At 42.5% G+C, this 576,716-nt stretch overlaps 6 protein-coding genes and 2 long non-coding RNA genes across 15 annotated transcripts; 3 read left to right on the forward strand and 5 right to left on the reverse strand.

Moving 5' to 3' along the window:
- Positions 1-9,299: 9,299 nt before the first annotated feature.
- SHOC2 (SHOC2 leucine rich repeat scaffold protein) lies at positions 9,300-113,535 on the reverse strand. 4 transcript variants are annotated; one of them, XM_054033970.1, is made up of 10 exons: positions 112,210-112,530; positions 111,417-111,493; positions 69,576-70,521; positions 45,750-45,887; positions 30,962-31,092; positions 28,146-28,334; positions 25,860-25,982; positions 21,235-21,372; positions 16,592-16,709; positions 9,300-14,369 (listed from the first exon to the last, which is right to left on the reverse strand). In XM_054033970.1, exons 3-10 carry the CDS (start codon positions 70,276-70,278, stop codon positions 14,161-14,163), a joined length of 1,749 nt encoding a protein of 582 aa, XP_053889945.1. In that variant the 5' UTR covers positions 70,279-70,521; positions 111,417-111,493; positions 112,210-112,530; the 3' UTR covers positions 9,300-14,160. The 4 variants fall into 4 exon arrangements, with proteins under 4 accessions (XP_053889945.1, XP_053889943.1, XP_053889944.1 ...); XM_054033971.1 differs by lacking the exons at positions 111,417-111,493; positions 112,210-112,530 and adding exons at positions 15,403-15,424; positions 113,486-113,535 and having other exon boundaries at positions 14,298-14,369; XM_054033968.1 differs by lacking the exons at positions 111,417-111,493; positions 112,210-112,530 and adding an exon at positions 113,486-113,535.
- A 26,243-nt stretch (positions 113,536-139,778) lies between these two features.
- BBIP1 (BBSome interacting protein 1) lies at positions 139,779-141,853 on the forward strand. The gene is made up of 2 exons (XM_054035079.1): positions 139,779-139,848; positions 141,511-141,853. Exons 1-2 carry the CDS (start codon positions 139,803-139,805, stop codon positions 141,678-141,680), a joined length of 216 nt encoding a protein of 71 aa, XP_053891054.1. The 5' UTR covers positions 139,779-139,802; the 3' UTR covers positions 141,681-141,853.
- A 5,395-nt stretch (positions 141,854-147,248) lies between these two features.
- On the reverse strand, positions 147,249-180,514 carry PDCD4 (programmed cell death 4). 3 transcript variants are annotated; one of them, XM_054034318.1, is made up of 14 exons: positions 180,211-180,514; positions 169,045-169,193; positions 168,651-168,762; positions 167,535-167,635; positions 162,598-162,897; positions 161,893-161,987; positions 159,387-159,500; positions 158,926-159,147; positions 155,541-155,638; positions 153,198-153,312; positions 152,224-152,331; positions 151,023-151,133; positions 149,856-149,995; positions 147,249-147,928 (listed from the first exon to the last, which is right to left on the reverse strand). In XM_054034318.1, the coding sequence occupies exons 4-14, from the start codon at positions 167,575-167,577 to the stop codon at positions 147,868-147,870; spliced, it is 1,407 nt and encodes a 468-aa protein (XP_053890293.1). In that variant the 5' UTR covers positions 167,578-167,635; positions 168,651-168,762; positions 169,045-169,193; positions 180,211-180,514; the 3' UTR covers positions 147,249-147,867. The 3 variants fall into 3 exon arrangements, with proteins under 3 accessions (XP_053890293.1, XP_053890292.1, XP_053890294.1); XM_054034317.1 differs by lacking the exon at positions 180,211-180,514 and adding an exon at positions 176,684-176,786; XM_054034319.1 differs by lacking the exons at positions 168,651-168,762; positions 180,211-180,514 and adding an exon at positions 176,684-176,786.
- Positions 180,515-199,988: 19,474 nt separating this feature from the next.
- On the reverse strand, positions 199,989-368,741 carry RBM20 (RNA binding motif protein 20). 3 transcript variants are annotated; one of them, XM_054036167.1, is made up of 14 exons: positions 368,445-368,741; positions 231,019-232,222; positions 230,075-230,136; positions 229,822-229,913; positions 229,372-229,469; positions 221,681-221,824; positions 220,243-220,374; positions 217,753-217,832; positions 216,019-216,709; positions 212,044-212,142; positions 208,074-208,728; positions 206,672-206,791; positions 205,553-205,674; positions 199,989-201,160 (listed from the first exon to the last, which is right to left on the reverse strand). In XM_054036167.1, exons 1-14 carry the CDS (start codon positions 368,588-368,590, stop codon positions 201,050-201,052), a joined length of 3,756 nt encoding a protein of 1,251 aa, XP_053892142.1. In that variant the 5' UTR covers positions 368,591-368,741; the 3' UTR covers positions 199,989-201,049. The 3 variants fall into 3 exon arrangements, with proteins under 3 accessions (XP_053892142.1, XP_053892143.1, XP_053892144.1); XM_054036168.1 differs by lacking the exon at positions 368,445-368,741 and adding an exon at positions 334,125-334,209; XM_054036169.1 differs by lacking the exon at positions 221,681-221,824.
- LOC128841277 (uncharacterized) lies at positions 336,997-338,068 on the forward strand. Its single transcript, XR_008445792.1, has 3 exons — positions 336,997-337,291; positions 337,477-337,613; positions 337,939-338,068. It is a non-coding gene; the product is annotated as an uncharacterized LOC128841277 (long non-coding RNA).
- Positions 368,742-402,991: 34,250 nt separating the features above from the next.
- Positions 402,992-453,943, reverse strand: SMC3 (structural maintenance of chromosomes 3). Its single transcript, XM_054033765.1, has 29 exons — positions 453,732-453,943; positions 445,159-445,234; positions 442,767-442,805; positions 441,824-441,891; positions 439,821-439,892; positions 439,559-439,638; positions 436,975-437,053; positions 435,182-435,299; positions 432,728-432,903; positions 432,427-432,507; positions 430,602-430,766; positions 429,859-429,980; positions 428,959-429,172; positions 422,306-422,409; positions 421,950-422,049; positions 421,110-421,270; positions 419,418-419,559; positions 417,754-417,904; positions 415,804-415,956; positions 412,199-412,350; positions 411,560-411,718; positions 410,700-410,807; positions 410,101-410,209; positions 406,333-406,580; positions 405,990-406,202; positions 405,068-405,259; positions 404,712-404,889; positions 404,007-404,113; positions 402,992-403,459 (listed from the first exon to the last, which is right to left on the reverse strand). Exons 1-29 carry the CDS (start codon positions 453,744-453,746, stop codon positions 403,388-403,390), a joined length of 3,654 nt encoding a protein of 1,217 aa, XP_053889740.1. The 5' UTR covers positions 453,747-453,943; the 3' UTR covers positions 402,992-403,387.
- Positions 453,944-480,563: 26,620 nt separating this feature from the next.
- Positions 480,564-512,785, reverse strand: DUSP5 (dual specificity phosphatase 5). Its single transcript, XM_054035035.1, has 7 exons — positions 512,657-512,785; positions 500,100-500,193; positions 496,328-496,518; positions 495,283-495,966; positions 490,274-490,416; positions 486,162-486,381; positions 480,564-482,116 (listed from the first exon to the last, which is right to left on the reverse strand). The coding sequence occupies exons 4-7, from the start codon at positions 495,674-495,676 to the stop codon at positions 481,716-481,718; spliced, it is 1,158 nt and encodes a 385-aa protein (XP_053891010.1). The 5' UTR covers positions 495,677-495,966; positions 496,328-496,518; positions 500,100-500,193; positions 512,657-512,785; the 3' UTR covers positions 480,564-481,715.
- LOC128840699 (uncharacterized) lies at positions 500,200-504,774 on the forward strand. Its single transcript, XR_008445690.1, has 2 exons — positions 500,200-500,258; positions 502,866-504,774. It is a non-coding gene; the product is annotated as an uncharacterized LOC128840699 (long non-coding RNA).
- Positions 512,786-576,716: the final 63,931 nt, after the last annotated feature.

The following is a 576,716-nucleotide window of genomic DNA, read 5'->3' on the forward strand; positions in this document are numbered from 1 at the left end:
TTTCCCACCCCTTAAAAAAAAAACTTTAGTGCAAAAAAACTCACCCGCACCAGTGTGTACATCCAGCACATACCAGTCTCTGCTGCTTGGATTAAGTCTCTTTCCTTATTCCTGGGGTGTGCGTTTCTATCCCACCACAGAAGAACTATGCAAAATCCTCCTGCTCCACTTCAGCCTTTGAACATGAGTGAACACCACCTTGAGTGGCTATCCCCATCCATGAATTTTTCACTGTCAACATCGCAAATCATGTTGCTTGTTCTCCCCAAGTCATTCTGGGAGCAATGCCATTTAGGGCTGAAGAGACATATTATTCCTTCACTTATTATTCTGTTATTTACTGTATGTCAGTGTGACTTAAATCTAATGGCAGGAGGATTAAAAGGGAAAATAAACTTCAGGAGAAATGCTTACAACCTCCTACAGCTGGCTACAGCTGAACTTTTCCTGAACTCAGCTTTCCATTTATTGAGCCTGAATGATTTGCTGGGTTACCACTTCATTACTGTTGTAATTGCCATATGGTGTCCAAGTATTACTGAAAACCAAGGGAAAGTAGTAAATGCAACTGAATGCACTGAGAAAAAGAACACCCTAAATCAGGCACAGTGACCTAACAGATCGAAAGCTCACCACCATCCAGAATGTCAGTTCTGGTCAGATTTCAATTTGTTTTAATTTATTCAAAACAAGTCTGTTTTAATTAGGCATTACTTACTGTACTACAAAGCAACCTGCCACCAGACCAGGAGTGGACAATAACGACAAACAGACACAGGGAACAACCCACCCAAGTATGTAACCCTATCCTAAGCAGACATTAAACCATCCTGACAGATACCCTAGGCTAGGGCTCCTACCACTAGTCCAGCTTGTTGGGCAAATAAAATCTGATTGAATTCAATTCACTGCTGAAAATTGTAGTAAATCCCTCACCAATCTATTCTGGGTTTTCAGTCGGGTCGGTGGGAGACGACAGCAAGAAGTAAATGTGGCAAATTTAACAACATCCTACTGTAGAAAAAGCCACGTCTTTCAATGAAGGTCCTCAGGGCTTGGGAGGCGAGAATGAAATGTATGCGTGAATTGACTAGGTTATAGGCTTTGTTAATATTTTTCTAATAAATTACAATTCTTTAGTCGGATTATGGGGAACGTCCTTCAATAAAAGTGATTATAATGATCGAACTATTTGAGAGCTCCGTAAGGAATGGAAAATGTTCTGTATCATTTAAGGTACTAAACCAGCGGTGGCTCCAGGCACCAAGCGCATGCCTGGGGCAGCAAGCCGCGGGGGGCGCCCTGCCAGTCCCTGAGAGGGCGGCAGTCAGGCAGCCTTCGGCGACTTGCCTGCGGGTGGTCCGCCGGTCCCGCGGATTTGGCGGCTTGCCTGCGGGAGGTCCACCGGTCCCGCGGATTCGGCGGCAGGTATGCCGAAGCTGCGGGACCGGCGTACCTCCTGCAGGCATGCCACCGAAGGCAGCCTGCCTGCCGTGGGGCGGCAAAAAAGCTAGAGCCGCCCCTGACTAAAACTAATGTTTGTTCTGATTACTAAGTGGTAGCGGGCAAAGACTGACCATAGAAATAACTAAATAAATAGCTAAAACTCCTCCTTATCCAAATCTTGGCCCCGGTCTACATTACAGTTAGGTCAACATAAGGCAGTTTATGTCAATCTAACTATGTCAGTGTACACACTACAGCCTTGCTCCCACTGATGTAAGTGCCCCACTACACGACATAACTCCACCTCCACAAGAGATATGGGGCTTATGTCGGTGTAGTTAGGGTGACGCTTACTGACAGTGGCTGTTGTTACAGCGGAGCAGTGAAACTGACAAGAAAGCCCGGCTCCTGGTTCCTCAGCTGGGCTGCTGCCGGGTCTCCGCTCCAAGCCGGATTGCCGCCTGGACTCCCTAATGGGAGCCCTGCTGCCCCCCAGGGTCCCCACCGGGAGCATTGCAGTCGACCAAACTCCAGGTGCAGATCTCCCCACCGGAGGTGCGATGCCCCGGGGGTCAGCTGGGTTCCCAGCAGGGGGTGTGCGGAGCGGAGGGCTCTCAGCCCGCCGACACTGCCCCTCTTCATTCTCTGGAAGCGCTCCTGGTGATGATGTGCACCGCCAACAGAAGTGTGGACATCAGCCACCTCAGTAATGAGTAGGTTGACTTAAGATTGTAATGTAGACATGCCCTTAGCTATCTACCCACACTGAATCACTTATTCAGAAAGCCCCAATAATCCAACCCCTCCTGTTTAGCTAAATGTCTATGACATCCCTCACAGTCCAGATCAGCATGGTTGTATGCTATTTTTAAAGGTATTATGATAATCAAGTATCCAATGAAATAACAGCAAAGGTATGAAATCATATGCAAATCCTCTATGCGCCTAACCAGCAAGGTTTTTGCCATGATGCCCATCACTGGCCACCCATCATATAGGTGTGCTAGAGGCAACTCGGAGCTTGTTTCTCAACTATTTTGAGAGTAGGCAGATGGACACCAGGCAGTTTGTTAGGACTGCTGGCTCTAAAGAATAGGCTGGATCATGGCATGTGATTAACAGGAAGCCATGGGAAAAGCTCATAAAATGTCTGCCCCCTTCTTAGCTGTTATGTACTACAGTGCATTTAAAAAGCATCGTGGTTTTGGAATAGATGTTAAATGGGTATAGAATGCATGCATCTATACATCACATTTCGTTAGGTATGTCCTGACTACTGGAAACATTGATTAACAGCTCAAAGAACAAAGAGGACCAGGCCCGCCGTCCTGCCTGCCTCCACTTACCTCCAGCTTCTGGCTGGGGCAGCAAGCCACACCCAGCTGGATTTCATAGCTTTCGTACTGGCTGGCAGGTACGATTAGATCATCTAGTCTGATCTTCTGTATTGCACAGGCCATTACATTTCACCCAGATACCCCTATATTGACTCCATATTAAACTAAAGCATCTGGAGAGTCCTCAGGAGAGTAAATTGTTATTTGTCACAGGCAGAGAACACGAGAGACCAAGGTGCTACCAGTGTCTGAGGCCCCTGACGTGGCAAGGAATTGTGTAGGTCAGATATGCCCAGATGATCCCAGCAGGCAATCTGCATTCCGTAGGAAGGTAAAAAAAATACCAAGGTCCCTGGCAGTCTCACCAGGGGGAAAATGCATTCCTGATGCCAAATCTGGTGACCAGTTTGACCCTGAGCATGTGAGCAAAGCATATCAGCCAGATGTCTAGAAAAAGAATTCTCTGTACCACCTCAGAGCACCAGACCAGTGTCCTGTCTCCACCTATGGCCAATCTCCGATTCTTCAGAGAAAGGGGGGGAAAAAAACAAAAACCCACATCAGATTACATCTTGCCAATTGTGCGTCGGTGGAAAGAATTCCTTCCTGACTCCTACAGATGACTGGCTGAAGCCCTGAAGCATGAGATTTGCTTATAGTCAGAGCTTAACTTAACACAGAGCTGCAAGAGTTATGAGCATATTGAGGGTAAGGCAAGCAAGCTTGTTCTCCCCATGGCCCGTGAAGGAAGTGAATGAAAATGGGGGGGAGGGGTCATAGATTCACAGATTCCAAGAGAAGGAACCACACTAATCATCCAGTCAAACCCCTCACACACACAGGCCATAGAATTTTTCCCAGAAGCTGGACTAAACCATATTCTTTAGAAAGATATCTAACATTGTTTTCAAGACTCCACATAAGGATAAGTCCTCCACCTCCCCTAATGAACTGTTTCAATGTTCAATTACCCCCACAGCTAGGAAACTGTCTTATTTCAAAGTTGAACTTCCAGCCATTGGATCTTGTGATGCCTTTGTCAACAATACTGAAAAGCCCCCCATGATCAGAGCTCTTTTCTGTGTGTAAGAATCTAGACACAGCGATCAACAAACCTCTCAACCTTCTCTTTGATAAGCTGAATAAATTGAGCACATCATGAGGCTTGTTTTCCAGCCCCAGGATAATTTTTTGTGGCCCTGCTTTCAACTTTCTCTGGCATTTCCAACTCCTTCTTAAAGTGTGGACACCAGAACTGGCCACCGTATTCTAATAGCAGTCTTACCAATGCTGTTAACAGAAAGACCGTTTCTCTACTTCTGCTTGATATTATATTCCTCTGTTTAGACAGCCAAGAGTCACATTTGCCCTTTCTGCCCCAGCATCCCACTGAGCACTCCTGTTGACGCAATTATACATGACCACGCCCAAATCCTTCTCTGAGTCATTGATTTCCGGGACAGTATCCATCCACTAGGTGTAACCTGCATTCTTGATTCCCATCTGTCTTACTTGGCATTTGGCTGTATTAAAATGCATTTTGTTGGCTTGTGACCATTTAACCAGGAAGTTCAGATCACTCAGTGGCAGTAACCCTGCCTTTCTCATTATTTACTACCCCACTGATCTGTGGGTCATCTGCAAACGTTACCAGCAAAGATTTTATATGGTCATCCAGATCGCTGATAAAAATATTATATAGAATTGACCAAAAACAGGCCCCTGGGAGAGTCCTCTAGAAACAGCCCCAGTCATTGGTATCTCCCCATTAATACTACATTTGGAGATCAGTGAGCCACTTTTTAATCCTGACCTGTCAATGCCATATAATGCAGGTTTGTAATCAAAATGTTGCATGGTGCTAACTCAAATGCCTTGGAGAAATCCAAGTCTATTATATTAACATAGTGGCAGCAGAGCTGCCTCTAAGACAGAGTTCCACCCTCTCCTGGGAAACAAAGGGCATGTGGGGACCAGGTACTGTCTGCCTCATGCCTCTCCATCTTCAACATGCCTCATTTTCAGTAGCATAGGGCAGCACTCCAGCTGCCCTATACTCTCACTGACCTCCTCAATTTCCAGCTTTATCCCCACTTTCCTTCTCCCTCATCTCATTTCCCCTCCTTCATGTTCCTTGCTTCTGCACCTCTCCAAAGTCCATGTCAAACTCCTGCCCATCCCCCCCGCCCCATTACCTCCTGTCGCTCTCTCCTGTCCTCCTCACTCGACTGCTCTGCTCACACCTTCCCTCTCATTTAGCCCCTACCTTCAGGCACACTAACTTTGGCTTCCATGTTGATGGCTCATCCCACCTTCACTGGGTTTCCTTAACTTCCTTATTGAATCTCCAGTTCTGAACCATTTCTTTTACTCAAGGCCTTGACTTGCACTCATCAAGTCTTGTTCTCTCTCTCGCCCGCAAAACTTTCCAGTTCCTTCCTGCTGCTGTCTTTAATATTGCTCATTGCCATGTCCTTCATTCAGCCTTGCACTGACTTCCAAATCATCAATATCCATGATTTCTCTACAACTCTGTCCCTTAATTCCCTCCATTGATTCCAGGGTGCTTGGACCTTCCCCTCTGTCACCTCTCCATCCATTCCAACACACAAATCTCATTCCTCAGCTCACATTTCCTTCCTCCACTGATATGACTGGAGAAAATCCAAGGAGTTTACAATCTGAAGAGGCAAAAAAGTAAGAGAGGGATGGGACATGTGGAGTCAGGTCACACACTGTTGGTTCAATATTTCTGGCTCTCTCTCCCAGTCCATGTAATTATCACTGCATGGAGAGAAAGGGGATGGGAAAACAGGCCTTGGAGAAGTGTGATCTGAAGCAGGAGAAAATGGAGGCAAAGAACAGGACCAGAAACCATATGGGAAGAGCTTTCAACTAGAGCTGTGCAGAGAAGGTAAATCCATGTTGTGGAAGATTTTGATATGTTGATGTTTGGTTCCATTCCAATTTGGAATGAAACCCCAACATTTCAGAATTCTCCATGAAAGGGAACAGAGCCTCAACCCACCTGACAGACTACCCCAGGGCCACAGACCCAGAAAACCATGGGGTCTTTGTCTCCAATGCAGTCCACTTGGAGGGCTGCCCCACAGCTCCAGACGCAGGAAGCCCAGGAAGTCTCAGAGCTTGAGAGCTAGAGCTTGAGAGCTACAGCTTCCAGGGGAGCTTTTATATTAATTTTGATGGATTACATGGGCCCAAAGAGTCAAAGGCATTAACATGACCCTGAAACTGTTGAATAAACACTTTTAAAGAAGGTTCAGGGTTTAGCATACAAAGACCTCAGACTGTTTAGTACCATAGCAAATCTGTTAAACATCTTTAGTGTTTTATTAAAGGCAGAGAAAAAAGGGGGAAAGGGTTAAAGCATCTGAAACGTAAAGCTTTCATTTTATCATCATCCCTTGTTCCCTTTCCCTGGAGAGGGTTTTTAGATGGAACCCTCCCCTTACCACCTCTTGGATGCTATTAACGATGGCAATAGCTGCTCTTTTGCAAAAAAAAAAGAAGTTGGTTGAGGTGGGCTGGTGGTGTCAGTGTTTCTGTGATTGTTAAAGTACGATTCCCTTTCCTAGAAGACAAAACAAAACAATTACACACAAAAGGTGAAAGCAAAGACAGAAACTGCATTTTCTAGCTCTGGTGTTGACTCTCACTGGCAACCTCACTGCTGAAAAACCAAAAGGCACAGCACTCAGTCTTAGCCACTTTGAGACTTGCCAAACTTGTACCAGCGTCAGGCTGTTTAGGGAGGGTGGGTAATGCTTTTAACTGCCTCTTTCTGGTCACAGCAATGTTGTAAAATATAAAAGAGTAAAAGAGTCTGGCAAACTGAGCCAGACTCTTATTAAACAGAAGACAAAAGGAGGATAGGATAGAGAAGAAAATAGGCGGGGAAAGAAAAAGGACACACAAAGTATGTGAGGACAAAAAGTGTCAGATCTCAGCTGATCGTGAGAATTTAGCTGGAGCTGGTGGAGGTGGCAGTGATCTTCAATCTGTCACTTTCTTGCATCTCTTTCCCTCAGCATTTGTTGTTATAGGTTATTGTGACATTTTATTAACTTTCACTCACTTTTCACAGTTGAGCTCACAATTAGGGTACATTTGTAGGCCCAATTATCACAGACACCCAGGCTTTGTGGCAGCCTGCCAGGTGAGCGGAAGAGACACTTAGGAGGATAATTAACATCACGGTGCAGGGTGCCGGGCTGGTCTCACAAACTGTTGTTATACTCTTATTCCAAACCATCATCACTGTACACTGCCAATCTAATTACCTCCTCCTCTCAAGATTTTCTCTTCCTGCAGAAGTTGACTAAGATGACTGGTTTAGCTTTGGTGCCATCTGATTTGCTTGACCCATGGGTATAAGTCCAGCTATGGTTAGGAGACTCTTTTTTCCCCCTTGATGCTCTCTACTCCTGGTGACAGACAGTGGTCAGCTGTCCATGGTTTTATTTCTAGGTCTGCAATCTTTGATACAGGTGATCATGTCCTGCCCGACTATGGTGCAGCGGAAGAGACTCCTTATTCAGTGGTTCTGCTCTTTCCTACTTGATGTGTTCGAAAGAGTAGCAGTGGTGTATTTCTCATGCTCACCAAGCTCTCTCTCGGGTGTTGCTGTGCAATTTTCCATTCTGTTGCCCCTTTTATTTTATTGTCTACGCACCAACAACATGCCTTGTCTTGTACAATTTTTTTTAAAATCCCATTAGGCACCTATTGACATTTTTAGTTGCCAAAATACATTTAAATATCTGGCTCAGGGTTACTTAAGACCTCGATTGGGTAATGAACCGTGTATGAGTACTGGGTCCTAGATAATCCTCTCACCCCACATTCCTTCCTAGCATTTGGGATCACCAAAAGGAACTCATTTAAGAGATCCAAACTTCAGACTTGCAGGCCAATGATATAGTGTTTATGATGGAGGATGCCAGAAACTGGAACTTTATTCATTTTTCACACCAGGCAATTTCTTGAAATTCAGGACCTGGCACAATGCCCATCAGTTCACTTTACCCAAAAATTATTTGAAGCAGCAGCAGATCACAATTGGTTGGGGATACTGCTTCTGAGTTTCATTAAGTCTCCGTGGTTACTGAGGATAGTCTAGCAGATGCCAATTATCATCAGTTTGTTACTAATTCCAGTGGGGCATGTCTTAAATACAAAATTTTTCTGAGAGGGATCCAGTAACTAAGGAAAATGTAAAACTAAAGTGATGTCCTGTGAGAAACCACCCCCACAGAAAAGGAAAGCAAGAGCATTTCAAGAAAAAGAACACAACAAAAGTGGAGATTTGTAAATGGTTTCAGAAAATTCTGAACATCAAAAGCATAAGAAAGGCCAATTAAAATATTAATAGCTCTCCCGTCAAGCAATGTTAAAGCCATATCTTCCAGCACCGTGGATTTCTCCAATAGCATGAAAAAGTGCTTCTACTACTAGTATAGATATTTCCTCTCATTGTGTTTAATCAATGAACTCTTTTAATAAGCTGAAGTTGTTTAAAATGAGGGCAATTTCTATTTGTCTCCAAATTAACTGCAGGAGATAGTGTGATTCTTGCTATTATGGCTAATTCAATAAAGCATAGCAACTGCTGCAGTAGTTTCTATATAACAGATTTAACCCAAAATGGATCATTTTGTAATGGGATCATTTTCCATGAATATAATACTTGACGTTTATCTTCAGAGCCCATTACGTGCTTTAACTAATTCATTTTCACGAAATTCCTGTATGATCCCTATTTTACAGGTGGGGAAGTTGACACACTAAGAGGTGAAGTGACCTGCCAAAGGCCACCATGGATGGGAAAGAAGATCAGAGCTGGGATTAGAACACAGGAGTCCCTGGCTCAGGTTGCTAAATCACTCATAGTATAAAGACTGACATACAAGTGAAAGATGTAATACGATAATTATCAGACACTTTGGCCAGGTCCTCAGCTGGTGTAAACTGGCATAGCTCCATTGACTTCAGTGCAGCAGGGCTCAAATACTACAGTGACGAGTGGCAGAGATACCTTTATGCTAGTTGAGAATCTGGCTCACTATTTTAAAAAGATTCAACTATGATAAGCATTTTGATGAGGAGAGCGGCAGGGGTTGCATCAAAGTTGAACCCTTAAGATGTTCTCATTTCAAACAAGTATTAAGCACTCTCTTTTTGGTTTGCAGAACATGATGTAAATATTTACTACTTGAAACACCGAACATGGATCATATGAGCTATGCATACTTGCAAGATAACTTTCAAAGCTACATAAAATCACTTTGAAAATGTTTTCTTTTATTAAATCAAATATTAAATCCAGGTGATTTCTTGTCTCTTAAGAACTATAGTTCCACATCTGTTTTCATGTATGTGGTTATTTGGAACTCATTTTGCACTAAAATCCATAGTCACGGTTTCTTTTTCCCTCTAAAGAGAACGATCCTATATTGTTTTCTTTGCGCCTTACTATACAATAATATAACATGAAAGTAAAAGGTTTTACCAACATTTGCTTTATAAAGGTGTGCAATTTACATTTTTATGTTTAGAGCAGTTACTGTCATGCAGTTTTTGAAGTATAAGTTTCCTGAAATCAGTATACATTAAACTTCATATTTTACTTGGAAAAACATCTTCAAAAGAGTGAAGAGGTATATAATGAAAATGCAGTTCTCAATCATTTTTGTGACACTGCGAAAGTATGATTTACATCCAGGTTAAGTTAGATTTTAACACTAGAAAACTTTCAAAAGACTCAGTGGCAGCTCATTTACAAATATACTATTTATAATGAATGCATTGATACAGAATGACACTTATAAAAAAGCAAGGCAATCTTTTATATTATAGACATAACAATCAACATTACAATAATTCAGATTAAAAGTACATTTTTTGTAGACCGTTTACACTTTTGTTTAGCTTTTGACCACAAATTAACGTGGGCAGGTATTTTTCCACAGCAAAAATCCTGTGCGGACCTGTTTAAGACCTAAACATCAGAATAATAAACATAGTCTTCTGATCGCTAGAATAAAAACAAAAACCGTTAGATACTGTTTGTAGATACTATCATTTGTTTGTAATTGTCCTAACTGTGCCTTTTAAGTTCGTGTGTTGTGCAAATTACTGCCAACAGTACGTCTAATTAAAAGCAAGTTCTGGCATGCCGATTAAAGATACAATTGAGGTGCAATATTGACTATACAAAAATACTCTGCTGCATTCAGATTCCTTAATAATACAAAAGACATGTCCCTCCCTTGATATGTTATGATTTTGTATTGATCCTTAAGAGAGAAACAAGGAAAGGAAGAAACGTCTGATAAAAGGTTTTCCATTAAAAAAGGTATTCTGCACACTTTCAGGATTACAGATGGTGTTTGAAGTTTTTGCTTTTTAGGCTCTGCAATTACTAACCAGCTGGACAATGTTTCTAAGTCCTGTTTTTTAAAACCATTTAAGTGAACAAACTTTATTGTTCTTTCAAGAAGCTTGAGCACATGATTTCTTACACAACGTTAAACAAAACTGCACAAAAAACCTAAAACCAAAAGAGGCACTGAAGCATCAAATATTCTACAATACTAAGTTGTTTTAAAATAAAGTAAGATGGATTTAAGAGTTTCCAATAGCATCGGGCAAGTTAAAAGAGGCTAGGTGTGCAACCATATGACCAAACTGCACGGGGTGTGTTCAGCTAGATGTTTTTGTTTAGGAAATTAAATGTGAGGTGGCCAGAGAGGGAACATTATTATTTTTATAGTGTTTATGAAAACCAAGCATTTTCAAAGCCAAGAGTTAGCAGCCAAATTTCTATTTAGTCAATTTAAACACAATATAATTTGTTTCAAAACTAAAAGTCGTATTGCCAGTTATTCTTCCTTTACATTTAATCAGTGTTTTAAAAAAGACAACCCTTATGATCAGTTTTATACTTATCAGAGTACCATAATACTATACTCTGTAGCATGGTATTTTGCTTGTGTTAATCAAGGCATAGTTCATGATAGTGTCCTATAAATACAAGGGCTGATATTTCCACAGGCAGGCAATAGAGGTCATGATTTGATTTGCACCCAGATTTCTAAAGATTGTCACACTTTTTATAATCTCTTCTTATTTATTTCAGAGATAGCACTACCCAGAACAGTATCGCAAGGGACAAAAGTTTTAACAGAAATCTGGCTCACCCCCCTTTGACCATCCTAGTCTTAAAAAGTACCCACAGAACTTTTTTACTCCATCTTGCTCATGCTTCAATACCATATATTTGTCTGGACTGAGTTCTTTCTTCTCATTTTTAATTTAATCCGCATGATCCAAAAGTTCTTAAACATATATACAAACGAACACAAATCCCACTGAATGGCATTGGGCATTAGAGACAACCTAAAAACTGTACTTAGTTAACAGATGCAAAATGCAACATCCTGGAAAATTAAAAAAAGTTGTCAGGTTATAGAATTGTTTTAAATGATCAAGGTGTTAGATAAATAGCTGAGGGACTAATAACATTTATACATTAAAGCTTATTCCAAACAATGATACTCACCCATTTAACACCAAAATTAAATAACTCATTTCATAAGGAAACGTCTTTGAATTCTTTGCACCAGAACTTAATATCTCACGTTGTTTTACTCACACTCCCTCTAGACATTGCAAGAAGGATTCACTTCAAAAAGTACAAAATTAAATTCCCAAACAAGACTCAGGAGTATTTGGCATTGAAGTTACTATTTTAGCACAAGGATACATTGAAAAATATCCTGTTGTGAACACAGCTATGTTTTAATTCATTACTTTACTCTTACAAGTGTAATGGAGACTTTTTTTTTTTTTTAAAGAGTGTAAAAAGTATTTTTGGTAAGCCAACTTCTCATCCAACCAAGTTTTTGGAAGAGGGGGTCAGCTCCAATTGTACATGTACCTCAACAAGATGAATAAACCAGATTAAAATATTTACATACTAAACAATCTTAATTCCATAAATGCAGCCCAACAGCACCTATACCTGACTGTCTAACAGTGGCAATGGAAACACTTCAGGAGGAGGCAGCCTGCTATTAGATGCCCTATTATTTGAAACTTTTAAGAAGCATCTAAAATGACTCCTCTTGGGCTAGTTTCCTACTGTAATACACACCTAAAATCTTGCTCTATTGTAACAGATTGAGACATGAGTTGTCTTATAAATTAAAGGGCAAATTCTCTCATCAAAAATGGGATTGGGGTGCAAATGGGGAACACAACTGATATGCTTTGAGACACAGGGGCAGCCACCTTTGTTTTAAGGAATCGTATTAATCAAAAACTGTTTTCCCAAGTGAACTGAGGGAGCAAGAAGTAGGTTTCAGCAGTAAATTCAGAAGTTAGATTACAGTCTTCAAAGCTACACATTTCAGCATTCATATTTTAACACTTTACTGATGAAAAAGATTATCTCCAGGCAGAGCTGTAATAACTAGTTTCTTTTATAAACTAAAATCTAAACTGAAAAGCTACAGTAGATGTAAAAAATAAGGGAGGGGAATGGACATTACTTGGTAAAATCCAGTGACATCTACAATAGTTTTACAGCACGTTTGAGCCCTCTACGGTTTTATATCTCCACCTGCCTTCCATTTAAAAGTTGTTCCTTGTTAATGAAAAAACATCAGACAAAACAGAATGCAAGTTACTGTTAATGCTGGAAAAACTAGACCAAAGGCAGTACATAAAATTAAGCTTGTCTAAAAGCCAAAAATTATACTCCCCCAAACTTCTGCATGTGAAATAGATTTTTTCTGACATCAATTGATTTAATTTTGTTAAAAGATACAGTCATCTCTAAAGCACAATAATCCAGCAGCAATTCCATTATAATGAGTATAAATTGGACAGTTTAGCCAACATCTGAAATGTAACTGCCTTTAGAGTTTCCATCTTCTTAAAGAAAAGGTCATCTTAAACTGGCAATGCAAGTGGAGTGACAGTATCTCTTTCACTGCAGCATCTTTAGCTTTCTAAGCAGCCAAGCAAATTCAAATAAAATCGCATGTGAACCACTTACAGTATTTCTACTGAGCTATCAACATCTGTGCACAAATGAAAAGGTGCCTCTTCTTAACAGAACGTTCTTTAATACTGAAATTGACAGGATGAGATTAAAAAAAAAATAGATGTGGCACTGAACTGAATATTTTGAAGCAAGTGCCCCAGCTGTGGGGAAAAGTGCATTTAGTTCAGCAGCAAAACAGCACAGTGTGAAGCAATTGTGCTTGGACAGAGAAGTTCCATAATGGAAGGAGGTACAAGGCAAGTCAAGATATAAAACCATAGTACGTTGTTAACCAACCTTAAAACTTACATATATTGCAGTGTTTAAAAGTAAGACATTCATTTATTGTACAAGGACTATGAGGAATCCTTAAAATTGCCTGTTGTCGTTTATGACCCAACACTATAACAAAAAAAAGATAATATATATTATTTCCTTGCCATTCAACTATACTGTTAGACCTTATGAATCTGTAACTTCACAAAACAAAAACTGCTCTTCACTGAGACTATTCAATATTTTTACCAATCTGAAAAGGTTACTTGTGCTAGAAAAGACCAACAACAAAAGGCTCAGTTCAGATATGTTATGCCCACAACTGATAACTCAGGGAAGCAAGACTTACAAGAATTCAAGCTTTTTTGACTGCATCTTTTCCACCTACCAGTTGTTTTGATGAGTAAGTATTTTTAGTATACAAACCAGCTGATAAAAATTCTTCAACAGAAGCATATAAATTCTAGATTGATTAAAACAGAGCAAATCAAAACAAAACAAAATCCAGTGATTTACTCTGACTGTAAACAATATAAAAACACCGCTTGTTTCAAATCTCAAAATAAATTAAAGAAAATCCCACCAACTTCAGGATGTGTGACCCTACCAGGTTTTGACACACAGGAGAGGGAGGAAAACAGAAAAGAAAAGTTCACCATAAAAGATTGCGCATTTTTTGCTAACTGAAAGTAGATCTAAGTAAAAACTACTCTTGTCCCTTAAATTTAACAACTTTTGAATTCGCTGGCAATTGCTTTAAGTGAACTGGCATTTCCAGATTACTCAGACAAACATCCACCAAATTCAGCAAAGAAAACTTACACAAGCATTTTTACAGAATAAAAAAAATCTAAATGGCTATGATTCCTCTATTAGCAGAAACACATAATGCAGTCTTAAATTTGCCTTTTTATATTATTTATATATTTTTATATATAATATAATATATGTATATATTATATTATATTATATATAATGACAACATTAATGCAGTTTGTATTTTGTACAGTGTATGGGACAATCCAATTTACATCAGACCATGGCACGATATGGTCCCTGCATTTTTAGGAACTGAATGATGAACGAGGGTCCCCCAGCAACGATCTGAGGTGGAAGGTGGCTGAGTGGGCAGTTCTCAATACTCATTATTGACAGTTTGCTGCAGAGCGCCAGCTCAAAGGGAAGGCTGTGCAGATTGGGGTTGTCATTCAAATACAGTTCTTCCAGATTCTCCAGTGTACCTGGTTAAAATAAAACATTCATAAATATAAAAGTAAATATCCCTTTTGTTTCACATGGCTTATAACATGTGAGTAGAAGCTTTCAAACTCACAAGGGAAATTCAATTGCAAATTCTCTACCAGGGAAACAACCCATGTCCACTTCTATTTTTAAGCATACCAATCCCCTTGCCCACAGGTGTCTAAGTAAGAGTCATTCAGCTCAATTCTCTGTAGTGATGGTCACTGCAAGGTTTCCACTCAAAGTGTGATTGCTACATAAATCAACCAATATGATATGTAGAGAGCAGAGTAACATTCTCTTTCTTGCCAATGCTTACCTATCTTGAACGCCAAACAGCCAAACTAGATAACTGTATATCCCTATATATAGATTGTATTCCCTACAGATCATGTATCAAAGGGGTAGCTGTGTTAGTCTGGATCTGTAAAAGCAGCAAAGAGTCCTGTGGCACCTTACAGACTAACAGACGTATAGGAGCATGAGCTTTCATGGGTGAATACCCACTTCTTCGGATGCAGAAGTGGGTATTCACCCACGAAAGTGCATGCTCCTATACCTCTGTTAGTCTATAAGGTGCCACAGGACTGTCTGCTGCTCCTATAGATCAGGTATACCATAAGCACTGCTCCTGTTCTGAGGGCCAGCTCCACTTTAGATTAATGAAAATGGTTAAAAAAAAAGTTCATTATGGCAGGATAGTATTGCACTATCGGTTTGTCAAAGCTTCCAAGTGATGTTGAATTGGGGACATTGGCGGGAGCATTAACTAAGCAAAGACAGGTTTACACAGAGTAATTCTTTAAGGTGACGTGTGGAAAATGAGGTACTTGGACACATACCGCAAAATACTGGTAAGAGTTTCAATGCTAATTGGAAGTAGGTATTGTTAGAATTCTTTTACTATTATTTGTATTACTGTAGTTATGATTAGCAGAATTTTTTCTATCATGTAACAGTTCACAGTCGCAGAGTCAGTAATGAGAATATGTAAATCTCTATTGAATACTCCTGTTGCCTTACAACACTCACCTCTTGGTGAAACATCAACGACCTAGAGGAGAAGCAGAGAGGGTAACAGGAGTATTAGAGGGTTAAAGAGCGTGTTGAGGAAGGAAAGGTTTCAGGACCACTGGTGGACTGGGAGAGTATGCGAAAGGTTCAGAGTACAAGCGGGGAACCACATGTAGAATCTGAGGAAGATTGGGGAGCCAGGGTGAGAGACTGCAAAGCAGAAAGGGCAGAGTTGGGCAGAACTTGAGCACTATCTGATGATTCTACATGAGGCAATCAAATTTGAAAACTTTAATAACCAGTCTCTACACTTCACTAGAGTGCTTTAAACATAGTAATTTATTTTAACTCTATAGATTAGAGCATAAGGCACCTGAGCGCGACTAATTTATGATCTAGAATGCATAGGGCCAGGTTTAGCTGAGATTTGGCCCTTCTGACTCCAACACATGTGCAAGATTTGCACTGGCTGTGATGGTGTTTCACTGGAGGTGCTGACACAGCTGAAGCATCTCTGTTTCCCTCTTCTCTAGCTGTGTGGCACTGTATTTCTCACATGTTTTCATGGTGTTTAGGTCTCTGTTTTTTTATTCTCTTTCTTCTCCTTTCCCTGTATTTCCTTCTCCCCTTCTCTTGTCTCAGCAAGGCAAGCAGCAGTGTGATGATATGCAAATAGCAAGATCTGTAGAAGGAAAGTGCCTCTCCTAGATTCCTTCTGCAGCCCCTTCCCTCACACAAAATTTTACTTCTGCAGCATGGCCAGAAAGAAAAGTCATAGGATTAGTCTGATTCCTTTCCTACTGAGTCTTTTTACAAGGAAATGGTTGGAAAGGAAAGTTGACTAACACTGACTGGCATTGCACAATCCTATAAATTTCTCTTTAGTACAGTCAGTGAAGAGTTTGATAGAGAAGGAAACTACTTAATCCAAGTCAGTTTCCCTCTACAAGTTCTTCACACACAAGGTAATTAATCAGAAAAAGCTAAGGCATTTCTCTCACGAAAACAGAGAAAGCATGTAATATTGTAGTGCTGGCAGAAATTTCAAGCAGGGTTGCATACCTCCTCACAATAAAAGTTTCTCCTTGAATTTTGTGGCCTGTTTCTGAATACAATAAATTCCTATCATTTTGTGTATCCCAGAGGTATTTGGAGGTTATTGTTTAACCATACCGTATATTTATATTTATCAGAAATAGCACCTTACCAATTTCTTCAGGAAGGTGTGTGAGAAGATTCTCTCCTAGCCCAAGATGTGTTAGATTGATGAGGTGACCAATTCCTCTTGGAAGGGTGGTCAACTGATTATTAGTCAAGACCAATTTCTGGTGGAGAAATGAATTCTTAAAATTACTAACAGTGCCTTCAAACAGTTGAGTAACATCAGAAAATGTAGCTATTGAATTGACAGATTGTATTTCTAGCATAAGGAGGGAAATCTCTAGTTCTCTATGGCATTCAAATTCTCTCTTAAATATTATTAAACTTAATAAACAACATGCACTTTTAACCAAGGATATAAAAGGCACTTCATAAGCTTTACTGAAACCTCAGGACAATTCTGCGAAGTCTATTATTTTATTCATTTTATACATGGTCAAATTGGGGCAGAGAAGAGAAGTTACTAACTGTAACTGGAGGTTCTTTGAGATGTGTGGTCCCTATCTGTATTCCACACATAGGCACACATGTACCTGAGTCTGGAAGTTTTTCCAAGCAGTGTCTGTTGATCTGCACACACACAATATCTCCACTCGTGCTCCTGACCTAGGGTATGAAGGGTCAATGCCACTCTATTTCCTCTTGTTACTGCAATGTAATCAAGTCCAAAGCAGAGGAGATGGAGGGTGGGTAGTGGAATACAGATAGGGACCACACATCTTGAAGAACCTCCAGTTACAGTAAGTAACCTCGTCTTTTTCCTGTGCAGCTCCCCATATGTATTCCACACGTGAGTGACTTGCAAGCAGTGATCAACATGGAGGTGGGTGCAAGGAGGCTGGCAGCAGAGCTGTTTGTAAGATGGTCCTTCCTACTGCCAAATCCATGGCTGTCTCGAGTTAGGGAATAGTGTGCCGTAAATGTGCGGCCAGATTGCCAAGTCACAGCTTTGTAAGTGTCCCACAATGGGATGCCAGATAAGAATGCCATGGAGGCTGCTTGCAGTCATGTGGAGCGAGCTGTAACACTCCCGAGAGGGGGAAGTTTTGCTATCTTATAGCATTTTAGCATGCATCCCCACTTAGAAATTCTCTGTGAGGATATGGCTTGCCCCTTAATATTTCTACTACGGTGACAAAGAGTCGATTTTCTAGTGGGCTTGGTTCTTTGCAGGTAGAACGCCAGGGCACGTCTGATATCAAGGGAGTATAGTTTCTTGTCCTCAGGAGATGAGGTTTTGGAAAAATATAGGTAAGTGAATTGATTGGCTGATATGGAATTGGGACACAATTTTGGGGAGGAATTTGGGGTGTAGCCAGAGGGAGACCACCTTCTTGTGGAATATTGTGTAGGGAGGGTCTGCCATCATGGCCCCTAGCTTACTGATCCTTCCGGCCAAAGTGATGGCTACCAAGAATGCCACTTCCATGCAGAGGTGGGTCATGGCACAGGCTGCCATAGGTTCGAAGAGCAGCCCTGTGAGAGCTGACCTTAACCTCATCCTGTCATGATCAAACCTGGGGTGTGGGTTTGATGACTGGTGAGAAGGTTCTGATCAAGCCTTTCATAAACCGCACTGTCGTCAGGTGCGTGAAGATATAGCATCCCTCTACTGGGGAAGGAAAGCGCTAATCGCTGCTAGGTGTGCACGCAGTGAGCTAAGGGCTAAACCTGATGTCTGCAGGGCGAGGAGATAGTTGAGGATAACCTGAATGCCCAAGCTGAGAAGTGGCGCCATTTAACCCAGTAGCACATTCTGGTTGATTCTTTCCTGCTTCGGTTAAGGATCTCCTGGACCGAGGCAGAGCATGAGTGTTCCATGTCTGATGCCCATCCAAACACTGGGCCGTGAAGTGGAGTGAGCGTGGATTGGGGGTGCCTGAGCCTGTTCTGCTAATGAGCAGATCCTGATGGGTGGGTGTATGGACGGCTTTAGGAGATCCGTGAACCAGAACTGTTTGGGTCAACAGGGTGCTAGAAGGATAACGGTGGTTGCGTCTCAGTGAATCTTCTGAAGAACTTGCGGTATGAGGAGAATAGGGGGAAAAATTTATTGGAGGTCGCCCCTGGGAGCAGCAGAATGTCACTCAGAGTCACTGCTGATGGGCCCCTCTGGAACTGTACATGAGATGCTTTCTGTTAATCTGGGATGCAAAGAGGTCCCATAGGAGATTACCCAACTGTGCAAAGATGATGGTCAAAACTGTGTGGTGTATTTCCCATTCATGGTCTACATGGGGGGAAGGGATGGCTCAATGGTTTGCTCAAAGGGATAGCTAAACTCAGGGTTGTGAGTTCAATCCTTGAGGGGGCCATTTAGGGATCTGGGGCAAAAATCTGTCTGGGGATTGGTCCTGCTTTGAGCAGGGGGTTGGAGTAGATGACCTCCTGAGGTCCCTTCCAACCCTGATATTCAATGATTCTGCTTAGTCTGTCCGTTACAGAGTTCTGAGCGCCTGGGAGATATACGGCCTGTAAGGAAACCTGATTTCTGATATACCAGATCCACAGTCTGACTGCCTCCAGGCAGAGGAGACAAGATCTCACTCCTCACTGTTTGTTAATTAGATAGATAAGATATTGTCCAACAGGATTTGCACGTGGAGGAAGCATGTGAGGGGAAAGAAGGCCTTGCAGGCTCTGCAGACTGCTCTCAGTTCCAGCAAGTTTCTAGGCAGCCTGGCTTCCCATGGCGACCATATACCCTGGGCTGCATGGTAGGCCAGGTGAGCACCCCATCCTGTAAGGGAGGCATCCATCACAATGGTGGCCCTCAGTATGGGAGGATTGCAGGGGGTCTCCACCATGGTCTGGGTCGGGTTGGACCACCAAGCAAGAGAGGCGAGAACTCCTGAGGGAACAATAGCTCTGGAGTTGATGTGGTCCTTGGTCAGCAGGTAGGTCGAGTGGAGCTGGGCAAAAGGTGTCACATAGTTGCATGCAGCCATTTGGCCCATGAAGCAGAGGCACCAACACAGCACAGTGCGGGATTTGGGGGTGATGTGCATGATCAGGCCGCTCATCGTGTAAAATCTGTCCACTGGAAGGAAAGCTCATGCCGAGACAGAGTCCAGCCTTGCTCCTATTAAATGTATTGTCTGTGTAGGTAACAAAATGGACCTGTCTTCATTTATTCAGACACCTAGGGAGGCAAGGAGACATTGAAGGCAATCGATTGTGAAGACAACTTCTTGTCGGGAATGTCCCATCAGAAGCTAACGGTCAACAGTGGTGGTGTGCGAGTCTTGATCTGGATATCAAAAGTAGCCTTTGGCTTGCAGTTGGGAGTACATGGACGATGTGGTAGTGGTTGGAGCCAGGAAACAGCCTCTCCGGGATCTCAGTCACTTGCAAGGGGGTTCAGGTGGATGATGGTAGTAAGAGAGATAGGAAGAAGGTGGCCAGGGTCTGAAGGGCTGTTTCTGATGTATTCTCGTGGGGACTGGAGCACAGATCCCAATGATCTCGAGTCACTGAGGGAATGCAAGTCTGCCTTTTCACTGAGAAGATTGGCTTCAGCAAAAGGTAGGTCTTGAATAGTATTTTGGACGTCCCCTGGGAAGCCTGGTGATTGGAGCCCAGAGTTTCTATGCATGACCAGCCCTGTAGCATCCACCGTGACCTGGAAAGCCACCTTTGCCACCAGTCTCCCCTCATCCATCAAGAAATGCAACTGGGCCTGATCTTCCCCAGGGGGTTTGTCTTTGAACTCCGCCAGCGTGGTGTAGGTATTAAAGTTATATTTAGCCAACAATGCCTGGTAATTGGCTATATGAAACTGAAGGCCTGTGGAAGAGAAGGCCTTGCTGCCCACGAGATCCAGCCTCTTTGACACTTTCTATGGCAGGGTGGATGTCTGAGGGTGCTGCTGAGCCCCTTCCACAGTCACTTGCACAACTAGTGAATTAGGGGAAGGGTGTGTAAAAAGGAAATCAGCCCCTTTGGGAAGCACAAAATAGCATCTCTTTGCTTGCTTCCGGGTGGGGGTGCACAATGCAGGTATGTGCCAAACCGTTCTGGCCAGTTGTAGTATGCCTCGTTTATGTAAAGGGCCACCCTGGATGGCCCCTAGGGCTGTAAGATGTCCAGGAGATGGTGCTGGGGGTCCTGGACCTCCTCCAATGGGATTTACAAGTCAGTAGGCACCCTTTGGAGAAGATCTTCATATTGCCAATGGTCACCTGGCAGAGAGGGTGGCAAAAGGGATGAACATGTCATCCAATGATGAGGAAGCTCCGGTCGGAACCAGCAGTACTGGCTCAGTGTCTTCCTCCTCGTACACTGACGGAACCAGCTGATGAGAAGGTGACAAGTGGCAGGACTCCTGCAACAGTGCCAATGTCTGCTATAAGGGTGCTCAGTATGGCCAGAAGGAGGGATCTATTAGTCATGGTGGGCCCATGGATCAATGGATGCTGCTTGGAAAACTGCTGGACTCAGGGGCATGGCACACGTGTATACCCACCTGTGGAACACAAATAAGGACCAGCACACTTGAAGAAGAATCAAATTGTTTTCTCAAGGTCAACCAGGGAATCAATGGCAGAACCCGGAATAAAACTCAAGAATCCTGATTCTTTATACTCTTCGCTAATAATAAATGCCTTCCGTTAACTTTCCTTAAAGATACAAATTAGCCTGTTGAAAGTAAAAGCTTGGTATGTTTATCTCTTCTCATCATTGTTTTACCTGCAGATCCTTAAGGTAAGCGATTTCATTTGGCAAGGATTCCAGTTTGTTCTCCTCTAAATCCAACTCTCTTATTTTCCGTAGGTTTCCAATGCCATGGGGAAGTTTCTTCAGAAGATTATTTGACAAGATAAGAACCTGAAGAAAAAACAGAGAAAATTTTAAGTAATGCAGCAAGTGCCAACTAAAATAGAATCCCTTTAGACTTCAGAATTAACTAGCATTCCATAGAATGCAAAATACTGTTTTACAAGTTTTGTAAAACTCCTGTGAAACTGAACTAAAGGATAAAGTTAAACTTAACTCAGTAATCAAAACTAACACCACGTTACAAAATGGAGCTTAACAGAAGTGAAGTTTAAATTCAGAACAACAGATTTCAGATTAATAGGACTATTTAAAAAATGTATACATTTTTAAAATGAACAGTGGAGAAACAAAGAGCTAAGAGCCCATTTTAACCCAATGACTCAAGAAAAACAGACAGACAACTTCCTACTACATAACTTCCCTATCATTTGTATTCTTTCACATGCCCGCCTCAGTGCCATCTGCCTTGCTGTCCCTTATGTTGACAATCCATCTCTGACCCAATCTGCCAAACTTCCCCACTTCCTCTTACTTTTTATACCACCTTCAAGAAGTTGGTTTTGGGAAGGGACTAATATAACAAAATACTTGGCTACTCTACACACATGCATTGGTCTCCTATAATGACCTCCCTCACCAGTCCCCTTTTTTAATCTTCTGCTGCTCTCAGTTACATTTTAAATTAGGGCTTGCTTACAGGGGGACATGCAGGGAAATTAATCCAAATTAACTGAAGGTGTGAATTTAAAGAGGATTAGTTAAACTGCATTAAATCCCTGTGTGGGCATTCTTATTGAGAATTCAAGTGTCATTAATTCAATTTAGATTAATTCACTTCCAAAGTACATCAAATTAAGCCCACTTTAATTCTGAATAAGTGTATCCACACAGGCATTTTCTCCACTTTAACTAATCCACTTAAAAATTATTTTGATTAACTTTCTTGAGTGTCTCCATGTAGACAAGACCTCAGATTATAAACTCTTCCAAGTAGAAAATCTGTCTTTTCTCTGCTGTAAAGTACCATGCTTATGTTCTTATGCTCATCTATGAAGCCAAGTAATTCATTCAAGAATAGTTTGCAGTAATATAGCACCTTTCTCCAGAGCAACTCAAAGTTGCTTACAAGCAACTCTCAACATCTCAGTGAGGTAGGTAATGGGCAAGATGAGGCACAAATGTGAAGGGCTGCATTTTTAGTGGTGTTGAGTACCCACAAATCCCTGTTAAATCAACAGGGCTGCAGGTGCTTAGATCCTGATAATCCATGCTCTAAAGCAAGGGTGGGCAAACTACGGTCCATGGGCTGCATCCGGCCTGCCAGCTGTTTTAATCCGACCCTTGAGCTCCCACTGGGGAGCAGGGTCTGGGGCTTGCCTCGTTCCGGTACTCCAGCTGGGGAGCAGAGTCGGGGGTCACTCCGGGCAGCTCCCACAAGCAGCGGCATGTGCCCCCTCCAGCTCCTACGCATAGGGGCAGCCACAGGGCTCTGCTCCACACAATGCCCCTGCCCCAAATGCCGCCCCTGCATCTCCCATTGGCCAGGAACCACGGCCAATGGGAGCTGCAGGAGCAGCCCCTGAGGATGGGACAGCACGCAGAGCTGCCTGGCGATGCCTCTGCGTAGGAGCCGGAGGGGGGACATGTTGCTACTTCTAGAAGTTCCTTGAGGTAAGCGCCAGCTGGAGCCTGCACCCCTGAGCCACCCCCCCTCCAACCATCTGCCCCAGCCCTGATCCCCCTCCCGCCCTCCAAACCCCTCAGTCCCAGTCCAGAGCACCCTCCTACACCCCAAACCCCTCATCCCCAGCCCCGCCCCAGAGCCCACACCCCCTCCCACAATTCCATGAGCATTCATGGCCCGCCATACAATTTCTATACCCAGATGTGGCCCTCAGGCCAAAAGGTTTGCTCACCCCTCCTCTAAAGGCTATGTCTACATTGCAGCTGGCAGCGAGCCTCCCAGCCCAGGCAGACAGACTGACAGATTTGTGCTAATGGGGCTCCAGCTAGTGCACAGTAAAAAGAGCAATGTGGATGCTGCAGCTCCCGTGGAGACTCGGGCAAGTGACCCAATCTCAGACCTGGGGGACTGGGCAGGCTCGAGAGCCCAAGCTGACATCCAAGCCACAACTTCCACACTGCTACTTTTAACGTGCTACCTCAAGACCCGCTAGCACAAGTCTGCCCAACTAGACTGGGAGGCAGGCGCGCGCCCTGCTGCAGTGTAGACATACCCTTAGTGACATCACTAAGCTCTGGAGGGGTGTCCGGCTGGCTTTGGATAGTTAAGATCTTCCAGCTAACCCCAATAGGGTCTGGGAATTGATCCTAGCACTGTGCTAGAATTGCTAGATATTTCTCCTTTCCAATCCTACCATGTTATTGTTTTGCGATATTAAAACATACACACAAAAGTGAGTAGTTCAACAGTTAATGCAAAATTCTACAACAATGCATCGTTAGGGTTGTATGCAGAATTGCTGGAGCTGTGTCGGTCCTGGATATTAGAGAGACAAGGTGAGGGAGGTAATGTCTTTTATTGGACCAAGTTCTGTTGGTGAGAGAGACAAGCTTTCAAGCTTACACAGAGCTCTTCTTCAGGTCTGAGAAACTTAACCAGGTTAGGGTTGCACAGTTAAAGTCAGGAAATGCCAAAGTTAAGGTTAGCATGTCAATAATAATGTGGTTTTGTTGCATATCCTGTGTATTTTAAGGCACATACTAAACAATATGAATAGTAACTTATTAAACTACATATCTAAAAGAAAAACCGAACAGAAAATATTACTGTGACACAGGGCCAGAAAGGGTTACACAATTAGCCGGCTAACTGACCCAGATTCAACCTTTAGAGACATATTAAAGGATATGGTAAATGGTAATTAGGGCCATTTCATGTTAAATAGACTAGAGTTTGAAATGCAAACCTGTACGGTTAGAGAATTAGAGGTAATGCTAAGTACTCCTGTTATAATTGTAAGTGTTTGCTTATATCTTGTTAGGTGTTAGCCATGTAACCAAACAGTTCCTGTGTATTGCTGAATTCTGTTAATTCAGAGATCAAAAGAAAATGTTAACATTTAAATGAACTGTGAATGTACTGATATCACTGTCAATTTCTCTTTGAAGTATGTAGCAAATTACCTGTAAATAAAGGGAGATAGGCATTGCCTTACGTTAATCCAGGTAGCTAATTATCGTTGATGGTTAGGACATAGGTGGTTTACTTCAAAGATAGGATAATTGCCAACTGTTCACCCAAGTACTGCATGGTGTCAAGAGGCTGCCTGGGAACTGTTTAAAGGGCTCTTGGAACCTGATCCTTTCATCTCAGATGTGCTTAAGCTTCATCAGGGGGAAGAAGTTTGAGTCACAAAACTGAGGTCTCCAATCCCATCTGGATCACCCTGATATTGGACATTGGACTAAAACTATGGACTAATTCTGAAAGAACTCTTTGCAACTCTAAAGTTCACCATATCTACTATGAAACTGATCTAAAAACTCTTAGTCTGTCTGTATGTATAATGATCTTTTAACCAATACACTCTTCTTTTTTAATAAGCTTTAGATTATTTAATAAGAATTGGCTGTAAGCATGTATTTCGGTAAGATCTGAAATATTCAGTGACCTGGAGGGTAATGTGTCTGATCCTTTGGGATTGGTAGAACTTTTTATATGAACAACAAGATTTTCAGTAATCCTCTTCATATCTGACTTGCCAGTCTGGGAAGAAGTCCAAAGCTGGGTTGCTTTATGGGATCTGTGTTTTTGGCTTCTGGGTAACCAGTAAGGTATTGTGGAAGCTGTTTTGTTTCTGGCTTGGTGAATCTAAGTATTAGAATAACCACCAGTTTTGGGGATTGTCTGCTCCATTCTTCGCAGTTTGCCCTAATTGAGCAATCTCAGCGTGGTACCCCCGTGACCAGTCCACAATTACCTATGTGCAATGTGGCTGAGTTAAAATTGCTGTAAGAACTTCCACTTTTGCATGAACATTGCATAAGCAGTTCTTTCTGTTTAATTCCCTAGTGTTTTACTTAGTTGTAAAATTACCTAATTTTACAACATAAATATGCCCTTTCCTATTGGCACTCTCTCTAACAATAAAATCTGTTTAATGGGCCAACTTGGTTCCTGGAGTCCATCTATAGAACCTTCTCTTTAATCACTTGGTGGCTGGTTTCGAGGCCCAGTTCAATGCTTTCTAACTGAACTCAGTCCACTTTGTCATTCTTTTGTTGGAATATTTTGGCCCACTTTGTATGCTGGTCCCTCTGGGTGTTCTGCCCAGTTTTAATTCATTTTATTTTCTGCACTGTACATTTTGTGATGTGGGGTTGTCTATAGGTTAATAAATGAAATAGACACACAGGCTTAAGGAACGAAACATTTAAAAAGCTATTAATGAAAGTCATAAACTTATAAAACACTCATATGTTCGGTTAGCACACTTATTATGGGGACATACTTTTTTTTAAGTTCATTTCTGAGGATTTGCTTAGTCAGACGTTCACTGTATTTCTCTCACCTCAAGGGAAACTAGCCCAGACACATCCTCAGGAATTTTTGTGAGCTGATTAGTGGCTAAATTCAGTTCCACCATGCTGGTCCAAGTCCCAAAGTCCAAGGGGAGCGAGGTTAGCTGATTGTCCTGCAATTTAACAAAGAAAATATGTAGGCTTTGGCATGAAAAAACAGCAAGGTAGCTTGGAGATTAAATAAGATGAAACATTTAGATAAATCAAAAATTTGATTGGTTCTCATATAAACCAATAGAAAAATCTTTGCTAAATGGTTGAATCTTTAAAATGCATTCCCAAAATGTAATGAACACTACCCAATCTAGACATGTGGAGCTGGATTTGTATTACCAATGTGATGGACTGAAATGGAAACAACATATTACAAAGGCAATAACTCATGAAATTTCCAAGGTCTCAATAGTTAATTTTGACTTCTTACGCTTTTCAACATTGCGTACTGTTGGATAGGATGTGAACACTTAAGACATGAATAAAAAAAAAAACACAACAAACACCACATCATGTAAAGAACCTAGCAACAATTCTGCTATCCTAAAAATATGGAGGGTGTAAAGTAAACAAAAAAACCCTAATAAAAGGTCAAGTACCATGACAAAACAACTTAAGTGTCAGACATTATTTCAGGATCTGGCCTATGACAGGCAGTTGGAACAGATATCAGCCAGCAGTGCCCACAGGCTCTATGTTTGCTGACATTGGGGTAATTTTTAAAATAGCAAATACATCCAAATTGCTTATGTAGTAAAAAAACTGGAATGAAGTCAGACACACTCACTATTTAGAGTGCTAGTAATATAATTTGGTCTAGAGTGGACACAGTAAATTCTAAGAAATCAGGCTGTTCAAACTACTAGTTCATGTGTGACATTAAAGAGTGATTGGTACCTTTAGAGAATTTTTTTTCTAATTTAAGGACCCATCTAGATTACAAAAAGGAAGATGTTGCCTCTTTTGTCTGATTTTTCCACATTGCCCTTACACCTGAAAAACTCTTTCCAAATAATGTACCAGACACTATCCTCTCACCATTCAAATCCTTCCCCGGACTAATTTCTGTTGTGAGGTCAACAAAAATTCAGTCATCTAATAATAGATGTATTGGAGGACAGTTAAACATAAGTTTTTACAATAAAATAAAAATTTTAACCCCCTTAAAATGACTAAAACATGCACCAGCCACTTTACTTTTATGTTGCGCCCTCTTCATCTGGTTCAGACTGGAAATAAAGCATAAATTTTTAACAGTGTAAGTAATTAACCATTAAAATAATTTACCAAGGGTTTTAGTGGATTCTCCATCAGTGACCATTTTTAAAACAAGATTGAGTGTTTTTCTAAAAGATCTGCTCTATAAATTATTTTGGGAAAATTCTATTGACCTTTGTTAAACATGAGCTCAGACTAGATAATCACAATGGTCCCTTCTGGCCTCGGTATCTATGAATCTATTTTTGTATTTCAGAATGCAAGCTCTTCAGGGAAGAGACTATCTTACATAGCTTGAAAGTGCCTTGTACATCGTAGGTGCTGTCACAATTAGTAATAAATAATAATTGTTATCATTTATTGATAAATACATTTTCTATAATGTAATTATATCAAGACACGGGAGGGGCTATTTGTCGAGTTTCAAGAGAGATTGAAAATCTCTGAATATGTATTCTGTTACATATTAAACTAAACCCACTGTTACACTATTATCCCTCATGGCTATTTTCTCCACCTGTAATCTGTCATCATATGCTTATATTGTGATCTTTAGGGGATGTAAAGCGTCTCTTTAAAAATATACAATATCTAACACAATGGGACATGAGTTCTTACTGTGGTCTCTGGGCTACCTCAATGCAAAAGTAATAGTAATAACAAGGTCTCAATTTTAGATTTTGCAAAAATAAACTTTAAAAAGGCGATAGATATTTCTTTCCATGATTCTGTTTTTAATTGAAATAAACTTGTTTTAAAACAAAATTTTCCCCTCCAATGTTTGCAATTCAACCATTCAGATTCCTGAACATGCAAAGCACAAACAGCTTCACTGAATTTCACTGTCCAAATGTGAAGGCAATGTGAAAGAGCTAACAGAATAAATAGTGAAAAATGAAATGGATCAGTAACACAGGTAAAGGATGTGTGTCTGTGATATCTGAGTAAGGTGACAAAGTATCCCTTTCATATGCTACAAGTTTATTCTTTGTATCATTAAATTTGTTACAGTTCACAGAATCTGCTGTGGATGTTACAAACAGTGGCGCGTTCCTGTGGCTCACCTTCATGTTCAGCTTACTTAACACTTTAGCTCTAGAGAAAATTCCAAACGGGATTTTGCTGATGCGGTTGTGTTCCATGTTGAGAGAGTAGATTGTGGAGAACTGTGATGGACCACCCACTGGATATGACTGGAAGCAGTTCCTGGCCAATGTTAAACTAGTCAGGTTCACAAGACTCGATAAAAGACCCTAGAAAGGGAGAGAGGGGGGGAGAGAACCTTGAGCTGTGCATTTAAATTTATTTGAACATATATTCTTTCACTGTATTGGGTCTCAATAAAAACTAGCTTCCCCCCAGGGCATCCAACAAGATAAGTTAAGAGTTGCAATATATAAACGAGTCTTAACTTCAGAAAAAGCTCTCTCATCCATACATTCTCATCCACAATCACTAGGAGAGAACTGTATTCCTCTCTTCCCACACATACATGGTGCCAGTATATAAAAAGTACCAACATTTAAAATTTAGACTATAAGGTCCTTTAGGCAGGAATCTCAGGTTTGTACCTGTCAATAAAGCACCCAGACACACTATTGGCACCATAGAAATAAATAATGAGTGCCAAATTAATGCTGAAATTTCATCTTTCGCTCATTACAATGCCAACCTTAATTCAGCCCTATTTGTTTAGGTACTGCAGGGATTAAAGATTTATGCACGATGTTACATACCAGAAATATTAAAGTACCTACAATCACAGACTGAATAGCAGCAAGCTCTCAAAACTTTCAATCAACTTCAAATATCTTTACTTTTCCCGAGGTACAGTTTTAATATTACAATTACAATAAAATTTTTATAGTGTTGTTTCAGGAATGAAAGTTTTTTTTTTTTTTTTTTTTAAATTAAGGGCCACTTCACATTCATTATATAATAAACCATCAAATTGCAACTTGCTCTGCTTCATGTCATGGCTCAACAAATTTGCAGGTATTTGAACACAAGAAAAAAAAAGTTTTATCTCAGAAAAATCAGTGCAGCCATTTTTTTTTCCTAACTGTAAACAATCAAACTAAGTTGCAGAGATATTCGTCGTATTAAAATCTCATTGTTATTTAGCACAATCTTTTAAGAGGAAATCCTGCCTTTAGTGATTTTATTATTTAGCTGCAATTTTTGGTTCTGCACTTCGCAATAGTACTTTGGGGGTGCCTAACACCTTATTGTTTCAAACTGACCTTGGAATTTGCAGAGGCTGGTTTTTAAGTCTGGGACTATACATAAATGTTGATAATAATGTGTGTATTAGCTGGTGCATATAATTTTTCTAACAGCTCACAAGTAACTAACAATTAAAATGCTTTGGAGGGGAAGATGCAGAGTTTAGTTACACACAGTCTAAAGAAAAACAATGCACTCAATATTTATGAAAGCTGTGGGATTGCTGCCTTTCCCAACCGATCCTTTTAAGATACAATATTTATTAGGCATTGCATCATGAGCTCTGGGCTCATTTTGCATTTCAGCAATTTCTTTGCAAATGAATTTTCTTTCTATTGCAGCCAAGAATGCTTAATTTTAAATGGATTACACTACTACATTAACATCTAGCTACTTCTTTGTCGCAACATAACTTATTGTTAGACTAACACATTTAGGTAAGGTCGCACTATTTGGTAAGGGCGTTTTTGATTAGGAGTCAACTTATTTTAGGATAAGCAATCAGTTCTCCAGTCAATTGCTTTTCTATGTGTAATCACATTGTAGTTACTTTCATTACATGCCTGGGTGGGGTGATTCGGCTTTGTTCTTAAAAGCAGCTGAGCAACTTTCTCTGTACAGCATTTTTTTAAAGCACAAGCCTACCTCAATATTTAATCATCTTTTGTTTCCAGTCAGTTGTTGCTGAATTTAATAATTCAGACAATTATTAATTATTTATACAATTACTGTACTTGGGTGCTTTCAATGGTCCTCTAATTTATGTTCACATCTTTTTCCTTTTTTCCCCTGCATACATGTTCTCGCTTTTCTCATTAGGTAGATTTTAATTATATGATATTTGCAATATAATTTTAGATGTAGTTCTTCGGAGAACAGGTTAGGTAGACTGAACAAAATAGTAGTAATGTTTGGATCACTCACTGAAACAAAGCAGAATAAACTCTGTGCATTTTATCATGAAGCCTAAAACTCTCACAAGTTCTACAGGGTTGAGGAGGGTGGAGTATCCTGTGACTTGGCTGAGGCAGGAGGGAACAGCATAGGACTAGCAAATGCAATAGCAGAGGCAGGAAGCAAGACAGCTGGCCCCTGCACTGTCCTAACTACCACAGGATTCTGCAGATTTTTTTACCTTTTGTAGCTAGTGGGTGATGTGCTACCCAACTGAGGGATGCACTGGTAGCGAAACATTGTTGTAAATTGCAAACTCCTACATTACATTATTATGGCAATGTTAACGTTAAGCAGCTATGACAAACATAGTGGCTTTTTGTCCACCTGTTTATCAAAACAGAACAGTCCTGTTTCAATTGGAAGCGGACAGAGAGATCCCTCTTAGTTTTCTGTCTCCTTTCCCCCTTAGCATCTGCAACAGGAACCTCATGTCCAGCTAAAATGATGGGCTCCTGGCTTCGTCGTTTAATTGTGTCATAAGAACATTTAGAAAATGGATAAAATGAGTTAGTGTCTTGTTGCCTGATGATTCGTCAATTGAATTACTGTCTAACTGGTTAGATATACATGTCAATGTGGCAGGCTCGTTCCTTAAAGCTTTTCATGTAAAAATCAATCTGCAATATTTTGATGTGCTCACAAAACTAAAAAAAAATCTATTACTTTTCCCCCCAAGTGAACACCTTGTGCCTCTCACCTCTGGTAAAGTAGAAATGTTGTTGTTCTCCAAATTCAGTTCATCAAGTTCACTACATTTTGCTAAAGACTTCGGGATTGCCGACAGTCTATTGTACCTTAGGCCAAGACGACTTAGACTGGACAAATTTCCTACAAAAGCAAAACAAAGTGTTATTAATATATGTCATTTAGGGGTTAGGGCACAGGACTGATAATACGGAATCTTGTTCTATTTCTGATTCTTCCACTGTGTGCGCTTAGTCAAGAAACAACCTCTCTGAGGCTCAAGTTTCCCATCTGTAAAATGGAATGACCACACCCTTCACCAGGACACTGAAAGTATTAGCTGATGTTCACAAAGTACTGTATTTTCAGATCCTTAGATGAAATACGCAATAGAAGCATAATATGCATATGTTTTTCTATAAGTTTCACAACAGAGACACACACTGAGCAATCAACAAATCAATTTTTTAGATGTTCCTCCATTCTGGTGGTCTTTTCACCAGGAAGTCCAGCTTTTACCCGAAGTTTTCCAGTTTTTCCCAAAATAACTTATCAAAAATTACAGTATTTTTACTATACGCAGTGTTGTAGTCATTATACTACATTATTATTACAAACTATTACAGTGGTACACAAAACATGATTAAATGTAAAGAGATGAAGTTAAGTCAAAGGAAAGGGAGGCTGAACATCAGGGAAAGTATAACCAACAGTGAGATCTGTTAGCTGGGGAATAGTTTCCCCATGGAACATGGTGAAAGCCCCATTGCCTTGAACTTTTGAAACCAGACTGGACAAAGTGTATTATAAGGACCCCTCCCTGTATCATTAAGGGGATAGACTGAATGATCTAATAGGTCTTTCCCATCTGTAATCTCTGATTCAGCATAGTTTCTATAGAGACTTTCTGATGAGTGTCTTAATAAGGCAGGAAACACTCAGTGCAGTAGAAATATCTGCCCTGCAGATATTGAGCTTAAGTCCCAAAGAACCAGAGGGCACGTCTGCAATGGATATCTCTGGCATTTTGCCCAAGAGCATGGGAAAGTGTTTAATTTATTGCCGATGAAGACAAAGCAAAAATTAGGGAAATGAAAGCAACAGTGGCTGAGCTGGTGGCACATGTTTATAATTATTACTATTATAACTAAAATTGTTAACTACATGCAAAGTTAGTATGTCCTAACTTCATTTATAACATAAAATATAGGAAACATCTCATTTCATTGTGCCCATATTCACAAAGATCTTCAGGGTGAAACATTCTAGGGATGAGTCAAAACATTCTAACAGCACTTCTCAGAAATGAAATAGCATTTAACAATCTAGTCTATAAATGAACAACAGGCAAACATCACACAAAACGTAAAAATCCATCACTTGTTCTTTGCTCTCCGACATGCTTCTTGAATCCTGAGTTATGTCATCAGGCACTATGCAATATGAAGTAGCAGAGTAAAGGATATACATTGCCAACTGTTGTTTAGCAATACAAATGTAGGCTATGTCAATGACAAGATTGTAAACAAAGTGTACTATGTCTAATCACACCAGCAATTTGGGAAAAAATGGAACCTCAATGCAGCTGCTGTCAGAGGGTCAGAATTATATACACCTCTATCCCGATATAACGTGACCCGATATAACATGAATTCGGAAATAACGCGGTAAAGCAGTGCTCCGGGAGGGTGTGGGGGAGACTGCACACTCCGGCAGATCAAAGCAAGTTCGATATAACGCGGTTTCACTTGTAACGCGGTAAGATTTTTTGGCTCCCGAGGACAGCATTATATCAGGGTAGAGATGTAGTATTTTCCAGAAAATAAAGGTACATTGGAAAATAATTTTTAAATTATCAAAAGTATAAATACCACCTCTCAAACCATCTCCACATCTCATCTTTGTTTCTACCCCTTTCCATTAATCTCTCTCCTCCTAATGAAAGAGGCTTACTAGTGGCTGCAATACATCATACACTAGTACTGAGCCTGCGGTGCACAATATGCCTACTGCATCAGCAGTAAGTGTCAAACCATAAGTGGTTCTTCTAGCATTTGCACCAGTCTGCTAAAGCTTTTTTCAATCCAAGCAGGTTGATAACAGACCTTAAACATCACATTTTTATTACCTATCTCCCCCCCCCCCTTTCATTTCCATTCCAAAATTTAATTCAGCAGCAGATCGCATGAATGGCTGGAGTTATAGGGCTTGACTTTCAGAGATGTTGAGCATGCAGAGCTCCCATCAACTAAAACTGCAGTTGTGGGTGCTCAGAACCTCTGAAAATAAGGTCCTAATGCTTTGCACTCCTATTTTAGCATTTTTACCATGCTCATTGAGACAGTCTCTAAACTCATACTAGAATTGAAGTGGGATTGGGGAGCAACTTGTCCACAAGAGAAATTTCTTCCCAACTCCTCTCAATTAGTGTCTGACTTGTGTTGGGAGTATGAGGGTTTATATCCCTTCTAAAGACAAAAATGGGGGAGACTGCAGACAGGCTAACATCTGACGTGATCACTAACAATAGGCAAACCAAAAACAGCATGTGTCCACTTGATTTATTTGGCATGAGTATGTAAAACGGACAGCAACTATAGAACGATTAGGTTCACATTCAGTTGTATTTTTGCCATTAGAACTATACCTCAACAATTCTTCTAGGCATGACCCTGCCGACGTGCAGGCAGAATGTCTCAAAGGAGAGCAGCATTAGATACTTATGAGCATGTCAGTTTCGCATCAAACTGAAGAGAAGTATTAGATAGGAAAAGCAGCAAGCTAGCAATAAACAAGTAAAGATACCTCCAACTCCTCTCCACAGCAAATGTCTTTTAATGATATTTATACTCCCAATTTTGTGATTCTTTGATACAACTTTTGCTAAGCATGATTTGCAAGCCATGTTAAGCCTCAGCTTATTTTTCTTCTAACGGAAGATGCTGACCCTAACAAAACCCCTGCAAAATTATTTTTCTTAACTTTCTTCATGCAAGATTCAGATTGCCTTGGGGGAAATCAGATTTTAGACATCCACCTTTGTACCAGTTATTTCAGTTCTGTTTTACTAAATGCGAATTTGGTCAATATTAGAGCACTACATTCTTCTTAGCAGGCTCCACTCCTTTTCAGGAGATGTACCTTTCATGGGGTCCTAGTTTTGCAGCAGCTGAAGCACAGAATTCCCAACCACTTCATTAGGGTGGCTAGAAAACCAGGTACTACATGCTTCACAAAGATAATTTATACAAAACTGAATTTAAAAACTGCTTGGGAGAACACAGAAAAAATTCCACAAATTATTTCAATTCAATGCATGTTACTATAAACAGAAATCTAAATAGAATATTATAAAATAAATTCTCTGTTAAGGACATTTTCAGATGCTTAGAGGGGAAAAAAGATTGATTGCTGCTGTCCGCCAATTGCTCTGAGGGAAGGACCAAAAAGAAAGAAGAAATGCACACATGCAGAAATATTACTGATCTGCAGAAAGACCATTTAAGGGTGGTTTTTCCATTTCTCCCATATTATCAGTTTCTCTTTGAGAGAGGAGAAAATACCTCTTCTACTCAGAATATTTCAAAATCTGAAGAGATATGGTCTAGCAGTCTCAACACAGAACTAGGAACTCCTGAATTTACTTCCAGCTCTACTACTGACTCTAAGGGACTGAGTAAGGTCCCTCTTTACGGCAGCTTCACCATACTCCCCTCTCCCCTACCTTCAGTTATTTTAAGCCCTTTGAGACTCTTCAGCGAAGAGTACTACGGAAGTGTAAAGCATTACAACAAAATGGGTAATGATTACTCTGCACTATGTAATTTAATGCATTATAGGTTAGCTTGCGATCCAGCTGGAATTTTTTTTTAATGTTATGGAAGCACTCAGACCAAAATAAAATAAAATAAGTTCACCGGAACAAGTGGCTTTCGTATAATTATATTAAAATACAAAGCTTTTTACATTTATAAAACTTGTGCATTAAAAAGTCTTTCCATTATAGTTCTCTCCCCTTTTATGATTTATTTGTTATCAGAGGATTTAAAGTCTTCAGCAGTTTGTAATAGATAATTGCAACAATACATCACAGAGAACATTGAAGTCTATTAAACAAAATTGTTAAAGGGGCACATTACAAATTCTACATTTTTTATAGACATTTTGCACCAAATGTTGATATCACACTCTAAGTAGTCTTGTGTTAGAATGTGTATTTGCATTATTATGCATTGTTACCTTGTCCTAGTTCACTCATAGATCATTTTCTACTGAGTGTTTATTGCTATCACATGTATGAAAGGGCAACTGATGCCATCTTTAACATAATAGGGAATTGTGGGCACAGATTAAATCAAACTGCATGGCATTTTTCAGATGTAGTATGAAAAAACTACAAAAAAAATGTAGTATGCTTAATATGACATCTGGACTTAATTCAGTGAACAAAATGTGAGGTTGCAGCATGGAAGAAAAGGAACCCAGGTTCAGTCAGTATAAGATGCTACAATTGAATACAAAACCTAAAGCAGACAAGACCTAAGTGTTTCTAAAAAGTTGAGAAATGGTGTTTAGCACCTTCTAGCAGAGGTTGGGTAGTCTTAGGCCTAGTCTTCACTTACCGGCTGGTCCGGAGGCACGCCATCGATGTTCTGGGATCGATTTATCGCGTCTGGTTAAGACGCGATAAATCGATCCCGGATCGATCCCGGAAGTGCTCACAATCGGCGCCGGTACTCCAGCTCGCCGAGAGGAGTACGCGGCGTCGACGGGGGGAGACTTCCGGCCGCGTCTGGACCGCGGTAAGTCCGGAGTAAGGTACTTCGAATTCAGCTACGTTATTAACGTAGCTGAATTCGCGTACCTTAGTCCGAAGTCCGGACTAAGTGTGGACCAGCCCTTATAGGTAACCGTCAATCCACTTGATCATGGTGAAGTGTAAAGGGTCTAGTCAGGTTTCTGATGAATAAAAAGGTAGCCTAACGCATACATAGGCTACAGTACTTTGTTTAAAAATGGTTAAGATGTTCCTAGTCAAGGTTAGGCACACTGTGTAGTATAGAAGCTGCCTAAAGCTTACTTACTCTGTAGATATCAGACTTTAGTCTTTGCAGATGTCAATCAGGCACAATCCACAATCACTAAATGTTACTTCAAGGAATACAGCAAAAGGCTACTCTTCCCCATATTTTTAAGCCAATGACATAGACCAAATAATCTTAATTTTGAAATAAGGAAGGAAGAGAGCAAACCCATGAACTGATCACCAGTTTATAACTTTCATTAATGACTGCTACCGTCAAAGTGTGTGCACATGCAGTGGATATCAGCAAGCTGCTCACAAATAATTAAGCACCCCAAAATTGGACTGAATGGCATGCAGCTGATCGTAGAAGTGACATGTCTGGGGCTCTGACCAGGAGCAACTGTATGCCGCCTTCATCTTTTGGTAGGCTTGCCTGAGTGCCTTTTCACGCGGCACTGCTGTGCATCCCTGGTGTAGCCTCTCTCCACCAGACCCTGTGCGATTTTGACATATATATTAGCATTTCTTCTGCTGGATCTGAGTTCTGCCTGCACAGATTCTTCTCCCATACAGCAATTGGATCCAGGGTCTCCCATTCACTCCATGCTGGAGCTCATTTGTGATTCTGCTGAACTCGCCACGCTGACCAAACAGGAAATAGAAGAACAGGAGTACTTGTGGCACCTTAGAGACTAACAAATTTATTAGAGCATAAGCTTTCGTGGACTACAGCCCACTTCTTCGGATGCATATAGAATGGAACATATAATGAGGAGATATATATACACACATACAGAGAGCATAAACAGGTGGGAGTTGTCTTACCAACTCTGAGAGGCCAATTAATTAAGAGGAAAAGAAAAAACTTTTGAAGTGATAATCAAGCTAGTCGAGTACAGACAGTGTGATAAGAAGTGTGAGAGTACTTACAAGGGGAGATAGAGTCAACGTTTGTAATGGCTCAGCCATTCCCAGTCCTTATTCAAACCGGAGTTGATTGTGTCTAGTTTGCATATCAATTCTAGCTCTGTAGTCTCTCTTTGGAGTCTGTTTTTGAAGTTTTTCTGTTGTAATATAGCCACCCGCAGGTCTGTCACTGAATGACCAGACAGGTTAAAGTGTTCTCCCACTGGTTTTTGAGTATTTTGATTCCTGATGTCAGATTTGTGTCCATTAATTCTTTTGCGTAGAGACTGTCCGGTTTGGCCAATGTACATGGCAGAGGGGCATTGCTGGCACATGATGGCATATATCACATTGGTAGATGTGCAGGTGAACGAGCCCCTGATGGTATGGCTGATGTGATTAGGTCCTATGATGATGTCACTTGAATAGATATGTGGACAGAGTTGGCATCGGGGTTTGTTACAAGGATAGGTTCCTGGGTTAGTGGTTTTGTTCAGTGATGTGTGGTTGCTGGTGAGTATTTGCTTTAGGTTGGGGGGTTGTCTGTAAGCGAGGACAGGTCTGTCTCCCAAGATCTGTGAGAGTAAAGGATCATCTTTCAGGATGGGTTGTAGATCTCTGATGATGCGGTGGAGAGGTTTTAGTTGGGGGCTGAAGGTGACAGCTAGTGGTGTTCTGTTATTTTCTTTGTTGGGCCTGTCTTGTAGGAGGTGACTTCTGGGTACTCGTCTGGCTCTGTCAATCTGTTTTTTCACTTCAGCAGGTGGGTATTGTAGTTTTAAGAATGCTTGATAGAGATCTTGTAGGTGCTTGTCTCTATCCGAGGGATTGGAGCAAATGCGGTTATATCTTAGAGCTTGGCTGTAGACAATGGATCGTGTGGTGTGTCCTGGATGGAAGCTGGAGGCATGTAGGTAAGTGTAGCGGTCAGTAGGTTTCCGGTATAGGGTGGTATTGATGTGACCATCGCTTATTAGCACAGTAGTGTCCAGGAAATGGACCGCTTGTGTGGATTGATCTAGGCTGAGGTTGATGGTGGGATGGAAATTATTGAAATCATGGTGAAATTCCTCAAGGGCTTCTTTTCCATGGGTCCAGATGATGAAGATGTCATCAATGTAGCGCAAGTAGAGTAGGGGCGTTAGGGGACGAGAGCTAAGGAAGCGTTGTTCTAAGTCAGCCATAAAAATGTTGGCATATTGTGGGGCCATGCGGGTACCCATAGCAGTGCCGCTACAGGAAATGAAATTCAGAAGTTCCCAGTGCTTTTCCTGTGTACCTGGCTAGTGCATCAGAGTTGAAACTCACATTGGAGCACTCTGGGATAGCTCCCAGAGGCCAATACCATTGAATTGCACAACGCTGCGTCTACACTACCCCAAATTCGACCCAGGAAGGTCGATTTTAGCACTACTCCCCTCGTCAGGGAGGAGTATAGCAGTCGATTTTAAGGGCCCTTTAGGCCGGCGGAACAGGGTTGGTTGTGCAGAGCATTCATTATAAATGACTAACGCGGCTAAATTTGACTTAATCTCGTAGTGCAGATCAGGCCTGAGTGACCAACATGAATACTATGGGAAATAAAGAATGTTAAAAACATATACACACAAAGCAAATGAAATCCAGAGTTAGTATACCACAGTTAAGACACCAGAAGTCAATCTGATATATACAAAAGATCAGTATGCAAGTATTCACTCTATTTAATTTGTTTGCATTGGGAGATTCCTTTTAGATAAAATATGGAAAGTTTAATTTTTCCATTTCAAAGTTGTGGGTGATGGATGCAATAACAAAATGCTTTAGAATATACATGATGGTGTTCTGCAGCAAATTGTAAAACACAAGCCAGGACTTCTTCCTCTTAGCATTTCAAATGAATTAATAATTATTAAAATTTAGTAAAACCTATTTCATACCCCACAGTGAAGTAATTCAATTTTGTTTCTCTGTATTTTTACTTGGTATTCACTCATCCCTCTTATTTAATCAAGGTGCAACAGGGAGTGTTAGAGGTAAAATCTGAGGTTAAAACTTTAACAGCCTGAAGTAACTTCCAGCAGAATTTCAACGATCTCCCATGCTGATGCCTCTTCCTGAAATATTTGGTTTCATGTGAGTTGCCATTTTAGCACTGGGCTCAAATACAATGGAGTAGGGCATGGAGTCTAATTTCAGAACCTCTCTCTTTTTATTCCTGGACCAGCGTTCAGAAATCACACCAGTATCAGAAAACGGAAAATGTGTTCAGCAATGTCTCTTTTGATGCTATTAATTAAAGAATCATTTTGGAGCTACTGCTACTACGCTTACAACTCACTATCCTTTTCCTATTAAAAAGGCTGTTGCTCTAAATATTCATAAATATAAGACATATCTGACTATGATCAAACTAAACACATTTTAGAAGAACATGTACAAAACTGTAGAATGACGACAGTAGGTGAGAAAGCTTGTAGATATAGAAAAATAATTTAAAATGATTTCTTACCTGAATTCTAATGTTACCTGTTGAATTTCTCCCTCAGATAACTTTTTTACCTTTTTTAAAAATAAGAAAACTATTAAATTTACATTAGGGGATGAAACTATTTAAGTTTGCTGAAGAGAAATTATAATTGTAATGTGGTATTTAGTGAACAATTTAAAAAAAATCTTTTAATCCGATGGCCAATTTAAACACTTTACTTCTCTCGGTCTCAAATGTCTACTAAATTGTTCTTTACCTCATTTTATGTCTCTTTTGGATGCTTCCCCCAAGTTAACATTAGCTGTACTGCAAGTTGGCATAAGGCATTTAATAACTAAAAGTAGATAAACTGTATATTTCCCAAATATTTCTTCAGAACAAAACATTGGCTCATATTAAAAAAAAAAATCACATTGTATCATAACTATTTTAATTTTGACTCTAGACTCTCTCTCTTTTTTGCTTTATGGTACTTGGAAAATGCTAGGCTATTACACAAAGCACATTTTTCTTACAGGAAGTGATCTACATGTAAAGTAATTTACTATTTTCAATCAACAGAAAATACTGATATGACTGCATTAAGCCAATATCTGTAGAACAAGACATTAAGTCATTTCCTGATAACTAATATCTAAATTGCCGTTTGTTATAGTACAAAAGTGCACTTAGAAGAAAGCGTTACTTGAAACAAAACTATACACTTATACACAGTGACTAAATTGGCTTTGCTGTCCTTTTAATCTTGGATGTTGCATAGTTCCTTCCCTACCATGCCTCTCACTCTCCATTACAATTATGCCCTTTCGCTAGCAACTCCTCAACATTCCAGTACAGTCCTATTAATCTGTGAGGAAACATTCCTTTAAAGTTTTCTGTTTTTATTAGAAATCTTACAGCACACCCAGAAAGCTGTCTGAGGTAAGACAAGGCTCAGCTAACTAATCAAGCAGTAAATGCTTCTTACCCAAGAAACACCCAGCAAGGAAACACAAAACTTGACAAACATTCCCTCTTATAAACAAAATCGGATTTCATTAAAAGAGGTTTCCTGGGGGGAGGAGGGGGGGGAGAAGAGAGAGAGAGAGAGAGACAGGCCTAGCAAACTGGAAAGGCAAAATAAATTGTTACAAGAACAGATTGATTCTAAATTAGTTATTTGTGATTAACAGATGTCTTCGGTTAGGTTTTTTGCACTGACTAAATCAGTGAAATTTCAACTGTGCTTAGACATCAAACATGCTGGAACCTGGCAATGTGTAGATGTTGCAAGAAACACTCATCACACCCAACCACAGGTAAGTGTCACAGTGGGGGGGGGGGGAAGGGGGGGATAACTAAGAAAAAGAGGAGAGATCAAAAAGTTGGAAAGAAAATTCTCCAGCCTAGGGAAAAAAAAAAACATCTGAAACAAAGCAAGCCAGACTTTGGATTCCATAGACGCATCTCCATCTCCGTGCTAAAACTCTCTCACTGAACTATTCTAACCACAAAACAAGCTATAATCTAAAAATCAAGCCACAACTTGCTTTAATGTTGTACCAAAACCGTCATGACTAAGAAATAAAGCCACTGTTGCTGAACTGGCTAAGACTGCCTCTTTTGTACTATGCATAAATGTAGGTCGATCATTATCAATCAATGGAGTTTCGTTCCCCCCACCACTACCCCCAGGACTTATGGACTTATTCTGAACTTTATTTTATATAGCAACAAATAATGCATTCTGAAAGACAGATTCATCCTCGATCAGTAATACTTTTTTTGGTGCAAAAATATAATCAGACTAAAATCAACGACAGTTAGCACAGTGCAATGTTATCTTCCACCAGTCAGCATCTGACTTGGCAGATTGTAGAGCTGCAAAGCATTGATGTTCTGTAGAGATAAGCACCATGCAGGTACAGCTATATGTTTAGAGAAAGAACATAAGTAACTTTAAAAGGCTACAAAAATGTCTTTAAAAGCGAAAAGTATGCCATTGCAAAACAATCAAGAAAATGTACAGAAAAACCATCTTTGGCAGATGAGGAGTTGATTCACTGACAGCAACATACTAAAGATTACTACAGTATCACTTTTTCAGTAAATCGCATGCCTACAAGAGGCCCAAGCTATTTCAACTGCATTGCCAGTAATTTCCCACTTCTATTAACTTATAAACTGATTATCTAAAAGTTGTGTGATTCTTTCATATCCTCTTAAGACAATCTTCTGTAAGCATGGTCTTTCCACGTAGTCTATTCTAAAGTAAGTTTTACACACTGCTTTGAGAAATTTAATGATTGCCTTTCAACAGATCTCTCAATATAGTGTATCAATATTTTGCACAGAAATTAACACAAATGGCCTAGAACAGCTACCTGGCAAGGGAAGGTGTTCACCTATAACACATAGGTATTAGCCCATTTAATTGGAGACATTTCTTTCCATAGTTCTCTAGGTGGTAAGCTGCTAATAACCCTTACAAATAGTTTCCGTCAGGCTGCTAAGGCAGAAAAAAATTTATCTTAAATAGAACTCCACTCAGCAACCTTTCTAACACACTCTTTATATTTACGAAATCAAAGGCTAAAAAAAGAATGAATACATTATTTTATTTTAATTCTTTCTAAAGAATGAACCACATACTTAAGGCTAGAGAATCACAAATACATTAGAAGTACTAAATGACAAGTTTCTATTAGGGTGATGTGAAGAAAGGAACTTTAAGATATCCAAGCTCGTTTTCTGGAATTTATGTGTCAGTTAAAATTTCTAAGATCTGTGTAGAAATCTTTGAGACATATTTGATGTTAATTAGAAGAGCATTTATTGGTAGAAAGTGCAAAAATAATACAACAAGATAAAGGTAGTCTATTGGGCACACATACATAAAAATGTTAAATCAAACAGCAACATCTGTTTACTGGCCACATACTTAAGGGACAGAGGTGTAGTTACAAAGAAGAGCAACGGAAAGGGGGGGAAAACAAAAACTTTTTCCTGAAACATTCATATATTTTTTAAAAAGAAATGGACAGAGCCCTCTCCCACAAAAAAGTCCACCAAACAGGAAAATTATAAATATAATAGCTTTGAGAAACACCAGAAAACCTTGTTAGTAAAAAGAGAATTTCTGTAGTAGTGCAGAAATAATACTTATATTTACAGAACATGTTTCATTATCTTGAAGTGTTTTACATAGGCAAATATTTTTTATTCCTTTTACAAAGGAGGAAAGTTAGACACAGAGCACTTATGTGACTTTCCCAAGGTCACATCCAGTCAGTAGCAGAAGCAGGAACAGAATCCAGGTTTCCTGACTCCTATGTGTTTCCACTACAAAAGAGCAGGTCTATGGGAAAAATGCTAAAAATTCAAAGAAACCGTAAATTAGAGAGCATATTAAGTGCTTATCTACACAAGAAAGTTGAACCAGTTTAACTTAAGGTGTGATTTTAAAGCAATTTAGTTAAACTACTTCAAAAGGCTTTATTTACACTTATTTTGGTTTATCTTAAATCAATTAAAAATCAATTTAATAAACTGAAATAAACTCTTATTCTGAAACAAGTGTTTATACAGGGATTTGCACTGTTTTAAAAAACAATTTACGTTAAACGAGTGCACCTTTCTCATGTAGACAAGGCCTAGGTCATCTCAATCATCCTCTGTTAATGCAGAATAGTTTCATATAGTACATTTTCTAGTGCTCTGTCTAGCCCTAGCTTCACATGTCCTAGGATATGAGGTTTCCACCCTCTCGCTTGGGAGATTATGCCTATAATTCTCATTGTCAGGAATTTTTCCTAATATTCATCCTAATTTTCCTGTCTGAGGCTCTGATCCTGAAAAGCATTAAGTTTAAGTACCAATTTAAATGGGATTACTGATGTGTTTAAATTTAAATACCTGCCTATGTGTTTGGTGGATTGAGGCCTTAATTTAATCTGATGCTCTTACTTTAGCTGAGACTGCAAGTCCATATACTCAGTTTAATGGCATTTCTCTGTTTGTAACTCTTTAACTTTTAAACTTTTAACTTAAACTTAAACCTTAAACTTTTAACTAACTTTTTAACTCTATTTGTAACTTTTTAATACTGCATCTGATCAATTCCAAAATCAATTACCAGAACCCTACTGATTTTGGGAAAAGTCGGAAAACTAAAAAAGGAAAAATGGAGACACATGGCGCCCTGGCCATCTGTTTAATACTGCCACAGCCTCAAGCATCTCTGCAATGGCCTACAGATCAAACAATTGGTGGACAGCACCCATGAATGCCTTCCAGCATAACAATACTCTTATCTTAGCTCAGACCAGATTCCCAACAGAGTTTAACATAGTGATTCTCAACCTTTTTTTTTTTTTTTTTTTTTTACTAGTGACCCCTTTCATATAGCAAGCATCTGAGTGCAACCCACGCCCCCATCAATTAAAAATGCTTTTTTATATATTTAACACTATAAATGCTGGCAGCAAAGCAGGGTTTGGGGTGGAGGCTGGCACCTTGTGATTCCCCATGTAAGAACCTTGTGACCCCGAAGCGTCCCGACCCCCAGTTTGAGAACCCCTGATTTAACATGTTGACAGCCTAAGACTGTCTACACTGCACTTTTGTTGTTAAAACTTTTGTCTTGGTGTTTATAACCTTCAGATATTTGTAAACGTGTGTACCCTCTTAGTTTCTTTAGTTAACCAAGCTACTTGTATTGGCTATTTTTAATCTTTGACATAAATCAATCCTGGCAGCCTGAAACATTTTTTTGTTTTTCTCTAAATTTCCTCCTGTTCTAAATCACTTTGGCAGCACTTTTTTTCTACTCTAGCCCTTAACAATTTTGAAGACTCGAAGCCTGACCTTTCCAAAATCCTAATTACCTCCCTCATGTAAATTGACAATTTACAAAATCTGATTGACATGAGCAAAGGGCACTATACCTGCAGACTAAAGTTAAGACAATTTTGTTTTGGTAGTGACATTGCCAATCTTGATAAAAAAGAGTTAAAGTTAGAGCTATGCTTACAAATTGTGCATTCGGATGCAAATTCCAGCTGGAAAGATGTCTCCTAGTTTTTAAATATAAAATTAACTGGACATGATGAAATTCAGCAACAGTGGGTATTTCATCCATGTAAGCTCAATTCAGGTAGAGCTCTCTGGGTAAAAAGGCCCAATATCTTCCTGGTCAACAATTTGCTACTAAAAATAGTTGGTGTCTTTCTAAATGGTTCTTCACTCTTCTGCCCCTCATCCCCCCATTTATTTCCCCATTATATTTATTTATATATATATAAATAATACTGAAATGCTCTATTAATTAATATTAGATGTTGCCCAAGTGGTTCAGTTTTGTCTTTTATTTGCCCACTCAACAAGGCTGAAAGCTTACAACCATGATGGGCTGTGTTTTTTTAAACAATATGTTTTATTCCACCATTTGTTCAACAGAGATTTAATTAAATAAGTAAAGTCCTCACCTGTGCAGTCCTATATGAGCTTCTGAAGCCAACTAGGGAAGAATCAGTTTATTTCAGTACTCTCACTCCCAATCCCAACATCAAAACCTGTATTTTACCGACTGAGATAGTACGTTTGGGAACTTGGAAGTGGATTTTCAAATTATATTATTAAAAAGTAGAAAATACAAAGAATAAATTAGTACTTGAAATTGATTCTGTAAGTCTTCTCTATTTTTCCTCTACTCAAAGCAAATACTGAAATACAACTCAGAACGTTATCCTTAAACTAATAATTTTTAGCACTTATGTAGCACCATTCATCTATAAATAGATTTTTCACTATGTGGTGGATAAGCAAACAGTATTCCTATTTTATAAATGGGAAATCTAAGACAGAGGTTAAGTGACTTGCCCCCAAGTCACAGAAAACAGTGGTGTCAGAGCCAGGTTTAGAACCCAGGAATTTCTTGTTCTCAGCCTAATGTTTAGACCACTCTTCTCAGGGTATGTTCCCACTTGCAATGCTATAGTAACTCAGCTGTAGTGTTGACACTACTTACACCAATGGGAGAACCTCAAGAGGTGCTAGCTAGATCAGTGGAAGAATTCTTTTGTTGACCTAGCGATGTCAAGAAGGGGACTTAGGTTGGCATAAGTCCATCACTCGTGGGTTTTTTCACATCCCTGAGCGACATAGCTGGGTACCTAATTTTCAAGTGTAGACCACCCCTTATAGTAGTTAGAATGAACAGTGTTTGGGTTTGAGAGAGATTACATTTTTAGAAAGTGTATATCCCTTTGAGATCTTGATAGTGAAAATGCCAACAACAAAATTCCTATCCCTTCTATAGTTACAGTCTATGTTTTATTCTTAGATTTTCTATTCTTAGTGTTCAGTGACTTGAACATTTGGAAAGCAGTGATTTCTCTCCCCAACCCCACCTTCACATACCTATGGTTTCTGGTAGGTCCAAAAGCTCATTGTGCTGCAAGTCAAGGTTGGTGATTTGTGTGCAATTTCCAATCTCCTTTGGAAGATGTTCAAGCTGATTGTGCGCTACATCCAGAGTTATGAGGTTACACAACTCACCTGTGAACACACCAAAAAACACTTTTTTTTAAATGTCTAGTTTAAAAAATAAAACCACAACATGGAAGTAAAAATAAATGGTCAGATATACACAGCTATGGTTTTAAAACAAAGTATTGTGTGTACCTTAAAATTATGGCTGCAAAATATTTCTGACTTACCAGGATCACAATCTAGTACAGTCAGATTCAAAACCGCATCGGCATCCTTCGAAAGCATAAAGTATAGATTCCAGCTATCTGAATGAGTCTCAGCATATTAAAAAAGACCGCGCCAGCTATCCTTGTTTTTGATTTGGTACTGTGAGAAGTATAAGAGCTTGGTTATTCTCATTATTCATCCCTTTCAGCTTAATTGAAGCTAGGAACATCATGGAGGTAAGCAGTTTGTACTGAATTTTGAAAAATTCATTACAGTAAGTTACATATAGAGAAACCACTTCCTAGAATTACTTTCAGGAAAGAACAAATAGCTTGTGAAACATCAAAACAGAACCAATTATTTTGCTGACAAGCTGGAAAACCAAGAAAACTACTGCTGATTGAGACTTAAAAATGGCACGTTTGTTAAGTTAAACAGGAAACCTATTCCTACAGAATAATGTATTTTAAATACTCAATAATAGCTAAAAATGTAAGGAAGGTTGAAATAAAATTTTATTTGTTAAGTCTTAAAGAAAAAGGGCCTGGATTCTCTTCTGATTTATATCTATCTGTTTTACACCAGCAAAACTTCACACCTGATTTACCCTGATGTATGGGAGGTAAGAATCGAGCACAAATCTCTGCAAGGATAAAGTTTAATTGACTTCAGTGACAGCAACAAAAGATCCAAAATATTTTTAATGCTTTTTTTTGTATGTTTTGATTTCAATGGAGCTGAAATTAACACTGCAGATTTTAATAGCTTCAACTTCTATTTACTGGATAAGTGACAATTTTTGGAACAGTAGTGAATAGATATTGCAGAAATAAAGCCTATTTTAGTAACGTACCCTCTAGTGCTGTTTTATTCACCTCTATCCTTCTAGGGCCTCCTTGCGGATCTCGAGGACTAGCTTGGGGTAAACTCTGATGCCATGAATTATGCTACACAGACTAGAAGGCCATGGATTACATTGTAAGAATGAATGGTAAATTTCATTACAAATTCTAAATACTTATGAATTTTGTTTACTTAACCTCTTCAGATGATAGTATGGTACTTTTTTGAGGTAAAAAAAAAAATTCACACCCATTTACCAAAAGGCTTGCAAAGTTAAACGCATGTTGTCTATTCAGTTTTTTTATTCTGATTTTCTCAGCTTGTATCACTCTTATGGGCTGCAAAGATCTACACAGCTCAGAGGTACATAGTACAAATAGTATTTTGTCACCAAATCCCACACTATACTGTCTATGTTCATTGCACTTCCCTAAAATACTCTCACATCAAGTGTGAAAGTATTGCTTATGGTCAGGGGTGGCCAACATGTGGCTCCGGAGCCACATGCGGCTCTTCAGAAGTTAATATGCGGATCCTTGTACAGGCACTGACTCCGGGGCTGGAGCTACAGGCACCAACTTTCCAATGTGCTGGAGGTGCTCACTGCTCAACCCCTGGCTCTGCCCCAGGCCCTGCCCCCACTCCACCTCTTCCCGCCCCCTCCCCTGAGCCTGCCATGCTCTTGCTCCTCCCCCTCCCCCCTCCAGTGCCTCCTGCACACCATGAAACAACTGATCGGGAGGTGTGGGGACGGAGGGAGGGGGAGGCACGGATCATCGGAGCTGCCAGTGGGCAGGAAGTGCTGGGAACAGGGGTCGGGGGGGAAAAGCTTATGGGGAGCTGCTGACATATTACTGTGGCTCTTTGGCAATGTACATTAGTAAATTCTGGCTCCTTCTCAGTCTCAGGTTGGCCACCCTGGCTTATGGTGCTCCTACATGACTGAATATGCATTCAATTTATACATGTATTATAAGCAATGAGCATTGCAATGGAAACAATCAAGAGAGGAGTGAACCCAGCAATACATGAGCAATGAGCAGCAATCCCACAATACACAGAAGAGAATGAAAGAGCAAGAGGGTAGGCAACAATAACGTCCTACAGTGCCCCAACATTTTGGGAGTCTGTGCCCCTACTAGACTATTGGGACATACAGTTCTTTTTATGACAAAATATAAAGGGGAGGAAGGGAACACTAACCCGTTTTTATACCATATTGCATGTGTTATTAAAGGTAATCTGAGAATTTGGGCAGCATTTTAGGGCACTAGTTCTTAATTTCTGATCAGCAAAGCTTAGGTTTGGAATAAGATTCAAGTTCTGCGGCTATAACTGTACTGTTCTGTCTCAATGACAAAGTCAAGTTCATGCTATGGCACAATTCCATTTCATCATATTTAATTCTCATCCTCCATGGCCAGTTGTGGGAGGGAAGGGTCAGGTATATCTGCTGAAGTTGGAGAAACACTGACTTGGGGAGCAACATTCTCTCCACTCCATTCCTTGCACCTACAGAGAATTGTGGCAACAGACACAGACATGGTTGCAACAACACATACAGACAGTTCATTTTGTTTGGACATGGTTGCCTTGGATGTTAGGAATATTTGAATCTTGAGTCTTGGGAGAAAACTAAGTATCAGTGCCTACCTAGCATTCTAACTCAATTCCAGATAGTTATAGATGAAGATCATGCTGCTTTTGCTTGTGTGGGTTAAATACAGGTTTTATTTTAGACAAACTGTTGGTACAAAAAAATGACACGTGCAACAGATCGTTATTTCAAGGAAGTAAACTGAATCCTAAAACGGAGTGAAGGCTATTGCCCTATATAAATCAGATTTTAAAATAGGACGTGGATGACATCATGATGTTGTTTAGTGACTTGAGGAAAGGAATTTCAAGAGACACAGTATAATGACCAGTGTTAGGCCTTCGGTTTCACATAGCATATCGAGCATGTGGTGAGAAGCTGTCAAACCATGTGATGGTCCAAAATAAAGTGCAACATCATTTTATAGCCTTTTTGGGGGGGAAGGGGTTGCTGAGATGTGAAATTTTTTAATCTTTGTTACATTCTTACTCTTGTCAGTCCATACTGATATACAACTCAGCAGAAAGAGCCTGATGAAGCATCAAAACTAAGGCCTGGTCTACACTGAGAATAGCATAGCTGAAGTAGACGTATCTTAGATCGACTTAGAATCATTTATTTCGCATCCTCGCGGCGCGGGATCAACAGCCGCCACTCCCCCGTTGACTCTGCTTCCGCCTCTCGCCGTGGTGGAGTTCTGGAGTCGACGGCAGAGCGATCAGGGATCGATTTATCGGGTCTACACTAGACGCGATAAATCAATCCCCGATAGATCAATTGCTACCTGCCAATCTGTACATATATCAGTATGTACATATGTATTATATACATACACATCTACAGATTAATATTAAATTAGAGGGAGCAGTCATGTCAATATCAAACAGGCTTCTGTATCTCCTGCCAAAATTCACTGGGGAAAATAACCTTGGGCTGTATACACAATTTGCAATATAGCTCCTTTTCCACTGTATTAAATCTTGTGACTGTCCATTCTCTCTCTCCCCATATTTAAGCAGATTGAAATTCTGAAATCCTTTACTACATGATAAATCCTGGACCAGATGACATAGCAACAGAATAAAGAGCTCTTGTTGGACAGTACAAAGAAGAGGACAGTGCTAATATTAGTGATATCTTTTCATTTTAGCATCAATTAATGTCTTGAAAGCAATACAACTTAATACACTTAAGATTATTTTTTTAAAATGAATCTACATTCACTAGCGCCAGCGACAGATTACAAATATTTTCCATAGCTGTGGTATTTATTAATCCCTCACTAGGTTCACTGACTGTAGAATAAAGCAAAATCATCTAGTCTACCCAGAAAGCTATACGAGATACATTAAAGATAAAAAATGTCCTGACCCTAGAAAGTATTACAAAGTAATTGTATAACTTCAGCACAACATACCCCCCCCCCACCACCACTATTGGATTTGAGTGCATCATTATAGTGGATAGAATGAGCCTTTTACCATTTATTTCTGACCGCCCTAAGGAACAGATAAAAAGTACAAGCTAATGGTTTTGATTAATAAATGTAATTTATGTGGAAAACATACTGAGTAGAAAGAATTTAGCCTTTTAAGGTGAATGGTCACAGTTATAATTGTTTTATCATTTTTCTGCACAATGGTTATAGCATTTGTATAAATGGATTTCATGCATATTTTAAGAGAACTTGAATAATATTTTCTTTGAGTTTAATTTACGATCTTCCTAACTTATAACATGAATTAATTACAGCACTCAACAAGGAGGAAGGACGATACACTAAAACCCCAAAATTGTTTCCCCACCTGAAACCTGAGGTGAAAGGAGCTTGTAGGAGTGCGTCGTGTAACAAAAGAAATCGATTACTTTCAAGTGAAGGTTGAAAAATTCAGGGAAGTTAGGAAATTCTCGGTTAATGTCATCAAACCAATTTCCCAAGGAACATCACACCTTGGTTGCAGTCAGGATTCCTGGAATGGGGTTCCTGTACAGACTTAATACAAACTAAATAAATTCCTCTGTATTGTCAGATCCTCTGAAAGGGGGAAATGAAATGGAAGATAGTACTGGGCAGCCTTTGAACTGAAGTGTCATTGAGTAGTGGGACACAGTATTGAGATGGAGCTGGGAGGATGATTGACTACACCAGTGCAGCTGCTACACCCACTGTCTACACTGGTGGAGACTGAACAGGTGCACGCAGAAATTGCGTGTAAACTAAACACAAAGTGGTGTAAAAACCATAGGATGGTCCCAACATCTTGGTGAATTTTGTGTATGAACAGAAGAGGTATTCCAGGTCTAGAGTAAGCAGTCCCTATGATTCCCAGAACTGCAATCCAAAAATATTTCCCTTGCAGCATAGGCCAGACCAGCTTCAGCCTAGCATAAAGATTGCATTCACAGAGAAAACAATATTTGGTCCCCTTAAGGCGAGAAGCCAGGTAACAGCAATTTCAATTGTGTTGAAAATTTACTATTGATCTGTGTGCTGAACCAAATAGTAGACATTTTATAAAATGCACCATTTTATCTCTGTAAAGATTAATATCAACATTTTTATGCAAGACAGTTCTATACCAGCAACATGGAAAAATGTAATAAAAATGAGATCAAAGGAATGCACAAGGTTAGACTAAGTAACAGACTTGCAAACTGAAATACTTTCTTGACTTCACCACCCCAAGACTTTTCCTCTGGTTCTTCATACTTCTCATGCACACAATCTGACTATCACTTTTGCATTTTTCGATTCCAATATTCATCACAGTGACCTCAATGGAATGGAGATTGCTAGATATGGAGACTAAGCTGGAGTCCCACCTTGGAGGCAGATTTCCACAGTTGTCGATAGAAAGTTTACAGAGCTCAGCATTAGCTATTGGCAGGAATATTTTTTCAGTTGGTCTCTTTCCCAAGGGGGAGGGAACTAATGATTCAACAGCTAGGTGAAAAGAAAAAAAAAAAGCTCTCTTTGGTGTCATCCTCCACGGCAATTTTACTGACCTTCATTTCTTTGGTTTCTGAGGCTAGAGCAGAATATAACTAAAAGCAAGATTTCAAGATTTTCACTAAACCAGGGTAAACCCAGCTGCACCATGAATCTTTAATTGCAATGTAGACCTACCCCCGTATCCTACAAAAAAATGGAAATACAACCCTAGTGAGGGATACAGAAAGGAATATAAATTATAGCAAGTAAAATGTAAGGTGGAAATTTGAAGTTAAGAGTAAATTTGAAGAGCAAGTATCCAAAAGCCTCCTAATTTTATGTCCTTCATAAAAATAAACAAAGCAATCTTTAAGCCTATTTAGTAGACACTGCTGAGTCTGCTGGAGTATAGGAAGCAATTAAGAAAGGACAGTTACCTGTTCCGTAACTGGCGTTCTTCGAGATGTGTTGCTCCTGTCTATTCCACAGTAGGTGTGCGTGCTCTACACGTGCACCGGTGCCGGAAGTTTTTTCCTTAGCAGCATCCGTAGTGGGGGAGCACCGCTGCGACCCCTGGAGTGGAGCTGACAGATCGCGCTATAAAGGGGGCTGCGTGCTCTCCCCACCCTCAGTTCCTTCTTGCCAGACAACTCCGACAGAGGGGAAGGAGGGTGGGATGTGGAATAGACAGGAGCAACACATCTCGAAGAACGCCAGTTATGGAACAGGTAACTGTCCTTTCTTCTTCGAGTGATTGCTCCTGTGTATTCCACAGTAGGTAACTCCAAGCTATACCTCACGGAGGTGGGTAGGAGTTCTAAATGATAAAGGTTAAGGGTTACCAGTGCAGAGCACCGCCCGACCAAACCCGGCGTTGTCCCTTGCTTGGGAGACTATTGCATAGTGCGATGCAAAAGTATGGACAGAGGACCATGTAGCAGCCCTGCAGATGTCCTGAATAGGGACATGAGCCACACAGGCCGCAGACGAGGCCTGGGCTCTCATCGAATGCGCCTTAACAATAGGAGGTGGGGGAACCCCAGCCAGGTCATAACATGTGCGAATGCACGAGGTGATCCAGCGGGAAATCCGCTGGGTGGAAACCGGTTGCTCTCTCGTGCACTCGGCCGTAGCAATGCAAAGCTGAGGGGATGTCGGGAATGGCCTTGTTTGATCTAAGTAAAAGGCCAGCACCCTACGCACATCTAGCATGTGTAGGCGTTGTTCCTCATTGGAGGAATGGGGCTTAGGACACAGGACAGGCAGAAATATGTCCTGGTCCATGTGAAACGCCGAGACCACCTTCGGTAGGAAGGCCGGATGCGGGTGAAGCTGGACCTTCCCCTTATGAAAGACAGTGTACGGGGGTTCCGAGGTCAGCACCCTAAGCTCCGAAACCCTGCGGGCTGAGGTGATAGCCACCAAAAACGCCACTTTCTCAGATAGGTGGGACCAGTAACAAGTGGCCAATGGCTCAAAGGGAGGTCCCATGAGGCGTGACAGTACCAGCTTCAGGTCCGAAGGGGGAACCGTGGGCCTAGCATAAGGGAATGCTTTGTCCAAACCCTTTAAAAACCTGGAAGTCATGTGGTGGGAGAACACTGACTGTCCCGCAACCGGAGGGTGGAAGGCCAAAATGGCCGCCAGGTGCACCCTCCATCGAGGAGGGAGCTAGCCCTTGGGTCCTAAGAGACAGGAGGTAGTCCAGGACCAGCTGGAGCGGAGCGGACGCGGGGGAGGAACCTCTCTCCCTCGCCCATGAGGAGAACCGATACCACTTAGCCAGGTAGGCCCTCTGTGTGGACAGCTTCCTGCTTTCAAGCACGTCTAACAGCCTTGGTACACCTCCCCTCCTCTGCATCTAGCCACGGATCAGCCACGCCGTCAGGTGGAGCGGGGCCAGGTTGGGATGGAGGAGACGACCTCCCTCCTGAGAGAGGAGGTCCAGGTGGAGCTGCAGCCTGCGAGGGTGGGCCGCCAAGAGTTGCAGTAAGGTCCCGTACCAATGTTGACGGGCCCAATCCGGGGCTATCAGGATAATGACTTCACCTTCTGTAGGACCCTGCCTATGAGGGGGAAGGGCGGGAAGGCGTACATCAGGGGCTCCGACCAATCGAGCAGGAAGGCATCCGTCATGGCCCCATCGCCTTCTATCATCCTGGAGCAGAACCTGGGACAGAGGCGGTTCTGAGCGGTGGCGAATAGGTCCACCTGGGGAGTGCTCCACTGAAAGAAAATCCATTCTGCCACCTCCCTGTGCAGGTACCACTCGTGCTGACGTGAACACCCTGCTCAGGCGATCTGCGAGCGTGTTGCTCTCGCCGGGTAGGTGGAATGCTTGGAGGAGAATGTTGTGGGCTATACAGAACTCCCACAGGAACTGGGCTTCCTGGCATAAAGCCCTGAAGCGCATGCCCCCTTGCCTGTTGATGTAATACATTGCGGTGGTGTTGTCCGTGAGGATTCTGACCACGTTCCCTTGTAAGTGCTGGCGAAAGGCCAGGCACGCCAGTCGCACAGCCCTGAGTTCCCTGACATTTATGTGCAGCGTCAGTTCCTCGGGTGACCACATACCCTGGTTCCTGATGTCCCTCACATGGGCTCCCCAGCCCAGGTCTGAGGCATCTGACACTAGATCTAGTGAGGGAGAGGGGTCTCGGAAGGGGATACCCCGGAGCATGCTGCTCGGGAGGGACCACCATTGGAGGTCTGCAACCACCGTTGGCGGCACCGTGACAACCTTGTCCAGGCCGTCCCTGGCCTGGGGATAGCGGGAGGCCAACCAGAGTTGGAGGGGCCTCATCCGGAGCCTGGCGTGTCACACCACTGTAGTCCATGCTGCCATGTGGCCGAGGATTTGAAGGCATATCCGAGCCGTGGTTACGGGGAAGGTTGTGACCGAGGCGACGAGGCCTTTGAGCGCCTCGAACCTGTTCCTGGGAAGGGAGGCCGTGGTCACCTGGGAATCCAGCAGTGCTCCTATGAATTCTATGCGCTGGACAGGAATTAACGTGGATTTCTCCTCGTTTACCACTAGACCCAGAGCGGAGCAGGTGCGGAGCAAGAGGGATATTTGCTGCTGCACCTGGGACCGGGACTTGCCTTTGAGCAGCCAATCGTCCAGGTAGGGAAAGACCTGCAGCCCTCTCCTCCTGAGGTGGGCCGCTACCACTGCCATACATTTGGTGAAGACCCTGGGGTCTGTCGAGAGGCCAAAGGGGAGGACCGTAAACTGGTAGTGGTCCTGATCCACCAGGAAACGGAGGTAGCGCCTGTGACCCTCAAAAATGTGGATGTGGAAGTAGGCATCCTGAAGGTCCAGCGCTGCAAACCAATCCCCCGGGTCTAGAGAGGGAATAATAGAGGCTAGGGACACCATGCGGAATTTGTAGCGAACCAAGAACTGGTTGAGCTTCCGCAGATCGAGGATGGGCCGAAGCCCGCCCTTCGCCTTCGGGATGAGTAAATACCTGGAATAGAATCCCTTGCCCCAGAATTCCCAAGGTACCCTCTCCACGGCTCCCAGGCAGAGGAGGCGCTATACCTCCTGACCTAGGAGGAGCGCATGTTCCGGGTCCTCCGCCAACTCCCTGGCCAGAGGGCAACTGGGAGGGGGCGAAACAAGCTGCAACCTGTACCCTGTGTGAGGCCTGGGCTTGTCCTTGGCCGGTGGGACGTACAGGTCCAGCATCTGCAGGGTAGTACGGGAGTCTTTCATCCCATGCAGACGCATGTCTGTTTGATCTGCCAACAGGGCCCGACCATCGAACGGCAGGTCCTACATGATTGACTGGGACTCAGCCGATAGGCCAGAGAGTGAAAGCCAGGACGCCCTTCTCATGGAAATCGCCACGGCCATCGAACGAGCGGCCGTGTCCACCACATCAGAGGCCGCCTGGAGCGCCGCTTTAGCCGACGCCACCCCCTCATCAACAAGAGCCCGGAATTCCTTCCTGTCCTTCTCGTGGAGGGAGGGCTCAAACTTGGGAAGGGACCCCCACAGGTTAAAATCATATCTGCTCAAGAGTGCCTGGTGGTTGGCCACTCTGAGCTGAAAGCTCGCAGACAAATAAACCTTTCTCCCAAAGGAATCCAGCCTGTGAGCGTCTTTGTCCTTAGGGGTAGGAGCGGGTTGGCCATGTCTCTCTCGGTGGTTCACCGATTCCACCACTAGAGAGTTCGGAGTTGGGCGGGAGTATAAGTACTCGTGCCCCTTTGTGGGCACAAAGTATCTCCATTCTGCCTTTTTGGAGATCGGACAGAGAGATGCTGGGGTTTGCCAAAGGCCAGTAGTAATATTGACCACCCCCTGATGGAGCGCGAGGGCCAAACGCCTTGGTGTCGAAGAGGTCAGGACATTAAACAATGTGTCTGATGGTTCCTCCATCTCCCCAGCCTGGAGCTGGAGGTTTGATGCCACCCTCCTGAGTAGCTTCTGGTGGGCCTTGAAATCCTCCTGAGAGACCGGAGGTGGTGGCGCCACGGAGTCATCTAGAGCTGAGGAGGTCAGTGCCGCAGTGTCGTCTGCACCCGGCTGTACCGAAATCTCAACGTCCTGACCCGGGGCCCGAGTCGGTGCCGCAGGGTTGGTGCCCACTGCCTCATCGTGGTGCCGAGGCGGCGACGTTGGCTGGGCCTGGGACGCTCCCACCACGGAGCGGGGTACCGGCGGTACCGGTGCCTGGGGCCACGGTGACCACTGGCACCACTGTCCCTGCCAGGGAATGGCCTGGCCCTGGGACGCGAGGTGGCCCGGAAGGGCCGGCTGGTCTTGCGGCACCAAGCGGCTCGACGAGGGGCGGCTTCATGCCGAAGTCCGGGATGAGCGGACGGTGCCATACAAACTGCTGGAGTGGTCCTGTACATGTCGTCTCTGGCCACTGGAGGGGGACAGGTAGGAGTCAGGAGTGCTGTCCCCGTAGTGCCTCCGGCGCCCAAGACTATGACGCCTCGGTGCCCGGGACTCCCGTGATGAGCTCCAGGCGTGGCGCCTTCCACGGCGGGTGCCGGAGCGGGAACGGCTGTGCCGACAACAACAAGACCTGTCCCTGCGGTCAAGGCTCGAAGAGGAGCGGCGCCGTCTCTTAGTGCCTCCTCTACAGTCTGTCGGAGTGAAGGTGGAAAGCTCGCTCGCGGCGTGGAGGCGCGCCGAGGTCCACGGCCCTTCAACTCGGGACGGTACCTCGACCTCGGAGACGTCCAGGGAGTGTCGATGGGCACTGAGCAATGGCTTCCCACGGGATTGGGGTCCCGACTGAAGCGGCGCTCCCGGTACCGGAAGCGTCATGATGTCACACGCGGCCTGAGCTGCCTCCGGCATCGAAGGCATTCTCGCCTCTGGCGAGGCGCGTGTGGACAGCACTGGACTACTCCGCTCCACCCAAGTCGGAGGTCTCGGTCCCGATGGGGATCGTGGGCTGCCCAGTGCGAGTCTAGCCTCACCCTGTTCTTTCCCCTGGCGCTGCTGAGTCTTCCCTTGCTTCTTGGGAGGGGAGCGCTGCTGGCTCATTGACGGGGCCTCGCTGCGCACCGACGCCGCGGTACCGGGCGCGGAATCAGGACGGCGCGCCTGGGGCGCTTTGATGCACGCCGGGGGCGAGGTGCCCAGCGCGGGGTTGGCTCGACGCGTCAGTGCCAGGGTCAACGCCGACTCCATTAGGAGAGCTCGGAGTCGGATCTCACGCTCCTTCTTCGTTCGCGACTTGAAGGAGCGGCAGATCTTACACTTCTCACTAATGTGAGCCTCGCCCAGACAGCGAAGACACAGAGTGCGGATTGCTTCTGGGCATAGAATTGTGACAAGAGTCGCACGACTTGAAGCCTGGGCCACGGGGCATGCCCTGAGCCCAGCACTAACAGAGAAAGTTCAACAAGTAACTTCAGGGAAAGCTGTATACCACTAAGGCTAGAAATGCTGCAGCAAAGCTGGAGCACAAGTTCCGACTTCCTTCACCGGCGGCAAGAAGGAACTGAGGGTGGGGGGAGCACGCAGCCCCCTTTATAGCGCGATATGTTGGCCCCACTCCAGGGATCACAGCGGTGCTCCCCCACTACGGATGCTGCTAAAGGAAAAACTTCCGGCACCGGTGCACGTGGCAAGCGCGCACACCTACTGTGGAATACACAGGAGCAATCACTCGAAGAAGACAGACAAGGATATTGCAGAGAAACTAAGTTATTTCTTTACATCAGTCCTCAAATACAAGATGTTGGGGAAATATCTATTCAGAATCTACTTTTTCAGGTAATAAAGAAAAAGTACTGCCAGAAACTAAAGAGTTAAGAGGAGATGGTTTGGAACAAGTTTGAAAGGCAACAGGTCACCAGGACCAGGTGGTATACACCCAATACTTCTGAATGAACTACAGGGTAGCAAAACTAAGGCCTGGTCTACACTAGGCGTTTATGTCGAAGTTAGCGCCGTTACATCGAATTAACCCTGCACCCGTCCACACCGCAAAGGTATTTAGTTCGACATAGAGGTCTCTTTAATTCAACTTCTGTACTCCTCCCCGACGAGGGGAGTAGCGCTAAATTCGACATGGCCATGTCGAATTACGCTAGGTGTGGATGGAAATCGACGCTAATAGCTCCGGGAGCTATCCCACAGTGCACCACTCTGTTGACGCTCTGGACAGCAGTACGAGCTCGGATGCTCTGAACTGCCACACAGGAAAAGCCCCGGGAAAATTTGAATTTGAATTCCTTTTCCTGTCTGGCCAGTTTGAATCTCATTTCCTGTCTGGACATCGTGGCGAGCTCAGCAGCACTGGCAACGATGCAGAGCTCTCCAGCAGTGATGGCCGTGCAATCTCAGAATAGAAAGAGGGCCCCAGCATGGACTGATCGGGAAGTCTTGGATCTCATCGCTGTGTGGGGCGATGAGTCCGTGCTTTCCGAGCTGCGATCCAAAAGACGGAATGCAAAGATCTACGAGAAGATCTCTAAAGACATGGCAGAGAGAGGATACAGCCGGGATGTAACGCAGTGCCGCGTGAAAATCAAGGAGCTGAGACAAGGCTACCAGAAGACCAAAGAGGCAAACGGACGCTCCGGATCCCATCCCCAGACATCCCGTTTCTACGAGGCACTGCATTCCATCCTCGGTGCGGCCGCCACCACTACCCCACCAGTGACCGTGGACTCTGAGGATGGGATAGTGTCCACGGCTGGATCCTCGGACATGTTAGCGGACGGGGAAGATGAGGAAGGAGATGAGGAGGACGAGGCAGTCGACAGCGCTCACAACGCTGATTTCCCCGACAGCCAGGATCTCTTCATCACCCTTACAGAGATCCCCTACCAACCCTCCCCAGCCGTTACCCCGGACACAGAATCTGGGGAAGGATCAGCCAGTAAGTGTTGTAAAAATCTAAACATTTATTTGTAACAGAACAGGAATATTAACAATTTAAAAAATGGGTTTCTCATGATTAGTTTGATTAGCTTAACGGTTCAGTCATGGGCAGTGCAACTATTGAAAAAAAATCTAGCAATGTCCGGTTTTGCATGATTGTCCTGCCCAAGCCGCTCTACTGGTTAGTCACTGCTACAGCAGCTACAGTAAAATGCGGTCTATATGTCCGGGGATGGAGCAGAAATCCTCCTGTGACATCTCGAGGAAGCTCTCCTGGAGGTAATTGGAAATCCGTTGCATTAGGTTCTTGGGGAGAGCGGCCTTATTGGGTCCTCCGTAGTAGGACACGTTGCCACGCCACGAGACTATCAAGTACTCTGGAATCATTGCTCTGCACAGCATGGCGGCATACGGCCCTGGTCTTTGCAGGCTTTCCCGGAGCATTCTCTCTTTCTCGCTGTCAGAGATCCTCATGAGGGTGATGTCGCTCATGATGACCTGCTTTGAATGAGGTAGGGGAATGTTAGTGTTGGGACTGCTTTGCCGTTCCTTTACAGAACTGTAACCGCTGGTTTGCAGCCACGCGGTGGAGGCGGGAGAGGGGCAGCCGAAAGGGATCGTTCCCGGGGACAGCCGCGAGGGTGTGGGACAGGAGCAGACTTCCTGCTTGCCGAATTGCTGGCAGCAGGGACTGACATTGATTTCAATGTGAAATGAGGCCATTGCTAATATTAAAGTTTTAAGCTGCCACAAGTCTACGGCTTACCATGTCTGCCTGCAACAGAAATTCCGTTGTCCTGACACGGTTCTCAAATGTGCTGTGCAAGACCCCAGGCACTGAATGCGAAGGCCGAGAATTCGACCTTGTGCTGAGTGCGCATGTGAGAGGTGCTGTGCATGGTCTTGTTAACAGAGAAAGACTATGTTCTTTGTTCACAACTACATTTATCTTTCTGAGGAATTCACTCCCTTTTTCCCATTCCCACAGCCCCATCTGCGACTGTCTCACAACCTAGCCTGTCATCACACTCCCAGAGGCTAGCGCGGATTAGGCATAAGAAGAAGAGGACACGGGAGGACATGTTCTCGGAGCTTATAGCCTGCTCCAGAGCCCAGGCAGCACAGCAGACCCAGTGGCGGGAGAACTTGACCCGAATGCACCAAGCCAACATGGATCGGGAGGAGAGGTGGCGTCAGGAAGACCAGCAGGCGACTCAAACCCTGCTTGGACTAATGAGGGAGCAAACGGACACGCTCCGGCGCCTTGTGGATGTTCTGCAGGAACGGAGGCAGGAGGACAGAGCCCCGCTGCAGTCCATCTCTAACCGCCCTCCCCCGCCACCAAGTCCCATACTCCCCTCACCCAAAGTGCACAGAAGGAGAGGCGGCAGAGTCCCTGCTAACTCTCACTCCACCCCTGCAGAGAGCTCGAGCAGCAGAAGGCTCTCATTCCCCAAAATTTGACAAGTTCTTTCCTTCCCGCCTGACACAAGCCCCCGTCCAAGTTTCACTTTCCCAGTTCCATGTTTGGTTGATAATAAAAAATACGTTTCTGTTAACTACTGTTTCCATCATGTTCTTTTGCAGGAGGGGGGGATAGGGGGTTGGTAATTCGACAGGACAGTCACCTTTGGCAGGGTATATAGTCGGGGGCAGGCACAGCAGCAGGGCACATACATAGTGCAGTGATGCAGTGACTAGTTACCCTGGTTAGTCTGGGAGGTTGTTTTCATGTTATGTGGTGGGGGGTGGGTTGCTCTGTGACTTTGTGGCAGGGGAGGGCAGTTACAGATCTTAAGCGGCGGTCCTTAGGCAGGATCACAGAGCCACACAGCAGGGGATCTGTAACCGTCCTCCCCCTGCCACAAAGTCACATAGACCCCCCCATACACACAGTCCCTATCAGGAGGGGTGACAGGCTCCGTTGAAACAACCATCCCACCGCAGCGGAGCCTGTCAATCCTTGAGTTTAGAAGCTGCATTCGCGCCACTACAGTACACCCGCTCCGCACCACAGTCTGCGTCCCAGTTTTAAAAAATTCCCGCGAATACAGTATTAAAGAAAACGGTGTGCTTTAACAAAGTAGAACTATTTTTATTTTGAAATGTGTGTTGGAAGTGGGGTGAAGGGGGTATGTAACTGGATAGGATAGTCAACATTAACTGGGCAAAGAAATGGGGGCAGGTTTAGCTTCTCAATACACAAACTTTAAAGTCACAGGTTACCCTGCTCACTCAGGAACTTTGCTTTCAAAGCCTCCCGGATGCACAGCGCTTCCCGCTGGTCTCTTCTAATCGCCCGGCTGTCTGGCTGTGAGTAATCAGCAGCCAGGCTATTTTCCTCAACCTCCCACCCCGCCATAAAGGTCTCCCCCTTGCTCTCACAGAGATTGTGGAGCACACAGCAAGCTGCAACAACAATGGGGATATTGGTTTCGCTGAGATCACAGCGAGTCAGTAAGCTTCTCCATCTCCCCTTGAGACGGCCAAAAGCACACTCCACCACCATTCTGCACTTGCTCAGCCGGTAGTTGAAGAGTTCTTTTTCAGTGTCCAGGGCGCCAGTATAGGGCTTCATGAGCCAGGGCACTAGCGGGTAGGCTGGGTCCCCGAGGATGACTATAGGCATCTCCACATCCCCAAGAGTTATTTTGTGGTCCGGGAAGTAAATACCTTGCTGCAGCCGTCTAAACAGACCAGAGTTCCTGAAAACACGAGCGTCATGAACCTTGCCCGGCCATCCCACGTAGATGTTGGTAAAACGTCCCCTGTGGTCCACCAGTGCTTGCAGCACCATGGAAAAGTAGCCCTTTCTGTTAATGTACTGGCTGGCCTGGTGTTCCGGTGCCAGGATAGGGATGTGAGTTCCATCTATGGCCCCACCGCAGTTTGGGAATCCCATCGCTGCGAAGCCATCTATGATCGCCTCCACGTTTCCCAGGGTCACTACCTTTGGCAGCAGTACATCAACGATTGCCTTGGCTACTTGCATCACAACAACCCCCACGGTAGATTTGCCCACCCCAAACTGGTTCGCGACTGACCGGTAGCTGTCTGGCGTTGCAAGCTTCCACAGGGCTATGGCCACTCGCTTCTGGACAGTCAGGGCTGCTCGCATCCGGGTGTCATTGCGCTTCAGGGCAGGGGACAGCAACTCACAAAGTTCCAGGAAAGTTCCCTTCCGCATGCGAAAGTTTCGCAGCCACTGGGATTCATCCCAGACCTGCAGCACTATGCGGTCCCACCACTCAGTGCTTGTTTCCCGTGCCCAGAATCTCCTTTCCACGGCATCAACATGACCCATTGCCACCGTGATGTTCTCGGCGCTGGGTCCCCTGCTTTCTGAGAGGTCTGTGCTACTCTCAGACTTCAGGCCATCACCGCGTTGACGTAGCCTCCTCGCCTGACTTTTCTGCATCTGCCTCAGGGAAAGGTGTATGATAAGTTGCGAGGCGTTGAGAGCGGCCACAACTGCAGTGATGGTTGCAGCAGGCTCCATGCTCGCAGTGCTGTGGCGTCCGCGCTGTCACTGACTAGAAAAGTGCGCGAACTGATTTCCCGCCGGCGCTTTCAGGGAGGGAGGGCGGGAGTGATGGACGGATGACGACAGTTACCCAAAAGCACCCTGGACACCTTTTTTTTACCCAGAAGGCATTTGCGGCTCCACCCAGAATTCCAATGGGCAGCGGGGACTCCGGGAACTGTGGGATAGCTGACCACAGTGCACCACTTCCAATGTCGACGCTTTCCCCGTTAGTGTGGACTCACAAAGTCGAATTACTGTCCTTAGTGTGGACACACACGTTCGACTTTGCAATATCGATTCCAAAAATTCGATTTAAGTAAAATCGAACTACTCTCGTAGTGTAGACAAGGCCTAAGTTTTTAAAAGGTATTAGATGATCCTGGGAAGTACAGAGCAGCAAAACATTAATACAGCAATAAAGTAACTGAAATGGCCATTACAATAGAACTATTAAACTGCTTACATACAGTAGAGCCTCAGAGTTACAAACACCTTGGGAATGGAGGTTGTTCCTAACGCTGAACAAAACGTTATGGTTGTTCTTTCAAAAGTTTACAACTGAAGACTGACTTAACAGCTTTGTACCTTTACTATGCAAAAGAAAAATGCTGCTTTTCCTGTTTTTGTTTTTGTTTTTTAGTAGTCTACCTTTAACACAGTACTATACTGTATTTGCCTTTGGGGTGGGGGGGGAGATCTGCTGGTGCTGCCCGATTGCATACTTTTGGTTCCAAATGAGGTGTCTGGTTGACTGGTCAGTTCATAACTCTGGTGTTTGTAATTCTGAGGTTTTACTGTATATGTGATACGACAGTGACAAATCAGCATTGTTTCTGTTAAAGAAAATCTTGTCTCTAATCTACTACAATTCTTTGAGTATGTCAAACCGATTGACGTGATTTATTTGTATGCAGTGTGTGTAGCTGTAGCCACGTCGTGATTTATTTAAGACTTTTAAAAAGCCTTCGACAAATACCCTAACAAGACTCCAAGGAAGGGTCACAAGAACTGGTTTGGGGAACATCCTTTTGCGGTAAGAAATTGTGCATTTGCATTTAGGATGGGATTGTGGGGAGGATTTGGGAGAGGGAGAGAGTTGTAGACAGGTGATAATTTTTCACTGGAGAAATTCTCTCACCCTACAGGGAACATAACAAAAGAACTGCTTCAGAGTATGGGGAGAACGGCACTACCAGAACACAAATGAACCACCACCATTATCAGGGAAGAAGAGAGATGAGGGTGGAGTAAAAAATGAGAGAAGTAGTTAGTGATGAGTACACAAGTGAAAATGTAAATAATGCATTTTTGATGTGGTACTGTAGGCAGGCCAGCAAGGACCTGTCTCATTCTGTCTATGGGGCACCTGGCATACTTTTGTGTTCTGTGTAAATACGAATTCAACTATATTTACAAAGACCTTTTGCCTCTGAACATGTGATTTGAAAATATTCCAGGAATGATATTTCTTTGGTACTATGAACATTTTATGGTATTGTAAAGGTAAAAAGTGGAGGGAAGTGGGGAAGGGAACAATGATAACAAACGAAAGAGATGATCAAATTATGAGACATAGCACCTGACTCTGAAAGTGCTCCTGGTTTTGACAATTCATAGCACTGTAAATAGCTAGATACTTGATTTGAGGGTTCAAACAGGTAGTTAGACATTATGTGCTATGAAGTACACCCACAAAAATCACAATTTGCACTGAAACCTATATATAATTAAAACACAGTGCTTTTAGAGAACACAAAGCAGGAAAACCCATTTTAGCATCCTTTGGTACACATTCCAATAAATCCAATAAAACTGTCAAGTGTTGCTGTTACTTTATAGAGAGGACTTCGAAGTGGGATGGCAGTCAAATGCAGCTCAGTAAAACTGGCACATACCAATTCAACATTTCTGCACACTCGGTTTGAATCAGTTTGGCTTACTTTACTTACAAAATCTTCACTTCTATGGGTACAGAGCCTATAAAGCTCTGGAAGAGCAAGAGAGTTTCTGTTCTACCTTGTACACAGAACTAAATAATCACTTAGGTACTGAGGGAAGAACCTTTGTTACTGGTGATAATTTAAAAGGGGAATGGGAAAGAGTTTGATTTTCAGATTGAGTTTGCAGACCTAGCAATTGGAACAAAAATCGATTTCTAATGTGGACACATTTGAAGTACATTTTGATAAATATGCAATCTTAATGTTTTTACACAGTTTATTTTCTGACTAAGTATTCGGATGTTGTAATATGACTACTGTTTAGTATTTTTTCTACAAAGAGGTCAGAGTTCATGTTGTCCTGTCTTATTTTCCCTTTTCTAAATTTATATTATTCTTAAAACAAATCTCACCAATTCAGCTAAAATCTTTGCTCTCTAAGTTTAATTCTAAGTAGTACCCCTCTTTCAGAAGGCTTAGATTTCAAGATAATGCACACTGGCAGATCAACACAATTTTAAGAAGGCTTTCAATAACACAATCCTATCACCCATGCAGTTTTGCACACAACACTTTTTTCAAAGCTATATTTACTTTTAATTAGGTGTTTTGTTTTATTAGAAACCTCTTTTACAGACCAACAGTCTCCTGAAGTCTTCTTCATCATGAAGCCATCACAGTTAAGTACTTCAAGGACATCCTCTACTTGACTGAAGAGAAGGCTATCACAATCCCTAGTGCCCCATGACAGTAGACAATGAAATGTCAGTTTCATGACATAATTCTACCCAGCCACCTTTGGTTTTTTAATATCGCCTCTCACTGTAGCATAGTAGCAATATTCCCACTTTTTATGCAGGAGATTAGGATTCTATTCCCTGTCCAGGCCAACACTCCGAAAAACACACTCATTACCACAGGGACGGAAATCACCACCTTCAGCACAGGATTCTACCAATTTAGCTAAATAAATAACTACACCTCTACCCCGATATAACGCGACCCGATATAACATGAACTCGGATATAACAAGGTAAAGTAATGCTCTGGAGGGGGGGCGGGGCTGCGCACTCCGGTGGATCAAAGCAAGTTCGATATAACGCGGTTTCACCTATAACGCAGTAAGATTTTTTGGCTCCCGAGGACAGCGTTATATCGGGGTAGAGGTGTACTTTAGCTGACAGCTGCAATAGGGTCTTATCCTCCATGGATCAGCCACTAGCACAACATACTTAACCAGCATGTTATGTAAATCTGCTTGCTAATACTTTTACCACCAGATATTAGAGTCTTGAACCTTAGAACAATGTAATACTTAAAATGAGAAGAAACTGAATCTGATTTGCTCCATGTGATACTGTTTCATAAAAAGATAATGGCTCATTCTGCCTCCTGCTCGGGAACATAAATCTTGGACTATTTACAAACTGATGTTATACTGCATTTATTATACATGTACTAAACCTCTATATGTGAAAGGAAAAACTTAAAAGACTGTAAAGGGACTTATGTAAAATTTGGCCAAAAATACAGATTTTGGAAAAAATAAGTTCATTTGTAAAAGCTTAAAACCAGTAAGAAATGCTTCAATGACATTTCTGAAAACTATCCAGCGGAAACGAACAAATACATTTTCTGCAATTCAAAGATATGCACACTACAGGTTTGTGCTAGACTATCTCAGTGAAATTGACTAGAAACTGATTACAAAAGTGAAACTGATTAGTCTTCTCATTGTTTAGGCTGAGAGAAACTGAACATAAGTGAAAATAAGACTTTTTTTCAGTGCCAGGTTCTCAAATTTAGGTGCATACGTCTAATTTATACACACAATCCTATTATTTATTGACTGTAACCTGTTATATATGCATTCTCAGACAGCTGATTTGCATACATCAGGTGAGCAAAAATTTGTAAGAGCCTAACTCTAAAAGCTGAAAATAATTTTTCAACTCTAATTCTTCAAGTTATAAGTAAACTACATAAATATCTTTAGCTTAAATGTTTAAATGCTGTTAAGCCCGAAAGTGTTCTTTTAAAAAGAAACTTAAAATGGTAAATTCTTTGTGGGCAGGAACTGTCTTTTTGTTTATACAGCGCTTAGCACAATGGGATCCAGGTCCATAACTGAGTTTTCTAAGCGCTAGAACAATACAAATAATCAAGATACAAACAACATCTGGATGTGTGGACAAAAAACATGGTGCTCGGGCCAGCATTTGTCCTGTTTGGTAAAATACCAAATACATTCTCAACAAAAATAGTAAATAATAATTACATAAAAAGTCAGAAAAGGCTGTAATAATAAGAACTCTGAAGCAATTCAAAGTATATGCCTATTATACACAGATAGATACAGTATGTAAAATGGCTTCATGGAGAAACTTTCAAGATTCTTGAGACCAAGTGTATAAATGAGGGAGGGGGAGAGAAACCAAACATTTTAATGCAACATTGACCTTGAGATTTAAAAAAAATACAAGAGTCAGGAAACAAAGTTTAAGCTTACATAACAGTCATTCAAGACGACCTTTGTGTAGGTAGTGTTAAAACTATCTACACAAAGTTTTTAAGAAGCTATGCCAAAAGTAAACTGGAAAGCAGCATCTCACTGCATTTTATTTCATATGTTAGTATCTGTGAGCTGAGGGGCGAAAACATTAGCATACGTTTATATGGAACACTCTCCAGCTGCATTTTACAGCTATGTCTTTACTGAACTACTGAATTTTTGTAAGTAACAAACAGAGGGAGAGCACCAGTTTAACTACCAACACTGCAGTGTGTCCACACTAGCTATGCTGTTTCAATTGCAGTTTTGCCCCATATCTATATTTGTGTTGTATGTTACTGTTACAGATGCTTACCCCCTGGTTCCAGACACACTCCTTGAAGCAATGGCTTGTGGAAGATTTCAAAAAACTTTTTGGGAGCCCAACAAAATTGTAGGGGAGGAGGTCAAATTCCTACAATTCCATGGGAAATTCCAATAATTCTGCCTGGAGAAAACTCCCAGAAGGGCCCAGGAGCTAGTGCCATCACCAAGTAATTTGCTCAAAATAGAGGCCAAGCTGAATTCTTAGCTCTTGCTTGGCAAGAAATGTTTCTGCTGCAGCTTTAGAAAAGTTTCAGCGAAGCACTGAGGCAGCTGCAGCAAGGGGGTAGAGCAGGGGCGGGCAAACTTTTTGGCCTGAGGGCCGCATAGGGTTTTGTAAATTGTATGGAGGGCCGGTTAGGGGAGGGGGTCGTGGCCCAGCTCCCACCTCCGATTTGCCCCCCCCCCCCCCCCACCAGGACTCCTGCCCCATCCAACCCCCCCTTTTCCCTGATGGTCCCCCCGGGACCCCTGCCCCATCCACACACACCCCCGCTCCTTGTCCCCTGACCGCCCCTGGACCCCCGCCACTCCATCCAACCCCTCCTCTCATTCCTGACGCACCCCCCCCCCCCCCCCGGGACCCCTGCCCCATCCAACCACCCCTTCTCCCTCTCCCCTGACTGCCCCCGGAACCTCTGTCCCTGACTCCCCCAGCCACCCCATCCAACCCGTGTTCCCCCCTCTATCCACACCCCCACCCCCAACTACCCCTCGAATTCTATCCAAACCCCCCTGCTCCATGCCCCCTTACCGTGCTGCCTGGAGCACTGGTGGCTGGCGGCACTACAGCCGCACCGCCCGTCTGGAGCCGGGCCATGAGGCTGGCAGCACTAGAGCCAGGCCACGCAGACATCACACAGCACAGAGACAGGGTCAGGCTGGGCTCTGCAGCTGCGCTGCCCCAGGAGCTCACAGCCCCACCGCCTAGAGCATTGCGCTGGCGGCAAAGCGAGCGAGCTGAGGCTGTGGGGGAGGAGGGACAGCAGGGGAGGGGCCAGGGGCAAGCCTCCCGGGCCAGGAGCTCGGGGGCCAGACAGGACGGTCCCACGGGCCGGATGTGGCCCGCAGGCCGTATTTTGCCCACCTCTGGGATAGAGGATGTTTCAGAAGCACCAGCACAGAGCCAGAGACTGAAATCAGCAGCTGACAGTTCTGAAATACTTGTGCAATGTCCAAATTATCCTGAGGAAGCGGTCTACACCAGATATTAATGGTCAGCTGACCAGCAGTTTGTGGTTTGGAAGTTCACAGTGGGTGCTGCTGTTATGAAGATGTGCAATTCAATACACTACGTTGCAGGAGCGAGTGTGGGGCTAACTTGACAGAGATCATTGAGGGATTTAAACAATTGTATTTCCAGAATTGTACAGAAACCTATGGACCAGTTCTATGGCCCTAATCCAATCAGCCAAGGAGTTTATTAACAGGGAAGAGTTCTAAGTGCCTAAATCACTTCTGAAAATGAAACTTACTCCTGTCAGTGTTGCAAGGCCTAACACCTTTAAAAATCTGGGCCTAAAAAACTGGGACTAAATTAGAAGAAAGATAAAACTTATTTTAAATCTCTTGTGAATGTTTCATGTTTTTAAAATTGCATTTAGTACTTATATTTTTAGAACTGGAGATACACACACATAAAATCTTGTGATAAACTCACATGCCCACACACTTCAATCGTGTGTGTAAGTACTATAAGGTATCGCTTAAAATGGTTTTCTAAATAGAGATGCTTTCCTGAATCAAGGCCTGTTAAAAAGTGGTTCAGGAATTCCTGACTATCACTACATCAATCACTGCTTGAAATGACTAAACTACATTAACTGATACCCCATGTACTTTAAAGTTTGAAAGATAAGACTGTATAATAGATTTAGAATAGTTATTTATGAGTTATATACTTTTTTATTCGTTCAAAAAATATGTATACATTAGCAATGATGCATGCACTACCTGGTCACAGCACTAAAAGATTCCATTTATAAATAAATTCGTTAACCATTTATAAGCAGCTGATGTTTCATACATGGTTGTCCAATTGTTATAGATTGTTACAGTGTCCAACATGTTTCTTATAACTATAGTTTATAACGATCCATAATGCATTTTACTGACGTGCTTGTAACCATCTATAACACTTCATATTTATGCCTGTATTGTGCTTATAACATCTATCAATAATTTATTACCCTTTATAAATGGAACCTAAATATCAAATGTGACCCAACATTTTTTAATTAACAGATATACACACAATATATTGATTATACCCCAGCATAATCTAACATCATGGTAATGTGGCTGAGATCCAAAGAAACTAATCTAAGATTCTTCTTGATGATGATGATGATAATAAAAGGAGGGCAGTATCTATAAAAAAAATTCATAAAGCAGTGATCTGTGTGTACCTACCTGCATCACAAAGTGAACTAAAACAAGATTTACCATAAACTTTAAATCACAGTGTAAATGCTTACCAATTTCAGCAGGTAGTTGCTTGATTTTGTTCTCTCGTATGCTAAGCATGGTGAGTTTTGACAAGCTTTTGATATCCTTTTCCACAGTAGTTATACGATTAAAGCGTAGATAAAGAGTGGCAAGAGAATTTAGCCTGTACACCACTGACGGAATTTCTCTAAGTTTGTTATGCCGTAGATCAAGCATGCGCAATTTCTTCAAGTTATCAAGAGAGTCAGGCAAACTGGTAAGCGAGTTCTCACTTAAAGCCAGTGTCATCAGATTCACAAGACAGCCCACCTCTGCAGGTAGAGACTGCAATTTGTTACTGTATAAATAAAGTTCCGTTAACTGTGTCAACTCTTTGATAGATGATGGAAGCATGTGTATAGACCTCTTGGACAAGTCCAAGCGCATTGAATTCTCTTCTCGGCATTTATTTAGCTCTTTGATCACCTCAGCATTGCTGGATTTTTTGCGAGCAGCTGGGGCTGGATTAGGTCGTTTTATTGTGTTGTCTACTGAAAAAGCTACCCCAGGCTGTGCACTACTGGAGTCCTTCTTTCCATCTTTGGCATCTTTCCCTTTGGTCTTAGGCTCCTTTTCTTTGCTTTCTTTCCCAAATCCTCCAGAGGCCTTAGACTCCTTCTCCCGTTCCTTTGCCAATGGGACTTTTGGATCCTTCTCTTTACAGTCTTTTTCTTTTCCTAGATTACTACTCATGGTGATTCAATGTTTAGCAAGCACCACATGAAATCCACTTTTTTCAGTTAACAAAAAAACAATTAATTCACTGCTGAAAGTACAAGGATGCTTAAAACACAAATATGTTGGCTTGAGGGACCAACTTCAGTTGAGTGATACCCATTTGCTACATATTGATTCTGAAGACACTTGTTCCTAATCCTGGTATCGAAAGGTTCAACTTTAAGAGATCAGATGGTCAAATGCTCCTTATTAGAATTTCTGCAACACAAGAGAAAAAAATAAAACAATGTTAATGTAAATATAACTTTCTTTTAGGTTAAATATGGAGTATTTTGATAGCAAGCATGTGGATACTTAATCAGGTCTATAACTTCCCCATATATTTCATATGAAGAACCCAATCCTAACATTCAAATCCCAAGAACGCTGCTTAGGAATGATTGGTATGTAACCTATCACTTAAATCAGCCACTGTACCGGATGGTTGGACGATAGCTAATGTAATGCTGATTTTTTAAAAAAGGCTCTAGAGAAAATTGGTTGAAACTATAGTAAAGAACAGAATTATCAGACACACAGATAAACACAATATGTTGGGGAGGAGACAACAGCTTTTGTAAAGGGAAATCATGCCTCACCAATATATTAGAATCAACAACCATCTCTTAAAGTCAACAAGCATGTGGACATGGGTGATCCAATAGATATAATGTACTTGGACTTGAGAAAAACCTTTGACAAAGTCCCTCATCAAAGGCTCTTAAGCAAAACAAGCAGTCAGGGTATCAGAAAGAAGGTCCTCTCATGGATCAATAACTGATTAAAAAAATGGGGTGGAAAAAAGGTAGGAATAAATGGTTAGTTTTCACAGTGTAGAGAGGTAAACAGTGGGGTCCCTCAAGGATCGGTACTGGGACCAGTGCTATTCAACATATTAATAAATGATCTGGAAAAAGTGGTAAACAGGTGACAAAGTTTGCAGATGATACACAATTACTCAAGATAGCTAATGCCAAAACGGACTGCAAAGAGTTACAAAGACATTTCACAAAACTGGATGACTGGTCAACAAAATGGCAGATGAAATTCAGTGTTGATAAATGCAAAGTAATGCACGTTGGAAAATATAATGCCAACTATACATACAAAATGATGGTCTAAATTAGCTGTTCCCACACAAGGAAGCTCTTGAAGGATCGGGGATAGGTCTCTGAAAACATCTGCTCAATGCACAGCGGCAATCAAAAAAGTTAACAGAATGTTAGGAACCATTAGGAAAGGGATAGGAAATAGCATAATGCCACTCTATAAATCCATGGTATGCCCGCACCTTGAAAACTGAGTGCACTTCTGGTTGACCCATCTCAAAAAAGATAGATTAGAAATGGAAAAAATACGGAGAAGGGCAACAAATATGATTAGGTGTATGACCAGCTTCCATATGAGGAGAGATTAAAAAGACTAGGACTGTTCAGCTTAGAAAAGAGATGACTAAGGCGAGATATGATAGAGGTCTATAAAATCATGAATGGTGTGGAGAAAGCGAATAAGGAAGTGTTATTTACCCATTTACATAACACAACCACCAAGGGCCACCCAATTAAATTAACAGGCAGCAGGTTTAAAACAAACATAAGGAAATACTTCTTCACACAATGCAGTCAACCTGTGGAACTCATTGCCAGGGATGTTGTGCAGGCCAAAAAGTATTACTGGGGCTCAAAAAAGTATTAGATAAGTTTACAGAAGATAGCCATTGATGGACCTATCAGCCAAGATGGTCAAGGACACAACCCCATGCTCTGAGTGTTCCTAAACCTCTGACGGGCAGAAGCTGGGACTGGATGACAGGGGATGGATGACTCAATAACTGCCCTGTTCTGTTCATTCCCTATGAAGCATCTAGCATCAGCCCCTGTCAGAAGACAGGATACTGGGCTAGACGAATTGTTGGGATTTGACCCAGTATGGACATTCTTATGTAATACTACTTTACTGTGGAAGAACTATTAAAAATAAGATGAAAAAGAGTAAGCTTCCATTTTTAAATGTAATATTGCCTTCATTAAAGCGTATGAGTCACCTGCTCCTGTTGCTAGAAGCTAATGCACAACTTTAGTATATTCCGCTGATTGGCGTGTGTGGCACATCTCCCTCTGTACCTGATCCACTGAGGATAAGGATCCATGTTACAACTTTAATCTGAAGAGCCCTGTTCTTTTGTTCAAGCTATAGAGACCCTTGTTTTCAACTATGGAGGCCCCGAGTCCAAGCTCTGGTGTTAGCCAAGCTGAAGTCATCAAGTTAACGTTTCGTATCAAGAAATCTCTTCTAACCTATTCTGAATCACAATCCTCTCTATTTCTGCAATACATTAAACAAAACCTTGTCACCTATCAACAGGTTTGTGGATTTCAAGATGCAAACAAGCAGTTGAAATTAGATATGAAGTTCCATTTCAAACAATCTTACCAAAATAAATAAACAAATACACAAATCAACCAAAAAAGTTTTGAAGGGATATAAACCCTGATCTTGCAAGACAAGCAAACCTGCAATTAAGGTGGCAAGGAAGAAATCTCTCCTACAGGCAGTTTATTCCATTACAGCTCGTTTCAGGATATTTTGCATCTTCCTCTAAAGCATCTGGTATTGGCTACAAGATTTGAATTACCTCTGGTCTGAATCCTGTCCAGCAATTTCTATGTTCCTAAATAAACAGAATTATTAATAGTTCTAATTTGATTAAATCCTGTGACAATTATCAATCCCATGAACCATCTGGTCATTTCAAAACTCACCACCAACACATTTTGAAGCTGCCTCTCAAATACATGTCTGTAAAAGACAATAAAAAGGTCAATTTTATCCTTTGATGCTAACCTGCCCTTTTGCCTACAAAGGCAACATTCCTTAGGAACATAAGAACTGCCATACTGGGTCAGACCCAAGGTCCATCTAGCCCAATATCCTGTCTTTCGACAGTGACCAATGCCAGGTGCCCCAGAGGGAATGAACAGAACAGGTAATCATCAAGTGATCCATCCAGTTGCCCATTCCCAGCTTCGGGCAAACAGAGGCTAGAGACACAATCCCTGCCCATCCTGGCTAATAGCCATTGATGGACCCATCCTCCATGAATTATATAGGTTTTTTTTTAACCCTGTTATAGTCTTGACCTTCACAACATCCTCTGGCAAGGAGTTCCACAGGTTGTGCGTTGTGTGAAAAACTGTGCGTAGTGTGTGTTCTGCAGTATTTGTTGATGAGGAGTTACTTAGCATTCTACAAAAGGGTCTTGTTTGCCTCAACCACAAAAGCTATTTTCATTCTTATCAACACCACGTTAGGAACTGCACTCCCTTTCTGCCACTTATCTTCTGTACTAGTTCATATGGCCCACAGTTACAGTCATAGCAAAATTAAATTTTATACCCTTAAGTAAATCATCAGTAAGAACTGAAGACACTGAAATCTTACAGCTAAACGCAAACTTCTATTAATGTTTAAAATACTCATTCACTTACTTATTATGAATAGGCATACTTGCACGCTCACACAGTTTGTTTCCAGGAAGCCTCTGATATGAAAGTATGATCAGTCACTATCCACCATTTTCAGTCACATCGAAGAGTACCAAAGATGAAAAACAAATCTAAAATGATATATTTGAGGGTGGAAGTTGGAGGAGAGAAGGCTACCATAGTTTTCCCCTTATAATCTGCAGATAATGCTTCCTAATGGCAGAGATGGGAACAGAAGCTTTAACTTCCAGTCCTCTGCTCTGACTTGTTACTTCTATAGCATCATGCTGTCAAGTAATCTCTATGCCTTAGTTTACAATGCTTTTGAGAACTTGCCTGAAACGTGCTAATACTACTACTTTGTACTCTGTAAATTGGATTAAATTTACAGTAGCCTACATGATACCACATTAGTCCCACTTTAATGTACTCAATTGATCCTGTTTTCTTTTAAACCCTTTTGGGGTTTTTTTTGTTTTGCCTTTTTTAAAAAAAGAAAGAATAATCCAGTTTGAACACTCTTATAATAGAAAGCGTCTCTGATGTGGATTCCTCTGAACATGGGCCAAATGGGGTCAATTAACATCAGACACGTTTTCAATTATTAAGACTCCTATGTGACTTTTAAAGTATCCAATAACTTATATGGAGATATACCTATCTCCTAGAACTGGAAGGGACCTTGGAAGGTCATTGAGTCCAGTCCCCTGCCTTCACTAGCCGGATCAAGTACTGATTTTGCCCCAGTTCCCTAAATGGCCCCCTCAAGGATTGAACTCACAACCTTGGGTTAGAAAGCCAATGCTCAAACCACTGAGCTATCCTTCCTCCAACTTGCATTTTGTTCTAGCATAGCAACCCCACTATGTTACATTTTAAACCATTTTTCAGCACTGTATAATTTGTATGCTTTTATGTGGATAGTACAGGAAAGACATTGGCAGAATCCTCAATATACACAAATCCAGGTGGAGCTCAGTTGCCTCACTATCAGCTAACTAAAGAGTAAAGTCTCAAATGGTAGTTAGCTTGTTTTCAGTACAACTAGAATAGAATACAAACGTTTTGAGGCATAAGTCACAATACTGTCAAATACTATTTGAAAGTTTTGATAAATATGGAAAACGATATCAATTTTTTGTTAATACTGCAGGTCACTCAGGATCCAGGTCCCACTGTGCAAGATGCAGTAAAAGCCACACAGTCCCTGCTCCCCAAAATAGCTTTCAATCTAGTCAAATTTAAGACATGGCAAGTGTGTTTTGCCTAATACGTTATAGGCAGCGCAAAAGACGTGGCTCTCAAAGGTATCTGAAAGAGGAGATAGTTCAGGGAGACATTCCATATGTAAGGGATGGCCTGACCTGAAGGGTCCAAATTATTATTTTTTTTTTATATACATTTCAATCACCTATGAGCAATTATTCACAAGTGTACCATAAAATCAGCTTTTGTACTTGCTCAGTAACAGCTTAAGGTTTTCGTTACAAATATAAAACTATAATGAACACACACACACTTTCACCATTACAAAGGCTCCCCACCCCCATTTTTACCTATTTAACCTCTTTCACGTCAGACACTTAAAAAAAAGTATTCCTTTCTATGGTCAGAACAAGACAAAGGGTTACTACCAGATAATTCAATCTTTCATAGCTTTCTTGAAAGCTGATGCTGTCTGCAGGCAGTCAGCTCTGCAACCAAGTGACATGCCGAAATTTAAGACTAACGGCCAGATTCGCAGCACAAAACATACATTCAAAACAGTAAATCAAAAGCAAGGAATGGGAAAAAACTAAATGTTAAATATACTGCACACTTATCTGAAGGATTTTATTTTATTTTGTTTTATTTAAGTTTGAGAATTAAGGCTGTACTGGAAATATACTGCGTCTTTTCAGACCCCCGTCTCTTCAAATTAAATGTTTCTCCTACTCCGAGAAAGATTTGCAACTAGCACTTTCTATCTAGACAAACTTAAAATTAACAGAGAGGAAGCAGTTAGTGAGAAGTTCTTTGGACAAAACACGCCTCTGAAACCAGACTAGGGAACACAGAAATACTGTTAAGTCTGGAAACAAGGTTCTGTAGAAGATAAGAATAAGGAATTGAAGCTGACTACACAGCCACTTTTGCCAAGTCTGATTACACTCGCATCTTGCAATGTAACGGGGCCTTGAATCCTGATGAGTCCTCTGGGGTCTAGTACTATAATTGTAGGTGGAGCTGGTAGCATCCCCTATTGTTAAGGTTGCTTGACACTTCCCCTTATCAGACCCAATGTTTAGTTGGTTATAACTAGGGTCCTACCAAATTCATTGTCCATTTTGGTCAATTTCACAGACATGGGATTTAAAAAATCATCAATTTCACGGTTTCAGATATTTATATCAGAAATTTCAGGGTGTTATAACCATGGGGGTCCCGGCCCCAAAGAGGGTTGCGGGAGGGATCACAAGGCTATTGTAGAGGAGTTGCAGTATTGCCACCCTTACTTCTGCGCTGCTGCGGACGGAGGTGCTCCCTTCAGAGCTAGACAGGCAGAGAGCAGTGGGCAGCATGGTATGGGGAGGTCATCACTTTTGGGGGGAGGTGCAGGGCCGGCCTTCTAGGTGGGTGATCACCCAGGGCCCTACAGTCAGGGGCGCTGTGGTCCCTCCGCCACACACACACAGCCAGCCCAAGTCCCCTTTAACCCCCCAAGCTCTGGGCCCAAAACCAGACAGGGGCAGGACTGGAGGCAAGGGTGCCAGAACCACCAGCTCCAGAATAGGAGAGGCCAGGGGGCTACATCCTCCAATTTTTAACATGGGTGTAGTTTGGGGGGCAGGGATCACCATTCCCCCACCCCGAAACTGCAAGCCTCGGGCAGGCACAGAGCAGTGCCGGCAGAGACTGCACTTCATGGCAGGGGAGCTGATAACAGTGATATCAATGCTCACGTGACTCCAGTGATATGGTAGTCCCAAACTGACCAAGGGAAGGGGGGTGACTCACTTGAGAGTCCAACAGATCCTTTGTTCCGGTGAGGCTGGGCTGGGTTTGTCCCATACATGCCCTGATGAGGTGTGAACTGCCCTTCTGCTCTTGGAGAATTTTTGCCTGGGTTTGTTTTAAGCCATGAGGACACATTTTCAGCCTCGTAACTATATACATGAAATTATAACCTAGAACATTACTATAACAACAATGCTCAGTGCATCATGAGGCTTCCGAAGACACCCGACATGACAAACTTTGCATTGGATACCACACCATCATTTTACAAGGATGAACATGGAGGATGTACGGGGTTCCCCCGAGGCACAGTGTGTCACAATGTGATCATAATTAAAAACTGAATCAAAATGCACCCCACCAGGGAGCCAAATTAAGGTTAACAACCTAATTTAATTCTGGAATTTCTTAACTTTTGAATGCTTAAGTTTGCTACCTTAACAATGTTCTTTAAAATAGTTTGTGTGTGTAGTAATACAAATAGCTGACAACCTATATTTAAGGTTGCAACAAAATTTGCATTTAGCAGGATTTTAGTCCTGCTATCTCACAATTTAAGGACTGAATTTATCCATGAAAATTAATACAGTAACTTGTTTGGTTTTTGTTGTTGTTGTTGTTAAGTTGGTCCCAATCTTCCAAACACTTATGCAAGTGAAGTGCTTTACATTCATGAGTAGTTCTACAGAATCTTGACTTCAATGGAGCATCATTCAAGTCAAAGAGAATACTCATGCATAAATTTAGGCATTTATCTAAGTGCTTGTAGAATGGGGGACAGAATTACTAATTTTACAGAGGCAACAAATGTATTCATGTCTCATTCACATTTTTCAGATCCCTCTAGCTAAAGAACCAGAGTCACCACCAATTCTAAGCTGCACACAAACATTCATATAACATATAACATTTCAAGGAGAGGATTTTTTTCAACTTTTAAAACTTGAGCTATTTTTAGCAAAACAAAGTTGAACAGAACTGGCCAGTTCTGCCAGATACTTCTAGTTTTCAATGCTGTTCAGACTGTGTTCCTGATATACTGAGAAAAAGTAGGTTAGGTAATATCTTTCATTGGACCAACTTCTGCTGGTGAATGAGACAAGCTTTCAATCTTACACAGGAGTTCTTCTTCAGGTACTGATATACTGACAGAGAATATTTTTTAAAACTATTAGGTGATGAAGGGCTTAAGGGGAAACAAGAGGTTACTCTGGCATGGTTGGGGATACCAAGCAAAAGAAGAGTTTCAAGATAATTAAACAAAAATCTCTCTCATAGTATGTTCTGGATATTACTAAAGAAAAACAGATTTTGTGAGATACTGAATATTGTTTTATATGACCAAACTACATTTCCCAGAATTATTTTTAATCCAATTTAACTATGGAAGTCCAGAAGGACACACAATTAAACTCTTTTAAACTAAGTCATCTTTCTTTAGTTGTCTAAAAAAGGACCACCACTATTTAGTTCCTGTATAAAATTTTTCATCTACAGATCTCAATGCACTTTACAAATGGAGGTCAGTTTCATTATCCCCATTTAACAGATGCGGAAACTACCTATCATAACCTGTGGAACTACCTATCATACAGATTATTTGCTGAAAACTTGGGTGACAAAAAGGAGAATAAACCTGAAGAAGTTCTGTTGAATCAAGAGAGCAAAACACTATATAAAAATCTTGGGGAAATTGTATGAAATGGTGGTTATATTTCTATTGTTCAATACAATCCTGAAATGTTTATGTAAAATAACTGCTTTACAGAAAGACAAACTTTTTTCCTGGGTCTCATGCATGGAAACTAGGAATAGTTACTATTGCAATTCCAAGAACAACATGAAATTAATCATCTGCAGCTCATAAATATAAGTACTACTGCTTCCTGGTCAGCAATCAAATGAAACATGGTCCTTCACACAAAGGAAATCCAGCTAACTGGTAACCTGGAAGAGTTGGGGACTCCCCTTAGACTTAGTATCTAAAAGTAGGAAGACATTACAAAGTTTAACAACACAATGGGTTAACAAAAAATTACACTTGCAATATTAGTTATCCTAATATTAGTATTAAGATGTTTTACTTGATGTTGTTTCTAAGTAATATGGACACAGGCTAGCATCATTTCCTGGTAGAGACAAAGAACCAAGAAATAGTAAAAAAAATAACATTAACTACAGAAAAAAAAACTAACACATCTTTTACAGTTGCTTGGACTTACCAATAGCAGTCCTAACAAAGAAGGATTGCTAACAGCCATCTCTTTAAGAATGGTCATTTTCAGTTCCACTTATACATTCAGAGTTAATGGCTCATGTCAGTGTGTATTTGAGTAGGGAAAGTAGATATCTTAAAATAAATCAATCTCGGATCCAGCATATTCCAAAATTAAATGCACTGCCACTAAATTATAATGCACTGAGATGTAAAATATGACTAATTTTAATACACCAAGAAGTTTACCTATATAAAAGAGGACTGCTATTGCATCACATGTAATTCTGAAAGGATGACCATTTTCCCCACTCAAACACAGCTCACAAAAAGAAACATTTCACTTACTCTTTTATGAATATTACGTGTACCAAAGGAGTCAGGTATAGCATTACCAGAAAACAGATCGTAACTACAGTCAGAATTGGTGAGCAGCAATTCAAATCCATAACAAAAGGAGAAAAACACTTTGAGGATCCAACTCTGACCTAGGAAACTCAGTTTAGTCAGATTTAAGGAGGGGTTTTCTTTTTGAGGGGGGAGGAGTGAAGTTCAAAATGCTATTTTAGTAATTTTAGCACCCCCACACAAATAAGCAGACAACCAAAATCCTTAAAAATATACCTTCCTGAAAGTACTGAAATTTTACTGAGGAACAGTATGGGATGTATCAGAAAAATATTCCATTATACCATAACTTAGCACATATGGGAAAGCAAAGAATAGGTTTTTTTAAATTAGCTGAACCAACTGCAAAGGATTTCCCTCTTCTGCACCCCCAACCACACTACTTTCATTTGAAAACCCAAATAACCCGAGCCAATCAGCCTGCTGCAAAAGAAGCAAATTCTCTCCCACAATTTACAGGCTTCAGACATCTGACCTATAGCTTTTTCATCTACAAAAGGGGTATACAGACTTATGCTACTGCAACCACCTCCAGAGCAGTTGGGATGAACTGCTCAGTCAGTCACCAGATGGCTGCATTACTGCTACAAAAACAAAGCCTGACTTTAGAAAGCATATAGACACCATGACAATCATTGACCATCATATGTATGACTGGCCTGCATCAACTGTTTTTATAAGTGTGGGCATCAGGCAGAATACCAGCAAAATGAAAAGACGGTATTGTAACACCCCCATACAAGAGTAAAGGACATAGGCGCTGACTTATTTTTCCCACCTCCACCCTGAGGCCCCACCCCAACTCAGCCTCTTCCTGACCCCACTCCACCCCCTCCTGATGCTCCACCTTTTCCTGCCTCCACTTCACCCACTCCTGAGGCTCCGCCCTCTCTCTGCCTCTTCCCCACTACGCTCCAACCCCTCCCTTAAGACTCCTGCCCACCAGCCGCTTGCTGCTCTCTGCCCTCCCCAAGTGCCTCGCCCAGCTGCCAAACAGCTGTGGCTGGTGGGTGGTGAGCACCCAGTATTTTCTTCTCTGGGTGCTTGAGCCCCGTAGCACCCACAGAGTCAGCGCCTATGGGAAAGGATCTCACACTGAGTGTGGCAACAACAAACTAATTTAATTATTTTCAGTCCCTGGAAAGGTCTTCTCTCACGTGCTTGGTAGGACGCAGCCGCTTAACAGACATCATCTACAGCAACAACCAGGTTTCACTCCTAGGCAGTCAACAATCAACTCTATCCTTACTCTCCAGCTTCTGCCTGACTTGCATTGAGAATTTAACCACCTGCTTTACATGGCATTTATCGATATCAAAGTGGCTTTTGATTCAGTTGACAGGTCAGCACTTTGGCTCCCACTGAAAGGTGCTGGCGTCCCAGCTGTTCTGCTAAATCTTGTGCATTATCTTCACACTTGTACCTGTGTGAGAAGGCACACTGCTTCATGGCTTTCACCACATTTCTCCACAACCTCGTGCATGCAACAGGGATGAATTCTCACTTTGGTACTACTCGGTTGAGCTATCAACTGGACATTAGGACTTGCCGCTCCACTCACCAGAATCAAGGTTGGTCAAGAATTATTCACCAGTCAAGACTACTATGGGGTTGAACGTCTCAAGGCAGAATCTCAGAGCTGGGCCTAGTGCAGGTAGGGTCGAACACTGTGGAGAGCACTGACGAGTTCATCTACCACGGTCACTCTGGCTGCAGGACGGTCCTCAGTAGACTATGCACATTTGATATGTATAAAAGCTAAATAAAAAAATGTTAATTGGCTTGAAGTTAGCAAATTTAGTGCTCATGAAAGGTGCCAGACAGTTATCCTGGGACAGCATTTCACAGTTCAGGAGTGGTGTAAACAAGCATTCCAGCTGGCACTCAGTTTATGTGGTATAGTTCACTGAGACCACTAAACTCATTTCACTCAAGCCAATGAACAGTGAGATGGTAACTTTCAGACTATAACAACCTGGTCTGAATTCAGTATGTAAACCTATGAGCTCCATGGTGCACACAAGCAGCAGCTTATGTCAGCACACATCCAGCTCTGTGGGCTCATGGCATGGGACAATGGGTTGGCTGAATGGATTGGCTAGGAAAACCAGTTCAACCAAATTTCTCTGCAGGGTACTCAAAGTGGGGAGTGGAAAATTCTCAGCAGCAGAACAAAGGAATCAAGTGTTGCTGGTGGGACATATTAATTTGAGAAACTCACTAACTCAGAAACAGGAAGCTTTAGGTAGGACAGAAGAAGCGACAGGCATGCTTTCATGGGAAGGGAGAGGGTATGGTTGAAGTGCAGGAGTGGCCACGGTCAGAGAAAGCTGGCTGACCTAGAAAGGCTCCTTGATTCTGAGGAGAAATCCTGAGCTATTGGAGAAGGATCCCAGACACACCAAACCCAAGAATTCTCTAGAGCCGTGAGGAAACTGAGGCAGGGAAAAATCTGTATAGGTGTGTATTATTTTGTCTCAGTATGCGTATTTCCCACACTGCTAGGTAAAGATTAAGTCGTGTTTTAGAATCCTGTGCAACGTGTGTCTGTTAGCATTCACTGTTATGGCTCTGAAAAGTTAAATTGTAAACTCAGAGTACCCACATGGCTGGAGATGTGGGGAAACTGTGTTTAAACTGTGGGGAAGCCTGATGGGTCAGCTCTAGTTCCAGGGGATAGGCAGATGGAAAGTGGGGTCCTAGCTCTCAGGAGGAGGTGCTATACAGAGGAGCAGTACCCAGAGTATGCCTAGAGATGCCAAGCCAGGGACAGTGCTTGGACTCTGTTCACACTCCTGAGACAAAGCCCAAGAGGCCCAACGGGCTGGGAGTGTCCAACCAGAGGAGGAGCTCTACTGTGTGTGCACACGCGCATGTGTGTGGGTATCAGAAAGTATATTACAATGCCTCAAATTTCAAAACACTTCAACCCACTACAGGATCCTTTATATATCAATTGCATATTAAAAGCCTAACAAGCAACGTCCAATACTGCCAAAATGAAGAAAGTGTTGTAATGAAAACAATACTAGTAGAAAGGCACCAGTGTATTAACATATACTATACATTCACATCTTCTACTAACTACTTGTTTCCATATTTTCACTTCTGTCCTTTCTGGAATATTATCTTGCATGGCTAACATACAATATTCCAGTCTTAAAATACCATTTTGTATTGGTTTGCAAAAAATACCAGAACTCGGCATGTATTTAGCATCTAACTCCTGAAAGCAGGTGATATTAACACACAGACAGGTAGCTTCTGCACATGTGGTTCCTCAACATGTACATTTTGAGTGTGCTCACTGTTGCCATGGTAATTTGTAGTGCCACCAGGCAGTGTAATCTTGCATAAATTATGAAATCTGAAAACTACAAATTGTCATGTGAAGTGAGTTTGGAGCCCCGCTGGGCAGAGCCTGCATAAAAATATACACGGCCCCAATGGTGGTACTGACAGTCTCAGCAGAGACCAAGAACTAGGAGTTATGTCTGTTCAGGCTGCAGTTGAGGCACATTTAGGAGCATGGAGAACAAAACAATATACTGACAAGTTTCAGAGTAACAGCCGTGTTAGTCTGTATCCGCAAAAAGAAGAACAGGAGTACTTGTGGCACCTTAGAGACTAACAAATTTATTAGAGCATAAGCTTTCGTGGACTACAGCCCACTTCTTCGGATGCATATAGCATATAGCTATATGCATCCGAAGAAGTGGGCTGTAGTCCACGAAAGCTTATGCTCTAATAAATTTGTTAGTCTCTAAGGTGCCACAAGTACTCCTGTTCTTCTTAAAACAATATACTGTCACTGCGTGTACTGTACCTGTTTTGTGAATACAAGACTTAAGCTTTCAAAGCTGTATGTCACCTTTCGCCATTGCAAAAGGTACAAACTCACATCTTTCAAGAAGACCTCTATTAATTTCTCTGTCAAAGAAGGCTACATTGCTGTAGTGAAGCTTTCTTCCTTCCCTCTGTGGGGAAAAAACAAACTTCACTACCACCACGTGATCATTCCCCTCTATTCGGCATTGGTGAGGCCTCACCTGGAGTACTGTGTCCAGTTTTGGGCCCCACACTACAAGAAGGATGTGGAAAAACTGGAAAGAGTCCAACGGAGGGCAACAAAAATGATTAGGGGGCTGGAGCATATGACTTATGAGGAGAGGCTGAGGAAACTGGGATTGTTTAGTCTGCAGAAGAGGAGAATGAGGGGGGATTTGATAGCTGCTTTCAACTACCTGAAAGGGGGTTTCAAAGAGGATGGATCTAGACTGTTCTCAGTGGTAGCAGATGACAGAACAAGGAGTAATGGTCTTAAGTTGCACTGGGGGAGGTTTAGATTGGATATTAGGAAAAACTTTTTCACTAGGAGGGTGGTGAAGCACCGGAATGGGTTACCTAGGGAGGTGGTGGAATCTCCTTCCTTAGAGGTTTTTAAGGTCAGGCTTGACGAAGCCCTGGCTGGGATGATTTAGTTTGGGATTGGTCCTGCTTTGAGCAGGGGGTTGGACTAGATGACCTCCTGAGGTCCCTTCCAACCTTGATATTCTATGATTCTATGATCACTAGAAGTTGCCCTGTTACCAGATTCTGCAATAATTACTCTAAAAAAGGCACTTACTATTTTGCTACTATTGAATATGAATTTCTCAAGAGGGAGCTATTCACATGTATTTCATTAATCTCCTTAGAGGGAGGATGTGGACACAGAGGGAACTTTGTTTAGCATGGAAGAGAACACCCATGCTAAAGCAAGCAGCAGATCCTTTCCTTTTGCTCATTCATTTCCCCTCAGCAACATAGCAATATACCAGAGGGTGAGGAAAGAAGAGAAAGCGAAGAGGTGATAACTGTGTAATATATTCTCTATTATACACTTAATTTATTTGAAAACTGCCTTGCTACCTTGACAACATAGGGGGGCCGGACTGGGCCGCGCCTCCTCGCATCCCCCCCCATGCTGTCACCACCGCCCCCGCTTACCTGCTGCCTCCCTGTTTCAGGCTTCCCGCGAACATTTGATTTGCGGGAAGCAGGGGATGGGGAGGAGAACGGGGGCGGAGCATTCTGGGAGGGGGCGGAGTTGGGCTGGGGACTTTGGGGAAGGGGCAGAGGCGGGGCGGGGCTGGGGGTGTTGTTGGGGCGGGGCCGGGGCCCCATGGCGTGTCCTCTTTTTTTTTTTTTATTAAAATATGGTAACCCTACAATTGCATATTGTATTATTTGCTTCCTGTGCTGTGTTACTGTGCTCTGTTAAACAGTTGCCACATTTCAACCAAAAGATAGTTGTATTGCAGTGGTGCTTGAAGTGATTCTTACATATGAGTTGCAAATCCATAGACAAATTTATAAAGAGCTTTGGAAACTCTGTGGATAAAAAGGTACTATATATACATAGGTTTGTTATGCACTGTGACAAGAAGGTGCAGAATAAAATTATACTCAAGTTTTTTCGGAATCTCCAAATGTTTGCCACTAACAGCAAAGCAGATTTAAAAATACCAAGAAGCAGTGAAACCCAGTTTAAGGAGTATTCAACCTGGCACATGCATATTATAGGCAGAAGTAGCAATATCCTTAAAGTTGTCCAACATTTCTCATTATAAGACCCTCTTTTCAGTTGCTTATAACTTTGCCATACTTAAACTGTATGGGCTGAAATTTTCCAAGTCTGGTGTTTGCCTAAGACTGAATTGGGGTGGGGGGTGTGTGATTTCAGCTAAAATGATTCAACCATTTCCGATAATGAGACCTGAGAAAAATACATTTTGTCCATGTTAAAAAAAATTCTTATAACTGTTTCATTGAGAAGCTCTAGTGCCCTTCCAGCTTTGAAGCAGGCACCTGAAATTTGGCTTGGGATGGGGGAAGGGTCTTCTGGTGTCAAGGATGTGCGCCTTTTCCCATCCATCTGAAAATTCACCAAAATCGGGCAAAGTTATAAAACTCTTAGAGACTTGTTGCAAGTCTGGCAACTAAAATCTCTGAAAATTTCATCTGCACTGAGCATGAACCATCCCCTCACAGCTTCTACAGGGCAACCACACTGCACATGGGCCATCCCCCATACAGCAACTGAGTATGCTCCATCCTGCACCTGCAGGGGCTGAGCAAAACTCTCTCTCCAATTGCTCCTCCAATTTGCTGGGGGCTGCAGTTGATTGGGCCCTACCAGTGGGGCCCTACCAAATTCACAGTCCATTTTGGTAAATTTCACGGTCATAGTATTTTAAAAATATTGAATTTCATAGTTTCAGATATTTAAATCTTAAATTTCATGGTGTTGTAAAAAGGCATGAATACGTATTTAAAAAGAAACATATAAAGCCCTTAAGTCAGCATTTCTCAAACTGAGGGTCCTGACCCAAAAGGGGGTTGGCAAGGCTATTGTAGGCAGTATTGCCACCCTTACTTCTATGCTGCCTTCAGAGCTGGACAGTTGGAGAGCGGCGGCTGCTGACTGGGCGCACAGCTCTAAAGGCAGTGCCACCAGCAGCAGTGCAGAAGTAAAGGTGGCAATACCATACATGCCACCTTTACTTCTGCGCTGCTGCTGGCAGCAGCACTGCCTTCAGAGCTGGGCACCTGACCAGCAGCTGCCATTGTCCAGCCGCCCAGCTCTGAAGTTAGTGCAGAAATAAGGGTGGCAATACTGCGACCCCCCCATATAATAACCTTGCAACCCCCTTTAGACCTAGACCCTCAGTTTGAATATAGGGTAAAAGTACACAAAAGTACAGATTTCATGGTCCATGACGTGTTTTTCACGGCCGGGAATTTGGTAGGGCCTTAGGCATCGCCATACAGCAGGGAGTCAAGGAGACTGACCCTCTTGGGCTCTCAACACTTCCCTGATACCAACCAGGAAGTGCATGGAAAAGGAGAAAACAGCCTGACTGGAATGCAGAAGGTTGAGCAACAAGGGGCAAGGAAGAGAGGCAGGGCAGAAGGGCAAGGGAAAAGAGCATGGTCTGGTAACCATGACAGCACATTCCCATATGGAACATGGACTTGAACCCAGGATTCCTAAGTCTCAGCATTCTTTCTCTGTGAAGCTACTAGCTGTGAAACCCACTGGCAAAGCATGTGACTCCATCCCCCTGTAGTGGTAGGTCTACATAAAAGATAACTGCCTTCGACTGCTGTTATTTACTTCACTAGTTCAAGTGGTACAGAAATTTTCTGTGAGTCTAACCTAAATCTGCTGATGAACCCACATGGGAGGGTTAACATGGTTCCACTTGATGGAATGTTTTCAATTATTAAACATTTCAAAACCTTAGGAAATTACATCCAAACAACAAAATTAAAAAAATAAGGTTGCAAAGTCAAGCACTAAAAGGTTAGGAATGCCAGTGAAACCTTGATTGGGCCCCTTAATCCCAAATGTGGGTGCGCATGTGCATCATGCGCCAGAGCTGCAAGTTTTTCAGCAGGAGTGTCCGTTGACCCGGCCGCCTTACATTGCCACGTGCTCCATGTGAGGTTATAAGAGACCATGCAGGGTGATGTGTCCTCAGTCTCCCACTTACCACAGCATAGAGTGTTCACAGCAGAAGGGAAGGTGGGCAGGTATTGGAATACAAATAGGGACCACACATCTCGAAGAACCTCCAATTACAGGTAAGTAACCGCCTCCCCTTCTTCGAGTGGTGGTCCCTATATGTATTCTAAAGGTGGGTGAATACAGAGCAGCGATCAGCTCAGAGGTGGATGCGAGAACGCGATGGGTAAAGCCTGTTGCAGGATGACATGGCCTACAGTGGTGTCTGCAGCTGCCCACAGGTCAATGGCGTAATGCGCTGTGAAGGTGTGGACAGAGCGCCATATTGCCACATAGAGGATCTCATGCCAGGGGATGTCTGCCAGGGAGGCAGAGGTGACCGTGTGCGCTCATGTGGAGTGTGCCGTGATCCTGCCGGGCAATGTCACATTGGAGCGCGCATAGCATTCTGTAATGCACTTAGAGATCCAACTTGATATGCAGTGCGAGGAAAGGGCCTGCCCTCTCGACCGTTCCACGACGGCTACAAAGAAGTGTGATGAGGCGCGAAAGGCGCAAGTCCTGTCCAAGTACAAGGCCAGTGTCCTGCGACTATCCAGGGAGTGCAGTGTCCTATCCATGGGAGTGGCATGGGGTTTAGGATGGAAGACAGGAAGACGGATGGACTGGTTCAGATGAAACTCTGAGACAACCTTCCGGAGGAAGTTGGGGTGACAGCGCAGGGAGACCTTGTCTCTATGGAAAACTGTATACAGGAGGTCAAGTCATCATAGCCACCAGTTCCCGGACCCGCCAGGCAGAGGTGATGGCCACCAGGAAGAGGAACTTCCTGGATAAGTGGGCTAGGGAGCATGTGGCAGGTGGACACGGATCAAGTTGAGCACAGGGCCCAAGTTCTTGATCTCCAGGACGTAGTCTAAGACAACCGGCATAGAGATAGCGTGGAGGGGAAGGTGTCAGCGTTTTGACCAGGAGGAAGAAGGAGGGTGTCACCCTTGGAGTCCTGTCCCCCCGCCCCTCCAAAGCAGTAAAACTTGCAGTTTGTATGGGTTGCAGCGCAGGGTCTTCATGAGGGCCAAGAGGGTAGCGAAGCTGTCTGCGGAGAGGAAGGCTTGCGTTATGATTGAGCCTAGGTGCACTCTGATGAAGTGGATCGTCTGTGTTGGGAGGAGCACAGACTTCTCCAGGTTGACAAAGATGCCCAACAAGGCAAGAAGACACTGGAGGGCCATGACTGCTGACACCACCTCAGCAAGGGATGGAGCAATCAACAGCCAGTCATCCAGGTAGGAGAATACAAAGTGCTTCCCTTGGTGGAGGTGGGTCATTATGACCCCGCAAAGACTTTGGTGAAAACCATGGCAATGCTGAATGGAAGGACCCATAATGGATAGCAGTTGTCGCCCACACAGAAGTGAAGAAACTCGCGGTGGGCCAGGTGGATATTGATATGGAAATGTGTCTTTCATGTTGAGGACTGCAAACCACGCCCCCTGGGGGAGGAGGGAATGATGGAAATGAGCATCACCATCTAGAACTTGGTCTTTCTGATGAAAGTATTGAGTAAGCAGAGATCAAGGATAGAGTGGAGGCCCCCGTCCTTCTTCGGGATGAGAAAAGTACGAGGAATAGAAGGCACTGATAATGAAGGGGACAGGCATGTGTTTGATAGCACCCTTTAAGGAGGGCGTCTGCCTCAACATTGAAGGAGGATGTTATGGGCGGAGCTCCCCAGACAGAGCCCAGGAGCATGCCCTGGTGAGGTGGGAAGGTGAGAAATTGTAAGGTGCCACAAGTACTCCTGTTCTTTTTGAGGATACAGACTAACACGGCTGCTACCCTGAAACCTGTTGTGTAGCCGTATCACACGATCTCCAAAACTCATCGATCTGTGATGATCTTGACCCAATGGTGGGCGAATACAGCAAGATGGCCCCCAAAGATGGCACAGGGGGCCACAGGCAGTGATGTGGGGGTTTCGCAGTTCTTGACCATCACATCAAAACTGGGCCTTCTGCTGGTGGCAAGGCATGGCGGCGGCGACAGTAGCCGAGGACTCTAGGAGTAGGGGCACCAGTGGGCCCGCTCTTGGTACTTAGTGTAGGTAGGTTGGCCAGCATGGGAGCTTCTAGAACTGTGGCTTAGATCAGGGGTTCTCACAACAAATGTTTTGGTGGCCTCAGAGTGCGGCCACCAACTCTTGCTGGTGACAGCACTGATACTTTTTCCTAAAATTATTTATTTTTCCTAAAGTTAATGAAGTAATATGCACATATATACATCCAAATAATTGTAATTTATTTATGTAAGGCTTTGGGTTTTTTTTTGCAGACTCAATAATAAAAATAATGCACAGTTATCTATTCTTTACTGGACCTAAGAACAGAAACACAAATAAGGTGCTTTGCATGTTCTTGTCTTTTTTATTATTGTTTCTTTTGCTTTTTTGGTAAAAGTGGTTGTCTGTACAACGGTTCTGAAGTAAATTTTAAAATGCTTTGACATCACAGAAGGCCAAATAATAATGAAAAACATATCTGGGTGGCTTGGGTCTGGGGAGGGAAGGTATAGCTACGGCCGACCCGGAGCTCCTTTGGCTGGGGGGGGAGGGGTGTGTCGGGGCTTCGGCCAGCCCAGGGCTCCTCCAGTTGAGTTGGGGCTTCTGTGGGCAGGGGGCTTGTGACTCCAGCCATGGGGCGGGGCAGGGGATCACAGGGCTCTGGCTGCGGGTGGAAAAGGTGGAGTCAGGGGCTAGCCTCCCCAAAGGGGGGCTCCACCCACTGCCCATACGCCCACCACTCGCCTCCTCACCCCCACCCCCGCCACTCACCTCCTGCATCCTTTCTCAGTCCCCCACCCACCACTTGCCTCCTCACTCCCCTGCCACAGACACCCCCCTGCCAGCTGCAGGTCAGGTGGTCAGTAATATATCCCTACTGCTATATTCTTATTATTAGAGCATGGAATTACTATCCATAGAGATTCTATGGTACAGTTTGATTCATTTAAGATTTTTACTTAATTTGATTCTATGCTTTTTCTCACATATAGTGCCACTGCCCCCACCAGCACAACCTGTTCTGTCCTTCTGATATATTTTGTATCCTGGTATTACTGTGTCCCATTGATTATCCTCATTCCACCAAGTTTCTGTGATATCTATTGTATCAATATCCCCATTTAACTGATTTTGTTATATTTAATCTGTAGCATGTTGAGTATGCTAACTTTAGGAACAGGCATTTCCTCTTGCACACCCATTAGCTATGACAACCCCTGGGGGAGCCAGAAGCCACTGAAATTATAAACAGGTCTGCATGGAATATTCCACCCGGTGCATAAAGTTTTCCACATGTATCATTGGGAGCCTTGTACCATTATCAACTTTGTGAGAACAGCACTTACAGTTTCAATTTGCAGGAAAAACTTTACTATAAGATGAGAATCCTTTTTCAATTTCAGCAACTTCCCTGTCTCTAGAACCACCCTCTCTCAAGAACCCCCTGCTCCTGGCCCCCAAAACCACTCCTAGCTCTTTTCCTGCCCCTAATAAAGCCTGCCGAGATCATTCTCCCATACAGACCTGCAGAAGCCCTCTCTCAAGCTCTTTACAAAGAGCATGTGCACCTTCCGTTCACTCTTCACTATGCAGGTGAGTTAGCTATACACACTGTACCCTTTCTTAGCTGCACATCTTATGAGCTCAGCATGCAAACCCTGAGTTAAAAATGTAATGCTTATGAACAAAATCGTTTCATAAGGTCACATCTCTGAAATCAAAACCAAATTCACCAGAATACTCAAGACACTCTTGATGATTATTAGCATGTGTCTAGGCCGTAGACCTCATTACAAATGGAGTGTTTTTTAATAAATACAAAATTGGGAAGGCTTTTCCACCCATTCCCTCCTGCTTTCCAAGAGATGAACTCTGTTTTCTTAAACTTTAAACTAAACTAAGCTTAACAAATAAATAAATTATTTTTTGATAAAACCCAACCCAAGCCTGGAAAATTTCAGCCAAATTGAGTTTCCATAAAATATATCTATATCTATCTAGATAGATATAGATAATAATACAGGTGTTTACAATGGAAACCATCAACCCCAAATATGATGGCCTCTACAGCTTCTGATATAATTTCATACTGACCCTCTGCTCATCTTCAGAGCTTGCTTTCAAAAATTTCTCAGGTCCTTTGCATGTGAGAAATAGGACTCTCTTTTTAGGAACAAGAAGCAGGAACTAGCTCTTCATTCTGGATTCTTTATCTCCTGAACAAATTCCATAATACTTAACAGAAGACCTTGCCTTTAGTATGGACAATCCAGCTTTATGAAGGATCTTCCTAAACTTGTTTACTGCCATCTCTTGGATCACCTTTCTTTAGGGTCACTGCAGGCAATTCCTCTAATGACTTCAACTCTAAAATCCTGGTCCCAATGCATCTGCATTTAAGTTCTCATACAACTTGCACCTACGCTTCTTTTGTATTCTTATTTCTCCTTTGTTTTATATTATTAGGTTGTTTAATGCTTGTTTTAATTTTATAATTAAATTGTATAATGTACAGTTTAAATAAAAAGTTAATTAAAAACGAAGCATCAGTAATAGGAACCCAATTCCCAATCTAGCTGATTCTCTTCATTACATCTAAGGCTATATTAGATACACGCATTCTATCAGGAGAATCCTTTTTCTTCCAGAAATTGCATGTGTAACTACATATGGCAAAAATATGGTATATCAATTTATGGCATAGAGTTGAGCTTTTACTTGCTTAGCTAATAATTCTTAATAGCCAGCCATGCCAACAGGTCCATGAAAAAACTGTACTAGTGGTGTCAGTTATAAAATTGTTAGTGGAGACAGAACATTTTTATAGGATCCAGTAATGCTGCTGCAGTTGACTTTTTGGGGGGAAGGAAACAAGATAGTACAGGTTAATTTCTTGGCAATGAAATGCTGGTTTAGAAATATGCATGCAGCACTACCTACTAGGGGCCAACACAACAGCACTATCCCCACCAAATCTGGAACAGAGGAAAGCAGCAGAAAATCCACACCAGAAACCTAAACAACATCGGAAGGAAGAGTCAGATTGGCAGTGCCTTCCTAAAAGCCTCTCTGTGGAATGACACAAGAATACAGCCAAGTGGAGGGTGGCAGGGGACAGCCAGCCTATGTGGCATCATTTCATAGCAAACTAAGAATTTTCATCATGAAAGTTAATGTTGACCGCAAAGAGAAGTCATCACCACAAAGAGGCAGTCAGTCCCTGTGAAGATTTCTTCACAGACCTGGACATTCACACAGCTGAGGACAAGAGTTCCTACCTTCTCTCACAGGAACATTAATTGGGGACTCAGTTTTGTGCTTCCATGAACGTTCCCAAAATAGGGCATAATTTGATTCTAGACATTTAGAATATGGAGTATGTTGCTCGTCAAATACTAAGAGCTCATTGCAGGACTGGGACCTAAGACAGGTGAGATACTTGGCCCCATCTACTAAGGTGTTCCTTTGTGTGGAAATGAACAGAAAACGTTGTTGTGTAGAGCCATTTTAGCACTCAGGATTGGATAAGAAATCTAGTACATCACCACACAAAAAATGTTTAAACATAATGCATCTTTTTTTTTTTTTTTTTTTTTTTTTTTTTGAAGTTTAGCAACACAAGTCAAACTACTCTGAAGTCAAAAATTACTGTAGATTAACGAAGTAGTGAACACTGTTGTTTTCTGAACTATGAGCCTGATAAGATTAGTTTGTGCATGCTTACAATTTTGAAAAATGCTGTCACAATAAATTGAGTAACTTCACAGGAACAAGGATTGAACTCACAACCCTGGGTTTAGCAGGCCAATAAAGATGCCTTCCTTCATAAGAAAAAATATGGTCCTTTCTAAGCAGATTCTTCAAAGTCTGCTAGGATGAGACTTTTTTTTTAAAACATAAAACAAATGTCTTCAATGACATTTCTACTGTTAACAGAGAAGAAAAACATGATTTCTTCTTGCCATGAACCAGTTGGACACTAAAAACTCTTTAAAATGTTTTAATCATTTTTGTACTGTTTAAAAAAAAGTGCAACAGGAGCAACTCGTGTATCTTAAAGTTTCCTGTAACCTAACAAAGAAAAAAAAAAAATCAGAAGTGAACAAAACTACATAAAACAGTTTGGATCAAACGATTCAAGCTCCAGGGCAGCTCATCACTACATGAGAGTTCATACTATTGGTATTGCTGACATACAAAAAACAAAAGGAAAATTCTACTGCATACTGATTTTTAATGAATTCACTTATTTTTACCTCTTTTTGTCCTTCATGTTAGACGAAAGCAAGTGTGTTGTTTATAAATGTTCTAAGTAATTCGGCAAGAAGTCATCATCCTTTCATGTTTATATAATCTATTTGTGAACATTTAAACTGCTCACATAATGTCCACACTAAAAGTACAGTGAAGCCTTAAACAGTTCTGATTCAGACAGGTCAAAGCAAGTCCAATCCAAAACAGTACGTAACATGAGTACAAACCATTGACATCACTTGTGTGTGGATTTACAAGCCTGACAGAGTCCTAACAATTAATTCTTACTATGATAACTTTTGCTATAGTAGACAAGGCCTTAGATGTCTACAGGTGGTAGCACTTCCAGAATAAGACACTAGAATTGGAGCCAATATTTAATTCTACAAGAATACTCTGCTGTGCAGGGAATAGCTAAGGAGCAAAATAACTGGAGAAGAAAAAAAAAAGAGCTCTGAGACCAGAAGAGGAGGAGAAAACACAGGAGATAAAACTGAACCTCAAACAAAAGTAAGAAAATGTTCTAGAGATTGATGTTCACATTTTATTTGTTAAGCACAAAACACTTCCTATCAAATTGGTCCTCGTCTACATCACTCAAATTCCTAGCCAAAAAATGCTAATATAATTCTCAAATGAGTACTGCTTAATGTTCTGCACTGAGCATCCTTGTAATTGGTTATTGTTTAGTATATTTAAAAGCATTGAATGCTGTAAACTTACGGTTACTGGAAGAGAGGAAAATTTTAAGATGTGCAAAATGAGATCAACTTACAGAGTGGTATATTCTGTGGGGACCAAGTTCAGCCCTGGGATAAAAAGGACAATTTCCACTGAAATTAACTGGGGTCCTACTTATGCCAGGGCTGAATTTGGTTTTATGACAGTTGGGGATGATGTAGACTGAAATGTGTGTGGGAGAAATGAGGGCCTTTATCATATACTCCTTTGTGAGTTGCTTTTCTTGTACTCCTCCTTTTAGCTCCATGCATGTAATTTACATTTGTTTTGCATACCAAATCCGTGCAAGTTAAAACAGGTATAATTGTAAACTAGCGTATGACCAATTTACACAACCATTTGCCCTATCACTAAATTAAGCCCAGAGGACAACAGTAGTTGAAGACATTTACTCCAGGCTGCATTTAGCTAAGCCTCACATGTTTTCGAATTTTTGTTTCCCTATCTTGATAACATTTTAGATTTGTAAAATTTAAAGTTAGTTTTTGAACCAGGAGCTCTCAAATTTCTTCTTTGAAAGGGATCACCACCTCTCAGAAATGCACTTCCCTCTCCCATTCACAATCACGTAACATCCTTGCGGCAATTTCATCAATTGCCTACATGGAACAAGTAATAGCAGGAAGGTATTTAATGAGTTTTTAGATGTCTTAACTAAATACAAGCACCATACAACAAGCCAGCTCTCTACAAACCACTAAGCAAGCACTGTTTGTGAATCTGTTTTAAACAATTATTTTTCACTTTTTATGTTGATCTACTTCTTACATTACTTTAAGTTTGGGCAAAAAAAAAATCAGCCAGTCAGTTTCTTTCAAGTGCTCAAACATTGCACCATTCTGCTAGTATGCGTGGCAAATACTGCAGGGGAAGTTTATCTAAAAACTTTGTTTGACCTGCTCTACCTTACAAAGTGTGGTTGACATAAGCCACTTTTGCACTGACCTAGCTGTGCACGTGTCTACACTTAAATTTGTCTCCCACCGATGTAAGTGCCCCATCACAGGGACACAGTAAAACCACCTCCCCAACCAGCATTGAGCCATGGTCAATGTATAGACATGGGATGGAAACAGTTGCAGGCTGGGAAGTTGACCCCCTGCTCCCAATCACACCTGCATGACTCGTTTCTGCCCCATCATGCATTACCAAAACTTCCCAAAAGACAGTGTGCTGTATGGTGGCAGGTTGCACATTGGGATACCTATCTACAGTGCACTGCACTATGAATCAACACAAGCACTCCTGGTGAGTACGCACAGCGCTGAAGCAAAAAGCCAAGTACACATGCACTGTACTAACTGTGGCAGCTTTATGCCGACATAACTTGTGTTGACCAAAGTTTGTAGTGTAGACACTCCCTTAGAGGATTTGGGGGGGAGGCTGTGGGGGGGTTAAATCATGGAAATATTTCTATTTGTCTTTTGTTTGGTTAAAGTTGTTTTAAAAAAAAACCTATGTTTTGGGCCAAATTTAACCCAAGAACTTTTTAAGAATTACAGATCTAATTGGAATGTAGTAATTCAACTGGAATTTGAGTGGCTAACTATGAAAATTGTATCTTTATAGATATAAGTCAGGTGTCCTTCCTCAAAGAAAAATATTGCTCCAAGTACATAACTCAGTGTTTCACTGGCTATACATCCTCCCAGAACATTTTACTCACTGCTCCACCTGGTTTCCTTTCATTGGAATACTGTTTACCACTTAAATTACATAGGATACTGTGCAACATTCGGAACCATATAAACACACAAATTATGTAACCACTGGATTTCAAAAATTTTGCCTGACTACAAATGTTCAGGGATAAATATTAGCGATAACATTTGGAAAAACCATGTTAAATGTTTTAAGAGCATACACTACTTTATTTTTAGATTAGGAAAATGCTACATGTCATGTTTGCTTCCTGAGTTCTATATAATGGTGGAATCTCTTACTGGAATGTCTGAAAAATGTTTTACATTCCTTTAAAAGTTAATTGTTTATTGCTCCACAACTCTCTGCAAGCATGGTCTGATGCAATACACAAAGATATCCCACATTCTAAATTCAGCACTTCTGTTCCCGCAAAAGATTGCCAAACTCAATCTCTTGAATTTAACTTAATATCACAACAGTGCTACATATTATGCGTTTAATGGTAGTTTACGTGCAGTAAGTGCTACTTTTTTTTAAAGTGTTATTGAACTCGATAATTATAAGTTCCAAAAACAGTGCGAGTTTTTAAGACATCTTGCAATCAAATGGAAAAATTCTCTAACACCTGAGGCCAAACAGAAGGCTGCAGCTACAAAAATTAATGTTTTTTTAAAAGGATCGCTACTCTTCCATTATGAAGACAGAGCTAATCAGAAAAATCTTATTCTTTTTTTTGAGTTTGCCACTTTCCTTTTTTTTTTAAAAGGCTTTCTAATGTAAAATTATAGAATTATCTATCCTCCTATTCTAGATCATCAGTACAAGTGTTTATTGCGTCTTATTTTTAAACAAATCCCCAAAACACAAGAACTCTGTGCAGGTGTGAGAACAGAATAGTATTGAGCAGATTTTTGCTATGTGAATTTAAGAGAAGACTTTTATTCCAAGTTTCTAAGCTTGTGGAATAGATATTCTCTAAGGGTTTGCCTAGTCAAAGTGAACAAAACATAGGACTGCAACACAGCAGTCCCACATTCTATTCCTATCTCTGCCATTAGTTTTCCATTTTCTGAGCATGGGCAAGCATCAAAAGGGAAAGAGGCACAGAGTAATGGTGTGCCTTGCCCCAAGGTCATCTAGCAGATCAGTGACAAAACCAGAAACAGACTCCCAGTCCCGTGCCCTAGCTACTGGACCATGTTATACATGTACATATATACAGCCCTTAGGTTTCTGAAACTCTGTGGGAAGCAAAGACTTGAGCATTAAATGAAACGACACATAAATACCATAAAATTAAGCAAACCTTATTAAGGTTACCATACCTTTGCTGACATTTTCAAAAGTGAATGTGGGTGAGTGGGAGAAACAGAAGAGATCCATAGGCAAATTAAACAGAAATGAGACTGAAAAATTATCAGTTCTAAAATCAAGCTTAAAAGACGACTTTCTATCCCCACTTTCAGAAATCTGACAATCTGGAGGACCCTCATTCTGAGCTGGATGCTTAAAGATATTGTCATGATGTAATACTTTGGCTGGGAGAGAGTGAAAAAGTAAGAGGGAAATCTGCATTTCAGTTTCATTTTCTCCCATACATCAGTATAGCAGAAAAAGATGACTATAGAACATAGAAAAGGAGAGGAAAGCACTGATTAATTAGGCGCATACTTTTGTCTACACTTGAAATTCAGCAATCAATAGCCAGTTACCAGTAGGGCTGCACTAGTGCAAACTCCAAGGGCAATCAAGGAAAACCACAGTTTTTACCCATTGAGTTTTCTCCACTTGAACCAGGAGTAAACTCAACCATTGCAAATTCAGTGTTCCTTATATATGCTCCAGATATGTAATGGTGTATATACATCTGCTGCTGGCCACTGTTTACTGAATCTGGGGGAGGCTAATCCTAAATACAGACAAGACATCAATGGAACAGATTTACTATTAACTAAACTGTTTGGCCACTGTGAATTTAGTGCAGCACTAATATAAACATTTAAAATGAAACTTCATTTCACTATTCCCTAGAGTGACACTTGGCATTATTAACACTTTCATGAGAGGATTTCAAAAAGGCTTCACAAATGCTCACTAAACCTCACTAAATGAGGCAGATACAGTAGGTAGGGGACACTCCACTCACCATTGCTACACAACCTGTACAGGGAGAAATACAGTAGCTGTCTAGCACACTTATCAGAGAAGAAAGTAGAACAATAAGTGAAGAATACTGTATGCAAATGAAGCTACACAGGGATTTTTTGGTACACATTTTAATGGCCTAAATTGGAATTTAACTATTAAAGACACGATGAATATGCTATTAAGGATATTGTCTCAAGATCGTCAATGACCAAAAACAGCCAGAACTTTGAGTCCCCATTACCAATACTTCAGCACTATCTGCATTTTCCATTTAAGACTTCCTTCTACATACTGAACCAGTCCATCCTTGCTTCGTTTAGGAGATTTAACAAGCCCATAGCACAAGGTGTCTGACTTCAGGCAACAGATCTTAGATGTTTCAAGAGATGAGAAATTACCCCAGTGAGTCAGAGACTTTGAAATGTATGTGTTTTTTTTAAAAATGCTATTAAGACCACAAAAAAATTGATAAAGAACCAGCAAATCTGTGATGCTGATGTGGGTTGAAAAATACCATCTGTTGCAATTAAAGTTTCTTCCTCCCCAATTTTGCAAAGAGCTCTCAATTTGTTAATTATGATTTTTCTATATTGTATCAAATGCTAATGGATTTGTTTGAGTATAATGTACATATTTCGCCAAGAACTACTGAATGGTAATCAGAAATATCAAAAGGAAGCTGAAAACAATTCAAAATACAGTCTTTTGCAAGTCTAGTTTAACTTAAGCTATTTAAAAAGACTACATTTAATCACTGAATGATATTTACATGAATACCGGTATACTACACAAACATTTCCAGCACCAGATAGCCAAGAGTGGACCTTTCAGTAAATTAAGCAGCTTGATTCATAAGAAGAAGCTGTATCACCCCATTGGACCATTGTCTGTTCTCTGGAAAACAATCAGGTTTTTCCTGCCTTGAGATAAAACACTCATTCCTGAATGTCAACATTTAAATTTGGCTATTTTATACTACTAACTTCATATTAGGCCACAGGTGTAATGCAGATGCAAGACCTACAGCAGTCAAAAGCAGCCAGGTCTTTAACATTTAAGGGGGTTGAGGATACTGTCTGTGGAGGGGATGGGCTTATGCACCCAAATCCCCTGGACATTCAGATTATTGTCCAATGGTTGCTAGTTAGAGATTTGTACACTGAAGAGCAGTTAAATAATGTATTGCCTTTAAAAAAATAAACTTGTTTAAACAATTTCGTTAATACACACACACACAATAGCTTATATATACACAGTGCATAATTTAAAGAAAAATCTTAATAAAACAGACAGCCAAGGCAAAACTGTGTCAAACCTGGCACTTTCCCTTGTAACTTGCAGTCTCTCATTAAAAATATTCCCCTAATATCAAAAGGAAAATCCTCAAAACAATACCATTTGAAAAGGCAAACTAGAGATGGGGAGGAAAACTAAATCTGGGTTGGAATATACATAGTTGTGAGACTGCATGTTATATATTATATCTAAATGCCTTAACATGAACATTGTTTGCAGCATTGTCTGTGTTTTAACATGAATAGTGAGAGAAAGAATTATTTGAATTTCAGTTTGCTTTCATGACCCACATATCATACACACAAGACTCCGCCTCTTTGGCTCATTATCCCTTGATCATCATTTCTAAATATGGGGAAAGTCATGGTTTTGTGACTGCAAAAAATGAATAAAATACACAAGAGCAAAAAGAATCCAATTAATTTTCTATTAAAAATGTTAAATCGGTGTCATCAATAGTTTCAAAGACACTGTTCAACATGGAAAAAAAAAAAAATCACACCTGCCTGAAAACTTTATTTTTACCTTTGCTGCAAGACCCAAGATATACATGAAGATTATAGAAGTATTTATTTTTTCAAGGGTGAGGATTCCTAATATTTGACAGCCCTGCAATCTCAGGCCTGGTCTACACTACGGGGTTAGGTCGAATTTAGCCGCGTTAGGTCGATTTAAAAATGAATGCGTCCACACAACCAACCCCGTTCCGTCGACTTAAAGGGCTCTTAAAATAGACTTCTGTACTCCTCCCCGGCGAGGGGAGTAGTGCTAAAATCAACTTTGCTGGGTCAAATTTGGAGTAGTGCAGACGCAAATCTACGGTATTGGCCTCCGGGAGCTATCCCAGAAGTGCTCCATTGTGACCGCTCTGGAAAGCATTTTGAACTCCAATGCACTAGCCAGGTACACAGGAAAGGCCCCGGGAACTTTTGAATTTCATTTCCTGTTTGGTCAGCGTGACCGTGCAGTCCCCCCAGAATCGTAGAGCGTAGACTGTTTTTACGCTCCCCCTATCATCTCCGTCCCTGAGGTTATCGCAGATTAGAAGGCAAAAAAACCACACTGGCGATGACATGTTTTCCCAGCTCATGCAGTCCTCCCGCACTGATAGGGCACAGTTTAATGCATGGAGGCATTCAGTGGCAGAGGCCAGGAAAGAATTAAGTGAACGCGAAGAGTGGAGGCAGGACGCGAAGCTGAGGTTAATGGGGGAGCAAATGGACATGATGAAGCGTCTGATGGAGCTGCAAGCAAGCCAACAAGAGCACAGACACCCCCCCCCACCACCACTGCATCCACTGTATAACCGCCTCCCCCCTCCCCATGTTCCATAGCCTCCTCACCCAGATGCCCAAGAACGCGGGTGAGGGGAGGCTCCGGGCACCCAGCCACTCCACTCCAGAGGATGGCCCAAGCAACACAAGGCTGCCATTCAAACAGTTTGAGTTTTAGCGTGGCTACAATAAGCAATATGGCCTTGTCTTTCCCTCCTTCCCCACCCCACCCGGGCTACCTTGTCCACAGTGCACCGTTCCGTAAGTCGATGCTAGCCACAATAGTGAGGACGCATTCCGCCGACTTAATGCACTTAGTGTGGACATATGCAGTCGACTGTATAAAATTGATTTCTAAAAATCGACTTCTATAAAATCGACCTAATTTCGTAGTGTAGACATACCCTCAGTTACTATGTGAAAGAGACACACTGAAACAATGGAGACAAAATATAAGACTGTAAAGTTACAAAAACTTGATGGGAGACTGGGCAGATTTAGCTCCTGAAATAATTTTTAAACTCATTTTCTTAAACTGTCTAGATTACAAGTGAACATTTATCTTCAAAAGCATAATAAACTACTTCATAAAGAATCAATTCTGTACAAATTCTTGAGAGAATCAGGTAGACTGGAGTGAAAGACAATTTTTAGTAAAAGTACTAGAAGTCACATCTTTCAGCACAGAAGTCATGGTTGTGAAAAACACAGCCGTACTCATTACACAAACCAACATGACGCCTGTGCCATCCAAAGAAAAAAAGTGTTGTATGTAAATTGTGTATGTAGACTATTAATTCTGACTTTGAGATCACTGCTGCCCTCCATTATTTTTATTATTTCACGGGGCCAATAATTGCTCTAATGTTCAATAGATATATGCAAGCAAAGGTGATTTTTTTTTAAAATCATGGATATTTGAGGCCTATGAACATTGACAGATCACATCTTACTGGTGCAAAACAGAGGGGTAAAAACTGCAAAATACATTTTTCCTAAAGTTTGAAAACTAGAAATTTTCTGTGATATCTCCCCACCTCAGGATAGTCCCAGGAAATTTTCTGATTTATGGCTTCCTATGTATTTAACATGCTTATGTTTACATGCAGAAATTAAGAAATAATGCCACTTAAAGCTTTCAGAGAGAGAGAGAGAGAGCGCAGTTTTATATCTGCTGCTTTGCTATGCTTTTACTTGCTTGAAAAGGGGACCTGTCTAGTGGTCAGAACACACAATTAGAAGTCAGGTGTTCTACGTGATAATCCAGCTCCGCTACTTACTCATTGTGACCTTAGGCCCAGTCACATTGAGGCAGATTTTCAAAGGTACAGATAGGAATTTGACATTCACCTCCCATTGACACACAATCAAATGGAGCCAAACACCTAACTTCTATTTTTTGTTTTGAAAATCTCCCCTGTAGTCTACCTGACCCAGCTTTTCCATCAGTAACACAAGAGGAAATAGTGCCTAACTGACAAAAGTGTTGGAAGGCTAACATCTATCAATTCTCTAAAGTGCTTTGAGATCTTTGGATGACAGGAGCTATAAATGCAAATTGTAGTATTTGTTATATTACATCAGTTCAAAAATTTCACAAATTATTTTTTAAAGCTGCTTTTGAAGCAGCACACTCAACCAAGAGCGGTGCTATATGTTGGGAGGGGCAAATGCTGAATGGGAGAAATAGTTTCTTTGCTTTCATCCTTTTCCTTCTCAATTTTACACAATTTGATGTCTGAGAAAAACGTTTTGTTTTCCACTACCACAGGAGGGCAGCAGTATGTAAAGCTGCTACTGATCTGTATGAAAAGAGTAGAGGAAACTGTGGGGGCTGAAACAAAGAGGAAAGTTAGAGATCCAGAGAGGAACAGAAAGTCAGTCACACCAGTGAAGCTAACTGCTTGTTAAAGGAGGAGCGTGCATCCCATCTGTCTGTTGCAGAAAGGTTGGAACAGTTTCAATAACATTTCAGAATACATATGCAACTGAATATATGGTCCAATCATGTAATCCTTCCTCTTAAAAATAGACCCACTGATTTCAATGGGATTACACACACAAATCAGGATTGCAGGATTTGAACCCACATCCTTGTTACACATTAACTGTCACTGTTCTCTGAGAATGAAGATCTTCCTGTTGCCAGTACTGCAATTTGTTGATATATATAAATTCTGCATTTCCACTCAACAGCTAATTGGTTCAATAAATAAAATCCTGCTTTAGAACACCATCACCACAGATAAGTTTGTAACTGAAGTCTAATCAATGATTGTTTGTGTATAATTGAAGTCTTCTAGAATGATGAGGTTTGCATAAAGCCATTTTAGAATCATTATTCTGTAAGTCTTATATGAGAGAAATACCAGTCAACCAACATTTCTCTGCACACACACAGCCCTAACCAGGAAAAAAAAGTGAGTGTGGTCGCTAAATGATTGCACAAGACAAGGAAAATAAAATTATGGGCAAAGCAATGAAAAAAATCCAGTTTGATCTACTCAGGGCAGCACTAATTAAAGTTTTACTTCCCCCACCAGACCTGCCACTTCCAAGTAGAAACCACACAACACATTACATGTCACCAAGCAAGCTACTAATCAGTTTTCCCAGTACACCAGCCAGCAAATACATAACCAGCAGTAAAACACAAATATAACAGGCTACAATCTGCCCTAATTTGCACCTTGTACAATACACTTGTACCATGCACTTCAAAGGAATTACACAAGGTGCAAGTCAGCACAAAATTTGCCCCTCTTCAGTACAAGTTCCTACTGTTGTAATTCAAAAAATTTGCTGACACAAATCTCTCTTCTCTTATGACTAAGCAGAAGTTTAGATTAACAAAACCCTGATAAACTCGAGATAAAAATAATCATACAAAATTAAATTCAATACAGTTGGAACACTCTGCCAGTAGTATAAAATTCTGTTTGGCTTGAAAGTAACTTCTTAGTTATTTTTCAATTTTGATATATGTTGTATATTACTAAGCTCAGTAATACACACACAAACTGATAAAAAATATTTCCACTGATGGTAATTGAAGTTTACTGATAGGCAAAGTAAGAAAAATGCAGCTTGAGAACTAGAGTTTGATTTAATAATATTTATTTAGTATAATTTGACATGTGATGTTAACAATTTGTGTTTTAAGTTATAAAGCTTTAACTTTTTGAATCTCAACATCTTGTCATTAAATAATTGTCTGCATAATCTCCTGCAACTGTGAAAATTGAAAATAGATAAGAATTTTTTTAATTATTAACCAAACATTATCCACTGAAATTATTTAAAAAAATCAAATTCTGCCAATCCTGTATGTTACACACAGACAGCTACTAAATTTTAGACTATATTATAAAAAAATTGTTACAGGCTTAACAGCAGTTCAAGCCATTTTTTGTGTGTATCATTTGGTTTCACCCTTCCCCATAAATAAATAAATTGTGGGAAGCAGCTACTTTTATATATTTTCTACAAGATGTTTTGTTTTTTAATACCTTTGATTACATATTCATCTATCAACAATATACAGATGTAAACAAATACTCTGCTATCAGAGGCGATACCAGACTCTGTCGGTTTTCAAGGCAAATACCTCATATTCTTCTCTGATCAGCATTTTATACAACACACATACTACTACATACAGAGCTCCTCTGGTAGCCCTTCACTTCCTTGTTTAGAAGGTAATTTTTTGCACTGTTTATTTTTATGAAGATCTATTTTAGGCTGCTATGGGCTTTTGTTTACATATTAAACCACCTGATGCCTCCAGCTTTTACAGGAGCCATATAGTTTGCTAGTGATGTCATGTTCTCTCTCATACATTCAGTGAGCTCCCTGTAACAAAAGGCTTCTAAAAAGAACTTAACATTTATGGAAATATAAAGGGAAAGGCCTCTGCCTACTCATTCTTTAGGATTAAATAAACATTCTTAATGCCTGGTTCTACTTTTCAGATGCAGCTGATTGAAGCCATAGGAAAAATACTAAGCAATTGTCTTGGCAGCACAAAATCCACAAAGTTACAACTTCACAGATACTAGAATTCATACAATAAAAATTGTAAGTGTCAAGCAACTATTATTTTTATCTTGGCCAATCAAGCAAGTTTTCCTTTTGATTACAGGCTTGTTAAAGGGAAAGGAAGTAGATATCAATATTTTACTTGACTGCATGTAACACAGGAGAAAGAAACAGATCTGTTGCTTGGTTAAGGATTTGAATTAATCTTGCATATTCTACATGCTACACTATCTACATTTGCTTTGTACAGGGAGCATTAGATAATTATTCAGAAAATATTCTATTAATTTAGACTTACTGTATTGTCATACAAAGCTTTAAATTACAGTGACACTGAATTGGTTTCTCTTGTTAAAAAAATAGACTATCCTGTGTGCAAGCTCTTTTTTCCCCAGGAAGTTAAAATAATCAAAAACATTTGGAGATAATATAAATGTTTCTACTTCCATACTGGTATTAGTAAACACTGTTAATTTCATGAGTTATAGCACAAAGCAATATAATTTAGAGACTATAAAGAGGTAGTGAAAATCTTAAATACAAGAGACTGGTAGCCCAGATAACACTGTTCTAGTAGGCATTTACTGGCAATACGAGCAGAGAAGCCATAGCCTGACTAAAACATGGAGACTGAACTCCCCTTTTATCAAGATTAGGGTGATTTGGGAGTGTGGAGGAGAGAAGTTTGCAACATCATGATCCACTGCAAACACAGCTTGAGGATAAACAGTGGGCTTCAGTCGCCCTGGCTGCCAATCAGGTAGTTTTCCAAAGGCACAAAATTCATGTTAAAAACATCTTAATCTATGTCAACTGTAGGGGGGGGGGGTGTTCTTCTAAGAATTCAAGCTTTCATTTAAAGAGACGGTTCAATTTCTAGCAGTGACAATTAACATTCCGTTTAGATTTTGAGTAGTCTATATCTAATGATTTGAAAATCCCACGGCAGAACTGGTAACCAGTTGTGCTATGTTCTTCAAGATACCACAGCAAGCTTACGTGTTACAATCTAGAAATAATTAAAAGCCAAATGCACATGAAAATTCAGAAGTATCAGCTAAAGTTTCTCAGTCTCTTGGTTGCAAGATTATTTTTATTCCTTCACTGAATACAGTACTCTTTAATCTTATACTTCATGGAAATGATTGTTGTCACCATAGTTACCTCATCTAAACTCCTGGTATTCACACTGCAAGTTTTCACTATCATGAATACTGTTAAAAATGAAATGTTCAAGTAATATATATTACACTTTTTTGGCAGCACTTTGTAGGACACTATTAAGAAGTTCATGACTGCAGGAGAGCTGAGAGAAATTTTATGGTTTTGCAATATTTGTCACTTGCTAGTTGAGGCCCTCCCAGATTTTCATAATTAGACATCTTTAATTCCAACAGCAGGACCAATCCTTATTTCATGAAATTTCTTAGCTATCTCCTTGTCATATTATTCAAGGAGCTTTTAAAATTGAAACATGACAATTTACTTACATTAGACATTTAGAAATAGGAAAAGCTCATCAGATCAAACTTGCTATCATTTTTTAGTGTTGTTTACATCAGTTTACAAAGACAGTGTAAAAGAGTAAACCCTAAAATTATAGTTGATAAAGCAAAACAATATAGATAACTACTTGCTATGTTATTCTGTCTCCCCATATATATATTGTTGCCATATCACAAGATAAGGCAGTATCTAAGGAAAATGAATTTTTAATTAACTGCATTTTGTCCCTACATGGCTAGCAATCATGAGAGCACCCAAAACTTCAGTGGTGCAATAAGATTGCCATTGACAGACAAACTAAATATTCAGCCAGACTACTGTAAGAACCTAACCAGAGATCAAACCAGGCGGTGCTTGAACTGCAAGGAGACCATCCCTCTTTGGGATTTGCCATGATGATGACGATGACAACTAAATTCAAACTTTGGCAAAAATTGGTATTTTATGGTAGTAAAACAACACAGAACATCTGCTCACCAATACAGTCAGGTTAATGGCACGCTTAACAGCTTTGAAAAGGAACCGCATAACAGACAAAGCATCTGTCCCTTTCAGTTCTCACAAATTGTGCCTGGGTTCAGTCATATCAGTGTGTAGATACTGTCAACAAAAATTAAGAATGCCTTTAGTAATGTTAATCATAAGTCATGTAGACTTTATTAACGTGCTACCTAAACAACAAGGGAGCCCGATTCTGCATTCTTTGCACACCCACCATTCCCAGTGAAATCTACAGGAGTTTGGAGTACGCAAGGAATGCAGGGGCATGTTCCAAGTAAACAACAGTTCTGCAACCTCAGATATAAAATAGCTTTGGAAATAGTTGGTGAAAAGAATCACTTATGCTTAAAAAAAAAGTTGTTTCATCTCCAAGTGCCTATATCAACATGTGGGCAGAAAGGGTGGAAGACTGGAACATGGACAAATGAAAATTGTACCTCATCACAAACAGGCTTCACCACTTAATGACGTGCTTCAGAACCCCCTTAAAAAAACACTGCAAGCCATGAACAAGATCTATGTTCAAATAAAGAGTATTTTAAAACACCAACAGGCTAGGCAGTAAGAGAGTGAACCAAGATGTGCTGCAATATTTAGGGAGCCATTATAATGTAAATGTGTAAGGTATTAAAAAGTCTATATAAGGTGCACAGCTTCTGTGGTCTATAGAATACCAAAAGAACGAACAATCAGAATCCATACATAATGATAAGCCTCTGAGTATTGGGGTTCACAGGTCCATTGAACCAGACCATGTCTGTGTAATCATTATGATTCCATACTGTCTTATGGATCACATCATATACCCTGCCCACACTTTGGATGTGTGCCACTTTAAGAAGCAGACATAGGCACACAAAGAACTGGTGTGAGAAAGGTAAGAGTAAACTACATCCAATTTGCTCTGAACATCACATTTACCATGATGAACATTTAGGCTCCCATATAGCTTGTGACACAAATAATATCCCTTTTAGCAGGATGATTGCAACTTGCAGCCAAGTGTCACGTTTTAAATATAAACTCTTTTCAAAATATATTGACATGATTTTCATATGATGAAGTGTACTCTTCAGCACAAGAATGTTCACAACAAAAGGGATATGTATTTCATGCAACTTAAAATTCAATAATTATTTAGAAAACAAAGATGCACTTTAACATCACCAGCACACAGACTACAAGCTATTCTTTGGCACACATGCGAAGGGAACTCAGAAGGAAAAGTTAAAACTGTTCAAGCTTTTCCTATTTCTTACTTTTCAAAGGACTGTGATGTGTCTAAATAATTAACAGTAAACCAACAAAATGCTAAAAGAACTAAGGATACAGGCACGCCAAAATCATTAAGAGAGCTCTTCGAGCATCCACAGTGGGACCAATTTACACTACTTCAGGGTATTCTAGCATGTTTTAGCTCTAAGCAGCATGTATCACTTTACGAGATCATGTACTGTAATATTTTCCTTACAATATACCACAGATTCTTCTTACTCTGTACTGATCTTTACAGGGCTGAAATTAACTCTCTGATGTGAAGTCTGAGGCTTTTAAAAAGAATTACAAACACAGAACAATCTATTTATTTTTAAAGAGAAACACATTACCTAGAAAAAAGAAGAACAGGAGTACTTGTGGCACCTTAGAGACTAACAAATTTATTAGAGCATAAGCTTTCGTGGACTACAGCCCACTTCTTCGGATGCATCCGAAGAAGTGGGCTGTAGTCCACGAAAGCTTATGCTCTAATAAATTTGTTAGTCTCTAAGGTGCCACAAGTACTCCTGTTCTTCTTTTTGCGGATACAGACTAACACGGCTGTTACTCTGAAACATTACCTAGAGGTTAACGACAGTACAACTCCTTTGTAATCAGAGCCATCTCTTTATAAAGAAATACTATGCTGAACAGAGTTTGATTCCAGAATATGCCCCTATTTAAAGAGAGGTTTAGTACTATGTTACCTAAATAACATTGGACCTCGGTAGTGCAGGCACAGTGAGCATAAAAATTAAAATGTTAGTACCTCAAATATTACTTTATCACCACATGCTACAAGTTGTATCTCAATACATTTTGAAACATACCAAACTGTATTTCAGACACAAAGAAAATATGCAGTATTGTCAGACAGGGCAATTGTAATGTAAACAAGGCTTATTTTAGTCTTTACAAGCTTGATGGGGAGGCTGCTAAATCTTCCATAGCATCAGTTCCTTTCCTCCCCCACCAAAAAAATCTCCATAAAGAAATGCAGTCATCTCCTCCAAGATAAAGCACAATGCAATGTGTAATCAAAATTAAATATATGGCTATAAAAAAGAGAAAGGGAAAAATACAAGGATTTGTTCAATCCAAAAAGCATCCACAACCAACCACCCCAGGAAACAACTACACATAATAAACTTCGATAATTTCAGAAAACCTGCTGATCCATCGTCAGGACTTGTTAACAGTACTTCCCAACAGTGGGTTAAATTAACGTTTGGGCTAGTGCAACATATCAACATTTACCTAACACCCCCCCGCCAAGGATGTAGCCAGAAGCCTCACACTGCTGCCACACTACCAAGGTAACCTGTTCCAGACACAGCAAGCATCAAGCTCCTCTGAAAGACACTAAAAGCCAACACCTAACTGAGGATAGGAAAAGAGAAAGCCATAAGAATCTGATGGGAGACGGAAATAATTGAGGGAACCATCCCAGCTGTAGCTAGGTGGAGAGAAGAGAGAATCCCCAGCACAAACAATGAGGAGTCCTTGTGGCACCTTAGAGACTAACAAATTTATTTGGGCATAAGCTTTCGTGGGCTAGAACCCATCAGATGCATGAAATGGAAAATACAGGAGCAGGTATAAATACATGAAAGGATGGGAGTTGCCTTACCAAGTGTGAGGTGAGTCTAACGAGAGAATTCACTTAACAGCAGGATACCAAGGGAGGACCAAGCGCAATTAGTGTGGAGGGCAATTCTTCATCATTCCTCAGAAGTTTGGAAAAGCCAATAGCAAGGGAGAATTCTCGGTATTTAATTATCATTCAAATTTAAATGATAAAGGCTGATATTTTAGCCACATCTGAAATGTTCAAATACTCTCCCAGTGAGAATTTTATTCCCTTATTGTAAAATGCAATCTTTCCAAAAGATACTATTCTTGGACCCTGAGCACATCTTCCCCACCAATCTTTAGATATCTATTAGACAAGGCTGATACCAATGTAAAATTTGATCTCTGTCTAGTTTTACATTCTTAATCCAGTTAAGATATGGACATGTACATACCTAACGTTCTTTACTAAACAGCCATAGACATGGTGTACATATATTTCACACACGCGCTAGTGAACAGTTCCTTCATGATGACAATACTGAAAAAAGGACCATCATACATTCTTTCAGCAGAAATGCTCATTTCATAGAAAGCCATGATCATGTAACAACAAATCCAAGGATTTCCTAATGGGAGCACACACAATGAAAATGTTAAAAGAAAACCACATGCAGAAAGCTACAAAAAATATTCATTGGTCAGATGGAAGCCTTTCAATAATCTAGTGTTCTTAAAGTAGAGTACTTCCATTAGTGTGATTTAATTGTCAAGATAACAAAGGAATGCCCCTCCCCATATCCCTTGCCTTACAGATATGTCATGTTGGGAAGATACAACTATACCAGGATCAGCAGCTAGTCACAACCAGTACTATTTACCAACCCTACCTCTGCTGTTATGTGATGTAGAGGATTCTACTTTACATTTCTATAAAAAGTAGAATAGGGAATATTATGTTGCTCTGATTCTGACAAACCATGGAAAAAGCATTCCCTTTTCAAATGAGGAATCCAAGATACATCAACGATGTTTTTTGTTCAAAATCATCTTGCTTTATTATCAGATTATACGTAGGTGATTGTTGCCTGATCATTTCACTTGTTACATCTACAGAAATCCAGCCCCTCAGCAAAACAAGTATATATATAAAATGTTTAACATGAACTGAAAGGATCCAGCTGCAACCTCCTAAATCTTTCATTTTACTTGCTCAGAGCTCAAGATTAACCAAACAGGAAATCAAAATATTCAAGCTCAAATCTTTTTAACAAGAATTGACAATATTAGGTTTTTTAAAAAAAAATTGGAATGTATCTACAATACAGTATTAAACTTTCAAGATGCAGAAATCCTTTTAAGAAATCAGCGTGGGGTTATATTGAGATCATTATGCAAGCTATGCTTAAAATATGGCTGTACATGTTGTATTACTTAATATGACCACCACCTTCTTCAGGCCCTTAATTTTATAAATAGATGCATCCAATAATACCTAAAGATAGATAGATCTATAGTTCCATGAAAAGTGTGTGATTTTTTCCTATTAGAAGCTATATATATATATATATATATATATATATATATACACATACACACACACACACACACACACACACACACACACACACAAAGTAATTTGTCAAAAAATCATTGGCTAATTTTTGTTTCAGCAATTTTTGGTTCCAAAATGCTGAGACTGTCTCACTACTGCAGCAATTACAATACATGCAATTAAAACTCAATCATTAATATTCTGCCGTGAAAAGGTCTTTGTGCACACGCATGCATAATTACATAAAATGCATGCTTTCACAGTCCATATCAATTTCAAAGACATTAACTAAAAATTACAATTAGCATAATCTTTTACTACTTTTTAATTTAATATATGACTTTTAAAATTTCCATATCTACTCTTATAAATCCCTGTGCAGTCTGAAGGCAATATTTCTCCATTAAACTTCAGTCATGCTGAACTGCTACGTAGCTGCTACATACAAACACAACTGTAGTCAAGTATATGTAACAATCCAATACAATTATGATTACTATAGCTCTCTAGTGACTTAAAGATATATTTGTGTAATTTACATAGACAATGAACACACTTTTTACAACCGCATGTGTATTAGAAGCTGTCACTAAATGTTCTTCAGAACACAACTATAGTTCAGATACAAAAATTATTTGATTGCAGAATACATACTTTTAAAGAGAAGCTTTTTGTATGGCTCCAACAGAATTGCCACAAAATAAATGCAGTGAAACAGGAAAATGTCACACCTATATGAAAAGATGGGGGGAGAGGTATAGCTAGTAAAGCCACATAGTAGATGTAATGATTACCCTGAATGTCAGGTAAACATTACTCTGTATGTTAGTTACTACTAAACACATACATAAAGCATCTTTAATTTCTCTTCAGCCTGCTCACAATATTTTGGTCGGAGGGAAGATAGGGTTGAAAAACTGTGCTTCCTTATTTTTTTAATATCACCATTTCACTATATGAAGAAGACAATGTATCATAAAGTAGTATCCCAAGCTGCAGGGAGGCAGGACACCACTGATTAAGTGCTAACTATACACTAAAGAAATTCATACTCGGGCACACAATATGCAGTAATTTGAGTTCATCCCACCTGCTCATAAACCTAGAGGCTATACAGCTGATCCGTACCATAGCTGGCAAACAAATGCCAGGCAAAGGTTTATTAACATTGTTCCCTGCAAACCAGGGGGCAACACACAATATATTTTTAAATGATGACTGCTATGGTTTGTCTCCTGCAAGTGTTTGAACCTGCCCATAACCAGTTTCTGGAAAGGGTTTCCCCTAATAATTATAAAGCTGACAACACCCCTCACTTTGTTTATAGCGGGGGTGGGGAGGGAGTACATAGAAGATATATTTTTAAAGCATGACACCATGGCATTTTATTTCAAAACCAATAGCCACCATATCCAGGCCCACCCTTCTCCCAGTAAGCTTGTTTTACCTGCTCATAAAGGGGCCTTAGTGCCTTTGTGTTTGGGGCTTCCTGCTTCTGCTCTCTACCATCTCGGCTGTTCCTGCTTCTTCTGTCTTGCTGCCTTTTAGGCCCAGCCCCTGCCTGCTGTCAGCAACGGCAGCCTCAGCCCAGGCTGGAGCCCAGACTCCTCCACCTACAGGCTCTCCCTGGCAGCAGCAAGTGATGTGAGAGTGTCTGTAGCTAGTGCTACAGAACATACTCAACAACCTTTTCACCACCACAGTCCCTTCTCTCTCCACCCTGCCCTCTGCCTTAAGCCACTGCCACTGGCTTCGCCTCCACACGCAGCCTCAGCTGTCTCCCACACACCCCCACTAGCTCACCCCTACCCCACCCCTATTCCCCCAACCCGACTCCCTCCACCCCCTATTCCCCCATCTCCCACTCCTCGTGTTTGAGCCCCTCCATTCCCCAATCCCCTCCATTCACTAGCCTCCTAACCCCCCAATTCCCTCCACCCACCAGCCCCTAGTCCCTAACCCCCAGCCCCAACTCCTTGTACTCCCCAGCCCCCATTCCCTAACCCCCAACTCCCTCCACCCCAGCTCCCTATTCCGACCCCCACCCCCAACTGCCTCCACCCCCTATTCCCTATCCCCCAGCCTCAACTCCCTCTACCCCCTAACTCCTCTACCCCAGCCCCCTATTCCCAAACCCCAACTCCCTCTTCCCTAACCCCCACCCCAACTGCCTCCACCCCCACCCCCCTATTCCCAAACCCCAACTCCCTCTTCCCTAGCTCCCACCCCCAACTGCCTCCACCCCCAGCCCCCTATTCCCAACCCCCCCAGCCCCAAATCCCTCTACCTCCCAGCCCCCTATGCCCTAACCCCAACTCCCTCTTCCTTAACCCCCACCCCAACTGCCTCCACCCCCAACCCTATTCCCGAACCCCTCCACCCCCAGCCCTATTCCCTACCCTAACCCCCCAACTCCCTCCACTCCCAACCCCTTATTCCCTAACCCCCCAGCCCCAACCCCTCCCCCCCGGCCCCCTATTCCCGAACCCTCAACTCCCTCCACCCCCAGCCCCCTATTCCCTAACCCCCACCCTCCAACTGCCTCCAAACCTAGCCCCCTATTCCCCGCCCCCTGGTGCAGCCCCACCGAGCTCATCCCCACCCCCCTAGCCCCCCTCTCACACCCAAGCTTGCTTCGCCGTGCCAACCGCCCAGCCCCCCGCCTCTCCACACAACCCTCCCTCGGTGACCCCTGCCCCCCGCGACTGCCCAGCCCCACTCACCGTGAGGGATCCGCCATCCTCCTCAGCCACTCTCAGGCCCGGCCCCGCCGCCCCCCCTGCCGGCCGCCGTCACCGCGCACCGACCCGTCACGGGACTCCCCACCCACCGGCCTCCCCCACACCATAGAGAGCGGCAGGTAGAGCGCCGCGTGGCGCCGCCATCTTGGATTAGGGCGGAAGTGCCCTTGTTGCCATGGGCAACGGCTGGGCACTGACAGTGGGTTTTTTTTAAAAAAGGGGGTTAAAATAAAGGAAACTGGTAAATGCTACAAGGCAGCGAGTAAAAAATAATGGGGAAAAAAAGACAAAAAATAAAGAGCCATGTTCCCACTCCCCCACCATGAGGGGGTCCCACTACGGACACTCACGTGCCCTAGCCTGGCCTAACGAGGGGCCTCAGGATGTAACACCCCGTCCCCTTCCCAACACCATCAGAAACCCCCCAGGCCAACACCCACCACTCTCTGCCATGAGCAGCCCCTTCTTTTACTAGTGTTCCGACAGTACTCGGTCTATCACCTTAGCGAGCTCGGGACAATCTAGTGCAGCGTCCCTGACCCTGCTCTGGGCGTTAGCGGGGGTCTCTACTACACGGATTCAGAGCTTTCTCCCCCTCCCTAAGCATGCAGGGGGCAGGTGTCAGTCCCACAAAACCATCCCTCCATGCAAGCACTCCCTCGTTAAATAGACGTTAATGAACGCCAACTCTTGCCACTCTATCCCACGGCTCACAGTGTTGGCTTTGTCTGAAAGCCCCAGCTGCTGGAATCAGGAGACTGAGTGAAAATCTGAGCTTTCATTTAAAAAAAATAGCAAGTGGTTGCTTAGAAAAGCTGGAAAACGTGACTCATGTGCCCCCTCAAGGCTCAGAAACTGGAAAGCCCTTAAAAAGAACCCAAATTTTGTTATTTTTAATAACATAAGAACAGCCATACTGGGTCAGACCAATAGTCCATCTAGCCCAGTATCCTGTCTTCCGCCAGTGATCAGTGCCAGCTGCCTCAGATAGAATGAGCAGAACAGGGCAATTATCCATCCCATTGTCCAGTCCGAGCTTCTAGCAGTCAGAGGTTTAGGGACACCCAGAGCATGGTGTTGCATCCCTAAGTCATAGTGGCTAATAGCCATTGATGGACCTATTCTCCATTAACTCATCTAATGCCTTTTTTGAACCCAGTTATACTTTTGGCCTTCCCAACATCCTCTGCAGCAGTGGATTAATGCACAGGTCCATGGAACCCCCAGCTCTGGCTGCGGGCCCCAGACTCCAGCCGTGAGGCTTCAGGCTCGGACCCTGGGATCCCGACCGCAGGCTTTGGGATCCGGCCACATAGTGGCAAGCTCTGGCCCTGAGCTTAAATCTCCCCCTCCTTCCCCCTCCACCGCCCCTGGCCCCCACTGCCTCCTCCAGCACCAGGCTTACGCCGCATGTTCCGTCCCCCACTGCAGGACTTTGGGCTTGGGCCCCATGATCTGGCCGTGGGGCTTCATGCTTTCTGGCTCCGGCCCCGAGCTCTGGCCCCCGGCCATGCAGCGGTGGGTGCTGGCCCTGGGCTCACACCCCCAATCAACCCTGGCCCCCACGGCCGCCCCATCTCCTCCCCCTCCTCCCCATGGCTTCTGGCCCCTATCCATTCCCCGCATCACCCCTGGCTCCTGCTGCCTCCCTGCCCACCTCCCCCTCCAGGGCTTAATTTGTCTCCGGGGTTGCTCAGGCTGAGTAAGTCTGCTGTGAAAAGTGATATTTGTATGTTTGTTAATGTCACTTTTCACAACCGACTTAGTAGCTAGCTGGGAGGCTGTGAAGAGTGATATTAACATACAAGTATCACTTTTCACAGCAGCTGACTTACCAGGTAGGAAGTCTTCAAAAAAAAACAACCACCACCAAAAAAGCAAAAGAAATAACAACAAAAAAGACAAGAACGTCCAAAGCACCTTAATTGTGTTTCTATTCTGTTTAGGTACAGTAAAGAATAGAGACAACTGTACATTTTTATTACTGAGTCTGCAAAAAGAAAAACCCTAAATAAATAAATTACAATGATTTGGACATGGATATGTGTATATTTATTTTTCCTAAAGTTAATTAAGTATTTTAGGGACAAGTGTCAGAGCGGCCACCAGCAAGAGTCACAGCCGCTGGTGAGGGTCTCTCCCTGCATAATGGTCAGGTTTAAGAAAATTGTGGGATATGCAAGAACCACTTGTTGACCTCTGAACGACTGATTCTTGTAATACCAGTGTTGTTCAGATTAGCAGTGAACATCTTTGTGTTATGGTATGGATAATATCTAGCCATATTAATTGTCTATGTGGAAACACTGAGCAGTTAATTTAGGTATAATGAACTGGGATATGATTTGCTTCATTATTGCAGGGTGTAAACAGTGAATGGAGTCTTTGTATTAATGCGTTCTGATATATTCATATTTTAATAGGGGCCCAAATGTTCTTTTTGTCCAGGGCCCCAATAAATTTTAATCTGTCTCTGATCCGTGGACAACGAGTTCCACAGGTAAAATATCTCACGATTTTTAAGCCAATCTCATGATTTCTTTGGGGCCTGACTCTTGATTCTTGAACTAGCACAGTTTTAAACAGTCTGACTCAAATCCCCTCCTTCTTCAGTTGCTGAGACTTCAGTCTCTTAGTTACAATGTCACAATTTCTAGACCTGTTCAGAAAATGGCTGTCAAAATAATGTTAATGTTGCCTCTCAAAGCAGTAACAGGTCTATGTGAAACAATTTCCTGTTTGGAGCAGGAATTGGTGACATTGCAGTAAGCAAATACATCCTTCTATTTGTTTATTTTCAAGATATACACAGGTCCGGTTTTTTGAAACAGGAGTGGTAACAAATTCCATTCAGGAACAGACACCACTACTCTGTCCCAAAGAAGCAGCTTTCTTCCTCTGCCTCGCTCCACAGACCCATAAAAACTCATAGCCAAAACCGACTGCAGTTGAACACACAGGCTTTCTGCTTTCTGATAGCTCAACATATAGTTTAAAACCCATATGATTTCAACACATGGCCCTTGCTCTAGCCCCACCTCTAAGACTACAAAGTCTGAAAGCCATGCATCTGGGTATCAATCTTCCTTTTGCTTAGCTGCTTTCCAACACAAAAACAATGTAACTAAGGTTTCCCTGCATGATTAGGAGAATCCATAATTAGTCTCTAAATCCAATAATCCATCAATGATGGCCGATGACAATCTATTACCCTTTTATGAAAAATGGGAACATTTCTCCCATTTTCTCCCCAGCTGTAATAATGTATCTACTACTCCAGTCCCCATCCTGTCCTTCAGGGTACACATGACCTGAAATAATAATGTAATTAACAAAACAAAACCTTTCAGTCATTATACGCATCATAATAATATTAAAAGATTCAAATCAAATTTTCCCCATTGCAGGTCATGGTTAACTACTGTTCTGACATCGCAGGGACAGAGTGGAAAAATTTAAAATATTTTGCTACAGAATGGAAACTGTCCCTGGCTGGCATTCATTATGACCTTACAGCAAGGTATTTTGCATTATGTTTACATCAGCTCTTACAAGCTATGTAGGGTCAGGCTACCACTGAAAGGAACATGTGGGTACTGCAGGAAGTGATTTTGGCTGTGCAGCAGGATGACAATCTTCCTTCTGAGTCAATAATGAATGCATATTCTGCAGCCTGGTGATGAGCCCTCTCTGCTGCTGGAGCTATCTTCTTTCGTATGGCATGGAAAAGCAAGTCCCAGTGATCATTATTACACACCCCGTGACATGTTGGCCAAGAGCAGGGCTTTAGCCTCAGTGTAGGGCATGATGTTAAACTGCATCCTCCACTGCCTTGTGGATACTTCCTGGTTGAAGAAAGGCTAAGGGGTCTCACCCCAACAGAAAAGGCACTCACGCTAAAGTGAAAGGCAGATGGCTGCTCTGTCTAGGTTGCTCTCTGGCAAAAGCTACAACTTTTGTGTCACTGAACGTCCAGCCTCACTCTGGCCTTTGGATTCTGGCTCGGTGGTCATGGGCGGCGGATAGCATAGGCAGGGGAAGGCTGTGCCTCCTCAAACAGTCCCACGCTCCGCCCCAAGGCCCCCTCCTGCTTGTCGCTAGTTGGCCCCAGCCCAGGCAGGCTGCTCCTCTTCTGGGAAGCCTGCTGAGGCAGGGGCTGGAGCTGGGCTAGGGCGGCTGGGATTTGGGTGGCTGGGGGGGCCACGTGCTGCCCACCCAGTGCTCCAGGGCTGGGAAGGGGGGCACGCACCGCCCACTCGGTGCTCTGGGGCTGGTGGGGCCACACGCCACCCACTGGGCGCTCTGGGGCTGGAGGTGCTTGGGTGGCCTGGGGCTGGGCAGGGCTGGCGGCCATGGGGGGCGCTCTAGGCTTCCCTGAGGGAAGGGGGGCAGGGCCTGAGGTGGAAGGGGTGTGCCAGGCCAGGAGCTAACCTCCCCGATACTGTGGTTCACCCACCACCATGTCATTGGGCTAAAGGGGGGATGACAAGTCTTTGGCAGCCTCCAGTCCTCCATAACTTTGCCTAGGCATATGCGCTGAAGGTCTTGGCAAGATGGTCACAGGAATCTGAGAGAGAGGCATGGGGGTCCTGGGGCAGCTTCCAAGAATTCCATGCAGCCCTGTTTCTGGATGGCCTGCTTGCCTCATGTGAGAGTGAGCCTAGAAAAGGTGGGTCAAAGAAGTCCTGCCTCATTGTTTACATCCTGGCTCAACTGTATTTATAAACAGAATTGCTTGCTGGAATATTCGAACTTTAACCCCTACATACGACTTTGACCTGAATTCGGATTGGAAGAAAATGGCAATGTTGAGTAACAAACCTGCATCTTTCAAAACTAATAGTGCAGCTCTTTTGGAAACTCGCTTCTCAGATACAGGCTTCATAAGGGAGAAGGACTACACCATTTACTGGCATGGGAAACCTGAGGGAGTAAGGAGAGAGTATGGTGTAGATTTTGCTATCAGAAAAGAAAGTATGTCATCGTGTGATGTTTCAATTGCAGTGTCCTTACATATCATGACACTTCGAGTTAGTTTAGAGAAGGGATTCATCAACCTCGTCAGTGTCTATGCTCCAACTCTGCAGGCTAGTGATGAGGAGAAGGATAGTTTTTACCAACAGCTAGAAGAATTGATCAGCAGGATTCCATGGAAGGAACCCATCTTAGGACTTGGAGACTTCAATGCAAGAGTTGGGTCCAGTGCGGACATCTGGCCTGGGATTCTGGGTAGGCCTGGCATTGGATGTAGGAATGACAATGGTCAGAGAGTTCTCGAGCTCTGTGCCAATCAAGGCTTATCAGTGACCACCTTCTTTGCTGGTAACATCAGAAGAACATCATTGTGGAGACACTTGAGGTTCAAGCACTGGCACCAGCTGGACTTGGTACTGACGAAATGTACATATTTAAAAGATATCTTACATACACGATCCTTCCAAAGCACAGACTGTGACACAGTCCACTCTCTTGTCTGCTGCAAAGTGAAATTTCAAGCTAAGAAGATCCACCATAATAAAACTGTCATACAACCTCGTATTGACTTGTGCCGAATCAATTATCCTCTCAAGAAATAGCTTTTTAATGACGAAGTAGCAAAGACAGCCAGAATGAATGAAACTGCTTCAGCTGCAGGGACATCCTGAAGACAAGTATGTACAGTGCGGCAATCAAGAGTTTTGGAAAGAATACCAAGAAAAATGTTGAATGGTTCATAGACCATTTGGAGATACTGCTGCCACGCACTGAGAGGAAAAGCTCTGCCTTGATCACCTACAAATCTACTCCTACAACTGATTCACTCAACAACCTAAGAGAATCTCATAAGGTTGTTCAAATAACTTCCAGGAGGTGTGCTCAAGAATTTTGGCTGGATCTCTGCAACAGCATCCAATGGGCGGCTGATGCAGGTGCCCTCATACAACCGTCTACTGTCATTAGAAAGGCCATTGGGCCAATAAAGAACAAGACATCTCCATTGAAAGATGTGGATGACAATTTTATAACTTGTAAAGGGAAGCAAATGGAGAGGTGGATTGAGCACTATAGAATGATATACCCAAGGGAGTCTGTAGTAGACCAGTGTGTGTTAGATGAATTGCCTGGGTTTGAAGTTATACTTTGCTGGATGCCAAACCTACACTAGAGGAACCTGAACAAAGCATCAAAAAGATTCTTCCGGACAACAACAAAGCTTCAGGCTCTGACTATCTACCTGCTGAAAGCTACAAATGTGCAAAGACTTGCTGCAAAGATTGCACGAGGTATTGCTACTCTGTTGGAAGGAAGAAACTGTTCTGCAAGATTTTAAGGATTTTCCTTCCATCCAACTTTATAAAAACCAAGGAGACAGAAGTGTTTTTAATAAATACAGAGGTATATCTCTTCTTAACATTGTGGGGAAAATCTTAAGCTGTATTCTTTTACCTAGACTTCAAACTTTAGCTGAGAGAATCAATCCTGAGAGCCAGTGTGGCTTCCACTCAGGAAAGTCCACCATAGACATGGTCTTCTCTGTAAGACAACTGCAGGAAATGTGCAGAGATATGTGTATTCCATTGCACCTGGCTTTTATAGATTTAACAAAAGCCTTTGACAGGCCTAGTCAGTCAGGGCTTTATATTGTTCTGAAGAAGCTTGGTTGTCCACCTATATTGCTAAACCTTGTGAAATCCTTACATAATGGCATGAAGGCAATTGTAATGTATGAAAACTGAGAGTCTGACTCATTTAATATCAACAGTGAAGTGAATTAGGGTTGCGTACTGGCTTCTACATTTTAAAATATTTACTTCTCATTACTGCTTCAACATATGTTCCATGATGTTCGAGAGGATGTCTATCTTAGCACTAGACATGATGGAGGTTTGTTTAACATTACGAGGTTCAGAGCTAAGATGAAGGTGATTGAGATCATCATAAAGGACCTATTGTATGCAGCCTTTGCGGCTCATAGTGTTGATGTCCTACAACATCTTATTACCAAATTTTCTGATTCACACAAAATCTTTGGGCTAGAAATAAACTTGAAGAAGACTTATCATGCACCAAGGCTCTTGAGAACCAGTTCCACATATCACCATAGATCAGTGGTGAGCAACCTGTGGCCCGTCAGGACAAGCTGCTGGTGGGCCACCAGATCATTTGTTGACATTTCCATGGCCACTTCCCGCAACTCCCATTGGCCGAGAACGGCGAATCACGGCCACTGGGAGCTGAGGGCGGCCGTTCACATGTAAATAAATGGTCTGGCGGCCCCCCAGTGGCTGGACCTGACGGGCCACGGGTTGCCCACGACTGCTTAGATGGTATTCATCTAGATGTTGTTGACCAATTTTGTTACGTTGGCTCTACTGTTACCAGCAATGTAGATCTTGATGCTGAGTTTACTAGTAGCAAAGCAGCCAGGAACTATGGTCTTTTGCAAGACAGAGCCGGGAACAATAACAAATTCTCAACTAAAGTGAAAATCCATATTTATGAGATGTGCTTTATCCACTCTTCTAAATGGCTGAGAAACATGGATGATGACTTACACCAAACATACCAAACGACTAAACAGTTTTCGTATCATTGGCTTGCAGGATCTCAAAGAGTGTGCTGTACTCTGAAGCTCAGAAAGAGAGGCATACCGCTACACAGATTTCAGGAAGTTTGTGAAGATGATTTAGTATCCTTTTGAATTCTGAGGATGATTGGGAAAGTGCAGAATGCCACCCTGGTTGACAGAATCAGTCTGTAGATGGAGTGAGGCATTGCCAGGCAGACTGGATCAAGCTTTGGGATGATTGGAGTCAGAGGAGGAAAGAATCTGCTGCTCAGATTCAGAGCACTGCTAGTGCATGGGTGTGCCCTACCTTTTTGATGGGACTGTCGCTTGCACATCGGACTCAGCAGCCATCAAAGAACTCATCGGCGTATACACCATGCTCTGTAAAGACCAACAGTGCCATTGACAGCCACATTATAACATGGGCAGTTACAACTAGATTCCCCCTTCAAGTTCAACTGAATTCTTTACTTCTAGACCAACTGCTATGTTAAACTGTACTCTGTGCTGGCTCTTAAATTGTCCAAAGTGGGGAAAGATCCCAGAATGTCATTTTAACCTATAAACATGTTATGTAAAACTGTTGTTAAAAAGCACAGAATGGGGGTCAAAGAAATGGTGTAAACCATGGACCTGGTATGCATTTACTTACCTTTACGCCCAAGGTACCTCATCCAAAGCCCATTGGAGTCTTTTAATTTACTTCTGGGCTTTCATCAGGCCCATGACAGCCCTATTGAATTCAGTGGGACTACTCAAGTGTGTAAAATTAAGTCCCTGCAGAAATTTTTGCAGGAACAAAGCCATGAACTACTCATGTGTGTAAAGTTAAGCACATGTGTTAGTGTATCCTGAATCAGGCCACAAATTTGTTTTGACAAAGTAATTGCTAATTAGGATTTTTCAGGGCTCCTGTTAAGGTATCACAGATATAGCAGTAAACCAAATAAAAGTAGTGCTCATACAGCGACTACTGGAAATTTGGTTTCAAGGGGCAATTTTAATGGAATGAGATTGCCACCCCGTTTGAACATTTCTGCTCAGTGGAGAATTGGGCAACTTAGTGTGTCAGAAAGGATGGCAGAGGGCTTTGAGCAGCAGTATTATTTCTATGTCCCCTTTATTCTTACAACCATCTTCTCTTGAGTGCGAAGGATTTACCATCATGCTCTTTGCCCTTCTTTTTCCTGCTCTTGGAAAACAGTCCATTGGACAAAAGGAGGAGCGAATCAGATGACAACATTGCTATAGCAGTATCCTGAGCCACCTAAGGCTTCTGCTGTCCTCCCTTTCTGTGTGAGTTTCCTCCCTGATACTAATCTTTAACCTCTTTCCTCTCTCCCATTTTTACCTTCTGTCTAACAACCATCTGGCTTAACCAGCCAGAACAAATCTAACCTTGCAACACTTTGCAACTAGTTTGGCAAGATACAAGCAATTCTTGCTTGCCAGGAGTGGCTAATTGGGTCACATGTTGTGCCGTACGGTCTTCCAGGAATAGATCCTCAGCTGATGTAAACTGAAGTCAATGGAGCTGTGACAATCTACCTATCCAGTATCTAAATGGCAAGCATCAGCCACAGAAGCTACATTTTCCTCACTTTTGCCATTCTTTTCTTTCGCCCTGTTGGTGTGCATTTGTCTTCTCTCTTAATGGGGTAAAACAGGGGTAGGCAACCTATGGCACGCGTGCCAAAGGCGGCATGCGAGCTGATTTTCAGTGGCACTCACACTGCCCGGGTCCTGGCCACCAGTCCAGGAGGCTCTGCATTTTAATTTAATTTTCAATGAAGCTTCTTAAACATTTTAAAAACCTTACTTACTTTACATACAATAGTTTAGTTATATAGTATAGACTTATAGAAAGAGACCTTCTAAAAACTTTAAAATGTATGACTGGCACGCGAAACCTTAAATTAGCGTGAATAAATGAAGACTCGGCACACCACTTCTGAAAGGTTGCCGACCCCTGGGGTAAAATATAAAGTTTTAAGAACAAGGTCTACAAATAACTTTTCCTATCCCTCCCCCCACAAAACAAAAACAACCCCGCCTCCAAGAATACAGTATTTTTTAAATTTTCTTCCCACTCCCCAAGCACCCTTCTGCCCCATCTCCTCCAACCTATCCCTGCCATGTCTCGCCCCTCTCCCCAAACACCTTGTGCCAGTTCCATTCTCCTTGCCTACCCAGCCCTAGTCTCCACTCCTTGGGCTTCTCATCCCAATTCCAATCTCCTCTTCTAGGCTCCCCCATCCTATCCCCATCTCCCTCCACTCCCAGTATCTTTGCTCAGCCAGCTCCAGTTCCCCCCCCCCCACACACACACACAGAGTTCACCACCTCTTTGTCCCGTCTCCTTGCCCAGCCATTACTTTTTTTTATCCTCCCAGCTCCTTCTCCAATCCGTCTCTCCTCTCCCCACCAGCCTCCAATTATATCCCCTGCCTGTTTCCCCATCACCACTGGCTCCCAGTCCTAGCTTCCTTCTTCAGGCGCCTCAGCAATCTCAGTCTCTCCTCCCACACTCTCCCTTTGGCTTTTTGTCCCAGTGTTTTTGTCCAGCCAGTCCCAGTACTCCCACCCAACACTGCAGCTCCTTTTCTGATCCACCTCCTCTCCTTCCCCTCCCCCATTTCCTCCTGGCTGTTCCCAATCCTAGTTTTCTTGTCTAGCCTCACTCCCTAGCTCCTTGTCCCATCTCAGTGTCTTCCCCCTTTTCCCACACCGACCCCCAGTCCCAGTCTCCTGGCACAACCAGTCCCAGGCTCCACTCCTCCCCCAGCTCCCAGTTTCCACACCCAAAGAGTCCCAGTCTCCCCTCAATTGCTATTCCCAGTTTCTTTCTCCGGTCTCAGTCTCAGACTCCTTCTTGTCCCAATGTAACCTTCCCCCGCCCCTCCGCAGTCTGGCTCTTGTCCCCTGGCTCATCTTGTCCTCCCCCATGCTGCCTGCAGGGTGCCAGCAAGGGTGGTTATTGAAACCACAGGAAAGATAGGATCCTTGCTTTCAGTTCCAGGGCCTGGCCCCACCCTGGTGCAGAGCAGTAGGTACAAGGAAAGTTCAGCTTCACCTTTGTAGCCCTGACCGTGCTCAATAATGCCATTGGGAAGGCACATGCAGAGTTTGGTCAGCACTAGGTGGTGTGAAGAGTGGAGTGTGCTCAATTTCGATGGAATCTTCAGAGACTGTAGTGGCTAAACTCTAAAAAGTCTTCACCAAGCATGTGCAAACAGAGATTTTTCAAAGACATAACTTGTAGAATTTGAGTAGATTTCACTAGAACAGCAAAAAGCACATTCCTGACAAAAACACCACCCCCTGCTAACTTTCAAGCTCCCAATCCACGATATAGAGGTGCTAGAACTTCTTCAAAAAAAAAAAAAAAAAAGATCATCAGCATTTTTTAACATAGGCAAATATATATATCCCTCACCTGATTCTCAAAAATGGCCAAATTCTTTCCAAACAAATTCAGCCTGAAACAGACACCTGATACGAAAAATTTCAGCCCCAGTGGTTAAAGTTTGGCAAAGTGAGAAGCGACTGAAAACAGGACCTTATAATGGAAAGTGTCAGGCAACCTTAAAAATAGGCATCGCTACGAGTCCTGCTTGTAATATATAATAATTCATTTCCTAAACAGTTAATAGAAATATTTCAATATCTTCTCACATGTGTGAAAGGTGCTAGTGTCGCTCGGTGTTGGCTACCATTTTACTCATGCTTCCAATCAGTCTAGTCTGATGATGTGTGGTCTGAGACACAAGCAGGGCTGATCAGTATTTGAATGTAGGAGGAGACCTTACCACCTTGAAATCACTGCTTTTTTTTAAATTATTTTTTATTAAGGTAAAATGTTTAATATTACAAAGGTGCTAAAGTTACTATTACATTAACCAAAATAAAATTCTAATCAAAAATAGTTGAACGTCCCTTACAATTTTCAGGATGACATTTCTAAATGGTCTGGGCCACTGAGCTGAACTTCTGGGAAAACGGAATCCAAGTGCTGTTTGCATCTGCTGATCATTTTCTCAGGAAGGTGAAAGGGGAATGCAGGCACAAAAAGTAATGCCTATTGAAAGGGGCATATAGGGAAAGGGCATGACCAGGAAAATGCACCTACCATGGAATTTCCAGGGTATTGCAACTGGGTGAAGGATCTACTGGGTGAAAATATTTTGTACCACAAACTGTAATTTCAAGTGCCTGCTACAAGGAAGAGCCCCACATCAGCTGCCCTCCATGGAGTCCCGGCATTTATTATTATTGTTTATATTATGGTAGCACATAGGAGCCCTGATTGACAATCAGGGCCCCATTATGCCAGGCAACGTAGAGCTCAAGAAACCCAAAAAATCAGCCCCTGCACCAAAGAGCTCACTATCTACCTGTCAGCCAGGCTGCAATGGGATGAGGCATACTGGAAGGATGAGATAACCATAAAACTAATAGAGTTTAGCAGACACCTCAGTGCCCCCCTTGCAACTTCCAGACAGAAGTGGAGCATCATGGCAGAGGCAGGTTTAGAGGCATTTTACACAGAGCAGCCATTAGAAAACAGAATCTCACTTTGGAGCGGGTTTGCTCAGCAGTGCGCACACTTAGGCCACTATCAGGCACAAAGGGCAAGGAACAGGAGGGGAGAAAAAGCAGGTAGCTCGAAGGCTCTGTTGACATCTCACAGTCTGGCCATACCTCCAGAACTGGATTTACAGGCCAATGTTAGCCTCCTTGATTTTCCTCAGGCACAAATGTTTCAGAGACACAAGTGCTTCAGGTCACAACTGTGGACGCTGTTATGAATCCAACTAGAAATATAAAACAAAAAACTATGTCAGTAAATAACCATATTCAAAAGAATCGAAGCTATGGTGCAGCCACGGTAGGCCTCAAATATGTTAAAAAACAACAACACAGGCACAGTGAACAAAAATAATCTTCTGTTCTCCCTCTCCCAACACTTGCTGGTGGCACTGAAAATACCTCAGCTACAGCTCTCTGCAGCTGGCCACTGTGATATTGATGTAGAGCAGCAAACTGAGAGTCACTAGCTTCAGCATCTCCCTCTTAAGTCTATAGTGATGTTCCCCCCACTGCATCCTCTTCAGGCCAAACTGAGGCACTGGTTGACTTAAGGTGTATGTGGGAGGATGGGGAATGGGGATAAGTGCTTCCTCAGACATGACCCATTAGCCCAGGATCCTGTCTTCCAAACATGGCCACAGCCAGTTGCTTCAGAAGGAATGAACAGAATAGGTCCATTACTAAGTGATCCATCCTATCGTCCTGTCCCAACTTCTGGCAGTCAGAGGTTTAGGGACACCCAGAGCATGGGGTTGCATCCCTGACCATCTTGGCTAATAGCCATAGATGGACCTACCCTCCAAGAACTTATCACATTATTTTTTGAATCCAGTTATGGTTTTGCTTTCACAACATCCTCTGGCAAGGAATTCCACAGGTTGACTGTCCATTGTTTGAAGAAGTACTTCCTTTGTTTTAAACCTGCTACCTATTAATTTCATTGGGTGGTTCTTGTGTTATGTGAAGGGGTAAATAGCACTTCCTTTTTCACTTTCTCCACATTTTATAGACTTCTATCATATTCCCCTTAGTTGGCTCTTTTCCAAGCTGAACAGTCTCAGTCTTTTTAATCTCTCCTCATATGGAAGCAGTTCCATACCCCGAATCATTTTTATTACTTATTACTTTACTTTTTTTGCTCTTTTCTGTATTTTTTCCAATTCTTTTTTGAGATGGGGTAACCGGAACGGTACATAGCATTTAAGGTATTGGCTACCATGGATTCATATTGTAACAATGATATTTCCTGTCTCATTATCTATTCTTTTCCTAATGGTTCTTACCATTCTGTTAGCTTTTTTGACTGCTGTTGCCCATTGAGTGGATTTTTTTCAGAGAACTATCCACGACTCCAAGATACCTTTATTGAGTAGTAACAGCTAATTTAGACTCCATCATTTTGTATGTATAGCTGGGATTATGTTTTCCATTGTGCATTACTTTGCATTCATCAACATTGAATTTCATTTTCTATTTTGTTGCTCCATCACCCAGTTTTGTTCGATTCTTTTGTAACTCTTTGCAGTCTGCGTTGGACTTAACTATCTTGAGTAATTTAGTATTGTCCGCAAACATTGCCACCTCATTATTTACCCCTGTTGCCAGATCATTTATGAATATGTTGAATAGGACTGGTCCCAGTACAGATCCTTGGGGGACCTCACTATTTACCTCTCGCTCCTGCGAAAAATGGCCATTGATTCCTACCCTTTGCTTCCTGTCTTTTAACCAGTTACTGATCCATGGGAGGACCTTCCTTCTTATCCCATGACTGCTTACTTTGCTTAAGAATTTTTGGTGAAAGAGCAAGTCAAAGGCTTTCAGAAAGTCCAAATACACTATATCCACTGGATCACCCTTGTCCACATGTTGGTTGACATCTTCAAAGCATTCTAATAGATTGGTGATGCACAATTTCCCTACACAAGCCCTGTTGACTTTTCCCCAACAAATCATGTTCATCTACATGTTTGATAGTTCTGTTCTTTACTATATTTTCAACCAATTTGCTAGTACTGAAATTAGGCTTACTGTAATTGCCAGGATCGCCTCGGGACTCTTAAAAAAAAAAAATCGGCATTATATTAGCTATCCTCCAGTCCTCAATACAGAGGTTGATTTAGCAATAGGTTACATACCAGAGGATATGTATGATCTGTAATTTCATATTTGAGTTCCTTCAGAACTCTTGGTTGAATACTATCTGGTCCTGGTAACATATTACTCTTTAATTTAGTGATTTGTTCCAAAACCTCCTCTACTGACACCTCAATCTGGGACAGTTCCTCAGATTTGTCACCTAAAATGAAAGGTTCAAGTATGTGAATCTCCCTCACATTCTCTGCAGTGAAGACTGAGGCAAATAATTCATTTAGCTTCTCCGCAATGGCCTTGTCTTCCTTGAGTGCTCTTTTAGCACGTTGATTGTCCAGTGGTCCCACTGATTCTTTGGCAGTCTTCCTGCTTCTGATGTCCTTAAAAAAATGCTGTTACTTTTTGTGTCTTTTGCTAGCTGCTCTTCGAATTGTGTTTTGGCCTGTCTAATTATACTTTTAAACTTGACCTACCAGAGTTTATATTCCTTTATGAGTCTATTTTCCTCAATAACATATAAACCTGTCTAAAGTATGTTCAGCAAAAGATGTATTGTCGGTGAGGCGAAGTAATCGCTTGCTCATTTACATTATTTGTAAGGTTGACTTGGAAATATAAACTGTTTGAACTGGTTGACTCTCAATTTGCGTGATAGAAGTTTAACTTGCTTGATAGCCTATTGGATTTGCAATTTTCCTTTCCTCTAAATCAGTGGTTCCCAAACTTTAACAACCTGTGAACCCCTTTCACTAAAATGTCAAGTCTCGCAAACCGCCTCCTAAAAATGAATATTTCCAGGGATTTTCTCCTTTACCTGAGTATAAATTATAAAAGCAGTGATCTTGGAAATATAAAATTTGTTTTTATGACATGCTTATTACACACTATTATTAATTATTATTTATAATTACATTATTTTTATTACATTATGAAAATGGCAACACTCTTCCAAGATCTCACTTCCGTAGCTTGTATCACTTTGAATAAGCCTGTTATAAGACAAGGCTCCTATGTTTCATCAAGGAGTATCAGATTTGAAATAGCATGAAGGTATTTAAGAAGCCAACTCAAAGAGTTCCTCCTACATATGCATTCAGGTCTTGAGCAGTCCAGGCAAACAACACACGTTACAACAAAGCTTAAACTTGTTCTTCATAATAATTTTAAAAACAATACTACCTGCCTATTTAATTTTAAAAATAGCAAAAAATATCCACCTCCCTTTCCATTTCTTATAAGGAGTCTTGAAGTTTAAATCTCCTCAGTGTGATAGATATGCTTGCTTTGATCTGCTTAGCTCTTGGAAGTCCAGGGGCTCCAGGCTGCTGGCCCCGTGCTGTCCGGGGTCCCTAGGGACAGCTCTGTCCGCCATTAGGGATTTTTTTCCCGAGAACCCCCTGTAACATTTCGTGAACCCCCAGGGGTTCACGAACCCCAGTTTGGGAACCACTGCTCTAAATCAAAAGTGGACTGAGAGTGTATTATGGAGCCACAAAAACTTAGTAGGACACAGATGCTGATTTGATCTTTTACAAGACTTTAGAGTTCTAGGTGCCTGAAACAAGACTAGATAATTATGCTTGATGTAGGATTAGAAACGGAGAATTTGCTTCAAGCTGTTCAAAGCTAGACCCAATCTTTCAGTTTAGTTGCGTCTTGAAACCAGATTAATTGTATGAATAAGAGTGCCAATTACTGTACATATTATTGCCCTATACATCTAATTTGTTTAGACCAATGCATGAAATGCTCAGTACAGTTAGTGCATTATTTACAAAAGAAAGATGTTATTCCCTGAAAGGGAGACTGCACCATAAGATATAATCTAATCACTACTCTTGTTACAAAGAAGAGTAAATCACTCTAAAAACACCTTTATATTTTAGACATATCTATTATAATATATAGAAAATAATTAATTAAAAGAACAAACTGCCATCTTGAATCTGGATGACACTGGAAAATGATGCGAGAGACACAGGAAATTCTGCTCACCATCTGAATGAACGGGAGAGAAACAGGCAAATTTCTGGGCTAAATGTTCCCAAGTGCCAGACTGTACGTGCCTGCAAGGTGCAGCGAAGGCAAGGAATGCAGGGACACAGAGAAGGGCTATCCCCTGTCAGAAGAAAAACTGTAGGAGCAAAAGTGTTGAAAATCAGAAGTTGTGGGAGCCAGAATGTGTGATGTACGTGCTGGGGTGGGTGTGAAAGGAATGGTGCAGCTGCTTCTGTCCTGTGCAACTGCTGGCATCAGTCCACTTTCACTATACAAATTAGGTATTGATGTCCATTTCTATTGTCTTAAGAGCATCTTGTTTGTTCAATGTGCCTCCATCTCTCTCAGATGCAAAACACAGTATCGCACATATGTCAAAGATTATGTGATTCCTCTGCTAAATTCTACGGCAAGTCATGCTTAATGATGGTTGGGTTCCCAAAGGAAGTGGACTGGACTGCAATTACTGGTATGTGCCAAGTTGCATTATGTCAACACTCTCGCTTTACAGTAATCAAGCTCTTTCATTTCTACACTACAATGCAACGTGCCACAACCAAACAACAGGTCAACTATGTTTCATACCCCGTGCTTATTACATTTCACACATTACTGCCACCCTCTCCAACATTGCGTGTGCATTTTCTAGTTTGCTTTTTTCATGCACAAGGTCAACTGTTACTACGGTGCCCATTTTGCTCATCCCTAACGTCTGACAGGGCTAAAACTAAGGACTCATTACCGAATTCTTCTGATGTGGCTCAGATTTGCTTCTGCTAGGTGGTGTTTTTTGTCTTTGAAGATTTATTAGCCCCACGCACGCTGCTATAGCGTGACACATGGCAGTGCTGGCATAAAAGTAGCATGTTTCTCTTCATAAACCAGGTTAATAAAGGACTAAATTCTGCCCCCTGCCATTTACAGGAGTAAGTGGGGGTGGCCCTCATACTCCCACAAAGCAGGACATCGTACTGACCTTACTGATCCTCCAATCTTCAAGCAGACACAGGAGGGGTTCAGAGCAACTTCTCTGCAGTCAGAATGGAGCAAGTTAAAATTACTGAAGGACACAGATGGATATAGTGTCAGTCCCAGGACTAGAAATCATCACTTTCGGAAGCTCCACCATCTGAACTGTGGTATACATACAGACAGGAACTAAGCGTGTTTGGCAGTGTCAACATTTCAGGGTAGCTGCACCTCCATGGTCCGCTCCAGGAATGCCCAGTCAGGACTCAGGTCTTTAGCCATCACCTGTCTCAGCAGGGATCATTCTTCCACTCCTTTCTGACTCAGGGTTTTAAGGCTTCACAGCTCCCAGCCTTACACTGCGATATCCCCCTGTGATAGGACGTGCTCCCAACCAGTCCTGAGAGAATTGAATTAGGCCAGGTGAGCCCAATCAGCCAATTAAGCTGTAGGCAGGGGAGACTTAGGCTGTGTGGAGGGCATTAAAAAGAAGGAAGCTCACTTGTGAGAGAACATAAAGTCTGGAGGTTGGCAACAGTATAGGGGAGGCTACAGGGAGGAAGCTACCAGTCTGGCTCCCTGAGTTAAGGAAAAAGTAAGGAAGTGGGGGAAATTACCCCCTGAGAAAGAGTTTACCAAGCAGGCCTAAGAGAGAGGGGTCTGATTATGAAGACTTGAGCAAGAGTCGGCAACCTATGGTACACATGCCAAAGGTGGCACATGAGCCGATTTTTAGCCGGGGTCCCGGCCACTTAGCCAGCTGCCGGTGTAGGTTTCTGGCCGCCAGCCCCTTGCCAGCCAGGTAAAGAAACAGATCTTAAAATGGTTTTTAAAAAAAACTTAGTTTGATAGCATCCTGTCTGGCAAGAAATCACTTATCAATGGTTGTGGCTGTGAAACCCTCCTTTCTGTATTGTTTTATCTTTATGCCCCCCACTTTTCTATTGTTAATCTGTCAGGTTCCCTACTTGTTTCTGTCTGCGGTATAATTAATTTTGCTAGGTGTAAGTTAATTAGGGGAGTGGGACATAATTGGTTAGAGAATTATGTTACAATATGCTAAGATTGGTTAGCTAAATTTCAGTAAAATGATTGGTTAAGGTATAGCTGAGAATTTTACTATATAAATTGGGGTCAAGCAAGAAGTAGGGGCGGGAATTGGGATCATTCTTGCTAAGGGGGGAATGGGAACAGGGACACAGGCAAGGCTCTGTGGCGTCAGAGCTGGGAAGGGAGACACGGGGTAAATGCTCTGCAGCGTCAGAGCTGGGAACGGAACACTGGGAAACAGACTCTATTGGCATATAGAGATAAGCCCGACTGGTGTGAAGGGCTTTGAATATGCTTGCTTAGAAACTAATCCCAATAAACATTGCGTTGTTTGCACTTCGGACTTCTGAGTCTTCTGCTTTCTGTGTACATGACAAGAACCAGGGGAGAGGGTGAAGGGAAAGCCTTCTAACAACCCAGAGTCAATTTAAATACAGCTTTTTATGCAAAAGCCCTTTCTTTGTCTGTTGGTCTCTGGAAAACCCAGTTTAAACCAGACCATTCATACACTTGACATAATATGGTCCCCAGAGATATTACATGAGGTTGCTATATCTGTCACAGGAAGAATGGGAGAATCTAACGGGAAAAACACTTGCACGTATAACCCCCAAACAGACCTCACTTAAGTTTCTTTTCAGAGAGAACATGACAATAGTAATTTACCCTCAAAATAGACTTTGGGGAGCAGAGGTACTTGGGAGGGGAATAATAAAAAAGGGATGTTTAGGCTGGGAAAGTGGCCTGAAAAGTGAGATCTAGCAACCTGTGCAATAGAAGGGACGTGTTCAAACTCCCATCGCCAGGAAATGTTAAAACCAGACTAGACTGAGCACTAGACAAAATCCCATAGGAATGATCCATCACCATCAGGGACCGGATAATTTGATAGGTCTCTTCCACCTCTCCAGCTTCTTTGGAGGTATATTTCAAAGGATAATACAACTTTCTTGGTTGACTGCATTGGGAGTTTTATGATCTGTATGTTAAACTGTTAATTTAATTTCTAGTACATTTTTAGGTATTGACATTACTCTGTTATGTCAATGATTGACTTATGTCTATGAAAGTTGTACTTCTGTATAGGGTCCATTGACTCATCTCTTAATTTTTACCCAGTAAGTAAAGGATGAGTCTCAGACTTTTCCCAACCAATTAAAGAAATATTCCAAAAAACACTCTAAGCAGCTGGGGGAGAGGTGGAATAATAAACAATAAAGTGATGGTGCATTTATGGGCAATTCTAGCACTCTTTTCTAGCTCTGTAAGGCCCCAGGCCAAAGCTTAAGTGATTTTAACCACACAAATGATGCACTAATCTCATAGAAACTCCTTTTTGGAGCATCTGCCGTGACCGCACCGAACGGAATTTCTATATAACAATAAGGCAGGCAGTGAGATCTCAGCATTTGCTGGACAATAGTGACTGAGACAGAATAGAAAGTGCAGCCAGTCAGAAAGCTACTTCTGTGTCCCCTGTGCCATATGTTTTCAGACGTTCACACTGAACAAAGCCGGAAGGAAGAGTTTCTCTCGCTGTGGCACGGATCAGCTCATTCAGCAACAAAAGACAAGCCCTTCTACCAAGCATGGGGTTTTCCTCCAGGCTTTTATTCTGGCCTCAATGTGCACAGGTTGCAACCATCAAAAAAATCTCAGATATAATGATCAAATCAATCAGAAATAAACCCAGGCCCTACCACCTCATTCACAGAGGCAGCCGCCGCACTCCGTGTCTGACCACCTTCCAGTTTTTATAGCACCTTGTATTCTTTCTGAGAGTCAAACTGGACTTTCTGCCCCCAAAGTTACCTTGTGGTCTCACCCTGTACACCTGTATGAGTAAATCTCTTGCTTTGTTCCTGGGTGAGGATGGTCTGTACCCTAGAGTGCCTGTGCAAGTTTCAAGGAAATAAAGGACAAATAAATGTATGAAAAACACAGGACCAAAGCTTACTTGTAGGGATGACACACACAATGTTTTATAAATGGCACAGAGTCATGCATCGTCACATGGTAATCATCAGTGCTTATATAAAAAACAAAGATAGAGAGTTGAGAAACAGACATATTTTAATCTGACCAGACTGTATTAGTGGCTCCTTACTGAATATGGGATGGACACTATCAATCAAGCAAAAGATATCCCTTAAAACCCAAGATAGATGGTCACCCGGAACATTGCCAATACACGTGATATTGGCTGTTTTTAAATTTTCTTAAAACTCCAGGTTATGTGATCAAGCAAGAATCTCAGCTTTCATTTTAAAATACAGTGACGTTTCTAGCCCTTCTGGTTGCAGGAAAAAGCTGGAAAGCATGAACTCTAATGGCTCAGAAAACAGAAGAGAAACAGAAAAAACTCAACAACTATTACATGATTTTGCGGGCCTGGCCCATGAGTTTTGAACACTTGGAATTGGCAACATTGCTACTCCTGAGCCCATCCTTCACCCATGGGACACGTGACCTATCCTTGGCAAAGATAGATATTTTCCATTCAAGACTTAAAATAAACGTTCGTTTTGTATTTGCAGTATTGTGGGGCTTTCAGCAAATGGCTGCAATGTTATGAAACTCACTGGATTCCAGCAATGCATGTCTATATGCTGTCTGCTGTTCTGAGACTATCTCTGGGAAGAGGAGGAAAACAAGGTTATCATTTATAACGCTGTTGCTGGTTTTGTGGTTGTGAGGCTTTCTGCGAAGTACAAGAATAATTCATTTGTGACATAACGAGTTTGAGGATGGCATCCAGAATATATTATCCTCATGCTTGAATACTTTAAGGAACAATACTAGGTTTTATGTTAAGGTCTGTCTCATGTCCTTTGAGAAACATGTGGTTAGAGCACAGGACTTGGCGTCAGGATACTGGAGTTCTGTTCCTGCATCTGCCACAAACCTGGGGTCAGATCCTGGCCTCCATTCCAGCTACAGGACTTTGTGCCAATTTAACCAGCCAGCTGGGAACTACACTTTCATGAGGGTAATCCCAAGGTGGAATAGAGACAGCATAGTGGCTCTGCTTATCCTATTCCCAGCACAAGGGGCATTCGCAGGGAACAGAAGATATGGGCAAAGTATCTCTGCTCTCCAGCTATTTCTGGCAGCTCGATTGGCCACTTGCGCAATTGGGCATAAGTCAGAGCAGCCTTCAGCCAACCCCAGAAGCAGGGATCATAAAGCCACTTTTTCTTAGCAGAACCAAAGAATCAGGTCCTTGACGTATAATTTGACAAGTCACAACTTCTGTCATTTAATCACTGCTTTCAGAACGAGCAGGAGTAGGTCCTCCAAGCCTCATTTTCCTCGTCTCTGAAACGTGGTAAATAATACTTGCAGAGCTCAAGACTAAATCTCCTAACATTTGTTAAGCACTTTGAAATCTTCAGACAGAAGGTGCAAACTAGCAATATATTAGTTCATACCTGTACCTCTTGCTCACTTTCTAGCCTTCCAATTCCTAATGGTTTAATATAATCTTCCTCCAAGTGTCACAAGGTGTTTTAAAATTAATTCTACTGGCAACTTCTGGAACCAATCACCAGTAACCACCCATACATCACCACAACTCTAAGGCTCAGCATTTTTAGAAGAGTGCCAAGTTGGCATTTGGCTAGCTGAGAAAATGGATTTAGCACATTGCCAGATCCCAGATCTCAATCAGTAAAATACTCTCAAGTAACAAATCAAGGTGACCATTGTTTCATATCATCGAGGAAAAATACTGACAAGAAAAACATTTTGGAAAGTAACTCCCTACATGACTGAGACGAGGTTTAGTTGCTGTAAATGCCAATACTTACATAATGCTAGACTACAAACAGCCATCTGCGATGAACAAGCAGCTAGAAAGACCTAGCCCAGGAATTCAAGTTAATGCTGCCTTGTATTTAATTAAACTTCCTGTCACTTTAAAGCTCTTTTTCACTAGCACAGGAATATGCACTGCTCCAGCGCTGCAGAATTTTCATTCATAATTGGCATCTTGCAAAAACTGAGCTGTACTTTACAATTTAATATTTACATAGTATTAGGGTTACCATATTTTGTGCCTCCCAAAGGAGAACACTCCACGGGCCCCCGCCCCAACTCCGCCCCCTCCCCAAAGTCTCCGCCCCCTCCCCTGCTTCCCGCAAACATTTGAGTCGCGGGAAGCCTAAAGCAGGTAAGGGGGAGTGTGGGGGGAGGAGGTGCGGCCCAGGCTGGCCCCGGCCCTGGGGTGCCGGCCCCGGGCCCGGCCCCCGGCCGACCACCCCCGGCCCGCCCAGCACTGCGGTGCCCGGCCCGGCCCCCGGCACCGCACCGCCGGTCCCCAGCCCGGCCCCCGATCCCCAGCCCGGCCCCCGGCCCCGCCGGCCCATCCCCCGAGCCCCCGGCCCGGCCTGACACTGCCGGAGCCCCCGAGCCCCTGGCCGAACCCCCGAGCCCCCGGCCCTGCCGGAGCCCCCGAGCCCCCGGCCCGGCCCCGCCGGAGCCCCCGCCGGAGTTCCCGAGCCCCGGGCCCGGCCCTGCCGGAGTCCCTGAGCCCCCGGCCCCACCAGAGTCCCCGAGTCCCTGGCCCGGCCCTGCAGCCCCCGGCCAGGCACCGCACCGCCGGCCGGCCCCAGAGCCCCCGGCCCGGTCTGGCCCTGCTCCGCCGGCCCGGCCCGGCCCCCAAGCCCCCGGCCCGGCCCCCGGCCCGGCCCCCCCGATTTTCCCGGACATGTCCGGCTTTTTGGGCTTTCCCCCCGGACGGGGATTTGGAGCCCAAAAAGCCGGACATGTCCGGGAAAATCCAGACGTATGGTAACCCTACATAGTATAAGAATCTGATTATAAAGATTTTCTAGTTCATTTCTAACAACTGGGCCATTTACCAACTTAAAAAATTAGTGCCAGTTAGACTTTCAGATTGCAAATTCATAAATTACACAAATCGTGTTAAATTTCCTCTTCTAAAATAGACCCCAAACAAGGTAAATAAGGCCCCAATCCTGTTTTCCTCAAAATCATGGGAAAACTCCAGTGGGTGCAATTCTAGGGCATCAGACAAAACCTTTCACATTAAAGGCAATGGGAAAACTCCCACAGACTTCAAAGGATGAAGAGGCAGGCCCTGAAGTGAATGTGACAATTTTATAGCTTCATCAATATCAAGATTATGACTTGGGGATTTTGAAATTGGAAGAAGTGGATCACAATAGAAAATGGATCCACTTTTCCTTTCCCCTGGAACAAGGCAGAAAGCATTACAGTACCTTTGGCCAGCTCCACAACAAGCAGAAAGTAAAAGGCTTGTTCTTGCCCTCTGCAAGTTGCAATACTGGCATCAAATGTGACAGACAAAAACTTCAAGTAAAGTGAAAGCTGTCTTAACTGACTACCTGAGGGACCATCTGATTCCTAGTATAAGTTGCCTTAAAGGAAAAAGAAAATTGTCCTTAATCAATGCTTGCAGGTGCTTTAAATAGCTATTGAAGAGATGGTGGTGCTTACTGGAAGTGGGATTCTTAGTACATGTTTCACTGTAACCCCACAAATGCATTAGAAATAGCAGCGAAGGATCATCCAATGTGCCAACAGCACAGCATCCAAGTCAGCAGAGGGAAACATGACCAAGTGAAATCAAAACCAGAAAGAAAACTTATTATGGAAAAAATTATTTTCCTCATTCTCTTTTGATCACTGAACAGTGCCATTGTTCATAATTTCCACAAATCTTTGTCCATAGCTAATATACATCACTATGAAAAATGTTACCAGAATCTGCTGTTTCTTACTACTTCTATAGGGGTCACTAATACTAGCTGCAGGTTGACAAATGTTAACTGTTCCTACATGTGAGCTTTTCCCTCTACAAATTACTGAAGTAAAGGACAGGGTGTACAGGCCATATAAACAATATCATTAGCAAAATCTAAAAATACAGTTCAGCTTGGAATTGAATTAGTACTTGATTACCATCCACATGCAGAGCCAGGAAGCTGAAACTGCATCTACTGACTGTTGTGTTAGCACATTTACTTCCAACTGCTCTTCAACGAAAGTTGCTACTAAATGATAAAGAATCCTCCAAAACACAGACAGGCCCTGCATGTATCTGAGTGATGAGAGGAATGCTGGCAAATCTGGTTTTGCTGGATTTGTGCTTTTAGCATTTAGAAATACCCCAGCCTTTGATTACATTTTAAATTAAATTTTACATTAAACAGTGGCGCCACTCATACTACAAGTTCTAGGACATCAGATTAAAACTTTGATCAGAATTTGAAATCCTGGAAAAACCACTAATGGGTAATATCTTGTTGATATTTTCAAACAAGTGTAGAGTGAACTTGATGTCAGTGAAAGGTAGGGTGACCAGACGTCCCGATAAAATCGGGACTGTCCCGATATTTAGGCGTTTGTCCCGCATCCCGACCGACGTTTGGTCAGGACGCAATTTGTCCCGCTATTTCGTTGCACTCCGCTTTTTTTTTTTCCTCCGCCAGCGACCCCTCCCACCCCCACCATGTGTCCCGATATTTTCTTCCTCTCATCTGGTCACCCTACTGAAAGCGGCTGGTTTGATGGCCCTGGAGAAGGAAATCCTGCGCTTGCAAGGTACCGAATACCCTCACCTCATGTTGATGTCAGTCGGAGTTGCAGAAGCTCAGCACTTCTCAGGATTGGACAGTGGTAATATAGACTTCTCCACATTGCCCTACCAAAGACCATCAGTGCTGACAGGCAGAAACCAACTGAGGGCTGTCAAGTTCAAGTTCCCTGGCTCATTCAGTTTTCTCAGGCTGGCAACGAGGGGACACCTCGGGATAAGTATGGTGGGCAACTTCTGTACTGCAGAGCCCTGTCCCTTAGGAACTGGGCAGAGGCTCACCACCTCCTTTCATGTAGATGTCATTAAGCAAGCTGCCAAGTGATAACTTCTTAGAGCCTCCAACCTAGGCTGGGCTTCAACTAGAGATCTAAAGGCAAAGGGCTTTCTATCCCCCTTAGTGTTTTTCCAGAACATTCTAGAACCATGTCAAATAGGAAAGGTTGCCATCTGGCCAGTTTTTAACCTGTTTGGGCAGATTTTGTGGTGCCTGGCTGGTTCCTGATGAAAAGATTTAATATGCTAGGTTTGGTTTTCACTTGCGACCAACATTCCTCGTAAAAAGCAAACACACGCGGCTGTGCATCAAAATCTTTAACTGCCATATGCATCGCATGGCAGGGGGCAGGGCCAATACCCGGTCCCACTCTACATGCTGGGCCTTCAGCCTGCCGAAACGACAACAGACCCCAGGGTTATGAGGGGCGGATGGGCGGCTCCTGGGTGGGATCCCTCAAGGTGGATGGGTGGTTTTTCTGTTCTCAAAAGAGAAAAAGCCTTGCAGAGTCCGGAGTAGCTGGAAGCCAGGTAGGGAGACTGAAAACCAACGCAGGTCAGATTGCACAGCTATGGGCGTGCTCCCTCCGAACCAGGCTGCTAAACACTCCCCAGTGAGGGCCACATGCCAGCAGCCTGGGGGCAAGGCTTCATTTGCAATAAAGCTGGGCAGACTGAGGCGGTGTTAATTATGGAGGTGTGGCGTGCTGGGCTTGCCTCTCACCTCCACCAGCAACCCCACAGACTGTGCCCCCGGCATACACCAGGCCCAGGGCAGCACCAGGCTTCCCCCCACGTGCTGTAGAACCACCAACGCACCACAAGTCCCAGCATGCAGTGGGACTACAATTCCCAGCATGCAGTGCCCCCCACAAGAGACCAGGCTTCTCAACGACGCCAGGGCCGCCTGGAACAAGACAGCGCAGGGCATGGCGGGAGCGCTAGTTATTGTGGGGCCACTGCGCATGCGTTCAGACCTCCCGCACAAGGAGGGTCGATGGGCAGCGCGCATGCGTTTGCGCGCTGCTGGGGTGGGGAGGCGGCGGAGGGACCGTGAATGACGATGTGACGACAGGACGCTGCGCGCGCGGTACGCGTGCCGTGCTGACGCAGGGATACGGGCAGGTTGAAGGTTCCCTGCGGCCTGCCCGGGCCCTAGCAACGGGGGCCGGGAGCAGCCGTTCGACGCCGCCATGCCTGAGGGCAAGTCCCTCTTCCGGGAGGTGCTGCCCAAGCAAGGTAAGGGCCGTGCTCCCTGCGCCCGGCCCGCAGCCCCGCACCGCCTCGTCTCCCCCCCCGGGGCGCTGGGGTCACACCGCCGGCCAGCGAGGGGTCAGGGGGGCACGTACCCCGACTTCTCGGCGGGCTGCTCCTGGGGCGCTTAGCCCCGTGCTGCCCGCGCTAGCTCGATTCAGTTAGCACGGGTGTGCCAGGCCTTCCTCTCTGGGGTGGATGGACACACACACACCCCCCACCCCCGTGGTAAGATCTTAGGAGTAGGGACCTGGCCTTGGTTTTCTCTTAAGCACCATGCACCGAGATTTATCAATCAGTGGGTAGTCACAGCAGGGGTTCTCCAACTGGGGATCAGGGTTATTAATGGGGGGTTGCGAATTCTCAGCCTCCCCCCCCCCCAAAAAAAATCCCTGCTTTGCCGCCAGCATTTATAATAGTGTTAAATGTTTTTTAAAAAGGGGGTTTTAATTTACAAGGCGGGGTTGCTCTCAGAGGCTTGCTGTGTAAAAAGGGGTCACCCCTACAAAAGTTTGAGAACCACTGCCTCTTACAGCAACTAGACCCTCTAGCAAACCAAAAGCCAGCTACTCCCCGCACCTTCCTGATGAAGGCTATGGCTACACTGGCGCTTTACGGCGCTGCAACTTTCTCGCTCAGGGGGGTGAAAAAACACCCCCCTGAGCGCAGCAAGTTACAGCGCTGTAAAGCACCAGTGTAAACAGTCCTAGCGCTGTAAACTAATCTCCTCGCGGAGGTGGAGTACCTGCAGCGCTGGGAGAGCTCTCAAAGCCACAGCCCTAGACAAGACCAATGAAGTGTGTGGACGCATATTCTCAATTAAAGCAGGAATCCTGTTTTTACTTTGATCACTCTTCCCCTAACCAGTCAGGGCATTTGAAAGCACATACATTCGTGTTTACAAACTATTGTAAGCCCTGACAGAAAACAGTAGAAAGGAAGCTCACATTATGATTACCGTTTTACTTACCTTCCCCATATCCCACCCCCATCTTAATCATAAAATGGTTTTCACAGCTTCATTCTAATTGTTAGTTCTACCAATATAGTTTGAACGTTGGGATTGCAGGGCTGCTTTCAGACAGTAAAGCACTGAATTCTAGTAGCTGTGCTGGTAAAATGTAGGCACTGAAAGGCAGGAAAGCTGTCAAATGAGGAAATAAGGCATTATATTACATAAGCAATCTGCTTGGCTACCATTGGAAAGCTGAGACTCCTAGTCATTAACTTGATTTTTTAGGAGATAAATAGAAGGAGCAATGATAGTCTAGATGTCTGTATTTTTTGCACAGATCTGAATATATAAAAGTCCCAACCCTCAGCCATGTGACTTTCCAGTTCCTGAACAAATATTTTTTTTCCTGTGGTTCAAAATCAGACTATAGGTCCACTTCTGAAAAACAAGCTGGTTTCTTTATCAGTTGAGGATAATGACTTATGCTTTTGCAAACCTTTTCCCCAAAAGAACAGTATATTCTTTCTGAAAACGAATGCTATCTTGTCCAAAATTAAGTATTATCTTGTATATACACACTAGGTTTTCCAATGACACTTGGTGCTCTTATTTGAGATGTATTTATAGTTGGTTGTAAAATTATGCCAATTATATGAAATTTACATATTCTTATTTTTCCTTCTACACTTCAGGGCAGTTGTCAGTGGAGGATGTGGCTACCATGGTGTTATGTAAGCCAAAACTGTTGCCTTTAAAATCTGTTACCCTAGAAAAGCTAGAGAAAATGCAGCGAGCCGCACAGGAGACAATTCGCCAGCAAGAAGTGGCACAGAGGGAGCAGCAGCAACAAAGCCAACAATAGGGTGCATGATGGTTCACCCCCTCTAAGAAATATTTCACCTAAATATTGTACCTTAGTTTGTGTATATTAATCTAGTGATGTTTGCTGTACAGGAATGGTAAAAGTCCATACTAAACTTTCTTAGCTCATGTCTTCTTATATTCTACATATAAATGTCTGTAGATTTTGCTTAAGATGAGTCTTTTGTTAGTATGCTTACTACTATCTTCTGTGTAGTTGCGGCTTTCAGCTTATCTCAGCTTGATTTCTTTTTTAAAAAGCTCCATAATTATGCTGGCTTGAAAGAAAGAAAAAGCCCCATGAAGTCTCAACGTATTTAATTTTTTTTTTTTTTTGTAACCTATTCACTTTAGAGTAACTCCTCACTTAATGTTGTAGTTACGTTCCTGAAAAATGCAACTTTAAGTGAAACGATGTTAAACAAATCCAATTTTCCCATAAGATTTAATGTAAATGCAGGGGGTTAGGAAATTTTTGGAGGGCAGACAAAAGGCATTATATACTGTACAGTACGGTGCTGTGGTTGGGAAGTGCCCCTGGCTTACCCCACACAGGCACAGCCCATTGCAGGCAAGGGGGCTAGGAAGCACCTTCGTAGCAGCAGCTTCCCTGGAGAAGAACAGGTGCTGACTTTGCCGGGGGATGCTCCAGGCCCACCTCTTCCCACCCCCACTGCACCTCCTCTCTGGAGCAGCTGCATCCCTGCTCCTCCCTCCCTTCCCCCCTCCCCAAGTCCTAAGTGCTGCCAAACAGCTGTTTTGTGGTGGGGGAAGCACTGGGAGGGAGGGGGAGGAGATGGAGAAGAGGAACTTGTGCAATGCTCCCTTATAAAGTTGCTGCTCTTCCACAGAATCTTACAAGCAGTGGACAGAGCAGGCAGCCAAACGACGTTAGAAGGGAGCATCGCACAACTTTAAATGAGTATGTTCCCTAATTGAGCAGCGACGTAACTTTGCAACAACATTAAGTGGGAGGACGTTAAGTGAGGAGTTACTGTACTTTATTCATTACTGGAGGCTGCAGATGTATAGTTAACACTTCTGAAATGTTACTAATCTTGCCTGGCCATTCTGGTCTACTATTATGTTAGAGCACAGCTCTGCTAGAGGTTAAGCAGTGTTTACTGTTTAAAGCACTACATAAGTGCTCTACAATCCACATGTTTACTGGAATAGTCTTGAAATTTATTGTGCCTGATGAGTATTGGATAAGGTTGATGGTCCAGAGTGGGGGATCATGTGAGATGATGGGGGATCAAACCCTCCAACTGCTCTTATCCTTTCAGGATTTATTTTAGCTAATTCATTGCCCCCTTTTAGTGGGTAAAATTTGCTCCTACACCATGGGTTGATACAAATCTATGACCAAAGAGTGAAATGTGCATGGGCAGTAAGTCTGCTGCAAACGAAAGTTTGTAGGCAGTCTGCCACGGTAAGTGGGTGGCACGAGCTGACATGTTGCAACTGTTGAACTGAGTTCAAGCTCTAGCCACAGCAGTTTTCTGAGAATGTGTTGTGCAGATGTTGCTTTGCCCTCATTGGGCAGGAGCAACCTTTCACAACTTTTGCCCTAAAACCACAATTTTTAATTCTACTTTAGATTTACTTCTAATTGGTCAAAGATCTTAGTCTGTCATCTTCCCCCTATTAAATGAATACTAACAAACAACTAGGGTAATGTAATCATGCTTCATACTCAAACCTCTTTCTGAACAAGGGGACGAAGGTGCTGGGTCATTTGGTCAAATGGCTAACTGACGCATAGGCCCCTATGAAGTTCAGGGGCCAATATTGTCAATTTCACAGCCATAGGATTTGAAAATTGACAAATTTCACATTTTCAGATGTTTAAATCTGAAATTTCACGGTGGTGTAACTGTGGGGTTCCTGACCCAAAAGGGGATTTTTCAGGGGGAGGGAGGTTTGCAAACTTGTTGTAGTAGGGGCATGGGATTGCCACTCTCATTTCTGTGCTGCCTTCAGTGCTTTACAGTGTGGGGAAGAGGGGTGCAGAGCTATCTGCAGCAGTGAGAGATTCCCTGCGGGCTGCTTTGGGGTAAGAGCAAGTCTTGGCCTGCCCCAGCCCTGCCCAGCAGCTAGGAGCCCCCTTTGCTGGGGCACTCCCAGCAGCACAGGGAAGATTGGTGCCAACTCCACAAGCCTCCTCTAGCTACAGGAACCCCTGGGGCTGCTGCCCACTCCCAGAGGCTCCTGCAGCAGGGAGAGGCACCTAGAGGTGGGTCTCATCTCCTCCCACCCCCTAGATCAGCCTTAGGGCTGTGCTCTCATACAGCTACTGCATGCAGGGCCAGCCACCTCCCTCAACAATCTTTACTAGTGTTAAGGCTCATCCAAGCACTAGTGTTTTTAAAGCCCAGTTTGATGACTATGGTTTTGAAGAGGGTTTCCATAAAAAGTTTTTTTATAATCCCTCAACAACAAATCAGAGATGCTCAAAAGAAATTTGCTCTCAGGTAGTTCAATCACTGAAAGCAGAAGCAAGGAGAATTAGGCACCTTCCTCTTCTCAGATGCACTTGAAGAGGAAGGGAACTGGAGACATCTCTGTATACCCCAACCCCATACAAACATTCTATCTTGCCCAACAATTCCTCAGCCCACAGGGTCTCTTTTCCCTCTGCTGCTTCTGGATCTGGGGAAGGAACCCAGTACTCCCCCTCCAGATTGACCTGTTCACTTAGTACTGTTCCTGGAGAAAAAAGGGGATCACAGCAGCACAAGAGTGTGGGGATGACAGGAATGGGTCAAGAGCAGTGCAGAGGGGGATAGAGGGCACTTCAGATCTCACCCCCAAATATCCAACATCTATGCCACTTATTTGTACCCCCCTCTTTAAACCATGTCCCCCACTGACTCTGTCAGCTCCCTGCATCCTCTCCCTAGCTCAAGCAGTGTAGTCCTTGCTTGTGCCCATCCCCATTCAAATAGAAAGATGAGACTAGAACAGTTGATACAAGGCCAGGGAATAGACCAACAAGCAGCCAAGGCGTTCTGAGTGGCAAAAGAGCCAGGAGTAGAACTTGTTAGTGGAACATGAGGATGCTGAAAAGTTATTTAAAAAAAAAAAAAAAAAAGGGAAATTAACTACCCTTACAGATACTATAAAACACACACTGTAGGACAAAGTAACACCTTCACTTCTCAGAAGCAATATTTGGCTTTAGGTCAAATGTAGCAAAGAGAAGCCACTGCAGATTTGCAGAATGTTACCATCCCTTCAGCTTTGTCTCACAAGTATTCTTTTTTGAGACGTTGCCTTTGCTTACCCCTCACTAAGCCCTCAAGACCAGTCATGTATAGCACCAGGCTGCTGCCAGTCCTTATGCAGTGCTACTGGCAGCCTACAGAACTCACTGTTGCAATGAGGCATACTACATACTATACATGTACCTCTCCTCATATCACAGTGACCGCTTTTGCCAGCCTGCTCCACTTAATCCTGCCATCATTCAATTCAGCTGCACTTAAACAGAGTGAATGCAGATAAACACTGCAATTCAAGTCAGTGGAATGTAACACAAACCATGGCCTAGTCTCTTATTCATTCTTCATGTCAATTTATTGTGGCACCATCCTTCCTGTCCTATTCCAGGGGCTACTAGCTCCAGGGGGCAGAGTTAAGGTTGTGTTGTAAGGGAGGTGTGCACCTTTACACTGTTTCCTGATTGCCAGAGTTCTAAATATAGCTGAAATCAACATGCTGGAAGTATATAAGGCACCACTGGGCAACCATATTCTAGATTAACAGATTTGGTGGTGGGGGAGCCATGTTGGTCCCAGAGTATTAGCAAGGCAAGGTGGGTGAGGCAATATAGTTTATTAAACTAACTTCTGTTGGTCAGAGAGAAGCTTTCGAGCTACACAGAGCTCTTCCTCAGGTCTGGAAAGGTACTCAGGGTATCATAGCTAAATACAAGGTGGAACTGATAGAATATGCGCCAACTGCTTATGCTAAACTAAGGGACCATTCCAGGTGAAGTGGCCTGTTAACATCCCTGTAATCATAGGACAAAAAGTGGAGTTAGTAGGTTGGAGATTGTTGTAATAAGCCATAAATCCAGGGTCTTTGTTAAAACCAGGATTTTTAGTGTTTATCAAAATTATGAATTTAGGCTCTCAGGCTCGTCTTTTGAAAGTGTTGACATTCTGGCACCATGGGTTGATTCTCTGCACTAAATAAAAATAAAAATGCCCCCAAACTTTTAAATTTATTTATTAAAGAAAATTAACCTTCTCAGCATCCCCATGTTCCACCTTTCAAGATCCCTGGGTCCTACACATGCCTATCACAACATGTGGTGTACCTCATCCAGTGCACTAAATGCCCAATAATCACTAGGTGGGTGAAACCAGACAATTACTGTAATCTTGAATGCTTACTTCACCCACCCAGTCTCTAACAGGTTTGGAGTAGTTAATACCAATACAGCTACTCGTTCCATTACTCTTATAAAGGAACAGGTGTATACATCAATACAGGGGCCCTGGATAATGTTTACTAGAACTGCAGGCTGCTGCTTTACTTATTACAAAATGGCATACAATATCAGTTCTAGGATGAAACTGGGACAGTGTGTGCTTCATATTGAAGAGTACCGTCTGATTTGGAACACTTGCCCATTAATGGTCACACACACACCAGAATTTGTAATTATTATATTTGTTATATTTAGGATCAAGCGCTGTATATGGGCAGCCACCTTTGTTTTCTATATGTAGACAATAGCATATACTGTTAATACCATCTAAACGTTTGAGCTTCCATTATACCCCTGTGAATCCATATTAGTATCTAATGCCAAGGGTTGGTTTGTTTGTTTGTTGGGCTTTTGTTTTTTTAAGATAAACCTTTTCTAAAACAATTTTAAAAGAAGCGGTGAAAGAGTAAATATAAATCTGGAGAGGCTACTAGCTTCAAAAGCCTGAATAAATAGGCTGGCAGGAGCTTAAACAAGTTAATTTTGGAAACGCAAACATTATAACTAAGGTAATTACTTTCATGGTAGCAGGGCCAGCTCCAGGCACCCAAGCACATGCTTGGGGCGGCACCTGGTAAGGGGCGGCGGGGGGAGCGCGGCGCGGCATTCCGCAGGGGCGCTCTGGCGGCGCGGGGCTCGGCGCTCGGGGGGTGGGGGGTCCGGCGGTGCTCGGCGGGGGGCGGGCTCCGGCAGCGCGGCGCTGGGGGGGGGGGGGGGGGGACACGCGGCGCGGGGCGCTTTTTTTTGCTGCTTGGGGCAGCAAAAAAGTTAGAGTCGGCCCTGCATGGTAGCAAGTATGTACTGAAATTTTGTGGTTTAAAAAAAAAAAAAACCCACACAATTGCACAGTTAACACTGAAGAAAAGATATGATTGCATAAATTGTACCCATTTTCAGGGAAGTCTTTGGTAAAATGTCCCTTTCAGTTTAGGTATTCATTAATCCTCTGCAAAATGCTATGCAAAAGGGTACTTTTTAGATATGTATTTTATTGGCACCTGGTTCAAAGATTATCTGCAGAGGACACAAAGAGCTTTCCAAAACTGCTTATATAAAAACAAAGAAAGAGGATAGCTTTACAAAAATTTATTTTGTAATACATTCTACAGAACTGTTCATTTTTTCCAGTTTTGTAGAGAAATAGATGTTCCAGACACCTTTTACTGCACTGGTCTTTAAGACCAATCAGTGCGTTCCCCTGGAAAAGATGAATACGTCTTATGACCAAATCCATTTTTTAGATTCTTTAAAGAAATAACCATTTTTCCTCCCAAAGCACAGCATTTCAACAGCAGCAGCCCAAATGAGGTTACAGCAGTTTAACTTGACCCCTCTATAATAAAGCTTTGTATAAACCAGTGATTTTACTACAAAAACACTGTCCTTGAAGGAAAGGAGTGACAGTCAGACATCAATGCAGAACATGGAATGATTAGGTCATAAACATATGGCACTTACAAAAGGGTAGCTTATTTGAAGGCACCACCACTGAAATGTGGTTACTTGTTCTGTTCTACTATATGCCCTTCCTGAATATAAATTTACAAAACTATTTCAGAAATGATTTGTACCCAAAACAAGTGCTTTAAAAAATTATATATGAACTGTGCTAAGCAACTCTTACAATTTAGATAAAGAATATATTTTTTTCCCTTTAAACATCTAAGGCTGCAAGAGTTGGTTTCTGTACTCAGTAGCTCTCTAGTTTAAGACGACCTCCATCTCCTTCACTTACAAAGCGCTTCCTTCCCCTGTAAGGAAAAACAAAATACAAGATTATAAATTTCACATTCGTGTCAATAGTCTTTCTTTATTTACTATAGCTTAGAGTGATCCCCTGCACCACTTCACAGGTCCTGGGAGTAACATGGTGATCAGCACTATTACCTGTCAAATTCTTGATCATCTGAAAAGGCCACATAATCTGAATATTCTACACAGAACCCTGTATTTATACTAGGCTTTTCAAAACTTGACTCTCAAGTTTCTTAACAGGCATACTACTTCTTTCTCCCTTTCTTAGGGCTCCTTGTAGTGTTAGAACCTGAGAAAGGTGCTAGCTTGACAGCCAAGATAGTGCGGCTCTATTTAGCCAAAGAGCAGGAATAGTACAAAGTCATGCAAAGCATCCTTCCCTATGCTGCCTTGTCCTTGGGCCTCAAACCCAAGTGGGAGGAATAATCTCTAGGACAGAAAGTTATAATCCTTTGCACATTTTATAGGGCCTTCCAATTACAAAGCTCAAAAGTGCTTTGCAAACATTAATCTGGGGAGATGAGAGGTTTAATTAAAGGTTACAAAAACTTAATTTTGATAGTGCTTCTACATACAGTCACTAAAACTGAAGTATAATGGAACTTTAATTTTAAATGATGTAAAAAAAAAAAACTATACCAGGGAATGTGTCAGTATAAAACTGAATGGATTTGATTCCTCAAAGAACAGAACAAGGGACAATTTTAAGTCCCTAGTTTATGGATGTTGGCTCTCTCTGGGATACGAATAAACTCATTAAAATTTTACAAACTGACTTTATTGCCATCAGGAAGATAATTTCTATATGAGAAACCTAATTTTCAGCAGATCAAATAAAAAAGGACCTTTAAAAAATACAGTATATAACCTAACCCATAGTAACAATGCCTTGTGAATAGGCAGAATAAATTTGCAAAACTCACTTTTTTTAAAAAGTGAAAGAGGAGTACAGTGTTAAGAGCTCAATGCCCCAGAGCTCAAGAAATAAGGCATGGGGCCACCTACTGAACAATGAGGATAAAACAAAAGATCGAATAGCTGCTCATTACATGAGCATTATCTATTTTATGTCTTAACTGAGGCAGGTCTCCTTGCCCAGCCAGTTCCAGTTCCTCCAACTCCCAGCTTCTCATCTGATCAGTCTCTCCCTACAACCCTGGCCTCCAGTTGCTGCCCCTCCTTCATATTACTCATCCCTGACCTCCCTCCCCAGTTCATAACTGAATCTCAGTGTCATCATTCCCCGCCCCACCCCCAATTCCTTGTCCAAATCTCTTCACACAGCTATTTCCAGTTCTCCCTGCTATCCCATCTGTATTCAAAAATCAGGCAACTTCATCCTCCATGCTACCCAAAGGGGGTCTCCTTGAGAACACAGTTGAGACTGTCTCCCTGCTCTCAGTTCAGGCATGGCCTGCAGCAGGCTGGAGCTGCAATTACAGGGAAAGTCCTGGAGTGGCGGATGCCAAGTGCAGATGGAATCTTTGGGGAATGTAGCTGTTAAAATCTAAGACATATAAGAGCATGAGATTTCAAAGGCTTATAAATTGACCAAATTTGGGCAGATTTTCATAGGGATAGCGAAAGACACATCCCTGACACAGCAGCCACCTCCTGCCAAATTTCAAATTCCTGGTCCAAAGCATGGGCGCTCTAGAGCTTTCCAAAGAAAAAGTTGGCATGATTTTTTAACATTGACCAAACAATGTATTATTTCCTAGGTTCATTCTCAGCAACTGCTCTACCCTTTTGGCTGATATTTTCCAAAAGAAGTCAGCCTCAGGCAGACACCCAGCATGGAAAGTTTCAGTCTAAATGCTTAAAGTTTGGCAAAGTTCTAAGCCACTGAAGACAGGGTCTTATAATGGGAAATGTCAGGCAAACTTAGTATACCAGCTCTGTTTATAATTATATGAAAAGTACCTTGAAGGACAGAGGTCTCTCAGTGGTTTGGAAATGATTCCAGCTTGAAAGCATTCCTCTACAAACCGCTCAAGCATAGAGTATGAATGTGGCACATCCAGGTTAATATCTGGGATTTCACGGTAAACTCGTTCATAACCCTGCAATATCAGAATTAGGGTAATGAAGTCACATTTTGCTACAAGAAAGGGTTACCCTTTTATACTCTCTGAGGGGATTATAATAATCCAAGTAATTTATTAATTTTTAAAAAGTATTAAAAATAATTTCAAGGAATCTACACCACCTCAGCGGCAAGTTAGCACCACGCTATAGAACACAGTATTACCTAGGTAGATGAACTAAATTTTAAGATTCCCCAAAATCAGAGGACCTGTCTGTGACCAGGCTAACCTGCCTGTACAGCATAGTCTCATGGGTAGTAACATCAGAGAGGGAGCCGTTTCTGGAGTTTTACCATTCCTCCAATCATTAAGCATCTCCCTAACACACCAGCTCAGACAGCTGAATAGTCTGTGCCCAACACAAAATCACTTCCCCCCCAGAGCAAGGGAAGCGGAGTAGACGGAAACTAGATTGTGAATGTGTCACAGAGTGGTTCCCAGTGTGTGGGACAACACAACTATATGCGGTCACTTGTTCAGGGCTTATGGCAGAACCACAATTTAGTTCAGATATAGCTAAATGATTTTGTTTTTATACTCCAAGTAATTTTTTTTTTAAATCAAGTAAATCTAAATAAGGCTACTTCAGTAAGAATGGCTGGTCAAGATCCATAGAAACATCCCTATTTTATATTGCAACATTATGAAAGATTTAAATTTTTAGTAATTAAACCACATAATTCAGTAAGACACCTCAACGTTTCCTTGTTATTAGAACATATTTTAAATTATTCTCAACTCTGCAGCTCCACAAGACAACACTGTTGAAGTTCGTTTGTACCCCCTTGATACACAACATTTATTGCTCTATCTTGGAAACATCAGCTATCGCCTATTTGTACAAGTCACTGGAGGGCCAACAGAACCACAGCAGTACCATTGATAACAATGGATCACCATCTATAGTTTAAGAGAAGGTGTAAAACAGGAATGACGTTTGAAAACACACAACAATTTTTTTGTGAATTACTATTCCAATTATATTTTGGAAAAATACACTTACTCTTTTCATTTGGTCCAGAGTAATGACAGTAGACGTCCAGAGGGATTTCAACAAATCAAGCATCATTTTAAAGGTTGTTTCTCCAGTCGATTCTAAAACCATCACAATTGCCTAAAATAAAGCAAGAGGAAGTGTTTAACTAAAAGTAGATTTTACAAGAAATGAAAAGTGAATGCCGCAAACAGAGTTGTAAAATTTCCACATGGAGAAATGTGTATTTATCACATGCGCCTTCAATGCTAGTATACTACAATATAACAACAAAGCATGTGGTGGAAAAATTATTTGGGTAAGGATACGAAGCATGAAAACAAGGAAGAGGTTACCATAGGTATACAGACCACCAGGCAAGAGGAGAGATAGAACAAAAGCTTTCTGGACTATTTCTAGAGGTACTCTAAATCACATGACCCTGTACTCAGGCATCAGTTAGCAGCAGTGTGGATGGCTCTACTTTCTGATGTCATGTATTTGCATCAGACAGACACCACAATGGAGAATTAAAATTTACACACATTTGAAGGGTGTAAAACACCAAGACAAAAGGAGCTTCTTGAGAATGAAGGAGCAACTTTATAAAAAGGGAAACATTTGGTTCAATATCAGCAAAAATGTACTGACAGAAGGCAGTATTAGACTGTGGAATAGTCTCTCCTCCCTCTCTCAGGGCATTTAAAAATAGATTAGACAAAATATTAGGAAGTATACTACAGGGAGCAATCCTCCACTAGTGAAGGATTGACTGTATAATATAACAGAAGTGGTAAAGACCTATTAAAAGAGCAATCTATCTGCTTGAAACCTGCTGTAATAAATAGCTCACAGCACTACCAACAAGAAAATCTAGGTTTAACAAAACTACAAAACTGGAGCATGGGATTTTTCTTGCCATTATTCCACATCAGACAACTGTGAAATGGCTCTTTCAGTACAAAATATCCTGTAACTGCCCCATTCATGTAATAAATACAGTTTAATTCTACATCTTCCTGAAGACACCAACAGTTTACCCAAGCACAAGTAGCATGCACTGTACTTAGAGAATTTAGACATCTGATACCATTAATATTTAGGAGCTGAACTTCAGAGTTCAGTTACATTACTTGCATGTCCACACTGAAATAAAACCTAGAATCTGCTCATATTTATCCACAATTTAAAAAAAGTTACAAAAATAAAAGGAGTCTGATTTCTGTCTTACTTCATATACAAGTTCATGGTGAAAGTGAGGCACTTCTAGTTCCTGAAGGCAACGCTCAGCTTCTGATACATCTCCAGAAAGTAGGTACTCCTTCAGCAACATATCAATCTATTGGATTTGTTTAAAAAAAAAAAAAAAAAAAAAAAAAAATACTAGGTATAGTTTAAAATCTTACAATTAATCTGATAAATCCCCTACTCAGCCGCGCAACAAACTAGTGACATGCATTTTAAAACAAATTATTAAAATACTAGTTGCAGTTTGGGATATAAACACACATCTTAAATTGAGAAGTTATGTCTAACTATACAGATAGTATGAAACTGAACACTTATCCAGACACCATTTCAAAACATGCAGTGTCTGCACACATATATGTTTAACGTGCAGCCCAGAATTAGAAATAATGTTTGATAAAATGCCCATGGGCCACTCAAGCTTAATATGACAAAGATCAAACTAATTTTCTTTTCTTTTCTCCAAATCTTCTCCCATTTTTGGTTACTTTGGCACTATCATTCTCCAACTAAGCCAGGTTTGCAACCTCAAAGTCAGACTCCTTCCTTGAAATTTTCTACTAATATCTGGAACATCTCTCAAACTTGCTGCTGTTTCTTCCCCATCCTAATTGGAGTGTCTGAAAAAGCTACCCTCCAACCATGAGGCCAAAAGGGAGACATCCCCACCCTCTGGATTTCTCAGCCTATCTTTTTAAGATAATAAACTCTTAATTGCAGGTATTATCGTTAGGGTGTTCACTGTACAAAGCCAAGTACTAAACAAGCCAACAGAGGACAAACATCCTTTTCAGTCAATGTAATGGTCAACATCTTTAATTCATAATAAATACACATTTCAAAACAGCAGAATACGATTTAGGTGCAGGGTTAATGCATCTCTTTCCTCCCTCCCAGTCAATCTGCATGAGCTTTCACACACACACACACACGACAGGTTTTTTACAAATTAGCTACCTCTTTAACAAGATGTTTTACAGATTGCTGTCCGCCACCTGATCCCCATACGCTGTCTATACGCTTTCCACCTTTTTTCATACTCAACAGCACAGTAGCTCGGTCCAATGCAGCTCTATAAAGCAAAGGTTGTGTTAGAAAATTATTTACATAAATTCACTACAGAGGAGGGAAGAAAGAACAAGGAGTTTCTCTTATGTCAAGACTTGGTTCTGTGGGCCAGGCTATGTTCCAAATTTCTTCTTCTTCATCATCAAGTATCCTTCCCTCATTTGACACAGGAGGACAGAACGTCTAGTTTCTTTTACTCAGCTAGTAATAGCTTCCCACAATAAGTGACTAGGGAGATCCAACTCCAAGAAAATTTACCCCTTATTTCAAGGCAACCCAACAAATATACATAATCACAAATGCCATCCTCCTCAGATGATGTGCTCACACTTCATCACAGGTAGTTCAGAAGACACTGTCTGTTCAGCAATGCAAGGTCCATATTGACAACCTAGAACTGACAGCCATCAGGTGAGCTTCCTGAAGTTCTCTTCCCCACCAACTTCTCCCTTCAGCTACATTCTGATAGGAACAGACCACACAGTAGTGGCGGCCTACCTGAATTATCAAGGCAGGACCTCAGACATTCCTCTACCCAGTGGAAAAGTGTGTTGGATTCCCTTTATGGTAAAATCTGGGATCTCTCAAGGCCCTGCATTTGCTTAGTAATCTAAGTCTCCAAACATGTGGCTAAACCTAAAGTGCCTTTACCTTGGAGAATGCTTACTCCCTTTGGGTTCAAAGAGTTCTGGGACTCCTGAGGTCTGGAGACAAAATGGTGCTTCAGCAGAGGAACAACAAACAGAGTTTCTAAAAAGACAGGGGAACTAGGGAAGCTTGCCACCTCACTGGGAAGAGGAACTGGATGTGAAAAATCCTAGATCCAGATTGGCTACCATATAGCTGAACAAGGAGGAGTACTCAGTCATTTATTCAGGCGGATCGTAGTCACATTCAGGGCCACCCAGAGGATTCAGGGGGCCTGGGGCAAAGCAATTTCCGGGGCCCCTTCCATAAAAAAAAGGGGGCAATACTATATTCTCGTGGGGGCCCCTGCGAGGCCCGGGGAAAATTGCCCCCCCGGTCACATTATGGAAAACTGTACTCACTATTTGGAGTGGCTAGGTGAGGTGAGAAGTAATCTGTCCCAGAAGTGGAGGTGGCCATGCTAAATGTATGGATATACTTAATTATTGGAACCAAAAATCCTTCAACCACAGTAAAAGGATTTGCATAACTGAATGACAAAGTTTTCACACTTGGGTGCCTAAAGTTAAGTAACCTAAACAGTATCAGAGGGGTAGCCGTGTTAGTCTGGATCTGTAAAAAGCAACAGAGAGTCCTGTGGCACTTTTGAGACGAACAGATGTATTGGAGCATAAGCTTTCGTGGGTGAGTGCCCACTTCGTCATGCATTCGACGAAGTGGGCACTCACCCACGAAAGCTTATGCTCCAATACATCTGTTAGTCTTAAAGGTGCCACAGGACTCTGTTGCTCTAAACAGTAGCCTAATTTTCAGAGGTACTAAGTACCAACACCACTAACTGATGTCAATGGAAGCTATGGGTGCTCAATACCTCCGAAAACCAAGCCTGAAAGGTCAACACTGTACACAAAAAATGATGTATCCAAAATCTGAGGGTAATTTTTCAAACTCTCTTTTCCCTCCCACCCCTTGCACATAGGCTGCTCCTTCAAACAGTTTTGACTCTGAAACTGAGTCCTCATATCCACATAGGACGAGATAAAGTCTGAGAATGTGAAGGATTGACACTCTCTGTGCAGCACTAAGCATGAAGCAAAGAGTTTAATTGTTTGTTTATTTCACAAAATCCTTACGTTGCTTCTCCTGACGCTGTATTAACCTACTGGTCATATACAGTCTTTTTCTAAAGCAAAATACTCCCTAATAGTTTCTGATTTGATCAGAATTTTTCTTAAATGTAAGTTAGTAAGCTCTTTTCAAGTGGCTGAGGAAAGGTTAAACTGTAAGAATTCAGTTTGCAAAAATGCTAGTCAAATTTAGTTTACTGCCCAAGTTAAACAGATTCAACTAGATACTAAAGATTGAGTTTGCCAGAAGCGTTTACTATTTCTTGGTTTAAAAGTCTGGGACGTTTTTTTTGTGACAGACTTCCTTTGAGGGTTTTTGTTGTTGTTGACTTGTTTTTATACTAGAAGAGAGTGGCCACACCTACTTTATTTTAAAATACCAAATTACTGGTTTGCTTGCTCAGGATTTAAAAAAAAACTGACCTATACACACTAACTACAAAGAGCAATCACTTACCGAGCCTGGACACAATCCACGGTGCCTTTGTAGCTGTCTATGTAAGTACTACATAAAATCCCATCTCCAACTGCTCTAGCAATAAATTGGCCAACTAACTGCAACAGAAGAGAAATATTTTTGAGACACTGAATTCAACATGATTTCTGAATAGACATTTTAACTTACATAGTTATTTGGGTTTTGTTTTTAAAATGTGGAGATTATTCACCCTGGGTAGTAGCTGGAATTATTCACCTATGGGTGCTCCACTTTGGGTGCACACAGACCCCATGTGCCTATGATCAGAGATTTTAGCTGGCAGTGCCCATTTGACCTAGTCATGAGCATGTCATCCTCATGCCCCATACCAAGGATATACACAGCTGTGCAGGCAAGCCACCCTCAGCTCCTTCTCTACCATGAAGTCACGCAAGAGAATACTTTGAAAGCAAAGGGGAAGGAAGGCAGGTAGTGGAGTACCCATAGGGATATACATCTGGAAGAATTCCAATTACTGCACAAGATGGGCAACTTCTTTCTTTGAATATTGGCCTATGGGGGCTTCACTTCAGGGGACTCCTGAGTGGTATCCCTTGAAGAAAGAGGGGGCTCTGGAGCTGGATCCAATACTGAAGCAAGGACTTATAGCAACCACCAATCTAAAGGCATGTATCAGGATGCCCTGCACAGAGAAAGTGTGCACTGCTTAGCAAATTGAAGCCATTGGTACATTTAACAAGATGGAGATGTTCTGAACCCTCAACCACACCACCAAAGTTGAGGTTTCAATGAGGACACAAGGCTGGGCGATATTAGTGGGGGGGCGTCTTCTTTTGAGATCTTGGTCTCTTAGGCAGTTTGCCTGGTCTATGAAAGCTGAAGAATTGGACCAGATGGGATTTCTGTGTCATTTGGGCTCTGCTAAATTTTCTTTTATCTGCAGTTGTATATAAACACCAAAACCTGTGTGTGGCCCTTGAATCCAGTAAAGGTGTGCAAGGATTAGTCGGTGGACTCACTCAAGCGTCAGTCCATCAAAGGGAAGGTCTTCTACAGTAATCTGAACCTCCTTAGGCAATCCCGACAGCTGCAGCCAAGATGCTCGACATGACAACAGCAGTCGAGATGGAACAAGCTGCAGTGTCAACTGCATGTAGGGAAGTTTGCAAGACAGTCCTCACTGAGAGATGACCCTCAGTTATGGTAGCCTAGAACTGTTCCCGTGTTCTGAAGGAAAGATGATCATTTTAAAAAAAAAAAAAAAGCATTGAATTTGCTATATTTGGTGTGATCATAGTTTGCCAGCAGAGACTGATAATTCTCTTTTCTAAACTGGAGAGTTGCAGAGGAGTAGCTTTTACACCCAAAGAGGTTGAGGCGCTTCTGGTCTTTACTGAACAGTGTAGACTTAGTAGGATGTTGTCTGCCATGCTAAACAATAACCCACACAACTCTTTTTAGTGGTGAGGAGGGTATGAGAATAAAAAAAAAAAAAGTTCAAAATGGTCAATCTTGATGGTGACTGAAGCTCTTTTGACAGCGGGGGTGATATCTAGGCCTGGATCCAAGGCTGGTCAGAGGCAGTATTCCATCACGAGGAGCCAAAGTTTAATCTATTTTTTTCCTAGTTCTACTTTTAGAAACTGAGGTCTTGCACTTGGCTGAGATGTGGGTATCTCCCACACAAGATATGGGATACACTTGAAACCTAGGGATACTGGATACCTGGTCGACAATGACCCCTTAGGCAAGCCCCTCAGAATTGGGGGGGGGGGGAAGGTATTAAATGCAAACCCCCCAAATAAACTTAAGAGGTACGTGTGATGGGTCTCTGGGTACCCAGGATTGAGAGTCATCTTTTTACCCACCTGCCTCCAACATAATGAAGTCTTGCTTGTGGTAACTGGGTATTTGCTTGAATGGTGGTGTTAGGGAGCTCTTTCCTCTGGGCTGTCCCTTGCAGGTTAACAACAGGTGCACCCCAGAGTCCCTTTGAATCATTTCCCTGTGATATCCAGCCCCTGTCACTGGCTAATCAAAGAAATCCCAGATCCTCTGCCCCCAAAGGAGCAGTGTACCCCAGTTCACTAGTTTTACCTCAAACTACTGTTCCTGTAAAAACAATTTTTTTTAAAAAAAATACACACACATATGTGAGCACTTACAATAAAACAAAAGTAGGTTTACTTAAAAAAGAATTCAGAGTTAACTAGGAACCGGAGAGTGGTGGAAACAAATGAATACAAAACAAAATCCTAAAACCTACAAACCTGGGTCTATGCTTATTAACAGTTACCTTGTCTATTTAATAAAGTAGGTTTTCCCTGCCAAGTTCAGTCTGTTGAAGAGCTGTCTGGCTTCACAGGAACCAGGATCCAATTTTTCACAAGAACATCCCTGCTCCCCAAGATGTCTCCTCACTGAAAGGAGGAAGAGCGTCTTTCTCCTCTCTCTCCTATATTGAATCAGTCTTTGGTCTTTATTCATAGACAGGTTGAGCCTTTGTAAGGTTTTGTCTGTTGTAATGTTCCTTTTTTACCCCCATTGACAGTTTTAGGATGGAGCAAGGCTAAACAACGGAGTCTTGCCTTACATCACAACTAACTAGGGTGGCATAACAACTCCCTCCTGCTTGAATGGGACACCACAGAGACGTATTGTCCCTTAGTGACTAACTTTTACTTCAAGTCTATAAAACATACTTTCTATATAAATATATTATTCCTTAAATATTACATGTACATACAGCTTGCAACAATTCTGAAACTTGACAAGGGCTTTCTGTAGATACTTTACCATGCTACTCTTTATGAATAATAAATACCCTCCAAGACATGTATTTGTCAGGTTGAGATAAGAGTTGTTTGCAAAGAACAGGAGACCCTCTGCATTACAGTATGATTATCAAAAGAACGAAAACTGAACTAAAGACTCGAGGCCAAGCTAGAGCAAAGCTGAAGGGTGCACACTAGAAGCTCCGTCTCAGGCCATCAAGCAGCTGAGAAGGAACGGAGGGCAGTTTGCCTGCACAGCTTTATGCATCCTTGGAATGGGGCACAAGAATATTTGGAGAGCCTGCAAGGGCTAAACGGGCACTACTACAAACAAAAAGTCTGATCAGAGGTAAACGGAGCACATGCACACCTGAAGTGGGGCACCTATAGGAACACTATTTGAATAAGTGTTAGTTTTGCTACACAAATTAAAAAAAAGGGAAACTTCTCAAATTAAAACACTGATCTGGGAGTTAGGAAGGGGAGTGGTGAGACAGAAGGGAGCTACAGCATACAAGTGATAATGCCACGAAAATACATTACACCTTATTTCATGAAGCAGTTTAACTGAACGACATTAACCATGGAGGTTAAAGTCAAAGATCTGGTGCAAAGGGCTGTAGGCATACCTGTGGTGCTCTGGGAGAATCCAACATCAATTCAGGTAGTTCTTTCAGTAGTCTATCAAATGATTTTTCCACATCACTTGTGCTCACTACTGTCCCACAAAGGTCAGAGAGGAGCTTAGATGTCATTTCTCTGTGACTAGCCTTCCCCTCTAATGACAATGATACGGCCAACACTGGCACACTGTATTTCATTTCACCAAGATTTAAATCCCTCAGCATCTCCTAAATAAGATTTGAAGAAAATATATTAACATTTTAATAAAAAATGTTAACAATTAATAAAAAAAAGAGTTAAAGGACTTAATAAAAAATTTCAAATAATCACTACAAGGGCAGAAGGAAGGTTGTTTGGGTGCCTTAACTGTGCATTTCCATATCAGCACCTCTATAATCTCGTTTGTAACTGACTGTGACTTCCCCTGTCAAGTGATATTTTTAAAAATACAAGTTGTCAGACATACCGCAACTTCATTAGTATCTCCATGTTCAAAGTATTCCTGTAACATTGGTGTTAAAGTTTTATCAAATGCTCTTTCATCCAAAGGTGGAACTACAGTTTCATAGACACAATTCTCCTGTTTAAAAAAACAAAAGAAATCAGATGCTGCTGCTGTTCAGATGCAGTATCTCTCTTGCTCTCTTTATTGCACAGCTTAAATGCTTTTTAAATCATTAACTCTTTGGTACTTGCAGCCTAGATTTCTATCAGCAATGACTGCATCATGCCTTTATAATCAGTTTGTGGAAACTCATCAGTTCTAGAACAAAGATAACATTTCCCAAAAATATAAAAGCTGATAAGTAACATTATAACTTCCAACATCATAAGCACCTAGGATTCTTCTGGCACCATACTGTTAGAAACAAAATTTTCGTGTACCATACACGGAAGGGAAGGAGAAAAACTCATATCCAGCTCTGCAGAAAGGCAAAAGCTTAACCAGACTCCTTCCATCTTTCCCCACAAGATACTCTCCCCTCCCCAATAAAGAAGCAGCCTGTTTTTCAAAACAGCTACATGGCCAGACCGCCAATAACATGTAAAAAGTGTTAAGGAGGAAAAGGACTTGGCATTTAATTTTCAGGGTGTTTGGTAAAGTCAGTTAGAAGCACTCACAAAAGGGGGAAGAGATCATGCAGCAATTGGCCATGGGGCAGCCTGACCTTGTAGGGCAATATAAGCTTAAGAACCAGAACCCCAGCACAGCCAATCTTCCTCCATATCCCTCAGTTCCCCACTCCTCCTGGACTGACATGCTAATATTCAGACGTACGTAAGTAGATAGGTAGGGGTGTGAGAGTGTGGAAGGAATGGGATGGAAGGACAGTGCTGTAACAGGTTATGTCTGGGTGGGGGCGTGAGAGGAATAGATATATTAGTGTCCTGGACCACCATGACAGAGTCTGTGCTGCACACTGCATATGATATTCATTTGTAGTTCAGAGGGGTACTGCAGCCTCCATGTACAAGAGAACCATCACAGCTTGGACAAAAAGTGTAACATGGTGCTGCCTAATGGGGAAGCTAAAGAGGAAACCAGTACTTAACACAGTCTGAAAAACGCATCCCGCGGTGTCTTTCATAAACTAAGAGCAGCAGCTTTGGTAAGCCAGTACTTAAAGTGTCCAACTCAGCAGTTTGGCTTGATTTTTAAATGTTTGGAGTATTTTTTTTTTTTTTTAAACTGGGTCTACAACTCCCTATGACCCATTCAACTGTAAGCACTGGAAGGGAAAGCCACACTTGAGAGTGGACATTTACACACTTATCCTAGGCCAGTGATCCCCAAACTTTTCACGGTCATGCCCCCTGTCTACACCCACCCCCCAGGAACTGTGGCCCCACTCCCGGCCCCTGTGGGTGGGCACAGACAGGAGTAAGGGAGCAAGACTGGGGCCACAGCTGGGAGCAGGGCTGGGGCCGGGAACAGAGCCACAGTTGGAGGCTGAGGTTGGGGCTGAAGCAGAGCGGGGCTAGGTGGTGCTCCCGTCCACTGTGGGGGCTGGCCCGAGCCCCGCCATGCCCCCTCGAACATTCCTCTGCACCTCAGAGTTTGGGGACCTCTGTTCTAGGCTCTTTAAATATTGTCTGTAGCCTTAGACGCAGATTATCTATTCTCAACCCTCAACAAGCTACTATGCGCTATTTGAGAGAGCCAAGATACAACAGTGACTACTTTATGCATTTCTTTTCAGCTGTCAAGATATGCCCCCTTAAGCTTTGACACACAGAGTGGGCAGTGGTGTCAACATCTGTTAAAGAATCCTTTGACTTCAGCCATTAGATCTATATTTTACCTTCAAAGCAGTGCATCAAGCCGATTTCCTAGATTTGATGTGCACCGCTGTATTAAAAAGCCAGAGTGTTCCACTTTGAAATTGATTTTATCTTGGTTCATACCCAAATACTGAAGATAGGACCATATGACCAGTTTTTCCCCCTACCAACTGCACAGAGTCTGTACAATGAGCAACTGCAGAAAGAGTTAAAAACTGAAAGGTGTACTGGCTTTGAACTCCTTCAGAGACCTGCAGCATTTAGTGTTCATGTCTAATAATTTAAAACAAAGAAGAGAAAAAAAGCTACCACACATACTTAGCAGTTGTACCTCTGTGTCTTTACTATAAAGTATATGTCAAGAACCTGATTTATCTACTATTCTTTTTATCCATATGCAATAGGCACCTTAAAAATCAGTACCAACACTAGCAGTATCTAAATACTGAAAATGGAATTTGTTTTCACTTCTGTTGATACCAACTTAACACTTCAAAATATTACTGTTGTAAGAGACCCTGATGATTTGTGAACACTAGTTTTGTAGTAAAACCAATACAAGAATGTAGGCATTTTTATAAAAAGATTAAAGAAAAAACTACCAAAATATACATTTTAATTACAATTTAAAGGACTGAGAAAAACATTTTTTCTTGAAAGTCACTGTATAAAACAAAACATTTGCTCACCTGGTCATCGTCATAGTTGGGATCTTTAATATCCACTTCCTCCACGTCATACACTTGCCCTGGGGTACCCCAAACACCTTTGCCACCTGCACCACCTAGCAAAACATGCAAAAGTGAAAAAAAAAAAAAAAAAAAAAAAAAAAAAGGATAGCCAGCTTATGGTAAATGCTAGGTTGATCTCAAAATATCTCCATACTATCATGCCTCATTCGGACATGTGTGTGTAAGCCTCAGATTTTCTGGGATATGCAGAAGTATTTACATAATATCTTTCAACTCCCAGCCATTTGGGCTTTGCACCACTTGAGTCAGGAAACTGTGAGCAACGTGAGGCAGCATGAAGAGTGCTGAAGGTTGAAATAATTGTGCTCTAAGTTATTAAAGGGAGTATCCCAGATATAAATTCCATCATAAACCTCAAGATCTGTAGATTGTACTGTACATTATGATATATCAACAATGTAGTATCCTAAAGAAATAAGTTGATTGTGCTTGGTATAATGAATAACGCATGTGTGTACACCATAATCCATTATTGAAGATCGCTATCTGCTGTGGCCATCCCCATCCAACCATTATAAAAAGAACTACTGAATGGCAGGATAGACGGAAAAGGTTGTTTAGGGAGAAGATAATCCAAATGGAAAAACATGCCTTTAGACAAAAGCCCATAAGCAGAGACCCTTCTTAGTAGGCTACACCAACCTTTCTTTGGTAGTCCCCTTCCTTTTCCAGACCGGGATCGTCTGTCCAGAAATTTTCCCTTTGGACTAGTTGGTGCAGTAACTCCACTTTTCAGTGCCTCTCCATTATCACTAACAGAGTCTCCTCTCCCAGAATCACGAGAAGAATTTTTCCTTAACCGCCTCTTTGCTCTAGCATTAATTTTAGCTTCATTAATGGAAGATGCAGCTATCCAATTTCCATTGATTTCAGTCTTTATTTCCTCACTTCCAGCATTTTCTTCCTCACCAGAAAATGGAGTGTCACTTAGATGATCAAGTTCTCAAAAGAGAAAAGACACAAAGAAAAATCTAGTTACTGCTTTAAGCAGTTATCGTAAAAGTTATACAAAATATTCATCATGATTTTTAAAAATTACATGTTTAAAATGGAAACCTGTAATATAAAAGAAATATTAGATGTAAGGTTGCTGAACCAAAGTACCTGACCACATTCCAGTTACTTTTATTTAAGGCAAAGTTGTTGCTTTTCCATTGCCGGTGCAGTGGCATAATGGGAAATAAAGCTCTCCTAAGCTACATGCCAAAGAACATGTATGTGGGTAGGTGAAGAGCAACTGAATGAACATTTTACAAATAGATAAACCAAGTAAAGAGGTTCTGTAAACAAGCATGGAGCTACTTGGGTTTATAATGTCTCTCGAACTCAGTAAAACATATCCATTTTCCGTAAGTAAAATTCATAGAGTACCACTGGCTGCAATAGAAATAAGAGATAATAAACTGCAAGAGCACACACTTGGAAATTTCTCAGCATACCACCAATGAAGAACTGACTTTCCGGTTGATAAGCAGTAACACAACTTTTTTTAAAAATTGGAATCTTTACCAAGATGCAACGGCATAAAATAGGAAGTGTTTCACTATACCTTATTGGGCTGGTTCTGCAAACACTCCCGGACGCAATGCTTACACCTACATATAGTCTCATTGCAGTAAATGGGACTACACTCTTAAGTAAGAGCTACACCCAATAATAAGGCTTGTAGGCTCAGACTTTAGTTTTTAAAATAGAATTCCATCTATGTGTACATGCTGAAGGTTTGCAGAGTGGGGCCCTTAGCATTTTTTCTATTTTTAGAACAGACACTTGAAAACATGTCTGCTTATACTTAACCTGTTCTATGGATGAACAGAAAATTTTAAACTTCCCAGCTATCAATCTAGCACTTCCACATGCACTAAATTCATGTACAATTTTTTTGAAGTGACATTACTTCATTATGGTAAATACTACCTGGCAATTTCCATTTGGCTACGTTTCTCAGAACTGAAATATTTTCAAAACTAATGACAGGTTTCAGAGTAGCAGCCGTGTTAGTCTGTATCCGCAAAAAGAAGAACAGGAGTACTTGTGGCACCTTAGAGACTAACAAATTTATTAGAGCATAAGCTTTCGTGGACTACAGCCCACTTCTTCGGATGCATATATGCTCTAATAAATTTGTTAGTCTCTGAGGTGCCACAAGTACTCCTGTTCTTTTTTCAAAACGAAGCAGTTTTATGGAAGGTAATTGAGAACAAAATGCCGTAATGAAGCAATTCCAACTTCAAAGTATCTGCCCGGGGGGGTAGGGGTGGGGATGTCTGGCTCCTTGGAGTTGGAAGAACCTAATATATGTGATTTCTGGTTCTAATGGTCATTTAACACAGAAGTCTGGTTGTCTGGATGGTGCATGAGGGGCTAGAGTGCCTGAAGGGGTCTGTCTCTGGCTTCATAATAACTAGTATAGTATTTTGAAAGCACATATTTGTTATTGGCTTGGTGATAGAATATACCACGTGCCTGGAGTACATGCCCTGTATTTTGGCAATATGACCTGAGATTGGCACTCTTAGCTGTATACCAGGCAGCGTGACAAGAGTGACGTTAAGGTCAATTCTGGTCTCGGTCTCTAGATCAGTAATATGGAAATCTTCCCAGAAGTACTTCTAAACCTCGAAGGGCCAGCACATTGTTGCAATGCTGAAACATTACATACTTACTATCAACGCTAAAGTGACCATTTAAAAATAAAATAAATTTGAACAAAGGCTATTGAGAACATACTTTTCCCCGTTTGTGCACAAACAGCTTACCTTTATAATTCTGTAAGCAACTAGACCGCAGTGAGAATTAGTCACCTCATTAGACTAAGACTATGTTAAACAATTAAGCATTAGTTTTGGCACTGGCCTATACACAATTACCAGCATGTTTTAAGTTCTATCGTTTTGCCCTCCACTACAGAGCAGGGTAAATGCATTAAGTGCAGTTTGAGAAGAGTAACTAGAAGTTTATATCTCTAAAAAGTGTTTAAAATTTAAATAAATAGTTTAAGTACAAATAAAAAAAAAAGATGTTTTTGAATAGTTTCACTGCAATGAAAAGTATTCTAGATCAGTAAGCCTTTACCCATAATAAAGAAGTGAACCAGTTTAGCGAAATTGATCTAGTTAAACTGATACAACCACTAATGTAGAAACACTTGAAACCTTTAACCTTGGCTTCTATAAATTTATTTTAAAACTAATAATCTAAAGCAATTTAAGCAAAAATGAACGTGCTTAAAGTGCACCTACATTGGGTTTAATGTCATTAATTTAGTTGTCACTCCAGTTTTCTAGTATAAAGGAGAGCCTGAGACTCATAGTACTTACTGAGCAAGTACAACCAGTTCATCTTCTATTAAATTTATGATCAAGATGAGTTTAGCAATACAGAGGCTTTTGTAAAAGGAAATCATGCCTCTCCAGTCTATTAGAATTCTTTGAGAGGGTCAACAAGCATGTGGAGGACAAGGATGATCCAGTGGATATAGTGTACTTGGACTTTCAGAAAGCCTTTGACAAGGTCCCTCACCAATGGCTCTTAAGCAAAGTAAACAGTCATGGGATAAGAGGGGAAGGTCCTCTTGTGGATCAGTAACTGTTTAAAAGATAGGAAACAAAGGGTAGGAATAAATGGTCATTTTTCACAGTGGAAAGGGGTAAATAGTGAGGTCTCCTGAGGATTTGTACTGGGATCAGTGCTATTCAGTGTATTCATAAGTTATGAGGAAAACAGGGAGAACAGTTAGGTGGAAAAGTTTGCAGACGGTACAAAGTTACTCAAGATCGCAGTCAACTTTGGACTTAGCTAAGAGTTACCAAGGAATCTCACAAAACTAGGTAACCAGGCAACAAAATGGCAGATGAAATTCAATGTTGATAAATGCAAAGTGCTGCACATTGGAAAACATACTCCCAACTATACATACAAAGTGATGGGGTCTAAATCTGCTGTTACCACTCAAAGATCTTGGAGTGATCGCGTATAATTCTCCAAAAACATCTGCTCAGTGGCAATCAAGCTAACAGAATGTTAGGAACTATTAGGGAAGGGATAGATAATAAGACAAAAAAATATTGTTGTCACAATATAAATCCATGATACGCCCACACCTTGAATACTGCGAATAGTTCTGGTAGCCCTGTCTCAAATAAAGATATATTAGAAATGGAAAAGGTACAGAAAATGGCAATAAAAACAAGTATGGGTAAGGAATTGCTTCCATATGATACTCCTGGAGGAATTCTGCACCGCTGCACACATGCAGAATTCATGTCCCCTGCAGATTCCCTCCCACCCCTGCAGAAAATACATTTTGCCAGAGAATCACTGCAATTACACATTTCACCCACCAGGAGCTGCTGTGGCACCACAAGAGAGGGAAGCCGGCTCACAAGCCGGAGCAGTTAGCCACAGAGAGGGAGGCGGCAGAGGTCAGGTGAAGAGGCACAAAACACGGGGCTGGATAACCGTACTCAAGAGAGTTGTTATGAATTGCTCCCAATCCTGCTGGAAAGGCATAACAAGCGGGGTTCTGCAGGGGTCTGTTTTGGGACCAGCTCTGTTCAATATCTTCATTAACGACTTTGATATTGGCACAGAAAGTACGCTTATTAAGTTTGCAGAGGATACCAAACTGGGAGGGATTGCAACTGCTTTGGAGGACAGGGTCATAATTCAAAATGATCTGGACAAATTGGAGAAATGGTCTGAGGTAAACAGGTTGAAGTTTAACAAAGACAAATGCAAAGTGCTCCACTTAGGAAGGAACAATCAGTTTCACACATACAGAATGGGAAGAGACTGTCTAGGAAGGAGTACGGCAGAAAGGGATCTAGGGGTTATAGTGGACCACAAGCTAAATATGAGTCAACAGTGTGATGCTGTTGCAAAAAAAGCAAACGTGATTCTGTGATGTATTAACAGGTGTGTTGTGAGCAAGACACGAGAAGTCATTCTTCCGCTCTACTCTGCGCTGGTTAGGCCTCAACTGGAGTATTGTGGCCAGTTCTGGGCACCGCATTTCAAGAAAGATGTGGAGAAATTAGAGAAGGTCCAGAGAAAAGCAACAAGAATGATTAAAGGTCTTGAGAACATGACCTATGAAGGAGGGCTGAAAGAATTGGGTTTGATTAGTTTGGAAAAGAGAAGACTGAGAGGGGACATGATAGCAGTTTTCAGGTATCTAAAAGGGTGTCATAAGGAGGAGGGAGAAAACTTGTTCACCTTAGCCGCTAAGGATAGAACAAGAAGCAATGGGCTTAAACTGCAGCAAGGGAGGTTTAGGTTGGACATTAGGAAAAAGTTCCTGTCAGGGTGGTTAAACACTGGAATAAACTGCTTAGGGAAGTTGTGGAATCTCCATCTCTGGAGATATTTAAGAGTAGGTTAGATAAATGTCTATCAGGGATGGTCTAGACAGTATTTGGTCCTGCCATGAGGGCAAGGGACTGGACTCGATGACCTCTCGAGGTCCCTTCCAGTCCTAGAATCTATGAAAAAGCCACCACAATACAATTTACAAATAAAAGAAATTCCAGTGTCAATTAAACAATAGTTTAAATACAAAAACTAAAGACGTTACATACCTGTTGGGTTAACATTGTATATCGGCTCATTTTCTACTTCCATAGTTGTTTAATTGCACTTCAACTGAACTGACTGTAAACGGAAATCTTTCCTTTCAGGCCTAAAAAGAAAAGAAAAGAAAAGAAAAGAAAAGAAAAGAAAAGAAAAGAAAAGAAAAGAAAAAGGCAGTAAATGCAATTACATTGAATACAGAAATACATTTGATTTTTCAGTGGACTAAAGTCTGACTGAATTAGAATATTAGGAGTCTTTTACCTAGTCAACATTCATTTTCACCCAAATTCAAGTATTAAGACTGGTATTTTTTTTTTAAATTAGCATTAACTTACTGGTGCTAGTGAAAATATTCATGGGATGGTGAAAATGTAACAGAGAGCACCATTTATAAAACAGCACTGGTAACAGTGTACAACTGTAACACCAAGAAGAAGGTCAAATCTACACTTCAAGTTTTACTAGTATACTTTTTTTTTTTTTTTAAACCAAACACCGCACCCCTAATTGACCTATGTAGTTGTTATACTGGTAAAAACCCTAGTGCAGGCACAATTACACCGATGTAAAGATGACTCATACCAGTATAGTTATTCCCCTTCCCATATAGGACTATCTATGGGGGTTTAAAGCATCTTTATGACACCATACATGCATCCACACTAGGAGAGTTGTACTAATTCAACTATACCACTATAGTTAAAGCATTAGTACCTTCTAGTCTGGACAAGCCCTTACCATGCATCCTAATTCACTGGCTCCCCTACACTCAAACACAGATCTATAGGCCATATACATTTATTCTACAGAAGTACACACACCTGAGAAGCTCTCACCTCTGTATTCTCTCATGAATACTCTGCTCTCTCCTTTTTCTGTGTATTCTGCTAGCTAGGGGTCAAGGTGAACAAGTTCTCTCTTTCTAGAGAGATTACTGTTATTTTCCTCTCCTCCCTTCCCATTCATCTCTATAAACAGCTAAATAATGAGATTTTGAAAGAGATGGCATCTCCCCTTATCTTAAAAAAAAGATTTCAGCCAGTAAGACTACAATATGCAAGTGAATCAGGTGGGCAGTACACAAAGACATATTGGCTACATCATTTATCAAACACTATTACCTTCAAAGTTTTCATGAATCACTTTGTAGTCTTGTGAATGTTATTGGTAGGTGTAGTTCTCCCATGAGATTTCAATGGCTTTTCTCCTCTTCTCTTTCCACCTGTTGCAGTCCTACAAACACTTTATTGTTGAGTGGCCAGTTTGTGACATTAGGTGACATCAACCCTCCCCATTTTTCTCCTCTAGTTCACTTGCCTAGTACAGACTTATTCACTACAGTGATGAATAACCAGTGGTTGAAGGTACAACACTTGTCTTTTTATAGTGATTTCTGTGTATAATCCAATTTTCTCAGGTCACACCCCAATTTCAAACAATTAACCTTGAGTAAGGCAATGTCCTCTCCCCCATGCCATCCAATACCTCATTTAAATGTCTTTCTTTCAGCATTACCTCAATCATTCAGTTCTGAAGCACTCTTATTATGCTAAGAGTCTTCTCTTGTACTGCTCACTCAGTCAGACGATCTTGATTCCCCTTCCTATCTTAGGAGGTTAATTTTCTTCTTCCTAGTAGAATGTTCCATTACAAATGTGTTTCTCCTTTAAAACAAAAGGAAATACAATTATATAGTAATAAAGAGACTGCATAGAACACTAGAACTAGGAAAAGTAATTTTAACATTTATTATAACTACCACCAGTGAGGAGGATTTTTTCCCCCCATACAGGACCTCCCACAAACCTATTTGAGACCACCTTCCATTTCAAAAATTTGAAAGGACATCTGTCTGTAATATTCCTTGGGGGGTCATGACCCTCAGGTTCAGAACCCCATCTTAGACTATAAACATGACATGGATGCCAGCACACCTCAGCTTTACAGCTCACACAGTCACACTAATCAGGAGACTGCACTGTCAGTCAGGGCTGCCCGTAACTATTCTAGGGCCTACGCAGCCCCCCTGTGGGGGAGGGGGAGCAGGGCTGGCTTGGGGGGCAGGGAGATACCGCCCCTCCAACACTCACCAGCGGCACTGGGGCAGAGCAGGGGCGGGAAGAGGCAGACCGTGGGCTTTGGGGAAGGGGTGGAGTGGGGGCGGGGCTGGGGAGGAGCAGGATGGGAAGAGGCGGGGTGTGGGCTTTGGGAAGGGGTGGAGTGGGGGCTGGGCTGGAGCAGGGTGGGAAGAGGCGGGGCGGGGGCTGGAGCAGCACGCAGATTTCCTGGTGCCCTACGCAGCTGCGTACTTTGTGTATGGGTAGGGACGGCCCTGCTGTCCATCTAGAGATGGATAACATTTACACCTCCAGACTAAATATTAACTTTAATTCTTAGGCTCCAAGGGCCAGAAGGGACCATTGTGACCATCTAATCTGACTTCCTGTAAAACACAGGCAATAGAACTTCTCCAAAACATTCCTAGAACAGTATGTTTTAGTAAAACCTGCAGTCTTCATTTAAAAATTACCAGTGATGGAGAATTCACCAGGACCCTTGGTAAACTACTCCAGTGGTTAATTACCCTCACTATTGAATATTTACATCTTATTTCCAGTCTGAGGACTTGTCTTCACTTACAGCACTACAGAATCGAAGTCAGCATAGTTAATCCACCTCCCCGAGAGGCTATAGCTATGTTGACAGGAGAAGCCCTCCCATCGACATAGCTCTGTCTACATGAGGGATTAGGTTGATATAATTACATTGCTCAGCGTATGGATTTTTCACACCCGTGAGCAACACCGTTATACTGATATAGGTCTGTAGTATAGTCCTGGCCTGAATTTCTTAATATAAATTTCCAACCTTTGGATTGTGTTATACCTTTTTCAGTTAGACTGAAGAATGCATTATCAAATATTTGTTCCCCACAGGTACTTACAGACTAATCAAGTCACCCATTAATTTCCTCTTCATTAAATTAAACAGATTGAGCTCCTTCCATCTATCACTATAAGGCATGTTTTCTAATCCTTTATTCGTTCTTTTGGTTTTTCTCTGCAGTCTCTCCAGTTTATCAACATCCCTCTTAATTGTGGGCACCATCCCTGGCTAGTAACAGTCGCATCAGTGTCAAGTATAGAGGTAAAATAACCTCTCAAGTCCCCTGTTTATGCATCCCAGGATCACATTAGCTCTTTTTGCCACAGAGTCACATTGGGAGCTTACTTTCAGCTAATTATCCACCACATCTTTTTTTAAAATCACTGCTTCCCAGGATAGAGTCCACCATCCTGTAAGTATGGCCTATATTCTTTGTTCCAAGATGTATATGTTATGTATTAAAATTGCATATTGTTTGCTTGCACCAAGTTTAGCAAGAAATCCAGATCACTCAGAATCAGTGACCTGTCTTCTTCATAATTTAATTCTCCCCAAATTTTGCAGTCAGCTGCAAACTTTATCTGTGATGACTTTGTTTTCTTCCAGGTCACTGACACGTTAAATATCGTAGGGCCAAAAAAAATGATCCCTGCAGGGCCCCACTGGAAACCCACCTGCTCGATGATGATCCCCCATTTGCAATTACATTGAGACCTATCAGCCATTTCTTAATCCAGTTAAGGTGTGCCATGTTAATTTTATATCATTCTAGTTTTTTAATCAAAATGTCACCTTATAGAAATCTAAATATGTCAACACTATTATCTTTAATCAACCAAACTAGTAATCTCATTAAAAAGATGGGATCCAGTTAAATCCTGTCAAACTATCTTCCATAAACCCATGTTGGTTTCCATTACCCTCCTTCAATTCTTGATTAATTGATATAAACTGCTCTGTATCTTGCCCAAGATTGATATCAGGCTGACAGACTGATAAATTGCCAGGGTCATCCTGTTTACCATTTTTAAAAACTAGCACAACATTAGCTTTCTTACAGTCTTCTGGAACTCCCGTGTTCCAAGACATATTGAAAATCTACATTAAATGGTCCAGTGAGCTCCTCAGACAGCTCTTAAAACTCTGGGATGCAAATTATTTGGACCTGCTGATTTTAAAATGTGTAACTTTAGTAGCTTCTGCTTAATATTATCCAGAGAAACTAGCATAGTAAAAAGAGTTATCATCAACATATGATGAGACTGCATCATCTGTTTTCTCCCCAAATACAGAATTCATATTTACTGAACACTTCTACCTTTTCTGCATTATTATTGCTAATTATAGCATTTCCACCTAGTAATGGACCAATACAATTGTCAGGATTCTTTTTGTTCCTAATAAAATCTAAATATATAATTATTGTGCATAACACTGCTCGCCATAGATTTTTCCTTGTGTCCCTTTGCATCTCTTACGAATTTTCTACAATTCCAATCCAATTACTATCAACTTCCACCTTTCTTCCATTTGTTATATATTTTTATTTTTAATAGCTACCTTCACTACCCCTCTATAGCAGGTTGTTTTTTTAAATCAGTATGGTTAAATGGGCTTGCTTAAACTTGGTAATGCTAGTATTCAACATCAGTCTTAGGACTACTTCACATTTTCTAACTAAAAACCATTATTATTCATCTACTACAGTATAAGATCTGAAAATCTGTACAAAGCGCATATTGGTAGCATCGTGTCATAAATACAGGCCAGTCTAGACACACGATGATGTGCTCCTACTTTGCTCAAACTAATTTTCTAAAGCTTCATATAGTGAAAAATAATTTGTCATGTATTAAAAAGTTTTCAAAGTTACACACACATATTCATAAGAAGATCAGAGCTTTTGTGCCTCACAGCAAATCCAGAGCATAAGTATATATATACTGTAGATATATACACTCAAACTTGGTGTTAATTTTTTTAAAGCAAATCTCAAAGGGCTTTGCAAAGGAGATCAGTATCATTACCTTCATTTTACAAAGGAAGTGACAGAGGCACAGAGATGAAGTGACTTGACCAAAGTCACCCAGCAGGCCACTGGCAGAACCCATCTCCCCTGAATCCCAGTCCAGAGTTCTACCAACTATACCAGTGGATCTCAACCTGTTCTCTGCGTAACCCTGGGGGGCCGCAGACTATGCCTAAGATTTCCAAAAAGGTCTGCACCTCCATTTGAATTTTTTTAGGGGCCTGCAAATGAAAAAAGGTCGAGAACCACTGAACTAGACCACACTGCCTCAGCTGAATATACAAGACAAACAGGGCCGGCTCCAGGCACCAGCCCACCAAGCATGTGCTTGGGGCGGCGCCTGGAGGGGGGCGGCGCGGTGGGGCGCTCCGGCCCGAGAGACGGGCTGCGACTGGGCTCTCCGCCCTCCCCACGGCACTCCGGCCGCCAGGGAGAGCGGAGCCGCAGCGGGCTCTCCGCCCTGCTCCCAGCGCTCTGGCCGCCGGGGAGAGCAGAGAGCCCCGGCCGAGCTCTCCGCCCTGCTCCCGGCGCTCTGGCCGGTCGGGGATTGCAGGCCCGCGGCCGGGCTCGGCACCCTCCCCTGCCGCGCTGGGGGGGGAGAGGGGCGCGCGGCGGGTGGCTTTTTTGCCTAGGGTGGCAAAAAAGCCAGAGCCTGCCCTGAAGACAAACACATGGTAAAAGTAAGCATTATTTTCTCTATTTTATAGATGGGGAATTGAGGCAGAGGGAGATTAAATTACTTGCCAAGGAAATCTGTGGCAGAGCTGGAAATTCAATCCACATCTTTCATATCTTAGTCCAATTACTTAATTGAAATACCCCCCCTTAGCTGACTCTGTATTTGCACTTTTACATGCAAGTTGTACTATCATGCTTTGAAATGTTACCAGCCCCCACTGATCAATGATAAAAATACTTACTTGTATTACCACTTCCTTCTACCATGCAAGCAGATACTTACTTTCTTTTTTAGTAAGTTTATAGCCACAAAATTGATTTTTTGGGGGGGTGACAGAAGGGAGAGAGGGGTACCACATGGATCATACATCTGGGTAAGCCACCGTAATTGAGGAAGAATGTGTACCTTCATTGACTGTTAACATGTTTAACAAAAAGTTACATATTTTTAGTATTATTGGCATTCAAACTCAGATACTTAAAGCTTGTTTTTTCCCCTCCTTTGTGTAATCCCCAATAACAAAAAATATTCTGGGATAAAAATAAGTAATATTATAGATGTGAAATAAAATCCAGGTCCCATTTCCACAGCTCTCTGTTCCATAGCAATAATACTTGGTTTTGACCAGTAGACTAAGCAGATATGACTATTAAAACAAAGATAGCCTCTTGCTGTTGGCTCTATTTTTCCAGTGTCACTTTAATTACTGTAAACACACTTAAGAAAACAAAACAGGTTGAACATTAAATTGTTAACACTCACTGACACGCCATAGGTTCATGGAGCCTTTAGAGACAAGATCCGTAGTGCAGAGTTGTTAATATGAACAAAGTAATGCATAGCAACATTATGTAAGTACTAAGTTAATGACCTATTACTTAAAACTACTATGTGGTTCAAGAGGGTTACTTCTGCGTATTCATACTCCTGAGACTATGCCACCTTAGCCCTGCAGAGTGAACCCTAAAATTCCAACATATTAATTTATATTTGAGGCAGCCCCAAAACATTCTCAAAATGGAGACTTGCTCGAGGCTTAGGAGACTGCTGAAGACAGCCCTACAGCCTCTTACTGTGGTAGTGACTTCCTTGGAGCTAACTATGAGTCCTGAGAAATTACCTACATTGGCTTGTTCCGGCAGAACAGAGGAGTATCCAATACCAACACATCAGCGGATACCTACTCGTTACCTTGTTTCTTGTTATATGGGTAACTTCCAATATCAACAGAGATAAGTTCCTTAAAAGCCCAAATCATCCTCAGCAACAGTAACACTCCAACAATGGAAGAGATGAGGCCTCAGCACCCAGAGAAGATTTAGGTACTAGAGTCATGGACCCTGGATCCAAATGGCACAAATTTTCACACTTCCAGGGTCATTCCTGATTTATGTATCTGAAATCAAACTGGCTTACTCTCTGTGCCCCTTCCTCAGGCCAGATAGCCAATATGTTAGTGGACCTAAGGACTGGGCTTGTAAAACCTCCACGGAAAGGCAACTGACACAATTGTCTAGTTCGGTTTTTTACTATTATTTATATTATGGTAGCACCAATGAACTTCAATCAAGGACCAAGTATTCATTGTGCTTGACTCTATGGGGGGGGGGGGGGGGAGAAAAAAAAAAACAATCTCTACAGCTAGACAAGACAACAGGGGGTCTTAAGTTTGAGCTTTTTTTTTTTTAATTTGCAGAACATTGTAGAGTGCTGTAAAGACTCTAAAAACCATAGGATCCTGGGAGACTTTGTTTTGGAGGGAGGTGGTGTCTTGGTTTTTTCTCAAGTCCACTATTTTCTTTGGTCTCTAGTAGACAAGGAGCTTTTCTGGATCATTCAGTTGTGAATATTTCAATGAGACACTTCTATTTATGTAGGTATTTAAACCGCACTCATCAGCCAGGTACACATCTCATGATCACCAGCATCCAAGCCGTCCAACTAGTTAACATAAGCAAACAAACCCCAATGTGTCCCTGGCCAAGAATTTGCAGTGATGTTAGATAAGGAATAAGGCTTCAGAAAACTCTAAAAATCTCTAGATTTAAAATCTTCTTTGAATATGCTTGATATGGCAATCACTTCTAAAACTGTATTTCTCCCTTCCCCAACTTCAATCATTAATGCCATACCATGTTTTTAAACTGCAGCAAAATGGCTGAAGTCACATTTAAAACAACCAAAGAAATGTTACTTAAACTTCACAGCATTTTTTCCTCCCTTTGAGCAGAGACCAAGCATGAAAACCTCCAGCCTGAAATGTGAACATTTCAAGGTTGAAAACATAGTGTTACAGCATAATTTTTTTGTGGCCATGTGCTCACTGTAGTACCGTAAAAAGATCCATTTCCATCTAAGGTTTACACATACATACACTTTTATAGCACAGAATGCTCTATATAAATACTAGGTGTATAAATAGCCTAAAATATTACTTATTCAAAAAAGACCTCAAGTGTTACAGTTAAACATACACCAATCCACCTTCAACCCAAGTCTTAAAGCGCACACTTTAAAGTATCAGAAACAACAACGGAAGTGGTTTTCAGACAGATGTGGCTAGTCTGTTTTGTTTTTAAAGGTGCCGCAGCCAGCTCAGCCTTTACAAGAAAAGAAAGTGACTTTACAGCCTGGCGTGGCAGGGTAACCAACAGCTCTCCTGTAAAGGGAGAAACCAGGCTCCCTCCTCCCCAGTAACCAATTCAATCCTAGTGCTCTTTGGGGGCAGCATGCCTGTCACCGCATCCTCACCCAGCCAGACTGGGCCGGGGAGCAGAGGGGTTGGGGATCACTCCTTCCCCACAGATGCCAGCGACTGTATCTTTTGGACAAAGCCCTGGCTGGGATGATTTAGTTGGGCTTGGTCCTGCTTTGAGCAGGGGGTTGGACTAGACATCCTGAGGTCCCTTCCAACCCTGATCTTCTATGATGAAGACCACTGGCTCCATTAAGGGCACTGCTTCTTAGGAGGTGTCTTTAACGGGGAGTCAGAAGGGGGGGGGTAAGACCCTGAAATAAACAGGGTAGCAGAGGGGAAGCCCCCACCTAGGATGACCAGATGTCCCAATTTTATAGGGACAGTCCCCATTTTGGGGTCCTTTTCTTATATAGGCTCCTATTACCCCCCACCCCCTGTCCCGATTTTTCACACTTGCTGTCTGGTCACCCCCCCATTATCCCCCCTGCTGGGGGACAGAGCAGGGAGCGGGCATGGAGACCCCACACCACCCCCTCCCTCCTGGGGGAGCAAGGACCCCACACCACCCCCACTATCCCTCTCGGGGGGGGGCGCCCTGAGCCGAAGGGGGGGAGTGTGAACAAGCCTGAGGAGAGCTGGGAAGGACCCCACACGCCCACCCAGCCAGGAGGGGCGTGGAGCCCAGAACGCCCCTCGCCTCAGAGACTTCCGGGGAAGGATCCCGCACTTCCCCTGAGGAGGCTGCTGGAGAGGGGCGAGGACCCCGCAATCCCCGCCCCCATCCGTGGGGGCTTCCCAATAGGAAAAGACCCCGCGTCGTCCCCCCCCGGAGCCGCGAGCGGGAGGGCGGGGTTCCCATTACCGTAGGCAGCGGTCCCCGGGGCTGCCCCGTCCCCGCGGCTCCGCTCCCCACAGCCGCCGCCTGCCTCGCTCTGCCCCCGTCGCTGCCCTGTTTGTTTTTGTTTTGTTCTGCCCAGCGACACGGCCACGAGCGGCCGCCGCGGATTGGTCGCCTGGCTCTACCCGCCGCAGCCAATCAGAGGGCCAGGGGTCGGGCAGGGGGCGGAAGAGAAGGAGCGTACTCAACCGGCAAAGAGGGAGGGCGACACCATCCGCTCGTAACGGGCGGGTGTGGGTGTGTCCTGCAGGGAAGGAATAGGAAGGAACCATTGTGTGTTGGGGAGGGGAGGGGAAGGCAGGGGTGGTCTAGCCTACTGGGGAGGGAGGGGCACACATCATCCTATTGGCCCCAGGACATTGTCTGGGGAGGGGGAGGAGTGAGCAGACTCCCCAGGCCTGTTAAGAGGAGACATATACAAGGCGGAGGGTATCAGAGGGGTAGCCGTGTTAGTCTGAATCTGTAAAAAGCAACAGAGGGTCCTGGGGCACCTGTTAGTCTTAAAAGTGCCCCAGGACCCTCTGTTGCTTTTTACAAGGCAGAGGGGGGTCTTTGCTGCCCCATAGGGCCCTATGAAGTGGTGGGGTGGGGTCCCAAGGGGCTGGAATGGGGAGGTATTGGGACTCAAATGGCCTCCGCAGGTTCTATCACCCGGCACCTTGTATGGGTCTGGTCTAAATGAGCATTGGGTGGCAGGAATTTATGTTGCCAGTGGCCAAAAGCCCACCCATTCTGCCACCCTCCCATCCCTTTGGGAGGGCATTTATCACCCCATCAGCTGGTTTATTCACCCATCCACTGCAAAACTCCTGGGGGCCAGTGTACTCACTGGGGGCAGGGATCAGGGCAGTTGCCTTCCCAAAGAGCCTTATTAATAGCAGTTGAATACTGGGATCTAAAGCAGAGGAATAATTGTTATTTTTCAGTCCCATAAATGTTTATGGCCCATGGCACAGAGGCCATGCCATCTAATACACATAATGATGCCACCTCCAAGGTACAAAAAACAGGACATTTGAGATGATGCTGAGGCCAAAAAACTGGACAGCAGGCAGTGTGTATTGAGCACCCATTCAGATTTCACAGGACAGCTACCTCAAAAAAGGGACAATCATGGGAAAACCTGGTTAGGTAACAACCCTAAATGCATGCAAGAAAAAATACAAGCCAAGAGGGTGCAGAGAAGGTGTTGGGGTCAATGGAGGTCATCAAATGCACGATTTCTCAGTATAAACGAGAGACAATTTAATGTAACACTTAGTGAAGAAGGCTTAAGAGCCCTGCAGTTAAGAAGGGAGCCAAAAAAAAACAACAACTCAGCATGGCACTATGCATTTATATCACAATTAGATAATGCATCATCAGCTTTTTTCCCTCAACCTCAGTTTAGCCCTGCAGGGCACCAGACCGATCTGCTTAACATAGGACGTTATTGCTCCATAGCTAGAGTAAAGGTGGCTTTAAGGAAGCCTCGGTGATCTATGCAGCTGCATAGTGCACTGTATTTCCAGGGGCTCTGTGTCACATATGTATATGTAATGCCGACAGACCCCAGTCGTCGGCGGGCAGGATTGAACCAGGGACCTCTGGAGCTTAGTGCTGCCTCTACCGCATGAGCTAAAAGCCAACTGGCTGTTAACTAATGCTGTAGAGCAGACTCATTTAACTCTCTTGGTGCCACTAGATGCGACAGAACACTACACCCAGAAGGTGTGTGGGTTACACATACTCAACCCAGGCATAGCATGGGTCCCATGTGGGTTAAATCACTGATTCCCCATCCATCATCCATTGAGGGCTGCATGGCAGATACTCAGTTCACTTGCTGCCCTCATCCACTTGTAATGTTGTGCTTGCATCCGAAGAAGTGGGCTTTTACCCACTAAAGCTTATGTTCTAATAAATCTGTTAGTCTTTAAGGTGCCACCGGACTCCTCATTTGGGGGATACAGACTAACACGGCTACCCCTTTGATTCTTTAGCATTATCTCCTGATTTCCCAGCAGCCCATTTAAGATGATTATTAGAGCCAACCTGATACTATAGAGAGAGGCACATAGACCTCAAACAAACAGACCAATTTAGATTAGGTTTGCTGAGTCCAAAGTGTGAGACAGTGTGAACACACCTTGAGCAGACAGGCAGGAAGTGGCTGGGTGAGGGAGAATGGTATATGTAAACAGGGTGTATAGGGAACCTGGAAGTGCGGAGGGAGATGAATTGGTCCCATGCCAGTTAAATCATAAGACCTACCAAGTAAGGCTAGCCTTGCAGTAGCAGTACATTCCTGCTGTATTTGCCTACAGTGAGGAAATTGAAAAGCTTGAGATTTACCACTCAACACCCAACCCCAACATTTTCTCTTTGGCAAATGACCAAAAATAAATAGAAATAAATGAAATACTTTTGGGGTTTTTTAAATCAGGAAAATAATATATTCCTTTAAGTGATGCCAGACTAGACTAGGGCAAGAACTGTCCTTTTTGCCGTCTGCCTTTGCAGGCTACATCTTCTTCCTCCTCCTTTACTATAGTCAGTGTTTTCTCCAGAGTTGCAGCACTGAACATTTTGAGATTCTGGCACCAGGTCTGAGATATCACACCAAAGCCTCAGGCGAGGTAGATATAACTCTTCTACTTGAGGGGAAGGAGGGACGCCGTAGAGTGGAAGATGACCCAGCAGACAGATCCCTTCTAGTCTTGAAATTATGAATCTAATACATACAACCCATATTCGGGGTAGACAGAGAAAATGAAACCACTATGTGCATTGGAATGCTATGAGACATCTCTAGCCAATTCAGTTTTGTTTTTATTGATCTCTCTTGTGTTAGACATCTGCTGCAAAGTGGATTTATTTAGTTACTGGCAGTTGTGTGCTCCTCAGTTAATACCATACAACTTTATTTTGTATAGCATTCCCACTGGAGTTAATGGGAGTTTGGATGAAGTTAGGTGAGGAGGGTTGGACTCTAATAATAAGGAACTGCAGAGGAGAAGGCTTTTGCCAAAGACACCCCAGTAAACCTTTGCACCAATTCCCATTGCACCCTTTGAAGTGCTCTGTGTAAAATTGCAGAAGGGATTCTGGGAGGCTATTTAGGACTGGAGCACTTGTGAGTCACTAAAGGTAGGGTCACTAGTCACAAGAGGATGAGAACCCCAATATTGTCCTGGGTATTTCCATGAGATAAAAAGCATTTTTTCTTGTTGAATATCCCTGCTCAGAGCATTGATATCAACCATCATAAATCTCAACTTAACTGGAGCACATACACTTACAGACATATAGATGCTGCAAATATAGCCAAGATTTAGTAAACAGTGAATGCCCACACAAATACTTAGCTTGCAACCAATTTGATACGTTTCTTCCCCTCTCTGTGACTACCAGGACTAATATTGCACAGCAAATATTCTAACAAACCACAGATAAAATAAACAGAATTTTCCTTTTTCCCCAGTTTTATAATTCAGATGGAATTAAGTTACCCAAAGTCACTTGGAAATAATCCTTTCTCAATGGTTTCTGCTGGATCCTTCTTTCAGGTGCAAAGTGTCTGAGTTGAGTTGTCCTGTCCTGGATTCTTTAAACCCTGGATGTTGATTGCTGCCTGCTTTATTAACCTGGATTCTTGATAATGATGATGTCTCCTAGCATGGAACTGCCAGTTGGTACTCAAAGCAATTACTAGTCCCCACCCTTGCTTCTGCCCAGAATCTTGTTGATAATTCTGAAGTCAGAGGCAGTTCATAGATTCCCTTTGGAGCTTAAGCTCTGGCAAACAAGTCCCTTTTAGTCTTTGCTTTTCACTAGATTCTCATTCTCTCTCTCTCTGGTTGTTTTCAAAGAATCCACTACTTTTCTGGCATGTTCAACTTACTTGCTGGGCCCGCCCATAAACAGAGGAAAGAAAGCTATTGGCCAGAATTCCCCCAAACAATTAGACTAGCCCTTCCTCCAGCACAGGGAATGCCCTGTTATTCTGCCAGTGGGGGATCTATAAGCAATTTGTATAGATACAGTCCGGTTTTAGAACTTATCTACAAATGCCAGTTTGAGGTTACCACGATACAAGTGTGTTTCATCAAGGTGTCTTTTGAATGTTCTTGAATCCTATGTTTCAGAGTGGTAGCCATGTTAGTCTGTATCAGCAAAAACAATGAGGAGTCCTTGTGGCACCTTAGAGACTAACAAATTTATTTAGCCCACGAAACCTCATGCCCAAATAAATTTGTTAGTCTCTAAGGTGCCACAAGGACTCCTCGTTTTTGCTTGAATCCTATGTGAATCAAAGCTGTTGTGATTCACCCACTTACAGCAAATATCTAACACAAGAGAAATCAATAAAAACTAATTTGAATTGGCTAGAGATGCCCTATAACATTCCAATGCACACAGTGGTTTCATTTTCTCAACAATTTTTTTTTAGTCATTAAACCATTTCAAAAAGCAGCATGTGTGATCCAGACACCTGAATGGTTCTGTTTGACCATAATACAGCCTGTGGAGACTGGAGTCTAGGTTAGACTATCAATCAATTGAGACAGCAAAAAACAACAGGATCTGCCAAACACAATCCCATTTATCTCGTGGTTTTATTTTCTTATGTACATATTTATTCTGCATCCTTTGTGTTGGCATTTGGGTGCCATAATAAAATTAGATGCAAACATAGCAATGCTACTTGGGTAACAAACAATCTAATCCCACTTTGGCCAGTGATGGCTACAGGCTGAAAGGTTTAGTTGAGGTGCTATTTGTCTGGGCTAATTAATTATGGTCATTTTTGAAATTTCCCCAGGGTCCTTTGCAATGGCTGCCAAACAGGAAACGCTGTTGCTGCCTGTTTGGAGTTTTACTAGAATGTGCACATTAGTAGAGTGCACGTGAGCTAGATTGTAAATTAGGTTCAGATGGTCATGCGCTATGGGTATTATTCGCAGCTCTGTCACTGACTATCTATGTGACTTTGGAGGAATGACTTAACCTTTTCATGCCTCAGTTTCCCCACCTATAAAATGGCTTCTCTGTTTTCTCATCTACCTACTCCTTATGGCTTAGAACAGCCTTCCATGTCCCATATTCTAGATTACACCCCCATGGCATACTACACTCTTAAAACTGATGTCTTGTAATTGTTGTTTGTTTGTTTTTTTGTTTATTTTCCCAGAATTTTCCTACATTGATTTACTCTAAAAGAATTGCAACACTGTGTCTTGTATCTGAACAAATGAAGAGTCTGACTCAAAACCACAGATGCAGGACAAATTTGAGATCTTTGAAATACAGACCCAGATAGAAGTTTTTCATTCCAGGCCCACCTCTAATTAGAGCTTTATTCCTATGTACTGTGTTTGTTTAAATTAGCTTGTAAGCTCTTTGCAGCAAAGACCCAGCCTATGTGTTTTGTACAGTATTATGTACAAATAACATATAGGGCTACATAAATACAATAATAATTCTACATCCAATGTTCAGCCAGCGGGATTTGTAGGTTGGTGGCACCACATTTCAGAAAAAAATATCTGGTGAAATGGAAACACATATATTGTTCCACTTCTGGTGGAGGGGAGTTTATTTAAGGTATAAGTAAATTTTTTAATTGAAAAGAAATCTTAGAAAAAGCTCTGGGCATGCTTTGTAATACAGTAATAACCATTCCAGACATGTCTCTTTTGTATTATAGTTGTCACCTTATCTGTTTATTCTTGCCCTAACAACAGCAGCACTCATCTGAAAAGGCCTTCTTTGTAGAGGGCTCCACATATTATAGGCTATATAGGAAAAATCAAGTGAGCCGATTAGACTATAAAGAATTCCAAACAGTGAATTCAGTCAAAAGCCAATACCAATGACCCAAAACATTGTCTTTGTCATGTGATAATTGTTCTTTTCCACTAGATTATTGTAGGAGAAGATCTCCGGGCGTCATTTATAATTACTAGTTGAGTTTTTTCCTTTTTGTTTTTTGCATTACTTCAGAAATTTGTTTAAACTGGAAGATTCTGTGGTGAACTAGTGAAATCATTACATAACCCGCTGATGAGTGTCAGTTACATGCCCCACTTTGTGCCTGATCCACAAAGGAAATGGGTCTATTACAGTTCTCAACTTGAGAGCTTGGCTCTTTAGCTCAATTGTTTTCATATTTGAATTGATGCTTTCAGGTCTGGAGGTCGCCAGTTCATTTCCCAAGATGGCCGCCATCACAATGACAGGAGACCGCATTTTAAAAAAGATGTGGAGAAATTGGAAAGGGTCCAGAGAAGAGCAATAAGAATGATTAAAGATCTTGAGAACATGACCTATGAAGGAAGGCTGAAAGAATTGGGTTTGTTTAGTTTGGAAAAGAGAAGACTGAGAGGGGACATGATAGCAATTTTCAGGTATTTAAAAGGGTGTCATAAGGAGGAGGGAGAAAACTTGTTCACCTTAGCCTCTAAGGATAGAGCAAGAAGCAATGGGTTTAAACTGCAGCAAGGGAGGTCTAGGTTGGACATTTGGAAAAAGTTCCTAACTGTCAGGGTGGTTAAACACTGGAATAAATTGCCTAGGGGGGTTGTGGAATCTCCATCTCTGGAGATATTTAAGAGTAGGTTAGATAAATGTCTATCAAGGATGGTCTAGACAGTATTTGGTCCTGCCGTGCGGGCAGGGGACTGGACTCGATGACCTCTCGAGGTCCCTTCCAGTCCTAGAATCTATGAATCTATGAGACGGGAGCCTGGAAGTTGAACAACTGAGATGGAGAGGGATTTTGGAGACAAAATGTGGGTGTGTTTGGTTTTAACAGGTATCTCACCCCAATATCTAATGAACATATGGGAGAAAGAAGGCCTGTTGTAAAATTTAGCACACACATACACAACTTAATTTAAGCTGAAAGAAAACTCCCATTATACAGCTGAGACCTCCTGAGTCTGCCTGAAAAACTAGACAGGCCAAAACTTGACATTCCTGTTATATCTAAAGCAAAACCAAACAGACAAACACAGCTTTAATGTGGGGAAAATAAATTTCTGTCCTTTTTAGAATACATCATTATATTTCCAAACTATCTTTGCAGGTCACCTTTAAAGTTGCTTCATAGTTCACTCATAAGGGCATTTTATACCAGCATGGCCAATTGACATTCTGAGACCTGTAGATGGTAGAAGAGCCTGGTCTATCTTATTGCTATTTGCATGTCTTCCTGTCTCTCTTTTTTCCCCCTCTCTATCTTTTGCTCGCCCCGATCTCTTCCTCTTCAATCTCTCCTTACCTCTCTCCTCCTTCCCCCGACCTTGCCGTTCTCTGTTCAGCATCCCAGACTTGTACTGACAATTTGTAGGTGAGACAATGTAATGAAAGGCACTGAATGTATCAGCTTATGCGTGGTTGAATTCTCACACTTAGTGTTGCAACCACATAGGTTTTGGCAGCTAACGCAGCCCCCTACAGCCCAGCTGGCGAAGACAGCAAACTCATTTAACATTTAGAATTGCATTTCTAAGCTCCTGGCAGGCCCAGACTAGTGTGCCTTTTACCCTGGCTATACCAATTCTATAAAAGCAGCACTTTGAAGTGTACTGTAAGGGTATGGAAGAGACAGAGAAGGAGGAGTGGGAAATGAGCAAAATAGGATTTTTTGTCTACAAAAGCTACTTTCGAGGTTGTTCTTCCAACTAGGCCAACATCATTCCATCCGTTTTAAAGCAGAAATCCCCACTGAAATCCAGTAGTTCTGCCAAGATACATCTTTAGCACTCTGCTACAACATTTCTGTGGACACATTGGTCAGGGTGACCAGACAGCAAATGTGAAAAATCAGGACAGGGATTCGGGGTCATAGGAGTCTATAGAAGATAAAGACCCAAAAATTGCAATTGTGCCTATAAAATCGGGACATCTGGTTACCCTAACATTGGGCCAGATTCTGGCACCAGCTGTGGCCCCTTTACACCACTCCTATGGCATAGGGAGGTTGTAAAGTGACTGCCTGGCTCTCTGGAGAATTCCCCAGCCTAGAACCCCTGTCCCACCCCCCCAGCAGCCTCTGGATTAGGAGTATAGCCAAGGTTTGGAGGGGGACATGTTAGCACCAAGGATGGCTATAGTGCTCTGCTCTCCAGTCATTCTGAGCTGTGGAGCGGCCCATAGACAATGCAAGGCTGCTGGAAGTGAGAGCAATTCTTGGGGCTGTGCTGACGCTCAGAATAGAATCTGCACTGTCTGCTGCACTGCTAAAAAGGCAGAGTGCCTAATCTGGCCCTGCACTCCAGTCACACAACACAGATACAAAAATAAACCAGTAGTATTATCTTAAGGGGTGTGGTCTAGGGTTAGGGCTTGAGACTTGGAGTCAGCAGTTCTGGGCTTTGTTCCCACCGCTCCCACGGACTGTGTGACCTCAGGCAAGTCACTTCGCCTCTTTCCTGTCCTTGCCCCACGCTGCTAAATGGGGATGATGATAATATACCTTGTATGATGCCATGGGGCTAAATTAGCTGATGCTTGCAAAGTGCTTTGAAATCCTTGGATGAAAAGATGCTAGATAATTGCTAAGTAGTATTCATAATGCTAATAGTTTACTCCATTATACATTGCTTTTCCTCCCCAAAGCTCCCAGAGTGCTGCAGAAGCTACATACATACACCACCACTAACCCTTGCTGGGTTTTGGTTCTTCCCAAATCCAGGTCAGGAAATGTGCCTGAGACATTGCAAAAGGCAGCATATAGGCAAACACAGAGTAGTCTGGTCAGTGCAGCAGGGTGTGGGTGTGGGGGTGTGTTTCTGAAGGACTGAGCTTGCAACACTAGGAATATGCTTCTCTCACAAAGGACTGCATGAAAGGCTGCATGAAGCTGATAATGGGAGGAGGGAATAAAAGCAGCAGTTAGGGGCTGGGGGAAAGTGCATAAGGAGGGGGTGTAATGTACTGGGGTTGGAATCAGACCCAGGCTCAGAAGGCTCCAAGGAACAGATCGGTACTGCAGACTGCTCAAACATCACTCTACATGCACCACACCTGAATCCACCCAGCTGCACATCATGGGGTGGGCGACTAGTAGGACCATTAAAGGCACAGTCCACTAGCCGGGGTGTAAGGTGGAACTCAGATCGGAATGGTTGCTGGGTCAAAGATGAGCACCTTGAAGTTATGTGGAAGGCAGGCAGGCAGGGAGTTGGTCTCCTTATTTAGGCCCAGAGAGCTCGTACTGAACAACTATATTATTTGTATTTAAACATTATGAGCTGGTCTACACTAGGAACTTACACTGGTATAGCTGTGTCTCTCGGGGGTGTAAAAAATCCACACCCCTGAGAGAAGTAGCTACACAGACTTAACTCTTCATGTAGACAGCGCCATGTTGATGGAAGAATTCTTCTGTTGACCTAGCTGCCACCTCTCGGGGAGCTGGATTACCTATGCCAATGGGAAAACCCCTCCTATTGGTGTAGGTAGTGTCTACAGTGAAGCACGACAGTGGCTGAAGCTGTGCCACTGTAGCATTTTAAGTGTAGACATACCCTACAAAACTAACACAACAGCAGCCAGAGTCTGGGGTGGCTGGTGTGACAGATGTTGCAACCCCATGCAGTGTTTTTGCGGACCACTGTATTGAATTTAAGAATGGTTTAGGTATGGTTGTATTCTACCCTATAGGGGTGGGTTCCCGCAGCTCCTCCAGGAACTAAAAAATGGTGAGAGGTGAATCAGGTGAGTCAGTGAGACTACAAGCAACTCCAGAGACATTCTACTCCACTGGGGTGGTTTGCACATATTGGGTCAGGTTGGGAGTTCCAGAGGCTAGGAAACAAAGAAAGGGCTTTTGTATGCAAGGATGAGTTTGAACTGACCCATGACCTTCCACTGGCTTGCTGGGGATACCACAGTACATGTCGGGGGCTGTGCAGTCTTAAAACCCCTGGTCCGAAGGGAATGGGAGACGGGTCCCCCCAGAGACAGGTGACAGCTGGAGATCTAAGACCTGATGGGGCACAGGAGAGAAAATACAGGTGCAGTTACCCCTGAAGCTGTGACAGACAGCGGCCTGCAGCTCCCTGCAGTCCAGAGCTCCCTCCTTCCAAAATAGAAGACTATCTTTGTAGTGTCGACAACTCTCACGATTTTAGTGCAAGTCTCGTGATTTTTAGTGTATTTCTTAAACTCCAGCTCCTTGAATCAAGACAGTGCAAGAGAACCTCGGCTTTCATTTAAAAGCAAAGTAAATTCCTAGCCCTCAAGGTGGTGGATGAAAGCGTGCAAATGTGCATGCTGAGGGCTCCAAAATTGGAAGGCAAATAAAAAGAATGCCAAATTTGTTAATTTTAAAAAAAGTCTCATGATTTTTAAGCCAATCTTACGATTTGGGGGGGGGGGGTGACTCATGATTTTTGAATGCTTGAGGGTGGCCTTTGATCTTTGCAGCCATACCCACATCCTTACATAACAATGGCAGCTGCTCTGTAGAGGGCGTTCTAGACAGGAGTGACATGCTGAAAGCTATGGGAGGAGATTATAATAGAAGCCTATTATGGCCTCACATTTCAGTGCTAATCTTTAAAGTATAAAGGCCTGGAGTCTCAACATCCCACACACCCTGCTGGGTGGGATTGTCTTTTGGTTACAGTAACTCAATGTTCTTCAGGGGCACTCATCCTAAATAGTAGGAAATCTCCCATAGGAAGGAAGGGATTCAAAGGCTCCAGGAGCTCTTATAAGGTTATTTAATGAGTCTGACTCCATGGCAAATCTGACTACATGGCCGTGTCTCTTGTATTTGTGAAAAGTTATTCATTTTTGTGTCAGGGGTAGCCTTTGTTGAAGATATACAGGCCCAAAATCAGCACTGGTGTAAGCTTCAAAGAGCTGCATCTGTGTGCATCATTTAGCCCATAGGGTACGTCTACACCGCAGGCTTGCTGCATGCTGTGCTAAGCTTTTGTTCCCAACCTCCCCCATCAGCCACCCTCAAAGCCCTTAGATACATGTATTGAACCTGAGCTGGTTGTGCTCATCTGGGGGCACATGGCAGAGTGTAGGTTGAGCTGTGACCCCCACCCTGCTGGCCCACTTTATAGTGTGGAGCAGTAAGGGCCTGGTCTAAAGTCTCGTCCTCTGCTGCCATTCCCACAATTGCCTGTACCTGTATCTTCTGCTTTCATGAGCTGTGGCAGGAGAAGGTAGGCAAAGACCTCCAAAATAACACTATACACCAACACCCCTTGATAACACTATTAAGAGGGAATAATGCCCCTGCTTGTCTCAACAGGAAAACGCAAGATCTCCTCACCATCCTAGTGTCCTGCACCTCTCCTGTACATCTGACATTAAATATTCATTAACATGCCTCTGTGGTTGACCAAGGCCTGCAGAGCAAGGAAGTAAGTAACCTTTGCTTCAGCTAAATGTGTTGGTGGGCTAAAACCACTTCCACCTAAGTGTCTGGGGAGGACAGACAAGATCTCCCACAATACACCAGGATGGAACCAATTCCTAGAGTGGCTCCAGTTGGTCAGGAACTAAGAGCCCTGGGATGTGCCCCAGAAATCCTTGCTCCAAACATGTAGCTGCAGCTTTACAGGAGATGGTTTGTTTGGAGCAATGTGAAATCTTGGAAATGGGCTTGGCTACAATATACCCACATACAAGCAAGCCAGGGTGTGGGTACACATCCAATGTAGACATAGTAAGTAAGGTGAAATAGTAGCTATGGTGGGCTATTGCCTGCATGATATTTTCATGTGTACACTGCTTTTTTCTGTCACTTTCTTTTTTTTCCCCTTTGCTCAGCGTGCAAAGTTCTTCTATTCCCACTTCATTCACCATGTCCTGGCAAAGCTCAGGACTCTCCTTTCCAGCAGACATTGGTAGGATTTGGTGACATGTTAAATAAAACTTTTTGGGGGGGGGAAGGCGGGGAAGCTATAAGGGCTTGATCCAAAGCCAATTGAATTTAACCTGAGTCATTCCATTGATTTCCTTGGGTTTTGGATTAGGCCCTGAATAGGTTTTGACACTGTAGGCTTGAACAGCTGAAATTCAGATGTTTGAGCAGAAGCAGCTGACAAATCAGAGGCACTTCAGCATTGGAAGGAAGAGAATGCAGCACGTACTGTGTAAGCATAGACAGCAGCGGAAACATCAGATGCATCCCCTCATGTGTGGAAAATGGCCCTTAATCAGTGCCCTGCAGATCACTTTCAGACTTCTTGTGCTCCCAGAATGCACTTTTCTGTGCTGATCACATGAACGTTTGGATACCTTGTATGATGGGCTGCTATGTTTTCATGCACACGCAGCAGCAGCTCTTCTCAAAACACTCAGATTAGACTTTAACCCTTTGCCTGGCAAATCAAGATTGTGCTGTCAACGGGCCAAATAAAGCCAGGGAGACAAGGTATAGCTTCACCTCCTCCCTTGTTTCAGTGCAAGTCACTTGCAGGCTTCTCAATCCACCATGCCTGCTTTCCTCAGTTAGGTGAGTGCAACCAGGTACAAGTGGTGGGGAAAGTTGGAAGATTCCTACTGCGAGCAGGAGTATGTGGTGAAGGGCCGAAGATGAGGTGCTGCCTATGAATGGGGGTACCCAATAGTTCTTCTGAAAATCAGAAACACCAAAGTAAAAATCAGGACTAAATAAAGTCCTTAAACACCTTATTTTTGGGAGCAAAGGGACAGGAAAGGAGGACAGGCCTCTGTGGCCCTTGGCTTCATCACTGACCTATTGCCAGCTTAATATCCAATATATCTTCTCTCTGGGGCCTAAACCATGAACTGGATAATTAGTTAATATTTCCCATCTCTAACTTCTCTGACTGATGTGAGTAGCTGGAAACAGACATTGGAATTGCCTGTTCAAGACAGTGCTTATCTCCTTGAGCTGGAAGACAGGCCTGTGTTTTGTTTGCTGTTTTTCATGCTATGTTCCATGTACTTTCTCTTATGCATGTCTAATTCTCGATCTCTGGCCACGCCTGCTTTGGGATAAGGTTTGCTTCTGGTTACCCCACTCCTGCGGTTAGAAAGCACAGACACCCGTTCCCAGTGCCCTCTCCTTGTGCATCCAGACAACAGCCGCCACAGGCCAGTCCAATGAGTTTGGCACTATGCAGTGTATCTATGGGTACAGAACTGGGGACCAGAGGGAGACCAGGCAGATTCAGAGGTTAGAAACTCAGCCGGTAAATGTTTCTTTCTTTTCCAAAAGAGAGAGTGAATTGAGTCCTGGTGAAAGGCAGCAGACTGGCAAGCCCTCGAAGACTAAACGCCCTCTCCTTATCCACTGCAAGGCAGTGCATGTTTTCCACCCACCCACCCACACTGACCTGCCAATATGCCCATGGGGCCGGTTCCTGGGGCTGAGAGTATCTAGTGCACGGGTAGGCAACCTATGGCACACGTGCCAAAGACGGCACGTGAGCTGATTTTCAGTGGCACTCACACTGCCCGGGTCCTGGCCACCGGTCCGGGGGGCTCTGCATTTTAATTTAATTTTAAATAAAGCTTCTTAAACATTTTAAAAACCTTATTTACTTTACATACAACAATAATTTCATTATATATTATAGACTTCTAGAAAGAGACCTTCTAAAAACATTAAAATGTATGACTGGCACGCAAGACCTTAAATCAGAGTGAATAAATGAAGACTCGGCCAGCACTTCTGAAAGGTTGCCGACCCCTGATCTAGTGCTTATTCCAGCCTTTGGAGAGAGGCTGATTTGAATGTCTTAGCAATTATCTGGTTTCCTTGTTTCCCGTCACAGGTGTGCAGAGCACCGTTTTGCAACACCCCCTGGTTCAAGGTGAAAGTTTGCTGCCATCAGCATGTTGCTATCTGCCAAAGATAAACCGGAGCAGTCCAACCAGCAGTGCAAACACCACCCAGCCAAGAAGAAACCTGTAAACAAACCATGCTTCCTGTGCCCTCTAAAGGCACACAGGCACTGTTTGCAGATGGTGGAACAAAAGAGAGGTGTGTTAAAACAAGTCTGAGGAAAGAGGGGGAGAGATCTTCTAATTAGGAATCAAGGTCTCCAAGGCTTTGGGAGTAAATCAGTTAGATAATTGCCATACCAATTAAAGGTCATGCGGTTGTTACTACAGTCCCATGTAAAGGAAAGCAGCTGACCCAGGAATGCTCCTGGCAATTATTTAAAGGTTTAATGAGATGAGCTTTGTAGAGATCTCTCCTGCATGAAAAGCTTTTGAATGTGCAGACTACAGCTAGGTCTACATACAAGTTTGCAGGAGTTTGGTTAAACCAATTTAGTTAAATGGGTGTAAACAGATGGGTATAAACTAGCCAGGAATAAATTTAGGCTGGAAGTTAGAAGAAGGTTGCTAGCCATCAGGGGAATGAGATTCTGGAACAGCCTATGGATAGGAGTAGTGGAGGCGAGACAGCTAACTGGTTTTAACACAGACATTGATAAATTTATGAATGGATTATATGTCGGGGTTGCCTGTGACAGCAGGGGACTGGACTCAATGACCCAGGAGGTCCCTTCCAGTCCTATATCCCTATGACGAAACTCTTATTTCAGCTAAAAGTCACTTATTTCAGGTTAGCTAAAACTTGTTCCTAATGGATTTAAGGTCCACCAAAATAAACCTGGTTTAAGCTGCAATAATAGTGTCCATACAGCTTTTTGCATCAGTGTAATTCACTAAAACTCACACCCTACACAGAGCACTTCTGTGTGCAGACAAGCTCCAACATGAGCCTCTTTATACTGTGTACAGGGCCTGTTCAGTTCAGCTCCTTTCCCCTCCTAATCACCCAAATACCTCTGATATCACAATTCCACTCCTCAGTGAGCCGTTTATAGGGGAGGAAGAAGACAGATAGGCAGGATGCTGGGGGAAGCTACCTCTCTTGGGTTAAGTTCCATCAACCTATGAGTATCAAGGGTGCCGGCTAATGTAACATATTTCATAATGACTAGGAGCCAGATCCCCACTGGTGCGAATCGGCATAACTCCACTGAAGTCATGCAGCTTATGCCATGCCCAGTGGATAAGAGCATTCATTGAAAGAAGAGGGGGCAAACCCTGGCCCGACAGACGTGAATAGGTGCTATCGGGCTAGGATTTCACCTGAGATTTTTTTTTCACCTCTTACGGCTGCACTAAGGCTCAGGCAATCTCACCACTATGTCATCTAGTCCCACTAAGAGCAGCTCTAGATAGCACAACGAGAACGCCTGTACCCTGCCTACCTTATGGCTCCCGCCATTCTTATCACTGATGGCAACTTTCCTAAACAAATACTAATATACACAAGGCTTAAATTAAGACTTTATCAGAATGTGACTCATGTGGCATTGCAGATAGCTCCTGATCCGGGGGCTGGTTGAAGTACTTGGAAATATGCCACTTAAACATCCATAGACAAGCAAAGATGGCATTTGCACTTTAAGAACCACCATGACTTGTGATTGATAAAATCAGGCCTCACACTTCCATAGCACCTCCTATCTGAAGAGCGAAACGCACTTTAAAAGTGTTAATGAACCAAGCTTTGTACCAGCTCTTTAAGGGCCTTACTAACACCATTTTACAGATGGGGAAACTGAGGCACAGAGTGGTGAAGTGACTTTGCCTAAGGTCCTGCAGCAGGTCCATGGCAGAGCTGGGAATAAGTCTGTGGCAGAGCTAGGACTAAGACCCAGACTCCCATGCTTTAGCCCCCGAATATACTATAATATATAATATACAATACTAGCCCCCTAATATAATCCCCCCACAACCAACTTTGCACAGAGATTAATGGATTTTTCATCAGGATCTTAGAGAGTATTAAGCCAGTCTTTAGTAAAGACTATTTAGAACTCAACCCTGTAGGCAATATGCCCTTGACCATTGTAACATCACATCCTCTCCGTATGGCAGTGTGTCAGGTACGTTGTTTAGCAAACACACCATGAATACCAATCCCTTGTGCTTGCATAGCATTCTGAGGCACAACCTAGCATAACTGATGCAATCCACTAATGGTTTTAGCAGTTTCTGTGTTGGTTGTTCGCTTTGGTTGTCACCCATCATTAGCAAATACTTGTACAGCATTTTGAAGATATACAGACCTATCTAAATGCTATCGTTCTTTTCACTAACACAGGTGCTCACAACACATCTACAGGGTGGAAGGGCACATGCACGGTATAGACTCATATGTCTACACTGGCAATCGAACGACAAAACTTTTATCTTTCAGAGGTGTTTAACAAAAAAAACCTCCCCGACCGACAAAAGTTTTGCTGATGACAAGCAAATGCTGCTCGTTGGGGGTGGAAGGTTTTTGTCGGCAGGAGAGCCAACAAACAGCGGCTACATAACGTGACTTTTAGGGCATGGCTGTAGCTTCAGAGACTTCCCAGTTGAATTCCTGGACGAGCCCCGACTTGTAACGCCGACAGACCCCGGTCGTCACTGAACCGGGACCTCTGGAGCTCAGTGCATGAGCCTCTACCGCATGAGCTAAAAGCCAACTGGCTGTTAGCTAAGGCTGTAGAGCAGTCTCATTTAACTCTCTCTAAGCGGTCTCGGTGCCACTAGATGGGACAGAACACCAAATCAGGAGACATGTGGGTTACACTACCTCATTTCTAAAGCTGCTTCCTAATGTTCTAACTTCAGGGGAGATATATCTGAGAGTGATGTTGTGGTGCTGGTACTGGATTACTTGGTGCTGTGATGTTATTTAAACATACACAAGATCTTGCACTTATGCCATGCATTTCGTATAAGAGGATCCCAAAGGATAATACACTGGGCCAAGGCGTTTGAGCACGTCTCCCTCTTGTAGCATGCCCCAACACATACTAGCTCTGAGCTAAAGAAAATGTATTTTAGCTCAGTTGGTAGAGGCCTGTGATTCTAGTCTTGAAGAACCTTGGGTCAATCCATACTGACGACCGTGGATTTTGTGTGAAGGCAGCCATGGTTTACAAGCAGCTATAAAACTCATGCATATAGTTATACATACACAGAGAGAAATACTTAAATTAACCCACAAAGCCACGCCTGGCATAAAAAGCCCCAGCTGTTTAAGAGTTTAGGATGGAAAGTGAACAATACACCATCCTAATGAAAGTGCAGAGGGCTTTTCAGGAAAGAGCATGTAATTATCCAAAGTGGACTTCAGCCAGGATACCAAGGGTTAACTACTATTGCCAAAAGTGTTAAATTGCCTGGCTAACTTCCAGTCCAGATTTGCACAATAGGACAATCGCATTCCTTGCAGCATGAATGAGTTGATGTTGATGAGCTAATTCTCAGCCTTGCTCTTCTGGATGCCAACTCCAAAAATATGACTTATGGGTCTAAACAAACAAACAAAACCTTCCAGTTATCTCACTAATAATAACCCCTTGGATTTGGCTCCAGAAGTTTTGCATCATAGGGCTGATACACTAGTAATTCAGATGACTTGCTGAATCTCATCCAAGAGATCTCTGGGTCATGAGGGTTAAGACCTCTAAAATATAGATACTCTGGAGCAGGTGAACATAATAGTTCCTATGTTTCACAGGAGCCCCTGTGAGCATTATGCCAGATTCTAGAGCAATTCCTCATGTGCACCAGGCTCTAGATTTAATTCCTTGATTAGACTGCAGAAGGAGAATCTCCTGAACCACATTGCAGTACAGTCTAGAAACTTTCAAATATTGATTGATTTGTCTACTTGCTGATCTAGGTTCTTATATGGCCCCTGTTGCCATAATCTTGGAATGCCAAAATAATATTTTCCACATGTGCAAAGATCAGGGCAGGAGGAGGCGGCAGCCATTAGAACCAACTTTAGAAATAATATCCTTGACATACCGAGGGAAACAAATGAGTCACAAATGGAAGAGTGAGCAAGGATACCTGGGGGCAAATCCGTTCTTCTAAGCTAACCCAATCTTTCCCTGAACAACCTGGCAAAACAGCTAACTAATCCCAGAAGTAGTAACTACAGAAATAAATGAAATAAAAGAGCAAGATCGGAGGACTAGCCTCTCTCAAACTCCTTCTTTAGCGTGGTTTGCTAACCTGGATCCTGACTTTATATCCACTCTAAGTGAGCACAGAAAACCCCTTGTGTAAATCAGAGAGCACCTTTGTGGCAATAACAACTAGGAAGTGCTGACATGGGACCACTTCTGGCTTGATCATGCTAGCCTAGCTTATCCATGGAACAAGCAATGATTCAGTACCGAGTTGGAGAGAAAAGCATCATCTATTGATTCACCAATGTGACTTCCAGCAGAAGGTTTTCCTTGGAGGTCTCCTGTTTCATGATTGGCCAAGCCTGGCCATGCTTGCCTTGCATGATCAGACAAGATCACAACACTTAGGTGACTGCCAAAATGCACTCAATTATAATTTTAGCCTTACTTTTTAAGGCAAAGCTGCCATTTGTATCTGTGTGCGCACTCATATTTGGAGCCTATCAGCATTGATAATGTCCCTCTAAGCACAGCAAATAGTGCTGGAAAAGTGCCAAAATAAACAGACTGAATTTTCAACAGTGCGAACAAGTTGGATCGCACTCCAACAATGTAGGCACTAAGGGAGTGGATCTGAATAATGCGACTTTCAAAACAAAATGGCAACACACCGAAAATATGACAATAACAACCAAATCACGGATATGAATGCTCCAGAACTTTAGCAAAAGGAATCATATTTTAAGCCAGGGCCAAAATTCTCTTTCAGATTCTTCACTGGAACCACTCTCTGGAAGCCATCCCCGAGAAAAGAACTGACCGTGTTTATGCTTAAAATATATTACTCCTGTGCTGCAGTCACAAGTCCATCCTTATTTAAAAGAAGTGAAGGCACAGGATTGAGGAGTAGACCTGGGTTCTAATTCCCGGCTTTGCCACTGACAATGGGCTAGTCACGTTGTGCCTCAGTTTCCCATCAGTAAAATGGGGGACAGTTTTATCTGACTACTGGGATGGTATGAATCTTAATACATTCTTTAATTATGCTCTCTACCTTCCCCCGCAGACAAATGCTTTCACATTCTTTTTCCTGGCTCCACAGCATGGCCACTAGTTTTTATACCTGGAGGAGGAGGCCTGCCAAAGGGTTTATTGATAGATGACACGAGACACTTCCTCTTTCCCAATGGCAGAGCACTATTTCTGAAGCAGTCCCAGTTCAGATCTCTCACATGGCAATGGGGATCAAGCAAGACTTGCATTATATTCAGTGGGAATTCTGTGAATAATGGGAAAAGAATCCTGGACCTTGAGTTAACTGACTTTTCAGCCTGAACCTCCATGCTCCTGAATGATACAATGCAGAGCATCCTTGAGGTACTGTGTCTATTCAACAATATTGGTATTATACACATTTATGATGTCATGATATAGTTCCAAAGGATTTACACAGCATGCCTTTTAAGGTGTACTTATGTTCTACAAAGATACTCCGTAACCAGGACAACGGGGTATTCCAGACATATTATCCACAAGAAATCTGGCTGCTACACAGAGTGAGTTTGTATTTCAAAGTCAAGCTGTATGCTTTGTACGTCATCAACTTTTGTCACCGCCACCCCAATCATACCGAATCTGCAATCATAACTTTGTGTAATAATTTACTGTACAGCAGGGGGAAAACCTGTCTCATCTTACCTTCCCTCTTTCTGTCTTCTTCCTAGCCCACCCCTTTGTTCTGTTTTTGTCCTGTTTTTCCAATCAATTCTTTCAACAGTACAGAAAGACATAGATTTCCCCACTGCTTTTGTCCTTACAGCTTTCTTTAACTCTTTAGCAGTGATAATAGCAAAGAACAGTTACTTACCCTTAAACTAACTATGATTCTTCATTGAGCATTTTTCCATGTGGATCCCACTTTTGATGGGTGAGGTTACTCAGAGAAAGGGTTTAGTGAGAGAAGAGAGTGGGACTGTGGGACTTAGGATAGAGCATTGTGGAACCAGTAGGGAAAATAGGGGAGGGAAGTATGATCAACCAAAGAGACCCACCAGGAAAGCCAGGGAGAAGACCATGTCATGAAAGCCAAGGAAGGAATGGTCAAGCAGGCGAGTCCAATCAACACGGCAGATGGGACAAGCAGGTGAAGCAGATGCCTTGAGAGTTGGCTAGAAAGAGATCAGAACAGTTTCAGAAAGTGTGGCAGGGAATCCAGGATGGAGGTGGAGGAGAGGAATTCAAGATGCAACAGCGGTAGATAGCTCACTCAGTAAGTCTGTAGGTGATGTGTAGGAAGGGAGATGGAGGGGCAGTAGGTGGGTAAGGAATGGCTTCAATCATAATTACAAAGAACCAAATTCTGAGAGGTGCCAATCTCCCTGCAAGTTATTGTGAAAACATTGGCACAACTACCAACCATTATTTATGCTCTAAAATTCTCTTTATTAAAATCCTTGTTAAGAAACACAATCTGAAACACTTTGCAATCAGTTGCACAGATCAGTTAATACTGGTGACACCACCTACATAACTCAACAAGTTCTAACAAATTCCCAATTGTTTACAAGGCAAAACTTAAATTAACAAGATTCTATAAGCTCAATAAATAGTATGTCTGGTCCAGTTCAAGTATAATTAAACAAATCACAGCCTTAATAGAGAATAGAAAAACCCTGAATATAACCAGCCTGACACTAATTTAGTGTTCAAGCCAATATTAAAATGTGTTAAGTCTTATGGGGCTAATGTTTAGATCTTTTTTTTTAATTTTTAATCTTGAAGAAAGCAAGTTGCATTGTGACATTAAAGACTATTTGAGATCAGCAGATAAAAACATGTTCACTGTTCAGAAAGGCTGCAGCCTTTGTGAAATCTTTGGTTGAGACATGTTGAAGTGATTCATAAATATCATGGAAGCTCTTCTTTAAATAATAATAAATAATTTTTTGGCTAGACTTGAGACTGCCTGGTGCTATACATATATTAATCAGAAATGTAAATTGTTGAAGAACTATGCCGACTAGAAAAATACTACATCTTAGATTTTAAATATAGCAAGTCAAAAGAGAAACAGCACATTTTACAGCAGTTGAAAGAGGCAAATAGCTACCTGTACAGGTGCGTTGCCGCTCAGCAGAATAGGTATTACAGTGATAGCTAGGGGTTAAATGCCTGCCAGCATTGCCTCTATGGGCTGTTTTGATGGAAAGACATTATATTGCAGGTCTCTAATTGCGTCGGGCTGAAAGTTGATTGCACGGATTGTTAGACTGAATGCTAAGACTTGGAGGTTCTTTTCAACTGCTTTTGAATACAGGGATTTTGCAAAATAAAATAAAATTCTCAGGACTACAGCTGCCTTTTTGGCCACATTCACGTGCTGTTTTGTCAGATTTTCAAATCCCCCCTGAAAATGCCTGGATTTGATCACAGTTGTGTGCATGTGCACACGCAGATGCCTTTCTGGAGGCTCTAAACATTTGGCCCTGCACCCCAAATACAGTAATTAGGCCAGAATCCCCCCTTGGGTTCTGCCCGTGGAACCTGGGTTTGCAGGCTGTCAAAGGAGGAAACTCCACATGGAAAGGGGTGCCCCCACTTTTACAGGGGGGATTAGGACCAGCCAGCACAAGCAAGGAGATCCTGGCTGGCTGAGAGGTGTGCTGACTCAGCACGGCTCCTGGGCTGCCCATCAAGCCCCCAACCTTTGGAGCCCTGGCTGGAAACTGAAGCACTCTTCCTCAGGCAAGATCTCTGGGGAGGGAGCTGTAGGATACCACTACCAACCCGCAACACAGACGGATTCTGCACTTCTGATGCAACTGGCCCTGCGAGCACAAGGTGAAATATGCAAGGGGTGCAGCACAGGAGTGAATCTGGGCCTTAGGGTTTAATATTTTGGGGGTAATAAGTTGAATCGCTCATTTAAGTCTGACAATGAGCCCATGGGCAAACACAGAAGCTAGGTTTAATGGTTTTACTCCTGCTGACCAGAATGGTTTCACTATCACCTTCTACTTCCCCCATTTGTTTGCATCCACCTGTTGTCTCTCACTTTGAACTCTGGTTGTAAGTTCTTTGGGGGCTGGAACCTCTCGGTGCTACTGAAATACAAATGGATAATACTACGACTACTCTTCATACTTGAGTTTGGCTGGAGATAAGTTGCTAGAGGCGTGGGGATTTGGGGCACTATCAGCCCCACCTCCCATCCACTTTAAGCCTAACCAGGTGATCTAAAAAATCTACCACCACTCTGGTGAGTGCTCCAATTCTGGAACAGTCTGAGATATAAAAATTCGATGCTTGCTCCTTAGGTGATTCCCCTCCCCATTCATCTCGTGCTATCAGGCAATGAGTAATTCTTCACATTCAGTCTATGCATCACTGCCCTAACAGCTATGCCTTGGACAGTAGCTACAGAATATTTACTTCCCTTTTCATGATTTTACATCTTGCAATAAAAATTGTGGCCTAACAAATCTCATCAAAATTTAATAAGAAATCTTGTAGCAAGAAGAATTTGCTTTTCAAGATTTTTTGTTTCAATTAATTGAGGAATAAAAGCCATGTTTTAAATAAATTTGGACCCAAATCCTGTCACACCTGAAATCTGGTGACGCTCAGATCTATGCCTAAATATTGTGTCTTCCCTTCTCTCTCTCTGATGCACCAAGCCAGACCTGGAATCCACAGAATCCTGAACTTTGGAGAAAAATGAATCCAAGATTTGCAGCTTGCACCCAACTCTGGTTGAAATAAATGGAATGCCTGCACCATCTAATTGAAAGGGAACTTGCCAAACAACAAAATGCAGCCAGCAGATATGATACTGAGCTGAAACCATTTTCAGAGAAAGAAGAATATGGCTCCTGGTGCAGGTGATATGGAACAGGTTTTTTGGTGGGAGCAGTTTTGGCGGATTGGCCACTTTGCAACATTAATGTTGTTCTCTGTGATGGATAAGCCATTCTGTGGGGAAATTATTTACTGTACACAAAATCCTATTGCATTAAGTGAAACATCTAATGCCAGAGATTTCAGTGGCCCTTAATATGGTCAATATCAGAGCTGGACAAAGAATGGGGAGGGGGGAAATCTGCAAATTCTCCCATTCTCCGGTTTTCATCCAAACTTCAAACATTTCAAAAAATTTCTTACCACTTGCCTGGAGACATGGTTTGTGGTGCATTTTGTAAAAGCATAATTCCAGGATCAAATCTGGCAGCAGTTTTAGTACATATTCACTTTGCTACACAAAGCCCATTGAAATTAACCAGAAATCTAAATAGTGCATTTCAATGGGACTTTACATTATATTAAGCAATAACTCTGAGTATAAACAATGCCATAATAATAATATTTATAGTTGCTGGTGCATCCTGTGTTCTCACTACAGCATTCTGTGAACAGTTGTTACACTTGCCATAAAAATTCAGGGGAATGAATACAAAAACTGTTAAAACAACATTAAGTGTCTGGCTTATTTCCATAAAGACCAGGAAATTCAAGATGGCCAAGATTAGAAAAACATGTTTTAAACCCCCCCAATGAGAATGGATAAAGAATTCTACAAGTTACATAAGCGAAACGTCTAGCAGTTATAAAGTTTCTTGTGTGAGTTTAATCTAAGACACAAAGTGGACACACTTTTAGAATTTTCCCAAGGAATATTTCCAAACACAGAAATTACCAAAGAGCACCAGCCCGCAGGATATAAAGCACTGGAGAATGAAGGCAAATAACTTTCAGCCTGAACTGTTCTGCCTGTATTGGATTTCAATTGTACGCTTCTAGAGACAGGGACTGTGACTTCCTCGATCTTTGTACAACATCGAGTACATGGACAACATTCGAAAATTAAAAAACGATGATGATTATCATCACCAAGCTCTAGGTGCACATATCCTGAGGCCACTGGGGTTTACCTTATGCCATCTAACAGCACTAGCACAATGGCTTTAGGTCTCTTAAACAAGGCCTATTGTTCACTATACTAATGAGTGACGTGACTTAAAATATATTCATGTTAAAAGCTTCATTCAGGACATTTCTTTTCAGATCATTTCCACTGGAGGATGCTAAATTCTTCTAAATACTCAGCCTGACCTACTGTGTGGCATCTGAGAATCCCTGAGAATTCTGAGTTAGTATAGGAAGCCGCTCCCAACACACAGCCTGAGAAAGAATAGCTGTGCTTGTTACAGATACGCCAGCACTGCTTCCCCGTGGGAAACTATTCCAGGCATTATGGTTTTTAATGGCAAACCCTGGGCATAGATGCATAGAACATGCTGTTTATTGTGCTTTCCTTCCTCCTGCACAGTGCAAATTGATCACCACACCATGTAGATCAACAATGAAATGTCAGCATTCACTCATTTACAACTCTTCTAGTTCAGCGACATCATAGCTTTCTCTTCTCAAAGTGGGGAACAATCCCAGCAACGTCCTGTGGCAGATTGCTGTCTTCTTCATTCATTTTCAGACTCTCTTCTGCAAGTTGGGATAGATACTTCTGTGACCAAAGGAAAACCAGAGGTGGCATTAGCAAGATTGATAATACTCAGCACAGAGTGCTTTATAGCTTCAAAGCACTGTCACTAGCCCTTAACAACCCTGGGAGATAGAACCCACAGACATTCTGTCTACACTAAGGAAATTTAAACTGGTGTATCTGTATTCATGTAGATCCCCTAGAGCAAATTCCCTTAATGCTGACAAGACCAGGGAGGTTAAGTGACTTGCTCAATGCCACCCAGGAAGTCAGCAGCAGAACCAGGAGGACTACAGTTCAGGATATCCTGGCTCCCAGTCCCATGCTCAATCTACTAGACCTTTTCTCCTGGCAAATAGAAGCTGATTGCTCAATTCTGCTCTCACATTGGGGTAAATCAGCAGTAATGCCACAGAAGTGAACAGAATTACACTGGTATTGAAGTGGTGGGATTGAGAGCAGACACTGTTCCTGAGATATGATTGAAAACATACGTTACATTTGCAAAGCATCTGACTTAGACACATACCTTTTGATGTATATAAATCTATTTCTTTTAAGTGGAAGGAAATGTGAAGCCAACAATCATCACTGATAGAATTTAACAATCTGGCTGGAGTATTTGCCTGTATTGACTTGTTTTATTATGATGGAGTTCAAGTGCCTTAAATATCAATAATATAGTGCGATCCTAAAATCTATTAGCAGCCAGTCACGCTGCTGACTTACTGGCAATGCCCTTGGGTGGCAGAGGTGCACACAAAATGGAAGGTGGAATGACATGGGCGTGAGAGAGGCATGCAAAAATTTTATACTTAAATTCAACCCCAGTGAATGGCATGAGAGGCAGAAGGGAACAAAACTTCCTCATCACAAGTAAAATGTTCCTCTCTGTGGATCCTGACCAAGCAAATGCCAGTTACTCAAAGTCTTGAAACAGATTCGTTAGCACCATCAGTCTACGTACAGCTGGGATGAGAAATTACATACATCTCTAGCTACGAACAACTGCTCTGGTCTAGGACTGGTCATTTAAAAACACTGCTCTAGGGGGGAAAACAGAATCCTCATGGCAACTCCGCAGCAGGCACCCTATCACCTGCTACGTGTCTCTCCTTTCAGTGGTGCCTGTGTATGACCTGCTGTTGCACCGTCTATACGGTACACTGCATAAACTCACAATGTGCAGGGCAGGATTAACTTTTGGGGGCCCTGGAGCCCGCCCAAAGGCCCCGCCCCTGCTCTCCACCCATGCTCCGCTCCGAGGTCCTGGCCCTGTTTGGCCTCTTTCCCACCAGGCCCCGCCCGTCGCTCACACGAGGGGTGTGTGGAGAGGAGTGAGGTGGGGAGGGGGTGGAGAGGGGCCAGGCAGGGAGGGATTGGAGAGGTGCGAGCGGGGAGGGGGAGGGGGAGGGTGTGGAGAGGAATGATTGGGGGTGGGGCTTCAGGGGGAAGAGGCCAAGTGGGGGTAGGGCCTTGGGGTGTGGCCACAGTCCAGGTGACAGGGCATCTTCTGAGAGTGGGCCCGTCACTATTGTAAACTCAGTACTGACAATGTGGCCTTCATTTTCTAGAGAAAGGGCAAAACTCTTTACGTTTCATGTGTAGCAGGAGGTGACTCAAAACTATTCTTCAGCTTCCAGAGGCAACCTTCCCTCCCCCCCCCTTATTTTTTTTTTTTGAGGGGAAGGGGTAGTCACTGGTCCATTTTTAAACCCCAAACGTTGCCTGCCAAGATCCTTAGAGCTGCTCTTAGATTGTATACCATGATGATTGCCACTGCTGTAATCTTGAATAGAGAGCTGTGGCCTGCGGAAACGCAGCACACAACACTCTGTCTTGATCTAACTGGACAAAATTCCACATGGCTGCAGGCAAGAGTAAATATTACAAGAGTCTTTGGATAGACATGGAATTCATTAAGGTTGGTTTAATTTATCTTTAAACCATAAACTACATTTAATTACTAGCACACATAGATGGAACATATAACCCATAAGCTGATTTTTTTCAGCTATTGCCTACCCAATGATGGTTGAGATTTTCAAAGCTGACTAGGGGTTTAGCCACACCCCCTTGTTGATTTCAATACCATCTCATGTGGCTAAAGCCCTTCTCAGCTTTGAAAATCTCAATCTAAAACCCCCAACTGCTATTTATCACAGAACTGCAGCAAGAGGGAGAAAATACTTTTTTGGTTTAAATAGAAATCCACTACAAAACCTACCCAGAAGGCAGTCAGGCATTACAATGCATTCCATAAAACCTCTCTACATTCATATGTAAACCAGAATGAAAGTGGCTTTGAAAATTGTTTGGCATTAATCTAATTCTGCGGTTCTCAAGCTTCATTGCACGTTGACCCCCTTCTGACAACAAAAATTACTACATGACCCGGTTGGGGGGGGGGTTCCAAAGCCTGAGCCCTCCTGAGCCCCACCGCCCCGGGCAGAGGGGCCCAAGAGAAGCCCAAGGATGGGGGGGGTCCGTAATCTGAGCCCCACCGCCCCGGACTGAAGCTGAAGTGTGAGCTCTGCTGCCCAGGGCTGAAGCCCTCGGGCTTTGGCTCTGGCCCCAGGTGGTGGGCCAGGGCTGGCTCCAGGCACCAGCTTACCAAGCAGGTGCTTGGGGCGGCCACTCCAGAGAGGGGCGGCACGTCCAGCTGTTCAGCGGTAATTCGGCGGACGGTCCCTCACTCCTGCTCGGAGCGAAGGACCTCCCGCTGAATTGCCGCTGCAGATCGTGATCGCGGCTTTCTTTGGTTTGTTTTTTGTGGGGTTTTTTTGGCTGCTTGGGGTGGCCAAAACCCTGGAGCCGGCCCTGGGTGGGGCTCAGGCTTCGGCTTCATCCCTGGCCCCCAGCAAGTCTAATGCCGGCCCACTTTGGGGTCCTGACCCACAGTTTGAGAATCACTGATCTAATTTAAAATATAATCTATCTACTTTAGGTACTTATCCGGCCCCCATCACCATAACCTTTAATGTGTTTAATGTGGGGGGGGAGCAGTGTATACGCTATTATCTTCAGTTGGGGAACTGAGACACAGAAAGGCTAAATGACTTGCCCAAGGTCAGACAGGAAATCTGTACCAAAGCAGATATGCTGGTGCCCTAGACCATCCTTCTTCTTCTATATCCACTCACCTCAATATTTAATTACTAACCCCCGGACCATCCTCCCTCTATAATCACATCTTAACAAGCAGACTGGGCCTTTTCTGTGAGTGATCCTCAACACCGGAACTTGATTTTCCCCCTTGGTGTGCCTGAATACGTTCCAGACAAGCTGCACACCCCCATCTTTTCTTCTTGGGGTGGGGGTGCACCGAGCAGGGTGGATGAAGAATGCACAAAGGTATGGTTAATACTGATGCTGTTATGAACAGAGATTTGTTGATATTCTCAGGTGGATATCTAAAAAGTGACCAAGGTAGGGTTGGGTTTGGTTTATTTTTGGATATGCCAATGATCTTAGTGCAATATTGTCTAGTGTGTGCGTGGAAAAATACCCAGAGCAAGGGGTGGGGATTTAAAAGTAAATCTAAATAAATACATAGGACCTGGCATTCTTCTTCAGTGCCTTCTAGCAATTGTTATGTAGCATTGCGCTGCTCTGTTGGACAGCTGCCATGTTCCACATCAAAGATGGCTGCATTTTAGTGGCCCATGAAGCCACCCTCAGATCATTTATGTATCATACACATAATGCTTTGAAATTCCTCAAGTTGAAACATACTGTAGAGACTTAAATTGGCACAGAAATAAAATTATACAAATTCTAAAAGGGTAACAAATTTAGCTGCCATGAAATTAAGACATCAGTAGTGGTGGCAGGCTCTGTGCAATCTGTCCCAGAAAGAAGTGCCTATGCACTTCAATCCTCACCTGAAACACCCCTACTATTCCCTAATTTTGGGACTCTTAAGAGGAGAGACTCAACTGGGCCATATTGTGTGCTATTATTTTTGTGATGTGGACTTCTCACCTCATTTCACTTGTGAGCCATGATTTGAGCACAGGGATCCAGAGGTGACAGACTAGTGTGCTGGCCGGCAGCACTGCACAAACCATTTGATTTCTATACATTTGTCAGCTTAAAAGATTTAAAACTGTCCATTTCCATGCCACTGAATTCTGTGCGCACCATGAAAGCAGGGCCACCCAGAGGATTCAGGGGGCCTGGGGCAAAGCAATTTCAGGGGCCCTTTCCATAAAAAAAAGTTGCAATATTATAGAATACTATATTCTCGTGGAGGCCCCTGTGGGGCCCGGGGCCTGGGGCAAATTGCCCCACTTGCTCCCCCCACTCGGTGGCCCTGCATGAAAGTCCGTTTTATAGCACCAGAGAGTTTTACTCAGTCTGACCCATTCGTTAGTAGAAGCAGGACTAACACTAATTACCCGTGTGTTTTACCTGAAGATTTTTGTAGTGAACAGTACTTCTGCAGTGGCTTGTCTTAGCTGTCTCTTCATTCGTGTAGAAAAGTCCACAAAGCTTGCAGTAAAACCCAGTTCTGGGCACCACAAATTCCACACCTACCAAACAATTTTGAATCACATTAACATGGTTTACTTTCAAAGAGAAAAATATAATTTAGCTCAATGATAAAGAAACAAATTTTCTTTATTTGTTTACTTTCAAGCTCACCTGAAAGGACATCAAATTCTGTAACACTGACGAATGATGGTGAAAAATTACAATTTAAAACATCATGCATCATGCATCTGACGAAGTGGGTATTCACCCACGAAAGCTTATGCTCCTATACGTCTGTTAGTCTATAAGGTGCCACAGGATTCTTTGTTGCAATTTAATACATCATGTACTGCAAATACACATTGTATACATTCTCTTAGGTATTATATGTATTTATACATTATCTCAGATAATATATGCATGTATATTTATTGAGACTACATGATGGTATAGCACAAAGGGTTGGGATAGTCACAGAACTTACTAGGGACAAAAGTCACAACTGAGTTATATAGGTCATTCCTAGCGAGTGCCAATAATATCCTTATATTACATCACACCACAGTGTATTCTGTATGTTCATGATCTATGGTTGTGTAATATAATCGATCCATTCTGGGCTAAATCACTAATTTTTCATGTCACATGCTTAGAAGCTCCTTACTGTACAGAGAACTCACTTGAGAGATCTCTCTGCCCTCAAGATTTCCTTGGCACTGAGCAATGCTTCTACCAAAGCCCAGATAATTTCTTTCTGAATGTGTCAGTCCCCCTATGTTTTAGACCTTGGAATCCAATGGCAGTTATTTCAGCTGTTCAATGTCATTAATGAACACATAGTCCATTTATCTGGAATAATCATCAATAATCTGGAATAAAAATCTCAGTTCTTTCAACATTTAACCATGTGTTACTTACTGTTTCTTTTGATTCTCCTTGCATTCGTTCTGAGAAACAAATACAATAAGTAGCCTTAAAGTGACACCTTGTTGTACATTCAAGGTATTGCAATGGACAGTGTCTCATGTGGAGAGAGACCTAAATGTTTAGACATACCTAGAGGAATGCTAAGTTCAGTGAAAACATCCTCTTGTTCCCAGGATGGTGAAGAATGGGTTCTTTTAGATTTCACCTCGGAGAATTCAGGAGATTTCATTTCCAGGTACCTAGAATTTACTTAACAAAGGAATAAATGCATTGAATGAAAACAGTGTAATGAAATAAGACAACTTCTATAATCCCCTTTCAAACTTTTTCTGAATGAGGCCAGAAGTTAAACATGACCTGGAAAGGGAATATTTCCATCTAATCTGGATGCTTAAAACAGTACAGCTGCCAATCGCTAACCAATAAGAAACACCACACATTAACTACATTTTTTTTTCTAGAGACAATTTCATGTTCATTACTGCTCTTCTGTTTATATTTTAAACTTTTCCATTTTGGTAATTGCCCCCTTTCATTAGAGAGAGTGTTTTAAAACTGGAGCTATACTTACTTTATGCATGCCTCAGTATTACAGGATCCTGACAAACACTATTATTCTGTATTTATATGTTAAATCAGTGCATGCAGCAGATTTAATGCACGGGAAATATTGTGTTGATTTACTGGGAAGGATTAAGGATGGTAAGAAAGATATCCTTCCTCCCCATTCCAGACATGTCAATTGCTTATATATTATGTATAAAATACAGAGCCACTCAAGATCCCAAATCACTACAGCATTACAACAGAGATGCAGGATTAAGAATAAAGGGCTTGATTCTGATTCTGCAGTTCTTCCAGACACTGCTGTCCTTACTCAGGTATTTTTCCGGACAGCTAACGTTTTTAAATAGGCAGGTATGATTAATCTTACCCTCTGAAAATATTTTCTGGCTTTGTGTTACCATGTGCCTTGCCACAGCAGGTTATATTAGAGGGAACATCTAAGAAATAATGGTACTTGGTTAGTACCCACCCAAGTCCCCACACAAAGTCACGTGCTTGCATGAACAAGGACAGAGAAGTAACAATCTACAAACTATTTTCATCTTTTTGCATGGTGGGTAAGAAACAGCCATCCTGAGTTTCTTATGTGGGCGGGAGCCAGACAGATATAAAATATCCCTCGGTTATTTGTTGACCTGCAGGAACTGGAGTTCTTCTCATTGACCATTCAAAGTACTTAGCAGGGGGCTACAAGAGTTCAGCTCAACTCACGTGAACCCAGATGTGACTGTTACAGCCGATTATTGCAAGTTGCTTATCGTATTTCCTTTACACCATTTGACTAAAAGCCTTTAAAGGATTAACAGGGCTCTCATGGCAGCAGGGTTCTTTTACTGAGCTGCTCCTAGGAAAATCTTGACACTATTAGCAACATTTATTCTTGTTAGCAGCAGATTAAAATCTAATGCATCTTGCACAGATAAAAGCTCTCCACCAGCAGAAAAGAAAACACAGAAGTAGTTACCCCGCGTCTCTTGACACTCTTGGCTTCCACGCGTTGTTTCTTCACTGGAGTTTTTTACAAGCATTTCCATGACTTCTCTACTCTCTGTTTCTTGTGATCCCATCTGCTTGTAATGATCCACAAAAGTGCCAGAGAGCTGGTGAGTCTCTCCTTTCATTTGATCAGAAGGTATCTGTCCATCCTCCATGTGACTATCAGAGCTCTCCTCTATTTTTCCTTCCTTTTTGTGGTAATTAGAATCCGTAAGAGCTCTGTCTTCTTGTGATCCATCTGGCTTCTGTTCAGTGTCCAGATTTAGGCTTGATGCTTCGGTAACTGCATCAGCAGCAGCAGCTTCTGGACAGCCACCGGAAGCAGCTATGCTTTCCTTTGCCGATCTGAAGCTCGTTTCTGGAGCTTCCTGGGCCGATTCGCCTTCACACCTGTTTATCTGGCTATGGTCTTTTTCCAGTTCTAACATGCTAGTTACATACTGATGCGTTTCTGAGCATGCTTTGTCTTTTGGATCAACTGGAACAATTTCTTCAAGTTCAGTTATATCCGGCTCCATAATAAAGTCGTCTTCTCCCACTTCATCCACTGTGACCAGTTCTTCCATGTTAGCTGGATACCAGGCCTCACCTTCCATCTCACTTCCACTTTCCCAGTCTCGCTCCTGCAGCAGAGAGGGAAACGGGTTGGGAAAGATGTCATAGATATATATCTTCAATATTAGGGAATGGGCTTTGGCGTAGTGATCACAAGTGATGCTTTGGACTGGCCATCCCTCATGTCCTACCATGTCCACAATTCCTAGGAACGGTACACTGTGGTACCATGTTTGATTTACTCTGTGTACGTGTAGGGAGGTATATATGTAATCCACGTGCTAATAGGGAGATATTTCTTTAGAGAGAAGCGGGAGAGGAGTGAGTTGTGTCTGGGTCATTCTTGCTAGGCAGATGTCCAATTAGCACTCCACACCCAGAAGTTTCTAGAATTGGGTGTGGTAGCTGGACTCATAGACTCCACTGAGGACAAGTAATCAGGGCAGCTGCTTTACAAAAGGACATGTGACCTGCTGGGAGAAGCTTAGCCGTGGCACAGAAAGCAGGCTGGTTTCACTTAACTCTGAAGCACCGTATAGCAGGTTAGGAGTATTGTTAACTTCCCAACACAGGGAAGCCCTGGCCATGTTAGAAAGAGGAAACTGGGAGGGGAAACTAATGTCTTTCATTTTAGTTACACACCTTGAGTGTGATTTGATTTTAGCCAAACCGTTTTAGTTCAATTGTCTGGTTCAGCAACTTTTTTCTTATTTAAATGGGATGATGGGGAAAGTCGTCTATATCTGGCTACTCTCAGTTTTGTATTTTTCTTGGAATAGGGTTATTGATTTATATACTTAATACCGATTGGCTGATTAATTAGCTAGCTAGCTGAGTGACTCCATAGTCCAGTAGAGGAGGAGAAAGTCTGCTTGGGTTCCAGTTGGAGATTTCTACAAGCAAGAGGAGGGATGATATTGCTACAGAGCTTTCAGCTCAGCAGACTGTATAGAGCCAATTAACAGACTCTAGCTGAGACAGGTAAACTCAGCCTAAGCTGTTGGAACTCTGAGTTACTCCTCACTGTGAGTGTGTGGGGACCGACCTGTTTAGATCTAATTTGTTTCTTTTGTTTATATTTATTGTGACAGACCCAGACCAGTGGGGTACATGAGTCTGGGTAGAGGGCAAATATACTGGTCACTGGATGAGTAGTTTTCTGTTCCCTGAGTGACCAGAGAAAGGGGCTGCACTAGAGTAATCAGGAACCTGCTAGAACCAGTTAAGGCAGGCAGGCTAATTAGGACACCTGGAGCCAATTAAGAAGAAGCTGCTAGAAGCAATTAAGGCAGGCCAATCAGGGCACCTGGGTTTTAAAAAGGAGCTCACTTCAGTTTGTGGTGCGAGTGTGAGGAGCTGGGAGCAAGAGGTGCAAGGAGCTGAGAGGGTGTGCTGCTGGAGGACTGAGGAGCACAAGTGTTATCAGACACCAGGAGGAAGGTCCTGTGGTGAGAATAAGGAAGGTGTTTGGAGGAGGCCATGGGGAAGTAGCCCAGGGAGTTGTAGCTGTCATGCAGCTGTTACAGGAGGCACTCTAGACAGCTGCAGTCCACAGGGCCCTGGGCTGGAACCCGAAGTAGAGGGTGGGCCCGGGTTCCCCCCAAACCTCCCAATTGACCTGGACTGTGGGTTCTTCCAGAGGGGAAGGTTTCTGGGCTGTTCCCCAACCCACATGGTGAATTTCTGAGGCAAGAAAATCCGCCAATAAGCGCAGGACCCACCAAGATAGAGGAGGAACTTTGTCACCTTATGTATAATTGTGAGGATAGTGTATGTGGATTCTGAAGTAGCCTTATTAGGAAGTAGAAATTAAGCTATTATTATTATTATTATTGTTTCTTGACTATTATAAGATTGTATGAAGTTGGTACTTAAGAATTAAGTTCATTCCCTTTGTTCTTTTTGGACTTGATTGTGGGGAATCCTTGCTGAAAGTCCTCCATGACTGATCTCTGGGTCTGCATGTGCTTTTCTATAGGAGTTGTGTTTAACCACTTGGAGAGTTCCCCCACTGTTACATATACACAGACCACTTTACAATAGCCACATAAATGCTTCTAGCACTGCACTTCTTTGGGGATATTTTGTAACTCTCTGGGTTGCTGAAATCTCCCCATCTCAGTCTTATGTTAATTATCACCATGTGCCACAACTGCCCAGAAATCCACAACCTGTTGTACCTAATTCTTTGAATAAGTCTTTCTTCAGGCCCAGAGGAAATTCACTTACCTACCCCTCTGGGGACATAGGAGCCTTGCCAGCAGAGACTGCTGGGGGCATGTGCTGAATTTGTCCACTCCCCATCATCACCCTGGCCAACCTCTCCCCAACCAACACAGTCATTTTTTTGCCTGGCTGCACACTACCTCAAACTCCTACAGAGAAAGGAAACTTGTGGCTACCTACTGCAGTCACTTCCTTCCACACCACATGGACCCTCTGCCAGAGACTCTGCTGGCAGAATCTGGCTTAGACCTTGGAGGAAGTTAGCCTTTAGAGTTACACTAAGATTTTAATCTCCTGGAATACTAGATAAATGCCAAATAAAATCGCAGGATGGTACTAATTATAAACTCAGTATCCAACAGTGGACCTTCATTCCAAAACATTAGCACTGGCTTTCAGAATTGCACCTATTAATTATAACACCTGCTTACTTTTAATGCATACTTGGAATAAGTTAGATTTTAACTCCCAGAATCATTTTATGTGCATAAGAGATTAAAAATCTGTGTCTCTCTCCTCTTTGGTCATTTTATATGAAGCCTGGCAGTGTCCTAGGGTAGACAGACTGTTCTGGATCAGGAGATCAATTTTCTACTGCACCAGATACTGATAGCTACCACATTCGACCATCAGCTCGTAACTGTAAAGGTATGAAGCTGGAGAATTTCGAAGACTATGTCTCTGTGCTACTGCAACGGGAGGTTTGTAGTGAAATTATTTAATTAAAGAGAAATATTTAAAAAGAGGTTGTCTACAGTCCATCTAACGCCATCATTCTGGAAAGGCTTCATCTCCTGTCGGATCCTTTGCTGTAGCTCCAAAATGACTGCCTCTTATTTTTGGACACACTGTACAGTTATGTAGTCTTTTTAGGCATATGTTCCTTCACATGCATAGCACTTGGCAGCAGCAATTAAAAGTAATCTATACAGGCATACAGCAACTAAAAAAAGAGCCTCTCAAAACCCTGTCAGGCAAAAGCTATCCATAGAAGCAGAGTTCAATATGAGGTAAGTTAATTTAGACATCCCCTCTCAGAGTGTCTGAGAAATGGCATTCAATGGGGGTGTAATATTTCTGTCTGCAAAATTTGCTGACAAATTCATGTGTTGCTGCATTTTATACTAGAGACTAAACCCAGTTAACACACAGCTTACCTTCTCTTTTCTTGTGCTTTCCATGGAATCTGCTGAATCTTTTCCTTGTTTATTTGCTGAAGGTGAGGTCTTCTCTGTAATATGCTCCTCTTTCCCAAGCTGAAACAAATACAATATGTCTATCTGTAGTGACACTCAGCAGTAATCCTAAACAGAGAGATTTCCATTCTGGTTCTATTCTGAGTCTTCGTGAGCAAAGGCATTCAGCATGGTCCCATTCCTTATTCATCAAATTTGTACAAGTGAACTGTACTCTGGGGAAACACCCAGAGATTGGAGACTTCTATCTAGCAAAGCTGGACAGAAAATTTAAAAAAAAAGGAAATTTTGAGGAAAAAAAATGGAAATGATTGGAAATTCATGAATTTCCAATCTTCCTTCTTCAGTTTTCCAACCAACCCTGGTTTATAATGATTGAATGCAGTGTAAGAAGGGGGGCCCAACCCATTGATTTGTGATTGTAGGATTGCTCAGGAACGCAGTTCCTTGCATAGGTTATACTTTGGAAAAACAAACCACAACATTATATGGTTTAAAAAAAAAAAAAAAAAGTAGGTGGACTGGAAGTTTGGGTCTTTTAAGCTTGAGGGCGTCCCTTTAACCTGATGAGTGACCTTAACCAAAGATTCTCAGAAGGTCTATTGCTAACACTGTTAGTTTAAGATGACTATGTACGCGTGTGCAATTAACACTGCAGCTTCTCTCCAAGGAAGCACAAAGCGACCACAAAAAGACAATCAAGCCACATCATCTTGGTTGTCACCAGGGACTGAACCCAGGACCTCCAGAGTTAAAAGCAGGAGCCCCTGCAGCAGGATTAAGATCTGCACCTGGCAGCTGCAGCGGACTCATATCCTCAATGGACCAGGACCAGAGGTACGCCTAACACAGAGGAATAACAGCTTTGATGTGGGCTCCTCCCACTCTACCTCTCTGAGGTGCCAACTGCACAAGCCAAGAGTGCCTAGATCAAAGCTTCTGTCATTAGTAGTCCCTGCAGACTACCACAAGAGGAGCACCACAGGGCCAGGCAGGAGGGTGCCTGGCACCAGAGAGAATCCTAGACTATCAGGGTTAGAAGGGACCTCAGGAAGTCATCTAGTCCAACCCCTGCTCAAAGCAGGACCAATCCCCAAATGGCCCCCTCAAGGATTGAACTCACAACCCTGGATTTAGCAGGCCAATGCTCAAACCACTGAGCTATCCCTCCCCCCATCTTAGAGAGAGCCCTGCTCCAAGGTATCATTCAGCCACACTGAAGTACACAGGAAAAGAAAAAGGGGACAAAAATCTGGTGCAGACAAACAGATCGACTGGATGTGGCAGAGCCATTGCCTGCGTGCTACAGAGACTGCTGAGCTACAACCTGGAAACATCCGTCATTTTTTCCCTGCATGAGGAATGAGAGCAAGATCAACTAAGGCTTGCCCTGAGCTGACTACAGATTTTGAAGTTCAGCAGGATCAACTCAAGTCAGTGCCCCTGGGGAACCAGAAACAGGATATCCAGCAGCTTCTTCAAGTAAACGCTCCCCAGCGACAGACACTGACCACCTACCCATTTTCAAGACTATTGTTAGTTAAATACATGTACAGCCTTACACGTACACACCCGTGCTGTAATGTTATCAACCCCTGTACACCATGGGGTCATCAGACGTAGTGTCAAAGTAACAAAGAGTTAAGGTTAGAACTTTTCAGAAGAGCTCAACTAAATTATGTGCCCAAATCCCACTGGTGTCCCATTAGGCTCCTTTTAGTCAATGATTTTTGGGGAAGAAAGCTGCAAGGTACTGGAGTGAATAACAGAGCTCTCCATAATGGTATTTCTGTTGATGTGGCAAGTTACAGAATGTTCGAGTGGCTTTTTCTCCCCGCTTGGTGTTAATAATGTGAGTTCAAAACTGGCTCGGTGTATGTTGCACCCCTAAAAGTGCAACTGCTCCCCAAGAAAGCGTAGAGATACTACACATGACAGGTCTCCAGGTGCATGAATAAGGAAAATGAACTTTTGCTCACGAAGTTCGCTACTGAGTTCTTGAGCTGCTGTATAAAATGATTGTTCTGTGGAGGGCTGGTGCCGTGAGAAAGGTAGCCCATCCAGCTTGGACAGGTTTACCTTTCACTTCTATTAAACCTGATGATCTGGATTTTCTGGTCTGAAGCAGCACAAAGTGACCTTAAGCCAGCCAGAGAGAGCCACTGGAGAATTCCCTCTACACAGCGGAACACTCTGCTGGCAGAAATCTGGTGGTGGCAGCCCTCCTGCCTCCTGTGCCAGCCGTGTAAATTCAGCAAAGGATCTTATGCCAGTGGCATACGTAGGGCCCTACCAATTTCACGGCCGTGAAAAACATGTCACGGACCGTGAAATAATGAATACCTTCTCAGTGAAATCTAATCTCCCCGAAATCAACCGGGCTGGGGAGGGACAGGACTTGTTCTTCCCCTGCACAGCTGTTACGGGGGGAGATCAGACCCACTTCCGCAGCCGTGCAGAAGTGAGGGTGGTAAACTCTCACTTCTGCACTGCAGCAGCCCCAGAGCTGGGCTCCGGACTGCCGCCCCCCACTGCTCTTGGCGGGGCTTGGGGCACCCAGGCTTGGAGCTGCCACTTCCTGCGGCTCCTGCTGTGGCTCAGGGCACCCTATTTCCAGGGCTTCTCCCCTCCCCCTGTGGCCCTGCTTGGGCTTGGGGTGCCCTAGTGCTGGGGTATTTGCCCGCCACCGCTCCTGCAGGGGCTGGGAGTTTAGTGGTTGTGGCTCCTGCCCGGGCTTAGGGACCTGGGCTGGGGGCTGCCACTCTCCATAGCTCCAGCCCCCGCAGCTCCTGCCCAGCTCGGGGCTCCCCCCAGCCCCGTGGCTCCAGCTGGGGCTCAGGGCTGCTGCCCTCACAGCTCCTGCCAGGGCTGAGGCACCCATTTTTCAAATTGTCTGGGGCCCCTGGGCACGGGCCCCATACATTAATCCACCACTGGCTCTGACTAGCAGCTAGGAGCCCCCAGCTGGGGCACTCCCAGCAGCACTGGGGAGATCGGACCCACCTCCAGGAGCCCCGTCCAGCTGCAGGGAACTCCGCAGCTGCTGTCTTCAGAAAACTCCACAGCTGCTGTCTTCAGAGATGGGCTCTGAAGGCAGCACAGAAAGGCGTACAGCAATCCTGCAGCCACTCTTCAACAGCTTTGAGACACACACCCCCTCCGGCCCCCACAATCGCCTATTGGATCAGGACCCCCATGGTTACAACACGTGAAATTTCAGATGTAAATATCTGACATTGTGAAATTGACCAATTTTAAGACCAGGTGGCCATGAAATTGACCAAAGTGAACTGTGAATTTGGTAGGGCCCGAGGCATAGGTTTGGGCAGCCTGGAGCACAGGCTGTGAATTTGGGAGCTGCTACCGGGTCCATGAAGCTTTTCCTCTCCATTCCATCCAAGTGGAGAATCAAGCCCAGAGAGATTGTAACTTTACCTACCAGTGAAATTTGCTAAGGAATTTAAAACTATGAAGTAATGTGCTATGAAGATTCACTGCTTCTGCCTAGAGAGGATAACGAGTCCCTGCCCGGCCATTACATGGAGTGAGAAATTAGTAATATTCATTGTCACAGTCAAGAGTAGGGAATTACAAATACAAGTTACCAATTGCTGTGCCTACAACACCAAGAAAATCGTGTCATGAGAGTAAAAGGTCATTCCCACGCTGACTGCTCCACAAATCACAGGTGGCTGTATAGAAAGAGAGTTTCTAGCTAGCTGAAAGGGGAGCAAAACAAAACATTTTGTATACATCACTTTTACCTGCAAACATCACTGCGGTTTCATTGCAAACGAGCAGACAAAGGACATGTTTGGACTAGCTTCACAGCAATCACAGTAGTTATGAGCCCATTAGAAAAGTCATTACTCCAGCGTTACAACTTTTCACTTTTATGTAGTGTCCCCTATTCTAACCGAAGCAGCTCCCTGTTACCTCATTCTCAGGTGCGTTGCCTTCCTTTGCGTCACAGCTTTCAGCCGCCGCCGCAGCATCTTCAACTGGGTCTTTATCAGCTTTCTTGATTTTATATTTATCACTTTGCTTTTGCCTGCTGCCTTCAGATACCTTGCTGGGCCTTTGTTCTGAAGTTTCCTCCTTCTCTAGGTCCTCACAGTGAGAGTGTTTGCGCTCTCTTAACCTGGCCTCTTCTTTTCTTTTAGACTTCCCGGGGGCATCCGGCAGCTGCTTTTGGTATCGATCAGATTTTGACTTAGCTGCTTTTCTGTAATAGTCATCTTCCCTGCTCTTATATGCAGGTAAAGCATGAAGGGCATTGGGTGAACCACCCCTTAAGTACTTTTCTCTGTGCCCTCTGGCTCCTTCGATCCGTCCATCTAAGTCTAGCTTATCCAGCTGCCGTATATAGTATTTTCTCTCGTGAACCCATGTGTCAGTCCTATCCCTTTTCTCCTCCCCGTTCTCTCTCCAGAGTGCTGCATCTCTTTCTTCCTCTCTTCGGGAGTAAGGGGACTGATCCCATGACTCTCTTCCATTTCCCCAGTCTGTCCTGCTGGCACCCAATGGACTGCGAGGTGAGCTGCAGGAAGTAAAGCTTGGGGTGTGGGACCTTGGTGACAGAGAGCGACTTATGGGGCTGCGAGACCGTGGCCTCTCAGTCCCATACCTGCAGCAGAAGGAAAGCACACAATTAATCATCTCTGTCTGGAGGAAATCTAGGGAATCTTTAACCTGTTTGGATCCAGCCATACTGAATACTGGGTTTGTACACTGAGGCCAAAACAAACAAACCTTAAAAATTACACCCACAGATTTTTCACATGTACCCATTTGCACATGCATCTATTTGCACATGCATTGCTCCCTTGCATGTGCTGGAGCCTGGTTAGGATTGTACTGATGCTCACAGCATTTTCAAAAAATCCACCTAGAATCTGTCATGAGAGAACATACTTGTTCTCCCTTAAGAGTGTCACAAGGTGTCAGTTTCTAAAGCCTATGACATGTTTAATACAAGCCATTTATGCATCCATGACATCACTAAGCTGAAAAGAAGTGGCACATCTACCCTGAGTTTTCATGTTTTAAAAGTTGTTTCACTTTGTGACTATCCCTCCTACAGAACTACTCATAGCACAAGGCCCATAACTGCACACAACAGAAAAGAGACATATGGAAAGTATGCAAAATAAATAAAAATAAAATTGTATTTAACGCTTCTCCTTCTTCTGGGTCTTCCAGAGCATTTAGCTTGTCTGTCTCTAGATAAGGGAATGTCTTGTAATTTGTGTTTTGTACATCATGCCAAGCATATTGTCAATGCTCAGAATAATAAGTAATTAATAATAAAAACATCATTTTCTTTCATAACAATCATTCCATCGGTCATTGTGTTTCATTACCCAAGCTCTATGATTTACCATAGTATCCATTTGTGTTTTTTTCCAAGAAGTAGAAATGAAATATAAAAGACTACCAAAATATAAGAGAGAAAGAGAGAATTAAGAAAGAAAAGTAAATAGACATGCAGTGATTATCCTGCTTGCCGGTCAGCAGAGTTATTCAAACCCCTGTTTCCAAACCATCCAGCAACCCTCTAAATCATCAAGAGTAATGGCTCAGTATTCAGAATATACAGAATTTGCTTTCTATATTGCTATGAATCAAGTCATTAAAAACAAAGTATGCCCAGCTGACATCATGAGTTACCTGTCGGCTTCACGGTACATATCTCTTTCCTTTTGAGAATGGATGTCCTGGATGATTGCTGCCACATTTTTACCTGGTTTCTATGCAAAAGAAAAGATACCTGTTTAGAATCCAATATGTCTCTAAGCTATTTTACGTGCAACATCATCTATGAAGTGACATTCCATGTAGCATTTCATGACACTACTTGTGAAAATTGTTCTGATACAGTGTGTTTCCTACAATCTTCTCTAAAGTTGGTAGCATGGTGACTGATGCATTAAAATTGTACTGATAGAAAACAGTGATCTGTTACACTACAGCAGGGGTCGGCAACCTTTCAGAAGTGGTGTGCCGAGTCTTCATTTATTTACTCTAATTTAAGGTTTCACGTGCCAGTCATACATTTGAATGTTTTTAGAAGGTCTCTTTCTATACGTCTATAATATATAACTAAACTATTGTTGTATGTAAAGTAAATAAGGTTTTAAAAATGTTTAAGAAGCTTCATTTAAAATTAAATTAAAATGCAGAGCCCCCCGGACCGGTGGCCAGGACCCGGGCAGCGTGAGTGCCACTGAAAATCAGCTCGTGTGCCGCTTTTGGCCTGTGTGCCATAGGTTGCCTACCCTTGCACGACAGCATTGTATCTTTATATTTGTTGGCTTATATGATATGACCTGAACACTAGACAGTCTCTTTTTGCTGGGCATTCACTATAGAATATTTGCTAGGCATCTCTATGTAACAAGAGGCAAATTAGGCCCCTAGCCCAAAACCTGGATTAAATAGACGTGTCATTCATGTTTCTGCCTCCCTAGGAATAGATTGGTATGGTATTTAATTTCACTGCTTAGCCCATTTAGGAGCATAGCCACACAACAACATGTGTAGCCATTGGAGCTTCAAATAAAGAATGCCAGGAAAGCTTGTAAGAGAAATTTCAACGGGTGAAATTTTTTCAAGACCATTTATAAAAAAATGTATTACAGCAGATCAAAGTGGGCATACCTCTTTAAACACTACAACAACAATAGCTGAACAATATACACCTCTACCCCAATATAACGCGACCTGCTATAACACAAATTCGGATATAACGCGGTAAAGCAGTGCTCCGGGGAGAGTGGGGGGCGGAGCTGCGCACTCTGGTGGATCAAAGCAAGTTCGATATAACGCAGTTTTACCTATAACGCGGTAAGATTTTTTGGCTCCTGAGGACAGCGTTATATCGAGAGAGCGGTGTAGTCATATGGGCACTGAAAGCAGTTCATAGCAGTATAAGCCACCCTTTCCTGGATTAAAAAAAAAAATCACTTTTGCTACCTCTGAGGGAAAGAATCAGGAACCTCTGAGCCATAAGGCTGCATGCAATTGGAACTGCTGAAAATGTTTAGAGTTTTCTGAGAAGTTCACATTCAATATCTATCTACCTTAGATGCTTACCAGGCCTGTACTACCATAGTATCCGAGCACCTCACAAGCTTTGATGTATATACCCCCAAAACACCCTGTGAGGTAGGGAGGAACTATTCTTCCCATTTTAGAGATGGGGAACTGAGGCACACAGAGACTGGCGCATCTTTGGTAGAACAGGGAATGGAACCCAGGTCATCGGAGTCCCAGGCTTGTGCCCTAACTACTGGACCATCGTTCTTCCCTGGGCTACCCCCAGCCCAATGCTACAGCATACACACAACTTAGCCTGTATACAGTGAAATGAAACCACATGCTATGTGGCTCAGAGAGTGGGTAATGAGCAATGGAGCTTTTCACCTCTACATCACTAGTTCCTTCCCAGGCTCGTCATCATGAAAGTAATTAGTCCCTTAGTGTTGGTGGCACATGTGAAATGCATTAGGTTTTCTCAGTCCGGTTCTTAGAGTACAGGAATCCATGCCGTGACACGCTCAGGAGAGAGGCCAAAGACTGAATGATCGTTCAGCATTCTGATTCCCCATGACAGATTCTGCACTTCAGTTAGATCATCCGCAGAGAGAGAAAACAAGCCGTTGATAAAAATGTTTAAGGCAGCACTGCCACCATAGTTACACATGGAAATCGTACCGTGGCTCCAGGGTACAATTAGTGAAGCCATATTTACTAAATCATAGCTGAAGAATGACAGAAAGAATAGTAGCCTCTTATTTTTGCCACCACACGGAGTCTGCAATGTTTCATGCACGGCTGGATATTAGGCTTTGGTTAGACTGAGCAATACCAATGTCTGGCCATAATAAGACAGTTGGGAAAGGAGTTTAGAATTAATGGTGTGACAATCAGATTAAGTAGAGTCTCTGCGAATAACTCAAATACAAGAAGAAAGCAAACAGTCAAGTAAACATGGTTTGTTAGCATATGTTGGTTAACTTATTTGCCATCATTTCATTTTTTAAATTCTTACTATGGTAAGTAAAAATCAGTGATGAGCAGAGGATTTTAGATGGGTTTCTGAGAGTGTGCCAATAACTCCAGAGTTACAGTACAATCCAGAACACGTTTATAGTTTACCTTCAGCTGAAGCTCCTTGTATCTTTTAGACATTCTAATGAGTAACTTGTCATCATTTATCATAGCAGGTTTCTCTTGGTAGTACTGCACCATTGCCTGTGCAGCCTCCGTGTAAGCCATTTCAAGAAAGGCCTATCACAAAAAAGAAGAAGCTGGTGGATGCTAGACAATATGCAGTGGAAGAGAAAAATGTGGCACACCACCTTTAGTTCATAATATTTTGAAGAGACGTTTGTAATAGTAAATTGTAAAACACAAGAGTTTCGACAAGCATCCCAATGAAACAAGATTTTCTTAGAGCCATGTAGCTTTTCAACTTTGGAACTGAAATAGTAACCATGAGTATTTTGATCAGTCTCCATTTATTTAAAAGAAAATGGATTGCCAATTATAAAAGATGAGACCCTACTAAAAACAGAGATGAAGAAACCATTTAGCAAAAAAATAAAAATGACTTTAACTAAACCTTTCTTGGCATGTGAAAAAGTTAATTCACTTTCTTCCCCTTTTCTCGGTCACCTTCAAACTTCATGGTTAGTTGGTGAAAGGAAGCAGAGGAACTGAAATACTGGGAGAGGTGCTGCTCTTGAGATTTCCAACTGAGTTTTGCAGACTCAGTAAGCATCCGGACTTTGGCATGCAAGACAACAAATCAAATGTCAAAAAGTTAGGAGACGTGTCTGTCACCATCAAAAGCCAGAAAGAATTAAAAATCAGAGTGATGTTAACAAGCAGGTTTATAACAATTTAAATAAAAATATATTTTGATGTGACTTTAGTTTAAGTGCCCAGTGTAAACTCATGAATGTAAATGTACTGGATTTTAAAGTATGGTTATGATGAGAAGACTATAAAATCATACGTATCCCACTTCAGTGATTTATTTCCATATAATTTTGATCAGTTTACAATTTAAATACCACGTAAGATTTTGCTGATGGCCAGAATGATGAGCTCAACCTGTGATCTAAAAATCCAGGCTGTGCTTTGCTTTCTGCATCACCAAAAATGAAGATTCTGTAACCAGCGCTTAGCTACAGTGGATGATGAATGAAGCAGAATAGAGCACAGCTCATTCTTCCCACGGCTAAATCAGCTCTGCAGTGATGAGTAGAAAAAATAAATAGAACGATGAAAATACAGAGGGAGCTACTAAGGGTAATAGAACAAGTCAAAATTATTCCAATTTCTGAAATGATAAAGAAACATTTTTGCAAAAATGTTTCACTTATTAATACAAAGTTTTCACCTGTTTTTGCCAGTTAACAGGCAATCCGAGATGCCATGGGTTACGGCCACATCTGTAACCCTGATCACACTTTAAAAACACCCCTTTGTACCTTAATAGCATACTTTGCATATTCAAGCTTCTATTATGAAGAAACAGCCTTACACAAAGATTAATATATCTCAATTAATGGCACAAAAGGCAAAATACCTGATTAGTAGATTTCATGAGGATATAATTAGTGACTTTCCCAAAGGGAAGTCCAAGATTAATGACATCGTTCTCTGTGCAGCTTCCTTCGGGGAGATTGCAGATGTGTACTACTCGGCCCACAGTGGATTTGCTTTGTGGAAACTAAGAGGAATAAACATATTTGTATAGAAGGTTTGATAATATAGCAACTAGGTAGGTTTTTGCACAAATGAGATTTCCTAATCAGCGCTAAAAAAATTAAAACCAAACTTCCTTCCTTTTAAATGTTCTCAACCTTATAGTTTTATATCAGACCCAAGACATCTCAGGACATTATATAGTAAATTCAGGTGAGGGGGCTACAGATGAGGTATGGGATAACCATGGGCTGCATTTAAATCCTTCTGTCTCTAACTCAGACTGAATCATGCAGGAAGTAAAATGAGCCCTGTTTAACTTTTAGGGCAGTCACGTGTATTTCATTTTGCAGAACCTACAACGTTCCCCCTTCTGCCGTGACAATGAAACACACTGCGGCATTTCCACTTTGGGGCCCCTTTTGAACACTGACACAGACACCGAACAGAGTTCTCTAATTGGGTTGGCACAGATTTGAAGCTGGCAGAGTGGTAATCGTGTCGAGATAGTGGAAATCTATTCTGAAATGCTGAGGCAGTTTCCAAAGCGGTCTCCTGTCGCCCTTACGTGGAAAAGAGGCTTTGCACTCCCTGTTCAAAGAGGCATCGAGCTATGTTGAGAGATGTATGTAATGTAACCCAGCTAATGCTACTCGGAAGACTTCTCACTCAGGAGATAACTGGGGATGTACTGTGGAGGACTTATGATCTTTGCTATGCGGTGAGGGCAGATTTTTTCCCAGAGAAGTAACTCTGCCTTCAGTTAGAATGTGCAGTTCAAAGAAAGGTGCAAATCAATTGAGCTAATACGATCAAGTTCACTGGAGCCACCACAGATGTTTGGCTTGTCACCTGAGTTTATAATTTAGAAAGTTAATGTTGCCCAATTTGCACCTCTGACCCATTACCTCGCCTCCATGCTTTAACATATTACCATTTGTTTGTTTTTGTTTTCCATCGCAATGAAATATAAGAGACACTGTACAGTGCGTTATTTATTATTTATTGTATCTTAGGTTGCCTAGACACTGGGAAATGAGAGTTATTGTGATTCTATACCTCGCCACTAGTGCTGGTCAAATAATACTCATTGAATTATTGAACACGTTGTAACCTTTTTGAATAAATTAACTAGTTTTTTCCCCCATTTTCCTCCAGAATGGAGAGCTCCTTTAATCTGTTCATTGTCCCTCATTGCTTTGTCGTTAGAACAGAAATGAAAATCAAGACGTTTTACAAATGCACTAGCTTTGCAATACCTGGCTTTTCTAGGCAGATCCTTTTGCATTATGAAAGCTGAACAACTGCCAAGTTCAAAAAGCCAGATATTTTCTCCAGCAAACAGAGAGCTAAAGGCCTGATCCTGCAAGGTACTAAGCCCTCTCAACTCCCGCCGAAGGGAACAGGAGTTGAGGATGCTTGGCATATTGTAGACACATGCCCAAGGGACCAAAACTGCTATGAGAAGTATTCATTTTTTAAAATCTAAATATACTTCCCCTTAAATTTTCAGGGACAATCCAATGTTGTTTAACCTAATATGGATGCCAAGTGCCTGTATCCTAGCTTTTTCGAAAGCTTGAGGTCTTATGTATTATTTATATGAGACATATTGATAAAAAAGACTTGCATCATATCGATCAGCCAGAAATTTGTCTTGGGATCTTAGACATGTTAAAGGTATGGTGTATTGCCTTCTAGTTTGGTAGTATATGTATTGCATTAGTGCCTAAAGGCCCTAATCTGCACCCATTCTGCTAGATGCTCTATGCAGTATATATAGTACGAAACAGTCCCTGCCTCAAAGAGCTTACAATCTTCTAGCAACATGGTCCAATTCAAGATCAGCAATTCTGATTTACCAGAGAATTTCCGGGAAAGCCCAAGTCTCATTCCTGATTGAGGGCATATCTACACAGCAATCCTGGGATATGGTTGCAACTTGAGCAGATGTACCCAAACCAGCTTTAATCCAGCTAGCTCTGGTGACAGACTAGTGAAACCACAGTGGGCTTCAGCATGAATTGTAGAAGCCCACACAGGACTCTGGGTAATTACTCAGATGGCTAGCCCATGCTGCCAAGGCTTCACTGCTCTAGGACCTGAACTAGGCAGATTAAGGCTAGCTTAGGTATGTTTACTCGAGCTGAAATCACACTCCATGGTGGCAGTCTAGACAAGAGTGACAGGATCTCCCTTTGAAACTGACATTGGAACCGAGCAGAAGCTTGCACTTTGGTGGCAGGACAGAGCTGGGGCTGTGTTGCTGGGCTATTTTGGTTTCATGAGCCACTCTCTACCCCTTGATAATTGTTTTGTTTTGTTAAAAGCCGATGAACAGGTTGTCACTGCCAACATTTCAGGAGAATATGATGCTGTATATTTCTTTTAGCAGGCACAGTCACTATAGAGATGTACTAAAATAGCCCTGTGTGTGATGCTTTTGGAAAGATGCAACTTGAAACCATGCAAAACTCAGAAAGGTTCGGGTCTTGTCACGAATGCAGACTGTGTTAATTGAAAAGTTTTGAAGGTTCATGAACTTGTTGAGCAAACCTGGGCAGATGGATAGCTTTGTATTCTCCACTCCTGTGAACTCTGTAATTGTGTGCGGTTGTGACTAGAAATGGGCCCACCTGAGCTTTGATGGGGCTCAGAACCCGAACTCAGATCTGTATCTAAATTCCATAACTAGGTAAAAAACTTTCTACCAATTCAAGCAGTCAGGCAACAAACACTATTTTAAAACTTCAGTAGTCAACATTCATATAAACAAAGATATTGTGAAATTATTTTTTTGTTATTGCTGTCAGCAGATGAATGTACAGGGCTTGATGGATTTCCCTCTCCTACTAGTTTGAGGATAAAGTCAGCCAATGAGGATGAAAAATACCTGTTCTGTCACGCATGCCAAGTCCATACCCTACAATTTAAAGGAACAGCTGGGCACTGTTGATTAGGTATGGTTTTCAGCAGCATTTTCAATCAACTTTCTTTACAATCCATTTCTACATGTAATTAACCTATAGACCTGGTCAAATACCATGAAAAAATTGTTGAATAAATTATTTGATGCATACCTTTAGCCAGTCTGAAACTTGCCAACCAAGATGAGCTGCAGCAAGGACTTACGGAGCTAAAAACTCAGCTACACACGGAAATCAAAGGGTCACAGACTACAGAGGAAGACAGTCACCTGGATGAGGAATTGACCTCTACCGCTCTTGGAACCCACAGAGGCCCAGAGTTAGCAGACCCTGGATGTGTTAACCTAGGGCTGGAGTGTCTATAACTCATTTGTAACCCCAGGTTAGGGACTGTTGAACTCTGAGTCCCAACCTGGGGCTCCAGCATCTACACTGCATTATGAAGGACCGAGTCCAACCAGACTTCCTAGCACCCTCCAGAAAGATGGCTGCTTTAGACTTTTGTTTGTGGTGAAGGGTGGGAAAATCTGATTGTCTACAGAACTTGACTGTTCAGAGGACAAGGAAAGTCCACCTGTGGAATTGTGGCATACTTTTGGCAGACTCCCAGAACAGGAGTCCAGTGGGGCTGCATCTACGCTGCAAAGCAATAGGGCTTGAACCCTGGGTCTTGACTTGACTCAGGCTTGGACCTTCAACCCCCGTGGGGGTCCTGGGCCTCTGTGTCCAAGCCCTGGGTTAGTGCAATTGGTATGTAGATGGAAGGGGAGGGGGGGTTTAGGCTTGCACTTGAGTTTGAACCCTGGGCTTACACTGCCGTGCAAATATACCCCCAGCTCAAATAATGCAAAAGGGAAAACTCTCTGGGAGGCGTATCTGGCTCAAGTCAACATTATAGCTCAAATGACTGGCTTGGAAGAAGGAGAGAAAGGGGGCTTACAAGCAGCCAAGTTGGGTGACCCACCTCTGATGGTGCTGCAGAATTTACGCCCTGAGAAGAGATGGAGTTATCCAGACCTAATATAAGCCTTTGACATGCAGTTTGGAGCTAGCCATTAAATTAAGCTGGCCATGGCACAGCTACAGAGCTAGAAGGAGAGGGAAAGAAGAAACCCCATCTGAACTGGCAGAGAACCTGTATTCCTGGCCTATCTGGATACCACCGAGGCCTTCCAGGATAGACTGGCAATGAACCAATCTACAGCTGCTCAGCTGGACTTGCAGATCAAGATCAGCAAAAGGAGGCCAAAGACACTCCGAGAGGCTGTGGAAATTGCTACAGAACTTGAATTTTTTTCAGGCAGCAGTTCTCCAGAAGAGGAAGCCGCTGCGAGTGAGGAAGACGGAAGCTGATCACCATGAGCCCCGTAAATTACAGCTCTGTGTCTGATATGTATGAGGAAAGAAAGGATTCAAACCTGGCTTGTGACCACATGGAACGACTGCAACAAATGATAAATTTGGTTTGTAAAAGAGGGAGATGAGCAATAATGCAAAAATGAATGGAAACAGTTCAGTTCAATGCTGGGACTGGGACAAAACTGGATTGTTATAAAATGTAAAGTGGGCCAAGAGAAGCCTATTGCACATAGTGAAAGCCTCTCTCCCAGTTCAGAAAATGGGGACGCCAAGCTGAAGAAGCAGAGCTTGGAGGTACAAAGATCAGCCCCCCAGTTTTTGTTTATATTTGGGCAGTTAAATAACAATAATGGGAGTTTGGCTATTGAGTGTGTAATAGGATCTGTGATGTGTGCAGGGATAACTGACGTGGACTAGATGATCACAGTGGGATCTTCTGGCCTTAGAGTCTATGAATCTATAAAACTGAAAGCATGCTAATGTTGTACCAATATTTAAAAAAGGTAAACAGGATGAGCCGGGTAATTACAGACCTGTCAGCTTGACATCAATCCCAGGAAAAATAATGAACAGTTGACTCAAATAATAAAGTGATAAAGAAGTGTAAAATAGTTAATGCCACTCAACATAGGTTTATGGAAAGTAGATCCTGTCAGATTAACTTGATACCTTTTTTTGATGAGATTACAAATTTGGTTGATTAAAAAACATGGTGCTGATGTAATCTACTCAGACTCCTGAAAGGCATTTGACTTGGTACCAACATGGCATTTTGTTTATAAAAACTAAAATGATACAAAATTACCATGGCACACATTACATGGATTAAAAACTAGCTAATTGACAGATCTCAAAATATAATTATAAATTGGGAATCATCATCATCAAGAGGGCGTGTTTCTAGTGGGGTCCTGCAGGGATCAGTTCTTGGCCCTACACTATTTTAACATTTTTATCAGTGACCTGGAAGAAAATAAAATCATCACCGATAAAGTTTGCAGATGGCACAAGGATTGGGGGCGTGATAAATAATGAAGAGGACTGGTCACTCCCTGGATGGCTTGGTAAGCCAGGTGCAAGCAAACAATGTACATTTTAATAGGGCCGAATGTAAAGTTGTACATCTATGTGCAAAGAAAGTAGGCCATACTTATAGGAACGGGGGGGGGGGGGAGTCTATTCTGGGAAGCAGTGATTCACTTGGCGGTTATGTTAGATATTCAGCTGAACATGAGCTTGCAGTGCAATGCTCTCGCCAAAAGGGCTCACACGATACTTGGATGCATAAACAGAGGAATCTTGAGTAGTAATAGGAAGGTGATATTACCTTTGTATTTGGCACTGGTGTGACTTCTACTGGAACACTGTGTTCAATTCTGGTGTTTACAATTCAAGAAAGATGTTGATAATTGGAGAGGGGTCAGAGAATCAGGGAATATCAGGGTTGGAAGGGACCTCAGGAGGTATCTAGTCCAACCCTCTGCTCAAAGCAGGACCAACCCCAACTAAATCATCCCAGCCAGGGCTTTGTCAAGCCTGACCTTAAAAACCTCTAAGGAAGGAGATTCCACCACCTCCCTAGGTAATCCATTCCAATGCTTCGCCACCCTCCTAGTGAAAAAGTTTTTCCTAATATCCAACCTAAACCTCCCCCACTGCAATTTGAGAATAGCCATGAGAATGATTAAAAGAAAATGTGGGATGGGTGAAACACTTTGAATAAGGTAAGAACGAACTCAAATTTTCATCTCAGACTCAAAGAGGACTCAAGGAAGTTTAGAGAAGGTTAAGGGATGACTTGATCAGAGTCTATAAGTACCTACATACAGAAAATTTGAAAATGGCCCTTTCTATCTAGTAGACAATGGTATAACACGATCCAATGGCTAGAAGCTGAAGCTAGACAAAATCAGACTGGAAATAAGGCACAAATTTAATAGTGAGAGTAATTAACCATTGGGACAACTTACCAAGGGTTGTGGTGGATTCTCCATCACTGACAACTTTTAAATTATGATTGGAAGATTTTTCTAAAAAATATGCTCTAGTTCAAACAGGTATTAATTCAGGGAAGTCCTATGGTCTGTGTTATACAGGAGGTCAGACGAGATGATCACAGTGGTCCCTTCTAGTTTTATCATCTATGAATCTCTGAACATCCATGGCATGAGCAAAACGAGAGCACAGCAGAATAATGACCATATTAAAACAAACAGGGTGATGTTTCTGAAGGTGATAACTCAAAGCAAATAGGGGTGAGATGGGAACAGAATCAGCTTGGGTTTCCAAGATGCTTTTGACACCATAATGCTCAGTAGACCAGTGCATAACAAGCTGAACATAAAAACACATTTGGATATTATTTATTATTTATATTGCAGCAGCACCCAAAGTGAACCTATGACTTCCCTATTTTTCACCCTCGCTTTTCTATATTTCAACTTTAACTCCCATCTCTTTATATTTTTATTATTATTATTATTAGCCCTTTTAAATTTAAGAATCAATTTTAACTTTAGCTTCTGTTTGTATTTAACACTTGCAATTTTCTATCCACTTGGATAAAAGTTCAGGTGACCCGGGTGAGACTGTAATAGGAGCATATTTTTGGCATGTGAGAGGAACAATGATGAACGCAGGGAAGAGTTACAACCTGCAATCATGGAAGGGTGAATAGGGATGTGAACTTGCTGAAACATTACTAATGGCACTAGCTCAAGCAAGTAGCACAGAAAGTTTAACTAACAGAAAATTAGTCCTATAGAGCACATGTTCTCAAACTGTGACCATTGGCGGGGGGGAATAAACAGGTGTCAGGGTCTTGCACCCATCCTGCCCTTCCCATATTGCTAAATAAGAGGGTGTCCCAGTGTGGGGAAGGTTGAACACCCCTGCTAGAAATACTTTATCAAAAGGATTACATGTTGCTCGTAGGGATGGGTGAAACATTTTGAATAAGGTAAGAACTAACTCATATCTTCATCCCAAACTCAAACTGGACCTCAGCCTCTTTGGGGTTTGAAAACATTGAGAAAACCATTCTCCTGATTCATCCACTCCAGGCTTCAACTGGGGCACACAACAAAAATAACCATAATTGTGTAAGAAAGTCCCGACTCAACCAAGACCAGAAACATGTAGGAGGTACAGGCGAATCTGAATAAAGATCTGAAGTTTTAGTTGCTTATTCAAAAGGGACCTTAAAATTAGTTCATTGTTGATTTAAATATAGTCTGTTTCCACAATTAAATCAAGGAAGAAGAGATTCTTTGCCTTATATACTCACTTTTACTCCAGAAGGAGGGGAAGAAAATGTAGGACCTGGCTGACCAAAGGATCTTGTTGACACAGTGGTATAAGATGAGCCAGCATTCGATGGGTAATCTAAATAATGGATTGTGCACACACAGTGAAAACCTTGTATTAACTGTATGTATGTGTCAAATTTTAAAAGACCGCTTCTAAATAAATCAGAATTATTATTCACGCTTCTACACAGAACTACAGATTGCTCGGTACTACAGCAAAAAACACGAATGAAAAGAAAAACAAATTCATACTTTAAGGTACAATCTTGCTTTCTTGGCTTTAGTTCTTCCATAAACTCCTAGCACAGAAAGCTTAAAAAGGGACCACTTAGGATGAAATTTTACAAAAAAAATGTGTTCATTATAAAATTACTTTCTTTTTCATTTTAATTTGCATACTCATTATTATGAATACTTAAACAACTCACCTTCAATGCCAGAAGGGTTGAAAACTGATGTGTTATTTGAAGATGAATGCAACGCTGCCTCCGCTGAACTTAACGCACATCGGATGCCAGTGCTTTAAAGGGAAAAGAGAGCTTTACTTCAAGAAGCAGGAACATAACAAACACAATATGTCAAAATTTCAGAGGCCCAGATTCAACCGTGGTATAAATCTATTGAAGTTAGTGATGTTACACCAGCATGAATTTGGCCCAAGATCTCTGAAACAGTACTTACTTTTCTGAGAAAACCATACATTTTTGGATGTGAAGATTTCCTTTAATGTGCTGATCCCAGTCCTATGTTGAAATAAACAGGACATGACTGATAAGTGTACAATAGAGGCTGTATTTGAAATTGGCTTATTTCGTATACTAGTAGTTTCATTTAACTTTATAGTTCATGGAAAAAACCTGGCAAGAGAATCTAAGATGTGATTCATGAGGTAAGTAAGAATAAAAAGGCTTACTGTATAAGAAGGGTACTAAATGGAATGATTCTAGTTCTACATGGACTTTCATTCCATACTTACATCAATTCACAGCTTGTAAGTAAAATACTATAAATGGATGTTAAAAAGACTCCAGCTCCTGAAAATCTTCTATACATGACTTTTCTCCAGCAATTAAGTTTATGAGTATTAAATCAGTTAAGTTAATATAGCTGAAGGCCTCATCCTGCAAGATGCTCAGTACCATCAAATTCCATTAGTGTCCATAAATTTTGAAGGTTCTCAGCACCTTGGAGAACTGCGACCCTGCTCATAAAAATGTTCTGTTTTTGTTCCAGCATGATACAAAAGCGAATGTCAAGACCTCAAAAGTTGTCTCAAAACAGAATTGCTGTCCTCTAGTCAGCTCTACAAATCATGTCCTCAGTTACACCCAGGTAACTCCAGTCAAGGTTGATGGGGTTACACAAGCAGCATAATTTAGCTTGCAGCATCTTTATTATTAGCGATGATGTACAAGGCGGAAAGACCCCATCTTGACTCTCAGAGACTAGTTAGAGTTTGCGGGACTGGTATTTAAAAGCCAACATAGTCATTTTTACTTGTAAAGTAAGCAAGTTCGATATGATATTAGTGAGACAATATGAACAGAGAACTCCACAAGATGAATTTAATTGAATCACTCTGCAGAATAGAATCACCCCTTAATGTGTTAGATAGAATCACTTACCTTTAGATCAAAGATCTTTCTGTCACATATTGTGCAGACGTGTGGGAAGTGAAGAGGGGCAATGCCGTGAAAGTCATTTAGCTCATGAGGCTGAAGAGATCTCATTGACAAATCAGATGTGTTTGTGGCCAACTCCTCATTCTGCCTCATTCGGGAACTACTGAAACTTGGTTTACTATTGTTAAGTCTGTGGAAAGGAAGTGTAGTCCCAGCACCAAACTTTGTGTCAGGTGTCGGTTCTTCAGGGTTGTAGAGTTCATTTCTTATTTCATACTGCTGACCCGTGGACGGCCACAAGTTGCCACTGACCACGAGGTCAGGCTTGTTCTGGCTGGAGAAATTAGGAGCGTTTTCCCACTGGCTATTTGCACCTGTGTTATGTACCACAGGGCCTGCTTCTCCTTTCTGACTCACAGTTTGATGAGCACTCATCTGTGGCTCACCCGAAAAACCCAAAGATTGTATTCCTGTTGGATGTTGTCCTTTAGAATTGGGGCCATAGAAGTCTTTCTGAAATCCAGGCTGACTGTCATGTTTTAGTTGGCCGGAAGGACCAAAATGACCCTCATAGGGTACCCCTCCTGAGGAGGAGGAGACTGAGTGAGACCCACTGGTCATGAAGTTGTGCTGATTGCCCTGGCCTGCATCAGCTGTGTATACTTGAGGGGCAGAGACATTTTGTTTATTGTAGTCATAAAATCCTCCTGCAGCAGACGAGTGGCCTGTCTTATTGAGACTCATAACTACAGCTGGTTGGCTGGATGGCTGAGACATTACACCGCCAAAGGGGTGCATGACAATAGCATTTGGGTTTTGATTCTGTATGTTCCCAACAGTCCCCATGCTTCCCCCTGGTACCGCTAAAGCTGGATTCTGTGCTGGAAAAGGTATTCCACTAGATGGAAAGCTAGTATTGGCGATCGCAGGTCCTTGCTGAGGTCCTCCAGCATGCCCCTGGGGAGTGTTAATCATGGCCGGATGTCTTAATTGATTAAACAGTGGCTGAGACATGGCCACTTTGGAGAGAACTTGATTCAATACCGTTGCAGCTGCTGGGTTGCTGGTGACCGCTGTCTGAGCCAATTTTAGCCTGTGCAGGGTAAGCTGGGCTTGTAGCTGAGCGAGCTGAAGGCTTGCGGGAGAAGGAAGCAGCGGATTTGGAGTGCTGACAGAGAACGGATTTTTGTCCAGAAGCTTGGCCGCACTGAAAAGGAACAGGAGACGGTTTCATTGAATTAATCTAAAAGTTAACAGCAGCCCCTTCTTACCATAATGGGACCTGGGCTAAGAAGGTATATTTTCTAAACTTGTGGAGGGCGAGATGGTGGTTTATGACACAGCAGTAAGCCATCTCTCTTAAGTGTCTAGTGCCATATTCATTTCAATTAAAATGTCATTAGGGAGATCAGTGTTGCAAAGATGGGAAAAAAGCCACATGTTTATCTAGAGTCTGATCTAGGGTTGCCAACTTTCTGACAGCAGAAAACCGAACACCCTTGCCCTGCCCACTGCCCCGCCCCTTCTCTGAAGCCCCGCCCCCACTCACTCCATCCCCCCTTCCTTCTGTCACTCGCTCTCACCCACTCTCGCTCATTTGCTCATTTTCACTGGGTGGGCGTGGGAGGGGGTGAGGGCTCTTGCTGGGGGTGCAGGCTCTGGGGTGGGCCCATAAATGAGGGGTTCGTGGTGCTGGGGCTGGGGCAAAGGGTTGGGGTGCAGGGGGGCGGGTGAGGTCTCTGGCTTGGAGTGCGGGCTCTGATGAGTAAGTAAGGACTGTCCCTATTTTACAGATGGGAAAACTGTAGCCCGCCAAAGTCAGGAGGGAAAGCTACAGTCAGAGCCAGGATGAATGGATGATCAGACAACCCCTCTCCCTTGAAATAGCTGAGATGTCGTAGGAGTCTCTCTCTCTCTCTCTCTCTCACACACACACACACACACACACACACACGCAATTCTGTGAAGTCTGCAAATTTTAATCGCAAGGCATGAAATAATTCTACAATCTCACCAGATCAAAATCAAGGTCTACGTAATTTTCACCCCAGCTAATGTTCATCATATACCCTTGTTTAAATAACTTGAATGGGACTCCTAATGTGAGTACGTTTATGCATGTGCTTAACAACTTGCAGGACTAGGGCTGCAGTGGAGTGTGTTATTCAGAGCTGGAATGCTTCACAATACAAGGAAGCCTTCAGGAGAGTTGTGAAGGTGGGAAAGGAGGATACTTGATGAACTTTAATTAGGAGGCTCATCCAAATGTAAGGGTGGTATGAAAAAAAAAGGCATAAAGGGAACAGCCCAGAGAGAAGGTTGGAGGGACACTGTGTAATGGGATGTTATGTTCCCACACAGCTTAGCCACATGTAATAAAAATCAATAAAAAGAAAGCTAAATACCACACTGAACAAAGGGCAATAGGGTGTTCATTGAATAACCGTGTAAGGATATAAATTACACACAAAAAAACCCTACATTAAAATAATGTTAAGGTTGCAAAGTCAAGCACTCAAAAGTTAGGAAAGGTCAGAATTAAGATTGCTTGTAGAAACTTAATTCTGCCCCATTGTACATATGCATTATGATGCACTTTAGCTACACAATCACTATTTTTATAAAGACACCACGCTGCCTGGGATCAAGCAGGGGGAGAACTGAAAGCACAGGACAATCTCACCGCTTTCAGTTCTTGTGCCCAGCACCAGAACGGCTCCGGACAGGGAGGAGAAGCAATTGCAGGAAAAGTCCTGCTCAGCTCCACAATGGAGCATGCTCAGGATTTTCATGGGTGCAGCACAAGGCTTCTCTCTGACCCCAAGGTAACCCTCCTGCTACACTTCACATCCTTACTCTGAAACATGGAAGCACTAGAACGTTTCCCCAGACAGTTGTGCGAATTTTAAAATACCGGCCAAACAATGCATTTCCCCCTAAGTTTGGTCTTGGAAACAGCTGAACTGTATTTGCAGAAACTTTAAAACAAAACCACAAAGCATCACCTCTGCCTATAATGACCATCCTGTGTGCTTTCAGGAAATATGCACAATCTCTGGATGAGAGTGCTCAGTGGATGTGCATAATATGGCATCCTCTGGCCACACTCCCTCTATAAGCAGCGCAAGCCCCGGTTTGGACAGAGCTGGGCCCTTAGGGTCAATAGACTTGGCCTGGCAGAGCTGACACTGGGACAGTGCTTTGATGTGGCAGCTCAGGCTGGAAGTTGGGTTCTGAAGCCTAGGCATGGGGGTGAGCAGGGCCGGCGCAACCCATTAGGTGACCTAGGCGGTCGCCTAGGGCACAACAATTTGGGGGGCGGCGACCGGGGTGGGACCTTCCGCCGCCTCTGTGGGGGGCGGCATTTTAGGGCGGGACCTTCTGCCGCCTAGGACAGCAGAAAAGCTGGCAGCAGTCCTGGGGGTGAGCTTCAAAGCGCTGTCTACACAGCTTCAAAGCGCTGTCTACATAGCTATTTTTAGAGAGCTAGCTCTGATCGCGCTAACCCAAGCCTGTTGACCCAAGCGGGGAGGCTTGCTGCCGACTAGACATACCCTTACAGGCCCATAGCAGAGGAGCGGTTGCATCTCTTTTCCACCTCTGTCATGTCACCCTCTTTTCCTTGCCAGGGGCTTCTGCTAATAATCCAGGTGGGTGAGGTAATAGCTTTTATTGGACCAACTTCTGTGGGTGAGAGAGACAAGCTCTCAAGAGAAAAGATATTACTTCACCGACGTTGTCTCTCTAATATCCTGGGTCCGACAGGGCTACAACAACACTACATACCACAGGTAATCAACACATTTCTAATGGTTGCTCATTCTTTCAACTACTACGCACAGTACTAAGCTGTTGAATAAGAGGAATCTTGTCCAAGACTCATTTTATCTGTACGATAAAAATATATTAAGTTTCAATTTCAAAGCAAGAACTAACCATCAACATTTGCTGTTAATAATTGGCTGATTTATAAAGATGTCATTAATTTTGATGGCTTGTCAGTATGCGACATTTTAAAAAACACAAATTAGTAAAACATCTGGTTAAATCTAAAGTACAACTAAAAGAAAATAAATGGGTTTCATATTTAACGTTAAATGTCCATTAGCAACTGCAGGACACATCTGTCTCTAGGGATATCAAACAGTATTTCATTATGCAGCAACAGAATTCGCTGTCAGTAGAATAAACGCGTATCAGCAGACTTCAGCTCTGTAGTGTCTTTTGTTTTATCTTATGGTGGTTTTACTTTCCATTGCTCATAATCTGACCTGATTTTATTGTAGTGTTTCCTACAGATTCGTTTGCAAAAGGAAGTTACCGGGAAAGCCTGGTCAAAATATTACATGTGCATACAAACAAACCCAATCCCGTGAGAGGCTAAGCACCCACAAATCCCAAGCGGATGTCAACAGGATATGAGGTTGCTCAGTACATTACAAAATCAAGCCAATTAGCAAAACTATTGCTTTAACATGCAATGAAGTGGTAGAAAACTAGCAAACGTTGCTATTACCACCTGAAAATTAGACACACTATTACGCCTAATTACATACTATGAAAGATATATTGTGTAGCTAGCATCTGGAATATCCTTATTTATGTTATGCTATGTGGGATTCACTAAAATCAGAACTGTTGTTTCATTTCTTAGCTGCTAGTCCATCCTGTATACCGTAAAAGCAATAAAACTCTTTATAAAAATGCTTTATGAGCGTAAAGACGCATTGCCTAGTAGTCTGAAAATAAAAACTTGAAGGGCTTGTAGTTCCACTTATAATTCTTTGAGATTTTGGAGATCCAGATGAATACTGTTTCTAACCATTTAATCCCATGGTGCTGAAAGGACATACAATAGCACATACCCATCAGAGCCGTACGACAGCTGCAATGGCTTTGTAACAGCTCCTATTGGACACATGGAACTAGTTCTCAGGGGAGGCGGTAAAACCATTTGTCTCACGTGTTATCAAACCATGCCCCCAAAGCACCGGGTACTCGATGTGCCATAAATATAGCAGTTAATTTTGGAGCACTGCTAACACTGCCCCACAGAAGATTCTACACCATAGTGCCCTGTTATAGCGATTCTCTACCCGTGGGCGACACAACATTTCAAGGTACTCCGTAGAGCTTGCTTTTGTCACAACAGTGAAGTGTTTGTCCATTTTTAAAGCAGGACAGGAGGGGAGACACAAGTGGACAGCAGAGATCGGTGCCCGGTGTTGCTCTGAGCAGCAACATCCACTCTCCCTCCCCTTGCGGGGCCACAGATCGGGGGAGGGTCCGAGAGCCGAGGCTACTGCCTGAGCCCAAATGTCTACCCTGCAATTTTATAGCCCCACGGCCTGAGCCGCATGAGCCCGAGTCAGATGACCTGGGCCAGCCAGGGGTGTTTTATTGTAGTGTAGACATAACCTCTGTGTCTGTCTGCAGAACTGGAGCAGAGAGGAGCCTGAGTGAGATTAAGTCACTAATCAGCAGCAGCTACTGCCATCCCTGCCTACCACTGTTAGCAAGTGAAATCATGAAGGAAGGTGCAAAGGAGGGACATAGGTTGCAAGTTCATTCTGAACATTGGCATTTCCAGACTTTGGAATGCTTCATGTTGCAACCTTAAAGTTCTTTTAACACAGTTCCCTCCTCCCCTCTGCCCTGCTGAGTTCCCACCCCCTCGCCTTCCTTAATGGGATATTTTTAAATGCAGCCAAGCACTGTAGCTAGGATTGGGAAGGTGAGGCACTTGCATCCGGGCTGGGAGGAGGCTGTAGATTAGGAGGCTGAGAGCAGCTGTGTATCGGACAGGATCTCTGTATTTAAAGAGCAGTGCATGATAGGAAAAAGTTTGAGAACTTGTGCTCCCCTATGTAATATGGGACCTAGGAGAGGTTATGGGACCTGAAAAATTTATATATAATCATTTTAAATTTTGTTTCTCTATTTCTACAATCTGAGCAAAATATTTACATTTATGACTAGTTCTTGCCAGCACAATTTTGCAGTCAACTCCGAGACACAGATTTAACCACATATTGAAGATTTTATAAATTGTATTAAGATTCTGCTCAGCAAAGCTATTTTTGATTAGTAATGCACCCTATTTACACACACACACACGGACAAAACAATCCATCTCCTATACATTATTTGTTGCTGCTAGTCTTGCCAAACCTAATTGTTCAAAAATCATGAGATTGGAGATTAAAAACGAATAGTTTTGGGGGTTCTTTTTATTTCCCTTCTGATTTTTAACATCTGGGGTATGGCAGGTCACATTTTCCATTTTTTCCCCTACAACCATGAGGGCTAGAAACCTTTAAGGGAAAAAAACCCCGAAACAATCCCCAAACCAAAAAACGAAAGCTGTGATTCTCACGTACACATTCATATGACTCCAGGAACTGAGGCTTTAAGAAACACACCAAATATCATGAGATTCACAATAAAATTGCATTTAGTTCAGCCAATCTGTTATCTCTGTAACCTTTAGCATCCAGGAACAGACAGTATCACAGAGTTGTCTGTAGTTAGTATCTGGACACCTGGATTAGTTGAATAACCCCATCTCTGAGAGCAATGAAAGGGCTAAATAGAAAACATCCTTTAGAAGACTCAAAGAATATGTTGATTGCTTATTCAAAGCCAAAATTGTTCATAAAGTGCGGTTTGGTAAATTACCTTTCTATTCTATTTTGAATTACACTTGTGGAGTGATTGATTTGGATTATGCTTGCTCATGCGTATATTTGGACTGTTGCACCTGGTGTGAGTTTAAATAGGGTAGGCAAATGTACTGTGCTTCAGAGGTGTGCAAAATTTAATGTTTTGTGGAATTCTTTATGAACATTTATTGTCCTCTGATTATGCATATGAATCTAGCATTACATGTAATTTTGTTGAGATGACATTTTTTCATCGGAACATTGAGAAAACATGAATTTGTGAAAATTTCCAAGGTAAAAACTGTTTTCACTTTAACAATATAATTTTAAAATGTGCATATTTCAGCAAAGTTTTCTGAAAATAATGATCCATTTTAGTACATAAAAATAAACCAAAACAACTTGAAATACAGGAGTACTCTAAATGCATTTCTATTTTCGACTCTGCACTACTCTACAATTATGATAATTTATGACAGCGGTGTAAGCAAAAGTATGCTATTTTTGGTAAATTACAACTTTTGCCTGAATCAATTTTTTCTAACACAGCAAACTTGTAACTCTTCATTGAGGACTATGTACATGGTGAGTTTGATGACTTTAAAAAAGCCATTTTTGAGTTATTTGAACACAAAACATTATATTCTGTTAAAAATAAAAAACATATCTTCTCCCCAATGCTTCATTAATTCCAAAACAGCTGGACTAATGGTTCTAAACTTTTTAAAAAAATATTCACCATTTGGCTGACGGAGCAAACAAACAAAAAAAATCCAACCCCATATTATATATATAAAGAGCTAACAAAAATCAATACGGTCTTAGGGCCAAACCTTGCCTTCAAATAAATGGGTGTCATAAGGAGGAGGGAGAAAAACTTGTTTACCTTAGCCTCTAAGGATAGAACAAGAAGCAATGGGCTTAAACTGCAGCAAGGGAGGTTTAGGTTGGACATTAGGAAAAAGTTCCTAACTGTCAGGGTGGTTAAACACTGGAATAAACTGCCTAGGGAGCTTGTGGAATCTCCATCTCTGGAGATATTTAAGAGTAGGTTAGATAAATGTCTATCCAGGATGGTCTAGACAGTATTTGGTCCTGCCATGAGGGCAGGGGACTGGACTCGATGACCTCTCAAGGTCCCTTCCAGTCCTAGAATCTATGAATCCTAGAATTTATGAAATGTGCACAACTTCAGCAATCTTCCATGAGCATCTTTAGGCACATGAGGGCAAAATCTGCCCCCTAGAATTAAAAGAGCTCCACAACCCTACCTATAACAGTGCTGCAATTAGGGTCACAAGTACAGCTATGATAAACCCAAGTAATATAAAACAGATTAACTTTTAAAATCAAGGTTTATATTCTTTTGTTCTTCTAACCCCCCAGAAAATGTAGGGTTTAAATTCATTGTTAAATCAGCTCACCACTTACATCAATAAGGATAGGTGCCTTTGGTGAAAAAGCGTATGGGGAAACATTTTTCTTTCATCTGAATTATACTCCAGGACCCTTTTTTCCTCCAGAGCTCTAGGATGAATATTTAAGTTGGTTTTTGCAGGAGGATTTGCTGGCTCAGAAGATTTTCGGACATGTGCAGAAGGGAGAGGAGGGAACTCCACCTTTATTATTTAGGTTCTGAATCCTATGCAGCTGAAGTTTTCTTGCTGAGCTTTGGTCACAGTAAAATCAGCTAATTACCGGGGCACTGAAAATCTGACCTGCTTTAATGCATTTAAACGATGGGGGCATAAATCCTTCATAATCCAAATTCTATATTAAAAGCCCATTCTGTTATTGAGAACTTAAAAGAAAACATTAGCCAATGCTTATATGGGACCCAGACAGAACAGTCATGTGTGTTTGGCACTGGGGGCTATACCCTTATTCAGCCTATTACACAAAGCTAACCATGTGGTAGAGAATAGAATGCAAATACTCACTATATAATCACACAGCTGTAAAGGCTGGGGTTTTCAAAGCTGTCTAAGGGAGTGAGATGCCCGACTCCCACTGCAAGTCCTTTCGCCTCCCAGGTTCTGCCCCCCCCCCCCCATGGTTTCTGTTTATATGCATCAACAGTTCTTTACATTTACAGTTGTAAGACAAAAAGTTGCATCTCATCTAATGCTGCTGAGATATTTCTTATTAACCAGTCCAATTTATGCTGCACAGGTCTGGGAGTGCCTCATCTGGGACAACAGACCTTGCAGAAATCAACTAAATGTTTTGTTTTCTTTACCGAGAGTTTTGTTCCATTTGACCGGCTCCAACCATGAAGCCACTGTCATGGATCACAAGCCAGGGCAATAGCATAAAAACAACAAAGCAAGGATTGTGGCATTCAGAGCGCTTCACTATTTTGCTCCCTCATATTTGATTTACATTCACACTGATGCCAGCACCTTCAGTTTTGCTCAGAAAATGTTCTGTGTTATATGGCATCTGTTTGCTGTGCCATTTCCAGGTACTGCAATAACTGGCTTTTCTTTATAACTCTCTCGTGTAATGCCCTCCTTCCATTTGAGTCAGAGAAGTTAGAGATGGAAAAGATACTACTTAGGCAAAGCCAGCACCTTGTAAGTACAGGATATAGTGTCTCTGATTGAGAACATAACAGATACTCCAGTGTTTCCCAAACTTGGAATGCCGCTTGTTTAGGGAAAGCCCCTGGCGGGCCGGGCCGGTTTGTTTACCTGCCACGTCCGCAGGTTCGGCCAATCGCTGCTCCCACTGGCCGCGGTTCACTGCGCCAGGCCAATGGGAGCTGCTGGAAGCGGCGTGGGCCTAGGGACATACTGGCCGCCCCTTCCAGCAGCTCCCATTGGCCCGGAGCAGCGAACCACGGCCAGTGGGAGCCACGATTGGCCGAACCTGCAGACTCGGCAGGTAAACAAACCGGCCCGGCCTACCAGGGGCTTTCCCTACACAAGTGGCGTCCCAAGTTTGGGAAACACTGAGATACTCCATTTACTCTTGAATACTATAGTGGCGCTCGTTGGTTTCAAGATTTCTTTTGTACCACTTCGTACCATTTTTCTCGAAGCAGTGTTGCATGGACTGTCATAGTGTTCGAGGACTATTTTGTAAATACGACTATAATTGTATAAATTAATAATAGGTCATAATCACACCAATTCCCCCTATTCTGAGAGACGTGCTCTCATGATCTGCGACGCAGGTGCATGCGTCAGGAAAACTGAGTTCATTTTATTAATAGGAGTTCCTGGTTAAGGGTGATGAACGTTTTTTTAGGAAGTGTTAAGGGCACTTAACTGCACTAGATTGGAGCGCTTTCATTACACTCTGTATAAATCTAAATACATAAATACAAATTTTTAAGAGTTACGGAAGTAGCATAGGACCAAACCATTGTGGTGCCCGAATAAAATTAGCTACATCATTTCATGAATACGGGGGACAATACCTTTTAAATAATAGGTTGCAAGTACCCTTGATTGTGCAAAGATATTGGGCCAAATTACCCACTGTGATGCAGTACCTTGGCACCAGACCACAAATGTAAGCTGGCCCCAAAGCTGGTATAGCTGACCCAGGGAGGATAACCCCACTGCAAGCGTGATCTTCTGGTGGCATAGAGACAGAGCAGGAGCTTGTGTACTTTCCTGATGCTGATCTAACAGGGAAAACAGGACAAGATGGAAAGGGGTATGGCCAGCATGCCCCTATCCTATGCAGAGCCCCAGCTCTGTTTTCTGTCCCCTGCAGCTAGTTTAAATAGGACAGTCCTTAGGTTCAAGGGAAAGGAAAAAGTATTGGGCTTGTGCCCTGCTTTTTTAAAGGCCTGCTGCCATGGAAGATGGTAGGGGCTATAACTTTCAGGCAGCACGCTGTTTCCTGGGGGGGAACTGTTTGGAAGCGACACCTCCCGCAGAACTGTCTGAGAAGCCATGAGGCAGAAGAAACCCTGTCGCAGGCAATCACAATAAAGCTGGAGTTTGTTAATTACCCCTGTGTCATAGTGACAGCCTCCATGGCAGAAGATCCACACACAACGAAGCATAAAACATAGGAACATCAGAACAGCGGTACCGGGTCACACCAGTGGGCCATGAGCAACAGTGGCCAAAGCCAGGTACTTCAGAGGGAATGAACAGAACAAAGCAATTATCAAGTGATCCATCCCCCTGTCGTCCACTCCCAGCTTCTGACAATCAGAGGTTTAGGGACTCCCATAGCATGGAGCTGCATCCCTGACCATCTTGGCTAATAGCCGTTGATGGCCTATCCTCCATGAACTGATCTAATTCTTTTTTGAATTCTGTTATAGTTTTGACCTTCACAACATTGCCTGGCAAAGAGTTGCACAGGTTGACTGTGTGTTGTGTGAAGAAATACTTCCTTTGGTGGCAGTGGTAACTGTGTCCTAGACAGCAAGAGAGACCATTCAGAGTTGCACTGCTGAGAGCAGAACACTTCTCTGAGTACATAGTTTTGTTTTAGAAGACAAGACCAATACAGAAGATGGAGGGGTTGAAGCCTCCAGGGACATTAAACCTGGAAGCTAAGAATTTAGCTCAGGCATGGAAGAACTGGAAAGACGAATTTAATCTCTATGTAGATATCGTTATGGCAGATAAAGAGGAGGCTGTGAAAATAAAACTGTTTTGTTACCTGATTAGAGAAAGGGGGAGAGGGATAAGTGAGATTCTCTGCGCAGAATTTCCCCGAGGTCAATGCACCTTAGAAGCAATAATGGGCTGTTTTGATAGTCACTGTACCCCCTGTAAAAATGAAACGATGGAAAGATACACACCTCTACCTCGATATAACACTGTCCTCGGGAGCCAAAAAGTCTTACTGCTTTATAGGCGAAACCGCATTATATCGAACTTGGCTTGATCCGCCGGAGTGTGCAGCCCCGCCCCCCCGGAATGCTGCTTTACTGCGTTATATCCGAATTTGTGTTATATCGGGTTGCGTTATATTGGGGTAGAGGTGTCATTTCTTTAGTTGGGATCAAGCAGTTGGGGAGGGTCTAGATAAGCACAGCAGCAGTTTAAAAGTGCTAGCAGCCTGTTGTAACTTTCAAAATATTAAAGACTCGCTGATAAGAGATTAGATAGTGTGTGGGATACAAAACTCACAAGTACGAGAGCGGTTGCAGAGAGAAGCTGACTTAACTATAGAGAAAAGCTTGGAGATATGCAGGGCTACAGAACTGTCCAGGGAGAGGATTAGAACCATGGAAGGACAGTCAGCAGACACTGCCCCTGCAGTACATAAGAAACAGAAATCAAAATCAGATACAACATCAATAGATGACAATAGTACAGACACATGCAAGTATTGTAGGAGAAAACATGTAAGACAGAAAGAGAAGTGCCTGGCTTATGGGAAAAAATGCCATATCTGTGACAAATTTAATCATTTTGCAGCCAAGTGTTTGTCCAGAGAGAAGAAAAACAAATCCAAGCTACACACAGTAACTGAAGAGAGCAACAGTGAGCATGAGGGCATTATGTGGTTGACCAAACAGCTGGTAAACAGTGCAAGAGGACCCTAGTGAGTATTAGAAACAGTTGTATGCAGCCATGTTATTTGGGAGGAAAGTGATACTGTTTCAATTAGATCGCGGAGCAAGTTGTAACATTATCCCGACAAATCTGGTGAACCCAGACATATGGTTAGAAGAGACTAACCAGCTGTTAACAATGTACCACTTACCACTTTAAAGCCCATGGAGAAACGTAAAATTAAATTAAGAAATCCAAGGAACACAAAGAAATACAGACTGGATTTTGTGGTCATAGATGAGGAGACAGCAGTACCACTTCTGGACAGCAAGGCCACTTAAGCCATTAACAGGATAAAAGTACAGCTCCAGAACATAAAGAAAGTGGATAGTGGGTTGACTGAAGATACCTTGGATGGTATTACCTGGGACCAGGAGATGATACAGAGGGAGTATAGACATGTGTTTCAGGGAGGTGGATGGCTAGATGGCGTTTATAAAATAGAGATGAACACCAGTTTGAAGCCAGTTAAATTGCCAAAAAGAAGAGTACCTGTTGCATTACTACAGCCACTGAAAGACAAACTGCAGAACCTTCAGAATTGTGGAATTATACAGCCTGTAGAGAAGAGCACAGACAGGATAAACAGTTTTATGGTGGTAAGAAAGTCATACAGAAGACTGAGAATATGCATAGACCCAAAGCCTTCAAACCAAATTTTAAAATGGAACCACTTCCCTCTGACTACAATTACAGATCTGTCTAAAGTGAGACTTTTTCAAGCATGTGATGTAAAAATGGATACTGGCACATCGAACTGGACGAAGAATCAAGTTACTTGACCACCTTCGCAGCTCAGTTTGGGAGATACCAATAATTAAGGATGCCGGTGGGAATCAGTCCTGCACCAGAGGTATTGCGGAGCAGATTGACCCAAGCATTGGAGAGCCTGATGGGAATCCACACAAGAGCAGATGATGTTCAGACAGTGGCAGAGGGTGATAACTCAGAACAAGTACAATGAGATGATGACTACAAATTACTACAATTATAACAGAGATGCAAAGAAAATAATACAAAATTGAACTTAGACAACCTCAGGACGAGAGTAACCGACGTGCAATACATTGGACATTTGCTGATCTCCAAAGGCCTGAAAGTAGACCCAGAGAAAGTGAGGGCAATTAGAGAAATGTCAAGATTCAGCAGTATTAAAGAAGTCCATAGATTCCTGGGAATAGTCACTTATTTAGCACAGTGTTGCAGCCATCTGTTTGAGAGCAGCAAGATCTTGAGACAGCTGACACATTGAGACCCCTTATAGGAGTGAATGGACCAACACAGACAAGCATTTTGGAAAGTAAAAGAGAGCTCCCGTTTTGAAATATTACAATACAGGGGAACCTCTGATTCTGCAACGTGATGCATCCGAGCTACCATGCTGCAAGGGGACAGCCTGTTGCGTTGGCAAACACAGCACTGTCTGTGACAGAGAATACCTGTGCTCAAACTGAAAAAGGAGTTGTTAGCAATACTCTTGGGAATTGACAAGTTTCACCAATGCACTTACAGTCGCACTGTGGACCTACAATCTGACTATAAACCTCTCAAGTGCATTTGGCAAAGCCATTATTCAGTGCACCAAAGTGCTTACAGCAGATGATGATGAAATGCAGACGTATAATGTACAGATTAAGTATTGCCCAGGCAGAGACTTGGTGTTGGGAGACACGTTGAGCCATGCATACCTACCGGAACCCAGCAAGGAAGGATCCATAGAGGCTGAGGTGGAAACAATAAATATGGTACTTATCTATCTCCGACGAAAGATGGAAAGAGATACAGAAAAGTACCGAGCAAGACAGAATACTTCAGACATTGAAACTCATGATCCTATAAGGATGGCCAATGACAAAAGACCAAGTACCTAAAAGGGATAACACCATTCCTTCCGATAAAAGATAAATTGTGTATACAGAATGGCATTATATTTTGTGGAGAAAAACCAGTTATTCCAGCAGCTCTTAGGAATGAGATTATGCACAAAGTTCATTTGTCACATTTGGAAATTGAAGGTTGCTTCTATGATCATTTTAGACTATTTTTCCAATTTCTGGGAGATAGACTATTTACCAAACACAGGAATCCAGAACTGTTATATGGAATATAAAAGCAGACTTTGCATGGTATGGGATACTGGATATCATGGGTGCCGATAACGGACCACAGTTTGTTTGAGGAGAGTTCTGGAATTTCAGTACGGACTGGGATTTTGATCACATAACATCTTCACCAGGGCATCCTGAAAGCAATGACAAAGTGGAATCCGCAGTAAAAAGTGCTAAGAAACTGTTGAAAAAAGTGAAAACTGCTGAGGCTGACCCATATGTAGCACTACTAGATCACAGAAATACTCCCTCGCAAGGCCTAAATTGAAGTCCAGCCCAAAGACCGATGAGCTGTAGAAAGGAGACACTCTTGCTGAGGAGCGGAAGGTTGTTAGTATGAGGGTACTCAGGTGCTTCACTTGCTGAGCTGCAGAGAAACCAACAAAAAAGACCAGCGTTTTACCACAGCAGATCTGTGAGAGCTCAGCCATACCTGGAGCCAGGTGACAAAATGCATCCGTAACCATTAACAAAACAGGATACGTTCTAGCACAAAGCCACTGTGGTTCAACCAGGAAACCAAAGATCATATCAACGGCAAATGGACAATGGACAGAGAGTGAGGCAAAAGCATCCCAGGAAAATAAAAGAACCCTGGACAACGTGTCTTAGGGTTCTAGAGCAGGAGAATCCTGAGCTAGAGTTGTTCAAAGCAGACAATGTCCGGGGCATACCAGAGGAAAGACAGGAGGAAGAAGGTGTTTCAATGGAAACCCCAGCAACACCAAGCCTAGAGCCCTGTAGTTGACCAGACTGGAGGAAGAAAGCACCAGGGATCACCAGTGAACCATGCTGTACTAGAGGAGGATGGATTGTTAACAGACCTGCTCATCTGAGGATTTTGTGTGATGGACTTCCAAGTTGTACGGGTATATAGCTAGACAAACTGATCAGGTGATGAACGCAGTAACCTCAAGAGTGTTCAGCATCTGAAAGGAATATATGCGTTTATGTTATCAGTTATTGCCGGGGTGTGTGACAGTTTTCTTGAAATGAGAGGGGAAGTAACAATATGGAAGTGCTAGCAGACACTTTCAGGCAGCGTACTGTTTCCTGAGGGGAATCGTTTGGAAGTGACAGCCCATGGGGAACTATCTGAGAAGCCATGTTTTAATCAGCCATTTTTTAAGCAGCCACAATAAAGCTGGAGCTTGTGAATTAACCCTGTGTCAGCGTGAGGTCCTCTATGTCAGAAGATCCAGACACAACTAAGTATAAAACAGGGGTGATGCCTCTCCCCCAACCTTTCAAAACAGGCTCATAGTACTGAGTAGGGTTTTGTTTCTTTTAATGGCTCGCTTCCTCCATCCCATCCCCAGAGGAAGACATGCTACTGCCTTCTGCGGACTACGTCCGGTTCTGCTCCAGTTGGCTGCCAACGCCTCTTACTCAGAATGTCTCACCGCCGAGAGAGATTGGGTGCAGGGTGCGTGAAGAAGGGGTACCAAGGAGTATTACCTCACCCCAGCCATTGCAAAGGCAGGGTCCTCAGAGCTATGAGGCACAGGGTAGGAGAGACACAAGCAAGGGGGTGTGGAGCAGAACGGCTGGGAGGGGACAGAATGGCTGTGGGTACCTGGGTGTGCAGAAGGGTGTGGGAACGCTCTGGGGCAGGGCTGCTGTACAGTGCTGGGTGGGACTGAATGAGTGGTGGGGTTCCGGGGAGACTGAAGAGTGACAGAGTGCTATTTGTAGGGGTGGGGCAGAGCAAAAAAGTGTGAGGATAGAGACCCTAGAAAGTGGGAATGGAGCCTCCGAAGGAGGATGACTATGGAAAAGCCTACCACAAGGTGGGAGAGAGGAGGTCACCCGAGGCCCCGAAAGGAGGGGAAAAGGAGAGGAGGACCCAATGTGAGAGCAACATGGAAAGAGATAGATGGAGAAATCAGGGAAAGAAGGGCCCAGGGGTGAACATGAAAGGAAGGGGGAACAGCTAGGAGAGGAAAAGACAAAGACTGGGAGATGCCTATGGGATGAGGAGAGGGACCCAGGAAGGAGAAAGGTGCAGACCTGGAAAATGCAAGAAGGATCAAGGAGGGAAGAAGGCCCTCAGGACAGAGATGGAGTGAGAGGGGAGAGACTGAGGAGGAGAGAAGATAATTGGCCAACTACCTGCAATGCCTACTGGACGCTTGCAAGAATGAATGCCATTGTCAGAGTCAGCATCGCCCCCCGCATCTTTAAGCCTCAGTGAGTATTCACAGCGCATGTCCCAGACCCCCATCCCACCCCAACTAGTAACATTAAATAAAGAAGAGTAGGCTTGACACTCCCGATGTAGCCATAGCGAAAAAACAAGCAGAAGCCTTTTAACAGAACACAACAAAAACTCTAATTAAAAAATCCCTTCAAGCCTCCTTTATACCCCATAATGAAGCAAAAAATGGCAAAAACCCAATTTAAAAACATCCTTTGCATATAGCACTTGATTCTAAGAACATTACCACAGTAATATCTGTAATAACTAAGTAAATATTTTCATATAGATCTTACATACTAATGTTAAACAATATACAAATATATTTTACTATATGCACCTAATAATACCTGAAGGCTTCTGGGCAATTTTTGTTGTATTTGAAAATAGAGGAAGCCAGGTGTTGTAAGGGTGAATGATGCCTCGTTTTAATAAATCATATATATTACTAGTTTGCACTAATATAATGCCTTTCCCCACAGAATCTAAAAGCTCTTTTGCAAAGTTACTGTCTCTATTTTGCAGAAACGATAACTCAGATATTAAGACCTGTATTTTCACTCCTACTTTTAGTGCCCAATGTGAGAAAATGAAGTGTCTGAATCTAAGCAGCCAAAAACTGAGGTGCACAGAAGTTGTGAATATGACTGAAAATTGAGGCTGGAGTGACTTGCCCGAAGCAGCACAGTTAATCAATGTAGGGAAAAAGAGCCCAGTCTCTCATTCTCGTTCTCCAACCACTAGACGTTCTGTCTCCCTATTTATTTCTTTAAATTTATATAATGTAGCTCTAGGCACCCATTCATAGTCTGGGTGCCTATCATAGGTAAACACACAAAATACAAAAGGACTGCTCACAGATGTAATTACCCCATCCTTCAAACCACTTCCTCAATACACTGAGAAGAGAGAAGGAAACATGGGGTTTGCAGCATGCCTGACACGTTAATAAATCCAGGTTCTGGCAGACAAAGAGTTTGTAATCTTGACAAACTGAAAATCTGTCTAACATTCGGGTATTGTACGCACCAAATGTGCAGAGAATTTCCCTACTTTTCTAATCTTTGTCAGATTTTTTTAAAAAAAGACACATGATTAACCCACTGTGTGACATTCTTTATAAACACTGTTAGCGTCTTAATTTGGCTCTCAGAATAAACATTGCTGCTTGGGGAAAAAAATAAAATATTACAATGGTTGATAAACAATCACTAGTTGGTAAATAGTCGAAATGACAAATGATATGTAAAAAAGTCAATAAATGGCATATTTAATGAGTCAAACCTACATAAGAATATTTGTCATAATTCAGAATACTTCCAGTTTGTTAATAATCACTGTACAATTCATCCAATATTACTACAGCATCCAATAGCAATTTGGTATTGCATATATCTATATATATGGCTTTTGGACATTGAAGTAATACTGGATTAATTATAAAGTGATATATATATATATATACACACACACACACACACACAGTATCTAGGTATATATAACATACTAATCAGCATAGTATGTGAACTTCTGAAGAGAAATATGGGAATAACTCCTCCCTATTACAAGCAGCTAATGGAATTTATTTTGTCCTTGTGACATAAATTTGAAAGAATATGTGCCAACTAGAATAACAGGTGGGTCTATTTTTTGATATTTGAATTTCTGCAGTTTTCTTAACTGATGTTCATATTACATAATTGCATATTTAAGTATTCTTTTAAGTATTCCTTGTATGTTGTATATTTTAAAAACAGATACACATTATTATATATACTTATTACTTATGTATTCACACACATTATTTATACACATATACTATATACATATTAATCATGATAAACACAGAACTGATCGGGCTGCAATTGAAGTCAATTGCAAAGCTCTTTGTGAATTCAGTGAAAACAGGATCAACCCTCTTATGTCTCTTTTTGGTTATGTTTACTTTAAAAACATCAGAGTGGGTTGAAGAATAGTCTTCTTTAAAGGGTCTCTCAATGCAGATTTGATTATTAAGACATGATATCAATATGATTTCCTGGGGGTAAAAGGAGACCAAATTTGGCCAAAAGGCTTCAATCTCTGTTTTGTAGTTGTTTTTATTCAGTTTTCTTAAAAGAATCCAAATTGCAAAGATAAGGCCATCTTATATATAAGTCTTATGATATATATTTAACGTCTCTATTATTTTTTAGCTTTAAAGAGCAGTCGTTCATGTGAATCACAGCAGAGTTTAGATAGTATGTCCCTTCATGCAGAAAATGCATTATATCAGTATGCGATAATTATCAGAACTCTTTGGCATAGAGAATATTAATTTATTGTCTTGAATAATAAAACAAGTGTTATTCAATCAGTTTCCAAAATTAAACATTAAATAGACTAGTGTTTAAATGCTTAAATCTTGAACACTCACCAAATGCATTTTGGACAAAGGAGGCAATTTAATCTAAACTCTGTATTCCAAATTTTATATCATTTACCTTCTTAAGATTTTCCTTTATTTCTGCCTTCAGTGTTAGTTAGGAGTAACTGACAGTTAATATATTCAGAGCTCTCCATGGTAAAAGCAATTAGCGTATTACGTTGGAAAATCAGAACCAGTGTTGCTGGAAATGTCTGATTCCACAGAATTGGACAGAGCAGCTGCGGAGCGAAAGAAAAAAAAGGTGATGATAACAGTGCTCAATTTGTACCAGGGCTGGCCAGGGCTAAGTCCCAGCATCTTTGGCTTGGCAGTTCATAGCCCCGGCACCTCTGGGCTTGCCACATCAGTTATGAAAGTAAAACAATTTCTTGAGCCCCACACCTAGGCTTTCGTTACAAATTAAGCACTGTACGATATCAGCCATCTCCTTTCACCTTCATCTAATGATTTTACTACATTACTCTCTCTAAGGAAAACAAAACAAACAAACACCCTATAGATATTAACTGAAATGCTAAATAAACATGATAAAATTGTAAATTGAAAAGACATTACTTTTTGTTTAAGAATATACTTATTTCCCATGCACTATTTTTGGGGGATGTTTTTCATATTTTTACTTGAAAATACACACTTCTCAATAGCTTTATGTTCATGAAAAAGGACAGGTCTTATTTAGTTCTGTTGGTAACAGTATTAGATTATTATACTTAATGCATAATATGTATTTGATACATCTTTTAATCACAAAACGTTTCTCAGACCACAGATTGTGCTTTCTTTTCTGTTTTGAAAGCACTTTCCATACCACGTGAACTACTGAAAATAAACGATAACGAAACACTTTTCTATAATATTATATGCTACTTATGTCTCTGGATTTTTCTCTGAAAATTAAAAGGCTTCTTCAAAAGTAACTTCTCATCCAATACTAGTTGTAAAAAATGTATCATCCTTAATATAACAACTTTGGTATTTCTCTATTCTGAAGCTATTCACAAACATGATGCTTGATCTACATTTAATGAAAGTGTCAGTTCTTTAGCAAATAAGAACATTTCTAAATTCAGCCAACTTTGAAATTTTTTTAATGTTCTGATTCATTTTAGGGTTTTTTTTAAATGGCTCTGGGCATAATGGTTGTAAATAATATTAACAGAATTCTGCCTTTCATTTATTCACATAGTTTAACATGCTCATCAAAGAGTAATTAAACAGGTAAAATCAATAGCATATGGAATGTTTCTTAAAGTATAAAAACCCTGGTTCACAAAAACAACCACAACCACTACATGAAATGAACTGAATAGTTAGTTTAAAATAAAATTTAAGTAGATCTACAATTTTTTCACTTTTTCTTTTGTTATGGAAATATTTGTGTTTTAAAATTAAACTTTAAAAAGACCACAAGAAACTACTAAAATACACCATTATACTTAGGAGATTAAAATATGGCCAGTGTTTTGGAGAGGACAGAAACCGGTGTCACTTCCACGGTAGGAAGAGACATGATGACATTATGCAATCTTACCTTTTTATAACATTTAAGGGTGCCAGTAGGAGGTGCAGCCAGGAGCTGTTTTTGGTGTTACGCACACACCTCCCTAAAACATCCCATTGACATTCTACCTGCTTTCTGCATGCGGACTATTTACAAGCTTCCTCTTACAAAGTCATTACTTTAGGAGTGGGTTCAAAAACAACCCATATCCAGGACTGGAGGACAGGTCACAAGGTCTCTTGCATTACACGCACGGAGTGTAAATGGCAAATATCATCAGTTGATGTTTATGCCATATGTTCTCGGTCTCTTCACATACCATCACCGCAGAGCCAGACCCGTACAGATTCACTCCAAGGAACCCTACAAAGGAGGAGGTCCCAATCCAGTTAGGCAAATTGTGCAAAAAAAATGGATATACATCGACGAAATATCAGAATGGTTAATTTTACAAGAGAACAATGGGAAATTGTGCTTTGGTCTAAAAGGTCAAAAAATAATCTCCAAATAATCAGTGTTGTCAAACTCAAAACACAGAGACTCACATAATGCGTTTCATTTAAAATTTCTGTTCCTGATCGAATCAGACATTTTCAGAAGATTTGCGACCTCCCAGTAATTCAATTATTGAGAAAATAAATGACTGTAAAAATAATTACTGCTATGTCGTTAAATGGAATTGCATTCAACAGTGTTAATATATTGTTCATTAAATATATGAACAGTATTTAGCATGAGACACGGAACAGTGATTCTGACCCAACGGCATAAGGGAACAAAAAGCTGTGCATTTTTACACCATATTTAGAAAGTTGTCTCATCAATCTTTCCTCTTGGCCATTTCCTGCTCATAGAAATCACTCCTAAAAACAAGCTTTTCCTCTTTATACACGGGATAGAACTTTGGTTACTCTTCTCTGGATGTCAAAATTACTGGCTCTCTCATATTTTATGTTGTTCCAAGATTCAGCCATGAAAAAATGCTATTGTCCTTCCCCCATCCCAAAACTGCAAACTGCCCTTTGATAGAGTAATAAAGGAGCTGCTGTCCCTCGTCCAAAGATCAATATAACCCGACTGTGCCTGCGCTCTCTAAGGTGCGTAGAACTCTGGAGTCAATCCGCTCACTCCCTTTACAGCTAGTTTCCAGCTGTTCAGCTTGCCCGCCCCTTTAAGCTCTTGGGAAAAGCAAGTTATTTTTTAGCCTTATTTAGTAACAGTTGTTGGGAGCCCATAAACCTTCCACAACATGGCCGGCATTTTGCAGCTTACAAGATTTTATTACCGAAGATGCCACTTCCAAAATTATGATTTATTTAAAATATAAAAGCAGACGCTGTGCTAAACTGGTGTGTGAGTTTCCATGATTGACTGTTCATGAAACATAGTTTTATAATGCGTAAAGTTTACACCAAGCTGAGTACCGAAGTGTCCCTAACTATCTTTTGTACCTTTCGTTCTCATTATCTGCTTTTCTGTCTCCTAAGTATCAGAGGGGTAGCCATGTTAGTCTGAATCTGTAAAAAGCAACAGAGGGTCCTGTGGCACCTTTAAGACTAACAGAAGTATTGGGAGCATAAGCTTTTGTGGGTAAGAACCTCACTTCTTCAGATGCAAGAAGTCAAAGCCTCTGTTCAAATGCTACTAGCATCTGAAGAAGTGAGGTTCTTACCTCCCAATACTTCTGTTAGTCTTAAAGGTGCCACAGGACCCTCTGTTGCTGTCTCCTAAGTGTCACTTATTGCAAAACACCTCACACGATATCGCTCCAAAGAAGAAAACTATTCACCTAATTTAGGACTTCGCTCCCACTAAGGAGTCATATCTCTAGAAGTTGGATGGGAGTGTTATTAAAAAGGGGGAGTGCCTAACAGAGTGTTTCTCTGCATGCACTCAACTTCATCGGTGGAAAACAGCCTAACATTCTATGGGAGGAAAGGTTTCAGAGTAGCAGCCGTGTTAGTCTGTATCCACAAAAAGAAAAGGGGTACTAGTGGTACCTTAGAGACTAACAAATTTATTATCATATGCATCCGAAGAAGTGGGCTGTAGTCCACGAAAGCTTATGCTCTAATAAATTTGTTTGTCTCTAAGGTGCCACAAGTACTCCTGTTCTTTTTATGGGAGGAAAGGCAATTAGCAAGGCCTAAAGCACTTTCTAAAGCTTCACTGTGTCTCTCCACTCAATCTAACGTATTTCTCCTCACTTTATCCTCTGTATATATCAGGGGTCGGCAACCTTTCAGAAGTGGTGTGCCGAGTCTTCATTTACTCACTGGAATTTAAGGTATCGCATGCCAGTAATACATTTTAACGTTTTTAGAAGGTCTCTTTCTATAAGTCTATAATATAGAACTAAACTATTGTTGTATGTAAAGTAAACAAGGTTTTAAAAATGTTTAAGAAGCTTCATTTAAAATTAAATTGAAATGCAGAGCCCCCCGGACCGGTGGCCAGGACCCTGGCAGTGTGAGTGCCACTGAAAATCAGTTTGTGTGCAATAGGTTGCCTACCCCGGTATATATACTGTACTAAGTGGGACGCGGAGATGCAAGTCAGCTTTTGTTTAAATTTGAATGATCTTGATCAAAAATCAAAGCAACCATGAATCTGTTCCATGTAAACCTCTCTAAAAACACAGGAAACACCTACAGAGTGCCTAGCCAGAAACTAGGGTCAAGGTCTTTATGTCCAGCAACAAAACCAATCCTCACCACTGCCTGTCTATGACTCGCAACTGAATACCGCGGGCTCCTTCTTGCTTCCAGCTGGTCAGCCAGTCTGTAGCATGGGTGAGTCCAGCAATGTGTTTATTATATCAACCCTGGTTGTGTTTCTCCTACCAAGCCAAAATGGGTGCATGACAGAGTAAAGCAACACAAGTAACGTAAGCAATTTGATTGCAGAAAATGTTATCCAGTATGAAGGCCGTGCCTGGTGTAGTTAGTCTAGTACAGGCAAAGATTCAACTGTTCAACTGTATAGATGTCCTCGACCGTTGTCCAGATTTTCACCTATTGTAAACCATTTCCATTTCACTCAGTACCTAGGGCAAAAAACGGCCCTAAATCTAGGATTGCCAATTGTCTAACCGTGCAAACCCAAAGACATTTGCCCCGCCCCTTCCATGAGGCCCCACTCCTGCTCACTCGATCCCCTCTTCCTCCGTCGCCTGCTCTCCCCCACCCTCAGTCACTTTCACCAGGCTGGGGTGGGGGCATGGGAGGGAGTGCGGGGTGCAGGCTCTGGCCTGAGGCAGGGGGTTGGGGTGCAGGAGGGGGTGAGGAGTGTGGGCTCTGGGAGGGAATTTGGGTGTGGGCTCTGGGCTGGGGCAGGGGGTCGGGATGCAGGAGGCGGTGTGGGTTCTCGTAGGGAGTTTGGGTGTGGGAGGGGGCTCTAGGCTGAGCCTGGGGCAAGGGTTGGGGTATGGGAGGGGGTGCAGGCTCTGGGAGGGAGTTTGGGTGCAGGCCCTAGGCTGGGCAGGTGGTTGGGATGCAGGGGGTTGGGGTGCAGTTCCCGGCCAATGGGAGCTGCAGAGTCGGCACTCAGGGTGGTGGCAGCGTGCGGAGATCCCCATCCCCCCGGCCCCAGGGGCTGCAGGGATGGTACTGGCTGCTTCTGGGAACGGCACGGAGCCAAGGCAGGTAAGAGAGCCTACCTTAGCTCCGCTGCCGCACCACACTATTAGCTCCCCAAATCTCCCAGTTGGCTGAAGTAGCCTCTGGGAGATAGAGCATGATTCCAGGAGACTACTGGTGAAAACAGGAAGGTTGGCAACCCTCGCCAAATCACAACATTTCAGATAATCTGGCAAACTTCACTGTTGTGGAATGTTGTCTCTTTGCCTAGCTACTGAATTCAAACACATCTGTGCTGAACTACAGAGGCTGGTTTTATCCCATTGTAGAGAGATCTGCCCCTCAGAATACAACAGTGTAAAACTGCATTACAATGCCTCTTTCCATTCCTTTAAAAGGATGACAAAATTACCCTGCAAGACTCCCTGCTTTGTTTTATTTTTGAAAGCTAATCAAGTTGAGAGATGGATTAGTGACCGAACAGCCCCATAATCCTTGCTGTGTAAAGTTAGACCTGGGAGCCATTTCACTGTTTTCAGATGGGAATTGTGGTCTAGTCTCAACAACATCCACACATATGGTATTCCAGCATGTGTGCCCTTCTGTTAGGGTAATATGGCGCTTGCAGGAGTTGATTAGACTCTGGCCCAAGGGAGTTCACAGGCTCTTCTTCAATTGCAGTGGATGTAAGAGAAAGTAATTAAGACCACCTGTAGTGTGAACAAAATGGAAGACGAAGTAATGCAGTACAGGACAAACTGAATCCGGCAGAGTAGAAGGCACAAATGGAGAAGTCAGTCAGCCAAAGGCAGTACAATCAGCGGGTGAAGAGCAGTGGTTGTATGTGGGACACCACACTATTCCCTGTGTAACACTCGGAAAGCAAGAAACTTTGCCCCTCTTGTTCTGCCTTCTCTTCCACACCCTCCAGAGTTAAACTGCATGCAGAGTAACATCAAAGCTGACTGATTCACAGGTCAGAAAATTTTGCTGAATATATTTTGCATGATTTTCCAGTTTGGAGGGACAGTATTATGCAGTATATTCTCTCGCAAACCCAAAGTCTGGAGGAAATATAAGACCTTATACTTCAGGGCATAAGGCACCCTTTGAATAATGGGAGTTAGGATGAAATTTCCCTATTGGCATGTAATACCATGCCTACTTCAAAGTTTACTTCACCTTCTTCTGAAGCATTTGGTACCGGCCACTGTCAGAGAGAGGATAGTGGGCTGGACAGAATGATGGTATGATCCACTATAGGAATTCTTATGTTCCTATCGTACATATAAGCTTGGAAGAATTTGTTTTTATTTATAACTCTGATGCATAACGTCAATGTTTAATTTTAAGCTTTTTTCAATTTTTATCAATTTAAATTTATTCAAATTAAATTTTTCAGGGTGGGAAATTATGGGGGGTGGGGTCAGACAATTATTTAATAACACAGACCCTGAGATTCAAAAAATTAAAGCTTTATAACAATTAAAACAAACTGTCAACATCATATGTCAAAATATACAAAATAAACAGCCTTAAATCAAACTCTAATAAGGTCTTAAGCAGCATTTTTCTTACTTTGCCTATTGGTAAATTTTGATTGTTATTGATGAAAATATTTTTTGTTTTGTGTGTGTACGGTGAAATCAACATTTATCTATATTTACTGATAAAAATCTATCATTCCAAGCATGAGTATATATATTGTATGTCGTTCCTTTGAAAAAAATCACAGTAAAAATGTACTAGTCTTCAGATTGTAATTGGGTTTGATCCAAAGTGAGCCCAGCTCCAATTTTAACCTCAATTAATCGATTCGTTATAAAGAAAGAGAGAAGAGGGAAGGGAATACTCCAAGCAAATTTCATGTCGAACAGTCACACACAGCACAGCACACAGTCATACTCTCATTGAGTGGTTATTCTCTAGACTTTCTTATAGTAAGAGACTCAAACAGATTTTTTACAAATATTAATAGCCTTTCTGGGGTCAATATCGTACCCTGGGCTAGTCTGTCCATGGGACGGCAACTCAGCTGCCTTAAAAAAACCTCAGACAGACTAATTCCTCATCTAACTTGCTTACAACATACATAGAATCATAGACTTTAAGGTCAGAAGGGACCATTATGATCATCTAGTCTGACCTCCTGCACAATGCAGGCCACAGAATCTCACCCACCCACTCCTGTATCAAACCTATGTCTGAGCCATTGCAGTCCTCAAATCATGGTTTAAAGACTTCAAGGTGCAGAGAATCTTCCAGCAAGTGACCTGTGCCCCCCGCTGCAGAGGAAGGCGAAAAACCCCCAGGGCCTCTGCCAATCTGTCCTGGAGGAAAATTCCTTCCTGACCCCAAATACAGGAAAGCAAGAGGGCTTTCTTATGTGTCAATACCCCACGTCGGAAATAGCAAACTAGAAATACCATCTAGAGGATTGATAGTGTAACAACAGACATTGTTACATATGTGAACAGGGCCCATACCTGCGCTCAGGGACACAGGCCGAACTCACATTTAAGTAGTCTGTCAAATTTGCTTAAAGAAGAAGAAATTGGAGATGGAAAATACCATTCAGATCCATTTAGACCATCCACAGACAAAACTATGGACTGCAGCAGTTACAACCACTGCAAGCTCTCAGGGCCACATATTCCGTCTCCTCTGAGCTACGAGGTTGGGATTGTATATAATGTAATAGTAATAATACCTAGCTCTTATATAAATAACTCTATTCATTGGTAGATAACAACATGCTTTACAAAGGAGGTCAGTATTATTATTCCCATTTCACAGATGGGAAAACTGAGGCACAAAGCAGTAAAATGACTTGCCTAAGGTCACTCAGCAGGCCAGTGGCAAATCAGGAATAGAAATTGAGAGCTCTCTCCACTAAGCCATACTACCTCCAGGTAATCTACAGTGGAAACTTGGTGACATTCTATAGCCTATGTTATACTGGAGGTCAGAAGAGATGATCTAATGGACCCTTCTAGCCTTAAAATCTATGAATTTATTCAGTTATGTTTATACAAACTGAAACAGAAGTCTTAAATTATCAAGTTTCAGAGTAGCATCCGTGTTAGTCTGTATCCGCAAAAAGAACAGGAGTACTTGTGGCACCTTAGAGACTAACAATTTTATTTGAGCATAAGCTTTCATGGGCTACGCTACAGCCCACTTCATGAAGTGGGCTGTAGCCCACAAAAGCTTATAAAATAAATTTGTTAGTCTCTAAGGTGCCACAAGTACTCCTGTTCTTTTTAAATTAATAATTGACCAACAGACAATTAAGCAGATCTGCAAGATTCCTTCTGCTGACCTGACCCCCATATGCTGTCCCTGTGGCTACTACAACACTTAGTAAACAATAATTAATATTAGGAAAATATTTAATGTATTTTTAGTGTGACTTAGCAACTGAAAACAAGTAGAGTTAACACCACATGATCAATCAGCTCTCCATGGACCACCAGCAAGTGCTCCCAGGATCACAGGTGGAGACTGTTACTTTGGAGAAACCAATTCTCTAAACTTTCCTATTAACTATCTGTTCCCATCTAAGGCCAGGAGAAGGTCATCAACAAGTGACATCACAGCACCGTCTTTACCATGGCCCAGCGTGAAATCAGATTTTGCAGTAATCAAGATGTTGGCAGAAGGCAGGGGCTGCTGGAGCTTGCAACCATCACCTGCTTAATAAACGTTCCAAGAAAAACAAGTCTGGAAACTGGTAGTTGGCTAGGCAGGATTAAACACAAGCTTTTCCAGGATTCAGGGTGTTAGCAGTTTGCAATTTCGGCAGGAAGATGGAAGCACAGATAATCTTAATTATCATGGAACCAAATGTTCACTAGCCATGAAATGCAAGTGTCTGTTTCCTAGGTAGCCAGATGGACAGTCCTCAGAGCTTCTGATTGGATGACTGGCCCAAATTCCATCAAGGTCGGACATTCTTCCTAATTCTGATACTGTTTGCCTTTATCTCAGTGAGACTCTCTGGTTCCATCAGTTTTGTCCCTGAAGTAGGATGAGTGGTCTTTCCTGCAGGGCTGGGGAGTGTTTAGTCTCCCGTTCACAGCACAAAACATTTCTAGTGATCATGATCTGGACTAAGTAACTGTGTCTGAAAAGAAAATAATAGTTTCCTTTTGACTGCAGATGATATCTGTAAATAGGCCCCAGTTTCTCCATGGATTGAGACTGAGTGTCACAGGGAATCTATGCCTTCTTGCTTCATTTTACATAGTTTGCTGGAGAACCATAATTACATTGTTTGTTACACCTTACCAATAGTTTAAATCAACAGATGGATGTGGTCACACTGTCTGGAGTGGTTCATGACTGAGTGCCAACCTCAAGGCAGACTGTCATGAAGCAGGACAGACAACCCAAAATGGTGGTATGTTCTATTATTAGATTTCACCAACCCAGTAACAAATGTGAATTCCTGAAGCACTGTAACAGTCTTACCATGGAGTCACAGACAATCCCCATGGGCATGCCAGTCTCTCTTGCCACCCAGGCAAGCTGGACTTAGTGATAGTTGGCTGCTATATACCAAAGATCACAAAAGATTCAGGTTGCTTCCAGTACCAAGAGACCAGTCACTTACCCTGGGTCAATTTGTACCTCAGATCTCACTCCAAAGACAATGCTCGTAGCCAATTCTATAATAAATTAACTAAGGATTTAACTAGGAAAAAGAAATGAGAGAGTTATTTATAGGTTAAAGCAGGCAAACGTATATATGCAAATGATTACAGTCTATGGTTCCAAAAGGTGACAGAGTTGAAGCACTCAATGTTTTTTAGGACTAACCCAGGTTGACCCTGGGGATCTCTGCTTCTGTTTTGTAGCTCCAGCCCTGTGAGAGTCCAAACAGCAAAAGAGATTAAAAGCTTGCCTGTCTGCTATCTTTATTTCCTTCTTCCAGAGTTCAAGCTGATGGGATGGAAAAAAACATGTAGCCGCTTCATGGGTGTGAAGGGGCAGTTAGCAAGGTCTTTGTATTGTGATGTCCCACAATGGCCCTTTTAGATTTGACAGCCTTGATGAGCAGAAGACAATCCCTCCTGACAGGTTCAGCGTTCCAGAGCAAACATTTTTACAGTTATAAAGCAAAAACTTACAGATGACCTTATCATACGTGATAAAGGTTTTATAAGTGAGGTTCATACATGCAGCAACTTTCAAGAATTCCATAAAGTATAAACACATTGTTATAAGTCCAATACCAGTCTTAACACACAGGTGAAACACTCTGGTTTCCAGCAATGAATTTGTCAGTGCTTGGCTGAGGCCAAGAGCCAACACCCAATTTACCAGCATCACAGATGTCGTGTGTCATTAGTTCACTATGTTCTATTGGGAGGACAGGATTTGCCCTCTGAAGTCGAATGGGACCAAGGGCTTCTGGAAATGAACTAGTTTAGCTGATGCATTGAAATAGTGACAGCAGCTCCCTCAGAACTCTGTTTTGAGGAGGGAACCGTCTGTTCAGGCGTGTGGAATGCTGTGCACACTTCTGGTGCTCAACCTCAAGTTGAAGAGGTGGTCTGTGTTGTGTGTGCCAGGCTGTGTGGCACAAATTGGAGATAACTTAGAAGAAAAGTCCATGGGCATAGGCAGCGCATGAGTCTTCTGTTTGGGGAGGCTTACACGTGAGCGCCAGAAGCTGCCTAGTGCCTGGACCATGGCCCTGCCCCTGAGGCCCCACTCCGCCTCTTCCCCGGAGGCCCCACCCTTGTTTTGCCTCTTCCACCCCTTCCCCCGAACCTCCCCACCCACTCCTCTCTGTCTCTTCCCCATGTTCTCCTTTGATGCTCCCAGTATTTGATTGCTGTTTTGTCATTTCCATCACTAGCTCCATTGCAGCTTGTGGCGAATGCTGCAGTACTGAGGAAAGTGATGCCAAGGAGGAAAGACACAACTATCTACATGCTTTGGAGTGCCTACATCGTTATGGCAGACTCCACCAAGGTGGTGGACAGGAGGGTGACAGACAGACTGGCATCATAGTACTCCCTTCTTCAGTGCACTTCACATTTTCTTCTTATGAAGAGTGCTGATCTGGAGCTGAGAATACGGGAAGCATAGTGGAGGGCTTTTCAGCCACCCAAATCTCAGATGAGGAGAGGGTGAGAGAGAAAGCAACGAACGATGTATGGGGTTTTAAACCTGATTCTGCAGTTTGAAGGTTTGAGAGGTTTGAAAGCAGGACTAGAGGCAGATTTAGAGCTGCCCTAAGAAGATAACACAGGGGTTAAACAGAAGACAGAAATATCAAGGCATATGTGAGCAAGGTGATTAATGACAAAACATTGTGTTTTTAAAAAACTAATCTGAAGAAAACGTTGTGGAAGTATCTAAGCAGGCTTTCTTATCAGCTGAAACGAAAGATGAACTGCCTGACAGTTTACTACAAGAAACCTTGATTTTCAATGCGGACGTGAATATATAGATCAGGCTTATAAAACTGCAAGAGCCGTGCCAGAAACTTAGAAAACCAAACCAAACCAATCCTATGTCCATCATTTCAATAACTGTCATACTGTGATTGTTCCAGAGGGCACTTATGCTGATAAAGACTGCAAAATCTGAGGAGTAACTCATTCAATGTGTAATTCTCACATTTTCCCACCTGTTGCTAAAGTCATTTAAGAATTTATTACCTGGGATCACACATATTCAACCAAGGAGTCTTCTCCAAAGAAATCAGAAAACGAATAGGGATAGCTCGCTCAGCCATAGGCTCCCACATGAAAGCTTGAAAGATCGGTGGCATCTCACAATGTAAGAAGGTTTGATTGGTGAAAAGTTTGGTTTTTTTCCCATAGAGACTCAGACTTATGGATGTGAATTCTGGGAAACTAATGCTTTTGACAAGAAGAAAATTGAAGCCTTGGAGATGTGGTGCTGGCAAACACTCTTGTGTATCTTGTGGATGGGAAAGATGACAAATGCTTACATTAGAAATATTATGGGAGGGAAGCGGACTCTGCTGTCAGAAATCCCAGCAAGAAGATGGATGGATAGTGTGCAGCAGATCGCAGAGAGGTCAACTGCTGAGTGTGTGAAGTTATCGATGGATCAAGAAGACTTCTGAAAGTTCTGCTCTGAGGTCACCAGTATTCAGACCTGAATAAATGGACTTTGCTTATTTATTTACTTAGCTAAAGTCAAACCAAACTGCATTATCTTCTTTATTTAAAAGAAAAAAAAGGACAAGGTATTCATGATTTATGTTAGTACTGTGCAAAACGGAGGAGTTTTTAATGGAAAGGATTATGAGCAAATTAAAGTTTACCTGCATTCTTTGTAATCCAGCCAGACTGAACTGAGATGAATTAACAGAGAATTGACAAAGTGACCCAATATGCTTTATGAAAACATAAAAGGATCAACTGACTCCTCTGCACCATAAAAACATCAGAAGATTATTGTCTTTATTTAGTATTACAAAAGACATAATTGAGGAAAAATTCATTTGTTAATTTGTTTTATTATCTTCCCTTCTTCACACTTACCAGTTAATTGAGTGAATTAGGGGGAAAAAAAGCCCCTCACGTTCATTCCATAATCTCGAGCATCAAATCATTTCCTTTTTCCCAGGCTGTCAATCAGTTTATTAGGATTTATATTTCAATTAGACTTATTCACAGTTATGATTGTTTCTTATTATTCACGTTTGTGAACGTGAAACTGAAAAGTCATGTTATCGTCTCCTGTAATGTAATTGATGTTCTAGTTACTACTGCTTATAATATAAGACAGGGATCTGCAACCTTTGGCGCTCGGCCCATCAGGGAAAGCCCCTGGCGGGCTGGGACGGTTTGTTTACCTGCAGCATCTGCAGGTTCAGCCGATCGCAGCTTCCACTGGCCACAGTTCGCCGTTTCAGGCCAACAGGGGCTGCGGGAAGGGTGGCCAGCACATCCCTCAGCCCGCGCTGCTTCCCATAGCCCCCATTGGCCTGGAACGGCGAACCATGGCCAGTTGGAGCTGCGATTGGCTGAACCTGCGGACGCTGCAGGTAAACAAACTGTCCCGGCCCGCCAGCGGCTTTCCCTGATGGGCGGAGTGCCAAAGGCTGCCGATCCCTGATATAAGAGATGGTTTGGATGATACATGATGTATTACAAACAGCATTTTGCAGGTGCAAAGTTGAAAGGATAAATGAACTTTGTGCTAACTGAAATGTGAATAAAAGCAGGCTTTCCTTAAAAAAAAACAATACTCGTGATGTAAGGATCTGATCCTATAACCCTTATCTGTGGGAGCAGTCCCACTGAAGTCAGTGAGATCAACCTGGGAATATGGGTTTCTCTTGGCAGTAGTTAGTTGTTGGAGGATTATTCCCCAAGAGTATAATCTGAAAGTCATACATATCTTCCCATTTTGCATTCCCTTTCTCTCAAGAAGGGATAATAAAATATCCCAAGGTCCTAGTATTGTCATTTCTCTCCCTGTTTGTGTCTAATGCCATTTTTACCTCATTCATACCACAGAATTTTAATTTATTTTGTGTGGTGTCTTTGTTTTTAAGCCACCTTGCAATTTGATTAAAAGGGACAACATCAAAATAAAAATACGGGTCAGATCCCAGCCATTAAATGTCAGCTTAGATCAAATGAGGCAATGTTAATTTACACCAGCTGAGGTGCTGGGGTCACCTGCTTCTTTTATTCTCCCCCTGGTAACTCTCCATTCGGCGATGCCTCAGAGGGGCAAGAAGAGTCACATGCCCCTCCCCGGACATCTGGAGGTGGAGCACATTTCTACCACTTGAAATTGGAGCGCAGCTGCAGACAGGTGTGCATGGAAAAGGTGCCAGCAGCTAGCTATCCCGCTGATCCACACTAGATGGTGCCTAGAGCAGGGAAGGGAGACTGGGCTGTCAGCCCAGCTCTCTGCCAGAGGGGGCATGGGGAAGCTTTTCTGTGTGTCCCCTTTTGGTCCCGCAGCCGCTCCTGTTACCTGCTGCTCAGGTACATGCCTGGACTAGCTTGCCTGAGTGCCACTGCCTGGGGTGAGCAAAGGGAGCTTGGGGAGTCGGGGCAATGGGAGGGAAGGAAGGGGATCCAGGGGAGGTCAGGACCCATGGGGGATGGGGGAATTATATGGGGAGGGCTGGGGGAGGCAGCAGGGGCCGGGAGCCATCGGGGGGATGTTAGAATCTTTGGGGGACTCTTTAACCATACATTTCTGAATAACGCAAACGGGTTTATTTTAGATAGATAGGTGACATTTTTCAGGTTGTGTAAGGGAAGGATTGGGGAGAGAGGTTCTTATTTTTTTTCCCCCTGATTTGTTTGTCCATCCCTTAGTACATTATTGGAGCACAATGAATCTCATTGGGTGGAGCAGATGAAAAGAATAACTCAGATTTATTGGGTAATACACGGTGCTGTTAAATAGTGAAAAATACTGTCCCGGCTTCTTATAGACCAGCCGGGGAGGAGTCACGTGGGGAGGTCACATGTCCTCCCCTTTAGCTGGTGTCCCCCCAGTATGGCCCCCCACCAGTCGCCTCAAGAGGATTGCTGAGTGCTGGTCATTCAACATTGTCTCTGGCCTCGCACAGACATGACAACACTACTAGTTCATGGTGGATCCACGTACATACACATTTTCCATGACACAGTAATTTCACGATACAGTTTCATAAAAACATCCAAAATCCAGAAGTGGCATAGACAAGACCCCCACTTTGTCAGTGGCCCCAAATTCTTAAAATAACCTGACTTGGTTTAGCAGTAACATCTCACTGAACCTGAAATAATTTGAAATCTGGTTTATTTTTTCACTGTTTGTTTTGGGGGCAGTTTGTGTTTCACGAAGTTTGGACCACGAAACTCAGAGGGGTCCGTTTTATTTTTTGGTTTTCCTGCATGAAGCATAAGGCTATTGTGTTAGAGATTGCAGGAGGTGCAGGTTTAATTCCAAATACAAACCTATTTTAAAGTAATGTGATTTAAATTCATGACATTTCTCATTAATTAGTTTGTGTAAAAAAATTGTAAGTTTGTATTTTGGGCTTACGTTACTTTTTGGTCCTTTAAATGCCACATTAATAAAGACTATGCCTTATAAAGAAACTTGTTCCTTAAAATAATAATTCCACTTCTCACAATTGCTTTTAGTTCAACACTTCACTTACGTGCCAATTGGCTGATATTGCCACCCAGTGCTTTTATGGTGATTAACAGCTTAAGAAAGGAGACACCGAAGTATTGGAGAATCAGTTCAGCTTTTGCTAAGGGGATACAGGTAAGGAGCTTTCATTAGAAAACAAGTTCAATTAACAAGACGATGCTGTCAAAAATAACCAACTAAGGAGGGAAGAAATTAAATGAGCTCTTAGGATTTTATTTGAATATTCTTGCTGATACAAAGGCTTCCCAGATCACCTCTGGACTCCCAGTTGCTGAAAGCAATTCATCTGGACGATATATCATAAAGAAGTGCAGACACCAATTTGCCAAGTCCAAAGAAAGACTTCATGAGAAGTTCCCATCATTGCAAATGAAAAAAGGACTGACTGCGACCCTCTCACCTACCCTGCATTTGAAGCACTGGTAGTAACATGGGCCTGACTCCAGGCAATATTTTGTTTCCCCAGCCATTTAGGAACTAATAAGGATTGACAGACTGAGGGCTACAGAGTTTAGTTTAATAGCAAAACCATAATTATTTTCAGATGTTGTAATATGCTCAGTATATTGTACACAGAAAGCTTCATGCTTAATATAGGTCACGAAAGCTTTGCAAGCATCTGAAAGGCTGACTAAAATTTTGGTCATTACCTGATACAAAGCAAATAAGGGATGGGAGAATGATCAAACCAATTATTTTCCACTCTATGCAAATTCACCTATGTAGACAGACAGAAAGGAGTTCAGAGAAGAACAACAAAAATGACCAAAGGGCTAGGGAGACTGAGACTAAATGTAAACCTTTAACCCCACTCCTGTAATCAAATCCACCTGGGCAGAGCCCTTCTGACTTCAGGGAGGCTCTGCCTTCAGGAATACAATTGCAGGATTGACGTTTATGTACTACTAGACTAAGTAAAAAATAATTGCTGTTAAATAATTCCTCTCCCTCCACGGGTAACTGTGACAGAATGCATCCCGGTATTCATACCCTACACACCTTTGTGATAATCTTTGTACAAAATATGCCTTGTAAGTTATCATTTGAAAACTAACTTGCTGGTCATTATATGTGAAGTTATCAACATTGTACGTGAAGTTATGAACTTAAGCTGAAATCATGACTGAAGTGTGTTTCCCAGACGAGTCTGGGGAGTGGGTCAACCTGTTTCTCAGACAAGAGTTGACACCTCTAGCCTGGTGTCATTAAAGTGGAGGGGCCCATCACCTATCAAGTGGCCATTCTTCGGCAAGGAAGCGGGACAGGAACACACAGATCTGCATCTACAAACAACTTAGCAAGCCTCTCCCCCACCAGGTGCCATGTCTCCTTGCTCTCAGCTGGAAAGAACCGTATCTAGGGGTCACTCTCAGGAAAATGCATCGCAAAGGGAGTCTGTGACGGGCAAAAAACACCCCAGTTTCTCTCTCCCTATCCATCTCTCTCTGTTTACCTAAGAAGACAAAAGAAACAGCTATTGGACTTTGGGATCAGATCCCAGCCTGAGAGTTTGGTCAGCAGTGTACTGAAAATGTGGTAAGAACTTTACCTTGAACCAAGTCTAATTTGTTAAGTCCAGAAAGCATTTTATCTTTATTTCTCTTGTAACCATTTCTGACTTTAATGCCTCATTACCTGTACTCACTTAAAATCTCTCACTTTATAGCTAAATGAACTTGTTTTGTTGTTTAATTAAAATGAGTCCAGTGTTGTGGCTTGGTTGGGTAACTCCCTTTAGGGCAGCAGACAGTGGTATGTTGAGCTCCTGAGAGGGGCAATGGACCTAATAAATCTGGACTGCCCAGGAGAGAGATGAACAGTGCAGAACATGTGTTTTTGTGGGGAAATCTGGGACTGGGAATGTGTTGGGGTCACCCTGCAAGTAGTAACCACGGCTGCCGGAAGCCAGAGGGTGGCTGGTGTTTGCTGACCAGGCTGCTGGGGTCAGAGCTGCTGGACCAGGGCTGTGGCTGTACAGACACTCAGGGTGGGACCTGCATGCTGTTTGGCTGCTTGTGAGGAGGCTGGGTTGGGAGCTACCACAGCAAAGCATTGGGAGGCACCCCAGGTTGCAGGGAAAATGGTGACACAGCACTTCCCTGGTCTGGATTGCACCCTGGAATGTCATCGGTACTAAAAGTAGTACTGGAATAAAATGTAGAAAATGAAAATCTAGTCTCAGTGTCAGGAAAAGTTTCCTGACACTGACACCTACAAAGACAGTGAAACAGTCTATCTGTGGTGGAAGGCTCATCCTTGTAGGCAACTAGAATGGAAAAAGTGGCCTGCACCTGCATTAGCATGGGAATAAACTAGGTTTTTGTCATGTCTAACTTGTGATTCACATGTCTGAACTAGCTGCCATGAAATGTACGTGATTGTGTCTTTCCTCTCTGGTGGTCTAGTCACTCAACTTCTACCTTTGAGTGATGAGATAACCTTACCTGTGTACATGTACATGATCCCTTACAGTCTCTGTTGTGCTAGCCAGGAGGGAATATGTGGTTTCCAATGGTTTTTCCACCATGTGGCCATGTGACAAATCCTAGCCATGTTTCTTACTTCATTTCTCTTGACTGAATGAGCTGACCTGTCACTGAAACAGCAAAGTAGCAAATCCTTATAACTCTAACAACATGTGGCCTATATTGGTGGTTTGTGGTGAAACTGAAGAAAATTTGGACTTTAATATGAAAAATCTAAAATAGTTAGTTTTCCACCAAGAACCATGGAAAAACGAAGCTCAAAAGTTAAATGATTGTTGTTATCCTTTGTCTTTGTAAAATGCTACTTAATGTTCTTGTTAATTTTGATTGTGATTTCATCATTTAATTAAACTTTAAGGCACTGTACTAGTTGCTGACCTTATTCTATCTTGCCATGTTGTTGTTTTTCAACAAACCTGGCACTGATTTTTTTGCACAGTCTAGAGGGAGGACTGTTCTCTATTTTCAGTTTGTTTAATGTGCTAGTTGCTTTAATAAACACTTTTCCTTTTAATAATGCAGAAATGTATTTTTCACATAGGAATCTTGATTTAAGTGAAAAGAATATGCTGCTTTTGCTCTCTGAAAATTTCCACAATAAAATACAGTGGAACCCCGCTTATCCGACATAATTGGGACCAAGGCCAAATCGGATAATCCAAAATTTGTATAATCCGAAGAATAAGCAGAGTTTAAACCCCACGGGCAGTGGAGCTCGGGCTGTTGGCTCCGTGGGCAGTGGGACTCCAGCTATCAGCCCCGAGGGCGGCGGGGGTGACTGCCTGAGCCTCACTGCCTGGTTCGGTTAATACAGGAGCCAGTTAATGGAGGCTCGGATAAACGGGGTTCTACTGTAAATATGTCTCATATTATCAGTTTCTATCATGAGGTATCTAGGACTCTGTCCGGAAGTTTAACTAACTGAACTAGATCTGGGCTCAGTAGCCAAGGGGAGGAAGCAGCATTCGGTTTGCCAAACAAAAGAAAACAGAGGAAAATAACAATTAAAAAAAAAAAAAGGAAAATCTAAAATTGTCAGAAGTGAACTGACCTTAACAGCAAAGTCTTACACAGAGCCTTGAATCCGAAGAAGTGGGTTGTAGCCCCCGAAAGCTTATGCTCTAATAAATTTGTTAGTCTCTAAGGTGCCACAAGTACTCCTGTTCTTTTTGCGGATACAGACTAACACGGCTGCTCCTCTGAAAATTCTCTCCCTTGGCTCTGTATACAACATTCTTACTGATGTTGGAATGATGTGGAAAGAGAGGGGGAGAATATGACCGATCCAAACATAAGAAAATGGAGGGGGGACCAAAATCTACAATGTACCTTCTTCTGCAGCTATTGGACTCAAGGAAATTTTGTCATTGCCTCCAACAGGAGTAGGAATGGGCCTCTGTGTCTCTTAATTCAGATAAATCATGGCAGAATTCAACCTGGGAGTAGATTATGTGGTTCTGACTAAAATCTGCATGACAGCCATTTGCAATACTAATTTCTGAGCATCATGTGTAACACCAATGAAGAATGGCGAGATGAGACCAAAGTAAGTATTTGCAACAGTATACACTAAACCAACAGTATCACATGGAGACCGACAATTTGAAAAAGATTCAAAAGAGAAAGGCCTCAAGGTTTTTATAGAGAAGTCAGGAAAGTTAGATTTGTATTCACCAGATGGGTGACTAAAATTTGACACAACTGAGGTGTAGGAAGAAGGTGCATACGCCAACAATATTTCTGAGGTTAATAAGCTCCAACGAAGGATGACACAACTAAAACAAAGAAAGGACCAGGTGCTAAGGGATTCAGGAGAAACTTCTCTACGCAGAAGCTGATGAATGTGTAAGACACTGTCAAAGTTAACAGTAGACCCTCCAGGTGTGAATGCACTTGTAAAAGTGTAAGACACGTAAACATAAAGCGTTAAATGCTAGGGAGATGTGAATGGGCATATAGGGTCTGCACAGCATCATTCGTCCCCAAAACAGGACTATGTTAATGAAGACCTACTCACCACTAGATGGGGATGTCTGACTGAAGTAAGTAGCAAATGCACAAGGTTGTTCGCCACTTAAAACAATTACCCTCTTCAATAAGATCTGGGTACACAGGTAAGAAAAATATGGAAAGAGATTCCCTCTGTATGCTACTCCTGATTATTCCGAAAAAGAGGTTAAGTATCTGAAATGCTGCAAAGCATGGCTACAAGTAAATAAAGTAAATATGTTAATAGACAGAGATAGAATATATCAAGTTACTCTGCCTGTAAGGAGAGCAGAAAATAGGCCCTGGAGAGATGACCTATCAGACGATAACAAACAACTACTACACTGTCATTCTTCTTGAGCTCCTGCTGCTTTTCACAATTATGATCATACCCTCTCCTCTCCTTTGACAGTTTGTCCTCCCTTGCCTTTTGTGGTTCCATCTTCTCCTAGTTTTCCTCCTATCTCATTCAGCTGGTTCTCTTTCTGCTCTTTAGGAGTCCCACCGTGCTTCTTCCATAATCCCCTCCTCTCCTCCATCCCATGTCCAAATTTTGCTACTTCTTCCTCCATAATATAATTCAGATACATCTTTTCTTTCTAGCCCTGCAACTAGAACTTGTCCAAATGCTCGTCTTCTGTCTTAATTACAGCAACCTCATTTCCTCTCACATCCCCAACACCCATATCACCCCCCAATCCATTCAAAACGCGGCTGCTAAGATCCTTATCCACTGCTCTGACCATATCACCTTCTTTTCTGAATCTCTAATGGCTCCATACTTACCACTATATCAAGTCCATGCTTTTTATCCCCACTTTCAGTGCCCTTCACAGCTTCTTATCCACTCTTGCCTCTTCTCGTATCACCCTCATCTTTTCTACCTCATCGGGGATGCTATCCTCCTTGTCCACTTCTCTTACAATCATCTTCATAACTTCTTCCACCCTGCTCCTTCTGTATGGAATGCCCACTCTGAACTTACACATAAGCCCACTGCCTTCCTCAGGTCCCTCCTCATGATTTATTTCTTCCACAATGCCTACAACAAACTGGATAAATTGAGGAGCAAAGCAGTCAGGTAGAGCTGACGTGTATTTATTAGATTTTTAAAACACTGCATTAAATATACATTAAAGAAGTGTATGAAAAGACATTTTGGGTATATTCTTTTCTCTCTCCCGCTCCCCCTTTGTATGTTGCTTGTCTTCTTAGACTGTAAATTCTTCAGAGTGTGACTGTTTCTTCCTGTTTGTGTAGACAGCGTCTATCATGTTACGGATACTATCAAAACATGAATACATCTGATCTCAGGCAGAAGCATGAGAACGTATTTTATCAGTAGAAGTCTGCTGCAATGCACAAATCTATGTAGGATGGTTTGGGAATTTTTTTCATTAATAGAAGTACAGACCCATTTCCATGTTTTTACAAGCAAACTGGATGTTCATGCTTTGTCGATTGAAAATTATTTACATCACACACGTTGAGAAGTATCAGAGGGGTAGCCGTGTTAGTCTGGATCTGTAAAAAGCAATAGAGAGTCCTGTGGCACCTTTAAGACTAACAGATGTATTGGAGCATAAGCTTTCGTGGGTGAATGCCCACTTCGTCGGATGCATGCTGAGAAGTTACAGCAAGTGTTATTGGATAGTCTAAAAAATGGACATACGATAATTTTACCCTTCTGACTGAACATTTTACTATTCCGTTTGAATTCTTTGTCCCATTTTCAGATGCTGGTAGATCAAAGGGGTGTGTTCACTAAAGTAATACAGGCCAATAATATTACTGCACTTAAAGAACGATGGGCATCTTCATTAATAAAACGCCCCATTTCTAATTTAGGTGTGATCAAATCCCCAAATGTTTATTCAGACCATTAAGAGGCAAAACGACTATGAAATCTGAGTTAAAACCTAATTAAGGACCTCTAAAGTTGACGTATAATCCTTTTCATCCTCCTATACATATGATGTGCAGAATAGAACTTTCACAAAGTTCCAGGAGAAATGAATACTTGTTTATTAATTATTATTATTAATAGGGCATTTGCAATGCACAATTGTTATCAGCAATGATTCAGTTTAGTTTACCACACAGTCAATTAAGCTGTGGAATTCCTTCATAAGAGGCACAAAGAAAATAATTCAGTGCACAACAATTCAGCATGCAGTAGATGTATGGGTGGGCACACAGATCCGTTAAATAAATGTGAGCATCTGAAAAGACTTCAATTTAGAGTACCATGAAAGCGCCTACTCATAGATCTCCAGAGGAATCGTGAATAACCATAGTCCCAAAAGGAAACCCGAGACCATCCTCAGAATTATAACAGCATCCAATACAGCAAGGAAGCATAAAATAGCTCATTAGCAGCCCTATCAAGTACGGGAACATAATGCCAACTCCAAAGTTGTCACACCTGTCTGTCTATAGCGCCTGCCAAATTCCACCAGGAAAAGAACCTTTTTCACATTTCTACATCTGGATGCTGCAATGTTAAAAGAACCTACCCCCCGGGTGTGCCATAGATGTGGGTACTAGGGGTGCACAGGGTGCTGCAGCACCCCTAGGTTTTAGGTGGGGCTCAGCTCCTGGCCCCACATGTGGGCTCCCAGCCCAGGGTCCCGGCTGCCACACCCACCCCCAGCTGTGACCCCAGCCTCGGCCCCCTGACCCCTGTCCGGGTGCCCCCTCCCGGAGACATGGCCCTGCTCCTGGCCCCAGCTCGGGGCAGGGGCACAGACAGGGGTAAGGGGGCTGGCTTTCAGCACCCACACTATTAAAAATGTTCTAGCACCAGTGCTGTGTGCTGCAGGTTTTACAGCTGAAGAACAAACAGTTAGGAAAGAGAGGCAAGAGCAGAAGTAAAGGACACGTCCACTGGGGAAGCCGGACAAGAGACAAGTTTTAAAATACTGTGTTGTAAGTGAGAGAATGTAAAATGTGATTCCAGTTTTTTGAACTTTAAACAAATACCAAATACCAGGAGGCAGCATTAGTCCATCTTATACTGCAACCTAGTAAAAACAAGTAGGAGTCCTTGTGGCACCTTAGAGACTAACACATTTATTTGGGCATAAGCTTTCGTGGGCTAAAACCCCCTTCATCAGATACACCTAGTAGAGATTCCTCTCAGGTACATGCTGTCCATGTACAACTGAACTATGATTGTCTCGCACGTATGTTTTTCAATGAAGTCGTTACATAATCACATACTATTATTTCTGCAAGATTCCTGCCTCATTCAGAATGAAATTCTCACTTGTGAAGAGGCCAGTGCAGCAGCTAATCCCACTTCATAGAATATCATGGTTGGAAGGGACCTCAGAAGGTCAACTAGTCCACTTAAACTAACAAGCGTGTGCAGAAGACACACAGGCATAGGTGTATAATTATAAATACAGTAGGATCTTCTAATAGTCCACCCTGATACAATGAAACTATTTATAGTTAGGGTGACCAGATAGCAACCATGAAAAAACAGGACGGGGGTGGGAGGTAATAGGTGCCTATATAAGAAAAAGTCCCAAAAAATGGGACTGTCCCTATAAAAATGGGACATCTGGTCACCCTATTTATAGTGCAACAGGCCTCCTAACCTGTTCCTCTGCATTGCAATATGCAAATTGTTAATAGGTGATAAGTGAACACAATAGCTAGTTTAGGATTTCATCACTGCTAAACTCCAGTGCCACCCAACCAAGCCTTAAGTATGACAGAACTGAGCAGAAATTTCACAGGTGTGTCAGAAGCGACAGTTTGTTGATAATATATAATAGTTCTTTGCTTCATGAGGCGTTGAGAGTCCTGCATGTCTCCCAGACTTTCTATTTTGTAGGAAAGAAGAGGGATTCTGGTGAAAAATGGGTCTGAGGGAGTGGTCTTTGTAAAAAGATAGTGATGAGACAGCGTACGCTGAACCAAATTCTACCCTATTTAACACCCATCCAACCTGGACCTGTCCACATGTAACAGAGGGCAGAACCGCAGCCCAGTGTCAATAAGGATTTGAGTGTTTGATTTTCCTGGGCTATGAATAATGCAGCCATATGTATGATGTGGGGGGTGGGAATGGATGTGGACTTACAACAGAAACAGAAACACTCACACTTATGGGAGTTATGCCTAATTGAGGTGGACACAGCAGCAAAATGAGGACAGACACATGCATGGAAATAAGCAGCAGGATGCAACTTTTATTAAACTTTTAGCACAAGAGAGGGGCACCGCCCTCCCATCCCCCACACTCACCTATACCAGGCATTTAATTGGTTCCATTGCAGGGGTTACGGGGCTCCTTACCATATAACCCATAACCAGGGGTGAAAGTGGGCTGGTACGGCGTACCAGTAAAAAGTGGCCACCAGTACCGGCCCGTATGCAGCCGACGTTAAAGCACTGCCATAGCAAAGGATCCTGCTTTAAAGCGCTGCCGCAGTCGTTGCCCCTTTTGCTCTCTACCCCCAGGCCGCCAACAGGGGGCGGGCAAAAGGGACAGTTGCCCCGGGGCCGGCGATTTAAAAAGGCCTGGGGCTCCTGGCCACTGTCCATACTGTGGCAGTGGCCGGAGTCCCGGGCCCTTTAAATTGCTGTCAGAGCCCCAGGTGGTGTGGGCCAGGCAACACAGATGGGCTGGCTGGCTGGCGGAGGTTGACCCCCAGCCCTGATCCTTCCGCCTGAGGCCCCACCCCTGGCCCCCATACTGGTAAGTGTTTAATGTTACTTTTACCCCTGCCCATAACATGGGGTAGGCTCTCCTCAGTCTATCCCGCCAGGATTCAGCTCTCACTGAGTCCTCACACCCTCCCCCACCCGCTCCCCCCCATTGTGAGGGGGACAGAGGGTGCAACATGGTGGAGACCTTGGCGGGCCACAAGGTCTCACCCTATCACATAAACCCAAGACCCATCACCAAATCCCAGGTCTTTTACCTCTGGGAACCGTTCATTTCATTCTCTTAACCGCACGGGTAGGATTGCCAACTTTCTAATTGCACAAAACAGAACACCTTCTCCACCCCTTCTCCGAGGCCCTGCCCCTTCTCCAAGACCCTGCTCCTGCTCACTCCCATCCCCCCTCCCTCCGCCGCTTGCTCTCCCCCACCCTCACTCACTTTCACCAGGCTGGGGCAGGGGATTGAGGTGCGGGACGGCGCTGAGGGCTCTGGCTGGGGGTGCGGGCTCTGGGGTGGGGCCAGGGATGAGGAGTTTGGGGTGCAGGAGAGGGCTCTGGGCTGGGGTGAGTGGAGGGGGTATGGGCTCTGGGCTGGGGGTGTGGGCTCTGGGTGGGGACAGAAATGAGGGGTTTAGGATACAAGTGAGGGCTCCGGGCTGAGGCGGTGGTGCAAGGACTCCAGATGGGGGTGCAGGCTCTGGGGTGGGGCCGGGGATGAGCGGTTTGGGAGAAGGGGGCTCTGGGCTGGGGCAGAGGGGTTCAGAGTGCGTGAGTAGGTGAGGCCTATGGCTGGGGGTGTGGACTCTGGGGAGGGGCTGGGAATGCAGAGTTTGGGGCACAGCAAGAGGCTCCAGACTGGGGCCAAGGGTTTCAGAGTGCAGGAGGGGGTGTGGGCTAGGGATGAGTGGTTTGGGGTGCAGGAAGGGGCTTGGACAGGAGGTTGGGGCATGCAGGCTCCGGGAGCGAGTTTGGGTGTGGGAGGGGATTCCGGGCTTTGACATTATTAAGGAATATTAAGGAAGACTGATGGCATCTCAAAGAGAAAAGGCTGGAATATTTTTGGATTATCTCCACTCCCACAAGCCATTTTCCCAGCCCTATTAGATACAAACTAAACTTGGTCTCAGGATATAAAACAACCTTGCTTTCAAGTGGGCTGGAATGTCTGGAAGGAAAGGCGAGAGGGAAATCATGCTCTGGAGAGAGGGGGTTTCTTGATAAATGGTTGACCTCTTTGCACTTTCTTTACGGGCATTCAGTGCAACTTGGACTGGAAGTTCCATTAGCCTTAAAGCCCCCTGTGTAGTCTGTAGGCCTAAAGGAAAGATTTATTAATATCTGAGGCTCCTTTCACATCTACCTTAGACAATGAAGGACCTGCCAATCAGAAGTTTAAAAACAATAAAGGAGCCCCTAACGAAGGGCTGCAGGGTGGCACAGTATCTGTGTTTGCTTTTCTCTTCCTGTCAGCCATGCCAATGAACTGGTATGAATCCAACATTTGGCCCGGAAATACTAACTGCATCTTCCAAATTTTAGAACAAGTCTGCATTGATAGGAGGCAAACCAGAGACTGAAGCAGATTTAGGGCGGGAGGGAGGCAGCTGGGCTAACAGTGGAATAAGAATTCAGTCATTTGAATGGTTGTGTTTCTAGCCATATGGAATGACCTACTGTCCAGACCGGCAGATTGAAGCTCACACAAGCCTCGTCAATATGTAAGTAGCAAATCATGTATCATGACAAATCTAAAGGCTCTCAAGCTTTTCTGTCTTGGACAGGTTATACCTAGGAGGACAGTAGTCAACCAGAAATGTACTGTCTAGGCTTCCTCTCCCTGCAGTGCCGTTCTTCTTGGTTGAAAGGTAGCTTTTCTAACCATTTTCTTCCCAATATTTTCCCTAGTCAACATTTCAGGCAGCCAATCACACTGAACTTTCAAGGACTTCATTTTGCCAGGTTCCAAACAGTTCATTTTAGAATAACAATAGCAAGAAATTCACTTCAAAAAAAAAAAAAAAAAAAAGATACCAGATATCAAACTTTTATAAGGATCAGGTCAGAATCTGTATTATGAAGAAGCTAAACTCTCTGGCTATTGCGGGATTTTCTGCTGTTTTAAACAAAAATGGCGTTTCCCAATCCTAATTCTCTAATGCAAAAGCCTCTTACTAGAAATATTTTACACGCCCTATTAAGCCACTCTGACAAACATTCAACAAGTTAACGCACTAGTTTCTGGTTTCTAAAAACCAAATGTCCTGTAACCACAGTATCAGAACTTCAGATCCACTTTATTCTTTTTCAAGATGAGGACTCTAGATGTTAATCTACATCTTCCTTTAAAAAAATCTATTTTTATGTTTTCAGTGTGTGGTCTATAATAAATGTTCAGCTATGGAGTAGATTGCGGGGAATCTTCTAAAAGAACCTCCTCCCTTTTCCTAGAATTGAAGGAACCTTTTAATGCATTTATGCATGCCCCAGAATATAAGAAGAACAGAATTTCAGCTCAGGCAACCCCCATCTCTTTTTTTCCTCAACTGTAGTTTTTCCTTAGTCACGTACATGTAGGAGTTTATTTCACATGCTGTATATGCTCAAAGCATTTTGGTTGCTCTTGGTCTTATAATAGGGCCAAGCATTTCCATGTATATGCAGTTTAAAAAATACCAGATGAAGACCAGCTTATTTCAGTGTAACATAATCCAAAAATGTATGAAATTTAAAACAGAAAGATTGTTTATCACAGCTGTAATGTGTTGACACACACACTGTGCAAGGAGAAAAAACTTGCTCAGTGCTGGTGACAGTATGTCAAACAACATTACAAAAAGAGAGAGGCAAGTTACAGTTGTGTGTGACTTAGACGGCAATTTGAACAGAGGATTTCAAACTGCCTTGATGTTTCTGCTGCAAAAAATGTGCCTCCCACTCCTCCCAGGCTTTTGCAAAGTTGTAAATGTTGCATACTTAAGGTCTCAAGTGCATGCTACTTAGTATTTGCTGCCAAAAGATTGAGTTTCCAACTCTCAAAATGCTCGGCGTCAGGGATTTTACAAATATACACAGTATCTGCTCTCAGTTGTTAAGAGCTTGACATGGCCAGAGACTTTAGACCAGCCCCTATTAGACCTACTTTGTAGGTCACATGCAATGTGGTACAGCATTATTAGGGGTTTTCTTACTCTCTCATTTTGCCCTTGACATTGAATTGAGAAACTAGAACCTTCATTAAGGGCCTGATCAGGGGCACTGAAAAGTTGAAGGGCATATTTCCACTGACTTCAAGGGGCTTTGGATCAGGCCCAGAATGAGCAAGGTTTACTAGCCCATTCTAAACTCATACTGATAAACCATTATATCATGGCACACCATGTATTCCTTACTTATGCAGTTTATCACATGGTTAATACCTGAAGAGATATCATGTTTATAATTAAACATCCAGACTACTACGCATGTTATGGATAACAGAAAATATGACATGTATGTGCACACACATTATAATATACATAGTGTGTCCACACGTGTGTATGTATTTTACACCCTACATGTGGCGGTATTAACTACGTGATAAACTGCAGTGTCCCATACATAAGGAATACAGGATGGGGTGGCATGGTATAAAGGTTTATCAGTAGATGTTTAGAGTGGGTGAAACCATTCATGAGCAATATGAAAAGCGGTGCTAATATGGGTATTTTTTACACACACATATAGGGCTCCATCGTGTTCCCCTATAAGTTTACGATTTTAGCATGAGCAAGCCCACAAACAAGTCCTTTTTAGGACCCATGATGGAGCAGCTGATTTCACTGACCAGGCTTTAAGGGGTTTAGGAAGAGTAACACCTTCAGCAGCCTAAGCCTTCATGATACATGCTCTACTCCTATCATTATTAATGTTTTAGAGACTTCTTTCCCCTTTAACTGGCAGAGAGAAAAAAAAAGGAGAGGGTGTTTTTTTTCCAACTTTTGTTCTTTGAACATCAAGCTCACGACCTCTCCTGTTCCTTTGGCTGTTTATAATCTTGTCACAAGAAATAATGGAGGGATCCACTGTTAGGGGAATCAAGTCTAAAGACTAAGAACATGTTGGCTAGTGAAGTATGAAGAAGATTTTTACCTTAAGTTTCCAAAGCATCCTAGTAAGAATGTGGAGAGTGTCCCTGTGGAAGTGAAAGGATCCTCTTAGGGGCCTGAATTAGAACTTGAATTTCTCAGGCAACCTGTAGGCATAGGTGGTAGAAGAAGGGGTGGTAGCCCCTGGCTTGAAGTGGTTTCCATCCTATACAGGGTTTACAGTTTGGTTCAATGGCTCTCAGCACTCCCACAATACAAATTGTCCCAGCCCCCGTGCCTGTAGGGAATACTTCACCACCAGTCCTCACGAACCAAACACTGCAGGGTTCACACTATTCCACAACAGTCATTTTTTGCCTGAAATATAAATTCTCTTGCTTAAACATTTTACTATAGCAACTGAAAGCCTTGGCTCCCATCAGGTTCAATGCAGGACAGCAGACCCTGGCTAGCATGCACTTTGCTGATCGTACACTCTCATACAAGACACTGGTCAGCAAATGATTAATCGAGTGCTGCGGTTAAGACTTCATTGCTGAGCTTTTACAAAAGCCATCACAGAGTATTTACTCCATATATTACAAGTGTTGTTATAAATAATTAAAACTTGTCAACGAAATGCCTGAGGATTAGTCTAACCATAACAAAACCTACACCCATTGTGTTGACTTGCTAACTTGTTAATTCTCTCAGGCCTTCAGCCAGCACATCAGTTAAGTACATCCGTAATCCCAATGAAGTCAGTGAGACTTCTCAAGTGCTTAACTTTAAGCAATGCTTAAATTTTGTGCTGGGCTGAGGTCTCAATCAGGACAAGTTAATGAGGTTCTACTCTACAGTATTTAAGAGAGAGAGATGCTTACTTTGTATCAGAATTCACTCCAGTGTTTGAACTTACTCTGAGAGAATGTGTTTGGGAAAGGCAAAAACATTGGTGGTGACATGTCCACACCCCCAGCGTAGAGGAGATAATCTTGCAGAATAAGATAAGCATCTCTTCACGCTCCATTGAGCTATGGGCCTCCTCAATATCAAGTGCAGCAGACAGCAGCTGAGTTGCATACAATGTTGATGTGACATTCACTTGTCCAATGCACTTAATCTGAAAGCACCTAAAGATTTTAGACCTCATATGAAATTACAAACCAGGGTCCAATACTTAGAAGTCAATGAATTCTCATGATCCACAGACACTCACAGACTCTGTGACCTTTATTATTATGCCCAATGCCAGGGTACTAGCTGGTGTGTGAGGGTCATTCTATTCATAGTAACAACAAGTCACTGCATCTTAGTCACTGTCTCTGAGTTTGGAGATCAGTTAACATGGATCTTGTCGTATATCTCAACATTCCCGACCCAACGTTTGTTTTTGTTTTAAAGATAAAACAACCCCAATGTATTTGTCTTGACTGTTATCCTGACATAGTTATTCAAAACAGGTACCGTATTATGCAAAGAAATGTCAAGTAAATATTTAATTCTGTAAAAGACCACTGGTGATCAAGTAAGTGTGGTGTGCGGTGCAAAAAAAAGGTAAAGTACCAAGACACTGGAGTAAACCTGTGTGCATAAGGTTGGACAGAGTAGCGGACAAGGAAAAGCAATTGGGAATAACGAGTGCCTTTTCTTCCTTGCCCTTCAGTTTGAGCAAGTAATTCCCCTTTTTGAATCCCTTCATTGGCTTCCTAGCCAATATCATGCCAAATTTAAGTTTCTTGTTATCACCGTCAAAGCTTTACAGAACTCTGCCCCTCCGTGCTTTGCCTCCCTGTCAAGTTTCATATTGACCCCTGTCGCTGTCACCCATCTGTGAGATTTTCACACAAAAATAGATTCACAGAGTTTAAGGCCAGAAGGAACTATTAGATCATCTAGTCTGACCTCCTGTATATCACAGACCATAAAATTTTACCCAGTTACCCTGATATTGAGCTTAATAACTTGTGTTAGACTGAAGCACATCTTCCAGGAAGGTATCCAGTCGTGATATGAGACAGCAAAATGATGGAGATTCTCTTGGTAGCTTGTGCCAGTGATTAATCAGCCTCACTGTTAAAAATGTGTGCCCAATTTCTAATTTGAATTAACCAGGCTTCAGCTTCCAGCAACTGATTCTTCCTATGCCTTTCTCTAGATTAAAGAGACCTTTACTACCCAGTATTTTCTCCCCAAGGAAGTACCTACACATTCAGATCAAGTCACCTCTCAATCTTCTTTTTGATAAACTAAACAGATTGAGCTCTAAGCCTTTCTCTAAGGGCATTGTCTCTAGCCTTCCACTAATTTTTGTGGCTTTTTCTGGCACCCTCTCCATTTTTTCCAATATATTTTTTAAAATGTGGGCACCAGAAGTGGAAGCAGTATTCCAGTATCACTTCCACCAATGCCACACACAGCGGTATAATCACCTCCCTTCTCCTACTCACCACTCCCATTTATATGCTTAAGGATCACATTAGCCATTTTAACTACAGCATTGCACTGTGAGCTCAGGTTGAGTTGCTTGTTCACTATGAACCCTAAATCCTTTCCTGCATCACTGCTTTCTAGGACCCCATTCTGTAGACGTGGTCTGCCTTCCTTGCTTGTAGCTATATTAGCATTTGGGTGTATTAAAATGTCTTTTCTTTGAATGTGACCAGTTTACTGAGTGATCCAGATCTTTCTATACGACTGCCCTCTCCTCATTATTTGTCACTGCACCAATCTTTATGTCATCCACATAGTTTATCAGCAGTGATTTTAAATTTACTTCCAGGTCATTGATGAAAATGTTGAATAACGTCAGGCCCAGTACTGACCCATCTGAGGATGATTGCCCATTGACATCTACTTTTTGAGATCTGTCAGCCATTTAACGGGTACTTTATTGACAATAGAGAGTGCAATTTTGTAGTCAAAATGCCGTGCAGCACTACATCAAACAACTTACCAAATCTAAGAATACTATATCTATGCAACGACCTTTATCAACCAAACTTGTGATCTCCTCAAAGAATGAAATGAGGTTTGTTTGACAAGACCTATTTTCCATAAAACCATGTTGCTTGGCATCTCCCAATTAATTTTCTTCGGCTCTGGAAAATTAGCTGTTGTTAAACACCAAGTATACATTAATCGTTGGGATTGCCCTCTGTTTGCCCATATCAATGCAATTTGGTCATGATCACCAACTACTAGCCCAGTGATTAATTCATCTTTATCTGTCATAATGAAGTCCAAATTAGAGTTACTTCCTGGGTGCAATACCTTTTGTGTGGAAACATTATCTGTAATTTTTAAAAACTCTACTGATGTTTTACTATTGGCTGCATGAGATCGCCAGCACATATCTCCCAAACTGAAGTTCCCCATATCCACACATTTTTCTTTCCACGCCTTACAGACAATGCTTATGCAGTAACTCATCCTGTTCTCTGGTTGGCCCTGGTGCTCTATAAACAGACCACCACCAGTACCCCCTCCTGGCCTTTGTTAGTTAGCACACTGATCCGTATGCATTCAAGATCCTGTTATTCTGAGTTATCAATAACTCTAAAACAGGCAATGGCATCTTAAATGTAGAGTACCCTACCCATCCCTCCACCAGCCTCCCTCCCACAACCCTCTTGTGAAGCTGTATTGGCTTCACAACAGGTGGGCAACATCAAGGAGCTACACCTAGTATCTTGGAGCCACATTCGAGCAAATTAAATAGGAGAAAGCAGTGTGGAGTAGGGGGAAAAGTATGGTACAGGTATAGGTCAACACTTCACCAATGCTTTGATTCTAGCTAGAGTCAGTAATGATTTACAGTAGTTTTCATCTGTAAGTTATCTTGTGGCCTATGAAAAATGAGTTGGTAGTTTCAACTTAGATCCTAGAGAAAGGAGTCCACAACACAAAAAAAGTTAACCCCTCTCCCCCCCACACACACACACAGCTGGCACCCATGCTGGAGGCTGCAGCTAGGAGCCCATGCTTGAACAGCGATGGAAAATGGCCATTGCTAGCCTGTCCAGGTCAAGTGAGAGGTTGGGGAGAAGCTTGCTATATCATTGGCCATATTGTACCTAGTCTGTGGCTAAGCAGAGTGGAAGTGTGGTTGCATAGTTAATAACACGTAGTACTTTATATGTCCAAAGCAATGTACAAACATTAACTATTTAAACCACACAACTATTTAAACCTTTGAGGCAGGTGGTATGTGTTATTATCCCCATTTTACAGATTACAGAACAGCTTTGCCATTTAAAGCACAGCACTGGGAAGCAGAAACTTTGGGTTCTATTCGTGGCTCTGCCTACAGGGCATTCTATACAGAAGTAGGTAGGGAGACAGGAAGGATCAGCAAAACTAATTTGAGTGGATAGAGAACTATTCAGTGGCAAAAAGCAGGTTAAGAAAGCTAGCAAGGAGGAAAAAAATGAGAAATGGGGTAATGTAATGAAGTCACTTAGAAAACTCTAACATCGGCTATGATCTAAAAATAAGGGCACTGGATTGACATTTTCCTATCAGAGACATATAACATTTTGGTTTTAACTGAAAGTTGGTGGAAAAGCGGTAAAAACTTGGACAACAGTTATTCAGAATGTAAAGGAGAGGAGAAACCTCATCTGTAAAGGAAGATTTGGAATTAACAGAGAAAACTTTGGTGGAACAGCAAGTGGGAAAGACTAATTATTGCCTGAAATTAAAAATAATATAGGGAATAAACTGAAAGAAATTTGCAGGAGTAGTGTGGTGTTCTGCTGGCAGCAGCCAAAGGAATCCAAGAAGTGCATTAAGCCCCTTCTACATCTCTCTGCTGCCCATCCCACCAAACTAGCATCAGGCTCCCCTCTTTCCTTTAGGCATAACCTCTCCATGGTTGGTGAGAGAGTCTCCAGTGCTAGCCTTCCAAATTCCTCTCTCTCACTGTCTGATTGATTTAGTCCCACCTTTCATATCTGAGCTGGGTGGGGGGAATCACTTGAGTGTACACATCTTCAAATAAAAACCAAAGGGATGAGATGAGAAAAATTCACACCCCTGAGCAATGTAGTTAATCTAAGCTAAACCCTGGTTTACATATTGCTAGATAGATGGAAGAATTCTTCTGTTGATTTAGCTACCACTTCTTGAGGGGGTGGATTTACTATAGTGATAGAAAATAGCCCTTCTGCTGTTGTAGCAAGTGTCTATGTAACCCACACATCTCCTGGGTGTGGTGTTCTGTCCCATCTGGTGGCACCGAGATCACTTAGAGAGAGATTAATAAATTTGTTCTACAGCCTTAGCTAAGGGCCATATGGCTTTTAGCTCATTCAGTAAAGGCTCATGCACTAAGCTCCTAGACATCCCAGGTTCGATTCCACCCACCGACAACCAGAATCGGTCAGCGTTACAAGTGGGAGCTCATTCGGGATTTCAACTGGGAAGTCTCTGAAGCTCGGGATGCACTTCCTCAGCTATGGGAAGTATGTAACCCACACACCTCCTGGGTGTGGTGTTCTGTCCCATCTAGTGGCACCGAGACAACTTAGAGAGAGATTAATGAGTCTGCTCTACAGCCTTAGCTAAGGGCCAGATGACTTTTAGCTCATGCATTTAGCTCCAGAGGTCTCAGGTTTGATCCTGCCCGCCAACGATTGGGGTCTGTCATCTACACTCAGCGGGGTACCTGCAGCTGTGCCGCTGTAGCACTTGTAGGGTAGCCAGACCCCATGCTAAATAAAACTGTATTGTAACCCATTCACATGACTCAGATTTGAGTAGTGAAAAGTCTTGCAAGACCTTTTAAAAAAAATAATCTTGAGATGCCCAAAGTGTTTGTTTTAATGACTGGAAATCCAGTTTGATTTATCTACGAGAAAACAGCCGAGTCAGGAAAATCTTAGCAACTCCAAGCCGTGGTGAGTTGTCAAAATCTATGTTGCATATGTGTTTACCAAGCTTTAAGTAATCACTCGTATGACGAAGATTTTGCTTCACACACTATATCAAGTAAATGATGACATATTTGTGAATGACGAGTTTGTGCCAAGAACACTGGCATTCTCATGAAAAGCAGTCAAAATAATCAACACCATTGCACTGAATTTCAGATTCTGCGCTCAGTTATTAGGACACTGGCCAGTCTTGAGATACATTAGGTCTGCAGAACCAACCAGATTCCTTGGCTAGGTGGAAGTGGCTCTCAACCTTTCCAGCCAACTGTACCCCTTTCAGGAGTCGGTTTGTCTTGTGTACCCCCAAGTTTCACCTCACCTAAAAACTATTTGCTTACAAAATCAGACAAAAATACACAAGTGTCACAGTGCACTACTACTGAAAATTTCATTTTTACCATATAATTATAAAATAAATCAATAGGAATATAAATATTGTACTTACATTTCAGTGCATAGTATAGAGAGCAATATAAACAAGTCATTGCCTCTATGAAATTTTAGGTTTCAGTGGCAGCCGTGTTAGTCTGTATCAGCAAAAAAAACAAGGAGTCCTTGTGGCACCTTAGAGACTAACAAATTTATTTGGGCATAAGCTTTCGTGGGCTAGAACCCACTTCATCAGATGCATGAAGTGAAAAATACAGGAGTAGGTATAAATACATGAAAGGATGGGGGTTGCTTTACCAAGTGTGAGGTCAGTCTAATGAGATAAATCAATTAATAGTAGGCTACCAAGGGAGGAAAAATAACTTTTGAAGTGGTAAGAGAGTGGCCCATTACAGACAGTTGACAAGAAGGTGTGAGTAACAGTAGAGAGAAATTAGCATTGAGGAAATTAAGTTTAGGTTTTATAATTTTAGTTTGTATTGACTTCACTAGTGCTTTTTATGTAGCCTGCTGTAAAACCAGGCAAATATCTAGATGAGCTGATGTACCCCTTGGAAGACCTCTGCGTACTCCGAAAGTTGAAAACCACTGGTGTAGGGGATATTGTGTTGGGGAAGATGGAAGATCTGTGAATCCTGGGAGGTGGAATCAAGTCACAATTCCTATAACCCTCACATGCCAGGAAATACTGCCACTGAACTAGCCCTTCTATTTGCCCCTGATTCTGGGTCCACACCATCTCCCATGAGGAGATAACGGGGGTCTCAGAAAAGCAACACCAGGAGGGGTAGGGATTTACTGACCCCCTTCAAAGTGGGTCTTTGCTGAAGAGGCAGCCAGCAGGGAATGTCAAGTGGATGAGTAGGAGGCTTGCCACCCACTGAGAACAAGGGGCATTCATTCAAGAGGGGAAGAGCAAGTGAGAAAGAAGAGAGTGTATCAAGCCCCAGGCCTCATCTCGGAATTCCACTGATTCAGATATTCATTTTTATGGAACAGATCATAGCAAATCAGCCATCTCTGGTACAATAATCCTAGATAACAAGCTTTTAGGGATGCGTGTACTCATTCTTCTGAATCTCAACAGGGCACATGACTGGGCATTTGCCTTACAGACACAACTTTGCTCTGTGAATGGTGTTCACATTGCTGCAGCCTTAAAACCTGCTGGGCTTGAACGCTTGCGGATACAGCAGATTTCCATCTGTTGTTGTGATCAAGCTGTGGCTGTCAATCCCACAGGCTTCATGGGAAAACCTGGTGTTACCAATCAGCTTGGCCTACTGTGCACACGCCACACAGCAATAAACCATAACATTATGTTTTTTTACAAGGGCAGTGGATTTAAAATTGCCCTCCTTAATTCAAGCAACACAAGGCTCTTAGACCCCCCACCGCCTCCCAAAATAATGCATGATGCGGGATGTATTTAAACCTAGTGCTCATGGGAGATTTGTGCAGCTAAGATAAAGATACTTTGTATTTCTAAAAACTTGATACACACATTGGCCAAGTGTAGTAACAATTAGCGATGTACACTAAAAATCCAGCTAGAGGAGCATCACTGCTTATGGGCACAGAAGGGCAACGGGTGGGAGAGGCAGGCAGACAGTTATCTTTTAGCTGTGTGAAGTTTGTATTTCATTCATGCTATTTGTGAAATAGAATAACATTAGCAACTAGTCATGAGTCCACAGTTTAGGAAATTACATCACATATTTGGCGAGAAGTGCAGGATATAAATAACCCGGCATAGCAAACCTTTCATAGAAACAGACGCAAAAGAGGATTCACTTGCCCCTGCACAATTCACGCTGTAAAAGTTACACATCTCTCCTTGTTAGTTTCCCAAGAATCAAAGAGGAGTGAGCAAGATTTGGAATGTAGGCGAACACACAAGCAGCACAGCAAGTGACTGCTACAAGCTGTAGAACGTATTGGGGAAGGTTAATCCGGTGCATTATAAAAGCACATACTCAAGATTGTGCAAATACAAATAACTTGTTCCCATTCACACCATTCCACTATTTAAAGCAGTTAAAGGAATAGAAAACATGCATGTTAATCTGTAGCACTACACTTGCGATGAGGATGAAGTACAAGTGACCCCCTGATGAAAAACCACCCACTGCCACGCACTACAATAGAAACATAATTTGTTTTCCCTCCTACTTTAGTTAGGAGTCATTCACAGCTTCCATTTACAGTTCAACACTTGGGGCTCAATTCTGCAAACACCTACACACGAGTAATTTTACTCAAGCAAAATAGTCCCACTGACCTTAATGGGACTACTCCTGTGTGTAGATGCTTTCAGGATAGGGTCTGTGAGGTGCAAAACATTCAAAACAACCTCTGCACAAAGAAACATTTGTTGTGTCTCGTAACTTTCTAATCTAGTGGCTCAGAAGTTGCAGACACAGGCATGTGTAGATTGCTGCAAGACATAGGGCACTGGCCCACATACCTGTCAACAACTATTGCCCATGTGTATCACATGATCATTCATTAAAGGGGACCATGTGGCTGAGACGTTTTCACCAGCTGCTGAAATGAAGCTGGTATAATTCTATCAGCAATTGAACCTTTAGGCCAAGGACATCATGGCTAGAGAACTCCATGTATGTTGAGCGTATCAATTCATAACCAAAAATTCCACACGAGAAGAAATATTGTTCGGAAATACATTTTTTCCCAGATGGAGTTTTAGAACTTTTTCTTCTTTCGCTGCCCTCACACACCTAAGTGTGGCTGTTTGCATCCTCAGTGGTGTTCCTAAAGACTGCCACAAATTATCCCTGCCCTCCTGGAAATAGGATCATAACTCTTTTCAAAGAGACAATAAATTATCAATAAAAATTCTTTGCACCTCTCTAGCACATAGCATGAAAGGCTCGTAAAGCAAAGTTGGGGGCTCTTGTTAAGGACCATGACATTTTGAAGCACTCCTATCCTCTTGCTGTCCAGTTCATGAGAGCTGAGCTTTCAATTTGAAATTATTTTTCCTACGTAAAACAGTCTGCATTGCTGGTGCTACCCTCCCAAAACTGAGCTTGTGATCTTTCAGACTTCTATAGGTCCTTCTCTCTTTCCAAGAATTGCAAAAGTACTTTGATAATATTCCTTAATTTTGTTTTATAGGACAGCTTTGCGTTGGTAAGTATTATAATCCAGTATTATAATATACATTTTACAGGTGAGAAAAATTGAGGCACATAGAAATTAAGGCCTGGTCTACACTAGGCGTTTATGTCGAAGTTAGCGCCGTTACATCGAATTAACCCTGCACCCGTCCACACCGCGAAGGTATTTAGTTCGATATAGAGGTCTCTTTAATTCGACTTCTGTACTCCTCCCCGACGAGGGGAGTAGCGCTAAATTCGACATGGCCATGTCGAATTAGGCTAGGTGTGGATGGAAATCGACGCTAATAGCTCCGGGAGCTATCCCACAGTGCACCACTCTGTTGACGCTCTGGACAGCAGTACGAGCTCGGATGCTCTGAACAGCCACACAGGAAAAGCCCCGGGAAAATTTGAATTTGAATTCCTTTTCCTGTCTGGCCAGTTTGAATCTCATTTCCTGTCTGGACATTGTGGCGAGCTCAGCAGCACTGGCAATGATGCAGAGCTCTCCAGCAGTGATGGCCGTGCAATCTCAGAATAGAAAGAGGGCCCCAGCATGGACTGATCGGGAAGTCTTGGATCTCATCGCTGTGTGGGGCGATGAGTCCGTGCTTTCCGAGCTGCGCTCCAAGAAACGGAATGCAAAGATCTACGAGAAGATCTCTAAAGACATGTCAGAGAGAGGATACAGCCGGGATGCAACGCAGTGCCGCGTGAAAATCAAGGAGCTGAGACAAGGCTACCAGAAGACCAAAGAGGCAAACGGACGCTCCGGATCCCATCCCCAGACATCCCGTTTCTACGAGGCACTGCATTCCATCCTAGGTGCGGCCGCCACCACTACCCCACCAGTGACCGTGGACTCTGAGGATGGGATATTGTCCACGGCCGGATCCTCGGACATGTTAGCGGACGGGGAAGATGAGGAAGGAGAAGAGGTGGACGAGGCAGTCGACAGCACTCACAACGCTGATTTCCCCGACAGCCAGGATCTCTTCATCACCCTTACAGAGATCCCCTACCAACCGTCCCCAGCCGTTACCCCGGACACAGAATCTGGGGAAGGATCAGCCAGTAAGTGTTGTAAACATCTAAACATTTATTTTTAACAGAACAGGAATATTAACAATTAAAAAAATGGGTTTCTCATGATTAGTTTGCCCTAGGTGCTTAACGGTTCAGTCATGGGCAGTGCAACTATTGAAAAAAAAATCTAGCAATGTCCAGTTTTGCATGATTGTCCTGCCCAAGCCGCTCTACTGTTTAGTCACTGCTACAGCAGCTAGAGTAAAATGCGGTCTATATGTCCGGGGATGGAGCAGAAATCCTCCTGTGACATCTCGAGGAAGCTCTCCTGGAGGTAATTGGAAATCCGTTGCATTAGGTTCCTGGGGAGAGCGGCCTTATTGGGTCCTCCGTAGTACGACACGTTGCCGTGCCACGAGACAAGCAAGTACTCGGGAATCATTGCTCTGCACAGCAGGGCGGCATACGGCCCTGGTCTTTGGAGGCTTTCCCGGAGCATTCTCTCTTTCTCGCTGTCAGAGATCCTCATGAGGGTGATGTCGCTCATGGTGACCTGCTTTGAATGAGGTAGGGGAATGTTAGTGTTGGGACTGCTTTACCGTTCCTTTACAGAACTGTAACCGCTGGTTTGCAGCCACGCGGTGGAGGCGGGAGAGGGGCAGCCGAAAGGGATCGTTCCCGGGGACAGCTGCGAGGGTGTGGGACAGGAGCAGAGTTCCTGCTTGCCGGATTGCTGGCAGCAGGGACCGACATTGATTTCAATGTGAAATGAGGCCATTGCTAATATAAAAGTTTTAAGCTGCCACGAGTCTACGGCTTACCATGTCTGCCTGCAACAGAAATTCCGTTGTCCTGACACGCTTCTCAAATGTGCTGTGCAAGACCCCAGGCACTGAATGCGAAGGCCGAGAATTCGACCTTGTGCTGAGTGCGCATGTGATAGGTGCTGTGCATGGTCTTGTTCACAGAGAAAGACTATGTTCTTTGTTCACAACTACATTTATCTTTCTGAGGAATTCACTCCCTTTTTCCCATTCCCACAGCCCCATCTGCGACTGTCTCACAACCTAGCCTGGCATCACACTCCCAGAGGCTAGCGAGGATTAGGCATAGGAAGAAGAGGACACGGGAGGACATGTTCTCAGAGCGTATGGCCTGCTCCCGAGCCCAGGCAGCACAGCAGACCCAGTGGCGGGAGAACTTGTCCCAAATGCAGCAAGCAAACATGGATCGGGAGGAGAGGTGGCGGCAGGAAGACCAGCAGGCGACTCAAACCCTGCTTGGACTACTGAGGGAGCAAACGGACACGCTCCGGCGCCTTGTGGATGTTCTGCAGGAACGGAGGCAGGAGGACAGAGCCCCACTGCAGTCCATCTCTAACCGCCCTCCCCCGCCACCAAGTCCCATACCCCCCTCACCCAAAGTGCACAGAAGGAGAGGCGGCAGAGTCCACGCAAACTCTCACTCCACCCCTGCAGAGAGCTCTAGTAGCAGAAGGCTCTCATTCCCCAAAATTTGACAAGTTCTTTCCTTCCCGCCTGACACAAGCCCCCGTCCAAGTTACACCTCCCAGTTCCATGTGTAGTTGATAATAAAAAATATGTTTCTGTTAACTAATGTTTCCATCATGTTCTTTTGGAGGAGGGGGGGAAGGGGGATGGTAATTGGACAGGACAGTCACCTTTGGCAGGGTACATAGGCGGGGGCAGGTACAGCAGCAGGGCACATACACAGTGCAGTGACTAGTTGCCCTGGTCAGTCTGGGAGGTGGTTTTCATGTTCTGTAGTGGGGGGTGGGTTGCTCTGTGACTTTGTGGCGGGGGAGGGCAGTTACAGATCTTAAGCGGCGGTCCTTATGCAGGATCACAGAGCCACACAGCAGGAGATCTGTAACCGTCCTCCCCCTGCCACAAAGTCACATAGCCCCCCCATACACACAGTCCCGATCAGGAGGGGTGACAGGCTCCGTTGAAAGAACCAGCCCACCACAGCGGAGCCTGTCAATCCTTGAGTTTAGAAGCTTTCTTTGCGTCACTACACTACACCCGCTCCGCACCACAATCCGCGTCCCAGTTTTAAAAAATTCCCGCGAAAACAGTAGTAAAGAAAACGGTGTTCATTAACAAAGTAGAACTGATTTTATTTCGAAACGTGTGTTGGAAGGGGGGGAGAAGGGGGTATGTAACTGGAGAGGATAGTCAACATTAACTGGGTAAAGAAACGGGGGCAGGTTCGGCTTCTCTGTACACAAACTTTACAGTCACAGGTTACCCTGCTCACTCAGGAACCTAGCTTTCAAAGCCTCCCGGATGCACAGCGCGTCCCGCTGGTCTCTTCTAATCGCCCGGCTGTCTGGCTGTGCGTAATCAGAAGCCAGGCTATTTTCCTCAACCTCCCACCCCGCCATAAAGGTCTCCCCCTTGCTCTCACAGAGATTGTGGAGCACACAGCAAGCTGCTATAACAATGGGGATATTGGTTTCGCTGAGATCACAGCGAGTCAGCAAGCTTCTCCATCTCCCCTTGAGACGGCCAAAAGCACACTCCACCACCATTCTGCACTTGCTCAGCTGGTAGTTGAAGAGTTCTTTTTCACTGTCCAGGGCGCCAGTATAGGGCTTCATGAGCCAGGGCATTAGCGGGTAGGCTGGGTCCCCGAGGATGACTATAGGCATCTCCACATCCCCAACAGTTATTTTGTGGTCCGGGAAGTAAATACCTTGCTGCAGCCGTCTAAACAGACCAGAGTTCCTGAAAACACGAGCCTCATGAACCTTGCCCGGCCATCCGACGTAGATGTTGGTAAAACGTCCCCTGTGGTCCACCAGTGCTTGCAGCACCATGGAAAAGTAGCCCTTTCTGTTAATGTACTGGCTGGCCTGGTGGTCCGGTGCCAGGATAGGGATGTGAGTTCCATCTATGGCCCCACCGCAGTTTGGGAATCCCATCGCTGCGAAGCCATCTATGATCGCCTCCACGTTTCCCAGGGTCACTACCTTTGGCAGCAGTACATCAACGATTGCCTTGGCTACTTGCATCACAACAACCCCCACAGTAGATTTGCCCACCCCAAACTGGTTCGCGACTGACCGGTAGCTGTCTGGCATTGCAAGCTTCCAGAGGGCTATGGCCACTCGCTTCTGGACAGTCAGGGCTACTCGCATCCGGGTGTCATTGCACTTCAGGGCAGGGGACAGCAACTCACAAAGTTCCAGGAAAGTTCCCTTCCGCATGCGAAAGTTTCGCAGCCACTGGGATTCATCCCAGACCTGCAGCACTATGCGGTCCCACCACTCAGTGCTTGTTTCCCGTGCCCAGAATCGCCGTTCCACGGCATCAACATGACCCATTGCGACCGTGATGTCCTCGGCGCTGGGTCCCCTGCTTTCTGAGAGGTCTGTGCTACTCTCAGACTTCAGGCCATCACCGCGGTGACGTAGCCTCCTCGCCTGACTTATCTGCATCTGCCTCAGGGAAAGGTGTATGATAAGCTGCGAGGCGTTGAGAGCGGCCACAACTGCAGCGATGGTCGCAGTGTGCTCCATGCTCGCAGTGCTGTGGCGTCCGCGCTGTCACTGACTAGAAAAGTGCACAAACTGATTTCCCGCCGGCGCTTTCAGGGAGGGAGGGCGGGAGTGATGGACGGATGACGACAGTTACCCAAAAGCACCCTGGACACATTTTTTTTACCCAGAAGGCATTTGCGGCTCCACCCAGAATTCCAATGGGCAGCGGGGACTCCGGGAACTGTGGGATAGCTGCCCACAGTGCACAGCTTCCAATGTCGACGCTTTCCCCGTTAGTGTGGACTCACAAAGTCGAATTACTGTCCTTAGTGTGGACACACACGAACGACTTTGCAATATCGATTCCAAAAATTCGATTTAAGTAAAATCAAACTACTCTCGTAGTGTAGACAAGGCCTAAGTGACTCACCTCAGGAACAGAACCCAGGGATCTTGAATCTAACCACTAGACCATGATTTCTCCCTACATAAATCAGTTCAGCACATTAATGCCTATCTACCCACAGATTTCACTATATATCTTACAGCAGACCTTCTTCAAGTAAACAAAGTTGACTATACAATGGCAACAAAAATGATAAAAGGCCTAGAAAACCTGACCTATGACTAGGCCAAGGACTAAAATTATTTGTCTTTTTATTTTATTTCTTTGGATGTAAAAAACAATGAAAAAACCCATATGCAATAGTTTAGGCATTGTAACAGTTAATTAAATAGCAAGATCACATAACAATAACCACCCAACCAGCAGCATAAGACTAACTCGTATGCAGGAAACAAATTAACCAAGCAGACAACCATACTATTAGAGATTTTGCAGGTGCTACATGTAACCGATATGACATTTTCCTGCAATATCTTTGACAAACCTACTGAACTAATTTAAACTTCACTGAATTAAGTTTAAGTATCTTTAGAGTCCACTGAATTAAAAATGCAAAGTTTATGTATTATTGGGGGATTGTATGTAACATCTCTGGAGAGGAGACATGGCCAGTGTAAACCTTGTGAAGGGTCATGAGCATCAAAGGACTATTTTAAACAATGTGTCAGACAAACAAAGTTAAGTAGGGTTCCTGGGAGATACCTGGTGGGAGGTGAGTGCAAATTACCATCTCTGATTATGCAAAGACCCAACTTTTTGAAGCTTTGCCTTGAGAAGGGGATCATTGTCTGGCTGATTATTCACAGGCTCTGTGGATCAAAGCCCCAAACTATATGAAAGATACAAATTCATGGGTGTGCTTGTTCTAAGCTAGCAGCTGTTACGGACTTGTGACCAGAGAAAAAGCCCTTGGTGGTGTCTGCAAGAGCCCTTGTTAGGGCTGGGGTGATCTCTGGTAAGCTTATTAGCATGTGTGTAGGATCTTTTATTGTTTTAATGTGTTTTTCTCGTTCATGCTTTCACCTTAAGAATAAATGTGCTTGCTCAAAAAGGGCTGTGTGTTAACTCGTACCTGCGGGCGATTATATTGTTTATAGCCTCTGGGGAGAAAGGCAAAGCAGGCCTGCTCAGGCACGTTGACTTGCTGGGAAATACACAGTGTGGGCAAGGAACTGTGTAGCCTGGAACTACCCCAGTCAGAAGGGAGCGAGACATGTGTCTTCGCCCAAGAGAGGTGACAAGTGGGGAGCTGGAAGCTTGAGAGTGGATGCCCTCATTGGACCATGGAGGGGGAATACAGGTGCAGTTGCCCTGAACTGTGATACTACGGTGGAGGGAAATAATTGTTTCTTTGCTTCGTCCATTGCAAAGCCAGAATTTTAGCATATGATCTAAAAAAGTTTTATACTGCAACCTATCAGCTTTGGCATCAACTTCTGCCACTGTGCACTACCTGTCGTCCTTCATGCTTCATATTAATTTTGTCTGTTTCGCTGTTTGCTGTGCTCTAATAGTTGCATTGCAGAAAGTAACATACCATTTTTACTCAAATACAAAAGAAATCCAAAAAAAGAAATCTTTAAAGTAGACTTCATCGGGGTTGCTGACTATTTTTAGACAATATGGCACAGAGATGCACTGAAGTGTTTACTAGCTTGGACATAGGTCATATTAAGGGTCATACAGCCAGTATTTTGTCAGTACCACAGACCACCTGCAGCTTGGATAATTTATTACCAGAGACAACTGTTTATTACAGCGCAGCAGACGTGCATTTAACCCTTTCCTCTCACTCATAAAGCTTCCTAACAAATGTTACACCAATGACCTCCAGGGTGTGTCTCAGCTATGAATTTTAATCCTTATGCCCACAGAAATGTATAACTGAAGTGCTGACTTGAAGAGATTTACAAGCTTTCCATGGCCACTCAAATCCTCAAGCTGAAAGTACCAGTTACACAAACTGTGCCAAAAGAGCAAAGGAAATTTCCTGATGACAGTGGATAAGTTATCCACAAAATGAAACAAACCCATCTGCAGAATCTCTTGCAAGTTCAAGGCAGGGTTTCACCTGCTGAGGGCTGATTTTGTGTGCTGTTGAACAGGGGTTGCCTTTCACCCCAGAGGGAACCGTACTTCATTATCAGCTAGACATTTCAATCCCATAATAATAATTAATTATTTGAGGTCAATTCTTTCCTCCATCCCTTTGTGTAATACCTATTTAGACCGTGACATGTGACCTATCTGATTTTAAGTCTGTATTGTGCCTAGCACATTCTTGGCAATATATAAATATCAGTGTTTGCAGTACCTGTTTCAAGACAAAATAAGTCTGTGTGTGGATCATTTTAGTAAATAAAAAGGGTGTTGGGATTTCTTTGTCCTGCTCCATCCCCGTAGGTTGGTTGGTTTGTTTTTAAAATCTGAGCAGACATATTGATTCCTGCCAACTTTTTAAGAAATTGTTTAGTGAAGAGCACTGCACTTAAAGCTTTTACTGATTTGACTCACTGCAAATCAGCTTCCATGATTTAAGGGCATAATGTAGTAAAATCTCATTCCGTGGGCATGTTATTGACAGGTCAAAGAGGTGTCATTTCATTTGTAAAAATCTACACAATCATAATGTCAACTGTCACCCCCTCTGCAGCATGGCTGTGGAAACTCACTGCCCTCACCCCCTCACCCCCCATTCCAGGTCCTCCAGTTGGTGGAAATGTTGGTAATACGTCATTGGAAATGGGCTGAGTTGGATATCATTCAAAAACTTGCAAACACAACAGTATCAAACATGACAAACCTAGAACTATTATGTAGATATGTATTCGAGAAAATGTTTAAAAATCAACTTTTTAAAATTATGCCTTAACACGGGATGCGTCACTTACATAAAAAAAAAAGACATTGAGCATGGGTAATGCTAGGGAAGTTAGCATTGACATGTAGGACAGAAAACATTTATTCATCAAAGTCATCATGAGTGTCATCTCCATCTAGACAGGTTTCAGAGTAGCAGCCGTGTTAGTCTGTATCCGCAAAAAGAAGAACAGGAGTACTTGTGGCACCTTAGAGACTAACAAATTTATTAGAGCATAAGCTTTCGTGGACTACAGCCCAACTGTCTGTACTGGGCTATCTTGATTATCACTTCAAAAGTTTTTTTTCTCTTAATTAATTGGCCTCTCAGAGTTGGTAAGACAACTCCCACCTGTTTATGCTCTCTGTATGTGTGTATATATATCTCCTCAATATATGTTCCATTCTATATGCATCCGAAGAAGTGGGCTGTAGTCCACGAAAGCTTATGCTCTAATAAATTTGTTAGTCTCTAAGGTGCCACAAGTACTCCTGTTCTTCCATCTCCGTCTAGGGCACCAATGCTAGAAACATCATGCTGATGCTCATCCATGTCGTACTTGCACATCTCTGCACAAGGCAGGCTGCTGGCCACACATTTTCAGGGTAGTGAGCATCTGGTCTTTGCACATGAACATTTGATTAGTTGGAGGATTGATTCAGGTGTGCATGGTATATCATGCCTAATGGGTTTGATCAGCTCTTCCTCCAAGACCCATCCATGCCTGATAAGGGAGTGTAGTTTTAGATGTGCTTGATTTTCCTGGAGCCACTGCACTGCTTGATAATTTGCCCTCTTGATAGTAGGTGTAAATGCACCCCTTGTCAATGGCAATTATTCTTCATTTGTCTGCTTTTTAAAAGACATCCACCAACGTAGCTCTGCAAATGTCATGTTGGTCTTCAAATGGTAAACTCAGCATATGAATGCCTCTAGCGTATTTATGACCTCATTAGTGACCGTCTTGGCTGTTCCAAGCATTTTCAGAGTGAGGAGAGAGTTTTTGGAAGCTGAATCAAATGCCTTCCTGAGCGATAATTTGGTCTTTCATAGACTCATAGAATATTAGGGCTGGAAGAGACCTCAGGAGGTCATCTAACACTAACTAAATCATCCCAGCCAAGGCTTTGTCAAGCCGGGTCTTATAAACCTCTAAGGATGGAGATTCCACTACCTCCCTAGGTAACCCATTCCAGAGCTTCACCACCCTCCTAGTGAAATAGTGTTTCCTACTGTCCAACCTAGAACTCCCCCACTGCAACTTGAGACCATTGCTTCTTGTTCTGTCATCTGCCACCACTGAGAACAGCCTAGCTCCATCCTCTTTGGAACCCTCCTTCAGGTAGTTGAAGGCTGCTATCAAACCCTCACTTTTCTCTTCTGCAGACTAAATAAGCCCAGTTCCCTCAGCCTCTCCTCATAAGTCATGTGCCCCAGCCCCCTAATAATTTTTGTTGCCCTCCGCTGGACTCTTTCCAGTTTGTCCACATCCCTTCTGTAGTGGGGGGCCCAAAACTGGATGCAATACTCCAGATGTGGGCTCACCCGTGCCAAATAGAGGGGAATAATCACTTCCTTTGATCTGCTGGCAATGCTCCTACTAATGCAGCCCAATATGCCGTTAGCCTTCTTGGCAACAAGGGAACACTGTTGACTCATATCCAGCTTCTCGTCCACTGTAATCCCCAGGTCCTTTTCTGCCGAACTGCTGCTTAGCCAGTCGGTCCCCAGCCTGTAACAGTGCATGGGATTCTTCCATCCTAAGTGCAGGACTCTGCACTTGTCCTTGTTGAACCTTATCAGATTTCTTTTGACCCAATCCTCCAATTTGTCTAGGTCACTCTGGACCCTATCCCTACCCTCCAGTGTGTCTACCTCTCCCCACAGCTTAGTGTCATACATGAACTTGCTGAGGGTGCAATCTATCCCATCATCTAGATCATTAATAAATATGTTGAACAAAACCAGCCCCAGGACTGACCCCTGGGGCACTTTCCAGCCAACCTTCCAGTAGTTGCACATCCTGAACGGGTATGGAAACCTGACAGCTTGGCAGCTTTTCATGATCCAAAAGATAGGAACATATCTCTGAGGGAGATACAATGATTCTCTTCCTCAGCAGCAGGCACAAAAGCAGAATCTTGTGGCGGTCTCGGGTAGCCTCTCAAGGAGATCACTAGAACATCTGTGTCTTGTGCAAAAACCCAGAGTTTAGCAGCACCTTTCCCTGTGGCTTTGATGGCATGCAAGATAATTTTAGTACCAGCCTCGTCATGGGAATTACAAAGAAACCCTACTGAACAGTACAAAGCAGCAGCTTTGTTATGCCACGCAACGATGAAATTCTTCAAGCAATTCTCCGCATGCTGGAGTGCTTTTCCTGCAAGGTTAACTCATCCTTTGTGCGAGTTTGAGACAGCAGCTTCTTCACTGTGACATTGGCGACGTTCATGGAGTCGGTGATTTCATATTGAACCAGTGCAATACCATGGAGTCTTTTATTTCTGGCTCTGTTTTTAATTGATTCCTCTGCATATGTGTCAAACATGAGGAGGACTTCATTATAGGTCCAGTGTTAGATATAGATTAGTATTAGTATAGATTACATGTACGCCGCACAGATCTCATGTATATGTTGGAAATCTGTCTCTCAGTCAAGGACTCGTACACAAGGCTTTGTGATAAAATGGCAGCTTTGTGCTCTACTTGCTTACTGTAAGTGCTGATGCCACTGCAATCACCAAGCACCACTTAAAGTAGTAGTACAGGTCACGTGGTATTATTTTTTGAGGTCTGGCATCAGCTATGGATCCCTGGAAACTCCCACATACTGAAGGACACAACGCTTTTACATAAAAATTTAGCAGCTGCTAACAGTCTTCATATTACCGTTGACATCAGCATTTTCTTTAGTGCCACATCTCTGCAACTTTTAAGGAAATGTGCTCTCTTTCATTTCTGTGGATAGGACTGCTAAAAACCCCCACTATATCCATATCCCACAGCTCGTCTTCAATAAGTGCTTTACGGGCCTTTCTGCTCTTTTGTTCCTCTTCAATCCTGTTCAAAGCATATATTTCTCTGTATGTAGCCTTTGCACTGGCCATCACTACCATTCTCCCATCTGTTAGAACCTCTGTGAGGCAACGTATGAACTCCAGCTGAGTCCCACCATTGTAGTAGTAAAATCAGTATTTCCTTCTGTTGCTCTTGCATTCTGATGCAACACATTACAAACATTCTTGGTGCAGCACACAATATGATACGCAATATTGTATTCATGGGCATCTTTTGGGTCAATGCATCACTTAACTTTACCTTCCAGTTTCTCATCTGTCTCACGTGTTGAAACTGTGCTTTATGGATGCCTTCAGGATTCTGGCTTACCACAGAAGAAGCAGGCGTAATTCTCGAAATGCATGCCATGGGACCTAGCATAAGGTGAGTCTCACCCACAGCTGCCTCTTGTCCCAGCATCCTCCATCTTTTCTTGATGCTTGATGAACTTTTTCGCCAATCTCACCAAGTTCAGTTTATGGGTGCACTTCTTATAGCCTATAAGGTGCTGCCAAACATTGTATTTAAGCAGGTCCTCCGCAGTGGCATTCTCCAAAGATTCAGCTATTAGTCAGTTCTCTGTGTCTCCCCATTGATGCCTAAAAATGATGAAGACCAAAGTACAAACAAGGATTTTGTAATAAATTACTTTGGGATTTGAATTACTTGCGTTACGTTTATTGTGCAAAAGGCATGGCTGATCCATGGAGAAGGAAGGCCAGGATAAGAGAAGAATGGAAGATGCGTTGTGATCGGCGCAATCTACATGAGGGCTGAAGGATGGACCAATCAAGGTGATGTACTGTATGTTATGTAATTATGTGCATACATTTGCGGAGGGATTCCAGTAATTTTTGGCTGGATGCTGACATCTTAATAATATAATATTAATATATGGAGATATACCTATCTCATAGAACTGGAAGGGACCCTGAAAGGTCATCGAGTCCAGCCCCTGCCTTCACTAGCAGGACCAAGTACTGATATTGCCCCAGATCCCTAAGTGGCCCCCTCAAGGATTGAACTCGCAACCCTGGGTTTAGCAGGCCAATGCTCAAACCACTGAGCTATCCCTCGTGCCCCCCAAATCAGTGCCTCATTGCAACTCTTTTGGAATAATAAACAAAGCTAATAATCAATAGCACTGAACTGCTTCTTTTTTTTGCCCAAGATTGGAAATCAGCTTGAAGCATTCCTTCGGTTTATAGTCATCTGTCACATAAAAAAATCCATTAGGTATCATGTTCTGAGCATTAAGCAATACCACAGGATGGTCAGTCAAGAGTCACGACAACTTTGTGAAGGCTGCACGTTTGACCATGATTTAATACCCGTATTAAAATAGAATTAAAAATACAATGATTTTAAAACATTTTCTCGAATGTACATCTACATAATTGTTCTCGGTTTGTCATGTTTGGTATCATTGTATTTGTGAGCAAAAGGGCTTTCAAATGATAGCCAACTCAACCCATTTCCAAAGACACTGTATTATCAACATTTCTACCATCCAGAGGACCTGGGAGTTGATGGGGGGTGGAGAGGCATTGAGTGTCCCGTCCCCCACATCTCCACCACACTGCAGAAGATGACACTACTGAAATTATGATTCTGTAGATTTTTACAAATCAAATCACTGAATTACACATGCTCTCAGACCACCAGCTCTACCCACTCCTGCCTGGATGTGGTCATTAGGGAACTCCATGAGCACATGTGGAGAGTGGGAGACACATGTCCTCACCCTTTCCATAAACAGGTTACTGTCCAGCGGTGTGGATCAGCTTTAGGGTCAGGAAAGTGGGTGCTAACTGGAGTAACAATTCCCTGGGGCCAGTAAAACTGATCTGCAGCACAGGCATCATTATTAAGCTCTACAGGTGATGAAACTTTGAATTCTGCAGAGCAGTGTGGCTGTAGGGCCTGCCACCAAAGAATTTCCAAAGAGATGATTCATTTTCTTGCGTTACCAAAGCATCGCTGTGACACAGGAAATAACCAAGAAACTTTAGCAAACTGCTCAGAGTCTGGAACATGATTGTACGTATCAAAACAAAAGTAACTTTAATTTTCAGTCTTATTAACTAATAAAAATAATGAGTAAATTGCAGCAGGAAGGGAGATACCAACATAACTCTGTTTCTATGAGTTATGAGACACTGCTGTTGGAAATAAAACAGTGAATTTGGTTTCCGTTCAGTTAACAGAATTTGTTTGGTTGTAGATTGTTGATAATTAGATTGCCTGCCCCCATTTCCAGAACCTTTCCTGCTTTCTCTCTATATAATTGATCTCCATAATACTGAAATAAGATATCACCCTGAATCCAAATCAGATACACAGTCTAGCCTGGAATTCACTCACCTCCATCTCTTAACAACAACAAAAACACTCTAAGTTTTATACAAATACTCTATACTTGAACTGCCAAAATAGGAAACATCATTACTAGCAAGATCTAATCCAAAACACATACTGAAGATCACAACCATTTCAACAATAGTTCTCACTGAAATCCAATTTGTTAAACATGCTCTGCACAGTGAAAAGTGCTAGATGGGCCATATTTGAAATTATTTTAAATATATAAAGCCATTTTTCAGCTATTTCTTTTTATCCACAAAAGTCCATTATGTATATTTTCCATAATATATCCATTATAGTTCACCAATGACACCATTTCCCATTAAGTTTATTTAGGTTAATTCTGCCATAACATTTAAGAGCTGCAATTTGTCAACATTCACTCAAGTCAACAAGAGTTTTGTTTTAAAACTTGCAGCAGGGTAGGACCCATTTTACGTGTTTATGGCAGTTATGCTGAATAACTTTCGAATGGTAAGATTCACTGTTGTAACTGGCTTCTAATTTTATTATCTGAAGACCAAATTTACTGTTATATATACATATACAGAGCTTATTATAGAATCAAAGAAAATTAGGGTTGGAAGAGACCTCAGGAGGTCATCTAGTCCAACCCCCTGGTCAAAGCAGGTCCAACCTCAACTAAATCATCCCAGCCACAGCTTTGTCAAGCCAGGCCTTAAAAACCTCTAAGGATAGAGATTCCATTACTCCCGAGGTAGCCCATTCCAGTGCTTCACCACCCTCCTAGTGAAATAGTTTTCCCCAATATCCAATCTAGACCTTCCCCACTGCAACTCAAGACCATTGCTCCTTGTTATGTCATCTGCCACCACTGAAAACAACCTAGCTCCATCTTCTTTGGAACCCCCCTTCAGGTAGTTGAAGGCGGCTATCAAACCCTCACTTTTCTCTTCTGCAGACTAAATAAGCCCAGATCCCTCAGCCTCTCCTCATAAGTCATGTGCCCCAGCCCCCTAATAATTTTCATTGCCCTCCGCTGGACTCTTTCCAGTTTGTCCACATCCCTTCTGTAGTGGGGGGCCCAAAACTGGATGCAATACTCCAGATGTGGCCTCACCCGTGCCGAATAGAGGGGGATAATCACTTCCTTTGATCTGCTGGCAATGCTCCTACTAATGCAGCCCAATATGCCGTTAGCCTTCTTGGCAACAAGGGAACACTGTTGACTCTTATCCAGCTTCTCGTCCACTGTAATCCCCAGGTCCTTTTCTGCCGAACTGCTGCTTAGCCAGTCGGTCCCCAGCCTGTAACAGTGCATGGGATTCTTCCATCCTAAGTGCAGGACTCTGCACTTGTCCTTGTTGAACCTTATCAGATTTCTTTTGACCCAATCCTCCAATTTGTCTAGGTCACTCTGGACCCTATCCCTACCCTCCAGTGTGTCTACCTCTCCCCACAGCTTAGTGTCATACATGAACTTGCTGAGGGTGCAATCTATCCCATCATCTAGATCATTAATAAATATGTTGAACAAAACCAGCCCCAGGACTGACCCCTGGGGCACTTTCCAGCCAACCTTCCAGTAGTTGTTCTCAGCCCTTTTAAGAAAATAAAGAGGTGGTTCATTGCTGTGGAGTTCTCGCTGCCCAACATGTCAGGATAGTGACAGGCAATTTGTGATTTAAAAAATACAAGTTGCCATCAGTAGTCTTCAGAATCAAAAAAAGTATGGCACTCCTAAGAGTTACTGCCTCTCCGCAGATTCCGAATGACAGCACAACATCTGTTCACATCCAGAAGGGCCCTTTGCACAATAACAATCGTTAGTTTTTGTGGGTTTTTTACATTTAAAAGCTTAAAATCTGCCAAAACTGATTGAGCTGCCAGAAAAGTGCTGGCATGTTGTACCACTGCATGGCAGTGCACTCAACCCCTGGGAGAAATAGATATGAGGGCATATATTTGCATGGTCACCTCACTCCTTTCCTCCACAGCCAGAAGAAAGCAGCTTAAGCAAAAAATGATAAAAAATACTTGAGCCATGAGGAGTTGAAAGTCCGAGTTCAAAATCTTCAATAGAAAATCTGTCTCCATCATGGACTATTATTATTATTATTAACAACCACATAGAAGAGAGATCTGCAAGTGGCCAGACACCACTTTTCTTTTGACTCTCCACTAACTTTTGCTAAGGGGAAAAAATGTATATTTATATAGAAAGAGTAGACAGTGGGCTTTTTGATACTCTTCCGAATAAAAGAAATGCCATGTGAGATTGGCTGTAAAAGGAAATCTTAGTCTAATTTAAACAGGTCACGACTGATTCAGCTCCACTTACCCTCCCTACCCATATCCTTTTGTTATGTAATTAGCAAATTTGTAACTTTCTGAGCTCTTGGGACGGCCTCGCATTAGATTCTTGACTTATTGTTTTCAACCCATAGAGGCCCATTGTATAAACTTGTTGGCTAATGTATCCACCAGGGAATGACGCACAGACATTATCTGGCACTCTAGTGTTGAAGGCATGGAGCAAGGCAATCCAGCACAGAAGATTTTCAGATTATCAGGAAGGGATAACAGGAATGTCACAGCCTCCGTTACTCAACATAGGGACATTTATCAAAAAGACAGCTGCAATGAATTTGCCATCTCCTTTTCCTACTGGAGCAACACAGGGCTTTATTTTACTTATTTATTTTAACATAAGCTTAAAAGTATTTTCTAAGACTCAACACTAAGTGGGGAAAGAATTTTTTCCCCCCTCTTGACCAGAAAATTGATTCTCTGCTCATCCAGTTGAACCAGTCTTTGGAGTGTGGTTACCATCCTCTGATTCTCACACTGAGTCCAATAAATAGACACTCCCGGCAGGTATACAGCTCACAAAGTATTTTGACAAATGGCCCGGGTTCAGAGTGAAATGTCCTTTTGATACATCAGACTGGAATGAGCTCCTCCTTGAGGGAACATAAGAACGGCCATAGTGGGTCAGACTAAAGGTCCATCTAGCCCAGTATCCTGTCTTTTGACAGTGGCCAATGCCAGGTGCCCCAGAGGGAATGAACAGAACAGGTAATCATCAAGTGATCCATCCCCCCCAAACAGAGGCTAGGGACACATACCTGCCCATCCTGGCTAATAGCCATTGGTGGACCTATCCTCCAAGAACGTATCTATTTTTAACCCTGTTATAGTCTTGGCCTTCACAACATCCTCTGGCAAGGAGTTCCACAGGTTGACTGTGCATTGTGTGAAAAAACACTTCCTTTTGTTTGTTTTAAACCTGCTGCCTATTAATTTCATGTGGTGATGCCTATTTTTTTGTTATGAGAAGGAGTAAATAACACTTCCTTATTTACTTTCTCCACACCAGTCATAATTTTATTGACCTCTATTGTATCCCCCCTTAATAGTCTCTTTTCCAAGCTGAAAAGTCCCAGTCTTATTAATTTCTCTTCATATGGCAGCCTCCATATCCCTAATAATTTTTGTTGCCCTTTTCTGAACCTTTTCCAAACCTTTTTTGAGATGGCGCGACCATATCTGCACATAGTATTCAAGATGTGGGCATACCATGGATTTAGAAAGAGGCAATATTATATTTTCTGTCTTATATTCTATCCCTTTCTTAATGAATCCCAGGATTCTGTTTCCTTTTTTGACTGCCACTGCACATTAAGAGGATGTTTTCAGAGAACTATCTACAATGACTCCAAGATCTCTTTTTTTAAGTAGTAACAGCTAATTTAGACCCCCATCATTTTATACGTATAGTTGGGATTATGTTTTCCAATGTGCATTACTTTGCATTTCTCAACATTGAATTTCATCTGCCATTTTGTTGCCCAGTCACCAAGTTTTGTGAGATCCTTTTGTAGCTCTTCTGAGTCTGCTTGGGACTTAGCTATCTTGAGTAGTTTTGTATCGTCTGTACATTTTGCCAACTTACTGTTTACCCCTTTTTCCAGATCATTTACGAATACGTTGAATAGGACTCCTCCCAGTACAGACCCCTGGGGGACACCACTATTTACCGCTCTCCATTCTGAAAACTGACCATTTATACCTACCCTTTGTTTCCTATCTTTTAACCACAAGGGACACTGCTGAGTTCAAGTTCTGGACCACCTGACCTTTACAACCAGGAGAGCAGTCAATTAGATGGGTCTCAGTTCTACTACGTATATGTGAAGCCCAAGATCTTCACATTTTGGGTACGTCTACACTGCAATAAAACACCTGCAGCTGACAAATGTCAGCTGACTCGAGCTCGTGGGACTCAGGCTAAGGAGCTATTTAATTGAAGTGCAGACAGTTGGCTCAGGCCGGCGTCCGAGCTCTGGTAACCTCCCCCCTCGTGGGGGAGGGTCCCCCAAGGGCTCAAAAATGTCAGACTGCAGCCCTCTAGGAAGGAACTTCCATTTCAAATCTAGCAAAAAAATGATAAACTAGTAGCAATATTGACTGGAAAACACAATGCAAGAGAAACTAGCGTTTAAACCCTCATTAATAAAGTACTCAGATACATGACTAATTATGGGTCCTCTGGGGCATGCACCAAAAAGGAAAGTGAAGGAAGAAGGTGTCTGGCCAATTTCTTGTGTAGATGCATTTTGGGAATTCTGCAACAGGTGTTTTGAGGCATTAGATCCCTGCTGAACCCCTTTTAACAAGTTCCAGGCCCATGGTGGATGGTGCACTTCCAATAATGGGTTCTCTCAGGCGGTAATTTTAGTAAGGAAATCTTGTTTTTCTCCCTACTTGACCTTTTATTCTCTTCTGTGCCTCTTGTTTTTTCAATGATGATATCTTATACAATTTTTCTTTTTCACATGAAAAACAAAAACATTTTTGGTGCCCCACAGCACTGTAGCTAGGTCCAACTCTAGGATGCCTGCTTTTGAGAGCAAGAACTGTCCATGGGAACAGGACTTGAAGTTGTTCTGCTCTTAGAGCACTACAGTGATATAAAAAATGCCGGCACGTCTATAGTTCTTCTATCAGAGAATTTAATTTATTATGGCTTCAGCTGTGCTTTTCAATATGTTTAATAAATTAGGTGAACCACTAGACTATGAATAAAATTATTTCTATTTAAACATGATCTAACACCATCGATCTGACAAAAATAACATTCTATCAATGTAGTTCAGGGACCAGGCCCATGTAGGATAAATGTATACACTGATTTATTGATTTCACTGTGAATGACATGGCAGTATAACACATATTCCACATCAGCCTTCATCCTGACTTGGTATCAAACTCCTTGAGTAAAAGTAAGCAGTTCTTAGGAGCATGTGAAATTACTCGACACATCATAACCCTAGCAAGCTAATTTTTCATTTAGTCTGTGTCCTAGAGGATGGATGCTTCTGAGGTGCTCCAAAGGAATAAGTGGCTCCCATAAAATAAATATTTTAATTAGGGCTGTCGATTAATTGCAGTTAACTCACAGAATTAACTCAAAAAAATTAATCGCGATTAAAAATATTAATCCCGATTAATCGCACTGTTAAACAATAGAATACCAATTGAAATGTATTACATGTTTTTGGATATTTTTCTACATTTTCAAATATATTGATTTCTATTACAACACAGGATACAAAGTGTACAGTGCTCACTTTCTATGGTTTTTTATTACAAATATTTACACTGTAAAAATGATAATCACAAGAAATAGTATTTTTCAATCACCTCATAAGTACTGTAGTGAAATCTCTTTATTGTGAAAGTGTAACTTACAAATGTAGATTTTTTTTTGTTACATAACTGCACTCAAAAACAAAACAAATGTAAAACTTTTGAGCCTACAAGTCCACGCAGCCTACTTTTTGTTAAGCCAATCACTAAGAGAAACAAATTTGTTTACATTTACAGGAGATACTGCTGCCTGCTTCTTATTTACAATGTCACCTGAAAGTGAGAACAGGCATTTGCATGGCACTTTTGTAGCCGGCATTGCAAGGTATTTACATGCCAAATATAGCTAAACATTCATATGCCCCTTCATGCTTTGGCCACCATTCCAGAGACATGCTTCCACGCTGATGATGCTCATTAAAAAAATAATGCGTTCATTAAATTTGTCACTGAACTCCTTGGGGGAGAATTGTATGTCTCCTGTTCTGTTTTAGCTGCATTCTCCCATATATTTCATGTTATAACAGTCTCAGATGATGACCCAGCACATGTTCTTTTTAAGAACACTTTCACTGCAAATTTGACAAAACGCAAAGAAGATACCAATGTGAAATTCCTAAAAATAGCTATGGCACTCGACCCAAGCTTTAAGAATCTGAAGTGACATTCAAAATCTGAGAGGGACAAGGTGAGGAGCATTAGGGGAGAGGGATAGCTCAGTGGTTTGAGCATTGGCCTGCTAAAACCAGGGTTATCAGTTCAATCCTTGAGGGAGCCATTTAGGGACCTGGGGCAAAAATCTGTCAGGGACTGGTCCTGGTTTGAGCAGGGGGTTGGACTAGATGACCTCCTGAGTTCCCTTCCAACCCTGATATTCTATGATATGATTCTATGCTTTCAGAAGTCTTAAAGGAGCAATACTCTGATGAGGAAACTACAGGACCCAAAAAAAGAAAATCAACCTTCTGCTGGTGGCATCTGCCTCAGATAATGAACATGCATCGGTCCGCTCTGCTTTGGATTGTTATGGGGGGAAATATGAGCTTGTGCCCTTTTTCACTTCCTTACAAGTCTGAAAGTGGCTTGAAAGTTTGCTGTTGTTTTTTTCTTCCAAAAGGAGATGTTCTGCTTATTCTTTACATTCAATATTGAGGTCCTGTCTGAAGTGGAAGATTATAATGACTGAAGAACTAGTGAAATGATGACATCACAAGAAAATGACTGAGCAGTTGAGAAAGGAAGGGGGTTTTAGTCCAACTTTTTGTTTTTGTTTATATCTTTTAAATTTCAATGCCACATTAACATTTTGGATAAAGAAAGCCTTTGTAAAGTATTCGGTATCCTCTCCATTTTAGCTAGGGAGAGTTCACACTGACCATCCCTCAAACCTCCCAGAGGTCTATCAGGGAAGACCAGACTTGAAACTCCTGATACATCCAAGGTTTTAAAAAAGGCAGAAAAGAAAAGTACAAGACAAAGCAAACAAACCTTCCAGGACTTTTTAGATATGATAAAGTACCAACGAAAAGGCAAAAGACCAGTTTTTTAGGATCCTTTGTCGGTCACCTTTAAACAATACTTTCTAATTCAGTCCTCTTCTCAAGTCTAGTTCTTTCCAGACGTAGGGTTCCATGTCTCCATCTTTTTCCCCACCACCACCTCCAAAAAACCATCCAAACAAATGACACACAGGTTTTCCTGACACACTGAAATTTGCTCGTGGGAGAGATCACAAGGGGGAGGAGTTCACTATATAGGTATGACCCAATTTATATATTTTTTCAATTGCCTCTATACTTTAATACTTGAGCTCAATTTCCAGTCTCCTCCCTCCCTCCCTCTGGACAAAAAAGGGAAACCACAAATAGAAGAGAAGTGACGGAAAAACTTGCAATTTATTGCACAGGCTTATTTAAAAACAAAAACCAAAAAAAACACAGCCGCAGTAGATTAATGTGTTTCGTTTCCCACAGTGTCTTCATTCAACCATAACTGTGTATATTTACTGCCATTGGCATTGTGCTGCCACATTCAAGTCCAGAGGCCCCGTGAACCTGAAGCAGTTAGACTACACCCAGTACCACTCCGCTGGTGTGTAAGTAAATATGATGTGAAACCTTTCCATGAAACAAATGTAGCCATGTTCTGTATTTGTCAACTATCGAAAGATGACCAAAAAAAAGCCTGTTACTCTTATAATTTATTTGAATCATGAGACCTCCAAGGGCTGATTCTTTAATGAAAAAATGTATAAACATGACTGTTGGAAAATTTATACGTTTATTAAGGTCTACCATGACTCAGTTTCCACACAAACTTTCCTTTATTAATCTCAAAGGTCACTTGTCGTTAGTTCCAGCCAAAATACAAATATAAGCACATACACCTATATTCTACATCCTAACAACAATTCAGTCATAAGCATTGGCCAAAATACTTGCAAAAGGCTCAGGCCTGGGCGACATCTTCCCATCATAGCACGACTCCAGAGGGGTAAGGAAAAGCTCTGACAAAGAACTGATAGAATACCTTGATTTTATTCAATATAACAAACAAGTGATGTCACTGCTGGTTATTGGACTTTAGCCAAAGACTGAAAAAGGAACCTTAGTGCTAAACCCTGGTGCTCAATTAACCAGGTTTTCTATATTTCTATTACTTCAGTCCAGTAATAAGATATGTCAATAAGAAAACACGGGCATTTCCAGGGTCTCTACAAATTTAACACAAGCAACTTTTCTTTCTCATTTTTTTTTTTGCGGTCACACGCTTTAAGCCTATGCTCATGCCAATATTCAAATGCAATTTAAAACCATTCTTTACTTAGGTCCAATGTAGGTCCATAATCTGACATGAACCAGAAACTAAAACCAGATCAGTGGTTTGCTGTCAATATTTTAAGCAAGGGGCTACCATAAAATTCTCTCCATTAGCCTGTGATAAACCCCATGTACCCAGTGGGCATGCACTCATGTAAAGGGAAGGGAAGGACTGGGGAACATTTTCATTTGTTTTCCCATTTATGCACAAATACTTCCTTGTAAGAGTAACCAAAGAACGAGGCATCGCTCTGGACAAAGTTAGATTAAATACATTGCGTCTTGCATCTGATGAAGTGGGCATTCACCCATGAAAGCTTATGCTCCAATACTTCTGTTAGTCTTAAAGGTGCCACAGGACCTTCTGTTGCTTTTTACATTATACTGGAAGCTTTACATTATGTTCCTGAAAAACATACAGCATACATTGATAGGATAAGCTCAGCATCTCAACTTGTATAGTTTGAAGTAGGGGATAAGGTGAAGACTTGGTAGGGGCTGTATGGGGACATCATCCGCTGGGATTTCCCCGCCCCTCCTTAAAATTTGATGTAAAAACCTGCCATTTGATGTATTTTGAAGGCAAAAAAATTTGCTCTTTAAAGGCATTCTTGTGAGTCCAGAGATTTCTGGAAGGGATAAATTAACAGTATCCAGAAGGAGCAACTCCATGAGAGGCTAGGGATACCACCCCAGGCCTCCTCCTATGTATGTGGTGGGAGAAGTTTTTCAAGAACTTCCTGCAACACATTACCGAACCAAATAACACGAACGACAAAAATATGAACCAAGCACTGTACCACACTAAAAGTGCAAAATAAAAACCTTATTTTTGAAAGAAAAGTGACTTATATATTGATCCTCCGGTGGGGGGGGGGGGGGGGACCCAAAAAACAAACCACTAAGTCTTGTGACTTCAATTCTTTTATGGGATGATAGGTCTACTTTTTACATTCTAGCACTTTTTTGCTTTAGTAAATATCTTGGGCGAAACTCTAGACTGATTGAAGTAAATGGCAAAACTTTCATAGCCTTCAGTAGTACCAGGATTTCCCCTCTGGGATGTATATGATTGACGGTCACGAGAAAGCTTTGACAATGGAAATCAATGAAGGGGCAAAAGCAAGGTAAAGCAAACTTTCAATCTAATGAGCTTTTCTGTTTTAGTATTTTACACTACATTCAGGGAGCATAAAATACTCCAACCTGATTCATGGGTTGATGTCATTCACCTAGTACGAATGCTAAGGAGTGTCACTGCATGCTCAGCCTAGTCCTCTAATATCACAAGTGATTCCTATACAGGTCTGTCGCATCTTACGCACATTTAACATGCGCGATTTCAGCTTTACCCGGTCGGCAAAAACAAAACAAAAAGAGAAAAATAACAATTTTAATACTGTACCTGTAATGTGGGCGATTCCGCCCGCCATTACACTCAATGTAATTTTGACTATACGTGATTTTCGCTTTACGCTCTGACTGCAGAACATAACCCCAGCGTAAGATGCGACAGACCTGTATTATATAAATATCAATGCGTTTGAATGTGTAAGTACCTGAACTTATGATCCCACTTGTTAGAACTACCTGCTTTTATGCCAAAGGACGTGCCAGCTGTTTTGATGGTCTGGACAGGGCCAGCTCCAGGCACCAGCGAAGGAAGCAGGTGCTTGGGGCGGCCAATGGAAAGGGGCAGCACGTCCGGGTCTTCAGCGGGTCCCTCAGTTCTTCTGTTCCTCTTTGAGCTGCCACCGAAGTGCCGTCGAAGAGGAAGAGAGGGAGCAAAGGACCCGCCGCCGCATTCTGCCGAAGAACGAAGTGGCACGATTGAGCCGCTGCCGAAGTGCCGCTGATCGGCTTTATCTTTTCTTTTTTTTTCCGCTTCGGGCAGCAAAAAAGCTGGAGCCAACCCAGGGTCTGGACATTAACCCCATCTGTCATATCACATATAGATAAGCCCTTTTGTTTTCAGTTTAAACAGATTTTTACTAAAAAAAAATCCTGGATTTTACAGAAAGTATTATTCTTTTTTTCTGATTTTCACCGTACTTTTGAATCATTCAAATACATTAAAAAAAAACCTTGTTTTATTAGGAAAATACAATACATTGCATGAGATACATGTATTATGATAATACATTACTCTGTGTGTATATGCAAAGCTGCCTGTTGAAGTAAGGCTATGTAGTAGTCTAGAAGATACATACAATAATCCAAGAAGCACGCACAGAAGCATTTGAATGTACTGATGAATCTCACTCCCACCACGGATACGATTCAAGCTGTTAGCAAACAACGGTTTTAAAATCTGACACATTAAAATGGAAAGAAAATGAAAATCTGTATCAGAATACAAGGAAGTATTCGAAAGTTTTAAAAAAATGAAATCAGGAGAAAAGGATGAAGTTGTGTGTATGCACGGCAAATGGTGTGGCCCAGTTATTAAATGTAAACATTTATAGGCTAATAGTTCTAAGTGTACAGGAAACGTTTTATTTGGGGATTACAGGTGTATTGTTTTCTTAAACTCAGAGATGGCATTGTGTTTTGAGTTCTGTTTTCATTTTGCAGCAAACCACATTGAATTCCATAGATTCATAGATTATAGGACTGGAAGGGACCTCGAGAGGTCATCGAGTCCAGTCCCCTGCCCGCATGGCAGGACCAAATACTGTCTAGACCATCCCTGATAGACATTTATCTAACCTACTCTTAAATATCTCCAGAGACGGAGATTCCACAACCTCCCTAGGCAATTTGTTCCAGTGTTTAACCACCCTGACAGTTAGGAACTTTTTCCTAATGTCCAACCTAGACCTCCCTTGCTGCAGTTTAAACCCATTGTTTCTGGTTCTATCCTTAGAGGCTAAGGTGAACAAGTTCTCTCCCTCCTCCATTAATCTACTGAATACTTCCCCTGCGTTAGGGTGACCAGATGTCCCCATTTTATAGGGACAGTCCCGATATTTGGGGCTTTGTCTTATATAGGCTCCTATTATCCCCTACCCCATCCCGACTTTTCACACTTGCTGTCTTGCCACCCTATCCCGCGTCCTTCCATCCACCAAAATAAACTCCGATATTTACCCAGAAAAATTAACAGTTTTTTCCACCAATTTTTACCTGTTTTTGTTGTTGTAGTAATAAACATCAATAAATTGCTGGGGAAAATGAAATAAAATAAAAACCAAAAACGAAGGGCCCTGCATACAGATTATCAAAACACTGAGATTTGTAACTATCTAAGATGTAATGTGCAGGGGTAAGCATTGGTTACTTTTGGATTTCCTTTCTCTCTACATGCCTGCCAAGCTTCTTATGGGTGCTTTCCAAAAGAGCATGACTTGGGCTGAGATAGGCAAATTTAGAATAAAACGTGAACAATTTTAATTCTTCACAAGTCCATTAGCGTGTGCCTAAATTCTGGCTGTTCTGGAAGGAGGAAGACACAATAGTTCTTGAGCCTGCTCAGAAATGTGACAGCCCTGGTGACTAGAATCCAGCTTACACATAGAACAGTGAGCAACAGTTAAAGCACCTCCAAACTTCCACACCACTCATCTGAGGAACTGCTTCATGAGTTGGGAGGTAATTCAGTCTCCACGCCATCTTTGTCCTTTCTGCTGATACCACCATCCAGGTTGCTAATTACAATGCAACAGAGACATCTATTCACTAGGAACCAAATTCAGACCTACCACGTCATTTTGTACAGGCCACCAAACAAATACCCCATGATACACACCTTCAGTCACTACCAATCTGGCCCAAACTCAGATCTCTGGCCTGAATGTGAAAGACTCTTTACCCTGTTAGCAGCCACCTAAGGCATCTAGTCAGCTGCCATTTCCTTATAAGTTTCCATTACCACTGCATCAGGATCTTCTTCGTTCATTTAAGAAGAACAGGGCCATTTTAATGACAGAAAGAGTCTGCTATAAAACCTACTTATCACAATATCTTCTCCAGCACAGAAAAGATTCCAGTTTACAGTAAACAGGTCTCATCTGTCAGTGTGTCGTCAAAAAGTCTGTGGCTCTCGACAGGCACAGAAGTAAGGAAGTGGCTTCTGGTGAAGGGAGTCACGTGGATGATATGTGAAACTCATCAAGCAATCTCATACAAAATATCACCCACTGCTGTTCATAAACATGAGCCCAGTTTGGACATATTCAGTTACAAGCTCAGAAGCGGTATAGTTAACCAGTTCATGATATGGAATGACTAAGGCATGCACAATCTTATTTATGTTCCCTGCACCTGTGCTTTCTTTGGTGTAAATTATAATACTGATCTTTTAAACTGCACACAGGGAGTATCCCATTTCATCCACGTGAGAGTCAGTAATATAGTCTATTTCTATTCAATATGCAAATGAGCAGGGATGCACGATACTATAGCATGTTATCAATAAGCTGCCAACGTGTATAATTGTGCATTAATATTTCTTGCAATCTCAGAGCCATCAATGTGTATACATAGCTGCTATAGGTCATCATCTATTCTGATTACTGTTCTCCTAATCCTTCTGAATCCTCTCCCATACTTCTCTAATATCTGTCCCTGCACCAGGGCCGGCTCTAGGATTTTTGCCGCCCCAAGCAAAAACAATTTTGGCCGCCCCCCCCCATTTTTTAATTACCCCACCCCCCAGCCCCGCCTCAACTCCGCCCCTTCCCCAAATCCCCAGCCCTGCCTCCTCCCGCAGGCTCTCAAGCCTAAGAGGGAGGGGGAGACTCTGAGTGGCCGCGGCACGGCGCCACTTCTCCCCCTCCCTCCCAGGCTCTCAAGTGTGGGAGGGAGGGGGAGCAGCGGCGTGCGAATCAGCTGTTTCACGCATCGTGGCGCGCGAGCGGTAGCAGCAGAGGTGAGCTAGGGCGGCCGGGGCATATTTTTAGGGGCGGCATTCTGGCGCCGGCCATGCCCCCCACTAAAAATGTGCCGCCCCAAGCAACAGCTTGTTTTGCTGGTGCCTAGAGCCAGCCTTGCCCTGCACCCTTACGTTCACAGTATGAAATAAGTGAAAAAGTTGTGGAAACTCATGGTGGCTGTGCTTTCTTTCAAACTAGGTATTCAGCTCTTCCCAGTTTAAGCAGGGATTGCATTTTCCAACACTCTGAATAATGGAGACCCAATCCTTGTTGAGGTCTTTTAATCCTTGCTAAGGTCTGTGGAGGCAGGGACAGTCTTTTTGTTATGTTTGTACAATGCCCAGCGCTATGGGTTTGGGGCCTCTAGGATCTACCGCAATCCAAATTAACAACATTGTTAAACATTAGAGCCCCTTCCACACAAGGACTGCAAGTACCTGACAAAAATAATGTATTGGGCCTCACCACATGCCTACAACCCAGATAATATTATTACCCACTGTGGCATCTTCCTCAAGGCACCCAAAACTGTGAGCCACTATGTTACCCTTCTGCCTCAGTGAGTGAGAGCACTGCTGCTGCTAAGCTCTGGGTCAGCTCCCTGACATACCAGCCTGTCTGCCTTGCCAGCAAACTCTTCGAGACTGAGTCAGTCTAAACCTTGCCTCGCAGATAAGAATCAGTGAGCCCCAGTTCCCCAGAGATGTCTCCCTGCAGCGTCCAGTCCCTCTCACTGGACATTCACGTAAACTATTAGGTTTGCTTGTCTCCAAAGAGACAGAACACAGGTCAGCCAGTTAGGTGAGCTAAAGACTCACACTTCGCTTTAACACACAGCACTGGGATGGCTTTGTACTAAAACAAGGATAAGTTTATTAACAAAGAACAGAAATTTAAGTGATTTTAAGCAAGAGAAAAAGAGACAAGTATGGTTACAACCCAGCCAAAACACAGAACCTTATCTAGTGACTAAAACTTAATATTAGCAAGTTATAATCTTTGCCTTAGCAGTTTCTTACTCACATCAAGTTACCAGCATCTCCAGGCTGGGGGACCCAAAGTTCACAGAATCCAACAGTGCAGTCTCCTTTGTTCCCTATGTGACAGGTAACCAAAATGCCTTTTTGCTCCACTTATATTACCCAAAGTCCATTGTCTCTGCTTCACAAGCCAGGTAGGATTCCTAGAGTGCACAATCCTTCCCCCAGTATGCTCACTAAGCTGCTGCTTGTTAGCCTGTAGTTTTGTTTACCGTGTATGTAAATGTACTTTCACTGTCTTCTGCTAGTAACCAAGCCACCCAGATAGGTAAATGCACATTCTTTTGCCTAGGGCAGGCTGGGTTTATCCACTGCCTCCCAAACAAGTTTTAAGAACATATTTCCAGCACACATCTGGAAACTATAACACTTTGTACACAACCCGTACATACATCACACAATGATTTTGGGGACCAGCGGGTCACCATGTTTACACATGATACCTTACGTGACACCTTGTAGATACATATTATGACACAAGTGTTTTGGGAATAATGAGTCTGTATGGGTAACAGTATGGTGGACTGACAGATGATACTGACAGGCTCCTAGATCATATCCACCCTCCCAATCCCTTTCACAGGTGAGGAAACTGAGGCATAGTTAGATTATGTATTTTGCTGCCAGTCACACAGCAAGTCTATGTCACAATGGGGAACACAGCATGTGTCTTCTGACTGCCAGTCCCATGTTTTAGTCACGCAACTGTTCCTCTCCTCAATCTAGGGGCGTAGGGGAAATAATATCATCCACGGCCATAAACTTTTAATTTTTGTACTGCACACGGTGTATTCATCCAATTACCGAACATTTCAGTTTCTCTCTGTGTTCCAATTATTAAACTGTTTTAAACATTTTACAAATGGAAGCTCTAAATTAGAGAGTTCTTTTGTTTTAATGATTCTTTAAAAACGTGCCAGTTAAAACAAGGATGGTGAAGCAGTCTGGATAAAATCAGAACTGATCCAAAGCAAAGTTATTTTTGAGCATCATCCAGGCACAAGCCTGTTAAAATCATTTTATAGGGAAGAGAAACAATTGTGTGTGTGTGTGTGTGTGTGTGTGTGTGTGTGTGTGTGTGTGTGTGTGTGTGTCTGTCTGTCTGTACTGGGGGTGGGGAGAATGAGAGAAGGAGGGGATTTCTGGGATTGGTGGTAGTGGTGTTTTTCTATTCCATTTTAAAGAATATGTAACATAATATAATCTATTTTTTAAGAGGAGGTTCCTCCCCATTTATAGGGAAAACTATTTACCCCAGGTTAAAAGAAGTGGGACCGTGGAACAATAATGGAACAGAGCCACAGTTTTACATTAAAAATGAAATATCTTCATAGGTCGAACAAAAAGAAACAACCCCCCTCTCCATGAAAAGTATTTTACAATTATAAATAAGATTCCTATAATCAAAGTTTGATTTGATAAGGAAAACGCACAGCACTGCAAGTGCTATCTATAAGAGCTAGTTATTATTATTAGGCTCAATTTTCATGTTCTTTTGTTACTCTCCGTAAGAGTTTATATTAAACAATTATATCATAGTACTCAAAAGGAAATTCACTCTCGGGATGTAAACACATCAGATAAGGATTACATGAACTATTTAAAAGTATCACATTTTACAGCTGTACCAGCATACTGAAATGTAACAGCCACATCCCATAATAAAATATTTTCAAGTAACTTGGTTTTAATAATAATTAATGGAGATATCCTATCTCCTAGAAGTGGAAGGGACCTTGAAAAGTCATTGAGTCCAGCCCCCTGCCACCACTAGCAAGACCAAGTACTGATTTTACCCCAGATCCCTCAGTGGCCCCCTCAAGGACTGAACTCACAACCCTGGGTTTAACAAGCCAATGCTCAAACCACTAAGCTAACCCTTCCCAAAGTTCCCTCTTCCTTTTTTGTAGTCTTGTCTTACACATAATACTTTACAGTAAAACAAGGATATTAAGATTTCAAGGAAATGCACTTCATTGTCAACACTAATTTTAATACATTTTAAGAAAAACAGAAACAATATAATCTTTGCATTATTTACTAATGCACAAAATACCTTACATTAGCAACTCACCATCATTCCTGACCTTCCTGGTTTACCTATCATGGTTCCTCTGCAGCTCTACTACAGCTTTTCTCTACACTACCTCTCTTAAAGGACAGACATATATATTAAAAGTTATTAAAACAACAAATAGAAACCATCTTAATTTTCACTTTGAAAATATTTAACTGAAAATGATTAAAGGGAAGCTGCCAATTAAAGTTTGGCCCAAAATTTAAGATTTTTTTTTCCCCCAAAAAGCAAACTTTTAACAAAGCCTATTTGTTTTAATTTTTTACTTTCTGGAGTATGCCCACATGCACAATGTGTGAGGCATTTCTCAAACAGTAGTTCCTTGTCCCTGAGAGCCAAGACCAAGATAAATGTTTTCATTGATTTTTTTTTATATCAATGGTGACTATTATCTATAATAGGCTTTTCTACAGATAAACATTCTCCAGCTATGTCTGTAACCCAAATGTACCAGCACAGAGAATCTGAAAATAAAATTGATTATATGCAAAAGGGAAGCTGACTTTAGTAATTTTCCTTCTTCTAGTGAGGAAAATGTAAGTAAAGAAACAGCAAATATGAATTGGATTTGTAAATTCTTTCAGTTCCAGGAAATTTTAATAATATATTGCTAATAATAAAATATTTTTAAACAAATTTTCTTGTAAGTTGACATTATCTCCGAAGTAACTAGAAATGTTTCATATTGTACAAAGGTGTCTTTTTGTTGCTGATTTTTCTCTTCCGGTTCATTTATTTCTCAGATTAAAAAATGCATATAAAAACATTCCTTTAAACTTCAAAAGGCTTGTCCTTATTTTAATTTGCATCTACTAAATAACTACAATATTTAGGGCTACAATTCCAATCAGTTTGGTGTTTACAAGGATACAATCAAATCAGGTTGGGGAAATATTTCCATTTTAGTCGATAATTTGGAGAAATTCACCCCCTAAATAACTTTAAAGGGAATAGTTATACAAGGGATAAATCTGAACCTTTATTTTTAACAGTGTTTGAGAACTTTCAAAATGATCAAACAACGTGATGAAAATACACTTAAAACCTGAATTTTATCGAAGTACAGTAAAAACCCTAATTGTCTGAAAAAAACATACAGCAATGTTTGCTAAAACAAGAAGTTGTCCCCAGTACATTCCAGGAACTTATTGGATATTTTATGTTTTGCAATATTACTTTTTCAACAGATGTCTGGGTAGTTAAGGTCCCCCATTACTACCCAGTCTCGAGTTTTGGATATTTCTGTTACACCTCTACCTTGATATAATGCTGTCCTCGGGAGCCAAAAAATCTTACCGCGTTATACGTGAAACCGTGTTATATCGAACTTGCTTTGATCCACCGGAGTGCACAGCCCCGCCCCCCTGGAGCACTGCTTTACTGCGTTATATCCGAATTCGTTTTCTATTGGGTCGTGTTATATCAGGGCAGAGGTGTATTTGTTCAAGAAATGCCTCATCCACTCCTCCTGATTCGGTAGTCTGTAGTAGTCCCCTACCTAGGTTACCACCTGGCCAGTATTTGACCGGACTGGCCAGGTTTTTTTATGGATTTGCCAGTTGCCAGAAAAATAATTTAATCTGCCAGGTTATTGTTTTTTTAATGTGGGTCTAAAGATTTGCATTATTATCACAATACATGGGGATAGCTAAATATTTAAAGTTTCTGTGTCCAGTTAAAGATGCTACGGAATTCCCACTTCCACAGTTTAAGTGATAACAGATCAAAACTGTTGGAAATACAGCAGCTGTCTGCCCACCCACATGCAAGTGCACCCTGCGCATTTGTGTGAGAGAGTTTGAGTCATGTGAGAGTGAGGAGACGTGCGATGTTATCAATCTTACCTGTGTTCTCTCTCTAGATACAACAAGTGACTGTTAAGGGTGGGGGATTGTGGAATTGCCTTGTGGTTGGGGTTGCAGCGGCCTCGCCTTGGGGCGAGGGGGGAGCATTATTTTTTTCATTTCAAAGGTGGTAACCCTACCCCTACCATGACATGGCCCCTATTCACCCCCTCCGCCCTTTTATCTTTACCCAGAGACTTTCAACTGGCCTCCTTCTGGACCTTGGATCAAGCGTATGCATCCTTGATGTACAATGCAACTCCGCCTCCTTTTTTCCCCCTGCCTGTCCTTCCTGAACAAGCTAAACCCCTCTACACCAACCTTCCAGTCATGAGATTTATCCCACCATGCCTCTGTGATGCCAGTGAAATCATAATGCAACTTATGTACTAATACTTCCAGTTCCTTCTGTTTATTCCCCATTCTCCTTGCATGTCTGTACAGACAGCTGAGATGTTGAGCAGATTCCCCCACTGATTTCCCCTCTTGTTGCTCCTGTGACTCTCTTGTAATTTTTCTTGCCTCGCTGCAACATTTAGCCCTATGTTAAGGTCACCTTGTTTTATACCTACCTGTGGACTTTTGTCATCTGCCCCTTTAAACCTAGTTTAAAGCCTTCTCCTCACTAAGCTGGCAAGTTGGTGAGCAAAGATGCTCTTCCCCTTCTTGGTCAGGTAGACCTCATCTCTTCCCAGCAGTCCTTTCTCCTGGAACAGCATCCCATGGTTGAGGAGGCTGAAGCCCTCCTGTTGACACCATCTGTGCAGGCAGGACATGCATGTGTGTGCTGGGCCCTTATCCATCTCCAGGACATGCATGTGTGTGCTGGGCCCTTATCCTCAACCAGGAAGACAGACAAGACGACAACCCGCATCCCCAACTCCTTCACACTTGCTCCCAAAGCCCTGTAGCCATGGCTGATCTGCTCATTACTAGTAGTATCATTACTGCCTCTGTGGATAAGCATCACGGAGTAACGGTCAGAGGGATGGACCTTTCGGACGAGGGGTCCAGGCAGGCAGCACACCTCTGGGGACATCATGTAGGAAAGATAGGAAGTATGGCAAGAGACCAGCCTGGCTTAACCAAGTGATTTTCAATGATCTAAAAATAAAAAAAAATTAAAAATAAATCCTACAAAAAGTGGAAACTCAATCAAATTAAAAAGGATGAATATAAAATAACATAAGTATGTAGGAACAAAATTAGAAAGGCCAAGGTACAAAACGAGATCAAACTAGCTAGAGACATCAAGGGTAACAAGAAAATATTCTACAAATACATTAGAAGCAAGAGGAAGACCAAGGACAGGGTAGGCCCATTACTCAATGTGGGGGGGGGGGGGGGGGGAAATAACAGAAAATGTGGAAATGGCAGAAGTGCTTAATGACTTCTTTGTTTCGGTTGCCACAAAGAAGGTTGGTGGTGATTGGACGTCTTACATAGTGAATTACCAGTGAAAATGAGGTAGGGTAAGAAGAGGCTAAAATAGGGAAAGAACAAGTTAAAAATTACTTGGACAAATCAGATGTCTTCAAGTCACCAGGGCCTGATGAAATGCATCCTAGAATACTCAAGGAGCTGACTGAGGAGCCATTAGCGATTATCTTTGAGAAGTAATGGAAGATAGGAGAGATTTCAGAAGTCTGGAAAAGGGCAAATATAGCGCCCATCTATAAAAAGGAAAATAAGGACAACCCAGGGAATTACAGACCAGTCACCTTAACTTCTGTATCTGGAAAGATAATGGAGCAAATAATTAAGCAATCAATTTGCAAACATCTAGAAGATAATGAGGTGATAAGTAACAGTCAGCATGGATTTGTCAAAAACAAATTGTGTCAAACCAACCTGATAGCTTTCTTTGACAGGATAACAAGCCTTGTGAATAGGGCGGGGAAGTGGTAGACATGGTATATCTTGACTTTACTAAAGCTTTTGATACTGTCTCGCATGACCTTCTCATAAATAAACTAGGGAAAATGCAACCTAGATGAAGCCACAATAAGGTGGGTGCAAAACTGGTTGGAAAACTCTTCCCATAGAGTAGTTATCAGTGGTTCACAGTCATGCTGGAAGGACATAATGAGTGGGGTCCTGCAGGGATCAGTTCAGGGTCCGGTTCTGTTCAATATCTTCATCAATCATTTAGATAATGGCATAGAGAGTACACTTATAAAGTTTGCGGATGATACCAAGCTGGGAGGGGTTGCCAGTGCTTTGGAGGATAGGATTAAATTCAAAATGATCTGGACAAACTGGAGAAATGGTCTGAAGTAAACAGGATGAAATTCAATAAGGACAAATGCAAAGTACTCCACTTAGGAAGGAACAATCAGTTGCATGCATACAAAATGGGAAAGGATTGCCTAGGAAGGAGTACTGCGGAAAGGGATCTGGATGTCATAGTGGACCACAAGCTAAATATGAGTCAACAGTGTAACGCTGTTGCAAAAAAAGTGAACATCATTCTGGGATGTATTAGCAGGAGTATTGTAAGCAAGACACGAGAAGTAATTCTTCCACTCTACTCCACGCTGATTAGGCCTCAACTGGAGTATTGTGTGTCCAGGTCTGGGGGCCACATTTCAGGAAGGATGTCGACAAATTGGAGAGAGTCCAGGGAAGAGCAACAGAAATGATTAAAGGTCTAGAAAACATGACCTATGAGGGAAGATTGAAAAAACTGGGTTTGTTTAGTCTGGAAAAGAGAAGACTGAGAAGGGACATGATAACAGTTTTCAAGTATGTAAAAGGTTGTTACAAGAGGAGGAAGAAAAATTGTTTTTCTTAACTTCTGAGGATAGGACAAGAAGCAATGGGCTTAAATTGCAGCAAGGGAGGTTAAGGTTGAACATTAGGAAAAACTTCCTAACTATCAGGGTGGTTAAGCACTAAAATAAATTGCCTAGGGAGGTTGTGGAATCTCCATCATTGGAGATTTTTAAGAGCAGGTTACACAAACACCTGTCAGGAATGGTCTAGATAATTAGTCCTGCCACTAGTGCAGGGACTGGCCTAGATGACCTCTCGAGGTCCCTTCCAGTTCTGTGATTCTATGTGAGGTTAGTAGATGGATATCTCTGTCCCCCTCAGAATGGAGTCCCCAACCGTCAGCACCCTATGACTCCTCCTCTTGGGCATGGTGGCCATGAGCCTCCCAGACTTGAAGGCAAGGGGCTCCTTCTCCTCTGACATTGGGATCTGCTCCTCATCTCCTGTCACCATTACAGTTACTGGTGCTTGGCCGCAATGGATGGGGACTTGGTGGGGGTGGAGAATTGTCTACACCCTGAGGTGGCCCATGGATGGTTCTCCTTCCTCGTCTGGTGCTACTGCAGTCATTTGTAGTTGTCCAGTATCCTTCATTACACATGTTCCCACATGCATGCTGTCAATGAAGTCCTTGTGCTCCTGAATGCTATGCAGACAAGCCACCTCCTCCTGCAGCCCTGTGACATGCTTCTTGAGGGATTCCACCAATAGATGCCTCTCATACCAGGGGTTTCCCCCAGACTGGCTTTAATCTGCATGTAGGCCACATTCCTAGCACGTGAGGACCTTGGAGAAAGCGTCCAGTGTCAAGATGCCTGTCGGGTGGGGGCCCCACAGGTACAGGCAGAGGAAGAGCTAGCAGTGGTGTTGGCGACATGCCATTTTCCTCCCATTGTGGGTTCTTCCTTGTAGAGAGCCTTCAAGTTAAGGGGGAGGAAAAAAACCTCCCTACCTTCCTCCACTGGCTAACTGCCTTAGTCTGCCAGCTGCCTTCGTCTGTGGGAGCCTGTATACTTTTTAAAATCTGGGCCCCACACCCAGCTGGAATGGGTGACTCAACTCCTCTCACTCAGCTGTCTCTAATCACTGGCCTAATTCAATCAAAACCTGCATGGCTTTCAATTCAAAGAGCCCTGCTAAAAAGCAGGAACTAACTCACCTAATTTCAGGGCAACCTAGCCCAGTCAGCAACCAAGTCTTGATTTCAAAATACAGAAAATATCCAAGAGTCCTACCAAACCCAATGGCAAATTCCCAGCATAGAAAATGCCCCCTTTTTTTTGCCTGCCAATCAATAACAATAAGACAGAAGTACCCCAGAAATACTCACCAGCTGGCCAAATCCCACATTACAAGAAAACAATTAGTTTTTTACTCTAATACCAAAAGCATCAAAAACCTTCTAAATTTCAAGTTAAAAAAATAGTTGAACCATATAAACGTTAGTAATAATACCTATGAAGTTATGTGTAAATAATATTAAATACATACTTATGAGAAGTATCTGTATTAAACATCCATGTCATAGACAGACATTTAATGGTCACAAACACACAATCGTTATTATGCCCTATCATACTTCCCATTTCAGAGTTCTCATGTGGGTTTTAAAATTCTAGAAATAGGGACCAATTTATCCCTTTTTGTTGTGTCTAAGAGTTCACCCTTTTCTAGTATGGTTACGGTTTTAGACACTTTTTTTAAAAACATGTGAACTGTTCTGAATCAAGTTTCAGAGTAACAGCCGTGTTAGTCTGTATCCGCAAAAAGAAGAACAGGAGTACTTGTGGCACCTTAGAGACTAACAAATTTATTAGAGCATAAGCTTTCGTGGACTACAGCCCACTTCTTATGCATCCGAAGAAGTGGGCTGTAGTCCACGAAAGCTTATGCTCTAATAAATTTGTTAGTCTCTAAGGTGCCACAAGTACTCCTGTTCTTCTTTTTGTTCTGAATCAGATCTTTTATTGCTTTAATAAGTGCAAAGAAGTAATATATAATGGTACTATTACAGAAAATCTACAGAAGCAGCCTTCTAATTGGATTTAAACTAACCATCTTTAAAATCTGAAGCAGATATTTTACACACTGCCTAGACAGTCTCTTGTTATTGTACCTATTTATAGGTAGTAGATTAGCTACAGACTAATAGAATGACAATTAAGAAATACAAGTAAAAATACAGCACATATAGCAAAAGTGATAAAATTCAATGTTTTGCTTCTTGAACAAAAAATGTCATATGTTTTCATTAAATATTGATTTTTTAAAAAGGTATATAAGTGTTAGAAACCTAATGAATTGTTTGGCACCATAAACAGAGATTTGAGGAAATTCTAAAAAACCTACAGCACACTACGTGTTTGAAACATATAATTCACTAGACCATGGTGATTAATATCAGCGCTGGGGGAATAATCTAGAACAAGTAAATTATTAGAAATTTCCTATTTTTTCATTCAGAAATTGACCACTAAGATTTTGATTCTCCAATTTATTAGTTATTCAAAAATTATATGCTAAGCAACTTCTATGAATAATTCTTGATCTGCAATTTGTTCATAAGCAATCTGATGCAAGTATTAGATATTCAAAATTTGACGCTGTGATTGGAGTTTCAGGTTCTACTGCATGTGCATAATTCTTAGAATCAAATTTCTTGTATGGATAACTCTTTAAAATTCAGAATTCACTTTCCATAAATCTGCAATATTTGCTTGATATTTGAACATTACTGCTAGTAAACTCATTAAACTAAAATAAGCAGAAAAACAAACACAAAGAGCATGTAGAAAGAATTGATGTGTATTAGTTCATGAAATGTTGAATGACTATTTGCAGTATTCATCCTGCTCTAGTGAACAAACAGTGGATTTTTAAAAAAGCAAATAAAGTTACAAAGATCGTGCACAGTCTCTCTCCCCAAAAAATAAAGTGGAATTGTGCTACTGGTTCCTACAGGAGCAGGACTGGGTTTGGACCCGTAGGAGCCAGGAGCTCAGCTGGTATAAGCTATCATAGCTCTGTTGACTTCAGTTGAGCTCTGACAATTCACATAGCTGAGGCTGTGACCCTAGAAGGGTAGCTCTCACAGTTTAAATATCAAATTTAAGCTCCTGAGAGAGGAGACAAACTTCCAACCTTGGGTCTGATATTAATAAGTATTCTCAAAACTGCCCTACTACATAGATGTAGATAGTGGGTATCCTCCCCACATCCTGTCTCTAAGAGCAGGTGCTTGGGTCCGTAGGGTACTGACAGACAACTCTTTGTCCAAGCATGATTGGAGGAATTCCAAACATTCAGCCAGGGAGGATGTTTTTTCTAACGCTTAATCCTGTGAACCATAAGGCGAAAATTGCTAAACTCTTCTAGCTCTTTAGAGGTCACTTGTCTAACAGATTTAACAAGAACACCGGGGAGTCCTTGTGGCACCTTAGAGACTAACAAATTTATTTGGACATAAGCTTTCGTGGGCTAGAACCCACTTCATCAGATGCATGGAGTGGAAAATACAGTAGTAAGTATAAATACACAGCACATGAAAAGATGGGAGTTGTCTTACCAAGTATGAGGTCAGTCTAACGAGACAATTCAATTAACAATAGGATAAAAGGAGGAAAAATCACTTTTGTAGTGATAATGAGAGTGGCCCATTTCAAACAGTTGACAAGAAGGTGTGAGTAACAGTAGGGGGAAATTAGGTTTAGTTTTTGTAATGACCCAGCCACTCCCAGTCTTTATTCAGGCCTAATTTGATGGTGTCCAGTCTCAAATTAATTTCAGTTTGACAGTTTCATGTTGGAGTCTGTTTTTGAAGTTTTTTTGTGAAGAATTGCCACTTTCAGGTCTGTTATTGAGTGGCCAGGGAGACTGAACTGTTCTCCTACTGGTTTTTGAATGTTATAATTCCGATGTCAGATTTGTGTCCATTTATTCTTTTGCATAGAAACTGTCCGGTTTGGCCAATGTACATGGCAGAGGGGCATTGCTGGCACATGATGGCATAAATCACATTGGTAGACGTGCAGGTGAATGAGCCCCGATGGTGTGTCTAATGTGGTTAGGTCCTACGATGGTGTCCCTTGAATAGATATGTGGACAGAGTTGGCACCGGGATTTGTTGCAGGGTTTGGTTCCTGGGTTGGTGTTTTTGTTGTGTGGTGTGTAGATGCTGGTGAGTTTTTGCTTCAGGTTGGGGGGCTGTTTGTAAGCAAGGACTGGCCTGTCTCCCAAGGTCTGTGAGAGTGAGGAATTGTCCTTCAGGATAGGTTGTAGATCCTTGATGAGGCACTGGAGATGAGGGGTTGTAGGAGACGGCTTCTGGCATTCTGTTACTTTCTTAGTTGGGCCTGTCTTGTAGTAGGTGACTTTTGGGTACCCTTCTGTCTCTGTCAATCTGTTTCTTCACTTCACCAGGTGGGTACTGTAGTTTTAAGAATGCTTGATAGAGATCCTGTAGGTGTTTGTCTCTGTATGAGGGATTGGAGCAAATGCAGTTGTATCTTAGAGCTTGGCTGTAGACAATGGATCTTGTGATGTGGTCTGGATGAAAGCTGGAGGCATGTAGGTAAGTATAGTGGTCAGTAGGTTTCCCGTATAGGGTGGTGTTTATGTGACCATCGCTTATTAGCACTGTAGTGTCTAGGAAGTGGACCTCTTGTGTGGACTGGTTCAGGCTGAGGTTGATGGTGGGGTGGAAATTGTTGAAATCCTGGTGGAATTCCTCCATGGCCTCCTTCCCATGGGTCCAGATGATGAAGATGTCATCAATGTAGCGCAGGTGGAGTAGGAGTGTTAGGGGACGAGAGCTGAGGAAGCGTTGTTCTAAGTCAGCCATAAAAACACTGGCATACTGTGGGGCCATGCGGGTACCTATAGCAGTCCCACTGACTTAAATTGTCCCCAAATCTGAAATAGTTGTGGGTGAGGACAAAGTCAAAGTTGAGCCACCAGGTTTGCCGTGATAGTATCGGGGATGCTATTCCTGATGGCTTGTAGTCCATCTTTGTGTGGAATGTTTGTGTAGAGAGCTTCTACATCCATAGTGGCTAGGATGACGTTTTCTGGAATATCACCAAAGGATTGTAGTTTCCTCAGGAAGTCAGTAACAAACACCAGTCTATACTGGGCAGATCTTTTTCTTTTTAAGTTTCTCTCTCATGCCAGCCCCAAAATCTTGAGTAAACCCCCTGAGGTATAATGGTTGTAAGGCCGGGGGTCCACATGTGTCAGCTGAATGACAGTTAATTAGGGATGGACAGGGACAGAAATTATCCCAGATCAACTATTTCAAATACACCCGTATTAATAACTGGTTGGACAAACTCAGCCTATTCTGCTCAGGGAACAACCATAAGTAAATCACAATTTCCACACGTTTATTCTCTCTCTGGCAAATACATACGTATTTGTTCTAAGGCTCAATTGCCAATGCTTAATAATGGGAATTCTGACTGTCTGGCTTAGTTCTGATAACTGTCCAGGCTGTTAACTGTAAGTCCTTTACAGCTGAACAGGGGAGAGACCCCACTCTAGAGAGCATAGAGAGATGTATCTAAGGGGGTCCCAGAGAGGGGAGCTGGGGAAAGAATAGTGGGAGTTCAAGAATCTCTCCTCACTGGTCACTTGGGAGAGGATGCCCAGGACAGAGTGGCTGATTCACCATCTGTACACCCACGCACTCAGCCTGCGACTCAGGTTTGGACAGAGAACTGTGCAACTGGCCTTTCAGAGGGGAGCAGTCACACAGCTGACCTCTAGGGGACAGAAAAAGAGGTGAAGGAGAGTACCCCAATCCAGGTCTCAGTTTTTCAGGATGCTGTTTCTGATATGCTTGTGGAAATTAACAGTGTCTCTTTAAGATTCTACTGAAGGAATGGTTGTCTGTGAGAATGCAGATGACCCAATTGGTGTCTTGCCCCCAGGCTGGTAAGACACAGAAAACAGCTAAGGGAGAGCTGATGGGAAAAGGTACATATGTCCAAAGAATAGACACTCTTAGTCCAGAGAGCACAGATCACAACCCTCTAGGGAAGTGGGGATCACAGGGTAACCCCAAGACGAGATATAGATTTTTTGCATGGACGTAACCCTGGAATTGTGAGACAGCTCCACTGAGGGTTAGCCAACATGCAGAATCCCCCTTACATCCTTACCTCACCAGACCCTGGAGTACCACAGCCCCAAAGACATGGTTTGGTTGCGGACTAACACTGAAGGGAACTCTGAATGGAAAGAAAAAACAGTAATTGAACAAATGTGAAGGTTCAGGAAAGAGTTGAAAGATACAGTGGGCACTGAACAAACCAGACAGTCTAAACAGAAGGTGTAGTATGACTAAAATACTTGTAAATATCTACCTGTGATGAAAGATTTGGTGTTCTTGTTAAATCTCATGATAAAAAGTTTGGTGTTAATGGTAAACCTTATGACAAAGAATTTGGTACTGATGGCAAAGCCTATGAAAAGGTGATTTTTGAGAAAAAGTTTTAGAACATGATAGGAATGGTAAATAAGAACACACTCCGTGTTAAGAGATCCTATGGTAATGCTGTTTCTCAGCTAATACCTGTAAACAGGCTTGAAGCTTGGCACAGCAGAGAAACCATAATAAAATTGGTCTACTGTGTAGAAGGGGAAACTGAGGCACACCACCTCATGGCATTGATGGCTAAATGCCAAGATACCTAAACTCTAGAAAACATTAATATCTGCATTGAGTTAACACCAGTTGGAAAAGCAGAAGGGCTAACAATGCTGCACAGATACAAAGAGATGTTTTCTAGCAACCCAGAGAAGGCACACTTGCTAACTTTTGAGATCACCAGACTGATCCACAAAGTGTTAAAAAGTGTACAGAACTTTGCAAGAACATGTGTGAGTAACACTACAATGTTTAGGAACACTTGGGAGTTGTATGGTCAAAACCTAAAGAGGACCTTGGGCACACTGCCCCCACATTAGTCAGTGACTAACATTCCTGCAGTAAACTAAAGGGGGTGGTGTGACACACTGTACATCAAAGAAGGACCCTGGAACCCCCATATTCACCACTGTCATATAATTATGATACGGTTTATACAAAGTATGCTTTGTGATGTATCTTTGTGCAAGTCTTGATCTGTTGAACATTAATATCCTGTTGGATTGTATGTGCTATCATTGTATGTGAGGTTAAGTATTGCTGTAGATATTACTGAAATATGTTGTGAAGTTGGGAACACCCACAACCAGCCTTTCAGGTACAACAATGGAGTGGCCAGATGTCCTGATGGCCCATTAAAGGGAACCACTCCCCCAGCAGCCATTGCAGAAAACTTCTCAGAGAGAGCACGTAGACAATGGACACTGCTTGACCAATGGGAACGGACCCCCATGTCAGAAGCATAGATCTTTCCAGCAAGCTGGAAAAACTATAGAAGAGGGGAAGTGGCATCATCACTTGACCTCTCTTCCCCCCATCCCCCAACTCAACACCTGGAAGAAACATCTGGAGGACAAAGACTTTGAACTGGGGAGGGTGGTCTCAGGCTGGAAAAGACTCCCAGCCTGTGTACTGAGGAACTGTAACCTGCTTGTACCATCTGTCAGGGGAGACACCGCTTGATTCAAAACCTGTTTAGTTTGTAGAACTCTGCGAATTTATTTATTTCTTAAGTAACCAACTTTGATCTCTGTGCTTGCTACTTATAATCACTTAAAATCGGTCTTTCTGTAGTTAATAAATCTGTTCTATATTTTACCTAAAACAGTGTGTTTTGGTTGAAGTGCTTGGGAAAACTCAGCTCAGTTTACAAAGGCTAGTGTGTGTCCTCTCCACATCGGGGGGGGGGGGGCAGACTGGGTAATGAACTTACATGGGTCAAGCATCTGACCAGAACAAGATGGTACAGTTCTGGGGTGCAAGGCTGGGGAATTGGCTGGAGCCGCTCTATTGTTGATTCATGAGTGGCTGGCAAAGGGTGAGTCCCTGCATGTGGATGTCTGCGTAAGTGCAGAACCTACCAGAGGTTTGTGGCTTAACAACAGCATCACAGTGTGAAAAGGATACCCCAGGTTGGTGGGAAATGGCTCAGTGGTCCCAGAGTCCAGGTTGCACCCCGGGAACCCTGTCACCCGGGAACCCTAAAGAATACAATCAGTAAAAATAATACATTCCAATTCTATTGGACCTTTCACTAAAGGATCTTAAAGTGTTTTGCAAACATCACCAGACTCCTGCGAGGGAGGCAGATGGGCACACTGAAGCACAAACAGGTTTAGTTGCTTGCATACAATCACTGAGCAAGTCGGGGCAAGAACTGGGATAGAATCCTGCAGTTAGCAGCCCGAGTTTTCTGACCTTTCCACTAGACAACATTGCAAAACCCAAACCAAAAACCCAGTACACGACACCCTACCATCCCCCCTCCAACAATACCCCAATACATGTTACACAGGGCTTGGTTATGGACTTTTAGCTAGAAAACAAAGTACTAGAAATGAAAGTGGTTTCTACGCTAAAGAACCCTAGTGAACACCACCCGCAGCAAAGGATAAAACTACAAGCTATATTTGGAGGAAACCATTAATTTGAAAAGTCAGCCACAAGGCTTTTTAAAAATGTAGTCGACAGAAAAGTGTTCCAAAGGCCAACCCAAGGGATTTTTTTTCAGCTGTTTAAACCCTGAAGATAAGTGGCTGAAAGGAGAAATACCAACACATTAACTGTAGTAATGCAAAGAGCTCTGTGTTGACAGAGGTACAAATATTTGGTTTTGAACAGAGCAATGCATGCACTGATGGGGCAAACCCAAGTTTTTTGGGATGGTTACATGACAGGTAGATTACACTGTTGGCAGGGGAACATTTTCATAGCTATCTAGTTTCTCTGGTTCTATGAGTCATGAGGAATAAAATTGTCCTTACACACCAGGGAATTAGAGATTGCCTCAGGGCAACTGTCTTCTCTCGGACATTCTTCCCTAAACTAATTTGTATCCTTCTCTCCGATGATTTATGCCTGCTAATGTCATGTCTCTGTACATGATCACTTAAACATGGAGAACTCTCTGGGGCAGTGACATCTGGGCTGTTCAGCTTTTTTTGCACAGTACCTAATATAAATAAGTGTTTGAGGTCCACTGGTGCCACTGCAATAGGAACAATGTATAACAGTTATTAGATAGAAAAAATGACAAGATTTTTTTTTAAGCTGTAGTGACTTTTGACAACCTGGGATCAATTGATGGAGCATCAGATTTAGTGCTGCTCTATGGCTTTTCATCAATAACCAATTTATAACACTTAGGAATGATCTGTTCTAAGGTAAATGTGAAGAACTACAGCCACGAGTATCCAGTTTTACCTAATATAGCTACGCTCATTCATATTTGTTACAGAAATATTTTGGATGATTCATAAATAGCCATAATCTATTAATTGTGCAACTTCAGCACCTGCCATCTGACAGATTTAAAGAGCTTAAACATTTACAGATTAGGAAAACTCAGGCATGTGACGGTTAAGTGACTTTTCCAAGGTAAGACAACAAGTAGGTTATATAAGCTATAGAAGATGTAACTCCTAGTCCAATGCTTTAACTACGAGACCATGCTTCATCTCACTAACAAATTGTTTTAAGAGCAGAAAGGGCTTCAACAATTTTTCTTTGCTCAGCCTAGTATTTGCTCCTCATAGAAAAAGTTATCCATTAACTGTAAGATCAAATTTGCCCAAAGTATTAAATATTAGCTCCTGCTGGACTTCATATATGCAAGATAAAAATATGCATAATTTGGTACCTTATTTTATGTTTTTTTCTGGCATGATTCGACCAAACAGTCATAATATGATGATGGTTATATTAAGATAAGCATAATAAGTACAACTGAGTGTCAGGAAAAAAAATCTGCAACTGCAGAACTGAAAAGAAATTTCTTATTGCCATATCAGGAAAGTGTTCATATAACTTTTTTCAGCATGTTTTATTGACCATTGCCAAATTGAAGATTTTAAAAATTATTATTGAAATGGACTACCAAATAAAGACCCATATTTCTGACAGCACACCCTTTAAATAGCATGCCCTGGATTTTAGGGGGAAGGTTTCATATCATATTACCTTTTTAAAAATTAAGGGTTTTCCTAATCTGCTACTTCATTTTTAAGGGTATTTTCAATAAGGAAGAAATTGACCAGCTAATTATCTATACTGAGGAATCGGTGACCTGACATAAATGTTGTCTAATGCACAAAGTAAACGAACTGAATGCAAGGAAAAATGGTGATTTTCCTAGCTTCTTTCAGTTATAGTAATCTTAAATGTTATTTGTAATTACAGTAAACTATGCTACATTTTCAATGAGATTTTAGAGTTAATGGTGTCCCTTAAATTCTTCATCATAAACCCTGTATATTTTATCACTGCAAAGATTTAAAAATATTAGTTGCATTTTACTGAAATAAAGTTTTTAAAATTCCAACTATAGTGAACCTGATTCAATGTATACATTTTGGTGGTTATCTAGTTTAATTATTATTAATCCATAAATCCATTAGTCACTATTTAAAACGTTACACTTAATTACTGGGTTATTTCATTTCTGTAAAGTCGGAGGATTTTAATTCCTATCATTCAAAACAATTAATGGTTGACAGTAAAATGTGGTTAAGCATTGCCACCAGATTTTGGCTATTACCACTCTCTAACGTTAAATCAGTTCTGCTTATCCAAATTCTCCTTTGTGAGTTCTAGCGGGTTTCACAGGGTGTAAGACCTCACGGAATGCGATGCATTTTGTTTATGCACAACTCAGAAGCTTTTTTCCGTGGGTTAGTTATGTAAGATAGGTTAACCAGTTTGTACTGGCTTATTTAGTTGTAAATATTATGAAACATACATTTAAATAACTTATTTTCTTAACCTGAGTCCCATGCAATGTCAGTGGGCCTCTTCAACAGTTAAAAATGAAGAAAAAAAAAAACCCTGATCACAAACCCCCAGACCGATGGTAAATAAAATGTGCTTCTGCTGCAAGCATCACTATTAAACTAAATTGATTATTAATTAAATAAATGGAAAAGAGTAACAAAGTTTAATCTATGCAGATTTTCAAAAAGTTTATCAAACATTAATCTATGCTATCAATACCTTTAGTTTCAGAAAAGTAGTTAGGATATATTTTTTTTTCTGTGACCTCCCAATGTTGCTACTGATATTTTCACACACTCCCCCAACTCACTTCTCTGCCTCTGCAAATTACTTGGGTCTTGCTAGTATCCTTAAAAATAGAAAAATAAATTCTGCTGCATCTCTTATCTAGGTGTTTAAATACCAGAGGTATCTACCCATCACCCTGTGACCCATCACGGATAACGAAATGCTGTCAGCAAAATAAAAAGCGATAAGGCCTTCAGTTGCCACCAGTTGACCTGATAAAAGCCAGGGCCTGTTAATGGTCTCACTGTCAGAAATAGATCATCTCACTCTGAATGCAGCGGTGCACATTTCCACAGTTATCTCACAGTGAGTTGTTTTGTGAAATCCATTAAGCACTTGATATAATGGCATGTGGAGTTAGTTGGTGCAATCTATTTGAAAATAGTTTTTTCCCTGACATGCCCTTGAAAACCCAGGATGGTCAAGGGCAATAAGAAACAATTAAAAACCCGCCTATTACTACATTGATTAAAGTGATTTCACTAGTGTCCTTTCAAGATTCTTTCAAAAATAGCAAAGTAAAAAGTATATGAAGAAACCTCATTCTTTACGGTTACGACCACATACTTTACAACAAAGACTGAAAAAAACAGACCCTCATCTATCTGCATTTTGCTAATCTACATACTTTGTAATATATCAGACAACACATACAAAACAATTTCTCCCTCCTTCTGAATTGAGATTTAATAGGCAGATGCAGTAGTAAAGTATCCTATTATTAAGATTTCACTGATTTATAGAATTATGAAATATTATTCTGATGAATTAAAACTAAACTAAAATTATCAAACTAAATGAACACAATACCTTTTGTGATGCATAATCTTTGGCTTTTTAAATTGAGTTTGTTCTCTTGCTCACAAAAATTCAGTAATTCTCCATGCTCCTCCTGAACATTCACACAAGTTAGGAAGGCTCTACTGCATGTATTTTTCAGAAGTCAATATGGTTATGTTAAATCTTTGGCAGTCAGGAAACAAGTCAGATAACAAGTGTTGGCCTTTATTGGTTTATCTTGTGAAATGTAACCAGGGGCCTGAAACAGAATTTCAGGTCACAGTAAATCATTTTGGTGGCATAGTTTAAAGTCATCTTAAATTTTTAAGGAACTACAGAAGAGCATTTTGAATTGTCGACTAAATATATTTAGTCAAATTGTAGTTTGTTGTGTTTCCACTAGATGCTGATGAATCTTACTGGAGGTAGAAGTGCTGTTTTTTAATAGCTTGATTTTAGAAAACTCATTTTCTCTACTGTACCTGCTTTTAAGTGATTTTTTCCCCTGAAAACATATTAATACATTTAGGCATCTGATTTATTCAAATTTTAACATATTAATAAGAATGGTGTATCCCGTTCAACATGGGCAGAGTTCTTTGCAAAACAATAACCATGCAAACCCTGGTTTCACCCTCTTTAAGAGTACTGAGTGAGTCCTATGTAAGAGGCTATTTTATGTTTGCTTTTATTTAAAAATTGTAAATCCTGGGAATATCCAGGGTTAGCAAATGCAAGATAAAACTACTCACAACCCTTAGGTATACAATTACTTTTTTAGAAGAAACAAGAGATTAGGAACCAATTTTTTAAAGAGCCTCTAAATTCAAGGCAGCTTTAGGAAATCTTATCCATATCGTATATGAGAAAGAAAAAAAAATCTCTGAAAATGTGAAACTACAATGCTTTGTGCACTGCAACTAGAAATAGACCATTCTATAAAGATGTTACCACCATCAAGTACAGTGTATCAGGATGAAATCATTTTTAAAAATTCCCCAAAGTAAAGGGAAAAAAATGGATTAACACTTTAGTCAAAGTTTTTGCTATCTGTAAAATTCTGCCAATAACTTTGACATTTAACAAGAAGATTTAACGGCGAGTTAAATGCTTGGTTCTCCGGGTATGTCTACACTGCAATCGGAGATGTGACGGCAGCTCATTTTGTCATATCTGGCTAGCTTTTGTGTAGTTACTGCAACTTAAAAATTGCAGCGAAGAACATGGCGACATGGGCTTCAGTGCGGTCTGTATAAATTCACCAGGTCCATGCCGTTGTGTCTTCACTACTATTTTTAGCTGCACAAACTAGATTAAATAGGGTTACTATACATCCAGTTTTTCCCGGACATGTCCGGCTTTTCGGCAATCAAACCCCCGTCCGGGGGGAATTGCCAAAAAGCCGAACATGTCCGGGAAAATGCCGGCCGGGCGCTTCCCCTCCCGCGGCTGCTCTGCTCCTCCCCTGACTCTTCGGCTCTGTTTAAGAGCCAAGCTGCCCGAGCGCTATGGGCTTCAGGCAGCCCCCTTGCCTCTGGATCCCAGCCGCCAGCCAGGCACTTCCCCTCCCGGGCTCCGGCAGCGCAGGGTCCGGAGGCATGGGGGCTGCCCGAAGCCGGTAGCGCTCGGGCAGCTCGGCTCTTAAACAGAGCCGAAGAGTCAGGGGAGGAGCAGAGCCTCCGGCCGTGGCGGCTCTGCTCCTCCCCTGACTCTTCGGCTCTGTTTAAGAGCCGAGCGCTATGGGCTTTGGGCAGCCCCCATGCCTCCGGACCCTGCGCAGGGTCCGGAGGCATAGGGGCTGCCCGAAGCCCAAGCGCTACCGGCTTCACGGTTTGCCGGGCAGCCTCCAGACCCTGCGCCCCCGGTTGGGCGCTTCCCCTCCCGGGCTCCAGCTGCGCTGGGGAAGCGCCGGCCGGGGGCGCAGGGTCTGGGGGCTGCCCGGCAAACCGTGAAGCCGGTAGCACAAGGGCAGCCCTTTTCGCGTGGCTGGGAGTGGGAGGGAGGAGGGGGCAGAGTTAGGGCGGGGAAGGGGCGGAGTTGGGGGTGGGAAATGGGCGGGGCCAGGGCCCCGTGGAGGGTCCTCTTTTTTTATTTGTTAAATATGGTAACCCTAGATTAAAGGCAATTACACCTACATGAGCTGCAATCACCCCTCTGACTCCAGTGCAGAGGTACTCTCAGATACTACAGCATAATCACACGATACATCTTAAGATACTAGAAACTTTATAGAGAGAGTAGAAAATCATGCGATCAAGAAAAAAGCAATAATCTGGAATCAGTAATTTGAAGCATAGATATTTGGCAATAATTCAGAGCATGAATAACCAGTTAATCAGGTTTGAGGCAAAAATGAGGATATAAATGAGGGGTCAGTTCCCTGTAGGGTGTGAACTGGCATAGCTTCATTGAATCTGGTCCTGCGTCTGTATCTCTCCCATTGAACAGAGATTTGCCTTCAGAGCAGTTAGGAACTATGTGACTAATAAAGTCAGCAGTGAACACATACTCAGAAACCAGAGCAGTTCAACTTTAAAATGTAATTGTAAAGCAGGTTTTAAAATGTTCTCAGTGCACACACACTCTGAAAAGCTATTCAAACTGGCATTGTGGGGTTTCATACTTGTCTAAACAACTTTCATATTAGAAATGTTTAGCTTGCAAGTAAAAAAAAAAATCTAAATGGTCAGCCCTCAGTCTGAGGTTTCAAAGCCAACTTAGGTTCTTTTGGGATCACACGTCAAAAATCTTACATTTTGAAGACAGGTGAACAGTTCTTTTGACATCCGATGAAGTGGACTGTAGCCCACGAAAGCTTATGCTCTAATAAATTTGTTAGTCTCTAAGGTACCACACGTACTCCTGTTCTTTTTGCGGATACAGACGAACACGGCTGCTCCTCTGAAACCAGTTCTTTTGAGGATATGCAAACCTTTTGAAGCTGCGCAAGCTGGAACACAATCGAGCTCTCCCTCTCTTTGCTGTACTATCGATGCAGAACTACTGCAACAGAAGTAAGCTAATTTCATAAAAGCAAGCAGCTATAACGTCAAATATTGTTATTAATTATTTGTGTTCAGTTGTGCACACATATGGAACAGATCTACTGAGTAAGAATGGGACATTTTTGCAGTTACTTTTCAAAGCACAATTACACAGAAAAATCCTCGGATGAAATAATACAAGAGGGGAAAAGGGTAAGTTATATGCATACCTGTAATACATCATCTTGTTTAGCACATATCAGTGTCTCCTAAGAGAAAATGCTCAACTACAATAAAATTATCAAAAATGGAGAAATATGCTTATTGTATGGTTGACTTTCCATTAAGCTTTCATCACTTTACACTGCTTTGTTTTGTTTATTGTCTTTGGTATGCAGATGTCCCTAAACTAACCAATGAAGTGGGTATCTATATAGATAATAATTTGATTTAAGTCAGTAGCCCTGATCTTATCTATCACCTCTGGAAGAAAAGTGATGCGTTTCTCTAATCGGCAGAATAGTTCCCAGGACAGGTAAATATGACATGAAATGCTAGTTACTACTGAGATTTATTTTTTCTGTACATAACACAGAAGATTATAATAGTTGGGCAAGTTTTACTTATCAAAACTTTTTTTAAATAAATGTTTATATAGTACCAAGAGTACACTAGGCACTTTACAGACATGTAGGAAGACAAGGTCTCCATCCAAAAAGCTTAGAACAAAATATAGACAATATGCAAGTGAAGGCAGGATATAAAAATGTAGCGTGATTCAATATTAAAGTTTACCACACACTGTTTCAGTACAACAAGTTTTCATGATGTTTTTAAGGTTATTTATTTTTTACCTGCAGGAAGGAAGAGGATTTATCGACACCCACACAAAAATACACCATAGCACTTTGTGGGCTGACTGCTTTTTAAAAAAAGCAGTCTTGACCCATATGGTGGAAAAGGGTAAAAGGTGGCATCTGGAGGAGAGGAGAGGAGTTTAGTGAAAGACTAAACAAGTGATTCATACAAGAAACCAGTTTTCATGCTTTTTCTGAAACGTGTTTTGTAAAAATTGTCTGAACACAGCTGGTTTGGAATAAATACAAATCTTCCCTAGGAAACAACTGCTGAGTGCAGTACTGTTGCTTTACTAGTCCTTAAGAATTCCTGGTCTTAAATAAATGTCCGGATTAAAATATGTGATTACATGGTTTACAAAATATTGACAGTATTAGGACTAACTGGAAATTGGAGAAGGGAGGGGAAGGGTAATTATTTGAATTTTTAAGGGACAATGCCAACGTTAAAAAACAATCATACTTGTGCCTGAATTCTTTTTCGACCAATTGCTGTTAAAAACAACACATTCAACTGCTATCACTGAAAGATTGCTGAAAATATAGTGTGCATTTGACTGTGCTTTCTATATAAACAGTTCTCTCAGTTATTGGTGTGGATTTTTCCAATTAAAAAAGAGGAAAAGAAAATGAGGCTGTAAAACCATAAAATTGGCCAGGGGGCTGAAGGACATGTATACACCTGAAACTACTTTTAAACACGTTTTAAATCAAATAGACCTTTAAAACTGGTATGGAGTTTAGTTTTTTTTAAAAAGGACTCAAGTATGTAACAATCCTACGTGAGCAGAAGCAGGAATAGAGTGTCCTACAGATCTCTCTAATTTCTGTGATTTCTAATTTCTAAAAATAATACTTTATCACACACAGTAACCTCAATTGTGACCTTTTCTGCTCAAGGACTGTCTAGCTTGGAAAGCTGTGGTATGTGTCTGGCCAGCACAGCGTCTGCTCCTTATGTTAGTGCTCTGACATGCCAGACTGCTCCCTTCAGCCAGAATTTAGACCTCCTCTATATGGTATCTGGACACTCTATACTACGTTAACTCGACAGACCCAAATTAATGTTGTCTTTTATGCCCGCTGCCCCCTCCACAAATTAGGTTATTTAAAAGCAGAGACCACTTAGTGCCAAAAAGTACTTGATAAACGGTTACTAGGCAAATACTAAGTTTTCATATAAATGTTATTTTTCAAGAAAAACGGTTCCGCATTTACATCAGCCTCTCACACACAAGCAAATTCTGAGCTGCATTTCCTGTGTCTCGAACTAAAGCCAAAGGACTCGGTTTCCAACTCAGAAACATCCAAAGCTGCAAAATCCTTGGCAAACGTCAGGCGAGACATTTCTTGCCAGCGAGAAAAAGTCATTGATTTCCTCCCGCCGTGTCCCTCCATTCAAGGGGAGCACTTCTTGAGGAGGCAAGAGCCTGTTCCTCCATGCACACCTGAGAAGTAAGAAGGCACGTGGGGAGGAGCTAGTGGGGACCAGGGTATTGGAGGGAGTCAATGGCTTCTGGAAGTGGTTGCTGTGGAAAAGAATTGGAAAGAGGGATTTTTCTCTTCCCCAGCTCCTGCCCCTGCCTTCCAAGGGGCTCTATGTTCCACAGGTGAATGCAAAGGGTGCAGAAAGAGGGAAGGAAGAGAGGCTGCCACAGCATTCCTCCGCAGCTGGAAGGAATAATTGCAGCTGCTTGTCCACAGCCCAGCTGAGGGCATGAGATCTCTCATCTGGAAAGCCAGGAGGCATGACAGAGGAGCTTGATGCACTAGTGTCACCCAGAATGTGTTACATCTGACAGGACTGAACATCAGAATGATGGGCACTCACTAAGAGAAACCAGCACCATCCCCAGTTACAAGTACACAGATCACGGTACAGTCAATTTTGGTACAAGCCCATTTTGAATGTGACGTCTACTTACTTAGACATAGACTCGCCTGTGCCTACTGGCACCTGAGAAACCCATTCTTCCTATTGCTTTCTGTCCAGAGCAAGATGTCTGACTCCATCATAAGTTGTCTCCATGATGGCAGCATCCTTTTCAACTATCCTGTGATAGGCCATTCTTTGTCCTCCATGCTGTCTCTTCCCTCCAGGTGCAATCCAGTCTAAGACATACCTTGTGCTTCTGCCACAGGGTAGCCTGATGACATGGGTGAACCACTGTAGCCATCTCTGTCTAATTATTGAGTCCACAGTTGGCTGACCCGTATGGCTCAACAGTTCTACATTGGTTACATGATCTCTCCAATGAATTCCCAGGATTCTTTTTAAACAATGCTGGTGACATGCATTCGGCTTCCCGTTGAGTGCTTCCACTATGTGCCATGTTTCCGACATGTACAATAGTGTTGGGAGGACAACAGTGTTGTACAATCTCATTTTAGTGTGTATACGTATCTTCTTATTCTTCCAGATGTTTGACAGATTGGAGAATGATCCACTGGCTTTACCGATTCTTGCCTTCACTTTGTTAGCTGGCCATTAGCAGATATTGTTCTTCCAAGATAGATGAAGTCAACTCTTTCGTATTCTTTTTCACCACTCATACATCTGCCAGAGTTGGCAGCATTTTCTCCCCTGTCTCAATCATCTAGGTCTTCTGCGTGTCCCATTTTGGCACTTCTGCTTTTATGCTCATAAAATCTCTTTTCATTCTATCCAAGCTGGTATCTAATATGACTATAACATTTGCAAAATCAAGGTCTCACAGCTTATTTCTTACCCAGACCATACCAGTGTCCATGACAACATCCATCAGTCTTCTCACTGCAAAGTCTATGACAATGCAGAAGACAAATAGGGAGAATATACAATCTTGCCTTACATCAGTAACAAGCTTAAGCCATTCTGTATCTCCATTCTCTGTCCTGACATAGCTTTTATTAAATTAACAATCTTTGTTGGAATTCCATAGGGTCTCAGGAGCTTCCAGAGGGCTTCTCTGTAGGCACTATCAAACCTTTTTGTAAAATCAATGACATCATAAACCATCTTCTGCTTTCTCAATAATTCTTTTCAAGATGGAAATGTGATCTGAACACGACATACACCTCTACCCTTATGTAACGCGACCCGATATAACACGAATTCAGATAGAACATGGTAAAGCAGCGCTCCGGAGGGGCAGGGCTGCGCACTCTGGAGGATCGAAGCAAGTTCACTATAACGCGGTTTCACCTATAACGCGGTACGATTTTTTGGCTCCCGAGGACAGCGTTATATTGGGGATGAGGTGGATTGGGTCAAAATCCAACCTGTTCTTCCCTGAATACTTCATCGTCAGCAGTTTTTGTCCTAATCACAATGATAGTGCAAAACACTTTTCCAGGCACAGACAGAAGTGTCGCTCTCTACAGCTGTCACAAGTAAGCTGGTCTCCCTTTTCAGAGATTTTATAGATGACACTTCTTCTCTAGATATTAGGACAGATCTCCTTTTCCCAAACCATTCAGCACATGTAATTCACAATCTTTCCAGCTTTGGACATTATGGCATCTATCTTATCACAGCCTGATGCTTTGCCACTCTTCAGTTGGCTTATGGCCTTAGTTACTTCCCTGTAGGTAACTACTTCTAACGATATAGGTAAGTCCACTATTTGCTCACACTTCTCAATGTTTGGTCACGAGTCAAGTAAAAACGTAGCTAATAATTTTAATTCATTTCTGCATTTCTTTAATTTCTGAAATCTTCTGACGTGTTTTGCTTCACAGGACAAGCAATACAAATCAGACTCCAAAGTATATTCAGCAGCAGCAGGGCTGAACAGGGCAGAGACATCTTGATTCAATAAATGAGCCTGGATTGAATGTCTCAGAACAACAAAAAGCTTGTTACAAAGAGTAAAGACAAGAAAAGATAATCGCAGAGCTATACCATAAGACATGTGCATCATATAAATCATTTTTTTTCCACCAAAGAGACATTTCCGTACTGAGTTTTAGAATTCCCTAGGAACGTGGTAAAAGGGATAATAATATTTTACAGCCTGGTAATGCCATATATAATAAAAACCATATGAAAAAATCCATAAGGTACAATCGTTAAAATTAGATACAGCTCAAAAGTTATTTTAAAATATAAATTATGGTAGCAATTGCTTCATTTTTTAAGCAGTGCTCCAAAAAATCCACTCTGATTGCAAACCTCCTTTTTTTACTTAGGGAACACGTGTCAATAACAGAGGAATTGCCCTGTTAGATCAGCCCAGTTCAGCTAGCCCAATATCCCATCTGCAGTTGTGGCCAATACCAGCTGCTTCAGAGGAAGGTGCAAGAAATCCTGAAGTGGGCAATTATGAAATAACATGACTATAGGGGAAGTTTCTTCCTAACTCCTCAGAGGTTGGCTAATGTCCTATGAAAGTTTGTACCTCTTCCAAACATTTCCCGCCCCCTCTCCTTTCACCCTCTCTCCTGTACCTAACCTAAGTAGATGGGCCTAGTGGAAGAGATAGAGGGACTCTATCTATCTGCACTCCTGCTCCACTGGCGATGATGATCAGTGGATCTGCAAACCCTGGGCCACTACAACTCTGCTCTCTGGGGACTCGGATAGGGAGCCCTACACAGCTGGGCTCCTTGCTATGCAGGGGAACTTCACTCCATGTGTGCTCCCCAGATTCTGCCCCTGCACAAAGACTCATATCTGTCCCACCGCAGTACATCTGAGGTCTTCCATCGTTGCTGAGAAGATGCGGGATTTACCCTTAAGAGCCTGTTAAAAACATTCAAATTATGGTCCGTTTTGAAAAATGTATGTGTCTTATTCCTCAGCCTAATAAAAGCATCAATTAGTAAACAACATTCCTGCAATGACACCAGCAGAATTATGAGTAACAGCAAGCTTCAGTTAGCCTGTCAGCCATTATGCATTTTATTTAAAGCCAATGCAAAATAAAGTTTGCCTACTGCTAGTCTTTTCAAGGAAAAATACCAAACCCACAAATATTGTTAAAATCTGATTGTTAACAAAACAATCTGATTTTTAACAAAACGCACAATGCAGTGGCTGTGAACTACTTAATGGTCCTTAGAAAAATGGAATTCATCAACTCGAGTACAGTTTGAACGAGCTAATTCACGTTAGATATCTAGTTATCGGAGAGATTTAGGCGGTAATCAATCTTCCAGCATTCACTGACCACTGACTTGTTAATCTGTGCAGACCCCGTAATAAAGACTGTTTGGATTAATCAGCTATGGTTGTATTAGCATGATGAACTCCTACAAGGTTCTTAGTTACTTGTTAGGTATGGCTGAGCTTTCACTGAAGCAAATGACACAGTATAGGTCATATCACGTTCTGCCATCTGGAAAATGTTACAAGAAAACCACAAATACTGTGAAGTAATCTAAATCTTTTCCTCACTTACAACATAACCCATTTGAGCTCCAGCATGAACACACGAAGAGAGATTTGTAGAATATGCTATTGACTTACTAAGCAGGCTATTGTTTTGAACAAAAGTATCTCATCTGTGTGAATTTAAATTCCAGGCTGCACCCTTATCGGATTTTTTTTTTTCAAGCAATCCTCTTTTATATCTGAATTTACGGATGTGGTCTAGAAGTGGATTGGATAGCTCAGGAGTATGGTAGTGAGATTAGGGTGACCAGACATCCTGATTTTATCGGGACTGTCCCAATATTTGCTTATTTATTTGTCCCGTGTCTCAACCTACCTTCGGTCGGGACACGAATTGTCCCTATATTTTGCCTCTGCTCACAGGCGGAGCGGAGCCCGCCCCGACTCGACCCCCTCCTTCCCCCATTGGATCCCTCCCCAAATCCCCACCCCCTCACTGCCCCATTGGATCCCTCCCCAAATCCCCGCCCTAGCCCCGCCTCTTCCCCAAGCATGCCGCATTCCTCCTCCTCCCCCCTCCCTCCCAGGCTTGCGCTGATCAGCTGTATGGCGGCACAAGCGCTGGAGGGAGGGGGGAGGTGGAGACGGAGACGGAGCAAAGGCAAGCTGGGGAGGGGCGGGGCGTGGAGCTCCGGCGGCGGGGGTTTTTTGGGGGTTTTTTTTGCTCTGCCGCCGGCTTTTTTTTTTTTTTTTTTGCTTACCCCCCCCCCACGTCCCGATATTTCACCTGTGTGATCTGGTCACCCTAAGTGAGATACAGAATTTTTCATTAATAGGACGCTGATCTAAAGTTTCCCTGGGTTGGTAGTGACTTGTATTTAATATTTTATGGCATCCACAAGCATGATAGGCTCTTCACAGCAAACACAGAAAGACATGGTCCCTGCTCCAAAGAGTTTATCATCTAAATTAATGACTAAGACCATATGGTGGTGAAAACACAAGCCTGTGTATGTTACACTTTCCATTGTCACCAGTGGAGCTACACTGGGAGCGGACTGAACATCCCATTTGTCGGTGAAGATACAGCTGAAGAATGCACAAGTGTACAACACAGCAGCCAAGAGTGTTCCCTGGTGAAGTAATTTTCATGGATGGAATTGTCTGCTTTCCAGTCTGGATAGTCAAGTGTCTGATTTGGTTCTGATTTAGCAGAGCACTCTCCGGTCGACTCCAGTACTCCACCGGAACGAGTAAGGTAACTCGACGGGAGAGCGTCTCTCGTCAACGCAGCACGGTGTAGACACCGCAGTGGGTGGACCTACGCTACGTCAACTCCAGCAACGTTATTCACATAGCTGGAGTAGTGTAATTTAGGTCAATTTACCGCAGTAGCGTAGACAAAGCCTAAGTCAGTGGAAAGACTCCCATTGACTCCTCAGTTGGTTTGGTTCAATGAAGGGACAATCATTGAAGACTTATTTAGCCTTAAGCACAGTGGGGTAGAGTTTAAGATCAAAAGAACAGGAACCATGTAAGTGCACAAATTTAGAAAAATGTTAAAGGAAAGTGAAAAATCTGAACAGATTTTCCTCTTTATACTAAGTGAAATTAAAATGGTTGGGGGGGGGGACGGGAGTTTGTGACCTAATTTTAACATTAAAATAAATAAAACCATGTGTTCTGTGATGCCCTGTTTTAAGATCTGTTAATCTTAAAAATGCTTTTCATAGGACTTGTCCCAAAAGTGGATCACTAATTTATTTTAAATGCAATGAATGAAAATCAGTGAATTTAAGATAACCTTGTAGCACAATCCAAATTATCTGTAGCCACCGCCTGGTATGTTTCACATACTCATTGCTAAAAAATTACACATCTGCACACTCATCCAACTGTTCAGAATACTTGCTATAATCCTAACCTACATTGACAGGAGAGCCAAAGCATAGCACATAATTTGGGAGAGAACATTATTTTTTAGGATTGCAACCAAAGAATAGAAGGGTTGATTCTAATGGGACCTTAAACCTCGGGCTTTGCATCAGACTGAATAACTAACAATCCTTCCTGTCAATATATAATAATATATATTACACCAAATAATTCTGCTTTTCATTCAATTTTCCACCCTAACACAAACTTCTGTTTAAATCAGTGGGGATTACTTTGGAAGGACAAGGGTTTGATCATTTTGGAGATAACGAAGGAGTTTTCACGTCTTGGAAGAGTTATTAATATTAATAACTGTAAAACATCTTTTCTAAAGTGATTTGAGTGAAATAAATAAATTTATAAATATATATAAATAAATAGTTTGAGTTGAATAAATAAAGTAATCCGGGTATACATCTTCCTTTGCTTAATATAATGGGATATTCTTTTTTATTTTATGGTTCTGAATATTTCATTTAATTATTGCTATATTTCCCTGAATTGCTGCTAGTTCTTTGGCTGTTATACCAGTTCATGGAAGAAACCCCTTTATATTGTTCTTATAAGTCCCAGTATCATCATTTTTGCTAAAAGAAAAAATAGGTTGTTTCCTAAAATAAAGTCAGAGCTGTTTAAACTGCATGTAAGTTGATCATTTCTGACACATTTTTAAAATTTTGCCAGGGGATAATCTGCACTTCAGAATCAGCTGGAAGGGGCATCTGCCCTGTGTTAATTCAAACTTCAAGTCTCTAAAGGCTTGAAGCATTCAAGTTAATAACTTTCCCACTGACTTCATTGGGAGCAGATGCTACATGCTGGTTTAGTTTTACAGCTTCGGGAAAATATGCAACTTTTATTGTTTTACGGGTTGTTTCTTTTTTTGTCTACCTTTAAATTAAAACAAATTAAATTTTACAATTGGTCTTTGAAGTGAAATCTAAGATCCCAGTCCTGTAATGAGTTCCATGTGGTCTCATGCCACTCTTAAGAAACAAAAATTCCACAACTAAGATGTTTAAATTAAACTAGCCACTAGGAGCACACAGCAAATATTTCTTAAAAAGAAAACTCCAGTGCAAATGAATGGGAAGGCGAGATACCATTCCCTTCAAGGGGAGAGCGCATAAGCACTTTTAAAAAATAATAATACATAATAATAATAAACATATTGTGCAGTATAAAAATATTCTCTTATGCTCTTGCTGGTTAAATAAAATGTGGCAAAGCACCATTTGCAAGTATGAAAAGTAACAGTTACACAACATGCTGTGATGTGAAATTCTGCTAAACCAGAGGAAAATTGTTAATTACTTATTAATTAATTATTATTATTATTATCATCATTTATAGAGCAGATTTTGATCTGTAGCTCTCTAAGTGCTTTACGGAAGTAGGTAAGCAGCATTAGCCCCATTTTACAGTTAGGGAAATAGAGACAAAGAGGTGATAAAGTGACTTGCCAGAGGTCACATAGCAAGTCATTAGCAGAGCCAAAAATAGAATCAATGTTTCCTGACTTCTGGAGTGTTAGTTCTGTGTCCTAACCCCTAACCCCTGCTGCCTCTTCCCATCTGTCACTGAAGGCAGCTGTAGAATAAAAACTTAACCTTGATTTGCCTCAGCATTGCACCATAAAGTCTGTTATCAAGTGAGAGGTTCTCAGACCCACGGTCAATGTTAAGTACCAAACTGACTGTATAATGCTAAAATTCCAAGATACAACCATAGCAAATTAAATATGCCACATATACAGCTTTAATTCAGAGTGGTTGGTATGTAAAACACTAATGGCTCATAATAATAACTGCTTTCAATGCCACTATATGAAGAAAACATCATTAGAATTTTTAATAGTCTTAGATTTAAAACAAAATGTTTAAATTAGCTAGTAAACCTGTTCATGTAAAAAACATACCATCCAAATAAATGGGTAAAATTTTCAAGCTGTTAAATACCAGCGACAGTTTCTAATCCTCTGCTCACTTAATTCAATATTCCATTGAGAGGCACAGTACAGCATTTAAAGTGTCTGCTGCACACATGCTAAAGCCAGTAAGATTTTTAAAACCGACAGTGGTGACTGCTAAACAGTTCAGCTATCTAAAGAAACTCATTTCATTTACTCTTTATAAATGCCCATTAACCTCTCTACCATAATCGCTCCAGCCCATAAAATTTTCTTTCCAATTTCTGAGTGAGCTAGAAGATTCACAGAGCTTATTGGTTATAAGCAATGTCAGTGTCAGCAGATTAATTTTAAATGGCAATTGCTATGCTAATCTATTTATCCTTAACAGAAGAGTATTAGCCTTGCATTAGCAAAAGAAAAGTTGCCTGAGTTTCATATGATGGTTTAGAATACATAAGAATGGCCATACTGGGTCAGACCAAAGGTCCATCTAGCCCAGTATCCTGTCTGCCGATAGTGGCCAATACCAGGTGCTTCAGAGGGAATGAACAGAGCAGGGAATCATCAAGTGATCCACCCCGTCACCCATTCCTAGCTTCTGGCAAATCCCTGTCACCCATTCCCTGCCCATCCTGGCTAACAGCCATTGATGGACCTATCCTCCATGAACTTATCTAGTTCCTTTTTGAATCCTGTTATAGTTTTAAAGACACAATTTATGGCTTCAAAACACCTGCTAGTGAGAATATGGAGGTGTCTCTATATTAAACAAAATTAGTCATGGACAATAACAGGGAAACTCCATGGATGAGAACCTGGTACGTAGCTACCACCCTGCCCTGGTGATGATGCTGAAGCCCACTGACCAATGGGATGCTCCAAAAGGCACTGTGCCTAACTCAGGCTCAAGGCTTCCTAGAATTGTGGAAAGCACTGCTTCTCTGCTATCCCACACCCTCCTTTGAAAGCATGCAGCATGCGGTCTTGTTAGTTCTGGCCATAAATGGCCAGTCCTTGAGCTCCGTGAGCCCACAGAACACTTGTGTTCTATTGTTCCTTGTGCAAATCTTCCCCCTTCCACACCTGCATTGGAGCTGGGCACAATCTTGTTTTAGAAAGGCAGAGATCGTATGTACAACTGTGATCACAATGGACTACTTTTTCACAACTACAGTAAGATGGAGAACTCAGAAAACCCACTTTCTTCTGTATGTTTATTTGAAAACTTCATCTCACAATTACTATGCACCAGAGGTTCAATTCTGAAAGGTGCTGAGTACCCTTGACTCTCAGTGAAGTCAGTGTGAGCTGAGGGCACTCAACACTTCAGAACTGCATTCACTACTCCTTGCAAAATCAGCCCTATAAGAGGGAAGTGCTTTGAACATCTATCAAGATATTTCCTGTTCTTTTCAGGGGCTACTAAATTTGTGGCTAAATATGAAGATTGTAGGAAAACTAAGGAAAGAAATACAAATAAATGGTTAATCTGTAAAAGGGTTTATTTTCCAATGTGAAAATAAGGATTCTTGTGTAGACTCGTGTGTTTGGTTCTGCATTCGTTTTACAGTGTCCACACACACGCAAAACATGCATGCCTGAGAGTACCTTTAACACTTGTAAGGTGCTCAGATACCAGGGTGTTGAGCACAGTGCAAGCACCTAGACCAGGCCCCAATTCAGCAAGCCACCCACATTTCTGCTTTTCTTGAAGACTTTAATGAATGCTTAAGCATTTTCATGAATTCCTGAAACTTTGTTTCCTTACTGGGCCTCTGAATAAGCACTGTGGGTATTTTAATTCACAAAAATTAACAGTCAACATTTTAACAATATTTATAGAAACTTAAAAATGCAGACAGTTTGGTGCCATCAGCGGTATCTCTGTATATTGTAAAGGAAAGTAGATTCCATTCACAGTCAAGTAACACTTCCTGAATAAACAGCAATCTAAGAATTATAGAGTCTTTGAATAAATACAGATTCCCTGACATCATCATGAATGTTGGGCCATTGCCAACACCTGAAAAATTGATCAGTGTAAAAAATGGCTGATATTAACCTGTTGCCCAAGTAGCCACGTTGTCCAGATTTAACTCGGAAAGTGAAACTTTCCATTTATGGAAGCGGAGCCGAAAAATGTATACTTTTTTTTTTTAAAAGGCAAAATATGCCAAGCATAACTATGTGAACAAGTTTACAATCTAAAGGCAGAAGAGATGACAACAGAAATTAGCACAGTACAGAAGGAACAGGGCGGATAGTGGTCATTACAGCTAGAACATTTAACAGGACAGATGGTTTTCCAAGGGTTTTCCGAAGAAGGAACGGGGGATGGGGCACATATTAGTAGGCAGGCTATTTCAAGCATAAAGGTTGGCATGGAAGGATATGTCAGAAATATTGTGGCTCCAGGTTTGTGTTACTTGGCATCACTGTCTAGCTATCTGGCCATACTACTGTTTATCACCATGAAGAGCAACATGATACTCTATCCAGCAACAGAAATGTGTTATCAGCTAACACCCAAGTACATGGAATCTCAGGTATTTCTGGTGGGCAGGAGAGACAGATAAGCAGAAAGATGCCGTGCAGATGGATAGCATGCAGACCTTAGACAGGGGCAAAGGACCACTTGCATGACCAGCCCAAAAGATGGCACTCTCAGAACGGGTTTACTATTTTATTAGGCCCAAAGGTAGGCCTAAACATTCTGTAACAGGGTGGCTTGCCACTAAAGGGCTGACACTAGCCAATCTTGATTACAGAATGAGGCACACCTGGGGTGGATCAGGTAATTCCCTACAAAGAGCAACAGGGGCAGCAGTTCAAGAAATTGTGGCAGAGTCTGCACAGAGTGAGGACAGGGTCCTTCAGGGGAGACCCTGATACCAAAGTAGTTGCCCCTGGCAGGGAGGCCTTAGCGAGACCCTGTACAAGCAGTGAAGAGACTGCAAAGGCCTCAGGTAGGACGGCCTAGGAGGAAGAAGAGAAACCTTGTGTTGCGTGGACTTAGGAATGGACTTTGGGATTTTTAGTTTTATTTGCAGTTTATTTTCACCCAGTTCCCAATAAGGTGTATTTTTTACCAAGAAAAAGCCTGGGTGAAGTTTTATTTGAACACTCCAAGACGGAACACTGGCTACAAGGAGGCAGGGGCACATAGGGGGCATTTGACCCTGCTACACATTCCCACTCTACACGATTCCAGGAGGCTTTGGACACTACAGGAAATGCCTTTCTAAACTTTCCTCCTCCTCCAACGTCAGTATCACTACCTAACTCTACAACAAAACAACTGAGGGAGGCCTGACCACCACTTGAACAAGAATAATCAACAAAGGAATCCTAGCAGGGCACTGATGCAAAGCCTGAAGCCTTGACTCCAATTTGGGGTGGCAGGGGAAAGAGAGGTGAGAGAGGACATGGAACCAAAGACATTATGCCTCAGTCACCCCTAGACCAAACCTTGATCAAGAGAGGCACCTTTGTTTCCTGTTGGAGACAAAGGAACTTGACTGAGTGAACATGGAAAACCACCAAGGAAGGTGGTGGCTTCTTCTCTGATGCATAAGTTCAAGATGAAACCTCTCAAATCCCTGACTTTTGAAAGCTCCTCTGATTAAATAATTTGCTCAATGTAGTAGTTTTGTCCTGAGGATGAGCCATGGTCTAAGACTCTTTACTAAGATTCTTGAAACCTCAGCCAGCTCTCAACTTCACAAGGAAAGAAATTGGGGAAGTCTTAAGAATGCGTGGCCATCTAAATTTTATACCATGCTCATCACCCAGGGTCTGCTTCCACACCCCAAAAGAAACAATGGAACAGAATCAAAGCAATAATAAATGCCCTCAAGAGTTTCCTTTTAAGTTTACCATTTATATTACGGTAGTGTCCAGAAGCCCTAATCAGGATCAAGATTCTACACTGCTACCCAAACACATAACATGGTCCACACTCCAAAGATCTTACAAGCTAAGGAAGCCTGTGCAGAGGAAATATATACAATCTTTATATAGAGATGCAATTTTTCCCCTGATAATACTAAATATATGATATAAGTGCCATTTATTTTCATGGTTGATCTTTAACCCATCATTAACTGGCTAATGTCTTATAGGCATCATGGCAAAGAAGAGATTTGAAGGAGGAAAGTCCACTCACTATGAGACTGATCCAACTTCCATTAAGTCACTAGAAAGATTCCCATTGAGTTCAGTGGGAGTTGGATCAGGCCCTGTATTCCCTCATTAATGTAATTGTCTGAAACTAAAATAACACACATCAAGAATCTGGGAGCAATGATTTCTCTCTTTGTGAACACAATGCTTTCCTATTCATTTTGATGGTGACCACTAGAGACTCTTCATGGGATTACAATATCTCAGGGATCAGAAATCCCTATGTTTCAAGAAATAGCAGGTCTCTCAACATGACAAAATGTCTCAAAGGAAAAAATGTCTTGCTAATTTATATATATTAGAGGAAAATGTTGTTTGGCATTTTTCTTTCAGTTTTTTTTAGTGACTGTTTCTAAACAAATATATTTTCATTTAGTTATGGTTTGTGATTGTCATTTTATTTTTCAAAATAATTCAAAATTTTGAATATTTGTTTTCCTCCTTTTCGCCATTGACTGCAAAAAGTCCAGGGACAGGATGGGGAGGGAAGCTTGTTGGGTTTTTCCCCTTATTTCCCCCACACACACTTTTCTTTTTTCTTTTTTCTCTTTTCTACTCTCTAATTTTGCAACTTTTCTAAAGATGGAAAAGCTCTGAAGAGTGACAAAAGGAAAAATAACCCTAATTTTGCTGCTCTCTAACTTTTCAAAAGGTTAAGAACAAAATGTAAAGTTACTGGGTGGGAAAGTTACAATGTTTCATTTTCCCTTTTGTCACTTGCAACTTTTCTAAAGTTGAAAAATTAGAGTGAAATAAAGGAAAAAAGTGAAAAAAAATAAAGCCTAGAAATATTTCATTCTATTCAATTGAGTGACAAAAAGAAAAAGATACGAAGGTGAAAAACAAAGATCCAAAAATTTAAAATATTTTTTCCAGTTTTTGTAAACCAAAATGGAACAAACATTTTAATCCAAATCAAAATAAAAATGTCAATTCTAATTAAATGAAATGAAAATTTTGTTCCCATCTGAAAATTTCCCATGAATAATTTAAAATGAAAATTTGTCACTTGAAAAAGAATTGGGGGTGGGAAGAGAGGGGTTTTCATCCAGCCTTAGCTGTAATGCTTCCTAGGAGAGGAGGAATTGTATAGATAATCTTTTTTATTTCTATTCACTAGGATTCTTGAAGATCAAGGCAGATTTTAAAGACACTGGCTGGCCTTCTGTGATGTCTCTTATCATCACTGGTTAGTGATTATATAACTACAAACTGAGCAAAACAAACAAATAAAATAAATACAGGTAGCTAAAGAAAAGCATGTTACCTTGAAAGCCATACTTTCCAGCATGTACACAGAACATGTTAACGCAGTTATAATCCAGTAATTTGAGACGAGAATGTTTTGAATAAGTGGGTAATTGAGTTAACGGAGGCCTAAAGAAAGATTTCACACTCACATTCATATGCTAAAACAATTTAAAAATAGAGTGCAAGAACAGCCTGACTTCACTTTTTAATTTTAGCTGGGTGATGAGCGAGCCATAAAGACAGAGAGGCGCAGCAAAAATTTTTCTCAGCAAAGCGCTCTTCATATTTTTGTATGAAGGAAATGCAGCAGGTTCTATTAATAAACTGCTGTAGTCCCAGTTAAATCCGTACACCCTTTGAAGCAGGAAAAAGTTCTGGTTTACTTCCTTGGGCCATTCAAGCTCAAAGGCACACAAACCAGTCAGAGAACTTTCAGATACTATAGGCTGCTGAAAGGTTAACATTGCATGGGACAAGGGCAAATCTTTTTTTTCAGTTTTTCACTGAACCATATATCAATTTCTAACAAAACCAAGTAAAAAAAACTGACCTCTTCACCTATTTTGAGGAAAAGAACATTTCAGGAACAAACATTGGCATTGCATTCACATCCAATGATGCATGAAACTGTCATGTTGTGAATGCTGTGAGCATGTTGCATTCTCTTCCAAATTACCTATGCCTGACTGAATAGGATATAGGTGCATTTTACTTATTGCAGACTGTCTCACTCATTATTTAAATTGTGAGATTTTGATTAGCCTCCCATAAAGATACAACCAATTCCCTCCATTTTTTCTGGGGGAAAAAATAGTTTTAGTCTAATTCTAAACAATACGAGGAAAAGAAAACCCTTAAGCCAGAAAACATTTAATGACGTGAGCATAGGCGCCAACTCCGTGGGTGTTCTGGGGCTCAAGCACCCACACAAAAAAAATAGGGGATGCGCAGCACCCACAGGGTTGAATTAATTTTTTGTGAGCCCCGGCACCCAGACCGTGGCCCTGCCCCCTGCTCCACCCATGCTCCGACCTGAGGCCTCGCCCCTACTCAGCTTCTTCCTCCGGACGCCCCACCTGCTGCTCGAACAGAGGGGCAGGGCAGAGAGGAGCACCGACGAGCAAAAAAAAGATGGCACCTATGGACATGAGGAAAAAACCCATAAGAAAACACTGACTTGATTTAATTTCTGTATGATACCTAGGGTTTCCCATAGCCACAAAAAGCTGATGGACTTATTACTTCATCCATTGCCCTCTCTGATAGCCTTCCCCCACCGGTAATTTAGGGCAAGATAATCATCAAAATAAATTATTTAAGATTCATTTTTCCTCATATAATTCTTTTCTTAAGCAGGGACTCGTATCAAGCCAGATCCTATAAACTCTATCCTCAAGCAAGTTCTGGCATCCAAGTCAATGGGACCACTTGGACCCACTGTTGCCATTTAGTGCCAGATTGTAAACCCCTTACTCAAGCTGATGAGCACTTACTCAGTGAATAATCCTGTCACTCCATGAGGAGTCTCACTATCTCAGTGAGTAACTGCTCACCAAGGGGTTTGCAAGCTGGCCCATATTCACTTGCTTCCCACTCCTTCAGGGAAGAAACGGAGAGCTCGTCGCTTTATACTTCTTCCAGATTTTGACAGCTGTATTTGCTCATATCCATCTTCTTCACATCATTTTCTTATTCTAATACTGTTTTTTGGCTGATATATTTGCTAAAGTCCTACCTCATTTCTGTACAACACTACAAAGTTTCTATTATTTTGCAAATCATTGTCCCATAAAAAATGTATGAGCTTGGGGAGGTCTTCTTTCTTTCTGCCATCGGCATGGTTTCATGTGTTGGCGTAGTTCATACGAAAGCAATTCGTTTTGTTTCCTTTAAAACCGTTTCTCTTAAAGATTTATCTAGTTTAAGTGTCTGATATCATAACTGGCTCAGACACCCTTAGCATCACGTTTCTGCCACAAGAGCGGGAAGTTCTACTGGAGAGCTCACTGCCACAAATGGAATGCAAAGCCACTTGAAAGCAAGGACTGATGATGATGATGATTGATCCTATTTCGTTTATAATGGATGTCTATCAACCAAAGATGCTTCCTCGCAAGGAAACATTTTAAACCAACTTTTTCTGTCCCTCCATCAAGAGCACACTTTCAATGCGCATTTTATCATGGCTGACTGCATCACACAGGTTTTTTATTTACGTTGCAGCAGGACCCTTAGGGACACAATTTCAGGTTCTCTTAATATATAAATTTTAATGTGAATTCATCACTGGACAATTTTTTTCCAAATCAAAAATTTCAAAGTTGCCTGAGTTAATACCAGAGACCATTTTTCCTTCTTCCTGCCCCATTGATAGATAGTTTAGATATTGCCTTTAAAATTGTCTTCATGTATAATGAAATACAGAAAAGGATTTACTGATTTATGTAAGAGCTGCTGATTTAGCTTCCATAGAAAAGGCTGAAGGGGTTCAGAAGACAGGATACTGGGCTAGATGGACCCTTGGTCTGACCCAGTATGGCCGTTCTTATGTTCTAAATTTGGATATAGTCAGTCAAAAATCATTTTGCATTACATTTAATTTCTCTTTGTCCAAACCCAAAGAGGGAAGGGAGGAAATATTCCTTACCTAGGGCAGCGATCACCTTCCTACCCCTTCTCCTATACTACTGAGCAATCACCGCTCACTCCCACAAGGAAGTGCACCAGATTACATCACATGGCAAGTCTAACGTTCACTCAAGATTTGTCAGGAGAGAAACCACAGCACTTTTTATTCACTACCTGAGCACTCAGCTCATTCTGAGTCTGCCCAGGCTTCTGGAACCAGTAGCTCATGATCCAAAGGCCAGTATAGTCAAAGGGAGTCTTTCCACTGACTTCACTAGACCCTCAATCAGGCCCCTAATTTACCTGGGGTGTTCTCAGAAGCTTGATACAGGCAACGTCATAGCCACTCCTATACTAGTAGTAACTTGTCTGTTTCCAGCTGCGTTGGTGTACTGATGTCGATCTGAGCCATGGTTTTCAATGTCTATCATACTAAAAGGCTTGTTTCATTTACCAGCCTTCCACTTGCATTTGCAAATCTACCATTGCTTTTATGTTTGTACAGCGCCTGGCACAAGAAGATCCTGGTCCATGACTAGGGCTCCAAGGTGCTATGGTGATACAAATCACAAACAATAAAAGTAACTGAAGTCTTGCTGGAAGTGCCTGTTGGCACCTGTGCTAGGATGCCAGTCCTCCTCTTAGAGTTTAGTGGTCACCCGTATACTTGCCAACTTTGCTGCAGATAAATAAGTTTACCTCAGTATTTGCCATTTAAAATAACATCAGGAAGTCATGTGTTTCTCAGTCTAACTGGACCAGATGTGGATCTTCATCACATTTAACTTTAAGAAACTTTTCCCTGACTAAATAACTCTCTCAGCCATCGTGTGTGTGTATTGTCGGGGAGAAGGTGGGAAGTGGGAGGTGATGTGCTGCAATTCTCTATGGAAACTTGAGAACTGGGGTCCATTTGTCACTAATTGGATCCTCTGACATCCCATACTTTGCCCACTGCGAGTCAATATGGGTCAAAATTGCCATTCAACAGTTTGGTATGGACAGCAACTTCCAATTTAAAATTGACTGGCAAAAGATATGCAGATAATGTAGTGGTATATTTGTAATGAGATATCTCTAACAGTGGTCAGCCACATCAGACTTCCAACTAAAGCTGAGAACGCTAAATATAACAAACTTTAAACTACAATTATTATAGTGGTGCCTGCCAGCATTACTGTCAAGCATCTAATGGTCCATCAGGGATTTGTAGATCAGCTGTGAAAATTTACTCAAAGCTAAAACTTGCCAATCAAATACTCAGCCTTGGGACATTGTTACCAACTCTGAATTAATAGTGCTTTAACTTGAAGAAATGGTAAAGCAAAAACTTTTGTTTTCAACGCTACAAATAAGAGAGGTGTTCAATTAAAACACATGGGGGGGGGGAAATCTCTTACATTGACTACTATTAAGTCAATAAGCAATATGGGTGAAGTCTTAGCCCTACCTGTTAAAAGCCCTAGTAAACAATTGTTCATACACGAGGACAGGTACAAGGTTTCTTTACATCTGTAGCAGGGAGCCAGTCAAAAGCTGTACAACAAAGCAGAGGATACATTAGCTTTAAAGGAGAAAATTGTTTTTCCTTATTATAATGGAGTTCCCTCTTTGGTTTTTGAAGAAAGCAGCTGTCGCTTTGTTCTCTACTGTCGTCACATGACAACGTGAATTTTGCAACTCAGCCTCCAACCCCACAGGTAGGTTTTGCATTGCAGTAGTAGCCAGAGCCCCCAGTTAGGGTCAGAGCCCCATGGGATTAGGCGCTGCACATATGCGCAGTAACAGACAGTACCTGCCCCAAAGATCTTACAGTCTATTTTAACACAAGATGCAACAAGTGGGTGTAGCGAGTAACCAAAAGGAACAGGAGGAGGAGGAGGAGGAGAGAAACAGTAACAGGAGTGTTTGATTTCTGAGGCTAATTGAGTGCACAGCTGGATGGTTCTCAAAACATTAAAAGGTTGTTCTTGTTTTCAGTTAATAAATAAACTTCCGTAGTCAGTGTGGCCCCTGTTCCTAGCTATTCCATCCTAGAATAGCTGTCACCCTTCCTCTCCCTCCAAATGGGGCTTTTGGATCACTGGATCTGTGTAAGCAGGGACCTTATGTCCTCCCTCCGGGACTGTCCCCAGTCAACTCCACGCTGGCCTATATGGCGTCTGAGCAGAGACCCCATGCAGTCTGCCCATCTAGCCCCTACCATGGTGCTTGAGAGGCGTAGAGGGAATTGTATGGTCCTGACATGTGTCACTCAGAGGGACACTTCCTTCATGCAGAATGAATTGGAGAAGAATTTTTTTAATGATCTCACACAGCAACACCGTGAAATCTTCATTAAATGATCAACATCCCACTCCAGTTTTTGAAACCTCATCAATTCAAACTGCCACAGCTTTACCTTCTGCTAACGCCAAGTATTCAAAAGTCATGAATTAGACCACAAAAAAACATGAGATATGCTTAAAATCATGAGGTTTTCAAAAATAAAGGTTGCGTTTTTATTTGCCTTCTGTTTTTTTAATCTGTAGGGTTCGCACTTTGTTCACACTACAGCCATGAGAACCAAACAACTTTTTTTTCCCCAAAAAAAGAAACCTGACATTCTCAGGAGCTGAGGTTTTAAGCAAAACACCACAAAAATGCAAGATTTGTGATAAAATTGTGCAGTGTTACCAACAGTATTTGCTTTCTAATGCATAGCTGAGTTATAATAGCATGACAATGGATCGGGTGAGAAGTTTTAAATTCTGTAATTGCTTATTTTTATGTCTGCAGTCAGATAGCTATCATCCTTAATGTGGAGAACCTTGGGATGTGGCAGTTTATCGAGACTGGACACCTGTCTCAGCCCATCCCTCACCTGTTTCGAAGACAACATTGTATAGATTTCTATTTTAATTAATGTTGGACCCGGTGTAGTATCTCCTCCCAGATACCATGCCCCTTTAAAATAGGATGGTACATGGTTTAGATGTTTCTTTCTTTGGCCTCTATTGTATATTTATCAAGTCTTTGTTATTAATTATTATTGTATTTAAGTGTTTTTGTACCGCAGCTCCAGTGCCTTCAGAGGGAAAGCTTAATGGTAATATTCAGGATGCTTTGTGAGGTTTGCGGAGAGGATTGGAGCCCATAAGTAACCCTCATGTGTGTGAATAAGGCTTTGCAAGATCAGGCTCATAGTCTGTATACTATATCCAAAGAGGAAATAAAGTTGAACTGTCCACATAAGGCAGGAATATGTAAATTACAAGAAAGCTGTTGTTTTATTCTGCATAAACTCATACTTGGGACATCTAAAATGCAACCATAAAATGAAGTACAAAGAGTAAAATTATTCTATTTTACTTTCAAACAAGTTCCGTCCATTTTATTCTCTAAATAGAAATTTAGCTTGGACAATAATGATGAATAGTCTTCTGGAACAAAGTTCAGTTTATTGAAGACATACTGTTCTATGGTTTGTAGAAGTTCCCCTCTTTACCTCCGCTTTTATTATTAAATATGAAATAGGTACATATTTGGCACATTAAGTATACAGAGGTGACAAAATACACTATTATGTTCAAATTGTCTACCAGTCCAAAGATTAGGCTATCAACTGAAAGTGTATAGTTTTTAATCACTATTGACTTTGAATCAAGAGCTATAGAATTTTTTTTTTAAATCTGTTCTGTCTACAAACTTCTTTGTCCATTATGCCAACAGGGCTACTAAAACCCATCTTAGTGGGCCATGGGGAAAACATGCAGCCATGGTTCACTAGTGAATATTTGAAAAAACTCCTTGCCAGGACATGATCATTAACATCAAGGGGAAAAAAATCACTGACATAAAGTAAGCAGTTCAAACTTAATAGAAGAGGTTAACTACATGGCTTCCTAAAATGTTTAGCCTCATGACACATTTCAAGAACAGCCAGCAATGGACATCAGCAGCAGGGTGGGCCTGTTTAAAAGACAGTAACGTAAACTGCAACGTAAAGTAATGACCTTAAATGAAGTTGTAAACAGAGGAGAGAGCATGATGCTCAGTTACTGGCTGGCAGGAGGGTGGAAACCGTGGCTGACCTTGAAAGAATGAACCAAGTGACTGGGTGGCGAAAGAGTAGAGCACAAATGGATGGCTCACAGTACATGGATAGCTACGGTGTGAATTTTCAGATGTGTTAATGGACGAGTTTAGGTAGGTAAGAGAAGTCAAGAGCTGAGAAATATGCTGCCTCTTTTACTAATATTTCTCTGCTGTTTTAGGAGACGAAAGAAACCCTCTCACAACTTCAGCCCCAATCTGAGATATGTATAATCTTTAACACCAACAAACTTATGTTGGGAAAATGCATATTTAGACAATATTTCTGAATTGGCCTCCAACATAGTCATCCATGTTGAGAAGGCCGAGTACGTAGTTGTGAGAATAAAGCTACTCATGTTTAATTTATGGATAATGGAGGGAATTTCTCAAACAATTGCTCTATACTATAAGTTGTCAGCACTCAGTTTACTTCCAAGGAGAATGGGCAGTAGGGAGAAAGAGAATGCAGTATCCTGCATAGTATTAAAGAAATATACTGTATTTATTTGATATGCACGCTCACAGATTTAAAAACAAAAGTTATGTTTTTAAAATGTAATGGTCTCACAACAACAACAAAGAACAGTCCATTTACAAATAGTCAGTATAACGAATCATACAAGTATTACTGAACGAGAAAGTGACTTCAATGCACTTTCCCCTAAAGAACACTACCTTTAAGTAGATACAGTTGCCTGTAAATAATGCTTCTTAGTGTGGAAAATAGATTCTGTTGTTTTCTCAGGTTACTGGTGCTCTTACATGTAAGACATACAAAAACCCACACTGGGGGGGGGGGGGAAGAGGCGATTTATTAGCTCAATAAAGGAAGACTAAACTGCCAAGTTACTCATCGTACTTAGACCTGTAAGTAGTTCAGTATTCCCCAAAATACGATACAAACGTTAAGAGAAAATGCATACTCATTATCAAGGCCCTATGTCCTAGAAGACATATTGGTCTTGAATTAAGTAGATCTGCCCCTGAATCCCACACCCTATCACAACATGCCTCCCCACTGTTCAGTAGACTCAAAACCAGTAATCCTTGGTGATGTTATATTCAGGATATTTTACACTGCTACCAAAGTTTCAATATGCTGCACATTTTTTGTATTGAAAACAAAAAGCTGCAATGTAGGTATCTTGGGGAGAAGCTGGAGGTTTTGACAGCTAGGTAGGGAACAGCTGGGGTTTTGGGCACCTAGAATGCAATCAGAGTTGGGGGGAAAGAGGGTTAAAATTCCTCTTCTCACATCCCACTTCACTCATCCCCAGTATATGCAGGACATCCTAAACTGAGGAAGGAGTACGTAATCTGGGTATATCAATTAAAAAGGATCAGCAGTGAAATAGTTACCCGTATCACCATTTCAATTATCAATAGGCTGCAGAGTTAACACCACACTGATGAAAGTCAACCTTTCACTCCTCCTAGAGCTACAGATGCAAGCTGTCTGCAGACTCAGGCAGACATCCCTGCAAGCTTTTACATTTTAGTGGCTATCCTCACAACCACCCATAAGGGCGAAAAGTTTTTATTTGTGTAAATTATAGCTTAGATTCTGCAGCACCGTTTTGTGGCAAATTCAGAAAGAATGCCAGTTATGGTGCAATTTATATGTCCATGTAATATCACTGTACATTGGGCCCATGGTCATTGTCAACCTAGTTGGCCTAACAATATGCTTATGAAGGAAAACTAAATGACAAAGTTAGCCCCTTTGAAATCTTTTGACTATAAGAGATAAATGGATGTGGTCTGCTTAATAGGTGTTTAAAGATAAAAATCACTTTTAACCTAATGGTCTGCATATAGTCTAAACTTCTCTATGCAATAAGTCTGCCATGAAATAATAGCCTCTGTACATTATAATTATATCTACCCCCTAATCAAATAATACACTACAAAAGCATTAAGCTGTTTCCCGCAGTACGATGCAAAATGCATATAATTCGCATTTGTTCTAACAACAGGCAGGAGGAATTTGTGAAATAGACTGTGCTTGATCCAGAACAAACAAGATATTAAAAGTTTCCACAATACAAGGATTGCTAGTTTTTAACCACAGCATAAAGTGACAGTTTCCCATTGATAGGTCATTAGTGTGATATAAAGAAAGCAGGGGCAGAGGCTAGATCAACTGTGTCCTTAAATCAAGTACAAAATGTTACAAAGAATGAGGGGGACGAAAGCAAGGGATATATACTCAGGGGGACGGGAGAGCATGACAAAATGTCTAGCTGGAAAACAGATGAAAAGAATTCGTTAGGATAAAAAAAAAATCAAGGTAATATTTGCAAAGTGCATAAAATGTTTCAGTCCAGTATAGTGATTGTTGCAAATAATGCCTCCATTTATTCCCCTCCCAAAACACATCTGCGTAGTCCTGTATACATACAAAGTGTAATGTTAATTTTCTTTAAAGTAACTACTTCTAATTATTGTTTTGACAATTCCTTAGAAAGGAGTCTTTGCAATACTGAATCAAGGCTGAATTTGTCCCCACACATTGGCTCTTAATACAGGAAAGAACAAAGATAAGAATGCAGTATAGTCGTTTAGCAGTAGCGTCAATATGCAAGCTTATACATATCTACTGCTTTGAGCATTTGCATTCACAATGCCTGTAGTGAGAGCTGACTGCTTAACGAAGACAAACATTTCCCAGCCTCCTCACTGATGGGAACAGTAGTATTGAATTTCCAATAAAAAAAGAACTAGATCCACTCAATTTAGTACCAGTAAGAAGGAATCCACTCCCATGTGTTGTGTTCCATAAACCACCAATTACTTTGCTTATTTCCTTATCCTGCTCCTGAAGCACAGATTCATTTCACTTTCCACTGAAGTCTCTGGCACTGTAACCAGGGGCACTGCCTGCTATCCAGGCCAGCTGCAGCTCAGCAGAATTTTCTCCATTAAAATCTTCCAAACAAGTTTCATATTTGCAGGGTCATCCAAAATTGGATAATGACCGTAACTAATCATAAAAGTTAGATTCAATGGGATATTTGTGCACAGGGGGATATTTTCATGCTTATTAAAAAGCATAGTTCTGCTTGGTGTCCCACTTCTGTCTCCACCTCAATACTCCCTCCTCAGGTCCTAAAACCTATTGAGTTCATCCCAGGACAAAACTCTGTTCAGTTTTATTATGTAGCCCACAGGAAAATTCCTGGATAAAAAAAAGATTCTGTAGTCCAGACAGTTATATTATTAAAATAATGCCATCAACTTAAAAAAAAAATATCACACTTTATGCCTGAAAATATTTTACCTACTATTGGCAGTAACACTTAAATTGACTAGAGTAGAGAAAAAGAAATCTCTATTTTTCAGTTTGCTTACTCTGTGCGTTTGACAGCACCTCGTGTATAGTCAGTTTCACTGTTTCCCATGTACAGTAATCCACACAGTCACAGGGGAGAGAAAAATATTTTCAGTAGGAAGTTATAACTAAGCCACAAGCACTGACAGGTGGACTCCAGGGCACCAATAGTGCCTGAAACAACTTTTAACTCTTTTTTTTTTTTAATACAAAAAACGGATTTCAAATTGAAGTGAAGCTTTAAATAGTTTTTTCATTTTGCACTTAATTTGTGATCCACATTTTGAATCCTGAATTGAATTCTAGGCATTGTCTGAGAAGGGACTCGTTGTTTATATAGTATCAGAAAGGCACGAGGCACTTCATAGTCCTGCAGAATGTAAAAAGACAACATACAAACAGCAGATGGGAGGACTAGGGTGATGTAGTTTAGTAAAGCTCTGCTTAACACCACAATGCCAGTTTTGCTTGATCTAGTTTTTATATTTCCTTTCCAATTTTGTGTTAAGATTTCCTGGTGAAGAAGGCTACAGTAATTTTTTTTCATTTGGGGCTGAGGGAAAAAGCAAAGAAGATCACATTGTTATAATTGGCATTAACTACACTGTGATGGTTTTGTTAGGTAGGGGAAAAGAGAAATGTAAAGAATCAGATTAATTCCTTTTTTAAAAACTGTCATTTAAATCTGCATATAAATATGGAAAGCCTAGATCTATAAGAACAAAGACAATAAAAACAGTTTTTCTCCTAAAGTACCATTGTTAAATAGCAGCTATGCATGCACTATATGTAAAAAGCTATTTGCCATGACTAATGGAGTATATCTAATATTTTATCTCTCATGTGAGTCCAAAGAGTCCTATTGTTGAAAAAAATTACACTTATCAGCAAAAAAACAAAAACAAACAAAAAACCCAGTAAGCTATATGAAAACTTGATGCTAACATTTAATTTTTAAAATAACAGCTAAAAACAGATTAATTAGATGTATCCTTTTCCTAATTTGGGAACAAGAGCTATTTTAGGATATAAGGCAAGGAAGCCACTCTTGGATCTTCCAGGTCTTTGAATAGACACATTCATCCCGCAAATGAACAGGAGTACTTGTGGCACCTTAGAGACTAACAAATTTATTAGAGCATAAGCTTATGCTCTGAGGAAGTGGGCTGTAGTCCACGAAAGCTTATGCTCTAATAAATTTATTAGTCTCTAAGGTGCCACAAGTACTCCTGTTCTTTTTGCGGATACAGACTAACACGGCTGCTACTCTGAAAATTCATCCCACAGTATGTTTTCCTTCAGTGCTTGTTTTTCTCCCAACTAGATTCCTTATTTAAGATGTAGGGAGTGAAGGAATTCTGAAAATTTTCAACACCAACATATGTATCCCTAAAACTGATGAGTACTTAGGCACAGATGTTGGAGATTTCATCTTCCTTCCAAAACATTCAAAACATGACAGTGAGGTAACAATTTGCCTTAGAAAGAAATATTTGCTTTGTTTTTGTCTCATTATTTTAGATGTCTTAGGTTGCAAAACAGATGCAATGAGCCTATGTCAGTATCTACCGGAGGCTACAAAACCGCGCCATTTTTACTAGATATTATTATATCCTGGACAAATTATTAACACTGCAAGTGTGCAACTAATCATTTAAAATTTTCAATGCATTCAATTACAATTAATGCCCTCAACTGTGTATTTACTCACAGCTTTTTTTAAACTAAGGTTTTTAATACAGAATTCAACCTGCATTTCATGAAGTCTCTTTATATTTAAGGTAATAACGCTAATCAGTCTTTTCTCAAAGTTATTTCTAGCTAGTTGTTCTATTACACACCAGTGAACCATGCATGTTGGGAGCCAAAGATTTATCAGTACAAGTTTTTGCTTCTTCTTGATTCTTAAGCATTCCCACTCAACCTAAGAGCAGGTGATACAGAACAACACTGAACCACGGGCTAAAAATTGATTTTGCACTGTGTGGTGCAACATCTAAAATATAAAACGTGTTTTGTAAAGTGAACTTTTCTAGCAAAAAAGAATAAAGAAGTTCAAACAGCTCCTTAACATTATTATGCATAGAATAGCTATTTTAGGTATTTTACAGGTTTCTAATATTTATTTGTTTGTACACTCCCTAGTATAATTGGCAATTAATCTCTGTGGTCCTTAGGCACTACCACAGTAGAAACAGAATATAATAAAATAATAATAATTAATAATTGCTACTAATATTAGAATTTCCCTTGTTTCCTTTCCTTAGCTATCTGGTTTATTTTATAAACAAATATATGCATTTTTAAAATTAATCTTCAAAATAATATCAGTTCACGATACATTCCCCCCACAACACTGATCTCATAATCCGATGGCGTTGACCTCAAAGCCAAATTTTATTTCCATGGAATAAAAAGTCATTTCCCAATGCAACTAACTAAATCATGCTTATGTTTGCAATTTTAAGCTTTCTATAAATCTCTTTTCAGGCTCTTTATTAGTCAAGACCAATGATGTTTTCAGAACTTAGAATTATACACCCGAGTGTAGACAGCATACTCTACAGTACTATGTATCTTATTTCATTAATCATGTCTAGGATCAGCAAGAAACCTGAAATACCTTAATTACATTTTATGAAAGTATTATGAATTTAAGATGGAGAACCATTTTTAAAAATCCTTGGAAATAAGAAAGTTAGTTTATTATGCAACAAAGAGACCTGTGGCACCTTATAGACTAACAGATGTATTGGAGCATAAGCTTTCATGGATGAATACCCATTTCATCAGACGCAACATGTATTCACCCACGAAAGCTTATGATCTAATGCATCTGTTAGTCTATAAAGTGCCACAGGTCTCTTTGTTGCTTTTTACAGATCCAGACTAACACTGCTACCCCTTAGTTTATTATGTTCACATTGCAAGAGTTTAACAAAGATACTTTGTGTCAAAGTATCAAATCTCCAGTTCTATTAACTTTACTCAGAATTGCCTAACAGATTGTTTATTGTAAATGGTTACCAAGTTACTCTTGTAAAGTGTTATTTTAAAATATTTTCAATAATCCCATCTTTATTTCACTAAAGTCTGCAATAGCTTCTAACACTTATAGGGGCCAAGAGAGCCAGAGCACTTAAAAATAAATCTAATAAATAGAAGTAACAAAATGGAAACAGCCCACAAAAAACAGTAATAAAAATAAATTATATTCTGCATTAGGCCAACTAGAAAATTAGCATCTAATCTAAGAAGCTTTTTTTTTTTTTTTTTTTTTGCTGCGGATTGGAAAATAAAAACAAAAGTCAAGCAAATGTTTTAAAAGGGCAACCATGAAATGCAGAACTCGTCTGAGGAAAAGAAAAATTCCTATAAGCAGTGAACTTTTCTAGTTATGAATCAGCAATTCTCTTTCCTGCAAAGAATAACAAATGACCATTTCCTTGTTTTAAGGCATCTTGTTTTGAGGCTCATTTCTGTCCTAATTTACAGTTCATTTAATTTACATTAAAAAGCTAATTTGATACAGCATTTTTAAGATGTACCATTATATTTGTTATCTTAAATAACCAACATGTGACTCAAATATTCCGTTTATAAAATTAATTTCCAAATATTCCTCATGCAACAAAATACAATTTGCCATTATTTCCTACTTAATATACTTCATGTGGGAGTGCACTAACTATAATGTAAACATGGAAGCACAGATTAAATTATGGAGCACAGTTACAAAATAACGCGATCAAGTTGCAGTGCCTTAGATAGAGATGTTCGACATTTGCCATTTTACGCCATGCTGCCATGATACAGAACAGTTGACGCACACCAAGTTCTTTAAATTGTCTTCTTAAAGATAGACTTGAAGGAAGACTCACATTTCAATTTTTACACAGAATTTGCCATCAGAAACGATTATCAAAAATGTGATGATTATTAAAAATGTTTTAAACAAAAACCAAAAGGATGGTCATGAAACACCTTGACGTCTTCACCTAGCTAACTTTTGTGTTATGTGCTATATAAAATCTTGATAAACAGTAAGATATTAGAGCCATCTTTAGAGACAGTCATTTAAAAGTTCAGACAGACTATGTGATGGTTTAGGAACAAATTTAAGTGGCTTGTAACAGGATTACAATTTATGTATATGGTAGCTCTTCAGTTACCCAGCAGATCTAGATGATACTGATATTATATAAATACTATATTTCTGTATTTTATAAACACTAATATTTCAAACTGAAGTTCAGTTTCTATAAGAATAATTGAACACACATACCAAACATGGGAAAGTTTCATATATAAAATTATGCTGCCTGCTTAAGAACACACTGTCAACTTTTAGTACCACAAAGTAAAGAGACATCTTGGAGAGTCTGCTTTCATACACATTTTAAAATTAAATTAAATACACAGATGTTCAATCTAAAATAATGTTCCATATGTTCTGTTTACAATAAACATTGTTCTGTTGAATATGTTGGGGAAGGAGGTTGAGAGTGTTTGCTCTGTAGACTTAATCTTGGTCATATAGTAATATTTAAAGAAAATATGTTCACTTACTGATAAAGTTCTACAAATACCAAGTTTAACTAGTAAGCTAGTATTACTTTACCATGCATCAGACTTTGTTTGGCCATACCAGAGATTTACTTGACAACTGAACACAAGAACTTAATACCTATTGTGGCCTGGACCAGTATGTCAAAATGTATTTTTTAACATACGCTAATGCTTAACGCTCAACCTCTTTTCTAATCAACAAAGCAAACAGCAGATCTTAAAACAAGAGGGGACTAATCTAACAGCTCCCAAATCGATATTTACTAGTGTATTTTTTCTGCCAAAATACAAGTCCAGATTTTTTTTTAACATAAAACTATGACCAAAGCAAACAAACAAAAGTTAGATAGAGAACATATAATTTAATTGCATCAGTACAGTATCACTTTTTATATAGTATTCATATTTCATGTACTAATTACAGTGCATTTAGTTAGTCTTTAACCCTCTGGTTTAACCCGACAGAAAATAGTTATCACTCTTAAGCAACTGTATGTGTCAGGGTATTTCTTCCCCTTTTGAGAGAGAGAGTAAAAAAGTAAAATATCATAAGGTTTTTTATTACCATTATTACACTGATAAGAGCGAGGGAGAGTCTTTTATGCATGGGACTGATAAGTTTTCCTTACTATTCGTATGTCTTGTCTGTACCAGCACAATACTGACTCCGCTCATTGTAGGCCTGATGACTATCACATTTGCAGCCAACTCATGGGAAAATAACTTTTGTTTATGAATTTTGCTGAACGCAACAACAAACAACAGCCGCCGCAAAAGCAAAAACTTTTCAGAAGCGTCCAACTACAATTTACCATGAAGTGAAATGGATTATAACGGACCCAATAAATACTCTGAACATGGTTGAGCCCCTGTTTAAAAGGAAACTCAGCCGAGCACCAGCAGCAAAACTCAACCTGGCTGCTAAACCGCTGCTGATCCTTGTAGGGATGACTGTCTGTAAATCAGAGGGGCAGAATTTTCCCTAGTTTGTCCTGGGGCTCTGCCTAGGGCCGAGAGGGTGAAATTTGGTACCTAAATTAGGAGAGTGGAAAACAGCGAGAGCCGTTTAAATCCCTTAGCTAACGGACCCTTAAGGATTTGCATGCTCCAGACCTGCCAAAGCAACCCGGCTAGAAAGACCAATTCATCGGGGAGGGAGATTTTGCCACAGACCCCCGTGCGCTGCACTGCCAGTGTGACCCCGCCGGCGCAGCGGGGAAGGGGAAGGGGAGCAGGAGCTGCCCAGGAACAAGGGCGAAGTTTGACCCCGCTCCGGCTCCAAGCCTGGGAGTCACTAGCGCGCCTCTTACTTTTGGATGAGTTGGGGCAGACGGGGCGGCGGCTGCATCCCTCTGCTGGAGGCCGGGTGGCCGGGGGCCGCGTTGCGGGCATCTCGGTCGGGCTGTTCAGAGCCGCTGGGGTCCGGGGCCTGATTCATGGTGGCAGCGGGGACCATTCAGCCAGAGCCTCCCCCAGCCCCCTGGAGCGATGGGGCACCGCGGAGCGCGCCTCGGAGCCAGCCCGGGGTGGGCTGGGAGGAGGGAGGGAGCAAAGCCTGGGGGCTGGACAGCCCGGCCCACGGGAGCCCGGAGCGGGAGCCACCCCCCGGCCGGCTAGGAGGCTGTGGCGGCCCTATGGGGGGCGGCCGGCGCCTGGGGAGCAGCATTTATGACGATGACTGGCACAGCGGAGCCAATGGGAGGAGCAGCCCCCCCGCACGCGGGAGTCCCCGGCTGCTGGGGGGGCGCAGTGAGCCGGGAACCCCCCCTTCAACCTCCCTCTCGGCCCGGGGGGGCGCAGTGAGCCGGGACCCCCCCCTCCATTCCCCTCCCGACCCGGGGGCGCAGTGAGCCGGGACCCCCCCCCCTCCATTCCCCTCCCGACCCGGGGGCGCAGTGAGCCGGGACCCCCACCCCTTCCGTCCCCCTTCCAGCCTGAGGGGTGCTGTGAACCAGGACCCCCTTCTATCCTCCTCCCGGCTTGGGAGGTGCACCGCACCCACTCCTCCCCCCAGGGCTGCTGGAACAATTGTTATAGTGGGGGTGCTGGAAGAGGAAGCGATGCATTTGGTACTACCTTCAAGCCATGGGGTGCTCCCCCTCCCTAATTCTAGCCCCCCCCCCCAACTCTCCAATCCTTTGGGGGCAGCAAGTCAGATCCATCCCCTCTCTATTCCTCCAGCTGTCCTCTCACTCCCTTCCCCATCATCCCCCCCAGCTACAGGGGCAGGGGGAGTAATGCTCCACCCCCCTCCACAGCCCTGAGCTTCCTCCCCATCTCCTAGAAGAGATGCTGCCCTGTGCTGCCTCTTCCCTGCCCACCCCATTAGTGATCTGCCTCAGCAGTAGCTGGAGCTCCCTGGAGCTCTCCATCCTCCCTCCCCCAGAGAGCCTGCAGCCCACTACCTTTCCTCTGCTTTGTTCTCCTTCTTCTTCACAGATGCAGGAGGAAACCCGCTGGTGGCTTCTGCAGGAGAACTGATTGTTTCTCTGGGCCTCAGGGGTACCTCTGTCTGCCTCTTACTTGGGGTCCTGATATCCTGTAGCAAATTATATATTTTTCATCATTATTACAGTAGCACCCAACTGTTCTGGAAGTTGTACCTATATGTCTATAGAAAGGGAATCGCTGCCCCAAAGAAGCAATTTGACCCATATTTCTACAATTATACAAAGCATTTCAATGCAATTGTAAGATTTTGCATCCCAGATTAGTTGCTGTCATCTCTGTCCTTTATTTCCTAGAAGCACAGGTGGGGACACTAATGGAGCTCCAAGCAAAGAATCCATTTCCTAATCCTTACAAGTTTGAAGGGTGCTAACTGTGTTCTTGAAGCCTAATTGACCACAGTGACAATCTATCTCCCCCCTCACCTTTATTACTGGTGCCTTATTTGTGGCCATCGGTCAGTGGTTTGGTATGGAGGGAGGGACAGGTTTCTGCTGCTGGCATACAGCTGTTCCCTGTGCCCAAAGAAAATGTAGTGAGCTTCATAGTCCTCTCTTCTTTTTGTGATGGAGCCCAAGAAAGGAAACCCAGCTTAATATTTTATCTAACATACCAGCACTTCCATAATGTAGTTCTATCAAGGATCTAAAAGTGCTTTACAAACATTAAATTTCACACCTCTGGGAGGGAGGGAAGTGTTAATATCATTTTACCCTTTACCAATAATGTACACCTGGAAATAATAATCTGTTGCATATGGCCCGTGTCATGTGTTTATAAAATAGGAGAGGATGATTATGCACCAGCCAGCAATGTCATCACTCTCCTTTGCTAGTCACGAGTTATGGAGTCATCCCTAAAAGAAACTCACATTAGGGATCACCCAAAGAGTGTATTTTTACTGAGTGATTGTATAAGTTATGGCCCACAACCTTGCAATCACTTAAGCACATGTGTAAGTGTTTGCAGGATCAGGGCCAATTTAGCAATAACTTTACCCACCCCTGCTTTAATGCAGGAATAGCTATTAGAGAAAGAGTTAACGCATGCTAGTGTGATATGAGATATAGGTTTAACTTGCATACATTTTGATGGACACATTATTGATGAGTGGGAAAGCAATGAGTGAATTATGCTGCTTATTCCAAATGAGTGCTATTAAAACCTTTAACATACCCCCAGCTTCATGCTTTTTGATATATACCATATATATTACAGAGAAACAGAAAAGGGGTACTGGTTAGGGACTCTTTCAAGGGGTTGCTTTCTGAAAAAGTTTGCATACTACTTCCACTGTGAGTGGAAAATTCTGATTTGGTTGCATTTTGTACTTACTTTGGCCAAGTGTAAATATCTAAACCAGATTCAAGGTCATGGAGAATTATACCAGCAGCGTATATTTCAATGTGTACAATCCCTTTAATAGCAGCATAACACTAAAGAGACTTTCTAGAATGACAAGCAACCTGTGCTTTATATATATATTGAAAAATAATCAGGGCATCACATCCTTTTCCCTGCCAACGAAGAATCGTTCCGTGCACCACATTCTCTAGTGCTTTGTTCAGTTTAGTATTAAAAGCCTCAAGCTTCCACCCCTTTCTGATTTGGAAAAAGTGTCTCTGCATGGAATTCTTCCATGTTATTAGAGTGGAGAAAGCTTCTGTGATTGTCATTCTTTATATAGAGAGACACTCTGATGCCTATAGTTAATCAGGGAAGTGAAAGAAATACTAGGTGATTGATTGCCTTCTGAAAGGAATGAAAGAATAACTGTGAAACAAACGTCTGCCTGTAGATTAGTATATGGTATTCAGGTTTGTGCATAAAAATATGAGCATGTTACATTTAATACACACACGATTCTATTTACATCACTTGTGAAAGTGGATAAGGTAAAGAGCATGGTTTTTATTGGTGCAAATAAATTGTACTCAATACAATACCATGTTGATGTTTTTCCCACAATATATATGCGTGTATATTTTCAGACTGGTCTTCTGATTTTCGAAACCCTCACAACATCCACATCCACTCCTTTACAGCCTTTTCTTCCCCTCTCTTCCTTTCTACACAGTTGCATTGTTCCTGGGTTCTGTCTGTTGTTCCAGCCAAGTAATATTTGGAGGAGAAGCTAAGGGCTAAAGCAGAAGCATGTGATGCATGGGTAAGAGAAAGTCTACCACTGGAAAAGTTTCCATATTTCATACATTTTCAGATTTTCCTGGAAATAACCTGAACCAGCACAGCTTTTCACTTGATCCTTTTAAATGGATGTTTCTACTGGATGTAAGTGGAACCAGGTGGCCACAGCTGCTAGAAGCAAGAGTGACCTCACTAAACCTTTCTGCTGATGGTCCTCCATTGCAGTGATTCTCAACCAGGGGTCTGGGGACCCCTGGGGGGCCATGAGCAGGTTTCAGGGGGGCTGCCAAGCAGGGCCAGCATTAGACTCGCTGGGGCCCTGGGCAGAAAGCCAAGCCCCACTGCAGGGGGCTGAAGCCCAGGGCTCTGAGCCCCGCCACCCAGGGCTGAAGCCAAAGCCTGAGCAATATAACTCCATGGGTGGTCTCTGTGGAATGGGGCCCCAGGCAGTTGCCCTGCTTGCTATCCCCAAACGCCAGCCCTGGCTTTTATATGCAGAAAACCAGTTATTGTGGCACAGGTGGGATATGGAGTTTTTATAGCATGTGGGGGAGGGGCCTCAGAGAGAAAAAGGTTGAGAACCCCTGCTCCATTGCACCTGTTGTGCTATGTCCATTGTCCCTTAACATGTCAATAGAATTATGCAATGTTAGGATACACCTGATACATTCTACCTGGTCATACCTAAGCATACAACAGCAGGCAAGTGGCTAACTGGATGAGCAGGAGTACAGATTACATACATAAACAGAGGTTAAATCTCTTCATGTCTCTTTTAAATCCAAAGCACAAAGAGAAAATTTCCTGGAGAAACTGAAAGGAAAATACAGGGCAGAACCCTTGCTTGAAAAGGTACTGGTCTACATAGCTGTAGGTGTTACAGGGAAATCACATCACTTTAAAAGTGCAAGATTATGCAATTTAAAGTTGAAAGCAGAACATCAACTCCATATACAGGCAGAGAATGAAGTTCCCAAATGACGCTTTGAGAAGAGGACATTCTTCCAAATTAACAGAAGGAGAGAGAGAAAACTCAGAGCTGGACTGAACCCCAAATGTGGTGGTCAAGCTTCATCAAGATTCTAGCTGCGCAGATCAAGAATTACCAGGATGTAAAAAGTTGTGTGGAGTCAAAGCTATCAAGCACTCAACCACAGATTCCTCATCTGTCCAGGTTTCCAGCAGTACGTGATAGTTGAAACTTTCCAATACACTGGAGTCAGCTGATGAAAGGCAAATATTGTAAAGATCTTGTCCCGTTGTAGAACAGTGTTCACTAACTTTGTTTTCTGCATTTCTTGTGAAATAATATTATCCTACCTCCACCCCACGCCAGAGGCAGCATAATCCTCTGTCCACATACTGTACTGTAAATTTCAAAAAGATTGGAGTGTACCACTGATCATACCTCAAATGTTTACGCATGCTGTTTGATCCCAGAATACTGACTTATGTCATTAATGGCTTGTGTCATCCTCCTTTCCAGTTTCAGAAATGGCAAGTGTTCATCATCTTAGCTACACTAATCTATTGCTTAAAGAAAAAATAGAAAAGAACAAGGTAAAGCAGAATAGAACATTGTAAAACCAGATTCAGGATGACTATAAAAGGGACAAAATAAAATCAGTTAAATTTTTTTTCCTTTTGTGTATTACTAATAACAATATAAACAAAACTGATTTATTCTCATTGTTCAGTTTACATTTCACTCAATTTAGACAGTAGCTTATCTAAGATAGTCAGTTTCTAATAATTTCCCTTTCTGGTTCTCATCATACACTACTACAGAACTTGAGAATCTTTAAAATCTTATTTTTACATTCATATAATAAGCATTTCTATTTATAATCCGATTCAGGTTTTTGGTACTGTTGCTTTGTATGCAACCTAAATTTGGAGTCTGACTGTGTCCCTTTAATTTTTATGTGAATTTAACTAGAATTAAATTTTATATTATGATTTTCGTTGTACTAGTAAGTTTGTAAAATTTTACATTTTACATAATAGATGGCAATATTGTTCATTTAGGGCCAAATTCTGCCTTCAAGTTGATTTCCACAACTGTTATTAATACATGCATAACTGAGGGCACTGTTCAGTCTTCATTGATTTATTTCCACATGGGAAAATGCTGCTTTTTGTGAAACAGCCAAGAGCTGTTGAAGCTAATGTTATTGACACTCTTGCACAGGTTGAGCAGAACACAGCAGGTAAAGCAGGACCTCATAGATCTTTATACAAGGGGACCAGTTTTTTATAAGTAACCAGTTTAAGTGACCACATTTGACAACTGGGCACAGAGATTTCATGGGCTTCTACAGCCACATTCTTATTTAGATGACAAAACATTCACTTTATCATAGAGGTCCTGGCCAAATTTCAGATCAGGTAATTCCATTCTCCAAGCCCAAATTCCCCCTTCCCTTTGAGGAGAGTGCATTTTATTTACAAGAGACTTTAGGAAAGGTTTAGTGCTGCTGCACAGAACCCAAGAAGTGGCTACGTTGATAAAGAGTCTGTAAAAAGTTTTGTTTTCAATTCAGGAAAGAAGGGTTACTTACCGTACAGTAACTGTGGTTCTTCAAAATGTGTTGTCTACATGGATCCCATCCATGGTGTGCATGTGCCCCATTCATGCGAGATCAGATTCTTTTGGATAGTGGTCTAGATATCTTCAAATCACCCCCCACTCAAGGGCATAAAGGCCAAACTATCCCTCAATTTCTTCCCCAATACAGAATCCCACAGTTGTGGTGGGGAAGGGTTGTAAAATCCATGTGGACAACACATCTTGAACAACCATAGTTACTGTAAGGTAAATAACTATTCTGTTTTCTTGGAACGAGTGTCCGCATAGATTCCACTCTGGGTGACTAACACTCAGTTATCTGTTTGCTTGGAGTGGGTAGCAGGAGTCCTACTTAAGCACCAATTGCAGAAGAGCCCTATCAAAATGGGCATTCAGTGTGGAATCTTCTACTAAAGAATAGTGTCTCGTAAAAGCATGGACTGGGCTCCACATAGCCGGCTGGGGGGAGTGGAGTCACGGCTGGTTCGCCGCCCTGCTCCGGCCGGCAGGGGAGAGCGGGGCCGGGCTCGGCGCGCTCCCCTGCCGCGCTCCCCGCCGGGGGAGGGGCGGGGGGAGGCTTTTTTGCCTTGGGCGGCAAAAAAGCGAGAGCCGGCCCTGGCCTTAGCCCTGCAGTGCTGTGCTGCCGCCCAGGCGCCACCCTAGGTAAGCGCCACCTGGCTGGAGCCCACACCCCTCACCCCCTCCCACCTCCCTGCCCCAACCCTGAGCCCCCTCCTGGAGCCAGCACCCCAAACCCCTCCCATACCCCCACCCCAGCCCTGAGCCCCCTTCCACACCCAAACTCCCTCCCAGAGCCCACACCCTCTCCTGCACCCCAATCCCCGTCTAAAGCCCACACCCCCTCCTGCACCCTAACCCCCTGCCCCAGCACAGAGCCCCCTCCTGCACCAAACTCCCTCCCAGAGCTTGCACCCCACACCCTCTCATGCACCTCAACCCCCTGCCCCAGACTCAGCCTGGAGCCCCCTCCCACACTCCAAATCCTTTGGCCCCAGCCCAGAGCCCGCACCTCCTCCCACAACCCAACTCCCTACCCCAGCCTGGTGAGAGTGGGTGAGAGTGAGCAACAGAGGGAGAAGGGATGTAGTGAGTGGGGCAGGACCTCAGAGAAGTGGCGGGGCCTTGGGGGAAGAGGGCGGGGCAAGGGTGTTTGGGTTTGTGTGATTAGATAGTTGGCAACCCTACTAGGGAGCAGGACCAGAAGTGAGGCCAGGAACCAGGCAAGGGATCAGGAGTGTGCAGCAAGGTTGTTTGCACCAGCAAGCCAGGGCTCCAACTAGTTGCACAGACAACTTCCAGGTGTTTCCACTGGGCCGTAAATAATGTGCTGGGCCAATCAGGGAGCACGGAAGTCTCTGCCAGTCAGGACATCCAGTGGTACTTGAACCTGCACAGCTTATAGGCTGCTGTTCCCCACTTCTGAGCTGTAGGGTAGCGATGTGGATATGGCCGCTCAGGAACCAGCAGACCCAGGTTCCAAGCCCGTGGAGACTTATGCTAAGGGCCTAAATCTCTCCTCTCCTTTGAGCTGCAGTAATGGCTACCAAAAAGGCAGTTTTTATTGACAGGTAGTAAAGGGAACAGGTAACTAAGGGCTTGGGGATGGGGGGAGAACTCATCAAAGCAGCGATTAGTACATTCGGATTCCAAGAGGGAGGGGGCTCCTGCCCTGAGGAACAACACGAATAAGGCCCTTAAGGAACCTTGCCACTGTGGGGTGGGAAAAAGCAGCATGGTCCTGGAGAGGAGGGTGATGTCAGATACTGCTGCTAGATAGACTCTGATGGAGCTAACAGAAAGTCCAGTGTTGCTGGATTGTGTGGTGTGAAGGGAGATTGCTGGCACTGAGATGCTCACATAGGAAAACCTCTTCCACTTAACTTTATAAAAGTCAGGCTGACTGAAGCTTTCCTGCTTTGGAGCAGAATGTGCTGAACTTCAGCTGAACAGCTTCTTTCAGTGGACGTTATTCAGCCAGCATCCAGGCTGTCAGTTGTAATGGTGCTAGGTCCAGATGCAGGATCCGACCGTTGTTCTGTGAGTCTACGTTGGGCGTAACAAGGCAGATGAGTGATGGCTCTGTTATAAGGTTCATAAGATCTGAATCTCAGAACTGTTTAGCCTGTGCTGGGGCAATCATAATTCATCATTGCTACATCTTGCCTCAGTTTCCCCAGAGACTTCAGTATAATGGGGGATCAGCAGAAAGGCTTATATCAGTCCATTCTCAGGGGATGAGAAAAGCATGTGTCAAGGAGCATGAGCTGGACCTCTGGAACAGAATGTTTGACACTTGTGGTCTCTGGCAGACAGGTCTATTTTTCTGGGAATCCCCATTTTACAAAAGATGTTCTGCAGGACTGAGTCTTAGACAGACCACTCAATCATCTGAGAACTGTCTGCTGAGTTGATCTGCCAAGGTGTTCCAAAGGGCGGGAGGGTGCCCGACCAGCGGTGTGATTTGATTTGGAATGCACCATCTCCAGCGCTACACGGCCTTCAGACAGAGTGGGGATGATCATACTCCCCTTGTCTGTTGGCATAATGCATAGCTGTGGCGCTGTCTGTCAGCACTTGTATTGTGGGTCCCTGGAGAAGTGGCTGAAATACATTGCATGCCAGCCAGATGGCTCTGAGCTCTATGGCATTTAAAGACGCAAACTTCTCGAAGGGACCATAGGCCGTGAATTTGAAGATGATCTAAATGAGCTCCCCCGCCCCCATATCCCTGAGTGGAGAGGTCTGTCACCAGAGTCTGTCACTAGGCGCAGAGAAGAGTATGCCATTGCATCCCTAAGGAGGATCTTTCTATCAGTATAATGAGAGGACTTCTTGTGGGATCATGACCATCATTGTCCTTTTGGTGTCTTCTGGATGGACACACTGATTTTAACCATCCTTGCATGGAGAGTAGGCAAAGTCTGGCAAAGTGCATCACACAGGTGCAGGAGGCCATGTGTCCCAAAAGTCTGAGGCATGTTCTCACTGATGTTCTTGGGTGAGCTTCAAGGTAGTTGATGGTTCACTGTGATTTGGAATCTTTCCTGCAGAAGGTAAGCTCTTGCTGACTTTGAATCTAACACCTCTCCTATGAACTCTTGGCTTTAATTCAGAGTATGTGTGGATTTTTCTCTGCTGACTGAGTCTCAGGAAGGCAAAGAGCTTTAGGGTTACTTGAATCAAGTTGTTCACCGATTGGGGTGATCTTCCTCAAATTAGCCAGTCATCAAAGTAGGGATAGACCTGGCTTCCTTAGAGGCGTTGCCATGACTGCCAAGCACTTAGTGAATACCATTGGTGCAATGGAACAACCAAAGGGCAGGACCAACCCCCTTTCTTCTTTGGGATGAGAAAGTAATGAGAACAAACCTTCTGCCCGGAATTCTAAGGGCACCTCTGACACTGCTCTCAGTTGTAAAAGGGAGTCCACTTCTTTAACAGTATCCTTTGAGAAGAGTCCCTGAAAAGGGACGGGGAAGGTGGGTAAAAGAGAAGAGGAAACCGGAACTGAATAAAATACTCCATGTTTACAATCTCCCACTGATCTGAGGGATCCCAGTCCAGACTTCCCAGAAATAAGAGAGGCAGCTTCTAAAGATGGGTGAGGAGTCTAAAAAGAAAAGATCTTCATGTAGTTCTTCCAGGCTCTTAGCATTAATGTCAACCTCACTGCCTGGAAAAAGCCCCAGGCTGTGGAACTGCAGAAGATGAGGCAGAGTGGTGAAATCCTCAGCAGTTTTAAGGTCCTCTGGGGCCAGTGGTCATATTGAGTGGAGGAGAGCTGTCTGAAGGAAGAAGGTTGATGTGCTTGCTTCCTTCTGGGGACTGGAAAAACAGAGACCCAAAGAATGTATTGTCACCCTCAAGTGTTAAGGAAGAGAGGGCCTCATCCATCCTAGCATTAAAAGTGGCTTGTCTTCAAATGGAAGATCCTCAATTGTTGTTTGGAGCTCTCTGGGGATGTCTGAGGACTGGAGCCAGAAAGACCTCCTCATTCCCTCAGATGAGGCCAGAGCATGCCCCACAACGTCAGATGCATCCAGCATAGCCTGTAAGGAAGTGCAGGCAATCACATGCTCCTCCGTCATAATGACCTTCATCTCCTCTTGAAGTTCTTTTGGAAGCTTGTCTACAAACTGAGACAACTTATCCCAGTTTAAGTCATCATACCTAGAGAGGAGGGCCTGATAATTAGCCACTCACATTTGGAGGCTGGCTGATGAATATACCTTACACCTGAAGAGGTCTAAATTTCTTTGCGTCTTTCTCTCTCGGTATGGATTTAGGAGGTCCCCATTGACCTCTCCTGGACAGCAGCCTCTGCGAGTGAACCTGGCATTGGGTGGGAATAAGAATGCCCAAATCCCCAGGAAGGGACCTGGTACCTCCTGTCAGCTCATTTTGATGTGGCTGGTATGGATGTTGGGCACAGTCTTTCACAGGTGCCAACTGTTTCTCATTTATGGGCATGGCAAGTCTGCCAGGTGCAAAAGGGTGCAAAACATCCAAGAGTTTTGTGGGTTCTTCTAAACCACTGAACACTCTGAAGTCATTCACCGAGGTAGACTTAGAAGGGTTCACTGTCCCATCTGGGGAAGATGAGGAGATTTCACAGGAAACCTTAGCTTCTAACAGTCAGAATATCTAACCCACGCACAATGCTACCCCTCTCCCTTGCCTCCTAAAAAGATCAGTGGTCAGAATGTAGCCAGTGATTCAGGGGGTGCAAGAAGTGGCATAAAAAGCCACATTTCTGTGGTGCACAATACTTTCACTTGGACTCTCCTTGGCTGTGATAGCCTATTATTACGTAGTGTACAAAGATTATACACACACACACACAATCTGAAATGCAGGAACTACCATACAATCTATTACGGAGTAAAATGAGACCAACAAATTAATTTCATTTAGGAACTTAAGGTAAAAGAGAACCAGTGCCCCCAAGGGAAAAGTTCTTAATTTTACTCATGAAATTACTAGACTTCCATAAGGCATTAATTTTAAATGTGGAAAAGTTCACTAGGCCCCGTGCAGACCAAACAGATGAAGTGTCAATATTTTTTCATACCTGTAAATAAAAGATGATAAAAAGTTTTGGCCCCAGATCCTGGCTAGGTTCCATAGCTTGTAAAGTCTGCTCTGCAGCACCAAGAACCCTACTCGTGCTTGTGAGAGGTTGGGGCAGTCACTTGGTGCCCCCTGGAAGGGACCCCGCAAAGAGGTATCCCTAGACTGAGGCCAGGCTGAGACAGAAAGCAACGTGAGGTTTTTTACGGTAATCCTCAATGCGGGTCTCAGCCAGCTAAAGACAATCTCATCTGGGAGCTGCTACTGCCCTGGGATAAAGACAGGTGATTTCTTTCTAGGGGCATCACCAGGAGAAGGTATGGCTGAGTGACCAAGCATTCAGTAAATGATACCATAGATCGCCTAGCAGTAACTTGTTATTCCACTGAGGAATCTGCTCCATTACTCCAGATTATGATAAATTTATGCTTTGAAATAGGAGGACTGATGGCCCTTGAAATGTTATCACAGCTAGCGTCACAGCAGATACTGTACTCATAATAACGTGTCTAATCCTTGCTTTTCAAATCTTATTAAATTCTCTAATGTTTACGGCAGAACGCGCCACAGGTTAAATAAAAGTTATGTGTAGTATGTTCACGAACAGTGACCCCAAACATGATCACAGCCCCGTTTGCAAGGCACTGTGAAAATTCATTCCCTATGCAGTTTACCATCTGTAAAATCTTGTAGATGGTTTATAGGGGTTGTCTTTTATTTGACCAAATACTCACTCATTCATCAGAAACAGGAAACAGAGGCTGCTCCCAATTGGCTATCTGATCAAACTTAACGCTTACATAGCGCTGTACATATTGCAAACTACTTTACAAACAGGGATTTTCTATTTAGATTATAAACCAGTTTGGACAGGGACTGTCTTTTCTACTATAGTAGCACTAAGCACACACTAGGCACCTAACAAATCATCCTACTACTTTATTTGCATTACAGTAGCACCTAGACACCTGAGACTCAATCTGTTACTTTATCAAAAAGAAGACTGAGAGGTCACTTGATTAAAGTGTATAAGTCAGCTCCTCCCTCTCCCTCCCAGTGCCTCCCCTTCCATGCTGTGGAACAGGATTCCTACCTGCCCTGACTCAGTGCCGCTCCCGGAAGCAGCCGGCACATCCCTGCAGCCCCGGGGGGGGGGGGGGGGGGGGGCAGTGGGTCTCTGTGGTGTCCGCACACTGCCCCTATCCCAAGCACCGACTCCGCAGCTCCCATTGGCAGGAACTTCAGCCAATAGGAGCTGCGAGGGCGGTGCCTGTGGGCAGGGGCAGCCCATGGAGACCCTCTGGGCCCCCTGCCTAGGAGTTGCTGCCAGAGGGATGTGCCCGTACCTTTCAGGAACTGCCCGAGGTAAGTGCTGCCTGGCCGGAGGCCGCACTCTTCACCGCTCCCACACCCCAACCCCCTGCCCCAGCCCAGAGCCTGCACCCCTCACCCCCTCCTGCATGGCAACCCCCTGCCCCAGCCTGGTGAAAGTGAGTGATGATTGGGGGAGAGCGAGCGATGGAGGGAGGGGGGATGGAATGAAGGAGGGCAGGGCCTCGGAGAAGGGGCAGGGTAGGGACATAGCATTGGGGGAAGAGGCAGGGAAGGGGATTATAATATAAATAATATAATATATGGAGATACACCTATTGCATAGAACTGGAAGGGACCTCAAAAGGCATCGAGTCCAGCCCCCTGCCTTCACTAGCAGGACCAAGTACTGATTTTGCCCCAGATCCCTAAGTGGCCCCCTCACAGACTGAACTCACAACCCTGGGTTTAGCAGGCCGATGCTCAAACCACTGAGCTATCCCTCCCCCCTTTAGCTGGGCAAGGGGTGAGTGGGGGACTTGGGGAGTCCCCAAAAATTTTTAAATCAAAATGGGGGTGCTCGGGTTGCTAAAGTTTGAGAACCGCTGGTATAAGTACTTTCCTGGGCAGAAAATACTGGGTACTAGTTCTCTTTAATCTACTTGAGAAGAGTATAATGACTGTAGTGAAGACAGGCACAGCAAGAACCAAGGGTTGGAAGCTGAAGCCGTACAAATTCAAATTAGAAATTAGGCACTTTTTTTTTGTTTTTGTTTAAACAGGGAGGGTGATTAACCATTGGAACAAGCTACCAAGCAAAGTGGTGGATTCTGTATATCTTGAGGTCTTCATATCAAGACCAGATGCCTGTCAGGAAGTTATACTTTAGCCAAACACAAGTTATGGGGTTAATACAGGGGTAACTGGGTGAAATGCAATGGCCTGTGATATGCAGGAGGCCGGACTAGATGAACTGATGGTCCCTTCTGACCTTAAACACTATCAATCTAAGATTCAGGCAAATATTCTGGACAGCACTCAAGCACATAGAATATCAGGGTTGGAAGGGACCTCAGGAGGTCATCTAGTCCAACCCCCTGCTCAAAGCAGGACCAACCCCAACTAAATCATCCCATCCTGGGCTTTGTCAAGCCTGACCTTAAAAACCTCTAAGGAAGGAGATTCCACCACCTCCCTAGGTAACCCATTCCAGTGCTTCACCACCCTCCTAGTGAAAAAGATCTAGCTAGCTTTCTATCCACCTTATAGTCCATTCATCCAGTCCATACTACTTTAACTTGCTGGCAAGAATGTTGTGGGAGATCATATCAAAAGCTTTGCTAAAGTTAAGGAATAACATGTCCACTGTTTTCCCCTCATCCACAGAGCCAGTTATCTCGTCATAGAAGTCAATTAGGTTAGTCAGGCATGACTTGCCCTTGGTGAATCCATGCTGACTGGTCCTGATCACTTTCCTCTCCTCTAAGTGCATCAGAATTGATTCCTTGAGGACCTGCTCCATGATTTTTCCAGGGACTGAGGTGAGGCTGACTGGCCTATAGTTCCCCGGATCCTCCTCCTTCCCTCTTTTAAATTCTTAAGTTCTTTCCTGAATTGAGACTAGATATCTGTACCTCACTGTGCTACACAAAAATCTCTGACTACAAGAGCTTGTCATGTCAATAGACAAGATTGACAAAGGGTGGGAGAAAGGATGTATTATGCCCATTTTATAGATTGATTAGAGTCTGGCAGAGCTGGGAACTGAATAGAGATTTCCTGGGCACTGATCCACAGCCCATTTAAGTCAATCCAAGTCTTCCCATTGATTTCAAATGACTTTGGGGTTACGTTTCTGAGTCCCCAAGCAGTGCCTGAACCATGAGACCATGCTTCTCTATACCAGTCATTATCTTATAGACCTTTATGAGATTTCCCTTCCCTCTTTTCCTTTCCACGTTAAATAGCTTAGGCTTTTAGGGGGAGATTTTTCAAAGATACAAGGGCAGTTAGGTGCCCAATAGTGGTTCAAAGTCAAGGGGACCTGGATGCCTAATTCCCATTTGTGCCTTTTAAAATCTTCCCATTAATTTTTCCTTGTGTGGCATCACAGCAGCCCTCAGTCCCATGTCTGTAAAATCACTTTTACTGCTTTTCTGTGGATCAGGTCTGTGTTATGTTTTTTTGGAGATGTGCTGGGAAAACAAATCTAGGGTGCTGGGCATCACTTGAGGGCTGAAGGTACTCAGAACGTCTATGGTGGGATGGCCTTTGGAAAGCTGGCTTGTTAAAGTGGACAAAAGTGGGCGTTTTTACTTGAGCTGTGGACTTCCATTCATGTCTTTAGACGTTTTATATTGCTCATTTCAAGGGCAACTTTCAGGTGGAATGCAGAAAATCTGGGATCCACTTATCGATCTCTTGTCTGAAGAAACCCAAGACCAATGACTTCTTGGACAGCATACTTGCTTCTGGACCTTTGAGTGCTCCATGGACATTTTGGATTGTGTTGTTTCACTTTGAGTAGCAATATAGTGCGTATTGCATTATCTCCTTTGCATTGCCTTTTACTGTGAAAAGCTTACAGTTGATCATATAGGGCCTGGCTCGCCACTGTGTTACTCCAGCTTCAATCTTGTGTCACTCCACTGATTTCAATGGCCTGTTGAGTTCCTGCACTCTTACATACATATAATTCCAGTGATTTCAATGGAGTCACATGAGCAGAGAACTGGAATGCCAGAGTGGTGAAATCAGACCCATAGATTTCTTATGACTTTTTTAAAAATGGGGGGGAGGGGAGGTTGTATTCATCAAAACATTTTAATTGACTATCCAAAAAAATACGTTTTTTAGTATTCACATGGGATTCCCAAAATGACGGACTCACTGCCCACTCTAACCATTTAAACAAAGAATAGGAGATGCATTGACATCCACTGTGATTTATTTTCTGTGGATGAGCAGCGGGGAAACAGGATACAGAGGACATGCACAAACTTAACTCTCACTTTCCTTTGATGATTAGGACTGAATTTTCATTATGGATTTAAGTGTCACTCTAAATAGCAGGTGCTTTACATCCAAATCAAAATGCAGCTTTCAAAGTCTAAAGTTCAGGGATCCAAAACTACAGGGTTAGCAACGGAAAGAGAATGTTATAATTGCATGCAGGAAAAAAAAGTTCCAATAAGGTTGGAGTTGTAACTGTACAGAAGTAAAAGAGCACAGAATGAACACACACCAGCCTGGTTTATACACACATTACTAGAAGGTGTTAGACATAGTTAGAAACAATCTATTGACCTGTTGGAATCTATAACAATTGGTTAACTGTTTAGTTAAACATCTAACCAATTAACTATTTATAAATGTAACCTTTAACACAAAGTGTGACTGATTATTTTATTACATGGTGACTGGGCACATCAGGAGAGAAGGACTGAATGAGTGGACATAACTAGGGTTTACACTGATCTCAACAAACTACTAGGTCTACATTGCCCAGTAATGGAATGTCATTAGTTCATAACAATAATTCTTAGCATTTCTATGGTGCTTTCAAGTATTATCAGCATTTTACAGGTGAGGAAAATGAGCCAGAAAGGTGAATGACTTTTTCAAAAAAAACATTCTCTTTGGCTTTCAGAGTATATCTGGCAATTATCAGGCCAAATTTTTCAAGCAAAAAAGTTATAGTGGGGGAAAAAATAAGGCATCATCATGGACTCTAGTGGAAACTATAGTATGAAAAGGCTACCTGCCATCCCTCGATAATATTGTTCAGTTCTGCATCTAGTTTAAAGTGACTCAAGCAATGGAGCATCCATCACTTCCACTGGGAGACTATTCCACAGTTCTGTAGCTCCATCTCATCATTATGGGCAGTTTTTGAGGGTCATGACCACCACACAGGATCAGACCACTAGCGAGGTCTTCAGAAGGTGACAGCAATACATTGATGGGTTCCTAAACAGCTCCCATCACTTCAACACTTGGACAACTTACGATAGAGCTATGTTTTGTGAATTCTATATTTAAACTGTCTTTACTCTGTGCAGAACCTGCACCTAAAATAATAAACTTAAGCTCTTGACCAAATAGATGCATTATACTGCACCTTGAAGCTAGCCAAATATGGGTTTCTAGTGGATGGAGCAGAGGTGGGCCCTCCACTGAGAAAGCCCTGATAACTGGACCTGAAGAATTCATCCCTGAGGTACTGACAACAAATGGGCCCCAGAAGACTGTAACAGCCATGATACAACATAGGGTCTGTAGCATTATCTCAGATAGCTGAGCTCAATGTGGTGAGCTGCACCCAGAAGCATACAGATAGCCCATGCCAAGCCACCACAGTTATATGCTCTTAACTCCTCACCTATTTTAAGAGGTGAATTGATGTATTTATTCTACTTCCAGGAGCTTTCCAATGGTAGCCTCAAAGCTGCATATACAGTTAACCATCCGTGACCAGCTCAAAAATAAGTGCTACTTTGTTCAATGCTTTGTGATAACTGGGGAATGTATATATGAAATTCAATTGTTCTGTATTTTAATCGGTCAAGAAAAGGTGCAAAATCCAGATCTGGATCCAAACCTCCCCAATATTTGGAAGTGTCTGCATCCAAGGTTTTGGTTTGACCCATCAGGAAATCATGCACCTATAGACCAAAGCTGGAGAGTCAATTCCTGCATCTTTCAGATGAGCCAGGGAATGTTTAAAAAAAAAAAAAAAAAAAAAAGGCCAGGGGGAAGAAAGAAAACACTGAAAATTTTTTACCCAGACACTGGCACGCCACAGGCGGATATGACAGAGAAATGTCCCTTGTTTTCTTTCCTTGGCACAAAGAATTAGGATGGACTGTCACTAAGTGCTAATTCTTTAGAACCTTTGCAATGGGAGCTCTGGATTGCTCATGGACGGCTATGGGTTAACCAAACATGAGTCCGATAATCCCCACACAGAATTTCCACACTGGAGTATTTCATATCATAATTCCCATCAGACAGATAAATCCCTGTTGGAAGGTTAACACAAAAAAAAATCATTCCAACTGAGCAGACTGTTTGTGCCCTGCCTACCATCATGTCCAGATTGAATAATACACTCGGAGGATGCTGCTACTTCTGTATCTTCAGTGAATACCCCACTAAGAGGCTCAGTGGAGGCCCTTACATTAGACAAAGTCCTGAAGGCTCCTTCACTACATACAGGCCAGGGATAATCTGGCTCTTCATTGGTATGGGCATTCCCTACAAGTCCACTGTGTCCATGCTGTCCAGCTAGTCTCAGACTGTTGCTTTCCCTGCCTTCTATAACTCCAATATACCCTTCTCCTCCCTCTAAACAGATTCCCAACAGCTCGGAATCTTCCTTGCTGGGTCTGCTCCTCAGTGGAACCCCAAATGAAAACCATCCCACTGCCAATGCTGTGTCTCAATGGAACCGTTCTAGTAGGGTGACCAGATAGCAAGGGTGAAAAATCGGGACAAGGGATGGGGGGTAATTTGCACCTATATAAGACAAAGCCCCAAATATTGGGACTGTCCCTGTAAAATTGGGACATCTGGTCCCCCTACTTTCTAGCTTCTCTAACAGGCCCTTTGGAACATTTTCCCCCTCTGACTGCATCCCCAATGGCCCTGATCCCTGGGACACCTCTCCTTAGGTGGCTCAACTGTTTCCTCTCCACCTCAGGTTTCCTCCCTTCCTGAGTCTGCTTCCCATCATGCCAAGCTAGCTCTGTTCTAAAGAGGCACAGGAAACCAGAGGCTTTTCCTTCTGTGATAATCCCAACTCTGCCTCGTGGAGAAGAAGCACTAAGAGTTATGAGACAGGAAAGAGTCTAGGGGCCAGATGCTCTGCTGGTATAAATGGCCACTGACTTCAACGAGTTAAGGAGACAGAAAATGATGAGTCTGAAAACTATTTGGGGATATTTTTGGGCATCACCTAGAGGCTCACTTATTTGTCATAGCCTAAGGCACAGCTCCCAGTGCTCCTGCAAAAGAATCAGTTCAGGTGGTTTTTGGAGAGAATGGAAGGTGAAAAAGCAAGCCAGCTGAAATATGTGCTTCGTAAGAGTCCCATCCAACTGCACGATTTGTGGATCACGTTGCTTGTAAAAGCTTTATAACAGAGTCAAGCCCTGAAAGTCTCATCTGACAAAAAATTGTTGATTTAAATTATGAAATGTCTATGGAATTTCAGGAACAAGCAGTACCAGATTTACCATGGCGCCAATTTAAATGTCTGTCTGGTGATGTTCTCCTCCTAATACAGCCTGGCAACAGGACCGGCTCCAGGGTTTTTGCCGCCCCAAACGGTGGGGAAAAAAAAAAGAAGAAGAAAGAAGAAAAAAATCGCGATCGCAATTGCGATTGGCGGCACTCCAGTGGCAGCTCCACCGTGCCACTTTCTTCTTCGGTGGGAATTCGGCGGCAGGTGCTTCCCTCCGAGAGGGACCCGCCACCAAATTACCGCCGAACAGGCTGACGTGCCGCCCTTTTCCCTTGGCCGCCCCAAGCACCTGCTTGCTGGGCTGGTGCCTGGAGCCGGCCCTGCCTGGCAAGAAAATCCTCCAAATATTAATGATTAACCTGTTGAATTGGAGATAGTTCACCTCCCAATGACTTCATAAATATCTGCTTCAATTACCTTTGGTAAATGAAATAACCAAACATTCATTTTCTGATATAGCTGTAAAACTCATCTGAAAAGTTTTCAAAATAAATCACTGTTTAAAAATGTATAGTGTGTAACTTCTAAAAATGAAACCTACATCTACCTCTGAGTTGTGAAGAATATGTATTAAGGTTATAACAACCAACAAGAATGCACTTTTATGTAGAAAACCATGATTAAATCGAGTCTTCCTGACTTGTGACTTAAATCATTATTTAAATCAAATCCACCCTGCCCGCTGTGCTCTTGCCCCTGGCCCCTTCATTCCCCAGGGGGGCCCACAAATATTTTTGGCGCCAGGCCCACAAAAAGTTAATCCGGCCCTGAACAAGACAGGATTTCAAGTCAAATATTGACAATCCCACTAAACATGCCAGGCAAACTTGTTTGTTCCTTTCCTTTCTTAATCATTTTCTGTGCAAAGTCCACAATTAGACTGTTTAGGACAAAGCATTTCTGACAGATTACTGCACTTGCAGGGGTTGAAAGCTCTTGGCCTTCAGCCTCACGTCTCACAACGTGCCCCAGGCCTCTGATAATCCTTTAGAAATACACTGTCCATCAAGTCTTGCTGTTTGACTAGAAACATATTGTGTGTCTGTCTACGTTCCAAAAATCTTTCAAGACATCCAACAGTTGAGTGGTGAGCCACTCAAAACACAGGTGGGTGCTGGGCTGGTAAACCAGACAGAAGCAGAAACAAAGACGAAAGCCCACAAATGTCTACTATACATCTTTATAATTACAATTATCTCTTCCTCTTGCCCTGACTTTCTTTCAGGCCTTCACCAAAGAGTAAAATTTGCGAAAGCATCTAAGTTCCATTGAATGTCAGTGAGATGTAGGCTTCTATTTCACAGTGGCACTTCAGAAAATTTTACCCAGGTCACTTCACCTCTTTGTATATATTTCTCCATCTCCACAGGGGCAGGTACTACTGACCTGCTTCAAAGAAAGTGTGGGAAGATTTTTAAAAAAAATAATGGTTCATATTTGATCATTTCAGTGATCAGTAATAGATTAATTGAAATGACAAAAGGTAAAAAAAAAAAAAAAATCATACAGAGAAGACAATACCGTTTGTATTAAAGTCCTTACACCAATTTGGACCCAGACTAGAAAACTATAACTATGGATTCCAAGAAATCAGCCAAAGAGAAGAATGAAAAGTGTACCACAGACTGACTGGCTGTAAGACATTTTCAAGCAGATATAAAGAAAAATCACCACCACAACTGATGACTCAATGGGAGGGAGAATAGATTCTGTCATAAGAGTGATTCTAGGAGCCATGTAAAATCTCAGAAGTAGTTTATGTGAAATGAGTTTGTATTTCTGCTACCCGATCTTCTCATGTTTGTTTCACCCACCAGTTGCACCGCCTGTCATCCTGCAGTGAGATCAGTGTGGCTTCCCGTGAATGCAGAAGTCCACTCACATGGAGTTCATTGCAGGATTGTAAGAGTTTTGGGGTAGGGATGGTTTTATTATATGTTTTTGCAATGCCTAGCACAGCGGGGCCCTGGAATGGTCGGGGCGTTAGACGCCATTCTAATGTAAGCAGAGTCTGAATGAGCTCTCCCCTGACATCCAGTGATGAGCTGTGGAAGAGGACTTCAGGAGCTGATCTCATTTGCACGGACACACCCACCCTGCCTAGATGCTCTGCATGATGGGATTGCTTCCCCAAATGGTCACTTTGGGCTGGTGTTGGATTCCCAGTCTCCTTGTTATTGGGGCAGGAGTAATAAAGGGTTGTTATCCTTGTTGTGTGAATCCAGGGCAGCAGAACGGTACTTGGCATTTCCTGATGGAGGGACTCACCCTCAACTAAACGGCACTTGCTAGGCTGGGGGGATATGAGTTCCAAAGGCCAGTGAGTTGAGAGAGGGTGGGGACAGGTACTTGTACCTGATGATGTGAGCCTTGCTTTGGGACAGTGTCTCTGATGCAAGAGACTTCCCAGTGTGTACCACCCCACCAACATCTAAAATCATCGAGAGCTGTGTTATGTGGGGGTCCTGAAGACATCTTGGTGCGGCCAGCAGGGTGGCTGCGGAGAGGAGGGGCCGGCGGAGAGTGCCAGAGCAGAGCCCCGCAGAAAGGGGTGGCGAGTGAGTGCATGAGCAGCAAAGCGAGTATGGTGCCTCCTTACCCGGCCCTCCACCCATGGTGGAAGGTGAACTCTGCAGATGCACCTCTGAAATCTGGGTCTGCACTGTCCTAGGACAGCAACGGTGAGCGTGGGTGCAGAGAAGGGACGGGCACATTAAAGGGACTTTTGGGTTGCTGGACTTGAGAACTTGAGGGGAAAAGGACACTGCCCAACTGACTTGGTGGTGGGTCTTTCGCTCTTGGTTTATGTTTATAAACCCTGTTTGCGGTGTTTTCCCAAATTAATGCTGAGTTACTTCCAGGGGCGGCTCTATGTTTTTTGCCACCCCAAGCATGACAGTCAGGCGGCCTTTGGCCGGTCCCGCGCCTTCGGTGTACCCGCCGCCAAATTGCTGCCGAAGCCGCGGGACCGGCGGACCTCCCGCAGGCATGCCGCTGAAGGCAGTCTGACTGCCGCCCTCATGGCAACCGGCACACTGTCCCCCATGGCTTGCCGCCCCAGGCACGCGCTTGCTGCGCTGGTGCCTGGAGCTGCTCCTGGTTACTTCCCTCCTTTTATTAAAAGTCTTTTGCTACACTCAGACTCTGTGCTTGCGAGAGGGGAAGTATTGCCTCTTAGAGGTGCCCAGGTGGTGGTGTGTAATTGTCCCAGGTCACTGGGTGGGGGCTCAAGCTGGTTTTGTGTTGTGTTGTTGAAAAGGAACCTCTAGATACTGAACCCGTTGTTGCTGCCAACTCTGCCTGGCAGAAGGGTTGCACTATTACAAAAACACAACAGCAGCAGTAGCAGCAGCAGCTTCTCATCATTCAGTGGTGACATAAGAAAAGCTTTTGGATTATCACTGGAAAATGATGAAACTTCTTCCCATTGACAAATAGACTGAGCATAGTAGGGGGGGAAAGCACCAAGACAGTTATATCAACAGATGTGAACTCTGACCCATCTCCTATTGCCAGAGCCAGCACTAGGCATAAGCAGACTAAGCAATTGCTAAGGGCCCTGAGCAGCTCAAGGGGGCTCCCTATTCGCTTTTTATTATTTGTCATGTTGGGGGGAGAGGCCACAAATATTCCTGCTTACAGCCCCCAGTGGGCTAGCACCGCCTCTGCCCATTGCTGTGCCAGAACCCTAAGAAACCATCTTCCCAACTTCTCTGATTGAAGCGGAGGTACAGCGTTCTCCAGATCCTTGAAGTCAATACATATTACTCAGTGAGACAAAGCTCAAAGGAGCCCATCCTGTCAGGCCTTTTTGTTTTAAATCAAAGTTAGAGCTGAAAAAGATCTACATTTCCACTCATTTTTTCCCTACTCCTTGTCAGGGCAGGCATATTCCCTGCACTCATTTCTAGATTCAAGGAATTTTTAGACAGAATGACATTATAGCAAAAGTGCACACAGAAAACAAAAATTATGAAACTCACTGCAACTATAAGCACTTAAATATGTGTAATATGCAAAACACAAAATAAACAACGAGGCATCCCAAAGAATTCAACCTGCATCTCCTGACCAGTTGACACTCTAATCCACACATACCAAAATCACGTCATTACATGAGCAGGACCGCCCAGAGGATTCAGGGGGCCTGGGGTCTTCGGCGGCAGGTCCCGGGACGGAAGAAACCCCCGCCGCAGGTCTTCGGGGCACTTAGGGGGCGGGTACCAGAGCGGAAGGACCCCCGGCCACCAAACTGCTGCTGAAGACCCGAGCGAAAGAAGCTCCGGGGGCCTGGGCCCCGCAAGAGTTTTCTGGGGCCCCCGGAGCGAGTGAAGGACCCCACTCCAGGGGTCCCGAAAAACTCTCGTGGGGGCCCCAGGGGTCTGGGGCAAATTGCCCCACTCCCATTCCCCTCCCCCCCGGGCAGCCCTGTACATGAGAATCTCAGCTTTCATTTTAAAAAAGAAAGCCCTCACGATTGCAGAGAAAAGCTTGAAACCATGACCTGAATGTACCGTAAAGGATCTAAAGCAAAAGACAAACAAAAAGAATCCAACACTTAAAAAAAAATTAAGGCTATCTGATTTATTTTTGATGCCTGACTCAATTTTTGAACACTTAGGGTTGGCTGTACTGCTAAAGTATCTTCTCTGTGGGACTCAATAGGCACTCATTTACTACTGTGATGAGTGCCAGAGAAATGGCTCTCAATAATTCTCCCAATGTCAGTGGATTATCCTCAACACCTAGCAGTTTAGGTAAGAATTTCCCCAAAGACTCCTCAAGCACCTTCAGGTTCTTGGTCTTCATGTATGTTCTCCCCCAGCTCTAGTTTTCTTACATGTGAACATGAGCCAATGCCCAATGAAATCAAAGGAAAGCCTCCCATTAGCTTCAGTGAGCTTTGGAACAGGCCCTAAGGTACGACTATTACCCAGGTTTATACAAACAGAGAAATTTACCAATCTAATTTGTCTGCCATCACTTATGCTGGTGGTTTACTGCTTTCATTTCAGAAAACAGGGACAGTGAGGCTAGAGTGGTCAGTTTCACTTTAATTTCCAGTTCTGTTCCATTTAGGTTCTCACGCTGTACCCATTCTCTGCATGCCTCTCGCTTTCATGTTCCCATGCATTCGCTCACTTGTCTCATGTCTGCATTAGCAACATTTAAATTGTGTCCCCTGTCATTTTCCATGAGATTAAAATAAAAGTTATAGTCATGTTATGTTTTGAAACACTCCCAAATTTTAGGTCTAAATGATGTGCCCCTTTAAATATTGGTTGCATCTGTAAAGCAAGGTTATCTATATACTACCTCATTCTTATTGTTATTATAAATTAAGGACACTCCCTGTTCTGAGTGACAGATGAGATCTAAGGGTGTGTAACGTGCTCAGAAATTACAATAGGAACTTCAGAACTGAGCCATTATTTTCACAACAGACCGCGAAGGTCTGGGACCTTGACCTTGGCTGACTGCGTGACAGTGCCGAATTGCCAGCAAGGGGGGTGGACCTAGAAGACAGATGGCCTAATTCATCATACACCAGAAATAAAAAAAGCTGTTCCCAGCATTACAGACGCAGTGATGATTGTAAATTCCACAAATGTGGAGACCTGCCAAACAATTACACACACACGAGTTACTGCAGTTACTGTGCAGTACTCAAGCAAGGTGAAACCTGGAAAGACTAGGAATTGTGAAGAGTCTAACAAATACAGATTACTGGAACATACTCCATGATCTCACTGCCCACTCCCTGGCTGACAGTGACGGGGTATTAATGTCAATTGGTAGGAGCTATTCACTCCTAAATTCCGCAGTGCAAGAGGATGTTAATTACTGCTAAGTTACCAAGGGATATAGCTTTAGATATTATGCAATGTAACCAGCTCCTCTTAACAATTATTTTTATTTCTTAGTACTCACAATGCTAGTGAAAGCTGCTGAGTTGTGTGTCTGGAGAATGAAGTTTTCTATCCACAGGCCAGGGGCGTCAGAGTGGGGCAGGAGAATCCTCCTCACACTGTCTTCACGATAAGCCTCAATCCTTCCCTAGAGGGACAGGAACTCAGGGTGGGAAGGGAGTTTCATGTGCCATGGCCCAGCCGATCCTTGGCTTCTCTGCAGAGACAGAGAAAGGACGCTAATTTGTATCAACTTTTTTGCGGGGGAGGAGTGATGTGGATGCCTGTCCACCTGGAAACTGACTGAACTACTAAACTGACAAAAACCAAAACAATAATACAGTAATACTGGTATTTATAGCACCTTCCACTACCTGAGGATTTCAAAGTATTTCACAGATGTTAATGAATTAAGCTTCAGCACCCTTACAGATGCAAAAAACTGAGGCCACAGAGATGATGCGACTTGGCCAAGATCACCCAGCAAGTCTGTGGCAAAGTTAGAACACAGCCCATGTTCCTAATCTGTAGCCATCATTTTGTAAATCAATATCCAGGCATCAGGCTCTAAGGCCTGCTCTACACTGGGGGTGGGTAGGTCGATCTAAGTTACGCAACTTCAGCTACGTGAATAATGTAGCTGAAGTCGATGTACTTAGACCTACTCACTGCGCTGAGTCGACTGCTGCCGCTCCCCCGTCGACTCTGCCTGTGCCTCTCGCAGCAGTGGAGTACAGGAGTCGATGGGAGAGCGCTTGGGGGTCAATTTATCGCATCTAGACTAGATGCGATAAATCGACCCCCGCTGGATTGATCACTGCCTGCCGATCTGGCCGGTAGTATAGACATACCTTACTAGCTGCTTAGGGTATCTCTGTGCAATCGGTCAGTGTATAAACCATACACTTGCATTCTGGGGCTTCATTCTGAGATTATGTAGGGCCCCATTACATAGAAAACACAGTGTGAACCCCTCATGTGATTCAGCTGAAATTGTAAATCACTGGCAGGCCCTACTCTTTGTGCAACCATTCACTTTGCTGCCAGTTTGCAGGGTGAGGTGGTGTGTCTGGAAAGCAGGAAAGGGGAGGGATCGCTTCTGAGCCAATAAATGTATTTTAAAGCAAACATATTTGAGAATCCGTTTCTTTTTCTTTGCCTGCCAAGTCCCTGGTTCAGGATTCTCTGTCCTTCTGCTGCAGCTGATGATATTTCAGACACGTAAAACAGCACTTCCTAAGGGTATCTCCAACGCCATCACCAACCCCTGCGCAAGCCATTCCTCTCAGTGTGGTTCTTTTTATAAACTCTATCTAAACACAATGCACTGGAAAGTCTGGATATCCTGGGAACTTTCTCTCCAGTTTTATCATGCCAGCTGGAACCAGCTACGCTTCCCCCTCATCTCCATGCACATTCCAGAGTCACTTAACACAGCAGCTCAAAAAAAAAAAAAAAAAAAAAGAGGAAGGAAGGAAAGTAGACAACAAAGAGCAGGGATGTACTGTACTAAATACCTCATTCAGATTCCCATCCAAACAAGGAACACTTCACCAACTACTTGACAAACAGCATAGAGGATTAGACACAAAGGCAAGTCTGTCCTGAGAGAACATCAATTCATTTCTGATGGGCCCAAGAAGTGTATGGATCAGGTTCTGAATTTACCCAAAGTCCAGGTGTGCTTGGGCATGGTGTTTTGTTTCAACCCCGCTCTAGTGCTCTACAGTTGTTTATTTCTAGAAATCAACTGTGATTCAATAAATGCCAACACCTAAATACCTCACAGGCATTCCATTGCTTTTCCTTCCTTTGCTGGGCAACCAAGGTGCAGCTGTATCCTGATCCACACAAAATATCCAGTTCAGCAGCACCTAAAAAGATAAAACTGGGATTGAACTCGCACTGCGGAAAGCGCTGTCCAAGGTGTGTGTCTCACTTCTCAATCTGACCCTTTACGCTTCCACTGTTATTCCAAGATCAGTGTCGGTATTGTTGTTAATTAAGAATTTTGACAAGAAATAATAATTGGGGAAGCAGTCTGGGAGTCTGGAAAAAGTAACTAATTCTAATGCAAGTGAAACATAACATGAAACAGCTGTTGCAGCCTTCCAGTCAGACTGAAAACTGACGCTAGCCCAGCGTGCTTATAAACGGGCACACTAAAAGCATGCAGTTTATTTCACTTGAAGCGAGCAGTTAACACTTAGCTCAAACTTCAGCAATAGAGGAATCTGAAGGTGATCGCACTTTGATCTTACCAAGTGTTACTGTTACTGCACTAATAAAAATCGGCTGGGAGAAAGAACAGCGGGGGGGGGGGGAGGAGGGGGGGAAATGCGCTGAGGCCAAGGCAGAAGGAGAGAATACAACACGGTGTGTTGGGTTCTCCTCCTTGTGATTACTACTGTGCAGCAGGTGCAGGTCAGCTATAGCAGCAGGATTATAGTGCAGGACATGGCAAGCTAGAATGAGTGAAAATCCAAGGATATCAGCCAAATTAGTCTTTCTGTGTATATGAGCCTACTGCTATGGGGAGGAGAGAGACTTCAGGCCAATAACATGGAGTCCATATTTTAAGAAGCAGCTCCCATGAAAATGTATCCATGTGTGATGAGATCCATATCCCACAGGTATTTCTACTCACAGAAAGGCAGGTTAGGGGTTGGGGAGTCTATTTAATTTAATTCCCTATTTAAACAAAAATGCTTTCTTATACACCTAACCAAGGAATGAGGCAGCATTCTAAGCAAACAAACTTATGCTAAAAGCACTTGTGGAACGGTTTAGATTTTATTTCTAGAAAGACAATCCTGAGTATTATAGTAATAGCAAAGCATGGAGTTCATTGTGGCTAATCTGGGATGGAGGCAGAGGCTAGAAATGAAGAACTTGTACAGCATCTGAGGTTTTCCTTCCCTAGAAGAATATTTTGAAAACATACTGGAGGCCACATCCTCAGCATCTGTAAATTGTCATAGCTCCATTAAAGTCGGTGGAAATAGTTGCTCTTAAAAGAGAGAGTGCGTGTGCGCGTGCTCACAGGATAATAATCTGCCTTGAAGACAGTAGAGCAATATCCAGGAGAGTTAGAGAAGTCCTACCAATCCTCTCACCCAGTTTGCTGGCAAAATTACAATAAAAAGTGCCCTCTTCCTGCACATCCCTGCCCCAGAGTGGAATAGGTAAGTGACAGTGATAGGTAAATTCTCTCTCTCTCCCACACAATCGAGAAGCTCACCTGAAAAATAAGTCATCATTCATCTCATTTAAAGCACTCAGATTTTTATTCTACACTGTTCCTGATATTCTCCGTAGTCTCTTGAGTGCTTTCTTTAGCTGTACTGCTGCATTTTGCTTTCGCAGCTTTTGGGTGAGAAGTTCCTTTTAAATAGAGTGATCCTACCCCTCAAGAATGCAGAGAGACTTAGCCAGGTGGCCAAATCTTGGAATTTTGTAGGGGATGTAATTTTTAAAATCAGGGCAGTGATATGTTCCCAGATATTTTACTCCCCACTGGTCAATATAACAACTACTATTTCTTATTTGTATTATTCTATCTACTAGGGGCCCTCAATCAGCACCAAGCCACATTGGCACTAGCACATTTTGTAGGAAGAAACCTCTGCTTTTCCCCATACCCGCAATGACGGTTTAACTCATCGGTTTACTCCAGTTCATCTCCATCTGCTGGTCAAAGCCACAAACTACATTTTGAAACATTCATTAAAATACGGGTTTAAAAGTCCTAGATGCAAATTTAACAATGTCCTGAACCTTAACCCAAGTATCAGAAGATTTAAATCTTTTTAGAAATATAAAAACTCCTTACCAAAGGGATCAGCATCCTATGATGAAATTCCACCCTTAGATTTGGGTAGCTTTGAGAATGAAGGTGAATAACTCCAGTAAACCTTTTTAACAGTTGTGTTCAGATAAACAGGTTGATGGGAGAGGCACAATCCCCGATTCACATACTCCTGTAAATCACAGTATGTGTTTACATATTAATTAAAAGTGCAGAAAAGTGATAAAAAATGGCACCTCCAAACTCCATGTGTCTGTGTGCCTGTCCACTGATTTAACAAAAAACAAACTTTTGCTCCTGTTAGTACTGCAGAGCTAAAAGGCCTTTAAGAGTGAATTGGATTATATGTCACCTTACACATAACCAGCAATTTTGTCTGCTAAATTCAGGTGATAAAATCTTTATTCCTGATGATGGTGTAAGAGGCAGAATGACCAGAGCTTGATTTTTCATATCCAGAGTGAATTTTTAGCACTGGCAGAGAAAAATCATCTTTTGACTTGAAAACTGAGTAAATCTGATCTGAAAGTCACAAAAGTAATACAGTAAATATATAAATTTTAGGAACTTTTCTCTTTAACTACTACACTTTACAATAAACATTTATTGCTATTGAGAGTCCGGTGGCACCTTAAAGACTAACATATTTATTTGGTCATAAGCTTTCGTGGGTAAAAAACCCACTTCTTCCGACCTTGTGGTTTGTGTGGCTACAGACTAACACGGCTACCACTCTGGTATTTATTGCTATTGTTATTGCTTTCATATATTACTAAGGAAATGTTCAGGGGGAAAAAAATCTTTTGTTGTGTCTTTACAGTATATCTGCTCTCACTGCTTCTTCCCTTTCCTTGAAGTAATAATTCAGAAACATCACAATTCTAGTTATGGAAAATATAACACCTGGAAGAAGATTATGACTTCATGGGAAACAAGTACCAACATAAAAATTGTACAAAATTGGCAGAATATTTATCTCCTTAGAAATAAAAAAAAGATTTGTGGAATATATACAGAAGAAAAAATTCTTCCTAAAAGCATTTTAAATATCACCACCTTAAATGCTAGCATGTAGGAGAAACTGAATGGGATTATTCTTGCCAGAGATAGAAAGAAAATAACCTCAATTATTAATATGGCCCTTCCAAATTCACAGTACATTTTGGTCAATTTCACGGTCATAGGATTTTAGAAATCATAACTTTCATGATTTCAGCTATTTAAATCTGAAATTTCATGATATTGTAATTATGCTGACCCATAAAGGAGTTGTGTGTGGGGGGGGGCCCGCAAGATTATTGTGTGTGTGTGGGGGGGGGCGCGTGTTTTGCTGTACTGCTACCCTTACTTCTGCGTTGCTGCTGGCGGCTGCGCTGCCTTCAGAGCTGGGCAATTGGAGAGCAGCGGCTGCTGGCCAGGATCCCAGCTCTGAAGGCAGAGCCATCGCCAGCAGCAGCGCAGAAGTAAGGATGGCATCGTCTGCCATTGCCACCGTTACTTCTGCGCTGCTGCCTGCAGAGCTGGGCCCTCAGTCAGCAGCCGCCATTCTCTGGTCGCTGAGCTCTGAAGGCAGCGCAGAAGTAAGGGTAGCAATACTGCGATCCCCCCCTAAAATAAACTTTTGGGTCAGGACCCCCAATTTGAGAAATGCTGGTCTCCCGCATGAAATCTGTAGAATATAAGATAAAAGCACACAAAAGACCAGATTTCACGGTCTGGGACGCGTTATTCAGGACTGTGAATTTGGTAGGGCCCTAATTATTAATCTTTTGTAGTACCATAGCACCCAGAAGCCCCAGTCATGGACCATTATGCTAGGTGCTGTACAAACAGAACAAAAATATGATGGTTACTGTCTCAAGGAGCTTACAATCTAAGAATAAGACAAGAGACAAAAGATGGATACAGACAGATGGGGGAATACAAGGAAACAATGAGACAGTATTGGTCAGTATGATAGGGAGAGGTATCTGTACACCAATCATCTAACAGTTGTCCAATTTGTTGTCAGTATGTCATGCCATGTTGTCATTATGGTAGATAATGACGTGGGTTTGCAGATGTTTATGGGGAGCGCCTCCCAAGCGTGACAGGCAGCATGTGGAGAAAGCAGGAAGGTGCTTGTTTGAAAATTTAACAAAGTGGGTGATGGAAGCTGGTATCATGGGCTGATCAAAGGTTGTCCGTAGAGGTGTTTGAGACCCCTGGCCTACATTCTGATGTGCCTTCCTAAAGAATGTCACTAGCGCTGAGAGACAATTTGGGGAATCTATGTACAGCTTATGAATTTCAATTTGATTTTATAAGCTTTTGTATCCTCATTTTATGACTCTACTGTGCAGTGCCTTGTGCACCTTGTGCTAAGACATGTTGACACCACTCCTCCCTATCTGTGAACAGGCTAATTGTTAAGGACTATCAAACACCTGCATAGATATTACCTGGGGAGAACAAGAGTAATTGTATCATAGGGAAAAAACAGTTTTTCCCCTGGCAACTTCTCTGCAAGGGTCTGGGCTTGGAGAATGTGTAACATCCCCAGAAGCAGAACAAAAGGAACCAGATGTTGGTAGTGGGACTTACAAATTCAAAGAACTCTCAAAGCAAGGAACAGGAAGCTCTGGGCAGGAGACGGGATCAGAGGATTATGCTTTTGTAGGAGAGGGGTCCTGTTTAACTGTAGTATCAGCCAAAGTCAAAGGAAGCTAGACAGAGCAGAGAGAGAAATTGAGCTATGATTCAGAGAAGCTATGAGCTGCAGGAGGATCCAGGACATCCAAGAGGGCTCTGAGTGTCCTTCCTGAGCAAGTTGTACCCTTCTATACCAATATTCCAGTCATACATATTAACCCACCAGGTCTCTGTGATGCCAACTATGTCATAGTTGTTTTTATTTACTAGCATTTCAAGTTCTTCCTGCTTATTCCCCATACATCTCGCATTAGTATAGACATCTAAGATACAGATTTGATTCTCACCCCCCTCCCCCCCCCCGCAGTTCTGTCTTGTCTCTCCCTTATCTCTGCTAAAACAGCCCATGCCTCTACCCCCTCACCCCCAAATTCCAACCCTTCTCCCAGGTCTCCATGTTTTTGACTTACCATATTTTGACTTATTATTTTTGCCTTTTTATAAAGTAATGGTGTTTAGAATCCTCTTCAAAGATCAGCTCTGTGTCTGTGTGTTTCACCTATCACATGCCCCTGAAAAGGTGAACTGTGAACCCAAAGTGCTCACATGGTGGAACTTCGGGGAGTGGGTGTACTTAAACTACAGGAGAGACTGGGCAGGGTATGTGAGAGAAAGCACAGGTCCAGAGACATAAGGCAACTGAGCCACATGGTCCCATTTCTATGAAGGGATAACGGACAGAGACCAAGCAAGGCCAAAGGCCAAGGAAAGAGACCGTGCGTAAGTCTACTGAGACACAGGGAAACTCAAGAGCACACGGGTACATAGTGTAATGGACTCGACCACAGCAACCATGTGAGTGTCCAGCAACCTTTATCAGAGCTATGCGAGAAAAGCTAATACTCACTTTTCTAGGGTGGTTGGCTGTAGAACTCCAGTAATCCATCCCAGAGAAACTAATAGAACATAGCTGAGATCACCAGAACATTGTGGTTATTATTTATTTATATTATGCTGCCATCTAAAGGCCAGGCTCCCACTGTGCAAGCACTATTCAAATAAAGTGCAAGTCCCTGCCCCAGAGAGCTTTCTGTTTCCACTCACATCAGAAATATAATTTGACCATATCAATGAATGAAATGTCCTGCTTGAGGTCTGTCTGGCTACCAAAAAGTATTAGTGAAATTAATGCAGAAACTAGACTGATCTACACTTCTGAGACCCAGACTGTTGTCCAGTTCCAGAGGCAAAAGTCCCTGCTTCAAGAGGTCTGATGTTTTCTGCAATTGCAGGGGAGGTTCCTTGGCTATCTATCAAGTCTGAAGTGCCTTCTGGGCCAGCAACTGACGAGTTGGAGGACTTCAGCTCTCCTATTTCCTCTTTTTCTGCATCCTTTATGTGAACTGTCTTGGGAAAAAAAATCATTTTCATTGCCAAAGAAGCTGTGGCCTCTGGTTACTCCCTGATTTTGGAAGGGATATAAAGAAACATTCATGCTTCAATCATAAGCAAATCTCTACTGGGAAGTGGTTCATGTCCCCAGAAGGAATTTCTGGAGGCACATTTTGAGAAATCCCATTCAGGGGTTAACCAGACAGATGGTGCTAGCAATCGCAGCCACTGGAGATAACTTGCTACAGATGACCACTACCAGGAAATGGCTGAGGCAGTGAAGATTTTGTTCTTTGCTAAAATCTTTTAACAAGGCTCGTAAAATTGTGGTGAGAGGCAGGCCTGCTTTGAGCACTGAACAAGTAATGCTCCTACATTGGGTTCAAAAGTTGTAGAGTAGCCTGGTTGGACACTTGTGGGTGAAGGCATCTATGCTCAGGAAAAGATTATCCATTTTCCTTGGATAATCGGCAAATTTGTCAACTTCTCGGTGACTTGTATCTCTCTGATTAAATACTTCTTTAGTTAGGGAATAGTTCTGAATAATCAATAAAGTGCCTGATCAGGCAGTCTGCTTTCTGATTTAAGAAACGCCTTTGTGGAACTGGCTTCACGGGCAAGATAGGAGACTGCCCAATGTACAGTGTATCCATTATTTCAGAGTGGAATTTTGAGCTTGTGGTCCCATCTCTCATGTTTTTCAGGCATCATACTAGCATTGTAGTAGATTGCAGAAGTCAACCCTGAAGTTGTTGCTTGAAGCTAATTACCAGGTTCATTGCCCTTAGCAATAACATTTATTCTCCCCTTCCTCCACCCTCCACTTTTGAGAGTCTCAACCCCCAACCTGTAAGATGTTGCACCGTACGCTCCTCATGCCAAGAGGCTTGGATCAGCTATCTGTACTCAAATTTCTTTTAGCGGGGTACCCTCTCCTTCCTGGATCACTCTTCCAATTACAGGAACGTGTATCAAAGAATGCAGACATGCCTCTGCATCATGTCTGGTGAGTCTTCCAGATTCTCAGTAGGTGCCTTTTGTTTCATGTGGAGCCTTATCTGTGGTACAATATCTATGTGAGACTAACAGTCCCAGAAGTTGAAGGCAGAGATGCATCACTGACTGTTGGCTTGCATTCTTTACATTCAGGATCTGGAACTTCTTAAGAATCTTTCTGTGATGGGATCTCTGTTCACTCACAGGTGGGAGAGTTTCTGAACTAGCTGGAGTGAGCACTCCATCAGATAAACTATGAATTTGTGTGCGGGGGGGGGGGGGGGGGGGGGGGGGAGTGGCAGAAACTGAATGGGAGGGTCTTATAGCGCAAATGAGTTTGTGTGGACAAATATTAGGCAGTGACATAGCCTTAGGGATATACAGAGGTTAGCATCCACTAGATTCACTTAAAGTCTTAGAGATATCACATCCTGAATGTGACTTTCACCATCCGTTTGTTCAGTCGTTGTAGGTCTGGTATTGTTGCTATTACTCCTCCTCCTATTTTCTGTAGAGTGAACAATATGGACTGAAGTCCTAAGGATTTTTCTATGAATGAAACAGGTTCTACTGCTCTTGTGTGCAATTTCCTTCTTGATAATTTGGTTTGTCTAGGTCCCTTGCTATCAGAGATTAAATGAACAACAGATGAGGTTCTAGAAAAATAATCATAGAAAACTCTCCAGTACCCCCCCCCCCTGAAGTCTAATGGATCCAGGTATTTGTAAGTGAGAGACTTTGACCCCCTAGATGGCTTTTTGGCTGCTGACACAACCTGCCCTACTTATGCAGAACTTTGGAGCTGAAAAGATGCAGTAGGGATTATTGTTATTTTGGCACGGGTGTTTCCAAGGTTCAAGGGCTGCTTGCTGGGGTATGAGGCATCCTTTCTTCAATATCTCTAAATGTAGTAGGGTCAAAAGGAAAGTCTCTGTCTTGACAGATGATTTACAAATTTTTAGAGGCCTCTAATAAGGGCTTGCCAGTATTTTCTCCTACTATTTCATCCAGTATTTTGTTCAACATTTGACAGCCTGTGAAAACGGATGCACACAAATTTCGAATGTTTTTCTGCTGAGTCACAGATGGCATCTGGATACAGAATTTGATTCTTTTGTCTAAGCTGCAATTTGCATGGCATCCATCCATGCAAAGGAGAATAAATGGGAAGTTAGATGTATACAGAAGAGAATGAGACACATTATTTTGCCTCTTATTTCCTATGCGTAGCCAGATCCTACATGTCCACAGTCTTTACCTGGACTGATGGAAAGGGAATCCTGTAAAGAGAAGACAACTCCAAACACCACATCTGAATTACAGCCATAAAACCAACTGTTTAATTGAAGCTATTTAAAAAAACATGTGAGGCGGTATAAATGATAAAATTATAATTAGGAAGGAATAGCTAGCACTTTTCAAAAAAGCTTTAAAACAGCAACAGGACACTTTACAAAAAGATTTGTAGGGATAAAGTTTTCAAACTACAGGTATTGTATAAAGGTAACACAGGTATCTTATAAAAGAATACAGCAACAGAGACAAAATGGGTACTCAAGCTCCTCTGAAACTAATAATCTTCTTGATTAAAATGTATGTTCAAAAACTATTTTAACAATGACTAAATATTTCAGATTTTAATTTACAGCTCCCCGGTGTAGGCATCACACTATACACGTCTTCCAAGCAAATTGGCAATACATTTCTATTTAACCATGAGTGGTGTCATCTTCCACAAAGTCTTTGGCCATCTCTGCTGTGATCACATCAATATGACTAACCTAATGGGGAAAAAATAGATATATATTAAAAGTAATGTCTCCTAGATAGTGAAGGCCTCACTTTGAGAAAGTGCCAAATGAGACCCAGTGATTGGACTATAATAGTGTCAATTGAGATGAATGGCTCTAGAACACTGGAAGATTGGGATTATGTGAACTGCAGGTTTTACCGCCTTTTCAAAAGAGAGATTGATGACAATGGTCAGAATCGGTACTCTTCAAGCCCAGACACCAACAGCTCACATGCATCTCTGTTGTGAATACATTATAGACATGCAACAAATGAATCCTTGCTATTTTAATCATGATTCTGTCATGAGGGAAGTGGAGACTTCCAACCATGCTGCACAGGCAAATCAAGCAGCGGCTATGTGATGTGGACACAGATCCACTAGACACTTGGTCATCTAAGGTCACTGTCTATCACTTGTGACTCTAAACAAAACTGAAAATTTAATTTTCCAGCCCATTGAGCTAGCTTAGTCTCACCAAATGTTCAATACCAGCAACATAATTTTGTTATATTTATTTATAGCCAAATATTTACCTTGTTTCTGAATTTTACACCATAGAACTTATCAGCCGACTCAAGCAGTTCAGGCCTAAAAGTTGTTGTAATAAACTGGGCATGTTCAGCTAGTTCCATAATCATATCTGAAAAATAAGGATATCCTTAAGCCAGCTCTCTTTTCAATAAACAGGCCACAATTCTTACTAAGAGGCAAACAATAACAGTTGCTCTTTTCTTGGTGAACAAAAAACAAAAGTGCCCAATTTTTATTAGATTTTACATGTAGTAACATCAATTATGTGTTATAAGAAATACCACCATTTGGTGTACCAATGAATTGACCCTTTATGATAAGTCACAGAAGTTTGATTTAGTAAGCATTCATCTCATTTCAGTCATAAGATATGCATGCTGCAAAAAGTTGGATTCAGAAAAATCTATTTGCCTATTTCAGAGCCAGAGTAAAACTTTTCCCCAATTGTAATCTTTTAAGCAGATCTTTTAGAAATTGTATGCTATACGTAGACATTTCTTAAAATTAATTTTGCAATGACTTTTTGAAAGATACAAAGATAACATAGCCAAAGTAATACAATTTTCTGTATTTACTGCATCCTGTCATGCATGTAGAAACAGTAACATATGTCCCTTTACTATGAAAAAAATTGTTTATTTGAATAAACAAACATTATTTTTAGCCAGATTATTCTTTATTGAGGAAGAAACAAACAAAACCTTTACCTGAAACCGCCTTTCTGTGCTGAGCATCCAGAGCTTGGTCAATTTCATCAAACAGGTAAAAAGGAGCTGGATCACATTTCTGGATAGCAAAAATCAGAGCTAGGGCCACCAAGGACTTCTGTCCACCTGAAAGTTGCTGCATTTCTCTCATTTCACCCTGTTTTCCTGTAAATGACACCTAAGAACATGCCATAACAGGAGTTAACTCTACTGTATTAGGACATCAAATATTGCTGTACGGTGTTTGAATTTAATTATTCATTATAACTTCACTTTCTAGCGCTCATTTTTAGAAACATAATTACTGGTCTACTAAAAGAATACTACAAATATTGAAATGCAAAGATTTTCTTTACCCTAATCCCAACTCCTGTGAACTGGTCTACAGATGGCACACTGCTCTGAGATCCAGATCCCCTCTCGCTCTCAGCACTGCCTTCACCCTCATCCTGGGATTGACTGCCCTCCACATCTCCTTTCTTCATCACTAGCGTGGCTTTGCCACCAGGTACTAACTTCTGGAACACCTCACTGAAGTTTTTTGACACCTTGGAAAACAAAAAGTGAATGTCAATTCAGGTTCATCTATATGCAAACAGACACAGTCTAATCTGAAAAGCAGATTACAACAGCTATTTTTACATGATATTATACTAATAGATTATCCTTAAAGAACAGAGATATGCTTGCATACTATAATTCACAGCATTTACTGTAGAAATCCAGTAAACAAGAAAAATTGGCTTTTTAAAATTTTTCATCCTTTTTGTAAGGTCTATGGAAAGGGACAAGACTCATACTATTATAAGACAGTAAACACCACAGGATAAACTTGCTGCTTCCCCAGGGCATGATCCAAAGCCCAGTGAAGCCAATGGAAACTCATGGACTTCAATGGGCTTTAGAGTAGGCCCAAATTAAACAGGATATGGGAGTGCTGTAGAGAGCGTTCACCTTGCATTGTATGCAAAATGTGCCCTCACACCCTTGATCTATATTAGGAGCAGCTTTGATGAGTTCCAAAAAGAATCTTACCCAGTTCCAAGGTGAATTCTGAAGGTAGAGGATTTAAACTAGGGGGTTCTCTATAGATGGCTCTTATACGTAGTACATAATGAGTACGAGCCAAAAGAAAAAGGTGTTTTAAAGTGCTTTGAGAATCTTACTGGCTCTTAACACAACTCAAGCATTGATCTGTTCCATCCTACAAAGTTACAGCACAGAAAAACTAAATTTTCTTCCGACTTCATAGTCTTATCTAATGGCTTCCAGTATTACCTGTTTGAAAGTAAGTTGGATAGCTTCATATTTTCTGAGTTCAAGGACATTCATCAGCTCCATAATAGATTTGTAGCCCCTATCCAGCTCCTCCTGTCGTTTTATCAGCTTCTCCTTCTGCTCTGAGAAGTTAACAAACTGGTCTAAAGCTTTTTTATTGACATGGCTGTATTTTTTCAGCTCTGTGTTGCACTGCTCCAGCTTACGGAATAACTGAGGAAAAATAACACAAAAAAAAGATATCTTTGGGTTCTATTCCAGTTTGACATTCAAGAGGTGTGGCGCTACACCCCCAGGCAAGATCATGTTATGCTTTTGCGATAAAACCAAGCACACTTGTTACCTGTTTTAAACTCAATGTCTGATATTTTTCAAAGGCCTCCTGTGGAAGTGAGCCCAATTCTCTGATTTTCTTCATGCATTCCTCCTTCTTCTTGAGAAGCATGCCTTGCCGATTTGTCATCTTTTCAAGTTCTTTTGTGTCATGGTTAATTGCATCCATGTGTTCCTTCTCCATGTTCTTCCAGCGTTCCATACTTTTTTGGAGGTCTTTAATCCCTGCTTCTGTTTTGTCAATTGAGTTATCCAGATCTGAGATGTGAAAAAGCAAAGTGGGATATTATGCCTGTGTAAAATTAGCAGTTATCCAGCCACTGACCTATTAAAAAAAAAATAATCAGAAAGCCTACAGAGTAAAGATGTTTAAAAAAAAAAAAAAAGGCAAGTTACCCATGAGGTTAAAAAAGCTGAAAAAAAAGTTTCATGGATATCTTATATAATTAAAAATCTTATTGAAGAAAGTATATAGAATTCTGAGTCAAAACTTTGGGACTATTTCTTACATTAAAGAAACTCTAGTATAAGGCTGTGCTAAACTTGGCTATTTGGCATGAAAACCACTGAAATCTGTGACTGTCACATGACTTCATGCAAAACCCTAAGACTGACCAGGTTTGCCTGAAACTGAGGTCATGATCATAAACCTTAAAGAGGCACATAGTGTAAGTCAGGACCCAGGTTAGACCCGTGAATCATTTAAGTGCAGTATCCTGTCTAACACTGGCTAATATTATATAGTTTAGGAGAACGTGTCAAGACTCCATAAACAATTATGCAAGAATGTGCCCATAAGGAAGGTTTCTTTCTAACTCCCAGGAGTTAGTGGTTGACTTGTCTTTAAACCTGAGGGCTGATATCTCCTTCACAATTACTTACTAGGATTAAAATATCATACACGTTTTTATCCTTTATGGATTACTACAAAATTATTTGCGTCAGTAATATTTTGTTAAATGAGTTTCCCAGGCTAATTATATATTGTGTAAAAATGTTCTTTTATCAGTTTGAAATTTATTTCAATGTTATTAGTTGCCTCTTATCTCATGTTATGCTCAATTCTTTTACCAAAATGAATACCATTGGCACATTACACCCCAGATTCTTCAGAGAAATGTAAGTAAAAATGAAGCTACAGAAGGAAGTTACAAAACTGCACAGTGCATTGCAAAAAACAGAAAGCCATTTACAGATGAGGAATATATATAAAAAGTTTTTCTCAGCAGTTCGGAGGTTTTGTTCAATGATTTGCCAAATAAAGATACGATCATTTCTAGAATAAAAGAACTGCCTGTCTCTGCCAGAACAGTTTAGAGAGGCATAAGCAAAATGGCAGAAAACATTAATGAAAAGCAGATGACTGCATTAAAAGACTGACAGCCATGTTTAGCATTGCAGTTGATCAGAGCATGAATATAAACAACGTTCCATGTTTGGCTGTTGTTGCAAGATATTGTGCTTCTGACGAAATCCAAGAGGAACTTTGTTGCCTAAAACCCCTGCATGGCACAACAAAGGGGGAAGATATAGTGGAAAGTTTTGTAAACCATTTTGAAGAACGAGGAGTTGACATCAGAAAAATATTTTGTGTGACAACAGATGGCGCTCCTGCCATGGTCAGAAAACAGAAGGGATTTGTAAAGTTACTTGAAGATCAAATTGGCCGCCCTACAGTCAAATTTCGCTATATCATCCATCAAGAAAACCTGTGTGATAAAATTTCTAATTCAGATCTTAATAATGTGATGAATACAGTGGTGCGAATTGTGAATTTCCTTGTTGGTCGATCTGCTTTGACTCAGACAGTTTCAAGCACTGCTAGAAGAGAGGGACAGTGCTTATAACGACATTCCACTTCACAGCAATATTTGGTGGATAAGTCGTGGCAAGGTTTTGGTGCTTTTTGTAAACTGTTTTGATGCAATCAAGGCCTTTTTGTCAGAAAAAGCACTAAAATACCCCAAACTGGATGATGACAAATGGTTGTGTAAGCTCATGTTTCTAACTGACATCACCGCTCACCTAAACGAACTCAACCTCTGTCTCCAGGGTGCAGGGCAAACGGTTCTGGATCTTTATGAAGCCTGGAAAGCATTCATTGTAAAACTAGCAGTTTTTTCTCGGGATATTTGAACTTCGACTTTCCGCTACTTCCAACACATAAAAGAGCTATCGACACGTTGCACTGTCAGTGTCGATGAGATTGGAATGTACATGCAAGAACTGGAATCAGAATTTTCTGACAGATTTCAAGATTTTCAGTGATTTGGCCCAATGCTTTCTTTCCTAATTAAATCTGAAAAGTTCAACGAAAGCTACTTGGATTTGTCTGTATTTCAGTGGATGGGTGTTGAAGATTTCGAAATGCAGCTCATTCAGTTAAAAAGCTCAGAATTGTGGGCATCAAAGTTTGGAGATCTGCTGAGTGCACTTGAAGCTACCGAGAGAGATCGTGAGGCCTCTATTCTGACCTACTGGATTGTCCCTGCCAGTGAAATTTAACTGTTTGAAGAAAATTGCGTTTGCAATGCTTTCAGCATTTGGATCCACATACTCGTGTGAACAGGTATTTTCACACATGAAATCTGAGCCGGTTAACAATTGATCACTCAGAAGCCTGTGTGCAGCTTAAAGTATCCAAATACGTGCCAGACACTGAAAAACTCAGCAAGGAAAAGCAAGGTCAAGGATCACACTAAACTGATAAGATCTGCATTTTAATTTAATTTTAAATGAAGCTTCTTAAAGATTTTAAAAACCTTATTTACTTTACCTACAACAATAGTTTAGTTATATATTATAGACTTACAGAGAGAGACCTTCTAAAAAACATTAAAATGTATGACTGGCATGCGAAACCTTAAACTACAGTGAATAAATGAAGACTTGGCACACCACTTCTGAAAGGTTGCCGATCCCTGCACTACAAGGTCAGGTGATAATGTCACCTCATGAAAAATACCCCCACTGCTGGTACTTTTCTACTATAGGGGATGGAGATCAAACAAAGGATTCCCCCCTTATGTAAATCTTTTTTAAGGGCTGGGGAGGGGGTTGATCTGGACTCTCCTCCACTGCCTACCCAAGAAGACAGACTGCTGAAAGTACTTGAGGGGAAAGACAGGGGTGAGTCCAGACTGACACAGGGTCCAGTCTGTAAGAAAAAGATAACTGGAAATCTAAGCTACAGAAACTCTGCATCCTGCCTAATTCAACATTTAGGGTGAGAAATTGCATTTTGTAACCTGTTTCTTTAGTGAATCAAGCTTAGTTAGCATATTTTGTTTCATTTGCTTAGTAATCTGCTTTGTTATGTTTGCTATTCCTTATATTCACTTAAAATCTGCCTTTTATAGTTAATAAATTTGTTTTATTATTAAACCATTTGTGCGATTTCTATCGGGGGAGAGGGGCCAAGAAGCTGTGCACATCTCTCTTCACATTGAGGGAGAGGGCAAATTTTGATGAGCTTGCGCTGTGCAGATTTTTCTATACAGCGCAAGGCAATATTATCTTGGGTTTATTCTTCAAAAGGGATGTGAACCGGAGTGCTGGGTGAATCCTTTCACACAGAACTGACTTCAGTCTGTGTCTGCAGCTGAGTGTCGCCCTAACTGTGTGTGTGCGTGCGTGCACTGCAAGAGGCCAGAGAGAGGGAATCCAGGCTAGTGGAGCAGAATGGGCATCTCAAAATGGGGGTCCAACCCGTCACAACCACATTTATGAGTATTGTAAAGTGTAGAGTATTTTCATTCCAAGAATCAGTATTACCAACCATCTGATCGTGCCAAGGTATCCTTCACTCGTTTGTTGATGGCCTCGAGTTCTGATGTTGTGGCAGTAAGAACAGTGCCGCCTTCTGTCTCTCGTAGCTCATTCAATTCCTATGGGACAAAAAATAAACAGTAAGAATAGCCAGAGCAGGGAATCAAAGTACAAACCCACACTGCAGATGAAATGAGTTATTTTCTACTACCCTGGTCCTATGTCCGACTATAGCCATTAAAATTCTTTTCACAGAAGAATGAACTTTGTTTTAAATTAAATCTAAACCTCAAAAAAATCCACAGCCACTGCTGTACAGTTCTGTTATAATGTGAACTTGTGTTTAATTATATACACTGTACTTCTGCAAGCTTGGATACACTGTCAGTCACACCTCAAATACATTCTTAAATAATTCTGTTTCAATCCTAAAAAAAAAAAACATAGCTCAGTTTGCATGTTGGATAAACAGAAGTAGAAAAGCTATATATAAATTATCAGTAGTATATCCGGTGCATATTTAAGAGAAGAAGAATAGTTTGTCAAATCTCTGAAGGTGCAAGGCAAGAACATTTTGCAAAATGGATCTAAGAAAATCAATAATCTTACTTGTTCCACTTGGTCTAAGCGTTTTCTGAGATTCTCATTGAGGTATGTCTCTACTCTTGTGATGATGCCTTCCAGTTTAATCCTCTCATTCAAAAGCTGTCTGTTTTCCTGTAAGGAAGTAGGAGAGAATATTAATTGCATCAAACAAAGGCTCCCAGTGAAGGTTCTTACTCTTTGAGGAAAGAAAAGTTTGTAGAATCCAATAAAATGAAAATATTACACAATTCCTTATATGTGTGGAGTTAATATGAATGTGAGGACATTTTTAATATTTAATATTTGTACAGCTGTCTAGAATCAAAACAGAGCAAACCCAACCCAACTTTTGCACTATTAAACATGGAAGACTATTTGAAACTTTAGCCTTGTCTAACTCTTTACCAAGACCAAAACAGCTCCAAAATTTTATGTCCTTAAATCGTAATGTTCCCCCAACTGACCCAGATGAAACAAAAACGGAGTTGGTTTGTTTATTTCATAGCACAGATCTGTCTCCCCACACCCTACAGGGTTTACTGAAGGAGATGCTGCCTGTTGCAAAACTAAAGCAAGGGAACAAGTCAATTTTAACATGACTACTGCATAATAAAGGTCTTATTTAAAAGCAAAATACACCTAAGTTAAAGAAAAAGTCTAGACAGTATCTGAAAAAAGCAAAATATATAGCACGGACAGCAATTAAACAAAACACAAAACATCTCCCTCATACTGCGCAAAGATCACAGAACTACATAGCTGTGGATTATCAATGACATCTCACTTTTCCTACATAAGAAAAGATTTAAATTAACAGAATGTCTTCTCAGTAAGAAATTCTCCACGTTTAGTGTCATGACATCTATTCTCTTAGTTCTCCTTACTTGTTGCAGTTGTCGAATCTCATCATTAAGTGCATCCACTCGTTTCTGATCATCTAGGCTGAGCTGAGACAGCAAGTCTGTTCCCAATTCTGCTTTTAACGATTCTCGAGTTGATTCCATGGCATGTAAGCTTGCCTCCAAGCTTTGCAAGCTGCGTTGCTACAGAACAGATTATTGTATCAAATTGGATCATCATTCAAATGAAACTGCAAGCTTCTCTAAACTTATCTTTTTCGACTTGTATTAAGTAAATCCAGTGTGGTAGTTTTAAGACAACATGAACAGTTCAGGAAGACCAGTCCAACTTGTAACCTGTCAGAAATGCCAGACTACCAACTCTTTTTCTAGGACATTTCTGTCAGCATGCATGCTATAGTCTCCAATGGGAAACAATTTTGATTTTGTAAAAGACAGCTTATAGAAAGGAGAAAACTTCATTTTTAGTTGAAAATCAGCCCCTTTGACTGCCACTCCTGAGCCCTGCATGATACTTTCCAACATATGGTCAGCTAGTGCATCGTATGCACCAATTTTTTATTTGTCTACTCAGACTATAAATTCTTTGGGACAGGAAGTATGTCTGCTCAAACAAACAATTAACTAAGAAGTCACTAACAAATTCTTACATATGCTATATACCTTTGGCATAAAGGTTTTTTCAGACTGCTGTCTCTTCTCTTTCAGCATTTTCATCTCTGACAAGATGCTGTCTCGGGAAGCTTTGAATTTTCTCTGTTGGGTCTCAATTTGCTGCATTTGATTCATCAGTTGGTCAATTTCATTATTAATCCATACAGTGGGCTAAGGAAAATTCCAAGTTTTAAATAGAAGAGGTATTTTAAACCCACACTGTTACTGCAGTTTCTCATTTTTGCTCACTCCCCATCATATCACAACTTTCATAGATATAGAACCAGTCACATTCAGCTGCTCTCAGAGGTCAATACAAAGCCTTCAATTGACCAGAAGAGATTAAATAGGTCAGTTGAGACTCTTGTGGTGCTTTATCCCATTTCCTCTCAGATGTCAAATATGTTGCCGCAACAGCACCCCCAAGACAGACATATCAGTAACAGTTTTATAGCACTGTAATCAATAGGCTCTAGAAACAAATGCAAAGAAAAATTAGTGTGCCTGATCTATTAAGTGCTATTAGGATTAGGACAAAACATTGATGGGGGACAGATTATCCAACATCTGCCTGTTGTGAGGGTTTCTTGCAACTTCCTCTGAAGCATCTGGTGCTTGCCACTGGTCACAGACTGGACTATATGGACCACAGGCTGATCCAGTAAAGAAATTCCTATCTTCCGCTGCCTTAGATCACAAGGATGAAAGCTTGACCCTACTGAAGTCAATGGGAGCTTTACCAGTTTTAATGGGACCAAGATTTCACCGATGCGTCCACATTACAAATGCTACCATTTGTCAGTCAAAGAGAGAGAGGCAGGCCCCCAAAACAAAAAGACCTTGGAAACGTACTAGACTTTTTGCTCCCAGAAGGGGTCCAACACTCTGGTCAGGAATTAGGAAGACAGAGAATTTTAGAGCTCTTGAACAGGCCAGTATTAATTCCACTCTTAAAATATATATATATATATATATATATATATTTTTTTTTTTTTTTTTTCTATAAACTATAGCGTTCTAGTCTGGAATCTGATGCTGAAGGCAGGTGTGGGCAGACTGGGAGTCTACACATAATTAGAACTGGGAAACACTGAGCATTAGAAGGTTAATCTTGCTGAAGCTTTTAATTCTACTCCAAATCTTTATTTATGGCTTTTTCCATGATACTAAAAGTTTTTAAAAACTTCTTCAGTGTTACTAGAGGTGTTACTGATATACAAATGTTATTTACACATGAAAAAATTAAGTCACAATTATTCACTCTGGCTTTAAAAGTCTCACTAATTCCTTCTGAAATCCTCCTTCAATAGCTACAATAGCATCCACATTGTTAGTCATGTAATCTGCATCACAGTTTGACATATATTGAGACAGCTCAATCAACACTCTATTCTACATATCAGTCAACAATTTGAGAAAGCTATAATTTACATGCTTATAAAGAAATAGCTGTTCTGTCATGACTAAAGAGGTTTACAAAAAGCTAGTGAAATACAGAGATTTAGAAAACTTCCTTCAACTTGTCCCCTTTTCCATATCATATTCTTCTGTATTTTAAAACATTACTGATATCCACCTACATATTAGTTTCCTTTCTATTATTTTAGACATGTACTACACATACCATGTTAACAACTAACCTAATTCTATATTTACCTTATGGGTGAATAGAATATATATCTTGGCTAAATAATTATTAAAATCAGAAAAGACAGCTATCTCAAGAGTTTTCAGAGGTTATTTAGAAGAATGCAATAGACACTGAAGGAGAGAAATAATTAAGGGTAGCACAACCGGGTAGAAACAGAAGAAATTGGATGAGATTAAGAGAAGACAAATTCAGGTTAACTGTCACAAAAAGCTTCCAGACCATGACGTCTAGCAGACAATAAAACAGTAGGATGCGGTAGAATCTCTGTTACTTAGGGCATTTAGAATTAGACTACACAAACACTAAAAATAACACAGTATGGAACAACCTTGTAGTAACTATGGGATAGATCACAATAGTTAACAGGCCTTTTCCACCTCTAATATCTATGAGCCCATTTTATTTATATACATATAAATAAATTTCAACATAGGACTGCTTTTACTTTACAGTGCTTTGCTATAACAATATCCTTCACAATGTTACAATGTTGCTATAAGAAGCAGAGGTATGAAAACTACACTCCAAGCACTGTAAATAAGGAGGATTCTCAAAACTAGACTAAAATATTTTATTAGCACTACAATATCATGCACACAGCTTATGGTTTCAAGATGTTTTCTGAACATCTCTACTAGATTATAACAATTTTTTAAAAAATCAATTTTACTTATTTTTCCCACTTTTAAATCTCAGGATGATAGAGCCATAGTAATATTTTCTGAAAGGACATCATGCAGCTGACTTTAGGATCAAGTCGCTAGCACCTATTAAGTAAACCTTGGTGACATTTTTTATTGTATAAAATCATATTTTAAGACCTAGAGATTTGGTCTCTTTATATTAAGAGTACAGGTATAGTTTATAGAAAGTTAAAGTTGATAATAAGAGGACAAAAGCATGTCACAGACATGAGCAGTATGTGTTAAAGGTGGTTATAACTATATCAGTAAAGGTACAAAAACAACAAGGAGTCTGGTGGCACCTTAAAGACTAAGATTTATTTGGGCATAAGCTTTCGTGGGTAAAAACCTCACTTCTTCGGATGCATAGAGTGAAAGTTACAGATGCAGGCATTATTATACTGACACATGGAGAGCAGGGAGTTACTTCGCAAGTGGAGAACCAGTGTTGACAGGGCCAATTCAATCTGGGTGGATGTAGTCCACTCCCAATAATGGATGAGGAGGTGTCAATTGTCTTTTATTGACAATTATTGGGAGTGGACTACATCCACCCAGATTGAATTGGCCCTGTCAACACTGGTTCTCCACTTGCGAAGTAACTCCCTGCTCTCCATGTGTCAGTATAATAATGCCTGCATCTGTAACTTTCACTCTATGCATCCGAAGAAGTGAGGTTTTTACCCACGAAAGCTTATGCCCAAATAAATCTTAGTCTTTAAGGTGCCACCAGACTCCTTGTTGTTTTTGTAGATACAGACTAACACGGCTACCCCCTGATACTTGACATCAGTAAAGATGTTATAAGTAACCTGTTGACCTGCTGGCGTCTATATCACTTAATCATTTATGAAAACATCTCCTGATCACTGACTAATGTCAAACACTATTTACACATGTACAATTAATCAAGTGTAATTGAGGGACATGTGTTACATTAGAAATTAAATTCTCCAACAATATAAATCTGGCATAAAATGTATTAACAGATTCATTTATGTGGGCTCTGTTGCATTTTTAATATAGTAATTTTACCTTTTTTTTTTTTTTTTTTAATGTTGACTCTACTCTCATTAGAGCCTCTATAGCAGTATATAGAAGAAAGCCTGCATAGGCAGCAATTACAACTAATACCATAGAAAACAGCCAATATGTAAAAATAAAGTCTTAAAAAAATTGTTCATTTTGTAATGAAGGTGGGAGAAAAGAACAAGCTCACTAGGCCTTATTACCATGCAACTTTTCCCACACAACATGCACAAATACATCAAAAAGGATATTTTCAATGTTTCTGCGCAAGTTTTCATTGAGTTTTGCTTCAAGTTCACCAAGTTCTTCTTCTGCTTTTCTAACATCTTTTTGCAGTTCAAGCCGAGACTTTCTTGTGTCATAATAACCTCCAGTCAGAGCACCACGATGGCTGACTTGATCACCTATGAACATAAGAGAATTAAAATGGTACTTTTGTACTGCACACCCATGGGACATGTTGTTCCAAGCAGTTCCTAGAAGCTAATGATTATTCTGCTAATATGAGTTCCTAGAAGCTAATGATTATTCTGCTAATTCTGCTATCCCTCGGGGGGGAGGGATAGCTCAGTGGTTTGAGCATTGGCCTGCTAAACCCAGGGTTGTGAGTTCAATCCTTGAGGGGGCCACTTGGGAATCTGGGGTAAAATCAGTACTTGGTCCAGCTAGTGAAGGCAGGGGGCTGGACTCGATGACCTTTCAAGGTCCCTTCCAGTTCTAGGAGATGGGATATCTCCATTATTATTATTATTATATTATTATATGTACTTTAAGTACTGTCAATTTCCTAGAGAGATTCTATATAATTCTGAGGAATCATGCATGCATGTAATGTTTGCAATTAATTTACAAAATGTCACTTTCAAATGTTAACAAGGCAAAAAAAAAACACATTTATTTTTGTAAAGCTTTTAAAAAGTGTATTTAATGCCTCAAGACCAGCAGGTTCCTAGCACGAGGAACTGCCTTCTCTCAGCATCAAGCAGTTCAATTTCTTTTATTAACTTCTGAAAGCATGTAATCCACATTAAAGTCAATTTATATGAACAATGGGGACATTCAAACACCATATCACTACCAGTTTTTCAAAATGCAGCATGTTAGAGCAGTTTCCTCAATAGTGGCCAAAATGGACAGACATAATCAAGGCAAACGGGGCTAACCTTAAACAACTGGTGTGTGCTCCATTAAAACACTCCACCCAAAAAGGAGCAAGATCCAACCTTCTCTTAACATTTGCTGTTACAGTGCATCCTTTTTACCAAATCTTCTGCTGTACCTCCATCTGTAATTGCTGTCCCGACTGATCAAAGCCTTAGTCTCGTTTAGGCCTGACAAATCTTATGGTGAACTGTTTTGCCCAAGAAACGTTACTTGTCATTAACTGGGGTTCTTAAAGAACTGCCTCTGCAGATGCACACGGGATGAATACACCAACAATGCTGTTGGACCCAGAATCTTCTATGATGCAATGACTGTTTGAATCATGCAAGTAACATGTGTGGATCCTAACATTTGGACTCAAGGATATAAAATGGACTGTGGCCTCAACTGCCCTTACACATTGAAAGATTCATTAAAGCACTCTGGAAAAATATAGGAAAGTGGCACAGTGGATCTACAGAAAACAACACTACAAGAACCAGTTATTGTAAATAATAATTTTCTCTCAGAGTGGGGATCTGAGCAACTTCTCAAAGGAGAGAGAAACTAGCAGCGTAGCCCATGGGGAGCCACTAAACAGAAGATTCCTCTCCAAAAAACAGGGAGATATCAAGTCAAGACAAACATGTGACTACTATACTAAAGTAGCAAACCTGCACTTCTTAGTAATTAAGCGGTACATAAGCATGCCATGGAAATTGTTTTAAACCTAGTAGAATAAGCTTCTCAATTCCTCAGGGACATCAATACCTGATAAAATCGGGTACAAATCTAATCCATTTTGTAAATCTCTGGGATGATTCCTACTGATTTGTCGCTTAAGTCACCAAAAAACCTAGAGGACTTAAAAAACATTTTGGACTATGACAACAGCGATATTAACATTTAGTTTGTTTCATCTAGTTTACCCAGGTAAATTACCATAGTATCAGGTTTTGCAAAGAACACTAGGAAAGTAATAGACTAGTTTCAATGAACCTCGGTCCGCCAAAGACCCTGTTTTTCCATTAAATTAATAATATAATTGCGATACATACCTTCCAAAGTAATACAATCCATAGTGAAAGCTCTGGCCAACTGGGTAGACACCTCCATGCTACGACAAATAAGAGTCTTTCCAAAAACATGTTTGAAGGCTTTGTCAAATCTGGGATTGTATCTCAGTTTACTGATCATAGGAATAGCGTCCTAAAAATGTAGCATTCACATCAATAAAGCAGTACATGCCAACAATAAGAACAATAAGTTGCACGAATATGTCACACATTGCCTGAAGCATCCACTGGGTGCACTGTGCAATTGCCAGTGGAAAATAATTTAAAGAGAACCCTTGGCAACCCAACAAAAAGAACAAAATAAAATAAACCCTCACATTTACAATAAGAACTTCTGTAATCTTGAATTAAAAAAATAAAACATTAGGACTAGGTCATTCCAATGTACTGAAAATTAATGAAGCAAATCCGTTTAGAACTGTGCATGCCATCATAATTTACAGAAATGCCTGTGATTGTGAACACAAATTACTGTCTCTGTGTATGACCATCTGTTCTTTAAACTGCTGCACAATCAGTTAGGGCGTAGGCTTATTACAATTTCCCAGACACACCAAAAATATTGCACATGCAAGTTAGGCATAAATAATTATGAAAATCTGAATGGGCCAATTTAAGGTTTGATCTTACTCTCACTGGAGCAATGACAGGTCTGCCAATAATTTCAACAGGAACAGGATCAAGTGCTAAGTAGCAACTGAGTGAGTTTAAATGATTTTTGTTACTGTGTCTGTCAATTAACTTCTTCTGTATAAGGAATAAGATATTGTGGGTGCCACCAGAAACATACATACATAATGTATTTCCAAAGTGAATGTGTGTGAAGAATCAGGTTGTTCCTATCAGTATCATTTATCGGGGAGGGATAGCTCAGTGGTTTGAGCATTGGCCTGCTAAACCCAGGGTTGTGAGTTCAATCCTTGAGGGGGCCACTTAGGGATCTGGGGCAAAATCAGTACTTGGTCCTGCTAGTGAAGGCAGGGGGCTGGACTCGATGACCTTTCAAGGTCCCTTCCAGTTCTAGGAGATGGGATTATGAAATGTTTCGTTGTTTATGCAAAATTAAATAGAATATGTAAAAAGTCTAGCTGACCTACCTTACCGTAGGAAATAAATAATTTTTTTAAACTAGCCTACAATTTTGTATTCAAATAGATATTTATTGTAAGTATATTATATATTTACTAGTGAAAATATAATGGTATTAACAAAATTTTCATAGTGGCAATGGAGCACAACTTGTTTCAAATAATAAATTTGGCTGTCTTATGCTATGTCATATTATCTGCTTGTCCAGGTCTTGTAAAAAGGCTGCCTTCCAACTTGAGGAAAGTACATTTGACAGCTCTTATAACAATTACCATTTCTATTCAGATAACAATGAAATTCTTCCTTTCGATCTCACCTCTGTATGTTTTTAAACGCATGAAGTTTAACATTACTTTTTTGAATCTACCAGGTGTTAGAGATTCTTGAAGGAGTGCAATACTGAAAAAAAAATATTTAGTTGGACATGGCCAGCCTGAAGAAAATAGCATTATAAAGTAGCAGCAGCAAGAGTACATAACATCTATGTGACAAACGTGTGACTTATAAGTAATCTACTGGAAGAAAAAACAGAAGTCCGTATCAACACAGTGACTCACATTGGTTTCAGGGTAAGCAGTATCTCTAACATCCAGCTTGTTGAGAGGCAGAAAAGTTACTTCTCCAGGAAGGTTCATTTTATTAAACTCCATTAAGATCTTTGTACTGACCTCATCGGAATCCACAATATGATAAAATAACCTAATTTAACAGACCAAAGAAAAACCACCAAGATTTTATTATGCCAAAATAATTGATATTTTCTACCCCAAACTCAAATTTTCAGGAACCACTAAACAAAACAAAACCACGTTTTATTCTCTCTACAGTTTTTGGCATACCACACCTTAGAAAATACAAGTGGAAAAAATAATGGTCACAGAAATTTTTAGAATAGGAAGATAATTTACACTGTACTAAAATCTGCCGAAACACCATTTAAGTAGTTGGGACAGGGGCTTTTTTTTTGTGTTTTTTTTTAATAATTAGTCGTCTTATTCAGTTTCATCCGAATGAGGCCACCCAAGAATTTACTAGCATTGGTCACAGGGAAAGCCCAATTAACATTTGACCTCAGGTCTTTTCCTCATCAGCTGTGCATATATGTCACATACCCTTCAATAGCAAGCCTATTTAGTCTACCTTTCTTCCCTGTAAGTGTTTACGCAGAAACACCTTGTCTAAGGACAGGATCATGGGTGGGCAAAATTAAAATGCTCTGTTCCACGCAATCAACTTTCAGCCTGGTGCTGAAAGGGTGATAAAAAGAATTTTCCAGGTGGCAGTGGGTGCAATCATCATTAATCAAAGGGAGTGAAAAAGAGTAATTTTAACTGCTTCTGAGACTAACTCTCTTCCTTTGTTTAGTACATCGAACACAGCATCCCACTACGCTTTAAAAGGAAAAGAAAAATGACAAAACACCAGTACCAATCATTTTTATAAAAAGGTGTGTGTTTGGACGTAAAGAAAATAATCAGGAAGTTTACAAGAATAAATACTAGAACAAATTGTGTATGGCTAAAAGATTGTTAGCCTTCTTAGGGAATGTGGACTTCACCACCAATACTCATGCCTTTGCTATCTCCAGACTGGATCATTGTGACGTACTCTACTTGAGGCAATTAACCACTTGGAAATTTCAGCAGGTACACAGACTGCAGTTAAATGCTTACTTAGTGTGCTTTCTGGGAGCATCTCTCAAACTCCTACTCTAGAGACTACACCGGCTTCCAATTGATTTCCAAGTACCATTCAAATGATAGCCCGATGGTTTGGAGCCTATGTATCCTACAGACTGCCATTTTTGTAGTACCCTGACGTATACCAGGTTATTTGGGCAAATACCCTAGTTGCATAATGGACCATGGGAAGGACTCAGTGCAGAGCTCTTGAGTCTGGAATTTGCTCTCCTCCCCACAGTTTTGCTCAGTACAGCCCAAGCCTACTGATCTTTTGGACACACAGCAAGGATTTTCCTAAGGATACAGGTTGAGAGAAGGAAGGGTGTAATTTGGGTAGTGCGTTTTAGTCAGGTAAAGAGCTCTTTTCAGTATCTTTTTGATACAGTGTGGATTTGATTATTGTACATACATGCAACTAAAGCTGAAAACAGGCCCAATGTATACATCAAAAGAATAAACCCTCCTATGGCAAGCTTGTGCCAGCAACTGGCTTTCAACATGCATGAAGTCAAACATCCCCCTCTTACCCTTTCAAACTCAAGAAGAATTCAATACAGTATAATTTACCTGTTCCCTGCAGTAACTTCAACACAAGTGTAGAAAGCAGGCTCACACTCAAAATTATTCATCACAATTCCATGGTAACCATTTAGAACATGTTGGTTTATGCCTTTCCGGCGAAAGTGCTCCAAGACTTTGTTTATGCTGTCTATACCATTTAGAATGGCCTGTCACAAAAAAATATAATGAATAACTTATATTACTAGACTTCAAGGATCACGTGACCTAAAAATAATGTTAATCTAGAGTTTTTAGTCCTTTGTCTTGCCAGTTTAAAATATAAACTGACAAAATGTTTATAAGCTTATTGCTTGGATTTCAAGTTTGTTAGTGATTTCTAATTGAGATCATGGGTCATTCACCATCTGCCTCTCAGCTGCTCGGCGTCAGCCACTGGGCCTTATGAAGGCCACAGTCACTGATCAATTCTTGTTAGGACTGCAGACAACACATGGCTACCCATGTGGCTGGTGCACGTGAGCTGTCACTGACTACTCTAAGGCTCCACAAGTTCCTGCTTTGGATACAGGAACCAATAGGCATGGTAATTTGAGAGCCTGAGAACCACCAGTTTTCAATGCTTTGATAAACTCAAACGGAATTTCAGCAAAAAATTTCTCACTCCAAAAACTGGCTTTAGGCAGAGAATAAATAGCCCAAAAGAATTATTTTTCAGAGAGCTGTAAGTATTTGAAAAATAAGGCTTATGAAAAAGTTCTGATATTATGATCTGCAGCTGTAGACTGTTTTTTCCCCTTAAAGACGTGGCAATTATCTTTAAAAGATATGAAACCTTTCCTCATGTCAGATAATCAATTAGTAACTAACAAATGCACAGTATCTCACCTTTCCTGTTGCTGCTCTAAGAAGTTGCTGTTTCTTCTCCAAATCCTCTCGTTTTGCAGCAAGAGCTTGTTGTTCAGCATTCTCCTCTCTCCACAGATAACTACAAAATGAGACAAAAGCCAGGTTAACATCATTAAGCACTTTGATTATCAGAAAATTCTTAGCAAGTAAAACTGGGCTAACTTCCTTCTAGAGTAGTAACTTTTTAAAAATTGAAATGTAGAGGTTTAAACCTCCAAACACATGACCATATTTAAAAATACTTAAGTAGTTATGCCAACCTAACGACTACACAGCTGCCATCCTTTACATTTTACACATAATAATTAAAACAAATTTTAAATAAATTTACTAACTTTCTTTCACTCTGTAGTTCATCTTTTTTGTTTTTCACCTCATAATACTTTCTGTCCAGTTCTTCGACACGAGCTTTAACTTCATTAAGATCTTGGTCCAATTTCTAATGCACATAAAAAAAGAAATCTTTCAATGATAAGACTCTAGCTTTAAATCCTTATATTACAATTCAGAATTAATTCCTGTAAATTTTTCCATGATTTGCACTAAAATTGCTAAAGTGGTAAGAAAAAACAAATCTTCAGAGGTCAGCAGCAGCAGCATGGAGACTATGAAGTGACTGTTTGCTAATAGCCAGGAAAGAAAGACAAAGAAGAAAAGATTTATTTTGTTGATTCTGATGTTCCAGCCACCTGCGGAACTAAAAGGATTAGAGAATTAGCAGAAATACTCAAAGTCATTGTAAATTACACTATAAAGTGGAATCAAAGAGACACATTACTGCAATCTGCTTGGAACACAAAAATAATAAGCCTCTGAGGCTAAATAGCATTTAGATTGCTGTACAAGACTATATTGCATGTTAGCCTTCCATGCCACTTTACTATAATGAAGGTTCTAGCGTGTTCTCCAATGAAGTCAAGTACTGGTACCACTTAGCTGCAGGTACTCCGCTAGTGCAGCATATTTGGAGAACTTGCTAGTGGATGTTCCTCTATCCCCATTGTCTGGAATCAAGAGCTTTCATTTCTTTCAGCAGATCAATGGCTAGGAATTTCCTGGTAATAACTTTATGATTCTTAATATTAGTACTACTATTTTCTGCAGTCTTAAAATCTTTTATTTTTATTGTTCAGTTTTCCTGTCTTCAGACCAATTTCTCCGAAAAACCTCCATGTTACAAAAAAGCCAGGCAATTATTTCAGCTTGGTTAGAAGCATTTGTGTATATATCGTTTTGCGCGCGCACACACGTTTCAGCACTGATGAGATCCTTTTCACTTCCAGAAGAAACAGAGGCTTGAGAGTTGTTCATTGCAGGAACTCTGCCAGTAAAAACAGCCAGAGTGGTATGCCATTTCCCTCACTCAACCAACTACAGAGAATTGCTTGAGTAGCAGAGCTCTCTTCCAAAATGTGGTTTACACCCTGGCAGAACACTTTCTTCCTCAGTGTTCAGAGGAACTTCCTTTGTTCAGAACTTCGATCAGGTTTCACATTTATCACCAAGTTCAGTAGATTTATTATGCAATAGAGATTGTAAGAGCTGCATCTGTCAGCACATCAAGCATAATGGCATTAGCAGTGGGCATATTCCCTGCACGGCCATGTGACTGCCATACTAAGACTGTTAAACAGTCTGGAAAAATCAACACCATTAGAACAGGCTACCGTTCAACCCCGATTAAAGGCTCCAACAAAACAGCCAGCATAGTGCTATCAAAGCTGCTGTCAATTCTCCCCTCCATAATCAGGAACATTCCTTATCCCTTCATTAATACTTTGCAGTCTGGCTGAACCTTTGGAAAATATGCACGATATCTCAATTGGACAGCAGCACAGGGCAGACCAATATTCTGCTCAACATATGGTCTGCTGTGGCTTTTAGCTACAGCACTCGTAGGCCTGGGTAAAGATGAAATATTTGATCTTTGATCATAAGGTAAGACAAAATATAATGTCATTATATAAATGCATGGTACCCAATATAAATGCCCAAACCTTGAATACTGGGTGCAGTTCCGGCCACCCTATCTCAAAAAGATATATTAGATCTGGAAAAAGTACAAAGAAGGGCAACAAAAAAAGATTAGAGGAATGGAACTACCACCATCTGAGAAGAGATTCAAAAGACTGGTACTGTTCGATTTAGGAGAGAGATAACGGGGGGACATGATAGATAGCTATAAAATCACAAATGGTATAGAGGAAAAAGTATTATTTACTTTATCACATAACAAGAACCAGGGGTCACACAATGAAATTAATAGACAACAGGTTTAAAAACAAAACATAAGGAAGTACTTCCTGCAATTCATAGTCAACCTGTGGAACTCATTGCTAGGGATGTTGTGAAGGCCAAAAGTATAACTCGGTTCAAAAAATAATTAGATAAGCACATGGAGGATAGGTCCATCAATGGCTGTTAGCCAAGATGCAACCCCACGCTCTCAGTGTCCTTAAACCTCTGACTGCCAGAAGCTGGCACTGGACGACAGTGAATGGATCACTTGATGACGACCCCGTTCTGTACATTCCTTCCAAAGCATCTGGCACCGGCCACTGTCAGAAGACAGGATATTGGGCTACCTGGACCATTGGTCTGACCCAGTATGGCCATTCTTATATTCTGATGCAGTGCCCCAGGCGAAGCATTTAGAAGGCATTGCTCACAATGCTTTCTGGAACTCTCATTTACAAAAGGGGAAACACCCATAGTTAGACCCCACAAAAAGGTGCAGAGTATACTCCGCTGTATGGCTGGCCAGAGCTCCTGTGGTTGGTGCAGAGGAAGGCAAAGTAATGATTCCTCTGGACCCCCTTTTAGAGAGGCTAAAACCCCATGGAACACTAACACAGTGAATAAGGAATATGACCATATTTTGCTCCTATGCCAGATATTTAAAAGATGTGGGGGAAGCAAAAAATCACCTAATTTTTGAGCCTGTGTTTCAAATGACTTGTAAAGTTTTCTAGGAAAATTATACCTTAACCTACCACATGTGAAACTTCAGGCAGATTGATTTCATACTGAACAAAAACGTTAGGTGTATGTGTAAAAAGTCAGGTCTAAAATGAAATCCTTGTTTTGAAGTAAGTAGAAACTAGTTTCCCTCTGCATGTTAGAATAAAGTAGGGTTACCATATTTCAGCAAGCAAAAAAGAGGACGGGAGGAGCCCCGCCCTAGCCCCGCCCCTGCCCCTCCCACTTCCCGCCCCCCCAGAACCCCCAACCCTCCCCCCGTTCCTTGTCCCCTGACTGCCCCCTCCTGGGACCCCTGCCCCTAACTGCCCCCCAGGACTCCACTCCCTATCTAAGCCTCCCTGCCTCTTGTCCCCTGACTGCCCCAACCCTTATCCACACCCCCACCCCCAGACAGACCCCTGGGACTCCCACGCCCCATCCAACCACTCCCCACCCCCTGACAGCCCCCCCCCCCGAACTCCCAACCCATCTAAACCCCTCTGCTCCCTGTCCCGACTGCTCTGATCCCTCTCCGCACTCCTGCCCCCTGACAGCCCCCCCCAGAACTCCCAACCCATCTATAAACCTCTCTGCTCCCTGTCCCCTGACTGCTCCGATCCCTCTCCCCACTCCTGCCCCCTTGACAGCCCCCCCCAGAACTCCCAACCCATCTAAACCTCTCTGCTCCCTGTCCCCTGACTGCTCCGATCCCTCTCCCCACTCCTGCCCCCTGACAGCCCCCCCCCCAGAACTCCCAACCCATCTAAACCTCTCTGCTCCCTGTCCCCTGACTGCTCCGATCCCTCTCCCCACTCCTGCCCCCTGACAGCTCCCCCCCAGAACTCCCAACCCATCTAAACCTCTCTGCTCCCTGTCCCCTGACTGCTCCGATCCCTCTCCCCACTCCTGCCCCCTGACAGCCCCCCCCAGAACTCCCAGCTCCCCACCCCCCTGCTCCTTGTCCCCTGACTGCCCCTTCCTGGGACCCCTGCTCCTAACTGCCCTCCAGAACCCCACCCCTAAGCCTCCCTGTTCCTTGTCCCCTAACTGCCCCCTCCTAAGACCCCCCCCAACTGCCCCCCAGGACCCTACCCCCTACCTGTACCCTGACTGCCCAAAACTTTCTCCACCCCCCCCAAAAGCCCCCCCCCCCCCCCCCGTTTCTTGACTGCCCCCTCCAGAACCTTCCTGCCCCCGGTCCCCCTTACCCTGCTGCTCAGAACAGGGTGTTGGGCTCTGTGCGAGCCGAGCCGGACACGTGGCTGCGCTTCCCAGCACAACAAAACCCGGTCCCTGGCCCTGCACAACAAAACCCGGTCCCTGGCCCTGCACAGTGCTGCCGGACCGGGTTGCAGGAGAGGCCAACTCAGAATGCAGGGCGGCTCCGGCTCCTCTACAGCTGCTCAGGAGTCCAGCCCGGGATTTTTCTGCAGCCCTCCCAGCCGCTCGCTCTGCCGGGGGAGGGGGAAATCCCGGACATTGTGAGTGCTTTACAAATTCCCCCCGGACGCTATTTTTAGCGCGAAAAGGAGGACATGTCCGGGTAAATCCGGACGAATGGTAACCCTAGAATAAAGGTAATTTATAAGTGGTTCATATTAAATAGGCACACCCTTACAAGGCTGTAGGGCTTAAATCTGTGCAAGACCAATTACAATTCAAGAGAGACATATAAAAATAAAAATCTAACAAAGCACACAAGGTTGCAGAGTGACAACTGATATTTAGCTTTAAACTGGAAACAGTAAAGCATGCAGTACTAAAGGCCATAAGAAAGGAGGAACAAAGCAAAGAAACAGGCCTCAAAGACTAAAGTTACACCAGACAATAAACAAAAATATTCACAGAAGCTTTTAAGTCCCAATGTGAAAGATAAGAATTTATTTTCATAAATAATATCCACAAAGTTGATAATGTATGCAGAGTGTCGTTGGCAACATGATAGAGAAAAGGTTTTCCTCATGATTGCAAGCACTTTGGAGGATAGGATTAAAATTCAAAACGATCTGGAGAAACAGGAGAAATGATCGGAAGTAAACAGGATGAAATTCAATGAAGACAAATGCAAAATACTCCACTTAGGAAGGAACAATCAGTTACACACAAAATAGGAAATAACTGCCTAGGAAGAAGTACTGTGGAAAGGGACGTAGGGGCACAGTGGATCACAAGCTAAATATGAGTCAACAGTGTAACATTGTTGCGAAAAAAGCAAACATCATTTTGGGATGTATTAGCAGGAGTGTTGTAAGCAAGACACGAGAAGTAGTTGTTCCACTCTACTCCACGCTGATTAGGCATCAGCTGTAGTATTGTGTCCAATTCTGGGCACCATATTTCAGGAAAGATGTGGACAAATTGGAGAAAGTCCAGAGAAGAGCAACAAAAATTATTCAAGGTCTAAAAACATGACCTATGAGGGAAGACTGAAAAAATTGGGTTTAGAGTCTGGAGAAGAGAAGACTGAGGGGGAACATGATAACAGTTTTCAAGTGCATAAAAGGTTATTACAAGGAGGAGGGTGAAAAATTGTTCTCCTTAACCTCTGAGAATAGACAAGAAGCAATGGGCTTAAATTGCAGCAAGGGCAGTTTAGTTTGGACATTAGGAAAAACTTCCTAACTGTCAGGATGGTTAAGCACTGTAATAAATTGCTCAGGGAGGTTACAGAATCTCCATCATTGGAGAGTTAAGAGAAGATTAGACGAACACCTGTCAGGGATGGTCTAGGCAATATTTAGTCCTGCCACGAGTGCAGGGGACTGAACTGGATTAGATGACTTCGAGGTCCCTTCCAGTCCTATGAAAATGTATCTACTGCATAAATACCCCACACACTTTATTTAAGTTTGATCCTCCTCCACGTCTTACACCAGAGTTTTAGTGAAGTGAATGATCAGACTCCATAATGGTGATAATTTCTTAATTTTTTCTAAAGAACTTTTCCTTTAATACTACAGTAGCACAGAGTACCTGGCAGAATTTAAGGAAACTTCTTCTGCACCAATAGTTCTCTTAGGCATTAGGATTCAGTGTTCTCCAAATTCTTACCCTTCCCTAAAGCATACAGCATCACACAGAAGATTTTGAAAGCAGATGTTTTGAGTAACAAAGAGCACATTCATTAAAACACAAGATAGTCCCTCTTTTCCTGTGTGCAGATGGAAACTGATTCCTATTGCATGCAAAGTGCTTAGCCTATATTAAGACTTGTACAATTATCTAACAGGGTCCAAAGGAACACTCTCTCAAGCCAAATGCAAAATCAAATGCATCTTGCATGGAAGAAATAGTGGTTTTGTTTTAAATAAAAAATTTACAGAAATATTTCTAAGACTTAAGAAAAATTTTGGATCAAATTACCCATGAGTGTTGTTAACTGGCAGAAACAATAAATAGGCATGCTCTCTTAGAGGATGTTGCTGAATGCTGTCTAGCTAATTTCTGTCTCCCTCCAAAATCAGGAAAAAAGAAATATATGGTGCTGAAGAAAAATATTTGAGAACAGGACTCTAAAATTAGTGTTAGCATGCAAACATTTATAACAGTGCAGGACACAACAAGACCCTCTCTTGTCCTCTAGATTTTAAATAAAAATAAAACTCATTCATTGAAACAAATCCAATTATGGACATAGAGTTTAGCCCAGTGGTGGGCAACCTGCGGCCATCAGGGTAATCTGATTGCAGGCCGCGAGACATTTTGCTGACATTGACCGTCCGCAGGCACCGCCCCCCTCAGCTCTCAGTGGCCGCGGTTCTCTATTCCCGGCCAATGGGAACTGTGGGAAGTGGCGCCTGCAGGCGAAGGGGCTGCAGGGACATACTGGCCGCCACAGCTCCCATTGGTCGGGAACAGAGAACCACGGCCACTGGGAGCTGCAGGGGGCGGTGCCTGCAGACAGTCAACATCAGCAAAATGTCTCATGGCCTGCAATCAGATTACCCTGGTGGGCTGCAGGTTGCCCTCCACTGGTTTAGTCTTTTCTCTCAAAACATCTCTGCAGTAATAACTCAGAACTCCTTACACTGTATTGCTCCAGATTCTTCTCTTTATTAGCCTCTGTATCTTCTAAATCTTTGTGTATTGCTGCAATCTGTCGTTTTTTGTCATTGATTGCCTGATCTAGAGACTTGAGTTCCTTTTTAATCCACTTATCCCTTTCTTCTTTGGAAGTAAACTGGCTTCCTCGGCCTTGTTTTGCATAAAGATCTGTTCTTTCCTGGGTAGCTTGTGCTAGTCTAGATAAGAGAGAGAAAAATAAGTTTCTTAATAACGTGTCAAACATATTTCATTTTAAGATTTTATTCAGAAGATCTTCAAGAACAAAGTACTATCAACTTAATTTTAAACAGTTAACAGTGGTCAAACGACAATTTGAATTTTTTTTTTTTTTGCAAGCTATACAACCATCTCAGAGAACACTTTAAAATGAGCAAAGCAATTAAGAGGCACCAATTTACTTTTGTTTTGAATTTTCACTTACTCTCCCTGGGTTGCTTTTTTAAAGCTTGAAAACAAGTTCCTTCTCACTTATCAAGTTTGCCTTTTTCCAATAAGCAAAAGATCCTCACTTCCTTTGCCTCCTTGTTCACTAGTACAACACTGATTCTTTCAAAAAAGCTTTTTTAATAAGGTTCTTGAGAAACAACCATTATCTTCAAACTCAGTGCCTCTGCAAGCAACAAGCAAATATAACGCAGGGCCACATAAGCACCGAATGTGTGTGCTTTTTATATTTTATTTTATTTTTTAATTAATTGGTGAAAGGGGCATTTCTTTGTCAATAAAAAAACATTTAGACTCAAATGCATTCTCTCACTCTATAACATCTGTAATATATTTACAATTTTCATTATATACTGCTTTTGCATTACTCCTTGCTCCTTCTAAAATGGTTTAATTTCTTGTATGGTGAGCCACAGACCTAGCAATTCCTCGCTCTTCTTTTTCTTTTACACTGTTGAATTTGGGTTCCGTTTCTGCTAGCTCTTTCTGCTTCTCCTCAATTTTCTCAAGAAGCTTCTGTCTCTCCTTTAACAGTCTTTTCTAAAAATAAACAAAGTAATATTTAATACCAATAACTAAGTAGATCAACTTTGTATAATCATTAAATTTGTGAACATAGTAGGGCATTTCTGGGGCATATTTTAATATTTGTAAAAATGCTAAATGGACTCCACTGCTTGTCTGACACTACACTGCTTTGACACATGACTGAGGTAGGTTCAGGAGCAACCTTGAATCAGCAAGGTTTGAGAAGGTGAGGCTACACTAGGAGGGTAACAAAGATCAATACAGGCCAAACAGTTGTACTCAGTACTGCTACACTGAATAATCTTCTTTCAGATGATTCACAACATCCTCCCTTTAGTATTTACCATACGATTGAAAAGGATGAGGACTACAGCTAGTTGATTTTACAATATGGAGGTAGAAAGAAATAATTGATCTATTATTATGTTTTACAGCACTCAAAAGTGTGCTATGCACTTCAGAGCACAGAACTCTTGTATTGTTGTGAAGTTCTTCCAGTGTAATTAAATCTTACATCTATTAGTAGGTGTCATAATACCTTAGTACTGATAATACACGCATAAGTTATAGCCAAAAATGTGATCCATACAAAACAGTGAATTTGTACATTTTATTCTTGCAGCTGCTTCTTACCCTTTGTTCACTGTTGCCAGCTAGTTCGTCTTGCAAGTCCTTAGCTTTAAGTTCTAATTTGGTCCTCTGCTTAATCTGCTCCTGTCTCTCAGCACTGAGTTGTTCCTTCTCCTCTTTCATCGCTGAAATCTTTGTTTTTAGTTCTCGAACTTGTCGTTCAATATCCTATACAAACGGAAGTATGTAATATATGTTCTTAAACATACACAAACCTTCTATCACAGCTTGATCTAATCCATATTTCAGTACCCATTAAGGGAATTAGCACAAGACAGCTTCATTATTTAACCATTAAGATTAAAGAGAATGTGAGAAGAAAAGAAAAATAGTCACCACAATATGAAGTCCAAAAATCTTTAAAATTAACCTTAGAAATAAGTTGATTGTTTAATTTGCTTTAAAATTTAGGAACACCCATAGGGTAACTCAGAATCCTAGGCCAGAGGAGTCCGTTGTGATCATCTAGTCTGACCTCCTGTAAAATACAAGCCATAGAGCTCCCTAAAATAATTCCTTTTGAATTAGAGTACATCTTTTTAACTATCCAGCCTTGATTTATAAATGGTCAGTGATGGGGAATCCACTATGACCCTTGGTAAACTATTCCAATGGCTAATGACTCTGTGTTAAAAATGTACACCTTATTTCCAGTCTGAATTTGTATAGCTTCAACTTCCATCCATTACATTGGGTGATACCTTTCTCTCCTAGGCTGAAGAGACCATTATTAAATATTTGTTCCCCACGTAGATACCTGTAAGATTGAACAAGTCACCCCTTAACCATCTCTATGTTAAGCTTAGTAGAGTGAATTCTTTGAGTCTATCACTATAAGGCATGTTTTCTAATCCTTTAATCATTCTCGTGGCTCTTCTCTGAACCCACTCCAATTTATCACTATCCTTCTTGAATTGTGGACACCAGAACTGGACATAATATTCCAGCAGCAGTCGCAACAGTACCAAATACAGACTTAAAATAACCTTTCTACTCAACTCGAGATTCCCCTGTTCATGCATGCAAAGATCACATTAGCTCTTTTGACTACAGCGTTGCACTGGGTGCTCACGTTCAGCTGATAAAACACCACGAACTGCAAACCTTTTCCAGGATCCTGATTCCCAAGATAGAGTCCCTCATCCTGTAAGTATGGCCTACATTCTTTGCTCCTAGATGTATATATTTGCATTTAGGCATATTATTTGTCTGGGTCCAGCTTACCAAGCAATGCAGATCAGTCTGTATCACTGACCTGTCCTTCATTATTTACCACTCCGCAATCTTTGTGTTGTCTGTAAATGTTAAGTTATGATTTTATGTTTTCTTCCAGGTCATTAATAAAAATGTTAAATAACAGAAGGCCAAAAACCAATCTCTGAGGGTCCCCACTAGAAACACACTCGCTCAATGATGATCCCGCATTTACCACTACATTTTGAGACCTATCAGTTAGCCAGTTTTCAATCCATTTACTGTGTGCCATGTTAATTTTCTGTTGTTCTAATGCCTCACAGAAATCTAAAAATATTAGATCAACACTACTACCTTTATAAATCAAACCTGTGATCGCATTAAAATAAATAAATAAATAAATATTATATATATATAAAAATTGGTTTGACAGGATCCATTTTCCATTGATTGGCATTAAATAATCAAATAACTCCAAAGTCTGTGTTTAAATTCACTCAGATTTGAGACATCAGACTGAAATGTTCACACACAAAAAAAGTGACCCAAAAGACTTTTCAAGGCAATTAGACTACATATAGTCAACGCAAAAACCTTGAGTTGCTCATGTCAGTACACTGCTTCTAGATTTTACCTCCATTTTATCTCTAGCATCTTGTTGTGCATCTCTCAACTGCCTTGATTTCTCTCCACTTGTCTCTCGTTTGGCGGAAAGCTGTACAGAAATAATATTGCTTAATTAACAAGTTCCTTTTTTTTAATCACTCATCGATTCAGAAAAAAAATGTTAATTTGGTACATTAATGAGCCTAAAAATGTCACAATTTAACTACTCTATTTAGGTTAAGCAAATGTCCATACAAAACTATGTACGTTTAAATATTAAGTGTCTGTAACAAAGGAAATATGCAATGAATGGTAATAAGATGCTTTACCTCATCAAGTTTAGCACGCGTTTCATTGAGTTCCTGGTTATAAATGGTGTATTCTAATGCTCTCCTCATTTTATCCCACTTCTGATACTGAGCTAGCTCTTCTTTCTCCTCTTCCAGGGTATGTAATCGCTCTTCAATGTACTTCAACAACTCATTGATTTTCTCTCGTTTACCCTCTTTAGAACATGAGAAGCAAGAAAAGGATGGCAACTAAATTATTATTATATTCAGAATATTTGTTTTTCTTTTTAGGTCATTCTCATATCTTTGACTCGTAAGTAAAGCTTTTGATTTGAAAAAAACGGATTGACTGAAATGAAGATCTAGGTCTGGAATAATTTTCAGACACATCCTCTTTCCAAAAATTCCCATCTTCCAAGGCTCATGCTATTCCAACTCTACTTCTGTTTCTCAGTAGGGGATAGTTAATGGGCCACTGTTCTGAGCATACATGTAACAGAATGAAGCCATCGCTGGGACTTTACATTTAGTCAACATGAAGATCATGAAAGACAAAGGCCAGACAATTTGGAGATAGAGCTGTTAGTCCATTGAGTATTCCTGGATTGTTGGCATTTTTGTTTGTTTTGGATGTACATGTTGAACCTCTCTAGTCCGGCACCCTCGGGACCTGACCGGCGCCGAACCAGAGAATTTGCCGAACCACAGGAGGTTAATGTAGAGTGCCAGCAGGTCTCCACAGGTGTGGAAAGTAGAGGTGTGTGGGGTGCTAAAGCATCCCCAGGCTGCTGGCCCCCTGCCCGGGGGCTCCGATGGCAGCCCCAGGTTCTCCCCTTCCCTCCCAGAGCTTGAACGCCACGAATCAGCTGTTTGCGGCACTCCGGAAGCGCTGGGAGGGAGGAGGAGGAGTTGGTAAGCATGGGAGAAGGGGGGAGCTTGGCCACGGTGGATGCTCCACACCCACTAATTTTTCCCCATGGGTGCTCCAACCTCGGAGCACCCACAGAGTCGGTGCCTATGTCGGACCACAGATGAGGGCAGGGGACTGGACTCCATGACCTCTCGAGGTCCCTTCCAGTCCTAGAGTCTATTAATCTATGAATCTATGTTGCTGGACCAGGGAGTGCCAGATTAGAGAGGTTCAACCTGTATAAGAAAATGGGCAAGGTAGGGAAATGAGAGGGAGAATGAGAGAGAGGCATCAGAACATGAATTGAAAGTGTAACTGTTGCCTTAAAACCAGGGGCCACGTACTCCCCAGAATAATGAGACCAAATTCCATGACAACCACAGCTAAATCCAGCTACAACACTGATCTATTCTCTTGCCACTCCCCACCACAAATGCAAACAACTATGGCTCATAGCTGAAGTCATCCATTACTGTAAAAGCAACCAATCATTTCAGAGGGTGTTTTTTTTTTTTTTTTTTTTGGCATAATGTTCATCAGGCAACCTAGCTCCAGTTCCTAGGCCTTGAATACTCTGATATGGTCCAGGCAGCCAAAAACTCAGAACCCCTCCCCATGTATACCCGAGAAGGGGTCAGCTAGGAGCCATTTTCATAGATTTGGCTCCTGGACCTCAGCTGTTCTGCATTTCATGCAGTTCAGCATGCCAGCCTGCACTTCTAGCTCCCCCATTCCTTAAGTAAAAATTAGGCTCTAATTCTGGCTCCATGGAACAGTGCAGGGAGAACACATAGTAAACCAATTAACTCCCACTCATGGGGAAAGCTAGAGAACATGAGACAGCTACAGCCAGGACCAGAAGATAGAACCAAACACTGGAAGTCTGTTTATAGCAAGAGTGAATTCCATTGTAAAAAAAATTTGATTTCTGTGGCATCTTGGAAAAAAGTGTCAAATTCTGCATTTGTGGAGTCCACGGGTCCCTGACTGAAATGAACGGGGAAGTTCACAAAAGTTAGAGCTATTGTTTCAGGATTCCTGCAGACTCAGGAAGACATCAATGCCAGTTTGCATGTTCAAGTTATGTCCACAAATAAGGGCTAGAAATATAATTTTTAAAAAGTAAAAATTGACTCTGGAGCACAACCCAGTAGCAAATTTCATGGCTGAAGAATATATGATACTCTGGCCCTAATTTTGAATTTTTTGGCTTTTTTAAGTTTGTAAGCATCATAACCCAAGTGTTTTTTTAATGTTACTTATTTTGGCTGTGCCAGTGGATAAAAATTTCCCCTTCCACCACTTTGGTGCAGCATGCTGTGTACTGGTTAACTGCTACCTGCAACCTAGCAGTAGGTTACATGTGTAGATGTTCTATAGAGTTTGTGAAGCCCTTTGGGAATCTTTGGAGTGAAAGAAAAAATGTAAAATAATTTAAATTATTAAATGTATTAAACATTTATCAAAGAATTAATTTTAGCAAGCAAGTTATAAACCCTTGAAATTAGTGCAACTACTATGGCACGAACCAGGACATTCCTTATATAAAAGAAACACAGGTGATAAAGATCATTATTTTTTACCGGTTTCTTTCATTAAAGAAATACTTTCTTCTTTGCGCTCATCATATACTCTAGTACCAGCTACTTCTCTTAACAACTTCAATCTCTGAGAGTCAGGAGCTGTTGCCATCTGGTTGATCTAAGAATTCAAGAAAACAAAAAGTTACAAGATTACATTTTGAACATCATGTTCCTTATATAGTAATAATGATCAACATCACATAAGAGATCTAGTACAGGGCATGTCTCTTATAACTGTTTAATTACAACAGAACTTCATTAATTCTCACTTTGTTTACCAACAGACCTGATAACACTTTCCAGTCAGGTATCATATGCTTAAAAATCAAGCTAGTATGAAACATTCAGCTGAAAACCCACCCTGCCAATTTCTGATATATACTTGCTTAAGGATACAATTCTTCAGGACTGGGTTTTTTCAGGAAGATTAGAAATTCTAATTTACCCTATTTTCCTCCTTTTGAGACATCAATTTCTTTTTAAGAGACAGGAAGTTGTATACTTTTATGATTCTACTTGTAATTCATTTTTACATTCAAATACTAGTAGACTTTACTGAAACCTAGTATAAGTTAGTATTTCTTGGACTTCAAAGGGAGATAATATATCAGCTTAACTGATTTTCACAGAGACTCAACTATGAGCATTAATATTCTGCTGCAGCAAAATCACCTCTTACTTTCCCTATCTCCAGAAGGCCATGTACTTCAATGTATTATGTCAAAAAAAAAACACACCACCACACCTCAGCTCACACTGCAGTCGTACTTCACACCACCAGCACCTGGCGCTCTAACATTACTGAAACGGTGTATGGGCTTTTAGTAATTAATACCACGTCAGGTTCACTATTCTTCACTAGAATTATCACCATTCTTCATAAGAATTTTAGTTGCTGCATCTTTATGGTATGCTTGTAGATAAATGTTTTCAATTTATACAGAGCATGAAGACTAGTAAATCTACTTTGACTTTTAACCTGCGATAGGATCCATGTGGGCTGACTCCTGCACTAGTACAGAGTTACTTTCTAACTCAAGTTTTTTATTTGTTCCTCCATTTGGCAAATTCAGTTGTATAGCAAAAACATATCCTGTGTTGCTAAATGGGAATTATCAATATTGCTCTTATTTTTTCAGTTTTTCTTGTCAGTAAAGTACTTGCAGATAAAATGAGTTTTTCAGTAACTGGTCAAGAGAACTATTTTTAGGATTATGAAGTCAAAATTATCAATATAGATAATTGGCAGATTCAGCCGTTAAACATGTCTTGCCCCACAATGAAAGTCAAACAGGTTCAATACTGACAATTCTGTAAAACAAGTTTCCAAAACTTTCTGAACTGGAAAATATAACGTATAGAAATACAAACAAAAAATGATACTAATTATTTTCAGGGCTCTTCTTGGAAATCAAGGATTTCAAAAGCTACATTGATGCACATGTTATGATTGAATTTTCTCTGTACTTAAATAAAGCTGGTCGATTACAACAACATTATATGCAGGAACGCTTATAAAATAGATGCTTCTAATCAGAATGATGGAGGAATACAGAATTACTTTTCTTTCTAATTACAACTACTTTATTTCTATATAAAGGAGCCGTACCCTGAGGAATCATTTGCAAAATAAGAGTGCACAGGAAAAACTAGTCATTTCTATATTGTTTAAAAGTAAAAAGAAAGCCTGATTATTCATTTGCAATAATTAAGTTAAACTGTAGTCCTCCAAAAAGTCTGAACTTTCTTTATAAACGAGTGATTTAATTTTGCTTTTTGATAAGCAATCTTACCTTTCCTTGTTTGACAATATAGTAGGGATTACTGCGAGAAAACCCAGCACTTTCAAGAAGGTTCATCACATCGTTTTTCCTGTAAATAACATTTCTCAAATAGTAAGTATACTTTTAAATAACTACGTTTGACAAACATGACTCCTCAACAAATCAGTACTAAACCTACACATATGAATACTGCTTGTGGTGCATGCTCTCCATTAGGGTATCTCTTTAAAGAAGTTTCTGTATATGATAATATCTAATCATGTATTAAAACCTAAACTGATAAACAATAAATGAGAAAATGAAAACAGAAAGAAACTAAGCAAGATATATGGGGCTGGGAAGAGATTACGACTAAGAAAGGCACTCCACACCAACAGCGACTAGTACAGGTAACAGAGAAACTGATGCCACAAAGAATTATTTGGAATTTAGCATAAGATTTTGCTTCTTTTCTTCTCATTTTCAGTTATTAAAAGCAAGTTGCTGCGGATTATATAATTAATGCAAAAGCATTAACACTATCCAATAATTAGTTAGGCCAGCTGATGTCTACTAAAACACTGAGAGGAAGCGATATAGAAGTATGACCATTTGGAAGAGCGCAGACATCAGCATGTGTTAGCCATACTGAGAAGAGCTGAGTTGTCAGAAAAATTGTAAAGCCATAGTTTAGTTTAACATAGGCGTTTTAAAATAAAGTGTCATATGCCAATATAGCTCATAATATTAGAATTTTACACTTAGTTTCTTCCAATTTTGGTAAAGAGTTTTACCGGGCAATTTAAACATGAAGCGGTACTAAGAATAAAAATATACCTAGTTCTGGCTTTGTTGGGCAACTGTCTTCATACCTAAACAATAAAACTTAAACAAGAGAAACAAGATACTACATTTTCTTTTCTGTAAGCCAAGTTTAAAAAAGGATTTGTTATTGCTAATGCATTACTGTAGTTTAACTCACTAATCTTTCAACTCTGGAGGTTAAGATTCAAATTTTGGTAGTCATAGGTGAAAATAGTCTTTTCTAGACCCTATTTATTCACATAATCCCTTGTCCCATTAATGCGGCAAGATTCGAAGTGTCCAGTCAAGAGAAAGAGATGCCTGGAATAGCTGGTGAGAACTGAGGACTACTGGCAAAGCAAGTTTAGAAAGAATACACAGCGCCCCTGCTATGACTGCCTCAGGTTAGTAATATCAATCCTCACTTTCATGAGCACTCAAATTCATCTTTAAGTGTAAAAAAAGTTTTAGAGAAACTTTTAAAGTTTACAAGTGATAAGAATGGCCCTTAAATTTGACAGCCTTCAAACCCTGTAAGACCAAAAGGGGGGGAGCTGAATTCAGATAAAGGAAAAATCTCAAGAGATTTATCATCTAACCTTCCATGAGTAAATAAAGTTCCATGAAAAAAAATAAAAAGTTAGTATACACACATGCACTCCCATAAAATCTCTCTACTGGATTCAACAGGAGGAAGGGGTGGGGAGGTGGGGAAGGAGTATTGCTGTTTGTATGCAAGTTGGAATCTATTTTGAAATACTCTTATCACTGTATAAAGGTTTGTTTTTCAATAACTATTTTCTTCATATACAGATCATATACAGGAGTTTGAGAGCACAATCTGAAACCCCAGACAAGGTGCTCCACATCGCCACCAATCATACCAAATATGCCTCTCTCTATTGGCAGCCGTACATTCCTGGTGACAAAGGAGGATAGGAGAAGGCTTTAAGTGCATACGTGGTTGGGATCAGAGGACTAGGAATGAAATTCTGTGCTATTTACAACCTGTACAATTCCACTAACTTCACAAGATAGTTGTGTGGAACAGAAGTCAGTGCAGTTTGGTGTTAAAGTAGAGAACCTTGCCTTTGAGGAGCTGGAAGGGGAAAGAAGACGGAACTACTTTGTGGAAGTTTGAGGTATGCTAGTTATATGTAGTTTAAAACTACTAAAAGCCATGTGCCTAGGAAGAAAAAAAAATAGTTAAAGAAAAAACAAAATTGGCATATAAAAAAAGTTATTTCAAAACAGATTCCAATTTAAAAATAGAAAAGTATTGTTCCTTCCATTGAATCTAATGGAGTTATTCCCTTCCTGTCCTTCGGCCTCAACATACAAGCACTAGCAGGAATAGTGAATCTACTAGGCCTAATCCCATTGAACAGGCCTACTGGTAAGAATTATTCTTGAAATAAGTATTTGTAGAATGAGACCCCTAACTTGTCATGCAGAAAATGGCTGCTTCATGTTCAAACTGTACAAATGGTAAATACTTAAATTTCAAAATAAATGTCAATTTAGTTTTTGAAAAAAGAATGGTGACTTTTGGAAATACACAGAAGTTTTCTTTTATGAAATTAAATGGATATCAAATTCAACCCACTCACAATTCAGATATTATATAAGGACTAAAAATAAAGATTTATTAGCAGACTCTATTGGTATTAAATATTGCTGGCAAAGGAACTCATATGTTATAAATTAATTCAATCTAAAGATATAAACAAATACACATTCTGAATGATTCCACTACACTTTACAATATTGTGTATTCAGTTCATTTGGGGGGAAGAAAAGAAGTACCTACGTCACCATTTTCTTGTCTAAGAAATATTGGTCCTTTTTGGCTCCAATAACTCTGCGAAGAGAAACTTCCTCTTTATCAATCTTAAGAAAACAAAAAGGACAAATTTAACTGCCTGTGACAGTCATTTATGATTAACCCACAGTATTTACAGTATCGTCCACTAAAACTGAACCAAAAGAGAATTACTTTAATGAAGATTCAAATAACTAAGAAGGTAGTCTAATGAGAAGATGTGTTTTCTAGAAATGTTTTTAAAACTTACTGGTAACCTGTTGTCTGAGTTGTCAAAAATAATTTCCACAAATGCTGAAATAACACGAGGACCTGTGCCTTCCTAAAGAAAAAAAGATATTTATTTTGGTTAGACTACTCCCTCTTTAAACTGATTTTTAAAATGTATATTTTTCTTGATTTCTCAAAGACTCCAAAGTATTTATATACACATTGCTTATTTGACAATTTTCAAACTTACATTTCTGAAAATAAACTTGAGAAGTATACAGCTCAAAAGGAAGAACAGGAGTACTTGTGGCACCTTAGAGACTAACAAATTTATTAGAGCATAAGCTTTCGTGGACTACAGCCCACTTCTTCGGATGCATATAGAATGGAACATATAATGAGGAGATATATATACACACATACAGAGAGCATAAACAGGTGGGAGTTGTCTTACCAACTCTGAGAGGCCAATTAATTAAGAGGAAAAAAAAAAAAAAAAAAACTTTTGAAGTGATAATCAAGCTAGCCGAGTACAGACAGTGTGATAAGAAGTGTGAGAGTACTTACAAGGGGAGATAGTCAACGTTTGTAATGGCTCAGCCATTCCCAGTCCTTATTCAAACCGGAGTTGATTGTGTCTAGTTTGCATATCAATTCTAGCTCTGTAGTCTCTCTTTGGAGTCTGTTTTTGAAGTTTTTCTGTTGTAATATAGCCACCCGCAGGTCTGTCACTGAATGACCAGACAGGTTAAAGTGTTCTCCCACTGGTTTTTGAGTATTTTGATTCCTGATGTCAGATTTGTGTCCATTAATTCTTTTGCGTAGAGACTGTCCGGTTTGGCCAATGTACATGGCAGAGGGGCATTGCTGGCACATGATGGCATAGATCACATTGGTAGATGTGCAGGTGAACGAGCCCCTGATGGTATGGCTGATGTGATTAGGTCCTATGATGATGTCACTTGAATAGATATGTGGACAGAGTTGGCATCGGGGTTTGTTACAAGGATAGGTTAACCTGTCTGGTCATTCAGTGACAGACCTGCGGGTGGCTATATTACAACAGAAAAACTTCAAAAACAGACTCCAAAGAGAGACTACAGAGCTAGAATTGATATGCAAACTAGACACAATCAACTCCGGTTTGAATAAGGACTGGGAATGGCTGAGCCATTACAAACGTTGACTATCTCCCCTTGTAAGTACTCTCACACTTCTTATCACACTGTCTGTACTCGGCTAGCTTGATTATCACTTCAAAAGTTTTTTTTTTTTTTTTTTTCCTCTTAATTAATTGGCCTCTCAGAGTTGGTAAGACAACTCCCACCTGTTTATGCTCTCTGTATGTGTGTATATATATCTCCTCATTATATGTTCCATTCTATATGCATCCGAAGAAGTGGGCTGTAGTCCACGAAAGCTTATGCTCTAACAAATTTGTTAGTCTCTAAGGTGCCACAAGTACTCCTGTTCTTCTTTTTGCGGATACAGACTAACACGGCTGTTACTCTGAAACAGCTCAAAAGGTCGTATGTACATTGTGTCCTCTGTCTACAGTGCAGGAATTATATAAGATGTATAATTGTGTGCCAAAAGAGTATAATATCCAGTTTTCTGCTGCACTGTCGTAGACATTTAATAAGGTTGAAGATATGGAACTCCAAATATTTTTTTAAAAAAACAAATACTGATAACATTGGTAATTTGTAGTACTGCAACTTTCTTGATTGACTGTATTAGGGAACAGTTAGGTCTATAAGCTGAAAAGAACATTCCCTATTAAACACTGAAATGCATAGGAGAATTTTGTACTACTTATTTAGGAAATTAGTGGTTCCCTTGCCATGTTACAAAAAGGCAAATTATGTTAATGTAAAGCAAAATAACTTTTGCCGGGAGGCAGAGAGGAAAAGTTGCTATGCACGCTTTCAACAAGAGCTGTTTTTAAGTATTTGCATTTCAGTGAGTTGCCGACTTTACAACAACAAAATACTTTAACACATATTACATCATTTTGTTTTGTTTTAAAATATCTTCACTTACATGCAACAAAGCCAATCTCTGCTCTGGGCGAAGATGACTAAACTCATCACTGAGGACAAACTGAATTGCTGTAATAAAAAGAAAAAGAAAAAAAAGTAGTGGTACAAAAGTTCTGTTCTTTCAAGAGCAGTACTCAGTATGTTTCTTTATAACCAAATTGTATCCTTCTTTAGCTCATATATTAAGAGTAATATGTAAACATTAAATCACAGTGTCTCATTTTTAAAATAAACTGTTCTTGGAGCCTGGTCATTTGGCCTTGTCTATTTGGCCTTGCTCTGAAAAATGTTCCATTGTTGCTAATCCCAGAGCAATGAACTGCTGAAATAATAGTAATGTAAACAAGTATCTGAGAGCCACCTGGATTTCTACCATGTCATGTAGACCTGCTCAGAGCAGGTTTAGAATACACAGTGCTTAAAAATCCAAGAGGCACTTGGAGCTTTGTATATACTACCATCACAGCTGCTATCGGTTGAGCAACACTGATGTAGAAAAGGTGATAAATATTTCCAAAAAAGCCAGGTGTAGATGTAGCCTCGGGACAGCATAAGTGATAGTAAGCAATCTACACTATATTGCTAGTCCCACAAGTTACAGTCAAAAATGATAAAGCACAATGGGGAAGCATCACATCTGCCAAAAAAGAGCTACATGATCTCACCTAAAATACTCTGGTGTTCGTTTTTATATGACACAGACAACTTAGAATTTACTCAGTTAAAAGTGTTAAAAAAAGTCACTGGTACTACACTTGCCTGATTTTCCCTGTCTTCCTATTTTTGAAGATTTTCCCATCCCTGCCCCCCTTTTGCAATGTAAAAGACATACACAGGAGAAACTGAATATTAAATAAGTGCATAATGTAAAACTGACAAAAAAGAGTTTATGGTTTTTCAGTCACAGTCATTTAGTTGTTACATGTAGCAACAGTAATACCTACCATAGAAAAAGTTACTTTTCCCAGATCCATTTCTTCCCACTAAATACGAAAGGTAACAAAGTTATAAATTCAGAAGTTTTCAGGAATTTAAATAAATTAAGTAAGTGGTATGGCAATACATGAAACTTCGGCAATGAATTTAAGAATTCAACTTTAGTAGATCTAGACAAAATACAACCTTCTAGGAATGAAACCACCTTTTAGCAGGATGGATCAGGGAGTCATTACCTGAACAAGATAGAATGGCACCTAGCCCCAGTTCCCTCCCGCCCCACAACAGAGACATTACTGTGATCTACAAAACCTATGAAAGAGCATTTTATCCCCAAAACAGTTATGATATTAAATCAATTCAGATTATCATCATCATTCTCTGTATTTTTACTACTACTTTTGGCCAGGTTACATCAGTTTTTAACCCTGGATCCATTTCTTAAATCCCTCAATTTAAATCCCTCATATTTTACAAAAGTAGATTTATGTCTATATGCTGAGACTGATCCCACACATAGATATTTGTTGTAAGTCCTCAACTTGTCAGTTGCAAAGAAACGAATGCATCAGCAAGAAGAGTACGGCTTTAATTAAGTTTCAACGGTATCAAAACTATTGGTATAAGCCAAAAGGTTTAAACCAATACACATACAATAGTTTCATATAATCAAATCAACACCTGTGAATATTCCTCTCACACTGATATGACATTTTAAGAGAGAAATAATGGTAAGACTACATTTTTCTTTTAAAAACAAACATTGTCTGGATGATTTTTTTTTAAACTCTCATTGAAGTGAGACTCAAGAAGCATGTGACATGAGCAGGCACAGTGACATTTGACACGCAACTATGCCAATACACTTCCATTCTCACCCACAGTTACAGTTTGGTTACAGAGCCTCTCTTGACCACACTTAAATTAATGTGGTAGTTTTATTACGTGGCTGAAAATTCACTGACAACTAAAGAAAAAAAACTCAGTACTTTAAGAAAATAATTTCTTAGAGTCATTTTCCATTCAACAACTAGAATCACTGAATAATTGAATAAGATGGGTTAATGAGGGCTAGAGCAGTCTGATGGGGAAAACTACACAACTCTGAAAGGACTAAATATTCCTATTTAAAACAGCAACAAAGGAAAATGAAAACCAACTCATATTTACAACTCAACACAAAGGGACAAATGCACTTCGGAAGTTTTACTTTGAAATAACTGAGGAGTTAAACTAACGTACAGTACATGATCAATCATCCAGTAGAAGTGATTGGTTATATAGTAAAATTACTACTAAAACATTAAGAATTATATGATTTTAAACATACAGTATTCCAATTGTATGAAATTATTTTCTCAGAAGTAAAGCAAGAGAAAACCATTGCTAACTGCCCTGTACTGCTCTAAAGGAAACCAATGTGTTTACCAATCAACAAAAACAACTGCATTTGAAAATTACACTTGACTATCAGGTGACAATTTATATAGCTAAATTTAAACAATTAACACTTAAGAATCCAGTTTGATAGGGAATTTTTTTAAGCCAGCTTTGTTCTATGACCTGTTGCAAATAACTATATTTTAGTTACACGTTAGGAAGATAATGAGGAAAATAAATAAAAACATGTTCCAATTTGAGGACAGGTGGTATCCTTAAATGTTTTCTATGAACAAATGGTGTAAATAATGATCCCTCTTTTATAATTAGTCACAGTATATGCAGTTCTTAAAGATAATTTGTATTTTTTAAATGTGCATGTATGAATTCACTCAGCCCCTTAAATATACAATTAAATTACCAACAGCTCATTTCTACTAGATTTTGCACTTTGGTATATATTAACACTGGAAGCATTAAACATTATTTGACCACAATATTACTACTCATTTTTTGACATTTTTCTTTCAAGTCTGTCAGTTTTAAGTGGCAGAATACGTAACACTCCTCAAAGTATTTTAATCAGGCTGAACCTTAGGAGGTATCACCTGACATCCAGAATATAATTCATGAGACACAGTATACTTCAAGTATTCTGCAACCCTGATCCTACAACAAGCTCCATGCAGGTGAACCCTGGGTCTGTTTGGAGCCTCACTGACTACAGGTGGAGGGGTCCACTCCTATACTGAATCTTATTGCAAGATTAGAGCCAATGAACAGTCATTATGGCAAAATTAAAATTAAATTATCTGCAAAGCATAATAATTCTATTTGTTGCAAGTAGAAAGGGTCCTGTAATACCGGAGAGAACAGTTTCAAATTTAGTCAATAGGTATACAACTGCCTCTGAAATCTGAAGGGCTATCAAAAATCATAAATACCACTGACTTGACCCTTGATCAAAAATAATGAGGTAATGCTAGTTCACACGGTAGTATGTTTATAAGAACAACTTACCAATGACATTGTGTTTTGAACTGAAAGGATCTACAATAGTTTGATCTCTGTAGCTTCGAAATCCCTGAATGATCACCTGATGGATAAACAAGTTAAATAATCTTAAAAAATGAAGGAAACTGCCATATATACTCGTTCATAAGCCGATTTTTTTTTTAGTAAAAAAGGGAAGCACCAAAGACGGGAGTAGTTAGTATTGTTGTTTTTTAAAGAGGTACACGATTTTAAATTTGTAACTCAAATAAATAGGTTTCTATTTTTTTTTTTAAATCACAATACATATAGTAATTTTTCATTCCAGTCTTGCAGTTCAGATCCAAGTACATTTTAAGAAATTAAGGGTGAGGTTAAAAAAAAAAAAAAAAAACACTTCTCACCCCAATATTAGTTTATGAGTAGCTTTTTTTCTATCACAGAAGGTACACTTGTACACATCTAGGTCAAAGAATAATAAATAAGGAAATATTCAAATAAACTCAGCCTTGCTGTCACAGCATAAAGCAACATGAAAGGATGTACACACAATGACAGATTAGAGTAAAAAAAGTCAGGGGCTCAGTGCTAGCAGGACAGGAATTTTTTTTAAGTTAATTTCATACCCCAATTAGCATATTTAGCATAAGAGTGCAACTTGCAAGCTCTAAGTAGAGCAGTGGCTGCATGTAAAAATTATAGATAACAGACCTATTTCTATCTAGGAAGTAGACAAACATGCTCAGTTAAGCTTTTTCGGTGTGTAGTGCTAAAACTAGTGAGAAAGATCAAAGCCTCTCAACGTTAAGAAGTCTGCCAGTTTCAAATGGAATAAAATCAGTCTTCCTTTTCTACCATTTATGTTAACCTTTTTGTGAAAATGTACAAATTGTTGCTCATTATTTACTTGGTGCTAGTAGTCCAAGTACTTTACAGGCAGGAAGAAAATTTGGCCAAATGAGCTCACCTAATACATTTGCACAAAAACTACAGGAAAAGGATTAACTGAAGGTGTGAGACAAATCAGTAAGTTCAAAAATATCTCTCAGATATATTAGAGACAAGGTGGGAGCAGTAATATCTTTTATTGGGCCAACTCCTGCTGGTGAAGAGACAAGCTTTCGCTGCACAGAACGGTTCTCCAGGTCTGGGGAAAGTACACAGATTGTTAAGTATAAGTACTTAACATATACTCTAAAGGAGCATTCAAGGTGAAGTGTCCTGTTAACAGCCCGGCAGTCATAGGACAAAAAAGGGAGTTAAGAGTTTACAGATTATTGTAATAAACCATAAATCCAGTGTCTTTATTAACCCCATGATTTTTAGTATCTACCTGAGAGTTATGAATTTAAGTTCCCAGGCTCATCTTTTGAAGATGTTGTGCAGGTTTTCTTTGAGGATGAGAACTGAGAGGTCAGATACAGAGTGATCATTTTGTGAAAATTGTTTGCCCACAGGTGACATGGTGCTTTTGTCTTACATTTCTGTGTGAGTTCATTAAAGTGCATACTGATTGTCTGGTTTCACCCACATATTTGTTATTGGGACATTTAGTGCAAATGTTATGATAGGCATGTATAGGACCCATGGATTCTGAAACGTGTATTATGGGACTGGGGGGTAGTGATCATTGTAGCAATGTAGATATATCTGCGAGTTTTACATCTGTTGTTCTGGCAGGGGTCTGGTGCTGCTCTGAGTTGATGGGTCCTAGTTTGTGGGGAGCTTGCTTCTGATGATGAGCTGGGCAAGGCTGGGGGTTCTCTGAAGGCCAAAAGAGGAGATTTAGGAAAGATTTCTTTCAGGATGCAGTCCTCATCAAGTACGGGTTGTATATGTTTAATGATAACCTGTATGGATTCAAGCATGGGGTGATAGGTGACAACTAGGAGTAAGCGGACAGAGGGTTTTTTCCCTCCTGTATTCAAGCAGGTTCTCTTGGGGTATTTGGATGGCCCATTCCATGATGCAATCTACTTTTCTGGTGGAATGTCCTTGTTTGGTGAAAGTATTTTAAGTGTGTTACAGTGTGTATCGCAGATTTTCTCCTTGGAGCTTATTCTGTGGTATCTCAGGGCCAGGCTGTAGATGGCAGATTTTCATCATGAATGGTCCCTTAGAAGGTGTGTTAACTACTTATGATAAGCAATCTGTTCCATCTTCTATTTAGCTGTGACACTCTGGGCTTGTCTACACTGGCCCGCTAAAATGAGCGTGGCTGCGATCGATGCAGCAGTATCCATTTAGTGGGTCTGGTGAAGACACGGTAAGTCAATGGGAAAGCACTCTCCCGTCAACTTCAGTACTCCGCCTTCCCGAAAGGCGGAAGTTAGGTCGGCAGGAGAGCATCTCCTGCCAACATAACGTGGTGTAGACATACGTTCGGTCAATGTAAGCTACGTCGCTCGGGGGGGAGGGAGGGTGATTTTTTTCACGCCCCTGAGCGACGTAACTTACATCAACTTAAGCCGCAACGTAGACCAGCCCTCTGAATACCTTTCCTAAACCTGAAGAAAAGCTCTGTGTAGCAAAAAAGCTTACCTTTTTTGGACCAATTTCTACAGGTGAAGGACATTACTTCACCCACCTTGTCTCTCTAATATCCTGGAACCAACACAGCTAAAACAACACAACAAACCTCAGATATACTGTCAGTTCCACATTTTTTTTCCTTAGGTGTAGTAGAGATTTCAGTCTGGTAAGCTAAAGTAAAATATAGTGCATAGGGTATTTGTATCTTAAAACTGGCTCTGCATACCAGAAAAACTCAGCCAGCTTTTGTAGTACGTGTCTATCTCAAGCAAACCCCTCCAATTACAAAAGAACATAAGAACGGCCATACTGGGTCAGACCAATGCCAGGCGCTTCAGAGGGAATTAACAGAACAGGTAATCATCAAGTGATCCATCCCCTGTCACCATTCCCAGCTTCTGGCAAACAGAGGCCTGGGCCACCAGCAGGAGATTCCTTCAACTCCCCCAGTAAAGAGGACATTTCTGCCTAATAGACTGAGGTGAAGTGAGAGACAAAAAGGAGGACATGAGGAAAAACTATAGTAGAATCCACTTTAAAAAAAAAAAAAAAAAAAAAAAAAAAAACATTTCTCCAGCCTAGTTTTTAGTGAGAATACTTGTAGAAGAAACAGCGCTAGTATCGTCTTCATCTTCCTCCCTCTAGCTTATTCCGCCAATTGAAGCCATGTTATTGTGAAAATTATAATTGTCTCTCAAATAGGTAATTATAACTATGTGTAGGAGCTAGAGTGGCCAGATGTCCAGTTTTCGACCAGACAGTCCAGTCGAAAAGGGAACCTGATCGTGTCCGGTCAGCACGGTAACCAGCTTCTGCTGCCGGAGAGCAGCAGCTGCTGCTGGAGCCTGGAGGAGCACACAGGAATGGCTCCAGAGGAGAGGGATACCGGAAGCTCCTACGTCCTGCCCCAAGCGTGGCTCTCCCTCCCCCACCCTGCTGCAGTTACCCCTCCACCCCTGTAGTGTGGCTTTCCCTCCACCGCCCTGTCCCAGTCACCCCACCCCCAGAGCCCTGCTCAGCTGGCAAAGGGAAGGAGGTAGAGAGAGGCAGCAAGTGAAGGTGGGAAAGAGAAGCAGGGGGCAGGGCAGGTTCCAGTGCTCAATGTCCGATTTTCACAAATTAGAAAGTTGGTCACCCTAGTAGGAACAGATGAGCTATTAAACACCAATATTGTTTTCCTACTAATATTCTCACTGCTGAAGTAAGGAAGAAATAGATTATATAAGCAAAACTGCTTCTAAGCAGAATAGTTTTGTTGGCATCTTCCTTTCCAGTATTCTGACCCAGCATTCCTGTGTATTTATTCAAAATTGATAAAAAGCACCTATTCTGGGATTTAGGCACCATACAGACAATCATCAAAAACACAAACAAACTCATGATATTAAAAAGACTAGAAAAATCCTCTCGACCCGCCAAAACAACCTTTCCTTCTACTACAAAACCCCCATTCAAATTCTGCCCCTGAAAAATCCTGATAAAATACAATAAATGCTGCAAAGCTCATGTATTCCAGTAGCACCTAAAGGCCCCATTGTGCTATGAACTGTACAAACATATAATAGACACTCTCCTACTCCCAAAAGCTTATAGTCTTAATAGACAAGACAAAGAATTGGGAAGATGGGGGAGGGAAGAGAATGGCCTAATTCATTCTTTAATTTTATTTATTTATTTTTAAGGCTCTGTCAAATAGCAGGGGTAAGTCTGAGTTCATGAATCAAGGACCCTTCATGAAAAACAACTCTTGTTTAAACTCATGTGCTGTAAGCTTGGATACATCAGATGATTACAACTACACTGATATCACACAAAGTGAAGCAATCTCTAAGGCAGACAAGACCCAACACATATAGGGGCTTAGAGGTTAAAACCAAAACTTCACAAGAAATCAGATAGTTGGCCCTCTCACAGAGTCAAATTTATTCTTCATCTGCAGAGCACAAACACCACACATCACTACTGGCAACTATAGCTAGTTATCTGGATATCCAGAAAAATTGGTGAGAGCAGACCACTAAGTTGCAAACCTGAGAAACAGCATATACCCTTCATTCAGGAAAAATGATACACTCTTGACATTCCTCTGGTTCCATCTCCCAGTGTATAAAGTCTTCTAGGGGTTAATACACAGAGACATTCAGGCTTCAATCGCTATTAGGCACTGAATAAGTCACTTTCTCATCTGACCCAGTCAATGAAGTTTAAATATCAAGCTAATATTCTCCCACATACTAAGACACCCTAGCCAATACCTCCTTATTAACAGCCCCATACAAAATGGGAAGGGGAGAGGTAACAAAATGGAACCCTCACACAACAGATCCCTCAGGGAATGGGAAATAGCTCAGTATTAACTACTCTTTTGCCCATCTCAAAAAGAAAGAAATGTAGCCACTAAACATCACATGTCCCTGTGCTAGGGTAACAAGTGAAACACCACCACCTCATGGTCAATAGTTGCAAAGGTAACTGATAGATCTGAAATATTTTTTACAAGGTTCCTGGCCAAGGGAATAGGGTAAAGGGGATAGATTTCAGTCAGGCTTTTTGACACAGCCTCACATGACATTCTCGTAAGCAAGCTAGGGAAATGTGGTCTAGATGAAATTACTATAAGGGGGGTGATTTTAGTAAAGCTTCTGATACTGTCCCACATGACCTTCTCATAAACAAACTAGGGAAATGCAACCTAGATGGAGCCACTATAAGGTGGATGGAAAACCCTTCCCAGAGAGTAGTTATCAGTGGTTCACAGTCATGCTGGAAGAGCATAATGAGTGGGATCCTGCAGGGATCAGTTCTGGGTCCAGTTCTGTTCAATATCTTCATCAATTATTTAGAAAATGGCATACAGAGTACACTTATAAACTTTGCGGATGATAGCAAGCTGGGAGGGGTTGCAAGTGCTTTGGAGGATAGGATTAAAATTCAAAATGATCTGGACAAACTGGAGAAATGGTCTGAAGTGAATAGGATGAAATTCAATAAGGACAAATGCAAAGTACTCCACTTAGGAAGGAACAATCAGTTGCACACATACAAAATGGGAAATGACTGCGTAGGAAGGAATACTGTGGAAAGGGATCTGGGGGTCCTAGTGGACCACAAGCTAAATATGAGTCAACAGTGTAACGCTGTTGCAAAAAAAAGTGATCATTCTGGGATGTATTAGCAGGAGTGTTGTAAGCAAGACACGAGAAGTAATTTGTCCGCTGTGATTAGGCCTCAGCTGGAGTATTGTGTCCAGTTCTGGGCACCACATTTCAGGAAGGATGTGGACAAACTGGAGAGAGTCCAGAGAAGAGCAACACAAATGATTAAAGGTCTAGAAAACATGACCTATGAGGGAAGATTGAAGAAATTGGGTTTGTTTAGTCTGGAAAAGAGAAGACTGAGAGGGGACATGATAACAGTTTTCGAGTACATAAACGTTTGTTACAAGGAGGAGGAATAAAAATTGTTTTTCTTAGCCTCTGAGGATAGCACAAGAAGCAATGGGCTTAAATTACAGCAAGGCGGTTTAGGAAAAACATTAGGAAAAACTTCCTAACTGTCAGAGTGGTTAAGCACTGGAATAAATTGCCTAGGGAGGTTGTGGAATCTCCATCATTGGATATTTTTAAAAGCAGGTTAAACAAACACCAGTCAGGAATGGTCTCAATAATTAGTCCTGCCATGAGTGCAGGGGACTGGACTAGATGACCTCTCGAGGTCCCTTCTAGTTCTATGATTGAAAGATCATACTCAAAGAGTAGTTATCAATGGCTTGCTGTCAAACTGGCAGTGTATCTAGTAGGGTCCCAAAGTGGTCAGTCCTGCATCCAGTAGTAGTCAATATTTTTATTAATGACTTGAATAATGGATTGGAGAGCATGCTTATAAAATTTGCAGATGACACCAAGCTGGGAGGGATTGCTAGCAAGCACTTTGCAAGACAGGATTGGAATTCAAAACAACCTCAACAAATTAGAGAACTGGTCTGAAATCAACAAGATGAAATTCAGTAGAGTGCAAATAATTACACTTGTGCATCTGATTTTTCCTTCTTAATTACAAAATGGGGAGTAACGGGCTACGTGGCAGTACTGCTGTAAAGGATCTGGGGATTCCAGGGGATCACAAATTGAACATGAATCAATGTGACGCGGTTGCAAAAAAGGCTATCATCATTCTGGAGCATATTAACGGAAGAGTTGTATGTAAGACCCGCTCTATCAGCACTGATGAGGCCTCAGCTGGAGTACTGTGTCCAGTTCTGGGTACCACACTTTAGGAAAGATGCAGATAAATTGGAGAAAGAGTCCAGAGGGGAGCAACCAAAATGATAGAAGGTTTAGAAAACCAAACCTACAAGGAACTGTTTAAAAAACTGGGCATGTTTACTCTTGAATTTTATTAACCCAGTTAGAGCTAAGGACTCCAGGTTTTGCTGGATTTGCCTAGTAAACAATCCGCCCCTCACCCCTCCAAAAAAGATTTGAGACAGGGCAATAACTGAAGAATTTCTCAGCCTGAACAGATGGTTTTAATGAGAAAAGGCCTCTACATAGATTTTTCTGAAAGAAGTGGGTTTATCTTGCACTCCTGAATGGAGAGTTTGACAAACATCAGCAATGATTCCAGCACCTCTTAATGTCCTTCAGACAGGAGAAGTCTTGGCCCACAAATCTCTGAATCAGCACCAGATCCTCAGTGAGTGACACTTGCGGACACTCAAATACGTAACACATTGTCTGTTACCTCCAAACAATACTTTGTTCCCAATGAGGGTATGTCTAGAATTTTTTTTTTTTTTTTAAGATGGTTAAAATCATTAGCTAGTATATTTTGCAAAAATCCACCTTTTATCTTAGTCTAGCATATTTTGGACGAATAACTCCAATCTAGACATCCAGCTACTTTATCTGTAAAGTAATCTGAAAACTCTACAATACTGAGAAACACTCACTGTCATCAAACTGACTAATCAAGTTATTTGCCATCTGGAATAATTCCCTGATCAAGACTCCATGGACACTATTGGGGGGGGGGGGGGAGAGAGACACAAATATTCTTTAGCTCTTGCACAGTCTCATAAGATTTCAATCACTGTCATACTCAGAATAGAACCTGTCACCAGTACACCTCACACTGAGGCTTCACACACCTCTATTTTCAAGGGCCTGAATTATTTTGCTCAATGTCGGCCTCCTCTTCACCCTTAGCTTTGTACCCTTCTTATAAACTACCCTGACCCGAAGAAGAGCTCTGTGTAAGCTCGAAAGCTTGTCTCTCTCACCCACAAAAGCTGATCCAATAAATCAGCAGTTCTCCATCAGGGGTCCGGGGCCACGAGCAGGATTTGAGGGGGTCCTCTAAGCAAGCCTGGCAATAGACTCGCTGGGGTCCAGGGCAGAAAGCCAAAGCCCCACTGTGCAGGGCTGAAGCTCAGGGCCCCGAGCCCCGCCACCTGGGGCTGAAACCAAAGCCTGAGCAACTTAACGTAGTGGGGCCCCCCATGGCAGGGGGCCCCAGGCAACTGCCCTGCTTGCTACCCCCTAACACCAGCCCTGGCTTTTATAGGCACAGGTGGGCCATGGAGTTTTTAATAACATTTTGGGTGGGCCTCAGAAAAAGGTTGAGAACCCCTGCAATAAATGACATTTCCCCACCCACCTTGTCTACCCCCCGCACCTGGCACCGTCGGCCATAGCTGGGCCACCCAGCATCCTCCTTATCCCTTCAAAGGCACATCTTGTGGGGTCCCCCCCCCATTGCTCTTTATTTACACAGACGTGACGGGGTTTCTTGGAGAGGGGAAGGGCTGAGCTCTGGGCCCAGATACAACCCCCCCCCCCCCCAACCCTTCCCGCCAGCCCTGCCTGCCGGGTGCTGGGCGGGGGGGCCGCAGGCTCTGAAGGGACCCAAGCGGGCTTTGGCACCCGGCGGGCCCCCGCCGGCAGAGCACACGGGGGGGGGGGCGCTCCTCCCCGAAGGCAGGGCCTGGAGGTGCTCTCCCCTCCCAACGGGGCCCGGCATTCACCCCAGAGCCGCTCCCCCCAGGCCAGGCCCGCCCGCCCCCTTACCTGCTTGATGTACATGTCTCCGGAGGATGGGGGCGGCGGCTGCCCCCCGCCGCGCTCGGCCTCCTTCGCCTCACGGCGCCCGCGCCCGGCTCGCTCCCCGCCTCCTCGCGGCGCGGCAGCCGGAGCCCGCTCCTCAGCCCCCACACAAACAAAATGGCGGCGGAGCCGCCTCCCCTCGGCGCGGACCACTCGGGATGTGGAGCGGGGGGGCAGGGCCGTGGGGAGCACCGCAGCGAAGGTTGGGTGGGGTCACTCACTCACACCCAAGGGCTGCGCTCCCGTCCGAGCCCAGCGCTGGGAAGCGAGCGAGTGGACACGCCAGGTCCGCTCCTCACCCCCCCCCCCCCCACGGCTGCGGCAAGTGGTGCCGCCCGCTAGGGGGAAGGTTGGGCGCCAAAGGCAAGTGCGGGCGGAGCGGGGGAAGCAGCGGGGGGTCCCGAGCTAGGGGTTGGGTGGGGAGGTGGCAGGAGATGGCTCTAGGGGGGGTTCCCCCCAGGGGGTGCTTGGGGCTGGGAGTGACAGGGGGTGGCTCCTTTGTAGCATCCCCTATGGAAACCCTATGGGGTGGCTATATAGGAGGTTTCCTATGTGGGGACAAAATGGGTGGGGGCTTGGCAGGGGGTGGCTGTATGGGAAGGTTCCCATAGGGGACACTATGGGGTAGGGGAGTGGAAGGGGAATGGCTGTATGGGAGGGTTCCCACAGGGGACACTGTGGGGTGGGGATGGCTGTATGGGAGGGTTTCTATGGGGGGCATAATGGGTGGGGGCTTGGCAGGGGGGTGGCTGTATGGGAGGGTTCCCATAGGGGACACTATGGGGTGGGGGAGTGGCAGGGGAATGGCTGTATGGGAGGGTTCCCACAGGGGACACTGTGGGGTGGGGGAGTGGCAGGGGAATGGCTGTATGGGAGGGTTCCCATAGGGGACACTATGGGGTGGGGGAGTGGCAGGGGAATGGCTGTATGGGAGGGTTCCCACAGGGGACACTGTGGGGTGGCGGTGGCAATAATAAGCAGGCAGTAGCACTCCTGGGTATTCTATCCTGTTAGAAGTAAACTGAATGTTTGACAAAAATGGGGCACATTAAAGGCACTTGACTGCCTCAGTTACTACCAAAACCCAGTAGTGAACTGAAGAATGTGACTAGAGTGTTAAGATTGGTTCCCGTGAGCAAATGGTATGGGTTGGTAACAGTTTGTCATGTCTATAAAGCTTCAATGAAGTTTCACTGAATGGAAAAAACAAACATTTATGCTGAAACTCATTTTTTGTTTATCTAAGGATTGCATACTGCTGCCCAGGTCTCTGGTATCTGAGCACCATCCATGTAAATTCAATAGCAATAGCCAAGCCCATAGCGAACATCAGGGAGTTTCTGCCACTTCTCCTTTGCTATGAAAGCTTTGCACACAGCTGCAGTAAAATGTATTAAAAAAATTGATTACCCACTGTTGAAAACTATGCTTGTTTCATTACAGTGGGTACAAAATGAGCCCAAGTGGCACGTGTGGCTGTAGAAGGACAGAGGCAACTCACATTTGATACGGTGGAAGAGTAAGTACTAGGTGTGCTTGGATTGAACAGAAGTCTGCAAATACACATCGTAAAGTGTCTATAACTTGTCTAGGGAACAGGATACAAGATAGCTCAAAGAATATTGCTGAGGTGTTCAGTGGAATATTTACAAGCCACTGTACCTCCACCAGGTTCATAGGAACCTTCCAGTCAGTAGTGGCAGGTTTGTATAATTTTTGGTGGTGCCCAGAACGGGTCCAAGTCCCATGCCTCCACCCCCCACCTTGTAAGCGGATATATTTTTTAAAATAATGTAAAAAAATGGACTGGAAACAGTAAGTATTTAACAGTTTCCCTATATTGCACAATATCACTATTGTAAGAAAAATTTATTTGACTAAGAATATCAACTTTATTAATACTCTTTTGAATATGGAAACAACCAAGCACTCTTGGATCAATAACCCTCAAAAGCAAAAAGCTCTGATTAATTCTCTATTGTACTCTAACCACGTAAATTGTAATAGTCAAGACTGATGAAAACTCCTTTTCTTATCTTTTAGATTTGCCGCATCTTTCTTTTGTATAGTTTCAGGTTGCAAGCTGGGTGTCGAACTCAGGCTGTCACCTAATGAATTATGCTTTTGTTCTTTTTCTCTGGGTAACTTTATTAAGAATTTATCCATTGTTGATTATTATTACATAAAATTAATGGGGTGGGGCTGAGGAGTTCGGAATGTGGGAAGAGGCTCAGGGTAGGGCAGAGGATTGGGGTGATGGCTGCAGGGTGGGGCCAGGGATGAGGGATTCACAGTGCAGGAGGGGGCTCAGGACTGGGACAGAGGGTTGGGGTGCAGAGGGGTGAGAGCTCTGGCTGGGGATGTGGGCGGGGATGAGGGGTAAGACATTTCTTTCCTCTCCCAGGCTGGAGAGCAGGCAGAACTGGATTATTGACATGGCTGTGCAGAGCATTACTACTGGGGATGTACACTGTTGTTGTTTTAACTATTAAACAAATATTTCAGCCTAGTAACCAAGATGAAAGGAATCTAAGAGGGTAAATCTTCATTAATGTGCACAGAGAGGTAAATGCGAAACTCTATTATTGGGGACATGGCTAGCCTGAAAGCCATATATTGTAAACAAGTATTTTTGTACCTATTTATGACTCTCTCACAGTCTGTGCATCTTTTATCTTGGAAATGAAAATCAGTTAAGGTGCTTCCAAGTTCTCAGTGCTGTAACGTTTGGGTTGCGAATACTTGATGGAAATTTGTCCTTGCTGTAAAACCAGTGTTTTCAATGGAATTTAAAAGAATAACGGGGGGGCACATTTTTCTGTGGGTCTTAAGGGTTTTTTTACATAACTAATTTTTAGATAAAGTGGAGTTGTCGCCTTACTAAGGGCTTGTCCACAGTGGGGTTTCACACTGAGAAACTGTGCCAGCACAAGTCATGGTTAACTGGGCATGGATTGTCTACACTAGGGGCTTGCACAAATGCAGCTATGTTGGTGTAAAATAACACATTGCAGACAAGGCCTACAAGTCAGACAGTCTAACACCAACAGCAATACACCCCTCAGAACCACTTATAAAGAACAAAGGAAAGAAATGCCAACTCCTAAGCAAAGAATGGGGCAGGGGATGAGGGGTTCACTGTGCAGGAGGGGGCTCAGGGCTGGGGCAGTGGGTTGGGGTGTGGGGGCAAGGGCTTTGGGGTGAGGGCTGGGGGATAAGGGGTTCACAGTGCAGGAGGGGGCTCAGGACTAGGGTGAGGGCTTTGGGGTGGGGCTGGGGCATGAGGGGTTCATGGTGCAGGAGGGGGCTCAGGGCTGGGGCAGAAGGTTGGGGTGAGGGCTCTGGCTGGGGATGCAGGCTTTGGGGTGAGGCTGGGCCAGGGATGAGGAGTTCAAACTTTGGGGTGCAGCAGGCAAGCTGCCCCGGGGCTGGGGCCAGAGAGGTGGACTCCCCCCAGCCCTCTCCCCGCTGGCAGCAGCGAGCCCCGGGGGAGAGACACCCCCCCTTCCTGTCCCTCCCCCAGGCATGACACTCACCCAAGCCCCAGGCTACTGCTCAGGAGGTCCAGACAAGATAAGCCCCCTTGGAGTTGCCTGCCATGCCACCTTGCCTCCTCCCTCCACAAGCGCAGCAGTCAGCCTGCCACCGGCACCATTCCCTTAGCTGGCAGCAGCCAGCAAGTGAGTATAGCACACAGCTGCAGGGGGCAGCCACCCAGGGCACAGGTGAGGCAGGGCTGCTAGGGGGAGGCACATGGGAGCAGCAGGCGGGAGCAGGGGACACTCCCGGGGAGGCGTGTGGGGGCAGCAGGTGGAAGACCCAGCCCCGAACATTGGTGGAGTCGGAGCCCTGAATTTGCTGGAGCACGGGCATCATGGGCCCATACAACTCGCCACCTCAGCTTCCAGTCCTTTATAACATTCAGTTTCTGGGGTTAAGGCTCCAACCTATCCTGTCTGATTTAATGTCTCTGGAAAGTGATGCAACACCTCACAAACTGACATTTGTTTCCTGCAAGTTTAAACACTTTAAAAGGCTTTAGAATCCTTTCCACTCCTACTAGATGTTCCTCCTGTGTTTTATGGAAATAAATGAAGCCAGCTAAGTTCATGAGGATGTCTTCATTTCTCTGAACTTGGGCTAGACCATTTACTACCCTCTGAAACATCCCTGGTGCATTCATGCGTCTGAAAAGCTCAGTACTGTGTTGTCTTCTCCTCCGTCCTCTCATTCACAGAGACCAATAGCTCAAAGTCTGTCAAGTACTAGAGATTCCAGTCTCATCTGTAGGACCAGTAAATATCTTCTTAGGCAAAAGTGCTTTTGCCTTCTTGAAGATGTTGCCACCCACTGTAATACTTACAGAAATAAAAAAAAAAAATTATTGGGACACTAAGTAAGAACGCCAACAGATGCAGGCACGACTGAACTTCCTCCTAGGCCCCCTGAAGCAAGACATCATCAATGTCACAGTTTAATAGGCATTGTTATTAGGCAGCAGGTTTAAAACAAACTTAAGGAAGTACTTTACACAACACATTGTCAACCTGTAGAACTCATTGCCATGGGATGTTGAAGGCCAAAAGTATAACAGGGTTCAAAAAAGAATTAGACAAGTTCATGGGTGCTAGGCCCTTCAATGGCTATTAGCCAAGATAGTCAGGGACACAACTCCATTCTCTGTGCGTCCCTAAGCCTCCGATTGCCAGAAGCTGGGACTGGATGACAGGTGATGGATCACTTGATAATTGCCCTGTTCTTGTTCATTCCATCTGGCACCAACCAATATAGGAAGACAAGATATTGGGCTAGATGGACCATTGGTCTGACCCAGTATGGCCATCCTTATGTTTATGGCAACTGCACCTGTATTCCTCCTCCTTGCTCCACCAGGGAACTCACTTAAAGGTTTACGGCTCCCAGCCATCACTTTTCTTCAGCAGAGACTCCCTCCCAACCATTGTTTTTCCAGGCTTCATAGTTCCCTGCCTACACTGTGATATTCCCAGCAAGCCTGACTGCCTAAACAAGCCAGCATCTGAACTTTGCTTTCTCTCCAAAGGCTATGCACCATAACTATCCCCAGTTACAAGTTATATACAGCTCTTCCTAAGCAAGCACATAGATTCATAAGATGAAAGCATTACAGGGAAAACATTAAAAGAACCTCCATGCGTGCTACAACGCTTACCAGGGGTTACCCCAGTTTCAGCCTTGGGCTCTGGTAGGTGTCCTTCAAAACCCACAGCTGAGTTTTCCCCATGGTTCCAAGTTCATTACTAGCTCAGATTCAGAACCAGAACAACCAGCTGGGCAGTTCATCCATTTCTTTATACAACTCAAGCCTTTGATCTCCAGTCTCTAGGAACAAGTACTCCCCAGGAAATCCATTTACCATGTATTATTCTAGAAGTCTATTATTGATGGTCACATTTTCAATATTTTAACCATGTTTTCAGACCCGAAGGAGAGCTGTGTGGCTCAAAAGTAGCTCGCTCTCTCTCACTGCAGAAGTTGGTCTAATAAAAGATTCACCCACCTTGTTGCACATTTTCAATATAGACCTTTGAACTTCCAGGCCTTCCTTGAACTTCTGGGCCCACAATAATACATAAACGTTGCCTTTAATACAATGTACCCCCAAAGATATTTAAACTTGATTCAATAAGGTTTTTCAAGGATATTGCAGGGAATTGCCATCTGGGTCACAATCATGATATCTAAACAGTAAGAGAAAGTTACAGCACCACCTACTGGTGAAGCTGCTATCTGCACTGATCATTACAATAATATATCACATTGACAAACCTGTCATTGTTCCACCAAAGTTGTATGCCTCCAAGACCCAAGCCTAGTCTTGCATACTTTATTTGTGCACCCAGAGAGCTCTGAACTGAATGGAAATTTTGAGATCCTGATAGAAATTTTTACCTTTATTCTGTCATTATTGGCTTACGTGCTACTAAACACACAATATTTTGTACCAGTATAACTGTGTTGGTGAGAAGCATGTTTTTTATCAAAATAATTATATGGTTAAAACCCTTAGTGTGTATAGATGCCTTACAGAAGTATAGCATATTGCCACACAGAAATAAGCTGCTCCAGCATAACTGAATCCACACTAAGGCAGTTGTACCACTTCAACCACTCAAGTAGCGTATAGTGTTTAGACAAGACTTTAGTATCGTAGGAAGCTATGTAGCCTGTACAGTGTATTCACATTTATTTTATACAAGGTCAGAATACGAGGAAAATATGACTGACTCCTTTTCCATCTCCTACAAAGGGTTCAGAATCATTTAGTGAAGAATTCTGAACACAGAAGGAAGTGGTAGATCTGTAAGTATCCTTCTTTGTTCCTATACTCTCTGTGCAGCTAGTTGGAAAATACTGTACAATTTTACACCAATAGCATAAAATACATTGAATTTATATAGAAGCTTTCATCCAAGGATCTCAAAGCATTTATTAAACACACACACTCTCATTTACTCATTAGGCCTCTAACATCCCTGAAAGATAATTATCATCTCCATATTTCTATTGGAGAAACAGAGGCACAGGCGTTAAATGACTCACATTCATACAGTGTATCATTAACAGACTCAGGACTAGAACACAGGAGAACTGCATATATGTTGCTCTGACCATTAGTAACTACTGCTTATCTGAATTTCAGACCCTAATACAGTTGAAACTGGATATTACACTGAGAATTTCTAACAGCAGTACCTATAAAGAATGAGAAAAATCTATTAGAATTTTTTGAGTATCAACAAATGTGGACAGGAGTGATCCAATGGATAAAGTATAGTTGTATTTTCAAAAAGCCTTTAACAAGATCCCTCACCAAAGGCTCTTTAGCAAAATAAGCACTCAGGGGATAAAGGGGAAGGTCCTCTCATGGATTGGTAAATGGTTAAAAGGTAGGAAAAAAAGGATAGGAACAAATGGTCAGTTTTCACAGTGGAGACAGGTAAATGGTGGGGTCCTGCAAGGATCTGTACTGGGACAAAAACATATTCATAAATGACGTGGAAAAGGGGGTAACCAGTAAGATGGCAAGATTTGCAGATGATACAAAATTACTCAAAATAGTTAAGTCCAAAGCAGACTACGAAGAGTTACAAAGGGATCTTACAAAATGGGATGACTGGGCAACAAAATGGCAGATGAAATTCAGTGTCGATAAGTGCATATTGGAAAATATAATGCCAACTATATATACAAAATGACGGGGTCTAAATGAGCTGTTACCACTCAAGAAAGAGAACTTGGTGTCATCGTGCTTAGTTCTCTGAAAACATCAACTCAATGTGCATCAGCAATCAAAAAAAGCTAACGAATTGTTAGAACCATTAGGAAAGGGATGGATAATAAGAGAAAATATAACGCCACTTTATAAATCTATAATATGCCCACACCTGGACTACTGTGTGCAGTTCTGGGCACCACATCTCAAAAAAAGATATATTAGAACTGGAAAAGGTTGAGACAAGTGCAACAAAACTGATTAGAGGTATGGAGCAGCTTCCAGGTATGGAGAAATTAAAATGATTGGGACTGTTCATCTTGGAAGAGAGTTGACTGAAGGGGAATATGATAAAGATCCTTAATATAATGAAAAGGTATGGAGCAAACGACTAGGGACGTGTTATTTACTTCTCGTAACACAAGAGCCAGGAGTCACTCAATGAAATTAAAAGCAGTTTAAAACAAACACAAGAAAGTATTTCTTCACATAACACACAGGCAACCTGTGGAACTCATTGCCAGGCGACGTTGTGAAAGCCAAAAGCATAACTGGGTTCAACAAAGAATTAGATAAATTCATGGAGGAAAGGTCCATCAATTGCTATTAGCCAAGATAGTCAGGGATGCACATGCCAAATGTTCTGAGTGCCCCTATACCTCTGACTGCTAGAAGCTGGGACTGGACAATACGGGATGGATCTCCCGATAAATTGCCCTATTCTGTTCATTCCCTCTGAAGCATGTGGCAACGGCCACCAGCATAAGACAGGAGGATACTGGGCTAGATGGACCATTTGTCTGACCTAGTATGACCATTCTTAAGTTCTTAAATGCTTGTAGTTGTAAGCAGTTTCCCTTCTAAAATAGGAATACAGTAATCATATGTTTTCAGAGACTAGTGTGTTAAATTTAGAAGTTTTGCAACTTCTGATTTGAGAATACTAGCACTAACTCCAAGAAATCGGACTATCTGGGCTAATTTGATCTTTGTAACAGCATTAACTATTCTGGGATTGTATCTACTTACCCCAAGTCTTAAGTGCGATACTCAAGTTGTTCCAATGCCATGGTGACAGAAGCAGGATAAGATCCTCTTTAAAACAGCCCTTTTGGCTTGTTTGGGTTCTTAAAACCAGAAGTCCCTTTTTAATGCAATAAGTTTAAAAATATTTACTACAGCAAGGCTAGGATCTGAATGGCTAAAGAGAAAGTCTAGAGGAGGCCCACCATAAGCAGATCAGATCTTTCCCAGAACTTTCTGATGTATTAGGATTCTTGTTAAACCAAATACAAAACAAAGTCTGACTGTAACCATAGTCACTTCATACAGCTCAACAGGCTGTATATTCCAACAAACAATATAAAACCAGACAACACATACCAGCAGCTGTTAGCTCTCCACAACTCCTTTTCGAAACCTCCAGGCCAACAAATCCCCAATTTCCCCCATCAAAAACAATCCAGCTCCACCCTCACCTTCCACTGCCTTAAAGGGTTGAGTCCCAAGTTGTCACAGCTGCACGTGATTGATTCAGCTCAAGAAAGTACTCCCAGCTGAGACACTGAACAGCTCTTCCTGAATAACTCCATGTGTGGGCACTCTTATTCCAGAATAAGACTGTCCTGCTCTGCTCAATCTACATGTGTTAAATTGTAAATGTATGGAGATATCTTATCTCCTAGAACTGGAAGGGACCTTGAAAGCTCATTGAGTCCAGCCCCTGCCTTCACTAGCAGGACCAAGTACTGATTTTGCCCCAGATCCCTAAGTGCCCCCCCAAGGATTGACCTTACAACCCTGGGTTTAGCAGGCCAATGCGCAAACTACTGAGCTATTCCTCCCCCCACATTTAAGTGAAACAGGAACGAGGCATTTTTATTCCAGAATAAGGGTGTCCACATGGAATTATTCAGGAAGAGCTGTTCCTGAACAGCTCCAAGTGTAGACAAGCCCTTAGCCCCCTGCTGTGATTTACCCTCCCACACAGCCCCCCAAAATTAAAACATGCTGCTGTCTGGATCAGTGAGATTTTCTGCTAGGAGCACTACTGGTGTGGGGACGAACAGGACTGGAACCTCCTCCCCAGAGCACTAACAATCCATATACCCATAGTGACACAATGGCTGCAGCTGTACTAGCAAGTTTCAGAACAGTAATACAACAGCAGGTGTGTACGTGTAAAGATATTGTAAAACTAACCTTTGCATTGCCTTGATCCTGGGCAACTGCATGTCGGATCAGCACCCTTGACATAAATTAGAATAGTATAATCTATGCACGCTGCTAACACAACCCTAGAGGAACCGATACAGCAACTAAGCGCTGCTGGGGAGAGGGAAGCCCTGGCCATGCCCCCTTTCCTTCAGCCACACACATTATAGTACTTAAGCATCCCAGAGAAGAGTTGGCTTAGGAGCTGCTGCACCATCTCTATCCACCAGAGGATCCCCTACACAGGAGTGATCATCCATTAGCCGGTTAGGCTAGCTCTACATTCGTGGTCCTCCAGTTGTGCACTGAGAAGCAATGGAGAATATGATCTGGTAACTCCTAGGTGTTTTGAAAGACAGTCCAAGTGCACATTCTTAGAAAAGGATTTTTAATGTGTTGGGGGTTAAGACACTCAGAGCTGGAAGCAGTGACCTTCAATAGTTTGGATAACCAGATTGGTTGACTGAAGATGTTCAAGCATATTTGCTTTTGCTGGTGTTCTGAAATTGAAGCTCTGCATGTGAAGAGCACGCTTGGCTTTGCTGCAACATTTGCTATTAATCCATCTTTGTTCAAGGCAATAACAGGAATGATGTGCATATTCTTGGGAAAAAATAGACCAGACAAGACTAGCCTGAGTCTATATCCACTCATTTATCTCCCAAAGAGCAAATGATCTACTCAACAAAGTGTTGTCAAATGCACAAAGTAAACAAACCGAAGAGAAAAAATAATTTTCTTCTCCACTTTTTCAATTACAGTAATTTTAGACATTATTTATAACAATAGTGGGGGGAGGGATTTTCAGAAGGAAATGTCATTTTCAACTTGACAGTGCCCCTTCAAAACTTATAACTGTTATCAAAATTAAAGTATAGCAGAATCCCTATTACTATCCTCTTTCTCATTAATAAAAATTTGTTCAAAACATAATTGGCTGGTTCCTGCCTCTCCTAGAATAATAGTCTGGTAAATTACTTCCTCTGATCAATGTCAACATCCCCAGTGCACCTAGCCATTTTAACTTCCCCTTAATAAAGTGTTCGTTAATGAATATCCATCAGAAGTACATTTTACCTATTCCTTTAAAAGAAATTGTCTATTGCAGTTTCTGCAGAAAATAGAACACATTGCACAATAAACAAAGAACGAACAATTACAGAAAGAGATGTTAGAAAACAACATACTCAGCACCTCTTCACTGCATATTGCTAACACACTCAGATTACTACTAAAATCAATGACACTAAGAAGCAAAAATTAACTTTGCACAAGTTGCACTTGCGGAAGCACCTTTCATTTTCAGATTTCAAAGGGCTTTATGTACATTATTGAATTCAAATAGTCTCACAGCACCTCTCTGAGGTATGTGCTACAATAGTTTTTAATCCTCATTTTACAGAAGTGTGAACTGAACTACAGAGAGGTTAAGGGATTTTGCCTGAGGCCAGTGTCAGAGTCTTGGATCCCAACCCCCAGATCAACCCAATAGATCATATACAGAGCTGGTGGGGAGGTGACAAAGGTTGCAGACAATACAAAATTACTCAAGATAGTTAAGTCCAAAGCAGACTAGTGAAGAATTACAACGGGATCTTACAAAACTGGGTGATGGCAGATGGCAGAAAACAAAATGGCAGATGAATTCAATGTTGATAAGTGCAAAGTAATGCACATTAGAAAACATAATCCCAACTATACATATAAAATGATGGGGTCTAAATTACCTGTTACCACTCAAGAAAGAGAACTTGGAGTCATGGTGAATCGTTCTCTGAAAACATCTGCTCAGTGTGGATCAGCAATCTAAAAAGCTAACTGTTAGGAAACATTAGGAATGGGGTAGCTAATAAGACAGAAAATATCATAGTGCTGTTATATAAATCCATGGTATGCCCCACACTTCTGGTCACCCCATCTCAAAACAAGATATATTAGAACTGGAAAAAGTAGAGAGAAGGGCAGCAAAACTGATTAAGCCATGGGGCAGCTTCCATATATGGAGAGATTAAAAAAAACTGGGACTGTTCAAGTTGGAAAAGAGAAAACTGAGGGGGAATATGAGAGGTCCTTAAAATCATGAATGACATGGAGAAAGTGAATAGGGGAGTGTTATTTACCTCTTTACATAACACAAGAACCAGTGGGTCACCAGATGAAATTAATAGGCAGTGGATTTAAAACAACCATAAGGAAATACTTTGTCACACAATGCACTGTCAACCTGTGGAATTTATTGCCAGGGGCTGTTGTGAAGGCCAAAAACTGGGTTAAAAAAAAAAGAATTCGATAAGTTCATGGAGGATAGGTCCATGAATGGCTATTAGCCAAGATGGTCAAAGACAAAATCCCATGCTATAAAATTACCCTATTTGTAAAAGAGCGTGATGAGTGATAACTGGAGTAAGGGAGTGGTGAGTGTTTCAAACACCTGGGGAATATAATTTTTCTGCTCAGTGCATGGAGCGTTAGCTACACACCTCCCATTAAGATGAACTGGAGGTTTGTGACTACATTTTGTTTACAGAGCATGCTGGAAATATCCCCCCTCCCCATTGAAGTGTGATGTGTCACTTCTTTATTCTGTCGTGCCGCTGTTGCTGTAGGAGTACAGCAAAATGGCAGCTCATAGTACACCACACTTTAATAAGTACCTACAAGCATATAATCAGCGCTTACTACATGTGGAGTTCACATCAATGCAGGTCTTTCAATATGTGCTTCAGTGCATACATCTTTTTTCATAACCCTATTTTCTAAGTGGCAGTTTTCTATAAATATACTAGAACTAACCATTAGCATTAGAAAGGGGACAAGAAGTAAGCATGGTGATTTAATTCATTCGGATTCCACAAGTGAAAAACATACACTAGTTATCCCTTTGACCAATCAAGTTCAGTGCAAAGGAATATAATAGGATTTCTCTTTTTCTGTGTTTATTCTCTTCCCAGTTCTGGTTTTTATTGTCAAATTTTTGAGACACAGTAAATATCTTATAAAAACAGTGGATTTTGTGTGTGCGCGTATTTAGATAAAAAGCCATCAAAATTTATTATTCATACATTTTAAACTACCTAAGATATTAAACTGTTATTTTAAAACATTGATTTTAAAAGTCAGAACTTAATAGTGCCACTGAACAATATAAAGGGTTAAGGCTACATTATTCAACTTTGTTAAAGCCGATCATATTTTTAAGGGAGTCTTTAGTCAATCTTGCTTTCTCTTTCTTCGTTAACAACAGATTAGTTTTAGAAATTCATCACCCCATGTAGGTACTTGATACAGAAAGAGTTAAGATTCTCAGTGCACAATCCACCAACTCTGGCCAGCAAAGATTTGCAGTTCAACACTATTCAGAGAAAACTTAGCAAAATACATGCAAAATTTTAAGAGCACAATATTAGTCTCATTAAAATGATCAAATAGAAATATTCAATTTCCATAATTATAGAAAAGTCTCCCTTTTGAAGAGTGTTAACTATCTGAATACATTACCACAGTGAAGCTTGATTGACAGCACTGTTATGGGGCATCATTGCTGACCATTTATCATGCACGATGAGAAAAAAAGGTCAAAAAGTTTCCTCCAGGAGCTGCTGCTTCTAAAATGGCAAACAGACCACTGAAGCACATTTTGCTGAAGCATACTTACAAAACTTGCCCTTAAGGTTGCTCTTAAACAATAGTCTGGTATTCTCCCCAATCATGTTAAAAACCTGGTATACAAAGGTGTCTTCTCATTCTAACAGGTTTCAGAGTAGCAGCCGTGTTAGTCTGTATCCGCAAAAAGAACAGGAGTACTTGTGGCACCTTAGAGACTAACAAATTTATTAGAGCATAAGCTTTCGTGGACTAGAAGTGGGCTGTAGTCCACGAAAGCTTATGCTCTAATAAATTTGTTAGTCTCTAAGGTGCCACAAGTACTCCTGTTCTTTTTTCTCATTCTAACTGCTTCTTAATATCCATAGTGGGAATCATACTTTCTGTTAATTTTTCATAGTATATAGTATACCATTATTCCTTTTTGTCCAGAGCATTTTGCCCAAATTTGGGGTGCTGGGGGTTGTTTTGGTTTGGAGGAGAAATTGATGATGGAGACAGATATCTTTGATGCACTCCTGTTTATTTACAATAAAAATGTTCATAGTCTTGTTTCCCTTAAGACAGGAGGAATCAAACAAGAGACAGTTTCTTTGCTCACAGTTCCAAGCCTCTTTTAGGCAGAACTTAGCCCAAAAAGTTCTCTCTCCGCTTTTCTTAGGGCCATGCTCCCACTGCTTGTTCAGGTTGTGTTTTTGGCTTTCTACTCCTTCTTTATCTCTGTCTCTATGGTGTTTCTCAGGGTTTCTCTCTCTCATACACACCTCTATTAACACTACCCAGTAAAACCCCCTCCGCCCAGGTGTGTGCCTTGATTGTATCTTTGTTTTGGGTAGAGGCTCCTATTTGTTTCAGCTATCTGGTTCCATAAAGGAGCTTAACCGTTTCTTACATTGATCCTACATGAAAGGTGGTTGTTGCACCCCCCCCTCCCTGGCCCCCAGTTTCAATGAGGTTTAGCCCAACCCATCACAGCATTTTTCTTCAGCTGCCTGTTTAATGGCAGGGTAAGTCTTCACATTTCTTTCCTGTGGCAGCCTCCCTTAGTAAAAAACTCAGAAAATGGTCTCACACAGCAATTTGTTTAGTGCTTTCCAGCACAGAAGCTCGTGTGCCTATGAAAACTAGTGATAATGCTACTATTTTGCTCTCTTCCCTGCTGGGTGCATACGTATGAGCTCATGTGTGTAGTTAAGTTAGTGCCCTAGACATCAGGAAGTCAAGTATATTTTGAAAAAAATGGAGATTATTGCGATGCAGACTTAAAACCACCATCCAGAAGTGGCAATAGGTCACACAACAGACAGGACTGGTACTCATTTGAACATCCTCATGTGGTTTGCTGAGTTGCTACAAGTGCGAGCAATGCCTTCCCAGTTATTCCCCCTGCTTCGGGATTACCTGGGTTCCAATTCTGCTTACACCAGTATTTACTTCTAATGCTTTTTAAACAACATTTGTAACTGCATTTAGTATACTTTGGGAGGGGGCTGAAATAATAATAATTAATTACATATTAGGGAAATAGTTACTTTAAAAAATGATACATTGTATTGTCAATGTCCAAATGTTTTGAATGTTTATTATGGGGAAAGCAATTTTTCTGCTCATTGCCTTTCAACACAACCTCTTTATAAATAAAATATGGCTTGTGGTTGAATTAAAGGATTCCATGTGTCCCTAATTTTATGAGGCAAACCGTACACCAATAAGAAATTAAATACAGAGCTCAGGGATAATTCTGAACACATGTAATGGATTTCTACCAGCAGGTGGCGCAGGTGCGCTCTCACAGCATATTTCCCACACAACGTTGATGTTTAAATGACATTAGAAGGCCTGATGTTAACTGGCAAAAACCAGAGGAGTTTCTGTAATTTTTCTAGACTTGTAAATTAAACACGGACAAAATGTTTGCAACTTTTGTGAAGGAGAAACTATTGCTCCAAGTTTTGACCCAGAGAAATTTTTTTCCATGTAGAACTCTATAAAACAAACAAACAAAAGTGAAGGGCCTGATCCTGCTATGTTCTGACTAACCTCCCCTCCCTGCTCCCCCCGCCCCACTTTCCCAGACATAAGAGTTAGGGTGACCAGATGTCCCGATTTTATAGGGACAGTCCTGATTTTTGGGTCTTTTTCTTATATAGGCTCCTATTACCCTCTACCCCCGTGCCGATTTTTCACATTTGCTGTCTGGTCACCCTAATAAGAGTGCATTGAGTATACACAAGATCTTCAGCACCTCACTGGATTGGATCCAAATAGTATTAGCCCCTACACAGTGGTTCTCAACCTTTTCTGTCATCTCTAGCAGATGATAGGACTGAGGATTTATCTTCACTGCAAAGATGTTGAAATTATGCACCTTTTGCCTGGATCATAAGTCTGAACATTTGGCCATCTTAAATTTCTCTGGCTTGTCCACCTAGGGTGGGAGGATAGCTCAGTGGTTTGAGCATTGGCCTACTAAACCCAGGGTTGTGACTTCAATCCTTGAGGGGGGCCATTTAGAGATTAGGGCAAAAATCTGTCTGGGGATTGGTCCTGCTTTGAACAGAGGGTTGGACTAGATGACCTCCTGAGGTCCCTTCCAAACCCTGACATTCTATGATTCCAAGATAACTTGCGTTCTAACTGAGAGGCTGCCCCTAACTTGAGGCTCACCCACACCTAAAACCTCTTAGCTCAAGTGCGATGGTGCTTTTTACTCAAGTTGCCTGGCCCAAGAAGGTTATAGGCTAAAACCTGAGTGGGCACCACTCATCAGCATCTGGCATAACCATTCAGTATAGATACGCTACTCTAAAACCTTACCACAATTCCTCTTGTGTGCTAGACCAGAGAGACAAGCTCTCTCACAGTTCCCTGGGAAAGAATTCATAAAACAGCTCAGCTAAGTGCCCATGTGTTTTGTGTCACAGTCAGTGTGGACCCAGCAGCTCTACTGTTATTTCACAGCATGGCCAAGTGAACGCTGCTGTGGAGACATGCCCTCGGACTGCATCGGCACGAGCTATTTCCTTCCCTCCTCCCATTCATTGTGCCTACCGATGACAGAGCCTGGGCTGCGCCAACCCCCTCTTCTGCCATTTGCGAGACTTATGGCTTATGGGAGAGGCAGTGCGGTCCAGTGGCTAGGGAACAGGACTGGCACTCGGAAGACCTGGGTTGTATTCTCAGCTTGGCTGTGAGACCTGGGGCACATCACCTCACCGATCTGTGCCTCTACTACAGATGGGTAACTGATGGGAGGCATGCAGCAGTGCATTGAGCTCTGCCCGGGGGCCTATTATTAAGAGAGACAGGAGGAGCCTAGAGCAACATGCACAAAAGACTGATGTATCTATGCATTCACCAGTGAGCGGGAACCACTGCTCTAGCTCGCTTTCCTACACAGGCACCCCTGCCCCTGGCTGCCGCATGGAACTTTCTGGGTATCCCAATCATTGAGACACATTGTGATCATGGAGTCTACAAGAAAAAAAAGTCCCTCGGGTGCATCCACTTTGGTGATTGCTGAGGGCAATGCAAGGCATTCCATGCTACTCCCATTTCCAGGGTGAAGTGCATCCTGGGAGCCACTTTAAGGGCCTGTCTATATTGGGGATATTTGTACTAGGGTAGCTACATCAGTGCAAACCCCCATGCGGATGTGGTATAAAATTGGGCTAGCAAGAGCAGGGGCTAATCCTGGTTTCAAACCAGAGTGTGCTACAGTGGTATAAGCACTTTGTTGCACTGGTGCAGAGCCTCTGCTGGGAGGGGGTTGTGCTTGTTTAACAGGAGTCTACCTGCATCAAAGCAAATATCTGCATTACTGACAGGTCCTAAATTTCTGGAGATTGGAGCTGTACATCTGCCATTAACTTGAGTGTACTCAGGGAGTGCCCCGGGAGTGGGAATGGGGATGAGCTGTTCCTTGTCAGAATAATAATGATGATCCCAGGAGCCTTATTTACTTACAGTTAAAACAACTGATTGGCTACTGTTTCTAAGATATTTAAGTTTTTACATTTTATGTCTATTTATACTGTGTAGATAGTAGAGTTTTAATCATAAATTGTAAACCTAGGTCTTTTCATGTGTTTATGGTTGCTTTACATGATAATATTTCACCTGTCCTGTTTATGTAACACTTTAAAAATCAGCAAAAGGGTTATGTAAATAAAATTGATTATGAAACAAAAGGCAAAAAACTATTCTGTACATAGTTTAATCCTATTCAGTGTCTACTCGGCGCTTCTTGGCTTGTCTCTTGTATTCATTAAATGGAACATCTCTTGTCACTGTCCAGCAATAGTCTGCAAGCATTGATGGGCTCCATTTGCCCTGATAGCGTTTCTCCATTGTTGCAATGTCCTGGTGAAATCGCTCGCCATGCTCGTCGCTCACTGCTCTGCAGTTCGGTGGAAAAAAATCTAGATGAGAGTGCAGAAAATGTATCTTTAGTGACATGTTGCAACCAAGGCTTTTGTATGCCTTGAGGAGGTTTTCCACCAACAACCTGTAGTTGTCTGCCTTGTTGTTTCCCAGAAAATTTATTGCCACTAACTGGAAGGCTTTCCATGCCGTCTTTTCCTTGCCACACAGTGCATGGTCAAATGCATCATCTCGAAGAAGTTCACGAATCTGAGGACCAACAAAGACACCTTCCTTTATCTTAGCTTCACTTAACTTTGGAAATTTTCCACGGAGGTACTTGAAAGCAGCTTGTGTTTTGTCAATGGCCTTGACAAAGTTCTTCATCAGACCCAGCTTGATGTGTAAGGGTGGTAACAAAATCTTCCTTGATTCAACAAGTGGTGGATGCTGAACACTTTTCCTCCCAGGCTCCAATGACTGTCGGAGTGGCCAATCTTTCTTGATGTAGTGTGAATCTCTTGCACGACTATCCTATTCGCAGAGAAAACAGCAGTATTTTGTGTATCCAGTCTGCAGACCAAGCAAGAGAGCAACAACCTTCAAATCGCCACAAAGCTGCCACTGATGTTGGTCATAGTTTAGGCACCTCAAAAGTTGTTTCATGTTGTCATAGATTTCCTTCATATGGACTGCATGACCAACTGGAATTGATGGCAAAACATTGCTATTATGCAGTAAAACAGCTTTAAGACCCGTCTTCGATGAATCAATGAACAGTCTCCACTCATCTGGATCGTGAATGATGTTGAGGGCTGCCATCACACCATCGATGTTGTTGCAGGCTACAAGATCACCTTCCATGAAGAAGAATGGGACAAGATCCTTTTGATGGTCACGGAACATGGAAACCTTTACATCACCTGCCAGGAGATTCCACTGCTGTAGTCTGGAGCCCAACAGCTCTGCCTTACTCTTGGGTAGTTCCAAATCCCTGACAAGGTCATTCAGTTCACCTTGTGTTATGAGGTGTGGTTCAGAGGAGGAGGATGGGAGAAAATGTGGGTCCTGTGACATTGATGGTTCAGGACCAGAAGTTTCATCCTCTTCCTCGTCTGACTCAAGTGAGAATGATTCTGGTGCATCAGGAACCGGCAGTCCTTCTTCGTGGAGTACTGGGCGTATAGCTGATGGAATGTTTGGATAATGCACAGTCCATTTTTTCTTCTTTGACACCCCTTTCCCAACTGGAGGCACCATGCAGAAGTAACAATTGCTGGTATGATCTGTTGGCTCTCTCCAAATCATTGGCACTGCAAAAGACATTGATTTCCTTTTCCTGTTCAACCACTGGTGAAGATTTGTTGCACAAGTGTTGCAGCATATGTGTGGGGCCCACCTTTTGTCCTGATCTCCAATTTTGCAGCCAAAATAAAGGTGATAGGCTTTCTTAACCATAGTGGTTATACTGCGCTTTTGTGATGCAAAAGTCACTTCACCACAAACATAGCAGAAGTTATCTGCACTGTTCACACAAGTACGAGGCATCACTGCTCACTTTGACTAAACAGAAATGTGTCCCTTTACAAAATCAAACACTGACAAATAAGAGAGCACGACACTGTATGATTTCTAAAGCTGATATAGGGCAATTTGTTCAGCAGAGTGATGTAAGCTTCGTTATGATTGCATCATCCATGACTTCTAGGAATAACATGATGCAATTCATATCATGTATGACACAATACCAGCTTTAGATTGCATCATTCATTGTTTTGCCTAAAAAGCAAGTACTGTCCAAACCCAGTCATAGATTTATTCATAGAGCCAGTCAAAGATGTATCTTAGTCATTTCTGGTTTAAATTGAGATCCCTTCCCTTTATAACTCACTTATCCTCCGCCATTCCCAAGTCAAGGGTCGTATATACTGACCCAATAGCATATCTTGAAAACTAGAGCCAATCAACAACTTTAAGCATCATTTTCGTTCTCAGTGACCCAGAATTAGTAAAGTTTGACTCCATTTATTTCAGAAGCATTTTGGCTGCAGAGCAGTGTTACAAGTCTTCCTGAGATAAAGGAGAGAACTAGTGAACATGAATGAAAACTTTACAGCTGCGTGATCACCGCTTGCACTGAAACCATGTCTGGGAAAAGACTCGTTTTCAGACACTGTGGAATGGTGGGTGAAGGCCTGTGGGAAATCCAGTAACTATCTGAGGGAAGGACAGGCACATTTCCAGGTACTGTAGGTGTCTCCTCTGGGCTGATGTCAGCTGCAAATCCACCAGCCAGTGGGCTGCTTAACCGAAGAGATATTTTGAAACCCCTATCCCCCGTTCCTGGCTACGCAGGGATATGCTCTAACAATGGGCTGTGGTGACACCTCAGCCTGTAAGGAAACCAGCATGCTGCCACAGAGAAGTGTCCGAAAATCCCTAGGAGAGTCATGTGTGGTAAGCTGAGCTGTGGGATGAGGAGGAGGAGGAAAGTTTATGTGCATGATTTCAACCAGTGCCATATAATTAAAGGGCAGAGTTTTGATTGTTTGTTTGTCTTCAGATGCCAGCTCATTTCTTACTGATTCAGCTAACAGGGCATTTGACTTCCACAGGAAGCTAAGAAACACAGAAAAGTCCCTTTTCCCATCCCAGTGCCCACTCATTGGCGCCTTGAAAGGAAGACTTTTGTATTAAGGTTAAATCTGAGGTCCCTCACCAGAAGCTCTTAAGCAAATAGCACTCAGGGATAAGAGGGAAGGTCCTCTCATGGATCAGTAACTGGTTAAAAGATAGGAAACCAAGGGTAGGAATAACTGGTCAGTTTTCACAGTGGAGAGAGGAAAATAGTGGGGTTCATCAAGGAGCTGCACTGGGTGGGACCACATATTCATAAATGATCTGGAAAAAGGGGGTAAACAGTGAGATTGCAAAATTTGCAGACGATACAAAATTATTCAAGCTGGTTAAGTCCAAAGCAGATTGCGAAGAGTTACAAAGGGATCTCACGAAACAGGGTAACTGGGCAAAGTGATGCAGATTGGAAAACATAATCTCAACTATCAGAGGGGTAGCCGTGTTAGTCTGAATCTGTAAAAAGCAACAGAGGGTCCTGTGGCACCTTTAAGACTAACAGAAGTATTGGGAGCATAAGCTTTCGTGGGTAAGAACCTCACTTCTTCAGATGCAAGTGACTTGCATCTGAAGAAGTGATAATCTCAACTATACATATAAACCGATGGGGTCTAAATGAGCTGTTACCACTCAAGAAACAAATCCTGGAGTCATCCTGGATAGTCCTCCGAAAACATCTGCTCAATGTGCAGCAATGCCAAAAAAGTTAGCAGAAAGAGGCCAAGATGGGGAAAATATCTGAAGTGGAAGACTTGGCACCTTTCTACTAATGTCTGTAGACAGCTCTCACTTGGCCTGGTGACCCTTCCCCACACACCAGCAAGTCAGACGTTCAGGCAATGCAATGCAAGGTTACTCAAAAGCATTCAATTTCTCTCTTCCTTGCAGGTTTCCTGACACCTCCTCCTCCCCCCCTCCTCATCCCCCTGCCCCACACGCACACTTTCTCTCTCACGCGCATTTTTTTGAAGCACATCCTCACCAGCCGTCATGCTAAACGCCAGAAAAGCAAGTACTCTTCACAGCTGGGTTTAGTCATCAGAACTGTGAGAAGCCACTTCAAGCTCAACAGCACGCAGACTAATACGCTCTCCCATTTGAATTCCCCCCCTACAAGTGGCCCCCTGATCAATGCTCTGAAGCATATCCGCCTGCGTATGTCACGCTGGCAGCCAGAAAACCAGCTGCTGTTCACAGCTGGATTTAGGAAGCTGAACCATGTCCAGGCATTAGCACTCTGTAGCCCACAGACTTTTTACCACCCACCCAGGGCTTTGCATTGTCGACTTACTGGTAGAGTGGCTGGCATGCCCTGTAGTTTAGTAAACTATTTTATAAAGTGCTGCCTGATGGTTTTGATTTGAAGTAAAACGTATACTGGATACAAAATCAGTTGAACATTAACAATCTTATCTCTTATTGAACATATGGGTTCAGGGAGGACAGAACTTAATAAATACTAGCACTTTACACTTCTATAGAACCTTCTGTCTCAAAGTGCTTCGCAAACATTGATGTTTTTCTAAAAGATAGGCTCTTGTTCAAACAAGAATTAATTCAGGGAAGTCCTGTGGCCTGTGCTAGACAGAAGGTCAGACTAGATTATCACAGTGTTTCCTTCTGGCTTTATAATCTATGAATAAAGCTTCAAAGCTCTGTTCCGAAATAGGTGAGTATCACTATTATGAGACGAGACACAGCGTCTGAATGAGATCCCCAAGCTTGCCCAGGGAATCAGTGGCAGAACCCGGAACCTGCTCCCAGCTCACCTGACTCCTAGCCCTGTACATTAACCACAGAAACATCCTCCCTCTTCGTCAGTTGTTTGAGGGCACTGTGAACATTGCACAAGAGACCACAGGGTTTAGGATTCAAAGCGTCCCTAAAAGTAACAAGCACAAGTTTACTCCATCTTTGTTAGAAATCTACCACGCTTAAGCAACCATTTTTTAATTAAATCACTTCTTCGAGTAGTCACCTCCAGGCTCGCCTAGGCTACAGCTTTGGGTTATATTTTAAATCCAATGGATTGATTTCCAATTAGCTTGACTTAACTAACATGATTGCAAGTGCTAATGTAGACACTCAAAAAACATTGGGTCTTGGGTGTGGCTCTCTCTAGTCAGAGTTCTATAAAAATAAATAAATAGAAATACAGCACAACTCGGAATTCCAGTTACAGTCACCCACTTTTAAAGTAAAGCTATTCGGGGGATGGGGTGAGATTCTTTCGCCATATGCTTTACCCAGAGCCCAGTTAAATCAATGGAAAGATTCCCACTGTCCACAATGGGTTTTGGGTTAGGCCCTATCAGTGGAATCCAGTGTAGTCCAGTTTAAGGATTATTGCTGACTCGTTATCCAATCCCGTCAGCCTTGCACAGAAAGCTCAGAAACTGAGTGTCACTCGATGACAGACATAAACCACAAGTCATTCGTTTAACAAAAAGAATAGGTACACGGGGAAAAAACTACAATCCAGCTTTGCTTTGGGGACACGGAGCCCAGATCTGTAAACACCCACCCACGTGAGTAGCTTTTCTAATACGAGTAGCCCAGGGACGTCAAGGTTGGGAATGATGACCACGTAAAGTACTTTGCTGAAAAGTTCATTGAGGCAAATGGAAAGAGAAGTATATTTTAAGGGTGAGATTTTCACCTGCTCGGCATTGGCCTAACTCTTCTCCGACTCCCACTGAAGCCACTGGAAGAACTAATGATGTTCTGTCCAACTGGTATATTGAGACCACTGCCTATCATGCAATATTGTCTCATTGTTTCCATCTGCGCCTTCCTTTGTTGGTCTGTATCCACCTATTGTTTCTTGTCTTATACTTAGATTGAAAGCTCTTTGGGGCAGGGACCGTCTTTTTGTTCTGTTTATGCAGAATTTAGCACAATGGGATCCTGGTCCATGATTAGAGCTCTTAATACAAATAATGAATAATAAAAAAAAACCTCCCACTGATTTCATTATGAGCTGTTAGGCCACTCCTGAGTGCTTCTGAAAACCCCACCTTAAAGGGATATTTTCCTGACACAAACCCTCATGAGAACAAAGTTGAAACAAGAGCTGAACATTTAGGACATGAGCATAGAGGCTGTTTTGTTCTGTAGCCTTTATATTCGTTGCATGTACCTGTACACTTCGTGCATTAAGTATGCAGCTAGGGCAGAGAAATGCATCATAACTGGTAATGGAAAACTGAATTTATCTCATAATCCTTAATGCCTCATGAATGGCTGAGTACTTACACTTTTTAAGTTGAGATGGAATCGGAGTGAAATGGCCCCATCATTTATAATATGAATATGAAATAAAGTGGGACTTTACAACTGAAACTCAAGTACCAGCACTTCATTTGATTTACTTCGATGACTCAACCTATCTCATGATCTATTTTTCATATTCCTTATTTAGAGGACTTACTCATGTCTCAAAGAAAGCCTGCAATGTGATAAAGCAAATGTCAGGGAAGTGTAATGTGTGGTGGTGGTGTAACACCTCCCCTGCCAAAAATCTTACTTCCACATTTATGAGGCTCTATAAATTCATTCTTACTTTCCCTCCCCCAAAGAATGAAAAGACTTTGTCTTTCCCTTCTCATTAGCACAGCCCCATGAAAAGCGGGTCAGACTCCTCCTGGGTGGCACTCCATTGCCTTTCACTGAGTTATGCCTAGCGTGAATTTGGTCCTTTGAATTTTTGGTACCCTCAGTGTTATTTTTAACACACAAATTACAATATTGGCAGAGAACCATGTTCATTCAGTTTTTGTCTCCTGAAAATTGTCTCCAAGGGAAAGCAAGGAATTAAAAAATAAACAACTAAAGTAGGTCACTCTCAGGCTACGGCTTCACTGCAAAAAGAGTGGAATTATAATTAATTTGATGTAAAATTCCAGTGGAAACCAAGTGCAGGTCATTTTTAACCTTGATGTAGCTAGTCCAGTTTAACTCTAGACCCCTAACCTGGGGTTTACCTCAATGTAGCTAGTCAAGGTAAAAACTACATTGCCCTATCGCCATTAGATAACTCACTGTAAAAATACACCTGTTTTTTCAGTGAAAACAGCCTCAGTGGAGTAGCTTCTGCAATGAGAAGGCCCGTAATCATATAAATAGGGGCGGTGGGGGAGAAATCTATTGCCGCTATCACCACAGAACAATATAGACCTTCCTTAAAACCAATTAATGAACATCAATGCGAGAGGTGCATGAACTTTCACCAACCTCTCTCCATAGTCAGACTTCTAACCCTTTTAAAAGGCCAGGGAGCTGCTAGAGTGTGACATGTGATAGCAAAAAAAAAAAAAAAAAAAAAAAAAAAAAACCTTATTGGCAAGTCGAACAACAGTTCTCAAATGCTTTTCAACACAGCTCGCAAGGTTCAAAGACCAGACTCAATGGGGGTGGGGGTAAGCATAGTGTTGCTCTTGCTTACGCCAGGGCTTGATTTGACTCACTGTTAACAGGGGCTAAATCCGGGCTTCTCAGAGGGATTAACACGTACACCTCCTGAGCTGCGACTGTTGGTTACTGGTACCACGTCACACTGGAAGTGAGGATTAATGGCTCTAGAAGATAACAGCTTATGTTTATAAAGGATCCTTCTCCCACCAGGCCACAAAATGCCTCATGCAACCCCTGCTGTGCCAAAGAGGAAAAGGAAGTCTGATAGTGCCATTTGGAGAGAGGCTGTGACTCAGAAGGGGTGAAAAGCTCCAGACAGATGGGACAGCATCAGTGAAATAGGGTAGTAGCTTTTGGCTGCGGAGAGTCAAGAGGATCAGCCTAGGCCTGAGGTTGCTGAGTGCGGGTGAACGGGGCGTGAATAGGATTTGGAGATGGATCGGAAGCCGATGAAAGTGTCGGCGGGTGGGCTAGAGGCAGGGAGTGAGGCAGTTGTCTGGGATCTCTGGGGGTTAGAAAGCTGTGTCTACAGCAGTGCAGCAGCTGTGGAAGAGTCAACCAGGGACTAGTATGGAAACCCACCGATTGATTATGGGGAGGGAGAGGAGTGGCAAACCAAGGAAGACAACAGCTGTGCTGTAGTTCTTGCATCTGCTGTAGAACAATACCGGACAGAACAATTTCTTGGCTTAGCTTTTTTCTGACAGCTTGTAGATGCATTTGCCATTAGTAGCTCAGATTGGACATCACGCTTTCACTGGGGGACATAAAATCATCTTTATGTGAGTCACTGGGGAGGAGGAGGTGGGGGAGGGGAAAGTGGCCTTTAGCAAAGTGCCTAATGCACAAAGAATACGTGCTAGAGCCATACGTTGTTTTGACATAGGAGAAATACAAATGATGGATAATACTGCAGAGCTTGCGAGGGAGGCAGCCTGGCATATGGGAACCACAGGAATGGGAGGCGGGAGGCAAGGGCTCTATCCCCAGCTTTCTCACGGACGCACACAGCGACCTCCAACCAATTTAACACTCTGGGCCTCGGTTTCCTCAGCTCAAGGGAACAGTTCTGGCCCCTCTTGTAAAGCATTCAGACTGCCTCTGATGAAAGCTGCCATAAAGCTTATGCTCAAATAAATGTGTTAGTCTCTAAGGTGCCACAAGTACTCCTGTTCTTTTTATAAAGGCAAAGAGTTATTACTAGTACTTATATTAAGGCCAGAGTCAGAGACACCAGCCAGTCAGGACAGAAGCAGCCAAAGGAGGGGAGTGTGGGTATAAAGGGCCCCAACTGGGGTCACCCCTTTTTCCAGCATCCCACTGGATCCTGAGACCTCCCCCACTCTCAGACCACTAGGACCCAGGTGGTGGCTCCCCACTACCCCCTGGAGCCAGCCAGAGACTCCAGCTAGAAGGAGCAGAAACAGCCAATGCAGGGATCTCTGGACATTCAGAGCTTTGACTTGACTTTTTCTGCCCTGAGCGGATTGGCTGTTTGTTCCAACCCTCCCCATCTCTTCACCTTAGCTTCACGCCACACCCGCCTCGCCTACCCTCTTCTTCCCCTGCCCTGTCCCTCACCCCCTTTCCTTTTAGTTTAGCCTCTCTTACAGAACCTCCAAATGCTGTGTGATGGCTCATCCATCTGTAGAGGAGCCACAAGGTTTCATTCAGATAACTTGGAGAGAACAGGGTGTAGTGCTGAGCCAGGCACATCACAAGGGCGGCTTCATGGCAACTGCCACTTGCAGCTGGTTCCTGGACAAGAAATGGCTCAGACACTCTGACATGTCACATGAATTTCCGGGTTCCAAACATCACCTTCCCCCACAGTTTGTGGTGTATTACATGTCCCTTCCCCCACCCCTTTGTGCTCCATTCACAGAACTCTTACAGCTCCCAGGTAGAGGACCTGGGTCATTCAGTTCAAGATGTAAAAGGCTCATGGTTTTACTTTGGGAATCCCCAGGTCAGTCCCTGCTCACAAACAAAATGGCAGCTGTCACATAGGAGCACCCCCACAAACCACCTAGAAATAAGCCACCGGGTTTCCTGTGGTTCAGTCTTCTTAAAATAAATCAATCCTTCTGGGCTATCTGCAGAACGCCCCAATTGCTTTTACTCTCTCCTCTTTCAATATACCTGCCTTGGACTGCTTTCACTTCTCGCCATGGCACAAGCTTTTCATGAGCCTAACGGACTGGTTGCAAACAAAGCAAGCAGAATTTTTCAACAGTTTTTCTTTTATTTTACACTCCATGAAAACATTTCAGTTTTTCTTTCACATTCACAAGATCTTCAGGGAATTATTGCTATTTCCCATATAAAAAAAAAAACCAACAATAAAAAAAAAAGTCAACGGACAAAGCAGCAGCACATACCGAACTCCCTGCAGACACAGAAACTCAACACAAAAGACAGTCAGTCCCCTCGTGAGAGACAATTTTACCAGAAGAAACATTAGGTGGGAGTGACCATACATATGACAGCAAGCCATGTAACACTGAACAAGACCACTTTTCTCCACATAGTACGAACCAGTAACACTTTGAAGGGGTCAGAGGACGGGGCTCAGACTTTTAGTCTAAATGCCACCAATTACAGTTTCAATGGATGGAAGAGTAACTTTGAGGAGGGTTAGATAGATGTTCAAGTATTACAGGGCAGTTCTTAAATAACATGAAATCTAATAGCTCAGCAGGATAGCCTGATCACTTCATTTAAAGTCCCTGGTTCTCTGCGTTAGGTAAAAGCACATACAGTACAAAGGCAAATGCAGAAACACAGGAAACGCCACACCTAAATAGATCAATGGTCCATGTAATCTAATATCTTGTCACAGAGAGTGGCCAATGCCTGATGCTTCTGAGAAAGGTGAAAACCCCCTCTAATGCCCCTGATTCTGCACTAATAAAACCACAAAAGGAAGCTTCTTCCTAACCCCAGCTTTAGATCAGCTTAATCCCTGACGCATGAAACAAACAGCAAGGAAACAGGCAAAACGAATATTAGAGTGCTTGCCCTCCCTGTCAGTTCAAGGATTGTGCTTTTCATTTGACTTGCTCTTTCCTGATACTGTTTATTGCTTACACTTTAAACAAGGCTGTTCCTATCTCTTTGAAAAAGTGTAATTGAGAGACAGTTGTATGGGTCTGACCCTTTTATGTGGAAGGGGTTCCATTGTTCCATAGGGATCTGGAAGTACAGTAGTGGTTGCACTGATTAAAAACTTAGAAAAGCAGTGTTGTTTTGTTTGTTTTTAAAGAGGACATTAAATCTCTAGAAAGCCAGCCCTGCGTACATCACATTTGTTTGTAGTCAGTGTCCATATGCACAAGTTATCACCAACTATGACTATTCTGTTTTGGAATAAATCAGTGAGGCCTTCTGTATTGCACGTTCATGAAATGTTCTTATTGGAATCACAGTTGGTAACAAAGGAACATATTTCTCATTTCCAATAGGGTTTAGCATGATGAAGATGCAGTAATAGGACTAAGTTTTAGCTGATGGACAGGAGAACGAATGGGCACAGAACTCAAGACTGAGGTAGGAAATGTGTAACATGAGCCTTCAAAGTTTTTGCTTAAAGTCAGTTCTTCTGCAAAAAAAGACACAGCCTCCCTTTTGCATGAGGCAACAGGGGGGCTAGGAGTGGAAGACAGGATCTCTGACTCATACTGTAGTAATTGGCCCATGAAACCAAAATTTGGTGAGATCAGACTCCTACGTTGTTTGATGTAATCAAATGCCTCCTCCAGGCGGAACTTTTTCGTTTTCATGAGATAAGCCATGCAGATAGTGGGGGAGCGTGAAATTCCGGCTTCACAGTGCACCAGGATTTTGCCTCCAGCTCGCCTCACGCAGTCTGGAAAGAAATAATTCATCACAGATATTAGTTCTCATTACGGACAGGAAGCAGGCTGCAGTAGACATTTCAAGTGACACTGAAAACAAAATGCATCATCTAGAAGAAGCCACATGTCCAGTCATCCAGGAGGAGGGCGAGTCCCCCTCTTCTTTGATACACAAACAATTCATAATCAAGCAGAGATGGGTCTGAGTCAACATACAGATTGGGGTCTGCTTAAGAGTTGTCCCTTTGGTGCCAACTCTAATTTTAAGAAGTTGTTTTCCCTTCTCTTCTGCAAAAAAATTAAAACAAATTCTCTTTTCCTACAAAGAAAAGGTGGGAAGTATCAGCAATTCCACAGTAAGCAGAATGTTGTATTTGTTCAGCTTTGTGGAACAGAGTTTGGTACCCAACAGGCATTTGTATGATGCTGCCCTTCCAGCTAGCGTAACATTTTCTTTGTTAGTGCTCAAAGTCATCACTGCATGGACCCAGTTCTGCTGTCCTAACCCGGACAAAGCTGCCATCATAGTCAGAAGGAGTTTCACTTGGGACAGGACTGCAGAATTGAGTTTGATTGGGTAAGGTCACTTGGGCAACTAGTGTTTTTGGAAATGATGAACCTGAACCTCACTTTGGTTTTGAGAGACAACATTACATCTATCTGCCCTCATTTGACAGTTGTGTTGCAGAAATACCCCCAAAACAACCTACAAACCCTCTTAAATGGTCCCAAACTGGAAGAGAGATAGTTATTGGGTTTTTCACTGGGCAAGTATCTCAACCCATCTTTGAAAGTCTCCCAGTGAGCTGTCGAGCACAGTGGGTGAAGATACATAATTGAGGGTTCATCTACATAGCAAAAAGGACCGTTATAACACAAAACTAGAGGAGAAATACAGCACCGTAACAGAGCTGTAACAGAGCATGCACCTGTTTGCTGGCAGGGCAGAACTGCTGTAGAACATGGCTGGGTCACTGCTATGTAATAGCAAAGTCTCTCACCACTGCTAAGATAGGCTCTTAGCTAGCATGAAATACCATCTCTGTGCCCTGCCCTGGATCTTTCTAGTATGCCCCCCCCACACACACACACACTTACAGTTGTGTGGGGATGCCAAGCTTGATTCCTGTGGCTTCCACCACAACGTGCACAATAAATAGTATAAAGTCTCTAATTATAGCCCAGTTAAAGGATACTTGGACTTAAGTCAGGATATAAATGGCTTGTGCAAACTACCATTTTCCACATCAGGAGGCACTGAGGTTACTCCCACAACACAATTATTGTTGTGAGATTAAAGAAAAATATTTAAAATAAGCTCCTTCCATAAAAATCGAGTTTGAAAATAGAAATTCTCTGGTCAGGCTGGCTTGAGAAATATGTTCCCGAGTTTACTGAGGAATGGAACACGAGTGTGTGCTCTATACGTGGCCCTGAAACAACACAGAAACCTGAACACGTTATCGTTTTCCTTTCCCCTTTTGTTGTCTGGCAAAGGCCCAAATCCACAGCAGTTGATTAAATTTAGTTGTGGTACAAAATAATCTATGTGCTTGAAGTGCCACAGGCATCTACAGCGCCCACCATGTTCGAAATAAAAGGGAAAACCAAAAGTTGAGCCATCCTCAAAGTGTTTGGAGAGTTCTAAATGACTCAACTTCTACCAGAAGAGGGGGGAAAAAATAATTAAAAACTCCCTACTGATTGTGGTGCACTGGAGTTTCCCCTTAAAACATGTAAAAAAAACCCCCATAACTCATCAGAACCAGAAAGCAATTAGAGGCTAGAAATTTATTTTACACCCTGCAATCTACCCCTGGCTTTCTAAGCGTCAGCTGAATCTGAATGACCGAACTAAACTACTAGCAACAGAGGCAGAAAGAAGAGACTTCATAATGAATGTCTGATTCCTCCCGGTTTTCCTTTCAAATGTTATTGATAGCCACCCTTTTATGATGATCAATAGCTCAAGTCTCCACCCAGGGTTACACCCATCTACTCTGGGTTTTACATTGTGCCTTCCTTTTGTAGTGCTCCACAGTTAATTGCCATGCCATTAACCCTATCTAGGTCTAGCCAGTATCCTGGTGCTGAGAGGGGAGGTCTGGATCTTTCAGAAGGCCTCCCAATTTTATGCAAGATAGAGTTACTCAAAAGCAAAAGTTAAGGGTGTGTCTACAGAGGGATATAAAACCCTTAGCTGGCCTTGGTCAGCTGACTTGGGCTCTCAGTCAATGCTGAAAAAATGCTGCGTAGATGCTCCTCCCTCCCAGAGCTCAGGTCCCAGCCCAAGCCCAGAAGTCAAAACAGTAATTTTTCCCCATGCAATGCATGCCCGGTGAGCCCAAGTCAGCTGACCCAGGCCAACCGCAGGTGGGACATGGGTCTTTTATCCCTGTGTAGACATACCCTAAGTTACTAAGCACTTGTCTACATGTAAAATGCTACAGTGGCGCAGGTGCACCAATGCAGCTGTAGCACGTCAGTGTAGACACTGCCTATGCCCTCCCATCAGCGTAGGTAATCCCACCTCCCTGAAAGGCAGTAGCTAGGTCAATGGAAGAATTCTTCTGTCGACCTAGCGTTATCTGCACCAGGACTTAGGTCGGCTTAATGCTGCCTCTCAGCATGTGGATTTCTCCCCCCCACTGAGATAGTTGATAGACCTAATTGTCTCATGTAGACTAGGCTTTAGTAATCAAAATGACTTAAAGGAGAAGCAAGGCCAAAATGGCTCTGCAATAATGGGGACATGCTGTGTTTGTACAGCGCCTGCCACAATGGGGTTCTGGTCCATGACTGTATTGCACTAGGGCCTAGGAGTCCCAAACAAATAAATAAATACTGAGCTAACCCTGTATTCACTAGGAATCATGGGCCTTCTCCATAGGCCAAGAAAGCCAGTGGGAGTCTTTCCATTAACTTCAGTAGGCTTTGGACAAGGCCTAGGGTGACCAGACAGCAAGTGTGAAAAATCGGGACAGGGAGTGGGGGGGGGGGGGTAAATAGGAGGCTATATAAGAAAGAGACCCAAAAATCGGGACTGTCCCTATAAAATCAGGACATCTGGTCACCCTAACAAGGCCTGATGTGCCGAGGACACCCCCATACGAAAGCTAGAAGGAAGACCGTCGTCTTTGGAAACATTCCTTTATTGTGCTGAAATTACATGCATGTTTGCTGCAGTCTTACAGACACCTAAAGAAACTTCATTAATTATCTCCAGCACCGTTCCATTGCCCCTGCCCTACGCATGCCTGTACTCTGTGCAACTTGATCCCACTGAGTTGCCTTGTTGGGTCTTCTCCCGACAAACCTGAATGCAAGTCATATTTGTCCTCAAATTCTGCTCTCTACACAAATCTAGAAAAGAGACCCGGGAAGAAACTATGCTCCCAGTCCACATTTTCCTTATTTGCCTGCTTTAAATTCCTCTGATGGTGAGGAAAAAAAAAAAAAAAACCATCTAATTTTATACATGATTACAGTAAGCTTGGCCAATTGCAATGACATCTGGGTATCTGTGAAAATAATTTGTGCTTTCCCTTTCCTGGGAATGTATGTAAATTAGTTGCCACATTTAGCTAGAAGAGATCTTTTTTAAATGAATCTCATTTATAAGAAAAAATGGTTAAATGCAGTTTTCCCTTTCAAAAGTTAATTTGTATGCCAATTCCATATGGATTTTGCACATAGATCTAGATTTAAGTATTTAAACAGCGATTTTCATATTCAGACAGATGTAGATCTAGTTTTTAGGTCTGTTGTCTAGTGGTTAGGACAAGAGAAGGTGATCAGATTGCTGGGTTTTATTCCTAACTTTACCATTGACTTATCAGGAAACCTTAAACAAAAGCCATAACTGCTCCATATGTCAATTTGCCCTTATGTGAAATCAGTATAACACTTGACCACATCATGGGCCTCTCATGATTTGAGAAGCGCTTTGAGTTCCTTGGCTGAAAGATGCTATAGAAGTACAGAGTATTCCAGATTTTTTAAAATTCAGTGACTCTTAAATATTTTTTAAAGTTACAGTAGAATAGCTATACCTACCAATGAAATCTATGGCTTCCTGGAAGTGAGAGCTGATGTCTGCCATGTGACTGTCCTCCACTGGGATCCATTTATAACAATACTGCTCTTTAAAGGACTCTGAACTTTTCCGGGAGACATTGAGCAAGGCTGTGATGTGCAGGTTGGCTAGGAACTCACACTTGGAAGCATGGTAGGCACTGCCAAGGTAAAGGAAAGGCAGGATTTCAACTGGACCACCCTGGAAGTTAAAGATAAAAATAAATGTTATTTTGATTTTTCCCTCCCCCCCTCAAAGTGAGCTTTGTCTTAAGTGATGGCAGAATCATTGAACAGAGAAATTCAGCAGAGCCTGTCTGGTGGTTTTAGGTCCTGGCCAGTGAATCATTGTTAACAGCAGAGCCCACACAGAAAAAGGCTTTCATTTTCTTCTCTCCACATCTGTAAGGTCCGAAACCAGTTCCAGCCCACTCGCGCGCATGATGTTTCCTGCTCTCTTTAAAGTGCTTCCCCTTAGAACCCACCCAAAGTGCTTTCACACATGAAGCTAATTTCCCTGGAGATTGTGCGGAGACAAAAAGGTGCCATTTCAAAGCAGTGCACAAAAGGTGTGCCCAGAAAGCCAGTTAGTGCTTTGAATGCAGGGCTTGGAACCCACGCACACAAAGTATGTTAACAAGAAACCTCACGGAACCTAATTTGTAACCAAGAAAAACACACACACATACACACACTAAACAAATCCCCCCCACGCAGACTTCCGAATGCCTAGATATGTGTGTGTGTTAATTGTATGGCTGCTTTGAAAGCAAATCTGAAAACATAAATGGATTGAAGAGTAAAGCACCTTTTTCACCCACACCTAAGAAAGACTTGCACAGTGACAGCTGGTGTCTGTTTGCAGAGCCTCCTCCGACCTTGGTGACAAAGCTTAGCTTAGCTGCCTCCATTTCCTGCCCGCCTAACAGCAGTAACATGGAGGCACAGAACTCTGCCACGTCATATGCACCAAACACTCACTCCTGCTGCTCTGGGCCACCCACAGCTCTCTGCCACCAGAGATGTAATCTCTGTTCCTTCTTCCACGAAAGGAAGTAAAGACTAGATGTGGGGGAGGAGGGGGAGAAGGGGAACAAAACCCAAAACACAGCCTGACAGAGAAGCATTTCCAAGTGACTGAATTTGGCAGGTAACTTTCCCATGGTGCGCTCACTGCACAGCAACCAGGCTGAACGGCACAGCCTTCATTTGCACTATGCTGAATACCTGCCTTAGTCTGGCTACTAATGTGGTTATTCAGCACATGCTGGGAAAGCGGCTGGAATCCGAGTGCTTTCCCCTTTACAAGTCACCTAGAGACCCCCTCCAAAAGAGTACCCTTTTAGTAAATGTTTTGTTCAGCAGGAAAAAGGAATCAACATTCTCAGCCTGCTCCGGACAAAACCGGCCTCCAGGTTCCAGAAACAGAACCCTACTGAACAAAATCATCTTGACCCCAGACTGAGAGCTGTAAACAGGAGTGTTCCCCTGGGTGTGTTTGTGGTTATGAGGATTTCCCCAGTGGAAATCCCACAAAGAGGAAGTACCTATCCTGCGTGTCCTCATCACAGAGAAATTGATCTTCTAAACAATATACTATTCACAGAACCTAGTCATCCCACTCTCACTCATAGGAGCATAAGAACGGCCATACTGGGTCAGACCAAAAGGTCCATCTAGCCCAGTATCCTGTCTTCCGACAGTGGCCAATGCCAGGTGCTTCAGAACAGGTAATCATCAAGTGATCCATCCCCTGTCGCCCATTCCCAGCTTCTAGCACAGGGGTAAGCAACCTATGGCACGCATGCCAAAGGCAGCATGCGAGCTGATTTTCAGTGGCACTCACACTGCCAGGTCCTGGCCAGCGTTCCGGGGGGCGGAGAGGCTCTGCATTTTAATTATAGATTTATAGAGAGACCTTCGAAAAATGTTAAAATGTATGACTGGCACATGAAACCTTAAATTAGAGTGAATAATGAAGACTCGGCACACCACTTCTGAAAGGTTGCCGACCCCTGTTCTAGCATATGAATAGCCCCAGTAATTTCAACTGGGCTACTCGGGGGCCCGATCCAACAAGATGCACAGCACCCACAGGACTCTTTGGTGGCTTGTTCCCTGTTAAAATGAGTATGCATCTGTTGTAGATTGCAGGAGTGGTTCCTTGCATGTCATACAGGGCAGGAGCTCTCAACCTTTCCAGGCTACTGTACCCCTTTCAGGAGTCTGATTTGTCTTGCATACCCCCAAATTTCACCTCACTTAAAAACTGCTTGCTTACAAAAATCAGACATAAAAATACAAAGAAGTGTCACAGTACACTATTACTGAAACATTGCTTACTTTCTCATTTTTACCACAGAATTACAAAATAAATCAACTGGAACATAAATGTTGTACTTATATTTCAGTTTATAGTATATAGGTCATAAACAAGTCATTGTCTGTATGAAATTTTAGTTTGTACTGACTTCACTAGTGCTTTTTATGTAGCCTGTTGTAAAACTAGGCAAATATCTAGAGGAATTGAGGTACCCCCTGAAAGCCCTCTGTGTACCCGCAGGGGTACATGTACCCCTGGTCGAGAACCACTGATACAGGCAGGGCCAGCTCCAGGGTTTTTGCCGCCCCAAGCAGCCACCCCTCCCCCCCCCCCAAAACAAACAAACAAACAAGCCGCGATCGCGATCTGGGGCACTTCGGCAGGAAGTCCTTCGCTCCGAGCTGGAGTGAGGGACCCACTGCCGAATTGCCGCCGAAGAGCCGGATGTGCCACCCCTCTCTGGTGTGGCCGCCCCAAGCACCTGCTTGGTAAGCTGGTGCCTAGAGCCAGCCCTGGATACAGAGGAGTGAAAGGTGTTGGAGATCAAAGAAAGGTAGATAGATGCACAAGTCCTTAATGGCTGATAATACATGTGGCAGTTCTTTTCCTGCCCCTGCTTTAAGATTTAAGTCCCCTAAAGTGACATTTGCTGCTTAAGGATTTTGAAAAGGAAAGTGTCCTTTTGCAGACTGTGATGTACCTGCCAGTGTAATGAGAAAGTCAACAAAATAGAATATTTGTGCTAGTTATGTTGGTTTGTGGTTTTCCTTGTTTTGAAAACACTAGTACAAGGTACTACTGAGCAGTATTTGGAAGGGCTCTTTATTTGACGTGTGGATTGCGATTCACACTACAATGGCTTTTTTACTAGTACCCAGGTCTGTTTGCATAGTAGTGGTATGCAGATAAGTCAGATCAATAGCAGATGCAGCTATTATTTGTGATCTACTTAGGGGCTTTAATTCAAGAGGCATCATGATTTCTTTGGCTGGCAGTACCTCCAGAAGAGCGGCCGCAGTTTCTCAGATCAAGATTTGGTTATTTCTCAATAGGGGAGGGGGGGAGGGGAGGGAAATCAGATTCGTACAAATATTATTGTCCCAAGATACCACAAAGACTATCTTCTACATCTATAATTATGGATTTTTAAAAAATAAGACAGATGGTATTTTGATTTATTTTTCGTATTGCTTGGGATAAGTGAAAGCTCTTTCTGTGGGCTCAGTCTGTACCATGGAAGTTAATGGGAGCAAAAGCAGGCTGCTGTGAAAATATTATGTAACACACACTTATATATATATATATTATGTCATAAGTAGTTAGATTCTAAGGTAAGTAGATTCTAAATTTTTGGACTTTTTTTTTTTGCATGAGATGAAGGCAACACGTTGCAAAGAAGACAGAGGATTCCCCTAGTGCCTTTCCCTTTAAGCCCCTAACAAATAACCTACAACTGATCTGAACCTCAGAAGTGCAGCAAATGCTATGTTCTCCTTACCCCCAGTTTCCCTTCCCCTACAGCATTTGTCAGATCATTTTGAATGTGTTTGCTCTGTTAAGTGGTATTTGTTGGCTCCAATCCTAGTCTCAAGCCTTCAGCACTTAAGACCCCAGGAAAACAGGAAAAACCACAGACCCATTCTTTGACAGCTTAATTGAAGCACCAGATGAAAATAACAGAGTGAATTGTCAATTATAACAGGAAGCCCTGGAAAATGTCTATGTGGGGGAGGGGACAGGGAGAATTATTCACAACTTCCCCTAAACACACCTGATCATAAGCCGGTTTGTGGTTGGTGCTCTGCTTCTCACAGTGGCTGTTGAGGTTTCTCTCCATTTCATTTCTCTCTGGGGAAATGGGTTTTACATCGACACAGCACTCAGGATATTGAGAGTAAAAGGTTTCATATCCCCCTAGGAAAAAACAGAGAGAGAAATATGAATTTTCAAGTTTCTGAAAATTTAGTTAATTAAGCTGGCTCAGAAGTTAAGCTTCCAATAAATCAGAATACTGCGGAATAAATGAGCAGTCCCATGCGGTGTTCAGTAACAAAGAAAGTTCCATTCAGTCAAAGTGTTTGTTTAAAAAGGCTTTGTGCTTTCAAAGAAAAACTGCGCTATAGCGAACAATTATTAACTTGCTAATAAGCTGATGGCTGCAGATTAAAACCATGTGTGACTGTAAATCTGTTGGATCTGGCAAATATTAACTTCACGAGGACTCAACAGTTAATGGGTTTTATAAATGATCAGAATTTCTAGCACTTGAGACAGAAAAGGAGATTGTATATACAGTTTTCATCCTCTTTATGAGAATTATTACCTATGCATTGGAACAACACAAAGGAATTCCATATATTTGCATTGTTATAAGCGTATAAGCATATAGGATGTATTTGCACTGTGATGATTAATTACACAATCACCAGGGATTGCAACTTAATGAAGATGTTTTGAATGAAATCGATCCATTAAATAACAGCCATAAAACTTAATGAAATCCTGTGATAGCCTTTGACAACTGGCTAGCCCCACATGAGCTTTTCTGCACCATTTAGGTACAGTGTTATAGTCACTGCATTGCTAATGAAAAGGAATGAATCCTATTATTACATTGTAACTCAAAGTTTGTCATTAGCTAAACTGACATCTATTTCACCACCATGAATATTCTGCACATCACTTTCAAGTGTGAATGTGAACAGTTGGAACAGAAACCATTTAAAAGCCATTTTTGTACTTTATTAATTGCACCTTTTAATGAGTTTCTAGTAAAAGAAAAAAGGAAGAATAAGTCTTAACAGTAAATTTAATAATCCTTAGGAGTGTGGCCCTTGAGTAAATAAGGCCTTAGACCAAATACACTGCTACCCCGCGACCGTTATATCGGGGTAGAGGTGTAAATGCAAGATATGCTTAGCTGAGTTGTAACTGTTTAATACTATGTGTGTAGGATATCCTATGTCAGTGCAGGGTACCATATTAATGGAATTCCTCAAGAACAACAGAAGTGCTAAAGTTTTGAATGACTGCATAAGAAAGCTGGATGTATTCGCTACCCAAATAAAGATTTTAACCTGTGTCTCTAAGGTGCCACAAGTACTCCTGTTCTTTTTGCGGATACAGATTAACACGGCTGCTACTCTGAAATGTGTCTCAGACGTTTATACTATGCAGTGTTTGAGAGGACATATGCTGAAATTCATGCTGCTCTTAACACGGGTGCTGGAGTTGCAATATTTTTTCTATTTTCTTCAATGGGCTTTAGATCAGGCCCTAGGAAGGATAGTAATTCCATCCATTCATAATTCAGAAGTATACCTTTCCACCTACTGCAAGACAGTGCAGCCCTTTGCCAGTGAGTATGCAGTGAAAGTCACTAGGTCAGGAGGCAAATAAATAAATAAAATACAGGGCTTTCAAGGGACTAATAAAACAATATCCAGGGCAAATAGTGTTGGCTCTTTAGGTAAGTATTAAAAGCCCTCAAACTCACCCACAACCATGCTTTGAAATTGCCTCTCAAACCCCCTGCCTCTCAAAAACACCAAAAACTCTGTCAAGGTTTTGATCAGTTTTCCTTGTCTTCCTGCTGGCCTTGCATAGGAAGAATCTATGTTATTTATATATTTTAACCATTATATCTATTTATGACCCATATTGTTGTTTTCACTCTTGAGTAAGCATAGAAATCCGCCCAAGAGAAATCTAGATCTGTTTTCAACAGAGACACAGATTTCTCTTGGGCAGACTGTGTGTGCAGCAGGCAAATGGTTAATTGCAAGCCTTGGGGATCAAGATATTTGCAGACCATTCTTAAAATGAGTCATCTTCTCATCTGGTCCTCCAGCTCTATCTCTCTCTCCCCCCTCCTCCTTCCCCTCCCCACCCAACCTAACTTCCTTGAGGTCATTTCTGCAAATACTAGATTGCTCATCACATTGAAGTACAGTACAGATCTCTATTTTCATCAATAATTAGCGTAATTCTTGTTATATGAAGCTAGTACCACTACCCAGCAGTAAGTGGTTTATTGAAAACTTGAGTCCACCACACAGGAACGTAAAAACGTTGTACCCTTCAATGACTCCCCCCCCCCACACACACACACACACAAACTGCACCTCCACACATGGAAGATCTGACACATTGAACACCTAGAGCTAACAAGTTAAGGGAAGCTTACAAAAAAAACACCCAAACAGGCAAGATGTACTCAGTACTAAAAGCAATTCTTTATAGAATTGTACAGGGCACTGATTAGCTGACAAGAGTTCTGACTCATCCCTCTATCTCACCATAACTCCCTGGGTCAGGTCCCAATTAGCCACACTTTCCCCCTGTAGCCAGTGTCCCCTCTCTTCACACCACCCCCTTAAATGGTAAACCAGGATGACAGGGAGAAATGGTCTCTCCTATTGCTCTTTGTGTTTATGTCCTCACTCCACAGTCAGATGATTTTTTAACACAATTCGACCAAAGCCAGCAACAGCTTCCAGGAAAAAAAACCCTTCAACAAACAACCGGATGATCCATTTCCCGTACCTGGGATTAGGCAGCAATGTTAATGTTACAGAAAACAAAATCAAACTGTTTTCTGATGAATGATCTGAGAGTTTCAAAAGTGATTCTTATTTCCCTCTGGCATTTCAGAAGAGGGCATCTCCCGGAAACACAGTGACTTCTAGGGGTCTGTCTCCTTTCTGAGTCAGCCTAGCTGCCCACTGAGTCAGCCTGGCTTGTTTCAAACCACACCATTTCCTAAATGCTGCTCCATGTTTTACGTTCCTGTGTGGTGGATTCAAGCTTCCAGTGTGTTTACTGTAAATGAAACGGGGTTGGGGGGGGGGGAGGAAGGGAAGAGAGTCTGTAGTTTTACTAATTAAGGGGAAAGTACTGCTACACCGAGTGGATATAAAACATTTTGCAATAAAACCCCTGCATTTCACTCTTCCTCAGATATATTACATATCCCACAAACAACTTCGAGGTGAGGGGCAGTGCATTACAAGGGAAAAGATAGTCTCATGGTTAAAACACAGGACTGAGAATCAGCAGATCTTGCTCTTTTTCCCAGCTTTCCCTGAGTGACCTTGGACAAGTCACTTAACACCCCACCCCTGTGAGGTAGAGGTTGAAAAGCTTAACTCGGCATTTGGAAAATGCTTTGAGCTCATCCAAAGGAAGAGGATATAATAGTGCTACGTATTCCCATCTCGGGTGATGGGGGGCCTTCCTTCAGCCTTGTACCATGGAATATATGCCTGCATCTCACGCAACTACACTCCCCTCTGTTGTGTTGTTCCTTATATGAGGCACAAATTGCAATGAGACTATGTGAACAGAAGAACTTATCAAATTACCCTGTGGTCACTAAAAGATTACGCTTCATGCTTATCAATGGACATATTCTCAAATTTGTAATTCACACCAATCACCTATGATTTACAACTTCTCTCCTCACTTACAAATGCTCTAGTTTCCCAGCATTGCTGCAGTCATTTGTTTGTTTATTGGGAGGGATGGAAGCCTTTTTCTTTGTTTTAAATTTCCACTTTATATTTTAAAATCCTTTCAGGAATAAAACCTTCTGTTATTTTCTGGAATAGAAAATTGCAGCTTGAGAGCTGCAAGACCACACGATAAAGTGTTACTGAAAAAGTATGGGACAGGGCTTCTGTTTCTTTACATGGATTTCCCTCCTACATACTCCCCTTTACTAACAGCAATTGAGAAGAGCACAGGCAGACAGGATTTTAAAAAAAGGGAATAAAAAAGCAAGGCTAGAAGGACAAAAGAGTTACAAGGAGAAACGAAGGAGAAAGGTGAGCAGGGCAGACAGAAGAAAGGGCTGATTGCTCATTTTTATCGTTTTATGACCCATGCATTACACAAAAGAAAAACAAAAGCCAGCAATGAAAATGCTATAAATAGTCATTGGGAGTACTGTATTGGTGACATCAGCCATTGGATTCTCACGCTGGTGAATTACTGCGGCCCCAGAGAACCCAGAGATGTCTTTATAGCACTGTTTTTCACAGATTACTTAGGTGTTCTCTGCTCCGCTGAACACGGGAACAGATTACTTGGATTTTCAATTATACGCAGGAGTTATGACAGGTCTGATTGAGAATTTCCACCATTTTAGAGAATTTCAGACACTCAGCAACACTGCCAAGCGAAATAATCCATTATTCCCTTATAGGTAATTTAAATCGTGCACACACTGCCCAGGTAACAGCAATGTTCAGGTTAGCAACAGCCCAGCATACCTGTGTGACTCATTAACCCTGCAGATGGCTCTAATTCACATCCATGTTGAAGCCACCTGGTTCCATGGTCATGAACCACACACACACAGGCGCGCACTTTAGCTCTCATTCCTTAAAGGTGGGCTCAGCCACCCTAACATCCGCCCCTTAACTCACGTCTAGTGGCCAAGGGACAGACAGGCCCGGGTCTACCAGGGGGTGATTTGCAGGGTGGGGAAAACAAAGGAAATGAAACTTCGGCGTGTGTAAAATATGGCTCATGTCCCCAGCCCAGGGGCGTATGTTGCTCTGCGGGGACCGACGCTGTTACTTGGCTCCACTGGCTGGAGGGTTTTATCTGATTTTGTCGATAGAGAAATAACTGAGCTGGGCTCCCGCTCCACTGCGCTCTCCTCCCTCCCCTCCACTCCCTTGTTTTCTAGTCTACCCACCTCTCACTACCTTTCTAAGCCCCGATTTCTGTCCCCCCCCCAAGTTTCCCGGCGCCCCTTCCCATCGCCCCCCTGACCTTTCAGGAAGCAGACCCTGGCTCCGGTCTCGGGCAGGCTGGACAGCAGCGCGTTGAGGACGATCTGTGCCGTGCTCTCCTTCTTCAGCTTCTGCCAGTGCCCGGTGCCTTGATCCAGGACGATCACCGCCGCCAGGCGCGCCGCGGCCGCCCCTTCCCCCGGCAGCAGCAGCCGGGTCCGGGCCGCCTCGTCCGGCACCACGAAGTTGAGGGGCACGGGGCCGCCGCGGGCCCGGCGCATCACGACCGAATTGAGGTTGACATTGAGCGCGCCCCGGAGGCGGGAGGCCGAGTAGGACAGGTAGGGTCTGCAGTCCAGCACCAGGCTGCGGGAAGGCTCCTTCCGCAGGAGCTTCCGGAGCTGGCGGCAGTCGAGGGCCGTCACCTTCTTCATCGCAGTCTCCGGCCGCAGCCCCTCTCCTCGGCGGATCAGGCTGCACTGAACCGGGGTCTCGCTTTTGCGTGGCTTAAATCGAGGATGGGAAGGAAGCGGGGGGGGTCCCCTCTGCTGTAGGGGCCGGGGGCTTAAACGGGCGGGCTTGAGCGGTTACAGCGGGTCCCCTAATCCCCCCGCCTGCCGTTGCGGCGCGCCCCGCTCCGCCGTTGCATTTCCACCGAAGCAGCAGGGGATTCCGTTCGCCGGGGAGGAAATTTATCTGAATGGAACGCCGGCTCCTGACGGCACTGCCCATATAAGGAGCGTGACGTCACCAAACGTTCTAAATATGGGCAACCCCCGCCCCCTCCGCGCTGGGGCCGCGGCCACTAAGGTGGGGTGAGGGAGGGAGGGAGGGAAGCGAGCCCCTCCCCCCCCCCCACACCCGCGTGAGCAGCGCCTGGGGGGAGGAAGAGGGGAAGGCAGAGGCGCTGCTTGGTAAAGAGTTAGTCAGACCCGAGCAGAGGAAGTTGAAGAACGCCTCAAAAATTCTCCAGTCATCAGCCTTCTTCAGCTCACTCACTCATCACCGCGGGCCCCGTTGCCTTAGTAATGAAAGCAAGGAAGCGTGATGGGGGAGGAGGAAGAGGAAGGGCAGAGGTTGCTCACCTTTCTTAGAATCTGGCCCACAGGGAAGGCGGAGGCTTCAAAGGGCTGCAGCTACCTCATGGGGTTGGTTTTCAAACCTTAGCTCGTCTTCTGATTCAAGAGGCAAACAGGGATGTCAGTCGACAGGAAACACAGGCAAGGCCATGTCCACAGTGGGGACGGGCCCTGGTTACAGCCATCAGTGCAGAGCCCTAAAGCAGAGACAAAACTGCTAGAATTTGCACTTGCACTTTACCCCAAGTTCTAGTACATTACCCCAGTGAGAAGAGCAGATTTGTCTGCCTGCCTTGCTTTTAGCCGGATCCCCAGTGTAGACAAGGCCTAAAATACAGCACAGTCTGGCAAAACACAGGGTAACAGTCAAGGAGAATTAGGATAGGTTTGCAATGGTAATAGGTTTTAAAGTGGGAGGAGATGGTGTGGAGGTGGGTACAACATGTGGGAATATGTCCTGAAATACATTAACCTCACCCCTCTTTTGCTTGTTACTCTTACTTATAGCTTATATCGCATCTAAATTCTAGATTATAAACTTCAAGGCAGGGGACCTATTTTACGCTCTGCAAATTACTTAGTACGCTTGTGGACGCTGTAAGAATCATTATGTACTTAGATCATACCCTCTGAGAGAGTATGGGTGTGGGGAGTATCTAGCACGGTGGTTCTCAACCTATTTAGGCCCACAATGTGTTATGTGGGCCGCATTCAATGCTACTTGTACGGCCCCGAGGATGTTGCATCGGCCGCAGCTGGGGGCTGATTGGGCCGCAGGTTGAGAACCACTGACTAGCACCTAATTGGGACCTCTAGACACTACCCCAATACAAATAATAAATACCACTTAGGGCATCTGGTGTGACATTTTTTTCATTGTACATATGTTTTGTAAGATGACCAAATGGACACTGGCAATACCTGAAAGGTAGGCACAACCGATACACGAAAACATCAGCTCAGAGCCAAACTACAGCAGCCACTAAAGATCATACTGACACTAATTCAAAACATTATGTATATATGTCATTATTTAGCTGATGCCTCAAAAGTGTTCCAGGCAGCTCCCAGAACATGCTGAAGATGCTGTCCCTAACCCAAATTGCTTACAATTTAAATAGATAATAAATGATAATTACCTTAATTTTTTCAAATACTACAAATATACCAAAGTACATGATTCATCCTAACACACCAAATAAGTAAAGAGGATTACGATAAAGGGACAGGAGGGGAAGCGATATATCTATCTCCAGGGGGTCTGTATTAGTCATATACCTCTGAAAAGTCAACCCAAATTGATTTGAATTTTTCAGGCATCCCCCTTCTGTGGAATGCCAGTTGTTTGTTAGCTGTGAGGTCAGCCACATCACCAAGCCGCATATCAATCGTTGGTGGGGATCAACTTTTCCATTGGATAGGATTAATTTTTTAGTGACAAAAGCTGCACATTGAAACAACACTGTCTTGTTACCAGGTAGCCTCCAGGTATCGGGAATATATTCAGAATGAACCTTAAGGGGGAAGGCTCCATTAGAGCTTCCAATATCAAGTTGGTCCTTTGACCTACCTCAGACCAGAAGTTCTTGATACGTAGAGAAGATAGATTTACGAAGCAGACAGACAACGTGCGAAGAAAATGTTTGAGGTGGCGTTAGGTACATGCTATTATTATTTTTTATAGTACCCCTTTCCCCTGCCTCTTGTAATCTCTCCACATGCCCCAGATTTCTCCATCCACCCCACCATCCCCCCAAACAGCCAATCTCATAATGAGACAAAACAGCCAATCAGATGGTACCAATGATGATGAAAGTCTCTGGTGGGTGGGTAGAGCCTATATGCCCCTGCTACCTCTAGCAGCTTGAATGTAGGCATGCTTTGTATTCCCATAGCACCTTCTGCCCTGCAGTCTCAAAGAACAGCCTCACCCCCAACCCTGAGGGGTAGGTAACTATTATCACCATTTTGCAAGTGGGGAATCTAACAGAGAGGTGAAGTCTCAGGCACAGGAAGTCTAAGGCTCAGCGTGATCAGAACCCACATTTCCTGCCTCCCAGGCCTGGGCTTTAGCCATGGACCACTCTTCCTCCCCCTCAGGGAATCTCAGCTGTAGAGAGTGGACCTTGGAAAGACTTCCCCTTTAACATTTACTCCCCCTCATTGAACCAGTCAGTGGGTGTGAAGCTGGGAAATTCGGAGACCAGGCAAGAGAACTCATCCTCTCCAACTAATCCTTCCTTATTCACATCCACAGAACACAATGGAAGAGGAAAAGAAGGACTTCCCCTGCCCAAGAAGGGGGGAAACCAGTCACAAGACATCTTCTCTACCTTCAGGATGGAACCACAAGAGAAAAGTGAGGGGGACAGGAGGGAGCCTGACTGCCCCATTCCCTAGCCCATCCCAGCCCAGCCATCTGACAAAGCCCATGGTTACAGTGTTAAATGACTGAGACTCTTTCCTATAACACCCCTCTCACATTTAGGAATATGTCAGCAATACAGGACCTGATCCTGTAACTTATTGCGTGCATGGGGTTAGTCACGTAAGGGCTGCAGGACTGGACCCCGGCTGTTTTCAGTTTGGTTTGAGGCATTGGCGTGGTTCCTTTATTTTGCGACTAGCAGGTGCTCAAAGTGAGAAGAGAGAAGCGGGTTGGATTCTTGTAAAGGGAAGTGGTTGAGCAAGCCCAAAACCACCCTGGTTTAGGTAGGAAACTCCCCTCCCCCATTCTGCCTCCCTCTTGTACCTTCCATCATTACCTCCTGCTGCTGTATTGTCTCTCCCCTCCTCCCCCTTGTTAATCTCTCTGGCTATTTCTTCCATTGTTCTGGGCTTTTTTATCAGCCCTCTCAGAGCAACTGGTCTCTTTCCTTTTATTTTGGACTATTTCCTTTAAATTATTTTATTCTTTCCCCCACAATCCAAGACTCTTTGTTTCTGCTTGTTCTTGGGAAACAATGAGAAACTTTTCCTTTGTATGTCAGACGCGCTGGCACTTGGCTCCTGCTAGAGAAAAGGGTCAGAACAAAGCTTAACTGTAAATACAGGTAAAAGCTCCCACATGTGCAGTATCCAGGGTACACTATTCAAGAATAAAATGCTGCCTCTTAAAAGACCCAGCGTGCCTTTATTAAGAATATAATTAAAAAACCGCTTTAAAAAGGCTTAGTCAAATAAATAAACATTGCTCCTTTGAGCGCTACCTATTTTAAATGGAAGAGATACGTGATCAGCCAGGTTTCCATGACCACCTGTTGTGTTTATTAGTATAATCATAGCGCATAAAGGCCCTATTGTGTTAGGTGCTGTACGTGCCCCTTGAAAGAGAATCTTTGCCTCAAAGAGCTTACAGTCTACATAGATGATACTGACAAAGGATGAGAGAAAGGAAGTGCTGTTAGCTGCATTTGAGAGATGGGGAACTGAAGCACAGAGAGTTTAAGTGACTTGTCTGTGGTTACACATGGAAATCTATGAGAGCTGGCTGCTGGACCAGTGCATTAACCGCAAAATAATCCTTCCCAAAGCAAAGTCCTTAAGCTGGCCCCAGTTCGTGAAGCTAAATTTCAAATGTGAGAGAGACTCAAAATGAGGGACAAAACCACCGAGCAGATAGCTTGACATTTCTTTAAAGGCATATGAAGTTTTCCATAATCTTCCTTTCTAAATTCAAAATTGCTGATGTCAAACACAGAGCAGCAAGCAGTGAGATAGCAGGTTTGTGTCAGTGATGCTGGTAAACTGAAGTCTAGAAATGAAGGTAAATACATACCTGGGATTGAGGGATGGTTGGAAGACAACAAAAACAAGATTGGAGAGTTAAGGACCCAGAGATTTGACAACTCTAATTCTCAGTGTTCATAATCCTAATAAAACAGCAAATAATGAATTAATAATCCCTGCATTATAATCTATCTCAGTCTGAATATAAGTTTCAGAGTAACAGCCGTGTTAGTCTGTATCCGCAAAAAGAAGAACAGGAGTACTTGTGGCACCTTAGAGACTAACAAATTTATTAGAGCATAAGCTTTCGTGGACTACAGCCCACTTCTTCGGATGCATATAGAATGGAACATATAATGAGGAGATATATATACACACATACAGAGAGCATAAACAGGTGGGAGTTGTCTTACTAACTCTGAGAGGCCAATTAATTAAGAGAAAAAAAAAAAAAAAAAACTTTTGAAGTGATAATCAAGCTAGCCGAGTACAGACAGTGTGATAAGAAGTGTGAGAGTACTTACAAGGGGAGATAGTCAACGTTTGTAATGGCTCAGCCATTCCCAGTCCTTATTCAAACCGGAGTTAATTGTGTCTAGTTTGCATATCAATTCTAGCTCTGCAGTCTCTCTTTGGAGTCTGTTTTTGAAGTTTTTCTGTTGTAATATAGCCACCCGCAGGTCTGTCACTGAATGACCAGACAGGTTAAAGTGTTCTCCCACTGGTTTTTGAGTATTTTGATTCCTGATGTCAGATTTGTGTCCATTAATTCTTTTGCGTAGAGACTGTCCGGTTTGGCCAATGTACATGGCAGAGGGGCATTGCTGGCACATGATGGCATAGATCACATTGGTAGATGTGCAGGTGAACGAGCCCCTGATGGTATGGCTGATGTGATTAGGTCCTATGATGATGTCACTTGAATAGATATGTGGACAGAGTTGGCATCGGGGTTTGTTACAAGGATAGGTTCCTGGGTTAGTGGTTTTGTTCAGTGATGTGTGGTTGCTGGTGAGTATTTGCTTTAGGTTGGGGGGTTGTCTGTAAGCGAGGACAGGTCTGTCTCCCAAGATCTGTGAGAGTAAAGGATCATCTTTCAGGATAGGTTGTAGATCTCTGATGATGCGCTGGAGAGGCTTTAGTTGGGGGCTGAAGGTGACAGCTAGTGGTGTTCTGTTATTTTCTTTGTTGGGCCTGTCTTGTAAGAGGTGACTTCTGGGTACTCGTCTGGCTCTGTCAATCTGTTTTTTCACTTCAGCAGGTGGGTATTGTAGTTTTAAGAATGCTTGATAGAGATCTTGTAGGTGCTTGTCTCTATCGGAGGGATTGGAGCAAATGCGGTTATATCTTAGAGCTTGGCTGTAGACAATGGATCGTGTGGTGTGTCCTGGATGGAAGCTGGAGGCATGTAGGTAAGTGTAGCGGTCAGTAGGTTTCCGGTATAGGGTGGTATTGATGTGACCATCGCTTATTAGCACAGTAGTGTCCAGGAAATGGACCGCTTGTGTGGATTGATCTAGGCTGAGGTTGATGGTGGGATGGAAATTATTGAAATCATGGTGAAATTCCTCAAGGGCTTCTTTTCCATGGGTCCAGATGATGAAGATGTCATCAATGTAGCGCAAGTAGAGTAGGGGCGTTAGGGGACGAGAGCTAAGGAAGCGTTGTTCTAAGTCAGCCATAAAAATGTTGGCATATTGTGGGGCCATGCGGGTACCCATAGCAGTGCCGCTGACTTGAAGGTATATATTGTCCCCAAATGTGAAATAGTTGTGGGTGAGGACAAAATCACAAAGTTCAGCCACCAGGTTAGCTGTGACATTATCAGGGATACTGTTCCTGATAGCTTGTAGTCCATCTTTGTGTGGAATATTGGTGTAGAGGGCTTCTACGTCCATAGTGGCCAGGATGGTGTTTTCTGGAAGATCACCGATGGATTGTAGTTTCCTCAGGAAGTCAGTGGTGTCTCGAAGATAGCTGGGAGTGCTGGTAGCGTAGGGTCTTAGGACAGAGTCTACATAACCAGACAAGCCTGATGTTAGGGTGCCAATGCCTGAGATGATGGGGCGTCCAGGATATCCAGGTTTATGGATCTTGGGTAGCAAATAGAATACCCCTGGTCGGGGTTCTAGGCATGTGTCATCATCATAGGACCTAATCACATCAGCCATACCATCAGGGGCTCGTTCACCTGCACATCTACCAATGTGATCTATGCCATCATGTGCCAGCAATGCCCCTCTGCCATGTACATTGGCCAAACCGGACAGTCTCTACGCAAAAGAATTAATGGACACAAATCTGACATCAGGAATCAAAATACTCAAAAACCAGTGGGAGAACACTTTAACCTGTCTGGTCATTCAGTGACAGACCTGCGGGTGGCTATATTACAACAGAAAAACTTCAAAAACAGACTCCAAAGAGAGACTGCAGAGCTAGAATTGATATGCAAACTAGACACAATTAACTCCGGTTTGAATAAGGACTGGGAATGGCTGAGCCATTACAAACGTTGACTATCTCCCCTTGTAAGTACTCTCACACTTCTTATCACACTGTCTGTACTCGGCTAGCTTGATTATCACTTCAAAAGTTTTTTTTTTTTTTTTTCTCTTAATTAATTGGCCTCTCAGAGTTAGTAAGACAACTCCCACCTGTTTATGCTCTCTGTATGTGTGTATATATATCTCCTCATTATATGTTCCATTCTATATGCATCCGAAGAAGTGGGCTGTAGTCCACGAAAGCTTATGCTCTAATAAATTTGTTAGTCTCTAAGGTGCCACAAGTACTCCTGTTAGTCTGAATATAGTAACATTGTCAAGATCTGATTTTTTTTTATTGCTATATGCAATCAAAGATTTATGCTCTGCATTCCATTACAATCTCTCACCTTGCTTAATGGCACCACCAGTGTGATTCATTGTTGAATCTGACCCTCTTTTCAGAAAGGTGTTGCTAATTTGAAGACTAGTAATTGCAAATGCATTTCTGATAAACTGAGTTAGTTGATCTTTGAGTGCCACATATGTAGATTCCAGCAAATCTGCTACCGTAAAAGGAATTATGCAAAACTGGATCCCACAAATTGTAAAATTAGACCCAACTAGCTGACGGAATTGGGGTTTTATTGTAGAATGAGTGTACCAGACTAACACGGCTGCTACTCTGAAACCTGTACCAGACTTGGAATCGATTCCCAGCTCTGCCATTGACGTGCTTGTTGACCTTGAGCAAGTCATAACCATTCTGGGCCTCAGTTTCCCCACCCATTAATGGAGATAACACTCACTTTTCACAATGCTTTGAGATCTGAGGATTGAAAATGTTTCTGATAACACAGATAGGGCTTGATTTTTCAGAGGTGATGAGCACCTGCAGCTTCCACTGAGTCTAGTTTGATGAGCCAGTGGTTTTATGCACCATAGGCCTGATTGTCATCTTGCTTATACTCACATAACTCCATTGAGAGCTGTGGAGTAACTCCTGATTTACACCCGTAGGAATGGAGAATCAGGCCACCTGCTCTTCTCTCTATTACACCTGCTGGTAATTACTTCCACCTTTAAAGTGGCTTTAAATTGAGAACAAATTTTATAATCAATCATTCCAAATATATTTAACAGTCAGACTAACTCCTGGGCCAGGGGCTCTCATACTTCACAGAGCATGAACCCTCATCATTCATGTTAATGGAGTATCTTCTGAACATCTCCCCTGCCAATCATGAGTGCATATCTCACCTGCCTTCCTATTTCTGATCCCATAACATCCCTGGTGCAACTACAGCAATTGCGTAGGTGGAGAAGTATTTGTATATTTTAGCTGTCTTCAATGTGGTATAAAGCCCTTTTGTTTTTTTCATTGACTCTTCAAATCCTATCTATTCTTTTCCTCTCTCTGCCCCTACTCCACAGCACATGTTTCTCTGCCACTTGTTCCCAATCTCTTCCCTTTCTCCTGGATGTATTTCCCAGTAGCTTAGTCCTCCTCTTCCCCCAGCTCCCCGTCTCCCTTACTCACCCGCCTGGTCTGCTTTATTCATACTTCCCTGGACATACAGCCTGGCCATCTCTTTTTAGTCTTCCATGAACATTTGTCCACAGTCCCCGTGAGTAGTCTTTGCTTCCTCTCTATAGTATAGGGAGTTGGCAGATGACATTATTATAGTTTTACATGTTCTGTTTGACTGACCCCATAGGCAATTAGATCTTGGAGAAATGATAGTATGGTGCAAGTTAGTGGGGGATTGGGTTTTTTTTTGTTGTGCTTTCTTTTAAGCAGAAATTAAGCAGACACTAAAGCTGCTTCTCTGTGCCTTGGTCTTTCTGACTCAATTGCTTCATCAGTGCCAAGCTGTTGTCTACAGAATATAATCATGCAAGTGTAAAAGCATTTAGTTCCAAATAATCTCAAACACACATTTCTCATGAAGGGAAAGAAACTTATAACAGAGTAGAAAATAATTTACATTCCTTAGCTTTCCTCATTTCTCCAAGGCTCCCACCTACTTAACCCCAGGTAAACTTTGTATCAGCTTATGACATCCGGTGAAAGTACACTACAGCTTATTAAAATTTAAAGCCATTGCTCCCAGGGAAAACACTGAAAGCTATTTTATGGATTAGCCAGTGGGCAGGATGAGGCTTGTACTTTGTATCTTTTTGATAATATAGCCTGTTAGAATATCTTTATAAAATAAAAGTCATCCCCCCTGTGCACTTTCAGCTAGTTATATTTTTACACTTTGTGCTCTAACTGCTGTGTGGTGCTAAAAAGTTTTGCATTCCACTCCAGAAGTGGCTACATTTCATTGATGGGTGAGGTCATCAGAGTTTATGTAAAGCACTTAGAGATCCTTTAGACGAATGTGAATGTGCAAAGATAATAAAAGTAACTTACAATTTAAAAGAGGATGAAGGGTAATTTAAAATTTGAAGGGTAACTTCTTAGGCATGTGTTTCGTTCACATATGTACTGTGGGAATAGAGGCCACGACTAAGGGCTCGTCTATACAGAAATGTTTGACCAGTTATACTGGTGTAGTTAAATCAATATAGTTATACTAGAATAACTCCCCATGTGAACACTCTGACTCCAGCATAAAACTAACTTTTTTTCAGTTTAGGTTACACACCTTTCCCAAGCAACATAAGTGAATTAAAAAAAATAAATAAATAGGCACTCATATCAGAATAAGAGTCTCCATGGCTAGGTCTACACTACCCGCCTGAATCGGCGGGTAGAAATCGACCTCTTGGGGATCGATTTATCGTGTCCCGTCGGGACGCGACAATCGATCCCCGAATCGACGCTCTTACTCCACCAGCGGAGGTGGTAGTAAGCGCCGTCGACAGAAAGCCGCAGAAGTCGATTTTGCCGCCGTTCTCACAGCGGGGTAAGTTGGCTGCGATACGTCGAATTCAGCTACGCTATTCACGTAGCTGAATTTGCGTATCTTAAATCGACTCCCCCCTGTAGTGTAGATGTACCTCATGAGCCGAGTTATACTGGTATAACTATACTGGTTTAAGTTCACACTATCTGCAGCATGTATTGGTATAACTCTTCTCCGGTAGACAAACCCTTAAAAACCCACTTCTCTATTTCCCTAACTTCAAGTATGTCGTATGCAACTTCTCTGCCTATAATTGAGGGTTTGGGAGGGGAAGAGAAATAAGGTGTTCCAAACTTAACAGGGATTTCCAGATTTATTAAGAAATTTGCAGTCATAAAAAAAACCCGCTTGAGTTTCTCAAATTCCATCTGGGAAATACCCCAGCCTATGTAACAATGCTGAAGCGCAACCACAAGTTCTACAGAAAAGGAATAGTGTGTAGCCCTGGGCAAATATTCATAATGAACAATTCATTTAGCTTTTGCTTTCTGGTTCCATGTTATCTGCAAACACATGAAATTCCTATAAATCTGGCATCTTATATAGCAGCAGTGTCTAGAGAAGGCAGCTAGACTTGCTCCTCCTCCTCATTCTAAACTGCTTTCATCACAGGCCTTGAGGTCCTGTAGAACCAGAAACATATTTTACACAAATATTTCAGCCTAGGGATTGTTCGCAAATTATGGGCATCTACTGTCACTATTATTCATCGTTTGTGAGCGGGGAGGGAAATCACGTGGTATCATTTCTGCTCCCCGATTGGATGTCTGAAGGTTTATAAGCGTGTCTGGGGACGAAAGCTTCTGGCACAAATAGCAAGTGCTGGTGTCAATGCACCAGTCCCGTCAGTGGCCTGAGAATATGGGCACTAGGCTGTTGGGATACTAAGACCACTGCCTGTCATGCTGACAAGTATTGTCTCGTTTCCTTTGCCTGTGCATGCACACACACACACACACACACACACACACACACACCCCTCAGGGGCTGTCCATCTCCATCTGCTGTCTCGTCTTATACTTTGATCATAATCTCTTTGGGGCAGGGACTATCTTTTTGTTCCGTGTTTGTACAGCATCTAGCACAATGGGATCCTGGCACAGGACTGGGACTTCTAAATGCTACGCTAATACCAATAATATTCGTGCAATGAATGGCCATTCTCCCAACGTTTGTTGGAACAAAAATCTATTCACAAGGAAAAGGGAACCAAAAAGGCAGTGGGAACACAGCTTAACCAGGAAGCGATTCAGCATTTGCCAAAATGTTTATTAAAGATTTCCCCTATTAGTCCCTCTTCTCTAACACTGCCTCACTTGAATATATCATCCTCCAAGCACAGCAAGTTGGTATTGTAGCTAACATGCTACATAGCTTGTAAATCACAGCTGATTTCAGATGTTCAGTTTGCACTTCACACAAGGGCATTTGTATGCTCTTTGCACCACAGGCATTTCCAAATGATATGCTCTATCTGACCCTGCCTTAGAGCCGGATGCAGGGTGGGAGCTAGAAACACAGTCTGGGATGTGGGGGTGAAGAGATACTCTGTAGTCCACCATTCCCAAGGCGCTACTCACTCAGAAGTGTGTGTCACAAATGTGCCTATTTCCTTTCCTGCAGCCCACGGGATTCTCGCAGAAGCCACCATAAGAACCACAGCCCTAACAGAGACCAGTACCAGGAATATTTTAAAGGAGCAGCAACCTTGATAGGCTCAACCTAACAGCCTCCTTTCAGAACAGCCTTACCTTCTTTTGAAGATCACACAAAGTCTGCCCCCCGCCACACACACACCACTTCTTCACCACTTGGGTCTTCAGCAATGCTGTGTGTGGATTACTAAACAACCAACTGATGTCCCCCCCCCACACACTGAAGTTTCTGAAATCCTTACAGTACATCCACTGGCAAGAAAAAAAATGTCCTTTTGAACTGATCTGGACACGCCAACTGGAACCTCAGAAACTGTAGATGTCAAAAAGTGGCTTTGGCTTTTGAAAACATCAGCTGAGGAAGGTCTATGCGCGAGAACTTTGGCATTGCACAACCCCACAAAGCTTGTGTCCACAAATCACAGTTGTTGTGAGCTGATTTTCACATTTATTTTATTTATTAACAAAATCAAACTGGCTACCTACACACTGCACAAAGCCTGCCTATCAAAAATATACCTGTAATACTGTTCTAGCCCATTCTCCCTTCCCCTTGCTGTGTTTAGTATTGCACTTAGCTTGTAAATGTTTGGACAAGGGATTGTCTCCTCTATATGTTTACAATACCTACACAATATCGCTCTCGCCTGTCTGGGGCTTCTAGATGCTATCGTAACACAAATACATAATTATAGCTGCTAGGGTGGTGCACTGGTAGCCACCGAGCATTACCAGTAGATCACAGATTTCTCACCATGAAACAACTTTACTTAGCGTAACTCATCTGAAAACAAGTTTCCTTTGAAGGCAGTGAGTAGTGTACAGCAAATGGAGTTTTCTGTCATTTCCCTCTTTCCATTTCCTTCTTTTAGTGGACAAAGGGGATGAAAAGATCCAATGCAAAAACACACTGACAACGGACAGTGACCCATAGAATTATGGCTAGACATGCAGAATAATCATAAATGTTACATGATTTATTGACCACTCCTCCTTGTCATAAGCTAGGCACAAAGCTTTTGTATTTGCATTTCCCCCCCGCATTTACTGATTCTATATATGAAGAGGAGAGAAACACACATCTTGCAGGGATACTGCATAGGAAATACCTGTATATTTTAGGATCTAAAGAAACTGACATTGTCCCAGAGCAGTCCCCAAATTTGGGTTCAGTATTTGCTTCAATCCTTACCGATTGGCAAACTGTATTTAGGCAGAGTAAATCTGAAGTGGTTAAAAACAGGTCTGGTAAACATGGTTCTGTAGTCACCCACAGCTGGAGCCAGGTGAGCTAAATCCTCCCCCATAACCAGGCCTTAAATTCAACCAGAGCTTTCCAGCACGGAGACCTGGCATGCCCGGTGGGGCTGAAACCCTGAGCCCTGAATGGGGGGTGTGGGGATAAATGGGGGACTCCAGGAAATACTGTGAGAATTAAAGCCTTGGCCATAACAGATTATACACCAGGTTTTGCTCAGGGCATAGCGACAATATCTTTGGGATAGGAAAGAAACTCCAGTCCAAGATTTCACTCTGATTGACATTAGGTTATCCTAATGGATTATGCAAAGGGAAGAGACTGAGGAAGTGCTACATCTGTCTGATGATAAAGCAGACTCACTTAGCTTACATCCTACCTAGACAAATCAGCCTATTATTATCCCCCAGGGCAAATGCTTCTTTAAGCAAACAGTTGGGGTTCCCAAGCAAGAGCTAGAGAGTTCTGCAGACACTTGGTGCTTAAAGTGGTCTCGGCAGCCTGCAGCCCATCTGCACTCGCTTTCTCAACATTGCTAACACCTAGGGCTTGTCTAATCGAGGACAATAGGTGCATTTAAAAGGGCAGAGAGAGCAAGATGTATTTTAACATGTTAGTTGGTTATCTGGTAGCCTAAGCTCCCCACTAGGGTTCACCTTGACCAGTTCACATGTTAAAATGCAATTTACTCTGTCTACACTGAAGTGTTAAACATATTAGCTGCTGTGTTTTAAGAATACACTTTTTACCCTAATCTAGACAGTGCCCGAGCTCTGATACTAGGAAAGTGCTCAGCACGCACCTGGCAGGATTGGTTCTTAACAATACAGCATGGTACTTCCCAACAGAAAGCCCAGTCACATGATACAGGGTCAGACAAAGAAACCAACTTTACCCTCTGAAAAGGGTAGGAAAATCAAGAAGAGGCCTGAGGCAAGTAGACTCTACTCCCGCATGCTGGTGCCCTATGGAGTTCAGTGCAATCAGGCTGTTTTAAAGGAGTATATTCGCTGCAAATGTGTCTTTCTGGCTCCATCAGGATGGAAGTGCCTTGGGACAGGGTGAAATGGGAGGTCTATCGACCTCTGCTCTGGCCCTCTTGGTTCCCTTTAATCAGCACTATCACAACTCTGGCCGTGCCAAACAAACGAAGTGAGCTAGAGAGAGACACATTTTATATTGATTTGACATTTAAATGAAAACCATCATGCTTTTCAAATGGACCCCATACTAAACAACAGTGAAGGTGAAGTCAGACATCTTTAAAAGCTATCTGTGGCTTCCCGCTTTTGAAACTGGAAATCTACTATATCTGCTCTCAAGCCTCGTCTCAAGAAATCTCCAGGCCCATCAGACTTCATAAACTAACACCTGGTATCCAGCCTCCCAATTCCTGAGCAAGGTAATGAAGAAAGTGACCAAACACCTATGCAAAGAAGTGCCCTATAGAGGCAGAGAAGGATGCCCATAACTGTACACATGGACCTGTCTGCAGCATTCAATAGTACTGCTCAGAGCATGGTGCTATCCTCTCAGACGTGTTACTGGATCAATGAAAAGCACTGAACTGGTGCCAGTGGATGGATGGATGGATGGCCCTAGAGAGTGCTGATGGGCAATTTGTTCTTCCACCTCCAGACATCAGCACCTGGCTGGAGCTAAACCAGAGCAAAAGCAGAGGTGAGTGGGAAGTGGGAAAATGGTTAGCTACTACCATCATCTCTTCCATTAAAGATTGTGAGGCGCTAAGATATTACTGTGATGGAGACCATGTAAGTATCTTCGATAGAGTCTCAAAATAGCTACAGCTGTGAAAAATACCTTCCTCCAACTATGACTGGCTAGAAAACTGCCTCATCCTATCAGGCTGATCCATGCATTAGCAACCATACTACAATGCACTATATCAAGGCATGAGCACAAAGACCTCCAGAACGGCTTAAATTAGACCGGAATGCATCAGTCATAATTTTTCCACAACAGGCAACTTTATCCATTTATTCAGCTTCCGTTCTTTGCCTGAGTCTTGGGCTAGCAATTCACTGCCTGAATAGAAGACAGTTATCCAGTCCAGTGACTATCGATAGCATGTTTAGAATACATGCTTATTGCCTTGTGCTTTAGCTGTCAGTATATATCAAATCAGTTTGGACACACTATGAGAAGCTGTGCTACAGTACACTGAGCCCTGTCACGCTGAATGCCATGTGGAGACCTATCAAGGGAGGCAGGATGCAGTCTGACATGCTGAGCCCAACGCAGAAAGAAGTGGATGCACATCCAGAAATAAATCCTTATTCTAGTGGACACTAGTTTACTAAAGGCAAGTACCTTATTGCAAATAATTCATTCACTCACTCACTGATGGATGGGCAGCGTGTGCATCCATTCAGCATTTATTTGGGCACGATGAAAGTGGTTATCATGAGATTTGAATCAGACCCATGGGATTATGAGATGCATTTTATTGCAGTGGCACATAATTCTATCCTGTTAATTCTTTACCTGAGCACAGTTCAATGGGAAACAAAGCCCATTAGCAAACAGAGATTAGGTGTTGATATTTGCTTGCTGTTCAATGGAATGGCTCCAGCAGCATGCAAAGAAGCAGCCACAGCGACATCTGCATAGGGGCGGTCTCCTGTTTCTCAGGTTAGGCATCACCATAGCTACAGTGCTTAGGGTGTGAAAAATTCACACCCCGAGTGCCAGAGTTAAACCAACCTAACTCCTGCTGTAGATGCATCTCGGTCGACAAAAGAATTCTTCCTTCGACCTAGCTTCCACCGCTTCGGGAGGTGATGGAAAAGCCCCTTCCTTCGTTGTAGGAAGTATCTACATTACGCTATTACAACGGCATAGCTGCAGTGTTGTTGCTGTGCTGGAGCAGAGCCCATAGTGTAGACATGCCCTCAGCCTTGTTTCTTCTCTTCCACGCAGGGTATAGCAGAGTTCAAGTAAAGCAGAAGGATGCTGGGTTTGTTTCCAGTTACAGTAATCTTCTAACTCCGTGATGATTAATTGCAAAACTGTTTTACCGGAACCCATACATAACAAGGCATCTGTACAAGGTATTGGGCTTAATACAGGAATAAGAGGACAAAATTATACCCTAGGTGTCTATTAACATGATTTTAAAACAGTGATGCAACATGGCTTGGTCATATCCACATATGTCCGCCAAGCCATGCTGTAAACTAGCTCTGTTTGAATTGGGAATAAACGGTGTTTAAAACACTAACAAATGGTCTTTTGACCATTGTGAACCAGACAAGGACAAGACAGGGCTTGTCCCCACCAGAGCAATGTACATTCTAGTGTGCACTAGCGTGTTGCGTACGAACTGGCCCATATGGACACTGCTGAGGGCACTAAAAGTTCCCTAGTGTGAGTTAATATAGTACTGTTTGAAATGGGACTACATTTGTATGCACTAGGGAACTTTTAGTGCATGCCAATAAGGTCCATGTGCACTACTTGTATAACGTGCTAGTGCACCATGGAATTTCACACTTCTAATGTTCACTAACACACTGTGCAGACAAGCCCTAAGCAGCATATCCTTGACCTGCGAGCAGAGGTGTTCTCAGGGGAAAGTCGTTCTTTTTAACAGCTCTAGCTGTATAACAGTGCACCAGGGCTATTGCCACCCCAGAGTTCCAATCACAAGCGAATGCTGTATTTTTAAGACAAAAATCACACCATTCAAATAACTGAGCATGTGGTAGACCTGAAATAAAGAGTGTTGCAGTAATTGGCTTTTACATTGCAGCCAGAGATCTCAAAGTTCTTTACAAAGAAAGGCTGGGACCATATGTCCCCATTTTTCAGATGGGGAAACTGAGCCCCAGAAAATGGAAGTGCCTTGCCCAAGGTTACCCAGCATGTCCAATGGCTGAGCTGGGATCTCCCCCGCCCCTGATTCCCAGGCCAGTGCCCTAATCTAAACCTAATCCTCTGCAGCTGTTTAACGTACTCGCTTTTTTCTATCAGACAGCTGGGCTTTCTCGTCTTTATATCAAAATTGACACGTGTTAGCAGCAGTGCAAGTAGGGTGGTCCAGGCCGGTATGCCGTACCAGAAAGATATTTATAGCTGGTACAGTGTACCGGAAAGACACAGGACAGGAGAAGCAGAATGTAGGGCCGCTGGGTGGCCCCATGCTGGCAGCTCCTCCGGTGCAGCTGTACCGCCCCCAATCCCACCCTACAGCCCAGTCCTTCAGCGGGGCTGCTGCTGTACAGAGGGAAGACACCCTACGTGAAAGGGCTGAGGGCAGACCCACGATTTACCTGTGCCAGGCGGTAACTGTGTTCCCTTCAGTCTGTTGTATTTGTACATACACAGGCCCTTAGAATCCCAGCACTAGACCACCAGTCACGGGTGCTGCACGGGCAGGAGGACCCAGGTTCAGTAGAGAGCTGCGTGGGGAAGCATACAAGGTACTTACTTACGTCATGCCTAGCTGTAGTCATTTAACAGCTGGCTAGTCTTAAAAACAACACCTAGAAGTACAGTTTAACACCTGTGGTTCCAAGAGACTCTAGGATGCTGAAAGCATCCCCATTCTTCCGGCTTTCAGACTGCCTTGACCGTGCAATTTCTTAAACCTCGCCTTATCTCCCTTGAATCTGATGTAAAGGCTTTGTAGAGAGTGAGCCACAAGAAGCCACTTTCTGTCTAACGGCAGAGATAAAATCTGGGCCAAGGAGGAAGTTTGCTGTTTTGTTCTGTAGAGATACTCAGGGATTCTTCAAATAGAGGGAGGGATAGCACAGTGCTTTGAGCATTGGCCTGCTAAACCCAGGGTTGTGAGTTCAAGTAAAAATCTGTTTGGGGATTAGTCCTGCCTTGAGCAGCAGGTTGGACTAGATGACCTCCTGAGGTCCCTTCCAACCCTGATATTCTATGAATTAAACTGTTTTTCATCAAAATACGTCAATCCGTTGAAACCAAAACTTTTCACAGGAACACATCAGGGGAAGGTTTCTCATGTCCAGGGGAGGAATTTTGGGTCAAAGAGTGTGCACACCCCAGAACAAGTTATATGGTTCAGGCCCTCCCTATGATGTGGGAGAGCCAGGCTTAAGTCCAGAGGCAGGCAGACAGAACAGAGATTTGAGAGCCCGGGTTATTCAGGGTGTCTTGTTCTCTCTCTTGTTTTCCACAAAAGGTTTCTAGTTCATCTGATGAAGAACGGGAGAATTTCTGAAATGATTGGAAGTTTTCATGGGATGGGAAAACTGTTTCACACCTGGCTCTATTGCAAATGTTTTAGAGGATCTAGTTCTTGTGAAAGGCCCTGGGTTGACAGCCCTGGAGTGAAATCCTCTCTACATGGAACACGTACAGCACAAGCAGCAATAGCTCACAGTTTCCAGTCTAAACAAGAGAGAACACTGCTGGGGCTAAGAAGTTAGTTCCGTCTTCAGATTTATTCTGCCCTTTGCCTCTCTGTTGAGACTGCCAATAAGGTTGTTCATTATAGTAACATTTTTTGTAACATGAAGATCGGCCCATTGGGACCTGGACTAAGACCCACCAAACTCATTTCACATGGGCCACCAAGAAGCCACCAGGCCGTGATTTTCAATCACTATCAACCTGAGCTGGATCCATCTTCCATTTCCAGTCCAGCTCCCTTTGCTAGTTTATATTGGTGTCCGTGTCAGGGTCTGAGTTAAAATTATTCAGCAATCCTTTCCTTACTGGTGAGAAACCCTTAGACCATTCTTATATCAAAAGGAAAACCAATCACTGTGTGAAGCCAATCATATATGGGGAAAAGAATTTTATGCTTACATTTCAGATGGATACTTTCCGCCTTTAAATGACTGCATTTCCGTGGTCAGGCATACACTGACATACTGGACTAATTTGCCTTGATTAACACCCTCTGCAAAAGACTCAAAGTTACTAGGGCTAAATTAAGGCAGACTTCAGCACACTATTTGGGTAAATCACAGAGATCTTTTGGGATGAAAAAAAGATTGCTCCTGTTTATAGACTTTAAAATCTGGTGAAGAGCTTGGCTGGGTTATATTGCAAGTCACCTTGCGATCTAGACTGATGGGAAAAGCACTACCCACATTGAACTGGTCATCAACGAAAGTACACAACACCAGCACAACGCCCATTGCACTATGTGCAGAGCGTACAAACACAGCAACTAATTGGCTTCTCCAATCAGGAGCCGACCTTTGACTTCTCCCAGCCATGCGCCAATGTGAGGGAAACTCAGTTCTGAGACACAACAATGTGTGGTCTCCCCATGCCAGGGGCTTTGATCAGATTTCCTTATTTAGCAAAACTACGACTGATGCTTTGAATTCACGTAGGCAAATACAAGAAGAATTTGAACGATGGGATTGCAGCCATAGTGGCCAGCCACATCTTAATACCGAGAATGTCTCATGAACGACCCCCGCTCCCATTCCCATTTGCACAGAGCAGCTCCCCCACCGTTTGCAATCACATCACATCCCTGTAACAGCTACAGCAACTGCTTAGAATGTAAAAATTATTAGGAAAATACTCCCTGTATTTTAGCACCTTTTACTGCAATTTAATTGCTGGAAACAAGGGAGAGTCATTCCCATGAGCCCAGTCAACTTCCCATGGATCCCACCACGCACAAGGTGGGGTCCATGCACCATGCTTTGAGAACCACAGAACCAGAATATTTCAAATGGCAAGAGAGTAATGCCCCAACAAAATAAGAAAAATGTAGCACGATCATGAACCTGATCGTCCATTCCTTGCCCAGTAAAAATTCCCATTGCCTGCCGTGGAAGGTTTGGGCAGGCAAGATCAGGCCCACAGCAGGCGATGGTATCAATTTTTCATGGCCAGGGGCTTGGGAAGAGGTGCATAATTGAGGCAGAGTGTCGTCCCTCCCCACGACTGTATTCCGTACCACCACATAGTGCCACAAGGCCTCCTCGTTCTTTTTGCTGATACAGACTAACACAGCTACCACTCGGAAAATAGTCTAGATGGTTACCGTTCGCTATTAGTCCCAAGTAGGGCTGAAATCCTGCCAGCAAATTCTTGGTGAAGGGTCCCTGGCTTTGGATTTCCTTTTGCCATCCTGCAGGAACCATGTTTTGTGACTTTCAGACCAAGCTGCAAGGCTCATCTATACTACGTTCCCATTATTTGGGCAGTAAGCTGGGGGTGTGGGAAAGGGAAATTAGTCAGCACGGAGGATTAATCGGGCTCGGTGCCAGCCACCAACAGCGCTTTTGTCATTTTTAATTGCGTGATGCACCCACATGTCAAACTGCTGGTGCAGTGATTTCATTATATGCACATACGCGCGTATACCACATAGATATCTTGGCCCTGATTTGCAGAGGTGCTGAGTGCCTGCAGCAGAGCTGACTTCAGCTGGAACTGAAAGTGATCAGCATCTTAAACTATACCTGTTCTTATCATACAGATCTATACGTAGGCAGCGCTACAGTCATTAGGTCACTTTCTTACCCCAAGATTCTATTTTTGTTACAAATAGAACCTTTAGATTAAGTGGTTAATGACAGTGGTGTTTGATATACTCAAATACACTGATAGAAGACACACAGGGACACAGCAAGAAACAAATCCTGCTCCCTTAATCACATTTGTAGTCACACTGAAATCAGTGGGACTGTTTAGACAAACAGTCTTTGGCTCTGTGTCTGTGTATATTTATAATGCCCACATTCCTACACACACAGTAATATGCCATACATCATTAGTTTAGTTTTCAGTGAGTAGGCCTTTAACCCCCCTCATCTTCATTCTTCAACAGGAAATGCGGGACTGCTTTCACAGCCTGGATTTTGCTCCTGTTTCCAGCAATGAAAGCTATGGTAACCAAGTCTGTGCTGAGCTAGACAAGACATTCTCGAGTGACCAGTCTAATCCATGTGACATCATGAAGGTGTAGTAGGAGGAAGCTCTGCATGTTGTTTACCTACTTGGTTCTCAGTCATAGTGCAAACTGCTCTAGAGCAAACAAGTGTTTTAAACATTTGCCTCTCAACATCAAAGACATGAAGGAAGAAAATAACTTGATTGGATTTCCCTACAGTCAACAGGAACCCTTCCCTCTCAGCTGCCTCCCTTTATATGTTAATCCAGCCCTCATTTTCTATCCCAGTCACCCTGCAGCCTCCTGGATCAGATAAAAGCCACACCATTTGCTGCAGTAGTTAATTATCCATAGCCCCAAGAAACTAAAAATACAAAGGAGCCCCATTTTCCTTTTCAGCCATCATTTCTGCATGGAGAGTCAAGTCCAGGGGTAATCCTTCACTTTGGTCTTTCTCCCATATCTGTGTTTCCATTAATGTCAATTTCCCCCCGCCCCCCCCCCCTTATCTTTGATAAATTTAGACAGACAATTATAAGTGACAGATTGCTTTTAAGGCTGGTTGTGTGGAACACCTTTGCAATCCCATCATGGACTCTCTAAGCTCTGCAATCTGAGGAGGTTCTTTATTGGGGTGGGGTGGGGTGACCCCATAGTCTAGCATTCTATGGCAGGTGCAGAGAACCCTCCAATGAGGGGCTGAGTCAGACTGGCTTCCCAGGCAGATTATCAGATGGCATTTGGGTTCAAAGGAATGACTTTGGGGCAATGCAGTAGTGAGGTCGGGCTGGTGCTTCCCCTTAGCTGACCAGCAGTCTATCAGCCAGGTAATTTAAAGCAACACTCTGGCTCCAGTGTAGTATTTTTGCTAGAGGGGGACAGGCTCCAAGCTATGTCTTAAGGCCGTAGAGCAGTAGGAACGCCCAGAGACAGTACTGGTCCATCAGGGATGGAACAAGGTGGAAATGGCATGGATCAGAGAAGGGAGTTGTAGAGCATATCAGATGTTGCTCTCCTCCCCACAGTTACATACAGAGCTGGGGTTTTTTTTGGCCCCATCTCAGCTAGGTGAAATTTCTCAAGAGCAGGTCTGTCTGCCATCTACAGAACCAGCTACCTGCTGCTGGATTGCGTCCCTCTGTGTATGTGTTTTAAAGCTACCCACCCTAACACAGAACAAAGAACAAGTATTCAGTGCATTAGGAGGTGTGAATAAGGTCTGACCCAGCACCTTACCAATAGAGCAGAATGCAGAGGAACCAAGTCCAGGTTGTGATCTTGAGCTCTCATTCCCAGGCAAAAGAGGTGTGGGAGGGAGAGATCTCAGGCGCTTGCATTGCTCTCTGCAATATTTGGTTTGGCAGAGCAAGAGGCATTCTTGACTGCCCCCTTCAGAATCTATGTCCTTGGCCTGAAGGACAGTTGGCCAGATATGGGGTTAGGAGCAATGGAAAAACAAATCCTTGGAACTTGCGGAACTCGGTATGTAAACAAAAGTTTGGAATAAGAGTGAAACTACTGGCTGCCTTTCAAACTCTGCATCTAAAGTGAATAACAAAACAAGCCAACAAGCTACTGTGAATACTTGGTTTCTAGGCAGTTGTGTGTACAAACTAATAGAGTATTGAGAGCCACTCCAGGAGAGATTGATGCTAATTTAGGTCAGGGCTGTGGAAACTCCGCAGGGTTCAGTTAATGAAAGGCTTTGTGGTTTGAACCCTACAGTTCGCTTTGCAGCAAGTGGAAGTGAATTAACACTTGCTGATTTCAGTTTGACAAATGAGAACCTCCCAGGGGATACCCCACACGGAGTACCCTTCCTCAGTAAGGGATGTGTCTATACAGGTAGGGCCACCTTCCTCCCAACAGACCCTGTTCCAAAGAAATCTAGGCTAAGAAGGTGTGTCCCCGAGGCCCGATGATTGACGGGCCGAGAGCCCAACGTCGGAATAGACTTGAGGCAGCCATGTAATAGGGGGCCTGCCTTTGGGCTGCCTGCACCCCTTGATTGGTGGAATTGTCTCTCGGATGTTACGAGCCACTCAGAGAACAGCGTTCGCCGGAACCTCTTGTGGCATACTCGCGACATGTCTGAAAAGCATAAGACGCCGTCTGCGGAGAATGGCCCCAGGAGTCTGTAGACCGGAGCGACCATAAACATCTGCTTTACAAATGAAGTCCTTCCACTCTATGCCCAATATACAACGTTGGCATTTTATGTGGAAAGCCTCCAGCTTTGCCCACTCTGAGTGGCGCAGGCCCAATGTTTCGCAGCCGTACAGCAGTACAGCCTGGGTTACGGGAGGCTTAGCCTCCCCTGGCCTATAATATCCGCTGCCCATGCAGCCCAGTTTCCCTCAGGTTGCAGCCGGGAGGAGTATGCATCACCTCACTGCCAGAATGCCCGCTGACCACAGGCTAAGAAACGTCAAGGCCCTGGTTCCCTCCTTTTGGCAGCTAAATGTGCTGCTGTCAGCTACAGGCCCCCGCAATGCAAACCATGAGAAAAATGACCTAACAGATTTTCTTGACTCTCTTCCTCTCATTTCTGCCTGCCGGTTTCCTGGGGTTTCTGTACTTTCTCAGAATTGTGGGGGAGAAAAGAAAACAGGCAAGGTACTAGGGCTACGCGGCCTTTCCAAATCAGTATCTGATGGTTTCATTTATTCAGGCCCTGGAAGCTCTGTGACCCTTTTGTGTGGAGGCCCAGCGTGAGTTTTGTGCCATGAAGGCAATGGGGGGAGATGGGGGGTTATAGCATCGAACTGGAACTATAGGAAGCTCTGAGACTTCAGCTCAACATTTCAGGGGTAAGGCCCCAAATGAACCACACCTGCCATGTGCTCTATTCCGTGTTGTAGGCTATAAAGCCGGGCGTGTGAGCTGAAGAGAGAGAACTAGGAACGCTAGCGGGCACTACTAACGTTAGAGGGTACAAAACACATCCCAATTCAGGGCAATGCTTGTTGCATTAACACTAATCGCACTTAGCTCTCCTTTCCCCAAATTGCCACTCACTCACTCCAGGGCTTTTTGGTGCTGGTGGCAGATTTGGCAGGTCACAGTAGGTGACAGTCGTCTCTCTATTCTCTCTTGCTTTGATTACATTTCCCTTTACTGAACTAGCACAGCGGGGTGGGTCCCCTTTAATAACATTTGCCTCTTTTATAGCATTTTTCATCAGTAGATCTCAAAATTCTGTGTACCAAGGAAGTCACTATCATTCCCCTTTTACAGATGGGAAAACTGAGGCACAGAGAGGTGACGTGCCCAGGCCACCCAGCAGGCCAGTGGCAGAGCCGGAAATGGAACCCAGGTCTCCTGAATGTCTGTTAATACTCTATTGACCTGGTGTAAGTGGGCAAACCTCCACTGACATCAATAAATTGCAAGCACTTACACCAGGTCTGAATGTTGCCCAATGGCTATCATTGGCAATGGATATAGATAGACTAGTGCCTGATAAACAAGAGTTTTAAAAATCTTTAAAGCTTCTTAAACGGCAACAATATTCAGAAGGGGAGCTTTATTCTCCATCATGCCCTATAGAGTCTGCATTTATAGTACAGTATGTCTACACGGCAAGCGGAGTGATTGCAGCACAGGTAGACACAGTGTTTGCTGTAAATCTACCTCATATGTGTAACAATAGCATTGAAGATGTGGTGGCATAGCCTTTGGCACAAGCTATCAAACCAGAGTACATACCCAAGGTTCCCGGAGATGCTGGTTCTAGCCCGTGCCACCATGTCTACACTGCTATTGTTTATTATTATTAAAGCTAGCATGGGTGTATGGTTCCCCATGTTGCAATCACACCTTCACCTGCAGTGTAGACATACCCTTAGAGGGCAAATGCAGTGATATATCTCACTACTAAGTGCCTGTCTAGTTACAGCCCACCCCCACACAGTTCTAGGATCTTCTGATCTACCGTCCAACAAACAGAAAAACTGTTCTCTTACATGTAAAGCTATAGAGAATATAGAATGATAATTCCTAGTCCTGCTTGAGTGAAGGGGACTAGACTAGAAGACCTCTCGGGGTCTCTTCCAGTCCTACAATTCTATCACCAGAACCTGATGATCCAGCATTTTGGTTTAGCCCATTAGATGGACAAGTGCAAATGCCCCTTAATCCGCACTCCCTAAAAATCCTCAGATGGAAGGTCCAGCCAGTCAGTCTCTCGCTCTGTCTTCCCACTTCTCCCCCCTCGCCCAGCTGCTCCCTAGGCATGTTTCATGCTTCTCACCCCTCCAGGATCAGACTAGTCTCTTCCACGGGAGGAGATGCACATCTTCCTTCAAAGAGAGAGCAGCTGCCAAGCGTCCACGTGAGCCCAAACCATTCTGTCAGAAGCTCCTCTAATCTCAGCCCACCTCAGCTGGTGGCCAGCAGCCAACTGCCATTACCAAATCCTAGCGAGATCTTTCAGCAAAGCCAGTGCAGCGTCACCACTTCTGGGGCTTAAAAACAAAACAAAAAAACCCCTATGTCGCATGGCCAGTCTAACAGCAGTTGGCTGATCTGATTTCGGCGTCTGCTAAGACACAGCATGCCTATTTATCATAATCAGCTTACTGCACAAGGACAGTGTTAACTAGGCCTTGCTGGACTAAAGCCTGCCAACTAATTCATAACACCTAACCGATCAGTACAAAGTGCTGATTCCTTGTTTTGTTTAAAAATATTTTATCTGGCATTAAAAGAGGGAACACAAGGAGCAAGGAAAGGGAGAAGGATGGATACTTAAAGTGGTAACGACCTGTGACTGGTACAAACAGTTTCATAATAATATGGTACAAGAAGTAAAAGGACTTGCTGCCCAAGTACCGACGCATTAACACAGCGTAGAGTCCTAACAGAACTGAACACAAAGACCATGTCCGACAAATGCATCCTCTGGAGTTCATGACCCTTTCTAAATACACCAGCAATACCAGCATTCTGCTTAGTTTCAGTTGCAAAACTCTGATCAAATTGCAATTCATGGGCAAAACACATCATTGAACTGGAGTTTAGGCTGTAAATACAGATAAATTACTTAAAGGGAGGAAAATCTTAACACAACATTGTTGTTTAAAAACAATTTCTCTGAGTGGACTCATTCCGGATCTTACAGGTGTAAATGAAAATGGAACTTCACCCATACTTTCAAGCAAGAAAAAGCAAAAATAAAGTATCCATTGCACTGGAAAATATGGAATCCTTTAGTCTTTCTATAAGTAAGCACAGATTTAAGTCATGAATGACCCCACTCTCACGGGGCTGTAGAGCATTACACACAAAGTAAGTTTTAGCTTTTACAAATTCTTTTAGAGCCTCTGTCATGCACGGTATATTTGCTTTAAACAGTGGAGATGTTCTCTGTGAAGACTGTCTGTACATAGTACAAGGTCCTCTCAGCCATTCCTCATAGAAATTCTCAGATCATTTGGGACAAAACATCTGTCTGGGATGGTCTAGGTATATTTAATCCTGCATCAGCATGGGCAGACAGACTAGATGACCTTTTGAGTCCCTTCCGGCCCTACGTTTCTATGATTCTGTGATATCACTGGCCAAGATAACAGTTAAGCCATTCCTAAATCCTCCCAGGACGCTTGAAGTATTCACCCTGAAAAACATAATCCAATTTAGTTTCTCTTCACACAACTCTGACCACGGTTATTATCCTCCATTCCTGCCTTGCACATTCTGCTTAATGACCAATAGGTAATGAGAAAAAAATTATGATTGTGTTTATTTGAAGCCCAGCTCTTCATGACACATGGCTTCTCAGGTCTTATGTATGCAAGGAGAAAAAAAAAAGTTACTAGGTTAAAATATTCCAGCCAACTGTTGTGCAGCTCCTGTACAAAACCTTGTGTGTGTAACCCACACACCTCCTGGGTGTGATGTTCTGTCCCATCTAGTGGCACCGAGACCACTTCCTGAGGGATTAATGAGTCTGTTCTATAGTCTTAACTAACAGCTATATGGCTTGAGGCTCATACATTTAGCTCCAAAGGTTCTGGGTTTGATCCTGCCTGTTAACGACTGGGGTCTGTCAGTCAGTGTTACGTGTGCATATACAGTCACCCTGATGGTCATTCCAGGTCTGACCATTTGTCCCCAGTGTTCTGTTCCGTTCTTCTCATTAAGCTTTAGAGACCTTGTATATAAGCTATTTCAGGTTGCTGGCTCTTGTGATTTTATTTCAAGTCTTCCGATATTTAGTTTTCCTTCAAGCCTCCACTCCTGGAGTCATGTGAAACTATCAATTTTCACCTACATACCCTCATGATTGTGGAGGGAAGCTTGAAAAGGTGACCCCCCCAACCCCACCCCAAAAGGCTCAAACGTTGGAAGAAAACAAAAAGAACCTCAACATTTATTTATTTTTAACTCATTATCTTTAAAAACTTTGGGCTTGCAATACTGAAATTATTTCACACCAACATTACATAACAAACCACCACCACCAGAAGTGGGTGTTGGCTGCCTGCCGCTCCCTCCAGGCTGGTGCCCCACCTTCCACAATTGAGGATGACCTTTGATCTCTGCAGCTACACTCCAATCCTTATGTAACAATGGCAGCTGTTACACACACTGTGGATAGGAAGCGCCAAGCCCTGTAGCTGCACTGGTTCAGCCAGGCCTCCTAACCGCATTCGACAAAGGAGTGTCTTGTGGGTGAAAGCTACTCCACACAGCGCCAGCGACTCAGCGGGCGCTACAGAACACCCCCACAGGAATCCCAGGATGCAGTGATACAACCCCGGTTGCAAGGCATTATGCATGTGGATGCCCCGAAACAGTTCTCTCAAGAACAGTGCCCCAGGGAGGCACAAAGCTCAAGGACAAGCAAGACTGTTCCATGCAGCCAATGTCCCATATCTATCCCTCTAGGTTCTTCTATCGGCAGCCATTGCCTGTGATAGACCAGGGGATGATAGCAATGGTGAGTGGGAAGGTCATAACCTAGGGTAAGCAGAGGAATGGTGGGGAACTTTCCTGGCTTCTGCACTACCCCGGTGAAGTGGGCTAGCAAAAGGATCCGAGTCCTCGCTCCCACTTCCTTTACCCAGAGGCCTCCCTGCCCTTGAGGACTCCCCTTCCACTCTCCTGTCTGGCAGAGTCCTCGTAACCCCAAAAAGGCTGGGCCCAGGATTCCTGGGGGGGCTCGACCCCTAACCCTGCTGTGGTCACCTGGGACAGGGGCTAGGGTGTCCCCACTCCGGGCTACTCTCTGCACTGAGCACCTCCCTGACCCACTGATCATTTCATACCTTTTAAAGCAAATACAAGTTAATTAACAATTAATTAAAAAAAGAATAAAGATAAATGGGAAAGGTTAAAGGAAAACACCTCACCCCGCTCTGTGGCAGGGAACATCACAAACAGTGTCTCTGGAACGTCAGGGCACTTCACAGTCTGTTCCTTGTAGGTCCCAGGCCTCCTTCTCGGGCTCTGGCTGTGCTGCAGGGACGCTGCAGGTTTGACACTTGCAATGGTGGTGGCCACACACCTCCGGGCTTTGGGTGGTGGGACCCTTCTTCCCAGCGTCAGCCCCCGTCAGGTTAAGATTCCCCTCCCCATCTGGCCTGCAAGGACCCTTGGCTGGGGGTGTCTTTCTGCGCTGGGCCCTTTGCCCACGGTCTCCCCTTGGCTGGCCCCAGTTGCTCACCACACCTGGCTCTGTGGCTGCAGCTCTGCCCCCAGCACAGGATCTGCTCTCCCTGGGCCGTGTCTCTGGCTCTGCTCCCATCTCTGACCTGCTTCCTGAGCTGTGTCTCTGGCCCCTCTGGATCTGGCCCGGCTCTGCTCCCCAGCTCAGCTCGGGCCCCTGCTCTCTCCTTAGCTCGGCCCCTCTCTGTCTGACCCAGGCCATTCCAGCTCACACAGCGGACGGGATCCCCCTGGCCTCCTGACTCCCTGATTAGCCCGCCCGCCCTGTCAATCAGGCTCAGAGGCTGAGGCTGACCTGGAGCATTGGCCTCTCCCCAATCTCTTAGTGCTGGGAGCAGCCAACCAAAACGCCCCCACTGAATGTTAGCAAGGGGGGAAGAGTCCCCTTACACAAGCGTTAACGCTGTTATTACACCGACTCTATTCCGCTAGATTGGCGAGTTGCAAATTCCAGGCTCGGCTGTTTGGAAAGAATTCCCAGATGGGGCTTCCTCAGGGATACAGCATTTGTCACTCGCTTACCACCCCCGCGTGGGTACTGTGTGACGGTCTCGGGGGGATAAAATTTGTGTACAGCTGACTCCCCGTTTACCCTATCTCTGGGCTTGCCGAGGAGGAATTTTTGCTGAGATGATGCCGCCAGTGGCTTTCCACTGGACGCTGCTCTGCTGAGGCTGGGAACAACAGTGGAGAGGAGGCGGGGGGGGGGGAGGTGCTGGGTTACAGAGGCAGAATGTAAGATGAGAACCCAGAGTGGTTTTCTTCTCTCACCCACTCTCGCTGCAGTAAATGAAGCACAAGGGCAGGTCTGCAGACACTGATCACTCATCGCGCAAACACCAGACCCACGAGACTCCCCCACAACACCCACATCAAGGACTTTCTCAGAGGAAGTCAGTCCATATGTGAGGCCCTTTAAAACACTCTCTCGCGCTTGCTCTCTGCCGCCCCCATAGTCTGGTAATTCTCCCACAAAGCCCTGGCTATCATTTGATTGACCGGGCAGCTTGTCAGCAGTGGGACCTAAAGGAGGACAAGACTGATACCTAGAGGTGCCAGCTCAGAACTAATTTACAACAGCAGTCATGATTATATTGGTCCTGACTCAAAACAGGGCACGCAAAACCCATCAGCTGGACTGAAGAGTCTTGTGCTGCTCAGGGCAGCAAAACACTGGAAGCCACGCAGCAGGGTCTGAATGAAGCATCAAACTGGGAGCCATGAAATCCCGGGTTCTAATTCTGGCTCCATCACTAACCAACCGGGTGACCTTGGGCAAGTCACCTCACAGCTCTGTGCCTCAGTTTCCCCATGTGTACTATGCTTACCTAGCTCACAAGGGTGTTGTGAAGAGTCATTAGTGAAACCAAGGACCACTATTAATAATAATATCTGTATTGTTGTAGCATCTAGTCTCGGACAAAGATGCCATAGTGGTAGGCGCTGTGCAAACACAGACCCAAAAGACTGTCCCCACCCTAAAAAAATTACAATCTTAGTAACAATCGAAGATTGTTAGAGGGGATCACTTTTCAAGGATGAAGGAATTAATGACAGCGTTCATTTCCTTAGGGTATCCAAACCATTAATGTCACCTCTGCCCTCAGACAGACCTCAAGTAGTGTCTAAACTGGGGAGGATAACCACAACAATGCAGCCTGCGATTACGTTGTTTCCACTCCTATGCACAGGAAGCCCTGGGCTGAGCAGAAGAGCTGGGTGAGCCATCTCTGTTTCGTTGATGGAGGCTGTTGATGCAGGCAGGCTTCTCAGTGGCGGAGCTGAGGAAGGTGTTCCTCCTACAGCACATAAGCAGTGACAGATGTAGGTCTGTGAGAACCCAGATACAAAGATTTGTACTACTCATTTCAGCTCTTTCTGACGTATTCTCAACTGTGTTAGTAGAGCACAGGATTGTTCTGTAACTAACAATAACCTTCGGGCAACCAGTATTTTAGCCTCTGTGTAAGTGGCCTAAGCTGCTACGTGACTGCTACTAAAAATAAAACAGATGCAGCAGTAAGATAGACTCTAAAAGCTTTTATGTCATCCATAATGCTACCCGGAGTTGTTACTCGCTATTGTATAACTGCAAACTACAAGTACAGAGATACTAGAGACGGCCTCGCTCATTTTTGAAAGAGCTTCTGTGTCTCTTCGTCACATCCAAAAGTATTAAAACCTAAGGCCTGGCCTTCTCTTAAAAATTAGGTGGACACAGCTACGTTTCTCGTAGGAGTGAAAAATTCACACCCTTGAGCACCGTAGGTAAGCCAACCCAATCCCTGAAGTAGATGGGGCTAGGTTGATGGAAGAATTCTTCTGTGGAGCTAGCCACCACTGCTTGGGGAAGCGGATTAGCTACAGCTATGGAAAAAATCTCTTCTGTAGGAAGCGTCTACCCTAAAGCGCTACAGCAGCACAGCTGTTGTAGTAGAGTGTAGTGTACATATGACCTAAGCAGGGAGATTTTCAAAGGTGCCTAAGGGATCTAGGAACGCCTGTGGGTGTTGTGCTTCTAATTCCCTTGGGCACCTTTGAAAATCTCCCCCTCGATTCTTTTTTTAAAAATCTGATTTGCTGGTCATCTTTCATGCTGTTTGTTTACTGTCTTGGCATTTCACTCAGCTTGGACAGGGGCACAAGGCTGGTCAGTTTCACTTGCTGGTTCTCATACACAAACAGAGTGCTGTGGCATTGGGTGTTTCCAGCACTGCAGGGGTACATTGAAATAAATAAATATGTAATTTCATTGGATTCTTTTAAAGAAAAGCAGTGATTCATGAGAACAATTCTCTGATTCTATTAAATATATAAATATAATGGAGATATCCCATCTCCTAGAACTGGAAGGGACCTTGAAAGGTCATTGAGTCCAGCCCCCTGCCTTCACTAGCAGGACCAAGTACTGATTTTACCCCAGATCCCCAAGTGGCCCCCTCAAGGATTGAACTCACAACCCTGGGTTTAGCAGGCCAATGCTCAAACCACTGAGCTATCCCTCCCCCCCCTAATAATGTTTGCATGGTCTAGCAGATAGCGCTCACGACTAACAGCTAGTGTGTAGAGTTATGTTCACAGCTCTGCTACTGACCTGCAGTGCTATCTTGAGTAAGTCATTCTACCTTTCTGAGCCTCAGCTTCCCCGCTCACCCTTTGTCTGTCTTGTCTGTTAAGACTAAGTTCTTCTGGCCAGGGACTGTTTCACACTATGTACCTGGGCAGTGCCCAGCACAGGGAGTCTGCAATCTTGATTGGGGCCTCTAGATTCTATTTAGCTAAACAAACACAAAATTTGGTTTTGTAAGAGTCCTTTCTCCCATCCAACCTTTAAAATAAAATCTCCACTTTAGAGCAAAAAAATCAGCCCCCTTTGACATTTCATGCATCATTTTACTACTACTTGTTTAAAAGCTGTGTGATTTACGTGATGAGCAATATCATGAAAAGGGCACATATACACAGCTGAATAGGTAGGTAAGTTGTTATTAAAATCAGAATGATGGGGTTTCAGAATAATTTAGAACTGGCTTATTGCAAGAGTGTGTAACACCCCTTCTTTTGCCTGAATATATATTTTAAGAGCGGATGCGTGGAACATTTTTCAGAGAAAATCCTGCTCATTGATATCAACTTGAGCCCTTTGCTTTTCTCCGAGGTGAGGGTGGGGATCCTGTTGCCCCAACAATATAACATAAGGAAGTGCCTGAGGCAGAAATGGAAGCTGTTTTTATATAAGGAAGTATCCAAGCTAAGAACCTTTTTATGCAGGGTGGGGACCACGGGCTATTTATTATAGGGAGGCAACTGAGGTGGGCTACTGGTTTATTACAGACACCCTGGAGCAAACATAAAATAGGCAAGCTTCAGAGGGGGGCGGACTCAGGATATAGCAGGCTTAGAATCATAGAAGATTAGGGTGGGAAGAGACCTCAGGAGGTCATCTGAACCCCCTGCTCAAAGCAGGACCAATCCCCAACTAAATCATCCCAGCCAGGGCTTTGTCTTGACCTGTTAGGGTAATAGCGAGGTGTTTATCGCCTTGAGAAGAGGATGGGGATGCATAAGAATCCTCCCTCTTACTACACAGATGAGACCGTCTCCTATTTAGGTCTATAGTCTCTTAGGATAAAGATTGTCTGCAAGATGCTGCACTAAGGCCACGTCTACACTTACAGCGGCAATAGCTCAGTGGTTTGAGCATTGGCCTGCTAAACTTAAGGTTGTGAGTTCAATCTTTAAGGGGCCCACTTAGGGAGGGGGAAACAGTACTTGGGTCCTGCTAGTGAAGGCAGGGGGCTGGACTTGATGACCTTTCAGGGTCCCTTCCAGCTCTATGAGCTAGGGGTGTGTATATATATATATAAAATACAGCTGTGTCACTATAAGAGTGCTTGTGTAGCTGCATTATGCCAAGAGGAGAGAGCTGTTCACACCCCTGTGCGACAAAAGTTTTTCCGACGTACGTGCTAGTTTAGATGTGGCCTAAATAAGAGCCCAATTCTGCAAACCCTTGCTGGGTGACTCCAATGGGACTACTTACTTGAGTAAGGTCTGCTCATATGAATAAGGGTTTGCAGGATAAGTCCTTAAAGTTTTATTCAGTGCATGCATGTGATTGGTAGGTTCACAATGCCTCCCACACCTTCACAATGAAGAAGGGACCAATACGCTCAGGAAAATATTTAGGGTGGCATTTTCAGGAGGCTCTCAGTACTGGCTTAACTCTTCAACGGGAGCTGAATTAGGTCAATGCCGAACACCTTTGAAAATCCCACCCATCATTAATTTACATTTATGATATTGGCTCATCCTGAGTCATGACATAATCCTGCCCAGTAGCCCACATATTATACACAGGATACAGTGCCACTGCAATCAAAGAGAGAATCCTGGGGATGTTTACTGCAACCAGACAGTGTATAATAGCTGTGGCCAGTCTTACTGGCTACATTGGCCACATAATTTAATACTTTCATGCTGACAATATAAGAGCAGCAGGAAGTAAAAACAAACAAACCCCGTTTCCAAACAAAGTCACAGATTTTGCATTTCTGCCCTGAAAACTAACAAGGAAAATCTCTTTGGATAATATTTAGCACTTGCTGACAATACTCAGGGCCAGATTTTTAGAGTTATTTAGGCACTAAAAGATGCAGAATGATCCTTAGGGAGATTTTCAAAAGCACCTAGACACCTAACATTTTATAGTGCCTTTTATAGATGAGGAAACTGAGGCACAGAAGTTAAATAACTCATCAGTGGAAAAGCTTGGGCAAAATTTTCAGAAATTTCAAAAGCACCAAAGTGTCTTTGTATCAATGTTCTTTTTTCAGAGTAAACTTGGGCACTTAGGAGCTTAATTCTAATTCAACTTTAAGAGGCCTTCGGTTCCTAAATCACTTGGATGCTTTTGAAAGTGTTACCCCAGATGTTTCTTGGGTGGAGGATCTTGTGGCTGAAGAGGAGAAATGGCAAGCAGAAGATTTGGGTTCTAATCTCACCTCTTCTGCAGAATTTTTGTGCGAACTTCAGCAAGTCACGTAAGCCCTCTATGCCTTAATATTAACCTCACCGGGGAATATATTTCCCTACTTCACAGGTATATCATGAAGATGAATTTAGACTATTTGCCAAGTGCATTGAGCTCCTCAGATGAAAGGGACTATAAAAAGAGAACAGTGATATTTTTACATATTGCTGATCTCTCTTTTTTAGCACTTATAATTCAGCTTCTCTCTACATCATATGATGATAAATATGAGAACATGACCTAGCTAATTTTCCTGTCCCGAAGGGTTTATGCAGAGGAGTCCCATTTCTATCAATATGAGCTGCAGATGCAGGAGGGTATTCTACGGTGCATCCGAAGAAGTGAGGTTTTTACTCACGAAAGCTTATGCCCAAATAAATCTGTTAGTCTTTAAGGTGCCACCAGACTCCTTGTTGTTTTTCTACGGTGTCTCTGTAAGAGAAGGTTGCAGTGAGAGACAGAACGCATGCATAGGCTATTCTTAGCAGACAGCAGCTTGTCATGTAAGACTATTTCATATCCTTTTATTTAAACAGCTAATTATGTTAAGGTTTGAATACATGATGGCCAGAGACAGTTGGGGCAAATTAAAAACTACATGCTCCATCTTCTGCACATCAATGGATCTTGCAGAAAAATCCTACCAGCTAATTACTAGTGTGTACACAGAACTGCTAGGTTTGTTAGCCACATTATTACACTGTAGTACCTGGTGGGGTAAGGAGAGGAGGAGGAGTGTGTTGGTCACAGCTGCAAATCAGCTAACCAGAATGAAACTGGGAATCTTTGGGACAACGCTAAAGCACAGTTTTCCACTCAAAGTTTGATGTATTATTGTAATGAATGTTGCATCCTGCCACAGGAAGGTGGAAAAATAACAGGAAGGATTCCAAGAAGAGGGGAGTCTTGTAGCAACAAGAGTTAGAGAAATAAAGGTTTTGCCAGCGCAGTGGCTTGACTGGAAAATAGTTATGGGATCATCCTCTGTAATGTAATTTGCATGCGCTGCAGAGCGGTCAGAGGAGGGAGTTAATTGGCTCCTGTTAGATATGATGTTACAGGTGCAAGATCTGGAACCCCACACATAATTGCTGCACACATCTAGATTTCATCATTTTCAAGGTTATTTTTAAAAGAAGGGAAAAGGGCAGGTGTAATTGGCCCTTCTGCTGACAACTTCAGCAGATAGGCCAAGGGTCAAATGGGCCATGAAGAGTGAGCTCCTCTTTCAGCTCCAGCGGCGCTCTCTCCAGGTCAGGATCTAATAGCAGGGCAGTGTGGAGAAAGCTTGGGCAGCTGCTGTTGCTACTCACGCTGTATCTGCTTGCAGACAGGCAGAGTTGTTCAGCGCTCAGCAGTGATAATCTGGACTAGACAGAACTATTTAGAAGGAGAAAATGATCGGATTGCCAGCAGTCACATGATAGCCACCTAATAAACAGGACTGTGAGCCCATAGGTACAACCTTCCATCTGTGGATGTCAGAATCCTTTGCAGGCATTCACAAAGCAAGCTTCCCAATATCCATCTGTGACAAGTAAAAATTCAGATAGTGAAACCAAGTCACAGAGGCAGGGTCCATCTTTTTGCCCTGTGGTTTGTACAGGGTACAGGTCCATGACTGGGGCTCCTTGGCATTATTGCAATACCAATACATTAGGTGTTAGACCACAGGTGGGCAAACTGGCCCACAGGCCTTATCCGGCCCATGGGACCCTCGTGCCCAGCCCCTGAGCTCCTGGCCTGGGAGGCTAGCCCCCGGCCCCTCCCCTGCTGTTCCCCCTCCCCCGCAGCCTCAGCTCGCCGCGCCGCCAGCGCAATGCTCCGGGTGGCAGGGCTGTGAGCTCTTGCTGGGCAGTGCAGCTGCAGAGCCACGGCCTGACCCGGTGCTCTGAGCTGCGCGGTGGCCTGGCTGGCTCCAGCCGGGCGGCTGCCTGACCCGGTGCTCTGCGCTGCGCGGTGGCCTGGCTGGCTCCAGCCGGGTGGCTGCCTGACCCAGTGCTCTGAGCTGCGCGGTGGCATGGCTGGCTCCAGCCGGGTGGCTGCCTGACCCGATGCTCTGAGCTGCACGGTGGCATGGCTGGCTCCAGCCGGGCGGCTGCCTGACCCGGTGCTCTGAGCTGCGCGGTGGCGTGGCTGGCTCCAGCCGGGCGGCTGCCTGACCCGGTGCTCTGCGCTGCGCGGTGGCGTGGCTGGCTCCAGCCGGGCGGCTGCCTGACCCGGTGCTCTGAGCTGCGCGGTGGCGTGGCTGGCTCCAGCCGGGCGGCTGCCTGTCCTGGTGCTCTGGGCAGCACAGCTGTAGCGCCGCCAGCCACCGGTGCTCCAGGCAGCGCAGTAAGGGGGCAGGGAGGGTTGGATAGAGGGCAGTGGAGTTCGGGGTGGTGGTCAGGGGCAGGGGTGTGGATAGGGGTTGGGGCGGTCAGAGGGAGGGTAGCAGGAGGGTTGAAGGGGGGCAGTCAGGGGCAGGGAGTGGAGGCGGTCAGGGGACAGGGAGGGGTGGATGGGCCAAGGGTCCTGGGGGGGGGGGGCCGACAGGGAACAGATGTTTGATCAATGTAAATAATGCCTAATCCTCATACAACTACTTGAATAAAGACTATGATTAAGAGCTGAAGATTCAAATTCTTCCACTTGTCAGTTTCAAAGACATTTGTTGTAGCAAAGGCTTGTTCCTTACTGGAAAAGAAAGGACTTAGCCGTAATTAACATATTCCCTAGAAGAGGCTAACTGATTCTACCCTTGTGCAAAAACGCAGACTGACACAAGGTGTAGTGTTTTAATTACATCTAGTTTAGCTTTGCCTATTTATTCCCCGACATCCTGACATATGTCAATCAAATATATTCCCAGGAGCTCTATACAACACAGGTGCATAAAACTCTTCTGGATGATATATTTCGGGATAGAAGTCTCAAATGCTGTCTTCAGTGGACAACAAATGCACCTCCTGTTTGGAGCAGAGAGAGAGAGGGGATGAGTGGAAAGTAAAAATAGTTTGCTATATTCTCCCAAGAATTAGAGTTGGGATCCAACTGTGTTTTGAGCACAAATTTTGGGAGTCCTAAATAGAACTTCTTACATTAGGACAAGCTCAGCCCGAGACCTGAACAAGCCTATTTCTTCCATTAATAAGTTAAATACATCAAAGCTCTCTAGGCTTAGTGAAGCCAGAGGAGAATTTCATTAAAGTGACTTGCTGTTGCTTTCAAAGATGCCCACTTCCTGCTTCAACTGGGTAGGAAAGAGGGCTGGGGGGACATAAGCCAAACTGATCTTCATTCCTCCTTCCACTCTGCCCATTCTGAGATACAGGCTAGGAACGATTTCAACATTAAAACCATCTTTTCTCATTGCTCACCGTGTCTATGTACAGCACCATGCACTAAGCCTCTTGAGGTCCCTTCCAGTCCTATGATTAATCCAGCACTCGCACAACACAGCAAGAGTGGCCAGCCTCTGGGATACAGGACAGGAGCACGAGGCAGGTTGTACAGCTGCCAGACAAGTGGCTCTGAACCATGGAGATAAACACACTCTCCAGTGTTGTTAAGGCAGCGCCCTTCCTAAGCACACAGGTACAGTGTGAACAAATTCAAGAGCAAATTCCTGCTTCCATTTCCACAGTGAAGTGGGAGCCTCTCCAATCAGCAGTAGCAGGCATATAGTCGATGACTTTAACTAAGCTCTTAGGCACAGAGGTTTAAGGAGCCTTTTGTTTTCCCTTTAAACAACAGAGGAGAGCTTGCTCAGTTTCACTCGGCAGCTTTGGCCAAGAATTAAAACGTCCACAGCCCTAAATCTTCCTGCTAAATTTCTGTTCCAGGGCACCTAGGGAGGCAGACAAGCTCAAAGGGGGTGTGCAGGGGATGAAGTTTTCAAAGACAAATCCAGGATACACTATTGCAGGTAGGTAGAAGATCGGGAAAGTGAATGGGGAGGGTTTTGACACACTGAAAAGAGGGTGAAAGAACACCACCTCCTCTTCCCTCTGCTCCACAACACGGCCACAAGCACCTTTGCAGCAGGTTCGGAAGTTGGGAACATAGTTTTTTTTGTAAACCCATCCAGGAAGCTAGGATGGCACTCACACGCCTGGAGATTCCTAGCTTTCTGGGCCATCTGATTACACGTGGGTGGGGAGACTCAGCCAGCCTGCTGTCTATTTGATGGGCAGTGCAAGGGGTCACTGAACAGAGACAAACTAGCAGAGATACTGGAACCAGCTCTGAAAACAGACACGAGGCCCCATTGCTTATACAGGCTCCCTCACGTTCCCATCCAGCCACCTTGACTCTCTAATGAAACAAACCCCCAGGATAACCTAGAATAGGTCCATATCTCCCCATCTTTCCCTGAATGGGTCAGCCAAACACCCTGAGCGCTCCCACTAATTCAGAGGGGGCTTGTCATCCATTAATATCAACCCACTTCGGTGTCACCGCTCAGAATAGCCAGAGAGGCAACGTGCCTGCCAAAGGTCACGCAGCGAGTCAGTAGCTGGGCTGGGAGACCTGTTCCCTATGCACTACTGAAAACCTGTGCTGTTGTGATGTCTGCCATCTTGGCCAGCTCTGGAGACTGAGAACTGAAAGCACAAGTCCCTACAGCTTGAGCTAAAGAGCCAGGCGCTGTAGCTAGTGGCAGTAGCAGCTTTGCATGCCATGTAGGTCAGGGTACATGTAGCACTCACTGACCTGTGGGTTACGCTGTCTCCACTGTTTATATAACCCAAGGCAAGCTCCTATGCTAATGCACCATTGAGGCGCAGAATTTAAATGAGCCAGGGTATTTAGAGTTAAGGGTGCACATATCAGCCCACATGTACCATTGGCCCACTCCTTCCTGCCACACATGCAACCCAACTATGGCCACATTAACCTTAACTCTGCTCTCTTCCTCTATACTCCCACCCATCTCGCTCAAAGGAGCTGGAGAGGGCAGCACTGGGCTGCCAGACCAACCTTTTCTCTGCCCTCTTATATATGTTCCTATGATGGTCACCCACTATAGTTGCACAGGGCACTTGTCCCTAACAAGCCATCAGTTCACACAGGCTCAGCTAATTCATAAATCCACTTCACACACGTCAGTATGATCAATGAAAGCGCAAATTAAAATTAAGTATGACTAATAAGATTATTGAAAGTTCATTGCCTTTTTTTCTAAATGACAAACAAACAAACAAAAACTCCAACACAACTTCCCTTTTTAAAATGGGATTGTAAGTATAATTCTATTAGGAGGAGCTCTGAGCAGAAGATAGAATAGCTCTGTCAGTATCAAATGATCCTACCTTGGCTGCCATTCATCAGTCAATCAAATGGACACCAGTGGGCATCTAAACAGCTCTGAGACATCCGGAGACATGATGTCAAGGGATTGATGGTGGACTGACGATGGGCAAGTGTGCTTGAAAAAGAGCATCAGCATCATACTTCGGCTTTTAGGTATCCTCCTTCCTTTTTCTTGTTTTAATATGCTTTGACATTTAAAACAAGTTTTCAACTTGTCATATGTTTTTTTCCTCCCTTTTAAATTATGCATTTTAAAAAATTAAGAACATAAGAACGGCCATATTGTGTCAGACCAAAGGTCCATCTTCCGACAGTGCCCAGTGCCAGGTGCTCCAGGGGCAATGAACAGAACAGGTAATCATCAAGCGATTCATCCCCTGTCGCCCATTCCCAGCTTCTAGCAAACAGAGGCTAGGGACACCATCCCTGCCTATCCTGGCTAATACCCATTGATGGACCTATCCTCCATGAAGTTATCTAATTCTTTTTTGAATTCTGTTATAGTCTTGGCCTTCACAACATCCCCTGGCAAGGAGTTCCACAGGTTGATTGTGCATCGTGTGAAAAAATACTTCCTTGTGTTTGTTTTAAACCTGCTGCCTATTAATTTCTTGTGTTATGAGGAGTAGTAAATAACACTTCCTTATTTACTTTCTCCACACCGGTCGTGATTTTATAGACCTCTATCAAATTCAGCTCTGCCTCTACAGAAATAAAAGTAATTCATGCACCACACTAGGATAAATCAGAAACAAATCCTTGGGAGCCAGACCTCACTATCAGTTCAGTTTATCCTCAGGGCTTTGTCACTGGCTACAATGAGAGCAGGTTTGTCCTTTAGTCCTTGCCTACCATGCCAGTTTCCTTGGAATTTCCCATTGTTGAACAAGCCTCATTGTAACTCCACCAGTGGCACCACTAGTGTAGACAGGGCATGTCTCAGTGACGTGGCGGTAAAGTCACCAATGGTCGGTCTGTGCCGGCATTCCCACCGTTGTCAGTCCTAGTGTAATGGTGAGAGGCATTCAGAATAAGGTCACAGACATTGTCCATTTTTAAAAGCCTCTATGAGATGGGTCCCAAATGTTTAGGGATCATGGATGTAAATCCAGCCCCAACAGCCTTAAGCCTTAAGGTCACATAAGTCCAGGAGGCCCTACAGGAGCTGTTTTGCTACAGGGGGGAATAGTCATGCTGGAAGGGGTATCAATGGCATGATGGTGCAGAGCTTATGCCAGAGCTGCTGATTGAATATGTGTTCACACACATCATCCAAACTGCGCTTATTTGAACTCTAAACCAGGGCAGTCCCTGTTCCAGGGAAAAAGCTTGTACTTGGCTAAAAGCCACGTTGCTTTACTAGGTTTTTAAAGAGCTTCCTCCTTGCAATGCTGACTTCTTGCCAAATGAAAATTATTTCTGGATTGCAATTGTCAGAACTAAAAGAATTCGTCTCCAGCCTATCTGTGCTTCAGAAACGCATTATCATGGATTAAGGCAGCGCTCCTGTAAGCAACAGCTTGGAGGGCTTGGAGGAGACCAGCAGTTGCACAGACATCAGAAATTTACACTGAAATAGTCATCAAGCAGCATTCTTGTTTTTCAAGAGCAGAGGAAGTAATTTCATTGTCCAACAAAGCAACATCCAACGAAAGTGAACCTTATATTACATACATCTGCATGATGGAGTGAAGGTCAGAGGGGTCCACCCTCTGGCGAGCTCCTTCAGGAAGGAACTGAAAATAGTATTTTACATTTCTAGTATGGGTTTCATTCCGAAGGATCCCAAAGCACTTTGCAAACTTTGGGACAAATTCTGAACAAAGCGCACATAGATCATACCTACGCTGGAGAACTGAACGACTGGGCATTGAACCAGTAGGACTGCACCAGTGCGAGTAACAGTTGTGCAGTGTGTCTTCACTAGCCATGCTGTTTCACTTACAGTTTTGTCCTACATCCACACATGTGCGGCATTACACCATTGCGGTCATGTTGCCCTCAAGGTACTTATCCCACAAGTCCCTGAAGAAGGGGGTTGTGGGAATTTCAAAAGGAAAAAGAGGTCAAATTCCCACAATATCCTGTGGAAATACACATAATTCCCTGGGAAACTCCCATAATTCCTGTAGGAAATCACCAAAACGGATACCATTTCTTCTTCTTCCTTTTGTCAAAATGGAAGTCATGATAAATGGCTCACTCCTTGCTCATCAAAAAAGGTGTTTGCTAAAGCTTTTGAAAAGCAGTCACAAGCATTGAAAGGAGGCTGAAGGGAGGAAGTGGAGGTTGTTCTGGCAGCACTGATGGTGAGCCAGAAACACAAACCAGCAGTTGATGGAGTTTCCATTTCAGGAAGCAACACACTGTCTAGACTGGACACTGACGGTCGGAAATATAACTGAATATGTAGACCCACCACAGTATGGCAGATGATTTTTTATTACACCCTATCACAAGATTAAACACAAGAACTAGGGGTCACCAAATGAAATTAATAGGCAGCAGGTTTAAAACAAATAAAAGGAAGTATTTTTTCACACAACACACAGTCAACCTGTAGAACTCCTTGCCAGAGGATGTTGTGAAGGCAAGATCATAACAAGGTTAAAAAAAGAACTAGATAAGTTCATGGAGGATAGGTCCATCAATGACTATTACCCAGGATGGGCAGGGATGGTGTCCCTAGCCTCTGTTTGCCAGAAGCTGGGAATGGGAGACAGGGGATGGATCACTTGATGATTCCCTGTTCTGTTCATTCCCTCTGGGGCACCTGGCACTGGCCACTGTCAGAAGACAGGATACTGGGCTAGATGGACCTTTGGTCTGACCCAGTAGTGCCATTCTTATGTTATAAGATATGTTGGGGTTTCTGCTATTAAAAGAATGCAAACAAACCCCAAAACCATAAGAGGACAGTCAAGACAACCTTAATCTCAATCTTCTGGAATTTTCTTGCCAGTTTGATTTCCAGGAATAGATTTGAAATGGAACTTCTAGAAGTCAGCTGCAATTATGCCGATAACAAGCCGCTGCTTTTTGGACTTTGACACAAGTTCTGCTTGAAAAGCTGCCAACTGATTTAAAACCCTACCATGGAGACATTCCTGCTGCTCTGAACATGATGTGCAGGACTAATAAAGCCTGGGTTCCGTGTATTCAGATGACTCCATGGCTGCTCTAACATATGAAGAGTGACATGGTTAGCAAACATTGCTTGATTTGCACCTCAGGGAGAAGACTGGAAGCTATACTACTCTGTTCAGGCCCAGATCACATAGAAAGGGTCAAGCGATAGTCCAATCAGATCTCTCAAAAAGCATTCATGAGAATGAATCACAGCTCCAATGGCACAATGATCACCAATGAGCTCTGGGGGCAGGGTTGAGCAAAAGTGAGCACTGGTAACTTGAATCTTTTTCTCAGCCAAAGTGGGGAAGGGCCAGCAGACAAATTCTGCTGCCCATACTTCAGTGGGAGAGCGTCGCGTGTTTTCAGCAGGAAAGTTGTGCATGTGTCAGGGACTATCCTTTAAATCTATTCCATTCAGATTCCCATCCCAAACTCCCCAGGATGGTATGTGAGCCCCTTTGACATACTGGAAGCTGAGAAGTCGGACTATGATGACTTTGTGATGAGAAAGTGCTGATCTCTTTCTGGGATCTGAGATCTATTAGACTGTGGAACAGTCGCTCAAGGGAAGCGATAGAAGCCCTTTTGCTCGTAACATTTCAAACCAGCTAAACAAAAGCAATGGAGAATATGCTGAAGGGAACAACCCTCCACTAGCCAAGCGGAGGATGGATTAGGTGACCTCAGACTTTTTTTTTTTAGAACTAATTTTCCGCGACTAGTACTGGAGGAGACCTATCAGGTCACCCACTATTTCCTCCTCGTCAGCTGCCCAACAGCCTCAGTGACAGCGATAAAAGAACGATGCTCAACGCAGCCTAGCGTTAAGGCAATACTTAGTCCAGATGTAGGCAACTGTGTTTTGTTTCCACTGAGGCCAGAGGCAGTCTAGTCCGTGCTTTAAAATCACTGGGTCAGAACTAAAATCAAAAGAGGCTCTGCCCCTCTGTTTTTATTTAGTGGAGGTGTAACTGCTCAGCATCAAAATGGATCTATAGAAAACTGCTGCCAAAGATACAACCTCATCATGGATATTAGTCAATATTGGGACTAGCACTACAATTGCAAGATTTTGCATGGATTCAGTCATCTGTCATCTCTCTCTTCACCTCCTCCAAGCCTGCACATCAAGGCTAGCACCCGAATTCTCCCATCCCTAAAATAATCCACCTCCTTTTCTTCTTTCAGTGGACAATTAAGCAATTCTTAATGCAGGCTAAAAAAAAATACTCCGCCGTGCCCTCAATAAAAACAGAGCAAAGCACGTCCTGCTCTTGAGTCCTGCCTGCATTATTTTTAAGCCAGTGTGCAAATGGATGCCGTTCCCATCAGCCAGGGCATGCATGAGCGTCTGTTAGAGGAGACTTTGCATTTCAAAAGGCAGCCAACATGTCATGTGCTACCGCTGTTGCCGTAGCAATGTCCATGCTTAGTGAATACTGTGGCATTAAGTCACATGTTGAACAAACAAAAAAAACTAAAGCACAAGTTAGACCGGCTGTGAGCAGTCTTTTCTTGGGAGGTGGAATTTATTTAATTTTTTTTCTTTGCCATGTTTTTGTGACAAGGCCTAGTCCCCCACCCCCACCCCAAAAAAAACTTTTCTGCCTCCCTCTATTTCAGACTGTACCTGACTTGGGGGCAGAGTGAAAGTGACTCAGTTAGGCACAGAAGAACAGGGCTTCTATAAATACCAGATCTGCTGATTTGACTACCTCCTCTTGCTTGTAAATTTATGGCACTACACAGGCAATTAACGAGCAGCAATTTTTTAAAATCACCCTCTATGCAAACAGCGGCGGCTCCAGGCACCAGCGCACAAGCGCGTGCCTGGGGCGGCAAGCCGCGGGGGGCGCCCTGCCAGTCCCTATGAGGGCAGCAGTCAGGCAGCCTTTGGTGGCTTGCCTGAAGGAGGTCCGCCGGTCCCGCGGATGTGGGCCTCCTGCAGGCAAGCCGCCGAATCCGCGGGACCGGGGACCTCCCGCAGGTGCGCTGCCGAGACAGCCTGCCTGTCGTGCTTGGGGCAGCAAAAAAGCTAGAGCCGCCCCTGTATGCAAAGGTGGTTTCTATTTAACAACTGAGGTTCGACCTGTTATCTTTGCAAACGTCAGGTCAGCGGATGGACAGGTTATTGGGGGGAGGGATAGCTCAGTGGTTTGAGCATTAGCCTGCTAAACCAGGGTTGTGCGTTCAATCCTTGATGGGGCCACTTAGGGATCTGGGGCAATAATCAGTACTTTGTCCTGCTAGTAAAAGCAGGGGGCTGGACTTGATGACCTTTCAGGGGCCCTTCCAGTTCTAGGAAATTAATCATAATAATAATCTATGGAGATATACCTAATGAAGAAAGGTTATTGCAGCCTATCATATACATTTCTACAGGTGTTTAGAGATAAACACATTCACCCACTGAAAGCGGAGCAGACAGTGAATGTTCGCCTCTGTTGTGTCTGATACTAGCCCAATACACAGCCCTTTTGTCCATCTATCCATGCTAACAGTGGGAATAGTGCGTACAGGGGACATTTGCCTGGAGCTGCAGGTGTGCATGCATATAACCATAGACCAGACAAAAGGCACCAATGGAAAGGGGAAGCCATGACCGGGGCACTGGGAGGACAGGCCCTGTATGAGGAAGGGTGGGGGGTACTGACACAGGAGAAGCAAGAGAAGGCATCAGGAGGGAGGATATAGATGGGACTGATGAGGGTATCACGAAGGATGATGCTAGTGGCAGGGGATGGTGCAGGGTGTCAAGGATTAAGGAAGCAAACATCCAGCAAGCAGGACTGGAGCGGACATCTCTCCTGCTGCCTCTGCCTACACACAAAAGCGAGGAGGTAGCCATGCACGCATCTGATGTGGTTGGGCTCCAGGGATTCTGCCCAGAGAGTCACACTGCCAATCTCTAACAAAGGCGAATCCCAATCTTGCAACGCTGGCGCCGAATAGCAAACCCTCTGCCTGAAGAGCGAGTCCTGTCTCACGCACGGCAGTTTCCCTCGCCTTGGTTCACAGCACAAACTGCTCAGCTTCTGCTTTGTGTAGGGTTGGAAGCATCCTGAGCCATCAAGGGTAGGATCTTTTTTTTGGCTGAGTGATTCTGGCTCACCCCATAGCCGTGCAGGGCTGTTACGGCAGGAAAGAGGCTCATGCATGAGCAGAGTCAGGGACAGAGGACACGTGCTCCCTCTTTTTTTGGGGCATCAGCTTGCTTGTATATCAGCCAGCCCTTGCCCTTTGGCTGTTCAGTCCCCTCCCTCCATCCGCTCACATTAAACACACACCCAGCTGCCCTGTCTCGAGTCTATAACAGAACACACGAGTTCTCAACAACCAGATACTAGTCAAGAGGAACACAAGCGTCCTGTTGTAGTTTATTTCCTATGGAAAACCTAAGATCTAAAGAGCATCAAAGGCTAACTTCATAAACAAGATCCCCTCTGCCAACAAAAAATCCCATGATCTCTGTGCCCGATTGTTTAGACCTTCTGGTAAGACGAAAGGAAGCTAAAAGCCCAGGTTATATTCAGTTGTACAGGAGCACTGGAAATTGCGGCCAAAGCTTTCAAAGTTAGACACCCAGAAAGAGTGGACCAATGGACTGGCAGCTCCTATTGACTCCCCACTGAATTGGGGGGTGTTCAGTACATCTGAAAGTCACATCGCTTTTATTTAGGGGTTCAGTATGGAGCTTTAAATCTTTTAAGACAGATTTTCCAAAGCAATCTCAGCACGCAGCAGCTCCCACTTTGGCACTGAAGTAAACGGTCAGATTTTCAGATGAGCTCAGCTCCCATCTAGACACAAAGCACCCAAACTTTCCAAAGCCAGCAACCCAAAAAAATCCGGGCCCCTAAATTTCAGAATTTTGGCCCATGTACTTTTGTTCTCTGCCTACTGTTGGCTTCTTCTCTGCATTCCTCCCCTGGAACTTGGGGATAATGTCTTCACTTGCTAGAACTCCAAGTCACTTGCTCTCCTTAAGTCTTTCTGTAAATTTAGAATGTGAAATTCAGACCCAGACTTGAATGTAATAAGCCCCTAAAGTATGGAGGGTTGTCCAGAATCAGGGTTTTAATTCCACCTATTACAGAGCTGGGGAAACCAACTGTGAAACCCAGGAATCCAGATCGGGCTTCCCAAAACCACAAAGAGCTTGATATTGGTTCAAGGCCCATCTCTCCTTAGTGGCTCTCATTGCAAAGTGGAGCTAGTCAAATATGTTTTGATAAAACAGGTTTCTGGCAGAAAATGCCGTTTTGGCAAAATCAAAACACTTCACAGAATTGAATTAATTGATTTTGATGACATTTGAAAAAGTCATAATGAGTTTGGATTTTCTCATCTCATTTTGATTACATCAAAACTTTTCATTTCAATATGGTAAAAAGTTCGTTTCAATTTTCTTTGCTCAATTAATTTAATTTCAACTTTTCAATGATATTACTATATTGATTGGTATAGTTCTCTATTATAACATGTATTTCATATTTTATATTCTATTCTACTATTTCAACATTATGGAAATACGGTTCAATAGTTCCAAACTGAAATTGTTCCGAACTTTGGTTTTGCTGGAAATGTCAAAATTTTGGATTCCTGTTACGATTTGGACCACAAGGAAATTTCAAAATGTTGGAATTTCCCCGGGAATGGAAATGACAGTTTCTGACCAGCTCTGCTATTAAGTGGCCTATCAGTGGTGACCACGTGATGAAGCCCTGGCCAGATAACCACATATAGCTAATAGGAGGGCACAATTTCTTGTAGACTAAGTTCCATTCAGCCTGGCTGGAAATTGAGCATAATTAAAAGCTTAAAAGATTCATTAAAGCAGGAATCCCAGCTAAGAACCTCGTATTGAATTCGGTCACTCTGATTGAATGACTAGTTACAGATTTTATTCAGAGACCCCGTGCGTCATTAACTGGCAATCCGTATGGATTTTGTTACCTTGCTGGAGGCAGCATGGAATATTCCTCTGCAGTGCTAAGTCATTGTGTTCTATGCTCCTGGGATTACTTGATATTCTTCTCTGTCAGAGCACAATATGGATTCATCCTCTACTCCTTTCAGCAAAGTGATCTGCCGCAGCTGAGCTGCCGCGTCATTTGCAACGGGAAGCACTTAGCATTCAGGGGATGTGCTTAGCAACAGTCTGTCAGCCTCAGCTGCTTTCACTGACATCTCCCGTCTGATCTCATTTTAGAGTATTACCTCATTCCTGCCTTCTGTTGCCTGGTCTCCACTAAAAACTTAGATTGCCATGAAAAAAAAAATCATATGCTGAACACCGTAGCTATGCCGACCTAACCCCAGGTGTAGAATGCTTCCATCGACTTAGCTACTGCTGCTCAAGGAGGTGGAATTCCTACAGTGATGGAAAAAAATCTTCGGATATTGTGGGATGAGTCTATGCTGCGGAGTGGCAGTGGCAAAGCTACAGCATCCCCGTAGTCTTGTAACGTAGACAAGCCCTGAGTATCAGAGGAGTCTGTCTGCAATTCCCACTGAAAAGTAACTTAGGAAAGTAGCTAATCATCAGGTCGGCACCACCAGGGAACTGCCTAACTTCTAGGGTTAAAAGGTTGGAATCTAGTGTGGATCAAGAGCGGCCACCCTCTTCCCCTAGCTCCCAGTTTGCACTGTCTTTCCCTGTTACTTTTACCTAGCGCTAAGCGAATAACAGAGTTTTTCAGTTCAGGGGCAAAACCAAAAAAAAAAATCAGGTTCAATTGCAATCTAAACACATTTTTGGAATTTTTTCATCAAACTGAAAAAATTAAAAACCAACCAACCAACAAAAAACCTCGAAACAAAACCTTCCCCCCCCACTCCCCCCACAAGTTTTTCATTTTGATCTGGACACTTCCGGTGTTTTTCACTTTAAAAAAAAAAAAAAAGAAGGCCAAATTTGAAACTGAAATGCCAGTTTGAACAGAAAAGTCAAAGTGAAAGGTTTCCAAATGGCCAAACCAAAACATTTAGACTTTCGATTTTTTTCCCTGCAACCAAAACTATTAATCAAATTTTACCTGAATTTGACAAAATTTGGCCCCCAAAATGCAGTTTGCCATGAAAAAACAATTCATTGAAAAGCTTCACCTAGCTCTGCTTTTACCTATAGATAGTTCCCCACCCTCATTCGCTCCCTTTGAAAACTTCGGGCCTATGCACTAGTTCTTACACAGGACTACATGCAGGATAAGTCTGAACTCCACAGGCCTCGTGTTTCTTCTCGTCCCCTCTTCTCTTGTATAGCACCGTCCTTCACACAATCATGCTGCCTTTGGAGCAAGAGCTTTCTGCTCTGCAGCTCCTGCCATCTGGAACAGCCTCACTGCATCGCTCTGCTTAGCCATCTCTTGTGTCTCTCCTTTTCCTATTGGCCTCCTAGTGTTATTCAGCTTTGCTCTGTTTTACCCTTTCATGTGGTGGGAACAGAGTTGCCCCAGTGCTAAGAATTTTTAATGCTAAAATAAGATTGCAGATGCTCTGAAGTTTGCTTTAGGGGGACAAACTGCAACTCTGGAGATAGTTTAAAATAATTTTTGGAACTGACTTAATTCTCCCAAAGTCTACCCCTGCCCTGTTTTTAGATGCTGAGGAATTTTGATCTAAGTTCTGTACTCTTTCAGATTACAGATTGCCCCATCTTTGCCTTCAAGAGGTGGACGAACAATCTGTGTACTCTTTATTTGCATAGTACGAGACCCACCACTTCATTATAGGTAGACTGGGTTTTTCTATTACTTATTTATTGTCTGTACCTTTTCATCAACGTAATCAACTACTCAAACAGAGAGAGACAGATATTACCCAGTAAGAAAATTTGACTCTGATTCATTATTCTAAGTTTGCTTTTTGGTTTTCTGCTTTGAAGACGGCCCATGTTTTTGAACCGTATTTGAATGAATCATCAAATCTTCATTTACGTAAGGCATGTTCAGTTAGGATTCCAAACCATGAAAACTGCTGTCTTTAAAGGTAGATATGGAAAAGTTTCTTCACATCTTTGTTTTTCCCCATGTAAATCTGGAGCACTGGAAGATCTACCTCATTATCTTTTGGATTGTAGAATTTTCCAGCTTCTGAGAGCATGTTGGATTTTACCTCTTTTATATAAAAAAAGAATCTTTATCACCATTTCAGAAGAATGTTTTTTGTATTTTATCAATCCCTGGTAGTAAGCAAATCAGTGGCAATTTTTGACCTGTTAGCATTGTGTCGACAAAGAGAGTATTTAATAAGCTCTGATTGATATTTTCATGTATTATATAGATGTTAGTGTTGTTTTTGATTGTGCATGTTTTCTTTTTGAAGTCACAAAAGACATATGTCATATGTGATCTAATATAGTTGATTTTATTTATCTGTGCAAATCGCCCCATTTAACACTGGAGTTTGGGGGGATATGGTTTGATGCATAAAACAGTACCTTTGTGTTGCATTATATGAAATCAGGTGCCTTCAACTATCAATGTTACTCAAATGGGGAACCAAGATAAGACAACAGCTGCCAAATGAGTCAATCACCCAGAATTTGTTTTTGGGGTATGGTGGTAAGAGACAGAAGAATATTACCCAACTCTTATACCGCACTTTTCATCAGTAGATGTCAAAGCCCAACTGAGGCACAAGGAAGTGAAGTGACTTGCCCAAGGTCACCCAGCAGGCCAGTGGCAAAGGCAGAAATAGAACCTAATTCCCCCCCCCCCCCGATCCCAGTCCAGTGATCTACCCATTAGGCCACACTGCTCTCCTTCCGCTGTCATGCTCTCCAGTTACTGGGGGCTTTCAAAAAGAGACCTAAGCCAGAAACTCAACCTGCCTCCCTCATGCCAGTGCAGAATATTAGACCACCAGTCCAGCTTGGCAAATATTCATTTGGCTCCCCACAAGACCCCGGCCTCCAATAGACTTAAGAGCCCTGGGATTTGTTCAGCTCTTGTATAGATCATCCCCAATAATGAAATAATCAGAAAACTACATCTTCCTAAAGGGTTTTAAATCACGGATTCATAAAAAGGGCACAGGAGGGGAATTCTGAAAAAGTCAGGAGCTAGCGCATGAAGCCGTTATGTCATTTGACTAGATTACAACCTTTCTGGCAAACATGCTTTAGACTTTGGTGGTGCCAACACCTACCAGTAATAGAGCCATGAGGATACACACTGATTGTCCTTCATACCCCCACATCCTTCCTTCTCTTGGAATCCTTTCTTCCTTCTCTGTAAAGATCCCCAACCATTGCCTTGGAAGCTGTACTGTACTCAGAAATTTGGCAATCGGTTCAGGAGAACGCCTAAGGAGAGATGGCACCAAAACTGTTAAGAACAAATGGGGTTTGAATGCATTGAACCTATTACAAAGGGACTTTTATGGATCACAGTCATTGCCTGGCCTCGTCCAAACACATCCCTCCCGCATCACTGTGCGCCCGTTACATTTCTGAGTTGTAAGTGTGCCACGTCTCAGGAATGCTTTGCTTGCAATTCCCAGTCAGCCACATTCTTCTCCTGAGGCTTGGGGAGTGTCTGAGGAACAGATTAGACAATCTGGGTAGGAGACTTCTTATGTCATCATTTCCCTACTCTGGAGGTCAGGAATTCCTACCGGACAGGATGCATTCATTTGGGAGACTGGGAACACACACAGACTAATGTAAGACTGTTACAATAACAAGCTAATGAGTAGGTTGTTGGTTTCACCTTAAAATTAGAACTAAATAGGACGCACTGTGCTCCTCCTATGCTGGAAGATTACTCGCGAAGGTTGTGAACTTATTTACATATTATATAAAGCAGAGCCATTTGGCTTGACCTTATTATATAGTCAATAAGGCCATCTAGGGGAAAAATCATAACCAAACTATCATACTAGTGGTAATTCTCCTTTCTGATCCACATGTCAGATCTTGCTTCTCAGTTTTTGTCTATATGAGAGACATTTGGCATACTAACCATGATGTGATCTCCCGGCTACGCATGTACAGAACTCCTAGAAGTTTATATAGAAAAACAACAGAACAAAGGAGCCAAGAATCTGCACCCAGATCACCCTTCCTGATATACATTCTCAGATCGATTCTTGGCAGGATGATCCAGGTTAGGAAACCTGGGTTCCATTCCTGCTCGGCCACAGACTTCCTGTGTGACTTTGGGCAAGTCACTTAGGGGAACTGAGGCACAGAGACTATCCGTTCAATGGAGATAATACTTACCTACCTCACAGGGGGATTGTGAGGATACGTACACTAAAGACTGACGCTCTTGGGTACTATGCTAATGGAGAGCCTTATCAGTACCTTACAAGGAGGGGTTAAAGATCTGCTGCTAGGAAGATGAATTATGAAAAGCTAAAATAAATCAACATAAGTGATGGGCCAGAGCTGTAAAGTTTGAATCCAAAGCCAAACTTTCTTAAAATACAGATGTCTTAAGATTTGTGTTTGTGTAAGGCTCATTATAAAAATAAGGACCAACTATGAAATTCAGCTCCACATTTTCCCAAAGCCTGAGATGGGGTAGAGGTAAATCAGAGGTTTTGGCTCATTCCATTATGGCAGTGAAGTTCGCATCTGAACTCACACCAAGTCCAAGGGACTATAGATTTTAAAGCTAGAAGGGGCAATTAGATCATCCAGTCTAACTAACTGAACAATTCAGGCCATAAAATTTCACCCAATTAGCCCCATATTGCAACAATAACCTGTGGCATCCAGTCTTAACTGAAGACATCAAGGAATGGAAAATCTACCCCTTCGTTTGGAAGTTTGTTCCAATAGTGAATCACTCTCACTGCTCAGTGGGTGTTTGAGTCAAGCCTCTCTCGTCAATAACTATGTCATAGAAGGTGGTGGCAATTGCCTCTACTTTCAAGAGAGGATCATGGGAACCATATCCCTACTCACAGATCAGATCAGAGCTGGAAAAAGCTCTGTTGTATCGATCCCAGGGAGAAAGTGGGTGAAGGGAAAGGAGAGTATTAGAATGGAGATCTGTCACGCAGACCTGCCAAAACAATTTTACCCATATTAAATCCCTGAATACAATACCAGGCAGTGCAGTTGAAAGCAGCTGGATTGGTTTATTGGCACATTGTGAATAGTCAGTTTCTTTGATCTTAAAAGCTTTGAAAATGAAAGCTTGTACGTCATCAGGAAAGCGAAGGGCAGGAGACCTTGTGCTGCTTCTGGTTCCTTTTCCTAGCCAGCATTGCTTACCATGTAATGTCAATGGACAGTTAGGAGGATAAGGGCTACATAGGAGCTCTGTATTATGGGTGATGATGAGGGGACTGAAAGTGACATTTCTGGCTTTAAACATAATAATTCCAACTGATCTTTTGTTTTCTGTGATACCAGAAACATATATTGCACCCAGTTTATAGTTAAAGTAGAAGAGCAACTGGTATAGCCTTGAAAATGTATGGCTTCTTCCAATCTAGCCCAGGTTGGTAGCTATCATATTACCATCTCACAGGTGTTTGGTGAGCTACATGGGAAAGGCTAGTAGCGGGTCTCAGCTCTTCTCCCAAACACACAAGGGTCCACATCGCAAAAACCACTACTAATTGACCTCTTTATTGTCAGTCTCAACACAGCAGCCGATGATGGCACAGGTGAGACAAACTCAACTCCCTCTCATGCTCCTCTGAGTCAGGGCTGAGATATATTGACAAGAGACAATATGTAGGGAGGCCGGCACTGCTGTCTCTCTTCTGTGGATGGAGAGAACTTCACTGAATCCAGCACTGAATTGGTATGGTAAAAAAAAAAATCTACGGTAACTAGGTGCCTGTGAAAAACCCTGCTTGGCCATTGCTGTGAGTGGGAGTTCTGCACATGGAGCAGCTGGTATCTGTGCCCTTTCCCATTTACATAAGGGAAGCTCTGAATGTTCTGATTTGCCTGCTGCAGTTCTATTTTCCACAAATCCCCTGCGGCCCAGCCAGTCTGTCAGAGCCATTGCGTGTCCTGATTGTCTCATTGTGTTCTTTTCAAGCAGGGGAGCCAAAAGCGTGCAGAGCCTGCCACTTGTGCCTTTATTATTACATCATTGCTGAACTTCAGCAGATCGTCTGTACCATGCACGGACCAGAAGCAAGTCACAGGTGTGCCGGTTACCCAAGGTATCCTGTGATAAGCATCATTGGACATTCCAGTTTGCTGTAGATGCTGTCGGACATTTGGGTTCTGCAGAAACCTAAACAAAGTTGAAATCAGCAGTTTGGCCATAAACCCAATCAAGACACAGGATCTTGTTACTTGTGTTTAGACATTCAATGGCTTTTTTCCATGCCACAGGGATCCATTTTCCCCAATAACTCAATATTTGTTATTTCATTTCCAACACAAAAACTGAAATTCCATGCGAAGACTGGATGGTGAGTTATTTTGACCCCGTACATAATCCTTAATTCATTAAAAAAAGAAATAGGAGAATGTAAACACAAATCTTAGGACCCCAGTCGCCCACCCACCGTTGTCAAGGTGATATATCGGTGTCAAATGTCTGATTTTCATGTTTGTTTTCTCTCTTGCTGTAATAGTTTGTATTTTAAATTCTAGGATTTGGTTTCTCAAGGGTGACTAGAGTGGCGTGGGAGAGCCTAGCATGTCCATGTCAGCCCCCTATGTCTGGCTCTTTTATGTCAGCCCCCTATGTTTGGCTGTTTTAAATCCTTCACCCTCTGTGCTGTAGCCATCATTCATAGTTTAAGACACCTCTCAAGACTTACTTCCCTATCTATTACTATAATATCACTCCTTGGCTGACTAAAAAAAGACATTGCTTGGTAAATTCCAGTCATAGATTTCAGGACCACGAGAAACCATTATGGTCAGGTAATCTGACGTTCTGCACAACACAGACCAGTAAATTTCATCTAGTAATTCTTGTTTCAAGTCCACAACTTCTGATTGGGCTAGAGCGATCCAATGCTTTTAATCTGAGATCTTCACATTTAAATCTCCCAAGACTATTAACCTCATTTCACAGGTAGGTAAAGTAAGGCACAGAGAGGATGAAGAACTCTCCCAAAGTCACTATAAACTAAAGGCATTATGACACCAGTCCCTGGTCTCCTCTGCTCCAACCACTAGACAACACTCCCTTTTATCTGGTGACTGAATGCTGCATTCACATCATTCCTTGCACCTATCACACAGTTACCAGACCAGCCCCTGAGATGCAAAACAAGAGTCCGAGGAGAGGCAACATTCATTTGCACAACTTATGTAAAAACACCCACAAATGTCAAAACAGAACCGCATTGATGTTGTGCATCAACGTGGCCCTGTTCACAAGGGCCTTTACTCAGACAAACTTCCATTAACTCAAGTCCAACGGGGTCCTGTCTGGACATTTGTGGCATTTTTTTCCTCAGTGGAGACCTCAGGATTAAGCAAACTATTTTCATACTGTCTGCGTTCCAAGAAGATCTTCATTGAACCAATTATTACCCAGGTGTCTTGATGAGGAATTGTGTCCTGGAACAACCACACAACTCGAAACCAAAAGAAAAACTACTTGAAAGTCATCTAAAAGACTGGTGTGTGCAGACAGACTTCCTAGCAACCCCTTCAGGACAGCAATCCCTCTCCGGAGGATTAGACTAAACCATTTACTCAGCTATACCAGACTGTCACGTGCGACAGTATTTAGCTAATCCTCACCTCAGGAGATAAACACCTTATGTGATGGGAAGTCAGGTAAATTCGCTGTGTAATAAAGCCTGCCCCAAGACAACACTTGCCAGTGCCTTATGAACTCCTACTATGCCCAAACCTGCAGTCTTTATGCAGGCAAAGCGATCGAATTGCATGAAAACAGGCTGCAGCATAAGGTTGCAAAAGAGGCTCTGCTAAGGAATGCCTAACCCTAACTCTCCCCTGTTTTGAATGGATCAGTTTGAAATAACGGTCCAATTGTGCTGTCACTGCTTGGAAAGTGGCATATTAAGGCTTAAGTTTTCAAAATTGTCTAGAGGATTTAGACACCCATTTTCCATACATTTTAACAGCAATTAAGCACCCAGTTCCATCAGGCTGGTTTGAAAAGCTCAGCCTTCATTGTACTCTTTTCAAAACTTTTTCAGTTTTGCGGAGGAGGGTTTGCGGTTATGTCAGAAATTAGGATAGAACTGCTTAGCAATCTTGCAACTATGGCGCTAGCTACAGGCTCCAATGCAAACAGAGACGATTTTGGAGCTTTTCATAAACCTCCATTATGCTACGAGTTTAACTCATTAAATTAAGAGTGATTGATCGTATCTAAATCTTTAATACTGTGGATTGTGAAATGCACACAGTGATAATATGCAAAGCCTGCTACTGGTTCTTCATGTCACTGCTGAATTCTGCCAACAGGATGGGATTTGGGGGTGTTACTGAATTCTCTTTATACAACATGAAGATGTTATGTTAGTGAAGGAAATATGGACTGGTCATTTAAGGCCCACACTGGCAATTTCCCAGGGGTAAGATTTGCAGACCATCGAACTGATTGAAAGCATACTCACAGGTGTAGAGGTCACAGGTCTGCTGAGGTTACAGGTCTCTCAATGCAAAGAAGGCATTCCAGAGGCCATTCAGATTCAAGATGGAACATTATATGCTGGATTCCATCCTCTCCACACATATTAAAGCGGAGGCCCATAGTTCAGGCTGAAGCTCACTTTGGCCACCCCTCATTTGTTCAGCTTGTGTATTTCAGTTTGAAAGATACGCTGAGGTTTACGGGAAATCTTAGCCTCTGTCCCTGAAGAGCTCATGATCTATCCGCTGGTGCACATGGCAGAGACTAGAACATTGCAGGCAGCACCGCAACACAAATAATAACCATCTTAATTCTAGCCAGGGAGCGGTGGGTGATCCAGATGGTCAGCTTTTTCTAAGCGGAACATTAAAAGAGTCTCATAAAATAAAAAGTGCTGGGTAAGTCCATTCACTCGCTGAAAATGTAAATGCCAGATTATTTGTATTCCTTAAAATATCTCTCGTTAACGTAATGAGGCCACTGGCAGCAACCTGAAGTCAGCATCTTAAGAAGATTCTGACAATTCAGCAGCAACCTTATCCCTCCAAGGAATCTGAAAACTGAAGCAGTGTTGAAAACACAAACATCAACATGCTCAGAGAACACACCTGATGTTTTCGGCATCTCCAGTACGTCTTCTTGAGATTCCAGGGATACCACCGCTTTAACTGGGTATTCTAACCCAGGGGACATAATGAGCTGGTAGACCGTTAGCTGAACTGTACCCCTACTGACTTCCGAAAATAATTACAGGGGGCACAAGTCAGCAGAACAGAACATTACATGGAGAATTCATTAAAAATCATCAGCGGCTGTACCCGAATGAAAAGTCTCGTCCCCCTGCAGTGCAGTTTATTATAAAAAGCCTGGATCAGCTCACGGAATGGAAAAGTTCATTTTAAACTTTGCAACTCAGGATCTTTGGGGCTATACATGGGAAATGTGCGGGATTAAAAAACAAGGTGGTGAGGCAATAGGGACACTCAGATAATGGACTGAATAGAAACTAGTGCTGCATAGATGCTTAGATTTTGAGAGACAGAAGAGTCCACAGTGATCATCTACTCTGCCCTCCTGTATCCCACAGGCCATAGAATTTCACCCAGTGATTCTGGGATGTTGCCCAATGACTTGTGGGTGTACTGGAGCATATCCAGCATGAGCCCAGCCTGAATTAGCACTGCCCAGAAGGCTGATCGCTAGTATGGAGGTTCAAGTTTATATAGGTCCTGAATCAAACTCTTTGGAGTTCAAAACCGTTTACTTTTTAAAAACAATTCTTTTCTAGGGTTGAGCCCAAGCCACAAAGTTCAGATCTGATGCAAACGTCCTCAACCATTTTGGGTGTTCAGATCTAAAGGATTGCTTTAACCCACGATGGTTCTTGGGGGCCAGATGCAAAAGATCATATCCAAAGTTTCCCAAGTTTCAAGGCTATTTGGAGCTGAGATTTTTGTATGAGTCCATCTCTACTGTTTACCTTTTAATTTTTCACTCACTCCTGGACTTTCTGGTTCTAGCCAGAACCAGAGGTAAAAGTGATTTCTCTTGAGGCATTTCCAGCCTGGCAAGGTGCTCAGATGCTCCAGTGATAGGGCAAAATACCATAAGTGCTACAATGTTACAGTACTTTCAAAATGAGAAATTAAGTTCATCATGTCTGACTTCCAAGGCCAGCAGCATGTAGACCCGGATACATCACTGCATAGGCAGCAATTATCCTTTCAGCCAGCAATTCCCAGAGAGGCTAAGCTTAACATGAAAGGTTTCAAAGTAGCAGCCGTGTTAGTCTGTATCTGCAAAAAGAACAGGAGTACTTGTGGCACCTTAGAGACTAACAAATTTATTAGAGCATAAGCTTTCGTGGACTACAGTCCACGTCTTCGGATGCATATAGAGTGGAATAAATATTGAGGAGATATATATACACACATACAGAGAGCATAAACAGGTGGGAGTTGTCTTACCAACTCTGAGAGGCCAAATTAAGTAAGAGAAAAAAAACTTTTGAAGTGATAATCAAAAGTGTGAGAATACTTTGCAAACTAGACACAATCAACTCAGGATTGAATAAGGACTGGGAATGGCTGAGCCATTACAAACATTGAATCTATCTCCCCTTATAAGTATTCTCACACTTCTTATCAAACTGTCTGTACTGGGCTATCTTGATTATCACTTCAAAAGTTTTTTTTCTCTTACTTAATTGGCCTCTCAGAGTTGGTAAGACAACTCCCACCTGTTTATGCTCTCTGTATGTGTGTATATATATCTCCTCAATATTTATTCCACTCTATATGCATCCGAAGAAGTGGGCTGTAGTCCACGAAAGCTTATGCTCTAATAAATTTGTTAGTCTCTAAGGTGCCACAAGTACTCCTGTTCTCTTAACATGAAAGTTATACAAGTTGTTTTAAATGGGAAAAGAAGGGGGGAGTTTTCCCTCTGTTCAGCTGAATGCAATGACTTTATTAGGCATTATATCAACAGGGCAATCGTTGCAATTCCCGAGCCAGCACAGGTCTCAGCATACCTTGACCGTGGCCCATCCGGCTATCGTTAGAACAGACAGGTTACTCTCATCTTTCACCTCTTAAGCACAGTAAGATCTTGACAGGGCTGTTGGCACATAAAGCTTTTGTCCTTTCTGTTTCCCTCCCTGTATAATGAGCCATCTATTAAGGAGGCAGGCACACATTCTACCTGGTAATTCTTTATGTAATTAAACGGTGGAACAATAGAGATCAAAAGAAGCTGAAGGTACTGGTGGAAATCCAAAGAAACAGGCAAATACCAAAACTACCATCCAGATTCAGCTTCAATTTCAAAGAAGCTCTACAAAGTCTGGCCTATTCAAATGACCTCAAGTTCTTGGGTCTGCAAACTTTGGCTGGAAATCCCGAAGGAACAAGGTTTCATGTGAGATTCTTGGTACTTTCTAGCTCTGGTCAGTTTGCCCAGCCAACTTTCCTTATGCCATGACAATGCTGCTTGCGCCAGCCAGCATCTGGACATGGACAGCAAAAATAAGACATTCAACAACATTTTCTGAACGTTATGAAAAGAAAGAGATAGAGCCAAGGGGCAACGTGTGTCTCTGGACCTGACCTGCTCCAAAGTTCGGGAGGCTTTGGATCAGAAGTCTTGCTTTGGCTCAATGCAGATATAGGGGCCAGTCACGTTTGGACCCAAACTTGTTCAGAGTCCAGGATCATTCAGATCTGGAGTTTAAGTTGGGGCCCATTTCTAAGGAAGAAACGGTTATGACACGTTTTGGGCAAAGAATCCTGAATCTTTTATTCAAACGACTCACTCATCCCTGTTTTGAAAGGTATCTTTAAGAAGCTGAAATAGCCATGGGGCATAGGCTTTTTCTTTGGGACTGACTTGTGACATGAAAAAAAAAAGTATTGTCTAATGAATTATTCCCCAAGCAGAGGAGTGTTTCACCTCTCTGATAAGAGCACAGACCTCAGGGGATAAATCATTGTCTCCAGGCAGGATCTCTTGCACAAAGCATTCAGATGTCACTGCACCCCTAACCTGACAATCACTGTAAAGCCCAACTAGAGAAAGGTAAGGGAAGAGAAAATGAGCATATAAGAATAAATGGGGAAGAACGCTGAAGTTATTTACTCCCCTTCCAGTAGAGACCCCAATGACAGCAGGGCCCTATTGTGCGAGATGCTGTACATTCACATGTTAAGAGTCTGGCCTTCCCTGGAAGAACTTACAGTCTAAGGAGACAAGACAAACTGGGGGAGAAAGGGAATATCAATATACCCCCTTTATAAATGGGGAACTAAGAGATACTAAAAGTGACTTGGCCCAAGGTTCCCTGGAAACTCAGTGTCAGAGGCACAAATTGATCCCAGATCTCCTGAGTACTGGCCAATGCCTTAACCATCAGGTCCTCCTTTCTCTCCCTAGCCATGTCCGAGCTGCCAAAAGGTTCAGAACTCAGGTTCGGTTGCACCAGCATAGCCAAAATTCTGACACTCACTCAAACTATCCAAACCTGAGCTTGAAATTCTGCAAGGACAGGCTATGTAGTGAGTTTCTCCCTTGTCTTGGATTCAGGCTGTGCCACAAACCCCATGCAAATAGTTGCTGCTTTGGTACACGGTCATGGAGTTCTGCTGCAATAGCTCCCCTTCTGCTCCCAAAATAGATTCTACCAATTTGCCACAAACATCCACCTGTCAATATTGGACCAGATCCACCCCAAATACTGCCGTTTCTCCCCTGATTTATAGATAGTGCTGGTGAAAAGTGCCAGGCTGATTGTGACGGAAGCTAAATTCATGTTTATCCACATGATAGGACCCGCGTATGCAGCAAGAGTGCATTCCCCCCTCACCCTGCCCTGCCAACATGCCTCAGCCATGATGTGAAGGGACCAGCTCCACAGGAGGGAGGCTCAGGCTTGGTAATTCATTCATTCCTCGGCATCTCTGATAAGTGTGCCAACAAAATGGTAATCAGTGCCAATTGAGGAGCGGGAGAGAGAAGAGAGGGGATACTTGTCCAACTGCATTTGAAGCGATCCCACACTCATTTCACACAGGCCATGTCAACAGCCAGGTCATGATGACAGGTTTTGATTTTTGCCAAACTGGAGTAGATCTGAACTGGTGACTTCAAGGTGAAAGGCTTACCAGCTTGCTGAACCACCTGCCACCTCCCCCAGTTATACATTGATTTTGGTCATAACAGCCGAATAGCACAAGATTTTAGACCAGATGCACTAAACTATGGAAAAAGTTGCATGTGATCATGTAACCATCATAATGCACAACGCACAAGAGGGTTGAATTAAGGCTGCACAGACAATCCTAATTCTGGCATTTCCTAATTTTTGAGAGCTTGATTTGGCGACCTTAATGTTCTTTTCACAGATTTTTTGGAGGCAATACACACAGTGCATACATAGTCGGGACTACGTTTTCTGACCTCTAGCAGGATGTTTCTATAAATACCCTTTAAAATCCATTAGACCATTCGGTGAAGACATAAAATTAGGTCTGGCCCTGAAATTCCGCAGAAGTCTGATAATAAATCAGCATATATATATTTTACACTAGCAGACAAACAGGTTTATCTTACTGTGCCTGCTGTAAATAGCTGCATGGCAGGGAAATTGCTGGGTTCCTTTGTAGAGAATGATTTGTTTGTTACCTGGTTAGATCAGCAGGTGTCACACCCTGTAGAGGCATCAGCCGAGGTTTTCTCGCAACCTTTAGAAAACGAAGCCAATAGCATTGCCGATGAGTCAGTTTCCAAGAACCAGATTCTGTTTTTAAAGTTAAAAGGATTTCCCTGTGTGTTCTGAAAAAGCCCAACCTGGGGCTGCGTGGACAGACAGCTCAGCTAGGCTGGCCATTTTATTCACTAATGATTTGTGCCTTGCTAGCACTCCGGGTCCACAATTAATTGATTAATGTCCTCTATGACTTACTGTACTTGCAGTACAGGACATAACACTGTAGGCTGTCTGTACCAGAGAGATCATGTGTCTGAGCGTGTGAAACAAACAAAGCATGGCACACACACACACGACCCTGCTACTGTGCCTGCAAACTTCCCTTTGCATGTTACACAACACACCCTGGGTGTGTTCAGCAGCATGACAACTGTGTGTGCCTGGAACTTCTACAGGTTGGGATCCAGATCTTGTCACTCATTCCCAGTACGGGAGAGGCTGGGGGTGCTGATGTGGAGGCAAAGAGCTTATCTCCTGGGAAAGAGATGGCTTCTCTTTTGCACATCTCTCAGTGGCCCCTGGCTGCACAGAGTGGCGTGGATGGATTACAAAGGGAGTCTCTGTATCACAGCACACAGACGTGGCAATGCAGAGCTTTTGAGACTGGAGGATAAAGGGAAAAAATAGGGGTGGTGCTTAAGTAAATGCAAGATTGACCGACTCATCCACCCACCAATCAATAAAGACAAAAGGAACATCACATGGATGGCTCTGCCTGTGTGCTCTACCCTTTCCCCCTACCCTGTGTCTCAGGTGCCTATTTAGATTGAAAGCTCTTTTGGACAGACACCATCTACTACTCTGTATCTGTACAGAGCTGGTCCCAAGGCACTGCGGTAATGAACAGCATGTGTTTGTAATGCAAAATGTGTGTACATTGAAGATCCCATCTCATTCACAAAATACAGAGTAAAATCCTGGCTCCAATGAAGTCTATGGCCGACTCCCCATGACTTCACGCGGGACAAGATTTCACCATTAGAGCCAAACAAACATTTCTGTTTCCAATGTGTGAGATGCATCAGTTCCCATTTCACTTTCCCCCAAACCTCTGTGCTTCAGATTTCATGATTCCCCTGCTATCATCAGTGGTGAAACCAATGCTTACAACACAGCAGGAAGCATTTCCCTGAACTTTCCTGATGTATTTTCAGGTGCTTATGATGTACCTCCCAAATGCACTTGAGGCATGGACTGTGCCGTCAACAGAGGCAGGTGAAAAACAGAACCTTGAACTCAGGACTTGGAAGGTAAATGAAGTGATGAGATACTTGCGACCCAGGGACCCCCTGGTTCCAACAAGCAGAGAGGGTGCATAGGATTTTACAGGGATCACCTGCGTTGGAAAAATGCATACTCGTTCCCCAAAGGGTGGCATGCGAGGTCTGTACCAATAGCCACATCCCACTGGTCCTCATAATCGTTGTGAAATTTATGTACAGATAATATTAGAGGAGTTATGTATCTATACTGAATATTATGTTCTTATGGTCTTGGAGCTAAGGCCGGTCACCAGGAGGTGCCATACCTCGAATGTTCCTTTCAGGCTGTAGATAACAGTCACCTCTCTCTGTCTGGCCATTTTGGATTGTATACCACAGCTCCAGGTCCAGCACTCAGGGGTTTAAGGGGCCTTGGGCTGCCTGTGTGTGAGTTGGGGGGTTGACCACGGCACCTCCTTGACCATGGTGGTCTGGTCGGTCACCCACATCACCCACCCATAAGACTGGCCCTGGAGAAAACAAGATGTTCTACACTGAAGAGATGGAACAAATCCTACTTCCCTATTTGTTATTTTAAAGGAAGGTCCAAGTTGCTGATCCATCCCTTCAAAGGATAGCCAGTTGGGTCCAATCTCACCAGGCACTCAACATTTCAACTGCCATTGGAAATCAGGAGTACTCAGCACCTATCTATCTTAGGGCCTTGTAGAGCCCTCATTACCGTAGTACCTCAAAACTCATATGGGAACTACTATTATTCGCAGTGTAGTGAGGGGGAACTGAGACACAAAGCCTCAAGGGAAGTTTGTGGCAAACATGGGAATTGAACTGGGATCTCTTAAGTTCTAGGCTAGTACCCTAACCATGGCACAAGCCTTCCCTGACCTCACAGCCCTCCCTGGCCTCCCTAGCTAACAGCCTCAGCCAAAGCCCACTGTAAATCAAGGGATCTCTTTCCATTGACTTCAGTGGACTTTGGATCAGGCCCTAGGTGCTCAATTTCCCAGCAACCTTCCCATGCCAGTAGCCATAAAGAGTAGAAATAAAACATTTGTTTACTTTGGCAACCATAGAGCTGCTATATCTGCCTAAAAATAGGTGTATTTTCTTATCAGCTGCATGACTCACCCATCCCAGTAAAGACCTGAATTCAGAAACTGGGCTCGGTGCACAACAGGAAAGGATGATTTTAAATCGAATGATAGCAAATTGCACCACACCATTTCCCTGGGCCAATTTTTTTTTTTTAATTTAAGGCTCATTAAATCATTGGTTTAACGCAGGTCAGCGCTGCTTCTTGTAGATTTCTTTTCTGCATATTATGGCATCACATTCAACATGGGAGGAAAACACCACCAATGTTAGACTCTAGAGGGACAGAGCAGACCTAGGCGTCTGATACGATGAACAGTGCAGGCAATTACTATCCATCTAATATGCATAGTGCTTGGCTCGACCTAATTAGCACAAGTATTTGGATAGGTTTCTGCAGACATATTTCTCTGCTGATGTGGAAAAGTGCTCCCTTTCCACAGAACAGTTTTCAAAGCCAACAGTGCTTCTTCACATACCTACAGTCTCTTTCTGGAAGATTAAAAAAAAAGGCCTCAGAGGCTTGGCAGTTTTTTTCACGCCCCATTTTGTCATATTCGAAATTCAGGTCTCATCTTGCTTTGCGTTTCCTGGAAGACTCTATGGACAACTGGAAAACCAGCAAGAGGACGTCACAGATACCAAGCAAGTGAGCCCTGTCTGAGAAGGCAAGCGCGACGCTTCTTGGGGGTACACAGGGTAGTGAGGCAACTCGCCATCATCTGCCCTTAGTGTGAGGGAGGCTCATCTGTGCTTGCTGGGGGTCAGCTCCCCAACTCCGCCAGCCGTGGGCAACACAAGCACTCATTGGAGGCCTTGTAGTCCCCACTGATCCACTGGACGCTCTCAGTGTTCACTGATCTGCTGTTTGCAAAGAAACACTACGCCCCACCTTACCAGTTTCACCTCTGATCATCGTTCCGCTTAACTCTCAGCACTTAGATTAGAGAACTGCAGGCCAGGTTTATTTAATAAAGCACCGAGATTCAAGTAGTAGCAAGTAGAAGTATTGGAAACAAATGGTTACATATAAAATCATAAGACGCATTCTAGAGCCTAGACTTAATTAACAAGATACTTCCATGTCTAACAAAGTCACCCAAAATCCTTGCAGCATTTTACAGCCAGGCAGGCTATGACCTTTCTTTCATAAGATGTGTATGTGGGCAGGTTGCCTCCTAGGTGAAGGATCCAATGTGTTCTTTTTCCTTGCAAGATACACCAGAACAATCCTTCGTCTTTATCCATAAACAGGACACCCCTTGCTCTTGGTTTCTTCCTGTAGGTTACCTGTCTCGGAGATTTTGCAATCTCTCAATTCGTACCAGGCTCAGTATATAAAATAGACAGACATTGTGAGGTGTCCAATACACAAAAAGGTCAGACAGAGAGATAGGTGTCAGTTACCTCCTATTTGAAAGGGACATTTTTGAGGTATGGCACCTCCTGGTGATCTGCCTTAACTCCAAGACCGTAAGAACATAATTTTAATAGATACATAACTGCTTAAATATTATCCCTCCATACATCTCTCAATGATTATGACAACCAGTTGGCAACTGGTTCTCAGAGACCTCACCTGCTACCCTATTATTCACATAGCCAACCCTGGGGATCTCTGTAAAATCCTATGCACCCCTGGGCCCTCTGCCAGTTGGCATCAAGGGGTCCCTGCATCAAGGAAGTGAATTTTACATTTAAATCTCTGGCATCTCCATTTGTTTTTGTTAACATCTGTCGGGCGTTAAACACCTGACAAATAGATGAAAGAGTCAAACATCCCAACTGTTCAGTTCAGTGATGAAAGAGCTGCTAGGTTAAAAGTAGGTAGGAATAAAAGGCCAGATCCTCAGCATAGTGGTTGTAATATACACCACTGCACTGAAGTCAGTGGAGTTGTATTAATGTCCACTAGCTGAAGAGCTAACCAAAACCCCCTTTCAGTTTTATTTAAAAACAAAACAAAACACACACACTACCCCTGTTAAGGCCAGCAGACATCAGAAAGGCATGACCTCCAATTCCCCCCCACACTCTTCAACTCGCTTTTAAAGAGTGCACCAAAACTGCCAGACTCAACAGAAGGTCAATAAGTCATAATATACTTTGGTTAATTTTTAACCTCACTTGGCTGCACAACCTGCCAGCTTCATAAATAACACACACCCCTCGAGCATCCATGCCATGAATCAAGTGACAGACTCATGAGGCCTGTTTGTCCACTGCCTTGCACCTTTTATAGCAGTTTGCTAGCATCGTAGGCCCACTTTGCAGAGCTGTAGATTACCACGAGGCACATTGTAGTGGAGAATTAGGCCAAAGGAATTCAGAGAGGAGTGACAAAAACAGCCAGAGGGCTGAAGTGATTGACGTAGGAGGAAAGACGAAAAGAGTTTGATGTGTGTATCTTAGCACGGTGACGCTGAGCAGGGTCCTGGCAAGGGTACAGACCTACAGGAAGGGTGGTTGTGTCAAACAGGAAGAGGATTGATCTATCATAATAAAAGGGGGTATTGGGATGAAGATTTAGGCTGAATATCAGAAAAACCTTCCCAACAGTGAGCTCTATGCAGACTTTCAATAAGGAAGGGATGGAACGGAAGGCCCATCTTTTGCCACATTTAAAACTAAACTTGGCAGAACAGCAGGAAACGTACAACAGAGACCAGTCCTCTGCAATCTGGGAGATAGACTAGATACCTAGATTCGCATTGGTGCAAAATGCAATAAAAGGTACAAGGAATGGAGAATCAGGTCCTATAATTCTGTGACATGAGATCAGTCTAATTCTGATGGATAATAGGTGAGTTCTGTGATAGTCTATACTCCATATTCACCATAGTGATATGATTATGATACAGTTATATGTTTTGTACAAAGTATGCCTTGTGAGGTATTTTAAAAGTCAATCTGTTGAATATTAAATATCCTGTTAAGTTGTATGTGCTATCATTGTGTATGAAGTTTTGCTATGTGTGTGCCACTGAAACATGTTGTGAGGTTGGGAACACCCACAAGCAGCCTTTCAGGTACACCTCTACCCCGATATAATGCTGTCCTCGGGAGCCAAAAAATCTTACCGCGTTATAGGTGAAACCGCGTTATATCAAACTTGCTTTGATTCGCCAGAGTGCGCAGCCCCGCCCCCCCGGAGCACTGCTTTACCGCGTTATATCCGAATTCGTGTTATATTGGGTCACATTATATTGGGGTAGAGGTGTATAACAATAAAAAGGCCAATGTTGATGGCTCATTAAGGAGAATACAAACACTCACAAGGATTACCCCAGGAACTGTGTACAATGGAAACCTCTCAGAGATAGCACAGACCTAATGGAGACTGTGACTCATGTCATGGCAAAAGCTGGAAGAAGATATAAAAGGAGGAAGTGACATCATCACTTGGCCTCACTCCCCCTACAACACAGCACCTGAAAACACCTAAGGAACAAAGACTGAACTGAAGGGGAGTCCCAGGCGGGAAAGAAGGAAGCCTGCCTGTGTATGGAAGCTGGGTGGACTGTTTGTGCTATCTAACAGGGTGAGAACCTGTTTGATTCAAATCCTAACCAGTTTAGAGAATTTAGGTTGCGTTTTTGTTTTTAAATCTACTTTGATCTGTACGCTATTATGTATAATCTCTTAAAATCTATCTTTCTGTAGTTAATAAATTTGTTGTACATTTTTTACCTAAAACAGTGTGTTTTTCTAGAAGTCCTTGGGGAACAAAAACTGGTAAATTGTCCTCTCCACATTGAGGGAGGGGTGGACTTATACTGGTCAGGCTTTTGACCAGGGCAAGATGGTACAGCTCTGGGGTCCTAAGCTGGGGGGTGAGCTAGCTAAAAATCTCTCTATTGTTAATTTATGAGTGACTGAGGAGAAGCGTTCATGTAACTGCAGCTGGGTGTGTCCCTGACTGGGTAAAGGTTTGTGTGAGTGCAGGACCGGAAGCGGTCTGCAGCTTGCCACAGCAGCACAGTGGTGCTGAAAGGATGCCCAGACTGGTAAGACAGAGGGCTCAGCAGTACCCCAGTTCCAGGTTGCACCCCGGGGGGGGGAGGTCACAAGTACAAAAGTAAGAGAGCAGGTTGCACCCCGGGGGGTCACAAATACAAAAGTGAGACTGAGGCTCTCTCCATATAGAGGTTTGTTCATACTAGGGTAACCACACCCTCAACATCAACACACTGCACTGGTGTAAAATGGGGCTTGCGCTAACGTGATTACCCTGATCAGTTGCACCAGTGCAATCCCTGTTTTGCTGATGCAGTGAGTCTACATTTGCTTCAATGTAGTTATTACATTGGTACAATAGCAGGTTGAGGGAATGATCCTCTCTCCCTCACACTGAAAAACTGCTATGAAAACGGAAATATTTTTCTTTGAAATTTCAACACCGAGGCCTCCACCCCACCACAAAATATTCAGTTTTCAGATCTTATAGTCAACCTGTGGAACTCTTTGCCAGAGGATGTTGTGAAGGTCAAGACTATAACAGGGTTCAAAAAATAACTAGATACATTCATGGAGGATGGTCCACCAATGGCTATTAGCCAGGATGGGCAGGGATGGTGTTCGTAGCCTCTGTTCACCAGAAACTGGGAATGAACGACAGGGAATGGATCACTTGATGATTGCCTGTTCTGCTCATTCCCTCTGGGGCACGTGGCATTGGCCACTGTTGGAAGACAGGATACTGGGCTAGATGGACCTTTGGTCTTACCCAGTATGGCCATTCTTATGTTTTTAACCAAAAAAACGCCACACACAAAAAACCCCCAGAAATTGTAAACAAAAATGGAATTTTCTCAACACAATTTCCGTTTAACTGAAAAGCAATCTTTCATCAAAGAACAGCTGTGAGAAAATATTTGACCAGTTGTACGAAATATCCTAAACTAGACAAGCCCCAAGTGTGAGAGCATGGCCTGGGAGCCTGGTGAGGAAGATAAACGAGCCAGGAAAATATGCTGAAAAGGCTGCTCCGTCAAAAGCGTAGGTTGTGCCTGTGATTTCATCCAACGGGGGGAGAAAAAACCCAGGCACTTCTCCAACTTTACCGGCCACTCACATAGGTTAAAGCGACACTGGTGAATAGTTGAGGCTGAAAACATAGGTGTTTTTGTAACTAAACCTGTCGAAACATTCTCCAGCAACTGTGGAAATCTAAATAGCATGAGAACCAGAAAGTGAAGCTCACTAGAAAAAGAAAGTTTCACTGTTGACTGTGAGCGAAATGCAAAACACGATGAAACAGCATTCAGTGATGAAAGGTACCATATGCTCGATTTTAAAAATCATCTCTATTTTAATAAGTCTCAGATGTCAGTAGTAGCATGAGAAAAGAAACTACATCTGATTTTTGTTTTCAGAGCATCTCTTTAAAATAGGGAATAAATAAATAATAATAAAAAAAACCTACTGATCACTTTATCAAAGGCCTCCCATGCCCCCATTCATCCCCTGCTTTGAGGGATTAGACAGTCTTTAAGGCAGCCAATAAAATGTGACATGTTAGTACAAATACAATTATTTCTTGCTTCCTGCTTCAGGACCAATTTAGGTAGCCAGGCTGCCTGGCTGAGGCTGATTTAAAAGGTCTGATTCACTCCAGATACCCTGCACAGTATATGAGAATCTGCTGCTAGCTACCATTACCATGATTGTCAAACTAAATAAAGCCTTTCTAAAACCCGAGAAAAAGGAGACTGTCTGCCACCCCAGCACCGTGCAGTGAATGCTCCAGACTGGCTCCAGAGAATAGGAAGATGATTTGTTTGTTTACAGCCTAAAGGGAACGGAGGGCAGTAAATTAAGCTCTCAGCAACACATGTAATGAGTAATAACGGAGAGGGAATGTGGGAAAATATTCCCTGCAGCCCTAGTGAGACCACTCCTAGAATACTGCATGCAATGCTGGGCACCCTAATACCAGAAAGAAAGCTGGAGGGATGGGCAACAAAAACAATAGAAGAGCAGGAGGAGAAGGCAGAGACAGACTAGTGTGGAAAGATTAGAAATATGTGCAGCTTGGCCGGATAACTGTAGGCAAGGGAACAAAACTGTCCGCAAGTATTTGAAGGATGTGAACCCAGACTGGAGAATGAGACAATGAGACAGTTGTACGGGGGGGGGAGGGGGGAGGGGAGTTCACATTTATTGCCACCGTAATGAGCTGTGACAGACGGGGGACTGGAGAGCTCAGGGTATAAGTAATGGGATCTAGAGCTTTTCATCTCTAAATTGCCAATTCTAATCCAGATCAAGTTGGTACTAACCCCGCACTTATTACCCGACAGCTGTTTGGTAGCCTATGTGGATGAATTGGCAGTCTGAGGTCTCAGCTCAGTGAGCTGGTGTGCCTATATCAGAGCACAGCTACGGTTTAACGCTAATGCTAACAAACGACTGAATGGGCTAACGACACTCAACTCTCTACGCAGCCCCAGTAATCGCCGGGGGTTCAAGGCAGCCTGTCGGGACAGCACAAGAGAAGATGCCCTAGTCCCTGCCCATGTTGTATCTACTGTCCTTTGTTCTAACCAAGAACCTGATCACAGAAAGGGATCTATCTATTGAGACATCTTGGGTACTATGGTGACAGGGGCCATATAACTATCTGAGCACCTACAATCTAATGCACTTATCCTAACAACACCCCAGGGAGGTAATTCAGTGCTATTATCCCCTTTTTACTGGGGAACTGATGCACAGAGAAGCTAAGTGACCTGCCCAAAGTCACTCAGGAAGTCTGTGGTGGAGCAGGATATTAAACCCAGCTCTCCCAAGACCTAGGCTAGTGCCCTAATCACTGGACCATCCTTCCTCTCCACGGGAGCACCTCTGCCGGGTCAACAGGATTCCACACCAGCATGACCGGATCCCTTTGCAGGATCAGGCCTTTACATAGACAGTTTGGTGAGGCAGGCTGTACATATAGAGCACCACTGGAAACAGTAAATAAAACCATACAATTTAACTTTGGAGAACTCTCTTCAATGAGGGGGAAAGACAGAGCCTTCCTGCACACAGACAATGTTTGTCCTGGGAGCACTGGGCGATAAATTAACTAAATCACACATGAGGTCAAGGCTTGTCATTGCAATCTTTCGGAGTTCTTCGTAGCTGTGAGTAGGGTGGAATGGGAGGATCCAATCTTGTTTTGGGTTTAGCGAAACTTCTAGGGGTTTGTGGGAGGGGGTTAAGAAAAGTTTTGGTCTATAGAGACAAGCTGAAGCAATGTTGAGGGCCCACTGGCATAGCTGGGGGCATTAGAAAGTGGCTGAACTAAACACCATGGGAGAAAGCATGATTTGCAAAAAGTTCCCTCCTGATCCCCATAATGGTCACCAGCCTCTCCCAAGCCTCAGGGTGACTAACGACAACAAGCATGGTGGGTCTGAGAGAAACTGTAATTTTACAAGAAGGTCACAATGATTCATTACCACGTAAATTGATTTTCACTTCCCTCTCTCCCCTTGCTGAGTTTCCAGAAAATCAAAGGGAAACTCAGCGCAAACTACAGGTTTTCCATCAAAACCCTAAATCCCACGTTGGAGCTCATGGGGAATGAAGGGGTTTGCCAAGGTTCCATCCATAGCCAAGACAGACCCAAGAGATGAAGTCCAGATCTAGATCTGGACGTCCTGACTAATGTGAGTGCTCAGCTCTGGGGTTTCAAACTCAGTCCACTATAAGAAACCCCAAAAGCTCACTACAAAATTTCTGGGGTGAGGAGTTGGTGTCTGGTGTTTTGATTTGAACCTCTCTCTAGTCAAAGAGTCAGAAAACCTCAGCTTCATTTCACCTCAGAGCAATTTCATAGGTCACTTGGCTCTTCTCGTAAGCCCTTCAATTTGCCAAACTCCACACACTGCCATCCCATTTTTGCTTTAAAATGTTACAACCTATCAATTGGAAGCCTATTTCTTTTGCTCACCACATTCTCCATGGAAAAACAACAGCCTTCAGATCCGTCTAGAGTAGATTCTGCATTTAAACCTATGTCTGTACCTGTCCAGTAGCCTCAAATAGCCCACCAAGGTCAATTTGAGAATCACCCTTAATTAATTTAAATGCTTCCATCAAGTTGTCATTGTGTGACATGCAGCGTCACTTCCTCATGAAACTTTTTAGAGAGTCTACTAAATTTGTCTTTTCCTGTTTCACTGGAGTAGGAAAATGAGAAGAAGAATCTGGGTCATGCTCGTGCGGCACACATTTGCGGCCGGCACATTCTGTTGAGTCAGAAAAAGGAACTGGCAGGACAGAGCCTGTTCTCCCAGTTCTGCAAGTTCTTCAATGGAAAAAAAGAGAGAAACCAAGTGATCACAAATGCAAAAAAAAAAAAAAAAAAAAAAACACATCCCACCACATTACAAACAGAAATAGTTGTCCTTGAAATGAAAAAAAATCCAGCTTTTTTGGCTGAAACACCTTTTTTCTTAGTAACAAATTCTGAAACAAATATAAACCCATGAGATGAATTATACTTAGATGCTTAGCTTGCATATTTCCCAGAATACACTACTCAGGGCTGAAGGATTAGAGGGTTACTATCAAGTTAAAAATCATATGTACAAAGCCCTTTTCTCCCCATGCTCCTCCCTCCCCAATTTTCTTACCTGTATTACCAACAGAGGTGTGCAAAACAGGTGAAATTCAAAATGCTTAGAAAAAAATAGTTGTGTTTTTTTTTAATTTGGTTGCAAATTTTCCAAAATGGTTCTTTTTTCAACGGGTCAAAAAGAAACCATGTTTCTAAATTTTACATTTCTTTCCAAACAAAATCAGTTTGCACTGAAAACACATACAATGTGCATAGTTTCCAATGTGAAACTTTCATGAAAACTATTTACAGTTTACAAAATTGCCCAAAACAAGAAAAATCATTAACTATTATTAGACCAAATTTTTAAAATAAAAGTTCCTCCCCATATATGTAATTTGTTGACATTTTGTATTTTCCTTCAACTTGGACAGTGAAAATAGATTAATAAGATTCATTTGCCCATTTTCATGGGGAAAGGCTCTAATGTCTGGGTTGCACATACACCTCTACCTCAATAGAACACTGTCCTCGGGAGCCAAAAAATCTTACCGCATTATAGGTGAAACCGTGCTATATTGAACTTGCTTTGATCCACTGGAGTGCGCAGCCCCGCCCGGAGCACTGCTTTACCGCGTTATATCCGAATTTGTGTTATATCGGGTCACGTTATATCGAGGTAGCGGTGTATTTCAGGGGAATGCTAAAATCCAAACAAAAATGTGTTCATTCATATTTTAAAAGCTTACGAAAATATTTTTAGTATTAGATTTTGTACAACTGTTTTTGAACAGAAAGCCTAAGACTAGAACCCAAAATATTAGGCAGTGTCCCTTTAAATAAAGAGCAAGTGTCCCTTTAAATAAAGAGCAAGAGATCTGTTTAGATTGTTATACTAACATAAAACATTTTAAAAAGGTGAGTGTATTGTAAACATTCACCAGTACATATGCATGACTAAAACAGTCTTTAACATATGCTGTGCAACAGAACTTTAGTTTGAAAGAAAACACCCAAGATCAAGTGGTAAATGTGGGGAAGAGACCCTTGTTTATAGTGGTTAATTTAGTAAGTACCAAGTTACATTTAGGCTGAGCAAGGCTGTGGTTGAATTGTGGTTATTTTTGCTTTTGCAACAATGGCAAAAGCACCTCCCAGAACAAAAACAAAAACGTAACAGAGCTGAATAAAAATGACACATTATTTACAAAGTTGAACTTGAGAAAACACCACATTTGCCACTAACTTTACAACAACTGAACAAATAGTCACAGGGACAGAAAGTTATTTTTATATCTTGAGTTACTTTTGGAATGACACTGCATTTTATTACAAAAATACATGAATCAGTCACCAGGAGTAAAACAATCCTCTGGCCAGATCTGCAAAGTATATTTTGCAATGCATTTTATTTCCATAATGTTGGATGTGTTGAAGTTGCACTACATTACAAACATAGGCTACAGTAACTTTAAAGTTTACAATATTAAATAGTGAAAAAATGTACTAAGCATTGCTGGGTTTTTGCAAACCCAAACAGATCCTTTCAGTGAGAATGACCTTTATTTTAGGCTGAGAAACACTGACAATTAGGAGCAAAAGGAAAATCTCCTGTATCAGAGGGTCCTGTGGCACCTTTAAGACTAACAGAAGTATTGGGAGCATAAGCTTTCGTGGGTAAGAACCTCACTTCTTCAGATGCAAGTAATGGATTTCCATTACTTGCATCTGAAGAAGTGAGGTTCTTACCCACGAAAGCTTATGCTCCCAATACTTCTGTTAGTCTTAAAGGTGCCACAGGACCCTCTGTTGCTTTTTACAGATTCAGACTAACACGGCTACCCCTCTGATACTTGTAGTATGTATGTCTCCTCAAACAGTCTTCATTGAACTAAACATAAAATGGATTTCTAAATCGTTAGAGATTTAAAGGTTCAGTACACAGAAAACACGTTACATAGCTAAATACACCACAAATATAAAATCACAACCTATTCCTTCATATACCTACTATAGAAGTGATATACTGCATAATGTAGAAACTGCATGTGCAATATATTGCACTCTAGTATAAACTTGTTTGATTTTTTCATTTTCCTGATGTCTCATGTAACTACACATAGATTATTGGTGTCAATGTAATGCAGTGGGACGTAATCACCGATCGACATTTCATCTTTTACTGAACTGCTGTAACAGGCATTCCTAGCACTCAGGTAAGGAAATGTTGGATGAAGAACATTTCTATCTGCAGTTCTGAGCAGGGCATTCCAGGGCTGAAGTCTTAGTACAGCTCTAAACCTTGCCCTTCCCAATGTTTCTTCCTGTCCTTTAGCTATGGAGCTTCCAGTCAGGACATCCTTAGTAAACAATTATTTCCTCACTTATGCAATCGAGAATCTAATGATTCACATGTACTAATTAAACCATTATTAAGGAGATTTCTAATTAATCCTTATTATCCTATAAACACAAACTAGAACAGTATTTAACACTCATGTCCATTCAAACCTTTGTTGCTAAGATCAACTTCCTTCTCTGTGTCACCACTTCCCATTTGTGTCTCTCCATTAGCTCCCCCTACAGCCCTGTATCAAGGTCAAGCTTCTCGTCAGCACCTCTATGGCCCTTCACAAGTTAGCCATCATTACTTATTGGCTCATGTATCTTACATGTTCCTCTCCCTCCGCCAAGTACACCAAGCGCCATCACCATATCATTCGCTTCTCCCAAAAGCACTTTTGCAGTTTCTCCCAAGCAACACCTCCTGCATCGAACACCATCCCTGATGTAGTGTCTGATCCTGCTCCCAGTGAAACCAATGGCAAAGCTCCCAAACCACCATTCAAACTATAATGCCACCGTGCTCCTCTAAATTTCTTCTCGAGAGACCCACGCCGACCATGCTGCATAAGGGAAACAGCCTTGGCTAGGCCAGAAACCAGTAGGGAATCTCTGATCTCTACTTACTGCTTATTCATATCTTTAAAAAAAGAAAGGACAATTCAAGCCTGCAACTGTGTGTTCCTATCCTGTTTCTTTCATCCACCGTCTCCCTTCATTCACTTGTTATACTAGCATGTTGCATCTTGTACTTGCACTTGTATAGGTAGTTGTACTGGGGGGAGGGATAGCTCAGTTGTTTGAGCATTGGCCTGCTAAACCCAGGGTTGTGAGTTCAATCCTTGAGGGGGCCACTTAGGAATCTGGGGCAAAATCAGTACTTGGTCCTGCTAGTGAAGGCAGGGGGCTGGATTCAAGGTCCTTTCCAGTTCTAGGAGATGGGATATCTCCATTAATTGAATTTATTTTATTTATTTTTAGACTGGACCCTCTTAGCCATAGGCTGACCAGATAGCAAGTGTCAAAAATCAGGACAGGGGTGGGTGGTAATAGGCACCTATATAGGAAAAAGCCCCAAATATCGGGACTGGCCCTATAAAATCAGGACATCTGGTCACCCTATTTAGCTACATGGACATTCTCTACCTCTGGGTTTGTGCAGTGCCCAGCAAATAGATGCTCCAACTAACTGGGGTCTCCATGTGATTTTGTAATACAAAAGGTATAGTACTAATAAACCATATATTTGTTAGGTACCACACACTTGAAGACTATATGCTACTGTAGGAAACTGTACTGTGGTATCATTCATGGCTATGCCAACCCCAGTGGTTTAATACTCAGAAGAGACCTCTAGGTTTGGAAGCTACTTTGTCTCTTCCACATTGCACAAGCTTAGTCTCTCCAACTCCACCTTCCAAAAACAACAGGAAGGAAATGAAAAATTACAGGGTTAATTTCTCTCTCTGGTGAACCTTTCAGCTGCTATTCCGTTTCCTTTTAGACCCCATCCTATTGGAGGCACACAAGGTGAAGGACAGGATTACACACTCGGCATATTTCCTGTACATAGTGGGTGGATGGAGCATGGCTTCCGTAGGAATAATGTCAAGGTAATCAGGAAATCCTGCAAAACCTGCACCAGGGAAGAAATAGCTATTGTTTATTATTATTACTATGGCTGAGGTGGGGTTCCCCTCCCACCCCCAACTATCCTTGCCTTTCGTTTTGTAGTCGGGAGCACAGAGCGGGAATCAAACCAAAGCCACAGATCTAAGTCTCTGGAACTTTGAGGGAGTTTTGAATGTGAACCTGGATTTGGGTCTGAATTTTGCAGCTGCCAATGTAACAAAAGCTTGGGATCTGAATACCTGCGAACTGGGAGTGAAGATCCAGATCCAGAACTAAATGTTGTACCTTTGGCCTGTCTCTTTAGTAAAGATTTCTCACATATTGCTAGGACCTTGAGTTACTATATTCTGTTTGGCTAGTACTTTCTACAGAGAGGAAGATTGGTTTGGCTGTCAAGGCATTAGCTGAAGGCTCAGGAGATCAAGGTTCAAATCTCAGCTCTGTCACAGACTTCCATGTGACCTTGGGCAAATCACATAATCTTTCTTTAAAATGGAAATACCAATCCACCCTTTGGTCTTGTCTACTTTGACTGCAAGCTCTGTGGGACGGGGGTTGTCTCGTACCCTGGTAAGGTACATATGTACACAGCTGAGCCCCAGAGCACTAATTAATACAAATAATAGTAATCTATTTAATCACAGCTGTTTTCTTTAGTAATCCTCTCCGAGGCAGTGGGTGCTGAGAAGAGCAACCCTTCAGAAGAGCAACATAAATTTTTCCCTCAGGTGGAGAATTTCACAGTGCCTCATGCCTCTTGTTTGCCCTGCCAAACAGACATGTCTGAGAGTAACGTTTTTGCACACATTAAAACACACACACACACACACACACCACAACAGCCACATCAGTATCCGGAGGGAACTGGAACTCTAATCAATGACAGAGTCCTGCTAAAGGTGTCTCAATGAAGCCTGCACATACAGACAGTCTACTAGGAAATTTCCTCCCCATATGTGGAACAAGCTGTTGCCATCTGCAAGAAATATTGACAATACTAAATGTTTAAGTGCTGCTGCTGGGCTGCATGCTTTAAAGGCCAGCAGCTAAGGCTCAACATGCACGACAACCTTCCATGGTTGCTTCTCGGAAGGGAGAAATTTCAGACTTCATTTGTGATTGTCACCAAATTCAGGTTAAAAAAACCCAGTCATGCCTCAGAGTCAGCAAACTGTTGCAGATGTTTAAATCATTGAAGTGATTGTGAAAGGATGGTAAGTTGAGATCACACTAGCTTGGGACCTATCAACACTGCCTTGTCTGTGGCATAGCAGGGAAAATAATAGTTTACAGCTGATGATGATTATTCACCTTAAAACAAACACTGGTGTCTAAGCATGTGTCTACATGGAAAAATTTACCAGTATCATGATAGCTCTATAGTTATAAGGGTATAACTCCACATGTCGACACTCATATTCTAGAACAGAGTGTCCACACAGGAGTTATAGCAGTATAACTATAGTGGTTTAATTGTACCAGTACCTTTCGCCATGTTGACAAGCCCTAAGAAAAAAGCCTGCCTAGTTCATTGTAGGCACCAAGTTTAGGCCCACAGACAAAGAGAAACCAGCACACAGGCTGGGTGACCTTTCTACTGGAGTCAGTTTATAATCATAGGGCAGAGGGTTGCAAAAAGGCCATACTGCCATGGAGCTTTGGAAGAAGGAGGATGGTGGGCAAGGTGACTAAAGCCATGTCCACGCTACCACTTACGTCAGCAAAATTTATGTCACTCAGGAGTGTGAAAAAAACACCCCCAGGGCGACATAAGTTTTGCTGGCATAAGTGGCAGAGTGTCCAGTGCTATGTCAGTGGGAGAAGCTCTCCTACTGACTATAGATACCACTGTTCATGGAAGTGGTTTTATTATGTTGACAGGAGAGCTCTCCCCCATTGGCATAGACAGAGGCAGCAGATTTCTATAATTTGTGGTGGTGCCCAGAACGGGTCAAAGTCCCGCCCCCACCTAAGGCTCTGGGCTGGAGCAGGGGGTTGGGGTGCAGGAGGGGGTTCAGGAGGGGGTCCAGGAGGGGGTTTAGGGTGCTGGGTGCGGGAGGGGGTTTAGGGTGCTGGCTCTCGGCCAAGACAGAGGGTTGGGGTGTGGGAGGGGGTGTGGGGCCTGGGGTTTGGCCAGGGATGAGGAGTTTGGGGTTCAGCAGGCAGGCTGCCCGGGGGCTGGGGCAGGGGGCCAGAGAGGAGGACTCCCCCCAACCCTCTCCCCGCCGGCAGCACTTGTGCTGTGTGTTTCCCTCTGACAGCAATAGAAGTTTCAAAACAAAATGCTCTAACTCTCCCTCTTTGGCCTTCAGACTGTGGCGGTTAATGACCAATAGCACAGAAGCCTTGCTATCTATGCTGCCCTTGAGCCTGGGGCTAAGGCACAGAATGGGGAGGATCTCTGGACATGGTCAGATCCAGTCTTCCAGGTATTCCTACACATCTGAGCCAAACACAAGCTTTGAAGCCTGGTCTTGTTTTGCAATCCTGTCCAGACCAGTGGAAGATGTGGGGAACCAAACAGGACTGCTAAGCAGTAGAATTTTCCAAACAATTTCCCCCCAGAGAGGAAGATATGGGCCATAGAAATTAATGATGCTGAGGATTTAAGTCCTCTAGTCCATGTCTTTTGGCCAGTACAGGATTGTTTCCTGCTATTGTGTATACCTCAGTGCTCTGCGCAATTCAGTTTTCAATGACTCAAGCAACAGGGTTTCAATCACTTCCCTTAAGATACCTTTCAACTGTCTAGCTCTCATCATAAGAGGTTTTCTTCCACGTTCACACTGAATTTTCTTTTGCTCTGTTTCCTGTTACCACTTCTCTCCTTTGGTTGGCACAGCCTTCAAATACTTACAACCCTCCACCATGAAAGTGACCATACCCAGCTACTGAAAAGCGTTTTCAAAGTTAGTTCAATAAAAAAGTAGACATCTAGGACAGGGCATTTCTTTTTTCTACTGTCTCCTCAGTTCCAAGTATCTTGCAACAACATGGTGGGCTTCAATTGGGCCATTCAGAACTTCACTGACAGCAAGGAAAAAACACACTACCTCCAGCTCCTAGAGTGCCCCCTTGGGCTAACGGAGAATTTCCACTAGCTATTAGCCACACAGGGCCTCTGACACACAGCTAAGCAGTTCTGACTGTATCTAGTAGAAGGCAGTGGTGCATATACACAATAGCCAGTTCATTACAATATTAATAGATTCCTACCGCCTCCACAGTTCACTCCATGGACTTTCTGAAGGAGTTGTTTTTTCAACAGCAATAGGTGCCCAAGATGACGCCAGAAGCCACGATTCGGAATCTGTGCTCAGCGCTGTCTCCCCACTCAGGGCTTGGGAACATTGCATAGGTACAGGAACCAGCTCCCAACCGAGACCTTTTCAGCAGAGATGGACTGAATCAACAGAAGAGCCTAACAGCAGGTCTCAAACAGACCCATTCCAGGCCCCCCGCCCCACACCACCCGGGTCAGAGGAGAAAGTGAATTCCAGAGTCTAGGGCCTTCATCTGGGAACACCCTACTGTTAGCATGAAAGCCCCATTGTATCTCAGCTGTTAGGGCAGAGCACGGACAGCGGTCGGGGTGTTATCTATATGTTTATGGAAACTTTCCTAAAGACAGCATTCAAAACTGCAGTGCTCTTCCCCTCAGTTAAATGGAGCGTGTATGCATTGTGGGGCAGGGACCTTGCTCATAAAAACACCTCACACACCAATGACAATTTAATAATAAATACCCTAAACCGCACTTCCTCTCCGTTCAGGGAAGACAGCAGCCTCAGTGGAGTAAAGTTCTATCCGTTTTTGTTGCTGCCTAATACAGAAGTAACAATAAAAGCAAAGCCAGTTCCTTATGTTGAAATTTGAGAGCGTCACTGGAGTTTTCCTTCTAAGGAGATCGGAATGGATCCCTTCTCAATGGCTGAGGCAGGAGATTGTGTAAGCAATATTGTGGTTGAGCTAATTCCCTCATCTCGGCAGCTGGGGCTTGGTCCAATACAGAAAGTAATTGAGGGCTGGTCTACACTACGGAGTGAGGTTAGCTTAACTAGATCGTTCAAGGCTGTGAAATTTTTCACAGCCTGTGTAATGTAATTAAGCTGACTTAAGCCCTGGTGCAGACACCTCTAGGTAATGGAAGAATTCTTCTGTCGACCTAACTACTGCCTCTTGGAGAGGTGGATTTACTATGATGGTGGAAAATCCCTTTAGTCTCTGCAGCAAGTGTCTACACTAGAGCAATGCTGCTGCAGTGCTGCGTCTGTGCCACTGTAGCGTTTCTAGTGTAGACATACCCTGAGATAGCCTCTCTGGCTCTGCATGGGGCCTTGTTGGGAAATATGCCTTTTTCTAGATCACCCTGAAACCATGTCCCTTCCCTCAGTCCAGTTACATTTATATAGCAACACAAGTATGCTCCAGCACCATCTAGCTAACTCCCAAGGTAATGCACCTCAGCACACCTGACAGAGAAAATCAAGCTCAGAAAAGCTCTCCACTAAAGCAGCACAAAACTGGCAATGCCTGTCCCAACGTACAGAAAACTCACCTGTCTTTGCTACAGACTCAAAACAGAACCCTAGTGTGTTGAGAGCTTTGTTAAAGGTTAAGGGCCTCGTGAGCCACGCTAGGCTGTCTAATGGTTTTGGTGAGACAAGGTGGGTGAGGTAATATCTTTTATTGGTCCAACTTCTGTGGGGGAGAGAGAAAAGCTTTCAAAGCCACACAGAGCTCTTCTTCAGGTCTGGGAAAGGTATCCTGGGATTGACACGGCTACAACTGTACTGCATACAATAATGGTTTGGGTGTCAGACTTAGTGAAGGGTGCAGTTTCTTATGTTACAAAAATATGTGAAACCCAGTGGTTTGAATTGGCTCTCACTTCAAGTTTTTGAGTTTCTTTTCATTTGAAACTAGCAATGAAAAGTGTGTGTTTGTGTATATGAAAACCCTGCAAAGATCAACGCCAAAATGAAAATTCCTCAGAAGTGACACCAGGGTTATGTTCAGGTCTGTTCATCAGAATCGGAGATGGCCCCTTCCCTTTGGCATACTCCACAGTCAGAATACATTGAGTAAGCTTTCCAGGAAAACACATTTTAATAATAACCACTATGGAATGGCATGACCTCACATTTTCAGAAAATTATGATCAGGATCTGAAATCTGCTAGAAGCACTATAATGGGCCAAACGTACATTTTGTGTAT

This window comes from Malaclemys terrapin, chromosome 7 (assembly GCF_027887155.1).
Source record: "Malaclemys terrapin pileata isolate rMalTer1 chromosome 7, rMalTer1.hap1, whole genome shotgun sequence".
Classification (NCBI taxonomy): Eukaryota; Metazoa; Chordata; order Testudines; family Emydidae; genus Malaclemys; species Malaclemys terrapin.

Bases quoted from the DNA above. Each gene is read 5' to 3' on its own strand.
- SMC3 (XM_054033765.1), bottom strand. The intron at 410,808-411,559 runs GTAAGGAGAACT...ACTTCCTTACAG, and splicing joins AGATTCGACAACTGCAACAA to GAAAACAGACAGCTTTTGAA. The intron at 405,260-405,989 runs GTAATACTGGAA...TTGTTTTCCAAG, and splicing joins TCCAACTTACTTTCAAACAG to GTGTCAAAAAACTTCAGTGA.
- SHOC2 (XM_054033968.1), bottom strand. From the start codon at position 70,278: ATGAGTAGTAATCTAGGAAAAGAAAAAGACTGTAAAGAGAAGGATCCA. The intron at 45,888-69,575 runs GTAAGCATTTAC...GTGTGTTCACAG, and splicing joins GCAACTACCTGCTGAAATTG to GTGAGTTGTGTAACCTCATA. The intron at 28,335-30,961 runs GTGAGAGGCACA...CTCCCTTTCTAG, and splicing joins ACATTTCTACTTTACCAGAG to GGTCTTTTATCGAGTCTTGT.
- DUSP5 (XM_054035035.1), bottom strand. From the start codon at position 495,676: ATGAAGAAGGTGACGGCCCTCGACTGCCGCCAGCTCCGGAAGCTCCTG. The intron at 486,382-490,273 runs GTGTGTTTAGGG...TTTAACTTCCAG, and splicing joins ACAAACCGGCTTATGATCAG to GGTGGTCCAGTTGAAATCCT. The intron at 482,117-486,161 runs GTAGGTATAGCT...ATTTCTTTCCAG, and splicing joins GGAAGCCATAGATTTCATTG to ACTGCGTGAGGCGAGCTGGA.
- BBIP1 (XM_054035079.1), top strand. From the start codon at position 139,803: ATGCCTGAGGGCAAGTCCCTCTTCCGGGAGGTGCTGCCCAAGCAAG. The intron at 139,849-141,510 runs GTAAGGGCCGTG...TCTACACTTCAG, and splicing joins GGAGGTGCTGCCCAAGCAAG to GGCAGTTGTCAGTGGAGGAT.
- RBM20 (XM_054036167.1), bottom strand. From the start codon at position 368,590: ATGGTCCCCGCTGCCACCATGAATCAGGCCCCGGACCCCAGCGGCTCT. The intron at 212,143-216,018 runs GTAACAGGGAGC...TATTTGTTTCAG, and splicing joins GCAACGCACCTGAGAATGAG to CTTGGGAAAGAGGAGCATAT. The intron at 208,729-212,043 runs GTAAGCTGTGTG...TCTCTGCTGCAG, and splicing joins AAAGCACAAGAAAAGAGAAG to GAGCGAGACTGGGAAAGTGG.
- PDCD4 (XM_054034318.1), bottom strand. From the start codon at position 167,577: ATGGAAGTAGAAAATGAGCCGATATACAATGTTAACCCAACAG. The intron at 151,134-152,223 runs GTAAGACAGAAA...GCTTTATTTTAG, and splicing joins ACCATGAACTTGTATATGAA to GCAATTGTGATGGTTTTAGA. The intron at 147,929-149,855 runs GTACTTTTCATA...TTTTCCTTACAG, and splicing joins AGAGACCTCTGTCCTTCAAG to GGGAAGGAAGCGCTTTGTAA.